Consider the following 442,074-nt stretch of genomic DNA (forward strand, 5'->3'; position numbering starts at 1 on the left):
AGCACGGAGCAACCCATCCGTGAACCAAGATCAGCCTATTTTCCTCTTCTCTTAGCTGGTAATAAGCCTCCCTTCTCCCCTTATGTAGCCATATTTTTGAGTTAAAGTAGAGAGATTCTGGGGCTTCTGTGTCTGCTGATTACTGGTCCTACTTGTGCCTGATCCTGGATGTACCACTTCCATCTTATGATGGCTTGCACACCTTTGACAGAACCTGTCCCATGGTGGGTCACTTGATGCTCCATGCTCCATTTCTACTACGGCCTGGTAGCATGCAAGTAGCTGCTTTTGAAATGTATATAGTGCATATATTACCCATAGTGATTTACATGACTTTTGATTCTTTTTTTTTAGTTTTATTTATTTATTTTGCGTGTGAGAGAGAGGGATAGAAAGAGAGAGAGAGAGAGAGAGAGAGAGAGAGAGAGAGAGAGAGAGAGAGAGAAAATTCTAAGCAGGCTCTGCATCGTCAGTGCACAGCCCAACACGGGGCTCAATTTCACGAACCATGAGATCATAACCTGAACTGAAATCAAGAGTCAGACACTTAACTGACTGGGCCACCCAGGTGCCCCACAAATGACTTTATAAATGTACTCTAGTGATTAAAAAACTGGCTTCCCAATACCTTCACGATAAAATCTTTACTCACTCCTTACAGAGAACCTAAGGCCCCCAAGGACCTATTTCCTGCCAACTTCCTGTTCTCATCACTCTTGTCACATGCAGACATACATTCTATGTTTCAGCCCTGCCATTTCCATGGAGTCCACACATGTATCAGTCAGGTTCTGGCAGGAAACAGATGATTCACACAAAAGGAGTAACTGAAGAGTTTACTAGACTATTTACAAAGGTGTGGACAGGGTTAAGGGAAATGAGAATGGAAGGTCATTACCACCTCTAGACCTAAAGAGGCAGGTGAGAAAGCTGTTCCCAGGATGTACGGTGAGATGGATTAGCCCCGGGGAGCTGTGACCTCCCTGCTCCTCAGGGAGGGAGCTAGGGGATACATCTCTGAACCTTGTCCCTCACTTCCCTCCATTCTTCACCTGGTGTATCTCATTGACTGAAATCAGTTAGAATCCAGAAGGCAAGGGAGCTCCAGAGATGCATTCCACAGAGGCCATCCCCAGGGCAAGAGCAGAGTGGACAGGAATAGAGAATGGATTTGGAGAGGCAAACAGAATATGGAGCATGTACACTGTGCTTCATGCCTATGCATGTGTTTTTCCCGCTGCCCAAAATGCTTGTCTGACCCTGATCCCCTTTCCTTTCTGCCTTGTTCATGTGAAAAACTCATCTTCAACCATCAACACTCATGTCCAACCTTTCAATTCATATAGCAGCTCATGCATGTCTCAGTTATAGCATACAGCACATTGCACTGATTGTTTATTTATCTACCAGTCTCCCATACATGGGAGCTCACTCAGGATAAGAGCTGGGCCTTTTGTGTTTTTCTATTCTTAGAGCCCAGCACTGTGCCTGGCACTTAGTGGGTGCTCAATAGATATCTATTGGTGAGCATCTTTATTTTCCTAAAAGTGGAAGCTCCTTTTTTGTAGCTTTTTGTAATGTAAACTTGAAAAGGTTAGTTACTAGGAGCACCTGGGTGGCTCATTCAGTTGAGCGTCCAACTTTGGCTCAGGTCATGATCTCGTGGTTCATGGGTTCGAGCCCCATGTCGGGCTCTGTGCTGATAGCTCAGAGCCTGGAGCCTATCTCGGATTCTGTGTCTACCTCTCTCTCTGGCCCTCCCTGCTCACACTCTCTCTCTCTCTCTCTCTCTCTCTCTCAAAAATTAACATTAAAAAAAAACTAAATTAAAAAAAAAGAAAAGCTTAGTTACTTAACAGGAACAATATTCCCTTGATATACATGTTGTAGCAAAGTTTTAAAAGCCCTTTCTTCTTTTGGCTTTTGGATCAGAAGAGGCTAAGGTGCGACAGCCTTCAGTCATCCCAAATCTGGGTTCATCCAACACCAGCCATTTCCACCATGCTGCCTAAGTTCAACCCCAATGAAACCAAAGTCACACACCTGAGGTGCACCAGTGGCAAAGTCGGTGCCATGTCTGTCCTGGGCCGAAAGATAATCTGTCTCCAGAAAAGGTTGGTGATGACATCACTAAGGAAACTGGTAATTGGAAGGGTCTGCGGATTATAGTGAAACTGACCATTCAGAACAGACAGTATCTTCTGCCTCTGCCTTGATTATCAAAGCCTTCAAGGAATCGCCAAGAGACAGAAAAACATTAAGTACTGTAGAAATATCACTTTTAGTGAGATTGTCAACATTGCCGGACAGATGAGGCACTAATCTTTAAAAAATTTTTTTTACATTTATTTATTTTTGAGAGACAGAGCACTAGTGGGGCAGGGGCAGAGAGAGAGAGAGAGAGAGAGAGAGAGAGAGAGAGACAGAATCCAAAGCAGGCTCCAGATTCCGAGCCATCAGGACAGAGACCGACATAGGGCTTGAACTCACAAACTGCAAGATAATGACCTGAGCTGAAGTTGGACGCTCAACCGACTGAGCCACCCAGGTGCCCATTTTAAAAAAAAAAAATTTTTTTTACATTTATTTATTTTTGAGAGACAGAGCACTAGTGGGGGAGGGGCATAGAGAGAAAGAGAATCCAAAGCAGGCTCCAGGCTCTGATCAGCACAGAGCCCGGAGGCACCAATCTTTAGCCAGAGAACTCTCTGGAACCATTAAAGAGATTCTGGGGGCTGCCCAGTCTGTGGGCTGTGATGTTGATGGTCACCACCCTCCTGATATCATAGATGACATCAATAGTGGTGCAGTGGAACACCCAGCCAGTTAAAAACTACAAAGGAAAATATTTCAATAAAAAACATTTGACAACCAAAAAATAAAAAAATAAAAATAAAACCCCTTTCTTATTTAAGGAGAAAAGTCACTTATATTGCATCCCATTACTAGTGATGGCTGAGTAGTAGGTAGAAGCCAGGTCTTCTGTCTCCTTATCTATTGCTAATTCCTCTCGTTACCAGATATATCCAAATGAAAGTGGATGCATTATATGGCTCCGTGGAGACAACTGACACAATTTTAACAGGTGGCAATGTCAGAGGGAAGATTTGAAATGAATAAGGTTAAATGCCTTATTGAAGAAAATGAACCATTTTAATAACCTCTCACTTTCAGAACTTTGCTGGGTCAGTAAGGGTTGAACTCTAAGAAGGGAAATATCCAGTTATATGGACTAGGTGTTTTTCTTTTCTTTTCTAAAATGAAAATATATGTTTGTTGACTGGATTGTTGTAAGCTGCTTGAGGTCAGGGAGCAAGTCTCCTTACCATATGTCTCTATAAGCCTTAGACAGATGTGTCAAACTAATAGCACGTTATACAAAACAACCAGACGGGGTCCTTCCGGCAACATTTAGAGTGATTCCTGAGATGCTTGCCTTTGGTTAGCTGCACTAGGAGAGTAGCGGCCACCACTGGTTTAATGCCAGCATCTATTCTCAGTATTGTGGTTTGGACGTGATTGACTTTAAACCCCAGGTCTAGAGGTGGGCCCAGACTGTGCCTGCATTCAGCTGCTTCAGCCTGTGCCTCAGAGTTCTATTCTGTCCTTCTTGGTGGCCTGTCCTACAGATTTGGGACTTGTCTAGTCAGTTCCCACAATTGTGTAAACCAGTTCTTTGCAATAAGTCTATGAAAATATACTGCCTACTGGTTCTGCTCACCCGGTTGAACCCTAAGTAAAAATGGCTAAAATGATATTGACAAGGTGTTAACCATGATTATTTCTCAGGAATGGTACTGATTTTAGGTGATGTGTTTTTTTACTCTCTTTTTTGTTTTCTCCATGGTGTTCAAGTGTTTTAAGAGAGCATTTTAAAAACAAAACAATAGAGGGGTGTCTGGGTGGCTCAGTCAGTTAAGCATCCAACTTCAGCTCAGGTCATGATCTCACGGTTCATGAGTTCCAGTCCTGCATCAGGCTCTGTGCTGACAGCTCAGAGCCTGGAGCCTGCTTCAGATTCTGTGTCTCCCTCTCTCTCTGCCCCTCCCCTGCTCATGCTCTGTCTCTCTCCCTCTCAAAAATAAACATTAAAAAATTTTTTTAAAAATAATAGTTTTTTTTTTAAATCAGCAATTTAACAAGAGCATCTAAATGCCAGATACTAAATGTCTGTATCTGACTAAATGTCAGTTATCTAAATGACAGAATTCTAGGAAGTTTTTGTAAAACCTAGTTGCAAAAGAAACCCTTTGAGTTTTTTCACAGAATTAAACAAAGAAAATTCATCTACACTATAATCTATTGCATCCTTTTTGTTTTTTGAATGTTTATTGAGCCCAGGGACCATATCCTACTCTTACTTTTCCTATCTGGTATGCCTAACTTAGGGCTGAGTACATTGTAAAGTCCCTGTCAACATTTCTTAATAAACACACCCCATAGACATAAATGTATCTGTTCTAATTTTCCTTAACTGTTTTCCGAGCAATTCCCCACAGTATCTGCTTTATCCTTTCAAATTAGGATATCAAGCACTTCAATTTTAAAGCACACTAAACATTAAACTGTTGCATACACATTTTCTTTATTTTATGAAAAATATATAGATGGTACTTGTTTTAATGGAGTTGAAGTTGCTATACACTTACCATTTCCTACTTTGCTCCTTTATTAATGATATTTCAAGCCCACATAATCTTGAGTCAACACAATCCATAAACTTGTCTTTTTTAGTGATTATAGAGCAGTCTGTCATGTAAATATACCACAGTTTGTACATCCAAATCTCTATTTTTGGACATTTGGATTGTTTCCAGTTTCTTTCTCTTATAAATAATGTGACCATGAAGGCTTGTTTAGATGAATGGCTTTTTAAAAATTATCTTTTGGGGTCATTTCCTTAGGTCAATATTCCCAAAGATAAACTATTTGGAAAAAAGACACAAACATTTTTTACCTATCGCCAGACTACTTTCTAGAAAACCTGAAACAATTTCACAGCATTGTCAACAATATGTTTCATGAAGCCACATTCAGATGGGATTGTTAGCATTATTGTTTATCTTTCCTAGTTTACTAGTTATACACCAGCATCAAAGTTGCTTTAACAACCTTACTATGCTTGGAAGCTCTATTGCTGGGGGTCTACAAATCATGCCCTTAAGATATTTAGAAGTATTTTTGTCTGGCCTGAGGGTCACTTAGGCACCAAATCAAATCTTTTTGCCTTTGCAAAAGATCTTGCACCTTTGTTCTGAATTTCACACTGAAGCTATGTTTTATTGATAGCACCCTAGATTTGATCTTTGCCTTAAGGCCATTTCTTACTTGAAGAACATTTGCTACCTTGAAGACTTCCCTGTACCCTCTATTTTTCCTCCAAATTCTGCTCAAATAGTTATTTAGTTCATTCCTTCCTTGTATTTTATCAAAGCACAGGAAGCTTAAAGGAGCCATCCTACACTTTTAACATTTTGCCTGGAAATCTTAGCCAGATCTACAGGTTTGTGAAGCACCATTTCTATTTGTAATGTTAACACCGGCGACAGTTGTAATAAAATTTCTCCTGGTATATAAATGGTATCCCCTTTACTCCAGCATCCAATAGTGATGTCCTCACTGCTCTGCCAGTCTTCACCAATAGCCTTTTGAGAATCTTCGGGCCTCCCCCCACTATTTGCTCTCAAAGCCAGTCCTTCATGTTTTAGGTTTTTCTTATAGACCATCATGTGACTAGGTGCCAAATTCTGTTTGTCATCTGTCCCTGTGCAACAAATCACCCCCAACTTAATGGCTTAAGACTACTACTATTGTATTATTTTTCACAATTTTGTTGGTCAATTATCTTAGCTGAGAGGTTGTTTTGTTCTGTGTGATGTTATTGGGGCTGCAGAGGTAAGACTGGGCTGAAACGTCCAAGATGGCTCATTCATATGACTGGTGGTTGGTGCCGGCTGGAGCTGACAAAGAAAGGACTTGAATTCTCCTCCATATAGCCTCTCCATGTGGCTTGTTTCTGCATCATGGTCTCTGAGTTCCAAGAGAAAGGAAATAGAAGCTTGTAGTCCTTTTAAGTCCTGGGCCAAGAGATCCCAGAATGTATATACTTTTATTGCATTTTATTGATGAGAGCAGTCCTAGGGTGTGCTTAGATTCAAAAGAAAGAGAAATAACCTACACTTAATGGAAGAAAGGTGCAGGCCTATGGGAAAGAAAGAAAGTGATGGTAGCATCTTTGGAATTGATCTATTAGGCCAGGGTGACTGGGTCACTTACCAGCTTTTCTCAGGAGTCCTTGGAAGTAAAAGAAACCTACTCCTCCTCCACCTGTTCCCTCGCTCATTCATTTGTTTTCAGCTTTTTGCTGATCAGCTACTATGTGCTGGGCTTCGTTCTCGCCATTTTGGATATAATGGTTAGAAAGATAGACAAGGTCTCTGCTCTCATGGACCTTACAATTTAGTTGGGGAAAAAATAAAAAATTTAAAAATAGGTATATTTAAATAAACAAAATTAGTAGTTATTGTGGATTGAATTTTGCCCTCTGTCCAAGCCTGTTTACATATGTCTTTCCCAATAAACATGGAATTCCTCCAGAGACCATTCACCTTCAGTATTATAGAGGTCTCCAACTCATCGATCCCACCACTGTCAAACACATTATGACCTCACTTCTCTTCTTACCCAGATTAGACCCCAAGCCCATCATTTTCAATACTCCTTCCTTAACCCTCACTCAATTACACTTTTCTGGCATATTCCAAACATAATTAGATCCAACTATTTGTGGACTCCCTGCCTGAACCCACACTTGTGATGTGATCAGTGAAAGTGACTGGAATTGATGTATGCTATTTCTGAATGGAAGCTTTAAAAACCGATGCTCAATTTGGCTCTCTCTCTCTGGCGTGCTCTCTCTCTCTCTCTCTCTCTCTCTGTCTCTCTCTTTTTCCCTGTCCCAGTGCCTGACAACCCTGCAAATCAGACTGCTCTATAAGCCTTGGTTTCTGAGTAAGAAAGACTCAGCAGAACCCCCAGCTGACTCATGATGGGGAGGTAGTATGATTGAGAAATAAACCTTGAGTTTTATATCACTAGAGTGATATAAAGAGTTTGTTGTTTGTTTCAACAGCACAACCTAACCTGTAGCTACTAGTGCAGGTGAGTACAAGTCTGCTGGATGGAGAAAACAGTAAGAGTATCTCATGAAGAAAGAACACTGCGTAGGGGCACCTAGGTGGCTCAGTCAGTTAAGCATCAGACTCTTGATTTCGGCTCAGGTCATGATCTCATGGCTCATGAGATCAAGCCTCCCATCGGGCTCTATGCTGACAGTGCAGAACCTGCTTGGGATTCTCTCTCTCTCTTTTTCTGCACCTCCCCCACTCTTGCTATCTATGCTCTGTCTCTCTCTGTCTCTCTGAAAATAAATACATAGAAAAAAAAAGAGCATTGTGTAAAAAGGTGCAGGGAAGTCTGGGGACTTCTGGGAATATAATCCATAGTTGAGCAGACTGAAACTGCAAGAATGAACTTGGAAGAGGGAGTTAGGACTCATTTGTGAAAGGCATCAAATGAAATGGCATGGATCTTCACTGACACATCATAATCACCCCAAATCCATAGTGTACATTAGAGTTTTCTCTTGGTGTTGTAAATTCTATGGGTTTGGATAAATGCATAATGACATGAATCCATCATTATAGTATCATACAGAATATTTTTACTGCCCTGAAAATCCTCTGTGTTTTACCTGTTGATCCCTCCCTCCCTGCTAACCCGACAACACTGATCTTATTACTGTTTCCATAGTTTTGCCTTTTCTGGAATGTCTTATAGTTGGAATCATATGATATATAGCCTTTTCAGATTGTCTTCTTTCACTTAGTAGTGTTTAAGGTCCCTTCCTGTCTTTGTATGGTTTAATAGCTTATTTCTTTCTAGTGCTGGATAATATTCCATTGTCTGGATGTACCACTGATTATCCATTCACCTACAGAAGAACATCTTGGTTACTTCCAGGTTTTGACAATTATGAATAAAACTGCTATAAACATTTGTGTGCAGGTTTTGGTGTGGACACAAGTTTTCAAATCCTTTGAGTAAATAACAAGGAACATAATTGCTTGATCATATGATAAGAGTATGTTTAGTTTTCTATATTCACTTTTCCAAAGTGGTTGTGCAATTTTGCATTCTCATCCACAATGAGTGAGAGTTCCTGTTTCTCCACATCCTCATCAGCCATTTGATGTCAGTGTTCTGGATTTTGGTCACTCTAACAGGGTGTAGTGGAATCTCATTGTTGTTTTCAATTCCATTTCCCTGATGACCGATTACACGGAGCATCTTCTCATGTGCTATTTGCCATCAGAATACCTTCTTTGGTGAGCTGTCAAAGTCTTTGGATCATTTTTTAATTGACAAGACAACCAATTTTATGACACCCAGTTTCCTTATCTACAAAGTAGGGGCCTCGATGCCAGGACTGTCTCCATCACAGGGCTGTTGAGAGGTTCAAGGTGTGATAAGATATGTGGAAACCTTTTATAAATGATGACGTTCTAATGCATAGAAAGTATTATTTATCCGGTTGTCCCTTTAACTGCTATTCAGCACGATTCTATTCTTTGTTGTGTTATTTCTGACATGTGATTTAAGTTCTAAGACCATCAAATTAGAAAATTAAAATCCAAAAGATGAATTTCACAGCCAAAGAAAGTAGCACTCAGCAAGTTCTGAATTCTTCAGACTCTGTGGCTCCTGTGATGACTGGCATATCCTGCTTCCCGAGGGCTTCAGTGATGCAGTCTTGTTTCCACCCAGATGACAACAGTGGGTGCCTCAGAGAACAGACAGGGAACAAAATGAGCAGAACTTCTGCTTCCTGATGTGCCCAGAGCAGGTGCCCTACCCCAGGCATAGCTTTAAAAGGATAGTCTTGTGTGGTGTCTGTTCCCTGGATGTCAATGAAAGCAGTGCCAATTGAGAGACATGCTGAGCCAAATCCACATTTTAATATTTGAGAGTTTACTTCATATTAGCTACACCAGTAGTTGCACACCAGGGTGGCTGTGTAAGACTCATTTGGGGGAACTTATAAACAGTTTTATTCATTAAAAATATTGGTTATGTTTCTCATATGTTTTAGTGCTAACACATTCTCTAAACATGGGGATACAACAGTGAACAAAAAAATTCTGGCTCACATGGAGCTTACACTTGAGCGTGGGAAGATAAGTGATAAAGAGACACATTAACATATTTCCGATGGTCACAAGTGCTATGAAGGAAAATGAAACAGAATGAGGGTCATAGATAAGTGACAAATACACACATAAATATATGTCAGATGGTCACGAGTGCCGTAAAAAAATTAAGTGGAGTGAGGGTCATAGAGGTGATGGGAATGGAGACATGTTATTTTAGACAGGGGGTCAGCGAAGACCTCTGATAAGGGGCCTAAAGGAAGTGAGGGAAGAAGATATGTGGATATCTGGGGGGACATCTGGGTAAAGAGCCATTATGCAGAAGGAATAGTATGTGCAAAGGACCTGAGATAAGAGCATGCTTATTTTATTTTATTGTTCTTTTTCAAGAAACAGCAATAAGGGGGTGCCTGGGTGACTTAGTCGGTTAAGCGTCCAACTCGTAGTTTCAGCTCAGGTCATGATCTTATGGTTCATGAGTTCGGGCCCTGCATCGGGCTCTGTGCTGAGAGCGTGGAGGCTGCTTGAGACTCTTTCTCTCTTTCTACCCTTCCCATGCTCGTGCTTTCTTTCTGTCTCTCAAAATAAATAAACTTGAAAAGAAAAGAAAAGAAAAGAAAAGAAAAGAAAAGAAAAGAAAAGAAAAGAAAAGAAAAGAAAAGCAAAGAAAAGAAAAAAAACAGCAATAAGGCCAGTGACTAACAATCAGTAAGTTGGGGTGGAGGGAGACTTAGGAGGTGAGAGGTGGAAGCTGGAGGCTGGGTGCAAATTAAGATGGACCTCTAGGCCACTGGAAGGATTTAGGATCCTACACTAAGTGAGATAAGAAGACACTGAAAGTTTTGAGCAGATAACTGACAAGATCTAACTTTGGGTTTTAAAGGATTCCTCTGGCTGTCCTGAGGAAGAGTATACACTATAGGAGAGGGCTGGGGATGGAAATGGGAACCCAGTATATACATGTGCCATATTTTGGGCGAGAGATGATGGTGGTTTGGACTAGGGTGCTAATGGTGGAGACAGTATAAATATCTAAGTTTTTACTGCCTCCCCCATCCACTCCACTTCCAATTCTATAGATTTGTAAGCATCTGAATTTGGCTCAGGTCATGATCTCACAGTTGGTGTGTTTGAGCCCTGTTTGGGGCTCTGTGCTGATGGCTCAGAGCCTGGAGCCTGCTTCAGATTCTGTGTCTACCTCTCTGTCCCTCCCCAACTTGTGTTCTCTCTCTCTCTCAAAAATAAATAAATGAACATTAAAAAAAAAGCAGGGTGGGGGGGAGACACCCGGGTGGCTCGGTTGATTAAACCAATTATGTAAATCTAGTATAGGAACTAGGACTCAGTATTTAAAAAAAATTTTTTTTAAGTGTTTATTTATTTTTGAGACAGAGAGAGACAGAGCATGAACGGGGGAGGGTCAGAGAGAGAGGGAGACACAGAATCTGAAACAGGCTCCAGGCTCTGAGCCGTCAGCACAGAGCCCAACGCGGGGCTCGAACTCACGGACCGTGAGATCATGACCTGAGCCGAAGTCGGGCACCCAGGCGCCCCAAAACTAGGACTCAGTATTTTAAAAAACATTCTTTAGGTGAATCTGAGGCATGGCCACCTTTCAAAACCAGCAGCTGGGGATTAGAAACCACACCCTCCTTCCCTCCTTCCCAAGGTCTTGCCCTTGGATCTTTCTGTCTACCTCTGTTACCCCCTCCTCTGGCTCAGACCTCTTCTGTAGAGTTCTGCTGCCCTCATTGTTTGATTTGTCTGTCCTATTTTCTGCTATTTTCAATCTGCCAAACCCCAGGCAAGTGCCCACTCACACCCTGGGGGTTAAGCCCACGCTGCTGCTGGATTTCTCTTCCTTCAATCCCCTTTTCTTTTGTCTTGCTTCCCTGCCAGAGTCTTTCTCAGGGTTCTGTTTTGCCCCCTGGATAAACTCCAATCTGCCAGCCCCTTACAGTCTGGTCCCCATCAATCATCCCACCTGGAGGATCATCCCATTGTGCCTTCTCGGTTAAGCTCAGGGAGTCCAAATGATTTGTTTGCCTGGCTTCGGAAACAACGTGGGAGTTTCCATTTCTACCTCTTCGTGCAATTTATTTCATCAGCCAGGCTGCTGTGTTTCCTTTCGGCCTTAATAAATCCTATGCATGCATCCTGCAAAGGTACTGCACAAATTCTTATTGAAAACATATTTTTAGAACGTTTGAACGGTTAATATATGTACGTGGTTCAAAATTCAAAGGATTGGAAAAAGATGTATATTTAAAAATTACTTTTCTGATACCATAACTTCCAGCCAACCAGTACTCCCCTGAAGAGGCTTGACTCTACAAGCTACTGTGCATCCTTTCACAAATATTCTATCATATTTAATCACATAGGTATGTTTATATTTTGTATTTACAAATAGCTCTTGTTGACAGATACACATACACACACACACACACAAGACTATTTGGGTTTGTTTGTTTATGCTCATGGCAAGATGTTATTCACATTGTCGTGCCCTCACTTTTTTTCATTAAAAATATTCATCATTGGGGCGCCTGGGTGACTCAGTCAGTTAAGTGTCCAACTTCAGCTCAGGTCACGATCTCATGGTCCGTGAGCTCAAGCCCTGCGTCGGGCTCTGGGCTGATGGCTCAGAGCCTGGAGCCTGCTTCAGATTCTGTGTCTCCCTCTCTCTCTGCCCCTCCCCCATTCATGCTCTGTCTCTCTCTGTCTCAAAAATAAATAAACGTTAAAAAAAATTAAAAAAAATAAAAATATTCATCATTGTTCACACAGAACTGTCTCCTTCTTCTCCTTCCTCTTCCTCTTCTTCCTCCTCCCCCTCCTTCTTTTCTGTCTCTGAGCTTAGTAGTTGCATCATTAAATGATTTTATATTGGAGTAGTATTTTGTCATTGTGGCAAAATACACATAACCTAAAATTTACTGCTTTAATGATGTGCAAGTATACATTTCAATGGTATTAAGTACATTCACATTGTTGTACAACCATCACCATCATCTATCTCCAGACTTCTTCATCTTCCTAAACTGAAATCCCACATCCACTAAACACTAATTCACCATTCTCTCCTCCTCCCAACCCCTGGCAATCACTGTTCTAGTTTCTGTCTCTTAAGAATTTAACTACTCTAAACAGCAAATCATAGTTAAGATTCATTGAGCACTGATCTGTACCAGGTAACAGGTGAGATAAGAGGTATATTCTACACGTACAGATGACACAGGCAGTATGAGTGAGGCCAATCCTACTGTTGGCTAACCTAAAAACTATCCCCAGTCCTCCTAACTTTTGTCTTCCTCTTGCTGTAGACAAACACTGCTCAATAAAACTATAATGCAAGTCATAAAAATAAAAATAAAAAGAATTTAACTACTCTAGGAATGCCTGGATGGCTCAGTTGGTTAAGCCTCTGACTCTTGATTTCCACTCAGGTAATGATCTCACAGTTTGTGGGATCGAGCCCTGTGTCAAACTTTGCGTTGACAGTTCAGAGCCTGCTTGAGATTCTGTCTCTCCCTCTCTCTCTGCCCCTTCCCTGCTCGAGCTCTCTTTCTCTCAAAATAAATAAATAAACATAAAAAAGGAAAAAAAATAATTGAACTACTCCAGGGGCACCTGGGTGGCTCGGTTGGTTAAGCAACAAACTCTTGGTTTTGGTTCAGGTCATGATATCGCGGTTCGTGAGTTCAAGCCCCACGTGGGGCTCCGCAATGGGAGTGGAGCATGGAACCTACTTGGGATTCTGTCTCTCCCTCTGTCTCTCTGCCCCTTCCCTGCTCTGTCTCAAAATAAATAAATAAACTTAAAAAAAAAGGAATTTAACTACTCTAGATACCTCATACAATTAGAATCATACAGTGTCCTTTCATGACTGGCTTAATGTTTTAACTTCAGTTAGCATAATGTCTTTAAGGTTCATCTGTGTTGCAGTGTGTGTCCAAATTTCTTTCCCTTTTAAGGCTGAATAATATTCCATTGTAGGCATATACCCTATTTTGTTTATCCATTCATCTGACCATGAACACTTAGATTGCTTCTGCTTTTTGGCTACTCTGAATAATGCTGCCATGAACATGAGTGTACGAGTACTAGTTTGAGTCCCTGTTTCAATTCTTCTGGGTAGAGACCCAGAAATGGAATTGTTGGATCATATGGCAATTCTGTGTTTAATTTCTGAGGAACGCCATACTGTTTTCCATAGTGTCTTATTCTTTTAAATGATTGCTTTATATTCTATTATGTGGATGCAGCATAATTGATTTAACCAACCCAATACTAATGAGTACTAAGAATGTTCCCGAGGTCTTGCTGTAAAAATATTGGAATAAAATTCCTTAAAAAGTTTTGTGTACATAGGTGTATCTGTGAGGTAGATTCTTAATACAATTGTTAGGTTAGAGATAGAAAAGATAAAATAGATTTTATTTTTTTAGAGCACTAGGTTCATGGCAAAATTTGAGTGGAAGGTACAGAGATTTCTCACTTAGCCCCTGCCTTCATACATACACAGCCTCCCCCATTAGGTTATTCTCCTCCAGAGTGGTACCTTTGTGACAACTGATGAACTTATATTGACACATCATAATCACCCAAATCCAGGGTTTATGTTAGGCTTCTGTCTTGGTGTTATACGTTTTATGGGTTTGGATAAATGTCTGATGACATATATCCACATTATAGTAGCATACAAGTATTTTCACTGCCCTAAAAATCTGTGCTCTGCCTATTCCTACTGCTCTCCAACTCCCCCTCCCTTGCACCTTACTAGCCGCTCACAACACTGATTTTGTTACTGTTTCCATAGTTTTGCCTTTTCCAGAATGTTGGGATGTTCTAGAATGTTGGAATCATATAGTATGTGGCCTTTTCCGATTGGCTTCTTTCACTTAGTAGTGTGCGTTTAAGGTTCTTCCATGTCTTTTTATGCCTTGATAGTTCATTTCTTTTCAGTGCTATTAATATTCTATTGTTTGGATGTAGCACCATTTATCCATTCATCTATCCATTCATGTCCTCCTACTGAAGGACATCTTGGTTGCTTCCAAGTTTTGGAAATTATGAATAGGGCTGCTAAAGTTTATTCAAACCTGCTATGCAAGGTTTTATGTGGATGTAAGTTTTCAACTCCTTTGGTCAGATACCAAGGAGTATGATTGCTATCTATATACACATATATAAAATAAGAATATGTTCAGTTTTGTAAGAAACCACTAAACTGTCTTCCAGAGTGGCTGTACCATTTTTTTACATTCTTACCAGCAATGTGTGAGAGTTTCCATATATTAGGAAAAAAGAAAAATCTAGTTTCCTAAGTTAGAAATCGTTCGCATCAATATTATTATTATTATTATTATTATTATTATTATTATTACTATTATTTGCTTAGGGTTTACCCTTTATGCAAGTTGCTGTAGTTGAAATCATAGTTTATGGTGTTTGTTAATTCCCCAGGTGATCACTGAGGACCCTCGACCATAGCTGGTCAGAGCTTTTGTCTTTGTACCATGTATGAGCTCTGGGGAATTTTATGTTTACAACTCTGGTCATTTTTGGCCTCACTTTGTGAAATTTCACTCTATGTATGCCTAACTCTGTACTCATTAAATACTCAAGTAGAGCTATATGCAAAATTCTGTCTTCTTGCATGATCCCCTCCAGTCCAGATCCCTGGCCTCCAACTTCTAGCTGCCTTGGTCTCCTTAAACTCTAATGTCTATATTTTTATTTCAGTGAGGTCACTGGGCTCTGTTTGATTCCCTCTACCTGTACCTGTGGACACAAATTTGCCTTCAGGCAAAAAGCTGGGGAAAGTCTAGTGCCCACTTCATTGTTTCTCTCCTCTCAGGGATCACTGTCCTGTGTTACCTGTTGTCCAATTTTTGAAAGTAGTTGTTTCATGACTGGAAGCAGAAGCTTTTCACCTTGGCTTTTTTTTTTTTTTTAAGTTTATTTATTTATTTTGAGTGAGACAGAGGTAGTGCAAGCGGGGAGGGGCATTGAGGGAGGGAGAGAGAAAGAATCCCAAGCAGGCTCCTTGCTGCCAGCTTGGAGATCAATGCGGGGCTTGAACTCACAAAACTGTGAGCCAAAACCAAGAGTCGGACGCTTAACTGACTGAGCCACCAAGGCGCCCTTCACCTTGGATTAAAAAAAAAAAAATTGTTTTAGATGTTTATTTATTTTTGAGAGAGAGAGAGAAACAGTGCAAGTGGGGGAGGAGCAGGGAGAGAGGGAGACACAGAATCTGAAGCAGGCTCCAGGACCTGAGCTGTCAGCACAGAGCCTGATGCAGGGCTGGAACCCACAGTGAGATCATGACCTGAGCTGAAGTTAGACGCTCAACCTACTGAGCTGCCTAGATGCCCCTCACCTTGGCTTTTTAAACTCTTTTTATTTATTTTTTATTGATTGCTCTAGGGATTACACCATACATCTTTAACTTAACACAATCTTCTTAGACTTTTTGTTGAATTACTTTAAGAAAGATAGTAATTTTGCGGTAGTATAGTTGTATTTCCCCCCATGTTTTTTTATGCTATCTTTATCATATATATTATCTCTATATACATTTTTTAAGATATGATTCGTATACCATAAAATTCACCCTTTTAAATATACAACTCAGTGTTTTTTTAAATTATATTTAAAAAGTTGTGCAACCACCACCATCATTTAATTCCAGAACATTTTCATCATTCCAAAAAGACACCCCATACCCATTTGAGGTCATGCTCCTTTCCCCTCTTCCCCGAGCCCTGGCAGCTACTCATCTATTTTTTGTCTATATGGATTTGCCTATTCTGGACATGTCTTATAAATGGAATAATATAATACCCGTATATATATTAAATCTAACAACACAATGGCATAATTTTTGCTTTAAAAGGTCAAGTGAATTTTACACAGATTAAGAGGAGAAAGAAAAACATATAGTTTTTATATTCATCCACATACTACCATATTTGGTGCTTTTCATTCTTTCCTGTCGATCTGAGTTACCATGTGGTGTCATTTCCTTTTATTCTGAAGAGCTTCCTTTAGCATTTCTTGTAATTCTCCCTTCCCTGTTTAAGATCATGTGCCAAACAAGGGCTAAGGAAGCTTCTGTCATGTGCCAATTCCATTACTTGATGAGTTGAGTTTTTAAAGGAATTTGCCCCTTTAATCTAAGTTATTGAATTTATTGACATAAAATTGCTGATATTATTCTCTTTGTATGCTTTTAGTGTTGTGGTTCCTGTAGTGATTTCCCCTCTTTCAATACTAATATTGGTAACTTGTGTTTTCTCTTGATTAGGATGTGCTAAGGGTTTATCAGTGGTTATCTTTTCCAGGAATCCATTTTTGGTTTTCTTAATTTTCTGTATTTATTTTTGTATTTTTATTGATTTCTGTTGTATTTTTACATTTGCCTTTGTATTTTAGGTTCAATTTGCTTATCATTTTCTATCTTCTTTAGGTATCAAGTTATGTCATTGATTTTAAACCTTTCTTAATCCTTCATATAAACATTTAAGGTTATAACGTTCCCTTTAATTACGGCTTTGGACGCAGCTCACAAATTTTCCTATGATGCATTTTCACTATCAAGTCTGTTTAAAATATTTTCCAACTTTCCTTGTGATGCCCCCCCCCACCCCCGCCCCGCCATAGTCTGTTTACAAATGTGTTGTTTAATTTCTAAATATTTGGGGCCTTCCCAGTTGTATCCCTTCAGGGTGGACAGCTGACTTGCAAGATGGCCCTCAATGGACCCCCACCTCCTGGTATTCATGCCCTTATGTAATCCTCTCCCCTTGAGTGTGGGATGGACCCAGTGACTTGCTGCTGCTGCTTCTTTTCCTTTCTTTCTCTTTCTTCCTTCCTTCCTTCCTTCCTTCCTTCCTTCCTTCCTTCCTTCCTTCCTTCCTTCCTTTTCTTCCTTTTTTTTTTTTTTTGAGAGAGAGAGAGAGAGAGAGAGAGCGAGAGACAGAGAGAGGAAGAGAGAGAGAATCTCAAATAGGCTTCATGCTCAGTGCAGAGCCCAATGCAGGGCTCCATCTCATGATCCTGAGATCATGACCTGAGCCAAAATCAAGAGTCAGACACTTAACCAACTGTGCCACCCAGGCGCCTCTAGTGACTTGCTTCCTTTTTTTTCTTTTTTTTTTTTAACATGTTGCAAATAGTACTTTTTGTTTATAATCATATATGAATGTTCAATTTTAGTAAATGTATTCCCTTCATTATAATTTTTTTATTTAAATCCAGTTGGTTAACATATAGTGTAATAATGGTTCCAGGAGGAGAATTTAGTGATTCATCACTTACATATAACACCCAGTGCTCATCCCAACAAGTGCCCTCCTTAATTCCCATCACCCATTGAGCCCATCCCCCCACCCAACACCCCACCAGCAACCTTCAGTTTGTTCTCTGTTTTTAAGAGTTCTCTTCTGTTTTTATCTTATTTTTCCTTCCCTTCCCCTATGTTCATCTGCTTTTTTTTAAGTTCCACATGAGTGAAATCATATGATATTTATCTTTCCCTGATTGACTCATTTGGCTTAGCGTAAGATATTCTAGTTCTATCCATGTTGTTGCAAATGGCAAGATTTCATCCTTTTTGATTGCTGAGTAATATTACATTGTATATATACAGCACATCTTCTTCATTTGTCAGTTGATGGATAGTTGGGGTCTTTCCATAATTTGGCTATTGTTGATGGTGCTGCTATAAACATTGGGGTCCATGTGCCCCTTTGAATCAGCATTTTTATATCCTTTGGATAAATACCTAGTAGTGCAATTGCTGGGTCATAGAGTAGCTCTATTTTCAATTTTTTGAGGGACCTCCATACTATTTTCCAGAGTGGCTGCACCAGTTTGCATTCCCATCAGCAGTGCAAAAGGCTTCCTCTTTCTCCTCATTCCTTGCCAACATCTGTTGTTGCTTGAGTTGTTAATGTTAGCCATTCTGACAGGTGTGAGGTGGTATCTCATTGTGGTTTTGATTTGTATTTCCCTGATGATAAGTGATACTGAGCATCGTTTCATGTGTCTCCTTAGCCAATGGGATGTCTTCTTAGGAAAAGTATCTGCTCATGTCTTTTGTCCATTTCTTCACCAGATTATTTGTTTTTTGGGGTTTTTTGGGTGTTAGGTTTGATAAGTTCTTTATAGATTTTGGATACTAACCCTTTATCTGATATGTCATTTGCAAATATCTTCTCCCATTCCATAGGGTGCCTTTTAGTTTTGTTGATTGTTTCCTTTGCTTTGCAGAAGCTTTTTATCTTGATGAGGTCCTAATAATTCATGTTTGCTTTTGTTTCCCTTGCCTCCAGAGACATGTCTAGTAAGAAGTTGCTGTGGTTGAGGTCAAAGAGGTTGCTGCCTGTCTTCTCCTCGAGGATTTTGATGGTTTCCTGTCTTACATTTAGGTCTTTCATCCATTTTGAGTTTATTTTTGTGTATGGTGTGAGAAAGTAGTCCAGGTTCATTCTTCTGCATGTCACTGTTCAGTTTTCCCAGCACCACTTGAAGAGACTGTCTTTTTTTCCTTTGGGTATTCTTTCCTGCTTTGTTGAAGATTAGTTGGCCATATATTTGTGGGTCCTCTAATGACTTGCTTCTAATCAATAGAATACAGCAAGAGTGATGGCATATCACTTCTGTGATTAGGTTATAGCATGTTATGACTTCTGTCTTGCTAGCAGACTTTCTGGCTTAGATGAGCAAGCTACCATATTGGAGAGGCCTGTGTGGCAAGGAACTGAAGGCAACCTCAAGTCAGTAGCCAAAACAAGGAATAAGGCCCTTGGTCCAACAGTCCTTAAGGGACTGAATCTTGCCAACGACCAGGTAAATGAATTTGGAAGTGTGTCCTCCCCAGTTGAGACTTCAGGTGAGACACAGCTCTGGGTGCTGCAAGCCTTGTGAAAATCCTGAAGGAGAGGGCCCATGAATGGATTCCTAAGCCACAGAAACTGCAAGAAGATGAAAGTGTGTTGTCTTAAGCTGCTAAGTTTTGGTGTTTGGCTGCAATATATAACTCATACATCAATCATTGGCCAAAGAGATGCAGTGAATCCTTATGTATACTTCTGGTGCCCCTATCTAGCTCCCTCTTCATAGGTACCCTGCCCTGGAAATTCCAACAGCCTTAGTAGCCCAGAACTCTGATCTATGTATATGTTTGGATATTTTAAGGGCAAGAACTGAGGTATAAACGTCTTCATATCCTCCACAGAGCTTAATTCGATACCAAATTGCTAACAGTGTTCCTTTAGTAGTCATTGATTGGCATGCATTCCAACTTGAACTGCCCTGAAACAGCTTGATCAGAGGCACATCTTTTTTTTTTTTTTTCTGTTTCATTTTAATTCCAGTTGGTTGACATACCGTGTTATACAGGTTTCAGGTGTACAGTATAGTGATTCAACACTTCCATACATCACCCCATGCTCATCATGACAAGTGCACTCCTTAATCACGAGGGTCACATCTTAATGGGAAGTCATGAGCCCTTTGCAGGGCTCCCCAATTTGAAACCCCAGGACTTCATGAGCCATGTACCTCACACCCAGAGCTCAACTGCACTGAGTCACTCCTTTGACTTGCAGACCTGGATGGAATTCCATCCTGCAGGTGTAGAATTTGATTTCCCCAGTGGCCTCCAGGGATTTGGATGAAACAGTGTGGCAGTGCAGGGGAATTCGCTCTCCATGAAGTCAGCCTTAACTAACAGGAAATGGGAGATGGGAGCAAGCTGGGCAGATAAATCCACTTTCTTTCTTCCTTCCATAGACTTTGATGATGTGTAGTTGTTCTTTGTAGCCCTTCTAGAAAAGTCTCATAGCCTCAGCAAGTGAACCTGAATGACCCGCAACAGCTCTCTGTGACTCATTAAAGGACTAGCAAGTGCAGTAATGAATCACATAGCACTGCTTTATATCTTTCTGTGTCTTCTTCCGTTTTTCTTCCCCCCACCTCCTGATAGGCTCACACTTCTCAAAGAAAGCATCCATACCTTAATCCTTGCCTTAGGCTCATCTTTCTAGAGAACCTGGGATTAGAGAAAGATGGTACTCATGGCTGATCTTTGCTCTGTGTTTCCAGCTCATCGAACACTTTCTGAGGTGTATACTTTACCCTAACAAATAGAACCACAACTCACCCTTGATAATTCACAGAGCCAATTTCACGTATCACCTTGTGTCACATTCTGTCATGTTTTGAACATCCTCCCACAGTGACGGCAGTGAACATCAACATGGACTGACTGAAGAAAGAATCAAGTTGATGGCAATGTAACTGAATATGTTGTTGACTGTTTGCTTCTAGATGTCATATTGACTAGCTAGATGGAGCTAAAATACTTTTAAAAAATGTACAATTTTCAAATTTACTTGGTGAAATTCTATTATGGTCCAGGACAAGCTTTTGCTTGCGTCCCATCTCACTGTCTTGCCATAGCTACTTATATTTTGTGCCATCTCTCCTCAGTCTCATGAGAATGTCAGGGGATTTGTTGAAAGGGCAACCCACAGACAAAGGCACAGACCTCTTCCTTCTCTAATCAGTTTTGAGTTTCAGCAGCATACCAGGTAAAAGTCAAACTCAGAAACATTGTATGCTTTTCCCCCCAAATTAAATGGGAGCTTAAAAGCAAAATAATTACGTGTATGTGCTCGTTTCTCTCCTTCTACAATACTGCATGCAGTCAGATGAAAATGGTTCTCTCTAAGCCTTTAACTTTATGTAAATTATGTGCAATTTATTTTCCCGTTAGCCTCAAAGCTTGATAAGTGTAGCCAGACCAGAAAGGCTGTTAATTAAGTACACCACAGACATTATGCAAAAGTGAGTCTGTTTTAATGCTTTTCATTGTATCAGAGCAGCAAATTACAGACTCTTTCATTAGCATATGTAGGATTGAAGAGAGGGTGTCGGAGAGGGTAGAAGTTACCTAGTTTCTTCCCAAGTCTCACTTCGCTGCTCTGCCTTGCCTCCCTCATGGTTTAATGGAGTTTACACCACAGTTAGGGGGCGTCCTTCATGGTTCTAGTAATCAAGTGACCATGTGGTGGTTGTTAAAAGGACTCCGATCCTCTTATGCAGGAGACGTTATGAGATGTCAAAGAGGGGACCCTAATTTAGCTTGGGGGTGGGATAGGGTTGAGGAAAAATTAAGGGACACCCTTCTAGAGTTTGACACCACTGAGCTAATTCTTGAAAACAAAGTAGGAGCTAGTCGTATAAAGAAAAAGGATGGTGTATAATCATTCTTTGAGATATTGAGTTCCTACTTTGCCTCAGAGGCACTTTCTCTGGATAGTAATAGAGGTGTACATATAACAGGAATAAAATGTAAGACACTAGGTATTACCTCAGCTAAATAAATTAGACTCTATCACTCACTTCTCTTATGTTATTATCTCCTGCATAATTTTCTTCTCCACTTGCCTCCTTTCAACCTATGAACACGTTCAAGTCATCCGTATCCAGAGAGAGAAACCTCGTATCCATCAGGATTCCTTCAGGTACAAGTCGGGGTTGAAACAGGAAATCAAATGTAATCGACTTAACTAGAAAGGGGGTTTGTGGAGATTGTTGAAGATCTAGGGTTGTCTAGCCAAGAGGCAGCTGGATTCAGTGGCTCTGATAATATCACCAGGACTCGGTTTCTGTCCTTCGCATCGCTCTGATTTCTGCTGTGTTGGTTTCGTTCTCTGCTAGCCTCTCTCCTTATACAGGGACAAGGTGATTGCAGGACTCAGAATTGCTTCTCGGTTCTAATCCTCCTCCCCTCCAAAGAGGATAGCTGCTTTCCTAAAAGTTCAAGTGAAAATCCCAGAATTGTGTCTATATGCCTTAGAGTTCAAAGGATTTGGGTCATCACCCATTCATGCTAGTCCTTGGGTTATTTTCCCCAAAAATGCTTGCAAAGAGAATTCAAGTGATATGAGCTGTGGTGGTTGAAGCCTAGATCACATGCCCACTTGTAGGTTACCTGAAGCCTATGGGATGAAAGTTGAGAATGTGTAGTTTACTTATAGCAATTCAAGAATTGTTACCAGAAGAAGGGGGAGGTAGGTAGACCCTGAATAGCCCAAACAATCCATGTCTGCTCTAGGGCCTGTGTGTTGCTTTTTCATCAAGCTCGTGCTCTGTCTTCCTAGTTGTGTGACTTTTAGCATATTTCTTAATCTTTCTAAGCCTCACTCTATCTATAAAGTGCGGACAATAATACCTCACAGGGTTGTTGTAGGATGCAATAAAGTAAAGTATATACAGAACCTAGCAAACCTCTTAGCCCTTAGGAAACTCTTGGTAAAGATTAGTTCCTTTGCTTTTCCAGTCTCTTTATCCTCTTCACTTTACTGTCAGCACTTTCGAAAGTTTAGTCTATACCTGCTTTCCATTAATTTATCACCTTTTGTTTAGTTCTTAATCCAACTTCTGCTTTAACCACTCCATTAAAAGGCCTCCAGACAAATGAATTCTTCATGAGCTTCATCGTATTTAATCTCTCTGTTGAAACTGAAGTTCTTGGCTACCTCCTTTTTTTTTTCAAACTCTCTCCTTCTTCAGCTTGGAGGAGAGAGTAGCCAAGAGGATGAACTGTGTCAGTTATTAAACTACTGTCTCTCAATTTTAATCCACTCTATACTCTACTGCTGGAGACTTCGACACTCCTTTTGTAATTGATAGCATAAACAAGTAGGCAGAAATTCATTAAAGATATAGAGGTCCTAAAAAATACTATGGACTTTATAAAGCTGACATTTCTAGAACACTCCACTTAACAACAGCAGAATACATAATAATTTAAAAACTGACCCGGTTCATCCATTTAGCTAGTGAGCATTCATAACCACCCTTCTAAACGTGTTTTAAACTTCCATACAATAACAAAAACTTCCTCATGCTTTCACCTAACAAAAGGCAACTAGTTTTTGCATAACTAAAACCATTTCTCATCCTCTACCCAAAATGAAGAAATGAAAAATTTCAAAAGTTATTGAATCAATCTTTATGAGACAATCATGGTAGATATCTCTAGGCTACATTAATTACTTCTCAAATGTAGTCGCAGTGCCAACTGGGTATTTTTTTTACCTAAAGGTGAATTATAAAGTTAATTAACACTGTCAATCCTTGTATGTAATAATAAGGGACAGGAGAAGAGTAGAGGGAATTACAATACACGCACACACTAATAATTAACTGATAACTAGCATATGTACTATTATAGTAGATATTGTTATTATATATTAGTGTGTATATATACCCATATATATACATATATACACACAAATATATATATACATACACACACATATATACACACACACATATAAACATACATACATATACGTATGTACATACACACACAAATGCACATAACAAGCAAGGAAGGAAATATTCCTGTTAGAGTCCTCATGTTTATAAATGGCCACAAGAAGACTGTTGGACTTCCTTTTACTCCTACTATTCCATGTTTTCTTTTTCCTTAGTCAGAATCTCAGTTGATCAGAGTTGTTTATTTGAAGGGGTGACTCAAACTTTCATTCCCAAAGGATCTGCATCCTTTGTAGTCCTGAATTTCTTTTTAAAAATACATTTTCATTAACTTTTACTCTTGGATATGTATTAAGAAGCACCTCAGAGAACTCATTGGGTTCCAGATATAATCCTCCTCACTCTCATTGTGTAGCAATCTATTTACCTTTGGTAGTTGGGGTAAATCATGCCAGCCACAAGGGTAATCCTATTCTTTGACTATTGGTTCAGAAGTACAAGGAACCCAGAATGGCCAAGTTGCATTTCAGCTTCCAATTCAATGGAAGTTTTGTTGTGTCTGATGGTGGAAACGTTTCTCTCTTAATAACCACAATCTAAACCAGCAGAATTCAAGGTTGCAGAGGAAGCAAAAATTCTGAAGGAAATTTTTAAGTGCAATAGTGAGAGAAGCTACTCTCATTTCTACCTCTTGCTTCTTGGAACTTTTAAAATTCTGCTTATTGGGGCGCTTGGGTGGCTCAGTCGGTTAAGTGGCTGACTTCGGCTCAGGTCATGATCTCGCGGTCAGTGAGTTCGAGCCCCGCGTCAGGCTCTGTGCTGACAGCTCAGAGCCTGGAGCCTGTTTCAGATTCTGTGTCTCCCTCTCTGTAACCCTCCCCCATTCATGTTCTGTCTCTCTCTGACTCAAAAATAAGTAAACGTTAAAAAAAAAATTTAAAAAAATAAAATAAAATTCTGCTTACTGAGGACACCTCTCTTCCTCTTGGTTGTTAACTTAAAGCATACCTGCATCTTGCCTCATCCATCCAGTTTTGTCTCCCAATTGGTGCCATAACTCAGTCTGTAGTAGGCCCTTCCAACATTCTAGTAAACCAGCTGCTTCTGGGTGATGGTGTGTACAAATTCCATGGGCATGAATCTACTACCACACTTCTTAGTGTACTACAACCAGAAACTACGGCATTTTAATATGAATGGCAGTACCAGCAGGAAAGATAAGAGGATCCTGGAAATATCATGACTTGTTCTAAATTTTGTATCTCTGTGTCAGATCACCAGTTTGTATCTCTGTGTCAGATCACCAGTCAGATCATCAGTTTTACCTTCATACTTTTCATAAAGACATGAAAAATATTGATCAAATCCCATTGCAACTGGAGTCCAAATTGTTTTGTCTACTAGTATTTTTTTTTAATGTTTATTTTTGAGAGAGAGAGAGAGAGAGTGAAAGCGAGCAGGGCAGGGGCAGAAAGAGAGGGCGACAGAGGATCTGAAGTGGGCTCTGTGCAGACAGTAGCGAGCCTGGTTTGGGGCTTGAACTCATGAACCATGAGATCATGGCCTGAGCTGAAGTCGGATGCTCAGCTGAATGAGCCACCCAGGTGCTCCTGTTTGTTAGTATTTCTTGAAATAAATGGGCTCCTAAATGGATGAGTCTTATCACCATACAATTTTAATTACCCTGGAATTTGCTATAGCAGGACTTCAACCTCTAAAACCATGTAAGAATTAATCTAGAGCAGTATTTCTGAATCATTTCGGATATAAAAGTTCCTAATACTAGTCAATGTAAAATGGAATGTTTCTTGATCAGCCTATGGCAGATAAGGGTTTGGGTAGGGGTGCTTTTTAAGTGGAAATAAAAAATGTGATCTGTGAAGCAATCACAGGGGTAAGAAGGGAGCATTGATTCTCCTTTTGATTTGAAAGAAATCACTAGCAAGACCCAAACCTGTCAGAAGCAGAATGTAACATAAAAATTATTATCATACTTTGAATTTTAATAATTATCTTTTTGCATACAGTTCAGAATATTTTACAGCCGTTCCATTTATTTCAATTCATTCCTAAAATTTAATATGCTGCCCCAGTACCTGGAACACAACTTTTGCTTTCTGCATATTTAGATGTATTTTCTCTGTTTCTATTTCTTTTTTTTAAAGTTTATTTATTTATTTTGAGAAAGAGAGTGTGGGCATGAGAGCAAGGGGAGGGGGAGAGGGAGAGGGAGGGAGGGAGGGAGAGAGAATATCCCAAGTATCTGTCAGTGCAGAGCCTCACTCAGAGCTTGAATCCCGAACCATGAGATCATGACCTTTGAGCTGAAATCAAGAGTTGGACACTTAACCTACTGAGCCACCCAGGTGGAAACAGGGGTTTCCATTTCTTTAAACATGTTCATGATACAGTCTTGGCTTCCAAACATAATCGTAAATGTACTTTGCAAATATATCTATGTATGGCTCATAGGATCTGCAGATTAGGAATTCAGGGCCAAATATTTCAAGCTATACATTAAAAAATATTGGCTTACAGTCTTCTAACTTAAAATTCAGGAAGAGGGTTCTGGAATCAAGGCTTTGCACTTTGAAATGAGAAAGAGTTGGGTCTATGTATAGGTTTCATGTTACTATTGTAACAAAATACCACAAACGTGTGGCTTAAAAAATGCAAATTTACTATCTTATAGTTCTGGAGTTCTGAAGTCTGAAATGGGTCTCACTGGGTTGAAATCAAGGTGTCAGCCTGCTGTTTTCCTTTCTGGAGGCTCTAGAAGAAAATGTTTCCTTACCTTTTTTAGTTTCTAGAGGCTGCCCACATTTCTTGACTGTCGGATCCCCTTTTCCATCTTCAAAGCCAGTGATGCTACATCTCTCTCTGTTTTCTGTAGCTCATATCCTCCCCCTTCCCCACCTCTTCTGCCTTCCTCTTCTATTTCTATTGACCCTTGAGGTTGCACTGGCCCACCTGGATAATCCAGGATAATCTCCCGCTCTGAGGTCAATGGATCAGCAATCTTAATTCTATCTACAACCTTAGCTCCCCTTTTCCATGTAGGGTAACATATTCACAGGTCCTAGGAATTTGGACATGGACATCTCTATGGGGTCATTATTGTGTATAATGACCTTACTTTGGGTTCTAACCCAGCATCTTCAGAGATGTGTGGTGTTGGGCAAGTCACTAATTTTTCAAAAGGCCTCATTTGGTAGTGGGATAGTAGTGGGGCTTTTGGTCAAGATTAAATGTGCTGATATGGGCCATGTGCTTGAGTCCCTAACACAGGACTGCCTGGGTGGCTCAGTCAGTTAAGTGTCCAACTCTTGTTTTTGGTTCGGGTCATGATCTCATGGGATTCTCTCTTTCTCTCTACCCCTCCCCCACTCATGTGCACACATGTTCTCTTTCTCTCTCAAAATAGATAAATAAGCTTTAAAAAAAAAAGTCCCTAGTACATAGCAAACACTCAGTGAATGTTAGCCAATTTTGTGTAAGAATTTAGGTATGCTTGCTCACCATGGGTCTGGATTAGAGACACTTCAGAACTCTTATAGACGCCTGTCCTTCTTTGACCCTAGCATACCCAAAACTGCAATGTCACCATCTGTTTATATGCCTTTTTCCTCTATTAAACAGAATTTCCTGATGGTAGGGAAACAAGCTTATATGTCTTTGTAAACCCCCATGCTTGGCACAAAAAGGCTTCCTGATAAATTCTTGGCGTAAGGTATGTTACCATTAATTGGGAGAAATGAGTCTTTTCCTAACCATGAGAAAAATTAATGGATAAAATTTTCTTGATTGCATAATTTTCTCTTATTACATTTTCTTCAAACTTTTGGGACTTTTTACTATTGTCTTCTCTGAAACCCTTTCAGATTAAGCATTATTATTATTATTAAATGTATTAATTGATGAAAATTATTTTGGAAAATCATTATTAATGAAGACATTTACAAAATAATTGATTGTTCAGGTACCACTGTCAAGAAGCTACTGGTCTACTTTTCCATATACCTACTTTGGAGATAAAAAGCAGAACTGTGTTAGCAGCAGAAGGTAATGCATTTGAACAGAAACTGTTCTCTCCTTAAGCCCCCACAGTGATGTTGCGATTTTGGTGGAGTATGTTAGCATAGCCTTAGCTAGTAGGCATGAGATAGAATTAAATGAAGACTATATAATTAAATACACACGTAGGAGGGAAAAAACATGATCCACATGTGAAGTGTGAGGATATGATCATCCCTGACTGGAGATGAAGAAAGAGACATTTAAAAGAAATAAATCACTTTATAGAGCTTGTAAGATGAAGAGGGGAAACAAAAAAAGAAATCTGAGGAGAAATTTTTAAATTTTAAATCTTACTTAAGAGGACAGATTCCAATTATCTCAAAGGGAGTCCACAAATTCTGAGGCTCCATAACCAAGAGGAAAACTCCTCTGTGGGCAAAATCCAGAAAATACTGGGTTAGGTAGCTATGAGGAGTATAGCTTTGATCTAAGTCGCAGTGGATTCAGTGAGAACTCAGTAGGCAGACACCCCTCCTTCCTCAAGGACCTAGTTAAGATCGAGTAAAGTGAGTACATAGAACATTTACATTGCAACACCGACTTACATGTGAGTCTCTCCCACTAGACCTTAAGGCTGGTGAGAGCATATGCTGAGCTTTAATTTACGTATATAGAGACATAAAATTGTGCCTGGCATATAGAAAACACTGAGTAAATATTTGTCATTAAATAAAGGAGCTTGTCTCACAGAATTTATGAGCCAGAGGGAGCTAAAGTTATCTTCTAGACTGTACATCTTCAAATCTGTCTGGGCATCAAAATCACCTAAGGAGTGTGTATGGTGAGTGCTTTGAAAGAATACTGAATCTAAATTACATAGAGAATATGCCCATTACTCCCTCCAAGAGAGAGAACTCAAAGTACCCTCCTAATCAGACTACATACTTTCTGCCTAAGATTAAGATGTCTGCTCCTGTCATTTCCATTCAACATAGAACTGGAAGTTCTAGCAAGTGCAGTTAAGACAAGAAAAAGAAACAAAAGGTATACAGATTGGAAAAGAGGAAATAAAACTCTATTCACCAATGCCATGATTGTCTTCAGAGAAAATCCCAAGGAATCTACAAAAATTTCCTAGAACTAGTGAGTGACTTTATCAAGGTCCCAGAATACAAAGTTGATATACAAAAATCAATTGTATTTCTTTTTTTAAGTTTATTTATTTAGGGAGAGAGAGAGGGAGACAGCTGGGGAGGGGCAGAGAGACAGAGAGAGAAAGAATTGCAAGCAAGCTCTGTGCTGCCAGTGTGGAGCCTGACATGGGGCTCGAACCCACGAACCATGAGATCATGACCTGAGCCCAAATCAAGAGTCGGACGTTTAACCGACTGAGCCACTTGGGTGCCTCAATCAATCATATTGCTATGTACAAACCATAAATAATTTGGAATTGAAAATTACCTTTTCAATAGCACCTATGGAAAAGAAAATACATAATTATAAGATTAACAAAAATGTGCAGGATGTTTATGTTCAAAAGTACAAAATACTGATGAAAGAAATCAAAGATGACTTAATGGAGATATTCATCATGTTTGTGGATTATAAGACTGAACGTTGTTACAATGCTAATGTTCCCTAAATTGGCCCATAGATGCAATGCCATCATAAAATATCAGAAGAAATTTTGTAGTTATTGACAAGACTATTCTAAAGTGTATGTGGAAAGGCAAAGGAACTAGACCAGCCAAGATAATTTTGAAAAAGAAGAACAAAGTTGGAAGACTTGCATTGCTTGATTTCAAGATTCATTAAAAACCTACAGTAATTAAGAGTGTGGTACTGGCCAAAGGACAGACATGTAGATCATTGCAACAGAATAGTGAGTCTAGAAATAAATCCACACAAATAGGATCAATTGATTTTTGGCAAAGGTGCAAGATGATTAAATGGAGAAAAATAATCTTTTAAAAATAAATTGTGTTGGAACAATTGGATATCCATGCACAGAAAGAGCCAGTATACTTTACGCAAAAACGAACTAAAATGGGTGACAGACCTAAATATAAAATGTAAAACTATAAAACTTTTAAGAGATGACCTATGTGGCATGGGATTAGGCAAAGAGTTAGACAAGATACCATAAGGATAATACATGAAGGAAAAACTGATAAATTAGATTTCATTAAAATTAAAACTTTTACTTTGTAAAGGACCATGGTAAGAAAATGAAAAGACAGGCCTCATGCGGGGAGAAAAATATTTGCAAATCATATAACCGACAAAAGATTTGTGTCCATTGTATGTAAAGGACACTTAAAACTCAACAATAAGCAAGCAAATGAACCAATTAAGAAATAAGAAAAGTTTTGAAAAGGGACTTCAGTGGAATTAAACAAGTGACATATAAGCCCAAAAAAGATGATCAACATTAGTTATTAGGGAAATACAAATTAACACTGTTATATGCCCTTTAAAATGACTTAAACCAAAACAACAAAAGCCTAGCAATATCCGGTCCTGGAATGGATGCAAAACAACTGGAATGCTCCTATGTTGCTGTGGGGTGCAATTTCAAAAGCAGTTTGGCAGTTTATTTTTCACTGAGGTATGAATGACATATAACACATAACGGACAATTTCTTAAACAGGTAAATATACACTTATCCAGCAACCCTAGACCTATGTATTTACCTAAGGGAAATGATAACTTCCATTCACACAAAAACCTGAGGCCCATATTACTGTAGCTCTATTCATGATTGTTCCAACCTGGAAATAACCTAAACTTCCTTCAACTGGTGAATGACTAAACAACCTGTGGCCCATTCATGCAATAAAAGGAATAAACCACAGATGCGCTCAGCAACACAGACATATCTCACTTACATTATGCTAAGCGAAGGAAGCCAGACTTGAAAGGCTGCACACTATATGATTCCCCTGATATGACATTCTCAAAAAGACAAAACTGTAGAGGCAAAGGATACATCATTGGTTGCCAGAGGTTAGGGTTAAGGGAAGGCCTTGACTACTAGGGGTAACAACATCTTTAGAGTGAATATACTGTTTTGGATGTTGACGGTGGCGATGGTTACACAACCATGAATTTATGCATTTACCAAAGTTTTCAGAGTTGAAAAAATTTTTTTTCAGAGTTGTTCCTTAAAAAAGTGAATTTCAGACAGTATTCAGCAGTACGCGGCACGGAGATGTGAATTTGGGAAGCGATAAGCTGCGAAAGGTAGGGAACCACTTTTGCGGGGAGAGAGAGGATGGAGACTGGGGGGCGGAGAGAATACGGGAGAAGCACCCCTCCCCAAAAGCAGCTGGAGAGAAAGTGGAAAATTGGAAACAGCCGCAGGGACTAAACTAAAAAGGGAGAAAGGAGAAAAGAGAAAGGAGAAAGGAGAGGGTTTAAATTCCATTAAGACTGTAAACAAGGGGAGTGCAAAGCCTGCAACTCCGCAGCTCCATACCTGGCGGTGCTCTGGCGGGAAGGGCGAATCCCCAGGAGCAGAGTGGGGTCCGGGAGGTTCTCGGGCCACACGGGGGAAAGCGGTTCCACTGCTGGAAGGACATTTGGTAGAGACTGTTGAAGCCACCGGGCCCCAGCAGACCCCGGAAGGTGGGTATAGTTGCTGGTGCTGGGGCAAGGTCATTAAGGGTGAAGCCTAGTGCCAGATGTGTGTTGTGATTTTCCATAATCCCTGAAACGCTGCTGCTATACTGTCTCGCGAACTTTTTCTGGGGTGGGCTGGCACCTGGCCACAGTCTCGGGGCACCAGCAGCAGCAGGGTCCAGCGAGCATTCCTGGGTGCAGCCAATATTCGGCCGTCGCTCATTTGGCCATTGCTCGATGAGATCCTCCCTCAGAGGGGCGCAATGGGTCAAAGCCACAGTCCGTCAGAAGTAAGGGGATGGGGAAAACAGCCGCATCTGAAACAAAACTCGGGAGAGAGGTGCTGCCTGGGGCCTGGTAACGGAGAGTGAAAAAGCAGGGAGTGGAGGAGAGCTGAAGACAGAGGACAGGTGCCCGATTGCTGATCTGGGAGAACAGATTGGGTAGATGGCTGGCGCCATTTTTTTACCTCTCCCGCGCATGCGCCCACGCACCTATGAGCTCTGCAACAATCCGCCCCAGTAGGCTAGCAGCGCCATCTAGTGGAGGCGTGGAGCTGTTACACTGAGCCCTGACCAGCTGGGCCAACCTCGCTCTTCAAGAACACAAGTCTCACCACCGGCTTAATTTATGGACTCTAGGGAGCTACATAGACTGTCTTCTAGGGGAAAGGGAAGCAATTTCATTCCTACTTCAATCTGTTAGGTTCATCTATTCAATTTTCTTTTTTTTTTCTTTTTTCTTTTTCTCTTTTACAATTTTTTTCTTTTTCTTGAATACAAAAAGAGAAAAAATTCATTTTTATTTTCCTTTTTTATTAAAAATATTTTTCATTAATTTTTACTACTATATTTTTTACTTTTGTGTAAATTTTTTCAAATTCTACTTGACTATCATCATTTTATTCTAGTCTACTTCATGTATTCACCTTTTCAAATTTAAAAGTTTCCTTTTTTTCTTTTTCTTTTTTTCTCTTTTTCGTTTCTTTTCTTTTTCATGAATGCAGAAAGAGAAAAACTTCATTTTTTCTTTCAATTTCTACTAAAAATTTTTATTTAATTTTTTACTATATTTTTTGCTTTTATCTAAATTTTTTCAAATTCTATTTTACTTCCATCATTTTATTTTAGTCTACTACAGTGTATTCACTTTTTCAAATTTTCAAATGATTTTTTTTTATCTTTTTTCTCTTTTTCGTGTTTTTTCTTTTTTCTCAAATAAAGAAAAAGAAAAAAAATCATATTTATTTTTAATTTTTATTAAAAATATTTTTCTTTAATTTTTTTCTACTATATTCTTTACTTTTGTATATATTTTTTTCAAATTCTATTTCACACCCAGCATCTTATTTTAGTCTGCTTCAGTGTATTCATTTTTTCAAATTCTCAAACAATTTCCTTTTTTCTCCCCCCCCCTTTTTCTCTAATCTGTCAAACCACTTTCAACACCCAGACCAAAACACACCTAGGATCTAGCATCATCAATTTGATTTGTGTGTGTGTGTGTGTGTGTTTAATTTTTAATTTTAATATTTTTTTAATTTTAATTTTTTTAATTTAAATGTTTCTACCTCATTAATTCCTTTTCTCCCTTCAAAATGACAAAATGAAGGCATTTACCCAAAAAGAAAGAGCACAAAGAAACGAGAGGGATTTAACCAACACAGATACAAGCAAGATGTCTGAACCAGAATTTAGAATCACGATAATAAGAATACTAGCTGGAGTCGAAAATAGATTAGGATCCCTTTCTGCAGATATAAAAGAAGTAAAAAATAGCCAGAATGAAATTAAAAATGCTATAACTGAGCTGTAATCTCGAATAGATGCCACGGCAGCAAGGGTGGATGAGGCAGAACAGAGAATCAGTGATATAGAAGACAAACTTATAGACAATAACGAAGCAGAAAAAAAAAGAGGGAGATGAACGCAAAAGAACACGATTTAAAACTTAGAGAAATCAGTGACTCATTACAAAGGAACAACATCAGAATCATAGGGGTCCCAGAAGAGGAAGAGAGAGAATTAGGGGTAGAAGGGTTATGTGAGCAAATCACAGTGGAAAACTTTCCTAACCTGGGGAAAGAAACAGACATCAAAATCCAGGAAGCACAGAGGACCCCCATTAGATTCAACAAAAACCAACCATCAACAAGGCATATCATAGTCAAATTCACAAAATACTCAAGCAAGGAGAGAATCATGAAAGCAGCAAGGGAAAAAAAGTCCCTAACATACAAGGGAAGACAGATCAGGTTGGCAGCAGACCTATCCACAGAAACTTGGCAGGCCAGGAAGGAGTGGCAGGATATATTCAATGAGCTGAATCAGAAAAATAAGCAGCCAAGAATTCTTTATCCAGCAAGCCTCTCATTCAAAATAGAAAGAGAGATTAAAAGTTGCCCACACAAACAAAAATTAAAGGAGTTTGTGACCACTAAACCAGCCCTACAAGAAATTTTAAGGAGGGGAGGGGAGAACATTCGCTGAGGGGAGAAAAGATAAAAACAAAAACAAAAAACGACCAAAACCAACAAAGACTAGAAAGGACCAGAGAACACCACCATAAACCCCAACTCTACAAGCAACATAATGGCAATAAATTCATATCTTTCAGTACTCACTCTAAACATCAATGGACTAAATTCTCCAATCAAAAGAGATAGGGTAACAGAATGGATAAGAAACCAAGATCCATCTATATGCTGTGTACAAGAGACCCACTTTAGACCTAAAGACACCTTCAGATTGAAAATAAGGGGATGGAGAACCATCTATCATGCTAATGGTCAACAAAAGAAAGCAGGAGTAGCCATACTTACGTCAGACAATCTAGACTTTAAAATAAAGCCTGTAACAAGAGATGAAGAAGGGCATTATTATCATAATTATACTAATTAAGGGTCTATCCACCAAGAAGATCTAACAATTGTAAACATTTATGCTCCAAACGTGAGAGGACCCAAAGATATAAATCAATTAATCACAAACATAAAGAAACTCCTCATTGATAGTAATACCATAATAGTAGGGGACTTCAACACCCCACTTACGGCAATGGACAGACCATCTAAACAGAAACTCAACAAGGAAACAATGGCTTTGAATGACACACTGGACCAGATGGACTTACAGATATATTCAGAACATTTCATCCTAAAGCAGCAGGATACACATTCTTCTCGAGTGCACATGGAACATTCTCCAGAACAGATCACATACTGGGACACAAATCAGCCCTCAACAAGTACAAAAAGATCGAGATCATATGTTGCAGATTTTCAGACCAAAACTGAAAACCATGAAACTCAAAATCAACCACAAGAAAGAAAATTGGAAAGATAACAAATACTTGGAGACTAAAGCACATCCTACTAAAGAATGAACGGGCCAACCAAGAAGTTAAAGAGGAAATTAAAAAGCACATGGAAGCCAATGAAATTGATAACACCACAACCCAAAACCTCCGGGACACAGCAAAGGCAGTCATAAGAGGAAAGTATATAGCAATCCAGGCCTTCCTAAAGAAGGAAGAAAGTTTTCAGATACACACCCTAAACTTACACCTCAAAGACCTGGAAAAAGAACAAGAAATAAAACCCCAAACCAGCAGAAGACAGGAAATAATAAAGATTAGAGCAGAAATTAATGCTAATGAAACAAACAAACAAACAAACAGTGGCACAGATCAATGAAACCAGAAGCTGGTTCTTTGAAAGAATTAACAAAATGGATAAACCACTAGCCAGTTGGATCAAAAAGAAAAAGGAAAGGACCCAAATAAATAAAATCAAGAATGAAAGAGGAGAGATCACAACCAACACTGTAGAAATACAAACTATACTAAGAGAATATCATGAGGAATTATACACCAATAAAATGGGCAACCTGGAAGAAATGAACAAATTCCTAGAAACATATAAACTACCAAACCTGAAACAGGAAGAAATAGAAAATTTGAACAGACTCATGAGCAATAAGGAAATCGAATTAGTAATCAAAACTCTCCCAAGAAACAAGAGTCTAGGGCCAGATGGCTTTCTAGGGGAATTCTACCAAACATTTAAGGAAGAGTTAACACCTATTTTCTTGAAGCTGTTCCAAGAAATAGGAATGGAAGGAAAACTTCCAAACTCTTTCTATGAAGCCAGCATTACCTTGATTCCAAAACCAGACAAAGACCCCACTAAAAAGGAGAACTATAGACCAGTTTCCCTGATGAACATGGATGCAAAAATCCTCAACAAGATATTAGCCAACTGGATCCAACAATACATTAAAAAAATTATTCACTACGACCAAGTGGGATTTACACCTGGGAGGCAGGGCTGGTTCAATATCCGCAAAACAATTTACATGATTCATCACATCAATAAAAGAAAGGACAAGAACCATATGATCCTCTCAATAGATACAGATAAAGCATTTGAGAATACAGCATCCTTTTTTGATAAAAACCCTTTAGAAAGTAGGGATAGAAGGAGCATACCTTGAGATCATAAAAGCCATATATGAATGACCCAATGCTAATATCATCCTCAATGGGAAAAACTGAGAGCTTTCTCCCTAAGGTCAGGAACAAGACAGAGATGTCCACTCTCCCCATTGTCATTCAACATAGTATTGGAAGTCTTAGCCTCTGCAATCAGACAACACAAAGAAATAAAAGGCATCCAAATCGGCCAGGAGGAGGTCAAACTTTCACTCTTCACAGATGACATGAAACTCTATATGGAAAACCCCAATATATTCCACCAAAAAAACCACTAGAATTGATTCATGAATTCAGCAAAGTTGCAGGATATAAAATCAATGCACAGAAATCGGTTGCATTCTTATACATCAACAATGAAGCAACAGAAAGAGAAATCAAGGAGTTGATCCCATTTACAATTACACCAAAACCCATAAAATACCTAGGAATAAACATAGCCAAAGAGGTGAAAAATCTATACACTGAAAACCATAGAAAGCTTATGAAAGAAATTGAAGAAGACACAAAAAATGGAAAAAATATTCCATGTTCCTGGATTGGAAGAACAAACATTGTGACAATGTCGATACTACCCAAAGCAATCTACATATTCAATGCAATCCCTATCAAAATAACACCAGCATCCTGCACAGAGCTAGAACAAACAATCCTAAAATTTGTATGGAACCAGGAAAGACCCTGAATAGCCAAAGCAATCTTGAAAAAGAAAACCAAAGCAGGAAACGTCACAATCCCAGACTTCAAGCTCTACTACAAAGCTGTAATCATCAAGACAGTATGGTACTGGCACAAGGACAGACACTCAGATCAATGGAACAGAATAGAGAACCCAGAAATGGACCCACAAACATATGGCCAACTAATCTTTGACAAAGCACGAAAGAATATCCAGTGGAGTCAAGACAGTCTCTTCAGCAAGTGGTGCTGGGAAAACTGGACAGCGACATGCAAAAGAATGAACCTGGACCACTTTCTTATACCATACACAAAAATAAACTCAAAATGGATGAAAGACCTAAATGTAAGACAGGAAGCTATCAGAATGCTTGAGGAGAAAGCAGGCAAAAACCTCTTTGATCTCGGCTGCAGCAACTTTTTACTCAACATGTCTCTGGAGGCAAGAGAAACAAAAGCACAAATGAACTACTGGGACCTCATCAAAATAAAAAGCTTCTGCAAAGCAAAGGAAATAATCAGCAAAACTAAAAGGCAACCGACAGAATGGGAGAAGATATTTGTAAACGACATAACAGATAAAGGGTTAGTATCCAAAGCCTATAAAGACCTTATCAAACTCAACACCCAAAAAAACAAATAATCCAGTGAAGAAATGGGCAAAAGACATGAATAGACACTTCTCCAAAGAAGACATCCAGATAGCCAACCAACACATGAAAAATTGCTCAACATCATTCATCATCAGGGAAATACAAATCAAAACCACAATGAGATACCATTTTACACCTGTCAGAATGGCTAACATTAACAACTCAGGCAACAACAGATGTTGGCGAGGATGTGGAGAAAGAGGATCTCTTTTGCATTGTTGGTGGCAATACAAGCTGGTGCAGCCACTCTGGAAAACAGTATGGAGGTTTCTCAAAAAACTAAAAATCGACCCAGCAATTGCACTACTAGGCGTTTATCCACGGGATACAGGTGTGCTGTTTCGAAGGGACACATGCACCCCCATGTTTATAGCAGCACTATCGGCAATAGCCAATGTATGGAAAGAGCCCAAATGTCCATCGATGGAGGAATAGATAAAGAAGATGTGGTATATATATACAATGGAGTATTACTCGGCAATCAAAAAGAATGAAATCTTGCCATTTGCAACTACATGGCTGAAACTGGAGGGTATTATGCTAAGTGAAATTTAGTCAGTCAGAGAAAGACAAAAGTCATATGACTCCACTCATGAGGACTTTAGGAGACAAAACAGATGAACATAATGGAAGGGAAACAAAAATAATATAAAAACAGGGAGGGGGACAAAACATAAGAGACTCATAAATATGGAGAACAAACTGAGGGTTTCTGGAGGGGTTGTGGGAGGGGGGGGTGGGCTAAATGGTTAAGGGGCATTAAGGAATCTACTCCTGAAATCATTTTTTCACTATATGCTAACTAATTTGGATGTAAATTTTAAAAAATAAAAAATAAGATTTAAAAAAAAGTGAATTTCACTGTACTTGGACCTTTGAAAGACATCATTAGCCACTAGTAAAATGCAAATCAAAACACTACAATGAGATATCACTTCACACCCACTAGGATGGTATCACTTAAAAAAATGGCCAATATCAAGTCCTAACAAGGATGTGGATAAATTGGAACCGACATACATGGCTGGTGAGAACGTAAAATGGTGCTGTTACTTTGGGAAACAAAGTGGCAGTTCCTTAAAAGGTTAAACATAGAGTTACCATGTGACCCAGCAATTCCAGTCTAGATATAGAATCCAGAGAAATAAAAACATACATCTACATAAAAAAATCTATCTATGAATATTCATAGCAGCATTATTCACAACTGGCAAAAAGCGGAAACCACCCATATGTCCATCAACCGATAAATGGATAAACAAAATATGATACTATTTCCCTACCATGCGATATTATTTGTTCACAAAAAGGAATGAAGTATTGATGACATGGACGAACCTTGAAAACATTATGTTAAGTGAAAGAAACCAGTCACAACAGGCAAATCCGTAAAGATAGAAAGTAGATTAGCAGTTGCCAGTGGCTGGGGCTGGGGAGAAGGAAGAGAATGCGTGCTAATAGGTACAGCGTTTCTTTTTGGGGTGATCAAGATCCGTTCTAAAATTGTGGTCAATAGTTGTACAACTGCGGAGTATACTAAATGCGGAGTATCTTAAATGGGTGAATTGTCTGCTACAAATCACATCTCCTAAAAGCTTTTAAAACGCAGAGATCATTAAAGCAAAATTGAAAAATAAAGTGGGTTTTTAAGTCACCATCTCAGAGACACCGTTGTCCCCGAGCACTTTCACCTTCCTACTATTGTCTTGGACCAACCAGTGTTCTTCCGGCAGTCTGTAAGCAAGGAGCACCTAATAGCTGATGACCTGGGGACCCCTCATGGCCTACAAACTCTTCTTTCTTGGCCCCTAGCACATTTAAAAGATTTTCAAGCTTAGTTACCAACATTTCACAGCTAGAAGAGTTCACATTAAATGTGGATTTCTGGCTTCTCCAGAGAACAAAACAAAACAGAGTGAGAACATAGATCTGACTTGATGGCCACCCTGGACCTACATTTCCCACGTGGAAAAATGACACTACCCTCTTTAGGGCATGATGCCCTTCCTAGTTTGCCCCTGTACACCCAGTCTGCATCATTTCGTGGTCACTTCTTTTTAGTCCCTTAGGGACATCTGAGTTTACACTGCCAGCTCACACCTTTCCCTGCATCACATTTTTCTTATTTTGCATCCCATTCCCTCAGGCCCTATTTGATGACTGGCGAATCCTGGGGTTTCTAACCTTGGTAGCACAGCAGAATCTCCTGGGGCCAAAGTAAAAAATCCCTATGTAAAGGTGCACCCCTGACAGGTTAAATCAGAACCTTCAGGGCAAGGGTGGGGGGTGCAGGCACAGGCCTAACAGTAAAAACCCAAACAAAAAATCCTACTTCCTAGGTGATTGCAATTTATATCTAGGGAAGCGAGCCACTGGGCTAATCTGCTAATTCAAGTCAAGGAAAAGATTTTAGTATCCAGTAAAGGTTTAATGGCCTTTCAGATAACTTTTATTTTTCAACCATTGCCTCAGTGAGTTAATGATGTGGAAATTAAAGGCAAAACTAAAAGGACGGTTTTGGTTAGGTGAATGTTTTACTTGATTTTCAAAGCAGAGTGGGTGGCTGATTGGACCTCAACATAACTGTCATTTTTATAACTAGTCATATTAAAAGATTTTGTAATCATTACACCAAGCATGGACAAGTCATGATGCCTTTACAGTGGGGCCTCTCTGTTATTTTTAAAACAGCAAGATTTTTAATCAATGAATTTGAGTTGTTATGGAGACTTTCTGTGGGTCCTGGCAATGTCACTGGGGCTGACAAGTTAACAGGGGTTTGTGAGGCCATGAGTGGTCAAAACAGCAAGACAAGAACACGCGCTGGCAGCCATTGATAAAGACTTACTGAAGTGACAAGACTTTTGTTTCTTATCATCTCCAGTTCAGATGGAAGCTTTGAAGGCATTCTGCAGTGGGAGACGATGGGGTCCGGGTGCGGTGTGGGGGATGGGGAGAGCTCCTCTCTCCCCACCCCCCTTCTTCCCCCCAGAGGTCCTTCCCCTAGAGGATTCACAGAAGGCTCTAGGTAGAGAAAACATGTGTTAGGCACGAGCAGTCCCCTCCTACCTTGCAGGCCTGTCCTTCAAGGTTCTCTTGAACTTCACTGCTTCGAATCAGGAATCCAAGGCTCTCCTTAAAGCCTACTAGAAAGTGCTGTAGGTTGAATCTCCCCTCCCAGGACCCCAACAGGCCAACAAACGGCACCCCTTGGAAAGTGCGAGTGCAGCCTAGCTAGAAGCCTGGGCCGCGGGCTGGGACTGGGCGGTCACTGCGGGGATAATGCCCGCGGCCGCACCCCGGGGCAGGTGGGGCGTCCACTGCACCTGCAAACCGCGCGCCTCGGCTCGGCCCCCTTGCATCCCCGCAGTCCAGCCCACCCGGGAGAGGCCGCCTGCGGGGCCGCAGTGGGGAGGGAGACACGCGGCGGGCGGCGGTACTGTCCAGGGGGAGGCGGGCGGAGGGAAGGCGCTGCCGCCGCCGCCGCTGCCGTCTCTCTGGCGGCGACACAGACGCCGGGAGCGGCCAAAGCGGTGAGTCGCTGTGCCTTCCCTCCGATTCTCTGGAGCCTGGGCACATCGGAGTTGCAGGCGGGGCGGGGTGTGCGGGGGCCGGCGGCGCCGGGAGCGGCTGCTGTGGGGACCCGCGTGCTCGGAGCCCAGCGGCACAGGGGTGGGCGCGAGGAGCGCGCGGTCCTCAGGACCTGGTCCCTGCAGCCATTCCCGGTGCAGCTCACCCGGTCAGTTCCCCTGTCCTGCCCTCAGTGCCTCGGAGGGAAAATAAAACAAAGCCAAAGACCCTGGGTGGCCGGAAAGGGGAGAGCAACTTTGCCGACGGACGCGCTGAGGCGCGCGGGGCAGGCAGTATGGGGGCGCACTAGGTCGGAAGGGGGCGTTCGTGCGCCTGGTGGCCCCGGGGACTTCTGGAGCAACCTTTCAGGGCGGGGGTTGGGGTCGACGGCACTCGCTGGTTCCCGGGGCTGCAGAGTCCGCCCTGAGAGTCTACAGGAGGCGTGTGTGTGATGTGGGGACCTGGGGAGGGGGCTTGGGGAGCCACCGAAGGCGGTAGTTGAACCCAGAGGAGGAAGTGGCATGCATTTGGGACTCCGACCTGAAAGATTTGCGACTCTTGCCCTCGGGGACTCGGGAAGGGGTGTGCTGGGGAGATGTGTTTGAGTGTTTTTCAGTGCATACCGATTTATTTTTAGCTTCCAGAGAAGCAGGATGTGCAAAGTGGGTTGTATCAGCCCGGGAGGGGCAGGAGGTCTCCCTGTCCGCAGGAAATGCACAAGTTTCTTGCTGCAGATGCTTGCTTTAAGCCCAGAGAAAGAAAGCCTTTTGGCTCTCTGAAGACCTCCCCGCCAGGGCCACTTTCTTCCTGAGGGTCTGAGGCTGCAGGTCAGGCCGGTCAAGCGTGCTTCTGTTGTTAAACGCTGGCCCCAAATGCTGGTACGCGTTCTGTTCGCAGGGCAACTGGTGTGAAACACAGACGTAGGGCTGCCAAGGTCTCGCTTGCTGAGAAGGAAACCACACAAGCTTGCTCAAAGTTTTCCCAGCTTTGTCTGACTTGAAAATAACAGACTTAAGCAGCTGTATTACCAAGAGCAGGATTCTCGGTCTAGGCTTCTCAGACCTAATTGGCAATGCCTGTGGGTCTTTACCTCGGCCTGGGAGACGCCTGTGTTTGAGGGTCAAATGCAGGACGCAGAGGCGGCAATGGAGGAGGGGGTGGTGTGATGGGAGTGTGGGCGTATGGGAGGGGCACCATTGGGAGCTGAGTACAGATCTGGGGAGGGGCTTCCGTCAGAGGAGGAGGCTCGAGAAGCTGAAACCCAAGTGTTCTGGTGCCCCAGCTAGATCCCTGGAAATTGCCCCGGAGTCTCCCCCGTTTCAGCTAGTCAGCAGCAGTCCTGAGGACCCGCTCTCTGTAAGTGTGCCAGGTGAATGGGCTGTGAGGAGCATGGGCTGTGCCGCCAAACTGCAGGCTCTGAGTTCTGGCTGGGACACGAGTAGCTCCCAGACCCTGGGCTCCTTACTTCTCTGTTTCCTGATCTGTGGCTTGAGGTTGATAAGAGGTAGCCGACCTATCTCTGGTTCGTTGGGCAGATAAAATGAATTAATACACGGAAAGCACTTCACACAGTGCTTTGTCATTAGTAAGTGCGGCATAAATGTGAGCTCTCGTCGTTTGTTGTTGTTAAGCCCCCTTTTCCCTCTTCCTGCTGCCACTGATTTAGTTGACGACCTTATCTCTTGCCTGAATTGCTCCAATGGCCTTCACACCAGCTCCTTGCTCTGCATCAGGACGCGCCTGCCCCAGTCCATTCTCCAAACTGCAACTAGAATGCTCGTTTTGAAAGCAAAAATCTGACTCCAGTCATTCTGCTTAACTTCCTTCAGAGGTTTTCTGTGGCTTTTGGGGTAGAGTTCGGGCTCCAGGGAATTTCATGACCTCACTCTTGTTTCCTCACCAGCCTCATCTCCCAAGCCTCTCCTCGTGTAGCTTCAGCTCAGCACTGAGCTGGGCTCACCCTTCCTCATCTGGGCGACTCCTGTGAATTTTTCCCTACTGCCTACCAGCAGACCTCTTGCCCCCCACCCCCACGTTCCCAGCTAATTGTGCTGCCCTAGCTTGGCGCCCTGCATCATCATCTACACATCAATCAGTCTTCCCTACCTGCAGGTGCCTTGCGGGGTGGATTGTGGGCCTCAGAAAATGTTTGTTGAATGAATAAATAAATGCAGGTCAAACAAAGTTTAATTCTTCTCACTAAAGCCAAAAGCAAACATGGAGAATAATAGAAAGACAAAACCAATCTTTAGTATAGTACTGTACCATAAAAACGTTGGGAAATAACTAAGGAGCAAGATGTTGGTCAAAAGCAGTGTGGCATGCTATCTTGTCACCATTTCAGAGGTATTTGTTTAAATTATAAAGGGTCAGACTAATAATGGAGAGATGTAGTGATTTGAACTCTTCCCTTTACTCGTAAAAAGGTGGGGGATCTCACATTTGGCTATGACGGATAGAGGTCTAGCGCTTTGAAGAGGTCGTGAAGTGAATTTGGTTCTGGAGGCAGAGGTGAATGTTACCACATGCATGGACTTTGTAGCTCTTCCTGGGATTGTGGCTTCCCCTGGAGTGTGGATTTCGGCTTGTCCTGGGATTGGTATGAAGAGAGCAGAGTTCCTCTGTTACATTTCAGGTGATTCAGTATGTTCTGTGGGTGCATTTCTGACTGAGGCAGCATTTCCAAGCGTTCCATTACCGGGTTCCCGGGATCCATGCAGAGGGAGCTAAGGTGGTTCCCAGTTCCCTGGGACAGCCTGAGTCTGATTTCTAGGCTCCAGAACGGGCGTGGGGGGGTTGTATAGCTGAGGAATCAAGAATGCTTGTTTACATTTTTAAAGGGCCGTAAACAAAACAAATCAAAATACAGAGAAGAATATGCAACAGAGACCATGCCTAAAATAATTACTACCTAGTGGTTTATAGAAAAACGTTGTCAACTGCTGTTCTGGAGCTGAGACCATAGGTTTCATTTCTCATATCATCTTTTTTTTTAAAAATCTTTTTTTTTAACGTTTATTTATTTTTGAGACAGAGCACGAATGGGGGAGGAGCAGAGAGAGAGGGAGACACAGAATGGGAAGCAGGCTCCAGGCTCTGAGCCATCAGCCCAGAGCCCGACGCGGGGCTCGAACTCACGGACCGCGAGATCACAAGATCGCAAGATCGTGACCGGAGCTGAAGTCGGACGCTTAACCGACTGAGCCACCCAGGCGCCCCGCTTATATCATCTTTGATTGATTGATAGTGGCTGCCTAGAGACCTGGGCTGAATAGGAATCCAAGGCTGAATCCAGGCTCGGCAGGAAAGAGTGCTGTGATCAATTAGTGGTGTCTGTTGGGGTGTGGGATTAGACAGTGGTGGCATATAATCTTTTTCCTTACCACCCCTCTGTGTCACCGTGAAAGAGAGTATCATTGAAGGATAATGAAGGCAGACGTCAGGGACAGAGCGCACCAATTTAAAAAGTCATCCTTAGAAGAAGCCAGGAAATTTCTACCATTACCGTAAACTATCACTATAGTTAATATTAGTAGCTTCCATTTATCAAGTGTGTTCTATGTATGTACATGAGGATCCCATTTAAACTTTGTAATAATTTTTCAGGAGATACTTATTTTAATTAGGACTCAATTCTGTTGCAAGGGTCAAACAACTTTAAAAAAAAAAAGGAACGTTATTTTGTCTCTTCTAACTCTTCAGTCCAGAGAAATATACTTCAGGTATGGCTTAATCCAGGGTTTAAGCATCATTACCAGGACCTGGTGTCTCTCTCTCCATTTCTTGATTTGTTTTTTGAAGTTGGCACCATTTTTAGGCTCCATTTAAACCATTGTGGGTTTAAATCCAGCTAGGAAGTGAGAGCCTCTATTCCAGCATCGCTTGCTATGACTAGCTGTGACTTTATTGGCTTTGATAGGATCCAGTGCCTCTTCCTGTGGCTGGAGGGCCATATACTAGTAGAGCTTGGGCTTGGTCACAGGTTTTATCTTTGAGCCATAGGCTAAGGAGTAGGAGCAGGGTCATTTTCCAGAAGAACATTGTTAGAATACGTTGTTATACTGTCACCAGAAGATGGGCCAATGGATGTTGGATTGCAAAGCAACAGATGTCCACTATAGTGCTGTTAGTATAGATGAGGGAAACAAGTTTAGGGACACTCAGTAACTTGCACAAGGACACATGGCTAGTAAACAGTTGAGTTCTGACTTGCAACCCACAATTTCTACACTTAGTATAATTATTCTACACTCAGTAGAATTGTTTGTGAACAGAACAATTTTTTTTTTAAGTAGGTTCCATGTCCAACGTGGGGCTTGAACTCACGACCCTGAGGTTGAGAGTCTCATGCTCCACTGACTGAGCCAGCCAGGCGTTCCATTAGCAGAACAATTTGAAGTGAGTTTAGTAAAAAGCTCTGACCTCTTATTTCTGAAAATATAGCTAACTAACTTCAAGAAATGTTAGGTGTTGGCTGGCTGGCTAGAAGATAGGAGGAAAAGGAAGACATACACTACTTTGGCTGGATTTTTACTCACATTTTCAACCAATATTCTTTGGCAGTTTCCACATGTTCAACACTGTGTTAAGTACCAGTGATATGTGATGAATAAGATCTAGTCTCCTACCTTTAAGAAGTTCAGATTTCAACATGAAATTGCAAGACGTCATTAGGGGACAGACTCATTGGAAGGAGGACCATGTGGGAGGAGGTGCAGGAGCAGAGCCCCCTTGGTGGGGACAGTGACCTTCCAGTGTGTTTTGCTGACATGTCCCCAGTACAGTGTTTTGTGTGATAGGCAAGTGATAAGCATTTCTTGAATGTTATTTTTTTTATTGTGGTTAAATATAAATAACACAACATTTAGCATTTTAACCATTTTTAAGTGTAAAGTTCTGTGGCATCAAGTACATTCATATTCTTGTGCAACTGTCACCACCATTCATCTCCAGAACTGTTTCATCTTTCCAAACTGAAACTCTAAACCCATTATATAAAAACTCGCCCCACCCCCAACTCTCCCCCCAGCTCCTGGCAACCACCATTCATTCTTTCTGTCTATATGCATTTGACGACCTTAGGTGCCTTATGTTAAGTGGAATCGTACAGTATTTGTCATTTTGTGACTGGTTTATGTCACTTAGCATAATGTCTTGGAGGCTCATCCATGTCGTATCATGTGTCCAAATTTCTTTCCTTTTTAGGGCTGCATAATACTCCACTGTATGGATAGACCACATTTTATTGATCCATTCATTTGTCAGTGGGCACTTGGGTGACTTCCACCTTTTGGCTATTGTGAATAATGTGGCTATGAACATGGATGTGTAAAATATCTGTTTGAGTCCCTGCTTTCAATTCTTTTGCATCTGGGCCCAGAAGTGGAATTGCTTATCATATGATTTTTCGAGGAACTGCCATACTGTTTTCGACAGCAGCTACCATTTTACATGCCCACCAGCAGTCTACACAGGTTCCAATTCCTCCACTTCCTTGCCAACACTTGCTGTTTTTGGTTTTTTAAAAAATATGTAATAGCCGTCCTAGTGGGTGTGAAATGCTTAGTATAGTATTAAAAGTAGGTTGGGACCAAATTGTGAGGGACGGTAGCAGAATCTGAGTTTCATTTGGAGGAGCTATTGAGTATTTGTGGCAAGAGCATGATTACTTCCCCACATTAAATAGAGAGTGAAGAGAAGAAAGACAGCAGAAGAGTTAGGGGGTTATTTTAATTATTCAGATGAAAGAGAACCTAATAGTTTTCTCCACATTTATACAACTGTGGATATTACATTTATTGCCACACTAAATGGTATTGGACTTGGGGAGGAAAGGTAAATGTGGCACCGAGATATCTCATGACCAAAGATGCCACAGACAAGTTAAGTTGACTGCTGTTGCTAATAATGACAGTAATGATTCCAAATGCCTTTATGCACTTTCTGTGAACATGGCAGTGTTCTAAACATTAATTAATTGATTCTGATAAAATCCTTTCAACGGTTTATCAACCAGGGTCCCCTAAGGAGGCAGATGACATACTCAAAGGGTATAACTGAAGAAAGTTTAATGAAGGGACTATTTACAAAGATGTGGGCAGGGTTTTTTCTTTTTTAATGTTTATTTATTTTTGAGAGACAGAGAGAGAGAGAGAGAGAGAGAGAGAGACAGAGCATGAGTGGGGGAGGGGCAGAGAGAGGGAGACCCAGAATCAGACGCAGGCTCCAGGCTCTGAGCTGTCAGCACAGAGCCCGACGCGGGGCTTGACCTCACAAACTGTGAGATCGTGACCTGAGCCAAAGTCAGACACTTAACTGACTGAGCCACCCAGGCGCCCCATAAATATGTGGGCAGGGTTAAGGGAAATCACCAGGAGTGGCCAGCAATGCATGTAAATCTTTACTACCCCAGCCCTGAAAGGGGGATGTGAGAGAGAGGTTTCTGGAATTACTCTTCAGTAGAGGAATATAGCTACACTCAAACTGTGGCCTGGTGTGGAGGCATCTAGATGAGGGTCCCCAACCACTCTTTTCTCCCCTCTCTGATTTCTGCTGGTGCCTCTCAACCTAACCAGACCAGAGGGCAAGAAAACTTGATATAAGGACTACCTTGTATCTAGAAATGAGCCTCCTAGGGCTGAGAGTGGAGTGAGGCTGGATCTGGAGAGGAAAACAGAGAGGATCCAGCAGGAGGGAACGCAGCTATGATGATCCTTATTTCACAGGTGAGGGAACTGAAGCATCAAGAGGTTGAATGACCTACCCAAGGTCACTAATAACTAATGGGGCTGGGATTGAAACCCAGGGAATATTTCCACTGTATATCCAGTCAGATCTGGAATGTTAGGTTTCCCCCAGACCTGTGTGTTTAGATTCTTTGGGAATAATCTGATTTGTACAAACTTAGCTTGGCTCTCAAAATGTAGAGGAAGTGACTGCTCAGAATTTCCCCCTTTCCCCCACTAAATAACAACACGTATTTCATATATGTCATAACTGAATGATTGTATTTAGATTAAAAAAATATTTTCTGGGACGCCTGGGTGGCTCGGTTGGTTAAGCATGCGACTTCAGCTCAGGTCATGATTTTGTGGTCTGTGGGCTCGAGCCCTGCATCAGGCTCTGTGCTGACAGCTCCGAGCCTGGAGCCCACTTCAGATTCTGTGGCTCCCCCTCTCTCTGCCCCTCCCTTGCTTGCACTCTGCCTTTATCTCTCTCAAAAATAAATAAAGCATTAAAAAATTAAAAAATACCTTTTCTATGTAATTGGTGGGGATAACAATAAGTCCTTGAAACCCGCGTGAGAAAGATACGTTTGTTTTGTTTTGCTTTTAGCGAAAAGCTCCAAAGGAGTTGACCGTGTAACCTGGCCGCTTAAACATTAATGAGACCTCGGGCTGCGTTATAGAAGTTTCCAGTACAAGGGAGATGGTATTTCCCTCTGTGCTATCCTGGCAGGAGTGAATGGAGAAAGAAAGCAATGTCTAATGTGGGGTCACTAGTGGGCCCCCCTCCCCCAAGGCATGACTAAAGGGCTTTCTAGCCAGAAAAAGCTCTGTGCTTTTTAAAAATTTTTAATTTTTTATTCTGGGCTCAGAAGTAGGCTCCCTGTGCAAACAAAATGGGCTGCATTGGAAGGCCTCATATTTTCCATTCCCGGAGGTTGTGAGGCTGAGGCCATAGGTGAGAGATGTGGCTGAGGGCTTATGTTAGTTTCCTGTGGCCTCTGTAACAAATTACCACAAACTGGGTGGCTTAAAATAACAGAAATGTTTGTTCTCACCGTTCTGGAGGCCAGAAGTCCAAGATCAAGGTATTAGCACGGCTGAGCCTCCAGAGGCTTTGGGGGAGAAGTCTTTGCTCGCCCATGCCAGGGGCTGGTGGCTGGATTCTGTCATGATGCCCCTAGATTTGATTTACTGCTTGGGTTCTAGGTTCCTTGACACAGCAGGGGTTTTGTAAACACTTTTGATCTACTGAAATTTTATTGTAACTTTAAACCACCAAACGAACAAGACAGCTAAAAATCTACCATCTGTTATTTCTGACATGGGGCGTGAGTGAAAGAAGCTATCAAAAACCAGTCTGACCCCTGCCTCAGATGGAAGTTTCCTTGCTTTGCTTTGCCCAGTGGCCTTCGAGGAAACGAATGGGAGAGAGACACTGGCCCTGTTCTGGCTTCTCACCTGGGGCTTTCCCAGATGCTTTCAAAATGATGCTCCGAGGGAGGCTAAGGATATTGGCGTCTTTCGGGAAATGGAAACAGAAGCAGTATAGGCTCTAGTTTCTAGGCTTTCGGAAAGCATCAGTTTAGAAATATAGTTTGTAAGTTTTGCTGACCCATCAATGAACCTTCTATGTGTGGGTTTTCAATACTTTGTCTCAAACTGGGGCTTATGTATACCAGGAAAACAAGGCAAGGTCAAGGGTAGCTTTGGCAATTACCTGGCTAATTCGAAGACTATATCCCATCAAGTGGGGTACATCAAGAGTCCACGCCAGGGCATAAATTATTCTGCTTATTTGTCTGCATTGATCACATTAACTGAATAAAGAGCCAAAATCCCTTCCCTCCGTGCTGTGGAGAGGCCCTTGTTAAGTTCCGTTTCTCTCCAGGGTGCAGCTTACTTGGGTTTCTCAGCCACTTTGCAGTTTGACTTCAAAAGAGAAAGAAAAAAAAGGTAAAATGTTCCCTCACTTTATTGTGTTATATATTCTGCTGTATCATTGTGACTCTGGTTAATATTAACTTTGGGTCTGTCTGCTTTGAATAATATACCTGGAATCTTGTGATACTTACAGAATTTAGTCTTACCAGCTAAGGAAAATGGTTTGCCTTTCCTGAAGACCAGCTACATAATCTGTGGGGCCCTGGTTTAAAGATTATCAAGAATTTCAAAATGGTGTCAACAGAGCATTAGGCCAAGTGTGGGGCCCTTCCGAGCACGGGGCCTAGTGTAACTAACTACCTAGGGCACTTGCCCATGAACTGGCACCAGCCTCACACATATGCTGAGCTAGACCCCTTCTTACTAATATAGCACCTCACATGCTCCTGCAAAGGTCAGTAAACTGACCAGGCCAGTTTACTCTGCCTCAGTGGGAACACACTCTTATGTAGGAACAAGGACATGGCAAGCAGGCTGGATATCCCTTAAAAAAAATTTTTTTTTAATGTTTATTTATTCTTGAGAGAGCGAGCAAGCAGGGGAGGGGCAGAGAGAGAGGGAGACACAGAATCCAAAGCAGGGTCTAGGCCCTGAGCTGTCAGCAAAGAACCCAATGCAGGGCTTGAACTCAGTAACTGTGAGATCATGACCTGAGCCGAAGTCGGATACTTAACCGACTGAACCACCCAGGCGCCCCAGGGTGGACATCTCTTGTCGGCTCTTTCTTCCATGTCCTCTTTCCTCCTGTATCCACTTGCTCTGTGCCCTGAGACGCATCAAGGGCAATCTTTGTCTTTGATTTCTGGTATAATTTGGCCAATGGTGGATCCAACCCACCCCTGGGAGAGTGGGAGGAGAGTGGGGGAGGGTGCGTTCCCTCCTGATGGGTTGCATACTGCAGGTTGGTTTCATCTGTATGCTGAAGGCCACAGCTCATGCCAGGGGTCTTCTCCATCCAGCCTCCATCTTTGGAATTCCTTTATCCCCCACCCCCAGTCATGCACTCAGGCCTAGGGATGGTAATGACTTCCTGCTGTTGCCAGCCTTCCCTGCTTTTCTACACCCTTCGTTACACTTTTCTCAGTAGTCTCTCCAATAGGACTCTTCAGTAGGATTAAAAAGCACCCCCTGTTTCCTACCTGGGCCTCAGCTGGTTCAGCAGCCCTCTGCCAGGGTTGGGCCATACCTTGCACTGCTACAGAGCAGGAGAAGCTAATGGCTCTGGTAACTGACTTTTGCGCCAACTCCTGGTAAGCTTGGGCCAGCAGGAAGCCATATGTCCGCATCCACAGTGGCAGAGAGCACACACTTCGGAGTCAGGCATTTGAATTCTCTGGTCATACTTGGGACGAGTCCTATAAAAATGAGCATAATGATAGTTCTTCACTTCTAGGGTTGTTTTGAGCATGGAGTGAGATCACCAGGCACGATGCCTGGTATACAGTAAGTGCTCCGGAAGCATGGGTGTTTTTACACAGTTTCTATGGAGTGTCTCACCGGAGGGGATACGCTGTCTATACTCTGTCTCTGATCAGAACTGCAGCACTTACTGCCTGGATTACACCGATGATTATCAACTTTTCACTGCTTCATTGTTGTTTTGGGTATTATTTCTGTCTTCTCCATTAGATTGTAGTAATCTGGGAGCTAGGGATTTTATCTCATGCAAATTTTTTGAACTGATCTAAGTTCTCAACCTGGTTGCCAGCACATTGTTAATTGGTCAAGAAATATGTCTTGGTTAAATATAAGGCCATATAGTTTATTATTCGTACCGGGAAGCCTTTGAAAGTGGGGGAGGAGCACTTTTTAATAATCACACCAAAACAAGAGGGACAAGCAGGGGCAGTTTTGGCAAACCGGGTCATAGAAGCCCTCCAGTTAAGTGAGACTTAAGATAGTTTTCCAAATGTTATTTTAAAATTTGCCAGCCGACACTCTTTTGTATTAGTCTGCTTTTGGTTTATGAGATAAAGACATGAGTTTTAAAAAACATAGGAAAGGTATGTTTAACATTCCTAATAGATTTTTGGGCCAAATTTGAGGCAATGAGTTAGGATTTCTTCCTCCTTCTCCTCCTTCTCCTCCTTCTCCTCCTTCTCCTCCTTCTCCTCCTTCTCCTCCTTCTCCTCCTTCTCCTCCCTCTCCTCCCTCTCCTCCCTCTCCTCCCTCTCCTCCCTCTCCTCCCTCTCCTCCCTCTCCTCCCCCTCCTCCCTCTCCTCCCTCTCCTCCCTCTCCTCCCCCTCTTCCCCCTCCTCCCCCTCCTCCCCCTCCTCCCCCTCCTCCCCCTCCTCCCCCTCCTCCTCCTCCTCCTCCTCCAAGATTTTATTTTTTTAAGTAATCTCTACACCCAACGTGGGGCTCAGACTCACAACCCTAGATAGAGCCATGTACTCCGCTGACTGAGCCAGCCAGGCACCCCAAGGGTCCGGGCTTCTTGTACAGTTAGATACCTACCTTTGTATCTTACTATCCTACTTTACATTGGATACCTACTTACACAACTTTCTTGTGTGTCTGCCTTTTTTCTTTTTTCCATATATGGCCTAATGATTGTCCTAATTGCAATAGTGATCATTTATGTTCAGAGATGGCAAAAATAGATGTATATACATGTATTTTTCTGAGCATCTTTTTGTATTTCTGGTTGCCTAGGTGACATTCCCAAGAGAACGTGTGCTAATCTGCTATTATTACAGCAGAGATAAGATGGCAACTATTTTTAGTCTCTTTTATACCTCTCTTTTTCCCCACCAGCCCGTTTCATTGGTTTATTTCTCCCGTTTCCATTATTGGAAGGCCACATATAACTTCCTTCTTCCAGTTCTGATCTGGGGATTGTCACTTTTGGAAAATTGATGTAGTAATTCAGTACCTCCTTCATTCAGAATTACTAAATCTGTACTGATAGTCGATTCTGTTGGCTAGTTGATACCAGTTGTTTTTCTCACAGATCGTCCAAGCCAGCCTTAGGCAGGAGATATTTTTGGTAGAAGTAAAAAAGAACGTGGATGCAATCTGTAGTGCTATAGCAGAAAGAGCATATCCACTCTGGGGCTGGATTAGCCTGGTTTCGGTCTTGGCATTGTCCCATATTAGCTGCGTGACCTCCTGGAGCTTGTACCTTTAGGTAACAACTGGGGTGACAGTGGTGCTGCTTCCTGGGGTTGTTGTGAGGGTTGAGAAGGTTAAGTGTGTAACACATGCGAGCATGAGCTCAACATCTCACATGCAGAAGTTCTTCTGCTGCTGTGGCTGTTCTTTACTAACAAAGGTGTAAGTATACCACCTTTCAGAAAATACTGTCACGCAAGTTATTGCGAATACTTGAATTTACTAAGGAGATGTATTGGAGGGATCATTATTTTCTTCACTAAATTTTGTTTTTACTAAAATCTTTTGCCGGGGTACCTGGGTGGCTCATGCGGGTGAGCATCTGACTGTTGGTTTCGGCTCAGGTCATGATCTCACGGTTCATGGGTTTGGGCGCTGAGTCAGGCTCTGCGCTGACAGCGTGGAGCCTGCTTGGGATTCTCTCTCTCCCTCTCTCTTCCTCTGTCTTCCTTCCTCTCTGCTCCTCCCCTGCTTGTGAGCTTGTTCTCTCTCTCAAAAAAAAAATCTTTCACTAAGATTTTCTTTTATAAATCAGTGTTAATATTTGGAATATTTTCTTTCATTATTTTTTTAAAGATTTTATTTTTTAAGTAACTTTGCACCCGACGAGGAGCTCGAACTCACAACCTTGAGATCAAGCGTCACATGCTCAACTGACTGAGCCAGCCAGGATCCCCATTCTTTCATTATTTTTATGTAAAGATATATATGATATGTATCTCTGAAGTACTATGCAATAAGGGATTTGGAGTGTCTATCTGACCATTAAATGCACCTGAAGGGGAAATATTTAGCCTAACTCAGTATTAGGGAGAGGGCCTGAAATACTGCACCAGGAATCTGAGATATTACTTTGGATTGTATGGCAAGTGTGAGAGGAGAGATGGACTTTAATCTGTTGTTATTTTAAATAATTTAATATTGGGGCACAGTCCTGGCTCAGGGTCCTTTGGTTCTCACTCTTTTGCAATGTTATTCTATTTAGGTAAATAGATTTATCATTATCACTTAGATTAATCATTTGATAAATGAGGTAGACTGCTGCGTCATTGTCCTGCAGTGTGGCTTGGTGCCCTTGAGGACAGAGAAGGTGAGATGGACAGACAGACACACACACACACATACACACATTTCTTTAGACATGTGATCTAAAGTTTCTAGTAGAACATTTACAGGAAGTGCTCTTTGATAGGGTTTTGCACTGGGACTTGTCCGAAGAGAAGGTCTGGGATGTGGGAATCCTGTGATGTTAAGTTCCCACTGCCTCACCCTTTGGAAGACATGACAGTCACTTCCAAGCCAGGCCAGAGGACAAGCAGTGAGAATCAGAATGTAGTTCTGGCCTCTGAAGTGTCTTGAGAGAGGAACAGGAAGACTGTGCCTTAGATTTTTTTGAATGCAGTCATTTAAAGTATATGTTCCCTAGACCTTGAGCACTGTTTCCTCCATACCCTCGACCTTGTCATTATAACAGTAAGGCATTGTCATGAAATAAGATCTGCATACTTTAGAAAATTGGAAGGAAAAAATGTTACCATAACCCAAATATTCAAAGGCAAACATGGTTAATATTTGGAACATTTCTTTTCATTTTTTTTATAAAGAAATATTTTTCTTAGTTACCTAGTCATATTTTTGTGTAATTTAAAAATTAATTTTCTATTTTGCCATATACCCTAAGCTGTGATATTGTGATGTAATAAGAGATGTATATTGGGTCCCTGTCTTCAGTTCCTGGCACAGAGCTCCTTAAAAACCCTTGGAATTTCTGAGTGACAGGGGTAAGAAAACTATGTCCAGGGAGGGAAAAGGGGCTGGAGAGCCAGTTCAATCACCAGTGGCCTATAATTTAATCAACCATGTCTACATAATGGAGCCTCCATAAAATACCGTATGATTTCACTCATATATGGAATTTAAGAAACCAAACAGAGGAGCAAAGGACCAAAAAGATAGAGGGGGGCAAACCAAGAAACAGACTCTTAACTATAGAGAAAAACAGGTGGTTACCAGAGGGTAGGTGGGTGGGGAAATGGGTTAAAGAGATGATGGGGATTAAGGAGCACACTTGTGATGAGCACTGGGTGCTGTATAGAAGTGTTGAATCACTATATTATACGCTTGAATTTACTAATATTACACTGCATGTTAACTAACTGGAATTTAAGTAACAACTTAAAAAAAAAAGCTTAAACAATGGGGTTCAGAGAACTTCCAGGTTGCTGTGCACATCAAGGTGTTGGTAAGGTGGCTTGCCCAGAGAAAACACGGAAGCTTTACACCCCTTCCTCCATACCTGGTTCTATGCAGCTCTTCCATCTGGCTGTTCCGGAATCATATCCTTTCACAGTAAACTGGCAATCTAGCAAGTAAATTGTTTTTCTGAGTTCTGTGAGCTAGTCTTGCAAATTATTGAATCCAAGGAGGGCATCATAGGTACCCCTGATTTATAGCCAGTTGGTCAGAAATACAAGTATCCGAGACTTACAACTGGCATCTGAATTGGGGGGCAGTCTTATGGGACTGAGCCCCCCAGTCTGTGGGGTCTGTGCTAACTCTGGGATTATAGGACACAGTCGGCATCCGGAGAGTTGAAGAGTTTGTTGGTGTGGGGGAAAAAAAAACCCTCACACATTCGTGTCAGAGGTAAAAAATGAGAGTAAAAGAGATGGAAGTTTTTGCTTCTATGAGAATTTTATATTTTTGCTATGTGTTTTTTGTAGACAGTGTTTAATTGGGCATGTACTATTCCATCGAATGGATATACCTCAGTTTACTTAGCCGTCCCATTTGGTCGTTTGGTCAAAATGTTAAGTAGTTTTTTTGTTCTATTTTTGCACAAAATCTTTTTCTCTATATAAGATTATAGCCTATAATATATTTCCAGTGGATTTAGTAGGTTGGATGTTTGAACTTTTTTTTTTTAATGTTTATTTATTTTTGAGATAATGCGCAAGACAGAGTACACGTGGTGGAGGGGCAGACAGAGGGAGACACAGAATCTGAAGCAGGCTCCAGGCTCTGAGCTGTCAGCACAGAGCCGGCCGGATGCGAGGCTTCAACTCACAAACCGTGAGATCATGACCTGAGCTGAAGTCTGACACTTAACCAACTGAGCCACTCAGGCGCCCCGGATCTTTGAACTTTTGTTAAAAACTCTTGACTCACTTTGCCATTTGCTTTCTAAATGCAAATTTGGAAAATAATTTGGAAATTTAAGCAGTTTGTGTTGTGTGATTGTGTGGGTTTCATCTACTTTTCTCTTACCTTGGATATCATCACTTTGACATTTTGTTTTTTCTAATTTGGTCACCAAAAATACTTTATTTGCCTTTATATTTCTTTGATTACTAGTGAGGCTAAACATTTCTTTTTCATATTGTATACTAGCTGCATTTCTTCTTTTCCTAATTTTCTGTTACATATTCTTTGCCTTTGGATGTTTTTCTCATCAGTTACAATTTTTTTTTTTTTTTCAAATTACAATTCAGGACAAAGACACACAAAGGAAGGGCTTTCCTGGCTGGCCTTTACTCCCATGCCTCCCTGGTAGCCAGTGTTAAAGGCCTGAGTTGTGTCTCCTCCCCTTTCTCCTTGTTCGAGCATATAAATACAGTCTTCTTAAAATACAAAAGGGGCTCATTTTTTATTACCAAAACAGTCATAGTATACAAATTTTTCTGTAAACTTGCTTTGTTTTTCTCTTAAAACATATGGGCATAAGATCCTTAATAATATGTAATAAAATATCTTCAGACACATTTGCTATGATTATTTCCCCAGTATATTTATTGCTTGCCCATTGATTATAGTTTTTCTGTTGTTAAGTGGGTAAATGTTTCACCATAATTTCTTCCATTGATAGGACAGCCTGCTGCATTCTTTCACAGGGTTTGATAAATAATCGGCTCTGTTTTCTATGGGTTTTAAAGAATTCTTCACATTAAAAAACCCGTATTATTATTTAACTCAACTATAATTTATTTTGGTGGAGAGCAAGGAGGAAATGAGGAGGTAAAGTGATTATTTCTCTCTTTTAACTTGCGAACCAGTTGTCCCAACACCCTTTACTGAATGGTGCTTTGTGTGTGTGTGTGTGTTTTAAACTTTCCATAAAGCAAATGACTTTTCTTTTTTACTTGTGCATTTTTTCCAACTATAAACAAGTGGCATTATAGTCAGAAGGGTCTTTTCTAAGGGAAGGATGATTTTGCATTTTCCTAGAATGAGGTGGTTACATTGAAAATAACTTAGTCCCATTGGGCCCAGATTTTGCCTTGTAACTTGGACATGACCAGGCAGCTTGTGGGTGTTGTCTGAGAAGGCTGGAGTGCACCTGTTCATCCGTCTCTACTGCGATGCCACATGGTGGTCGGGCGACAAATATAATCTCATTTTACAGGTGAAGAAGTAAGCAAATCTCAAGGAGTTGCTCAGGGTTATTCTTGCTTTTCAATCTGACGGTTCGCTATTTTCTATTATCTGTCGTTCTGTTGTTTCTTCTGATTTCCTTTTAGAGTGATAAATTTATCTTTGAAACTTCAAGTCTGGTTGGCTAGTTTGAGCACCACATGGAGAATCTCAGGGAGGTCATAATACTCTTCCAAGAGTATTATTATTTATTATTTATGTAATAAATTTATTTATGTAATAAAATAATTTATGTAATAAATAATAAATTTATGTAATAAGCATTGTTGTGTGTCTGCTCTATTCAAGGCACTCTGCCAGATGTCATGGGAAATATAAGGTGAATAAACACTTTTTACTCTCCTTAATGGATTTACACTCATTACTTTAGCATTGTTTTAGTTACTTTTCTTAAATTGGGTCCTTCACTAAAGGATATCAATATTTTATGTTACACTCACTGTAATGTCTTGAAACCCCATGACAGGGGATGATGTTTTCTATTGAGCAAGTCTTGTGAGTGCATTGGATCCCGGACCCTATTCAAGCACTGCTGTGAGGTACTTAAAACACCTGAGGACTTGACTGATGCATATTTTATAAGCTAAGACGGCCTGGAGACCTGCAGTATCAGTGTCTCCTGTTTCTAAATACACTTTTCAGCCCCAGCTTCTCTTCCTTTGGACATTTAGGTTACTCATTTGGCCAACCAGGATCTAAAAATAAACCTAGAAACTTTGAGAGGTTTTTTTTTCATGGTTGATTGATGTGTGTTTTTGTGTATTCCAAACTGCGCTGTGTAACTATTTACTTTTGCATTATGTAGAGCACTTAGCAACCAACAGTGGAAATGAAAGCTAAGAGCACAGGCAGTCCCTGGCTGAGCTGGGGGAACGGGCCAGCCCAAGCCTCAGAGAATTCTGCTCCCCTCCCCCCTAATTCCTGCACACTGTGGCCCTGGCGTTCACCCTGCTGGCCTCAAGTTCCTGCTTTTTGCCTTCTCTGCTGGTGACCAAGTGGGGACCAGAAGGACCCCTCCTGCTCCTACCCTTACCCATTTTGGTGCCCTTAGCTGGTCAGTGTGGGTGGGGTGAGAGGAAGGAGGGCAGGCCTTGGCCACCACTGATGTCTTGGCACTGGTGACAGTCCTGTAGGGTCAGAAGCCCTGAAACACTATGTCTTATTTGGAACTCTGAATGCATTTTCATAAAGGAGGGTCACAAGTTATGTCTGGACTGTGCAGGACCCACAGGACAAAACTATGTAATCCCCTAGGAATTCTGGGGTTAGAATGGCTGTTTTAGGGTGACATAGTCAGTGCTTAACATTGTTGTTAGGGGAGAAGACATTCTAGATTCTAAACATTCCAGGTTGGACCTTGATCAGAAACTTAGAACATGATCAGCTTGTAAGTCAAGGGACTGACTGTAGAGTCAGAAAGTGGCTTATTCCCACGCGGAAATGTCTTCTAGCCTGAAACACTGGAGGGTTCTGACACATTCAGTTCTTCTCTCCCTTGGCCCTCTTCTGCAGCTGTAAGAATACATGAGTTCTCTGATTTTTAGAGTAGTGATTGTTCTCAAAAACTCACATCCTGAGTCTACCAAAAGGAGGGAGAGAGAAAGACCTAGGGAATATAGATTTCATCCTTTGAGTATTACCTTTTAGCCAAGAATGCAAAACCAAATACACCAGGGTCTTTGCGAAAAGTTCTTTTTTCCTTAAGAAAAACCTTCTGTTCCTTTCTCAGGGCTCCTGTATGCCTCTTATTCTTAATGCATGTTGGGGAACAGATTTGAAACATATTTGTGTGGATTTAAAAAATATATACATATCTTTTTTGCTGTGGAAATAGAGGGTTTTTTTTTTCTAAATAAAAAAGGATCTTCGGAAGGTGGTTTATATTATCTTTCTTTTTTATTTTTTTCATAAAAAATATTTATTTATTTTTGGGAGAGAGAGGAAGAGACAGAGCGTGAGCAGGGGAGGGGCAGAGAGAGAGGGAGACACAGAATCTGAAACAGGCTCCAGGCTCTGAGCTGTCAGCACAGAGCCCGATGCGGGGCCCGAACCCACAAACCATGAGATCATGACCCGAGCTGAGGTCAGATGCTTCATCAACTGAGCCACCCAAACACCCCAGATTTATATTATCTTTCTTTAGCAAAATCTTTTTTTTTTTTTTTTTTTTAAGGCCGGAAAGCATGGATCGATAGTTCAGAATGATAAAGTCTGTACAGTTGTTTGTGTAGCTGTCACAGGAGGGCACAAAACAGCGTAAAACCCTCAGCCACTAGGTGAATGTTTTTCCAACCTCAGAAGGAGTGGGCCTGCTCAAAACAGGAAGTAATCACAGTACAGTCGTTTGAGTAATAAGAGAAGGCTTCTGGATTTGGCTTAGTTGTTTCCTTCATGCGAAAAGCCAGGACAGTATATAGACATTCTCTTATTTCTCGCAGCATCTGCATCTTTTTGTGAGGCACACACAATGCACCCCCAGGCAAGCTGCAAGCGGTTGCAGACAGAGAAGTCTCGGGTGTTGGCCTATCAGCCCTTGTAAATGGAGTTAACTGGTGCTGGGGGTCAGTGTGGGACCCAAGAGGAACAGGGCATGATACAGAAAGAGGACGAGAACATCGTACTCTCTTTCAAGTGTTACCAGCTCAGCACTTTCATGGCTAAGTCTTCCCCCTGTTAAAGAGGATTTTACACTGTAATTATATCTGGACATCGACAATTCTATATATGTTGTGTAGAAATAGAGTTATATTTAAGTTAATCATTTAGAGAATTGTTGCTTTAGTTTGGGCCCTCTCAGTTGTCAAGGACTAGAATATCACTACACTAATTCAAGTACAAGGGGCTTATTGTGACAATGACTACTGCTATCATTACATTATGCAGAGTATATTATCACATAGACTTTTCTCCCATACCCGGGGAGGTAGGGTGTTATCCCTATTCTACTCAGTAGAAGGGCAGGTGTAGAGAATGTGGCCTTAGGCATGTGAGTGGGCAGAAGGAGTCAAGACTCACGCCCAGGTGGTCACTTGGGAGCCATACTCTCTAACTCATGTACGACACTGCCCCTTGAAAGGATTCTGTGCCTGTGAAACAGAGTATAGCTGGGCTCATTGGGGCCAAAACAGCAGACAGGAAAACTGGGAATGGGGTAATTATCTTTTTCAGAGGTCATGAGGTCTCTGCTCAATTGGCTTCTCTCTTTTTCTCTCCTATCTTCTTTTGTTGCTTCGTTTTACATATGGCCTCTGAATCGCCAACCCATAAAGCCGCTGGCTGAGACCTCAGTATCTCCTGGCTCTAACTTATAAGTGAGAGTTTGGTCCAGCTCACTGAGCCAGGCCATACAATCAATGGAGCCTGGCCAGCAAAATAATTAGCTACCTTTGGGTTGGTTGTTCATCCCAGGTCCATTGGTGACTGCTTTGTGCACAGACTTCTTCAGCACCATTTCTCTGAGCAGGGGATTGTGGGTAAGGCAGCTCATGCTGGAATGGGAAGTTGTTCATAGCAGGGATTTAACATCTCTGGCACAAGCTTATTTTATACTTTAATATTTAAAGCTAAATACTTTAGGGGTGCCTGGGTGGCGCAGTCGGTTAAGCGTCTGACTTCAGCCAGGTCACGATCTCGCGGTCCGTGAGTTCGAGCCCTGCGTCAGGCTCTGGGCTGATGGCTCAGAGCCTGGAGCCTGTTTCCGATTCTGTGTCTCCCTCTCTCTCTGCCCCTCCCCCGTTCATGCTCTGTCTCTCTCTGTCCCCAAAATAAATAAACGTTGAAAAAAAAAAAAGATAACCAAATCTCTATATATTAAAAAAAAAATAAAGCTAAATACTTTAACGCTTCTGCTATCTTTATAAAGTCTTAGCTTAAAGGAATCTGTATCTGTTAAGACTCTTCAGGTTGCGAATGTTACAAACCTGATTCAAAGGGGCTTAGAAAAAAAATCAAATTAATTGGTTCTCGTAACTGTAAAGGCAAAGGTGTGGCTGGATCCATGTCTCAAACAATATTGTCAGAAATCTGTCTCTTGCCATCTCTTTGCTCTATATTCTTCTGGGCTGGTTTCATCATCAAGCAGGCTCTCCATGATATCAAGACACTAATCAGAAGCTCTAAGGCTATTAGATGAGACACCCCAACAAGCAGCTTCTCTTTCTGTATAGTTCCATCAAAATTCTTTATTCTCATTGCCCTAAATTGATTACATGCCAGTCTTTCAATCAAACATGGCAGCCAGGCTGCTGACCTCTGGAGAGGGGCTAAACCACCTCCTTATTGAAGCACATGGACTGGAAATGAGGGAGTATGGTCTCCAGTGACAGTGGAGATGTTAGTACTCAAAGAAATGGGAATGGATGCTGCCCAGGCAAAAAATAACCCATGTCTACTTTGGAATACTTTCAGATATATTATAAATAACTGGATATCCATAAGCAAGGTTTTGGGACTCAAGGTAAGGAGTGTGGGTCACTGACCTTATCTTATATGTGTGTGATAAATCCCAAACCCTAGGAAATCCAAAGTGTTTGGAAAGGCCTACATCTTCATTTGTTAGGTCATTAATCCTGAAAGAGAATGTTATTAAACCAAAGGAAATTATTATTAAGACTTGTATCTTTTTGAGAAAGCCCATTGCAGGATGGTTTTGTCTTCAGTTTTTGATCAAGCATGGTGATAAGACTTGAAAGGCTTTTGTTAGGTGCCCTCTGTTTCAAGTCTAAGTTGTTCTGGCATTGAAATGACTTTGGTGAATTACATAAAGGTTTTATGTAAACTTTTCTCAGACTCTAGGATTTAAGACCCAGTTTATCTAGGTAATGATTAAATTGCCCTGTTTAGATATCGATGATCTTAATACCCACTGGGAAGTAATAGCTTTGTTTTTAACTGTCTCGTAAATCAGGAACTTCGAGTCCAGGAGAGGTTAAAATAGCAAGTCTTCGTGCTCACAGATATAGGTTGAATCTATGCAACCTCAAGTCTTGAGTAGTAGTAGGTTGTGTGTAGGTGTCAGCTACACACAAAATCACAAAATCACCACATCAATGGTCCAGCTGTCCTTTGCAACAGACGATCAGCTTCCTTTGCCTACCAAAGTTTTGTAGACAGCTGCCTTAATTTATTTTACATCTTTAACATTTTATATTTATAGGATTTAAAAAGCCCCCTCATATGCCAAAATGTGTTTCTTTTCTCTTGACTCATTTAATTGTACAACTGTTATTTGGTTTTATGCTGGTTTGAGGTTCTCAGTTGCAAACAACAGTGCTCACTCTGGCTAGTTTACACAGAAAGGGAGTTCTTTTTTTTTTTTAATTTATTATTCTTTTAATGTTTTTATTTTATTTTTGAGAGAGAGACAGAGACAGAGAGAGACAGAGATAAAGGGAGACACAGAAACTAAAGCAGGCTCCAGGCTCTGAGCTGTCAGCCCAGAGCCTGATGTGGGGCTGGACCTCATGAACTGTGGAATTATGACCTGAGCCAAAGTTAGATGCTCAAGCAACTGAGCCACCCAGGCGCCCCCTAAAGGGAGTTCTTTTTAAAGGATATTAAGGAGCTCAAAGGATTTCTGGGAGCACCAGAGTCAGCCTTGGAGGGCATGCAGCCGGGAACACTATGCAAATTATACCACTAGTGGCTCCAGTGGGACCCTAGTGTGACCACCAAAGAACATAGGTCCCTCTGCTCGTACCAGAGAGTAAGTTTTTCCTGGTGGGGTCCCAGGGATACTATCACTGTTGCCTCTGCAAACTGGGTATTTCTCTGCCATACTCCACCAATCCCCACTACAGTAATTCCACATGGTACCTCTTTCTTTAATCCCACTCTTCTGAAAAGAATTTTTGCATGGATGCCGCTGATTGGTGGAGCCAAGGTCACATGCTTGTACCTTGGGTGCAAGGCAGGCTGGGTAGGCAAATTCCTGACTTCCACCTTGGGGAAGTGAGGATTCACAAGGTAGGCAGTTTCTCAAATGTGGAGGAGTAGTCCAAAAAATGCTGTTTGGCCACGAAATATGAGAAATCCCTACACACCCTGAAGAAAAAGGTCTTGTCTTATCTCTGGATACTATGTTGTTCTAAAACAGTGATTACCATTCTTCGTAGTAGGGCTTTTCCCTACTATATATGATTTGAATGACCCCAGGAAGCACCCCCTAGCCTGATGCCATAGAGGATATTCATTACTTTTAATTAAGCAGAAATCTAGTTACCTCCTATACCACCCGCCTCTTTACTGCCCTTGGTTACCTCATCTGTATCAGCGAAATCAGTCTTTATCCCTTCCCTGTACAAAGGCAGGGGACTGGTCTAAAAAGCAAAGAGGAGGCATCCGATGCTCTGAGAGGGTAACCCATCTGCCTAGAGCCACACAGCCATCACTGAATGCAACCCAAGTCTGTCTCCAGAGCCTACTCTGCAATATTGCCTTTGGAAACTTGAGGGTTTTCTTGATCAGTGGTGTGTGATGGACCTCTGCTGACCCTCAACACTGTCCTTCTGAGTTATTTGCAAATGAAAGCCTTAAAGGCATTCCTGGAACGTTCCAATAATATGATTTTCTTTATAGTATAATTCGCTATTAGATGATGCCATGGGCTAACTTGTGTTCCCCTACTCTTCCCAAATTCATGTATTGAACCTTAACCCCCAATGTAATTGTATTTAAAGATTGGTCTTCTAGGAAGATAATTACGGTTAAATGAAACCATAAAAATAAGAGTTGAGCTCTAATCTGATGGGGTCCTTCTGAGAAGAGGAAGAGACACCAGAGATCTCTCTCTTTACATGCACAGAGAAAAGGCTTGTGAGGACACAGGGAAAAGGTGGCCCTCTGTAAGCCACGACGAGCACCTCAACAGCAAAAACAAACAAACAAACAAACCCCAACTTTAATGGCACCTTGATCTTGGACTTGGAGCTTCCAGAACTGTGAGAAAATAAGTATCTGTTGTTTAAGTCACCCAGCTGGTGATATTCTGTTCTGGTGGCCTGAGTAGGCTAATGTAAATAGAGTTGCCTTAAATCTAGGGATGGTAGTTACAAATGCAGCAAAAGCTAGAGGAGCAATGGGGCCTGAGGAGGGTGAGGCCACATCTGGTCAGGAGTCATGAAAGGCTTTACCAGAGGCAGTGCCGCATGAAATGGCCACTGAGGAATTGGAGTACCTGTAGGCAGAGTAGCATAATGGTTAAGAGCATGGGGTCTGGGGGCTGATTTGCTGAGTTTGAATCCTGACAGTGGTTTGCTTAGCTGTGTGACTATGTGAAAGTTGACTCTTCTGAGTCTTAGTTTCTGTCGTTATTCTCCCTTTAAAAAAATTATCTTACAACACTGGGGAGATCAAATGAGATCATGCATGTTAAACTATTAGACCTGTACTCAGCCTGTGTAGGCATTCAATAAGTTATTCATATTAGCTAGTTGTTAATATTATTTTAGCCTGCAGAGAAAGGGACAGGGCGTGTTGGGGAAGAGAGGTGGCAATCACAGGCTGAAGACGTGGGTGGACACTGGAGGGAAGACGTGGCAGGCATTTTGTGAATAGCTATGTGGTTTGTCTGAAGCCCCGTCCACCAAAGCCCTCTTTCTTTGAGTCTGTAGTTTCTGAAGCATTTCCTCTTCCTGATTTGGTTTCCCCAAAGGGGTTGCAAAGCAGAATAGAAGCATATGTTGGCCCACCAAAACAATCCATTTCTCATTGTTCATGAGTAAATTTGCCTTCTGGTTTATTAGTCTGTGTCTTGAGCGTGAGTCGGTCCCCCAGGGTTTCATCACCCTTGAAGGAACGGATAAAATCAAATTTTTGAATTTGCAGAGCTGCAGACCAGGAATGGACCTGTAGTGACCCCTCAGAGGTGCAGACATTGTGAGGCACCACCGAACACAGACAGAGAGCTTGTCTCTTCTCTCCTCCCCCTTGCTCTTGCCTTTACACTTTCACAATGTGACAAGCTGAGCATCAAACATCTGGTGGGACTGGGTAGAGCTTGCCACACTGAAGGAAGACACTCGTTAAATGCCTCTTGCATGAGTGAAGAGTATTTGCTGCTGGCGATGCAATGGGCAGTAGACTGGGGACAGGTGGGGTTATGCCTTGGAAGCAGAGGTCTGGGTTCTGGTCCCTTCTCCCACATACTATGTGCTTTGGACAAATCCCTTACCTGAGCCTCAGATGCCTTATCTGTGCAATGGAGATAAAATCCTTACCTACCGAAGGTGGAAGATAGCTGAATGTCCTCTGGTCTCTTCCAACTCTGATATTTATGCCTTAAGAAGGCAACTCTCTGGGAGCCTGGAGGGCTCAGTCGATTGAGCGTCTGACCTCAGCTCAGGTCATGATCTTGCCCTTTGTGGGTTTCAGCCCCACATCGGGCTCTGTGCTGATAGCTCAGAGCCTGCAACCTGCTTCAGATTCTGTGTCTCCCTCTCTCTCTGCCTCTCCCCTGCTCTCTCTCTCTCTCAAAAACAAATAAACTTAAAAAAAAAAAAAGGTGATTCTCAACAAGGGTTGAGGATATTATAGCACAAAATGTTTCTACCGTGTGGACCGCAGGGGAGCTCCAGGGTTGATTCTGCCCTCTCCTGACCTCTCACTGGTTTGTGTTTGCTTTTCCTTGTTGCCCCATTTGAAATGTAAGGTAGCTTGTTTGGGGGGAATGTTAATGGTGGGCAAGGCAGATGGACACAATCCTTAGGTATTTTCTACGCCCATTACAACACTGAGCATACAAAATGTGCTCACTAAACACTTGTGAATTTTATTTGAATATTACAGCCTAGCAATCAATGAATTCAGATTGCATTTTTACCCTAAAGACATTATTTGCCTCATCTATCAAACAAGAACAATAGGATAAACATAAAAAATAAAATTCGCTATTCTGAAGAACGGAAGATGCATTTTAAGGGCTATTAATTCTGTTCCAGAGTTGTATTTTTCAAACAATGACTTTTATTGGTAAATGTTAGCTTATTCTAAGATGTTTTATTATTTTGAAATTATCACTGCCTGTCTCCCAACTTTGTGAGACAGAAGATTAAGCCACGGATTTTATTTTAGAATTCAGGTTCCCACAGCCCCATTTGCAAGAGTTAAGGGTATTAATACTGCTGAGTTGTCCTTCATGTGATTTGGATAAATGCTGCCCACATTTTATTGCACCCTTTCTTTAATGGTACATTCATTTCTTATCTGAGACTACCGTGGGCATCTGTTAAACTGGCCACTAACTGAACAGTCTGTTCTTACGTGTTCAGGAATTCTAAAGGCTGTCATTTTAGGCATACAAATGCAAAACTAAACACACGTAAAACACCCCATTTCCACTTGTTTGTAGCTTCCTAGAATAAGGGTATGGTTGTGATACATTTGTAGGCTTTCCATTCGGTGCCTAGGTCCACTACACCGGCTGGAAATAATTCCTCTGTGCAAGCTGATGTTCCGGACTCCGCCCGCTTCCCTGGATCATGTGGCCTTCATACCGAAAGAAAGAGAATGATGTCAATTCGCTGTCTAAACCAAAAGGTTTGGAGGCCTGCTCACATGCTTTATTTGACCGGTAGGGTTTTTTTGAACTTTAAAAAATTTGTTGCCGACTTAAAAAGAGAAAATAGAAGAGGTCTCATAAAAATGTGGATTTTAGACTTCTCTTGAAAAATCATAATATCTACCTAGAATACTAAGTTCAGTTTCTACATGGCAGCGATCGGCAAGTCAAGCAACACCTTTCCTCCTTCCTTCCTTCCCTCCCTCCCTCCCTCCCTCTCTCCTTTTCTCCTTCCTTCCATTCTCTCTCACTTTCTTTTTTTAGGTTTATTTATTTATTTTTAGAGAGAGAAACAGTGTGAGTGGGGGAGGGGTGGAGAGAGAGAGAGAGAGAGAGAGAGAGAGAGAGAGAGAATGAAACCCAAGCAGGCTCCAAGCTGTCAGCGCAGAGCCTGATGGGGGGCTTGAACGCATGAAGCCATGAGACCATGACCTGAACTGAAGCCACGAGTCAGATGCTTAACTGACTGAGCCACCCAGGTGCCCCAAACATCTGTTCTTTTTAGAGAGGACACAAGCCCCCTTGCTCGCCAGAATCTCTACTCTTCCTGCTGTTATAAAACTTACTTTTTTATACTTTTACTTCCTCCCCCCCTTCCTTAGGCCTGCCTGCCCTGTAAGCATTTTTTTTTTTTTTGGTGGTAAAATATACATAATATAAAATGTGCCATTTAACCAGTTTAACTATACAGTTCAGTGATATTGAGTATATTCACATATTGTGCAACCATCACTCCCATCCATCTCCGAAACTTATTTTCATCTTTCCCAACTGAAATGAAACTCTGTACTCGTTAAATAACTTCTTACTCCCTCCTCCCTCCAGCCCCTGGCAACCACCATTCTACTTTCTGTCTCTGAATTTGGCGAGTCTAGGTAACTAACATAAGTGGAATCATATAGTATTTGTCTTTTGTGACTGGCATATTTCATTTGGCATTCATGTCTTCAGGGTTCCTCCATATTGTACGTGTGTCAGAATTTTTTTCCTTTTTAAGGCTGAATAACAGTCCATTTGTACGTATCTACTGGTGAGGTTCTTGGGGTGACGGTGGTGCTTGTGGGTCCGGAGCCGATGACCAAGAAAGGTGATTTTATTGAAGCCCAGGGACAGGACCCGTGGGCAGGAAGGGCTGCCCAGGGACCACGAGGAGAGGCTGGTTATATACTATGGGGTTGGGGGAGGTAAAGTCCAGGGGAAGTTTCCAGTGAGATTTTCATATGCTAAGAAGACTCCCAGGATTCGGGAGGCCTAGCTGTTGTCAAGCTAAGGTGGTTTTTCCCTCTAGCGAAGCATTAACATTAAGACAGTAAGGAGTTCCTGGAGAAACGTTTTACTCTGCCAGTCAAGTATTTGTCATTGGGCTGCAGGTTGTAAGGAAATTTAGTTCTATCTGCCATTTCCTTCTGCCTTTGTTTCCCACATCACTATGGAGGGGTGATGGAGACTTAGGTCCTGCAGGACTATGACCTCAATCGGTTAACCATTTGTTTTCCCCCTTTTCTTTGTTCTTGGGTAGCCAGGAGTGCCTGAGGAATATCACATATATCCCACCTGGTTGGGGGGGGGAGGTGTTGCGGCCTGTCATCTTGCCTCATCATATACCACATTTTATCTGCTCACCTGTCAATGGACATGGGTTGTTCACCTTCTGGCTATTGGGACTAATGTCGCTATTAACAGTGGCACACATATCTGTTTGAATCCTTAAGCATTTGCAGTTGGGGACAATGTTCTCGACAGTTTCCCAGCTATGCTCTTGTAGTGTGAGCTTTGCTTTCTTCCCCTGGTCTCCTAGAGGCAAAGCCCTCCAGGACTAGGCTTTGGCTTAAATGAACTTCTTTGGGAAGCACATTGAAAAACCTTCTTCAAGGGGCGCCTGGGTGGCTCAGTCGGTTAAGCGTCCGACTTTGGCTCAGGCCACGATCTCACAGTTCGTGAGTTCGAGCCCCGCGTCAGGCTCTGTGCTGACAGCTCAGAGCCTGGAGCCTGTTTCAGATTCTGTGTCTCCCTCTCTCTGACCCTCCCCTGTTCATGCTGTCTCTCTCTGTCTCAAAAATAAATAAATGTTAAAAAAAAAATAAAAAAAAAGAAAAACCTTCTTCAAGACATCTCATAAAAATAACTTAGATTCTTTAAAATTGTAAAAACTGGTTATTGTGGGATTTTCAAAACTTAATATCATATTAATAAAAATATCTGGAAGTACCATCTTGTGAGTTATTCAGTCTTGAATTTAGTTATAAAAAGCTCCTGTTTGAGGAAGAAATTTGCGATGTGTTTGGTTTTCTTGATCCGAACAAAGCTTGTTCATCTTGCTTGGGTGTGCTGCGTATGCTAATCAGACCTTTTTCTTGTAGGTGTTGATAAATGGGAAATGTGAAAATAATTTAGATTTTATGTCTGAGTTTTCAGGTTGCATTAAGATGGGAAAGTGCTTTTTTTTTTCCACTGAGTGCGAAATGGAAAGGTCAGATAAGTTTTTGCTCTTTTTGACAGAGTGCTATTTCTGACTTTTTCTTTTTAATTTTTTTTTTTAACGTTTATTTATTTTTGAGACAGAGAGAGACAGAGCATGAATGGGGGAGGGTCAGAGAGAGGGAGACACAGAATCCGAAACAGGCTCCAGGCTCTGAGCGGTCAGCACAGAGCCCGATGCGGGGCTCGAACTCATGGAGTGTGAGATCGTGACCTGAGCCGAAGTCGGCCGCTTAACTGACTGAGCCACCCAGGCGCCCCTTCTGACTTTTTGTTAATGATAACATCAGCCTGAATATCATTATCTGACATTAGGCATATGGCAATTCCATTCTATAACACTGTGAACGAAATCTTGATGTCAACTTGGAATTTTGGTTGTTTAGGTAGGCACTGCACTAGAATTGGGCTTGCTGATACGTATTTACCATTTTGGACTAATGCAGTTGTGGACGTAAGTTTATGAAGTCAAGAGTGCAACTGACATTGCATAGAAGAAATTAAATTCTTTAAGAAACAGATTGTTTCTAAGTACTTACAGAAGAAGTTAGAGTTTACAGTTGAGATGCAAATCTCAAATCCTATTCCCTTCACTAAAGCTGGTCCCCTCCTCATAGCTGTTTTCCTACTACATAAGATTTTAGAGCCTCCAGGCTTAGTGTTTTCTTAAAAGCTTTATGACTGCATTTCTTTAAGTGTTTTGTAACCTAGACTTTTAAATTAATGCAGCAAACCTTCATCTGAATTACTGAATTCCTGCTATACTACTGTTTATTATTTTCGATGGGCTTGCAGTTTTAAGAAAACAAGCCAGTCTTAATGTGTATGGGTACGTTTTTCACTTCAAATGGGCTTAGTCATTAAATTGTATTTCAAGGATCAATTCTGTATCTTGATATAGACTTACTGCCTTTCGATAAAAGATCTACCTTTTTTAAAAAACCTCTTTTAAAACTAATTAATACATTTAAATTTAAGACATAGGGGAAATCCCTTCAAGTTAAGTGTTTGGAATGAGTTCCTCATTGGAAGGGCAGGGTGTGATGTCAGAGGAAGAAGAAAGATGCCCAGGACAGACTCTCTACAGTGAGCTACCAGTTTTATTCATTTTTATTTCTTTTACAGCATATCACAAAGGCCTTAACAGAGTTGCTCGATTAATGATCACTGAGTAAATGAACTTTTAAAAGGGGTGATTGAGGAGAGTTTAATTAAGAATTATTTATAGGGCCCCTGGGTGGCTCAGTCATTAAGCATCTGACTTTGCCTCTGGTCATGATCTCTAAGTTTGTGAGCTCGAGCCCTGTGTTGGGTGAGTCCCACCTCTGTCTCTCCTTCTCTCTCTCTGCCCCTTGCTCACTTGTGCTCCCCCTCCCCCAAATAAAAAAAAGAAGTATTTATAGGATGTCAAGAAGGTTAGGGAAACCACTGAGGGATGGCGAAGCACCTCAGGGCCAGGAACTACTAGAAGTGGGAGGATCCTCAGACCTAAAGGGCTAAGGGGAGGAATTGTTCTCGAAGCAGAGAGAGTAGTAGCTGAGGAGAGAGAGGCCTGACGGGAGCCAAGGCCTGGGGCAGAGAAATGTACCAAACTGTGGCCTGGCGGGGAAGAAATGGGGAGGAGAAATACCCTAATCTCTGTCTCTCATCCTGAATTCCAGTCTTCTCCTGTGCTTCCTATTGCCTGAACCCATCTAGAAGCCAGAGGGCAAGAGAGCCCCAGGAGGTTAGCACACACAGGTCAGTCTCCAGGGATGTGGAAGGACGAATAGAGGTTATTTCAGCCTTCTTTCTCACTCTTGGTCTTCTTCCGACCTAGCCCTCATGCAGATCTTCTTAGATGTACTCATGCGCCTCCTACGACTCATACCCCAAGCACAGACTAGACTTATTCTACTGCCTCCTGCCACTTGCCTTTGCCAGGGAGTGACTGGGGCTGTGTGGAGAGTGCCATTCACATCCTATGAAAGGTATGCTCTGAAACTGTGCAGTGTGTGGCCTGCTTTGTGGCCCTGCCTTTGCAGTACATTCTGAATTGTGTTGGCTGGTTGGGGGGGCTGGGGGTGGGGTTGAGGGTGGGAGAGTCCATGGGAAAATGAGAGAAAGAGATAGGGTGAAGGTTTATTATGCCGTAATTTCAAATTTGAAAATAATGACTTACGTACCTGTCAGGGCTGCAGACTCTGTTTTGTCTGATTATCAGACAGGTGCTGTCAGGGCAGAGAGCAGGAAGACTAAGGTTTCAGTGGTAAAAATGATGGGATAAGTTGATGAGAGCATGGAATAAGGAGGTACTTTGGAAAGAGGTTACTGAGTATTGTCAGGGAATGGATGCTAACAAAGAAGCTCTATCCGGCCTCATGTGGGCATCCAGAACTCATGGCCTTGGCCTTTGTAACTCACTCAACTTCTGTTGAAACAGCATCTGTGTGTGATGACCTTGTCAGGAGTAATGGATCTGGAATAAACATGTTATAGTTATGAGCCACAGAAGGCACAAACACAATAGCAGAGGATAATAAAATCACCTCGGGGAGTCTAGGTGGCTCAGTTGGTTGAGTGTCCTACTCTTGATTTCCGCTAAAGTCATGATCTCATGGTTTGTGGGATTGAGCCCTGTATTGGGCTCTGTGCTGATAGCATGGAGCCTGCTTGAGATTCTCTCTCCCTCTGCCTCTCTCCTTGCTCCTCCACCGCTCATGTGCTCTCTCTCAAAATAAATAAACTTTAAAAATAAAATAAAGTAAAATCACCTCCTGCTTGAGCGCCCTTGGGTTTGGATCTTGGTGTGGGGTCCCCTTGGTTGTGACTAAGAACCCTGAAAAATAAGCATAGACTATCAAGTGTGATATGAACATTCGATGTAGTGAATGGGCCAATTTTTTTGCCTTTCTTCATTTTTTTTTCTCCTGTCCTAGTTGCTTTCAGGTCTTTAGTGCTTAGTTGACCCTTTTGTAATATCTTAGATTATGGGGCTTAGATAGGCTAGGACTTAGGTGAGTTAAGACTGTGAAGCATAGGTCAGTTACCTGGGAATTGCCAGCCTTCTCAAGTCCTTACACATCCATGACTTCTGGCTGTGCCCATGTTTTCAGGGCTGTGATTGTATTTCTAGAAATCACTAGAGAAGTAACCCATTGTGTCTAGTTTGTCTTCACCCTGGAGAAAAGGTAGCACCTCTTCCTTGAATGTGCAACTCGTTTGTTTCAATAGAAATAAATATTTATTAAGCACCTACTCTGTGCCATCCACCCTTTTAGGCTCTAGGAATTTGATGTTGAAAAAGACAGGTAAGGGTTCTGGTCTCAAGAAAATAGACTTCAAGTAGAATTAAAGAGAATTAAAAGTACAATTCTAGGGGCTCCTGGCTGGCTTAGTCAGTAGAGCATCAGACTCCTGATCTCTGAGTTGTGGGGTCAAGCCCCACATTGGGTGTAGAGATTCCTTAAAAATAAAATCTTAAAAAAAAGTAGAATTCTAATTAAAGTAGAATTATATGATCACTCATATAGAATAGAATGATGATAGGGCTATATTTTGTTAGATGGTCAGGGAAAACCTCTGTGAGGAAAGAGGATTGAAATTGAATTATGAATAACAAAAAGGAATATGTCACAAGAATAACGAAGAGAGCATTCCAGATGGATGCAAGCCTGGAGATGGGGATGAGCTTGATGTGTGGGAGGAGCAGAGAGGTCAGTGTGTCATTGGGTTTACCCTAGACGGCAACAGAGACATGCTTAAGATAAGGCTACGCAGGCACACAGGGTCTTGGAGGCCAGGGCGGTGGGTCTGGATTTGTTCGAAAGGCAATAGGAATCTATTGATGAGCTTTAGGTAGGAAAGTGTCATGTTCTTTTTTACATTTAAACAATGGTTGCTTTTGATAAGAATGGATTGTAGGGAGTAGAAGCTAAAGCAGGGAGACTCCTTAGGTTTTGCTGTAACCCAAGATAATGACAGTGGTTTGGAAAGTTGTAGTAATGGAGTAGGAGAAAAGGATACCAGCCCTCATCCAATACTGGTGTTCTTATAAGAAGAGTTTAGGACACAGACATACACAGATAGAAAACAATGTGAAGGCACAGAGAGAAGACAGTTGGCCATCTACTAGTCTAGGGGGAGAAGCCTTAGAGGAAAAACCCTGTTGACACCTTGATCTTGGACTTCAAGCCTCCAGAATTGTGAAAACATCAGTATCTGTCATTTAAGCCACTCAGACTGCAATACTTTGTTATGGCAGCCTTAGCAAACTTACACATGTTAAGTTAAGGTGCCAGTTGGACCCAAGTGGGTATGTTAAGTCATCAATTGGATGTGTGGACCGGAGAGGGATGAATGCCAGAGAGAGAAAGATTTGGGGGTTGTCAGTCTAGAGGTGGTACTTAAATCCTGGACTGGTTGGGATGACCTGGGGTATGAGTGTAGAAAAGAGGGTCCATGGCTGAGCCCTGGAATAGTGAGGGCTGAGGAGAGGGAGAGTGAGGAGTGGTCACCGAGAAGCCAAAGGTTACCAAGGTGAGTAAACTTGAAAAGTGGCCTTTGATTTTCAGCCTGTTGGCTTCATTTTGGATTCATCTCTTAGACCTATTTGACTCCTAAGATTTTTCTTTGAATATAAGTTTTGGATCTTTGCAACCCTTTCCTGCCCTGAGGTGCTTGCTCACGTGGCCATCTCTCATTTATCGGAGGTAGGGTGACAGACAGTTTGCCTAGGACTGAGGGGTTTCTGGGATGTGGGCCCTTCAGTGCTAAATGCAGAACATTTCCAGGCAAATTGGAATTAGTTGGTCACCCTAATAAAAGGAAAGTTTTGGCAATGTTTATTTTATCTCACTGGCTTCATTGAAAGGTGACTGGTCTAAGAGAATGTCATAAATAGGAGAATTATGGTCTTTGAAATGTTTCTTTTTTCCTGGAAACTATCTAGAAATGGGTACTTCCACCATGAAACAAGCCTAATAATGAAAAATGAGTTGATACACCATTCAGTTCCATTACCCCCTACTCCGTTTCATTTTAACAAGAATATTTTCTTGGCTTGCGTTTGTATCATTAGTAATTCTATACATTTCAGGGTGTACATTTTGAGTAATTATCTCCCCAATGATTTTAAGCATTGGCTTCAGTTAATTGAACCTTTTAATGAACCCACTAACAGCATCTTTGGCATTATACAAAATATAACGTTGGAGCCAGCCGCTGTTCATTGGGGTTCAGCTGCTCCAAACCTAACAGATGTTCAAAATCTAAACACAGGACTAAGTTGGTTTACCTTTTGTGGCCCTAATATGGGTGAGTGGAAAAAATGAGGTCCTTCAAGTCTTTGGATAAGGAGGGATCCTGAGTCACCATCCTGAATACTTGTTATTTGTTCACATCTCACTGGCCCAGCTTGGTTCTTGAGTCCGAGCCTCTCACCACACTTGGTTCTGCCTCCCTCCTTCCATCTCTTCCATCCTCTTCAGTTGCCTTCCTGGACTGGGCAGGAGGAAATACTAGACACATTCCTAGCTTCATCTGACCAGTGCCTCACTCACATCACATGACATGGACATAACTTTATACTCAGCCAAACATATGCTCCTGCTAAGGCCAAAACAGCCCAAAGTCAGGGCCAACTTCTATATTAGTTTCCTCTAACAACTGCTGTAACAAATCACGAGTTGGGTGGCTTAAAACAACAGAATTTTATTCTCTTCTAGTTCTGGAGGTTAGGAGTCTGAAATCAAGATGTTGCCAGGGCCATGCTCTCTCTAAAGACTCTGGAGAGAGTCCTTCCTTGTCTCTTCCTAGCCTCTGGTGGTTGCCCACAATCCTTTGCATTCTTGGCTTTCGGACACATCACTCCAATCTTGGTCTCTGTCTTCAGATGATGTTCCCCTCCCTGTGTGTTTCGTGTCCAGTTTTCCTTCTAAGGATACCAGTCATTGAATTACGGCCTTCCCTAGACCAGTATGACCTGACCTTAATTTGATTTCACCTGCAAGGATCTCATTTCCAAATAATGTTGCATTCACAGGTACTAGGAGTTAGGACTTCATTATCTTCACATGTTTGTGGGGGACACAATTCAACTCACGAGAACTTCTTACTGATTAATCCTGTGAAGAAGAGCATTTGCTCATTAACAAGACTTGGTGAAGTCAACCACACAGTCAGGATAATAATAATTGCTGGCTTTCAGGCTTCGATTCTGATACCAACTCCAGCATGTATTTTTTTCCCCACACCAGCAACAATTAATTCGATTCTGACATAATCTACCTGGAGATAGTGACTGACCCCACAGGTTAAGAGCTTAGTCCTAAAGCCTGCTCTCCCCGCTCAGATGCCAATCACAAGTCCAACTGTCATTTGTGCATTTGACCGACCAGCTATAAATCAGAGGTTCCAACAGCCCCCTCCTTGGGTTCCATTAATTTGCTAGAGTGGCTCACGGAACTCAGAGAAACATTGTACTTACTAGATCACCAGTGTATCATGAAAGGATTGAACTCAGAAACAACCAGGTGGAAGAGATGCATAGGGTGAGGTATGTGGCAAGGGACTCAGAGCTTCTGTGCTTTCTGCACATGCCACTCTCCCCACATCTCCATGTGTTTACCAATCCGGAAGGTCTCTGAACCCCATCCTTTTGGGTTTTTATGGAAGCTTCATCATATGGGCATGACTGAGTAAGTCATTGGCCACTGAACTCCATCTTCAGCCTCCTCCCTTCCCAGAGGTCTAGAAGGGACTGAGTTCTAGCCCTTTTATCATGGAGTTGGTTCCTGTGGCAGAGATCAGCTCTCATCCTGTGATGACTAGGGACTTCCCAAAAGTCACCTCGTTAGCATAACAAAAGACATCTCTCTTGCTCTCAACCTTAGAAAATTCCAAAGGTTTTAGGACCTCCTTGCCAGGGACTGGGATGAAGATCAAACATTTATTTCTTAATACAAATCATAATCCCACAAGGCAGCATGGGGTAGTGAAAACAGTACAGGACATGGAGGCAGGAGTACCATAGTCCCCCTCTTAGCTGAGGTTCCTCTTGTGGCAGTTTGGCTTCCCAAGGTTTCAGTTTTTCCAGGACAACCTGCAGGGAAGAAAACGTGCCTCCTTCTGACAAATCATCAGCCGCTCAGACGTAGTGTAAGATCCTGTCACAGTGCTTGCGTCATTCGTCACTCACCTCACTTCATCTTGTCAGGTAGACATTTTGTCATCTCACATCATTTCTAGGAGAAGGGTGAGTATATACTAAGATATTCTGAGAGAGACCACATTCATATAACTTTTATTACAGCATATTGTTATAATTGTTCTATTTTATTGTTGTTCATCTTTTACAGTTTTTTTTTAAATTTTTTTTTAACGTTTATTTATTTTTGAGACAGAGAGAGACAGAGCGTGAACAGGGGAGGAGCCTAGATAGAGGGAGACATGGAATCTGAAGCAGGCTCCAGGCTCTGAGCTGTCAGCACAGAGCCCGACACGGGGCTCGAACTCACGGGCCGTGAGATCATGACCCGAGCCGAAGTTGGACGCTTAACCGACCAAGCCACCCAGGCGCCCCATCTTTTACAGTTTCTAGTTTGTAAATTAAATGGTATCATAGATACGTGTGTTTAGGAGAAAATACAGCATATACACGGCTCGGTACCATCCACAGTTTCAGGCATCACTGGGGGTCTTGGAATGTATGCTCTGTGGACAAAGGAGACCACTGTGTTTGAATCCTAGCTCCACTGCTTGTTTGAGAAGCCATGGGCAAGTCACTTACCTTCTCTTGAAGATTTTTTAAAGTTTATTTATATTTAGAGAGAGTGGGGGAGGGGCAGCGGAAGGGAGAGAGAGAGAATCCCAAGCAGGCTCCACGCTCAGCACAGAATCCAATGTGGTGCTTGATCCCATGACCCTGGGATTGTGACCTGAGCTGAACTCAATAGTGGGACGCTTAACCAACTGAGCCACCCACACGCCGCCACATACTGTTTTTCTGATTCTCAGTTTCTTATTTATAAAATGAGTGCAACCTCTATCATACATAGCTGTTGTGAGGTTCACATGATGTAGGTTACACAAAGCAGCCGGCTCAGTGCCTGATACAGACTGTTTGATTAATGCTCTCACTTCCCTTTTATTTTATTTATTTACTTTTTAAAAGATTTTATTTTTAAGTAATTTTTACACCCAAAGTAGGCTCAAAGTCACAAGCCTGAGATCAAGGGTCGCATGCGCTACTGACGGAGCCAGCCAGGCACCCCCCCTCACTTACTTTTAAATCAAGCTGATGTCATGTAAATGAATTTGTAAGTTTCTTTGCACTCTTCATAGAATTTATTATAACTGCATGGCTCATGATGAGATTATTAACCAGTCTGAGCATTACCTGAGTTTTGTATTTTAAGAGTGACTCTTTTTGGGTGTGATTGATAATTTTGGAAATGGAGTAGGGAATGGCTTTTTCATCATGAAAGGAGTAGTATAATGTCCCTCCCTGGAAACTTTATAATCAAATACCTTGGTTCCATTGGAAACCACTGCCTTAGGAACTTGGTTGGAGTTGATTAGCCCTGATGATTTCTTGTGGCTCTGGGCCATCTATCCTATCCTCAGCAATTTGTGAGGTATTTAAGGGCAGGATTTGTTCCTTGCTATTAACTATCACATCAGTTAGAAATTATGTTTGGTTGCTGGGAACAGAGCTAGTTTCAGTGGCTTGAGGATTTATTATTTTTTCTTACAACAAATATTGGGAAGTAGTCAGTCCAGGGAAAGTGTGGCCGCATCTTAGTTCTTGTGACCCAGGCCTCTTCTAGTTTTCTGTTCTATCTTTAGTGCACATTTCTGTTCTCGAGATAGCCTTATATGGGAGAAAATATTTGCAAATCATATATCTGGTAAAGGATTAATATCCAAATATATAAGGAATTGACACAATTAAGCAAAATAATAAAAATAATAATTTAAAAATGGGAAAAGGATCTGATAGACGTTTTCCCAAAGAAGATATATAAATGGCCAACAGGTACATGAAAAGATACTCAACATCACTAATCATTAGGAAAATGCAAATCTAGACTCCAATGTGGTATCATTGCATACCTGTTAGAATGGCTATTATAAAAAAGACAAGATAACAAATGCTGATCAGGATGTGGAGAAAAACATACCCTTCTGCAGTGTTGGTGGGAATGTAAATTGGTACAGCCATTATAGGAAACAATATGAAGTTTCCTTAAAATATTAAAAATGTAACTACCATATGTTCCAGCAATTCTGCTTCGGGGTATATATCTGGAGGAGATGAAATCAGGATCTCAAAGAGATATTTATGCTCCCAGGTTCATTGCAGCATTGTTTATAATGCCAAGACATGAAAACAATTATGTATGTCTGCCATAAAAAGGAAGGAAATCCTGCCATTTGCAATGACATGGATAGACCTTGACAGAATTATACTAAGTGAAATAAGTCAGACACAGAAAGACAAATACTGTATGATCTTACTTGTATATGGAATCTAAAAAACTGAACTCATAGAAACATAGAGTAAATTGGTGGCTGCCAGGGGTGGGGGAAATGGGTAAAGGTAGTCCAAGAGTACAAACTTCTGGTTATAAGATGAGTAAGGTCTGGAGGTCTAATGTGCAGCAGGGTTACTATAGTTGACAATACTGTATTGTATATTTGAAAGTTGCCAAGAGAGTAAATCTTAAAATATTCGCTGCATACATAAAAAAATGGTAATTATATGAGGTGATTGATGTATTAACTAACCTTATTGTGATAATCATTTTACAATATATATGTATATCAAATCATCATGTTGTACACCGAACTTATACAATGTTATATAGTCAGTTAACATCTCAATAAAGCTGGAAGAAAAAAGATAGCCTTATAGTCCAAAATGGCTGCTGGAGCTGGAGCCATCACATCCATGCTCCAGGTAGAAAGATGGAGAAAAGAGGAGGCAAAGGGCCATAACCCCCAGCTGAATCAACCCTCTTAAGATCCTTACTCAAAACTCTACTTTCTGTTTTATTTTTGTTTTGTTTTTTCAACCTTGGTAATTATACTGGTCAGTAAGGGAGGCTAGGGAAATGCAAATATTTTTAGTAGGGCACTTTGCCACCCAAAAATATAGATAGGAGAGAATGGATACATTGGCAGCTAGCAATCTCTGACTCGACTCCCTCAAATCATGTGATCATACCCTGTATGATAAAAATACATTTCCTTTTATCCAGCTACAATTATCAATCATACTGAAGAGTCCCTCATAAAGAACTAAAGAGTAGTTTTTTTTCTATGGCACATAGGGTAGTTCTTTAACTCATGGAAACTTAGTGAAATCGTTCATTTATACAAGTGGTACGTTGTTTGTGTCTCCTAAGTGTCTGGGAAGGTACAAGACTCTGAGGACAGAGCAATGAGTGAGACAGGCATAGTTCCTTTTCTCCTAATTACAGTCTAATGGAAGAGCAGAGGAGCATGAATCAAAGTAGCACATAAAGAAATGAAGGATTCCTATGTGATGACAAAAAAATGACAGGTTTTAGTGCTGTAAAAGGAACACTCTGGTTATAGAGTTAGGGAAGGCTCTTGACTCCAAGGATGAGTTGAAATTTGATGGATGGGTAGGAAATAACTGGTTGAAGGGGCTGTGTGGGTAAATAGCATTCCAGGAATTCCAGGCATTCCAGAAAGAAAGAATAGTACAAATGAAGGCCAGTGGTGGGAGGAGCATGGAAAAAGGCTAGTTAGTGTGACTGGAGCACAGGAAGCAAGAGGGAGCACATCAGGCCAGGAGATTACAGAGGTGGGCAAGGACTAGCCTTGTGGGGATGTTAAGGATTTCAGTCTTCCTCCCAAGAGCAATGGGAAGTCACTGAATTTGAAGGTGGAGTGGGGTTAGGGGCATGTGAAATGAACATATTAGCTCTTTGAAAAGATCACTGTGATAGAGGATGGACTGGACTGAACTGAATAGTGACAGACTAGACAGGAGTACAGGTAAGTGATGAATGGTGGATTGGTGCAGGATGATGGTAGTTGTAGGCGTGGAAACAAATAGTGGATTCAGGAGGACAAATGTAGTTTCTTAGGGCCACTTGACTTGTGAAGGCTGCCGATGTTCCTTGTGTCTTTCTGCGATACAGAATTGCATCTTTAATATGAAAGAGAAAGTGGTTACAGTAGATTTATTGATATTAACAGGATTTTATTCCAGAGATTTGCTCAATCGCAAAATAACCCAGGCTTTACCAGCCCTGGGTTGAGGTGAGATTTGGTCTGGTTTGGTCTTAGTGCAGTATTTTTTATTTCGTGTATTTTTCTAAACAGCAACTCTGGGATTTTGACAAAAAGTACATGAAAGACCTGTATGTATGCTCTTGTACAGTCATGAGAGATGCTTAGATGATGTATTCCTTGCTACTATGAGAATTGTTAACTTTCTTCATTTACCAGAATTGGAGAATTAAAGAATTGAGAGGTTTCAGGTTAAAAAACATGATACCCAGATGCAGTGTTTATTGTTGGCTGTCCCCCCTCCTAATATCACTAAAATGTCAGAGAAAGGATTATGTAGCATTAGCTCAATGAAGACAAAAGGAATAGGAAAGGAGATGACTATATACAAGAGATGCTAACTACATTTCGAAATCTGGAAAGTAGATGGAATAATGGTAACTGATTTGGGGTTTAGCTTTTCCTACTTGGTTAAAAGCCTATAGCCAACAACAAGCAAGATGGCTTTGTGTCACAAAACTAAAGGCAAGCTCAGATATTGGTGGCACTAGATACCTCTGAAAGTGGGGCTGATAGGAGCATTAGCTAGTTTAAAAAGGATTCCTTCCCTCCACTGGTGATGCTAGACAAGTACCTCCCTCCACTCTGCACAGATAAGTTTATGTCTAGAGAGGATGAACTTGGGAGTTCCCAGACTGTAGGACAAGCCAACAGATACTTAGCAACGCTTGAGACATTTTTTGTTGTTGCAACTTGGTGGAGATTTCTTACTGGCATCTAGTGGGTAGATGCCAGAGATTCTGCTAAATATTCTATAATACACAGGACTGCTGCCCCCATAACAAAGAATTATATGCCCCCAAATGTCAATAGTGCTGAGGTTGAGAAACTGTGAGTTACGTGAAAATCTGGGGTGAGACTCTGTGCCTCCTCACCCAACGTAGACATGTGCATGCACAGGCAGTACAGAAGATGGAAGAATGTCTTTGCTGGGGAGTTGAGTGGCAAAGACGAAGATACTGACATCTGTAAATCTCCCAACAATATGACAGGACCCTGCCGATCACTCGCCGTACGTTGTACCCACTCTCCCAGAACTTCCATTCATCTTTTTGAGACCATCGTAACTATGAACAGACAGCCAAATCTCACCAGATAGTTGAGGAGAGTCCCTTCATGAAGAATAGAGTTAAAAATGAAGGGGAGCCTGGGTGGCTCAGTTGGTTAAGTGTCTGACTTTTGGTTTTGGCTCAGGTTATGGTCTTACAGTTTCGTATGTTCAAGCCCCACATGGGGCTCTGGGGTGATGGTGAGGTGCCTGCTTGAGATTCTCCCTCTCTCGCTCTACCCCTCCCCCACTCGCACTCTCTGTCTCTCTCAAAATAAATGAGTAAACTTTTAAAAAAATTTTACAAAATGAAGAAGAAAAAAGAGGAACTAGAAGAAAAGAAGGCTAGCAACGGAAGAAAACATTAACATTGAAAGTATTTCTGGAGAGGGGCGCCTGGGTGGCTTAGTCGGTTAAACGTCGGACTTCAGCTCAGGTCACGATCTCGCGGTTCGTGAGTTCGAGCCCCGCGTCGGGCTCTGGGCTGATGGCTCAGAGCCTGGAGCCTGCTTCGATTCTGTGTCTCCCTCTCTCTCTGCCCCTCCCCCGTTCATGCTCTGTCTCTCTCTGTCCCAAAAATAAATAAACGTTAAAAAAAAAATTCAAAAAAAGTATTTCTGGAGAGATAAGAGATGCTATTGCACTTCTTAAACTAGAACATTATGCTATTAACAAGAAAGAGATCTTAAAATAACAAAAGTTATTGGAAATTAAAACTATGAGAGTAGAAATAAAAATGAAGTGTTGGAAAGTAAGGTTGAAGAGCTCTTAGAAAGTAGAACAGAAGGGCCAAGAGATGGGGAAATAGGAGAGAAAAGATAGCAATGGAGGAAAGTCCAAGAAGTTAACATCCAAATAATAGGGATTCCAAAAAGAACATGAAGAAAATTAGAAGAGAAAAAAAAATACAAGAAAATTCCCCAAAGGGTATGAATTTCCAGACTAAAGGGCCTGTTGGGTGCCCAGTACAAGAGATGTCTGTCACCATGAAATTTTATATCGGGAATGAAGAAAAATCTTAGGAGCTATTAGAGATGAGAAGAAATCAGCTATCAGAGGTGAACTAGACTCTTCTACACCGGAAACTATAAGATAATGGAGCATTACCCTCAACATTTTGAGGAAAAATTATTTCCAGTTAGAATTCTGTATTTTGCAGAACTTCAGGCAAATGTAAAGGTAGAATAAAAGCATTTCCAACGTTGTATGACTGAAGGAATTTACTTCCATGTATCTTGACTTAGGAATATGCTGGAGGATGTGCACCATCAAAAAGGAATATAAATCAAGAAGGAAGAAAACAGGAGACACGGATCAGGTCAAGGACCCACACAGTAAATGGGGAAGGGAATACCTGATTTAATTAAAAAATTTTTTTTAACGTTTATTTATTTTTGAGAGAGAGAGGCAGAGTATGAGCAGGGGAGGGGCAGAGAGAGAGGGAGACACAGAATTCGAGGCAGGCCACAGGCTCTGAGCTGTCAGCACAGAGCCGGATATGGGGCCCGAACTCACAAACCGTGAGATCATGACCTGAGCCGAAGTCGGATGCTCAACCGACTGAGCCACCCCCAGGTGCCCCGTTGATTTAATTTTTTTTTAACGTTTTTGTTTATTTTTGAGAGAGAGAGAGAGAGAGAGAGAGAGACAGAGCACGAGTGGGGGAGGGGCAGAGAGAGAGGGAGACACAGTCTCTGAAGCAGGCTCCAGGCTCTGAGCTGTCAGCACAGAGCCTGATGCAGAGCTTGAGCTTGCAAACTATGAGATCGTGACCTGAGCAGAAGTTGGACGCTTAACTGACTGATCCACCCAGGTGCCCTGGGAATACCTGGTTTAAAGTGTGCATCAGGCTCATGAAGCTTGGGCAGATTGTAACGGGAGGATGGGGCACTCCAAGAGGGATGTCCTTAAGGAAAACAAACAAATTTGGAGTGCCTGGGTGGCTCAGTTGGTTAAGCATCTGAGATTCTTAATGTTGGCTCCGGTCGTGATCTCCTGGTTGTGAGATCAATTCCCACGTACAGCTCTGCCTCGGGCTCTGTGCTGAGCATGGAACCTGTTTGGGATTCTGCCTTCCTCTTTTTGCCCCTCCCCTGCTGAAGAGCGTGTGCACGTGGGTGTGGTGTATGCTCGCTCTCTTTCTCAAAATAAAGAAATAAACTTTTTTTTTTTTTTTTAAAGGAAAGCAAACAGCTAGTACATACTGTAATATAAGCAATGAGGAATTTTAGGGAATTCTGGGAGTTTTCAGGCTATCATAGTGAAAGTTGTATAGAAAATTGAGTAAATGAAAAATGAGACAAAGAAAAGAGGATGAACAAGAAAGGAAATCTATTCTGATTGTGCATTTAGAGAGCACTCATTCTATTCCAGGCACTCTTTTCAGTGCACATAATTATTCATTTAAGCCTCACAGCAACTCATGAAGTAGGTGTGGATACAGTTTTCATTTTACAATGATGGAAAATGATGCACGAGGCCACATAGCTGGTACCCATTGGAGGCAGGATTAGAACCAAGGCAGTCTGGGCTCATCGCCCTAACAATGTAAATTCTGTATTGCTTTATTCAAAATAGTGATATTGCTCTCTCGATGCGATGGTGGGGTGGAGAAATGGGAGGAAGTAATGTAACTGCTAAATTCAAATCTTTGACCGTAGGAAGTAGTAGATAATGTCCACATGGAAAAAGAAATCAAGAAATAGCAATAAAGTATTTAATATAAAAATATGGAGGTTAATGATGGGAGGAAATAGCTAAAAAGAGTTAAGAGTTGTTACCTGTGGGGAATGAGCCTGGGAGGTGGGAAGGGATGGGGTCACAGGCTGCTCTTTTTTCCTTTTAGCTTTGTAGTGCGATTTGACTTTTTAAAACAATTACATGTGTTATTTGATTAAAAAAAAACAAGATAAATAAAGATAAAAGGAATAAAGGAATTGTTTAGCCTTATGTTGGATCACCCAGTTGGAATCCAAGCTGCTACACAAGAAAGGGTCACTGTCCCCATCCACAGGGGCACTACACCTTTCTTTTATATTCATGACAGTAGCCATCACGCTGTGACTGGTTATGGGAAGGCCTGTAAGGGGTTCTAGAACAGTGTGTTTAAGTCCAAACCATGCTTGTTTGAAGTACTGTTCATGGATTGTTTGAATTGAAGGAAAGTGTCTTCTTGCTCTGGGTTTTTAGATTCAATTAGACAATTTCAGAGTCAAAGTTGCACTGGTTGCCATTTTAAGGTTGAGTCAGACTTTATGAACTCATCAGCAGGGGAGACACTCAGGTCGTATTTTTTTAAGAGTCTTGCCTCCTGCAGTTACTGTTTCGATCCTTATACCCCAAAAGAAAAAGAATCATTGTTAATAAACACAAGAAGTGAAATACATTGATTTTTCTTTTGCTTTTTGGAAGCAGGGGGAGGAGATGGTCACGTCTCAGTAGTAATTCTTGTTTTTGTTTTGAGTCCTTTTATTGCACTATTCACCCACGGACTGGAGAGTGATCTGATCAGAGCCTTGGTAGAAGGGCCTCAGCCAGCATTGGAGAGGCAGGCCAAATGTTCACATGCATTCACAGCCCCATTACCAATGCACCCTGCTGGGAGGGAGCACTCAATTTCTTTTGCTAAAAAGCTTTCTGAACAGAATAGGATTCTGTTTAACCACGTTGTATCTTAAAAACTCTCTCCTCTCATTTTTTTTTCAAAGCTGGAGAGTTCTTTAGTGATGACCTCCATCTGAAAGAAAAACAATGATTCTAGCCGTGGCTGAGGAAACACTAATTTCAAATATTAAATAACACATAGGGGTGTTTTCTTTGTGGGACATTTATGGAAGTTGCATGTTTAGACCATTTGGAGTGGAAGTTGGGGGGAGGTGAATCCTCCACATCTATTTTAGTTGGAGAAGAATTTGGGGAGCAGATGCAATTTAAAGAGGCCTTTTAATTTTTATCAATTTCTGTCAGGCACAGAGAGCTCATGTGTCAATCATATCTCCAGAGAGAGCTTTACTTCTCAAATTGCTACTGTCTAAAGGGCTGTTACTTGAAAATAATAAACACAAAGAGACAGTGTCTTAGGACAAATACTGACGCCTTTTTATTCCCTTTTGCACTCTTCAAGGTGGAACCCAAGAAGCTAACTTAGCTATGGTAGTATTAGTATCTTCAAGGAGGGAGTGTAGAGTGTGGGTTAGGAAGGCAGTTTAAATGCAATGCTCAGGTCTCCTTTCATGATGTGATTGCTGCAAGGCAAAGCAGTGGGTTACGATCACAGCATAGGACTGTCAGCCACTCCTTTCCCACCAAACAGACCAAACTGTTGGTTCTAGGTTGCCTCTAGGATGGTGGCTTCCATTAGGCTTGGTATTGGTGAAAGCACCCGCCACGTCCAGCGGAGTGTTTCTCCAGTGCCTCGTAAGGGGGCTTGTAGCTGAGCTCTTCAATTTTTAAAATATGTTTATTAAATGATTTCTGTCTTAGCTGGGGCTCTATAACAAAATGCCATAGAGTGGGTGACAACAGATACCTATTTCTCACAGTTCTGGAGGTTGGAAGTCCAAGATCAAGGTTCCACTCTCTGGCCTGCAGACAGGTTCCTGGCTGTGTGCTCACAGGGCCTTTTCTCTGTGTGTGTGTGGTGTGTGAACATGGAGAGAGATTCTCTCTTCCTTTCTTATAAAGTACTAATCTTACGAAGTACTAAAGGACTGCACCCTCGTGACCAAATCTAAGCCTAATCCCCTTGAAAATGCCCCACCTGCAATTATATCACATTGTGGTTAGGGCTTCAACATAGGAATTTTGGGGCCACATAAATATTCCGTTCATAACGATGTTCTATATTTATTTTTACTCTTAGGATGAAAAAGGAATCATCTTTAAATACCAGTATGATGTCTGGCCTATGGTATGTGCACAGTACTTTAGCTGGCTGGCCAAACCAGTGGGAGAATTCATAGGAAAGGAGTGGTAATTCGGAAGAGGAGAGAAAGCGTGCATACATGTGAGGGGAACCACTGGGCTTTTACCTTCCCATTATCTGAATGCTCCTCAACATTCAATCAATCATTGGCGTAAGTGGGCTAAGCTTTTTAAGCTCAGGGACAGTTTGTGCCAAGGCATAGTCTTGTTTTCGTCCGTATGACAGCAACGCTATTAAAGACTAGTTTTCTGTATGAGAGGGGCTTTGTTGAGACAATGAATACTAAAGGACTCATTAGAGATTTAACCTCAAAAATAATGTGCTAATCCATTTGAATTCTAAGCAGACCCAGTTGTAGGCTGGTCATATGGTATTCGTGTGATTTATTGACATTATGGTAAACAGTACATTTTCTAACATTGAAAGCATGAATATTTTGTTCTACTTTTTTTTTTCTTTTGACAATAAGAGACAAACCACCAGGAGAAGAGATCATAAAAGAGCCCCTTCAGTGCTTCTATTATTTTCTTTAAAAAAATTTTTTTTGAATGTTTATTTATTTTTATAGGAGAGAGAGACAGAATGTGAGCAGGGGAGGAGCAGAGAGAAGCGGAGACACAGAATCCAAAGCAGGCTCCAGGCCGTGAGCTGTCAGCACAGAGCCCGATGTGGGGCTCGAACTCACAAACTTCGAGATCATGACCTGAGCCAAAGTCGGCTGCTTAACCAACTGAGCCACCCAGATGTGCCTCGTTGCTTCTACTCTTAAGGGAGTGGTTCTCAAACTTGGAGAGCTTGCATAAAATGCAGATACCAGGGCTCAGATTCAGAACAAAAGGCTAGGGGCCCACAAATCTGAATATTTAACCAATGCCACAGGTGATCATGCTGCATATGGTCTAAGCATCAAACTTTGTAGAAAAAAACGCCAAACCAAATCACAAAAAAAAACTCCTCCTTCAGACCTTCTCTAGCACCAAAACTTGTCCCATGTATCGAAGCCTTAGGCCTTAGCGTGCTCTTAGAAGCTTGGCCTTAGGGTGCCTAGGTGGCTCAGTCGGTTGAGTGTCTGACTTTGGCTCAGGTCATGATCTCACGGTGGTTTATGAGTTCGAGCCCCGCATCAGGCTCCGTGCTGCTGCCAGTGCTGAGCCTGCTTCAGATCCTCTGCTTCCCTCTCTGTCTGCCCCTCCCTGACACATGCTCTCTCTTTCAAAAATAAATAAAACATTTAAGAAAAAGAAAAAAAGAAGCTTGGCCTTAATGTCTAATGAGTGGGCTGGAGACCTAGATAGACTACCCGGAGTGGCTCAGAACCCATTGGTAGTAAATAATTTGAGAACCATTGGTAAGGTATGACTCATGCCAGTCCTTACGTCTCCTTATAATTACAGTTTCTGTGGAGGCTCCAAGCCCTTCGTGCCCATTGTGTGGAGTGGTCACAGAATTTTAGTATCCCCCAGAGGCTCTGCGGAGCCCATCCTTTTATTTGAGAGTCTTCGTTCCAAGTAAAATGAAACTCACAAGGCTTTCTCTTTGAATCATGGGAACACCTGTGAAATGCCCTCTCCTACTCAGCCTCTACCAAGAATACTTTAATCCGATGGGATTGAGGTCCCCTGCAGTTTCGTGACCAGCTCCGACAGGAATAGGACAATAATATACTCAGGAGCCAACCCTTAAAATCCTCAGTGAGATATTTGGCTTGCCTCACCCTCCATTTGTGCTACGTGAAAGAATACCATGGTGCGACATACTATATTGTCTCTGGATAATTCTGCGGGCTGGCCTTGAAATGAAGCTGTCAAGATGAACCTAGTATTAGGCTATAAAGGTCGGTCGGGGGTGGCTTAAATAAAGGTATTTGCTTGGGATTGTTCGGAATAATGGAACTCTTAGGTGAGAAGTGAAAATAGCAAACACTGCTGACTGCTGATAATACACCGTGCCATTAACCTTTTGTGTGAAGTCATTGGAAGAGAGATGAATTATGTTTCCTGGGCGGATTTTTTTTTTTTTTTTAAAGAAGGTGGGTGGCAGCAGGGATCTATTTTTATTTAAAAGGCCTGAGAAGTGCAGTGGAATGGCTGTGTGTTTGCAATCAGGTCTCTGCCATTGTTTGACAAGGCATGAACAATTGGCGGCAGTAGAATCGGTAGCCCCGCCTCGTTGCTGTGGCACTTTGCTGGATGTGCTTTATAGCATTTGGGCAAGTTTGCCATTATCCTGTGTCTTAATTTCTTCTCACTTCCTTAAATATGATTTAACGCCTCGTGGCATGACGGGATTTCCTTAAATGTTGGCAGATTGCTTTATATGTTCAGATGTGCAAAGGGAAAGTAATCCAATTTATTAATTATGCATTGCAGTTAATAATCATTTAAAGCTGTCAAGGGACTAGCTGTAGGAGGTGTGTGAGAAAAGGGCTGTTAAAACAGCAGCGGTTGTTGCTATAGATAGGGCGCTTTGCTGTTACGCTCCTAACCTTTCAAAGAATGCACAGTTGTAACTTCAACGCCTTATTTCATGAAAATTGCATTCGGGATGGCAGAGTTGTTTATATACCCCCTTTTGTGGAAAGCGAAGGCTGTCATGCTGTGATCGTCTTCAGAAGAGTGGGTTCCATGCACTAGGTATAGAGATCATCTTTCTTTTTTTTATTTTTTATTTTATTTATAATTTTTTTTAATGTTTATTTATTTTTGAAGGAGAGAGAGACAGAGCATGAGCAGGGGAGGGGCAGAGAGAGAGGGAGACACAGAATCCCAAGCAGGCTGCAGGCTCTGAGCTGTCAGCACAGAGCCTGACGTGGGGCTCGAACCCACGAACTGTGAGATCATGACCTGAGCTGAAGTCGGACGCTCAACCAACTGAGTCACCCAGGCGCCCCTGGAGATCATCTTTCATGAGAGGAAGAGTTAATCCTTCCTATCTTGAAATTCTGACTTTGCCAGGGACTAGCTGGCTGTCATGAGAAAGATGCCTACACCTCTGGTTCTCCGTTTCTCTCCCTATAAAATGGAGAAATGCTGTGGTTGTGGAGAGTATCCTCTCTGTCCAGCTCACTTCCTCAGAGGGTGATTTACCTACGTAGGGTTAGAAAAGGTTAGAAAAGGAACGACAGGCAGCTTGCAGCATTGCAGTCTCTGCTCTAAGCTGGTGCTCAGTGCAGTTTGTGTGCAAGAAACTGATGCTCCCTGAAGCTAGCTCAGGTAAAGGAGCGAAGGATACAACAGGTGAATTCCCAAACACAGGCACTGGAAGGCAGCCAGGCTGCCTGGGAGCCGCTGCAGGAAAATGACTGGAAACCAAAGCTGAAGCTGTGGTCGAGTTGCCCAGCTCCGTTCACCTTTGAGACTTCTTCCCCTAGGTTCAGTAAGGCCCCCAACCTTGAGCATTTATGACCCATGAAGTCTAGCAGTTACCACTGACTGTCTACGGGCTCTAAGAGTCACGTGCATCTCTTTAACAAGTATTAATGAGTGCCTACTGTGCTCCAGAGCCTGTTTTAAGTCTTGTCCCCTGCGGGAAGGTCAGACAGCAGTCAAAGAAACAAGCAAATGAATGAATGAACAGTACCTTTTCACATATAGATGAACGAATAAAAAATAAAAAAAATAAGATGATGGGATAGAGGGTGATGGAGATGGGGGATGTTGGGCCACTTTAAAGAAAGGGGGGAAGGTAGTATTTGAATCGACTTGGATAAGGAGCAGAGCCAGCAAGGTCGAGATTTAGGAGACACGAGCCCAGGCAAAGGGATCAGCGTGTGTCAAGGCCCTGGGTCACGAATGAAAGTAACGGGTAAAAGGAACAGCAAGAAGCCATAGTGGCACGAATTAATGAATGAGGGGTCAAGTGGTGGGAGGTGGGGAGTGGGGCAACTCAGCAAGGGACTTGTAGTTTAGTCAGAAGTTTGGAGTTTTTCTAAGTGAGATGGAAAGCCATCGGAAGAGTCTTAAGTGGAGTTAACATGATCTGATTCACATTTTTAAAAGATCACTGAGGTGGCTGTGTGCAAAACAGAATGTAAAGGGGCCAGTGTGGAAGCCAGGAGACCATGCACGTGGCTGCTGCGGGAATCCAATGAGAGATAGTGGTGGCCTGGGCCAGGTGGGTGGTGGTGGGGCTGGCGAGAAGTGACCGTTTAGGGACATTGCAGGTTGTGGGGTGTTGAGAAAGAGATAAATCAAGGTTAATGACTAAGTTTTTTTCCAGAGGAACTAGCTGTGTGGCATTGACTTTTGCCACCATGGGAGGACTGGGAAAGGAACAGGTCTGAGGGGAGAAATTAAATTTGTATTTTGGATGTGTTCAGCTGTGACGTGCATACTCGACATGCAGATAGAGGTATCGAGCAGTTGCTTGAATATTTAAATCGGGAGCATGGGAGAGGTGGGGACTGGTGATCTGAGTTTGGGAGCTACTTCTCACCAAGGGTCCAGCTGAGATCACTAGGGCAGAGAAGGAGGCCCAGCACTAATCCCTAGGGCACTCTGACACCTAGAGGTGGGGTAGTGGGGGGAAGCCAGCTAAGAAGACTGAGGAGGTCAAATTCCCAAGATTGTGAATTCAGTTGATATCAAGCCCACCAACGAGTCGGTCCCCTTTAAGTTTGCCAAGTACTCCTGGCCCAATCAGTAGCGGCCAAAGCGAATGGGGTGTGAAGCGTGCTGAGGTCCATTGACTTTTGTGGGCAGAGTCAGGTATCTTGAGAAGGGGAAAGGACAGGGTGGGGATTCTAAAACCTGCCTAAAATGTAACTGAAATTTTGTTGACCGACTCCAAAGATACTGCTTCTCACTCTCGTTCTCTTTTATGATAGCTTTCTTTTAATTTATGTCATTTTTATAGGCTTATTACTAGGTCTATCTTACCTTTTACTTTCCAAAGGATCTTAGAGGCTCTTAGTACCCCCAGGACCTGTATTTCTTCCCGTGTTTCTGTCTTTTTTCCTTTTCTTGGCCCAGCCTGAAAAAGTTTCCTTTCCATGTCCACATTCATGGATGCAATCCAGCATCCATAACCCCAACTCATCCTGTGGAAGAACCACAGGATGGGGCCATCACCAGTTGACTCTCCTCCAGGCAGTGGTGAAATGATCCTTTCAATCTCATGTACATTGGCAGAATAAGTCTTTCACCAAATACCGCTAAGGCATCCTAGGAGTCTAGATGAACAGTTGCCCTCAAAGGAGAGAGAGAAGGAGTAGAGAGCGTTACTTAAGTTCAGGAATGCTGTGAGCAGATGCTGATTAAGAGACCTGACGTGATTTCAGGGATGCCCTCTAATGGAAGCCAGGGGGGTGGGTGTTTGGGGACACTGGTTTAGCATTGCTTCACTCTGTGCCCTGAATCTTCCCTCCTGGCCAGCTGTGCAGATGTGAGCTGTGGGTGGGCCACAAGCAGAGCGGGGTGAACTGTGTAGGTGATCGTACAAACCTATCATCACCATTAGAAAAACTGCAAAGCACGTATTCTTGAACAAGGAAAGCATGCCCTTCATTGTATATGATTACAGTTACCTGTTCACCAGCCTGAGAGGGACATGCTCAGAAATACAGCCAAAGTGCTTACTCAGTACAAACGCCTCTTAGATGAATGCAGGTATTATTTCATGCCCATCCCCTCGATCCTCCTCCCTATGAGAGGATATATTCCCCCTGGCAAGTTGTTTTGAGTTTCTATTTCTCTCTATAACTGTGGATAATAGAGTTGACCTTTCTCACTTAGATTATTGAGTTTAATGCCCTTGAAATGTGGCAACTGCTACACGGCCCTTCACATCTTATTCCGTTTCTCCGCTCCAACCCCTACATTTTTCTTCAGGGAGGCATTCTGTTCGAGCCAGCCAAGCAATGACCTAGAAGGCAGGTGGCTCGGCACTGTTCTGGGAAAAATGAGACTGATTTTCCTCATCTGCAAACCTCTCCGGTCACTCAGCTTAACTTGATAATTCACCAGGGGTTCTGCTAGCAGAATATTTGGCAATGATTATGAAGATATTTTAAAAGCTGAGAAGGAGGGAAACCTGCCAAATCTTGCCTAATAAACACAACTTTTTTCTTTCTATATTCCCTTTTGGTCTTTCTACTATTTATATGCATTTTTAGAATTTTCATTCTAGCATACACAAAACTTGCATACTCTTCTATAGTTTTTAATAATTTAATAGTTTTATTTTTCTGAGTACTATTCCATAGATTAGAATGCCTACGGTTTATTTACTTTTCTCTCAGTGCATTTACTTTGTTTCTAGTTTTCCACGATTCTGTCACTGCAGGGGTCCTGTCCTTTTTTTAATGTTATTTCCTTAGGATAAAATCTTAGGGCAGTAATATGGATAGGATTGCCACATAAAACATAGGATTCCCAGCAACACGGGAATTTTGGATAAACCATGAATAGGTTTTTAGTATAAGTATGTCCCATGTAATATTTGGTACATACTTATATACTAAAAAGTGTTCATTTTTATTTGAAATTCAAATTTAACTGGGTATTCAGAATTTTTGTTTGCTAAATCTGGCCACCCTAATTGGGGGTCAAAACAGGAACACTTTCTGAGGCGCCAGGGTGGCTCATTCGGTTGAGTGTTTGACTTCAACTCAGGTCATGATCTCATGGTTTGTGGGTTTGAGCCCTGCGTCAGGCTCTGTGCTGACAGTGTGGAGCCTGGAGCCTGTTTCAGATTCTGTGTCTCCCTCTCTCTCTGCCCTTCCCCCACTCATGCTCCGTCTCTCTGTCTCTCTTTCTCAAAAATAAATAAATATTAAAAAACCAGGAACATCTTCATGTCTTGATACACTTTGCCAAATTTTCATTAAGTTTATCGTTAAGAGTTTATTATTGATTTAAATAAGGAGGGGAAACTTTCGGAAGGGAGAAATAAAGAAGAAAATGGGAGCCCTAAGATGTTCTGTAAGTAATTATTTAGGTTATTATAATTTTAATTTTTTAGGAGGCTTGCATAATCATATAGTATTATATAAATATGTAATATTATATAAATATTCATAACGTAAGGAAAGATTTTTTGGACCACACAAACTTTTGGTGACATGTACCTGGTTTGTACCTGGTTTGTACCTGGTTTCTTGGGGGGGGCACTTGCTATTAGTTGCCTACTTGCTATGCGTCCCCCTTCTTTCTTACTAACAGACCCCTGATTTTTTTCAGAGCAGCAATGGGCCCAGTTAAAAACTCAATTTCTCAGCTACCTAACAGCTAACGGCGGCCATGGAACTTAGTTCTGCCCAAAAGAGATAAGCAGAAGTCTGTGGTGCTATATCTTTCCCTTCTTCCTTTCCCTGGAATGTAACCATGATGTGTAGAGATACAGCAGCCATCTTACGACCTGTGGAAGAAAGCCGTGCATGTGGAATGGTGAAGTAGTAAAACAAGATTCACAGCTTGTATGCCCATAATTGACGAAATGACCTTATTCTAGTTTATTGAATATATTTTTATAAGCTTCTTCAAGTCGTTTGTAGAGATAGGTGTAAGTCTACGTACACATAGATAATGAATGTTTTGTGGAAGTCAATATGCCATAGGCAGAGGTTAAGGAATTTTTGCAGAACTGCCATGACAGTTGCTGATAAAGTTCAATGAGGGTTGAAGGCCAAGTCTAATTCGTGAGACCTAGAGACCAATGAGAAAGGGTACAGTTCACCGATCTAGCTTTGGGGTACAAGGATTATGATCTTGAAGGAAGTAGATGTGCCAAACAGGAAGTTAGGTCAGACTCTTAGGGTTTCAGAGTTGTTACACGTAGGTCAGGAACTTCTGAGGTAATAGACAGGGAGAACTATTACAGATTGGAACAGGAATTTGTCCAGATGGGTGAATCACAACTCGGGAAGCAACCTGTGGACCTCAGGTTGTCCGTCTGCTGCCTTTTTTTGCCCACTTAAATCTGTTTAATTAGTTTACCCTCTGCCTTGGTACTTCTATAGTCTTCTAGAATCCTGAAAAATGAGGACAGATGTCAATGAGAGGTGAACTGTCTGCTACACCTCGGATGATTGGAAGATCTTTCCCATAGATGAGCTTCTGCCTCCGTGCATTTCAAACCTTGTTTCTTCCAGTGCTTCGCATTTCAGGACATGTTCATCTCCTCTGGCCTTGCACTTTTATGAAATGATACTGGGTAGTCGGCACAGTGGGTGGTAGGAACATTCCTGACAACCAGAACTCCCCTGGGACATCAAGCAATAACTCAGCTATACCTGGAAATGATCACAGACCTCACTAATGTGCCCTATGAAGCTTCAGACTAAATGTGTAGCAACTTAATTTCCTCTTACTCAGATCCCCAAAATGTGCAGGGCAACTCCAGCGCCACCTGCTGTGAGACAAAGTATGATGGAGGAGAATTGGCGGTGGAAGGCGACTGCGGTTGGAACCCGTTGCTGCTGCTATAGCTTATAAATGCAAAAGTAAAAATAAAAACAAGTGGCCTGTAGGCACACTACTAGGCTTCCTCCTAGACTTCCAGAAAAGCCTGTGTGCCCTCAGAATGTGTCCGTGCTTCTTTGGCTTCATGGTAAACCTATCTCTGTGCAGTCCTTTAAAGAGATGTGCCTGTGGCACAGACGCATGCCCTCTGGGCTGCCTGGTGTGCTGACAGCTGGAAAGCCATGTATTTTTTTAAAATAAATAATGTTTGGGGTGCCTGGGTGGCCCCGTTGGTTAAGCGACTGCCTCTTGATTTCAGCTCAGGTCATGATCTCATGGTCAGTGGTGAGATCGAGCCCCACATGGGGCTGCACGCTGAGCATGAAGCCTGCTGGAGAGTCTCTCTCTCCCTCTCCCCCTCTCCCCCCTCCCTTCCCCCTCTGTTCCTCTCCCCAGCTCCCCCAACTCGTTCTGTCTCTAAGAAAAAAAATTTAAATAATGTTTAGTTTATTTTAAAATTGTATAGGCAATCCATGCTGTTTAAAAACAGAAACGAGGGGCGCCTGGGTGGCTCAGTCGGTTAAGTGGCTGACTTCGGCTCAGGTCATGATCTCATGGTCCGTGAGTTCGAGCCCCGTGTCGGGCTCTGTGCTGACAGCTTAGAGCCTGGAGCCTGTTTCAGATTCTGTGTCTCCTTCTCTCTGACCCTCCCCCGTTCATGCTCTGTCTCTGTCTGTCTCAAAAATAAATAAACGTTAAAAAAAAAAATAAAAAAAAAACAGAAACGAAAACCAAAAGAGCAAAATAAATAAAAACAAAGCCGTATTTACTATAATCCTGCCATGTGGGGATTTTGGTGTATTTTCTTTTGGATATTCTTTATATATATATATATGTATGTATATTTCTATTTCTCATCATCAAAAAAGGGACAACTTCAAAATGTTATTTTGAAGATTAGATTTATGATGATCTTTCTCCTATAGCATTAAATATCCTTATAAAAGGATGATTTTTTATTTTATTAAAAAAATTTTTTTTAACGTTTATTTATTTTTGAGACAGAGACAGAGCATGAACAGGGGAGGGGCAGAGAGAGAGGGAGACACAGAATCGGAAGCAGTCTCCAGGCTCTGAGCCATCAGCCCAGAGCCCCACGCGAGGCTCGAACTCACAGACCGCGAGATCGTGACCTGGCTGAAGTCGGACGCTTAACTGACTGAGCCACCCAGGCGCCCCAAAAGGATGATGTTTTTAAAAAAATAACTATATAATATTCTTAAATTCTCCACTATTGGACATTTAACTTATTATTAGACATTTGGGTTATTTTATTATAAATAAGGATATGGTAAACATCTTTGTACATATATCTTAATGTGCTTTTTTAATTATTCACATAATAAATCTCTAGGACAAATTCCTAGAAGTGAAATTACTGAGTCACAAGATATGAAAAACTTAAAGAATTTTATACATACAGATATATTGCTCTCTAGAAAGTCTCTATGAATTTTGACTATTGAAAATATGTGAGAATGTTTTCCTAAATCCATGCCAGAAATATATACTATTATTTTTTTAAAAAACCTTTGGAATGGTATCCCGTGGTTTTAATGATTGTTTCTCTGTTGTGATGCTGAACATTTCTTATATGCATTTTGGCTGTGTGTATCTTCTGTAAATTGTCAGTTCCTGTCTTTAGACAAGAGTTTTTTTCCAGTTAGACATTTTTAAATTAAGGCAATATATTTGCCAAAATGCATAGCGCCTTTTATTCTTATTTTTATTATTATGTGTTTTCCCGTCTGCTTTCTCTGGCTTTTCTTCTCCCTAAATGGAGGAGTGGCCTAAAGAGCTGTCCTTGATCCCTATTTTTTCTTTATCTCTTAGACTGACTCGTATGAAACTGCAGTTTTTAGAAGGTCAAAAAATGATAAAATGCCAGCAATTTTATATGGCTAAGCCTGATACATGTCTCTTGATAATCTGATTCAATCTCCTTCCTTCTCTCTCCCTATCTTCTGCCTGTCCATTCATCCATCCACCCAACAAATACTTATTAACCAAATGTAACATGTCACCACACTAAGGAGGACTCCCTAACCATTGTTAGCTCTGATCTTTCCTCTGAGCTCTGGTGTCTGTGTTTTGAGTTGCCAAGTCAGCCCCACTCTGGCTCTGCAGTATTACTCCTATCTTCTCTGTTCCTGTTGTATCTACCTCAGTTCAGATTCTCATTACTTAATGTGTGTTGTAGTCTGTTGGGGCCACCATAACAAAAATACTATAAGCTGGATGGCTTATAAACAACAAACATTTGTTTCTCACCGTTCTGGAGGCTGGAAGTCCAAGATGACACCAGCAGATTCAATGTGTGGTGAGAGCCTGCTTCCTCACAGAGGGTGCTTACTCACTGTGTCCACACATGGTGGAGGGGCAAGGGGCTCTCTGGGGACTCTTTGATAAGAGCACCAATCCCATTTGTTATGATCTCCCAGTTTCACCATATTGTGGGCTAGCATTTCAACAAATGAATTTGTTGGAGGAAATATAAACTCTTAGATCATAGCGGTGTGTAATGTTTTCTCTCCTACAATATACTTTGCTTTCTCTCACCTTCATACTACATTTATTTAGAATGAAACCTTTTCCCTCTTTATTTCTTTTTTTTTTTTAATTTTTTTAACGTTTTTTATTTATTTTTGAGACAGAGAGAGACAGAGCATGAACAGGGGAGGGGCAGAGAGAGAGGGAGACACAGAACTGGAAGCAGGCTCCAGGCTCTGAGCCATCAGCCCAGAGCCCGATGCGGGGCTCGAACTCACGGACCCTGAGATCGTGACCTGAGCCGAAGTCGGATGCTCAACCGACTGAGCCACCCAGGTGCCCCCCTTTTCCCTCTTTCAAGGGTCATTTTAAATGTAAAGCTTTTACTGATCACTGCCTCCTCCCCATCCTTCACTGCCACCTTGGATTGAAATTTCACCATTCCGATAGCCTTTTATATGCACATCTTTTCTGGAACCTTCTCCTCCTACCATCTGGTTATTTCTGTACTTTCTTTTATAATGAGATATCATTTACATATAGTAAATGCAAAAATTTTAATTGTACAACTTGATGCATTTTCATATTTGCATATTGCTTTGCAACAACCACTCAGATCAGGACACAGAAAATTTCCATCACCTTAGAAAGTTCCCTTATGCTCCTTTCCAGCAAATAGCCACTGTCAGCTACCAGAGGTAATTAATGACTGTCGTGATTTTTTTCTTTTTTGAGTGAGAGAGAGAGAGAGCGTACTCTCGTGTGTGTACACACTTGTGCAAGTGGGAGAGGGGCAGAGGGAGAGGGGGAGGGAATCTTTAGCAGACTCCTTGCTCACGCAGAGCCTGATGTGGGGCTCAGTCTTACCACTGTGAGACATGACTTGAGCCGAATTCAAGAGCCAGTCGCTTAACCAACGCTTAACCAACTAAGCCACCAGGGTGCCCCATCCTGATTTCTATCACCATGGATTAGTTTTCATGTTTTTGGATTTCAGATTAATGGCATTATACAACACGTACTCCTTTTGTCTCTGGCTACTTTTGCTCAACATAATGCTTTTGAGTTTCATCCATGCTATATGTCTCTCAGTAGTTTGTTCTTTTTATTATAAAAAAATTTTTTTAACGTTTATTTGTTTTTGAGAGACAGGGTGAGTTGGGGAGGGGCAGAGAGAGAGGGAGACACAGAATCCACAGCAGGCTCCAGGCTCTGAGCTGTCAGCACAGAACCTGACATGGGGCTCGAACTCACTGACTGCGAGATCATGATCTGAGCCGAAGTCAGGCACTTAACTGACTGAGCCACCCAGGTGCCCATGTTCTTTTTATTTTTTTAAATTATGTGTAGAATTTCATTGTGTGAATATATAATAATTTGTTTATACATTCTCTTGCTGGTGGAGACTTGAATTGTGTCCAGTTTTTCACAATTATGAATAAAGATGCTATAAATATTCTTGAACAAATCCTTTTTCTTGCACATGTACCTGGGAATGGATTGCTCGTCATAGGCTAGGCAGATGTTCAACATTCATAGAAACCACGAAACGTTTTCCAAAGGAGTTGTGCCATTTTACATCCTCACCAGAAGTATATGAGAGTTGATCTACCTTCTTGGTATCATTGATGATACACATCTTTTTTATTCTATTGAATGTATTGTGGTATCTCATTGTGATTAAAAAATATATATTTTTTTTATGTTTTATTTATGTTTGAGACAGAGGGAGATGGAGCATGAGCAGGGGAGGGGCAGAGAGAGAGGGAGACAGAGAATCCCAAACAGGCTCCAGGCTTCTTGCTGTCAGCACAGAGCCTGATGCGGGGCTTGAACTCACAAACCGCAAGATCATGATCTGAGTCGAAGTCAGACGCTTAACCGACTGAGCTACTCAGGCGCCCTCATTGTGATTTTAATGAAGCATGTGGTTTTAATTCCATGACGAATACAATGATGTTGAGCATATTTTCATATGCTTATTGTCTATTTGGATGTTTTCTCTTTCAAAGTGCCTGTTCAAGTTATACTAAGTCATAAGTCTGGAATTTTAAACCTACCAACTTTGTTTTTCTTTTTCAAAATTGTCTTGGCTATTCCTTTGAATAGCCATATGGGAATTCCTTTGAATTCCCATATAAATTTCAGAATGAATTTGTCAATTTGTCAATTAAAAAAAAAAATACCTGCTGGGATTTTAACTGGGACTTTGTTGGGTGTATAGGTAAATTTGGGGGAATTTGTGTCTTAACAATTCAAGCATATGGTATATCTTTCCATTTACTTAGATTTCCTTTCATTATCTCAATAGCAGTATTTTCAGTTTAGATTTCTTGCTTGTATTTTGTTAAATTTAGACCTGTATATCTCATTTTTATGTCATTATAAATGGTATTATGTTTAAAATTTCTTTTTCTCGTTGTTGATTTTTAGTATATAGAAGCACAACTAGTTTTTAAATTTTTATTTTTGAGAGAGAGAGAGCACGAGTGAGCATGCATGAGTGGGAGAGGGGCAGAGAGGGAGAAAGGGGATCCAAAGTGGGCTCTGTGCTGACAGTAGAGAGCTGAATGCAGGGCTGGAAGTCACGAACCACGAGATCATGACCTAAGCCAAAGTCGGACACTTAACCAACTGAGCCACCCAGGTGCCTGCACAACGGGTTTTTATATACCAACTTTGTATCTTGTTTCTCCCCTTAATTGACATAATAGTTGTTCATCGTTGTTTAATAGATAAGTTCCTTTGAATTTGCTAGGAACATAATTATGTCATCTGCTAATAAGGAAATTCTACTTCTTCCTTTTATTTATTTTATTTTCATGCTTTATTGCACACTTTCTGTGCATTTCTTTCCTCCTCCACTAAACTGTAAGGCAAGATCTGTTGAGACAAAGCCTTACCACGACGCTTTAAACATGGGAGATATTCAGAGAACTTTGGTTGACTGTGTAAATTATGATGGGGAAAATAATGAATTAAAGTGGTAATTTACTCTTTTATATGATCGGTGAATTACCACCAAGAAAAAGGATTCTGGTTAAAACCCATTTTTGTGAGTTGGCATATCTTGATTTGCAAAGGTTGTTTACAGGTGACTTGAGGACTCTCTGGGTCATTCTGCCTGGTTTGTGGTTTTCAGTTCCTGGATATCTCTCTGGTGTTATGTTAGCATTCAGTGGGTTCTTCTATAGGACTGTTGCCAAGCATTTTGAAACTTCCAAAATAGCAGTGACTGCTTCTGCCCAGGATAGCATGTGGCAGATGGATTCCTGGACCTCACTGCCTTCAGTCCCAATTCCCCAAGCTTCTGTTGGTGTAGAAAAAAGAATCTGCATTTTCAATATTACTGGAGTGAAGCCTGGGAAATTTTCAGTTTTGAGTCTTTAAATTCCAACGAGCAATGCTATTTTTAGATTTCTAGTATACACTTGGGGTTTGTGAGTGAAGTGGTATTAAGGAGCGAGGATGAGGGCTCACATAAGGGGGCGGTGGTCTTTTCCCAGTAAGCAGGCACTCTTGCCCATTCTGAGGATTCATAGGACCGGGAAGTGGCAGCGTGGAAGCTGCAGATACCCAGGGAAGGAGCAAAAGCACTCATTGGACTTTGATATACCCATTTTTGCATTTTGGTTGCAGTTGTCATTTATAGATTCCATTGTCCATGTGGCTGGGTGAGGATGTCTCTTGCATTGCTTGAGGAGTTTGTTTCTAAGGAGGTAATACATTCTATTGTTTCTTTGTTTCTTTCCAAGCTGCAGATACACTGTTAGCTGTTTAATCAGTAGATTGGTAAAGTATTTTAAGGCAGTTTTGACTCCAGGCCACAGGGACTGCTCTCTGTTCCCCTTTAGTTGACATTTTTTTCTATCAAATTAGACACATCAATAAAGAACTAGCATATGGATGAGCTAATTATGTTTTTGCTGTTGAGTAAATAAGGATCACCTTGAAAAAAAATGAAAGTGACAGAGAAATAGAAAAGAGAAAATCATAGAATGCATGCCTTTGTAAATTTGGATTAAATAATATAAATGCAAGGTGATTACTTTTTTCTCTAAATACTTGAAATTTTCAACTTTTATATATTTGGGTCTCTTCAAGTTTTACATGTTGACATTAAAACAGTGTTCTAAGTATTTCTGTGACTATTATTAATAGAACACTTCTTTTTGTCCCCAGCAATGGGCACTTTGCCTAATCACCTAAATTCCTACTACCCAGAAATAATTACTGTTAGTAATCATTTGGTACAAAATAATTATAATTAATTTCCATGTTTTGTTTTCATGCTATAACTGGTGTCTGGAAATCTGTTTTTGTCACTTAACAATCTATAGAGACATCGGTATATTTTCATGTCAAGAAATCCAGAGCTACATTATTTTAACAGCTACCCAGGATACAGTGTGTGTGTGTGTGTGTGTGTGTGTGTGTGTGTGTGTGCGCGCGCGCATGTGCGTGATGCATGTATTAAACAATTTAACTGACAAGTTTTTTGTTGATAGATATTTTTGTTTTAGATTTTTTAAAACTATTTTAAGCAACATTGCAGTGAGCATCCTTCTATATAAATCTCGAGCGTTTATCTGATTAGTTTCTTAGGATACATTTCTGGAAGTGGGATTTTCAGGCTCAAACTGGGTATATTTTATCTTTTGATCTATCCTGCCAAACTTCCCTGCCGAAAATATGAGTTAATTTATATTCTCAGCAACATCACATTGGGAATGTTTACCTGCGCCATGACCAACATATTTATTATAAATCTTGACTTGCTTATATTTTCAAATTTTTGTCCATTTGTCTCTTCATGGGGATTGTAAACTAATTAGTCAGGATCAAGTCAGAAGGCCCAAGGCCACGCTAGGTAATTCAGATAGCAGGGGTTTTGTACAAGGAGTTGGTTCTACACGTGCTAGAAACCTGAAAGAGCAAGAGGAAATGGTGAAGTCACCCACAGGAAGTAGCAGGGAAGAGGTAGAATGAAGAGAAGCAGAAACTCTGGGGAGGGGCCTGGCAGGGCTGGGCTGTGCCTGGGGTGGGGTGCAGCCTGGCTGCCGAGGGATTGCAGAGGCTGGCACTCTGCCAGGCTGGTGTGGCCCAGCTACCAGCACCTCAGAGGGGGGCATGGGTGTGGCTGGTGTTGGGAGTGTAGAGAAAAGCTGGGGACTGAAGCCGGCCTGTGCTTTTGTTGGTATGATGCTGGCAGAAACTGGAAACCACAAGGAAGTCCTTTCTCCCTCTTCTTACCTTCCACTTTCTCCCTAATGCCTTGTGTTGGCACAGCCATGTTGGATGCCTGCTGACAAGGGAGTAAGGGAAAAAAAAAATTCAGTCCCAGCTTCAGCATCACAGAGCAGAAAAGGGAATGCCGGGCTTGGAGCTAAGTGGCAATGGGTAAAGAACGAGTTGTATTTGTTTGCTTGGGCTGCAGAAAACAAAATATCATGAACAAGGTGGCTTCAAACAACAGAAGTTTAATGTCTCACAGTTCTGGAGCCTAGAAATCAGAGATTAAGGCACTACCTATTTTATAAGGACTCCAGTCACATTGGATTAAGGGCCCACCCTACTCTGGTATGACCTCATCCTAATTGAATTACATCGGAAACGACTGTATTTCCAAATAAGATCACATTATGAGACACTGGGCATTAGGACTTCAACATAGGAAGTTTTGGGCACACAATTCAACCCATAACACCAGTAGTAAACTTCTTTAGAACAGGACCCTTTCAGCTTTAAAATGCTATATTAACTCCTTTGCATTCTTCAAGTTCTAGGTACAAAGAATGTGCCTAATAATTGTCAAAGAAGTGAATAAATGCTAAATTAAATGGTGCACATTCACCTTCAGGCTGTTAAGTCTAGTCATATCCATCTTAAATTGAAATTACAAAAAAAAAAAACCCATCAGATTTTTTAATGTCAGACAGTCTTAAATTTTACAGTTAAATGTCAAATGCATCCAGAGTATCCTGAAGATTATAAAACTTAATCCTAAATTTAACAGCAAAGTATAATAAGTTTGAGTTATTTCATCTCTATCTTTAATTTCACACCTTCCTATGGTTAGAAGATCACAAAAGAATTTCTAACTGGGGTGGACTGAGGTTATCATCTTAAGTGGGTGGAACTTACTTGGTCAACAACTTAAGACCGTAACATTGTTGCTTTTTGCTTAGGATTTGAACCTAGGACATGGACCTATCATTCTTTTTGAAGGGTTCCTTCTGGGGATCCAGGTATGTGATACAGTATACTCTGGTCACCTGCTGGCTTCCACAGCATTCAGAAGGCTTTGTTGAGCACTTCCAACAAAAATGGAGCTGTTGATGGATGAATTGCCAGGGGATTCTTTTCCACAGCTGTGAATCCCAAAGTAGGCTTCCTCAGAATGTTGATTTCATGAATTGGACTTGTCTGTTTCCCAGCTTCGATTAAAGAATGGTGTTTTCCAAATGCTGAAGAGGTTAACTTAATGAATGGAATTAAGTTCAGTCACTACTATGGCTTATTCTGCCAGCAAGCGCTAGCAGATGTCAAAATGAATGAACAAGAAGTCCCAACATTTTAAAACATTAATATGCAGAAGCAGATGATCTTGCTTAGTTCGACAGCTCATTTTTGTGGGCTCCTGCTGTAATTTCACATCACATGAATGTATATTATGCTAGTAACTTGTTCCTAATGTAGGGGTTAGAATTCCATTAAGTTCTGCAAAATGTATAGAACACTGTAGCCTTTGAGCAAGTGAGATAAACTGTGGTTCCAGCAATTAGATCGATATGGCTCCTACCTTCAGGGAACTTACCAAGGAGTGGGGAGTTAGGACAAACTCTGGTTTAAAATGCCTGTGTGTTGGGGCGCCTGGGTGGCTCAGTCGGCTAAGCGTCCGACTTCAGCTCAGGTCATGATCTCAGAGTTGGGGGGTTCGAGCCCCGCGTCGGGCTCTGTGCTGACAGCTCAGAGCCTGGAGCCTGCTTCAGATTCTGTGTCTCCCTCTCTCTCTGACCCTCCCCCGTTCATGCTCTATCTCTCTCTGTCTCAAAAATAAGTAAAACGTTAAAAAAATTAAAATAAAATGCCTGTGTGCAGGGTGCCTAGGTGGCTCTGCCGGTTAAGCATCCGAGCTCTTCACTCTGTAGGGTGTTTCTTGGATAAATTTCCTTCCCCCAGACCTCAGCACAGGGCTAACTCAACCAGTTGTCAGGAGCCATGGGCAGGGAGTCTAGGAAACTGGACTCCAATGCCAGCTCTATCACTAACTTTGAGGTCTTGAACACGCCATTCAGCCCTTATGAATAATAAGCTAAACGATGTGGGTCATGTATTAAAGTGTATGCAACACCGTATAGTTATCAAGCATTATTTTGAGTTAGAAGGTTCATCTTACCTTAACACTGACTTTGTATACATGGATTACATGTAAATTACTTTTCAGGAGATGGACATCCAAATGAGGGAGCAGACTCCTGGTCTGAGGTTATGTGGGGTGGTGATTGGTTCTGGGTTAATTTGTAAGGATTCATGGAGGGTCTGTTTAAATTTATTACTAATGGAGTGCTGACGGTGGACTGCTGCCATCACAGGGGACAGGCTGTGCCAAGACCTGAGGTTCAGAGAGAAGAGAATCCTCCAGAGTGAGTGAAAATGAAGTTGTTTATCCATTCATTCTTTAGTTACCTATCACGTTTCTTCTGTATGTCACACAGGGAGCAAGACAGACATAGTCTCTTCCCTTTTAAAACGTGCTATCAGGGAAAACAGACAATGAACAAATACACGATGAATGAATTATATTTATTATAATAAGCGCTAGGGAGGAAAAGTATAGTGTGCAATGAAGCGTGGTACAGAGACCTCATCTGATGTGTGTTGAGAGGACAGGGAGCTGAGACAGAAGAATGGGTTGGCCAGTTGGGGAGGATGGTTGTGGGGGAGAAGTCAGTGCAGCAGGAGCCTCATAAGTGAAGCTTGAGATGACAAGAAAATGGGACCTTCCAGAAACCTGAAGAAGGCTGGGACAGAACATGATGAAGCTAGAAGAGAGTAGGGCAGTGTAGGCTTAGTAAGTGATTTTGGACTTATGGAGCCCTGGCAACCTGGGGTGTGGTGGGGTTGGGCAATTTTGGCCTCTATTGGGTAGGTGTTGGCCATGGAGATGAAGAGAGGTGGGCAGATGTTAAAGGAATTTCAGAGGAAGAATCGCTAAAATTGGGCATTGATTTTATGTAAGTGGCAATAAGAGGGGAGATATCGTGGTTAATTGCAAGTTTCTGGGTGGATAGTGAGGCTACTGACGGAAAGCATCTGGAGGAGGTACAGGTTAGGTGGGGGAAGATAATGGCCTCCGTTTTGAATGTTATAAATGTGTGTAAGACATTCAAGTGGAGATGCCGATCTGGAAATCTGGATTTGGTCTCAGCATGGGGGTCTGGTCAGATGGTGGACTTAGAAGTCTTTATTTTTTTTAATATTTATTTACTTATTTATATTTTAAAGTTTATTTATTTAGACAAAGATAGAGTATGAGCAGGGGAGGGGCAGAGAGAGAGGGAGAGAGAGAGAGAATCCCAAGCAGGCTCTGCACTGTCCACGCAGAGTCTGACGCGGGGCTCCAACTCATGAACTGTGAGATCATGACCTGAGCTGAAGTCAGACACTTAACCGACTGAGCCACCCAGGCACCCCATCAAAGTACTTCTGTTCTTAATCAGACACCTTCTTACTCTGGAGGCTGCTGTGCTCTGCCCCCAGGGCTCTTCTGCTTTGATTTAAATTTCCTTTCTCTCCCTTTGGGAGTGGTCTACTGTGAACACTCATGACCTTGGCCTTCTGGAAAGGTTGGTTGATTTTCCCTTGGACATTCCACCCCCCCCCCCGCCCCCCACCCCCCTTTTGGCGGTTGTAGAGCCTGGGTATGAAACATTCTTAACTGACACAGGATTCTCAGCCCCCCCTCAGAACAGAGTGCCCAATGTGGGGTACAAACTCTGCACTCCAAAGAAAGCTGACTTTTTATAACAGAGATTTTTCATTTAGTTACTTTTTTCCCCGTCAAAACGGTCTTCAAAATGTGCTTCCCTTTATGTATTTTATTTTTATTGTACCTAACAGCAGCAACAATTCATGTTGTCTATGTCAAGTTTCCTTAATGTTTACTTCTTCTACAGGTCTTGTTTGGCTTTTATTTATACACAAATAGTACATTCCATTTGGCAATTAGAGCTTTTACTTCATGATTAAAAAGTAACATGGATTGTTTCTATGTAATATTGGAAAGTTACTACTGATCTGTATCATCTTATCAGTTCTGTACTTCAATTTGTTCTAATGTTTTTATTTATTTTTGAAAGAGAGAGAGAGACAGAGCATGAGCGGGGGAGGAGCAGAGAGAGAGGGAGACACAGAATCCGAAGCAGGCTCCAGGCCCTGAGCTGTCAGCACAGAGCCCAACACGGGGCTCGAACTCACAAACAGTGAGATCATGACCTGAGCCCAAGTCAGATGCTTACCCGACTGAGCTACCCAGGCACCCCTGTACTTCAATTTATTCTAAAAACAATACTATTGTATGAGTCTAAGCTTTGTACGGGAGGTATTGTTGTTAGCTTTGAACAAACTTGTAAAGAAGTGCTCGGCACGTAGGAAGTGCCCCATAAATATTTGTTAAATAATTGCATAGTGTGTGTCAGGCATACAGGTAAAGATGTTTAAAAGACATCAGTACACTTGCCTCATCCATTCTTCTCCCAAGTTGGGAGAACTCTATCAGGTAAATCAGTTCTGTCCATTTCATTAAGGCTTTTTTCCTGAGGTTTGTTTTATTGATTGATTGAGGTTTGGAACATGTTCCTCTGTTTCTTCATGTTGCTCGACTCTCTGTGTGTGTTTCTATGTATTAGATGAAACTGCTCCCTCTCCCAGTCTCGAAACAGTGGCCTCATGTAGGCAATGAAACCTACTGTTCAACTTTGCCCTAGTTCTTGGTTGTTTCTTGAATCCTTGTGATTGTCTAAGCAGCCTATTTTATTTTTAATAGCTCCCAGTTGTTGAGGATATGCCCAAACCTGACCACATCCCAAATGGGAGGATCTCACACCTAGGTTCGGGTTGATTGGAAGCCAGATTCTCAGGCAATAGCTTTTGAAGTATGCAATATATATACAGCCCTGTGGGATAACAAGTGTAAGCCCTGTGGCCACTAGACCAGGTGATTTGACCACCAGGTGTCCCCTAGGCTATTGTCACAAATAGTGGGGCTCAAATTAGCATAGAAGCTCCTTTCTGAGAGACACCTGTGAGCTGTAGCAAGGCAGAGGGAGAGCACAAAAATGGCATCTGCCAGTCTGCATTTTCTCCTCATTAGCCCCCAGATTGTGTGCCAAACCTGAAGTTGGCCCCTCAGTCTGAAGCTCCAGGAGAAGCTAACAGGCCTCTTGCACAGACTGAGGGTGTGTTTCAGCCATTTGTGCAGAGCCCTGGGGGCGGTAGCCGCACGGGACCCAGGAACACAAACCCCTACCCCCCACCTCCAGAGTCAGACGATAAGGGGTGTCCCCTTAGCTACAGCTTCAAAAATGGGGTCACCAGACATGTGTAAAAGCTCCTCTTGAGGAGATACTGGTTTTGTGGAGCATGTCAGAGGAAAAGCATGAAGATGGAAGCTTCTGCAGAAAAAGAAAAAAAGAAAAAAAAAAAAGGTGGCACCTGCTATTTGCAAGGTAAAGAAAAACAAGAAGCCTGGAATTAAAAAAGAAAAAAGAAGCCCCACGGGATTTAGTAAGGTAGAGGGAGAGCAGGAAAAAATGGTGCCCGCCCGGGCCTCCATCCCAGACAGTATCCCAGTAGGCTCTGTCCCCTCAGGCAGAGGCTTTAAGATCAGCAGGTGAATCTCTTTGACATAAGGTCTGGTTGTTTTTCAAATGGCCGCTCCTGCACTGGGCTCTGGGGTGAGTAGGTCTGCATGCAAGCCTTTTAAGAAGCATTTCTCAGTTTGTTATAGCCTTTCGGTCTTTCCACATGGTCCTTCGGATGTGTGTACTATTGGTTTCCAAAGCCAGATGTTTTGGGGATTTGTCTCCCAGGTAAAGGTCTTACAAAGTGCCCAACGTGGGGTACAAACTCTTCACTTCGCAGGGAATAGTTCTGGGTTTTGACTTCCCTCCCAATTGAGGGTTGCTTAACCATGGGTGGGGTTTATGGTAATACAGGGTCTCAGCCTATCTTACCTACCTTTATGTAGCTCTTTGGTTGTTTGCTGATATGATGCAGCTGCTCAGCTAGGTTTCAGGAGGAAACTGTTCTGTGTGTATCTGTGGATTCAGTGTGTCTGTGGAAGGAGGTAAATTCAGGATCTTCCTGTACTGCCATCTTGCACCTCCCCCCCCCCCCCCCAACATGCTTGCTTAAATCAGCAGATTCTCCCTGCTGTGGCATTGGATGAGTGGTGATGAGCTGAATTTCATTAATTTTATACTTTATTGGTTAAGAGTGTTTTGTTTTTGCTTTTTAGTCTTTGTGACTATGGAATTGTTCATTTATTCAATGGATGTAACAGATAGAAATTTCAGTCCAAAAATTTAGAGAAATAAAGAATATTATATGTTTATTTTGAAAAATTAATTTAAATTTGTTTTGGAGCTCTCATCTTCCAGACTACTGGCAATGTAATCTCAGTTGTTCGGGAGGCCCCTTTCCTTATCAGGGTTACACCAGAATGGAGAAGGCTTATGGTGAGGGTACTTGGAAGACCAGTAAAAGGCCTCTAATTGTAAATAGTGGGACCTGGGCATAAAGCCCAGACTTTCTAGCTATAACACACACACACACACACACACACACACACACACACACACCTTGCCTTGCCATGTCCACAGGACATTGTCACCAGGGGATGGTGAGTCCTGCCCACTCTCATTGTGTCTCCCAGGCTCAGCCAACTTGCCATGGTGGACAGCTATTGAAACACACTCATGAATCTCAGTGTTTAACATAATAAATATATATTTTTTTCCTCCTGCAATGTTGAATGCATTTATTCTGGCTGGACATTTCCCCTCTAGGCACTGACTGAGGGCCCCCAGCTGTCTCCATTTTACAAATTCACCATCTTCCAGGGACTCAGAGTCCTTTGTTCCCCACCATGTGGAAGGAAGAAAAGAGCATGGAATATGAAGCCCTTGGCCAGACAGGGACACGCAATACTTCCTCTCACTTTCTATTGATGAGAACTATTCACATGGCCTTGCCCAGATGCAAGGGTGTCCAGGAAATGGAGTTCTTGGCTAAGCAGCCACTTCCCAGCACCACGTCTACACCATGGAAAAGGAATATGAATCTTAGGTGGCAGGTCAGCTATCTCTGCCACATTCCATCTCTTTTTGCCAATGTCAGTTAATTTTTACCTATATCCCTTTGTTGTCTTTAAGGGCACTTAGCTAATACCTTCAGTGAACTCAGGTTTTAGGGAATAACATCAGGAAGGAAAATATCTTGCTAGAAACTTCACTTTGAACTTTGAAAAATTTTGAAGAAAAAAGATTTTTGAAAAAAAAGATTTGAAAAGCAAGAGTTTGACTTGGCTACTTTTATGGAACAAGGGAAAGAGAAATAGAGAAGAAACACAAGTTAATTTAGCAATTAATTGTCATGCAAATATGTACTATACAGCTACTATGGGAAAAAAACTATATTATTTCAGAAATATAAGTAAACTAGGGGCTTCTGGGTGGCTCAGTCGGTTAAGCGTCCGACTTCAGCTCAGGTCATGATCTCGTGGTTTTGTGGGTTTGAGCGCCGCGTTGGGCTCTTTGCTGACAGCTCAGAGCCTGGAGCCTGCTTCAGATTCTGTGTCTTCCTCTCTCTCTGCCTCAACCCTGCTTGTGCTTTCTCTCAAAAATAAATAAATGTTAAAAAAAAAAGGAATATAAGTAAACTAAAGGAAATCAGCAAGGTGATGGAATCGAGAGTAACTGAGTTAGGGTAGGGAGGCGCCTTCAGACTGGGTAACCAGGGGATTGCTGAGATCCAAGACAAAAGCAGCCCTAGCCTTTTGAAAAGCAGTGGGAAGAACATTCTAGACAGAGAAAAGAGCAAGCGCAAAGGCCCTGAGGCAAGATACAGCTTAGCTTATGTGAAAGGAGTAGGGGAGAGGCCAGAGTGGTTTGAGCATGAAGAGAGAAATGATATATGATGTGAATTGCAACTGGAGATGAAGGTAAAGGCCGTGCCACGCAGGGATTGTAGGCCATGGAAGGAGTGGAATTTTTTTCTGGCCACACTGGGCAGCCCCAAGTGGGTTTAAGTCAGAGCATGAGATCTTCCTGATCACTCTTGGTCTGGCGCCTCACTTGGTGTCCAGACTCTTGATGAAGCTGATAGACGTCTCCAGTGCATATTTGGCCTGTAACTCCATGGAGTGTCATCCCTTCCTTCTTTAAACATTTTGGGCTTTGGAGCATGGTAGGTCACAAAACTAGTTCTCGTGTGGGTCTGTGGGTGACACACTGGAAGATAAAGCCAACTGTGTAGAACAAGACTGGTAAAACTGGAGCACGGGAAATGTAAATGCAAGTCTGCAGAACAGAGAAGATGTGCATGTGATGAGAAGGATTCTGGCACCGTGAGGCCTGCTGGGAAATATTATTGCACTAGGACAGATAGAAGGACAGGAACAACAGGCCCCAGTGTAACATGAAAGGGGAAGTCTGTTTGCTAGATGTGATTCAGTTCAGTTCTCTATTCTGTATTTCTGCCCCCTCTTTCGTTGGGTCCCTGCTTCCAGCTACAGGATTGCCGTGGGTTAACACGACAATGTGTGGGATGAGGTCCTGAGCTGCAAATTCCTCTCATCAGGAAGAGGGGGTACAGATGATACCGCTTAGGCTGCCTAAAAGGTGTATGTTTAACTTTGAAAATCTGGTTTACATTATTTCACAATTCAAAATACCAGCGTCCTATGGTATCAGGAGGCAGTTGTGATCATTCCGGAAGATAACGCCTCATGGTACTTATTAGATTCTCTTCCTGGAGAGTCTTTGTTAAAAGGAAATCATGTCAAGGTCATATAAGGACAGTGAGTGAGTGTGTGTGTGTGTATGGGACAAGACTGATTCTGTATCACTTTAAATTTTTTTGTTTTTAATTTATTTTTGAGAGAGAGAGAGAGAGAGAGAGAGAGAGACAGAGAGAGAGACAGAGTATGAGCAGGGGACAGGCAGAGACAGACGGAGACAGAATCCAAAGCAGGCTGCAGGCTCTGAGCTGTCAGCACAGAGCCCGATGTGTGGCTTGAGCCCATGAACCACGAGATCGCGACCTGAGTCAAAGTCAGACACTTAACCAACTGACTGAGCCACTGAGGCGCCCCTGATTCTGTACCACTTTAAAGTATCCAGTCGAAGGATGAGAAGAAAGCCATAGCAGAGTTAAATGAATACGTTTTTTCCAATAATCTGTGATCTGAGTTTGGTGTCCTGACAGAGGCTGCAGATTTAGATGTGGTTTTTGTTTCAAAATGGCTTCACGCGGAAAAAGAGAAAAACAAAAGGGCAGACTCTTATAACAGGGAACAAATTGGTTACCAGAGGGAAGGTGAGTGAGGGGAGGGGTGAAATAAGTGAAGGGGAATAAGACTACATTTATTGTGCTGAACACTGAGTAACCTATAGAATTGTTGAATCACTGGGGCACCTCGTGCCTCAGTCAGTTAAGCATCAGGTTTCAGCTCAGGTCATGATCCCACAGTTCGGTTCGTGAGTTTGAGCCCCAGATGGGACTCTGTGCTGACAGTTCAGAGCCTGGAGCCTGCTTCAGATTCTGTCTCCCTCTCTCTCTGCTTCTCCCCTGCTCATGCTCTGTCTCTCTCTCAAAAATAAATAAACATTAAAAAAAATTGTTGAATCACTATATTGTACACCTAAACTAATATGACACTGTATATTAATTATACTAGAATTTTTTTAAACTTAATAGATAAATGGCAGTACATCCATAAAAATAAAAACCTGTGGAGTCTGATGCTACATTTGGGTGGTTAGTGTCAGAATTGAATTGAACTGTAGGATACCCAGCTGGTATCAGAAGGTCAAAGAAGCAGAGAATTAGAGAATTGGTTGTTGATTACATGTGACATTTTGGAATGGTAATAAAAGGAAAGTACTGATTCATGCCACAGAATGCAGGAAACTTGAAAATGTGCCGAGTTAAAGAAGCTAATCACAAAAGACCACATGGTGCATGATTCCATTTACAAGAAATGTCCAGAATAGGCAAACACATAAAGACAGAAAGTAGACTGGTGGTTGTCTAAGGCTTGGGCAGCAGGGTGGTCATTGCAGGTGACTGCTAATAGGTAGTGTTTCTTTTTGGGGTGATGGAAATGTTCTCAAATTAGATTGCAGTAATAGTTGCGAAACTGTGAATATACAAAAAAAAAAAAAAAAAGCCACGCTGGCTTTAACGTTTTGGATGAAATGTGTGATATGTGAATTACATCTCAATACATCTCAATATGGGAAAAAAAAAAGAATGTTACACAAATGGAATCATAAGGTATGCAACATTTTGGGATTGGCTTTTTTCACGCAACATAATTCCCTGGAGATTGATCCAGATTATTGCATGTGTTGAGAATTCATTCTCATTCCTTTTTACTTCTGAGTATCCCATGGTGTGGATGTGCCACAGTTTAAGTTATTTTGCAATCGATACTGAGAATGAGCATCTTTCAAGATATTTATTGATTAACTGCTATTCTTTCTCCTCTGAGTTCTTTTCATACCCTTGGCCCCTTTCCCTACTTCCCCCTTATTTTATTAGTCCTTTGTCATGTATATTACAAATTCTTTTTCCCAACTTAATTTTGCTTATGATGATTTTTAAAATAAAGTTTTTGACTATAAAATAAAATGAAATAAAATAAAATAGCTTCACATGTTTCCCTGTCACCTTAGGTGTTTCCAGAGGCCAGTGTGCTAGAAATAAGCACAGACAGAAATAAGAGGTTGCACACATGTGAGGGAGAACTCAGAAAGTGGACCCATTTCTCTCCATGGGCTAGGGTTGCACAACAGTTTGGAGGTCTCTCTACCTAAGGCAAGGTTTGTTGGGTCAAGCAGACATCATTTTATCATTTTAGTTTCTAGAATCTGAAAGATTTCTCTTAGTCTCCTGCAATCCTCCTCGAATTCTCATAGAAATGAGCTTGGGAGTAGGTGTCCAGTGGTGGGTGGAGGTGGGTAGAGCTTGGAGGACGTCAGAGGGGGTTAGAACAAGGTGTTGACAGGAGCTACAGAAGGATGACATCCAGGACAGGCCTCAGGCCAAATGCCTCGTTCATAATGTGGGGCTGTGCAAAGGGGGACTCACTGAAACGTTGTGCGACGGTTGAAGACTTTTCTACAATATTTTGGTTTAACATAATTTTGTGCATCTCGCATAAGTGCCTTGGGATACAAAACTCATGTTACTTTCTCAGGGTACGAGAAAGAATTAAGGGTGCCTGGGTGACTCAGTTAAGTATCCAACTCTTGATTTTGGCTCAGGTCATGAACTCATGGTTCATAGGTTTGAGCCCCGCGATGAGCCCCGTGTAGAGCTCTGTGCTGATGGCATGGAGCCTGCTTGGGATTCTCTCTCTCTGCCCCGCCCCTGCTTGTGTGCATGCATTGTCCCTCTCTCTCAAAGTAAATCAATAAACTTAAAAGAATTAGGTAGAAGGTTCCTTTTCAGACAGGTCCCATAGTGATATGTTACCCGGTGTGCATGTGCCTGCCTCACTGCTAATGTTCTCTCTCCTTCCTCACTGCAAGTCTTGAAAGGAAATGGTTTTCACAAGGTGTATTTTGAAAAAAACTATGTCACAACTGTAATCAAGTGGCTATTTATGTATTTAAGGACTGCAGCTATGTCCTAAACCCCATAAAGGTGGAACTGTGTCTCACTTGTGCTGTGTCCTGGAGGTCCAGAGCCGCTTACAGACCAGGAGCGCAATGAAGATTCTGGAACTGCTGAACAAGGCTCTAATTAACTGCAAGATGGTATCAGAGATACAAACCTCCTCTCGTTTTAGGCAAAAAGCTTAAACTGGTCTTCATAGCAAATGAATAAGGTCCTAGGGTACCACAACCCAATACATAAAACACATTTCAGGAGCAGTGAGCGAGGAGAGAGTTGGCCTTCATGAGGCAAGACTTATTTCTGGGTCTGTGTCCTCATGATAATTCCAGATGACGTGACCCATGGTTTGTTTGTTTTTGTTTGTTTTTGTTTTTTTGTTTTTTTGGAGTTCTCTGTGCTGCCTGCACTTTGATCATTACGGTATTTATTGGCCTGACCATTAGGAGATAGGGAATGTGATGAAAAGTGACTCTTCTTGTTATCAACTGTGTGTTGGGCACAGGAAAGTGAAACCAATAGCTGAAAGAATCCTGGTAGGTTTTCTCAAAACTTACTTATTTATCTTCCCATGAATAATTGAGAGCCGTGTATATTTATAAAATTATTTAACATTGTCAAGAAAAAGCTCATGACACTATTTACTTGGAAATGTGGTGGAGTGGACATGTGCTGGGATTTTTTTTTTTTTGAGGGAGGGTAGTGGTGATATTTATAATATTAATACTCCAGTAGATAATTCCTGTAACTCAGGGGGAGTTTAAAATTGGGGATGAGGTCAAGAAGGGAGGTTGCAGGTGATAGGGGCAAAAGCTGAAGCCCTTGCCCTCAGTGTTTCCCCTTTCTCATCACAGGAGTGGCCTCAGCATTGTATTTATCATTTGAATACAGAGGATAACCTCACAAAGGTTGGAAACGAACATTCTTTGGGGATCTGCCAGGAGCTGGGCAGGGGCTGGAGTGGTCTCGAGCTGTTCACACCCCCACCCTGCCCACTCTCCCCTCTGTCCCTGCCCCTTCATTTCCAGGGGTCAGGGTGGGCGACAGGTAACCTGCACATGGACTTCGTCAGGAGGTGGTGCCTGTGTCTGGGGCAATGGAAATACATGGGCGGATATGAAAAAATGCCTCACTGATTCGTATCAGAACAAAGTAATGTGACTCTTCAGATTAGCAGATTGAAATCTGCTGCGACCTCTCAGCATTTCTATTTTAGGTCTGGAGAGCATCTCTCCAACTGTTTCTTTTTTTCCACTCCCCCTTCAGGCCCCAAAGCCCCTTCTTCTGCTGGTTAGCTTTTTCGTTTTTCCAGGGCCATGGAGTCCAGTGCCTGGGGTTTCTTGATTGTTTGCTAGGCTGAGAAGAATTGCTGTGCTTGGTATTTTGTTATAGGCTGGACTTAACTGAAGCGATCTCAAACTGAAGCAGGCCTGGGTCCTCCATAAATACTAGTTGAATGAGTGGGTGCATGGGCAGATGAGGACGCGCATACAGAAGAACAAAGCATGAAGTAAAGAGTAAGGTATGAAATTCTATTAAGGGCCTCATTCAGTCCTGGCCACTTTGCAAGGGCACTTCCTATGGACACCAGTTAACTTTGCACACTGGCTCAAACATCCATGACAGAAAGGTCGTGTTCCTGTGTGGCAGGTAATTTTGTGCATTTCATAGCACCAGTATAGCAAAAACTTGGTTTAGTTGTCACAGACAGCAGTTAGCTGGCTAAGGCCTCTGTGCGTGCATGCGTGTGTGTGTGTGTGTGTGTGTGTGTGATTTTTCCCCCCTCTGTACCTCTGCTGGCTTGAGTGCCTGTGCAGGTGTTTGGCTCTTTACCAGGACGGGACAACTGGGAGAGATAAAACTTGTATAAGTTGTTGAATTACATTTCATGAACAAGGAAGTACAGGTTCTTTCTGGTATTCCATGCAAGGGATAAAATAAAATATTTAGAATTGTTTTTAATGTCGATATTTTGTTTCTAGGGAACACTAAAATTAAAAACAAACCCTCTTTTCCTTTTAGAAGGAAGAGCCAACTTTGCTCACTTTGCTAAGTTGAATTATCTTAGGATTAATCTCTTAAATGTGTCTGTTTATTTACTTGCACTGAGTGCTTTGGATTTGGCTTCTCCTTTAATTGGTTAGTTGTAGTATTTATGACAGTAAGGGATGTTGAAGTTTCTGTTTCAGTTCTCATCTTCAAGCCGCAATTTATGAAAAGCCTTTCCCTCTCAAAATCATCATCATCATCATCATCATCGTCTTATAGGAGTGTGTCTAATCTTCTTCCTTTTGTCTATTTTTAGATATAAAATTAAAAATAATAAATATTCTCATGTCATCCAGAAATAAGCTGTTCTAAGAGTGACTTCAGCTTTGGCTTAATGTGTGTTACATTTCTTTAAGTGCCTCTCTGTGAACTTGGTTAATAGCTCTAATTTGTGGATAAAACTTAAATATATTGTATCCTGAATATAATAAATACATAAAACATAAATATATTGTATCCCGAATTCCTCAGGATACAATATATTTAAAGTACGTGTGTGATTGTTTTTCCTCCACTGTTGCTGCAGTCTCTTTGTAGCAGGTGTTGGAAGGACTAGGAGTGAATCCTGTTCATCTTGAGCTGGTCATTTAATCTGCACCTGCTGTAGCAGGTGTTGTGGGCGATAAAGGCAGGATCTCCCTCTACAGGCATTGAAGCGGACTTGAGCTGTCCTATTCTTGTCATAACGGTGCAGTATAGTGGCCGAGATTAGGGACTCTGTGGCCAGACAGCCTATTTTTGAATCCTTACTCTGCTACTTTCTACTCAAGTGACCTTGGGCAAGTTACCTAACATCTCTACGCTGTTTCTCAATTTGCAAAATTGGGATGATGATTGTAACTACCTCCTGCAGCTGTTATAAGATTAAATGTTAATACATGGAGATTCTTAGAACAGTACCTGGCACAGAGCAGATGCTATATCAGTGTTTGCTATGGTCATGATGATGATACTGGTGGTGGTGGTGGTGATCCAGAAGTGCCGGTGTGTATTCTGGGATTGACTGAGTAATCGATTCAATCGTCCAGCACAACGAACAAGTTCACTGAGCACGTACTACATGCAGACATTGTGCTTGACCCTGAGGTTTCAAAAGTCAATGAGATTTAGTCCCTATCCCCAAAGGACTCTCTGTCTGTGGAATGGTGTTTGTTTTTGACCTGCATCAATTGTAGAAGCAGAAAAGGCTCCACACGTGTCAGAAAGGAAGGGAACAATGCTCATACAAAGAATAAAAGAATATAAATGGATTTAGCACGTATTAGTTGTATTTGAAAGACTTGAATCTAGTTGTACCGTGGAGGTGTAGGGAGCCATCCACTGGTCCTTCTTCAGCTTTCCCTGCCCTACTGCACCCATTTGAGGGTCTGGGAATGGGTTAGCGGAGCATAAACCTGTCTCACACAAGTGTCCAATGACCCTTGCCCTGAACCCTGACAACGTCGGGGAGTGACCTTTGTCAGTGCTCTCTCCTGTCGGTGGGAGCTCCCAGAGCTCTGGAGCTGGAGGATGGAAGAGGAAGAGTTAACCCCAGGGCTGCAGCAGCTGACTATACAGCATAAACAGCATTTGGGGATGAGATCACTTCTGTTTTGGGAACCTAAAGGCAAACACAGTTGCATTTGTTCGTGTAATCATTGCCTTGTTTGAGATTGTTTATGTTTAGAAATTCATGTTGGAATATTTATCAGTTGGGGTACAGAAACCAACTCTGGTTACTTAAGCCAAAAAAGAATCCACTGGAAGGCTATCATGCAGCTCCCAGAATTGAAGGAGCAGCATGAATGATATAGGACTTGGCCTCAGAAAGGAAGTTGGGCAGTTTAGGGGTTCTGTATAGTGGGGAACCAAGGGACAGACTTTTGAGGACTCACATCGGGATGAATCAGGAGCAATTGTTTTCCATCCGGACATTCTTTCCCTGGAGATTCAAATTCCTGGAAGAGCAAGGTGGCTGGGTCATTTTGCATGTCCCCTTACCAGAAGTCCCAGCCAGAATGCAGGGAGCTGAGGAGGATAGTTCCAGTGCATGCTAGGAAGGCAGACACAGACAGATGTCCACCCCTGGTGAAGAAATGACAGTGTACTTCTCAGGACTTCTTCTTCCTCATCTTTCTGGCTATTTAGTCTTAGATAGTTTATCAAAAGTACTTTTGAGCTTTTAGAGCATGGCTTGGGGTTGTAGTGGACATGTTGGTAACTCTGAATGAGCAACCAGAGGCAGCAGACAGAGCTGTGGAGCCCAGAATGTGAGGCTGTACTCAGAGTGGCCTTATAATGCAGTGTGGATAGAAAGCCGGAGATTGGAGATGGTGGGCTTTCTCAGTGTTTCTCTCCCCGAGGTCTGTGTTTCCCTGGGGGATTTTCAGTGAGAAGTTAAAAGTTTTGAAGTTTCACTTAAATAATGGTCTTAAAAACATGGCCATTTATGTACTTATTCTGGGTCATCTGATGATACTTAACACAGCAAGCATTAATCCTTCTCTTATTTTTGGTGCACTGGGTGTTTTGAAGCATTGGCTCTGAATAGAAATTCATTAATTGTCATGGTCTAATGAGAAAAAAATAGAAGCAGGCTTAATATAAAAATAATGTGTTTGCATCAAGTGCAGACCAAATGATATCACTGGGTGCTATTTTTAGAAGAGAGAAAAGTGTTTGGGAAATGGGGTCTTCATATGGCATGTAGCAGCATAGGCATGATGAACGCAAAGGAAACTGGGCCATAGAAGTCAGCACCATAGTCAAATTGAAAGCAGCAGTGTAGTTTCAGCAAAACAACCTAATCTTTTACATGCACCAATGGTATTTTTGAATTTTATTGGCTTTGCAGTTTCGTCTGAATTTAGTTTGTACATTTGCTTTAATAGCAGCATAAGACTACCAGCACAAGACAGGTATGTCACTTTATAGTTCTATATATTTAAGTGAATCATAATAAAAACCACTGGCCAACCCTAGAGGTCCTTGAGGAATTTAGTTTTCTTTATTTAAAAAATTTTTTTTAATGTTTATTTCTGAGAGAGAGAGAGAGAGAGAGAGAGAGCAGGGGTGGGGGAGACAGAGGGAGACACAGAATCCAAAGTGGGCTCCAGGCTCTGAGCTGTCAGCACAGAGCCTGACGTGGGGCTTGACCTCACGAACCGTGAGATCGATGACCTGTGCCGAAGTCAGACACTTAACTGACTGAGCCACCCTGGTGCCCCTCTTTATTTTTTTTAATGTTTATTAATTTTTTTTTGAGAGAGAGTGAGCATGAACAGGGGAGGGCTAGAGGGAGAGGGAGACAGGGAATCCCAAGCAGACTCTGTGCTGTCAGAGGAGAGCCTGACACAGGGCTCAGTTCCACGAACCATGAGACTGTAACCTGAGCTGAAATCAAGAATCAGATGCTTAACTGACTGAGCCACTAAGGCAACTCAAGTTTTGCTTTCTTTAAAATAAAAGGAAAGTACCTTATTCAAGTTTTGGAAACGCTGGTCTATGGGAGACACTTGCTCCCTCTCCACTCTGCCTCTGTGGGAAGAGTATACTTCCCCACCTGGGGGATGCTGGTGTGGCCATGTGACTTGCTTTGGCCAGTGGGATATTAGCTGACACGAAACTAGAAGCTTGAAAGGAGCTTGTGATTTGGCTTGGCCTCTTGTACTCCTCTCTGTCTCTGGGAGAAGATCATGGCTCAGTTGTTCTTGGTCCTGGAGAATATGACAGACATGTATAGCTGACCAGAACCCAGCTGAACCCAACCTAGATTAGCTAATCTCTAACCAGTGAACAGATGTGTGAGCAAGAAAGAAAGAATGTTCACTGTACCATCTGTGGTTGTTTGCCACATAGCTTACTGTGGCAATAGCTGATTCATACCGATTAGCTGGCATAGTGATTAGTTAGCCATACAGTGGAGTGTGTAAGCTTGGATTTTATTGAGCATTTACTACATGCCAGTCATTGCTGTAGATGCTAGGAGTACTGCAGGCAAAACGACCAAGTCTCAGCCCTTAGTGTATGATCTTGTGGATAATCAATTAATTTTTGTTTGACTACATATGTATCTGGTGAACGCTTTGTTTTTTCCCTTTTCCAAATGGGCAAACTAACTTTTCTCTGACGTGTTTGGAAAGTGACAGTTATCTGGATAGATGTGATCTTGTCTACATATGGCTTTTATATTGAACGAAAAAGTCGGGGAATAACTTGACTACTGATGTTGCCACCATTATCATCAAAACTGTCTTCACTATGGCATTTACGGCTCTTGACTCATGTCTAGAAATGTCTAGAAAAGAATTTAAAAATAGATGAAAAAAATAAGAACATCATCACTTTGTCTACCAATTTTGCTCTTGCTTGATTTTGCTTTATACAAAGTTTTGACTGGGCTCCTTAACGAAAAATAATCTCCGTGTGTACGTGAAGTTTCACCAGGGTAAATGGCTGTGTGTGCACTTATATTTATGCATGTCTGAAAATTCTGCCGACTGTGGAGGTCGGTGGCGGCTGGTCTGGAATGAAAACATCATCCTGGGAAGGGAATTTGAATGTAATGTTGAATACATTTAAAAATATTATTCAAATGACTGCAAAGTTCAGTTTTATGAATTCAGGACTATTGGGAATCAGCAGCAAAAATCCACATTTCTTACTTCATGGAGAGCAGGGCTGAAATGCAGCTGTAAATCTTCAGTTCTCGGAGGCCTTAAAGCTGTAAGGCCCACTTCAGGTTTAACTCAAAGGAAGTTAAGGCTTGCTTGCCCAGGTCAGTGCTGGTTAGGTGATAACAAACAGCAGCCAGTCTGAAAAAGGATTTATTGGGCTTTGGAATGTGGTGAAATTTGAACTTTTTAGCTTTGATGCCCAGCTTCCTTATGTCTAGGCCTCAAATGTCAGTAGTCTAGGGCTGGTGGTCTAACCCTAATGGCACAGTCATGAAGTACTTGGGTATCCACTGGAGCCACAAAATACCTTTATCCATCCACCTGCAGATCTCGCCCTAGGCTCCACCCACCATAATCTTTGGGACAACGTTCCCTGTTGTTTCTCAGAACCTGTGCTATATCTCACCGTTTTTGCTGGTTGGCTTGTTTGGGGCAATGGAAGTGGGGGGGTGGCAGTAGGGGGGGGGAAGTGCGGGGGAATGAATTGCAAGTGTGTGGAGTGTGTTGTTGGGGGAGGAGTTTGACCATCCTGAACACGGTCAGTGTAAACAGTGAGAAATGAGGGGAATAGATGACTACTGCTTTGTTTCCAGATGTAAATAATACCGCTAGGCAGAATTGGGAGGGAATTTTTAGCTCTATTTTAGAAATAGTTCACCCATTTAGAAATGTTTTATTTCTGTGTAAACGGCTCACCCATTTAGAAACATTTGATTTCTATATGAAGAAGTTAGTATTTTTTTTCTGACTGAGTTAAGCTCAAAGCATTCAGGACACAGTTGCCCAGTTGTAATGTGATCTCATCAGATCTGCTCTCTAGGCTGTTGGATTCCTTGGGTTCTCTGATAACACGCTGTTTCTCAGGGCCTCCATGCTGTGGCTGGTCTGTTCTAAGCCCACAGGCTTCTGATTTCCAGTCAAGGGAGAGGTGTTGCAATGTCAGTGGGAAAGGATTAGTTCTGGGGAAACTGAAGGGAAACGGAGAGTTTGGTTCCATAAGAGAGATCTCTGTGTGCTTGGGGAGGGGAGGAAGGAAATCATTATTGACCTGGGGCTTGGGCCAAGGGATGCTGGCCGGTGCCCGGATGCGGAAGTGAGGTCTTCTTAGACTGACTGTCCAGAGAAGCTGGAAGTGGTCAGAACCAGAGGCCTGGGGTAAGCCTTGCCCTGGATCAGTGGTTCTCAAAGTGTGTTTTCTGACCAGCATCTTCCAAATCACTGAGAATTTGTTAGGCATGCAACTTCACAGCCCCTCTCCAGCCTGCTGAATCAGATACTCTGAGGGTAGGGCCCCCGATGACTTGTAACAAATCCTCCAGGAAACCCTAAATTAGGGAACCACACCCTAAGGAGAGCTAAAGGGTACCAGGAACCCCAAATCTGTCAGTCATGACTAGAGGTGGAGACTGCAGGGCTCATCACAGAAGAGAATTTTTCCCTCCTACTCAATAGTTAAATTTAGCAGGATGGGAATTTTAAGAGTTCATTAAATACTCATTCGTTTCCCCCCCTAAATGTTGCATTAGTGTAGCAGTGATTCGTGGCAGATTACAAACTTAGAAAAATGGATGTTTAGATCATATTTTGATATTTTACTAATAATCTTTTTTTTTTTAATTTTTAAATGTTTTTTAATTTATTTTTAAGACAGAGAGAGACAGAGCATGAGCAGGGGAGGGGCAGAGAGAGAGGGAGACACAGAATCCAAAGCAGGCTCCAGGCTCTGAGCTGTCAGCACAGAGCCCGACGCGGGGCTCGAACCCACGGACCGTGAGATCATGACCTGAGCCAAAGTCGGACGCTTAACCGACTGAGCCACCCAGGCGCCCCAATATTTTACTAATAGTCTTACCTTGGTATAGTCTGATTTCATATTTTCCCTGACTTCTTTTAGAAGCCTGCGACCACAGTTTTTTTTTCAAACATTCATTCATTCATTCAAATACTGTGGAGTACCTGTTAGCTGCAAGATAGACCTGGTACTTAGATGAAAACACATGGCCTCTGCCATCATAGATAGGTAGTATAGAGAGATGATAGAGTTCTGTTTATAACAGTAATCACACTATGCCCAGTTGGGGTGAATAGAAGAGATTTGGGAACAAAGAGGATGGAGTGACCCACCGAACCTGGTAGAAGTGTGGCCCTTGGGAAGTCTTCACAGGGAAAGGGATATTTGAATAGAGACCTATAGGAATGAAATGTTTACCAGGTAGTCAAGGCAGGGAAGGATGTTCTAGGTGACAAAAATACATATAGGACTGTATTTGCTGTAATAAATTCCCACAAACTTGGTAGCTTAAACAATACAAACTTACTTAATATTCTGTAGATCGGAAGTCTGACATGGGTCTAAATGGGCTAAAATTATCGTGTTGGCAGGGTGCGTTTCTCCATGGGTCCCTAGGAGACAATGCCTTTCTGTGCCTTTTCCAGTTAAAAGAGGTTGTGATCCTTGGTTTGTGGTCTCCTTCCTCCGTCTTCAGAGCCAGCAACAGTAGATAGTGTCCTTCTCACACTGACATCGATCTGGTTGCATGAACCCATGTGATCAGACTGTATGTACCTGACAAATCTAGGGTAATCTATCGATTTCAAGGTTGTTAACCTTATTACATCTGTGAAGTTCCTTTGCTATGTGAGGTAAAATCGTCACATGTTGTGAGGATTAGAGCATTTTCAGATACTATTATTCTGCCACAGGGGAAGTATGGATGCCTGATAGTGTGGAGACTGTTTTAGAGAGAATAAGAAAGCTCTGTGTAGCTGTGCTGTTGCCAGGAGTGAGAAAGAAAGTGCTGTGGAGCTGTGGAAATGTATATGTGGCAAAATGGAACAGAGATGCTCTTAGTGGTTTTAAGAATTTTAGTGGCTAGCTTAACTCAGTTGACTATTTTAGAAAAATAATCCCTTTCTTTGTAGAAGAAAAATGGATATTGGCCACAGGGACAGGTGTAGGTAGGTAGAGAAATTCCATTTCTTCTTTTTCTAGTTTTTCTTACTTTACGTGTCTGTCTCAGTCATTGATCCATAAAGTTAATGGGTAAGCCACGGTGAATCACAGGAGTTTTGGTAAAGTTATAAGGATTTTCTCTTCAATAAAAACAAGCATAGCATTGCTATAGTTAAAAAAAACCCAAAACTTTATATTCACAGTACCTGAAGGTTACAGTGCCCCTTTGCACTGAAATAACAGTAAATCTTGCTCACCTCCCTTTCTAACCACATCATTTGACCCGTGTCCTCATTCTTTTAGCTGCTTTCAAAGTTAAAGATGGCATATCATAAAAAGAGAACTTACTGGCTGTTTTAAAGTTCCTAACATTGAGGTGCCTAAGCTGGGAAATCAGCTTTCTTAGTATGATCTAGAATGCATTTTCAAGTGGTCATCGGCCAACATTTATTGAATACTTATCAGCAATTATGGACTTTAAATTGGCCATAAACTGTATATTCTCTGATCCAGTCTCCATCAAATGCTTTATTATATTAAAAGTTCAGACTGTAGGAACTTGGTGAATACCAACTGCTTCATGCCGCAAAACTATCCTGGATGTGAGCAGGTAATCATTGTGAACAAATACAAAAATATTTTCGGGCAGTGATAAGAGAGAAGAGAGCTAAGAGAGAAGGCAGTCAGATGGTGAATGCTAGATGGATCTGAGAACTAAATGTGGAGGAAGTGGAGTCAAAAGAAGTAATTTTAACCTAAACTCGAGAGGAACAGTACAACAGGGTAAGATTTGACTTGGATTTAAATCCTACCTCATCAAGACAGATAGAAATGTAAAATGAAGCATTTATTTTTAAGTAGGGGCTAGAGTTTGAAGATTTTAGCAATACATGTTTCTAACAGGGAAACCATAAAATCTAATCAAATTTACTTACACAGAGATAATTTCTGTGAAATATCTAGTGTATTCTTGCAAACTGCTTCAGTATACTTACAGATGTTGGGGTCATAAGTGGAGGGATTCTATAAATAACATAACATTCTATAATATATTCTATAAATAACATAGCATTCTATAAATAACTCTCTTGCTTGAGTTCAGAACTAAGAAATACAGGAGCCAGACAGTGAAAAATTATATATAAATTATAAATATATTTATTTTATAAAATTATATGTATTTATAATATATATCATATGTTACATTATATAATCACATATAATGGTTTCATGTTTTGTTTGGTCTTTAAAAAATGGTCTCTTAGGGTGCCTGGGTGGCTCAGTTGGTTAAGCATCCAACTTTAGCTCAGGTCATAATCTCATGGTTTGTGAGTTCGAGCCCTGAGTTGGGTTCTGTGCTGATAGCTCAGAGCCTGGAGCTGCTTTGGATTCTGTGTCTCCCCCTGTCTCTGCCCCTCCCCTGCTCGCGCTCTATCTCTCTCTTAAAAATAAATAAACATTAAAAAAAAAAGGTCTTGAGTGGTCTTGACTGAGTATATATATATGTGTGTGTGTATGTGTGTATTTATATATATCTCTAAAAACCCACTTAACCTCATGTCTAAAGTCAGATTCTTTAATCGAGTTTATTTCAGGCATTAAATGTGAGGCTAAGTGGGTTTGTGGCTCCTTCCCCTGAACCAGCCATCGGTAGTGCTAGAATGAGAATATGTGCACCTCAAAGGCAGAGACAAGGGGACTGGAGAATGTATACACTGTGAGCTTGCAGGTCTGTGGAAAGGAGAGAGGGGCAGAGCACATGGGGCCGTTGCTGCCCAGCTACCAACCAGATAATTCACTGCTTCTTTCAGCGAGAATAACTCATACTGCTGCTGTCTCAGGGCAGCCCTTAGACTTTATTGATGATTTCATGATGAAGTTTGGGGGTGGGGTGGGGAGTTATATCGCATACCCTATAGCTTTTCTCCACTTAAAATCCCCATTAGATAGTTCACCCAAGTCTCTGATTTTAAACTTTGTTTTTCCTTTTCTTTTTTTTAAAGTTTATTTATTTTAAGAAAGAGTGAACAAGTTGGGGAAGGGGCAGAGGGACAGTGAGAGAGAGAGAGAGAGAGAGAGATTGGGGAGAGAGAGAATTGCAAGCAGGCTCCGAACCATCAGCGTGGAGCCCGATGCAGGGCTCCATGCGAGGCTTGATGTGGGGCTCAAACTCAGGAACCATGAGATCATGACCTCAGCCAAAGTTGGACACTTAACCGACTAAGCCACCTAAGTCTCCGGTTTTAGCCTATCAATGACTGGATCTCTTCTCATTTCTTCTACCACCCTTCCCTCCCTTTCCAGATCTTTCTCTGTCAGAATTTGCTTAATCCAATCTTCTGTAAACTTGTAAAATTAAATGCTTCACGCTGCTCAGCAGACCAGGGGCCCTTTAGGGGTCAAGACTCATTGAAGGTTATTTAAAGGGATAAGGATTTAGAAATAATTTATATATATCACTGTGGAATGGTCGCTTTTAAGGGGAAAATTAAAAATCAAGTTTCTAAAGCTTACTCTTCTCTTTTCATTTTGCTGTGACTTGGATAAAATTAGCAAAGTCATCACAAAATTCTGTAAACTGTAGAGTTGCCTGGGCACCGTACGGTTTTGTGTTTTGTTTCCTCTTTAAAAAAAAATATAGTTTCTGAAGCGGTCTTACCGAGCTGCAGACACTCGTACGATTTTAGACTAGCTCAAATATCAGCCAGGCTATGTCTCATGTCTCAAACAATCTTTTATTTGTTTCTTATTTGGGGTGTAATCAGGAGGGATAACTTCCATGTAATAAGTTTTGGAAAAGGAAATTGATAGATGAGGGCTGACATGTTGTATGAGGCAAGCTTAGCATGGCTTTTCCACCTGTCAGTGCCTCACACCTTATTTCTTCCCTTTTGAGGCTGTGACCTCTGAGTCACTGAAGGTCTCAGAGCTCTTCTGTGCTGTGCTTTCTCTTGTTCTACTTACAGCAGATTACCATTCGTCCATTTCAACACGGATTTCACTTCGGTTGTCCCATATGGAGGGCTGACTCTAGGCAAGGCACTGTGCAAGGCACCGGGGTTCCAATGTGGACAAGTTCTCAGCTGGCAGTTGCAAGTGCCTTCTAATGATCTGTCCCCCTTCACTCCAGCCTCCTTCCAGGCTATCCCTGCAGTGCAGCCACAGTGACCCTTTTAAACCACAAGTAGAGTCTTGGGGCACCTGGTGGCTCAGTCAGTCGAGTGTCCGGCTTTGGCTCAGGTCATGATCTCGCAGCTTGTGGGTTTGAGCCCCGCATCAGGCTCTGTGCTGCCAGCTCAGAGCCTGGAGCCTGCTTTGGATTCTGTGTCTCCCTCTCTCTCTCTGCCCCTAACCCACTTGCATTCTGTCTCTGTCTCTCTCAAAAATAAAACATTAAAAAAAATTTTAAACCACAAATAGAATCTTTCTACCTCTGTAATCCCACCCCTTGCCACTGCTCCCATTGCTTTTAGGGGCAAGTTAGGCTCCTGAATGTGGTCTACAGGGTGACAGTGCATGGTTGGCCCCATTTCCTTCTTCCAGCCTCTTCTCCCTCCAGGTGTCTCAGCTTCTGTGCTTCTGCCCACTGGCCTCCTTTTGGTTTGCTGTATCCGTCTTCTTCCTTCCTCCTCTGGAGAACTTGGAGTGTGCGTTTCCTCTGCTGGAGGGCCCCACCTTTCCCCTTTTCACTGGATAACCACTGTGGCTCCCACTGCAGCCTCATTCCCAGCGGCCACCTTGTAGGAAGTCCTCTTTGCCCTTCCTGACTAGGTCAGATGTTTCTCGGAGCTCCTGGGTAGCACTTTGCACTCGGAATTTTATATTTAGTTTATGGATTCTTGTCTCGCCTACGAGACTTTAAGTTGTCCAAGGGTGGAGTCGTGTCTATTTATGTTGGTCATTGTATTCCCAGTGCCCAGCAATAAACATTTGTCAAATGGATGCATGAACACAGACAGGTTCTCGCCTTCCAGGAATTTACAGTTTAGTGGGAGGAGAAGAGATTCTTAAGCAGAACATTAAAATATAGCGTGGTAAGGACTGTGTGTGATACAGGAAATACGGAGTGCTATGGAAGTCATATGGGAGTACAATGGCAGGGCTATGATCCCCCAGACTCAAGGCTGGTAAGGAGGAAGTAGAAGAAGTATTTGTTGCTATGGTTAAAAAAGCACTGACTCTAGACTCAGCCAAAACTATGTTCAAATCCTGACATTACCCTTTCTTAGGTGGGTAGCCCATGAGAAAGTCACTTAACTTCTTTGTACCTCTGTGTCATTTTCTGTAAAATAGATTCAATTATAATACTTCCTGAAGTCTGAAGCCTCCTTCCACTGGGATGCTGTGTTAGTTATTTATTACTGTGCAACAAATTACTCCCAAGGAATCTTAATATAGCAAACGTTTGCTATCTTACAGTTTCTTAGGGTCAGAAATCCAGGAGTGGCTTAGCTGGGTGGTTCTGGTTCAGGGTCTCTCATGAGGTTGCAGTTAAGGTGTCGGCTGGGACCGAAATCTTGCTGCAGGACTACAGGATCTTCTAAATTCACTGACTGTTGGCAGGAGGCTTCAGTTCCTTACGCGAGGAGCCTTTCTATAGGGCTGCTTATGATATAGCTTCCTCCAGAATGTGTGATCCAAGAGGAGGGAGCCCCAGATAGAAGCTGTATTCCTTTATAATCTAATCTCAGAAGGGACAGCTCATCCCTTCTGTTATATCTTATTGGTTACAGAAACAAATGGTGACCAACCCTGTCTAATATGGGAGAGAATTACACAGAGGTGTGGATACTAGAAGCTGGGGGTTATTGGGGGCTGGAATGGAGGCCAGTTACTTAGATGGTCAGATCTCAAGGGCACCCGGGATTGGTCTCTGGTATCACATCCTGGGACTACTCTGAAATGTGAATGGTCAGACAGAAACTCACTGGTGAATGTTTTCAAGACAGTGTGCATTTGTACTCGGGTAGTGTTCATTTAGAGTTTGTACCTGGCTGTACCAGATCAGCAGGGAATAGTGAAAATTGTCACAAAGGTATAAAGACCTCTTTTAGGAAACTAGGGCCAGGTGGAGAAGCCGGATGGACCAGGGGAGAGCCTCACTTCCGTCCGGTGGTGTGAAGGATAGAAGGGTACCTTCCCGGGTCTTTGGTGGTCACATGGTGTGCTGCTGAGACTCCAGCTCTGGAAGCCACCTTCATGCAGTAAAGTGCTGTGTTCTTTCCTTTGTCAGGGGTGACGTATTATCTTCTGCCTGTGGTTGATGGTAACTCTGTGAGTTTCAACTTTGCCAGCCCCATGACAGCCTCATGCCACCTCATAAGCTTGTTGTGAGGAGCTAATCAGGTAATTTGTAGAAAGGGCTGGACACACTGCCAAGCATGTACAAAGGCCCAGAGGTGAGAGAGAGCAGGGAGGGATAGACGAATTAAAGATTTGCTGCTGTATCTGCACCAAGGGATGCGCACAAATGAGGCCATAGGAATAAGCAGGGCAGATTACCAAGGGATTTGCAGGTCATGTCATGAGTTTTCGCTTGATTCTAAGGGTTTTTTTAAAAAATTCTTTTTTAATGTTTATTTATTTTTGAGACAGAGAGAGACAGAACATGAACGGGGGAGGGTCAGAGAGAGAGGGAGACACAGAATCTGAAGCAGGCTCCAGGCTCTGAGCGGTCAGCACAGAGCCCGACGCAGGGCTCGAACCCACAGACCGTGAGATCATGACCTGAGCCGAAGTCGGACGCTTAACCCACTGAGCCACCCAGGCGCCCCAATTCTAAGGGTTTTAGGGAGTCTTTGAAAGACTGTTGTCATGGCTCTTGGTGAACGACTACAGTCACACTCTATTTTCTTCTCAATAAATTAATAGTTTGTGTCTCAAAAATAAACAAGCAGTTGAACTGATGGCTCCATCGTCCTTGGTACTGTATCTAAGCATGAATAGTCAATGATGTAAATCCTATATTCACCTAATGTTTAAGAAATAATGTTGCTTAAAAAAAGAAGAAGAAATAATGTTGCTTCATGAGAGTCACATTGATCTCGTTGACCAGGCTTTGCCCAGCCCTTCACCAAGTGCCTGGTACACAGTAGGTGATCAATATTAGGCTTCTTTCCTTAAAAGGTCTTTAAGGCTTACCAGCCAGGGTGGGACAAGGGAACAGGTCTTTGGTATGATAGAGAGGGAGGGTGAGAGCCATACCTTCTTCGTGGTTTCCCTCAGCGCAGGAGTCTGCAGTCAAGGTGGAGGACTCTAGCCCATGAAACAGCCTGGCTTCCTCCCAATGACCAACCAGCCCTGCATAGAGACTCTGGGATTGTTTGTTCGATTGTTCACTCACATATCCACCCCTTCTTTCAAAGCTACACTTAATGCACTTATTGATGGTGAAATGTAGGTGTGCAAGCTCTATAATGAGTTTTATCTCTTCAGATTGGCACAAAATCCTCTGGGGGTTGGGAGAGTGTATATTATTACCATTTCACAGATCTTAAGGCTGGCACTCAAAGAAGGTGACTTCCTCAAGGTCATGTAGCTATTAAGGGAGCAGCCTTAGAAGTCTGACTCAAGGTTATTTCACCTAAAGCTCATGCTCTTAAAACAAACAAACACAAACACAAGCACAAGCATAAGCCTTATTGTTCTTATGAGAGCAGTTGAAAAAATTCTTTGTAGAAATTTTAGAAAATAAGCTATGCTGTTAAATCTTTCCACTTATTTAATGAGGTTATTTTTCCTTTTGGATAATTTTTTAAGAAATGAAATTGCTTGGTTAAAAGCTTTAAAATGTATCTGGAAGACTGATCTCCTGGAAGCATGCCAAATCACCTTCTAAAAATGCATGTTTTGGGGCGCCTGGGTGGCTCAGTCGGTTGAGCGTCCGACTTCAGGTCAGGTCATGATCTCGCAGTCCGTGAGTTTGAGCCCTGTGTCGGGCTCTGTGCTGACCGCTCAGAGCCTGGAGTCTGTTTCCGATTCTGTGTCTCCCTCTCTCTCTGCCCCTTCCCTGTTCATGCTTTGTCTCTCTCTGTCTCACAAAATAAATAAACGTTAAAAATAAATAAATAAAAAATAAATAAAAATGCATGTTCTTCATACTAACGTGTCCCCAAAAGATAACTTAAGTCTGTACTGAAACTCACCTCTCAGCGTTTGTTCTGTGCCTCCCATGTCCGCGTTGTGCAGATTTTGAAGGACTCTGTTTTGATTTACAACGATAGGGGGTGGAAAAAATGAGGCTCTAATAACAGGTTGGTGTTCACCAAGATCAACTAGGAAATAAGAAGAAAGTAACAAGAAATTAGATTTTAGTTTACTTTTGTTCTGTCAGCCATTCACTGAGAGGTTTCACATGATGGAGTATTGTGTGTTTAAGGGAAGGATTGCATCGTTCACACACCAGCTGACAGAGTGATGACTGACCACTTTTCACTCTTCATTAATTTGCTGAAAAAAGAATCAATCCGGCCATGTCTGAGCAAAGTGACTATTCAACAGAAAGGGGTGATTCTATCAGAAGGGTTCACTTGGTCCCCCCATAAAGGGGGTAGAAGTCCCAGGGGGAAGGCAGGTGCTTTTTTAGCAAGTCACTTAAAATGAAAACAGTGAAATGTGTATTTTTATGTTCTTAATAATAGCTAATGTTTATCAAGCACTTATTATATGCAGACAGTGCTCTAGGGGCTTTCTTCTCTTTCTGTCGTTAACATAGGCTCTTCACTCCGGGGTGTGGGAACAACAGGCCATTTGTGGGTGGCGGATTAATGTGAGCAGCTGCCGCTACTGTCTCAGGGTGCAGCGGGGTCCAGATGTGTTAGGAGTGGTTCCATTGGCGTTTTTAGCTTCTCGTGAATGGATGTGACTTAGGTCTGTCTTTCTTGAATGGGTTGAGATAGTTTTGAAGCTTTCACACGAAGTGCAATCTTTTTTAAGAAACTTGGGAATTATTTTTGTCAACTCAGCAGTGATTCTCAGTGGGTCTGGCTATGCACCGCCACGTGGTTTTTCTTCTGTGATTGGGTCACGGGATGAGTGCACCTTTATCTTTACTCGACTTCAGTGGATTGCATCCCACAGTGGTTGTACAGGTTACACTCACACCAGCAGTGTGCCAGAGCTCACTTGGTCCGTATCTCAGCAGTCAGTGAACTTTACATCTTTTGCCCAGTCAGGGTTCTTTAGAGAAACAGAACCAATAGGATGTCTAGAGGCATATATGTGCTTATGCATAAATATATATATGGGGGGGGGAGAGAGAGAGATTTATTTTAAGGAATTGGCTTATGTAATTGTAGAGGCTGGCAAGTCTGAAATTTGCATGGCAGTCTGCCTTGCTGGAGACCCAGAGAAGAGAGGCTGCTACAGCTGGAGTGCAGTGACAGTCTAGAGGCGGAATTTTTTCTTTCTTGGAGGACCTCAATCTTTTTCTCTTAAGGCTTTCAACTGATTGGATGAGGCCCACTCACATTATAGAGAGTAATCTGCTTTACTCAGAGTCTCCTGACTGAAATGGTAATGTCATTTTAAAAGTACCTTCGCAGTGGGGGCACCTGGGTGGCTCAGTCGGTTAAGTGTCCGACTTCAGCTCAGGTCACGATCTCGTGGTTTGTGAGTTCAAGCCCTGCGTCCGGCTCTGTGCTGACCGCTCAGAGCCTGGAGCCTGCTTCAGATTCTGTGTCTCCCTCTCCCTCTGCCCTTCCCCTGCTCACGCTCTGACTCTCTCTGTATTTCAATAATAAGTAAACGTTAAAAAAAATTCAAAATAAAAGTACCTTCACAGTGACATCTAGACTGGTGTTTGACCAAATGGGTACATGTTCTAGCCAAGTTGACACAAAAAATTAACCATTACTGGACGTTATTCATTTTTTAGATATTCCTGTCCCTTAGACAATAGCTCACACATAGTAAGCACAGTTCAGTACAAGTGTTTTGGAATGAGTATGAGTGAATGGCTGAAAGAAAGATGTGACAGTTCTTTACCTATGAGGAATGCCATGAGGGTGAGAAAATCATAATTAATGTGTTCTAATATCTTAGAAAGATGTTCCTGATGGAACTGGGAAGGGTACAACTTGTATGTGAATAAACAAACTTTTGTGAGTGGTTAGGTGGTTATATATATTTTACCTTGGTGAATCTTTTGTCAGTGGTTAGGTGGTTATATATATTTTACCTTGGTGAATCTGCAACTTTAAGAAGGAGGGTCCTTAACAAAATAGGCATTCACGTGGCAGTAAAAGGTAAATATAAATACTTAAAGGAAGGAGAATCCATTTAAATCTTAAGAGATTACGGATTCGGAGCCAAAGGGAAATGACACTCAACCAGGCTGACATATGCCAGTATTGCTGGGTGGTTAACAATGCTGACTTTGGGGCGAGTCTGTCTGGGTTTGGATCATGGCTCCACCGTTCATTAATTTTGTGCCTCCTTTTCCTCCACTGTAAAATGGGGATAACAGTGGTCAGCGCCTAGAGTTGCTATGAGGGTTGAAGGAATTCCCTGTGGAAAATGCTTAATCCAGTGCCCGCTGTACAGTAAGTGGTCAAGTAGTGTTATTCATTAGCACCTCTCTTCATGTTTAGCATTTAATATGCCACTTAGAAAATTTTTTTTTAACGTTTATTCATTTTTGAAAGACAGAAGGAGACAGAGCGCAAGCAGAGGAGGGGTGGAGGGAGAGGGAGACGCAGAATCCGAAACAGGCTCCAGGCTCTGAGCTGTCGGCACGGAGCCCGACGCGGGGCTCCAACTCACAAACCGTTGAGATCATGAGCTGAGCTGAAGTCGAACGCTTAACCGACTGAGCCACCCAGGTGCCCTAGTATGCCACTTTTAATAGCCAGTTAAGTATAGAGAAATTTTTAAACATCCCAATTTTAAGTATTTAATGTTTAAAATATTAAAACCATGTTTAATATTAGTATTTAAATACTTAACATTTTAAACTTTCCCAATTTTTGAGAGGATGTATTAAATTAAATTTTAAAGAAATCAAGATTTCTTGGGGTGCCTGGGTGGTTGGTTCATCAGTTAAGTGTCCAACTCTTGGTTTCAGCTCAGGTCATGATCTCATGGTTCATGAGTTCGATCCCCGCATCAGGCTCTGCTCTCACAGCCCGGAGCCTGCTTGGGATTCTCTCTCTCCCTCTCTCTGCCCCTCTTCTACTCACACTCTCTCTCCCTCAAAAAGAAATAAAAAACTTTTTTTTTTAAAAGAAAATTTACGTAAAAAAATGAAGAATTCAAGGTTTCTTCATTAGGTTTGAATTTCACAGCACATATAAAATGAGATAACATATATGGGAACTCATTAAACATATGTACTAAATATTTCCAGGGCAAAGCATTCTTATATATGTAAATTGGAAGCTTGTCTCCTTATAGGATTCCATGGGTAATTGCATTAGAAGCATCTGGTTCCTGTTTCTATTGTGACTGTCTAATGTTTTGAGATTTCTTCTAAGGCAAAGTGTGATCCATGAGCTAAATCTGACTCAGTGCTCATTTTTGTATGGCCCTCCAGGTAAGAATGGTTTTTACATTTTTAAATGACTGAAAACAAAAACCAAAAGGAAGGCGATATTTCATACCATACAAAAAGTATATGAAATTCAAATTTCAGTTTTATTGGAACACAGCCACATTGATTCCTTTGTGTGTTTATGGCTGCTTTCATATACAGCTGCAGAGCTGAAAAGTTGTGATAGAGACTGTATGGCCTGCAAAGCCTAAAACGTTTACTATCTAGCCCTTTGCAAGAGGTTTTTGCTGACATCTGTTCAGTTCTAAATGTGGGAAACAAAGAGGCAAGACTCAGCTTTGTCCATTTTGGAAACTGTGAGCAGGTGAGGTGAGAGAGAAGACTTTAAGTAAAAAAGAAAACGTTCTGGGTTGTGTGTGGTTTTAACTCCCTCAAGTCCTCCTGACCTCCTGACGCAATTTTCAGGCCAAATGTGTTCGATGAAAAGGACATACCCCAGTGGCAGTGTTTTCCCTTTTCTTTTCCGATATTCTTAGGCTATATAATCTTCTCAACTGCGTCATCAGAATTTATCTGCTGTAATTACTGAGATCTGTGGTACATGTTATCAACCTGTCAGAAGAACCAAGAAATCCTTTCCTTAAAAATAAAAATAAAAAAACTATCTTAAGCTGCCAACCGTAAAATGCTTAAAAAATAGTTCTTGTATAACTCCATGAAGCACTTCTGAGAGATTCTTCCTGTTTACCTTGCTGCTGATAAAAATCCAAAGAACATTAAATACAGTTTCTTTCTCTACAGAAAAATTCTGATGGATATACTTTTCTGCAGCAAGTTTAAAAGTGTTCATTTTTCTGCCTATTTGAAGACCTACATTTAATTTTTGCTTAAAATTCCTTTTTAAAATAAATTTTTCAAAAAATGTTTGCTTAATTTTGAGAGAGACAGACAGAGTGCGAGCAGGAGAGGGGTAGAGAAAGAGGGAGACACAGGATCTGAAGCAGGCGCCAGGCTCTGAGCTGTCAGCACAGAGCCCGATGTGCGGCTCGAACTCACGATCTGTGAGATCATGACCTGAGCCGAAGTCAGACACTTAACCGACAGAGCCACCCAGGAGCCCCTGAAATTCTTTTTTCAAGATGCCTCCTCATTGTTCAGAGTGAACACCCTAGAGAAATGAGAACTTTCAGGAGTCTCATGTTTAAAAAGTATTGAAATAATGGAATGTTGTGCTAACTCGATCCACTGTAGTTTGCAGTCTGCATGGCACACGGTGGGTTTCGACTTCTGTGTTTGGATGCTTGGTCGTTGGGCCAAGACTGTTCAAGCCCTAAGTGACAGAGTTTCATAATTTCTTCCTTCAGTCTTATCACTGTTGACCTTTGGAGTACAGTGCTGTTGAATAACAGTGTTAACCCAGAGGCCAGCGTAGAGCTCGGCAGCATTGGGAAAAACAGCAGCAGGTGAGTTTCGGTACCTAATTGGCAAAAAGAGGAAGAGAATTGTGGAGCAGAAAGGAAGGTTTTTCTGTGTTGAAAACAACGAAACAACTGAGCGTAAGTCCTTAAAACTCAACAATGAGAAAACAAACAATTAAAAAATGGGCAAAAGATCTGACAGACTTCACCAGAGAAGATGCACAGATGGCAAATAAGCACAGGAAGGTATGCTCAACATCATGTGTGGCACAGAGATTGCAAGTTAAAACGACAATGAGATACCATTATGCACCTAAACCTCAAAACACTGACAACACCAAATGCTGGCAAAGAATACGGAGCAACAGGAACTCTCATTCATTGATGGTGGGAATGCAAAATGGTACAGCCATTTTGGAAGGTAGCTTGGCAATTTCTCACAAAACTAAACATACTCTTACCATACCATCCAGCAATCACATTTCTTCGTATTTACCCAAATGAATTGAAAACATATGTTCACACAAAAACCTGCAGATGAATGTTTATAGCAGCTTCATGTATAATTGTCCAAACTTGGAAGTAACCAAGCTGTCCTTCAACAGATCAATGAATAAATTGTAGTATATCCATTCAAGGGAATATCATTCAGCAATAAAAAGAAATGAACTGGGAAGCCATGAAAAGATCAGAGGAGCCTTTGATGCATATTGCTGAGTGAAAGAGGCCAATCTGAAAAGGCTACGTGTTACATGATTCCAAGTCTATGGTTTTCTGGAAAAGGCCAAAGTATAAAGATAGTAAAAAAGACCAGGGGTTGCCAGGGGTTAGGGAAGAGGGAGACCACAGGGGATTTTCAGGGCAGTGAAACTATTCTGTACGTTACTATAATGGTGGATACATTATACATTTGTCAAAACCCATAGAATGTAGCAAATCTAGGATAAATCATGAATTTTAGTTAAAAGTAATTTATCAATATTGACTCATCAATTACAACAAATGTACGACACTAATGTAAGATGTTAATAGTAGCAGAAACTGTGGGAGAGGAGGAGATATATATGGGAACTCTGCATCTAAAACTGCTCTAAAAAATGAGGTCTACTAATTAAAAACAAATAAGCAGGGATAATAGCAACATCTAGGTCTTAATCTGTTGCCCTTCTTGTTAACATTCATTAATTTTTGAAACTCTCAACCCTATTTATGTATTTACTTATTTTAAATGTTTTTTAATGTTTATTTGTTTTTGAGACAGAGAGAGAGAGAGACAGACAGAGCATGAGCAGGGGAGGGGCAGAGAGAGAGGGACACACAGAATCCAAAGCAGGCTCCAGGCTCTGAGCCGTCCACACAGAGCCCGACGCGGGTCTCGAACCCACACACCGCGAGATCATGACCTGGGCCGAAGTTCCATGCTTAACCAACTGAGCCACCCAGGCGCTCCTCTCAACCCCATTTATGAAAGAACAGCAGTTCACCTGCTCTTACACAATTAATTTGGCTATGTTTCCACTGTTACTCACATTGTACTGAAGTACATGTTGGGTGGAATGAGTGAGAATGGGATAGAAGAATGAATGGAGAAGATTGGTGAACCCCATTTTACTTAGAACAAAAGAAGACTGTTGAGGCTATGTAGGTGTTCTGAGGGGACAGTTGTGGGGTAACCCAAAGGAAGTGAGGATAAGGAACATTCAGCCAGTCCGTCAGCCAACATTTGTTGAAGGCTACCGTGTGCTAGGCCCTAGTACATGTGTATTCAATACAGACGTGATTCTTTCCTTCAAGGACTAACAGCCTGGTGACTTTAGTCATGAGATCTGGGGTGGACAGTCTGGGTTTTGGTGCCAGCTTTGACACATGTGAGACCTTGGACATAAGATTTAACACAGTGTTTTCCATCTATAAAATGGGGATAAAGATCCTGCCTGCTATTGATGGATCTGTGAGGATTAAATTAAGGCATATAAAGCAGCCCACACGTTGTAAGCATACAAATTAGAAAAACATTTCCTTTTTTTCTCTCAGTGGAATTGGAGGCACACATTAAGGATGTCAAAGGCTTTGTACCCCTTTATCCTCTTTAACCTAACTTTCCCTTCACCACCAGCTCAGGGAATGTAACGAGGACAAAGCTGAGTTAGAGGCAGCTGTGTGCTAAAGGGTAAGCGGCAACCAAGTCCTTTAAGTGTCTGACCTGATAAAGACAAATCACTTCTCCTTAGAAAATCCCCTTAAAAAATTAATTGTTTCAAAGTAGAAATTGCGTGTGTGTGTGTGTGTGTGTGTGTGTGTGTGTGTGTGTGTGTGATTATTTCTTTTCTCCAAATAGGGAGAAGAAAGTAGGAGACAAAACCCACACACTTAAAACACTTAATGAAATGTCAGTCTCTGTCTCTGTCTCTCTCTCACACACACACACACACACACACACACACACACACACACACATTTAGCTCAGTTGCAAGTAAATGAAAACAGACAGTTCTTCACTTATAAAGATTTCCCACATTAGCATGAGAGAGCATACTCATAGAGCCAAGGGCCCCATCGATTCTACTCTGCTGGATGGGGCTGCGAACCCCCCACTCCGGTGCCTGAGTGATCAGCAGCGACAACGGACAGAAGAGGCCATTCAGAGGGGACCAGGCAGGGAAGCCACATCTGCGTTGGTGCTGTATGGGCAGGACACTTACATGCCCTCAAAAGATGAGCTCCTGGGCTATAGGACTTCTCAGAGAGTGGCCTTTACTGACTTAATTTTGCTGCACTATTGTCTGCTTTTATAGAGGAGAAGAGATGGGAAGTGCTTGAGTATGCTGTATCTTTAATTTAAACTGCACATCAGTTTGATTTCTTTGTCAAGGAAAAAAACGGGGAACAACAGATTGTATGTGCAATCTAAATGCTCACATTTTTATTAGTTGTTTATTATTAATTTTTTTTGTCTTAGCTGGAAAGCTTTAATGCATCCTCTCTCAGAAATCGGGTGCTTAAAAACCTTCTTACATTAATGTTTTTCCAAATGATCTCTGCTTTTTATGATCCTTAAATATCTTTAGCACAGTTTAATCTGTAAGCGCCCCCCCCCCCCGCCCAATCCTCTCAGAAGCAGGCAAGAATAAATCTCAAGTAAATGTAAAAATAGTTTCATAGCCTCAAGTGGGCAGAGATTCTCCAAACCATAAATACAATTTGAATTCTAGTTTACCTCTTGATCCCAAACCTTTTATTTAAATCACAGAGACATTTGTTTTTAGAACTGGAAGAGTCCTCAGTCATAGAATTTTCCTTTCTTTAGAGGCCAGTCTTGGGCACTGAGTGGAGGAGATTGTTTTTAAAGGATAGAGAAAAAGTCACATATTCTCAAGTCTCACGTACAGCTAATTTTCCTATCAATTTAAATTGAAATCACACATACACGGCCAGTAGCTATTGTGAGAAGGAATACACTTCTGCTCTGTGGTCTGGGGGCAGACCTGGGTTTGAACCTCAGCTCCATGGCTTACCAGCTATGTGATCTCATTTTCTTCAACCCAAAACACAATAATGATGGTACTTACCAGGTAGAATTGCTGTGAGAAGCAAATTATTTAATGTAGGTAAAAAGGGCTGAGGCTAATGCCTGGTCCCTGATAAATAATAAATGGCTCCTTTTATTATTATTTTCTTTCTCATCACAATCATTATCATGCCTTATGATAAATACTCTACATCTGCACTAATATACTAGCTACTAGCCACATGCAACTGTTTAAATTTATAGTAATTAAAATAAAACAAAGGTTAGTTCTTCCGTTGCATTAGCCACATTTGAAGGGCTCAATATCACGTGTAGCTGGTGGCTGTCCTACTGGACAGTGCAGATGTAGAAACTTTCCACCATCCAAGAAAGTTCTGCGTAGCGCTACTTAAGAGTCTTTCAAATATCAGCGAATTAATTAACACTGTCAAATATGACCTCTGTAACATTTAAAAAATACTCATGAAGTTGGACAAAGCTATAATAATAATAACAGTAGTAGTAATAGTAATAATAATAAAATGTGACCAGAGATTCAGTATTTATCTACCTGGAAAACTTACTGGCAATGGAATGCATTGCTTTTACTCTTCTGGTTCATGAACATTGCTTAGGAACGTGTAAGGGAAGTACTTAAGAGTATGTGATTCTGACAGAGAAGCTTCAACAGATACGGGGAGACAAGACAGAGACAAGAAAGACCAATATCGTTGTGGTAACAGACTAGGTTTACATTGTTGAGGAGGATCCTTTCAGATTCGAGGAGGATATATCACTCATGGTTCCCGATTGGTGAAGTGCAGTTTATAGGTACTTGGTGCAACATCAGGGAGCATCTACCCAACAATCAGTTATTTTAATGTAATTGGTAGACCGGGTCTAAAGTAAAGTATGATCTGTGAAAGCAAAATTAATTTAGTATTGCTTGTTTATCAGGTAGCCAGAGTGTTTTTTATCACATATGAGAAGATATTTTGGGGAGTGGATTAAATAACTTGAGAATTATCTAAGCCTTTGATGTTTCGCACCGTGCTTACCACTTTATAGGCTCAATCAACATTAGTGAACTCAGCCGTCTTTGTGAGTTCCTAGAAATAGTTGGCAGGAACAGTGCAATGCGTCATTGTTTAAACTAACCAGTTCATGATAATAGTATCAATTTAGAGGGCCATCACCAGTATTTAATAAATGGAATGAAATAGAATGTAAAATACCAGAGTACACTGTATCTATTAAAAAAATAATCGCGTTGGAAAATATTGGCTTCAAATATGTATGTATGGACATACTAAGTCACCATGAATTTTTTTTTTTTCCTACATGGGTTGTGGTCAAAAGAGTATAAGGGGTGCTGGGTGGCTCAGTCCATTAAGCATCCAGCTCTTGATATTGGCTCAGGTTGTGATCTTGCAGTTCTGAGATCTGAGCCCCGCATTGGGCTCTGTGCTGACAGCTCAGAGCCTGGAGCCTGCTTCAGATTCTGTGTCTCCCTCTCTCGCTTTCTGCCCCTCCCCCCCCTCAAAAATAAATAAACATTAAGAAAAGTGTTTAAAAGACAATGGCATCAAGGAAATTCAGGGATCCTCTGTGTAGATGAGCCTTGTTGGTGATGATAATGATGACAAGAATAGCTAAATTTTGGATGTTTATCATGAGCCAACACTTTTAGTTTTTTACAAAAATCACATTTTATTTGGAAAATGCTATATAAAATGTATGTAACAATGCTATATGTAATTATATATAGTAAGTTATGTAATAAAGGATAAAATGTAAGAATTTTCTAATTTTGCTCTCACCTTGGTGAGAGTGGTAAGGTAGGCACATAATACTCCCGGTCTCCATTTTAGCGAGGTCAAAGTGCCTTCCTGTGCCTGTAGAAGTTATGCTGCCTTTTCCCTAGGTCCACAACTTCCCAAATGTTCCTCTTTTCCTGGACCCCCATTTCTATGCATCCTCAGCTTCCCTTGCAAGGATAAACTTTTTTTTCCCATCAGTTTGTTCACTATTTCCAGTTATGTATCATAACTTCACAGCCTCTCCAGCTGTCTTCTCAAATTCTTCTTCTCTGCCTCATCTAGTATTTCATCAGACTTAAATCATCATATTTATCAGGCTTAAATTCTTTAAAAAGAATTATTTTTAACTCATGTAGCAACTTTTTCCACACATTGTTTTAATATGTTCTGCTTCAAACGAAGGCCATGACTGGCTGCAAGTAAGGGAAAATACGTTAAAATGTCAAGTGTTGGTGCTCAGGGAGTCTGGTAACATTCTGGTTTCAGTCCTTTGAGGCAAACTAGCTTCTTTGGACAAATGCTCAACTTGTTTTTCTTCCCAGTAGAGCTGTAACTTGCGAGAACTTCAGGAGTACCTACCAGATGTCTTCTCTCTGGCTTGGCCTTTACTTCAGGTAGGAACAGGAAAGCAAAGAAAATGAGTAGTTACGAAATGTTCTTCTTCCAACCCCCACTTCTAACCCCAGCCTGATTTAGTACAACATATGTAGCTTTTTCCTTTTTCTTCGTCTTCTTCTCCTTCTTCTTCTTCTTCTTCTTTCTTTTTTCTCTCATTTTATGTCTATAATGGTGACGGAAAACAGCTGCTTGCTAACCTTCTAACATTTTGTCTTTTATCCTTTCAGTCCAATTACAGGTCATTTCCTAATGGTCTCAACTCTTTTGACTTTTCCTTCTCCAAGCCCCAAATTCTCAGCCTTCAATTATTTTTATGGCATTTTGCTCACATCCAGGTTTTCAACCTGGGACAGCCTATTCGTGTTTCATCGGCAATGCTGATACTTGTGACTGGAATGAGCGCAAGTGGCTGTCGCTCTATGGGAACAACTACAGAAACTGGCAGGAAGAACACCAAAAGGACCCCAGTAAACAAAACCCAAGCTCTAAACCCTTCCCTGCTAAATAAGAGTTTCCAAAGCTTCAAGTTGTATGAACTATTCTCCTCTCATGGAAATGGGTAAAGAACTCATGTGAGTCATATACTAATAGGAGAATCCAGTTAATTGCCCACAATTATCTAAGGTAAAGTTAAAATAAGAATGAGCAGATGTGACTGATGTGACTTCCTTCTGTGAGAGGTGCATCCATACTTTGCTGTCAACACACTGCTGACAGCAAATCTAAGATAAATATCAGGAGATATTTTTGTCGGGGCGGCATTCTGCCAGAACTCATGGAGAAGGAGTGTGGTTGTCTCCTTCACTTGTGTTCACTTTGCCCATCCCTGTGACTGTGTCCAGGTCCTCCCCGCAGGGATGGAAAGATCAGAGAAGCCACGAAAATTTTTACTGCTATCACTGCCATTAGATAGCTGTATACTCTCTGAGCCTGGCGGGTGTTTAAGGCTAACTTTTCCCCCCCCTTGGATGTTTTTGTGGATTTTTCAGAACTTATCCACTCTCTAACCCCCACTGCCACCCCATTTGTCACCCTAATCATTGGGACCCTTTCATCTGTAGCTGCCTTGATGCGGATGACATACTCTTTCTACTCTGGCTCTTCATTTACTCCTTCTTCATCCCAAGGAACCTGGAGTCATCTCCAGCTTTTGTCAAGCATCCGGGAGACCCTACAAGACAGGACCTAATGTGACTTCATACCAACACTCCTGTGAGTGGCGCTGTCTCTACCTCGTCAGGGGAAACATGTAGGCATGTTCTGTGTGGATGGGCTCTGGGTGCAGCCCCACCCAATTTCCAACACAGATGCTTCTCCTTGAACTTGTGTTCGCACCTCGGGTCTACCTCCTGCCCTGGAGCATTTTCAGTTCACCGTGACTTCTGTAATGCAGGAGTCACATGTCCAGCTCTCTGAGTGGTCCCATTGAATTTCACTTCACCAGGCTTGAAGTGAGAATAGACACCCTTGCCCCTTCCCATGGGTTAACATACAGCTGTCTCCGAACACATCCTCACAAATCCTTTTCTCTTATCTCTGACCTTGATATTCTTGCTGTAGTTGAGGGGTTCTGTGTCCTCTGACTAGTTCTTGGTCACTAACTTTGAAATTCTGCATTGAGATTATTATCTCTAAACTGAGAGGAAATTTTCCACTCTGACATTCTGTTATACATATAATGAAAAGACTAACTCTAGATCAAGTTTTGCTGGGGCAAAGTGTTCTCTCTAGGGATGTTAGTTGGGAATTCCTCCCAGGGAGAAAGGCATTTACAGACCTTCTACCAATAGGGAATGCCTTGAGTAGTGGAGCTTGCTGCTAAATGGTTTGAAATCCACCCTACCATAGTAGGTGGTTGGATTTTTTTTTTTTTTTAATTAGAAAGAGGAAACAGTTTTCTTTCATCAAGATATCAAGGGTAATTGGATGCCAGCAGCTGAGGCATTTCTTCTTGATTGTGGGCTTTTGTGTTTAGGCTGCCGTATTATTCTAGACTTCCTTTGGACTTCTGGCCATGCCAACTGGAGAATTTAGAGCTCACAAATCAACTAGAGTGGCAATTTTCAGTAAGTTTTAGTTGCTTTGACTTTTTCTTTGAGCTCCACATGTCTTTGCCTGGAGGTCTGCATTCCTTGGATCAAATTGGCTCTTGTAAGAGCCTCCTACCCTCTATCTAGGTCAGGGGTCATTACCAACTAGTGGCCCCAGGGTCATCCATGGCCCACTTGTGAGATTTTTGTTTGGGTGTTTTGTTCGGTCTGCACAGCGTAGTAAAAGGCCAGTCATGTAGGCTTGCTCATTTTAACTTAGATTATACACTGTTCCTGTGTGCTGACTGCACACAACGTGCAGGCATTTGAGTTTTCTTCCTTCTTTTTGGATCTCTTAGGATGTCTTCCAGTATGAATTAAGGTAAAGCCTCTGACATAAAACCAATATGCCTTTGTGCAAATGGGAGGTAAAGCAAAATGCTTTCAGCTACAGTTTTCCATTTACTTTATCAATGATTGATTTGTTGTGGGGGAAGAGGAGTGATGGGGAAGTACTGAAAAGATAGAAAGGGGACACCAGGCATGCCTCTCTATGTGGCATGACGGCTGTACAGGTGACGGCTGGGCACAAAAGAGGGGTATTTATAACAGAGAGAGAGAGAGGGAGAGAGAATTAGATATTTACCCAGATGCTCGCATCACCACCGCTCCCCCCGCCCATACACACACCAAGAGTTCTTTAAAACTTAAATTGAGAAATTAGTAAAACAGATGAGACATGACCAGGTAGGCTTTTGGTCAGTGGTACTTTAATGGGACAAAAGCCACACAGGGAAAACATACCTTTAATACCCTTGAGTACTCTTTGAACTAGAAAGTGTCCTGTTATGAGTCTGTCTCTGTGTTATGAAGGTGGGTACACCAGGCATCTCCCCTGGAACAGTCCCACTGATGAGGCCACTATTGTCGTTATCACCTATGGATCTGGCAGCACCTCAGGAGGCATTGCCAGGCTTCCTGGGTCCACCCCAACTGGCCAGAAGAATTTAGGGGTGACGCTTTTAATGGTTTTACTGTAACCACGTCCACTTGGAAGGAACACCTGCTGGCCCTGATCACCATGGCATGAGACCATAGGCAGCCAGCCCATCTGTGCTTCAGAATGCAGATGGCACAGGCCGTGTGAGTCCAGTCACAGTGGCAGGAACCCACTTGTGTCAAATCCAGAATTCTGTTGCAACCAGGTTCTGTTTACAAGGCTACCTAAGGAAGCCATCACACTCCTGCTTGCCCCTGGATCTATGGTCCTTTCTGGGGAATGCAGAAAACTCATTCTTTCTTGCGTGTGCTTCCCCCATTCCACTCAGGACATGTGCTAGAGGGTGGGGACCCATTCTTTCCCCGCTTTGGGTTACCCTTCTCCAAGATGACACACAAGCTCACTGTTGTACAACCTGGTAAAACCTTAGGCTGCGATTCCTGCAGAATCTTATGTTGGGAAGAGAACAAAGCTAACTTGGCTTTCCTAGTGTGTTTAGATACTACCACGGATAGCGGTAACAATAAATACTTGTCCAGCGCTTACCTGGAGCTGGACTTTATGTAAAATCATTTAATCCTCAAAAGCCTAGGAGATAGGAATTATTGTATCCCTGTTTTACAGGTGAGGAAACTGAGGCACAGAGAGGCTGAGGAACTGGCCTGAGCTCACCCAGTGAGTAAATGGCAGAAGAAGGATTCAAATCCAGGAGGCCCGGCCTCTGAATCTTTGTTCCTAATCACCACTGCCCGAACTTGCTCAGATTAATAATGTAATAGTCAGATGAGATTGATCTGAAAGTTAAATAATCTAAAAACTATTATATAAATACCAGTTATTACTCCCCTTGGGGGTGAGTGTGATAGACGTGAATTCCTTCTGAAGACTGGAAGTATGAGAGAGAACGTCAGCATGCGTTCTGACAATGTCACAGGTGGTCATCGTATTAGTATTCTGTTGCCGTGTAACAAGTTGTCACAACTTAGGAACCTGGGCTTCAAACAACACAAATGTATTATCTCACAGTGTCTGGGGATCGGGAGTCTAGCACAGGCTAGCTGGGTCCTCTGCCTGGGGTCAAGTTAAGGTGGCAGCAGGGGCTGTGATCTTGGAGGCTCAGGGTCATCTTTCCAGCTCACTGCTTGTTGGCAGGATTCATTTCCTTGATGTTGGAGGACCAAAGCTTCTGTTTTCTTGCTAGCAGTTGGCTGAGATCACTTTCAGCTCCTGGAGGCCACCTCTAGTTCCTTTCCAAGTAGCTCCCATTGGTAGTTTGCAGCACAGATGTTTGCTTTCTTCAGGCCAGCTGGAGTGCCTCCTTCTGACTTCCCATCTCTCTGGTTAGTGGATGGAGTGGCTCTCCCGTCACCATTAGCCATGTAACATGACCTAATTGAAGAAGTGGCTATATCATCATATTCCTAGGTTCTACCCACACTCAAGGGGAAGCAGTTATGCAAGGTGTGTGTACCTGGGGGTGAGTCTTGACAGCCGTCTAGAATTTTCCCTTTATAGTCATTGTGGTTGTGGAGCCCATGAGAGGGTCTCAGCAACATTGCTAAAGTGAAGTATGAGAAGATTGTGAATGGGTTACTAATGAATATGGATATGTCGCCAAATACAAATAGTATTCATGTGCTATTCTGGTTAGTGCTGCAGAATCTGGAGCCCGTGTACTTGGGGCCTTTAGGGGCTTTGCTGCCATGAGAGCGGTCAAGGTCACCAAATGCGCGGGGGTGAAGATCAGCCTGGTAGTTTGCGGACTTGATCCTGGTGAAAGTTGAGGCAGCAGCTCTTGGAGGCTCCAGGGCTCACCCAATTTCTTACAGAGTCTACAAGCCCCACACAGACTATTCCACAGTAACCATTTCTTCTCCAGAGCAGAGATTGTTGAGAGAATATAATTACTTCCTCTGTGCCACTGACCCGCACGTAGTTGTTTCCTTTCTGTAGAGTGTGGGCAGAGTCTGTGTGGGAAGGTGCTGGTTTAACTTCTGTCACGTCTCACTTGCTCTTTTCCTGGGGCAATTTAAATCTCAAAAGTGATTCAGTCAGGAGTCACCATGGAGGAGCTCCAGGGTCAGTCTAGTACAGCGAGGCAAGGGCCGGCAGGAAATCCCAATGAGTCACGGGCCAGAAGGTTCTATACTAAGCAGCACTGTCCTCACCAGGCTGGGCATTTTGTTCGTGAAGTTAAATATCTGCACAGATATCTAAATTCAGATGACTTAGGGGTGGAGGTGGGGAATAAAAAGACTTTATTTGGACACAGGTTGGGTGCTTTAAAACTTTGAGGGTTGAAATTAAAAAAATCTTTGATGTTATTTAAAAGTGCTATCAGTTCAGATCAGGATACTTGGTTCTTTAGTTGTTGTTGTTGTTTTAATTTTTATAGTGTTTATTTTTGAGACAGCGAGGCAAAGTGTGAGAGGGGCAGGGGCAGAGAGAGAGGGAGACATGGAATCCGAAGCAGGCTCCAGGCCCTGAGCTGTCTGTACGGAGCCAGACGTGGGTCTGGAACCCACGAACCGCGCGATCATGACCTGAGTGGAAGTTGGACACTTCACTGACTTAGCCACCCAGGCGCCCCTTTTGTTCTTTAGTTTTCATGAAGATTTAACAACAACAACAACAACAACAACAACAGTGTCTCATGTTCAAGTAGGAGATAAACAGATGTGAAGTGTGTAAGTCTATTCCAAGCAGTCATGTCAAAAGTTGGGTTCCCTTAAAAAAATAAAAAATTAAAAAAAAAATTGGGTCCTCTTGGGGTGGCTGGGTGGCTCAGTCAGTTAAGCCTCTGACTCTTGATACTGGCTCAGGTCATGATCTCACGGTTAGATTAGAACCTGCTACATTGTAATACTATATAATGTTTCCTTTTATTAATGGTTGCAGAGAATTCCATCTTCTGGGTGAGCCATAATTTATTGAATTTATTGGGTGTTTGATATTTGGGTGTTTTCAATTTTTTCTTGTTATAAATTATGAAACTCTTACTCATTTTTGAATGTGTTCATTTTATGTACTTTTTAGTTAATTTTTATTTGACTTATTGTTTTACTGAAGTATATACTTGCCATACAATATTATATTAGTTTCAGGTGTATAACATAGTGATTCAATATTTATATGTATTATGAAGTGATCACCATAAGTCTTTTTACAATCTGTCACCATACAAAGTTATTACAATATTATTGACTATATTCCCTATGTTGTGCTTTATAGCGCATTTAAAAAATCATTTCTTCCAGGAAATGAAGTTTCTGGACCAAAATATATGAATCTTTTGGGATGCCTGGGTGGCTCAATCTGTTGAGCATCTGACTCTTGATTTCAGCTCAGGTCATGATCCCAGGGTTGTGGGATCAAGCCTTCCATCAGGCTCTTCTCTGAGTGTGGAGTCTGCTTTGGATTCATTCTCTCTCTGTCTCTCTCTCTGTCTCTCTCCTTCTCTCTCTCCCCCTCTGCCACTCTCCCCAACTTGAGCTCTGTCTCTAAACAAACAAACAAAACCCCAAAAAACCCACACCAAAATGCATGAATCTTTTAAAAGTTGTTATTTATTAGCAAAATTAATCTTCTGAAAGTTTATACCAATGTACATTTCCACCTGCAGTACTAAGAGTGTCTGTTTCCGCTTATCCTCACTTGTGAAGCCAAAAGTAGTGTCTTACGTTCTTTTGATCGGCATTTCTTTGATTACAAGCTAGACATTTTTCCATTTGTTTATTTGCAATTTACATTTATTCCTTATAAATTATTGCTCTTTTAAAAAATGTTTATTTATTTATTTATTTTGAGAGAGTGAGAGGGTGTGGAGGAGGGCCAGGCAGAGAGAGAGAGAGAGAGAGAGAGAAAGAGAGATAGATAGATATTGAAGGAGAATCTTAAGCAGGCTCCACACTGTCAGCACTGAACCCGATGCGGGGCTCAAGCTCGTGAAACGTGAGATCATGACCTGAGCTGAAATCAAGAGTCAGATGCTTAACTGACTGAGCCACACAGGCGCTCCTACATTTCTCTTTTAAAGTGACATTAAGTGCTTCTTATCAAATCACATTGGATGCATTTAACACCAATGAAGATGAAGTTGGTGAAGACAGTTGCCCAAGGTGTGTATAACATGCAGCAGAGGCAGCAGCCTCAGGGAGTCGAGTTTCTGTGCAAAGTTGGTCCAGCCTCTGATGTTCCATCAGAGATGTTTTGTCATAGTGTCTGGGTTCTTCATATTCTTTATTATTATTGGTTTTTGGTTATGCAGCTATGACAACCGTATGAATTTGTGATATAAATAAATAATGTATTATGCCCGTTATTCAGGGAAAGGTTGCCATGAATGTTTCTAGCAACATTGCAAGAATGAGGTCTTGCCTCTGCACCTTCAGAAATCACTTTGAATAGATAGGTTTTTGCCAGTGAAATTTCATTAGTGACCATTTTCGTCCTTGCATTGTGGCAAATATTATGACTATCTGGGAGAGAATCTTCTGGTTTATTAAATTGCGAAGTAGTCACCTAATGAGAAACTGTCAGTAATCTTGTGAACATGTGGTGGAATATGTAGTTTTAAAGGCCTGGATGTGCAACAGACCCCAGGAGCAAGCAGGATTCATTGTTTTAATTAGTTTCTGAATTCTGCTGCCTTCCCTCTGGCCACTCTGGTTGCTGAGTGTTGGATATCAACAGCACTTGATATTCTCCTGACTTTCTTTATGCAGATCTGGCTGTCTCATGGCAGGCTAAAGCATACTTGATAAAAACATGTTTGTAAAACAGCTGAAAGACACGTAACCTTTGGAAGATGAAGGGAATGTACTCCACACTGGAGAATACACCCAGAGCAGTGGGTAAAAGTTCAACATCGTAGATTAATGTAAGGAAGAACCATTCATTCATTCATTCATTCATTCATTCATTTCATTCACAAGAAGTGCCCACCCAGAGCGTGGCTCACCATTTGAAGACGGTCACTGGGATTCTTTCAGCAGAGATCCGTTGATCAAAAAATAGAGGTTTACTGAATTTAAGGTGAAAGAGGCGTGATCCATGCCCAGGGCAAGGCCTTTGCCTGGATTACTTTTGAGATCATTTTCAACTCTGAGAGTCTACAATTGTGTCAGTTTTTGAAAAATCCTGTGACTGCTTATCTAAAGTAGTCAAAGCCACAGAAACAGAAAGTACCGTCGTGGTTACCAGAGGTTGTGGGGAGGAGGAAAAGGGAGTTGTTATTCAATGGGTATAGAATTTCAGATTGGCAAGATGAAAAAGTTGTAGAGATCTGTTTCACCATGTGAATATGCTTCACATTACTGAACGGTGTGCACTTAAAAATGCTGAAGATGGTAAATTTTATGGGGTGTGTGTGTGTGTGTGTGTGTGTGTGTGTTTTAAGCACAACAAAACCAAAACAGAACAACCAGGTGCCTACTCTGAGTTTTGCCCTAGGCCAGGAGCGGTAAGGAGCACAGAAGTAGAAGACAGCCCCTGCATACACTTCTGCTGTTACCAAAATGCCTGAGCAGGAGCCCAGGCCCCCACATGTGCCGGCCATGATATCATCATTGCTCCTGCCACTGCTTCTCCCTTCTTCCTGTTTTCCGTTCTCCTGCTAGTGCCCCAAATGAGAGAACCCGGTAGGAAGGCAGGGGCGAGTTAGCCTGAGAAATGTGGTGTGTTGTCAGAGGAGGGCACAGAGAAGAAAGAATGTGGAATTGAGTAAGAGCAGGACCTATTAGGCAAAGTCCCCCCTTTGTCTCCTCTGAGCCATACACAGCCTTCTGCCCCCCTATAAACTTACACAACAGCGGCTGCATTATAATGCTGCTGCGGATGCGACTATCCCTTTTGCAAATGAAGGCATACTCATTCTTTCCCTGATAAGGGAGGTGCCAAGTTCCACAGTCAGTGCATCCGTATTTGGATGATGTTAATTTCTTTTATAGGTTAGCCAAAATCCCATTTATGTTATAGCCTGGAAAACTAACTTGTGGAGTGAACTATCAACCAGCGTTCCTTATAGGATGTAGGCAAAAGGAAAAAGGGGGAAAGGATTTCTATATGCAAAATTAAGGAAGAAAATAAACTTAGTTGCCACAGTTTCACTCTTGTAACTGATCATAAGCAATAATTGATACGTACGCATATATCAATATTGATATATATGTATTTATATCTATAGACATAGGACCTACATTACATATCTGTAGCTGTGTATTTTCCGTCTTTCCTTATCTGTTTCCATGTTTCTTTCCCCCTAACTAGTTCTTTGCTTTGTAGATCTCTTTTTCTGGTGGTTGGACACAAATCTTTCTTCCTGAAGAGTCTGCCCTTAGTCATCCTTCCTTTATTGGTCTGGTAAAATCTTCTATTAACTTTACTACTAGACATGGAAGCAATAAATGGAACCCCAGAGAGTCCTCTGGATTACAGACATGCCTCTGTTGTTTAGCAACAAGCCTATTTCATCTTGATAATTGAGACCAATCACCCCAGTTCATACAGTAGAAATTTTTTTTTTTTTTTGGCCATTGGCTCAATGGCATGAGGGGTCTAAAATGACCAGGGGGCAGTCTTAAATTGAAGTTCAGTGGAATCATTCTTGTGGCCGCAATGGAAATATTTTTCCTTGAGAACTGATAACTCTAAACCAGCAGAGCCCCAAATCTCAGGGGCAGGAAACAAAATTGTTGTGATTAGCTTATTAGGTGTAGTAATAAAAGCAGATTCTCCAACATTAACCTTTGGTTCCCAGATTTAACGTGTTCTAGTTATGGAAGAAATAACGTCCTGTATGAGCGGTTGATTCAAAGTGTGTACTGCATCCTGTTCAGATAGTGCCATAGGGGCGCCTGGGTGGCTCAGTCGGTTGAGCGTCCGACTTCAGCTCGGGTCGTGATCTCACAGTCTGTGAGTTTGAGCCCTGCGTCGGGCTCTGCTGACAGCTCAGAGCCCGGGGCTTGTTTCGGATTCTGTGTCTCCCTCTCTCTCTGACCCTCCCCCATTCATGCTCTGTCTCTCTCTGTCTCAAAAATAAATAAACGTTAAAAAAAAATTTTTTTTAAAGATAGTGCCATAAACTTTCAAGGTATTATCTCCCAGTTGGTAAGGGAATTGAGGCTTCAGTAAATGGTTCCACCATTCTGTCAGGCCAGCTGTTCCTGGTGATGATGGAGTATGTGGCAAGACCATAGAATTTCATGTTCCTAAGCCAGTTGCTGAACTTCTTTTATGAGAAATTGCCTTGGCCAGAAGAAATATGAGGGGGATTATGATGGAAAATAAGGCATTGTGTAAGTATTTGGATGGTGGCACTTGCAAAAGTGCCCATATCCAGAATGGGTTTACTCCAGCGAAGACAAATCTTTGTCCCCTCCATGATGGAAGGGAACCAATGTAAATCAACCCCCATCAGGTGGCTAGAGCTCATTGTTGGCTTCTGCTGTTGGGGAGTTGAAAACTCAGTAATGGTAGGAGTCAGATTTGCCTTGGTCAGTCTGTGTGTAACCTGCTTGATTGCTGCCATGGACACTGTAAAGAGAAGTCCTGGGGTAGCTGGGAAAAGAATGCTGACTGATGTTCTCAGAATGTGTTATCTTGTCTACCTGCCTGCCCTGTAGTAGATGCTCTTTTATGGGAATGCACATGGGTTATGGATATTTCATACCCTTTGCCCATCCCAAAAGGTCATCCATATACCTACTCCTCAGTCCTCCTTTTAACCAGTGTTTTAATTCTGTATTCCCTCTGAATGTCTGGCCAAATCGTTAACCACTATTTATGAGTTACTATAGATTTGTACTTCCGGCCATCTTTCAGTCTAGAGAAAGTGGATATCCAGAGGTACTGCAGAGTTCTACCAACTGGGAAGATTTTTCTTTCTCCACTATTTTTTCAGGGCCACATCTATTTCCAGTGAGTGCTGGTATATAATGGGGAATCATCTGTAAAATATGCCCAAGTCATTTTTTTTTCAACATCAGCTGATTCTAGGGAATTCCTCATGAGGCCATTGGTGTAGGCTGAGAGAAAGCAGTGTAGCAGGAGGAGGTGGCTGTGGAAATCTGAGTCACCTAATCACCTAAAGGTAATATTGTACCTTTAGGACATGCTACAGACACATCTTACATTTCACTTTCACTCGGTGACAGTGTGGCTACACTTACCTGATTTTTATGGATCAGGTGGATTTTGGTGGATCAAATGACACAGTTAATTTACGCTGGGCAGTTCAGGTCATGTGGTCATCAGATGTCCAAGGCCAGAAGTCCTGTCTCCACAAGAGCCTAGGAACTGGCTTTTAAAGGGAGAACTCAGCAGCTATTTCTCAGAAGGAGAAAATTTGCAGAAGAGGCTGGTTTTGTTCCAAAATGTTAGTATTCTAAGTTGTGATTCTTATATAGGGTCTGCCCCTGGCTTGTTACACCATACCTTCTTGTACATGGAAGATGGGCTACAACAACTTGGGGATTGCGGGGAGGTTCATTGGAAATGGAGGCCACAGAAAGTTCTACATATCAATGAACATATCTTTCTTTTAAAGTTTTCTTAGTTGGGGGTGCCTGGGTGGCTCAGTCGGTTAAGCGGCCAACTTCGGCTCAGGTCATGAACTCGTGGTTCGTGGGTTCAAGTCCTGCGTCGGACTCTGTGCTGGCAGCTTAGAGCCTGGAGCCTGCTTTGAGTTCTGTTGTCTCTCTCTCTGCCCCTCCCCTGCTCATGCTCTGTCTCTTTCTGTCTCTCAAAAATAAATAAACATTAAAAAAAATTTAAAGTTTTCTTAGTTGAACCATATTCCTTTTTAGTTGACACTTTCTAGTATTGATCATAGAAATGTAGTGAGTATATTTTAACTCACCTTCCCCCAATAGGAATCATTGCCTTATTTACCTATCACACACCACCCCACCTCCCCCCCCCCCCCCAAATTTGGAAAATACCGGGTGGTTCTTTAGATGCTTTTTCATGCTTCTAAGGAGTTTGCTGGACATTTCTTTCTTCTTCTTCTTCTTTTTTTTAAATTAAGCAACTTTATTGTAAAACAAAGCACAGAAAGACACCCCCCTTCCAAATCAAATACATAGCTTAATAAATACCCATAAGGCTAAAACATTCGTAATGACCACCCAAGTCAGGAAATAGAAATTTGCCTCTCACCCCAGACACCTCTTCCACATGCCTGGTTTCAATTATAGTCCTACTTTCCTTCATAAGTGACCATTATTCAGACTTTTATAGTAATCACCCAAATGTGTATCCCTAGAAAATGCTTTTTAAAATATTCACTCATTTAAAAAATTGATGCACCTTTCTTTTAATATAGAGTCCTGCTGCATCTTTTTCTTTTTTGTATAGTTTATGCGTGGATAAATCCAGCCTTCTGACCTTAGTAGAGTTGCTCATAGTGTGGATTTTGCCGCTTGCATACTCCTGAGACATTTCACTGTGTTCCTCTGTCTTCCATATTTCCTGCAACGTGGTAGCTGGATTTCAAGGTTTGGTTAGATTCAGATAGAATTTTTTTTTTTTTTTGGCAGTTTTAAAGGAGTGTTCAGGAAGTGTGTAATATCTGCCTGATCCCTCTTTTTGTAAACTTAACAATTGTTGATGCTCAGTGCTTAGAATTACTTATGTCCTGGAGTTGACATTCTAGTTTAGACTTTTTTTTTTTTTTAATTTATCAGGTGGAATACTTTTATAAAGAATTGTTTACCTCCCTCTATTTTTTGGTCACTCAGTGGTATATAGTTCATATAATAGGAGAGACAAGAAAAATATTTGGATCTTCTTGTTTATCAGGTTTCAAAATAATGAATTTGTTCCCTTTCATCTTCCAAAGGTATATATACGTGTGTGACCTTGTGGATGTAAGCATTTAGTTACAATTATCATTTTGCAAGCTCAAAGCCCAGTGGCAGCCTTTTCAAGTTGGCTCCTGCTTACTTTTCCTGGGTGTCCTTGTAGATATAAAACTCCATGGATCGAAAATTCAAGAACTACTTCTCTCGATCAACCTTTTCTTCATTCTTTTATGGCCTCAGCTGACCAGGGAATAGTGTTTGTAGAACAGGGCACGCCCTCTATAGAAAGAGCATATGTGCTTTCTGTTTACAAATATTCTGGGCTTTGTGTTTAGAGACCAGAGCACTGGCTTCCTGTCGGGCCATTCTCTCTGGAAATGAGATTGCTTTGCTGAAAAGATTTGATATTAATAGTTTTCTCTACAATAACATATTCTTCTATGAGGCATGTACTCTTGTCTAGTCAGATATCTGGGATAAAACTAAAAATGGTCAAAACACTGTCTTAATTTTTCCCCGGTAAAATTCTCCATGTAATCCAATGCATATCTATAAATTAACCTTTGGGAAAAACTATAATTAATCTTATTAAATGTGAGATTGCCTCAGGCTTTTTTGTGTGTGGGGGGGGGGTAGAAGAATTTGCATTAAAATTAGCTTTGCCTTCAAAACATAATTTCCCATCTTCAAAGGAAATTTATCACATCCCTCCCCTGTTGGTAACCTGCTTTTCCTTTGGTTCAAGTGCTGTGCTTTCTCTTTTCATCTTCTCAAGCTTGGACAATTCTGAACATTTTAACTCTCTCGTTTCTGTTTCTGTGACACTGGCTTTCTGGCCACAGGGCTCCTGAGAAAATTTGCCAGAAGTAATACTTGACCTAGCACACAAAAACAGAACCACCCATCAGAAGGAATAAAGGTGGTTTTGAGAAGCTTATGACATCAGTCTGTGACAGTTTTTTTTTTAATTCTATTTTTTATTATTTAAAATTTACATCCAAATTTAGCATGTAGTGAAACAATGATTTCAGGAGTAGATTCCTTAATGCCCCTTACCCAATTAGCCCATCCCCCCTCCCACAACCCCTCTGGCAACCCTCAGTTTGTTCTCCATATTTATGAGTCTCTTCTGTTTTGAACCCTTCCCTGTTTTTATATTATTTTTGTTTCCCTTCCATTATGTTCATCTGTTTTGTCTCCTAAAGTCCTCATGAGTGGAGTCATAGGACTTTTGTCTTTCTCTGACTGACTAAATTTCACTTCGCATAATACCCTCCAGTTCCAGCCATGTAGTTGCAAATGGCAAGATTTCATTCTTTTTGATTGCCGAGTAATACTCCATTGTATATATATACCACCTCTTCTTTATCTATTCATCCATCGATGGACATTTGGGCTCTTTCCATACATTGGCTATTGCCGATAGTGCTGCTATAAACATGGGGGTGCACGTGTCCCTTCGAAACAGCACACCTGTATCCCGTGGATAAACGCCTAGTAGTGCAATTGCTGGGTCGATTTTTAGTTTTTTGAGAAACCTCCATACTGTTTTCCAGAGTGGCTGCACCAGCTTGCATTGCCACCAACAATGCAAAAGAGATCCTCTTTCTCCACATCCTCGCCAACATCTGTTGTTGCCTGAGTTGTTAATGTTAGCCATTCTGACAGGTGTAAGATGGTATCTCATTGTGGTTTTGATTTGTATTTCCCTAAAAGATACTTTCTTTAAATTTTATTTATTGAAATAAAATTGTTGTTGCCTGAGTTGTTAATGTTAGCCATTCTGGCAGGTGTAATGTTGTATCTCATGGTGGTTTTGATTTGTATTTCCCTGATGATGAGTGATGTTGAGCATTTTTTCATGTGTCGGTTGGCCATCTGGATGTCTTCCTTGGAGAAGTGTTTATTCATGTGTTTTGCCCATTTTTTCACTGGATTAGTTGTTTTTTGGGTGTTGAGTTTGATAAGTTCTTTATAGATTTTGGATACTAGCCCTTTATCTGATATGTCATTTGCAAATAGCTTCTCTCATTCTGTGACAGTTTTCTTTTGGTTTATATCATTCTTATTTGCAGACTGGTTAATACTTATGGGTGTTTTATTGTAGAAGATTGTTCTACAAAAGATCTATCTGATTCTTAAGTCTTAGCTTGACTTAGGGGGCCTTCATTCTTTAGCTTGACATTCAAGGCCCTCTGCAGCCTTATTACTGTCCTTCTCAAAAACGCTCAGTGACTCTCTGTTGCCTATTGGACTGAGTATATACTTTTCACTGTGCTTCCAATTTACCTCTCTAGGTTCATCTCTTCTTTTTCCTTTGGACACCCCTTCAGATCAGCTACATTAGATTGCTTCAATTTCCCTGGTAAACTCTCATGCTTTCCTACTTTGGCCTTTGCTCATGTAATTATTTCCATTTGGAATGGCCTTCCCTTCCCTTCCATCTCTACGTACAGAAATACTATTCTTGTTTTTAAGACCAATGTGAAATGGCCCTCCTTCATGAATTTCTTCCTGATTCCTCCGAAGAAATTACTTTATCCTACCTTTGAACTTCCAGGCAATTTGTTGATGGCAGTTGCTTTGTATTATTTTGTTACATAGTTAAATGAACATTGTTGTTGCCAGCATTTTATGTGTCTAATATACCCACTCCTGGAAAATAAATAGGATGACCATATATCCAGATGTTCCCAAGACAGCTCCAGATTTCCTGGGACAGCCCCAATATATGCTGTGTCCTAGCACCCTGTCTGGTTAGCATCCTCTTTCACTCTGAAAAGTATCTTCATTTGAACAATAAATTAAGCAGGCATTCTTGGAATAAATAACTGGAGGATTGGGGCTGCATCATGTTCATGTTTGAATCGTGGTCATTTATCAGGAGGGGAGGTATAAGGGCAAAGAAGAAGGCAGACTGTCTTGTGCAGGGGCCGCTGTGCTGAGGCCATCAGGAAATGCTCAAGAGGTTACCTTGATTCCTCCAGGGCTAGTCCTCCTCCAGGCACTGCCCAGAAGCTCTTACTTTTCCATCAGAAAGCTGCATTCCCTGAGGGCTTAGTAAATAATTGCTCCCAACAAGAAGGGCTGTGGGTGTTGTTTCCCCCTCAGGTCAGTGCAGCGAGCGCTTATAAGAATATTTGGCGTTGTGGGGGATATTTAGTGCACATGTGAAAGGGCCTTTATTTCCTTACCTATTATTTATTTATTTTTCATTCGTTTTTGTTTTTAAAACCAACTGACAGAAAAGTTGACAGAATAGTACATAGTCACAATCTCATTTTGCTACACGTGCTTTCTCGTTCTTGCTTGTTCCATATATACACACATTGGATCCAGTTTGTGTTTAAGCAAGTTTTTTCTATACATGTGCACATTCTTTTCTGACTCACTTGAATACAGGTTGAGAATACCATGATACTTCACCCCCAAATACTTCTCAAGTGAATGGGGACATTATTCCACATAACCGCAATATCATGATTATACCCAAGACAATTAACAGTAATTCCTAAACCACCTAATACACAGTCCCTGTTGTGTTCTTAAATAGGTTTTGGAGCCATTGTCTCTTCCACCTCTTTTAATCATGCATAGTCTCTCTGCCTGCGTGTTTGTATGTGTGTGCACGTGTGTATGCACAAGCAACACATACCGTTAACATGCAGTGTTTGAAATTCCGCTCCTCTCCCCCTCAGAGAATTTTGCTTTTACCCACTAAGTTTCTTCTTCCTCCTTGATTCTCTAAAGATAGTTCCACCTTTGCCAGATTTGCTCCCTGCTTTGTATAATTGAGGGACGAACAATCTGAGATGAGTTAATGGGTTGGAGTAAAGGAGAGGGGGGAGGAGAGGTGGGGGCTTTGGAAGTTGGTCCTGAGGCTTTAGAAAGGCCAAACTTCCTCCCTAGAGCCCACCCAACCCAGTAGCTTGAAGATGTGGGGACTCGGGGAGGAGTGAAAGGAGCTTTTTGCAAAGCAAGTGAAGCTGGCAATACCATGAATTGGTCTAAAAACTTTTATTGTGTGCTAGGCACTGTGCTAGCCTCTGGGGGTAAATTTTGGATCTGAACTGTCTCTACCTCACAGAGGTCAGTGTCCATGGAGGGTGATGGGTTTGGAATTAATAACCACGATAATGAACACGTAACCGTTGGTTGTGATTAAGTGCAATAAGGGAAAAGAAGAGTAGGCTGCCTAGTATGCAGCAGAAGAACCAGATTTTCTTTTGAGAGGTCAGGGAAAGTCTCTCAGAGGAAATCACACTGACCTTGACAGCCAGAGAATGAGTTCATGTTAGGCAAGTGGAGAGTAGTTAGGAAAGGGCCTCAACATGTACCAATGGCTGCCTGAAGGAGCGAGGCAGACCCTACAGAGGGCTGGGACACCCGGATCTGAGCAGTGGAGAAGGAGGGCAGTGTCAGGTGAAGAGAGAGGGAGCGGATGGACTGCATAGGCCCAGGGAGGAGTTTTCATCTCCCAAGAAGCAGAATTGTTAGATGGACCCTTTTGGAGGTGGGATGGGGAGGAGATGGTTGGCTAGGACACAGAGACCTGGATATCACAATCAGTGGAAAACTAAGCAGTTGTGACCAGGTTGGAGCACATGGTGTGAGGGGGGACACTATGCTGAAGTTTAGGTTCTTTCTGTAAGTAACCCATTGAAGAGTGGGTATGGACAGGGAAATGACATGTCAAATGTCATTTATCTTTGAAAAAGATAAATGTCGAGGATGGATGAATTAATTGATGACATGAAAGGCTAAGAGACTGGGGCACCTGGGTGGCTCAGTCGGTTAAGCGTCCGACTTCTGCTCAGGTCATGATCTCACGGTCCGTGAGTTCGAGCCCCGCGTCGGGCTCTCTGCTGACAGCTCAGAGCCTGGAGCCTGTTTCAGATTCTGTGTCTCCCTGTCTCTCTGGCCCTCCCCTGTTCATGCTCTGTCTCTCTCTGTCTCAAAAATAAAAATAAACATTTAAAAAAAAAAAAAAAAAGAAAGGCTAAGAGACTTTGAAATTGTCCAGTAGATAGAGGGTGAAGGCTTGACTTGGGGAGTGACAGTAGGGACGAGGATAGGAGACCGAGACGCTCAGCAGGTGCAATCTATAGAACTTGGTTATTAATGAGAGGAGTATTAAATGATGTCCAGTATCCTGGCTTGTGTGATGAGTGGAAAGGGATAGCAAGAAGGGGACCAGCTTGGGCAATAGATGATGAGTTATATTTATCCCTGATAAGTGCTAAGTGCTTGTGGGAGATCCAGCCTGATGTCACCTAAGTAACTGATTAGCTAGTGTTTTCTGACATTGATGAAATTCTCTCTGGATATTTTTGATATGTTAACATGGTTTTTATTGAGAGAGCTGGAAGCATGCAAACTACTTATAAAGGAGTGCTTGCATTTTACAACTGACAGATTGCTTTATTCTGAATGGCCCATGACAGACTTATTTTTTGTACTTAAGAGACATTTGACTTTGTCACAGTTTTGAAAATATGTTATTTTTGGTTTGTTTAGATGGTGGGTTTTCAAAAACAGTTAAATATTACAACGAGGCTTGCTGCATTTTGTTTTGTTTTGTTTTGTTTCCCCATTCAGTTTCCCATTAAATATACAAGTCTAACATCTGGCACTCTTCTTTTTAAGGACTCTGGAAAAAGAGCTGCAAGGATTAGACTTAGCACTTGACAAATCATCCAACTGTAATATTTTCATCTAGAGTTGAGTCTGAAGCTGACTGAAATGGCCATGTCAGGAACGGCACTGTGTAATGTTACAGAGGAGAGGAGCCACTTAGGAGAGTTCCTAATATGGTCGGGGCATTCTCGAGATGCATGGAATAACCCATTTGTATGGTATCATCCACGCTGGGAATGCAGCTATAACATGTCAAGTGACAGGCTCCACAGAGCATTTCTTTTCTGTTATTTGTCAGACTACAGCCCGTTGGCTGATAATGGCGTTTCCTCTTACATTGCTTCATTTTTCAATAGCAAATCCTTGGACTCTGAACTGGAAAGTCTCTTTTCCAGCTTGAAAGTCATATAGTCTTAGGGTTGGAAAGGACCTCAGTAATTCTCTTAATCCAGACCCCTGGTATTTTTGCACATGAGGAAAACGAGACACAGAGAGGTGAGGCAATTTGGCCACAGTCAATCAGATAATTATTGAACCCTCCAGCCCACCTAGACTCCCCCTTTCAAATGGGCAGAATGGCAGCCTCCCTCCTGCTTTTAGTTTATTTGCCAGAAGTTAGTCTTTTTTCACATCATGAAGCCACTTGGAAATAACCTAACTCGTTTGAAAGAAGAAAAGATGTGGTTTTCTCAGAACACGTATTTCTGTTTTTTTCCAAATGGGTTTTCATTCTAACTCAGCGTGACTCTCCTCTATTCTGAGAGAGCTTTCACGCCACTGTGTGACATCTCTCTAATGGCTGTCTCCGCCCAGCTGGACATCTGTAGAACAGTTTCAGCAAAACCCCATGCCCTTTGGAGCATGGCATTGCCTCGAAATTCCGGAAAGGACAGATGCTAGAAACTGGACAGCACCTTTGCCTGAGTCCTTAAAACAGGTGATACCAGGAACTTCTCTAGAACACCCACTGATCAAAATGAGACTTTTGAAAGGATCCTTGATTTCTGAAGTTAGAAATCTCACACTTGTGTCCTAGGACTGAACACCCCTGTGACTCCCGAGGCCTGTAGCCTTCGCCGCTGCTGGAGGGCGGGCGTGCGGGGGGCAAGGTGGTACCTGCAGCCTGGCCCAGCCAGGGAAAGCAGGGGAGATTTGAAAATGAGTTGTGAGTGAGAAGAGGGAAATAACCCATGGGGTACTTAACCATTTACTGTCTCAGCTTGTGGGGAAAGGCTGTGGGAGCCCCATGCTCAAGAACCACAATGTCTGCTCGGTCCTTTCTCTCTACACTTTCTCCCCACAAAATAATCTTCTGGTCTGGGTGTGGGGTTTGGGGGCTGGAGCAGGTGGTAAACATTGCTCTGGCTCTGTTGTCTGTGCTCTGAGACTAAGTGCTGGGCTTTAGAAAGCCAAAAGCCTTTTCTCTGCTCCTGCTGGAACATCTCATCTGTGAGGTCTTGGATGCTACAGGATCCTCCTTCCGGAAAAGGGGAGGGTCTCAGGGGCTAAGACGAGGAGGAGGAACATCAATTTACTAGCTCCAAACGGAATCCCACTACATTTGTAAGAGCTCAGTTAAAGGAAAACAGGGACTGCTTAGTGTGATGTTCTTAATATGAGCTGTTTCCAGGAGCAGCAAATGAGTGCTGTTGTCTGGGCTAAGCACACAGAGGGATGGAAAAATGCATCCTGGTGGATTATCCTCAAATCTTTGAAGTAAACAGAATTTTTTTATTGCTGTTATAAAGCTTAATTCTGTACCAGAATGGTCACAGAATATTAGAATTCTATGGGAACTCAGAGATGACATGTGCTGGGTATTCTCTGCCGTCCCCAAATTCTCTGTCATCTCCTTCTCAACATTGTTTTCAGCCTTGGGATGCTCATCTCCAGGGATCACATCAATGGGCTTATCTGCCCTCTGGCTTCTCTTCGGATTTGGTCAATAGGAGGTACCTACTTTATCCCTTGGCAGTTTCCTTAACCCTGTCCATGCCCTGTAAATAATCCCCTTCATTAAAACGCCCATCCGAGTGTGTAATCTCTTTCCTCCTGGAACCCTGACTATGACCATTTTACAGGTGAGGAAACTGGGGCACAGAGACGCCCACTGGCTTATTTGGTGGTGTCTCTTTTTTCCTCCTTTTCTCTGCCATTGATGAGCCTTCACAAATTGAGACCCAAGACCCTGGAATACTGGACTGGGGATGAGGAAGCCCCTGGCACTATAGTCTGCTCTGCTCTAATGTGATGGCACGTTTCTAAGAATTTTCCTTTAACTTAAAAGTGGTGTCCTTAAAAATGATATTTTACATGGTATATGCATACCATGGAGTAGTACTCAGCCTTAAAAAAGAAGGAAATCCTGTCATTTGCAGCAACGTGGATGAACCCTGAGGACATTATGTGAAGCGAAATAAGCCAGTCTTGCATGATTCTGCTTAATCAGAAGTGTCTAAAGCAGTCACACTCGTACAGCAGAAGCTAGAGTGATCGTTGCCAGAGGCTGGGGGAGGTGGAAAAGGGAAGTTGCTGTTCAGTGGATGTAAGTTTCAATCATGCAAGGTGGACAGCTTCTAGAGATCTGCCGTACAACATGGCACCTATAGTTAACGGCACTGTATTATACAGCTAAACCTTTAAGCGGGCAGATCTCTTTTTTAAAAATCATACACACAGAATAAGAAGGGGAAAAAAAGTATTTTAATAGGTAAAAAGTTAGAGGTTAAAAGTAGTTAGGGCGAGGGCACACCTCGGGGAGGACTCTGTCCATGAGGGCACGGCTGGGCTGGTGGAAAGTCAGGAATTGCCTTCTTCTTCCAGGGTGGAGGCAGCTGTGCCAGGACCTGGCTGGTGGAGTGGGGCCAAATTTGCCCCCTGCCTTCCCAGGCCGGTGCCTTGAGCATTCATTTCCATACTTCAGTGTGTGAGAAGTCAAAATTTCTGATCATGCTTGTGTGTGTGTGTGTGTGTGTGTGTGTGTGTGTGTGTGTGTGTGTGAGAGAGAGAGAGAGAGAGAGAGAGAGAGAGAGAGAGAGAATTTGCATTCTTCCTTTTATTGACTTTTATTCCTTTTATTTATTTGCATTCTTGCTTTATTGACTTTCCTAAGTTCTCTGAAGAGTTTTTTTTTTAACCTCTCATGTTTCATTGCTTCTGAGTCGAGTTTTATTTTTCTCACATTTTGAGACTTTGATACCGGAATGTGTCTACAACCAAATGCATCTTTTGTTGCAATTGGTCCGGTGGTATTTGTGCTGTAGTTGCATTGCCTGGGCACGTGTGAACTTGGTAGTTCTGGTAGCAGGAGAAGACAACGGAAACCCCTTGTTGTTTCAGTCAGCGATCCATTTGATGACCATCTGAGAAAGGAATGTAAGTCCTAGGTGTTGACTGAAATCTCCTGGCATCTATTAGTAAGATCTTCTTGCCAACACCAACACTTGTGGAAAAGCATCCGAAGCTCAGAAGAAGATCCCAGATACAATACTTGAACACTTTTAAAACATGCTGCATTGCTGGGGCGCCTGGGTGGCTCAGTTGGTTAAGCGTCCGACTCTTTGATTTCTGCTTAGGGTCATAATCTCATGGTTCGTGAGTTAGAGCCCCACGTGGGTTTCGGTGCTGACAGGGCGGGGCCTCCTTGGGATTCTCTCTCTCTCTCTGCCCTTTTCCCATGTGCATGTGCATGTGCATGCATTCTCTCTCTTTCTCAAAATAAATAAACTTAAAAAAAAGGAAATGCTGCATTACTAAAGGCTTTGGTGGCATAGAGGACAATATTGTGTGGGAAAACACACTCATTGGATATTATGTCAACTGTCATTTGAAGAGTGGCTTCCGACTGAATGCCTAAACCAAAGTAAATTTGCATACCTAACCAATTTATTTCACTTACATTTTCATACTCTCCTTTTTGATGGGTATAATAAAACTCAGGTCTTACATAAGTCTAATAGAGACTTTCAATAAGTATAAAATTAAAGTTCTAAGTGTTAGTATTGTATCACAATTTAATTTGCAGCCAATTTTTTTCTTACTGTTCTTTAAAACAGCATTGTCTGTACAATCAGTGAACCTTAACAATTGATGGTATGTGGTAGTGAACGAGGAAGTCTGTTAAATTAGCAGCATGAATCAAAAGATGAGTTAGAAAGCTCAGGAATGAGGAGGGAGTTTAGTAATTCTTTTACTCTATACATATTTATTGAGTTTTTACTGTGAGACCAGTGCTAGGCAAGGCATAAGGATATAGCTGTAAACAAAATAACTGTGATCCCTGGGCTCACAGAGAAGACGAGATATACTGAGTAAGTAGTTGCATGCATGATGTTAGAGAAAAGTGCAGGCTTCTTGGGGAAAGTAAATAGAGGAACTTAAGATAGTCAAGGGGAATGGATGGTCTGGCTGAAGAAGTGACACTGGAGTGGAGAATGGAAGGACCAGTAGAAGTTAGTCATGTGGAGGTGAGTGGGGAAGGGGGAGGGAGTGGGGAAGGGAGAGCCGTATGTATAAAAGCAGGGAGGTGGCAACGAAGGAGAAGCTGAAGGAAGTCCAGTGTAGCTGGAGCACAGACAGTGGTAACAGAGATGAGACACAAAGCTAGAGAAGTAGGTGGGCAGCAGATGATGAAGGGCCTTTAGAAGACATGGCAAGGAGGTTGGCCTTTATCCCAAGAGTAAGAGGAAGTTGTGGGAGGGGTTCCAGGAGAGGTATAGCGTGCCATGCTCAAATTTTAGAATTGTCATTCTGGCTGTTGGGCAGAAATGGAGTGCTGTAGGTCGAGGGCAGATGAAAAGAGTATGGTAGTAGTCATCCTCACTTGACTGGGGGAAGGAAGCCGGGATGGGCAGAAGTCCAAATGCTGCAGGGGAATCCCGGAGCGAGTGGTATTTCCCGTCGTCGGTTGCATTCCTCAGATATTACATCCTTAGTTCCTGGTAACCTAAGACAATAACTTTATTTGTTTTTGACAGAGTGACTTCTTCTGACTTGAGCCTACGGTGTGCTTTGAGAAATCTGCCACCAGGTAAATATAGAATAAGATTTTTCAGATTTATAAGCCATACTTTTCTCCCAAGAATCCCTAAGACCTAAATCCAACATCTTATTTGAGCCTTGCCATAGCCTTCTGAGTCAGGTGCTGCTTTATTTTCATCTTGCACATGAGGAAATTAAGGCACAGGGAGGTTAGGCAACTGTATCAACATGCACAAAGCTGTTTATCACAGCATAAATTATAATAGCCAAATAAAGAGGAAAGAATCTAAACATGCAACGGTAGTTAAGTTGTGTCAAATCAATTATGGGACATAATTTGATGGTGTTACTTTAATAATATTCTTTATCAGATTAAGAAGTTTCTTTCCTATTCCTAGTTTGTTCAAAGTGAATTATTTCACCTGCATGTTGAATTTTATTAAATGCTTTTCTAATCTACTGAGGTGATCAAATGATTTTTATCCCTTGACAAAAATCTTGTTCATGGTAATTTACTTTAATTAATTTTAGGATGTTAAGCTAGCTTGCATTGCTAAGATAAAACCAAACTTGATCATGGTGCATTATCCTTTCTATACTCAGCGAGATGTAGTTTGCTAAATTTTAGTCCCAAGATTGGCCAAAATTTTCCTGTCTGGTATTTTCCTCTTCAGGAATGGTTTTCAAAATATTAGAATTACTGGTTCCTTGAAGGTGTGATGAAACTTAATGATGAACCAGTTTGGGCATGTTGTTTTCTTTGTGGGAGGAATTTTTACCCTGTGTTTTAACTTCTGATTTATCTAGGTCTTCTATTTCTTCCTGAGTCAGTTTTGGTAAGTTTTGTTTGTGGCTCTATAGACACATTTCTGTTGGCTTTGTATGCAGGAGGGGAATTTCTGGGTCTTGGGGTAGGTGTATGTTCCACTTCAGCAAATACTATCAAAGAGTTTTCCAAAATGGTTGCATTAATTTAAAAATTTAACTGCCAATCAGGAGTGTATGATAGTTCTTAAATGTCTATATTTTTGCCAGTACAAGGTATTTTCTGTTTTTGTTGGATTGTTTTTTTAATTTAAGCTCTGCTGGTAGGTGTATAATATCAAGTTGTAGTTTCAACTTGCATTTCCCTGTCGACTAATGAAGTTGGGTACATATTCATATATTAATTGACCATTTGTATATCTTGTTTATGAAAATCCTTTTCAAATCTTAAAAAAATTGAGGTGCTTATTCAAGTCTTTTGGAAATAAAATTGGGTTGTCTTAGTGAATTGTCTTTCTTATTGAATTGTAGACATTTTTAATAATAAGTGTTCTGGATTTGAGCCTTTGCCAGGTTATATATATTGTAAATATCTCCTCTTTTTCCTGTGGTTTATCTTCCAGTTTTTAATGAACAGAAATTCCTTTAAAATGATATAAAGTATTCATTTTTTTTCTTTTGTGGTTGGCACTCCTGTTCTATTTAAGAAATTTTGGCATTATTCCAAGATCAGAAAGATGTTTTCTGTTTTCTTCTGAAAGCTGTATGATTTTATTTTTACATTTTGATCTATAATACATCTGAAATTGATTGTATTGTGTATGATGTGAAGTAAAGGGTCAAGATTAATTTTTTCTATGTGGATACACACTTGACCAGGCACATTCCTTTTGCTGTAGTACTATTTTTTTTTTAAGTTGAGAAGCTTTTTTTTTTTTTAAATGAATATTTATTTATGATATAGTTGTCAAGTAAGCTGTCTGTAGTACTATCTATTTATTTATTTTGGTTAGGCTTACTGAGTAAAATTCACTCTCTTGAAATTTATGGTTTAATAAATTTCAACAACTGTATACAATCATGTAACCCTGACCACGGTCACAATGCAGAGTATATCCAACATCTGAAAGAGTGTTCCTTTGGACTCTCCTTACCTGCAGCCCTTGACAACCGCTGATCTGATTTCTGTTCCAGGGTTTTTCTTTTCTCATAATATGTAAATCAAGTTGTCCAATATGTAAACTTTCATTTCAGGCTTCTTTCATTTAGCATAAAGTCTTTGAGATTCCTGCCTGTTTTTCCCGTATCAGTAGTTTGTTCTTTTTTATTACTGAGTAGAATTCCATCGTGTGGATGTACCACAATGTGTTTATCCATTCACCAGTTGATGAGCACTTGGGTTATCGATAGTTTTGGGCTATATTAGCAAAGCTATTGTCACTGATTAATGGGTCTTTGTACAGATTTATATTTTCATTTTTCTTGGGTAAATTACTACAAGTAGGATTATTGGATCACGTGGTAAGTATAGCAACTGTATGCTTAAAGTTATTTAAGAAAAATCCCTCTAGCTGTTTCAAAAGTGACTGTGCCATTTTGCATTCCAGTCAGCAATATAGGAAGGTTTTAGTTACTCCACAGCCTATCAGCACTTAGTATCAGTCTTTGTAATTTTAGCAGTTTGAGTTCGTATATAGTAGTACCTTCTTGTAGCTTTAATTCTCCCTTCCCTAGTGATTCCTAATGTTGAACACCTTTTCAAGTGTTTCTTTGGCGTCTGTATATCTTTGGTGAAATGTCTGTTCAAATCATTCCCCCATTTTTAAACTCCCATTACCTATCTTTCTGTTATTGATCTATAATCGAATATATTGGGGATACAAGCTTTTTATCAAACATGTGCTTTAGAAGATCAGAAGTTTTTAATTTTCATGAAGTTCAACTTAATCAAAATTTTTTCTCTTATGGGTGTCAGGATTCTAAAACCAAGAATACAAATATGTTCTTGTTTTTTTTTTCTAGAAATTACATAGTTTTAAGCTTTACATTTAGTTATATGACACATTTTGAGGTAATTTTTGTATCTGGTGTGAGGTAAAAGTCAAGGTTTACTTTTTTATATGGACATCTAAATTTCTAGCACTATGTGTTAAAAAAGCTATCCTTGTTCTTTTTTAATTACCTTGGCACTTTTTTTTCTCTCCTCCTCCTCTGGTACTCTAATTACATGCATATCAGACTATTTGATATTGTTCTACAGTTCTTGGATACTTAAAAAAAAGTTCTCCTTTCTCCTTGGACAATTTCTTTTGACCAGTCTTTAAGTTTACGGATTCTTTTCTTTAAATGTATCCTATCTCCTCATCAGCCTATCAAAGGAAACCTTTACTTCTGATAAACATTTTTATTTCTAGAATTTGTTTCCTACAGTTTCCATGATTTTTTCCATCTTTTCCTGCATTTTATTCTTCTTTTAATGAGCACCTTTTACATATTAATCATAGCTATTTTAAAATCTCAGTCTGAGTGTTCCAATATGTGAGTCATAGCTGTCTAGTTCTGTAAGTTGCTTTATCCTGACAGTGGGTTGTTTTTCCTTAGTTTTTTAAAATACGTCATAATTTTGGTTTCATGGTGGACACTTTTTCTTTTGTAAGGTCATCGATGTGAGGGTTTGAGTAATCTTGTTAGCAGATGACAGGAACCGTTATTGATACGGAGTTTGGGGGGGTTTGGGCTCCTGGGGGCTGTAGTTACCTTCAGCCCGCCAGACTCCAGCGTTGTCCAGTGGTGGACCATAGTCACCTTATGCTTCGTTGGCCTGGTGTGCCAGAGGGTTTTCCCACTGTCTAAACCCCCGTCCTTAGCCTTCGGCAGACGTGCCACACCTGTTCTGCCGAGGGGATCTCTCTCCACGTCGGTGCTCATTTTGCTCGGTGCTCGGTGTAATGTGGTGGCTCTGGTGGTGAGGTCGTCAGCTTTCCTGGTCCAGCCTCAGTCTTGGGCGGGCCTTGTGTGTCCACACCTTGGGACCTGGGCTTTGTCCTGGTTCCTTGCTCCTCTTCACAGCCGCCGATCTCTGCCTTGTGTCTGTGGGTGTCTTGGTGGGAGAGAGCATCCTGCCCCTCCCTGAGTGGCAGCAGATTTCTTCTTTGTGTCAGCACTGGATTGTGGGCCTGAGTCTGTTGTCCTTCCATCAGGGGTAGATAGCTTTTGCTTCTGCCCTTCTCAAGAATCCATAGATCTTTTTGCTTGGATCTTGGGAGTGGGAAGGTTTTCTGCTCCCCTCCCAGTGGTTGAAAGCTCTTGCTTACTGTGGAACAAGGTTGTGGGAAGAGGATGGGTTTCTTGCCTGTGCCCAAATAAAGAATCACTCTTCAGTCTCAGACCCTCCCCTCAATCCTTCTCGTGAGTACCCACTGGAAGCCGATGGGAAAAGAAGCTTGAGAGAGGCTCCCAGGGATTCCATGTTAGCACATACTTGCCCTTTAGGATTCATTAACATTTCAGCTGTTTTTTTCTTCCCTGCTTTTATGATGGCTCTTTCCTCCTAGAGCACTCTGTCAAAGGTGACAGTTTGTGTGTCCCATCCCTCCTTGGAGGTCCATGTCATTCTCTAAATTAGTCCACCTGGTTGCCTTGTAATCTTAGCTGTCTGGCCGGCTCGATACAAGTTGTGACTTTGTGGAATTATGCAGCTTTTTCTCATTGTTAGGAAGTGATATTTCTGTGGCGTTCTTGTCTTCAGTGGATGCAGAACTGTGTTGCAGCTCTTCAAAGCCACTGTCAATAAAGGAAAATTTGGGTTGTAAATAAAAATGCCAGCTAGAAATGGATGAAGGCTGAAATAAAGGAAGGCAGTAAAACCACAATTCAAAACTTAATGGGAGCATTTCTTGTTCTCTTGGTTGGCTCTACTTGGCCTTCTTTTTTCTTTCTCAGGAAATAACTGCGTATAGGGATGGGAATCACACAATAGAATAGCTTGATTCTGTGAGCCGAGGTGAGGGAAGGAGCAGGATCGCCTTTCCCTTCTCTAGTTGCCTTCATGAGAAAAGAGGAGAAAGGGAAGCAAGTTAAAAGAAGACAAGAAAGGGACAGCAAGCAGGCATTCTGGAGGTTTGCAGCTTCTCAGAAAAGGGGTAGAGTGCAGTATCTTGAAGAATGCCAGATGTCCATGGTGCCAAGCAGTGCAGTATCATAATTCCAGACGATTCCAGACAAATCTTGATTCCCCAGCCATCTCAGGAACAGTCACATTGACTTGCAGCTTGGATATGTTTAACCCTCTACATCCTTGCTACTGCACGGGTGGCCCGGGGACCAGCAGCGTCAGCATCACCTGAGCGCTTGTTAGCAGAATGCAGGTCCCATTCAGACCTGATGAATCAGAACCTGCATTTTAACAAGATAGCAAGATCCGGAGGGATTCTTACGCACTCGGATCTTTGAGAAGTGGTGTTTTACATAATCACTGTTTCTTTTCCTTTTTAGCCAACTGTGCTTTCAATAATGAGATTAAAATCCTTCAAAGTCAAAATATTGTGAAGGTAATCCAGTTTAGGAATAAATCGGGACATAGTGCACAGAATTAAGGCATTTAAATGCATTGTCTAGTTAAATTATTGGATTTCACTAAACAGTAATGATTGATATGCATACTTAATGCCTTTATTTTCAAATTCTTTTTTGAGCTTTGGTCCCTAGCGCTCAAAACCCTTGACTGTCTGTCTGGTAGCAGGGATTTTCTGTTGCTTCCTCTTATAAAGAAAGGTATGTCTTAGACCTATGAAGCCTGCCTCATGGGGGCAGTTTGGCCTTCCTCTCCACCTTGGTTTCAGTTCCTACATGAAGCTACTATTGAGGCTTCAAAGCCAAGGTCTAGCCAAGGACCCATCCCTCTGTGGAGACCCATGCCAAGAGCCCTCAGCTTTTGAATCTTCCCAACTTTGAGTACCTTGTGATGCAGTGATGAGAATGTGCTGCCAGAATTCTAGTTTTTTTCATTTTCCCCGTCTTTCGAGAAAAGTTAATTTTACATTCATCCCAATTCTCAAGTTGTCCTCTTTCCTTTGATACCATAAAAAAGCCAGCCACAACCCCTGGATTATCATAGTGCCTGCCTTCCTTTCGTCTTTCCTTTTGCTTTCGTACCCAGGTATTCGCAGGCCTACCTTTCCTTCCCCTTAGTGAGAGACATGAAGTCAAAGAGTCCTGGCAATATTATTAAATTGTTTTCACATATCTTTTTCAACTTGGGACCATCATGTATGTGTTTGTTCTCAGCAAGTAGATAGAGAAGCCCTCCAGAAGAGCCCAAGGTCATGCCTCCCAGCTGAGTCAACCCAGACAAAGAGTTATCTCAGTTGCCTGAGGCCAGTGAATTTTGCTTTAATGTCAGTGGTCACCCTTAGCTGCAAGGGAGTCTGGGAAATGTATCTTTGAGTTGGACATGTTGCTGCTGCAAAAGAAATCAAGGCTGGGTTTGCTACGGGCGAAGAACTAAATGCAGACTTCAGACAGGGAGCAAGACATCAGTTTTATTCCCAGTGATGCTGGATTGAGAATGAGCTTAAATTATGGCCAGGGTCAGCTATAATCAGGTCTCCTATTATTCTGTTGCTAAAATACACTTTCATGGGAAAGTGTGAGGCCAGAAGTAGAAGGGAGGGTGCCCAGACCTCCAAGTCCCTTTCCTTACTTGGCCCCAGCAACTTGAGCAACTTGAGAAGGGATGCAGCAAAGGGTAGAAATTACTTTCCAGTTTTAAGAAGACAAACAGTTTTATGTGCCCAGGCAGAGGTGCGGGGGAGGAGACAGTGGTGCTCCTCTTAATAATTGTATATACATATATGTCTGTCACACACACACACACACACACACAGTCTTTTAAAAATTTTTTTCTTAATGTTTATTTATTTTTGAGAGAGAGAGAGAGCACACGTGCGTGCAGGGGAGGGGCAGGGAGAGAGGGAGACACAGAATGTGAAGCAGGCTTCAGGCTCTGAACAGAGCCTGACGCGGGTCTGGAACTCATGAAGTGTGAGATCATGACCCGAACTGCAGTCGGATGGTTAACCGACCGACCGAGCCACCCAGGCGCTCCTCCCACCCCCCCACCCCCGCCCCCGGCAATCTTATTATGTATTATTACATAGTGTGACACAGTTGTGTTATATTTGCTTCTTTATATACTTTTCTCAACTCCTCCTGTTAATGACCTTGTAGTATAGACAGAAATTGGCTATGGGAGTTGAGAAGGGAGAGAGCTCACGTGCCCTGGAGTTGTGAATTCCTCACAAGGGAGATGCAGACAGGCTGCTTATACATTGTCAAGAGTGGGTAGCATCGTTCCAGGTAGAGAAGGGTCATTCGTGGCGAATGCAGCATGGGCTGTAGCCAGCAGACTTCCAGCTACTTTGGAAGGTCACTGTAGGATTCTTCATAGGGTCTCTCTCCATTGCCACACAGCAACCCACCAACCAACAAGCTGCTGCCGCTCCTCTCACCCGTCGGTGTGCAGCAGGTTCTGGACCCTCTCCGCGGCCTTGTCATCCTGGACTCTTGCTGCCATGCTGATTTGGAAAGCCACAGCTCCAAGCCCTGCTCCCTGCACAAGGCTCAGCTCAAGCTTGTGAGCTGACAGCTAATTGTCGCTGCTGATTGCTTTGCTGACAGTGCTTTGTGGCTATTTTGGTTTTTCTCGAGCATTCCTTAATTAGAGGAAATGACATCTTGGGCTGTCCAATCAGCCTCTTGTTAGATATTATTACATTTGTAGGAGAATCAGGCAACATTTGGGTTTGTTCCTGCCAAGCTGGAATGAGGGTCGTGGCCTGTGTTGCAGTTGGCTTGGCAAAGCAGTGACCCCCACCCGGCTCTGAGACAGGTTCGCCACTGGTGTGAGGGAAGAACATTTTACATTTGCAGTGTGGACTCAGAGTACTCAAGACTCCGTGGGACCCCCTGTTCAGGCTCAGCAATGTCACGCTGAAACTTTATGCCTCATAGTGGCTGTTGGCCTGATAGGATGCTGACTCTCTCCTCTCTGCGATGAGTTATTTCAGGATTCCTTTGATATTTACCTTTCTGGCTAACATGGGAAGATGCTTTCATTTTCCCCTGGAGGTATACAGATAAGACCCAAGGATGGCTGCTATTTGGTGAAGTTTTAGAGGTGCTTTGCCATGTAGTATAGTGAGATCTTACTACATTGCTTTAATTAACAGAAAGAAAAAGCTTACGTTAGAAACTATTCTGAATTATAAAATATGTTTGAAGAGCTTTACAACTCTTCACAGAATAACTGAGATCCACAGAATAACTTTTACCAGCTGTTTTTTAAGTATCAGTGCCTTCTAAAGCTACTTTACTGAATGTTTTATTTTGGAATAGCTGTGTTTATTTTCACATAAACCATGTGCGAAAGTTTAAAAAAATCAGTTTATCTGTCTAATGAGTATGGACCTTTTCTTGTCCTCAGTCTTTCTGGTTTTGGTATTAACTCCTTTGCAACAAGGATAATTAAGCCTGCTAGGATGCCCTTAGGCTTAACGAAACAGCACAAGACACAGTTCCTGTCCTCGAAGAATTTATGTTCTAATTGGGGGATTAACATTTTCCGGTGGCCCTTTCTGCATGGCTTCTTCAAAGCATCTATGTGATTGTGTGTTTTTTCTCCAGCAGTGTTAAGTGTTGGAGCAGAGAACACAGAATACAGGTTGGATCCAGGGTTAAAAAGAGAAGACACGTATACGGAGGGTTCTATGAAGAGACCACGAGCATCTCAGATTGTGGGCGGAAGGAAAGGAGACCAAGGGGTGTGTGGGGGTGGGGATTGGTGGGGAGGATCCTGGAGACAGAGGAAGTGATTAATGGATAGGGTGGGTGGGCGGATGCCAAGACGAAGGACTCCATGAGGTCAACGAAGAAATGGAGAGTGTTAAGGAGCAAGAGAGATAGAACAAAATGCTACCTATTTCCTGCAAGTCTGTCTTATCTCTTCAATCAAAGGGTAAAAAGGGGCCAGGCCTGGCATTTCTTTTGTGTCTCTTTTAGCTCTTGGTTCACTGTGATGCTCCAGCATGTACTTCCTAAATATTTCCTGAAAAAATTCAGCTCACTCACGGGCTTTGTGAAGCTCATTTGGGTCAGTGACCAAATTTCTTTCACACATAAGGAAAATGATTGAGGTGCTCATTGGTTCCTGTCTATGGTGAGCCCCACAGTGATTCCTGGTATAATCTGACACTGGTGTGAACATGCACACATATGCTACAGTGAAAGAAAGTCTCTGTCATCTGACATTGGCTCATTACTGTTGGGTGAAGGGAAAATGTTATCTCTAGGGAGACAGTCTAGGTGCTGTGGGACTTCACAGAGTCCCACATGCCAGATGTGATTTTGCCTTACTGGGAAAGCCAAAAAATGCCGTTTCTTTTTATAGGCCAATAGTTTTCCTTTTCCTTTTCATAATTTTTCAGGCTAATTGCATTTGAAGCCCCAGAGAACAACGTAAACTTCTTTCTGACCCTCTTACTGTTCCCCTGCTCAACATTCAGCTTTTTCTTGGGTCTATACTTAGCTGAAGTGCTCTTCATGAAAGACTTTCACAACTGAAGTTACAGTAAAAACTGGAGAATAAAATTTTAATTTGGAACAAAAGCTAAAACTTTACAATATAATTCCTATACATTCTTGTATATTTCAAAAAGTTTTTTTGAATTTATTTATTTATTTTGAGAGAGAGAGAGAGCACAGCAGGGGAGGGTCAGAGAGAAGGAGAGACAGAATCCCAAGCAGGCTCTGCTCCAAGCAAGCCCCATGCGGGGCTTGAACTCACAAACCTTGAGATCGTGACCTGAGCTGAGATCTAGAGTTGGAGGCTTAACCGACTGAGCCACCCAGGTGCCCCAACATTCTTGAATAGTTTATAGTTAACTTACTGCTCACTGGGCACCACACCCACTGTGAGTTCTTTTCAATGGTGTCTTATATTCACTTGGTTACCTGAGTGCTGGTTCAGTGCTAGGGCTCAGTAGAGGCTCCCAGCTGTATGTGCACCTGGAGTGAATGTGTCGTATGTCCAGTTCAAACATACCAGCAGCGTCGCCAATGGATATTTTCTTAGGTAGCATTTTAAGGTTTCTTAACCTGCACCCCAGACACCACAGACTTGATCAGAATCATGCGGTTACCATGGTATCCGGAGAGCCCTTAGAAGCTCATCGACTTTTCCAGGCAGAGAAAAAGATGGTAAACTGCTCCACTAGAACATTTTCTACCTTAGAAGCTGAGAATAGACACTATATTTATCTGCAACAGCAAATCTGATTTTTGAAACTTCTCTCAAGCATAATCTTTTATAAGATATCTGCTGAAAACTGCTTGCAGGTTTATGTGCTAGCACTGACTTCAACAGATTTTCTTTTATCGCTGATCTGGAAGCTTCTTTTTGAATAAAATAGAAATGTGAATGGCTCTTGCTAAGAAATCCCTTTCAATTTTAGAGAAGAGTCTAGGTAACTGAGCCCTCCTATTCAGGGAGAGTGAAATAAAAATGGGTCTACCGTGAATAAAATGGCAGGCCTGGTTTCCTCATAGGAGACTTCTCCCCTCTGATACGGGGTTCTTTGATGTTAATCTAATTCTCACTAATTGCTAACTCCACAGCAACAGAGTTTAGATCTTTGAAAGGATTGCTTTTTATAAAATCGTATTTTCTGAAATTTTTGCTTAATGGAAAAAGCCACTGAACCACTGTCTTTTTGCCTTAGAGTTAGTGGACAGGGACTGTTTAAATCATTAATTTCTATTGCTTGACATTTTTATAACACTTTGCAATGTTCAGAGAATGTTTATATCCTTTGTTATTTGAGGTGGGTAACAACCCCTACAAAGCAGAGAGAAATTTTTTTCTTCCCATTTTTTGTTTGTTTTGTTTTAATTTTTTTTTTAATGTTTATTTATTTTTGAGACAGAGAAGAGACAGAGCATGAACGGGGGAGGGTCAGAGAGAGGGAGACACAGAATCCGAAACAGGCTCCAGGCTCTGAGCTGTCAGCACAGTGCCCGACGCGGGGCTTGAACTCACGGACCGCGAGATCATGACCTGAGCCGAAGACGGCCGCCCAACCGACTGAGCCACCCAGGCGCCCCAAGTTTTGTTTTGTTTTGAGTGAAGGGATTGAGAGAAAGATTATACCTCCTTTAAAATCAGTTCTTATGAGGAGATAGACCTGGAACCAGAGTCTACTCTTCTAATCTTCATGCAGTTTCCAGTTGCTCTGTCATGATGGGCAAAGCGGATGGTAGGAAGAACCTTGAGCCTATTTGGCACTTACCTGTTTAATCATATGTCTCCCTGATTTGACTTTATGCTCCCTGAAGGTAGGAATTATTTTATCATTGTTAGATTTCCAGTGCCTAGAATAGTCCTGGCACATAGTAATTGCCCAGCTAACATTTTTGTTAATAAACAAGTAATAACAATGCCATCATTTTCACCTCTACCTTCCCTTCCTTACACAATTCCAGGGGTACAGAAAATGTTGAATATAAGAATTACAGGCGATCTAAAATAAATAGTGATGTGGATGTAGTGGGGAAGTGCAGGTTGTCAATCCAGCAAAGTAATGGGTGAAGAATACTGAACTGAGCTGTAGAAAAACACAGAAGATGCTGAAAATATGGGTCCTGCCTTCAGGAACTCAAAGCAAGTTTGGAGAAACCCATCCTGGACAAGATGGAGAAAACCACTCGCAGTCTGGTTGGTTGGCCCCACCCCCTTGGAAACTCGGTTGGGGGAAATAAAAAGGACACACGTTGCAAAAAACCTTGATCGCAGAGGGAGGAGGAAGTGGAAGAACTCCACTGTCACTTTCTTTGTTTGGTTCTATAATTACCTGTACCTTTTCAAGGGTTTTTATGCAAGAAACTAAATAGAGACTGGTCGAGGGATGAATCATTCTAATTAACTGGGAATAGAAGGCGAACTTTGACAAAGCTTCAATTGGCTCTTTTCTTTAAATAGTCGAGTAATTATGCTGTAATTTGGCATCGGTAAACAAGTCTTTCCATCCTTATCTCAACCGGAACTAACAGTTTCCAAGTCCCGATGGGGTGAGGCTCTTTTAAGATTTGGTCTTCAAACCACCTGCTTCAGTCCCTCTGCTGAAATTCTGATTCAGGGGTCTGATACAGGGTCTGGGAGTCTGCTTTTTTTTTTTTTTTTTTTTTCTTTTTAATAAACATGTTATTTTGGAATAATTTTACATTCATAGAAAAGTTACAAAGACAGTACAGAAATTTTCTGTATTTCCTTCATCTGTCTTCCCTTAGTGTTAACCTTCTTACATAGAACCAGAATATAGTTGTCGAAATTAACAAATTACTATCAGTGTGATAATGCTAAGCTACAGACTTTATTCCAATTTCACCAGGTTTTGCACTAATGTCCTTTTTCCTGTTCAGTCTAGGCGGACCTCCCCTTGCCTGAGGGAACCTGGTGGTTTTCATTTCAAGTCATACTCCTATCAGTTAGGAATCCAGCAGGAAACAAAAGGCACACTCGGAAGGAGCCTGAGGAGAATTGAGAAGTACTATCTACAGACACAGAGTGAAAGGAACATATAAGGGATTGTAAGGCAACCAGGAACTCTTAGTAATGAAAAGTTTTTACTTTCTTTGGGACACGGGCAAGAGGAGCAGGAGCCACCCAGGCAGAGCAGTGGTCAGGGATGTGTAGTTGGAGAGCCAGTCACTTCTGGAACCGTGAACTCCGACGTGCAGAGGACGTGGAGGAAGCCTGACCTGGGTCTTAATCACCTCTACCCTGGTCTTCTGCTGGTGCCTCCCATTGGCAGAACTCTACAAGGAGCCCGAGGGCAGGGGACAGGTGACTTAGTTCCTGGGCACAGAGGAGGGAGGATGGGTGGAGAATGGTCTGGAGAATAGATTTAGAGAGAGCTTGAGGTGGCAAGAACCAGCACTCTGTAAAGTAAAATGCAGGAGAATCTGATTAGTTCATTGTACCTGAGTTAACACATGTGCTCTGCTTATTAATTCATAGCTACTATGTCATTAGGGACTGATAGCTTAATAAAAAAAAAGGGGATCCAATAAAAACATTACATTTAGCCTTGGAAACTGTACAGTTTAGCAGCATGTTGCAAATTCAGCAAATAACCTTTTGGTGGGTTAATGATATAAAGAGAACGGTAGCCTCCAGCTAAATAAATAAATATCCAGACTGAAGAAAAAGAAGTACCATCTGAACTATAGTCTTAGAAGTGACAATGAATTTTAAGTGTCAAATACCGTCTTGTACAATTTGGATAAAAGAGTGCTTTGAGAAATTTTTTTTTTCTGTGTTGTTACTTGGCCCTAGTTTTTGAAAGGCATTATCATCACCCTTTCTACAGTATAGTGAATTCACTCTTCAACTGAATTCTGGGCACCCAAGAAAAAGATTCAGACAATGTTGTTGTTGTTTTTTCCTAATTGCAAAAGAATAGGAGTGGATACAAATCTCATCTTTTTCAAGCATCCATATGACTTATGGAGAATCTCTAGTCTTTAGAACTGGCTTTCCTAGAATTTATCCAATGGGAGAATATTGATAGTGGGGATAAAAGAGTTATATTTTCCCCCCTCATTTCAAAAAAAGGAGTAGAAGTTAGAAAGGAAGAATATTAGCTGTGTTTTGCCATTTTTGACATTACGTTTGACATTAAATATCTTGTTTGCCCAAACAGAAAGGGTGATGGAGGTTTGTTTTGCTCATGCATGTTTTTCATAGATATTGGTCTCCTTTTATGTTTGCTTACCATCCTCAGCCAGGACACAAGCGCTTCTATATTTATTTTGCACAGTGGTTGCATGGGGATCTTGGCAGGAAACAGAATTTAACTCAGAGGGTTTGAATGAAGAGAGTTTAATGACGGGGCTGTTGCAGACCTGTGGGCAATGTGACGGGAACAAACAAGGGGTGGTTCAGCACCCAAGAACTAAGAACCAAGAACAGCAACCAAGAACAGCAACGGGGAAGCCATTGCCCAGGCTGAAAGGACGGGAGGAACAGATAGTGGAGTCCAGGGAAGGTTGTAATCATGGAGGGAGGGCTCCTTGATGGAAGGCGTAGCTGTGAAGGCGCAGAACTCTTGTGCGACACTGCAGTAAAACAGGGAAAGAGTAGGGAAAACAGCACACTGCTCTCCTCCCACCTTCCCATTTTTGGCTGGTGCTCCCCCATTAGTCAAACCCAACAGGAAGCCAGAGGGCCAGGCAGTATGGATGATCATCTTCGGGGTGGGAGAGGTGGAGTACGGTTGGGGATGTTGTAGAGAAGGGGTTGGGAATTACCAGCAAAACGGTCTGTTGCTGTTGAGCAACAGATTACTTGTGACATTGGGTTTGGAGAATATGCAAAGCGGATGCACTAAATTAATGAGCAAATTAATTTTCTATAGAGCCGGTCTTAGCACTTTAAAAACTTACTATTCCCCTAGGCTGTTCTGAAGTTTTAGTGCATAAAGACCCTGTTTTCTCAAGTTTTCTTAGCCTCACTGTGTAGTGAGGAATATGTTGACGTGATGAGAAACATGATGATCTTTCTGCTGATATCATCAGAAGGTCAGTAGTAGCCTAACCCTATGGCACAGTGCTGGTGTCATTCATCTGACTTCATTTCGTCATGTAGACGTTTCGTCATCTCACATCATCACAAGAAGAAGGGGGCGTACAGTACAGTAAGATATTTTGAGAGAGACCACACTCACATAACTTTTATTGCAGTGTATTATTATAATTGTTCTATTTTATTATTAGTTATAATTGTTAATCTGTTACTGTGCCTACTTTATAAATTCATCATAGATATGTCTGTATAGGAAGAAACATGGTATATGTATGGTTTAATACGATCTGTGGTTTCAGGCATCCACTTAGGGTCTTGGAACATAGTCCCAACAGATAAGGGGGGACTACTATGGGTTCTTACCGTTTTAATGGGCCGTTTCTTTTGGAGCTAAGTGTAATTACTAAATAATCACTTCAGTTGTTCATTGGTTGTTTGTACATGGATTATTTAATGGAAATAGACCTAGATACCCAAATGGTAGAAAGGCTCATTTTTGGGAAAAAATGTTCACTCTAGCCCATACCCCTACTTGGAGATTATTTGAAAATAAAAACAAAGTAACAAAACCATCTTAAAGGCTTCTGGCAACTTTAACCAAACCTGGCCCCGGGATGATTTAAGAATTTTTTTTAGGAGGCTCAGAGAAATAGAGCTGAAAATAGACTGGGTGCAGCAATTTCAGTAAAGGGACCTGAAAATGTGTTTTCTTTAGCTGAGGGTTTTAAAGTGAGTGACAAATCAGCAGTGCCCAGAAAATTGTATTATTGGGAAAAGAAATTCATATTTGATTTTCCTTTTCCTTGTGGACTATCTCTCTTTAATACTTTATATCAAATCTTTAAAATGTAATGCAGTGACAGCTTCTCAGTCTCCTATTTTCTGTGGTATTTTTGTTCTATTTAACCCCCCTTTTTCTTTCCACATTTGTGATGGATTATTGGGCAGGGCTACCTGCATCTAAAAGGTTCCAGGAAAAAATAAAATTGTGCTCTTGGAAAATATTATTTACTTATATATGTTAATTAGTTTACAGTATCATTCTCAACTGTGTTTCCTTTTTCCTTAGCTTGGAAAAATGTCTGGCCTGGCTTTGTCTTTGGCCACAGTGGCTGATGCCTTTATATCATGAAAATGTTAAGTAAAAAGTTTAAAAAAAAAAAGGTCTTAAGTTATTCATTCTAGTGGTGGATTGGCTTAAAGCTCAAGGGTCTTTCTTTTTTTTTAAGTTTATTTATTTAGAGAGAGAAACAGAGAAGAGACAGAGACACACACACACACACAGAGAGAGAGAGAGAGAGAGAGAGAGAAAGAGAGAGAGAGAGAGAGAGAGAGAGACCAGGGGAGGGACAGAGAGAGGGAGAGAGAGAATCCCAAGCAGACTCCATGCGATCTCACGGACCATGAGATCATGACTGAGCAAAATCAGGAGTTGGACACTTAACCAACTGAGCCACCCAGGCACCTCTAAATAAAGTTCAAGGGTCTTTTGTAGCTTAAATGAGTTTGATTGCAATTTTGAGCAAAGCTAAAGAAAAAAATCTGTCAATCATGCCTTATGAAGGGAATGTCATCACTTTGAGTAGCTAGAATCAATAAGTTGCTGATAGTTACTCTAAGTGGATACAAAGACCCAATTTGCCCTTATTGATCTGACCTGTGCAAGGTGTTAGAGCAGGTAGGTGGTGGTTAGTGCAAGGCCACGCTACTTGCTTTAACCTAAGAACCTGAACCCAGGGTAACGGGCATTAGTGCTGATGTAAATATCACTTCTAGCCTTGCAGCTATTTCAGTCTGTGTCAGGATCTTTTCCCATGATCCTGTGGTGGTAAACACTGATGCATCTTTAACTCTGGTGCCTTCCATGCTCCCTCAAAATCAGTTAGTCACCATGGTGCTAGCTTTGCAAGAGAGATTCATTTCCTTTCCACTGTTATCTCAATAGGCAAGGACCTTCCTAATGGCCTGGTTATTGAGATAACCTCTTGCAAGGCCGCCAGCTCATCACCTACAGAGTAAAATCCTTGTCAGTAACCAATGCGTAAATTTCTGTGAGCAGCTGCTGTGGGCAAGCTCTCTGTCTGGTGCTGTGGGAGCACAGACCCTGTCCACTTGCCTGTTCACCTTCTGTCTTCAGTTAGTTTATCATTTCCTATCAAGCAGGAATTATGTTTGATGTGTATTAAGTGCATAGCAGTGAGACTGGCTTCTCATCAGCGTTCCTGATTACATATTTTTAGTTGAGGATGGTTCTTTAAGATATGCAGCTTAGAGGGGCGCCTGGGTGGCGCAGTCGGTTAAGCGTCTGACTTCAGCCAGGTCACGATCTCGCGGTCCGTGAGTTCGAGCCCCGCGTCAGGCTCTGGGCTGATGGCTCAGAGCCTGGAGCCTGTTTCCGATTCTGTGTCTCCCTCTCTCTCTGCCCCTCCCCCGTTCATGCTCTGTCTCTCACTGTCCCAAAAATAAATAAACGTTGAAAAAAAAATTAAAAAAACAAGATATGCAGCTTAGAAAATTATGTACATAGGCCCCTCAAGACTGTTGGATGTGGCGCCTAATATTTTTGAAACTGTTTAGAATTATCTTCTGAACTCTTAAGCTATGAAAGCAGGAGTCTCATTACTCCATTCTTTTGTTGAAGACACAATTTACTGAATGCCTGCTTAGTACCAGGTTCTGTGCCAAGCCCTTGGCATGTGAGATGTGTTAGAATCCACCAAAGACGACCAGGGACACACCGTAGTCAGGCAAACTTAGGTTTATTGGCCTGCGGCAGCAAGGGAGAACACACACCATGGAGGGTTGTGGGGCATTTCAACAGAGTGGAGATGGAAATTAGGGAGGAATATCTAAAGAGTTTGTAAAGCTGGAGTTAGTCATGGATGGTCTTGGCTAGAGACTGGTCAGAATTTATAAACTCTGAAGTTGCTGGAACAGTCAGTGGACCGTTAAAAAGTCTTTGTCTGTAGGACATAAGACTGGCATTACTCTTAGACTAGTCTGTTTGTGGCCTTGTTTAGAACACCGTGGGTCTGAAAGAGTGAGTGTTAAAGAGGCTGAACTTAGTTTGTCTTGCATGTCATGGTTTGGTATAGTTTTTCTATTTTTGTGAGTCACAGTACAATTTTGTAAGTTGTGGTTTCTGTTTCAATTTTCAAACCCTCCTCCCCCCCCCCCCCCCATTGCCAGCAGAACTGGTTTTCTCTTTTTCAGAAGAATAATGACAAAGTTCTTGTCCTCAACATGTTCTCTGTCTAGGTTGTTACAATTTTATATGTTCCATAGTAGAGATATAAATAAGGTATTATGGAGTTCAAAAGAAATAACTTCAAGAAAAAAACTCATTTTGTTGAAATCCTAACATACATAAGCTCCACATATGTTATATACTAGGCAAGTTATGTACATTATTTTATTTAATCCTGGGCAATCGTATGAAATTTGTGCTACTTTTTCTTATCCCCATGCTAAAGTCAAGAAATTGAGGGGTGGAACAGGTTAAATAGCCCACTTAAGGCCACCAAGCCAAGAGATGACAGATCTAGGATTTTATTAAACAAACATTTGCTAGATACTCTTCGAGGTGCTTTGTATAATCTCCAAAATAGCCCTTTGAAGTCGCTACTGCTCTTCATCCTATTTAACTAACGAGGAAACTGAGCATTGGAAAGTGAAGCAACTCATCTAAGATCACAGCTTGTGACCATGTCCATGCATGTCACTGTCTTGTCTGATGCTTTCCTTGAGTCCTTGTCTTTTTGGCTTCTCACCTCTGTGTTCTTAACGGCTATCTTATTGTGCTTCATGCACAGAGGAAAAGCTTCATAGCAGTGTTGATGTGGCGGGGGCATGGTGGTTAAGTGGGATATTTCTGGATGGACTAGGGAGAAAAGGCTGTGTCATTCCATTTAGGAGGAGTAGCCCGCACAAAGCTCTGGGGCAGGAAAGGCTCTGCTTGTCTGGGGAATGGTGAGGTTTGTGGTATCCCGAGGGCATAGGATGGAAGAGTGGTGGAAGCAGATAGAGCTGGACACATGTACTGGGACCACAATGGGACTTTACAGTCACTCCTCACGTTTGATCAAAAAGATGCTCCTCTTCTCAATAGTGCACTTGGCTCTGAATGACCATTCTGGTCATAATGCATCTGCAGAGAGATTTGTTGTTACCAAAGTTACTCACGCTGGAGGCAATTCCAAAGGAGGAGTTCTCCAGAAACATATTAAGCAAAGGAAACTTTAGGGGGAAAAAAAAATCCTGCCTGAAGATACTTCAAGATGATTGCTTTGAAGAACATGGCATTCATTTGAATGTCCTTGTAAGTCAAAGAAAAAATACGTCACCAGTCACAGTCAATTCACAGTCCTTAATACTAGCTTTTATTTATGAAATGCTGGGAGCTGACATCATTTAATCTTTATATCAGTCCTAGAAGGTAGATGCACTGTTCGCGTCCCAACTACATAGAGGAGGACACTGAGGCCTAGAGGACTCGGGATTTTGGCAAGTCACACAGGGGAGGTGGGTAGAGCCAAGATTTCAACTGGTTTGTCCGGTTGCAGAGCTGGAATATTTGACAAGTGGTATGGCAAGGTCCATGAGACACCTTCCTGAAGGACTTTCAAGGCGACTGCCCCTTTAAGAGACCTCATTTGGCCTGGATGATGGGCAGTGAGAGGTCAGAAGCGTAGTAAGTGTTTTAACATACTGACTGTGCCTTCTGAGATGGTCTGGACTCTCTGTGGCGCCTGCTTTGTCCACAGACATCCTATAAAAAGCACCTCCTGATTTGTTTCATTCTCCTTTGTTTTCTCTTCTCTTCGGCTCCTCCCTCTTTACTCCCATTGCTTTCGATGGGTTGCTGAGCTCTTTCCCTGTCTCTCTGGCCCTTTTTCTTGGTTGGCATCCAAACCTCTGCCCTTCTTGGTCCTCCCTGAACTTCCTTGGCTTCTACAAGCCTGGGGGTGGGGTGGGGGAGAACTCAGGCACACAAGTTAGGACCATTTATGTCAAGAGGATGACGTTTGCAAGCTTCTGCATGTTTTAAAGTTATTTTTTTTTTCTCCTGAAATTTTATTGGAGGGGCAACAATAAGACTATTTCAAGGTCAGGGGTTTTGTATTAGTAGGATTACTATGGAGATAGATCAGTGTTGAATCCCTTTCTTCTCTAATTCTCATCCTGTGTGAAGCTCTAAGGGTCTCAGCCTCGTGGGAACAAGTAGCATTAATGGGTTTTCCCTGAGAGATTCAGGGGCACCTGATAATTATGGCAGTTGTGACAAGCCGGTGTCAGTGTGTGGTTTCTCTGACTTATCACACTGAGGCTGTTCAGGACACCATCAGCATTGGAGAAGAGGAATCTTTTCCACAAAAATAGCATATTGTCTATACAATGCCAGGCAAGAGAAGATGATTCAGTATGCTCTCTGCCACCTTAAAAAAAAAAATAACAAAATATGTTTTCTTTTCTACTTCCTAAACCCAAAATAAACTGCTTCCTACTCCTGTCATTCACAGAGCCAGATGGAGAGAAGGAATATTTTCATCTAGGACAGAGAAAATCAAAATGGCAAGATTGGCAGTTGGTTTGAGGGCCTGGCCCACGGTGGGGGGTTGGAGAATGCTAGCTCATCTGCTGTTTGCTGACGGGAATTGGTTCCGCAAATTTCTTTTATGGTGTCTGTTACTGAAGTGGTGGTTGGAGGCTGTTTGGGAGAACGTTACTCGCCCTAATGCCTGGACAGTCTGAGAGACTATGACTCAGAAACAAGAAGACAGTCTGAATGAGGCCTATTTGCTCATCTTCCCTACATGATTGATTTGAACGTATTAGGATTGAACTAAAGGAGCATGTTATCTTCGCTTCTGTGACTTCCTTAAAGCTGTGTGCCTCCTCCTTGGTCTCCATCTACTTTCTCTCCCAAGCCACTCATCACATTTTATGAGAATTACCTGTTCCTTGCATCTTTTGCAAACTGGGACCGTGACATCAGCTGCCCCCAAAATGGTGTCTGGAACATAGTCGGTGCTCACTTGTGGGATGAATGAGTGAATGAATGAGTGGCCTTAAGATGTTACGTTTCCATCGTGTTTTGCAAATTCCTTAAATAAACAACTAGGTGTAATTCTACAGACTGTGTAGAAGGGATCACACAGGCTCTCAAAAAAAACGTTGTTCCTGGTTCTCTACTTGCTGTTTCAGGCATGCTGGGACAATTATTTCAAGAAATGTGCTGTGAAAGCCTTTATCAACCCTCTGGATTCAATTGTCAGAGAATGTGAAATTTAAAAAGCTTTAAAACCAGAAGAATAAGTACAAAAGTGTTTGTTGTGTCCTTTTTTTTCTTTTTCATTATTCTTATACCAGAACTAAAGGAGGGCTAGAGGGGCCAGGCCCGGATCTCTTTAAGCTGGGGGGGGGGGGGGGGGGCAGTGGTGGATATTAGTCTAGTCGCATGAGGGTTACTCTTATAAAGTCATTTAGTCTGAGGAAAATGAAGGAGTTGTGCAAGCCTGGAGAAGCCTGGGTTGGCCAGAAAGCATCTGCAAGCTGAACTATTGCCCGTAATTCTAAGGGTATATTATTATTCTGTGTCCTTTAAGCTGGGTATAGGCAGTTCCAGGATTGCTATCACTCGTCTGGGTTTTGATCATTTAATATGATATCATAAAATTTTTTCCCAAGTTTCAATATTATCATTTTGAACAAAGTCCTATCATTCTGTTAAATCAACATGCTCTATTTTGGTTAGTTTGTTGGTTGTTTCCATTTTTCTACTAGTACAAATCATGTTGCCACGAGCATTTTCTTGTGTACAAACATGTTTTTCCCCCTTTAGGATGAATTAGTTCTGCGTCTAACAGGATAAATATTTTTATGGCTCTGGATACCTCCTGCCAAAATATTTTTTTAAAGGGCTGCAGTAAAGACATCTAGGGAATATTTTAGCTCCTTTGAAAGCTGTGTGCTCTACTCCTGACATTTACCACTTTGTGTTAGTCTGCTCTTGTTTGAAGTCTAACACCACGTACTCCAAATTGTTTGATACATATAAAATCTAGGTTCTCGTGGACTCCAGTCTCAGCACATCACATTCAGGGAACAATATCCAATAATCAAATCCACTACAGAAAATTCCTATCTTTATTGTGTCTCTTAAAGAACTTAAATGGAGTTTCTTAAAATTTTTTTTTTTTTTTTTTTACATTTATTTATTTTCGAGAGACAGAGAGAGACAGAACACAAGTCGGGGAGGGGCAGAGAGAGAAGGAGATGCAGAACCCGAAGCAGGCTCCAGGCTCTGAGCTGACAGCACAGAGCCCAACGCGGGGCTCAAACTTACAAACCGTGAGATCATGACCTGAGCCGATATCGGACGCTTAACCAACTGAGCCACCCAGGCGCCCCTTAAATGGAGTTTCTTTAAACAACTATGTCTCTTTCAATTCTGTCACATGCTGGAAGCACAGTTGCTGGAAGCCTTTCCTTCTCTCTTCACACTGCTATCTCATGTCTAAAGTCTTCTCTGTTCCCTTTCTGATGACACATACTACCTAGTTCAAGCATTCAGCCATCTTCCCAGAAGCCCACACACCCTACACGCAATACTTTTTGCTACATAGAACCTCCCCTGAGAAATACAGTCTGAATGTTCTCTGGTAGATTTGCTCAAACCCCGACTCAGGTTTCACGCAAGAGAAAACCCTAGAGCTGACCCCAGAGTCAAGAGATATATCCTCCTTAGAAGCAGGAGGAGAAAGGGGAAGACTGTGTATCCTCATATATCAATAATTTTGTCCCTGTCACAGATAATAATAACAGCTAATATTATAAATGTTTACTACAAGCCAGGCACTGGTCCAAGTCCTTTACATATATTGCCGCTGAATCCTTATAAGAAACTTATGAATTAAAAAATCTTATCAATTCTATGGCTGAGATGTAGGGCTGAACTAGAAAGTGTTTCAGGTAACTTTCTCAGTGTCACACAGTAAGTGACAGAGCTGGGGTTTGTGGACTACGTGGTCTGGCTGTAGAGTATGGGCTCTTAACTACTGTACTAAACTCCTTAAATTTTAACGTACATAGGATTTACATATCTATATCTGTACATAGGATCTATAATTTTTCCTTAATTGAAGTATCAAGGAAGAACTTGAAAATAAAGTGAAATGCTCGTTTCTTACCAGTTACTTTTTTAAATTAAAAATCACTTGGGGACTTTATGCTGCTGTGTCAGCCTACCTGTCTGATCTAGACCATGGAGTTGCTTTTATTACTTCTTGTTATGAGAAAGACCTATGTTGACAAGGTCAGTGGAAAGATGTAATTCATCTTAGAATCTGGAATATAAAATGTGGTAAAAAAGGATTTGCTTGTATACTGATGGGAGCAATTGTTGAGCCTCTTAAAAGAATAGGGTTCACAATTTAAGTTACTTTTACAGTTTCTCAAGTCAAGGCACACATACTGCCTAAGTTTTTAATGCACAGGCTTTTATTTTTTGTGTTTTTCTTTCAGATGTGCCAATTACATGATCTGGCTCATTGTTTTCGGCCCAGAGACAATGTATGATGCAGTGCTCAGAAAAGACCCCTTCTGCTTTGGAAAAATTGCTTGCAAATTAGATACATGAACACACCTTTCTCAGTCAGAGGGAGGAAAATGGGTTTTGGATTTTTTGCTTGAGAAGAAAAGGTCTAGCAATTAGGGTCACCCTTCATCGTAAAAGTTGACTTTAAAACCATCATTCAAATGTTCACTTTGAAACACTGCCCAAAGTTTTGCTCTTCAAAGAGGAATGAATGTTCATTGAGAAAAGGCAATGGTCCTCCAGGTTTCTGTGGTGGAAAGAATGCTGGAACAGGAGTCAGGAGACCTGAGGTCAAGGCCATTCCTGCTGATAACCAGCTGCTTTGGGGCTTATTACTTATCCTCTCTGAGTCTTACTGTCTTCGTGTATAAAATGAGGTTTACACTAATTTTCACATCTTCTTCATAAGCAAGAAACACAAGACAATTTTCTGTGCTAGATAATCTTAAACATCCTGCCCATTCTGTGCTGGTAGGATTCAAGGGCTTTCCGGGCCATGTGTAGCAACACATGTTGGGAGCGTCCCCACTTCCCCCAGACACTTACTTACTGATCCTAACTGGCAGGTGTAGACTCAAAATTGGCCAATTAAAGACTCATTCCTTAGGATTAGGCATTGGTTAAAATAAAAAATATTCCTAGAAGGGGTTTGTAAGCTATTTGCCTTATTATTTAGTTCATTTACCTAATCTAATAAGCAGTAATTTAGCACAGAAGGTATTCAAGGTACTGAGTGAGGCTCTGAGTGTGCTTGGAGTGGCGGGGAGGAATGTAAAGATGATAAAGACATGGTCCTGCCCTTGAGGGACCTCTAAGCAATGGTGGAAAATGGGCAAATCTGCCCATGTGTCCGAGTGCTGTGGATTATGAGTGCTGTAAGAGTTCAAACAGGGAGAGGAATTGTGGTTACCTGCCATGTTTAGGGGATTTTTTTTCTTTTCTAAAAATTGATAGCGGGCTATCAAAAATGAACATGGCTTTGAAAGACGGTTGACTGTTAAAGACACAGATAAGGGGCTATGGTTTGGCGTGAGTCAAAGCTTAGAGGTGGGAATAACCAAGGCACAACGGGATACAGTTACATATATAAGGTGAAGTCGTGGTACCGCAGAAGATGGACAAAGAAAATTAGATTTAATACGGTAAATAAAAAGGGATGATCATTTGTTCTTGAAGGAGAGGGTGACGTGCTGATGGACAGATTTCGGGAACTTCGTGTGGCAGGGGCGTGCCAAATAGTTCTCAGGGAAAACAACCCCTGAATCTTTGGAGTTTCAGCCCTCACCTCTTGCATGTTATTGAATGCGTGTTTTTGGAATTTGATCTGGTGTCCTTCTAGAGAGAAGGGTTGACTATAAATAATCTTGCCAGTAAAAATAAGCAGCTTGGGAAGAAAAAGGAAATGTTTGAGGGATCTTAAAGTGAAGGGTCAGGGATCGGCATGCCCACTCGTGTGTGGTTCTCCAGCCCTAGCAACATTAATGTTGAACGCCTCTCTTAATTTTTCTAGCCCTTAAAAGTGAGTAAAATGTCAAATTATAAAAGGTCACAGGTCCTTTTTTCCCCCCCGTTATATTTAGGTTCTCATGGGTTTAAGAAATATGAGAGTTATAGAATCTGTCTCCTCCCTCATTTCTCTGTCCTCTCACTAGATAACATACTGAAAAAGTTTCACATTGGAATTACCAGTAAAACTTTCTGAGTCTGAGCATCTGGTCTGGTTATATATTGCTGCATAACAAGTCACCCCAAAGCCTAGGGACTTAACGCAGCCATCATTTTCATTCTTCATGAATCTCTAATCTGAGCCTGGCTGGGTGGGAAGGCCTGTCTTTGCTCCAAGCGGCGTCAGCTGGGAGGTGGGGATGGTGTCAACTGAAGGCTCAAGGAACCACTTCCAAGGTGCACCCACATGGCTGGCAAGCTGGTTCTGGCTATTAGCTGGGAGCTTTGGGTGGAAGGGTGGAGTAGCCAGTGATCTGGAGTGAAGAGCCCTGGTTCCTCTTCACATGGGACTCTCCATGGCTGCCCAGCTTCCAGGCAGCCCAGTGGCTGAGTTCCAAGAGCAAACAGCCTGAATGAGAGAGAGTGCCATGCGGAAGCTGTGTCATTCTTTTGACTTAAATTACCAGCATGTTTTATTTGGTGGCATGAGTAACGTAAGCCATCCATATTTAAGGAGAGGGGTTTCAACTCTACTTCTAAATGCTAGAAATGTCACAGAATTTGCCAACATGTCTTACTTATTACTAAAAATTTTCTTTTTCAATTCTAGGATACTTAACACACAATGTCCTATTCATTTTGGGTTACAATACAGTGATCCGACACTTCCATGTCACCCTATGCTCATCAAGATATGTGTACGCTTTAATCCCCATCACGTATTTCCCCATCCCCTCACCATCCTCCCTTTCTGGTAACTATATGTTTGTTTTCTATAGTTGACAGTCTGTTTTTTGGCTTGTCTCTTTATTTTTCTTTGCTCATTTGTTTTGTTTCTTAAGTTCCATATATGAGTAAAATCATATGGTATTTGTTGTTCTCTGACTCATTTCACTTAGCATAATACTGTCTTGCTCCACCCATGTTGTTGCAAATGGCAAGATTTCATTCTTTTCCTATGGCCGAGTAATATTCCATTGTATATATATACCACATCTTCTTTATCCATTCATCTATCAGTGGACAGCTGGGTTGCTTCCATAATCTGGCTGTTGTAAATAATGTGGCAATAAAGACAGGGATGCATATGTCTTTTCGAATTAGTGTTTTCATTTTCTTTGGGTAAATACCCAGTGGTGTGATTACTGGATCATAGGATAGTTCTTTTTTTAAAAATTTTTTAATATTTATTTTATTTTTGAGAGAGAGAGAGAGACAGAGTGCGAGTGGGGAAGGGGCAGAGAGGGAGGAGACATAGAATCCGAAACAGGTCTAGGCTCTGAGCTGTCAGCACAGAGCCTGATGCGGGGCTTGAACTCATGAACTGTGAGATCATGACCTGAGCCGATGTTGGACACTTAACTGACTGAACCACCCAGGCGCCCCATGGATAGTTCTATTTTTAATTTTTTGAGGAACCTTTATTCTGTTTTTCAGAGTGGCTGTACTAGTTTGGTTTCCCACCAGCACTGCATGAGAATTCCTTTTTGTCCACATACTTGACAACACTTGTTTCTTGTGTTTTTTATTTTAGCCATCCTGACAGGTGTGTGGTGATATCTCATTGTGGTTTTGATTTGTATTCTCCTGATGATGAGTGATGTTGAGCATCTTTTCATGAGTCTGTTGGCCATCTGAATGTCTTCTTTGGAGAAATGTCTGTTCATGATTTCTGCCCATTTTTAATTGGATTATTCGTTTTTTGGACTTTGAGTTGTATACGTTTTTTTATATATTTTGGATACCTACCCTTTACTGGGTATGTCATTTGCAAATATCTTCTCCCATTCCATAGGTTGCCTTTTAGTTTTGATTGTTTCCTTCACTTTGCAGAAGCTTTTCAGTTTCTTGTGGTCCCAATAGTTTATTTTTGCTTTTATTTCCCTTGCCTCAAGATACATATCTAGAAAAATGTTGCTCTGGCCAATGTCAGAGAAATTACTGCCTCTGGTCTCTTTTAGGATTTTTATGGTTTCAAGTCTCACATTTGGGTCCTTAACCCATTTTGAGTTTATTTTTGTGTATGGTGTAAGAAAATAATCCAGTGTCATTCTTTTGCAGGTGACTGTCCAGTTTTCCCAATACCATTTGTCGAAGAGATTGTCTTTTTCCCATTTCATACTTTTCCCTCCTTCGTTGAAGATTAGTTGGCCATATAATTGTGGGTTTGTTTTGGACTTTCTAGCTATTGATCTATGTATCTGTTTTTGTGCCAGTACCATACTGTTTTGATTAGTACAGCCTCATAGTATAACTTGAAATCTGGAATTGTGATGCCTATAGCTTTATTTTTCTTTTTCAAGATTGCTGTGGCTATTTGGGTTTTTTTGTGCTTCCGTACAAATTTTAGGATTGTTTGTTCTAGTTCTGTGAGAAATGCTATTGGTGTTTTGATAGGGATTGCATTCAATCTGTAGTTTGCTTTGGGTAGTATGGACATTTTAACAATATTTGTTCTGTGCCATGAGCACCGCATATCTTTTCATTTGTTTGTATAATCTCCAGTTTGTTTCATCAAAGTGTTATAGTTTTCAGAGTACAGGTTTTTCACCACCTTGGTTAAGTTTATTCCTAGGTATTTTATTATTTTTGGTGCAATTGTAAATGAGATTGCTTTCTTAATTTCTCTTTAGAATTGGCCAACATATTTTAAAACCACCATAGCATCTATAGGATTCTATCCCCAACCCCACCCTTTCAGTTCATCTTACCCTCTCTTTAATTATATCTCTAAATGTTCATAGGAGTGAATCTAGAATATCTCAGACAGGACCAGATAGATCATGTAGATAAGTGAAGCGGGGTGGTGTTGTAAAGGAGAAAAAGAACGTGCTTCTCCTAAAGCAGATGGACCCAACCTCCGAGGCCACCAGTTTAGAACCTCTGGCTAGATGAAAGAAACTAAAAGACTGGTTTTGTTGTTGTTGTTGTTGTTGTTGTTGTCGTCCAATTAGTCTCCTTGTTTTTTTTTGGGGGGGGGGTGGGGTCTACAAATATTCCTTGATAATTTTTAAGGGCAGAATAATAGCAAGTGATATAATAATCTTTGATGGATCAGAAACGGAAACATGCTGGGGGCACCTGGGTAGCTCAGTCAGTTGGGTGACTGACCCTTGATATTGGGTCAGGTCATGGTCTCACAGTCCTGAGATTGAACCCTGTGTCAGGCTCTGTGCTGTGCTGGGTCCTCCTTGGGATTCTCTCTCTCTCCCTCTTTCTCTTTGCCCCTCCTGTGCTTGTTCACGTGCTCTCTCTCTCTCTCTCTCTCAAATAAATAAATAAATAAATAAATAAATAAATAAATAAATAACATTAAAAAATGGAAACATGCTTTTAGAGGATATCCTTCATCTTTGAAGCTGGTATTTAAATAACCGTTCTCAGGGAGGGGCAGAATGCTGGGTTAAAGGGGGCATGGGATTGACCCTGTTCAGAGCTATTTTGTGGTCTACCAAAGTAGATAATCTGTGGATAGGTCTTTCAGCTACATAGGCCCTTTAGCTTCCATAAAATCAATGTCCTTGACTTTGGTGTCCACTGTCACAGGTTATTTGGAGAGCTGGTGTCTATTTGAGGTATTCCAACCCCCAAAGTGTGTGGGATGCCTGAGCTCTCAGCAGAGATGAGAAGCTGCGTCGCAGACATGATCTGAGATGATGGCGGGAACTCCCTAAGTGGCCTTGTCTTGGAGAGTCACAGAGTCCATCATAAAATGCCATTTTCTATGATTTGGAAGTCAAGTGCTTGTTTTTCAGCTCTCCCTTAATCTTGCTCTTAAGGAAACTTAATCAAGAGAATGTTAGTGTACTGTTTTCTTCAGATGTGTTCTGCATGGCTAACGTTCTGCTTGATAGCTTCTGGCTTGTCTTTAATTTCAAATATGGGGGAGCACAGATGTTATTTGGAGAGTCCTTTAAGCCCTTTCCACTGATGGAAAGAACATGCTTCAGTACTTGTCGATCTCCCAGGTTTCTGAGGGTTGTTTTTGAGTCATTTAGTAATAGCTGAACAATTTCTTTATTAAATTCCAAACTCCTTTCACTTAAGAGCTTCAAAATTTAATCAGCTGTCCTGTAGAGCAGGTTTTTATTCTTAAAGGCTTAGACCATTTCTTCTCTAAATAATGCTATCTGCCGTCATAATGGTATATACTGTATACTGATATTTATTAAGACTATGTCATGAAACCATATGCTGGCAGAGAGCTCCCTCTATATCATTAGTTTTGGGAGCAGAAGCTTGATTAATTTTCGTGGATGCAGAGCTTCAAATTGTGGTATATGATGTTTTAATTAAGGAGAGGTTTTTTGGCTTTAAAATCTTTAGAAACTTTAAATAATTAATTTTTTTTCAACGTTTTTTATTTATTTTTGGGACAGAGAGAGACAGAGCATGAACGGGGGAGGGGCAGAGAGAGAGGGAGACACAGAATCGGAAACAGGCTCCAGGCTCTGAGCCATCAGCCCAGAGCCCGACGCGGGGCTCGAACTCACGGACCGCGAGATCGTGACCTGGCTGAAGTCGGACGCTTAACCGACTGCGCAACCGAGGCGCCCCTAGAAACTTTAAATAATTAAAAATAGAGAACTGTCCAAAGAATAAGGAATGAGTCATTTTTTGTTAATTGTTTTTTTAATGTTTATTTACTTTAGAGAGAGAGAGAGAGAAAGCAGGGGGAGGGGCAGAGCGAGAGAGGGAGATGCAGAATCCGAAGCAGGCTCCAGCACAGAGCCCAACGTGCAGCTCGAACTTACAAACCACGAGATCATGACCTGAACCAAAGTCAGATGCTTAACCAACTGAGCCACCCAGGCATCCCAGGGATGAGTCATTTTTATAAACAATGTATAACCACTTGGTTTCTTTCCTCTCGCCGGTTCCTTAGGTGCTCATGGTTGGTAGAAACCTCAGGTGAAGGTATTTCAGGGCAATGCTAGTTTGACAGTAATGTTACAGAGTCCAGGCAGGAGACAGATGGCACACTCAAGCAAGGTAGGTGTGAGACTTTAAGGAAAAACCTATTTAGAAAAGTGTAGGCATGGTTACCAACAAAGAACAAAGGAAGCACCCTGGGGAGCCAATACCACCCCTAGGCCAGAAGGGGCATAGGGAGGGAACCAGGCTTAGATGTGGGGGGTAGGCCACTGGCTGGGGCTGTGCTTTTGGCAGAGGAACACATCCACCCACCAGGAACAAGACTGCAAGAGTAAACCCTCCAACTTCCCTTTTCTTTCCGTAAACCCTCCAACTTCCCTTTTCTTTCCGTAAACCCTCCAACTTCCCTTTTCTTTCCGTAAACCCTCCAACTTCCCTTTTCTTTCCTTCTGATCATCTACCAAGGCCTTCTATTAGCAGACCCCAACCAAAACTCAGAGAGAGGGCAAGAGGTTCATTGCTACGTTCCATAAAATTTAGCCTTCTCGGGTACAGAGCGGGGTGGAGAAGGATGAATAGTGGATTTGAAGGGGCCAATGGAAAATGTCCATCCCAACAGATAAACACAACCCTACAGTTTTGGTTTGTTAGTTGCTGTTCTTTCACAGAGACACGCTTATTGGGTTGGCCTAGCTGCATGGTGGATTTAACATAAGCTTCTCTCAAATAGGATATGGGTGAAAATTCAGCTTGTATGAAATCTGCCTTCTCCTCACCTCACAGCCCGGCCCCGCACTCCCCACCAAATTTGTGAGCTTGGGGACAAAATGAGTTTGAGACTTCATATTTCTGGTTTTCTTCAGGCCATGGTGTGATGGTGGCGTTCTGAGGTAGATGGCAGAGGTAGCTGGAACTAACTTTGCCTAAAGGAAAGGAGACACTGGTTCTGTACCAGGAAATAAACCGTCAGCAGATCTCCTGGGAGGGCCAGGTACAGGGATAAGGAGGAAACATTTCAGTCCATTAGATTGCAACACCCCTCACTGCCTGGTGGCAGAGGGACAGGACCTCAGAGGCAGGTGAACTGTGATAAATGTACTCAAAAGGGAGAAGTTCTGAGAAGTGTCCCACCTGTATTTCAGAAGTGTGCTTATTTGGTAGAAACCGGCTATTTGGAAGTTTAGCACTGTTCACATCATAGTTTATTTCTTTAAAAACATTGTTTTAATGTTTATTTCTGAGACAGAGAGAGACAGAGCATGAGTGGGGGAGGGTCAGAGAGAGGGAGACACAGAATCTGAAGCAGGCTCCTGGCTCCGAGCTGTCAGCACAGAGCCCGACGCGGGGCTGGAACTCACAGACCGTGAGATCATGACCTGAGCCGAAGCCGGACGCTCAACCGACTGAGCCACCCAGGCGCCCCACATCATGGTTTATTTCTTATTTACAAATGGAATTGCCTACACTCTGCTTACTCAGTAGGGTCAGGCAAGATAGAAGAAAGTGCATATGTCTACTGAGCCCTTTACACTTTCCAACATATGCTAGTGGGAAAATACATCACGTGGAAACAGTACGTGGGATTTTTTATGTATAGAGAAATCATAGGCATTTTCAAGGCTATATAAGCTTTTTTAAGAAACCTGACTACGTGTACAGTGGTTTTCAACACATAAAGTGGGTCTGTGGTGTTTTCCATTTAATCTGCCTTAATCCCAAAGGAGCAAAATGACTTCATATATGGCAAGCTCATGGTGCTTGATCAAAAGCAGTATCTTAAAGCAATTTCAGCCTTCTAGGCTTTGGAATGAAGCTGGTTCCTGCTCCAAAAAAATAAGGTTGTGGACTGTCCTCCAATACTGGGAATATGTATACATCAAAGGCTCTGCTTAGAAAAAGAAACATTCACATAAATAGGATATAGTCCTTGGAGCATCCACATTCAGCAAGTGTAGCCATGTGAAGAAGACTCAAAGGGCTAAAAATTTCATTATGGTCATTCAGTTTCAAAGTCACCTTAATTTGTTATTGGCCGTGAATTCAAATAGTCACAAAGGCAGTCTCTGTGTGGGAGAATAAATCAGTAGTGTTAATTGCACTTGCTTAATTCAACCATGAGAAAAATTAATCCTTTCATAAGTGGCTGGTTTTCTGGATGACATTTTCTGCTGCTGAACCCTTCCTTTTATTTTGTGATGGCAAAAAAAGTTAAAAATGTTTTTAATTAAAAGTGTCAATCTTTTTTTCCCCTCTTCTCTAAAAATATGCTGTGGAAGAATACTATTTTAGTTGGAAGAAATATGTAGCTCTCAATAAAACTAAAATATAACAGTATAATCAGGAAATAAAATAATGAGGATCAGACATCTGAAAGAGCCCATAAGGTGTCTTGAGTGGCTGTAGAACCGAGTTCTACGGTTTTACAGAGTAGGCACTGAGGAGTCTTGGGCGTTTGCTATGTGCAAGGCACAGGGCTAGTTCTAGAAATGTAAGGTGAGGTTACAGCCCTCAAGCAGCTCTTGTCTAATCGCAGAGATAAAACCTGCGAACGAACGGTAATTGATAGGCAAGAAATAAATAACCGTTCGATCGAAACAGTGCCGCAGAGTTGTTTGTGCTGATCTCCCAGCTAAATGGCACGGGTAACAAGTGCTTTATTCAGAAAAGGGAGAGAGGATTATCGAAAGGCCAGGAGTGACTTGGAAATGGAGCCTGCATTAGGGCTTTTAGGGTGGGTAGGGCTAGATAGACTTCGAAGGGCCTTGGGCAACATAGGAAATCATGAAATAATAGAGCTTAAAATGGACAGGGAGCCTCGTGGTCATGTGATCTGGACTATCCTTAAATACCTCCCGTGAGTCACATCCATCATGGGGAACCTGCTCTATTTTTGCTCAGCATTAGTCACCAGAAAGTTCTTTTGTTTGGTCTTCAGGTGAAACGTATAGCCTTTCCTCATTCCAACTCTTTAACTTCCATTTGCGTTCTTACAGAGAAATTTAAATCCTTCTTCAGATGTGAGCCCTTGAAGGATTTGAGGGGGACTATTTTAAGTCTTCTTGTTCCCCAGGGCTTTAAGCTGCTTCTCATTTTTCGTTACTTCCAGATACGTTGCCATCCTGGTAGCTTTTCTCTATGTATCTCAAGACCCTTCCTTTGCCAATACATCTTTCTCCTGTAGAGCACGGATCTGGTCTCTCCACTCCTGAAAATCTTTCAGTGGCCCTCCTGTGCTCACAGAATGCACACAGACCGCTGGGTACCTGGTACCTACGACATGGCTGCCCACTGGGAGCCAGAAATGTTTGCATCATGTCCCTGCTTCTGTAAAATGCCACCCTCACCGGAAGACGCAGTGTAACTGTGATGCAACATCTAATGTGTCCCCCTGCGCCCCCTCCCCCCCAGCTGGGCCACTTCCCCGGGAGTGGATTTGGCTAATGCGGCACAAGATTCTTGGTGGGGGTGGGAGCGTGATGGGGGATGTGGGTTGGTGACTATGGTATTCTTACTCTGGTGAGGGAGGAAGGCCATTGCCTGGCTGTTCTAAGTACTGTACTTCTGTTGTCCTGGCCTCTGTATGGTGGCTTCCAGGGATGCTAAGGCTGACACGGAATTGCCAGGCCTCCCTCCTGCTCTGGCCTCAGCCCAGTGCGTGTCTTGCTCCTCACAGCTGCCAAACCCCCCGGGTGCTGAGTGTGAACTCATGAGGGCCCTCAGGCCCTGAGGTAATGCAAAGGCGAGGCTGGCTGAGTTTTTGATTTTCACTGCTCCTTGAAGCTAACGGGGTCTTCCGTGGCATTTAGACTGGCTGGGAAAACAGGGTTTTCTGGAAAGATAGCTGACCAAGGCCTGCAGAATCTATCCTCAACACTCTTATACATTGAGGGTCATTCACTTCTTTCTGTTTGCCGATCTTGCTCTGTGTCTTACAATAATTTGAGTTGCTACCCCACTCCGCATGCTTATTGCAGTATTCTGAAAGAAGTCTGTCTATAAATTCAGGGAAGAAGAGTAGACTGTAGCTTTTGGCTCTACTGAGAAAACTCAGAATGACTTCCTGTTTTTAATTTTGTTATTTGTGGTTATTTGTTATTATGGTTTCTCTGCAGAGCTCTTATCCCATTCGGATATTGCTCCTATTTAGCTGTTGATTTGCTGTAGGCTCTGTGAGAGCTTCCAACGTGCTATTTTAATTCTCTGCACAGCACTCCTCACTTCCTGATATTTCTCATGTCGATTTGCTGATTCGCTGTAAGCTGCATAAGAGTAGACACACTGTCTTGATTCCTCATCTGTCCCTAGCATCTATCCGTACGTGGTAGACATGCAGTGAATAGCTGTGGAATTAATGTGAGTTACATCATTCTTGATGTTAAATACCTTCTTCTCCATGCTTTGGAGTGCGGGTGGCCTTATGGATGTTGTTTGGTTTTAGCAAAAAGAAAAATTTCCAGAATGACTGTGATTGGAAAGGTGCCCTCCTGGTTACTTACGGGTCCCAGTGTTCCTCTACCAATGGTCACCTGTGTACCTCCACTCCTGGGATCTTCTGGAGTGAAAAGTTGCCCACTACAGTATATTTCCCTGGGGTTTTGCTCTTAAAGTATTTTTTGCCCATTTCCTGAACAGATTGATCTGAGTGCCCCATTTACTATAGGACAAATATTTTGCTCTCAGTCTTGTTCATTACTCTGTTCTCTCCCCAAACCATGGAAAACCCGCCTCCATATTTCTTAAGGGCCACAGAATTCACATCCACGAATTGAGCTTCAGACAGTTAGACATTTCTATCTGCTTCTTTACCAAACATGCTATTTTCTTTTATGAGCCTGCCTGCCTGCCTCCCTCCCCTTTTACCTCCTCCCTCCCTTCTTCTCCCCTTTCTCCCTGTTTTTCTTCAGTAGGCCTTTGATGAACACCTTCTACGTACCAAGTTCTGTGCTAGGTTCTGGGGATACCATGGTAACTGTGATAAGCAGGATACCTGCCCTCTCGGAGCTTACAATCAGAAATGTTTATTAGAGACTACTGTTTAAAAAATGCTCCCCCCCCTGCAATCACCACCACATAATACATGCTTCAGTTAAAGGGTTAAGTTCTGTTTTCACAAATGTCATTACAATGTGGAGACTGATCAGTGGAATTAAACAGGCCTGGGCTGGCATCCCAGGTCTTCTGTTTATTAGGTGAACTTGGGCAAGTAACTTCATCTCTTGAGGCTTGTAGCTTCCTCATTGATGAATAAGGAAAACGCTAATATGGCCTTACGGGAAGGCCATATTCACGGAAGATGAAATGAAATACAATTCACGGGAAGATGAAATGAAATACAACTGAAATAAAGCACTTTGGACAGGACCTGACTCTTCATAAATATTGGAAATGAGAATGAGGACGGTGCTAATAGCTGGGAGCCCGGATGAAGCACTTGGCAATAGTTTGACCTTGGTTATGATATGCATGCTCTTCCTAATCTCCAGTTGCTTGACCGAAGATAATAAGATTTGTGTAAATTGACAAAAGAGAAAAGGAGGGGGGAGCCTGGGTGGCTCAGTCCGTTAAGCGTCCTACTTCAGCTCAGGTCATGATCTCACAGTTAGTGAGTTTGAGCCCCGCATCGGGCTCTGTGCCGACAGCTCAGAGCCTGGAGCCTGCTTCAAATTCTGTGTCTCCCTCTCTCTCTGCTCCTCCCCCGCTCATGCTCTGTCTCCCCTTCAAAAATAAATAAAAACATTAAAAAAATTTTTTAAAAAAAGAGAGAAAAGGAGGTAAACATAGTTACATATCAGTATAGAAGCCATGTTTGCTGAGCTCAAAAAATCAGCCCATGTAGTCTGACAAGCATGTGTATACACTTCTTTGGACAGGGGGCAGAGTATTTGTACCTGGGCCACTGGCCGCTGTGTATATGGGCCACACATCTGCTGTAACAGAAATGCTACTGAGAGAAGACAAGGGGCTTGTTGGGGAGGAGCTATAGAGCCGGGGAGAGATGGAAGAGAGAAGACACAGCCCCTGGGCTTTCTCATTTCCTGCTCTATTTACCATGACTTGCCTGTAGCTTTTTTAGCCTTATCTTTGAATAATTGAAGACCATCTTAAGTACCAGGACCTTCCGTAATTGCATGGAAATGAGTAATATGCCCTATTGCCCTATGCTGACTAGATGGAAATTCTGGGTATCACACTCTGGAAGGACCGCTGAATGTCAGAAGGAGGGAGTCTGTTGCTGAAATGGGAAGGCGGGTACCTGTGTGCACTGAAGCCAGGGGCTGCACGAGAGAAGACCCCAGACAGGCTTAGGGCAGAGCGAATGCACCTGAAAGGACAGTGGGGTAGCCTGTGAACAGTGTTCCCATTTGTGTGGCCTTCAGTGGGGTGTCTGAAAGAGGTACAGAGCACGCGAGGGTCCAAGGGGCCACGCTGAGATCCATTAACACCAAGGTTGTTGCTTGAAAAATTCGGCTTCTTTGAAAATTGGTTCATTTTTTTAGTGCCGTTTGAGTAATTTGAGCACTTAGACTCAAATGACTCTTTGGGCAACTTACACCACAATTCCAACAAAAGGTCCTAAAGGAAAGCAAAACATCTCCCCATTCTCTTAGAATACTTGGAATTTTTCAGCAGAGGTATCTAAACTTAGTAGAGTGTGACTATGGAATAAAAATAGTTTAGGCCAAAAATAGAAAACAGAAACTTGTTCTCTGGGTGTGAAAACACATGTAATAATCACAATACTTGTCTTTTTTTTTTTTTTTTTCACCTTAACCACTGCCAAATAATGGTTCATGCTGGTTGGTTGTTTCCCCTACTCTCCCTCTTTGAATTCCCTCCCTCATCTTTTTTTTTGGTGGGGGAAAGAGAGTGAGTGTGGGAGAGGGAGAGAGAGAGGGAGAGAGAGAGAGAGGGAGAGAATCTTAAGCAAGCTCCAAGCTCAGCATGGAGCCCGATGTGGGGCTCAATTCCACAACCCTGGGATCAGCAACTGAGCTGAAATCAAGGAGATGCTTAACCCATTGAGCCACTCAGGCGCCCCCCCCCACCTCTACTTTTTCAAAGTGCTTGTATTTCTTATGTCTTTGTTTCTTCTTTAAACTTAAATTTCCATTAAAAGATTCAGAAAAGACCATTGTGAGATGAAGTATGTCAATGGAAACCTGTTGTTTCTTTTGCAAGGTCAGGCTGCCTTTCCCCCACCTCCCACTCCCTCTCCCCATCCCCATCCTGCCCCTTTGCCTGGTGCACTCCTAGCACTGAGCTTGTGCAGCACTTATCACAATAGTAAGCTAAGAGTAAATTCTGTAACTCAGTTTTTAGTATCTCCCTCCTTTGCCAGACTGTAATCTCCATGAAGGCAGGAGAAGAGACTGTTCTGTTCACCTTCATGTGCACTGGGCCTGGCCCAGTGCCTGGTGCCTTGTAGAGCTCAGTTTACATTGCCTAGTAATAGCTAACATTTATTGAATGACAGGCAGCCTGCTAATGAAAGGATCGATCTTTTTGCAAAATACTTGCAAACAGGCAAATAAAGTCTAAAACAATCCATGTGTGAGATTTGTTTTGTATATAGCTTTGAATTTCTAAGCCATGACATACATCAAATGCTACAACTAAGTTGGATATGAACATTTGAGTTTCTGAAAGTGTGAACTGATTTCAAATAGACTATTTTATCTTGTTATCCCTGTGTGAGAGGGAGAAGGGGTGGGTAGTTTTACTAAATTGGGACTCACATAGGGAGAGTAAGTCATTAGTGGGGGTGAGATTGGTTCCCCAAGCCAGGGTCTCTCACGAGAGCAGTCAGGGAGACATACCTGGGTACCAGTCAGGGTCCCAGCAGGGGGTGGAAGTCATTCTTGAACTGGCAGTTTGAGGAGGGTGTAATCAAATGATGGTTTCCTAAAGTGAACGTAGTGTTTATAGAAACTCTTGGTGGTGCAGTAGCCCAGGGCCAGCTGCAGTTGGGAAGGGGGAGGATGGAGAGTTACCAGAACCCAAAGAGGGTAGCTGACAGAAGATAGCCCTCTGACAGGAGCTGGGCCCTTTAGTAAGTGAACAGGGCCCACTTGGCACATCTTGGCAGGGAGGAGGCTGGGGAATGCAAAGTTACCTCACTCTTCGGCCACCTCTGACCTCCTTCCAGTGCCTTCTATGGGTACAGAAGTCAGAGGATAAGGAAACCCATTTGTTGAGTCCATAGGGTGGGTTGTGCAGGGCCAGTAATATGGTGGAGCAAGGGGGAGAGTGAATGTGGGGTGCAAAGAGAAGATGTAAGTAAGGTAAAAGAAAATAGAAGGTACAACTTGTGCCTCCTTCACTGAAACTTGCCTGGAAAGTATGAAAAACATAACGGAATGAAGCTATTCATGTGAGGGCCTTAGAGGGTCAACCTGGGCACTGTTCCAATGTTGAGATGTGTTGTATCCAATGTCATGGAGCTGCTAGGTGACAGCAGCTGACCTGAAATCCTAGAGGTCTCACTTGTTGGTCATGTGTTCAGCAAATATTTGCAAGTACCTCAGTGTGTTGGGCATGAGAGCTTGTAAGGGAGATTTTTCTGTGTGCCCCCATTTCCCAGTAGTGCAAGGCTGTATCTGCACACCGTCCTTTAGTGCAGATGCTCAAGGTGAGGGCCCCAGACCAGCAGCACCAGCAGCACTTGGGGGTTGGTTAGAAACACGAATCCATGAGCACACCCTGACCTTCTGAATCAGCATGTTTGGGGTTAGGGTTCAAAAATCTGTGTTTTATCAGCTTCCCAGTGATTCCTATGCAGGCTTGAATTTGAGAAGCTTTGGCAGATATTACAAACTTTTGGAACATGAAGATATAAGGTCAGGGCTGTGAATAACACACACACACACACACACACGCACACACACACACACACACTACTGCTGCTTACACAATTTTATCTTAATCTTGGCATATTTTCAAATTGCCCTGTAAAATAAGGAAATTGGATTAAAGAAATGGTTTTCAAACAGTGTTTATCTGATCTTCTTCAGAGCCCAGGGGATCATTGGGCCAATCCATGCAACTAAAATGATAAATGTATTTTTTGTATCTCATTTGACCATAGGATTCTAAGGCTTCAGAAGCATTTGAAAACCCTACCTTTGAGATGATCCAAGGTTCCCTCTTGCTCAAATGTTCTGGGGTGCTAGGTGTTTGTGTGCATTGCATTGATTCAGTATGTATGGAATCTAAATATGTAGCTTATATAGATGTGTACTTTCTTTTCTTTCAAAATATTTGCATTAACTTTTGGCCATAGTTGGTATTTTTCCATTTCCTGTCCTTTGTGGTATAGCTAAAGGGGCATGTCCATGAACCTTTCTATCCTGAATACATGTGTGATTTTCAGAATGGTGGTTACCTCTTGGCAGAATGTCCTTAAATTGTATTATCTCCTGCTGTTTTGAACACAAAGCATTTGCAGAAAGTGTCATTGGGTTTCTTCTTACATCATCTCACATGCCTGAGCTGTCCATGTGTGCATTAGGCTATTAAATATTTAAAAATGGAGAGTGCTATGTATGGTTCAGCAGACAGGCTCAGGGTTGTTCTAATCCTGGCTCTGAAGTTGATTTACAAATCCCAAAGTTTGGGTAGTCACCCATCTTTTTTGTGCTTGCATTTTCTTATTTATCAAAAAAAACCATAATAATATATTGCCTACAATATCATATGTGGTGGGTGTTAGAATTTCTACTTGGAAGAGGGTTGGGGGCAGTACTCTTGTTGCTGGGGGTGGAGAGTGGGATAAGGATTTACTTGTCTTGAAGGTAAATTTGTAAAGCGAGCACATACTGTTTCTCTCAGTTTATCAAAATCCATAAAATTAGAAAAATCTTCCAAAGATGCTCTTATTTATAGTATATGGAGAATAGGTAAAATGGTGATTAATTATATCAAAGAATATTCTTTAAAAAAATATTTGAATTGGCCTTGGGGGAGACGTTATTGAGGCAGGAAGGTTCAAAGTTTTTGCCACCAGCCACTTCTTGACACAGCTTCTGAGTGACGCTGAGTGAAGATTATAAGCCAATGGAAGAACTGAGCAAGTGCAAGAATGGGAGTGTTATCAAGCTGCTGGCATTTAGATCTCCTTAAGGCTCTTTAGAGAAGAAGCAGTGTTCGATTCATCACCGTCTCTGTCCCTAGCTCCTGGCATCTAGTGCAGTGCCTACCTTCTAGTAGCTGTTAAATAAATACCTGAAGTGCAGAAAAACGTGTAACTCCGATGTTACCTGTGATCACCTTGCTCTTTGGAATACACATAAACTGGACTTGAACTCCATCCCAGTGCTCTGAAATCCTGGAGGCTTATGGTCTCACATCCCATGCCTGCTCTGATTGCTGGCTGCTCCTGAGCTCTTCCTCACGTGGGTGGCTCATCCATTCTCCTCTGTCTGCCCTGTGTGGACCCACATGCAGTTTCCAGCCCCTTCTCCTTGGTTCCCCCAAATAATTCATACCTGGCAATTTGTGCCCAGTAGACGTCTCTTAACTATTTACAGATACTGGTTGGGGGATAGTAGCACATAGATAATTTAGGGTAAAATATTAGTTTTGTTCTTTTTTTATGTTTTTATTTATTTCCAAAAGAGTGCAAGTGGGGAAGGGGCAGAGAGAAGGAGATAGAGGATTTGAAGTGGGCTCCGCACTGAGAGCAGCGAGCCGATATGGGGCTTGAACTCACAAGTCATGAGATCATGACCTGAGCCAAAGTCCGAAGTTGGATGCTCAACTGACTGAGCCATCCAGGTGTCCCTAAAATATTAGTTTTATTCTTAAAAATTCTCCTGGGGAAAAATACTTCCCATTCTTTAAGTTTGGCTGCACATAATGACTTCCTTCCAAAGAGGACAGTGTAGAAATGTGGGGGAAGAATAACTACATTGGAGAAACCAGACAAATGCTACTTCAACCAGATGGTCAAAGTCAACTTCAGCAGTCATAAAATATTGATTGTATGTGGTACATTTTCATCTCTCTGATCATCCTCCCCAAACCCCATAACCCCAGTCTAATCATGACAAAACATCAGACAAGTCCCAGTAGAGGGCCATCTTATAATATACCTGACCAGTACTCCTCAAGACTGTCAAGGTCATGAAAAACAAGGAAAGTCTAAGAAACCATCAGAGCTGAGAAGAGACCAAGGAGACATAACAACTAAATGTAATGCATTGCCTAGAACAGAAAAAGGGCATTAAGTTAAAACTTAAGGAAATCGTAATAAACTATGGACTTGAGTTAATAATAATGTAGCAGCACTGGTTCATTAGCTGTAACAAATGTACCATACTAATGTATGATATTAATAACGGGAAACTATGTGGGGAAAGGGTACAGTATATGGAACTCTCTTCACTCTCTGTTCAATTTTTCATACATCTAAAATTATCCTAAAGAATAAAGTCTAATAATAATCATAATTTTAAAAGTCCCCAGTCACATACCTGGAACAGAAAATTTCCCTCTGCCAATTTTCTTTCTTGTATTCCTGGTTAAGGCGCTGGTCCTGGCGTCCTGCTTCTCCATATCCCTTCTCCTCGTCCCTCTCCTGCTCTGGGGCACCTCTAGAGGTTGTCCCCCTAGCCTAATCATCGCTAATTTCTTTCATGGAGTATTTCCGGAGTTCTTTGTTCCGCCCTAGCTCATCAGTTGCTCTTGAAGTTGCAGCTGTTTTTTCCATCTGCAAATGAACATGCGATCTGTTTGAGAGCTGGTGGCTAGAGCTGATCCCATTCACCCTACACAGTGCTTGGGGATTCTGGGGTCACAGTCTTTTAGTGTGGCCCAGGGCAGCTGAATTGCACTGAGGACATCAGTGCTCATCGTGGAGGAAAGAGTTTGCTCCTCTTTCAAGACTTTTTCTCAGTATTGATTACATGTGTTCCCCACCCCTAAAACTTAACCCTGAAATATTTCTAAACCATGTAAGCCTATTGGGAAAAAATGCCGAGGACACTTTAAAAATGTGCTTACTGATGAATGCTCTGGAGAGAAGTTGAATTCAGTGAGTAGCAGATTTCACATTAGCTTTCAAAATTCATTGTTCCTGCAGAAATTCTTTTAAGGTTGCCAAGTGGATTCTGATCCATGTTATTCTCCTCCATTCCATCCCAAGAAAAAGAAGAGGAAAGGGGGAAATAATGGTTAGCCCCACATTACTGGAGCGGTACATAGGTTATCTCATTTAATTGCAACAACATTTTGGAGCGGATATTTTTGCCCCTGTTGTGGACAAGGAAGCAGAGGCGAATGACCTTGCGTGTGGTGGTGCAGCCTGTGAGTGGCCCAGCTGAGTCTGGAGCCCGGTGCTGCCCGCCTGTGAAGTCTGGCCTCTTCTCTCTGTGCTGCCTTCTCACGCTGCCCCTCCACCAGGCTTGTTGTCTCTGTCACTGGAAGACTTGATTTTGTCCAGGTCCCTGACTTGTGTTTTTATTTGTTGCCAGTGCATTCCAGAGATGCACGTTTTCCTTTGCACATGGGTTTTTGTCCTCAGCCGCATTCTCCTCTTCCTCCTCCTCACATGAATAAGTTGATTCCTGCCGGGGATTCTGTGAGAATACCAGGAAAGGCTATTTGGATCGGAGTCTCTTCTACCCACGACAAGTCCCAGGGCCCACTCTCTCCAGTACAGAAGATGGCATGGCCGGGTTCTGATCCATTACATATTTTCTCATACCTTTTCTAGCTTTCTCAGACATGATAGCTATAAGCTGGAGGGGAAAGGAAGCATTATTGGGATTAGGTGGGCAGCCAGGTGGAGAAAAACGGAGTCCGGAGGCCAGGTCAGTCCTTCTGGGGTCTTAGTCTTTTATTCAACCATTTAAGGAAACAACCTGACAAAAGCAAGTTTTTGATCAGTGCCCAGTGTGGATCCAGTGCCACCGTGGGCCGTCACGTAACCTTTGCACTCTGGAGGAAGGGGTGATGTTGCAAAGATGGCAGAAGTTAAGTTGAAGACCCTGAAAGACACCAAAGCCTTCTGCTTTTTTATCTTTGGAACCCTCCAGGGAAATGACCTCAGCAGGGGGAGAAATATAATAATGCAACAGGCCCAGTGGATCCAACATAGTGGGTTTATGAATTTCTTCTAAATTAAAAAAACAAAAAACCAAACCCTAAGCCTAATACAACAATGGCAGAAGTGGCATTCCGTCATATGCCCTCTTAAAGAGAGCCTGGTTTTATGTTAAACCACATGTTCACTTTGAACCCTGAAATTGAACAACTGTAAAGAGTAACATATCGCTAGAATGTGGTTATCTTCTAAAACAATTTGGGGGCACATAGAGATTTACTGCTTGGGGCCACATAAACTCTGCAAAATGTTCAGTTTCTATGAATGGTAGAAATCCCCCCTGCAAGGAGGGGGCAGGCAACACCAGTGATGGGAAATTTGCATGGAAAAATCTGATTATTACAACACTATTACAATGCAATACAGTAGTGCAGTGAAGGTATTCATGTGACTAAAAAGAGGTTGGAAGGAAAAATGGAAGTCAGCAGAGGGGCGCCTGGGTGGCTCAGTTGGTTAAGTGTCCGACTTTGGCTCAGGTCATGATCTCGCAGTTCGTGAGTTCATCCAGCCCCACGTCGGGCTCTCTGCTGTCGGCACAGAGCTCGCTTTAGATCCTCTGTCATCACCCTTCCCCTCCCCGGCTTGTGCTCGCTTGCTCTCTCTCAAAAATAAATAAAAATATTAAAGAAACAGAAGTCAGCAGAAGCAGTTTAAGTAAATGAACAAAACTCCATCATTTCCTTGTTAAAAATAAGAAATAAAAGGCATACAGAAGATTATTACATGCATTCTCAGTATCTGAAGAGTACAGGCCAAAGTAAGTAGCGACTCGGGCTTATGAATGGTTTGTGTTAGCTAAATTACCTACAGAAACCAACCACTGATTGGAAAAAAAAAGCTAATGAGAGTCCAGTTAGAGGCAAGGTACTTAATGTTTACAGTTGTATTTATTTATTTACTTACTTATTTACTTATTATTTACAAATTGCTATTCTTCTGATAGTACACTGGGAGCTGTATCTCAGTGGCTAAGCCAAATAATTTATGCTTTATTATCTATAAACACACACGTAATTAGATTTGTTTCTGCTTTGTACATTTCCCAGACCTGAAATAAAACTAAGAACTTGAACCTATTTATTCTACAGAAGGTTGAAAGTTATAAAGGATGAGGTTAAATCACAGGAAATTGTTTAAGTCTAAACAAGCCAAAACAGCAGCATTTCATATGATTTAATCAAATGTGTGAAAGGGCTTGGTAAATTCTAGATGGGTCACAAAATATAATGAAATGTCATCAATTAACTAGTGGTAGTTATCGAGTATGAAACTTCCTATTGGAAGAGTTAAAAAGTCCTTCTGAGATTTGTCTCAAAACATTAAGATTTTTTTTTTTTTCGCCAGGTAGAAGTGATCCTGGGCTCTCGTGGGCAGTGGGCCCGCTGAGGAGTCAGGATACTTGGGTTCTACTTATGACTTCATTAAGAGATGATAATTAATGTAATTAATACCTCCCCCCAACTTATGGCTTTCAGTCAGATGAAATAAGTGTTGGGGTGCCTGGGTGGCTCAGTCGATTAAGCATCTGATTTCAGCTCAGGTCATGATCTCACGGTTCATGATTTCAAGCCCCACATCGGGCTCTGTGCTGACAGCTCGGAGCCTGGAGCCTGCTTCGGATTCTGTGTCTCCCTCTCTCTCTGCCCCTCCCCCACTTGTGCTCTGTCTCTGTCTCTCAAAAATAAATAAAAACCTCAAAAAAAAATTTTTTTAATGAAATCAGTGTTGAAGGGCTTTGAAAAGTTAAAATTTATGTTGGGTAACAGTGTCATCCTTATTGCTGAGTGTGGGGGGAATTTGACTGAGGCTGTTCAGAGACAGAAGGAGGTAATCTTGAATAGGAGAAACCATCCAGATTTCTCCATCTCTTCTGAGCAATGTATCCACCAGCTAACGCGGGTGGGGATTTCTACCCTTAATATGAAAATAGGCCTGCAGAGCTTGTTAGATAAAAATGAAGACATCATTTGGATGGCACCATATTGTTTTTCTTAATTAAAAATATCCTTAGCTTTGTGCTGAGAACAGCAAGGAGCAAATGGTTCTGCGTGTCACCAGATCTAATGGAGACAGGTGGTGTGTCCAGCTTTGCCCTGGGTGATTTCCTCACATGCAGAGAACGATGGTGTTGCCAGATTCCAAGGTGGTTTAAGTGACTGAGCCAATGGAAGCTCTAACCTGCTTTTCCTTTTGTGAACATAGGAGCATCCGATGACAGTTCCCTCCGCACTGTATTCCAAAGCAACCCGGGAGTCTGCCGAGATGCTTAGATTGAATTTTGCTAACAGGTGTTTTTCGCAAGGCAATGGAGTTTTCAGGAAGCTGCTTGAGGAATATGTTCATCGGTTCTCTCTGTTTACATTTTGCAGTTTTGCTGAGATTTTATTTGGAGGGGGAAAATCACTGATAGAGTTCGAAGAGCACAATGTAGAAAGCGTATGCATGCCATTTGGATGAACGTTTTGCTTTTGGTTTTTAATTTTGTTTTTTCTTTGTTGTATTTGAGAAAGGTGTGGAGGGCTTAAGGGTGTTGTGTGGGGAGTGGGGAAGGAAACTCTGAGCACTCTCTTGGTGCCAGATTCTTGTGCCTGTATTATATCATGTGTCCAACACACCGTGTAGCTATTGCATCATGCATTCTTCATAGCGTCCTAAAAGACGGGTGGCATTATGACTCATTTTATAGATAAAAAGACCAAACTTCAACAGCAAAGCACTCCAGGCAGTTCTTTGGTCTCGATCACTGACTTCGAAGAGATGATCTTTGCTTACCATGACTTAGTCCTAGATGGTTAAAACTGCAGCATGGAAAAACCTATTAGTCACAAAAATTATGTATTGATCTCATTGAATACAGAAGGTTGTTCTGAGGTATAGGGGGCCTGGTGGGGTGGAACTTAAATCTATTTCTTTTTCTTTTAAGCAAGACAAACTGTCTTTTAAGGGTATTGACTGTTTCTATTTCCAGCTTTTGGGATTTCTTCTTTTGGAAGCAAAACCTCCTTATTCTGGGAAGACTTACTTTGCAGAGCCCCCTTTGGCTGTGTAGATATAAAGCAAATACCCACCCACTACTCCTTGAATATAACTGGAGAGTTTGAGGCTTGGAGAAAACTGGAGCTCTGTAGAGGGACAGACATGGTCATAAGTTCTCCAAAACTCATTATTATGCAGAAAGGAAAGGTGTCTGGGAAGAGTGCTGGGCAGATTTGCATAAGGCCTTTTCAGGGGCAACCTTCCATATTCTATTTCCCTTTGAGGATCTAACCCTTGCTCTTAGCTAGTGATGTGGATTCCATACTAAGTTGGAGGCGTTAGAGGGGAGATTCTGATGTTGGAACTCCTCTGAATAACCTGTCTTGGCAGAGGGTCTGGCCTGAACGTAGCTGTGTGCGTGCGTGCGTGTGTGTGTGTGTGTGTGTGTGTGTGTAAATTGTAAATGTTATAGCAACAGGGGGCTCTAATGCTGGACCCCAGGCCTGTTTTGGAGTGGAGTGTCCAAGAAAGCGAGGCTGGAAGACAGTCGTCACGCTTGGCTGTCTTACTGGCCATGGAGTGGGCCTCAGTTTCCCTGCTCTTGCTAGCATTGAGAAGCCTGGTTCTGAGCCACCACTAGTTGGCAGGCTCTGGGGCTGCAGCTAGAGGCTACCTTTAGTGGTATCACTATGGGTTGCCTACAGTGGCAAAGAATGGGGCACATCAACGAGCGGATTCAAATTTTTGTCCTTCTCCTTTGCAAAGGGAGAGGAATCACATCTGACTGCTTGGATTGAATAGGGGTCCCTAAGATTCTTGTCCCATCCAGACGGAGGTTCCTCAGGAAGAAAGACTTCACGAAAAGAGGGAGTAGTCCTGGACTCATATTGTTTTCACATCAAAAGGTACGGAAGAAGCACTTAGGTTTCCTAATAAAACGTCTTTGAGTTCCTTGATCCTGTTTGCTCTCCCTCCTCTTGGGGAAATGGGAATTCACACTTCCTTGGCAGCCTCTGTTGTGGTTAAACACTGTTGATGGATCAATTGCAAAGTTTGTAAGATTTTAAGGTCACATCATAAATAAGCACTATGTGATCACCAACAAATAGGTAAGAAGTGGAAATAATTAGAATTTAGTTTGTTCCAGAAATTTCCAGCACTGTGTAGAAAGCTCTATCCCTTTCTCTTTATCAAGTGTTCCCACTACTTGTTATCATAGATGTGTTATATACTACTGAACACATATATCTATAAAATTAGGATCATGCAGTATATATTATTTTGTTCCCTAATTTGTTTTCTCAGGCAGTACTTTTTGTTATTAAATATTAAATAATATTAAATTAAAAATTTGACTTTTACTGGATGCATTGTATTCTCTCGTGTAAATGTGCCATAATTTATTTAAGCAACTTTTACAAACATTGGATATTTTCATTTTCACTATTAAAGATGATGCTATGGTGACCATCCTCAGGTAGGAATTTCTGTGACCTCCTCTGATTATTCTTTAAGGTAGGCTCCCAACTGTGGACTTTCTGGATCAGAAAGCAATTTTAAGCCTCCTCATACCTTTGTCAAACAGTTCTAAAAGAATTGTAGGTTTAGCACATTCTGGTCAATATGGTTACTAACCTTTAAAAATCTTTTAGCAAGTTAGTTGGCAAAGTATGGGTAACTTTTACCCCTTTTTCTTTTGATTGCTACTGAGTCGTACTATTTTATTATACTGATAATTTATATTTTGTGAGTTGTCTAGTCATGTTCTTTGTTTCTTCCATCAGAGAATTTATTTCTCGTTATTTAATTATTTGCAAGAGTTCTTTATATTTTAGGGATATTATTTCTTTGTCATAATCATTGCAAATATTTTCCTAATTTTACACTGTTTATTGACATACAGGAGCCTTAATTTTCACATAGTCAAATCTATCAATGTATCCTTTATGATGTATTTCATCTTATTAAATAATAAGTATTAACAATCAGGTGAGAATAACAGCACAGCATTACTGTTCTTTACAAATCAGACAACAGAAAATCTTTTCTAAAAATAAATGTTTTTACTTTTGACCTACTGTTGCTCTTTTATTATGCTATAGAGGAAATGAATTTTACTAATATACTCTTTAGGAAACCTTTTGGAAGCGTTCTTGTTCAGGTGTTTCCTATTTCATGCCAAAATATTTCCATTTTTATGAAATATAAAAAATGTGTTCCAGTCCTATTTTCCTGTGAGACTCTCCTTTTCTCCTTTCTTTAAAAAATTTTTTTAATGTTTATTTATTTTTGAGAGAGAGACAGAGTGTGAGCAGGGGAGGAGCAGAGAGAGAGGGAGACACAGAATCTGAAGCAGTCTCCAAGCCCTGAACTGTCACACCGAGCCTGATGCGGGGCTAAAACTCATGAACCGTGAGATCATGACCTGAGCTGAAGTCGGACACTCAACCGACTGAGCTACCCAGGTGCCCCTCCTTTTCTCCTGTCAAAGTTAGGCAAGTCCTTGACTGTTCTTATGGATAATTTGGATTTCTGTAAGTGTTTAGATATTTAGACAAATGTTTTGACGTTTTCATATGGTATTTGTGACAGAGATTGGCTGTTCATCAAGCTTCTATCTTCTTTCTCCTGATTATACAATTATGTTTCTCAGGCGTGTGTTTTTAGTCAAGTATTGTATATCACTGGGTTATGATTATGGTCAATGGAATGGTAGCAAAAGTGATGTAATACACTTTCAAACTTGGCTATAACCACACCTTGTACCGGATCCTCCACATTCTTTCTGTTTCCATGGGTAGCTTTGGAAGCCAGGTATTAAAGTTGGTGGAGCCACAAGATGGAAAGCTCCTGGGACCATGAGTCATAACCAATCAGAATCCTGCTTTTGAATCTTTGTGAGGGAGAAATAAACTATTGGATTAAGCCGCTGAAATTTGGTTGCAGCAACTGGTGTTACCTCAACTAATACTATATTCTTGGTGGTCAAGTTAGAGAAAATTTAGATTTGTAATAGATGGAAACATTATGTGAAAAAAAATAGATTCATGCAAGCTGATACCAATGTGTAGGAATATGTCTAGAGGTATACCATTGGCTTCTGTCCTTTCTGTAGCTAAGAAGTGGTGAGATATCTGGAAACTGCAAAAAGGTACTTGGAAGATAACCATGATCAATATTTTCATATATCTCAAGGTCTTTTTGGGTGTGCTTTGGGAGAGGAGAATTATGACCAGTGACTAGAAATTATAAGGCATATTTTAGCTCATCACAGAGAAGTTTAAAAAACTTTTTAAAATTTCATTTATTTTGAGAGAGACAAAGACAGAGTGAGTGGGGGAGGGGCAGAGAGAGAGGGAAGCAGAGAATCCTAAGCAGGCTCTGCACTGCCAGCACAGAGCCCGATGCACGGCTCAAACTCATTGAACTATGAGATCGTGACCTGAGCCAAAACCAAGAGTTGGACGATTAACTGACTAAGCTACCCAGGTGCCCCTCATCACAAAGAGTTTAGAATAATAGAATGTACTGCCTTGGAAGGACATGAATTTGAATTCCCATTCACTTGAAGAGGCTGGTAATTGCCTGTCATGGATTCCTTTGGTAGGAAGTAGAATCATAAGACCATTAAGATCCTTTCCATAGCTAAGTTTCAATGAGACTATGAACTACTATAATATATTGTTATCATGATCAACTCCTTAGTGGATCTAAATATAATTCCAAATAGTTTCTCTCTTCCTAGGATTATAGGACTGGTAGAAACCATTACGGCTTGTGTTTATGATGGCCTATTTGGTTTCACAGTGATGTGGCTTATTATTCCATCAAGGAACTTTCTTCCAGGCCCACCGTTAGGTTTGCTTTCAGTTGTAAGTGGAATTTGTTTGGATATTTGTTGGTTTATATAATGGGAAGTCCATAAGATGATGGGCAAGTTCAGCAAAGATGGATTCAGAAACTCAAATATGTTGTCAACACCCAGATTCTGTCCATCTCACCATCTGCCATTTGCATTACTGGTTCTATCCTGTGGCAGTTTTGGCTTTATTGTTGGAAGTTAGATGGAAATCACTGGAGTGACAAGCTTCCTCAGTCATGGACTCAAGAATTGGTGAGTTGCAGGAAACCAAAGTGGGGAATATGGTGTATGTTAAGGAGATCTAGAAAGTGAAGGGTGGCAGGACATCTGGGTGGCTAAGTATGTTAAGCATCAGACTCTTGATATCGGCGCAGTTCATGATCTCACAGTTCGTGAGTTCAAGCCCTGTGTCAGGCTCTGTGCTGACAGCACAGAACCTGCTTGGGATTCTCTTTCTCCCTCTCCCTCTGCCCCACCTGTGCACGTGCTCGCTCGCTCTCTCTCTCTCTCTCTCTCTCAAAAATAAATAAATAAACATTTAGAAAGTGAAGTGGATAAATTCAGTGTAAGGAATGAGAGGTAGTTTTGAAAAAACAGGAAAATAAACTTATATATGCTAAATAATAGGGAAGCTTCTTAGGTTCTGGGGCAGAGGCATGGCATAATGAAAAGTATGTTTAGGAGGCCTAGCCTGATGTTATTTCATTTTGAATAGGTTTGAGTGAGGCGTAGTCATGACTTGAAAATAAGTTTCTGTTTTGAGGGTCTTTTAGTGATGTGTTGGAGTAGTTCATAGTAATTCACGACATCTTGTAAAAGCTAATTATTAAGTTCTGAAATGTTGCAAACAGTTGTTAAATCCTCGGTAGCTTGAAATTGATTATGGAGTATTTACACCATCAAAACTGGCAAACAGTACAAACCAGGGCTTTTCCTCTCTGGAAAGCCAATTTACTAGCATTCCATTGGTATTGCTTAATTCATCTTATTTTTTTTAATCTGCTCCAGGATTATGAGAAATCCTACCAAATAAAAAGGAAAAATAAATTCTAAGACCAAAATAATATCACAAAAAGACTTTATGAGGTAAACGATCAGTTATTGCTCTGTGATAAACAAGCCTAATAATCTGTTTTCCTTCTTCCCGGATGAATAGGGACAAGTTAGGAATAAGTTTATTTCATTTGAAATAGATACCTCAAAGACATTATTCTAACTTACTCCATCTCAGACTCTAGTGTGCATGTCAATTACCTGGAGATCCTGTAAATATAAATTCTAATTCACTAGATCTAGAGAAGTGCCTGAGATGCCACATTTCTAGCAAGCCTGAAGGTAGTGCTGCTGTTCTGGGGACGTGAGTAGCAAGCCTTCAACCCTTAATTTTAAAAGTCTGTATCAGGAGAAAAGGGTGAAGGTGAGACTGTTGTTATATAACAGAAGTGTTAGATCAGAGGAGTCCTTTCTCCAGGTGACATTTTGCAGTGATGACAGGGAACTATTCTTTTCATGTCTGGATCTGCTGGGGAAACTGACTTTGGTTAAATTGATTAAATGGAAGGAGATTTTCCAGGTACTCATGGGCGGGGGTTGTTATGGAGCAGACTGTTGGAAATACTAAAAATTATTTGATTGAAGCTAGTTACCAAGCAGACCAGCAGCCAGATTGGCTTGATTGGTGCAAACAAATCAAGGAACGAGAGCAAGCTGAATGGAAAGAGATGCTTATCCTTTTTCTTTTGTGTTTATTTTATGTTGTAGGTAGATCGAATGTTCTGTTGGACTATCAAGGTAAAAAGATGAATGCAGGCTCCCAACATGAGTTTGGCAGACTCTGCCACAACACAGCTTTGTCTGTGAGACACATTGCTTTGTTTTTGACCTTGTTGCCCAGGAATGGTTTTCAAGGGTGGATGATTGCTAAGCCAATGAGTTCAGGGTCACGGAGGAGACTCATGAGCTTTTGTGTGGGTAGTATAGGCTTCTGCAGTTTTCTTGGAAACATCAAAATGCATGATCCACAGATTGGTTCTCTGCTTTAATAGTGTTTCCAGGAACTCTCTCTTTGGAGGTAAACTGATGTCTCCAGGACTAGATTTCTAACCAAGATCCAGAAATTCCACGAAGAATATCCAGGAGAAACACCAATCTTTACTGATCTTTTTGAAATTTTCTTGGGTTCTATTTTGATAAATCTTTCCCTATGGCCGGGCCAAATGACTGTTAGGCTAAAACCAGCCTCTGTTTTGTATCTGGAAACTAGGGGAGGGAAAAGAGTGGAAGTGCAGTGGAAAATGCAAGAACTCTGCAAAGTTGCCTGGAAACCCCTTGTAAACTTGAGCTAAAAGTATAGTTAGCAAATGGAAACTGGAATATCCAGGCAATACTAAAATGAGCCTTTCTGAGATACTGCTAAGGCAACAGTAGTTCACTTTTTACCAGTGAAGAATTAACCTACCATTGGGCAATGCTGGAAACTTTGACCATGATATATGCAACAGTATTGAATTTTAATCCTAGAAGAGACCTCTGAGATGCTCTAACCCACCCTGCAGCATTTACAGATGATAAACTAAGGCTTGGGGGGAATTTATGGCTTGCCCAAAGTTATCCTGCTAGCTGGAGAAAGAGCCAAGACTAGAACTTGGTATCGTGGTCTTTTTAAATTATACCACAGATTGTTGATTTACTATGTAACAGGTTCTAGGCCAAATATTTTACTTTTATTATCTCAATACTCATAAAATTATATGAAATAACTACCATTCATTCATTCATTTGTGTAATTCAAACTTATTTACATACCTACTATGTGCCAGCCACTGTCCTAGGTGCTAGGGATACAACTAAGTCACTGACTCATATTCTTATAGTCTAGTAAGAGCAATAGATAATAACTAAGTAAGCCAACAAATATGATCATTTCAGATAGTGATGAGTACTGTGGTGAAAATAAAACAGGTTAGTACAATAGAGAGTGTTTGAGGCTGAAGAAGATGGCTTTAAATTGAGGAGGCGACATGTGGGCTGATATCTGAGTGTCAAGATGGGTTTCGGGCAGAGGAAACAGCAAGTGCAAAGCACAGAGGAGGGAAGGAGCTTGATATGTTCAAAGAATAGGAATCACATCAGGTTGATCAGATTATATGGTGAGGGTAAAAGTGGAATATGATAGGAGTCATGAAGAGTCCTCAAGGCCAAGATACAGAATTTGGAAAAGTCGGAAACCTTGGGGGGTGATTAAAAAGCAGAGAAGCAAAGTGATCCAATTTTTGATTGCTACTGGTCCTTTTCTATCACTTTCCCATTTTACAAATGAGACGCCAAAGCACACAGAGGTTCTGTGACTTGCCCTTCAGCTATTAGTGACATAGGTGGCATCAGCTGTGAATTGAACACCTGCAGATCCCATGCTATATTGTCTTCCATTTTTTCCACTATACTTACACTATTCCTACATGTAAAAACAGTAATAATAGTATATTAAATGAATTTTCTTTCCTTCCTTCCTTCCTTCTTTCCTTCATTCTTTCTTTTCCTTCCTTCCTTCCTTCCTTCCTTCCTTCCTTCCTTCCTTCCTTCCTTCCTTCCTTCCCTCCCTCCCTCCCTCCCTCCCTCCCTCCCTCCTTCCTTCCTTCCCTCCTTCCTTCCTTCTTCCCTCCTTCCCTTCCATCCTTCCATCCTTCCATCCATCCTTTGTTTTTGTTTACTTTAAGTGATTGAGCTAATTTTTCTTCCTAAAAAATGGGTCAGAGGCAGTGTGCTTTAGTGCATTCTGCTCTTAAAGGAGTCAAGAAACTTATTTTTTCCCTAGATAGATTCTGATGTTTCAAAGTCTTCTAGCAGCTACTTCAATGAGTTTTGTTCTTCTGGTGTTGCCATTACCGTTTGGACACTGACCAGGCTAGAGCAGCAGAATGGTATGGTGGGCACTGGCGCATCTCAGTGGAAATATACAGAAAGTGGAAATTAATAATGTGGAAGTTCTTTAGTGTTCCTTTCTTGTGGACCTTGTGAAGGAATTAGTAAACAAGGGTGATCTAAAGGCAGGCTAAATCCTCGTCCTCTGTTCCTCCCGAACAATCCAGTCCGAAAGGCATTAGATAGGGCTGAGCAAAGTGTGTGTTTATTTAGTGTGCATAGAGGAGGGAACAGAGGAGGGATGCTGAAGTGACTCAGGGAGGACGTTGGAGTCCCAGTTGGATGAGGAGGCTGTCTGCACAGTTATGCGGTATTGAAGCCAGAGAGGGGTAAAAAGGATGTTTACAGTGGGGGGCAGGGAGCAACAGCTATGAGAACACTCAGTGTCCACGTATTGGTTTCTAAATACCATTTTCCACTAAAAGAAATCAGGACTCTTTGGGGAACTGGCTGACTCCAGAGCAGGGAAAGTGCAAGATGAACCTGGAACATCATATTGTGCCAAAAAGTAAGAAGGTACTTGAAGAATGATGGAACATATTAACAGAGCATAGAAGCTGGCTTGCAGGGTCTCCCACTTACCAAATCTGGGATACTTTGTGCATTAAAAAAATGTGCAGATTGTAACCCAATGAATAAAACAGGAATATATGAGTCCATATTAATATAAATAAATAAATACATAATTTGAAAGTTTATTGAGGAATGGGATATTTATAGCCTCAAAGTACTTTTTAATGAAAAACTTACCAATTTTGAAGGAAAAACTAGGAATTCACATTGATGGGTCTGCTAGTTTTCTCCAGTGAACATCACCAGTAATGGGACACATCAAAATTACATGCCATCTAATAAGTCCAGTAAGAACACAGCTTCACTTTTGTGATATTCCTGCCAAAGGTCAAAACTCAAATCTAATCATGAGGCTACATCAGAAAACCTCAAATTGGGAGCCATTCTTTAAAATAACTAGTCTGTAATTTTTAAAAACTGCCAGGGTGACGAAAGTCAAGGAATGATCCAGAAGCTAGCTTGTTGCAGATTAAAGGAGAGTAATAGCAATACAATTAAATGCAATATGTTACTTTTGAACTGGATCCTTTTGCTAGAAAAAGCATAGTTGGGACAAATGGATGAACCTAGATGGGGTTTGAGGATGAGATAATAGCAGTGCTTCAATGTTAATTTCTAGATTTTGATGGTTGTGTTTTGGTTGCAGCATAAATACACTAAAGGTTTCATAGAAGCGATGAGGCAGATTACTAGCAACTTACTTCCAAATGGTTCAAATGTTTTTTTCAACTGTTCTGTATGTTTGGAATTGTTTGCAAATAAAAAAAAATTTTTAATTAAGTAAAGGCAGATATAGGGACTGATGTCCCTCATATGCTGTACCACTGTATTTAAAATGAGACTGTTTGAAATGTGCTAATTCTGAAACCAGATTGTCTGGGTTCAAATTCTAGTCCTGAGTGTCTTTGGGTGAATTATTTATCCTGTTGGTGCCCATTACTCTCATCTATTTGAGCACATGGGGTATAATAGCCCATTTTATAGGATTGAGAGGAGATTTTAGTGATAATCATGCAAAGACCCGGAACAGGTCCTGGCATATGGTGAACAGTCAACAAATATTAGCAGCTGCTTGTCCTCCTCCTCCTCCTCCTCCTCCTCCTCCTCTTTCTTCTTCTAGCTTTTAAAACATCTGTGTAACTTATCAAGAGTCCTTTAACAACATAACTCCCTTGAATGAGCTCCAAGAACTCCTTGTGCTGGACTCCTTGTATGTTCAGTGGTATTATAACTAAGTTCCAGTTTATATGGCTGATTATGCTCTGAAAGTAAATTCACACAAACATTATGAGATTATGGTGACAGAGTTGTAGACTTTCTAAGAGCTGTTGGGAGACTGTTGGTCCATCTTTGGCCAAGTAAACATAATTGTGATATTTGGCTAGATGAAAACATGTCCATTGCTAGCAGCTATGGCCAAGGCTGTCAAAGTCCAAAAGTTAATTTGGGGGGGTTTGGAATCTAGAATTTTTCATTGTGATTTCGTTTGCAGAACTGGAAAGGACTTCCAGAATTCAACAGGTTCAATCCTCCCATTTTATAGGTGAGAGGACTGAGGCGCAGAGAGGCAAAGGATGCCCCAGGTATGCTCATAGAATTGGATTTTGGAGACATCCTGACACAGAGGTAAAGTAGTTTGGGCAATGCTGGGGTCCCAGAACAGAAGGAGAAAAGTGCTTCTAGTGGAGAAATGCACATCTTTCAGGTGTCTGGGTAGGCACTGGCCAGATTCCAAGTGGGGACTCTGCTGTGGGGGTGCCCTGCTACTTTCCAACCTGGCTCCATTCCAACAGCCTGCAAAAGCTCTCAGCTCTGGAAAGCCTCCAGTTTTTCACAAGAGATCTGTATAAAATGTGTCTCGCACACCATAGGCAAAGTGCTGCCTAAACTTTTGATTGCCATCATTATGTTCCAGTAGGTTCTTGTATAACCAGGCAAGGTATCAGGCCCTTAGTCTTGAGCTCCTGACTGATCTTTCTGATTCAATGGTTGAATCAAATTCAAGAGCTCTGATCACTTCGTGTCCGTCCCGTACTTAAAGAGATTCCAACTATTTTTGGTCAGAAAACAAATATTCTCCAGGCTACGGGCAGGTTTGCCAAGACACATCCTTATTCATTATACAACCACCAAGATACAAAGCCCTAAAAATAGGGAACTTGCTTTAATATTTCATTTGGCATCAGGATGATAAGTTCATATTAACTGCAGGCAGTACTGTAGACTGGTTTCATTTGACTTCCTGGGTATTATGCTCTTTGGCCGTGGAGGGCAAGTTCTTGTTTATCTTCATCTCTGCTTGGCTTCAGATTAAGGCTTTGTGCATTAAAAAAAAAAAAAAAAAAAAAAAAAAAAAAACAAAAAACTTTTCACCACCCATCTGTTTAATAATTATTTTCCCTTTTCTTTTTTTAACTCGCTTGCTATGCTAACATTACTGTGTCTAAATAGAATGTCTATATTTGATTGCATTGTTCATTTAAAAACTTCTTCCTTGTTTGTTTAATTAGAATTTAGAGTATGCTAGAACTAGATCCCTTTCAATAACGCAAGAATCAAAATTACTTTCATAAGTCCCAGTGGGTTAATGATAGTATCTGTGTTTATCTCTGAGATCCATTAAGGAAGAAATCTTTCCTGTTTTCATTGATTTCTTTGGGTAGAGGGAGGCATTAAATTTTTATTTAAGTATGACTTGCTCAGAATTCAACTTTTCCCCAGTTGGTATTTCTACATTTTATTAAGCTGCACAATGAACTTTGGGTAAAATGTATTTTAAGAATGGAAGCAAACTGTAATTGTTGCATGATTATACCCTTCTAGTTAGGCGTGATGCTGTGGGTTAGGTAAAAGGATATTCAGCCTTTTAAAGTATGTTCTTCTTCCAGCCATTTTCCTTGCTCAGTTCTGTAAGGTTAAGTACGAGACTAAAGTTTAACTGATTGGCCATATTATTTCTTGACTATCATCCGAGTGAGCAAGTCCTGTCTCCTTTACTGGCTGTTTGCATGACCTTGGACGTGGGTCTAAGCTCTCCTGTGCAGATAAGGAACTGAAGCTCAGACAGAATCAAGGACTTGGTGAAGTCATAGGCTTTCTCAGAGATAAAACCCCTTTTCCTCACTCTGCCACTTACTAGAGCAAGGGTTAACCTTCCCGGAATAATCATTTATGAAAACATGTATTATTACTCTAGAACCCTGCCTGGCACATAGTGGCTATTTAGATGATGATGATGATGACAGTTCTCATTTCTGTGTTCTCTATAGTCCCAGTTTGAGGGTGCGAACCTATTTATGCTGCTGGGAGTGGCAGGCAGGTTTCATTTCAGGTGTTAACGAGATGACTTTGTAGGGCCTTCCTAGAGCACTGTGGTTGGGAGGAGAATTCTGGCCCCAGTTCTCTCCTTTCTTCCTCTCTTCTTCTCCTCTCACATCCAAATCACTCATGGTGGTTATTGCAGAATGACTGAGCCAGCCCTCTGATTGAAGGAGGGTGATGGTTATTCCTCCCCAAGTAAGGATGTTTTTTTTTTTTTTTTTTGATGAGAGAGGGAAGGAGGGCAAGGGGGGACGTGGGAGGAGTGCCTTGGACAGGAAAATCAAAACAGAGGTCAGGCAAGCCACGGGAGATGCAGAGGCCCTTAGGACTGGGAATATTTCTGGTTCCCATGTCGCGTAACCCATCTGGCCAGGTGAGAGGGGGTCACTCACCAAGGAATTTCCAAGGTAGAAAATGTTCTGATCTGAACAAAGTGCTGTTGTATTCCATTGATTTTAATTAGGCGTAATTTATTGAGTACCTGGGATATCCAAATCATCATCCTAATTGTTTGCACAATACGGATGAATAAGAGACAGTCCTGCTCCTGATGTCTTTAGGTGCTGAGGCTCTCTCTGCCACAGGCCTCACCTGTGGGCACTTCATACAAATAACGCTTCCTCGCTTCATGGATGCTTTGTCAGGTTCTGCCTTCCTGGCTAGACTCAGCCCTGTCAAGGGGGCCAGCGTCTGTATCTCTTTCTCACTAGGTGTCTGCAGAGTCTGTTGGGAGTTGCGATGCAGTTCTGACACTGATTAGAGTTAGGTCAATGTCACAGGGGAGGGGCTCAGGACTTCACAAGACTGCCCTTGCTTCAGACACTAGGCACAAGCTCTGGGATTTCCAGGCCACCAGCGCATTTGACCAAACGGCTACGAATCTGGGGCTTCCCTTACCTCTTCAGTCACAATAATTTGCTAGAATGACTTGTAGGACTCAGGGAAGTGCTATACTTACCATCCTAGTTTTGTTTTTAAGTTTATTTATTTATTTTGTGGGGGTGGGGGGAGGAGAGAGAGAGAGAGAGAGATGGAGAGAGACAGAGAAAGACAGAGAATCCCAAGCAGGCTCCTTGCTGTCAACACAGACCCAAATGCGGGGCTCCATCTCACAAACTGAGATCATGACCTGAGCTGAAATCAAGTCGGCTGCTTCGCTGACTGAGCCGCTCAGGTGCCCAAGATCATAGTTTTATTATAAAAGATACAAATGAGGACCAGTAAAATGAAGGAATGCACAGAGTAAGGTCTGGGTGGTCCTCCACACAAGGCTTCCCTGTCCTCAGGATGCACCACCCTCCAGGCACATCAGTGTGTATTACCAGCCAGAAACTCGATGAGCTTTGGTATGCCAAGCTTTTATTGGGGTTCCATTACATAGTCATGATTAGTTGAATTATTGGCCGTGTGACTGAACTCTACCTCCAACCTCCCTCCCCTCCCTGGAAGTCAGGCTGCTATCACCTGGCTCAAGGCCCCAGCCCTCTGGTCACATGGTTGGTCTTTCTAGCATGGCCATCATCTATCCTGAAACTATCTCAGGGGGTAGGGGGTACCATTAGCCACCTCATTAGCATAACCTCAGGTGTGGTCCAAGGAACCACCAAGAGCAACAAGGACACTGCTGTCACTTGGAAAATTCCAGTGATTGAGAGGGGCCCTTTTAGGAACCAGTGTCGAAGGCAAATTCTTTATTATATAGTAGGAGTGTTCAAGAAAGCATTGTTTGTTCTAAAAAAAAAAAAAGATGAAACTATAAACACCATAAAATGAGACCTAGTAGAAATGGTGCCATGTCTGAGGTGATCACTTCATGTCCACAGTGTTTAGAGAGGGTGGCATTTGAGTGAGCTCAGATGATGGGAAGATTCTGATAGGCAGAAAGTAGAGAGGGCACAGGAGAGGGCAGAATTTCCTATTAATAACTCTTTACTCCTTCATGTTTTAATCCATGTGTTAACTGACCCTTTTCTCCCTTCTCTAGTCATCTCCAAAACAAAATTCCGCCTCCCCAGTCTGTAGCAATGTGTGAGCAACATAAGGTGGATGGAAAAGGCAGAACAGGTTGGAGTCTAGGGCTGGAACTGGCTCTATCACTTACTAGCTGTTTGACCTCAGATAAACCACTCTGTACCTCAGTTTCTTCATCAGCAAAATGCGGGTAACAGCAGTATCTCCCTCATAGGCTTGTGTGAACTAAACAAGCTTATATAGGCAAGTTACTTACAGCACTGCCTGCCGTGTTATTTATGGGACATTGTAACCAGGTATCATTCTTACCTGCCATTTCGAAAAGCAGAAGGAGAGAAAGTCTGAATCATTTCATTTGGAAGGATCTGGCTGTTCTTTCAAGCTTGCTTTTCCACCTTGCAGCTGCTGGATGACCTCTCCCTTTTTTCCCCTTCCCACCCTCGGCCTGCCCTTCCCTTCTCAGACCGTCTCTCGCTGGGCCTCTCTGTCCTTTACTCCAACTTGTAGACTCCTAGCCTCTGCCGAATCCTCTCTTGTTGAATGCCAATGGCTTTATACTGAGAATGCAGATTTTGCTTGCATTTGGTTAGAGTAAGATCTTTCATTATGTACCTTTTCTGGACTGGACATCTGGCTAACCTGCTGTTAATGTGACTCAGAACATGAGGGAGAAGCAGAGGGTAGGAGGAAATAGGCAGCCAACGGCCAATGGAGTCAGATTAGGGACAGCCTTGAGTAGCCAGGGCTTAAATCCACTGGCAGTAGGGAGCCATTGAAGGTTTTTGACTAGAATAGAAGGTACAATGGAGGCATTTAACAAATGGTCCTCCAGGTATGATTATTCCGAGACCCTCTGCATCCAAACAGAAGGTAAGCCAGTCACAATGCTGTCAGGCAAAGATGGCTGTGCCCTCTAAAATTCACAAACATTTCGAGGACACCTGGTGGCTCAGTCGGTTGAGCGTCCGACTTCAGCTCAGGTCATGATCTCACAGTCCGTGGGTTCGAGCCCCACATCGGGTTCTGTGCTGACACCTCAGAGCCTGCTTTGGATTCTGTGTCTCCCTCTTTGCCCCTCCCCTGCTCATGCTCTCTCTCTGTCTCAAAAATAAATAAAAACATTAAAAAAATTTTTTTAAAATTCACAGACATTTCATAAACAACCTGAGTGAGTCTCCTTCTAGCTCATGAGATGCGGCATGCATCTAGTGTCTTTCACGAACAAGGCTCTGGGCCAAGTCCTGTCTTCCACATAAGCGAAGTTTTTAAAAAAATTTAAAAAAAATTTTTTTTTAACGTTTATTTATTTTTGAGACAGAGAGAGACAGAGCATGAATGGGGGAGGGGCAGAGAGAGAGGGAGACACAGAATCCGAAGCAGGCTCCAGGCTCCGAGCCATCAGCCCAGAGCCCGACGCGGGGCTCGAACCCACGGATTGTGAGGTCGTGACCTGAGCTGAAGTCGGACGCCCAACCGACTGAGCCACCCAGGCACCCCTAAAAATGTTTTAATGTTTATTTATTTTTGAGAGAAGAGACACAGAGCATGAGTGGGGGAAGGGCAGAGAGAGGGAGACACAGGATCTGAAGCAGGCTCCGGGCTCTGAGCTGTCAGTACGGAGCCTGACGTGGGGCTTGAACTGGACCTAATTGTGACCTGAGCCCAAGTCGGACGCTTAACTGACTGAGCCACCCAGGCGCCCCGCCTCTTTCTTCTTTAGAGCTGATGAAGAGTCCCCATATAGAGCCCTCTGGTGACAAGTGTGCTCTGCAGCTGTGATCGGAGATGGGCGGGGCAAGTGGGCACAGTGGGGGTCAACGTTGGGAATGTTTTTCCTGGAATGGGAGCTGAAGTGTGTCTGATTGGCATTACCTGCCTGGCCCTGCCCGCTGCCTGCAGCCAGGGAAATCAGCAGGTAAAATGAAGTGCAGTTCTGCCCGCCCGGGAGCATGACGTCACAGGGAGAGGGAGATGCTGGAATCAGAAAGAGACACCAGAGCTGGGCGAAGAGAAGGAGTTTGTAAGCTTGCTTGATTTTCAGCTGGTCTAGTGTGATGAGCATATGAAGCCTAAGAGATGAGTATGTGAAGACGTGAGCTCTTTAGAAGTTTCATTTTATGGACCCAGAGTCCCATGTAGCTTACATTTGCATTCTCGCGTGGACAATACCCGGTGCCCTCAGCTGCCTGAGGGGTAGAGGACCATGAGGGGCAACTGTCTGGGGCTCTCTCCTGGATCCATACAGCAGCCAGTTCCTATTTGCGTCCTGCCCACCATCTTCTGGGGATGCCAAGAAGCATTTAGATCTAACACTGCCCTCTGAAGAACTTGCTCCTTTTTGCAGTAATGACAAGAAAAACGTCCTTGGCAGCTGAAATAGAACCATGGTCTTTAAACAACATATAAACTGAATTTTCTTTCTCTTCTTTCTTGTTTAATCAAGCTTGGCTGTGATAACTTTGGGAGAAGCAAGGACTCAGTGTGGAGGGGATGGATCTCTCTTGGTTGCTACGGCAGATGCCTCAGGGACGGTCTGAAGTTGAACAAACAGATCCCAGACGTTCCCAGGCCTCACTATAGCCTGAGAATTAGGACAGATATCCATTGTGGAAACCTGGCATTGGAAAAGACCAAGAAAATTGAAGTCAAGTGGGTTAAGTGACTGACGATCATTTATTTCTCTGTTTAAGAAACCTTTGCTGGGTACCAGGCACCAGGAGAAATGTTAAAATATGAATAATGTGCTTTAGGGGCCACCGGTTCCAACATGCCCAGTGGCAGGCGCAGAACCCTTTGCAAACTTAGATGCTTCCAAATCAAGCTGGGAAACACCATCAAAGCCCCAGCGGAGGCTGGTAGAATTATGGGGTCTGTGCTCAGCCTTGTGCCCTGAGTCCAGCCTTCATCTAATGTGCTTCCTGCCACACATCTATGGAGCAAGGCCTCCCCTCTAAATCCTTACACATGTGGCCACTCCTCATGTGTTGGTCTGAGGTTGCCGAGGATGTCCTAGTCCTCTTTGTCAACATTCTACCTGGAAACCTCCTTGCTCACAGCTTCGGGTTCATTGGGTATATTTTCTATCTTCCAAGTTACCATAGGTTCCAATTATACCAAATGTTTTGCATTACAAAACATGGCACCCCAGTTTTCGTCATCATTTTTTAGTCTCTCAAAATGTATGTTGCCAGATATGAATGTGTTCATATATTTATATATGCATATTACCCCCTGTGACCTGTTCGAAAGCCAATGCCACATACTTGAGTTTTGTTAGGGCAGTATTCCACTTGTGTGGACATACTGCATCTTAGTCAACTATGCTGTGCAGAAAGTAACCACGAAATTTCAATGGCATATCATACATAGCAACAAGCACCTGCTCCTGGCTCATGTGACTGCAGGTCACCTGGGCTCGGTTGGGCTTGGATCCAGGCTGTGGGCTTAGATCAGGTGTGTTGCATGGACTAGCAGTTCCTGGGGGCAGAGTCTTCCCATGGCCATGTCAGAGCTCCAACAGGGACAAGTGGAAACACAGGGTATTTTAAGGCCTAGGCTCAGAACTCGCTGCACTGGCCAAACACAACATCAGTGAGGCGGAGATGTACCTTCTGTTTCTGGTGGTTGCACCTACAAAATCACATGCCAAAGGGAGGGATGAGGAATTGAGGAGATAATGAATTCTATAATATACAGTTATCCTGCTGCATATGGAGGATATTTGGAGATCTGACAGTCTCTAAGGAGACTTTCAATTAATCCTCTTGCTTTTTTAGCCCCAACATCAACTCCTTCTTCTAGAAATACCTGGCCCTGCCAATTCCTGAGCCATTTGGGGGGTTATGTAAATCTGGTTGCTTCTTGCCTTTCCCACTACCGCCTTAGGATTCATATTTTCAGGTTTGTTGAGTCAGCTACCACTTATCCATCTGCTTTCCAGCTTCCAAAATTTCATTGCTTTTGTCTCTTTTCACATTTTCTTTGTCCTTGTGGGCTTATGCCTATAATAAAGCCCTTTTACTGTTATTTTCATGGGGCTTGGGCAGAGAATAAGGCTAAATGCATGTTTTCAATCCATCATCATTCCCACCTGGCTCTTTCTTGACACCTTAATGATCAGCCTTCTCTCCCTCCCCAGCTACTCTGGCTTTAATTATGCACTGCTTAGAGCCCCTTGTTGCCCGGAGACAACCCAGTGGAGGAACTCTGAGGAAGGGCCTGACGGGGTGGTGACTCACTTCACAGTCTGGCTGCTTGTTGGAACACGATGTGAGCTGCAGGATAACCCTTTCTCACTCAATGTTGTGTCCATAGACACAGATGTGGTGGAAGAAATCATCCACCTCTCAGCGTTCTGAATATACAGCATCACTATTTTTGATCTGAACCTGAGACATAGGGATCATTTAGTTGAATACAGACACACACACACACACACACACGTGGGTGCACACATGTGTAATAACAAGCTGGATTTTCTTATACTAAGTTGAAATGCAGAAGAATACAAAATGCAACCACCTGCTCTATTTTGATTACGTTCTTTACCTATAAGTTCGCTGATAGAATTATGATAGTTCATAATGGAAGTGAAGGAGGGATATCCTATAATTCAGAGTTTGATCAGCTCTTTCTTGTTTACCAAATGCAGATTGACCAGTGGAGCATCCCATTGGATAGATGAGAAGACTGAGGACTACATGCTGTAGTAGTAATAATATTTATGTACTAAATCGTTTGACCCATAAGCCTCTCTAACAGTGCTGGGTGGCAGAAGGGGTTGCTGCAGGTGAAAACCATCTCTAAACTGAATGGAAACATTTTAGAGTGCTATAGGGACAGGGACCTACAAACATATATCCAAGCAGGGGAAGAAGGGAGACTGACCTGTAATGATTAGTGAACCTTGAGCAGAAAACTGGGGTTCAAACCCTGATTCTGTATATTCTGTATTCCCTTGGGTAGTTTTCTTGTTCTCCTGGATGAGGAAACAAGCCTCCTTGCTCATAGCATTACTGGGAAAATGAAAGGTAACACAAGCTTTTTGCCAAATTAAAGTTCTGTTCCAATTCAAGTTTTATTTGAGGATAGTTATAAATGTAAGTAGTTAATACAAGATTGGTAGTTAGTAAGGTACCCATTCTTTATACCTTCCACCGCTTGGAATACCTCACCGTTGGCAAGCTGAATTAACTAAGCAAGTTGTTTACTATCTCTGTAAGTTTTCACTAGAAGGCACGGTTAATGATAATTCACATCTGATGGGCACTTGGTAAAAGCCATGCCCTCCTCTAAGCACTTTATACATATTAAATCATGTAATCCTCAGAACAACTCTATGAAGTAGGTTCTGTAGATGTTATTGTCACCATTAAAAAAATTTTTTTTAAATGTTTGTTTATTTTTGAGAGAGAGACAGAGTGCAAGTGGGGGAGGAACAGAGAGAGAGGGAGACACAGAATCCGAAACAGGCTTCAGCTCCAAGCTGTCAGCACAGAGCCCAGTGTGGGGCTCAAACTCATGAACCACAAGATCATGAAGACGCTTACCGACTGAGCCACCCAGGCGCCCCTTTTGTCACCATTTTAAAATGAGGGAAACTGAGGCCCAGAGAAGTTAAGTAAGTTGCTTAATGTCATGTCATTTACTAGCAGAGCCAGGACCTACCTCCAGGCAGCCTGGCTTGAGTCCGGTAACTGCCATATGAAATCAGGTGTGGAATGGCCTCCATGCGTCCTTCCCATTCTCTTTAAATAGTCTATTCTGGGTTCTTCTTCCTTTGGTGGTCCACTAAATGTTCTTCGGGGTTCTCCTTCAGGCTCCGTTTTTATCTCACTACCCTCTCCCTGAACAGTTGCTATAGCTATGGCTTTAATTACCTTCTATATCTAAAGACTTCCATCCTCAGGTCCAGCCAGATCTCTCTCTTGGTGCCAGATGGGTTTAGTCAACTGCCTACTAAGTGTCTTCACTCAGGTACCTTGAAATCACCTCCAGTTCTTCATAACTAAAATTTCCTCATTATTTTTCCTTCTTGTTCAGTAAACCTGCTCTTTCTTAGTCTGACAGCACAATTTACCTAGATGGGCAGGTGAGAGACATGGGTCATCCTTGAGTCTCATCGTTCACCTATGTCCATCCAGTCCACCATAAGTCCTGCCAACTCACACAGCCAAGCTCGACTCAAGCTTGATGATAATTGTGGCTTTGCATGTTGAGTCAGTATTCTAGTCCAGTCCAGCATCATCCCCCATTTGGATTGTTGCCACATCTTCCCTAAACCATCCCTCACCTCTGGTCTTGGAATGCTCTAGCCCTTATCTCACATTGAATCAATATGATCTTTCCAAAAAATAAACTTAATCATGTATTTTCTTGCTTAGAACTCTTCAAGGGACACCTGGAAACCTTAAGATAAAGGCCAAAACCTTTAACTTGGCTCCCAAGTGTGGTCATGACCCAGCCAATTGCAACAGCTTCATTCTTATCATCCATCTCTCTTTTTCTTGCATCCCTTCCTACAACCACAGTGACCTTTGATCACACTCATAATGTCCCTATGTATCTCTCTCACCTCAGTACCTTTACACATGAAGCTGTTTCTTTTGCCTAAAACAGTCCCAGTCCGTTACTCACCAAACCTTTCTGTTCAGCTACTATTCATCCTTTAGGTAATTAACTTAAAGTGACAGTTTTCAAGCCTTCCTTGACACTTTTAGTCTTTATTTTATGTATGTATGTATGTATGTATGTATGTATGTATGTATGTATGTATTTGAGAGAGAGAGAATGGGTGCAGGCTCTCATGTAAGAGCAAGGGAAGGACAGAGGGATAGGGAGAAAGAGAATCTTAAGTAGGCTCCACATCCAGCATACAGCCCAACGTGGGGCTCAATCTCACAACCGTGAGATCATGACTTGAGCCTAAATCAAGAGTCAAATGCTCAACCAACTGAGCCACCCAGGCACTCCTAGTCTTTATTAAGTGCTTTCCTGATAAGTACCCTGTGTAACACTTAACTGTAATTTATTTGCAATTGCTTGCTAATTGTCTTTCAGGCCATACCAGAAATCCCTTAAAGGCAAGGACCATGTAAGTCTAGCTCATTACTGTATCCCCTGAGACTAGCACAATGTCTGACACATAATAGGAACTTAATAATTATTCATTGACTATTAAATGAATATTGTATAAAAACATCAAAGGTTGTAAATTGCCACAGTCCCCAAATAAGACCCCCCAAATTCAATGTTCTTTTGTCCCTAATGGATTACCACATAAAAGGCAAACTGAAGACGTATCTTCACTACTAGTTATCCAAGGCATTGGAGGACAAAAGAAAGTAAGGGGAGGACTTTCCTCCTCTTTTTCCCCCAGAAGTTTTGACACCCCATTAAGTCAGATCACTCATACCCCAAGGGAAGCAATGTGGTGTTGAGGAGTCTTCTGGGAGGTGCTTCTAAATGCTTTGTGCCCTCAGAAAAAGGGCAATGATGAAAACCTTTTCCCAAGTTGAACAAAGGAAACGACTGGCACCCCTTTTGGTCTCATTTCACACTTCTTCAATAAAATTCTTGCCTTTCCGGAGACAGGTTCTCTGGAGACAGAAAATTTTGGAAGCAGGGATTGAGGACAGTGTCTGGACCGAATTGGCCACCACAAAACTTGTCCTCCACATAACGTACTTATCAAAACCCAGCCTCGGGGCGCCTGGGTGGCGCAGTCGGTTAAGCGTCCGACTTCAGCCAGGTCAGGATCTCGCGGTCCGTGAGTTCGAGCCCCGCGTCGGGCTCTGGGCTGATGGCTCGGAGCCTGGAGCCTGCTTCCAATTCTGTGTCTCCCTCTCTCTCTGCCCCTCCCCCGTTCATGCTCTGTCTCTCTCTGTCCCCCCAAAAATAAATAAACGTTGAAAAAAAAACCAGCCTCATCTGCTCTCAGCAGCAAAAGGAGGTGTTGGAGGTGACATGGCTCCACCCTATCATCCCAGGTATTTTTATCTAAATGTGTTTATCTCACAGTCTTCTCCATATTCACTTTTTATCAGTCTCTTCATCCATGAGATGGGTAGTTTGGCCAATAGCAGCTCTAGGCATTAAACAGAGTTGATGTTCTAAGTGAGATTTTCTATGATTCTCTTAGATTCCAATTTTCTTTTGAGTCACTTGTCACTGTTTGTAATAATAAGCCTATTTACATGATTATTTGTTCACTGTCTGCTCCATTCACTACTTAAACCCCTGCCTTACCTACTTCCCTGACCATTGTAAGATACTTGAGGGCAAAGACTGTGCCTATTTTGTTTGCCACTTGATCCCCAGAGCCTAGTATGGTGCCTGGCACATAGTAAAGGCCCAATAAATGCTTGTGTAAGAAATCACTGGCTGAGTGAATGTCATAATGAGAAAAGGCTTGTAGGTGACTCCATAACTCCCCCATAGATGACCAAGGTTCTCCAGAGTCCAGCACAGGTTATCACAGGTGAAAGGATTTATTTAACAGAGGTGCAGGGAAGAGTAAAGAGCCTCTTAGCAGACCTCATTCCACTTACTCTTGTCTCATTGCCCTCTATTTTGTGTTCTTCCACAAATCAGCCCCACTGGAAAGAAAGTCTCCCAGGCTGGCATTTGAAAGATAATTTAATGAAGGGATTGTTTATAGGTGGGTGGACAGGAGCAGGTGAGCCAAAGCGGATGCTGAAGCAGCCAGGGTCGACAATAGTGAGACTCACTCTTGAGTCTGAAGGTAAAAGCTGGAGCTGGCAAGCACTGGAGGAATGGAAAGGACCATTGACGGGGCGTAGCTGTCGAAAGACAGATCACTGTCAAGGCGTGATGCAAGGCGGGGAGGAAAAAGGGAAGAAATGCCCCAAACTCTCTCCTCCCACCCTTTGATCTCCTGCTGTGTCTCCAGTTGGCACAGCTCAACAGGAAACCAGAAAGCAAGGGATCTCAGGTGATGTAATCTGTAGAGATCAGCCTCCTGGGGCATAGAAGGGAAGGACATGGATCTGGGTGGGGGCAGGAGGAAAGCTGGTATGTACCATTATTGTCAGTAAGTGATTTTTTCTTTAAACAGAGAGAGGCTGCTTGTCGCCAACGTCATTCTGCTCCCCCACGACCCACATCAATCATGGTGCCTGCTGTTTCTTGACATTAATTTACTCATCTGTCTTTCTGCCTTTTTTGCCTCTCTATGGTCTACTCTTTTCTATATGTCTAGCTTTTAAACTCTTCAAAAGAAAATCTGATGGTGTCACTCTCTAGTATTGGATAGAGTACTCATAGGACAGCCTGTAAAACCTGCCTTTGGGTTACACATTTGTCTCTGCTTCGATTAGTTACAAAGCAGGCTGGTCTATGGTGAAGGATCTCTCAAAAAAGGTTGTGGGTAATAGACTTGTGAGAAGAAATGGCTTGACTGGGAGCCACCTTGCATGCCCAATACATTGTCACTCCACTTCCACCCCAAGGTGACCATCCTTCCATATAAAGAATAATAATATCAATGTTAGGTTGTTGAGAGGGACTAGCTAATGCTCACCATTAGAGTCTACTAACACAAAACCAATTGCATCTGTCAATCGGATACACCAAATGTGCCTGGCATTGGTGTCTCTTCTCGTGTGATGCATTTTCAACTTCCTCTCCCAACAGCTGTTGTGTCCCAGATGTTGTGTTCAGAGTCTGGTTTATGAGCTCATGTTGTTCTGCTTCTAATCAGACTACCCATATTCATTTGTCCTCATAAAAAGTAAATGACTCTGTCAATGAGGTTCCTGATAAAAGGAACAGGGCATGATGCTCTTTGTTCCTAATCAGCTCTGCAAAACCTCCTGCGAATAGGAAATGAGTGTTTCCTGGCATTTTGGATTATGTTGAAAGTTGAATTTACAAAAAATCACAGCAAATGTGTGTTCGTAAGGTTTCAGGGTGGCCACCTTGATTGATCGGTGGCAGGGATTTTCTTCTGTCCCAATGCCCATTTCTCCCTGGTGGGGAGTCTCTTCTGAGTCACCTCTTCAAGAACAGATCAGTGGGGCAACACCAGAGGAGTTACTGAGCCATCCCGGACCACTTCCCAGTGTTGGAACTCTCCACGATGGATGGTTCTCTGCATATCCTTTTCCCTCCTGAGAACACCCTTTCTCTTTCTCTCCATCTTGTGAAATTTGCATCCTTCAGTCTCAGCTCACATGCATGGTTCCATGAGATAGAGCTTAGGAGGGGAGGCTCTGTAGTCAGACCACTTACACTTTCTATCCAGTCAGCCACTCATTAGTTGGGCCATAGAGTCTTTATCTGTAACTATGGGATGGTAATTGGGTGGAGGCTGCATATATTAGTGGTGAAGCATGTAGGCAGCAGAGCCAGATTGCCCGGTTTCAAATGCTGGCTCAACCACCTCCTATTTAGATGACCTTGAGAAAATTAGTGAACCACTCAGTGCCTCAGTCTCTCCATCTGGAAAATGGAGGTCATAAGATCCGCACAGACTTGCTGTGAGGATTAAATGAGTTCATTAAAGAAAAAGCCTTTAGAGCAATGCCTGACACATGGTAATGTTTAATGAATGTTGTACTGTATTATTTTCTCTTTCATTGAATTGTAAGGATTAAGTAAAAGATGTAAAGCACTGGAATCATGCCTGACCCAACGTCAGTTCTCAGTAAATGATGGTGGTGGTTGTTATGTTGCACTTTTCTTAGTAGTTTCCAACATGTCAGGGAAAGGCTGTCCACCTCCTGTGTTCCTACGGTATAGACGTCATACCTCTAATAGCATTTTTCACACTATCGCTGTTTGGATTCTGTCTTCCATATTGGACTATGTGGTCCTTACAGGCAAGGGCTAACTAATAAGTAAATGTTTGAAATTGCTTGATGTGAAAAATTGGTATACCTTGGTAAGGTTTTTGTTGCTAAGCTAGTCGAGATTGACACTGGTACCTTGTCAGTGGAAATTCTTTGATTAGCAAGAGGCCAGCAGCAGATGGGTTGACTTTGGTTTGGGGTGCATCTGTCTCTGCTCATTAGCACATATGGTTTACCAAGTATGTGGTCTGAACATGAATCCTGGTGCTGAGAGTCGGTCTCTCCCTATTCTTTAGGTAAGCTATACGCAGTGTTTGAAATGAATGGTGTTGAGTGAGACTTGGGGCCTCTCCTTTTTGCTCCCCTTTATGTGAAGCCTTTTTCTTGGTTTCAACTGTAGTTTTCATACCCTTGACTCAAGTTGGAACTCTACCACCACAAAGTGTGGTAGAGTTTTTGGTTTTCCTGATGTAAAAAGAAATATAGCTCTGTCTGACATGAAATGGTTTGGCCTGTGCTTGTGATATGTTAATGACTGTGAAAGAATTAACATCAAACAATGATTTACTTCAGAAATTGCTGTAGTTTGGCTGAAATGATGCTTTCAGTCAATACTCCGTGTCAACCTGTCGTTCCAACTTGCTGGTAAACATCTTTGCAGGTGCACACACATGACAAGTGCACTGCGAAATGCCCCATGTGAGTTCTTGGTTGTCATATTAGTTGGAAGGGTGCACAGACGCTATTTTTGCAGTCTGGGTCATAAGTGTATGTTATACATCGGAATAATCGTAAACATGAGTTCATATAGATAGTAAATGAATGAATGTTACATTTCTGACAAAAGAGAAGCATAGACTACTTTTGAGGTTACTTTTGAGGTTTAAGATGTATTATAACCTACACTGCGTGTGGGAGGGGGATTTCTCCAGTAGAATTTCTCCCATTATATTTATTATTTCAGACTAGATTAGAATCTTAAATATGTTGGCTTTGTTTGTTGGTGAAAAGTTGGTTCTTCATCTCTTCTTAAAAAGCATTTGTAGGGGCGCCTGGGTGGCTCAGTTGGTTAAATGTCCCACTCTTGATCTTGGGCTCAGGTCACGATCTCACAGTTTGTGAGTTTGAGCCCCTTATCAGACTCTGTGCTGATGGCCCAAAGCTTGCTTGGGTTTCTGTCTCTCCTTCTCTCTGCCCCTCTCCTGTTTGTGCTCTCTCTCTCCCTTAAAATAAATAAATACACTTAAAAAAATCATTTGTAAACATCCTTAATTTTATCTTAGAGTATTTATAGCTTTTGGTGGGTTCTATTCAGAAGCCTCTGGATACATCCAAATATGCTCTCTGTGGCAGTGGCAGATTTAGCTGTTCTGGGGGATGTGCCTTTAACTTACAGAAAATTCAGGCTTGTGTGTGTTGCATTCAGCAGCTGACCAATTAGCTTCTGTGCAGTTTAGCCAGTATGTTGTGATGCTTTATAATATCTTTTGTCCAAACCTAGGGCTTGTCTCATTCTGGGTTTGGATTGTCTGCTGGTCTACCAGCTGTGCTCATTGTACTGTGCTCGCCCTTTGAGTTTCCCCAACCCAGCTGTGCCTACTGCTGTTTGCTTAGGCTCTGTGGGAGAAAGGCTGTCATACGGCAGATTAAACAGATGCTGGGGTTCTATCCAGATTCTACTATTTGATGCCAGTTTTTAGTACATTTGCGTGTGGCTTGTATTTTTAATTTCCTCTATGTTATGATATTTTGAAACCTTAAAAAAAAAAAAAAACCTTTCTGGCTAGGGAGAGACTGTCCCTCCCTGGGCTAGCCAGTTCTTAGAGATAGCAAAGGACTCTAGGGGAACATGCCTTTGATGAGAAAACTCACCTATCCAGAGACACATCTCCTCCATCTGGCTCATTCACACCAAACCAACATCTCTCCTGCCCTCAATAACCCCAGGGCCCAGTACCAGGCAATGAGAGACCACTGCTATAGGCTAAGGCCCACTGGAATTATTCACACGAGCCAGTCCTAAACTGTTGACTCTGCCCTGCTTTGCCTTTCCCATGGAAACCCCAATAAAGACTCTGGCCTAGATTTCCCCCTCACTCCTGCTTTGTGCCTCCTGAACACCCTGAGGCTTCCCCACGTGGCCCCGTATGGCCAGGACCTGTGAGCATAACAAACTTTTGTTTTCCTGAACATCTCCTGTGTCTGCTCTTTATGGCCATACTGACTGACCATCACACAAAACAGCACAGAACAATTTGTATTTTCACCAGTAGTGTCAACATTTGAGGGGCACATGTTGGAGTCATTTAAAATTGACCATCCTGGGACACCTGGGTGGCTCAGTCCATTAAGCATCTGACTCTTGATTTGGGCTCAGGTCATGATCTCATGGTTTGTATGATCGAGCCTGGCGTCGGGCTCTGCCCTGACAGCATGGAGCCCTACTTGGGATTCTCTCCGTCTCTCCTGTCTCTCCCTTCCCCCCACCTCATAAACAAACAAACAAACAAACAGACTTCGAAAAGTAAAATAAAATTGACTATCCTTTTGCTTCCATATACATTTCCTGTGACCGATGATGGATCACCATTTGTCATATATATCTTCACACAAGGGTGTCGCTAAATGTTCTCGGTTCATATCTTGTCTTATGGTCAGGAAGGTCTCCTTCATCTCTAACCCAATTCCTTCCTATTGCTGCCCAAAGCAACTGATTTTCTCTGTGTCTCTGCCTTAATAATTAATTTTCTAAAAGTAATTGAGATTCACTTCAACCATGCCAACTCCAGACCATTTATCTAGGTACTGTTCCTCCTCTCAAAATTGCAAATGCAGCAGAATTTCCTGGGCTCAAGATGTCGATAAGTGTTCAAAGAGCACAGCCTCAAACTTGAAAAGAATATCAAGGGATTAAAAAATAGCATTAAGTACATGCTGACTACCACTTTCCTAAAAGCTCCATTTCTGCACTGAGTTGACTTCGAGAGAGTTGGGTCTTTTTTTTTTTTTTTTTTTAACACTATGATGAGGAAAACACTCATTAAAAGTAAAGTAAGACTTACGATAAAGTAAGTCTTTAAAGTAAGACTGCCCTAGGATCATGTTGGCTCCTGTCACTTACTGCCTGTCCGATCTTAAGGCCGTTATGTCACTTCTCTGAATCTCAGTTTCAGCATCAGTAAAATGGGGATAATGGTAGCTGCCTCATGGTATTGTCATGAAGATCAAATGACATTTTCAGATGGAAAATACTTCCCAAATGGTAGCTATTCCACAGTGTGGTTTCTCTCTGCTGGGCTTGTTAATGTAATGCGACCGTTATGCTATACGGTGACAAGTAGACTCCACTTAATTATTACCAAACCACATTAATAAAATCCGAGTTTGTAGCTGTTTAGACAGGGTTGAGCAAAAGTTTATTATTATTATTATTATTTTTTTACTAAGAAGGGATTTGCTGAGCAAATTTTTCTGTCAACTGGAATGGAGATAGGGAGAAAATCTAAGCTACTTACAGCTTTTAAAAATTGCAATAAAGAGAAAGAATTAAAAACACCTATTATCTAAGTCATTGAAAGGGTTGGGGAGACAATCTATTTAGTGTTGCTTGCCACTGATTCGTGTGCAATTAGTTTCTGTCTTACAAAGGCGTGCCTCATTAAAACTAGTCTGTATTTCAGACATCTCAATTAAGATGTGTTTTCCTTTCAATTAATCTGAATCCATGAGTTTCTCTGACATTGCAGAAATGGAACATTGAGTCAAGGTAAAGTGCTGTCCATCCATCCTGAAACTGTGGGAAAGACCTTCATTCACTAATGCTAATTTACATTGCATTTACTTTACACTATACTTATGCTAATTATTGCTGTACTCCCATTTCCTAACCCTTCATTAATTCATCGAATATTTATTGACAGTCAGTCAGTGACCTGGCACTCATTAACAGAAGACTTTTTCTTCTGGCATCAGTGAAAGAGATAAAGCTTGCCTTCTCTAATAGTGAATGTGTGCAAGTCTCGGTCAGATCTAAGCACTGATAGATGCAGGTTTAACAAGATGTTGAAAAATGACTTCTCATGCACATTTTTACTCTATCCTTTCAATGAATAAGGACAAGACAGGAGTTAATTATTTGACATCCAGAAGTGAATACAGGAATGACCTCACCCTTTGGCAAGGCCAGACAGACTTGGGATGGTGGGGTGATCACCAGGTAATTACCGGGGATCTGTAGGGTCATGTGCCTGTGCTCCGCACAGGTTGAAAGTCTGACCTCAGCCTCAGGCTTAAGGATACACTACAGCTCATTGTCATTATTAAGACGTTTTCAGGATGCAATTACTTACTACATGTTTCTATTGGCGCTTGCAAATTTTTACAATTATTCCTTTGCTAAGAAACGATTAGAAATGGCAGGGCTGAGTTGGATTGTGTGTTTGTGTGCTCATCCTGATGTTGCAATTTTGATCTTTTTTTCACAATATTATCCAAATACGTGTAACCTGAAAGCTCCCAAAACCTTCAGTGACCTCTTGATGATCAGTTCTCAATACTAATCCTACCGGACTTTGTAACAGTGTTTGACACAGCCAATCATTCCTTTCTTCTTGTTCTTAAATTTCCTCTATCATTTTATTTATTAAAAACATTTTCCCCTCTGTCATTTTAATTACTTGAATTCTGTTGTAAACTCTCAACTCTTCAGTTTTATGCTAGATCCATCAAAATCTTATCTGACCCCTTGGCTTCATGAAAAGAACACGTTAATGTCATTCTTAAGCAAAATTTTTTATTTTTGTGTTTATTGCTGTTAAGTAAATATAGTCCTGTCCCCCTGTGTCGGTGCTCAAGGAGCGTTTGTTAAATTCGGGGGTGACTGTGGAAATTGGGTTTTGCAATCGTCCTCTGTCTCCTACTTTATCATTATACCTTAGTTGTCTGAAATTCTTCACCTATTTCACTTTTTTTCTATCTTGTAGTTTTCGTAAGATTTTTTCTAATTATTATTAATTTTGCTTCTTTGATGTGGGTCCACTTCTTTGGTCTAAGCATCTTTAACTTCTCCCCTCTCCCCATTTCTCTAATTCATTTGCTTCCAGATCATCTTTATTCTTTTAGAAATCTTTGAGACTTCGACAAGTTTGTTTTTTTTTTATGTATATAGTCTGTTACTTTTAAATTTTTTTAACGTTTATTTTTGAGAGAGAGAGAGAGCAAGCGAGCATGGGGGAGGGGCAGAGAGAGAGGGAGACACAGAATCTGAAGCAGGCTAAAGGCTCTGAGCTGTCAGCACAGAGCCTGACGCGGGGCTCGAACTCACAAACTGCGAGATCATGACCTGAGCTGAAGTCGGACGCTTAACTGACCGAGACACCCAGGTGCCCCAATCTTACTTTAAAAATGTTTTCCTTTTTCCCAGTCAGCTCGCCCCTCTGTTCTTGTGGTGATACTTCCACTTACTTTAGCTTTGTCTAAGTTTGAGGAGAAAGGCCCAAGTTGATTCTTATCTTCTTATTGTGTATTTAAACCTTATCTCTTCTCTTTAGAGGCAGCTTGTAAAGCCTATTTTTGTCTCCAAAGTTTAAAAACCTGACAAATAGGCATGGTTCTCATTCCCTTCTCAACCAAGATACTTGAAAGTGCAGTCCCAGGATGCTGCCTCCAGTTCATTACTCCTGTCTTCTTCTAAGCCCTTTGCAATCTGGTTTTTACTCTCATCATCCCATGACCCCGCTCTGAGAAAAATTCATTCCTGGTTCTCTCTTGTTCCTTTTAGTACTCCTCTCCCTCGACTCCCTCCTTTCCAAAGCTCTCTACCCTCTTTAGCTCCATGACGCCATTTTCTCTAGATTTTTCCCTCCTGCAGCCCTCTTGCTCTTTTTTGGACTAATCTGTGGGCTTCTTTTCCTTTGCCGTCTCTTTAACCCTTACTCCTCTCCAGGCTTCATCCTTCCTCCTCTGTTCCTCTCACTGTGCATAATCTTTCATCCTGCGGGAATTCACCTACTCTTATTCATGTCACTACCCCCTCCCCAGGACTTTGTGCTATTTCCTCTACCATGAATGCTCTCCTGCTTTCTCTCCCTCTTACTCATCCTTCAAATGAGCTACTACTTCCTCCAGGAAATTTTTCTTCAGTCCATCCTTTGGACAAACCGTCCCCTCTACTGTGCCCCTGGAGTACGCTTGTTGACACCATTATCACAGCACACATTACATTATAAAGAAATTATCTGTGATTTCCTTAAGGGCAGGAACCGTATTTTTGTACGCCTGTGCCTGATATAGAACTCAAGAGCTTCTTTGAAGCTTCTCTCTGAGTGAGATGCAACCCTCTTCATCATCCAGCTGAGGTTGTACTTCAACTCAAGATAGATTTTTAAAAATTATATTCTAGATCACTTTTTCTCTTGTTAACTTTCTATGGTATCTCTCATAGGCCTTTCATTTGCAAACTAAATCCCTTTGATCCATTTCCTAATTCAGTCAAGGTCACTATCATATATTTACATGCTCTAGCTATGGTTTGACTTTAACCATCACCTACCTATATGATGACTCCTAAATCCTTTCAGCAGCCCTTGTGCTGTCCCAGAGTGTTTCTGTACCTCCTGCCCCTTGCATGCAAGCATTTCTTATCCTCATGCTATGGAGTTTCTGGTGCCTTGAGGTGTCTCCAACACCCAGGCCAAGTTATTCATTGATGAGGAGACAGGAACTACTTTCAAGCCCCTCATTTGGATATAGTGTGTAGGCTGGGGGAGGGGAGCAAAGGTGGGTGCTAGTGAGGTCAGCATAGAAAAGCAGTGGCAGGGTGAGAGGGGGTTTTACCAGTTTTCTGTGGCTGCTGTAACAAAATGCCACAAACGTAGAGACTTACAAAACACAAAGTTATTCTCGTACACTTCTGGGGGGTCTCAAGTCTGAAGTTAGTTTTAAAGGATTAAAATCAAAGTGGAACCAGGATAGTTCCTTCTGAAGGCTCTGAAGGGAGAATCTATTTCCTTGCCATTTTCAGCTTCTAGAGGCTCCTAGCTGAAAATTGGCTCCTGGCTGCATCTCTGCTTCCACTGCCTTCTGCTTTAACTCTGATGCTCCTGCCTCCCTCTTATAAGGACCCTTGTGACTACATTGGGTCCATGTGAATAATCCAGGATAGCCTCCCCATCTGAAGAGCCTTAATTTAATCACATGGGTGCTGTCCCATTTTCTGTATAAGGTAGCGTTTCCAGGTTCTGGGGATTAAGGCATGGACGTATTTGAAGGGCATTATTCAGCCTACCATGTGGTCCTGAGTCAGGGTAGAGATAGAAGCAAGAGTGTTTCTGCAATGGAAGGAGATGCAGAATCCTTGATTTTTAGCAGGTGTGAGGGTCAAAGTGTGTGTGTGTGTGTGTGTGTGTGTGTGTGTGTGTGTGTAGAGAGAGAGAGGGATGTCCTAGAAGAAAAACAGTTGCTATCGGTGCTGCTTCTAGATAATTAAAAACTAATGTCAAAAGGAAAAATTCTACATAATTTTTTGCATGAGAGTAATAAACCTTAGAGTCACTTATATGAACTGCCTATGATTTATGCCTAAATATCTGATGGCAAAATAATATTTTCCAATTAATTAACTGGCTACACTATCATCATTTAAGTTTTGTTTTAAAACAGCGTGCTCAGGTGTCTGGTCCTCACTCTCACAAAGCCAGAGGCTTTGAAGCTGGGCTTCAGGACTCTGAGCAAAGAAGAGAGAGATGTTTATAGCATGCTTTTTCCTGTTGCATCCTTTTCTTTAGAGGGAGCTGTGGTTAAAGGAAATAACGGGTTAATGGTGAAAAAAAAAAGGTAGAAAGTCCTTCATTTGAGACACTCGATGACTACAGAGAATGCACATACATCGAAGTAGATGGTCTGCTAACAAGGCAAATGGAATTAAAAGTCATTGGAAGATGTCTAAGTTTAGTTTCTCCTGAGAAGCAAATTTTGGGATCTGGATTTGAGTAGGCAAATACGGATGTGATTACTTTAGAATGTCTCCTGTTCTAGAGTTGTGTCTAGAAGGCAGCCACATATTTAGCCATCAGCACCAAACTTCCACTGGCCAAGAATCAAGATGGCCAAGAACCATCCCTGGGCTTTTCTCCTCCGTGCTCCCTGGCTGCACCTGTAGACTGTAGGTCTCTGTAGCATTGGAGAAGGCCTGGAGGCAGAAAGTCAGAAGACACCCAGGGGCATGACTAAGGGGGCACTGCCAGCCCCAGAGGAGTCTGCACTCCCCTCCATCTGCCTTCCAGCCATAACTGAAAGCAGAAGGCAGGCAGGATGTGAGCAGGGTGCCAAAGACAGGAGCTACAGAAAAATCTCTTCTCAAACGCTAGGTAGTATGCAGTGAGGACCCTGTGATGGCTATCTGTTTAACAAGAGAAAGATGTCAAGTTTCCTAATGGAGCAGGTCTGGGCTGTGAGTGAGGCAGTTATGGGGTCACACTCCATTAATATAGCTGTCACTTCCCCAAGCCTCCGTTCCTCATAGCAAAATAAGAACAGTTTCTCCTTTTGAAGATTGTTATGTCAAGTAAAAGGGGTAATATATGCAAAGTGCTTTGCATGGTGACTAGGATATGTCTATACCCGTAAATGAGAGTATTTGTGCTAAAAGGAAAATGGAAGAGACGAGAGGAAGAAGAAGGGGAGGGAGAAGAACAGAGGGAGAGGGGTAAAGAAAGAAAAGAGAAGGGGCACTTAGGTGGCTCAGTCAGTTAAGCGTCCGACTTCAGCTCAGGTCATGATCTCGCGGTTTGTGAGTTCAAGCCCCACATCGGGCCCTCTGCTGTTAGTGCAGAGCCCACTTCAGATCCTCTGTCTCCCTCTCTCTGCCCACCCCCACACTTGCACTCTCCCTCTCTCTCAAAAATAAGTGTATTTTTTTATTCTGTATTTATTTTTGAGAGAGAGGCAGTGAGACAGAGTGTGAGTGTGGGAGGAACAGAGAGAGAAGGAGACACAGAATCTGAAGCAGGCTCCAGGCTCTGAGCTGTCAGCACAGAGCCCAACGCTGGGCTCAAACTCACGAACCGCGAGATCATGATCTGAGCCGAAGGCAGATGCTTAACCAGCTGAGCCACCCAGGCACCCCATAAATAAACATTTTTTAAAAAAGAAAGAAAAGAGGAAAGAAAGAAGAAAGGGAGGAAGGAAGGACGGAAGGAAGGGAAGGGAAGGGAAGGGAAGGGAGGGAGAGAGGGAGGGAGGGAGGAAGGAAGGAAGGAAGGGAAAAGAAAGGTTATATTGATTGTCACCTGAGGCATCTGCTACAAGAAAAGCCACGCATGTTCATAGTTCTTGCTAAATAATGTCAGTGACTATTTCACAGCTCAGGACACAAAGTCTTGCACATGTTTCACTAGAGTCCTGAGTCCAGATCTCTTTTGCTTCCCACTTCAGTTCCTTGGTATTCCTCTGATAGAGCGTCTGACTTGAGATGCGCTCTCTCCACTCAGGGTTGCTTCAGGGCTGCCAACATGACCTGACTAGCCTTGAAGACAAAGGCCTGACCCTCATCCATTGGAGGTGTGTTGGTGTTTCACCCAAAGGATAAGTGAACTGTTACAGGTCAACAGCCGGGTTCTTATTTAAAGTCTAAATCATCACTGGGCAGTAATTTTTACCTTGGGATGGATTTTGCTTGTTTACTGGTCCTTGGAATACAGGTAATTCATACTTACTCTGCCATAGACTGGCTGACCTTGCAGCCCACAAAGTAATTTGGTGGAACAGTCCAGGCTGGCCTCAAGCTCAGCTTTGTCAGAAACACTGGTGCTGGGGCCACAGCCTTCTGATTATGACACTGTTAAGGAGTTTCTAGTTCAGAAGGCAAAATCACTGGCAAAATCCCCCAAAAAGGAGGCGCAAAAGATCTGCAACAGAAACAAATACCAGAGCAGCAATATCACCACTTCCCTGGAGTAGAAAGATTCAAAGTAACGACCGAAGGCAACTGATATCCTGGCTACAGAGGGGCACCTTCACTCATACCCCCACATACTCACACACCGGTACCAGTGAGAGATGGTTTGGAGACAACTGTTTTGAGTTCTGTCTCAGGGAGATAGTGTAGAGCCAAGACTTCATAAAACTCAGTGGGCTGAATGGTGCTAATTCATCCTGCTGCACAGCTTTCCTGCACAGTGTTCCCTGAGGGAGGTGGCACACTTTGATGAATCTGGATCAGGGGACTTGGCTTCTCCTGACTTCCTAAACCAGATGCATGGACCCTCTTCTGCTTCCTATTTAGCATGATGTAGGAGGAGGAGGACCCTCTGATCATGGAGAAAGGGCAGACTTGAAGGATGGGAACGCACAGGGCCAGATGCACTGTGAGCTCAGCAGCTTGGAACCCTACCATTTGGCCCACATGGTCAAACGTTCTTGCAAGATTTTCAGGAGAAGGAGATTTTGACTATAAATGGTTAAGAGTCATGGTCTCCGCATCACGACTGCATTTACCCTCATGTGTGAAAACACTGGTGTAGCCAGAGGTGACTTTAGGATCAGTCTAAGAGGAAGCTGAATTGGGGATACATTCTGTTTAAGTTTAATAAGATATATTTATGTGTTTTACAGTCACTTCCATGTATACATATATCTGGTGGTTAGTTAATAAAAATATGTAGTTATGCTAAAGTATTTTTCAGACTTTGGAACCATCTGTTCCAGGCACTTGTTTTAGCAATTCTCACGGGGAAACTCCCCTTATTTCTTTACATGGTATAGGGGGAAAAAATAAACCATAACACAGTTCGGAATGTGGGAATCCTGGATTATGAACGTGGAAACTAGCACCACTACCCTTAACTCTATCCATTCCCCAAGGATCTCTGTCTCCACCGAATCCCTAACCCTAACCCACCTAACCTGGCGATGACACCTGTGGCATTTTTAATGATTTATCCCACACTCAAAATTGTGGCTCACAGGAGGACAGTGGGAGGTATTAAAGCCGAGGTCTTTGGAGTCAAATGCTGGCTCAGCCACTTGGTAGAGTGGGAGCTTGGGTGTGTTATTTAACTTCTTTAAGCCTTGATGTCCTTAAGGCTTGTCCTTAAGGGTTTTAAAATAGGAATAGGCACTCATGGAGATGGTTTCAAAGATTAAATCGGATGACTCCTATGAAGAGCTTAGCTCAGTACCAGCACATGGTTAGTGCTCAATAAAAATTCTTTACTCTGAGACTTTTCAAACCACATTCGTCCTTTAATCAGCCCCTGTGGTCACAGAGAGCTTTGAATGTAATCATCAGGAATAAACTGAGACTCCCAGAGCCAGGAAAAAATAAAAAGTTTATTGGAAGGATATTAATAGCTTAAAGAGCCGAGGGAAGAGCTGGCCAAACAGGCTTTGGGGAAGATGGGAACCAGGGCAACTGGGGGTCTCAGAAGCAAGAATACATAAACCATCCTTCTGAGATGCTGCTGCTCCAGAGAGCACAGCTTCCATTCCTTCTTAGTCTTGTCTGCTGTCGGTTTAAATGCCCAGGAGGGAGAACCAGCTGGCCTAGCTTGGCTCGGGCCCTCCTCTGTGGTCAGAGGAGTAGATGTCTGGGCTTGGCTGCCCCATTAAAGCCACAGGGAGCTAGGGGACAGTTCTACAAGGTCAGAACACTGGAGAGACAAGACTACCTGTACTCCATGGACTTCTTGCTAGTTGTCCCTAAGGACCTGCGAAGCAAATATCTCTTGACTTTTGACTTCTTTGTCAAAATGTAATTGCCTTTTGTAATAACCCAACATCATTTCTCCCATCTTTACAGGTAATCATTCCTGATTTTGCATGACTTCTATAATGATTATTCACTCATACAGTCATTTATAAATATTTGTTGAGCACCTACTAGTTGTTTACCTCAGTGAACCAAAGAAATCCCATGCCTTCAAGGACTTACCCTCCAGTGGGAGGAGACAGACAGGCAAAAATAAACAAATATATGACATCAAGCGAGGATGGTGCGAATGACCAAGTGCTAGAGAGAAAAACCATCAGAAGGGAAAGGAAAGAGTAAGGTGTATGTGCAGGTATTGTTCACATCAGCTCTTCAAGTTCCTGTGAGTCTGTCATCCAAATGTTCACATTTTGATGATTTTATTTGTTTACTTGTCTGTCATAGGTGACTAGCTGGCTTTTCCCCTCTAGGAGTGAGCATCTTAAAGGTGAAGTCATGTTGTTCATTTCCCTGCCTCATGGTGGATGCTCTATAAATGTTGAAGGAATGGATAAACACACCCCTTGGAGTATGGCTATTGCCTGATTGTATCTTTCTGCTGGTGAACCAGCCAGCCATTTTCCCACACAGGGCATTGCAGGCGGCCTGAACAGAGGGGATGATTCCATCTAGGCTCTGCCCTTGTAGGCTCTCTGTAAATGTTGCTGACTGACCAATTGACTAGGAAAGGCATTTGCTTAACCCCATTTATCCAATCTCTCTTCCCTGGAATCAGTTTTGTTTCTTTTTATTGTTACTGATTTTATTTTTGTCATATCATGCTTTCTGAATTTAAGACCAGCTTTGAGCAAGAAATGAAAAAAAATACCTATTTCTCACAACTCGAGTCACAGAATCATGGCATCAGAATGAATCATAGCATCTGAAAGAAGCTTAGGAGAGCACCCAGCATAAGTGAGGTTGGGCTATGAGGAACAAGGGCAATAGCAATGATCCTTTAATGGAAATTAGTATCCTATTAAATCTATTCCCTCCATACTTGATTTCCATATTTGCTGATGTGGAGAGAACTAGATTAATCCTCATTTAAATACCCAGTCTAAAAGCAGGAAACAAGAGGGGCACCTGGGTGGCTCAGTCAGTTGAGCATTCAACTTTGGCTCAGGTCATGATCTCGTGGTTCATGGGTTCGAGCCCCACGTTGGGCTCTGTGCTGACAGCTCGGAGCCAGGAGCCTGTTAACGATTCTGTGTCTCCCTCTCTCTGCCCCTTCCCCACTCATGCTTTGTCTGTTTCTCTCTCTCTCTCAAAAATAAATATTTTTTAAAAGGCAGGAAACAAGACAATAGAAGGTTTAAAATATTTTTATTCAACATTTGTGTAAAATAGAGCAGCACTGATGGCATGATTAGAGGTGGTCTCCACCATAGCAGGGTTCGTGGCTTTTCCCTTTAAACCATGAATGTTCTGCCATTGACACAACTCTCTAGTTGCAGTGGTAGCTGTATTTATACATGGTCAGCTGTGTCGTGAATATATTTAGCTTATCCTAAATGCCCCTGAGAGGATGAATATCATCTGTTCCTAGTTTAATTGTGTTTTGGAGCATGGCACATTTTTTTTTCCAGATGAATAAATATTAAGCCTTTTCCACTTCCTGAGGAAGGTTAGGGTTGGATTCTGATATTCAAATTACTAGAGTTATTAAATCAAATGAAAATGAACATGTAAAGGGCTATTCGATTCTATTTATAAGTCCTTGTCAGAATATGCTGCTCAGTGAAAATGGTATGTTTTGGCATCCAAAAAAACTAGATATCAACACTGAGACCAGAAACCATTGTAATCATCATTAGCATGAGTGGATGGTATAGCTGACAGATAGGATGGTTAGAAATAGTGGTGTTGATAACTAAACAATATCCTCATACAACATGTAAAACACCTCAAAGCAGTTTGTATCTGAATGCGCTCAGACTTTCATATCATAAACCTTGAAATTTTTATATGCAAACCAAAATATATAAGGTAACTATTTTAAGCACTGACACCATGAAAAAAGGATTTGCCTCAGGCTTCTGAAAAAACAAATTTGGCCAGCTGTATTTATTTGCTCATAAAGCATAAACTTCCTGATTGGGATCCTAAAGGAAAAGAAAGGACCAACTTGAAATGGATGTCAGGGATTTTAGAGTTATTACATGTACTTTTCTGTATAAAGAGACCTAGTGTTGGGAAGCAACCACTGAGATATATAGCCTTTATTGTATGTCAAAGGGACGTACGATATGTATGAACATACAATATTGTATGTTAAAAGGGACAAATTATATTAACTCTTTGGTAAAGCTTCTACTTCTGCTTTTAGTGTATTTAATTCTCTGTTAAATGCTTGGAGGAGTATGAGTCCTTGGTGTATTGACGGAGATATATTTTGCGATGATTGGTATACCATCAAATACAAAGAAATTGGTAGAATGTTATATTTTTTTCTACCATGTCATTTGGAACACGTTTTTCTTCTTGAATTATTATAATTTTTAAAATAACAGTGGGGGGATACTTAGAAACTCAAACAATTGCACATTTTGGTATTTTATTCCTAATAAAAGTGATACTTGATATTTAAGAATTCAGTGATATGTGTTGGGACTTTTTACCCTACATATTTCCTAAGAGGGCTTTGACCCATTGATAGTTTGGTTTTGAAACTATATTCGCTAGATTAATTAGATTTTCTAGACTGGTACACCCAGAGGTACTAAGATGCACTTTTTTTTCCTCAGAGAGAGGTTGCAAATGCCAGAAATAAAATCTGAGAGAGCACCCCTCTCCCACGTCCATTGGCAATGGGATTCAATAGATCACAGCCCTCCCTTGAAGTCTTCCTAATCAAACCTGCTTGGCTAGGCTCCTCACAGGCTAAACCCTTTGATTAGTCCTTTCCTCTGACCTATGAATCTAATCAATACATTATTCCCATTTATGGATCTATTTTATTGTGATTCCTTATTATTGCATTAAGGCACTGTGTTTGCTAATTCTTTCTGGCATGTCCCTAAACTTTGGTATTTCTAGAAGGTGGTTCATATAATGCTCACTCTGACCTGAAAAATTAAGGCCCATATTCTTGACGATCCCTTCCCGTGAATCCATATCCTCTTCCAAGGAGTTCATAAATATCAGCAAGAGGTCAATGCCAGAGTCCCCACTGTGTTAGCCTCTGCCTCCTTTTTCTAGGTGAGTCCTTTCTGCCCAGCCCATCTCCCATTCCTAAAACGTGTTATTGACAACTAAAGCCACACCATGGGAAGCTTCCTAGAGCTCTGCCACTAAAATCTGTGGGGATGGATGACGTTGCGGTCCTTGAAGATATTTTCATTCACTGTGGTTATTTTGCCTGTTTTCCTTTAGATTATCTTGGCTTGGTCTCCAGGAACCACCCACTAGTGACTGTCAAAAAGTAAGTGGACACTTCAAATTGTCTTTCAGTCAGCTGTAAATGGAAATCTCAGTTTTGTTTAATGACTTTCACAAAAGACAGTTTCACTCAAATATTTTATCAGCAAACAGTGGCATAATGACTGAGAGTTTCATATATGGGAAAAGATAACCAAGCCCTCTCTTTAAAATTTGTGGAAAGGATAATAGATAGATATGAAATAAGTAAGACACTGCCTATCACCCTTGGATATTACCTTTAGCTTAATAAAGTATATTTGCAGCTACTGAGCTGAGTGGTTTGATTTTTCCATCTTCATTCCAGGCAGCTGCCAGAGTCCTCTCAAGGGGCATATTACAATAGCTTCTTCCTTCATTTTAAGTTGGGCTGTAGCCCAAGAAAGTATCTCAAATGGCATTAAGCCAAGTAATGTCTAGCACAGAATTTAGCACCTAAGGGGCACGTAATATTTGTTGGAGAATGAACGTAGGTGGGTTAATTCATCAATTTTCTGCTCTGTGTGTTCCTTACCACTGTGAGGCAATGTGGTGTACTGGTTAGTCCCCCAAATCTGAAGCCAGATGCTTGGGTTCAATTCCTAGTTCTGCCACTTACTAGCTGAATGACTTCGGCCACATGTCTAAGCCTCTCAGTATCCCACTTTTTCCCTCCATAAAATGGGACTAGTAACATTACCTATCTCGTTGTTGTGATGAGCTTATTACAAGGATGAAATGAGTTAATATGTGCAAAATGCTTAAAATAACGCCTGACATATGGTAATCTCTGTAAAAATGTTTGTTTAATAAATTAAAAAATACATTAAGTGTATAGGGACATTCTAAGGTCCCATGTTTAGAGACTGAAAAACTGGTTTGGCCTAGATGCCATGACTCTTCAGTAGCAATAAACACACCGATCACCCAAATCTTGGTTTTAATACTATTTGCCAGTAAAAAGGATCCAGGGCTCCTTCAAGAAATGGCTAATTTAGAACTGGGGCAAGAAATATGCAGAATGAGCCTGGAGCATCTTATAGTGCCAGAAAGTAAGGTAGTGCTCAAAGAAAAAAAAAAAAAAGAAAAGCAAAACAAAACAAAAAGCACCTCACAATGGCATAACACACAGTGCATCACAAGGATACAGGAACCAACTAAAAGTGCTCCCAGTGTCCAAAGTTGAAGCAATTTGAGCAAGAAAATAAATAAAGTAGTAGTATAGTCCAAGGCATGAAATAAATATCTATTCAGATATAAATAATTGGATAAATATATGAGAAGAATAGACAAATATCCCATGCTGAAGAATTCCAAATACTGTATGTAGATACTCTGCTTTCTGTGAAGTTAACTATAACTCCCAATGGGGGTTACACATAGTGATTTTCTTCCAAGGAGTGAAGTGGGAGAGGGAGGGGAAAAAAAGAATAAAGTTCCATCGAGAAACCTGGCAAACACTACCTCAAGCCAGGTAATCAAGATTAACATCAACAGTGATATGTCATGTTGATAGTGGGTATCCCTGTAGGATGCGATAAGAATGGTGCTTTACCTCTGGTCCTCTTCCCCAGAACACATTACCCCAGTCTAATCATGAGAAAAACATAGGATAAATTTCAGTAGAGGTACACCCTACAGAATACCTGACCAGTATTCCTCAAAACTGTCAAGGTCATTAAAAATTTTGAAAGTCACAACCAAGAGAAGCCTAAGGAGACAAGACAACTAACTGTAATGTGGTATCTTGGGTGGGATCCTGGGATGGAAAGAGGACGTTAGGTAAAAACTAAGGCTATATGAATAAACTATAGAGTTTAGTAAATAATAATGTATCAATGTTAGTTCGTTAATTGTGAAAAATGTCCCATACTAAGGTAAGATGTTAATAATGGAACCTGGGTGTGGGATATACAAGAACAATGTATATACTATCTTCATAATAATTCTGCAAATCTAACACTGAAATAAAAAGTTTATTTAAAAAAATAAGGAAGTGTGCATATTGAAAAAAAACTGGTTTGGAGGTATATTTTCCATTTTCCAAGTACCAAAATAATATTTTGAAAAATGTTGAATTTAACTAATTTATATTTTGAGACTCATACATAGAGAATTATATTCTGCATTGAAGTTTTTAATTGATTAAAGGTGTACACATATCTAAAGCCTTCTGCTATATTTCTGCTGTCCTCAAATGGAGACAGAAAATAACAATTGGTAACACAAACCTTTTTTTGCAAGAATAACTGTTTTCGGAGCTAACGTGGATTATGACTTGTGCATTAGTTATACGTTGCAGCATGACAAATTACCACAAATTTAGTGACCTAAAACAGCATATAATTATTATCCCCCAGTTTCTTTGGATCAGGAATCTAGGTACATCCTAGCTGGGTCCTCTGCTTCAAGTCTCATAAAGGTATAATCAAGACGTTGACTGTGCTTTGGTCCTTTTTGGAGCTTGAGTTTTTTCTTCCAAGTTCATGTGGTTGTTGGTGGCATTCAGTTAGGGTTGTAGGACTGAGGTACCCTGTTTTCTTGCTGGCTGTCATGTGGGTGCTCTCATCACCTAGGTATTACTCCCAGTTCCTGGTCATGTGGCTGCTTGCCTCTCACAGGCCCTGTCACAACATGGCAGCTGACTTCAGAACCAGTAGGAGAATGTCTTACTCCAGTCGGCTAAGATGGACCTAAGAAGGTCCCTAAGAAGGTCCCATAATGTAACCTTACCAAGAGAGTGACTCTCCCATTGGCTTTGCTGTATTCTGTTGGCTAGGAGCAAGTCACAGGCTATGCCTGCACTCAAGAGGAGAGGCTTGGGGGGCCTGGTTGGCTCAGTCAGTTAAGTGTCTGACTCTTGGTTTCAGCTCAGGTCATGATCTCATGGTTTGTGAGTTGGGGCGCCTGCGTCGGGCCCTGCGTGAGGTTCTGCACTGTCAGCAGATTCTGCTTGGGATTCTGTCTTTCTCCCTCTCTCTCTGTCCCTTCCCTGCTTGCTCTCTCTGTCTCTCTCTCAAAATAAATAAATAAACTTAAAAAATTAAAAGGAAAAAAAAGAGGAGAGGCTCATACTAGGGCCTGACTCATTAGGGATCACCTTAGCATATATCCGCTACAACAGGAGACTTTTGAAACAGATCCAGGCATATATGAGCAAACTAAAGAGGAGAACAAACTGGAAATGCTGGCTTCTTGTTTTCAGGCAGACTGTAGCTTGAAGTAAATAAATAAATTTCATCCCCACCCCTACCCCCGTACACAAAATTATGTTTAAAAATACTCCTCAAAGTTTAAAAATATTCATCAAAGTTATCAAATGAGACTTATAATTATTTACGACGAAGGAGCCAGAAAAAAATATTTGGAGATAGCTCATAAATACATCACCATTTTCCTAACTAGTGTTTTCTTTTTTGTTAGCAGTGAAGCAATTTGGACAAAATTTTGACAACATTTCTGCATTTTAAGAAGTCTCATAAAAGTTTAAATAATACAATCTTATTTTCAACATTTTATGACTTAATTTTTTTCATTGTTGAGACTGTTTAGTGTTTTAATACTTAGGTTTTTAAATTATGTCTACTGATACTTATTTTTGTTTTTTTTTTAAGTTTATTTATTTTGAGAGAGAGACAGAGAGAGAGAGAGAGCAAGCACGGGAGAGGCAGGGAGTGAAGGAGAGAGACAGAGAGATAGAGATAGAGACAGAGAGAGACAGAGAGACAGAGAGAGAGAGAGAGAGAGAGAGAGGGAATCCCAAGCAGGCTCCACACTGTCAGCATGGAGCCTGATGCAGGGCTCGAACTCACAAACCATGAGATCATGACCTGAGCCAAAACCAAGAGTTAGACACTTAACTGACTGAGCTACCAAGGCACCTCTGTCTACTGATAATTACTAATAGTCCGATACTGTTTAGGTTATAATTTTTACATTTTACATGTTGCTTATAAATTTGTGTATTTTAAATATATTAAATATTCATTTTCACTGATTTCTTTTTATGGATTCTGAATCCTTTTCTTATAAAATGTTAAATACAGAAATACTGCTGTCGTCATTTTGCTCCACTATAGTAGTCACCACCCAGATTTTCAGGAACTCAAAAATATATGTATTTTTTTCTGATGGCTTCTCATAACACCAAATGTTCCAGAAATGCTAACATTTAGGCATTGGAACAATATTTGCCAAATGGCTGCTTGCATTTGGAAATAAAGCACAGGTATCGTTTTTTAGACCCTGTGTCTAATTGTGGGTTTGTATAATGTGATCACTGTATCTGTACATCTCCACAGAGATAATACAAACCTATTAGCTGATGGAACCAGAGACCTTTGTTGATTGTATCTCAGATATGTAGCCACCTTGAAGAAAATAGGCAACTTGTGGAAATGAGGCTTATTAACAACAAAGCTGAAATAAAAAGGAAATATATATATATTGCAATAATTCAATGAAGAAACTCAAAAAAGGAAGGCTTTCTTGTGGCTCCTCCTTTTTTACCCTTTACCTCTTTTTCAAGTCTCTTTCTACCTACATTTCTGTTTTCACTGCTCATTCACAACTAAGCCTTAGGCTGTAAGCTGTTGGTTTCTCTTGTGCAAGGTGTACAAAGGGTTGTTATTCACCTGTAGCTATTGGTAAAATAACTCATTTAGCATATAAAGGTCAAAGCTTACTTGCTTTCTTCCTCGGGGTTGTTTTCTTTGTGGGAATTAAATAAAGGGATCTTTAAAAAAATACCAAATATGTTAGAGTAAATAGAAGTAACCTTTCCTGATTGTGAAGGAAGTATTCAGTGAAAGCCCAGAAGAAGAGAATTTGGCTTCTACTGAAGGTCACAGGATAAAGCCATTCTTTATCAGAGCTGAATTTAGTGGTAGGTCTTGGAATTTGCCAAGGTTTTAGGCCCATGGTAGTCATCAGATCTCTTTTCCTCAGTATTAGAAGGGCTTAGACTTGCCTTTGCCATCAGTTTTAATATATAAATCTAGATACTTTCACCTATTACTGAAATTCTGGATTTATTTATTATGGTTGGAGCAACCATTAGATCCTTTCATTTAAAAAGCTGGGCTTATTTTCTAAATAGTATCTCTGTATGCTCTGTCTTCAGAGCATAAGATGGTTTCTAGACCATCTTAACATTATTTTGCATCATGGTGATTGAATCCAGGTTGGATTTCCTTGTTTGGGAGTGCTGAGGTAGCAATTGGTTGTGGCCAACTTGGTCTTCTTTTGACAAAAGCCAGGCATTTACCAATTTATCTCTTTATTTGGTACTGTTCTTGGGGCCCCATGTACCCCCGTGAAGCTGAAACTACCTCCTCCCACACTGTGCTCTTCTTTTCCTGAGTTTCCTATTACACATATTTTCTGTGCCTGGTCATTCCTATCTTGTCTTACTCACCCATTGTTCGCTGTTGATAATTTTTCTCTACAAGGAGACTATAAGCTCTTTGAGGGCAAGGGTTTCTTGTGTTTTATGCCTTCACAAGGCTCATGGCCCTCAGCACTTGAGGCCTACCTGCCACCATGTCCCATGCCTCTAACTCTTATGCCTGATCAAAAAGTATTTCCTCAAATCAAGAGAATTCTGTACCTTCTATTTGCCTCACTCTGTGCTGGGAGTCACAAAGGTGGGGTCAGTCAAGCCAAATGTCTACTCCCATCTTCAGACCTTCCCATTTTCCTCTCTGGACCCCTCTGCCCATTCCCAGAGCTGCCAGGCTCCTGTCTAGGCATCTCTCCTATGACTCATTCTCCAGAGCCCCAACCTCACTGAGGTCTCAGCCAAGTATGACTTTTCTTAGGGCAATCATGTTCTTATAGAGGAAGACTTCAAGACCCCAAATGATGTCCTCCAGTGTTGAAAGTCCAGGCACTGTGATAGGGAACAATGGGAATATTTTTAACCCATTCTTGTCTGGCTTCCCTTGAGTCACATCACACAGGTAGATGCCTACTCTGCTCCCATTCCCACCCTGCCTAGGGACTATTTAAAAAATGGAAATGTTAACCTCGGTCCTTACGGTGTGAATAACCTAGCAGGAGAGCTGGACTACATGTGCCTACAGGCAGACTAGCATATAGCTTAAGAACCTTTCTAATCACATGGTCCTGGCTTCTAATCTCAGTTTTTCTACTCATCAGCTTTGTGGCCTTGTGCAAGTTTCTAAAATTTTCTGAGGCTCATTTCTTTCATCTGTAACACCAGGGTAGCCAAGCCCATCCCGAGGGGCCCCTGGCTGGCTCAGTTGGTAGAGCATGTGACTCTTGATCTCAGGGTTATAGTTTGAGCCCCACATTGCATGTAGAGATTACTTAAAAATAAAATCTTAAAAACATTAAAACAAAACCCATCCCAAGGTTGTTATGAAAGTTCAACCAGCTACAGTATAGCCATTCTTGGCACATAATAAACATGCATAACATGGGAGCCATGAGTAATAATAACTAGAGTGGGGTGCCAGGGTGACTCAGTTGGTTGAGCGTCTGACTTTGGCTCAGGTCATTATCTCACAGTTTGTGAGTTTGAGCCCCACATTGGGCTCACAGCTGTCAGCTCAAAGCCCACTTCAGATCCTCTGTCCCCTCTCTCTGCCCTTCCCCTGCTTGTGTGCGCTCTCTCAAAAATAAATAAACATTTAAAATAATAATAATAATAGCAATAATGATAACAACTAGAGCTAGGGAGGATTGTAAGTCCAACCAAGGCTGTTGGAGGTCTGAGGCTGAGAACAAGTATGTAGAGCAAGGTATTGAAGGCGGAGAACGTCCTAGAAAGGACTTTCTGTCCTCATAGGAAAACATGAGTGCTGTTCAGTGTCTGTCTGTGCTTACTTAGCCTTAGGTACATAATCCTCTGATCAGTTTGCCTGCAGAGGCATTTTTGGCTTAGAAGCAGCCTACTGGGGAGTGGAAAAAGTATCAGTGGAACCCATGCATTGTGTTCCCAACATTGTTACTGTACAGAGGATGGGTAGGGTAACTTCACCCCTTCTCTGAATTGTTTGTTTCAGACTCTGTCTCCTCCATTGGACTGTGTGGTCCTCAAAGCCAGGACCCAGCTCATTCTGTTATCCCCAGGCCACTGTTGAGAGTATGTGCTCAGTGCTTAATTATTGGTAGAGTGATGGAAAGGATAGAAGATGCTAGTGTTTTGCTGTAGCACACTAGTGATCATATAAAAGATATACTAAGACTTAATATAAGTTTATGAACATATTTTCTCTGCATGCAAGAAAATGACTCAGTCAAATGAAAGAGGGGACTAGTGTGGTTTGTGGTTCTCCAAAGCAACATTGTTTGTGGGGTCAGGGAAGAAGAAAGATGTGACTTGGGAAAGTTGCACCAGCCTTGAAAACGATGGTTGTGCTTCATGGAAGGAAAAACCAAAACCAAAAAACAATCCCTAAGCACGTGAAACTGGAAGAGGAGTCTGTGCAATCTAGCCTGGTGCCAAAAGGGACGAGTTGGCAGATTGGAATGGATCATTGCAAATTCCTGCCGCCACCTGGCTTGTGATTTAGCACTTCTCTGAGCTTTTGTCGTTCCATGATATTTGGGCCTGAATTTATTGCCATCTTATTGTCCTTGTCAAAAGCGATGACTTTTTTAAATCTGTATGTTTTCCTTGATTCTTGTTTATACCTTGCCATCCTGCTGTTTACAAGATTGGTCTCTCATACTCTGCCTGGGGTGTTTCTATTCCTGTGTAGTTAAAAATTGCCAGAGGATTGTTTGAGCTGCTCTATTTTGAAGAATGGAGAAGCCATGTTGCCCTGTGGAATCCCAGCATGGTGTGGCATCTCCTCAGTGAAAGAGGCACACAGCTCTTATGAACTTGTGACTGACTGTGAAATTTTGCACATTCAACTATTTTAGACACTTGAGACTGCCTGTTGTGCATCTTGTTACTGAGATATAATATCAGGTGTGACCTGTCACATGGGCTGATGCCTCCTTGGAAGTTGCCTGGAATAACATGAAATGTGATTTCTTTCCAAAATAGAGTGCCTGCCATTTTCTCCCCAGCTTTGGGTTGGAAATGATATCCTAATGTCTTGCATCGCTCTTCTCTGTTCCTGCATCCTGTCCTCACTTTGGGTTGATTATTTCCCCCATCTGAATGGTCTCCACAGTGTTCTGTGTGATGCTCCTCTTGATGACAAAATCATGGCGGCATGTGGAACAAGTGCAAGTTGGAAATTGTTCCTTTGCTTTCTTGAAGCATGCAATCCAGAAAGGTTAGGGGTTTGAACAGAAGTTGCTTTGATTACAATTGCTTTGATTATAATTACAATGGCTCCAAGCTCCTAGAGGAAATGACCTTTGTCAGAGGTGACGCCGGCCAAGGTTGGCTTTGCTTTGGATCCTCTTCATGGTGCCATCCTTCTAACACCCCCTACACTCCCTTCAACCCCCCACTCCCTAGGTATCCTTCTCTGTTTCTGATGCTCCTGTTTTCCTCAGATCTTCCTCATCAGGGTAGACAGTGCTCCATACTTTAGCTTCCTTCCCTTAAATGCTGATTTCCTCTGATCAAAATTTCTCAGATATTATTCCTCAAGTTACTCACTGTGATATGAACATGGATGGTATTGGGTCAAAGATACCTATGCTGGGTGTGTTCCTCTGGAGTGGAAAAGAGGTAATGAAAACTCACCAAGCCTCAGATGATCTGGGTTTTTAATTCTAGTTTTGCTACTTATTAGCTGGTGACCTTGGGTTATGTTACTTACAGTTTCTATGTTCTCACTCATAAAATGTACTTGATGAGTTCCTGCTAGAATATCTAAAAATAGGAGATTTTTACCTTCATGGATTATTGTAAAGCTCAAATGAGACGAAGCATTTGAAAGCTCTTTATAAATGAGAGTGATTCTGTACAAGTGTAAGGTAGGAAGGCAATAAAGTGCCTCAATCATGTCCAAAATATCAGCTTCTTGACAGATAATGTGAGGTAGCAGAAGGCTTCAGCCTGGCTTTAGTATTTTTGATAATCTCATTTTATCTGAGCCTCTGTTTCATCATGAAGGCAAAAGAATGGAATCAAACCTCATGAGATTGTCATAAGGATTAAATGAAATGATGGGTGTAAAGTTTCTTAGCATAGTGCCACTTGGCACTTAGTATGTGTTTAATAAAATGTTATTCCCTCTCATCTTAATATGTCCCTTAAGAAGTGACTCTAGAGAGGGGTGCCTGGGTGGCTCAGTTGGTTAAGCGTCTGACTTCAGCTCAGGTCATGAGCTCACAGTTTGTGGGTTCGAGCCCCGCAATCTGGAGCCTGCTTCAGATTCTGTGTCTCCCTCTCTCTGGCCCTCCCCTGCTCACGCTCTGTTTCTCTCTGTCTCTCAAAAATAAATAAATGTTAAAAAAAAAAAGTGACTCTAGAGAGTCTGGCCCAAGATTTTCCACATGCATCAAATCTACCTGTGTATGTGGCAGATCCAGTAATCAAGATGGTATCTTTTTTTTAAATTTTTTTTTCAACGTTTTATTTATTTTTGAGACAGAGAGAGACAGAGCATGAACGGGGGAGGGGCAGAGAGAGAGGGAGACACAGAATCCGAAACAGGCTCCAGGCTCTGAGCCATCAGCCCAGAGCCTGACACGGGGCTCGAACTCACGGACCGCGAGATCATGACCTGGCTGAAGTCGGACGCTTAACCAACTGCGCCACCCAGGCGCCCCATCAAGATGGTATCAAAGCAGCCAAGAGGAATGATCTAGTTTAAAGGTAACATTAAAGAGATGTCTATCATTCTCTAAAATGGTCATGGATTCTGATAGTGCAAAAGGTGACACGGGCTTGATTTGAAGGGGTGGGGAGGGAGGTGAATGGGGCACTCACTTTGGCACAAAATTGAAGCAGGCACTGTAGAACTCCATAATCAAGGTAAATAATGTTAAATACAATATTTTTTAAATTAAAATTCATGCAAAAAATCATGATGAACACACTATCAACATTTTACATAAAGATAAGATCAGAAACAGTGTTCTGCACAGTCATATTAGAGCCTGAGACAAAAGAAAAAAATCAGTAATTGTAATCCTGTCTTTATTTAAACCGTTGATATTTTGTTTATTGTAGATGTTTTTGATTTTCAAAAATATTGCATTAAAGTATTATTTATTTTGATTGCTGAGTTTTTTGGTGCCTTTGTAAGATTGGTGCCCAAGGAGAGTGTGTTACCCATTCCATTAGCCTCATCTTGCTGCCACCCTGGGGTGGTGTCCACTCAGCTGGGAGGAGAGTTCCAGAGCGGGCTTCAGGTCCCCACTTCCTGTTTCCCCTCACCCACTCTGGGGTCCTGGCTTTGGTTTAAGTATAATTTTGTGAAAAAAGAAAAGACTATATATCAGATGAAATTCCAGCCTTCTTTCTAATCAAGTGACTACCATAGTGAGATATACTTAGGAAAGAAAACATGAAGTAAATGGTTCATCAGGAACTTAATTGAGGTCAGAAGGTCAGCAAACAATGACCCACAGTCCAGCTGCCTGTTTTTGTAGGAAAAGTTTTATTGGCACACAGACCTGCTCATTTGTTTTTGTGTTGTCTGTGGCTGCTTTGGGGACACAATGGCTGAGTTGAGTAGTTGCAAAAGGGACCATGTGGTTTGCAAAGCTGAAAACCTTTACTGTCTGGTCTGATGTAGACCTCTGATTCAGCTTATCAAAGCACTCAGATGTTTTTGGATCAGTATGTGGGGTTGGCGACAGTTTAGAATATACTGTCATTTGGAAATTTATGTAACAGAGAATTCAAGTACATTTACAGAGAATATTACCTTTCATTTGTAAGAACTGGGGGATATTGAGAAGGTATCAGAGTTCAAAAAGTAAGTCAAGAGAGGCAGCAGAGAATAGGTGAGATCTCTGTCTGTCTGTGCCCCTGCAGGTCCTCTATCAGAGTCCAGTTGTGACTTGACATCACAAGGCATGAGATGTTTCTACAAGCTTGACATTGCCCCTAACTGGTAGAAAGAAAAAAATGGGTTTGTAGAAAAGTGAATTCATTTGTTTTATCACATATATGGTTTGTGGATTTAATTACTTAATTTCTGTTAATATGGATAACTTAGAGCTGATTTCACAAATTCAACAGTATTTAGTGAACACCCATTTATGCAGAAATTGTAAGAGTCATGCTCAAAGTAGTCTACTTCTAAGTTTGAGTGTGAGCAGAGATAGGAAACCCCCAGACATGGTGTTCTGATGTGTCTGAGGTTTGGGGTGCATAGAGGAGATGACAGGGAGACTAAGAGGAGAAAAATCAACTTATGGGAGGCCCTGAATGCTGGCTAGGGAGTTTGAATTTTAACCAGGAGCCACTAGAAGCTTCCTTGATCAAGGAAATGGCATAGCCACCCCCGTGCTTTAATTAGGATATGAACTGAGTGTGGAAGAGTGGAAGGTGAATGAGAATAGAAGTAGGGGGACTAATCAGAAGATGATTTCACTAGCCTAGTATGGTTTATATAAGTCCTATAGAGATGGCAGGGGCCTCCATTAGCAGTATCCATGTTCATGGGAAGAAAGATCTGATGATGCCAGTGAGAGTAGTAACATTAACCAATATTCAGCCACTTGACTAGGGAGGACTGCTGGATTTGTAATTGAGGTGGCTGGGAGGGTGGAGGAGGTATTAGTAGAAATAGAGAAGCCAGGTAGAAAAGGTTTTGGGGTCAAAAATAATAAGTTTGACTTTATATAAAATAAATTGAATATACTATAAAATGCCCAGGAGAGAACAGAGGAATGCATGCGAGAGGGAGAGAGGAAAAGGGAGAGGGAGAGGCAGAGGGAGAGGGAGAGGGAGGGAGGAGGGGAAACTGCTGCAGATGAAATTTTAGAAGTTACCTGATAAAAGGTAATCATTGAAGCCTGAGCATCAAAAACCTCATAAGGGAGGAAGTTAGAAGAGATGAGCATTGAAGAAACAACTATGGTAGAATTGCCAGATAAAATACAAGATGTTCAGTTAAGATTGAATTTCAGATCAACGAAGAATCATATTTTAGTATAAGAATGTTCCTTGCAGTATTTAGGTACACTTCCACTAAAAAATATATATGTTGTTGATTTGAAATTCAAATTTAACTGGGTATTCTGTATTTTTATTTGCTAAATCTAGCAATCTTTGCCTGTGGGGATTGCCCATAATTATGGGATGGTCAGAAGAGGAAAAGATGGTATAAGAGCCTAGGGAGAGACAGACAGGACCCAGGAAAGCTAGGATATTGTACTATCATGGAATCCAAAGGCAGAGTGCTGAACAGAAAGGTCAAGACCATTGCTTTTGGCTACGTGGAAATCATTAGGGACCTTAGAGAAAGCAGATGGGGGTCTGGTTGCCACGGGTTAAGGAGTAAATAAAGTAAGAGAGATGGAAGTGATCTGCGTAGATCTCTCTTTTACGAGTTGTGATGGAGAACAGAAGGAGAGATATGAGATGGTAAAGAATAACAAAATGGAAGGCAGGTTTTCAGGATTAGAGAGGCCGAGGCTGTTTGCCAGCCTCTGAGGAGCCCAGGGTAGTGGCATCCTGAGGATGTAAGAGGGGTGATGGGATTAAGGGATGGAGTGAGTTGTGGATGATGCTGGAGGGGGAGAATCAGGATGTAAATGGAGGGATTAACCTTTGCATGGAGGATGCTCCCTCTTCATCCAAGCCATGAAAGAAGGAGGGGGAGATAAAGATGTGGAGATTTTGGAAGTAGGGAAGAAGAAGGAAGGCTTTTATTTCTTTTTGCTCTCTGTGCTATCAAGTACATGTTATGGAGAAGGGATTAGGGGAGCAGGAGGGGAAGACTCAGGCTCAAGATACTCCCTCTTTGCTGCTTGCATGGGACAGATATGATGAAGAGCTCAAAAGTGCATGTAACTCATCTAAGTGGGAACCATTTATTTTCCTCGTGTTGTATCTTCCTTCAGCGCTAGTGATCCATATTAATTCGTAGTGTAATTGAATTTCTCACCAAGGAGGGGAAAATGACAGAAACAGAATTTAACAGACTCACTTTCCTCCATTTTATTAGACCAGGAGATCCTGGCCATGAAAGGATCAGGATTGTTTGTCTGTGTCTCCAATCTTAGAAGGGGGCAGTAGGAGTATCCAGCAGAAGCCTTTATGGGGAACATGTGGAACTCCTACTCTGTGAGATCTACCATGCAGATTGTGTCATGTGGGATTAATAGCTTTGCTATGTCACACCCAGCACACCAGACACTCAGAGACATACAGGTGGCACGCACTGTTCCCAACTACCCTCTGCTCTCTGGGACTGAGGTCAAAAGATGGCCAGGCTATTCTACAATAGTGAGAAGGTGAAGTTGAGGAGCAAAGCAGCCTGGAATCTCTTAGCTGCTTTTCCTCTCTGCTGTCAAAAACAGGCATGCCATTTGCAGCACAAGGAGGGAGCCATTTGCAGAGCTGTGGAAGCCTGAGAAAGCTGAGAAAGAGTTATTTCAGGGAGGGGGTAGGGTGGTGCTGTCTGCCTGGGGAATTCTTAGTGCCTCCACCTCCAGAGAACAGTAACCTTTCCAGTCCCTTTTCCACAGCCCTCTCTCTCCCTCCTCCTCGCCCCCAGCACAAAGGCACAAATGAAATTCCTAAAAGTAGACTACTACTTCTGCCTAGTTATTTTTAGTATTTGCTGTTAGTATTTGTCAAGCTTTTCAGTGTTAATTTGTCCTCCTACCCGTTTCTCTTCCTGCCTCCACGTGCTGGGTTTGGTATGGAAGAAGCGTGTACAAGAAGCAGCTGGCGATCGCCTAGAAACATCTCCTAGAGAGAGGAGGCTTGAAAATCAGTCTCCCTCACCCCCACCCTGAAGAGAAGAAAGAAAGATCTGTATTCCATTAGCTTTGGAGAGCAACATAAGCATTGTTGAAAGTGAACCCATTAAAATGTGTAGGTGGTATTTAGCCAGGTCAAGAGCCCCAGTCAAGGAGCTGGGTCAGAGAAGCAACACATGAACAAAATGCCATAATACACACAAAAAGGGTTGGCGACCAGGTGAACAAGCAGGATGCCAGAGGAAGATGATGCCAGAGGAGAGAAAAGTATAAAAATACATGCAAAGATTAAAGGATCTGAGGGAGCAGAAGGGTTAAAATAGGAAGTGGTGAAGTGGGATTGAAAAAGCTAGAAGGGGCACCTGGTGGCTCAGTTGGTTGAGTGATGGACTCTTGATTTCAGTTCGGGTCATGATCCCAGTGTTGGGCTCTGTGCTGAGTATGGAGCCTGCTTGGGATCCTCTCTCTCTCTCTCTCTCTCTCCCTCCCTCCCTCTCTCCCTCCCTCTCTCCCTCTCTTCCTCTCTCTCTCTCTCCCTCTCTTCCTCTCTTCCTCTCTCTCTCTCCCTCTCCTTCTCCCTCTCCCTCTCTCTCTCCCTCCCTCTCCCTCTCCCTCTCCGCCTCTCTCCCCTCTGCTCAAGTTCTCTTTCTCTGAAATATACATACATACATACATACATATATACATAAAAACAGAAAAGAAAAGGCCAGAGGAAGAAAGCTCTGTAGCACCCAGTACTGTAGTATTTTACAGCTTAATGCTGAAACATTGCTTGTTCCTGCCTCAACTGCCTGCCCTGTCTCTGGGAGTCAGTTATGCCCAGAACAGCCACATTTTTCTGGAGAGGAACTCCCAGGACATGTTCTAGAGAGAGATGTTGAATGAAAGCAAGACCTTTCCAAGTGCGAGTCGTATCAGTCTGCATGGTCATTCAACCCCTTGTCCCCCCATCAATGTATTCATTTCTTAGGAAGCAGAAAAGAGTTGCTTCCCTTTGCAACATCAAAAAAAAATGTTTTGGCTTGATTTTTGTGTTCTTTTTAAATTTTGCTATGTTTTTCAGTTTCCTAGAAATTGAAAAATATAATAAATGAAGTAAAAAGTGTTTAATGAGTGGGTTCAACAGTAGAATACAAGAAACAAAGGAAAGAATCAGTGTACTTACAGATAAAGTAATAGAAAGTACCCAATCTGAGGCACCTGGGTGGCTCAGTAGGTTAAGCCTCTGACTTTGGCTCAGGTCATGATCTCACAGTTGCTGGGTTCAAGCCCTGCATTGGGCTCTGTGCTGACAGGTCAGAGCCTGGAGCCTGCTTTGGATTCTGTATCTCCCTGTCTCTCTGCCACTCCACCTCTCTCTCTCTCTCTCTCTCTCTCTCTGTCTCAAAAATAGATAAAAATGAAAAAAAAATAATAAATTACCCAATGTGAACAACAGAGAAAATAGAATCAAAATTGGGGGGTGGGGGTGGGGAGACAGGGCCTCAGGGGACCCAAAGGGATATAAAAATTGTATACCGTGTGTATCATCGGCATGCTAGAAGGAAAGAAAGAGGAAGAGGAGACCAAAAAAGTATTTGAAGAAACAATTGCTGAAAGTCTTCCAAACTTGGTAAAAGACACAGACCTATAGTTTCAAGAAGTTGAGTAAAACCCCAAACAGGATTAACCTAAAAAAATCCACACTAAGATACATCTTAGTCAAAGTTCTGAAAAATAAAGTCAAAGAAAAGATTTGAAAGCAGCAAGAGTGAAATGAGACCTTATCTATAAGGAGAAACAATTAGATAGTGAATTCCTCATCAGAAACCATAGAGGCCAGAAGTAAGTGGCAGAATATTTTCAAATGTTGAAGGAACTGTCAACCCAAGCAATGAAAACATCCTTCAGGAATGAAGGGGAAATAAAGACATTTTCAGCTGAAGGAATACCGAGTAATGTGTCACCAGCAGGCTCATCTTAAAGAAATAGCTAAAGGAAATTTCTCTAAACAAAAAGGGAATGATGGAAGAGGGAACATCAGTATGGAAGAGAGAATAAAACAAAGAGTAAAAATAGGGATAAATACAATAAGCTTCCTTCTCCTCTTAGTTTTCTAAATTAGATGATTGAAACAAAAATTTTAACATTGATGTGACTCAGTGTAGTAGAAGAAATGTTTAAGAAAGTTATTTTTTAGGGGTGCCTGGGTGGCTCAGTCAGTTAAGCATCGACTCTTGCTTTCAGCTCAGGTCATGATATCGCAATTGGAGAGTTCGAGCCTCAAGTTGGGCTCTGCACCGACAGTGCAAAGCTTGTTTGGGATTCTCTCTCTCTGCCCTTCCCCCACATACACTCATGCACATTCTCTCTCTCTCAAATAAATAAACTTTAAAAAAAAGAAAGTTATTTTATAAATGAGGGAGAGTAAAATGATGTAAAGGGAGTTAAGGACTCTAATTGCACTGGTATAACATTAAAAACAATAGACTCACAGGGTGCCTGGGTGACTCAGTCTGTTAAGTGTCCAACTTTGGCTCAAGTCATGATCTCACAGTTTGTGACTTCGAGCCCTGCCTTGGGCTCTGTGCTGACAGCTCAGAGCCTAGAACCCTACCTCACATCCTGTGTCTCTTTCTCTCTCTGCCATCCATCACTCATGCTCTTTCTCTCTGTCTCTCTCAAAAATAAATAAACATTAAAAAATTAAATAAAAAAATAAAAATAAATGAAAAAAAATAATAGATTCTGACAAGTTACATATATTTAGGGTAATATGAAGAACAACCATTAAAAAGCCATACAAAGAGATATACTAAAAAAACTATAGATAAATAAAAATGGAATTCTAAGAAATGTTCCAGTATCCACAATAAGGCTGGAAAATGAAAATAAAGAAAGGGAAAATAAAGAACAAACAGGAAACAAAAAGTAAAATGGCAGACCATAACCCAAGTAATTACATTAAATGTAAATGGCCTAAGTATACAAATGATAAGAAAGCAGTTGACACAATAGATTTAAAACAGTGACCCAGCTTGGGTGCTTGGCTGGCTCAGTTGGTAGAGCATTTGACTCTTGATCTCAGGGTTGTGAGTTCAAGCCCCACATTGGGCATAGAGCTTACTTAAAAATTAAAAAAAAATAAAAATAAAAATGACCCAACTAGATGCTGTCTACAAGAAACTACCTTCAAATATATCAATATAGGAGAGTGAAAGTAAAAAGATAGAAAAAAGATATATCATACAAACATTAATCAGAAGCAAGCAAGAATGGTTATATTAAGATCAGATAAAGAAGACTTCTGAGCAAAAAAGAAAAAAAAAAAAAAAAGACCAGGGACAGACGGACATTACATAATGATAAAAGGGTCAATCTACCAAAGAGACATAGCAAACATAATATTTTGCACATAAATCCTAAATATGGACCAAACAGAGCAAAATATGTGAAACAGAAGCTGATAACTGAAAGAATAGACAACTCTATAGTTAGAGTTGGAAACCTCAACACACCTTTTTTTAACAATTCATAGAACAACTAGATGGAAAACCAGCCAGTACAGAGAACACAGCAACATGATCAGTCAACCAGATCTGATTTGCACCCGGCAACAGGGGAAAAGACATTCTTTTCAAGTGCCACAAAATATATGCCAGGATAGGCCATAACCCATAAAACAAACCTCAACGAATTTGAAGAATCGAAATCATACAGTGTATTCTCTGACTACAGCGGAATCAGACCAGGAATCAATAATGGAAACATTACAGGAAAATCTCTAAATACTTAGAACTGAAACAACAAACTTCTAAAACATCTGTGGGTCAAAGAGGAATTCTTAAGGGAATTTTTAAAAATACATTGAAGTAAATGAAAATGAAAATACAACATAACAAAATTTGTGAGGCTCAGCTAACGCAGTTCTGAGAGGGAATTTTATAGCACTAAGTATGTTAGGAAAGAGAAGTCTCAAGTTATAATTGAAATTCTCATCTCTAGAAACTATTTTTTAAGTTTATTTATTTTTGGGAGAGAGAGAGAGAGAACAGAAGTGAGGAAGGGCAGAGAGAGAGAGAGAGGGAAAGACAGAATCCAAAGCAGGCTGCAGGCTCTGAGCTGTTAACACAGAGCCCGACTCAGGGCTCAAATCCACCAACCATGAGATTGTGACCTGAGCTGAAGTCAGATGCTTAACTGAGTGAACCACCCAGGTGCCTCCAGAAACTAGTTTTTTTTTTTTTTTTTAATTTGTAAAAAGGAGCAAATGAACCCAAAGCAGGCATAAGAAAGAATAATAAAGAACAAAAACCAATAAAATTGAAAAGAGACAAACAATAGAGAGAATAGATTAAAGCCCAAACTGATTCTTTGAAAAGATCAACAACATTGATAAGCCTTCAACAACACTGACAGAGAGAAGACACACATTACCAGTATCTGGAATCAAAAAGACTAACCATCACTATAGACATGCAGGCATCAAAAGAAAAATAAAGGAATACTTCAAACAACCCTACACGTTTTCTGTTTTGGAAGGAAGTTTCCAGATTACTAATTAAATTTTCTTAGGTATAAGGCTATTCAAATTATCGGTATTTGTTGTGTGGGTTGTGGTAGCTTGTGCTTTTTGGGAAATGAATCCATTTCATACAAGTCCTTCCAAAACAGAAAATTCCAGGTCTAGTTGGTTTCACTGGAAAATTCTACCAAATATTTAAAGAATTACATCAATCCTATCACTCTCTTCCAGAAAATAGAAAAGCTTCATCTTATGAAGCTATTCTGATACCAAAACTAGAAAAAGACAATACAATGTAAGAAAGCTAGAGACTAATGGCTCTCATGAAGATAAATGCAAAATTCCTTAACAAATAGCATTCAGCTATGTATAAAAATAATTATATAAAAATAATTATATACCATGACCAGGTGGAGTTTATTTTAGGGATGTAAGACTCATTCAATATTTGAAAATCAAGCAGTATAACCCACCATATAAACAATCTAAAGAAAAAAATCACAATCATGCTAATGGAAGCAGAAAAAGTATTTGACAAAGTTCAACCCCCATTCATGATTAAAAAAAAAAAACTCTCAAAAATAGGAGTAGGAGGGAACTTCCTAAAATTGATTTCATAATATCTATCAAACACCTGCAGCTAACAGCATATTTAATAGTGAAAGACTGAATTCTTTCCCCATAATATCAGGAGCAAGACAAGGATGTTCTTTGTCATTACAACTATTCAACATACTACTGGGAGTTCTACACAGTACAATAAACTAAGAAGAGAAAATAAAAGGCATACAGATCAGAAGGTAGAAATAAAATTGTTTCTGTTTGCAGATGGCATGAGAAAAATCCAGTGGAATCTACAAAACACTAGAACTAATAGGTAAGTTCAGCTAAGTTGAAGGGTATAAAAGAAACAAAAATCAACTGTATTTCTATATACTAGCAATGTATACATGGGTATTGAAATTAAATGTACAATATCACTTATGATAGCTCAAAAACATATGAAACTTATACGTAAATCTAACATAACATGTAGGATTTGTATGCTGAAAACTACAAAATGCTGATGAAAGAAATCAAATGAGAAGATCTAAATAAATGAAGAGCCATACTATGAATCTAATTCATGGATTGGAAGATTCAACATAGTGGATATGTCAACTCTCCCCAAATTGATATTTAGGTTTAATGAAATTCTTACAAAAATTCCAGAAAAGATTTTTGTAAATATAGACAAGATTACTCTAAAAATCTATACAAAAAGACATATAAATGGCCAATGGACATATGAAAAGATACTCAATGTCACTCATCATCAGGGAAATGCAAGTCAAAACTACAGTGTCACCTCACACCTGCCAGAATGGCTAAAATGAACAACACAAGAAACAACAAGTGTTAGCAAGAACGTGGAGAAAAAGGAATCCTTGTGCACTTTTTGTGGGGAGGCAAACTGGTACATCCACTGTGGAAAACAGTATGAAGTTTCCTCAAAAAAAGTTAAAAATAGAACTACCCACAATCCAGTAATCGCACTACTGGGTATGTACCCAATGAATAAAAAAACACTAATTCAAAAAGATATATGCACCCTCACGTTTACTGCAACAGTTTTTACAATAGCCAAATTATGGAAGCAGCCCAAATGTCTATCAATAGATGAATGGATAAAGAAGATGTGGTACACACACACACACACACACACACACACACACACACACACACACGGAATATTATTCAGCCATAAAAAGGAATGAAATCTTGCCATTTGCAACCATGTGGATGGAGCTAGAGAGTGTAATGCTAAGTGAAATAAAATCAGTCAGAGAAAGACAAATACCATATGATTTCACTCTTATGTGGAATTCTCTTATGTGGAATTTAAGAAATAAAACAAATGAACAAAGGGAAAAAAGAGAGATGGGGTGCCTGGATGGCATAGTTGGTTAAGCATCTGGCTCCTTGCTGACACTAAGGGAGCCTGCTTGGGATTTTCTCTCTCCCTGTCTCTCTGCCTCTTCCCTGCTCTCTCTCTCGAAATAAATAAGTTTAAGAGAGAGAGAGAGAGAGAGACACCAAGAAACAGACTGTTAACTATAGAGAATAAACAGAGGGTTAGTAGAGGGGAGATGGATGGGGGGAAGGGAGAAATGATGGAGAAATAGTGCTTATCATGATGAGCACTAAGTAATGTATAGCATTGTTGAATCACTACATTGTACACCTGAAACTAACATAACACTGTATGTTAATTATACTGGAATAAAAATGTTTAAACTTGATAAAAATGAAAAAACAAAATAAAATAAAAATTTATACAAAAAGGGAAAGGAACTAGAATGTCTAAACCAGTTTTGAAAAAGAATAAAATGGGAGGAATCACTCTACTTGATTTCAAGACTTACATAGCTACAATAATGAGGACTGTGGAAATAGCAGAGGGAGGGATGGACACATAGATCAATGGAAGACCTATAAGTAGTCACATATAAATATAGCCAACTGATTTTTGAGAAGTATGTAACAGCAATTCAATGGAGATAAGATATTCTTTTCAGCATTAGTGCTGGAGCAACTGGATAACCTCAACCTAAAAATCCCACAGCTTAACTCCAACTGGATCATACATTTAAATATAAAATATAGGGGCGCCTGAGTGGCTCAGTCAGTTAAGTGTCTGACTCTGTTTTGGCTCAGGTCATGATCTCACAGTTTTGTGTGTCCAAGCCCCACATTGGGCTCTGTGCTGATGGTGCAGAGCCTGCTTGGGATTCTTTATCTTCTCCCTCTCTCTCTGACTCTCCCCCGCTTATGCTGTCTCTCTCTCTCTCTAAATAAATAAATAAACTTAAACAATTTTAAATATAAAATATTAAACTATAAAAATTTTAGAAGAAAACATGGGTGAAAATATTCAGGACTTTTGGCTGTGTGAAGAGTCCTTAAACATGGCACTAAAGGCGTAATTTCCAAAAGAAAAAAAATAAATTTAAATTCATCCAAATTAAAAATGTTTGCTCTATAAAGGACTCTGTTAAGAATATGAAAAGACAAGCTATAGATGGAGAGAAAAAACTTACAAAACATGTACCTAACAAAGGACTTAAATCTAGGCTATATAAAGAATTCGAAACTTAGTTAAAAAAGAAACAGTTCTATTAGAGAATGGGCAAAAGATAGAAAGAGACATTTAACTGAAAAGGACGTATAGATGGCAGATAAGCACCTGAAGATGTTCAACATTACTAGGTATTAGGGAAATGCAAATGAAGACCATAATGAAATATCACTACACATCTAGTAAAATAGCCTGAAATAAATAGTGATAATGCCAAATGCTGGCAAAGATGTGGCAAAATTGAATCTCTTATTCATTGATGGTGGTTAAAATGGTACAGCCACTCTGGAAAATAGCTTGGCAGTTTCTTAAAAACTAAACCTAAACTGAATCATAAGACCCAGCAGTCACTCTCCTGGGCATTTATCCCAGAGAAACAACTTACGTCCGCAGAAAAACTTATAGACAATTTTTCCCAACAGCTTTATTTGTAATAAGCCAAAAGCTGAAAACAAGCAACACGTCCTACAATAGTGGTTAAATATACATAGTGGTTAAATATACATAAATATAAATAGTGGTTAAATATACAGTGGTGAAATATACATGCAAACGGTGAGATACTATTCAGCCATAAAAAGGAGCCAACTATTGATACAAATAACAACTTGTATACAGGCAGTGCCTGGGATCTCAATTCAGCATTATGCTGAATTAAAAAACCCAACATCAAAAGGTCATATATTATATGTTTCCACTTATTAACATTCTAGACATAACAAAATTAGAAAGATGGAGAACAAGTTTGTGGTTTCGAGGGATAAGGGGTGGGAGCTGAGAGGATGGGTGTGGCTGTAAATGGTAGTAGGATGTTGTTCTGTGTGGTGATAAATAGTTCTGTACCTTGATTGCAGTGCTGGTTACACAGATCTTCACGTGTGATAAAATGAAATGTAACTATAAAAATATATTAGATGTAGGCTTACCTAAACAAAAATATTGTTTGTATGTGCTCTTCTTGGGTTTTATTTATAAAAACAAGTCACCAATACTTGCTTTTTTTCATTCTTTGTGCTTTTACAGTTCACCCAAGTTGTTGCCTGTAGCTTTGATTTATTCATTTTCCTTGTTGTCTAATATTTCATTATATGTATGTAGCTCAGTTTATTTCTTTACCTGTTGGTGGGCATTTATGTTAAATATAGCTTTTTTTTTTTTAAGAAAGGTGTTATAAACATTTTGTGCCTGTTTTCCAGCGCTGCTATGCAAGAATTTCTCTAGAGAATATAGGTAGGAGTGTGTTTGCTCGGTTGGAGGGCACGGAAAACATTCAACTTCATGAGTTAAGGTTAAATTGTTTGAGAGGCTTATATCAACTAATACACCCACCATCAGCTAAATTTGCATTTTCTTGATTACAAATGAGGTTGCTTGTCTTTTTATATGTACATTTACCATTCTTGTTTTTCTCTTCTGTGACAATGTGTCAGATCTTTTGCTCATTTTTCTATTATGTTGTCTTTTACTGATTTGTAACATTTCTTTATATAATCTAAAAACTGGCCTTTTGTTGATTTTACTTGCTGCAAACTTGTGGCAGATGTTGGCAAGTTTTTTGCTTTCTTTATCATACTTTTTTTGTTTTTGTTTTTTAGAGGGAGAGAGAGAGAGAGAATGCATGAATGGGGGAGAGGGGAAGAGGGAGAGAGTGAGAGAGACTCCTAAGCAGAGTCCACACTTAGCATGGAGCCCAATGCAGGACTTGATCCCACAACACTGGGATCATGACCTGAGCCGAATCGAGAGTTGGATGTTCAACCAATTGAGCCACCCAGGTGTCCCTCTTTATTGTACTTTTTGATAAACAAAGATCTTAATATTATAGTAGGGAACATTTATCAATCTTTCCTTCTGCAATAAACAGTTTTGTGCCTTAACGCTTTTCCCATTTGGAGGTCTGAAAGATGTTCTATATTTTCTTCCACGTTATAACTTTTTTTTTTTTTTTTTTTTTTTTACAGCTAAGTCCTTAATCCCTCTGGAATTGATCTTTGGGTATGATTCCTCCTTGACTTTTGGCTCAGTAAATTATTTCAACCTTTTGTGAGGAGAGCTCTGTTGTCTTTTAATTCCAACTTCCCAGCCTTGATTGGTACTGAGGCTTGCTCTGTCTCTTCAAGTTGTGTGTGTGTGTGTGTGTGTGTGTGTGTGTGCGTGCGCGCGCGCGCGCGCGCGCTTTTTCTTTTGGTATGCCTTGTAAATTTTTCCTGCTAGCCAGATACAATGTACCCGGTGAAAGGAACTGCTATAAATAGATCTTTAGTAATGTGGTGGTGAGGTTCTCAGAGAGAGGAGGTGTTTTATGCATTCTGTGATCAGCCTTTTAGCAAGCCTGTGCCTCTGGACTGTGACCATCACAGTGCTGCAGTTTTTTTCTCCCCCTTTTCTCAGGATGGCTGGAGTGGACTGAAGTTCATTATTTGCTTTCTCCCACATTGAAGGCTAGAGGAGACTGGTTTCAGTATTTCCCTTTCCCAGGTCAGTTAGGTTCTCGTAATACTCTAGCAGGTTGGGCTCTCGTTAACTAGTTTACCCAGAGGGTGGGCCTTGCTAAGAACAGAGTGCTCTGGGACGCCTGGGTGGTTCAGTCAAACCTCAGCTCAGGTCATGATCTTATGGTTCGTGAGTTCAAGCCCTGCATCGGGTTCTGCACTGACAGTTCGGAGCCTGCTTGGGATTCTCTCTCTGCCCCTCCCCAACCTGCTCCCTCAAAATAAATAATAAATAAATTAAAAAAAGAAAAAGAACAGAGTGCTCTGGCATATTTCAAAATGGTTCCTTTCGCCCTCTGCATTCTGGAAGCTGGAGAGGATTTTTCTCTGATATTTACTGTGGGAATCTGGTAGGTGTCCTGCAAGTAAATCTCACAGTATTGGGAGAGCTCCCTTTTGACTAGGTACCCCCAGAGCTTTTAACTCTCAGAGTTGTCCCCACAGAAATTCCAGCAATTCAGAAATTACAGTTCAAGTTTTCCTACCCCAGCACTGCTTCCTACAGCAGTTGCTGCTGGTAAGTCCCTGCTCAGGGAAGCCATCCATCCATCTCTCTAATCTGGGGGACAGTGGTTTGCCCTGTGTGCTTCCCTATCTTAACGTGTTCCAAGAGGAGTTCTTGAATTCTACTTGTTGTTAGGACAGAGTGGTGATTTCCAAGTTCCTACTCCTCTTTTGTCTTTTAATACCTGAGTTCATGAGAAGGTCCAGGAAGAAAATTCAACCATGGTGAGATTTGGGAAGATGGCCAATTCTCCTTTAGGCAACTTTGAAAGAAATTTTGGTCAAATGATGGGTTTCCTTTACTGTAGCCAAGGCATTCTTGCTTTAGCGGGTTTGTAAGTGCTTGAGTGTCACGTGTTAAAAAGCTAAAGAAACCAAAAACAAAAGCAATGAAAAGCAATGAATCTCTTCTCACCATTTGAACTATGACTCAGATCATTTAAAGAAGCTATTTGTTAAGAAAGAAAGCATAAATTTAATATGCCTGTTTGTGTGGTATTCAGAGTACAGATTCTGCTTTTGGAAAGGCACTGCTGTTTATGGGAAATATTGCTGGACAAGGAATCAAGAGCCTGGAGTTAAGCCTTGATCTGTCATTACGTGGTTGCAAAAGCTTCTTGTATCCAGAGTACGTTCAGCTCCTGTAATAACCCTTCTACAGCAGCTTAGCCAAATAAAGGTGTCTTTTGTTTTGTTTTGTTTTGTTTTGTTTTGTTTTGTTTTGTTTTGTTTTGTTTTGTTTTATTCCCCTCATATAACAGCCTGGGAGCAGGAAAACCAGGACTAGTGTAGTGGCTCCTTTTTTCAGTTTAGGCTTCACAGCGTGTGGCTCTTGTCTTCATGCTTGTCACTTCATGACTGCAAAGTATGTCTCTATCTCTGGCCTTGTATCAATGTTTCAGGCATGAAGAAGAGGAAGGGCAAAGAGCAAAAAGCGAGTGGAGAGCTCTTTAAAGAGCTTTTTCCAGGGGGCACTTGGGTGGCTCAGTCAGTTAAGCATCTGACTTTGGCTTAGGTCATGATCTCACGGTTCTTGGGTTCGAGCCCCGCATCGGGCTGTGTGCTGATGGTTTGGAGCCTGGAGCCTGCTTTACATTCTGTGTCTCCCTCTTTCTCTGCCCCTCCCCTGCTCATGATCTGTCTCTCTCTCTCTCAAAAAATAAATAAACATTTTTTTTTTTTTTAAAAAGAGCTTTTCCAGGAAGCCTACACAGTAATGTTAGCTTACACCTCCAGGGTCCAAGCTGTTCCACCTGTCCATCCTTAGCTGTGGTTTTAACAGGGCAAATTGCTGCCCTGAACAAAATCAAGGTTCTGTAAAGAAAAACAGTATGCTGGGAATTGGATAGGTAACCAGCAGTGTCTGCCCCATTCTCTAAACTTCCATTGGGAACGCCTGTTCCTCCCCCACCCCGACAGAGTTGTTTGGAGGTCAAAATGGAAGATCAAAATCAAATGCAGGAGCACTTCATACACTATAAAATGTATTTCATAAACAAAATGGAAGTATCCTGACCTAAATTCTTTTTCTTAAAGCTTTTTTATTTATTTTACTGAGAGAAAGAGCACATACACATGGGAGGGGCAGAGAGAGAGAGAGAGAGAGAAAGGGTGAGAATCCCAAGCAGGCTCTGCACTGTCAGCACAGAGCCCGATGCAGGGCTTGAATCCACAAATCACAAGATCATGACCTGAGCTGAAACCAAGAGTCGGACGTTTAACCAACTGAGCCACCCAGATGCCTCTCGTGACCTATGTTTTTAGAGAGCAAATCTAATGTTAACAGAAAGCCCACCTGAATGTAAAGATTTGGGTAATCAGTATCTCTTGAACCTCAGCTCATTCTCTTGTTGACATCTTTAGAGAACACAGTGTTCTCATGGATGCACATCCTCAAATACCAATCTTCAGGTTACTGCCAAAGATTGTTGTGCTGGACATTTGTTGATTTCCTCCATAATAATCCCTTTTCCCTTTCAGTATCTTGAGTGACTTCCCATGCGATTTTTCTTTGGAACGTTTCTACCCTCACCTCCAGGGATAAGCCTTGATTAATTTAAAGCCACTCAGCAAAGTATTAGTGACTGATTCAGTGATGGGCAATCTGAGTGACCTCAGAATTTGGGACTGCCAGAGTGCTAACACTATCCTCTTGAAAGATACATAAGTGGTCTTGAATTGCTGCAGCTAGTATTTTTTGTACCATGAAAGGAGGCAGCCTGAGGTTGAAATCAATCTACAGAGAATACCTGTGCCAAGAGAACTCCAGAGAATCAAATGATGTGGTGAACCTTTGTTTTCCCAAAACCAACCGTACACCTGGACATTTTTTTCCCCAGCTCAATGAACCATAATATTTCCTTGTCTTGTTATTTATTTGAATCAGTGAGTTTGAGGTGGGGTTTGTGTTATTTGTAGCCAAAAGATTCCTGAGTGATAGTTTCCAATATATGGTTTAGGCAAAAATATATATATTATTTTAAATATATTCTTTAAATATATATTATTTCATATATATTAATTTATATCATCAACAAATTAGGAAATTAATCATGTTTCTAACTTAACAGGAAATCCTGTTATATAAATATAATATATATTTATATTTATAAATATAATAAATATATTATTAATATATATTTATAAATATATAAATATAATAATATAATATAACAACAATATAACTATATTATATTTAATATATATTATTTAAGTATATATTATTTAATATATTACATATATATGTTTTAAATAATGCATTACTTAATATAGTATATGTTTATGTGCATATGTAAACACATATGTGTGTATTATATTATATATAATATGTATACATATGTATATATATTGGTATATACATGAGTTTATTCTAAAGTTTATAGTCCTTCCAGGATTAAGGCCATGAGGCCTGAATGTTGCTGAGAAGGCCAGTTTCTCTCTGTAATAAATGGACTGCATAGCATCTGTCTAAATGATTTTAAACTGTGAAGTGCTAAGACCTGAGTCTCATGCTTTTGGGGACTGCACTTATCTCCCCTGTGGTACAAGACTCGCCCCTGGGTACTTTAAGCCAAAGACCAATTAGGCTGAGATATGTCAGTGTTCTTGAAGGTGTGTTTCCTGTTTCCTGTTTGCAAAGGCAACTACAGAAGAAATAAAAGTAACGGCCTTACATAAACTGCTTACTGAGCTGTCAAATGTTCAAATAAAATATTCATTAATTATGAGTGATCTCAGTTGCAGGGCCACGGAGCTGCTGGTGATAAAATCTGTCGTGATCCTGTGGAAGGCTGTGCAATCCGAGGCGCTGTCTGACTGCATATTGTGAGTTCCTTTTTTTAACCTCTTGAATGTCTGGGTTTTAAGTTGTGATTATTATTAAATTATGATTCAGAAGGCAAAAATGTTGCATCCTAGTTAGGCTATTGTGGGTTTGTATGTTTGCTGTCTGGTAAATAAAACGTGCTGGCTTATTGGCTGCCATTAGAGCTTTGTCATGAGGTGTACATTTCTACTTGAACTCCGGATGAATTTGTGTATTACTGACAAGAAAACTATACACCCTTTCTACTTTTTAAAAAAAATCTCTTCTGTGGTGACTCTGATTAAATGGGAACCTTATTTAAGTGTAAGAAATTTACTTAAAACAAAAACAAATAGGGGACATGATCATGAAGTAAAAACCTGACTTTCTTCCTGTATGTGCCGTTCCTCACTTTCTACATCTACTCATTTGGTATGGAAAATTGAAGAAGATATTGTGCAGCAAGTAGATGGGATTTTTTTTTAATTCAGAAACAATTCTTTTGAAATTCTATTATGGTACAATTAGGACGGCAGTACCAGCAATAGTGGATTTCCTGTTAAGTTAGGAACATGATTAATTTCCTAATTTGTTGATGTGGGTCTTGAAAGCCATCTCATTGAATATTTAGGAAATTGGCTTTTCAGGAAAGGAAATCTACTGATATATGAAGTTCTTGGAAAATTTTCAAGATACGCTAATGGCCCCAGATGAGAGCCAAGCCAAGATTTATAGGCAAGGTAATATGGCTTAGGTCCTGGTAATAGGTTTTGTGGCTGTTTGTAAATAAGGCGTGAATATTAATCTGATGTTTACTTGGCCAGACAGTTTTAAACGAAGAACAAATGGCAAACATAAAACAAATATGGGTAAGAACAAAACCAAGTGTATTTTCCTGGTGTTGCAGGGAAGGGAAATAAGTTGATGCAAATTGAAATTTAAATGTACTCAGCTTTTTTTCGTCCCACTTCCTTTGTCCCCATTAAGTTTAGGCATTAGATGAGCAACATGGCTTATCTGGATGTGATAAGAATGTGAAAGGGAAAGTCTGTATTCCAACTCTGGTAGGCCAGTCCTTTTAATGCGATACATAGGACAATAATAAAGTATGTGAGGTCATGCTAAGCAAACTCTAATTTTTTCTTTCTTCGTATCATCAAGAACTGAGCCGCAACTCCAGTATATTGCTCGTGGAAGCCAAAATAGAATTGAGCATTTAAGTTGGTGGTGAGAGGCTCTTACGTCTTGGGATAATCTGGTTGAAGTACTTATGGCTATCACAACCATAAACACGATAGTAGCCATTGCATTAGTTCCTTGGATCTTTCTGACGTCAAACCAAAGAGTAATAGGAAAATATGTGTTCTTGGCCAATAGACAGCAAAGCAGGAGTGTGATGCAACCATTCCCCTAGACATGGAGGTGTGGAGAATCCATATGCCTGCGATTAGCTTCTGACATTCCTGCCCTTCCTCAAGTGTGCAGGTCTCTCTTCTGTGATTTCAGAGACAGGTGATTCCTTACTGTAGATTCTCTGTGTGAGTGAGCCCCAGGTAGGCTGGACTTCGTCTCTGGTTTATGTGGAGCGGAGAAAGGCTAGGCCGCTGGAGTTGATGCTGCAGATTCAAGGCATCTTCCAGATTCACAGGAGGACAGTTTGGATGAGAAATTGACAGAAGAGGTCTTGAGGCAGTGAAGGAGCCACTTCCTGCTTCAAGACTACTGTGGTCTTGAGGGAGGCGTGGACAAGGCAGGGCTAAGGATGACCTCTGGAATAGAGGCCAAATCTCCCAACTGGGACTTTCCAAATGGATGGCCTAAGTTAGCAAATACTGCCCCATTTCCTGTGCATTCTGGAATTTGTTCAAGAATGTCAGGTACCCTTACCTAGTGACAGAGATCCTGATAGCAATAGGTAGGAAAGATACATGTAAAGAAACTATTTTAAAGTGAAGTATATGAATAGACTCCAGGTTTACAATTATTTCTGATTCCTGTCATCTGGGTGTCTCTCTTTAGCTCCTTGAGGCTAGAGTCATTTTGTCTGGATCCCCAAGAAATCATATCTTCCCCAAGGCTTTCCATGTAACTGGTTTCTCAGTTACATGATATTACATGGAATTCTGTTTTTCTATAGTTTTTGCACTAGACACATCCTTCCTTCTCCTCTTACAAATATTATTTTAATCCTTCTAGCCTGGGAGCTCACCACTCTCTTTATTGTCAATTTCCTATAAATTCTCCTGTATCAAAAAAAAAAACCCATCTGTTATGTCAACAGAATATCTACCTATAAATTCTCCTCTATCAAAAAAAAAAAACCCCACCTATTGTGTCAACACAATATCTATCATTCAAGAACAGTCATGGGGAGAAATTATCTCAGAGCCCAAGAGTAGAAGACACCAGATATCTAGGGGATAATTAAAGTATGCTTCCAGCTGTTTTCAAATAGAGACAGATACTGATCATCCAAATAATTGATTCGCTGACAACTATTTTCCACGCAGTCATGTTCTTAATGCAAAACAGCTAAAAAAATTCATTGAAAAAAAAAATAAACCAAGCTGCGTCTTTATTAGTGTGTAGAAAACAGAATAGAAAGAGAGAAGTTGGTTTCTCAACAATTTTGCAATACGTTCCACTAGTATCATGTAGACTTAGGAGCATGTAGTTCAATGACAGTAGATAAATGATTCCATTTAGCCCCAAAGTGTTGATTAAGTACCTACTAACTTGAGTCCTAGTGGAGAATGATCTAGTATATCCTAGACCTGTATATCTGGTAACATAATATTCCTAGAAACATAATTCATTTATTCACCTGATAAATATTGAGCACTGGCTATGTGACGGCCCTGTGTTAAATGATGGCAATATTCATGGGGATCAAGATAGGCATGGTTTCTGCCTGTAGTTGAGGGGTGTGGGATGGGAGGGAAATGTTAATGAAATAATTGCACACATTTTACAAATGTGAGCATTACTATGATGGGGAAAAAAACAAACAAACATGGGAAACTGAGACCATAAAACACAGGCACTACATCTAGGTAAGTGGTGATCAGGGACGACTTCCCTGAAGAAATTTGAAGAGATTGCGAACATGGAAGAGAGTGTTCTGGGCAGAGGCCCTCAGGTAGCAGGGAACATGGAGCTTACTGGGAACTGAACCAAGGGCAGTGTAGCTGGAGAGAAAGAGGGAAAGCTAGAAAGGTGGCAGGAACAGATTATGAGAGACTAATACATGAGTGAATGAATGTGAGTAGCTTATTATACACAGTGAGTCCTATCGACCTGTGTCCCTAGTGTGAAAATAAAAGAAGCTTGCAATTTTATAATGACTCTGCTCTTTGGGAGATGATATTCACTCATTCATTCACTCATTCAGCCAATAAACACAAGAAAAGATCCCTATTCACATGGATCTTAAATTCTAGTGGAACAAGCAGATAATGTGCCAATAAGGAAATAATATATAGGTCTTATGGTAAGTTTTTGTTTGTGTATAAGTGGTGTGGGTAGTTTTTAGGTGGAATTTTAAAAATAATTTCAGATATTTATTGTATTGCATTCAAGTGTAGTTATTCCTTTGTTTCATTAAGTTATATGTTCTAGCAGCGCTAAGACCATGCTTAGCACGGGTGTTCTTCATTGTACTCAACTCACAGTTGAAGACTCGGGTGAAACTCCGAGAGGGAAGCTGTGAGATTTGTATTCTTGTTTCTGAGGATCTCATGATACCACAGCCCACCTGGCACCTTACCTCCTCTTCTTGGACCGGTGCGGGGAGCAGGAGGGGAGCAATACAAAGATTTAAATGAAAACAACAGAAGCTAACATTGATCGAGAAGGATCTAAGAGAATTTCAGTCTATTTCTTTTTACAAAAAGAACTCAGTACATCTTATTACACACTTAATATATTTTGTAAATTTTGCACATTTACCATCTCTAAAAAAAAGATTCACATCCTACAATCAATGTACACATTTAAGAAAAGGTATTTCTTTGCCACATTCCCAAAAGCTGTTATTTAATTGATGGTCCATCTTAAAATCATCAGTGCCTTACGACTCCGAAAATAATACACATCTGGAACCTTGTTCGAATTTTCAGTCATGCCTGTCTTTTCTGAAGATCTCCTTGAAGCTTCCCTGATGACAGCGTTTGCATATCTGCATATAAAGTATCACCATTGATGGAACTAAACCAGGGCACCTCTAAGGGTCACCTTCGGGTCTTGCTTGCAAAACTGAGAGGAGAGTTCATTATAGCAAAGAGAGGCCTAATAATAATCTGTTTTAGTCCCTAGGAACTTCGTGACTTTTGATGTTCAGATTGTATGAATCAAAATTATTATTCCCCATATATGCCAAAAGTAATGGAAATGTTCATGTGATCCTTTAGTACTGGGTTTCTCAGGCGCACTGTTGACATTTGGATCAGATCATTCTGTTGTGAGGGGCTGTCCCATGCATGGAGAATGTTTGGTAGCATTCTGGTACCAATAGTATCTCCTCCTGCGCTCCCCCCTCCCCCCCCCATCATGACAGTCATCTCTAGTATTGCCAAATGCCTCTTGGGAGGGGCAAACTCACTTTCTCACTTGAGAACCATTGCTTTAGTATATCATAGTCACTGGTTCCCAATCCTGTGTTCTAGCTTGGTATTACAGTTGTATCGAAAACATGTGCAATCCTAAATGCATAGCTTTCAGTTTAACAGGATGGTGTCTTTATAATTCTGTAGTTCCTACATCACAATTAAAAATGATATTATGAAACCTGAGCTAGAAGGGTAACCAATTAGATTTTTACTCAGCCAAACCTGTGAAATTCTAACATGGTAATACATTTTTCTGTGGGGCAGGGTGCCTACACTTTGAGAGGATTGTTCTATTAAAACTGTATAAAATTTTACCCTCAAAGTTTAAAACTTACTTGGTGGATCACCTAATTTTTTAAAAGATACGCTTATGGGAATCTTAAAAAGACTCCAACGCATTCAGCTGCAAGAATTAAGAGCCTCTAGGTGACACATAGAAACTTAAATGAGGCACATTTAATGAGTTCAATTCTAGTTTGATGGGAGGCTGAGAACAACAGAGAGAAAAAAAGTGCCACTCTTCTGTCCTTTGGTGCTGGCACTTAACATTTTAGTGTAAGTTATTACAATAGTGTATTGGTTTAATGTTCCCTTAATATCTGTGGTTTAATCAATGTTTCTGAACATGGAAGAATGTGTGTTCTCTCTGCCACTGTTCAGCTAAGAAATGACGTTTGAAAATTACCGTAATCATGCATGAATAGATCTTCTAAAGTGGTATTTTACTACACTATGGTGCCTGGGAAGATTTAATATTGCATAAACTTACTTAGACATATAACTAATACATGGCACCATTAGGGGAACAATTTTTTGTAAATTCCTTTTTGTTATTGTTTTATTTATGTCTTAAATGTTTATATATTTATTTTTGAGGGAGAGAGGGAGGGGGGGGGGAGAGAGAGAGAGAGAGATCATGAGTTGGAGAGGGGCAGAGAGAGAGGGAGACAGAGAATCCCAAGCAGGCCCTGCACTGTCAGTGCAGATCCTGATGTAGGGCTCCACTCAGGGCTCGAACTCAGGAGCCCTGGGATCATGACCTGAGCCGAAATCAAGAGTCGGCCACTTAACGGACTGAGCCATCCAGGGGTCTTAATTATTTATTTTACCTAAAGGCCTCCTGCCTCAAAATGTTGCATATATTTCAAGTGAGACCAATATATTGTTTTGTAAAATAGAGCTTTGTTTCCTGTCACTATTGTATTCAGGAATATTAAAAAAATTTTTTTTAATGTTTATTCATTTTTGAGAGAGAGAGAGACAGAGAGACAGAGAGAGGGACAGAGTGCAGGTGGGACAGGGGTAGAGAGAGAGAGAATCTGAAGCAGGCTCCAGGCTCAGAGCTGTGAACACAGAGCCCAAAGTGGGGCTTGAACCCACGAACCGCAAGATCATGACCTGAGCCAAAGGTGGACGCTTAACTGACTGAGCCACCCAGGCCCCCCTCAGGAATATTTAAAAAGTACTGATTTCTCAAAAATAAAGTTCTTATTCTTTTTCATGGTGCTCAAACCTTTCTACTAACTGGCTGCAGTCCGCCTCCTGAGATTCATTTTCTTTACCTCCCTTTGCTCCTGTCCCCCTATCACTCTCTGACAGCAATGAACTAGGTGGCCTGAGTAACAGGATGGACCTCTCCTTGCACTTTTCTGCCTTCATAGCTCTTCTTGTGCTGTGATGTCTAACCCCTGAAATTCGACTTCATGCTTAAGAATCATTTCTTACATGGAACTTTCTCAAATGTTCTCAGTTGGGATTAAACTCTCCCTTTCTCTATCTCTCCCCCTGTCTTCCTCCCTCCCTCCCTCCCTCCCTCCCTCCCTCCCTCCCTCCCTTCCATCCCTCTTTCTCTCTTTCCTATAATGCTTGGAAAACACTAGATTAGTGCTTTTCAAACTATCTATGGGGATGACTAGGCTTTTTAAAATTTCCTATTCATCACATGCCAATATGTATCCTCTTGTCCATGACTAGTACTTAGATCTCTCCATGTGAAACTTAACTACCCAAGTTCTGCGTATACCCCATCTATACCACATTCCATGAGATGCATCCACTTGACCACACATTATTTGGATGTTGCAGCAATGTCCAACTCGTGTAAAAAAATGTCTGAATAGTTACTTGCAATATCTGTACTTGTCCTGTTTCAGTCTGATAAGAATAGTTCATGGGGGTGGCTCTGGTCCACAGACCACACTTTAAGGAGCATTGACCCAGACTATAAACTCCATGAGGACAGGATCCGGGTCTGCTTTTTTCATCATTATAATTCTAGCCCCTGGCATTGCCTGTCACATAGCAGACACATTTATTGCATGTGGAAGTATCATGCTATAGAAAACAGCACCTGTCTCCCAAGTAACTTGGATCAGATCTCAATCAATTTTTAGCACCTACAGGATTATCATGCCTTACTTGTATCAGAAAATAGGAATGAATGAGAATATCAGACTGATTTATTTTAAATATTGCTCTTTAGTTTAAAAGCTACTGAAATAAGGGCACCTGGGTGGCTGAGTCAGTTGAGTGTCTGACTTCTGCTCAGGTTGTGGTCTCATGGTTTGTGTGTTCAAGCCCTGTGTCGGGCTCTGTGCTGACAGCTCAGAGCCTGGAGCTTTTTCAGATTCTGCATCTACCTGTCTTTCTGCCTAACACATCAACCCTGCTCATGCTCCATCTCTCTCTCTCTCTCTCTCTGTCAAAAATAAATAAACATTAAACAAATTAAACACATAAAAGCTACTGAAATAAAACATACCTCCTTCTTCCTACCGCTGGTATGGCCTTTATAAGTGAAGATTACTTGATCAATAATTTAATTTTCTTTCACTGGATAGTTGCAAAAAGTCGCTGCATTCAAATTCACTTAAGTAAAAATGAAAGGAGTTTAAAAGAAATCTAAAACACTTAGCCTGTTAAATGGCAATATTGAGAAATTGTTTGAGAGAAATGTATTTCTAGAAGAAAAAACCCCACAAAAACAAAACTATATTTAAAGCCTTTCTTTTATGCAGCTCAAGGGGGCACATTGAAAGTCTTCAGCAGTTTAAAATTCTATTTCTGAAAATGAGAATCACATGGAGTTAATTTAACATCCACCACTGTAATTTCTACTGGGAAAAACACCTGGGACATGAGTAACTTTTTTTTTTCTTCAAAATTGAAAATGTAAGAGATTCAGAATAAATTACTTGACAGTGCTCTTGGAACAAGGATTTCTTTTTCTTTCTTTCCATTTTTTTTTGAACAAAGATTTCTAACTTTCAGTAGTTCAAGAGTATCTTTCTCAAGTGGTAAAAAGTGGCTGCAGTTGGATGTTCATACATTTTATTGACTATTTCATTATTTTAAAGTTAACAGCCAAGAAAAACAAGGAAATTTACTATATGTTTTTCCCACCGTTATTAGCCACTTATTTTTCCATGGAACGTTTGTTATTTCTGGGAAACATATGGCATGTGACCAGAACCATAATTAGTAACAGTTTGATGTTATAGGAATTCATATTTTGGCAATTTCTAGCTTCTTTAGATCAGTGGCTTCCTCTGAAATATAAAAGCAGCAAATAAAGATCCTAAGGGTGAATTCTGGAGTCAGCTTCTTTCTCCTTTTAGAAACAGAATTATTTGCTTGTTTTGACCAGGGAGGTATTTGAAGATTTTTGCAAACGCTTATATAGTTCTGCTCCAGAGCCAAAAGATGCCAGAAGGAGGCACTGTTTTAAGCACTTTGCATATTCCACTTAGTTAATCATTGCAAATAGGGGCAGGAAGATATTACTTTGCCCCAAGTCACTTCAGTGGGAAATTATGTAGTTGAGATCTACCTGAAAAAGTCTGGCCCCAGACTCTGCTCTATCCGATAGTAGTGTCTCTTGTGCAGTGTGCTTGTCTAAGGAGATGAAAAGTTCCAATATTCCATTGGTAGAATCCTGTGGAAGAGATTATTTTCTTGCAGACTATTTCTGTCTAATAGCTAGGAAATGTTGAGTAACTGGGGTATATTAGGTAACTGGGAATTCTGGGTAACCAGAGAATGCTGGGAAACTGGGGGAAAGGGGCAAGAAGCCATTAGTTGTCAGCTTATTCTGAGCAACTTCCTAGCATCTCTAAACCAAGGGGTAGTTGTCATCGATAGTCTCAGGACCTGGGACTGGTCTGCAGAGTTGGCCACCTTGCACAGAATTCCCCAAAGCAGTGTTATCTTTGAATCAGAAGGATGAACCATTGTACTACAAATCTTTAAGGATATGGTATTTAAAATTCACAATTTTCAAGCACTTGTTACATATACATATATAATAACCAAGAAGAGGAATTTGGGGGGGAAAGAGTGTGTGCTTATTTATCAATTCACTTATTTTTTTTTTTTAATTTAAGACTTAAAGACACTGGGATAAATGGGGTTAGCAGAGAGCCCTTAGACCTTCCAATCGGACATACACCACTGAGTTCTAATATGCATCCCAGCCAGGAGACAAAGGGTAATCATTTTTGCTTTGTGTTGGAAGCCATGGTTGCTGAGGCTGATTATCCACAGAAGCAAGGTAAAGCATCTCATCAATCTCAAAGTGTAGTTTGTCATCCTTTGTTACTAATGGAGTTACTAAGGACTGAAAACGCAACATTGCTTAGCAACATGCATCATGGTTATTTATTCTTTTGAGCAGCAGCAGCAGTAACTAGTCTGTCTTATAAATGTCTTAGTAGCTATTTTCATTTTCCTTTTCATTTAACATTGCTTGCATTCACTGCCATGGTATTAATCAAGGTGCTTAGACTGTGGCTTGCTGTGGGGGTGGGGCATGGGGTGGGCTTAGGTATAGTCCCTTACCATAGAGATCAGCCCTGAAAGCTGGCTATTGGTTGAATCTAGAACCAAAAGGAAATTAGGCTATAAGTAAGAAAAAGTAGTGAAAGATTCCTACAACTCTAACGTTCTCTATAAGTCTTCTTATTTTCACTGCTGGCAAGTATGTGATGGTGATGTCATCCTGTGAGATGTGGGAACTTGCTATAATAACTCTTCAGACTACTTGTTTTGTTGGCTCTGGCCTTTTGGGCAATAATGAGAGTCCATAATAACCAAAAAGTGTACAGAATAATCCTTACTTCCTCCTAAGAAAAAGGTAACCAAAAAACTCCAAAGGAATGATCTTTATTTCCTCCTAATGAAAAGGTAACACCTTCACTAATAGCAGTGCTAACAGCCCCCTGTCATTTGCACTTCACGTGTGTGTTGGAGAATGAGTCGGTGTCTGGGGAAAATTTGATCTGGATGAACTTCCTCCAAATCCCTCCTTTCTTCTTCAAACTGGAATAGTACCAGTACAGCTGAGAATCCTGGCATTCTTCTGTTATCTCCCCTTCCTTGGCCGCCACAGTCATCCTAGCTTGGTCTCTTAAATCCTGGTGTTCTAATTTGGCTTCTGTTCTGATGACAAGCAAGAAATCCCAGTGGTTCGGGCCATCTTGTAGGAAAGACGGTCTCTGAAGAGGCTTGAACAGTTGTGGGAGGAAAGAGGGGCCAACCTTCTGCATGAAAACAATGGGGAAAGAATCAGTTCTCGGCTAAAAAAAAAAACCCAGAAGCAGCCATTCATCCTGGCAGGGGAGATGTTCCACTTGGGATTGTCACCCAGTGATTGATGTTGTTCAATCCCAAAATGTGTGGAGGGCTTTTGGAATTTGAATTAGTGAGCAATTTGTTTGATTCTTTGCCCTTTGTGGGGAAGGATCCTGGAATGTGTGTATCTTCTTCCCGCAGCTTCTTCAGGGCTCTCCACATCCTTGGCTTTGCCTTTGCTTTGTTGTGTCCTAGAATCACTAATTAATTATGGACCCAGTTCCTTCTGTGCACTTGCTAATTGGATGTTTTGGAAAATTGCTCCAAGCTGGCTTAAATAATGAGACCGTTAAATGGCTCAGAGGTGCTGGGAAAGATAAAGAGGCCATGGCCATAGGAAATCCAGCAAATATCACCCAAGATATCTGTTACCCCAGTAACCAAGGGAGATAGAACCCTGGGACAGAGGAGTTAGAGAAAAAAAATCCTCACAATGAAGTGGTGAAAGGGACAGGGTCAGCAAGAGGGGCCATTGTTAAGTAGAACATTTTCATGGAAAGAATTCTGTCTGAAGGCTGTGTTGGGTAGCAGTCCTGGCCAGCCAGTGCTGCCTATTGGGGAGGGAGGGTTCCCTGAAAGCAGGAGGAAGAGTCAGGACTTTGAAGTCTGACATACTGACATCTGTGTCTGGACTCAGCTATTTACTAACTGTGGGGTTTGGAGCAAATGAGTTTACCTCTCTGAGCACTCAGCTCTTCATCTGTGAAATGATAAATTATAGTACTTGTCTCATAGAATTGTGGTGAGGAGTAAGTAGGATCAAGTTGGTTGAGTGTCTAGACCACTTCCTGGCACATAGCAAACCCTCAGTACTGGCTAGCCATTATCATCATGAGGTTGTGTTTTCAATTAATGATGTAATAACAACAAAGACATTAACATAGGTAAGATACTCAGCCTGACACAGCTCCAACAGGAAGAGTTGGCGTTAAAATATGTTGTAGGAGAATCCATATTCTTGTTCCTTCCTTTCTACTTTTTTTCTAGCCGATTTGTTTGCCCCCTTCTGCCTCCTCCTCCCTCCCCTTTGGGAGAGGAGAATAATTTAGAAATTGAGTAAGAAAAGTACGGCTGTTCAGCTGGGGGCTTTGGTTTTGGGAAGGAGGCTACCAGACCACAACTGGCCAAATAACACATGGAAATCATTCCCAAAGTACATTGTATCATTCTGTGCCACTACTTATTTGCTATTTATACATAGGTAATTTGCAGTTCAAATTCTAGATTTTTCTCCCCCATTAGAATGTAGGCCTCCAAGATGGCAAGGATTTTGTTTCTTTTGTTCACTGTTAATTCTCTGGTGTCTAAAACTAATCTATGCACATGGTATGTGTTCAGTGAATGTTAGTTGGAAGGACAGTAGGAAGAAAGGGAGGGAAGAAATGAAGAAAAGGGAAGAAAGAGGGGAGGGAGGAAGGAAAGACAGGTAAATGAACTTTACCCAGAAGATCTTGAGGTCAAAAAGGGGGGGAAAAAGGTGTTAGAAAGAAGACTTTCCTGGCTAGTCTAACAGGTGGACAGAGGAGGCCTATAGGTATTCGAGTCAGCAAACATTTAATGAGCATTTGTACCTGGCACTGAAGCAGATGATAGCAATGTAACAAAAAATAAGATACTATCTTTGCTACCAAGGACAGAGGTCTAGGAAGGATCCAGATGGGCTTAAATGTGATATAACTGAGATAGCCTTTGGAGTAAAGTGGATAAATTTGTGTGTTATCAGATTATAAAGGGTAGGAAATACTATCAAATATATAGGTGCTATGTTAGTTTCCTAGGGATGCCATAAGAAAGTATCACAAACTGGTGACTTAACACAATAGAAAATTATTGTCTCACAATTCTGGAGGCCAGAAGTCTGCAGTCAAGGTGTTGGTAGGACCATGCTCCCTCCAGAGGCTTTAGGGAAGAATACTCCCTTGTCTGTTCCCTCTCTGATAGCCTCTGGCATTCATTGGTTTATGGCAGTTTAAATCTAATCCCTACTTCTATCCACATGGCTGTGTTTCTTCCATGTCTCTGTCTTCTCCTTTTCTTTTCAGGGTGCTAGTCATATAGTTGCATCTGCAATGACCCTATTTTCAAATCAGGTCATTTTGAGGCACTTTGGGTTAAGATGTCAACATGTCTTCTGCGGGCACACAATTCAACCTATAACAGTTGCTAATCTAGGATTTTAGAGACAGGGTGGAGCCTTTAAGATGACACTGGGTCTCAATATTAAGCCAGTTGATTCAGAGTAGCTCTGGGGATATCAATGTAATCTTATATTATACTGATATATATATATATATATATATATATATATGAACATTAACACCAATGCATACATATATATGTATACATATACATATATGTACATATTTTATATATACATACAGGCAAATACACACAGAAATTAATATTGATATGTGTGTATGTGTAGGCTCATATAAATACATATATTCTCTAGCTGCCTATTGAGAGAACCTAGAAACAAATGACACCCTCGTAGCAATGAGCACACTCAGATCCTACATCTTGGTTTCTAAATACCATTCTCCAATCAAAGAAACCAGAGGTCCTTGGAGAAATGGCTGGTTATAAAGCTAAGGCAGGAAAAATGCAAGATAAATTTGGAGAATCTTGTAATGCTAGAAAGTTTGAAAGTGCTAAAAAAATTGTATTTTTTTTTAAGGAGAGAGCATGTGAAAAGGATATAGAAGTCAACCTGAAAGTTTTCTATAGACGAAGCTGGGACATTTTGAGCAAAACATAAGTAATAATAGTATTAGATTATAACTAAAAGCAAAGATCAGTATTCATGAGTTCATACTAATAGAAACAAATGATTAAATAAATAAATGGAAGAGAAGGAAATTTTTTTTAAACAGATGAATTCTAAACTGTAAGTGTAGAAGAAATGTGGGCAATAGTAAATCATCATTAGGACATCATAGCAATAATGCTGCAGGCAAGATCCACTGGTGAATCCTAAGATCAGTGGGCAAACTTTTAAGGAGAAAAGAGAATATTTGCATAGACTCAACATATCTCTCTCAAAATATTTACTAATTACTGTGGTAGTTTTAATGTTTGTCACAGATTCTTTGATAGTTCCTCATCCAGGAGGTGTAGCTTAATTTTCTTTGGGTGTAGGCTGGACTTAATGGCATGTTTCTAACAAACAGAGCATGGAAAGGAAGAGAGAAAGTTTTCAATGGGTAAACCTCACAGACACCACCTAAAGCACGTGATGAAGGTTAATGTCACTGTTGATAAGTCATACTGATAGCACGTATCCACTAATATGATGCAGTGAGAAGGGCACTTCACCTTGGTGGTATTCTTTCTCCAAATCCCTGATCCCAGGCTAATCATGAGACAAACCCAAATTGAAGGAAAGTTTGCACAATACTTGACCTCTTCTAAAGTGTCAAAGTCATGAAAAATAAGGAAAGACCAGAAGCTGTCACAACTTGGAAGAGGCTCAGAAAACCTCATGACAAAATACAGTGTGGTATCCTAGGCTGTATCTTAGAACAACAACAAAATAATGAAAAAAAACTGAGGAAATCCAAATAAAGCCTTTAGTTTACTTAATAGTACTGTACTAGTATTAATTTCTTGGTTTTGATAACTACACCATGGCTGCGTAAAATGTTAGCAATAGCTGGGTAAGAGGTATATGGGAACTGTCTGTACATATGACTTTGCAACTTTTCTGTGAACTAAAATTATTCTAAAATAAGACATTTTTCCCCCAAAGAAAACATTTTAAAAGAGGGCTCTGAGAAAAGGACTCTATAGCAATATTATCAGTTTGCCCTAGTGACAGACAATTCTCTACTTACGTCACTTCCTCTGGCTCTTTTGCCTGGAGGGGATACAACAATTAGCTCCACCTTTTGGCTGAATCCCCCCAAAATCCTCACACTGGTCTCCAGGTCCTGATAAAGTCTTCCCCACCACCTTATATTGCCTCTCTGATTTTACCTCTTGCTACTCTCTTAAATCTAGCTAGATGTAATCAGGAATAGGTAAGACTTGGGTGTCAGAAAGACTCATTTGGCAACAAGAATGTGGTAGAAGGATTTAGAATGAGAAAACTTTGGGCTTCCCGTTCTAGTTCTGCTACTATTCACTGGGATGACACTAACTAAATCATGTGACCTCCTTGGGCTTTTTAGCTTCTAAACTGGAAGGATTGTATCAGAGCGCTTTTAATTGTAAATCACTGGTAATGTGATCCTTGGCTATAGCAGGATATGAATTTGATTTATCCATTCAGAAACATTTCTACATATTTTTGTCCCTGGTGTGAAATTGTGAATCCCATTCTGGGTAACAGCTGCATTCCCAGCCTCTGCCTTGAGCTCAGGGCTTTGCAAGGAAGGAGGAAGTATGGCCAGAAGCTGACATCACGCCATGTTCTTCTTAGTTTCAAATCATTTCCATCAGGCAGCGTTTCCCAAGCTTTAGTCACCCATGTCCCATCTTCCTGATTTTTACTGTGTACACATTCCATCTATACTATTTTCTACTTAGTATCTTTCTTTAAAACACCCCCTCTTTGTATTTGAACTACATTTGCCCCAAGCAGTAATAGTGGTGAACTTGCGGATTTGATATGCCAACTCTATTTTTTATAATGCACAATACAAACAAACAACTGAAATCTACCACAACTATGCACTGCCTACAGTTGTCTCAAGTAACACTAGTGTTACGCATTCCACACTTTGGGAAACACCTCCATGAAGGGGAGGGGTAGGGCCCTGGAGATTTCACTGTTGTCAGTGTCCCTCCTCCAGTGATCTTAGAGCTTGGGAAGATATAAAAAGCCATTCCTTTCAGTGAAACTATTGGGGATCCCATTCTAAGACATTGGGGGTTGTTCACTTTATTTTGGCTTGGAATGAAATACAGAAGTGACTAAGACTTCCCTCTGAGGAAGAGGCCCAAAGAAGCAGGAAGGAGGAAACAAAGGTATTTTGTTGACTTAAAAGATGGGAATGAATGGCATAGGAAAGGAATGGAGAGAAAGTAATTAACTGGAATAAGATAAAGTAGCAGGAAAACAAAGGGGTGGTGGGAGAAAATACTGGAGGAAAATGCAGTTGCTCAAGGAAGCAGAGGATGAAATGAAAGGTGAGGGACTTTGTAGAGATCCTCTTTTTTTCTCTCGGACTCTCATTCATGATGTGAGAACTGATTAGATACATTTGAGGGTCAACTTGAACGGCCAAAGAAATAGTATTCCTCAATAAACTTGCGGTAAGTGGGATCATGCTCTGAACATGTGAGCTCCTCCTTGACACATGGCTTTGGCAGGAAAGATGGATTTAATACTACCAGACAGAAGGAGCTAGAAAAGTCTAGATTTTCTCTAGCATCCTTTCACACTTAATAAAGAGAGGGAAGGACATTTGTTGGCCTTTCTCATAATACAGATCTGATTGATTCAAACACACATGTGCACGGGTTAGTCATATTTGAAGAGTAAATACATTTTTTAAAAAATCTGAATTCCAGAGGATTAAAATATCTGTGTTTGGGAACATCTCCCCTGGCACACAGCTGAAGTAAGTGCCTGCAGATGGTCACAGCCCTGTTGTGTGTGCGCGTGTGTGTGGGTGCATGGTGTTGGGGTCCAACACACATTGCACTGGACTCCTGTAAAAGCTGCTGAGTCCTAATACCATAGAATTTTGTTTGCGGGGTTAGAGGGGTATGTTAAGAGCCAAATCAACTGCGCAAAAGGCCAATCAGGAAAAATTTCTGTGTTGCTTTGTATTTTTCCAGATTCTTCTATTTAAAAATAGTGCTCTCTCAGAGGGAGTGCTGATACGGTTTCTATCCTTTCTAAAAGAGGACAGGAACTGAGAGGCTCTGAGGATACTGGGTATGGTTCATACATTCAAGAAAACAGAGTCAGCCACAAGACAAGAAGCTCTTTGTTAAGTTGAGCCAAGAATGCTATTGATTACTCTTTCCTGAGATGAAATTAGGAAAAACCTAAGAATTAAATTGCTCTCAAAGTACATGAAATGTAGCCTCATATACTGTTCTTCCAAAACCTCAACTAGGATATTTATAATAAGGTTTTGGTTTCTTTCCAGACTTGAGAGAACACTCATTTGAAATTACGTTTTCTGGTCAATTTCTGCCAGATGTTCTTTAGATAACTCAGGAAAACTTTTTTCTTTCTTTTTTTTCTCTTTTGGTCAGAGAACCGTACCTGGAAGTTCCCTTTCCTCTCTCCCTATTGATTATTTATTTTCTCTTTTACATTTTATACTTGGCTCTTTTTAGAGGCAGACCCATGGACAGAGTCTTATTTCTCCAGGCCTTTCCCCTCCAAAAGGAGAGAGAGTGCGAGAGCGAGAGACATAGAACGAACATGCCCAAAAGTACTTTTGCATATGCCTTGACTTTTCAGAATTTTCAAGACTATGTCAAGGCTTTGACCAAGTCAGACCTTTGTATAGAGCCTGTGAATCTCAGCAGCACCATGGTGAGTCAGCCTTTTCCAGAAGAGCATTCATCACATGGTATGGGCCACTGAGTTAATGTGCCTCTGACAGCTTAGCTCACGGACCTTGGCTAGATCCTGGAATGATTCAAAGTAACAAATTAGATCATCAGACCACCAAAAAAAAAAAAAAAAAAAAAAAAAGTAGATTCTTTCATGTGATTTTGATTCTTGTTTATTTCTTATGAACTTTACATAAACAAAGTGATTTGTAGAGAGTACATATACAACCAAATCAAAGTTGAAGAGAATCTCCTGAGATAAAGCAGAGACTGTGGAGAAAATGTTTACTTATTAGGTATTTGTTCTGCCTGTCCTCCAAAACCCTCATTTCCAACACTGATTTCTAGTGGGAAAAAGAGTCATTGTTCTTTAGACCTAAGCCATGGAAGCAATCATATTTCTGATGGGAAAGATGTTTCTTAAGTATATGAATTGAGGAGAGTTTGGGGAGTCTGAGTTGAAAAGATCAAGACATCCAATTTAGCCTTCCTTTCTCCTTGTGAATAAGCGTTGTGCCCATGCTGATGACCTGGTGTATTTTCTGGTTTTAATTTCCTGAATTTTTGAATGGTAAAAAAACATATTATGATGTCTGTTTCCTAGGAACAGAAACACAAGTGAATACTTGAGAAATTTGATACAGAGAAATTTGGTTTGAAGCTTGTGGAAAAGATGCATGAAAGCCCAATAAAATGCTGTTCTTCTTCATATCTGGTCTATCATGATTTGATGAGGTTATTCTTTGTAGCCTGGTCCTGAATAATGTCATAACTAATATGTAAGTGGGTGGATTACTTGAATACTATTGTGCTATCAATGCCTGGCATTTTGGCCACTGCACAGATAGGACATGTGAAACTTAAAATATATGTGTGGACTGTGGTTTAAGTCTTTGATGGAAACAGTATCTTTTGAGCCTACATTACTACAAATTAGTATATGATGCTGCCTGGGGCAAGAGTACAGATGGAAGCCTGAGCTGGCGGCCCCTCACCTTCTCTTCCCGTCCCATCTCTAGCCCCTCCAACAGACCTCCCATGCAAGCATGTTGTGTCAGTTTCTTGTAGCTGCTGTAACAAATTGCCACAAACTTAGTGGCTTAAAATAACCCCAGTTTATTATCTTGTCATATTCTGAAGGTCAGAAGTCTAAACTCAAGTTCTTAGCAGGGCTTCTTCCTTCTGGAGGTCCTGAGGGAAGAATCTATTCCCTTGCCTCCTTTAGCTTTTAGAGGCCGCCTTTATTCCTTGGCTTATGGCCCCCTTCATCTCATCATTCCAACCTCTTGTCCTCATCACATTTTCTTCTACTGACTCTGATCCTCCTGCCTCCCTCTTATAAGAACTCTTGTGATTACATTGGGCCCATTCAGATAATCCAGGGTAGACTTTTCATCCTAAAATCCTTAACTTCTTTGTATCTGTACCATATAAGGTAACATATTCACAGGTTGTAGGAAGTAGGATGTGGATTTCTTTGGGGGCGGGGGAGTCTACCACATATGTGCAATTTCTAGTCCTGCATTTTCCAGCACCATCTTTACATCCCAACACACACACACACACACACACACACACACACACACACACACAGCTGTCCTGCCTGCCCTTAAGAACAGCAGCAGCACTGCTATTCTTTTTTTTTTTTAATATATGAAATTTATTGTCAAATTGGTTTCCATACAACACCCAGTGCTCATCCCAAAAGGTGCCCTCCTCAATACCCATCACCCACCCTCCCCTCCCTCCCACCCCCCATCAACCCTCAGTTTGTTCTCAGTTTTTTTGACAGTCTCTTAGGCTTTGGCTCTCTCCCACTCTAACCTCTTTTTTTTTTTTCCTTCCCCTCCCCATGGGTTTCTGTTAAGTTTCTCAGGATCCACATAAGAGTGAAACCATATGGTATCTGTCTTTCTCTGTATGGCTTATTTCACTTAGCATCACACTCTCCAGTTCCATCCACGTTGCTACAAAAGGCCATATTTCATTTTTTCTCATTGCCACGTAGTATTCCATTGTGTATATGAACCACAATTTCTTTATCCATTCATCAGTTGATGGACATTTAGGCTCTTTCCATAATTTGGCTATTGTTGAGAGGCAGCACTGCTATTCTGCCCTTGGGAGAAGGGAGAAGGGCCCCAGGCAAGGGCTCACACAGGTCCTCGAAGTGGCTCAGACCAGTTGAACAGGAAATTCTGGGATCATTGGCTGAAATGTAGTCTAGACTTAGGAGAAGGTCAGTGCAAAGTTGATGTGGGCACATGCCCTTGGCTTGTGGATTCCTTGACCCATGAGGAGGAATGCAGCCAGAAGAAGGCCTCTAAAGTTTGAGGCTCAGAGCAGGGGCCAATCTTGCCTTCAGCAGCCAGATGGGTGACATAACTGAATGTGTGGAGGTGGATGGTGGTAACATGGAGACCATCTGCCCCTTCTAAAGGAAGCAGCACAAAGGGGCCCAGTGTGGTTGCATCTTTTAATTCTTTTGGACAAAGGTAGAAATCTTTTTTTTAATTTTAAACACTGTGCAAGAAAAAAAAGTGCACAGGAGCCCCTCAGCTCTCCAATCTGCAACTGCCCTCTAGTTAAAAAAGTACAGACTGCCAAGGAATAGACAACACTACATCGTATGAGTGAACAGTGAATGTCAATGCTAAGTTCAGAGGTGATGCATTAATTAAATTACTCAAAGCTGGAAAATCTGTCCTTAATTGTGCCAGTGCCCAACAGTCACATGAGAAATTTAGCTGGAAGATCAAATGACAATATTAAGATAAATATTAATGAAATGGCAACAAACTGGTGATGCCTTCAATTTGGCGTAAACTTTTTCCCATTATGAATTTCAGGGAGAAAAAGTCTGTAAATTAAAACTCCAGAGTTAAAGTCCAACAGAATTAAGGTCCAAAATCAAAAGCACTTGCCCTTGAGAGTTAAAGTCCAAAGAAATCAAAGTTCTAATCATTAAGGTTTAAAATTAACTTCAGTTCAAAATTAATTCAGAAATTTCTGAGACATTACCTCACAGTCATTTAGTCTTTCAACAAATAATTATTGAGCTTTTCCAATGTGCCAGGAACTGTGTTAGTTACTCAGGATAGAGCAGTGAACAAAACACAAAAAATCAGTCCCTTATGGAGTTTGTATCTAAGATAGTGAAACTTGCAAAAGTGCATGAGCAGGCATTTGAACATATGGATCTGGAGTTTAGGGGAGAGGGTCCAAGCTGGAGATATAAATCTGGTGACTATCAGTATATAGATTTTTATTTAAAGCTATGAGACTGGATGAGAAAATCTTAATTTTTGTTTCACCAGAATCCAGTAAGTCTATCATCTACCATACTGGAGATCATAACCTGTGAATTCAAATTTAATGGGAAAAATACATACCCACTATCACCATCAGAAAGAGGAGGGGTAAGGGAGAGAGTGAGAGAGATCCCCACAGGGATAAACCCTGTATTCCTAAGCATATGCTGAGAACGTATAAGAGTGTGTGCTTCCTGTAGGCAGTTAGCATCCCAAAGAGAAAAAAAAAAAAAAGTAAATCAGGGCTAAGGCTACACATGCCTACTTTCTATTTTCAAAGCTTAGATTTGTAGAAAACACTGCTTCTCCCCTAGGACAGTGAGGCAGGGAGGAGAGAGGCTAGGAATATTCCTCCAGAAGTCCTTCCATACACATCAAGTCAGAAGAAGAGGGATTTGACCTCCATACTCCAAGCCCCCAACAAACACAATAGGAAAGGAAATTCAAACCATAGTATTTGGTTGATTGTTTGATGTAAGTCTCTCTGGCAACAATGATAAAAAGTTTCATTGGTTAAGATGGAATTAGGAACAAGCAAGCTTTCATTCTTCAAGATCTCTCTTATTCTGGAAAATCAAGAACTGGGTGTGGAGTATTGATGCATATCATCTTATATGGACATGTGTACAGGTCTGCCAATGATCAAGGAGAACCCAGGAACCCCTGTCTTGCTGAGTCCTTGAGTCACACCTGCTTCTGGGAGGGACTGAGTTATACTACTCTAACCAATCTTTGTGACAAACCCTTGAATGATTCTATTTGGAGTCCTCCATTCGCGATAGGTAAAGATTACAAGTACTCCTTGTCCCTCTAGGAAATTACAACAATCCTATCAGGTCATATACAATATTGGTTTTCTTGTCAAATCTTTATAAAGAAGCTGTTTCTTGTTATCTTAAAATGCCTAGCTCACCTGTCTCCTGTTTGCCCCCTTTCTTCCATCAGTATCTAAGAGTGCAGTATTCCATGCAGGTGTTCATAATTAACTCCATTCACCCTAATCAGCACTGGCATTTCAGCACCTAATATGCACAGTGGTTCTTATTGGTCATGGTTCTGTTTGCTTGTTGGTTGTTGATATTCGTGTATGAAGAGTAGATACATTTTCACTCGCTGTGTTAGCCTCTTGTAAAGAGACTGGAACACTTAGAATTGCCTTCACAAGTGACTTGAAGCAAAAAGCTCTATATTTCCTGAACCACCATATGGCAGTAGTAGACTTGCTTCATGTGTCTTATAAGGTTGATTGAGATTGAGATTATAGTATGTGAAAATGCTTTCAAAAATATATAATACTGCCTAATTTAAGGGGGCATTCTGATTGCTGATGAACATAGTTCAGTTTTCTGTCTTCCTGCATGTTAGAGTTACCTCAATTGCCTCAAAATGCTTTTGTGTTTTTCAAAGCATTTAATGGCTACCTTACATGATATTAATACATGTGGAATCATAAGGAATTTAATTCCATTTCTATGGAGGAACAGGAACGTGCCTTCTTAAGGTGTTATCCCTAAATTTCCAAACCCTATTTATTTTAAGAATACCCACCACAGACTGCAATGCTAGCCTAAATCCTCCTGGCTGGTGGGAAGAAGCAGATGATAGAGGAAGCCTGTTTTTTTTGTTGTTTTTTTTTTTTAAGTGAGAAACATAGTTTTAAGACATTTCAAAAAAAGGGGGGAGAAAATCCAATCTTTCTAAAAATTCAAAGCAAGTCTTTGGCAGAGGCAAAGCCGACAAATGGAAAGAAGCTTCATTCCTACAGTTACGGAACCAATATCCAGATTGAGTGAATAAATCTGGTTGGTCACAGAAAAACCTCAGAGTTGAGAAAAAAATAGTCACGAATGACAGACATGCTTCATTCTTCCAAATCACACCTCACATTCTGATGAAAGGTGATGAGAAGGCTATTGGAGTGAGGGGTGTTTGGGGAACCTTGGTGGGAATTTTGAGAAGCCAAGCATGGGCTGGTGGAGTAGCGGGCTCCAGGGGCAGCCTGCCTGGATTCCAGCTCAACACCACTGCCGAACAGCTATGAGGACTTACAGACTTGACCTTCCTTCCTGTGCCTTCACTTTCTCATCTATAAGGTGAGAACAGGAGCTCCTGCCATATCAGGTTGTGAAGATTTAAGGAAATAATATGGAAAAGTTTTAGCAGAGTACTTGAGAAATAGCAAATGCTTCATAAACATCTATTATTAATGGCTTTTAAAAAAAGAAGTATGAACTACCAGAGAGAGCTGGAAAAATTTTAGTCATTTGGCGTTAATCTCAGGGAGCCAGGAGCAAGACATGTGACCAGACTTTGACTCTTCCCAAAATACTGAAAGGATTTTCTACTTGTCCCTGTTAGGGAAAACTAATGTTAAAATAAACACTAAGTCACAGTAGTCAAAGTTATGAGAAGTGTGCAAAGCTGTACTTGGGTATTTCTCATTTTAAAAATGTTTATGCAAATTGTGTTCCTTCTTATTATGCTATTAGAAATTAACCACTAGTTAATATTTGCTTGTAATTTGAATAGATTACTTTTAGAAAAAGTACAGTAAAGTACATGCTAAACATTTTCTAATGTTTGTCCAAGACTTAGAAAAGTCAAGCCTAAGCATGGCTTCGTGGATCATAATTAAGAAAACACTATTCATTTGGAACCAGCTACCAAGTTATAGGCTCTGTGCCTAAGGCCTCAAAAGGATAACTTGGTTAGGAGAAATCCACGAAGTCCCAGAAAATGTCACAGTTGCAGAGTAGTGCATTAATTAGTATATAGATATACTTTAACCTACCTAATAATTGTTTCTGAACAACTAACTGTGTCTACAACAAATCTATAAATTATAAAATCATTTGCCTATTAATTTACATTATAATATCTGTGAAACATCGTTTCCGATTGAGTCTAATTCATAGTAATTTCTAATTCTTTGTCAGATGTGGTAATTAAAAGCCTGTGAAAGAATACTTTGTGGTGTTAGGAAATACAGTCTTGTTTACTAGTTAAGGACAGCCTGCTGATGAATCCTTCTGCAAATTTAAGGAATTTTTTTGGTAATGAAAGTTATATAATTATGAGATAACAAGGGGTTATAAGTTCTCTGAGAGCAAGGATTATGTCTTCTATCTATCACAGAACCTTACAGTGAAAAAATACAGCAAAAGCAGTTCTGAGGGGGGATGTTTGTAGCAATAAATGCTTACATTAAGAAGCAAGAAAGTTCTGGGGCGCCTGGGTGGCTCAGTCGGTTGAGCGTCCGACTTCGCTCAGGTCACGATCTCACAGTCCGTGAGTTCGAGCCCCACATCAGGCTCTGTGCTGACAGCTCAGAGCCTGGAGCCTGCTTCAGATTCTGTGTCTCCCTCTCTCTCTGGCCCTCCCCCCATTCATGCTCTGTCTCTCTCTGTCTCAAAAATAAATAAATGTTAAAAAAAAAAATTAAAAGAAGCAAGAAAGTTCTCAAATAAGCAACCTAACTTTATACCTCAAGGAACTAGATAAAGAAGAATGGAGCCCAAAGTCAATAGAAAAAAAAGGAAATAAAAAGATTGGAGGGGAAAGAAATGAAATAGAGGTAAAAAAAAATAGAAAAGATCAATGAAACTCAGAGCTTGTTTTTTAAAAGATAAACAAAGTTGAAAAACCCTTAGACTAAGAAAAAAAGAGAATACTCAAAATCAGAAACAAAAAAGGACACATTACAACTGATAACACAGAAATACTAAGGATCATAAGAAACTCTCTACACAATTATACATCAACAAATTAGATAACCTAGCAGAAATGGATATTTTTCTAGAAATATACAACCTACCAAAACTGAATCTTGAACAAATAGAAAATCTGATCAGACCAATTACTATTAAGGAGATTGAATTAGTAATCAAAAACCTTCCAACAAAGAAAAGTTCAGGATCAGATGGCTTCATTAGTGAATTCTACAAAACATTTAAAGAATAATAATACCAATCCTTTTCAAACTTTTCCAAAAAAATAGAAGCGGAGGGAACACTTCCAAACTCATTTTATATGAGGCCAGCATTACCCTGATGCCAAAACTAGACAAGGACTATAAGAAAAGATAATTACAAGCTAATATCCCTGATGAATAGAGATGCAAAAATCCTTAACAAAATGTTAGCAAACTGAATTCAACAGACCATTAAATTATACACCATGATTAAGTGGGATTTATTCCTGGAGTGCAAGGATGGTTCAGTATTTGCAAATCAATCAATATGATACACCCCATTAACAAAATGCAGGATAAAAATCATAGGATTACCTCAGTAGATACAGAAAAAGCATTTGACAAAATTCAACATTCATTTATGATAAAAATTCTCAATAAAGTGGGTAGTGGGGGAATGTACCTCAACATAATAAAGCCATATGTGACAAGCCCATAGCCAACATTATACTGAGTGTGAGAAGCTGAAAGCTTTTCCTCTAAGATCAGGAACCAGGCAAGGATGTCAATTCTTGCCACTTTCATTCATCGTAGTACTAGAAGTCCTAGCCAGAGCAATCAGGCAAGAAAAAAAAAGTCATTCAAACTGTAAAGGAAGATCTATTTGCACATGATGTGATATTATATATAGAAGACCCTGAAGACTTCACCAAAAAACTGTTAGAACTAATAAAGAAATTTAGTAAAGTTGCTGATACAAAATCAATATACAAAAATCAGTTGTGTTTCTATACACTAACAGCCAACTATTGGAAAGAGAAATTAAGAAAGCAATATAATTTACAATTGCATCCCCCCAAAATTAATATTTTATATTAATAGGAATAAATTAAACCAAGGAGGTTAAATAGCTGTACACTGAAAACTATAAGACATTGATGAAAGAAATTAAAGAAGACATAAATAAGTGGAATGATGTTCTGTGCTTATCAGTTGGAAAATTAATATTGTTAAAATGTCCATACCAGCCAAAGCAACCTAGTGAGTCAGTGCAATCCCTATCAAAATTCCAGTGGCATTTTTCTACAGGAAAAAAAAAATCCCATCATGGAATGAAATAGGCCAGACAGAGAGAGACAAGTACTGCATGGTATCAATTGTATTTGGAATCTGAAAAAAAAAAATTGGAACAAATGAAAACAGAGAGGAGAATGGAGGTAGGACACACACACACACACACACACACACACACACACACGTAAATATGTGAGGTGAGGGGATGTGAAAATCCCTTCACGATGTATACATATACCAAATCATCTGTGTATTCATAAAAGTTAGTTGTTTTATAAACAGTCTATACCAGTTAAAACTTTAAACAAATATGAAATAAGTATGGAAATAATACCAAGAAATAGACCTTTTAAACTAAAAAAATAAGTAAATAATTAAAAATAAACCTGAGCATCCATTTCTTGAGTGTATCTGTCAGGATAGACTATATTATGCTGCTATGAAAAACAATGCCCCAAATCTCAGTGGCTTACCACAGATAAAGTTTATTTCTCACCCGTGTGAAATCTATCATGGGTCCAGGTGACTCTCCTGGGTAGCGAATTCATGTGTTGGCTCAGTATTCCAGGCTGCTCCTCATCTTATGGAAACTTCTTATCAGCATATGCTTCCAAGGAAAGATAAAGTTGGAGGATCTCATATTGCCCATCTAATGATCTGGCTTAGAAATTACATATATCACTCTGCTCACAGTCCATTGGCTAGACCTAGTCATGTCCTACTCAGCAGCAAATTTGGTATTACTGTCCTATGTGTCTAGAGGAGAAAAAAAAGCCAGATATAGGGGATTAATAGAAGTTTCATGTTACCGAACCCAACTGTTAGGATCATACTGAATTCTCTTTCACTTGCTACATAGGATCAATCACATAGACAAGTGTCATTGCTACCCATTCCCTCTAAATATATCTCCTCCAGTCATCTCTTTATTTTATCCCCATCACCACTGCCTTCATTTTGGCCCTTATTTCACCTAAATTACAACAATAATTTCTTAGTAGGTGCACCTGCCTCTCATTTGGTTCTATTCCCATCCACTCTTTAACTGCCTCCAGGGAGATGTAGAGTGTTTGAGTGGCTCCCATCTCCTTCATTATAAACTCTCTTCCCTCAGTGTGACCTTTCATGAGCTGACTCATGCAGACTTGCCTGCCCAGCTTCATTTCTCATCACTTTCCTAACCTACTCCAGCCAGACCCAGTAGCTAGAAGATCTTGAATGAAGCCATGTGCATTCCCTTCCCATCACTTTGCACCTGCCATTTTCTCTATTAGGGTTACCAGTCCCCTCTGACTCTGCCTGTCACCCATCCTTCATGTTCAGCTTGAGTACTGTCTCCAGGTGTCTTCTCCAACCACTCCCCCTCATCCCCAGAAGCCTCCTCGGGAGGCTCGGACTCATGTTTCCAAGGCACTCTGTGCTGACCTTCAACCCATCCCACTCTCACTGCTCTGCTTGTGTAGGACTTGCCAGTCTCCCAGTTGTACCAGCTCAGTATCCCCCATACTAATAGTACTTGGTACATTGAGGTACTCATTCAGGCTTGCTGTATAAGGTGAATGAATGAATGTTGTAAATAACTAAAAGAATGACTCAGGTACCCAGTCTTAATCTAGTATGTTGTGATTTTTTTTTAAAGCCTTATGATGTTGTATCAAAACATGCTGTTACACTCCAGGATAATAGCTGTGCTAGCACCCTGCATTTAAACATCAGGTCCGTGTATTCTTTGGTGGCAGACTGGAAAACCTATGTTTATTCAGTAGGAAAATACGGTTTTCAATTTAAATAAACTATTGATTGATTGCTGGTCTTGTGCTAAATTGAATGAAACGTCAAGAATAAGAAAAGGCTTACTGGAGAGACCAGGGAAATTAGTGGCAGAGGAAGACGCCAGTTGAGGGGAAATGGAACGGCAGGGAGTTGGAGAGAAAAGGTAAATGGGAAGTAGAAAAGGGAGTGTAGGAGCTTCCTGCCCATACGCTTCAGGACTGCATTTCTCCCACCAAATGCTGTCTGGTATCTTAGGTTGCAAATAACCGAACTGTTTGAAACCAGGTTGGAAGTAGAGTGTCTCCAGGCTCGTCATCATGAGAATCAGTTGATCTGTTTAAAGGAAGTTTCTTGTGCCCAGGGACCAACACCCGTCTCGGGGCCGACAGCTTGTGTACACTCCAAGTCCAGACCTCAGAGGGACCCCCAAGCAGCAGCTGCTCCCCTAGCTCAGCCCACTCACAGAGACCTCTGCACAAGGGAATGCTTTTATCTTTCTGAGTAAGCTGCAAGTAAGAACTAAAGGTTACATTTTTTTAATGTGCTTTATATTTCTCATCTTGTGGGGCTCAAGCTGGGTTTTGGGTCAACGTAGATGTTAACCCTCTGACTTTCAATCCTCGAAACAGCAGTCTTTCCTAAAAGTCCCTTTTTGCTTCTTTGTGTCTCTTGGGGTGACCTGTAGGTCAACCAGGCCTCTCCCATGACTTCCAGTGTGCAAGTGTTAGTGTTTCTAATGGGTTTGGTTTTCTTAACTTCACACTGGGTTGGTGGAAAGGAGTTTAAATGGGATGTCAGGGTCCCCTGGGGAGGTTTAACAGTTGAAGTTCATTGTCTTCTTGGGAAGAGAGGAAGCTATGGAGCTGTTCCTTTTTTGCCTGTTAGCAGAGAACGAGTACCAGCTCTCCAGCCAGTGCACCTGACTTCACGCTGTCTCCCACCCAAACCTGCAGAATAACTTAGTTCAGTCCAGATTCAAACATTTAAACAATTACCTGTTACTCCCTGTGTGTAGGAGAGACCGTTTCAGTTCTCTTTCAAAACTGCCCAAGTCTTGTGGATGATTATTAAGACCAGTAAGAAATACATTCTTACCAACTTAAAAAACGTCATTTCCATATAAAACCACCAGATTTTAGTGCTGGGATATTTAAGTCTCTCTGTCTTCTATGCACTGCCACCAGATATGTCATACTGAGGGTCCTCGTTTATCCCCACCTGTTTTATAGAATCTCTCATTCCAAAATGTCTTTCCATCCTGGTGAGCTTAAGCCTGAGTGAGAAATTTTAATGTATCTGCCATCCAGAAGGTTCCAAAGCTGGCCGGGGCAGGTTTTCTTGGGCTATGTTTTCTAGAAGTTTTCTTTTCTTTTCTTTTTTCTTTTCTTTTCTTTTCTTTTCTTTTCTTTTCTTTTCTTTTCTTTTCTCTTTTCTTTTCTTTTCTATCTGCTTCTTTCTTTCCCTTTCTTTCTTTCTTTCTTTCTTCTTACTGTTGGTATTTTTTTTTTAATTCAAGTTAGTTAACATACAGTGTAGTCTTGGCTTCAGTAGAGCCCAGTGATTCATCTCTTACATGTGACACCCAATGCTCATCCCAAAAAGTGCCTTCTTAATGCCTGTCACCCATTTAACCCATCCCCCACCATCCTTACCTCCAGGAACCCCCAGTTGGTTCTCTGTATTTAAGAGTCTCTTATGGTTTGTCTTCTTCTATGTTTTTATCTTATTTTTCCTTCCCTTCCCCTATGTTCATCTGTTGAGTTTCTTAAATTCCAAATATGAATGAAATCATATATTTGTCTTTCTCTGACTGACTTATTTTGCTTAGCATAATACCCTCTGGTTCCATCCACGTTGTTGCAAATGGCAAGGTTTCATTCTTTTTTTTTATCACCGAGTACTATTCCATTGTGTATATATACCACATCGTCTTTATCCATTCATCAGCCAATGGGCATTTGGGCTCTATCCAGATAACTTTTCTTTTTTTTTTTTAATTAAAAATTTTTTTTTTCAAATATAATTTATTGTCAAATTGGCTTCCATACAACACCCAGTGCCCATCCCAACGAGTGCCCTCCTCAATGCCCATCACCCACTTTCCCCTCTACCCCCCCAACCCTCAATTTGTTCTCTGTATTTAAGAGTTTCTTATGGTTTGCCTCCCTCCCTGTCTGTAACTTTTTTCCCCCCCTTCTCTTCCCCCATGGTCTTCCATTAAGTTTCTCAAGATCCACATATGAGTAAAAATATATGGTATCTGCCTTTCCTTGACTTATTTCACTTAGCATAATACCCTCCAGTTCCATCCATGTTGCTGCAAATGGCAGGATTTCATTATCCAGAGAACTTTTCAAATAAACACTTACTTAATGCTTAACTAAATGCCTGCTACTATTAAAAACACTTTTTGGATGTTAATTTAATGCTCATTAAACCCCATTGGTAGGTACTGATATTATTTTCACTTTACAGAGGAGGAAACTAAGGCAAAGAGAGGTTGCAGGAGAGCTAGTGAGTGATGGAGCTAGTGTCTGGACATGGGAAATCTGGCTCTAGAGTTTATTTTTTCACTACTACCCTCTGTTGTCTCTCAGGTTGCTTATTTATCTTTTCAATCAATGTTCTAGAATCAGAGGATGAAAACTGGCCCATGAATATGTTTTATATGGCCCATTCACAACCCAAAAGTTTAGAAAATTTACAGAGAAATCTGGATTTTTTTTACTTCTTTTGAAAATGGGAATGCCAGACATTATTAAGCTTATGTTTCCAACTCAGCCACAACAACTGAGCCACAATTATCTGTATGGATAAGGCACACACATACCAGTTTGCCACAGTCTCCACCACTATAGACCATAGCATCCAAGCTCTTACAAGTTTGTGAGCTTGTGACCTCTATTTTAATTGCTATGTGTATGGACACTACTCTAATACATCAGGGACCAGTTCCAAAATGTGTTCCTCAGTCTTCTAGATTCGTAATGTCCTCATTTCTTCCTGTAACTGTAGTTCTGTTATGTGTCCCAAAGATAAAGACTGAATGGAAGTGAGTCACTCCTTCTGGCCTGGGGTCCCAAACTCCCGTTGTTCTGGAGAAGGTTCTAGCCAAGTGGCTGATGTCATGAGTTGATTGCCCACAGTGAGCTGGAACACAGGACGTGCCAAACTTGCCTCCAGTAGTGAAAATCAGGGTTCCAAGGCCAATACAGGGATTAGGTCTGGAAGGGCATCACAGAGGCAACAAGTTCAGAGTTGTGCATGGGAGTTAAGAGAGTAAAAACGTGAAAAGAACTCAGTAGGAGGTGGCAACAGAGGAGGCACTCAAGTCAAGAAGATATGACTCCCTTGAAAAAGTTATTTAATGTCCACTGAGTTTACACTGCTTCATTCATATAAGGAAGCTGATGCCCCAGCCTCATAGCATTGCTGTAGGCCATCCATGGAACAGTGTGCTCTGAGTGTTGAGTATGGTGCCTGGCATGATCCATGGTAACCAAAAGCACCCAGGAGGTCCTGAGCATTTGCAGTTTGCCGAAGTGAAGAGGAGTTTCTTGGGGTGTGGGTGGGGTCCAGAGAGTTCTCAGGGGAAAATCCGTGATAGAGATTGATTACTCATAACCTAAACATGGTTTGATACCATGTGTTTTATTTTGATTTTTAATTTCTTGTTTATATTTAGTTTTATTTTCAAAAGAAAATGGGCCAGAAGAGAAAGCTATGGTAGATCCATGGGTGATGACCCTAAGTTCGTTTGTTTGTTTGTCTTATCACGACTATTTGTATTTTTTAAAAAGTTTAGTTAGAATGCCATACACTTTCCTCTCTTTTTACACCTTCAGATATGGCAAAGACAGTGAGTCTATCAGATGCACGTGACCTCAAATTACCTAAGATTTTGCATTTTTTCATTTCTTTTCTCCCTTTTCCCCTCCCTCCCTTCTTTTTTTATAGCAATTCACAAGTCTTATCTAGTTCAGCATTTCCTAAAATGTAAACCAAGGAACACTAATCCCACCAGATATTCCAGGAATAAAATGGCTTTATAAATAAATTTGGAAAATGCTTCATGCTTTATCTCCTGCTCTGAGATTTGCTACGAATGTGAAAACATACACAAAGCTTTGAGTTGCCTTAAAGTTAAAAAAAAAAAAACAAAAAGCAAAAACCTTTTAATCCAGTATTTCTCAAATGCAATTTTCCGTGGAACTTTTCCTTTCTGATGTAAACCCTGTTAACACTGCTGAGTGCACTTGGAGGACTGTTCATCTAGGTCCACTCATTAAATGACTTTCTAACCCTGGAATTGGACTGATTATTATCATTTCTGCTTTCCTTGAAGGTGTCACACTCTATATTTATAGATGTATCTTAACTCCCAAAGACCTAACTTAAAAAAAGAAAATCAGAATAACATGTCTTCTACTCTGTGCTTCACACGTCTTTGAAGATATGAGGCTACGCAATGAGAAAACTCACAACAAACATAGAAATTGTTTCAAGTCTTTCATCATTTTATCTTATATCTTGTGATGGCTCGAGATACTGTTTTGTTTTAATTTGTTTAAACATTCAAGAGTTCTCCAATAACCTATAGGTTCACACATTCCTTTTCTTCCCCAAGTGGTCTTGCATTTAGGGAAAGCATTAGCCCAGTACAAGTTTTACTTTAGTACAAGTGTATAGCATTTTTTTCCCTCACAGCCTCTGCACACATTTGTACTTCTCTTTCATCATTTACTTATAGAAAATATGACCTCTTAGGAAGCATTTAGTTCCGTGTTACGTCCATTTACATAGCAGGGCAGCTGGCGCGTCCTGTCTGTATGTGGGCAGCTATGTCCCAGTAGCCTGAAAGTGCTTTGACTTAGGGTTCATCTGGGTTATGCTTCCTAGAAGAGCTTCCAGGCTTTAGCCCAGAGGACATAGGACTTCAGATACAGAGGACATAGGACTTCAGATACTTTCCTTTACAGGGCAGGTGGCTGATGCCAGGGGCTGTGGCACTCCTGTGGCTCTAGGAAGCATAGGGCCTCTTCAGTGACAGGTCCCTCGGAGTAACACCCACCAGAGCTGGACTGTGTACATGTTCAGTCTGAAGACCTTTTCAGTCATGACAAGGGTTTGGCTAATCGGATTTGAAAGGTACTTTAAATATCATCTGGAAAAAAAAAAAAACAAAACTTAAACTTTTTATTAGTTTTATTGAATGTAGAAGAACATCCTGAATTATGTAGGCAGTTGGGCAGCCACAAGAAAGTGTCTCTGTCTTTAATTTGAATGTATTACAGTGCGTTGCTCGGAGCCTCGCCTTTTGTCTTGCTCTTCCTTTCAAATTCCATGTCAGTCATAGTAGCAGAGATAAAAGTTGGCATGAACTTGTCTTTGCTCACTTATAATTCTGTCCAGGGCAGGTTTACGAAATGAAATGAATGGTTCTTTCCATCATAGTGGCTGTGTTGGCTAATTTTAGAAAGATTAGAATGCAGGAGACTTCCGTTCCTTTGCTAATGTGGCCAGGCAAGTTGCTAGTGTCATTAAACTATAGTTAGTGAATTTCACCTTGACGTGTTTTCTGGTCTCCTATCTGGAAAATGAGCAGGAAAATGAAGACCTTTTGCAGAGTGACATTATGAATAATTGACAAAAACTTTATTATGGGGCACTTTACAAATTAAGAGCTTTATATCCAGGCTGAGCATCAACATATATTTTTATTTTATGAAAAAAAAAAAAAAACACCAAAATGGTCACAAATTCTCAGCCCACTTGGGATCAGATACCAAATTCCACTCATTCGTCTTACAATTTTTAGAAGCAATATTGCAGAACAATATTTTTCAGGCTGGATTTTATCTTTTTCTTATCTTTGTTAATGTCAGACACAGGTAAAACTTCGAAGTCAATATCATAGACCATACTCCTTTAGCACAGAAAGTAGAGAAGGGGCTCAGTGAAAGAAACTTTTTAACTCTCAAGAGCAAAGAGCACCTGAACGCTAAAAATCCTAGGAGCATTTCAGTGTGACTCTTCATGCAAACCCACAGACTCTGGAAACCATCACTTTTTTTCTAAACATAATTTCCCCAAACTTAGGATAAAATACTTTTTAGGTCTGGAGAGCATCTTGAACATGGATCTTCTGAGGGGTCTAACAGCTTGCTTATGTCAATAGTTCAGCAAACCTAGAACATGTTCAGGATGTCTTGAATTCCCAAACAGTACTTTTTCTCAAGTTTTCTCTTGCTCCTTCATCTCTGAGTTGCATCATGGTACTGAAACCAGTCAGTTTTCCACATGTACCTTCATTTCCATCATCCCATAAGTTGGTCCCTGTAGCTTCCTGGTGCTCTGTGGAGGTCCCAGGATACAACAGGAGAAAGGAGGTTGCTGACCCTTTGCATTCTCTATGAACTTATTTCATGAGAATAGCCCCATTTGGGGATGTTTTTCCCATGATGCTTTCTTAAAATAAGGGCTCCATGGGTTTAAAATGTTTGCAAAAACCAGAAAAACCACATGCTTATCTTGTGCAGTATCACTTACCTGACTTCCAAAGTCTCTTTATGTCAACTTTGGATCATTCCTCTTCTTTCTTGAGACGTTGCCTTTCTTAGACTTTTATAATGCATATTCCTCCTCATTTCTCTTTTGTACCATGGCTAATTCTCTACTATTTACATCCCTCGTATGGACCAGAACATTTCCCAGCATCCTCTTTTCATGTAGGATCACTCTTTCTCATGAGCTTAAATAGACCTCTCATTTCAAGATTTCTAAGTTCAACCACATACCTCACTCTCCCCAGTACTCCCTGATCTAAATCTTTCTAAAACAGTTTCTCAGAATGCCTGAGAGGTGTTCTGGCTGCTGTTAACCCTCAAGCCTCTTGTGTCTCACATTCACCCAAGAGCAGTGTCTATTTCCTGTCTCCACAGCTGTACCATAAGCTCCATGAGGGCGGGAAACATATCTTATATTTGCCATCTCCACATCCAGCACTGGGGTCTTTAAAAATGGTAGGTGTTTTAGTTAAGAATTTCGTTGGCTTCAGGGACACTGGGTGGCTCAGTCAGTTTAGCGTCTGAGTCTTGGTTTGGGCTCAGGTCATGATTTCACAGTTCGTGGGATTGAGCCCTGTGCTGGGTTCTACACTGAAGGCATGCAGCCTGCTTCAGAATCTCTTTCTCCTTCTTTCTCTACCCCAACCCCCACCCCAAAATAAATTTAAAAAAAGAAAGAATTTCATTGGCTACAAATAACACAGATCCCGAAACAACAGCTTACATAAATTACAGGTTTTCCTTTTTTCACATCATCAGAGGTCTAGAGGTAGGCAGTCCAGAGCTGGCACAATAGCCCATAATGTCATCAGGGACCCAGGCACCTTTGTCCATTCAAGCATTTTTAGCATTTTCTTGTCACCTGTGGTCCCCATGTGACTGAACCCCTCCAGGCATCATGTTCACATTCCAGGAAAGAAGGAGGAAAGTGAGAAATTTCTGGTGGACAGACTGGTTGGTATAAGATACCAACAGAGAAACATTCAGCCAATCCCCTTTAAAAGGCTTTCCTACAAGGGCCACCTGGTGACTTCCACCTACATTTCATTGGTAAAACTGTCACATGGACATTTGTAGCTGAAAGGTGTCTGAAAAATACAGTGTTCTTGAAGCTAGGTATGTTATTGCTCTCAATAAAATTGGCATTCTTCCAAGAGGTGAAAGAGATCACGGACATTTGGTAGGCAGCCTGCAGTCCTTACCAAGCTAAGGATACAAAAATCCTGCTTTTGGATAGGATGGAAAGCCCCCCGCAAATGGACTCTGTTGGGTACCCAAAAAAGTAGTTTTCTATGTGTGGTCCCTAGACCCAGACACAGGCTTTTCGCCTCCTGAAATCATTAGAGAAGCACTGTTCTAATGGCTCAAGTCCAGCAAGATAACCACCCAGGCCCTTCCTTCCCAGAAATTCTGGACCTGTCACTTGAGTCATCATTCTGTCGTTCATTTAACAAACACCTGGTTGGGGCCCACAGTGTAACAGGTACTGTGCTGGGTGCTGGGGCCACCATGGGCAACAAAGATATCATTTGTCATCAAATGGGAAAGTATGCGTGGAAGTACTTTATAAGCCTACTTATATTTAAGAATCAGGTAGTATTTTCTTTCTTCCATCATGTGGAGTAAACAGTGCACAGGGAACAAGCACCCTGCAAAATATTGCCAGAATTAGAACTCACTCCTCCCAGCATCGATGCCATTAGCTGAGTTTGCTATTCTCTTTTCTCTTTTGATGGTGGGTCTCCTGTGAAAGAACGTTGCTCTTAAACTTAACAAGAAACAAAAGAATTTAGCGTTGCACTTTGGACAAGTAGCATGTGATATTGGTAATTCAGCTCATTCTCAACCTCCCTCCTGGGTGTCTGAACATGAAGCCAGTATCAGCATCTGTCGTCAGGACCTAAGGGACTGGGGCGCCTGCATGGTTCAGTCGAGTGTCTGACTTCAGCTCAGGTCATGATGTCGCGGTTCGTGAGTTTGAGCCGTGCGTCAGACTCTGGGCTGACAGCTCAGAACCTGGAGCCTGCTTTGGATTCTGTGTCTCCCTCTTTCATTGCCCCTCCCCTGCTCATGCTCTGTCTCTCTCAAAATAAATAAATAAAAAGTAAAAAAAAAAATAATAATTAAAAAAAAAAAAAGAACCTAAGGGACGAGGTAATAGAGCTCCAGGTGATGCAAATTGCTATTAACCAGGCCTCTGGGAGAACACCGGAGACCATGCGCTTTCCATCACATGCTTGCCTCTCTTAGCCTGGGATTTAGGAAGCAGCAGGAAAAGGTCAGGATGCTTAGGAACAGAGACCATCTGTCAGAGAGGGTTGGAAGGATGGGAGAGAACAGTGCCAGGCCTCACAACTTCAAAAAGACATGCAACAACCATGGCACATGTTAACAGCTGTTAAATCCTAAGAGTGTGTACATGGGTGTTTTGTATTTTACTCTGTACTCTACGTTTTAATATTTCATAACATGTAAGAAATTTAAACAAAATCCTTAGAACAGAATATTGTCTTGAGATGATCAATGTAACACAGAAAGGAAATTATGGTGAATAAAATATCCATGGCCCTAAAATTATGGACAGAGATAGTTGAGTGTGTGTGTGTGTGTTCAGAAGCTTTAACATGCCTCCACACCTCTGTAGAATGTTTAAGACACAGATTGCTGACTCTACCTAGTCCTGACTCAGTAGGTCTGGAGTGAGGCCTAAGAATTTGCATTCCTAATAAGTTTTCACAACGAAGAAATCCTAATGATTCCTTGTGGAGTAGATGCCATGTGCTCTTTTTGCATTGATCTGGATTGGTTGAGTTCATTCATTCAACCGATGTTTAGTAAGTATCTACTATGTGCTGAGGACTATGTTCCATGTGGTAGACATGCAGTTTATTATTATCCACTTTCAACTCCTTATCAAGAAGTAATTGTTAAATACATTTTATGTTTAGGCCAAAAGATGGGAAATTATTTAGATGCTGAGGTAAGCTGTTGTATGTTATAATAGCCAATCAACAGGCGAGGGGAACACCCCGGAAAGAGTGGCATATGAAAACTTTGCTTTTTTGTATATAGTAATTAATAATGATTGTAGATTAGTTTCCCTTTCTTGTCTTCCCTTCAGCCCCCTCCTATTCTTTTCTCTCCTCTCTCCTTCTTTCCCCAGGATAAATATGGCTGATTGACTAATCTAATAGCTCTCTCAATCACCTGCTTCCTTGCTGCCTGTGACCAAAGTTTCTGGAAAGCCAGATATTTGCTCTGCCAGATTCCATGGCAGCCAGGGCTGGCCACATGACCCAGTTACGGCCAATGAGACATAAGTGGGAATATACTGGGGGCCTCCTGGGACAGATATTGTTTCTATATAAAAGGAGCAGGAGTAGGAGGAAGATCATTGGTACAGCCTTCTTCCCTGTCTTCCTGCCTTGAGGGCAGGCATGACGTCTGGGGTTGTAATAGCCATTTTGTGACCAGGAGGCAACAAGCATTAGGATACCAAATCCAAAGGTAATAGATTGGAAATAGTGAAAGAGCCTGTTTTTTTGTGACTTTTTTTTTTTTACCAGCTGACCCAGTATTAGCAAACTACGTATGTTCAGACTTTGTAATATTAGTGAGAAAAGCACAGTCTTATTTGAATACTGGTAATTTCTATCACCTACAGAGGAAATAATTCCCAATAGATACATCCACTTCTCTCTTTTTGTCTTCTTGTCATCTGCCTCCCTTTCTTCTTTGTCTCTTGCCTTGTCATGGGCTCAATTGCATCCCTCCCCCCAAATTCGCATGTTGAAGCTCTGACCTCTAGTCAGAGTATGACTAGATATGGAGATAAAGTCTTTGAAGAGGTAATGACATTCAAATGAAGTCATTAGTCTTAATCCAGTATGAGTGTCCTTAAAAAAAAAAAAAAGAGGATATTTGGACACAGAGATGGAAAGAGGAAAGACACTGTGAAGACAGAGGGAGAAGATGGACATCTACAAGCCAAGGAAAGAGGCCTCAGAAGAAACCACCTTGGTGACACCTTTATCTTGGACTTCTAGCCTCCAAAACTGTGAGACAATAAATTTCTGTTGTTTAAGACACTTAGGCTATGCTGCTTTGTTATGGCAGCCCTAGCAAACTAATACACACCTTCCTCCCCTTTTTTCACTCTATTATTTCTATTATTTATTTTTCTTTATTTGTCATATACCCCAAGGGGTGTATGTGGATACATGTATGTGTGCGTGTGTGTGTGTGTGTGTGTGTGTGTGTGTGTGTGTGTGTGTGGTATACCCAAGGGACACCCAAGAGTGAGGAACCCTTGCACCGGGGCCCCTTTGCAGATTTCTCTTCATGTCTCCTTGGCCAGAGTTGTGTCACATGTCCCTGTGTAAACCAAGGGCTGAGAACGGGAATGGGACCACCATAACTGATATGGGCCAATAAAGATTTACCTTCTTTGGCTGGGAAGAGAGGCCACCTCCCTTACAGCTTGTAGATGCTCACAGAGTGATGGGGATAAGGTCGTCAACAGGGTCCCGGAAGAAGAGTGGTTGTCATCCAGGGTGATTTCACCTTCCTACCCCTAACTCAAGGGGCGTTTGGGAATGTCTGAAGATATTTTTGGTTGTTAAATCTAGGAGCCAGTGGAGAGAGTTGCTATTGGTATTTGGTGGGTAGAAGCCAGGAATGCTGCTAAACATCATACAAAGCAGTCCCCTCAACAAAGAATTATCTAGCCAAATGCCAACAGTGCCGAGATTGAGGACCTGTGTTAGAAGAAGGGAAGAGGGGTGGGGAGTGGGGGGCAAGAAGCAGTGTCTGCAGTGGATGAAACTACGTGTGCACCACCTCCTTGTGAGTCTAGTTGGGTGCCCACTGCAGCGCCCCTGAGGGTTGGAAGCTGATCTGATTAGACTGGCCAGCTGGCCCCGTGTCTACACCTGTGTGTCAGAGGCCCGAGTGAACCAGAAAGATTTGTACAGACTAAAGTTAGAAAAGAGAAAAAAACAAATGATGATTTGGAAATGATTTTGAATACGCCCTTTTAGAACCTCTGAGACTGCAGTCGACACATAAACAGAACTAAGAATATAAAAATATGGTAGTCTGTCACTCTTGTCACTGGTTTTCACCACTCCGGTTATAATAATGCCTTAGTCACTGTGTTGAATTCATGGGTTTTGATATTTAAAGGACAGTAATGAGGAGCGCCTGGGTGACTCAGTTGGTTAAGAGTCTGACTCCTGTTTTTGGCTCAGGTCATGAACTCTTGGTTCATGAGATTGAGCCCCACATCAGGGCTCTGTGCTGACAGCATGGAGCTTGCTTGGGATTCTCTCTCTCCCTCTCTGCCTGCCCCTCCCCCACTCATGCTCCCCCCACCCAATAAATAAACTTTTAAAAATCTTTAAAAAAATAAAATAAAAGACATTAATGACCTTGTTTTAGTATATTGTTAGTATATACTTAAATTACTTTTATAATTTTGCAGAGTAGCTCTTTAGGCATCGTAATCAATGATGAGGTTTTTATATCCACCCATGTGACATTTTACCATACGTAATAAATGGTATAATAAAATATATTTGTGGTTTAAATAATACCTCAACAACTTTTAAACTTCTTTGCAAACATTAAATATGATTTATATATGTGAATGATAGGCACATTTGTTTCTACCAAAGGTAGCTAGATTTAAACAAATCAGTACTGTGACCTGCAATTTCCTTTGCAAATATATAATTTGTCCTGTTTGCTTTATGGCTGCTGTTTGCATGATCACATTTTTTTCCTCAAATAAAAATGAAAGAAGTGATATAGAAGATGTAGCCAAATTGGCTTACAGTTTCATGGAGTCTGATTTTGTTAAAAGTGATCATGTACTTACTTTTATGTATGTTATAATGTATTAGCTTTCCATATAGTAAAAAGTCCATAGTTAGCTTAAATTGCAAGGCGTTTCCTGTTTTATAGGCTGCACTTTACAGGGTCTACTCAGTGTCGCTTTTGCTTAAACAGTCACAAACAGCTTGCCTCCGACTTCATTTTTTAAAGAATCACCACAAATACATTCATTGGTACGTGCTCCTGTGCCTTCACGTACCTTTTTTTTTTTTTTTTTGCAGTTACTTCTTTTCTTTTAGCCAGTGTCTAGAAGCCAGAACCAGGATTGCATTCAGTCTCCAGTTTATTATAGACCTATGGTCTTCACAGGAATATTCGTTAAGTTTGAAGATGCTCTAAAGCTGTGTTTTTCTATTTAGTTGCCTATAGATGACAGATAATGATGTTTTACACATTTAAGAGCACTTCATTTCCTTATTACATGGGCATATTTCTAATGGCTCTAGGCTCTTTACTATTAATAGCTGTGGAAGATATGCTATACATCTAATTTAACACTGCCTGGGGTGACACAATTGGTTCTCGGTTATTTGACTGCCAACATGTACAGCTTGTGCCACAGGGAGTCTGGAGCTAATTGGCGAGATCCCTGCCCTCCAAGACTGAATCCAAGTCAAGCGTCTCTATTTTCCTCTCAGCAACCTGAGCATTCCTCATTACTCCAACTTACCTTTGGTACAGTGCCATGACTGAAATAAGGAAGGCAAGCCACTCATTTTGACTGTAGTCTAGATATATTTGACTTTATGCATACACATCCTTGTGGAATATGGAAGCCCTCAGGGGTGGCTCCTGAATTTCTACATATTTAGGGACCACAATATAGAAGAAGGCTGAGGAACTTGTCTTGAATGCATGTTTGCAGAGCAAACGTGTATGATACCAACTGTATTTTTTATGACAGCTATTTGATTGGGGACAGGAGTATCAAGCCCTCTGAGTCACCCTTTAGTAGAGCCACTGGTCATTCTCCTCATGGAAAGCCCCTTTTGTTGCTGCCAGTGAAGGCCAATTATCTTAGTATGGCCTTTTAGATGATAATATTATCATCATTATGTCATTATAATATCATTATGATATCTCTCAAGCCTTACATCCCATTGTGCTGCCCATCCCAACCCTCCATGTAGCTAAACTACAACTGCACAGGGCTTGTGACCATTCCATGAACAGGACACACAACGTTTTCTTTTCCTCTGTTCCTTAGTTTTTGGGAATTCCAAAGTCTAAATTCTCTCCCCTCCCCCACCACCTAGGCCCTCTAACAAAACGCAGTTTAAACTCTCCTTCTTCTTTTTATTTTTTTTTTTCCAGTTTCATTGGCATAGAATTGATACACATTACTGTATATGTTTAAGATATGCATCATGGTGGTTTTGACTTACATATATTGTGAAATGATTACCACAGTACATGTAGTTAACATCCATCCTTTCATGTGGATACAATAAAAAGAGAAAGAGGGGCACCTGGATGTCTCAGTTGGTTAAGCATATGACTTGGGCTTAGGTCACGATCTCGTGGTTCATGAGTTCAGCCCCGCGTCGGGCTCTGTGCTGACAGCTCTGAGCCTGGAGCCTGCTTCGTATTCTGTGTCTCCCTCTCTCTCTGCCCACCCCCCACTCATACTCTGTCTTTCTCTCTCTCTCTCAAAAATAAACATTGAAAAAAAAGAAAGAAAAAAATGAAAAAAATTGGTGTGATGAGATCTCTTAAGATTTACTTTCTTCACAACTTTACTGCATGTTATATGTTGTCATCACCAGGCTGTACATCACCTTCCTAGTACCCCAGTACTCATTTGTCTTAAAACTGGAAGTCTGCACCTTTTGACCACCTTCTTCAAATTTCCCTTCCTCCTACCCCCTGCCTTTGGAAACCACAAATCTGATCTCTTTTTCTATGAATTTGAAATGAAATCGCTAGATCATATGATAATTCTATTTTTAATTTTTTGAGGATCATCCATAGTGTCCCATAATGGCTGTGCCAGTCAACAGTCCCACCAACAGTGGGCAAGGGTTCCCTTTTCTGTTCATCCTCGCCAGCATTCCTTAGAGGCCATTTTAACGCTCACCAAGTGATCTCTCATTGTGTAAACCCCACTTCTTCTGAGAAACCATCTTCAACCCTCCCCACACAGACTTAATTATACCCTCCTTCCTGTGTGCTGACGACACTTCCTCCACTTCGCTGGTCACCACAGACCTGGCACAGAATTCTAGTTGTCCAACAGACAGCTTTCCTCAGCACTGGACTGTGAACTCTTTGAAGGTAGGGACCTTATCTTACTTACTTCGATATCACCAGTGCCCTATATGTTTTCTGGCTTTTGGCTGGTGCTCAGTAAAGGCATGTTGCATTAAGCTCTCACTGTTACTATGGTATCCTATATTTACCAGCACTGATGTAGAAGGAGGTGTTACCCAGTAGCCTGGTGAACAGGTAGCTAAAACATAAGCATATATGTGCTGAACCATTTTCTGGATAAAAAAAAAAAAATTAAGTATATCCCTGCCTCAGTAAAAGGGCCTAGAATGTGCTTCACTTCTTGACTTAGGAATCTTGTTGTGAGCGTTAGTTATTACATTGAGCTCCAATAGTATCCATGTTCTATTACCTATAAAAGTGCCATGAAGTAATGCTCTTTAAGTAAAACATGCATATTGACAAAATAAAGCAGTGGTCCATCCAATGACCCTCCAATGAAACACCAAATATTACTGTCAGATTTTGATCTCAATGAATGAATGAGGGGTGACTTCGCTTACGAAACATCTGGAGTACACTGATCTTACCCTAGATCATTTAGTGTGAACTTCTCCAGAATTTTTCCTGTTTCTTGAAAGTGTTAATTTTGGGGGGAAAGTTTTAAATACTAATGACCACAGAAAGCTATATGAACTTGAAGTATATTACCTTTTTTTAAACTCTATTAGAGAATCAGATTGTTGTCACAACAAAAATGGCTACATACCATACCAATAATGGCTCACCAATTGACTTTGTATGCCTTTTATCCATCCATTCAACAATTACCACATGCTAGACATTGTGCTAGGACCTGGGCACCTAAGACTGAACAAGATAGATATGACTCCTGCCTCAAGGTCCTCATGTGGAGAGAGAAGAGACAGAGCAGCACACAGAATTGCAGCAGAGGATATGTTTCTGTTTTGAGACATTTACCAGCCCATAAAACATTAGCCACCTCTGCCAGCTCACTTGACATTCCAATGAAGTCTCCGTCACTGGGTTGAGAGACTGTCATAACCCAGACAAGGGCCAGTTGCATGCTCTGGTGGCAGGGATCAGGGTTTTGATGAAGATCCACAGTGATCTCTCTGGACTTGGTTATTTTGGGTATTTTTGCAGGTAAGTGGGAACGCTGGCTAAGGGAACAAGATTTATATTTGTAATCTCAGTGGTTTGTCTGTGGAGGAGAATGGTGATGCCTATCAGTAATGAGGGGGGGTGAACACCAGTGGGAGCCCCAGTGGCAGTGATTGTGTCCAGATTTAAAAAAAAGTAGGAAGTAACATTTGCTGTTGAAAATTGGAGCCAAAGTTCCTACTTGGGGAGTTCCTAGGCACATTTTGTTTATATAACAAGATATGATGGACTTGCATTGATATCCAAATGTTAGCAGGTAATAGAATTAAGTGGTTTGATTTACACATATTGGTCTTTGTCACGTGTGTCTTACACTAATGTTTACTTATTTATTGGATATCTATTGTACACAAAGAACCATGCTAGATACTGAGAAGGTTCTGTTTTATTCTCAGTGGGTTTATAGCTCAGGAATGGCATCAACCAAAGACAGGGCATGCAGGTTCAACATCACAGGAAGAATAGCAACCATGAGAAAGCATATCTTGATTACTAATGGGAAAATAAGATTATTGTTGCTCTGGGGTGTTGTAAAAGTACATCTCAGTGAAGCAATTGGCAATGGAGAGTTCCCCCACATCTTGGTACAAGAAGGATCCCTTAACTCTATCAAAGCAACAGGGTTGACAAAGCAGGTGCTGGGCTTGAGAACAACTGTCAGAGGTCACACTAAAAATCAAATTTATTAGAGATTTTTGAAATTAGGGTTATCTACATTTGATATATAAAAATTTGATTTAACTAATAATTATTTTGAATCTACCAAGATTCTTCTCTTCGGGCCATGAAGGATTTCATTGTATATTCTTCAACACGACTGAGACTAACTTTAAGACTTAAATACTTCCTGATAGACACATACAGAGAATTAAGAGATTGGGCCAACCTAGTTTTGCTTTCTTAACGGTAATTTAAAATTTCGAGCTGAAAAAGTGTCTTACTGTGGGATGAATGGAGGCTTTTACTGAGATTGTTCTAGTCATGAGGACTAATCATGAAATGTTAGAATTGGAAATGAGCGGTGATGTCTACCGGGGGTTTTCAGATGATGTTTAGCCGAAGAATCCTTTATTTAAATAAAATTTTACACCGAAGTATGGTATGTCAGAGAGACAAAAGTGGAGTTGGATATGAGGACTAATGTCCATTGATTTGCTCCATTTGAGTCTACAAGGGGTTCCCCAGGACACAGTTTGGAAACTACTCCTCCAGGCCTGTTTCTACATTTGCCCAGGCAATGGGCAAATTGTGAAGGCACCAATGCCCAGGAAAATAACTAAATCTCCCTGTGAGTACTGCTCAGAAGCAGAAATAGGTGTAGGTTCAGATACTTTGACCTATTTCATTGAACTTTCCTCCGAAAACTGAACACAATTTGCATATCTTTTCATTTGTGTTTCTAAATGCCTATGTCCTCTGAAACTGGGTCACTGTCTGATTAGTGATAGTAACGGTGGAAAAGAATGACTGCTGTGTCCTGGGCCAAGAGAGAAATAGGTTAAATCCAGTGTGTCTTTCTTAATCCCCTTATTGTACTTGACTGTATTCATCTTTGCTCTTCAAATAGAAAAAGAGAAGCTTCCATGAGCCATAGCCTGGCCTCCTCCTTTCAGTATGAAATGTAGTTCTACATTGGATAAATAATGTTTATATCATATCCATGGATTTATTATTTTCAGGAGGAACTCCATGTCTTTGTGTGAGACTTTCTTTGTGATTCTGGCATCCAGTAGTAGTGCAGGTTGGATCTCACCATGCTTTTTATGAACACCAGGGATCCTTTGTAGACCCCAGGTGATGCCAGCCTTTGGGTTGCGAGGCCTAATGTGATTCTGCCTTACCACTGTTCAATATCGTTCTATAATTTGTCATCTTTGGTCACCAGGTATGTTCAGTTGAGGAGACTCTGGGTGACAGACAGGTAGCTGTTCACCAACTCTTCAGGCTCCTCCTTGTGTAGCATAGATTTGTTTCTGGGAAGATGTCACGGCTAGCGAGAAATGAGGTGACTTGTCCAAGATCTCACAGCGCATGAGAAGCAGAGGCAAGCTCAGGACTCGGGCCTCCAGTTGCTTTGACCAGCACCTTCACTGCACTCACCCACCTCTAACCCTCTCCGATCAACAACAGGTGGAAGTGATAAAACCAGCCATATCGAAAAGGAGCACTGTCTCAAAACCCTTGGTACAGTTTAACTTGGCCAGAACCTGGGCTGATATCAACCTAGTCCTTCAGGAAGGATGGGTAGATAAAGTGTCTTCAACTCATTTTCTCCATCACGTTTCTTCTATGGGTTCATTGTGTTATATCATTGGAGTTACTATTCGGGGGTAAGGCATTGCCCCACTGTTCAAAGACCTTGTTCAAATGCAAGCTATTCCTAGAAGGGATAATGCTATATACATGCTACGCATCAGTTTAGATCCCTTTGCTGCATTAGTCAGCAGCCCAGAAGGATGGGGAAGGCTTTCAAATGGGTTTTTGAGCAGATCAGTACCTAAAGCAGGGCCAGCATGGAGTTCCAGTTGGGATAAGGAGAGGACTGAGGAACCAGGAAACTGGGAAACTGAAGGCCCGGCAGGTGGCCTAACCACACCTGGTGTGTGCACTGAGCACGGAGAAAGCCTAGTTGCTGGTGGAAAAGATGTTTTCAGCAGAAGTTGAAGCCTGGCTCTCATGAGCTCAGACTTTGGGCATGTTAAGCCTGCAGGCTTTTCCTGGGCATCTGGGTGACACTCATCCTCTCAGGGAGGCACTGGCATGTCCTCACACATCAGACAGGTGGACTCTAGAGAAAGCTGTGAAGTACATGTGGTGATTAATGCCTCTTGCATACACTTATACACCCTCCTTCCTCTGTTCCATGCTCCCTGTATTTCCTCCAGCCAGTTCTGAACATATGGACCCTGGCACCATTCCAGCATTTACAAATCTTCCCCCCCCCCCCAGAAGACACCAATAACGTCCCTTTCTACCTCTTCCTTGCCAGTTATGGAGGGAAGAGTGGACTTACCTTCCCTGGGGTTATTACAAAACAATGGTCATCTGTCCCAGGTGGTTAACTTCCTATCAATTCTTACAAGTCACAGAAGCCAGTCTCTCATCCAGAATGAGAAAGCTGAATGCCAGCTTTACCACTCCCAGATTCATTCAGATCAGTTGCTTTTCTTGTCTGCTAACTATTCCTTTCAGCCCAAACTTAAGGTAAGAGAAGGGGGACGGTTTTCCTCACTCTTTGAGCATTATGAATTTTATTTTAAATTGGGATACTCACCACCTTCAAATACCTCTCTGCCTGTCTGTCTGTCTGTCTGTCTCTCTCTCCTTTCCAGTTTGGATAACAGTTCAGCCTCACGATGTCTGAGTTGGGGGCCAATTGTTGAATTTTCCTGAGGCAACAGCATTCTAAAAAAAAAAAAGCAAAACAATTTCATTTTCATTAGTCATGGGGAAAAAAAGGTGAATAAATATGTAGACATTGGAGATCCTATGTGCTTGGTTAAACTAACCTATTAACAGTCCTGGCCAAAGCAGATTAGACAGTCTGCTGAACTGGGTTAAGGATAAGAGACTTCACTCTTTAGATATTTAGCTTTTCTGTATTATGTTGCAGCATTTGTTGCTTAACCTTTTTGCACCATTTTGAATAGGAAAAAACTGCTGCACGAGAAGTTTCTGTAGAAGTCATCTAACTGCTTGCTACTCAAAGTGTGTCCATGCAACGGACAGCAGCATTAGCATCCCCTGAGACCATGCTAGAAATGCAGAATTTTAGGCCCCACCCCAAACCTACTGAATTCGAATCTGCAATTCAACAAGATCCCCAGGGGATTTGTGTCTTGCATTAAAATCTGAGCTGCACTTGGCTAGTCCGACTCCTTCATCTGGCATATGGGGAAACTGAGGCCCGGGCAGATTCTCAGAGTGCAAGGGGAAGCTGTAGCAAGGAAGAATCTTAAGAGCAAGCTACCATGACCTTGTAGTCTCTCCTGATGCAGGCTGTGGGGTGCGGTGGTGGTGGCTGAAAACCGATGGTTTGCCAAGCTGGGCACTTTTCTAAAAATAACAGTGAAAGACTTACCTCTGCAGGACAGATATGGCTGACCTGGTCATTTCAGATCTGGCAGGTAAATGATGAGTCCCCATCTATTCAGACCCCTGGCCGTGACCAGGTTCTCAGGGGTGACAAGAACACAGTTGTCTTCAAGGAATCTGGAGGTCAGAATGCACAATATTTATGTTGGAGTTTTCACTGTTTATATAAGGAAAAATCCTCATTAATCTCAAACATGTCTGTTGTTGAGTAGGCCCCTGGAGTCAGGTGTTCCTTTAAAACAACAAACATAACCTATTTCTCATATTTCAGGTTTGATGCAATTGCTACCTGAGGCAGCCTAGTTCTTTGGGGGCTATGTTAGATTTTATTTTCACTGTAAATAGAACCATAAATTCAATAGACTTGGTCACCCATGTATTGATTCTAACATTTTACTGTCATTATAAAAAGGAAATTGTTTCTGATTGTCAAACTTCCTATGTGCTGGGAAACAATAAAAACAATTATTGTGGCGGGGCACCTGAGTGGCTCAGTTGGGTAGGCGTCTGACCCTTGATTTTGGCTCAGGTCACAATCTCACAGTTCATAGGATTGAGCCCCACGTCCACCTTTGCACTGACAGTGTGGAGCCTGCTTGGGATTCTCTCTCTCTCTCTCTCTCTCTCTCTCTCTCTCTCTCTCTCTCTCTCTCTCTCCCCCTCTCCCTCTGCGCCTCCCCTGCTTGCGTGGGTGGGTTCTCTCTCTCTCTCTTTCTCTCTCTCTCTCCTTTTCACTCAAAAAAATTGTAGAAATCAAGATAAAAAGAATCAAATGCAATGTACTTTTGAGGGCAGAGAAAGAAGATGCTTTGTCACATGTATGGGTCTGAACTCCCTGCCTTAGGCACAAGGGTCAGGCTATTAGAGACCCCATAGGAGGCCCCTGGGTTTATGGGCCTGGAGAGTGAGAAGGAGGGAGAAGGGGAGAGGAGTGTTTCTTTCCACTGGAGGGGGTAGAGAAAGGATTTGCATTTCTTTGTTATTGAGGGTAGAGTGCATGTAAATGAGATATAACCTACCTTCAAATGCAGACCAGATGGAGAAGTCTGGCATATAGGAACCACTCCATATATGTTCTTTCCTCTTTGGTCTGGAGAGTTATGCTGAGGAGACAGCCCTGGCAAAACCTAGAGGCAGATCTGGTTTGTTCAAGAGGACTCTTTGTTCAACAGGACTTTATCTGTACTGGCAAACATAAAGGAGAATGTTTCCATTGTTGCTGATAAAAGAGACACTCTAAGAATCAGGGCTGCTTTGTGAGAATCTTTATGCCTCTGGAGTCATGAGAAATTTGGACTTCTTGACAAGGACTAGGGCTTCTGTGGGTTCAGGCTGAAATGATGGGAGTGGAGCCCACTGTGAACCGTGGTTGGTCATCTAATTCTGCAATATTCTAGATGAGGTCAGAAGGAGTACATGGCAGTTCCCACTGAGCGGGCTGTGCTGAGGGCTCAGTGGGGCTTGACTCTTGGGGCAGAAGAGAAGATGTCTGGGGGGCGGGGGTGTGGTGTCTGTGACCTCAGGAGGTGGTTCTTGGGGTTCATGGAAAAGGCTACAAAGCAGTCATCTACTCAGGGTTTCAGATATCCTTTGGTAAGTTTCGTCTATCAGGTTATCGCAATTCTGATTCTCTGGGGAATTGGGGATTGCTTTGAGAGTGAGTGCACAAAAAGGCAATGGACTTAGTTTAAGATAATTTAAGTGACACAGGTAGACAGATCTTCCTGAACAGTAAAAATCATTTATTTCACTGCTGTGGCTTTTTAGTTTACAGACCATTGTCTTGGCAGGCTTATGAGGAAATTTCCCTCTAAGTGGCTAGTACTCTTCCCACTAGATCAGTGGCCCCTAAAATAAGTGGCCCACTATACTCTAGAGAGTACACAAGATAATCTACTGCTTGCAAAAAGAAAATTATTTAGGTTTTTTTTTCTAAAAAATAAAAAAGAAGAAGTGAAAAAGGAAAAAAAAATTAAGCTTTACCAACATTTTAAATATGGACTGAGCCTAGCACATTCTGTCATTTTTTTGTATGTCAGGCATCCCTGCATCACATATTCCCCATGTGGTCTCCCGAGGATTGAGGGGCTGCCCACATCCCCGAGGGGCAGAGAGACCCCCCCTGGCTTGCTTGTCCACTTTCAGCACATTGCTTTACATTGCCCCGTGTTTAACTTAAAGATTTCATTGTCTTCCTTCCTCTGACAGAGTGAACAAGCAACTTCCAGAATGATTCTTGCAAAGAAATGATCAGTGGGGGTAATGCTAGTGACGCGAGCACGCACCAAGCCCAGGAAACAGCCAAGCGATGTTTCTGTTACTGCTGGTGTATGCTCATTGTCAGCCATCATACAATACCGAAAACAACCACAATCTCATCCAAGCTAGCAAGTTGCCAAAACATTTTTGCAAAGTGAATTACCTTCCCTATTCTCGATGATGAATGTCACCCAAGTATCCATTGTGTCTTGTAATATAAGCTCAAGGACATTAGGAAGTTACTGTGATTAATAATTCACTTAAAAACTAAACATCTAGAACATGAAACAAACCTCTACAGTTTACCAACCCCCCCACCAGTGGTGGGTAGAGACGTGTGATTCGCAACAGTACTTTAATGTTTTTTTATGTTTATTTATTTTTGAAAGAAAGAGACACAGAGCATGAGCAGGGGAGAGGCAGAGAGAGAGGGAGACACAGAGTCCAAAGCGGGCTCCAGGCTCTGAGCTGTCAGCACAGAGCCCAACGTGGGGTTCAAACCCACGAGCCGTGAGATCATGACCTGAGCCAAAGTTGGATGCTTAACTGACTGAGCCACCCAGGTGCCCCAGTACTTTTTTTTTTTTTTTTTTAGGATTTTATTCTTTTTAAGGAATCTCTACGCCCGGCATGGGGCTTGAACTTACAATCCCAAGAGCAAGAGTCACATGTTCTGCCAACTGAGCCAGCCAGGAGCCCCTCAACAGTACTTAAAATGTTTGCCAAATTTACTGACAAATATTTTAAAGCCTGTTTTGAGGGGCGCCTGGGTGGCTCAGTCAGTTGAGCGTCCGACTTCGGCTCAGGTCATGATCTCGCGGTTTGTGGGTTCGAGCCCTGCGTCGGGCTCTGTGCTGACAGCTGGGAGCCTGGTGCCTGCTTCCGATTCTGTGTCTCCCTCTCTCTCTGCCCCTCCCCCACTCATGCTCTGTCTCTCTCTGTCAAAAATAAAATAAACATTAGAAAAAATTTTTTAAAAAGCCTCTTTTGAGATTTTTTACTTGTTAGTAAAAAAAAAAAAAGCCTCATATGACTGGGTAAATACTTGCTCTTCCTGATGCTGTTAAAGATGGTTGAAGTAATACATAAAAAGTATTTATAGTGACAAACAAAATACCTTTGTTTTGGTGAGCTCCTACTATTGGAATAGAAGAAGAAAATATTGCAGGATGTCTGAAGAAGCAAGGATCAGAACAGATGATGCAGTGTGGGATGTTTGTTGTGTAGTGGTATAAAAACATGTATGCTGTCAATATGTTTCAGCCTAGAGTATTTGCTAGATTCTGTTTTAATAATTCAGAATTTAAAGAACCACTTTACATTGTATGTGTGTGTGGGTACGCCTGTGTGTGCATGTGTGTGTACCACATAGAGGAAAATGCACTGGGAATGATATATCTTCAACAGTTAAATTGCTTCTTTAATTAAAAAGTGTTTTATGGAAAACTTTAGGTGAATATGACCACCGAGATAAAGATAGGACCAAATGATTCATTCGCTGAATCATACAGAGGAAAGCTCTTGTAACAAACAGTTAATGCCAGAAATACACAAAATGTTACAGGATGTAACTAACATAGGTTAACTTTATAAAAACCAGGCCTGTAAAATATAGTGGAGTCTTTATAACACTGTGGAATAAAATGGATAGTGACCATGAAAATCTTGTGCAATGCGTAAAGGCTCCCTGTAAATCCGTTATCTTCTGTCAAAATACTGTAAAGGAATTGTTGGACTCTAGATGACTTATTCATTTTTCTTTTATTAAAAGATGAGACCCAATAGGCTGACCTTTTATGCAGTGACAATTAGGCTATCTAGAAAAACAGCTTTTGGAAAAATTAAAATTAACACTTTAAACTGTCATGAAGAATGAAAGTGGGAAAGAGATATAATAATCATTGTCTAATTAACCCATGAAGAGTGTGACCAGGGGAGGGGAGTATTTGCCTTCCTAAAGCCCATTGCCTCCGGCTAGGTTGTGTGTCCTCATCTTTCACTCCCGTAATACCCTGTGTAGACATCCACCCATTCATCCACCTATCTTTCCATCTGTGCATCCTCCCATCCATCCAGCCAGCCATTCATCACCCTTCCATCCGACAAATATGTGTTCATCATTTACTGGATGTCAGCATTCTAGATAGTGGGTATACAAAATAGACAGTGAACAAAACCATCAATAATCCCAGCTCTCAGGAAACTTACATTGTACACAGGGAAAATACATCACTTTAAAAAATGAGTAAGACATATAATAAATTGGCCAATGATAAATGTTATGGGAAAAAACAAAGGAGAGAAAGATATTAGGTTGTACATTGCAGGGAATACACTGCAATTTTTAATCCAGCAATCAGAGGAAGCATCACTGAGAATGATGCTGGAGTCAGCATCATAAAGAGGTTAAGAGCGTGAGTCCTGCAGGTTCTGGGGAGAGAGCTTACGGCACAGAGGGAACATTAAGGACGAAAGCCCTGAGGAAGGATTGTGCTCTGGGTTTAGTTAAGGAGGAGAGGAAGTAGTTGAAGTCAGACAGGTGAAATGCTGGGGAGTAGGGCTAGCAATAGCAGTCCGACAGAGTCTCGGGAGGCTTGCAAAGATTTTGACTTTTACTCCAAGTGAGATGGGAAATCCCTGGTAGGTTCTGTGCAGGGGATATGACTTGGTTTGACATGGGTTGTCACAGGATTGTTTTGGCTGTGTTACAGAGAATAGACTGAGTGGGGTGTCTTAGACTGTTCCGACTGCTGTGACCAAGTGCCAGAGACTGACTGGGTGGCTTGTACACAATAGAAGTTGACTTCTTATTTCTGGAGGCTGGAGGTCTGAGATCAGAGTGACAGCGTGGCTGGGATTTGGTGAGGGTCCTTTTCCAGGCTGTAGACTGCTGACTTATCCTGACACTGTGGAGAGCAGAGAGGGGAAGCGAGCACTCTTGGGACTCTTATAAGAGCACTAATGCCTTCGGGAGGGCTCCACTCTCATGCCTCGTCTCATCCTAAGCACCTCCCGTGAAGCCCACCTCCTACTACCATCACATTAGGGGGTAGGGATTCAACATACCAGTTTGGGTGGAGGGGGGTTCTATATAAGCATTCAGTCCATAACATGGGGCCAGTGCAGAAGTAGAGGCCTGTTAGGAGACAGTGCAGTGATCAAGGTGAGAAATGGTCCGAGGGGGGTGGTGGAAGGTGGTGGAGTTAGTTCTCAGTCGCCATGTTATATTGAAGTCATCTACTTATTATTACTTTTGTCTCCTCCACCTGCCCATTGCATTCCCGGCACCTATCACAGTGCTCACTCAGAAAAATCATAAGGGGCACCTGGGTGGCTCAGTTGGTTAAGTGTCTGACTTCGGCTAAGGTCATGATCTCAGGGTTCATGAGTCTGAGCCCCGCACCAGGCTCTTTGCTGTCAGCACAGAGCTTGCTTCGGATCCTCTGTCCCCCTCTCTCACTGCCCCTCCCCTTCTTGCGTGTGCACGCGCTCTCAAAAACAAATACACATTTTTAAAAAGGGGGAAAATCATAAAATCTCCTTTCGGGAAATAAATTGTGCCCATCTGGGGAGTTCTACAGAACGAAATCTCAAGTTGTGAGTACAAGGTGGTTGAAATAGAAGATGCAATTTGTTTAAGAACTAAAGGAAAAATGTAGTGGTTGACAGTGTGTTATTATGAGGAAGAGGATGATTGGGGGAGTATATTCTTGGTCCCAGAGGCTGATTTTAAAAGAATCCTTCCTTTCCCAGCACAGCTCTGGGTATTTGGGTCAGACATGAAACCATTTCAATGTGATGTAATACTTGGAGCCACAGTATTGCTCAATTCCAGGACATGCCTTTCCCACCGAATGCAGCATGGATCCTTTGAGTGGCACAACGTGGTGATGATCTATGGGTATCTATGTATCTGTATCTTTGGGAAGTTCTCCCGCCATCGGAGGGTGTCACAGATCCACATGATCACAGAAACAAGGCAGAAGCTGTAATCGTAAATATTAATCTTAAATACTATTGGTTCCAGGACTTGTTAGGCTGGATGGTTACAGTAAATTGGATAGTAGCTTCTAAGAGTATCAGGTCCGCACCCCCAGAACCACCAGATGTGGAAAAGGGTGTTTGCAGGCGTGATTAAGTTAAGGATCTTGAGGTGGGATATTATCCTGGGTTATCTGGGTGGGTCCTAACCGCAATCGTGAGTGTCCTTGTAAGTGAAAGGCAGAGGGGGATCTGACACAGAAGAGAAGGCAAGGTGACACAGGGCAGATACTTTAGTGACAGAAGAAGCTGACAGCTACCAAAAGCTGCAAGTGGCAAGGAACAGAATCTCCCCTAGAGCTTTTGGAGAGAGCTTGGCCCTGCCAGCAACTTTATTTTGGCCCAGAAATACATATTTCAGTCTTGTACCCTCCGGAACTCTAAAAGAATGAATTTCTGATGTTTTATGTCATCAAGTTTGTGGCAATATTGTTACAGCAGCCGCAGGAAACTAATACACTAACAGAGTAGTGAACTAAGCTTTCATCTATTTCTTGGATAGCTATTTATTTATACACCAAAAGAACAGTTATGTGGTCTTGAAATTTCTCTGTGAATATTTCAGCAATGACTCTGCACAAGAGTGCTTTTGAAGCCGAGGCAAGATGGTTTACGGGGTACCCCAATATCTGCTCAACTGCTAACCAAAAACCCTTCTAAATTAGGCTGTGACAGTTTGTTTGCCAATAAGCGCTTTTATAAATAGTAAACAGTAGTTGAAAGGAAAATATACTACTGAGCCATCTTGCATTACTTACTTTATGGTTAAAATTCGATCTATCCAAAGATTCCAAAGCATCTACATGCATATTCATCTCTCTCTCTATCTCTCTTTCTCCCCTTCTCTGTTTGTCTCTGTCTCTCTTCCCCCTCTCTCTTTCCCTGAAAGAATTAAGAGCAAGAGTAATTTGCACTATTGGGCACGTAGCAGATGATTTTACACTACGCATGATGAAAAATCTAATTAAATATGATTTTCATCTCAGCTTTACTTGACCTTTCTTCATCCAGATACATTGCTGACCCTCCAATCTAGGAATCCTGGGAAGATCCGGGAAGTCTTTTGCAGAGCAAAACACTCAGGATGGTAAAGTGCTCTTAGCTGAAATAAATGCTCATTACTGAAATTCCTGTAGTCTCCTGAAGTGTTGTGGGTTTTTGTTGTTGTGTTTTTTTTGTTTTTTTGGGTTTTTTTGCTACCATGCCCCATTTAGGAATGGAACTTATTACCGAAGATAAATAACCTGATTCCCAGGGTTCAGCCTTATTGGGTAGACCATGAAGGCATTTCTCTTTGGGTTTCATACCATATCCCCATTTATTTTAGATGCTGGGGTAGGGGCTGGTCCCAGCTATTAATAGAACCCCATGAACCTTGGAAATATTTTATCATTATACTTCAGTGATTTTCTCTGACTTCCAAAGGCCCTCAACTCTCTCCTCTCCTCTCCTCTGATCACGTTTCATGAGCTTACATTTCTGGAAACAAAAACCATAAGGGAGATAGTCTCTAGTTAATATCTTTTGGCCTTGAGATCTAAATCCTCTAAGTCAGGAGTCAGAAATCTATGACCTGTGGCTAAATCCAGCCTGCCTCCTGTTTAACTTTTAAATAAAGTTTTATTTGAACACAACTATGCCCATTATTTATTGTCTAGGGCTGCTTTTTTGCTGTTAACAACAGAGTTAAGTACTTGGACAAAGGTAGATAGGCCTGCAAAGCCTAAAATATTTACTATCTGGCTTTTTACAGAAGGTTTGCAGATCCCTGCTCTCAGTCAAGGGAACTCAGATTCTGCCTACTGTTGTTTTGTTTTGTTTTGTTTTGTTTTGTTTTGTTTTGTTTTGTTTTGTTTTAAGGGAGAGAAAGAGAGGGAGTCATTAAGGGGCAGAGAGAGAGGGAGCCGGAAAATCCCAAGCAGGCCCCGTGCTGCCAGCACAGAGCCTGACCCAGGGCTCAAACCCATGAACTATGAGATCATGACCTGAGCCAAAATCCTGAGCTGCTAAAGTGACTGAGCCACCCAGGTGTCCCGGCCTACTTTTTTTTTTTTTTTTTTTAAACAGAGGTGTGAAAGCATAGCAAGGACAGAACTGAAATTAATGACTTGGCACATTATCCTGCCATAGGATAACCTGCCACTTAGCTCCACAGCTTCGAGGGAGTCTGACTTAACTTGGGGGCCCAAGTATGATTGAGATCCAATTCAGAATGACCTTAGCTTCTTTCTTGAGCTGTCGTAGTCATGGTGGAAAAACACATCCTAAGGATCATATTACTCTCCATTTATCCACATTCTGTGGTGGCCCAGATCCAACGAGATTACTCAAGAATCTTCCTTCTGTTGGGGCTGCCCCTCTGTGTCTTTATAGATGTTGTCACACTTCCGTAGCCCTCAGGCTGTTCCTTGTATGAATGCAGTGACTGGTGGATCCTCAAGGACAAGCCCTCTAGGCAAGGAGCCCTGGCACACTGTCCTGTGCACACTAGAGGTAGAGGAGCACCCTTACTGAGTGCTGACTTAATTGGATGACCCAGCCTTCTGCTCAGAGGTGACAACAGATGCAGGAAGTGATCTCAGGCTTGCCTTTTGGGAAGTGCTGCTGGAAGACAGTGTGGCCTCTAAACCTGGAGGGATCGCCGCAGGGTAGGATATGACTGTCAAGTTCTGCAGGCTGCATCTGTGGGCATAGTCAGCTGATACACGTCACAAAGAAGGGAGAGGAGGGGAAATGATGCCAATATAATTGCCTCTTGGAAAAGATTCCCTATCACGTTTCAGAAGGAAAGTTCACTATGAATGATGCTGGCACTTAAGAACCTAGAGATTTCTCTTTGGTATCATGTGACTTATTATTAGTTTGTATGGAATGATGATGACCTCTGTCCAGTCTGACTACCATAGTGTGGCACACTCAAAAGAGCTTACATTTGCAGGTCAAACAGACCCGGGTTCAAATGTCAGGTTCATCTCATTCTGCTTCTACTCGTGTCAAGTTGATTACCTTCAGTTGTGTCACCTATAAGAGGGGATAAGACTTTCAACTCACAGCATGCATGTCAGGATTAAGTAAAAGAGGTAATATAAAAGATGTCCACACTACTGGGCAAACAGTAGTCGCTCAATTCTTTGCCCTTTTCAGCTGGTCTTATTGATGAAGGAGAGAAGTAAATTTAATGAACCCACTGTCTGAAGAGATGGTAGGAACAGTGGTTCAGCCAAAAAAAAAAAAAAAAAAAAAAAAAAAAAAGGATTTATATAAAACAAGAAGATAAATTTCTAATGAGTTGTTAAGGGAAAACAGGATCTTTGCATATTTGTACCCTAGTGTGGTTTTATTTGTAATTTGGAAGCTGTTATCACCCTATGAGAATAGCAATGGGAATGTTTCCTTCATGGACACAGCCATGGGCCCCATCAGGACCATGGTACAAAAGGCCACTGGAAACGGAAAGTGCTCAATAGATAGGAAAGTTGGCACTTATCAGTAATAAATACTGCCAGTAATAATAACATATTCCAGCTTCTATATAGAGGCTGGGAGCAGGCCAAGATCACAGTTAGAATAGAGCATAGGTTCTGTGCTCTACTGACAGAAGGTATTTTTTTCTTCCCTTATTTTTGAGATCAGAACAAAGAAACAATTGACTGAATATAGACGTTTCGTGACAATTAAATGACATTTTGTTCAAGATAATTGTAGGATTTACATTGTTTCTTTTGACAGCTGATCAAAGGGAAATAAAAATTTGCAAGGCAAACTGGCCCCATGTAGATCAATATGGAAGCTGCTACATTTAATTTTCTTCCTAGGATTTTGGAAGGCGGACTGAGGGATCTTTCCAGAATTTTCTTTTTCAGTTGACTCCATTGGCATTGCCCTATATAATTATTTCGACAGTGGGTGGTTGTCCTCTTCCACCACACTCAGAGAATTTTATGGCTTCTCTCTAGGGCTTGCCTGCATTCTGATCTTAACCCCCAGTTAAAGAGCAGCACAATCTGAGTACAGTCTGAATTTTCTAGTATTTTGAGAACCTATCAGACCTGTAAACATCCATTGGTTCCTTCTTTCTAGAAATGTTTTTTTCTCCATGCTGTTGACCATTAGAAGCCTGGAGACTGATGATCTTTACATTTGTATCTGCTCAAAGTCTTGTCTGGATTGGTCACAAATGTTGTTAATACCTTTGTCCTAACGAGCTCTTGAAATTATCCTGGACCAAACTCAGGATGTCGGATGGACTGATATTTGCCAATGGCGAGGCCTTATATGTGGAAACTTAGACTTGAAGGAAGAACATTGAAGGATTCTTCTTGTTTTTCATGTGGGTGCCTCATAGAATTGCAGTGTTTTTAAAAAAAAAATTTCAATGTTTATTTATTTTTGAGAGAGAGAGAGGGAGAGAGAGAGAAGAGAGAGCACAAGTTGGGGAGGGCCAGAGAGAGAGGAAGACACAGAAGCCAAAGCAGGCTCCAGGTTCTGACCTGTCAGCACAGAGCCTGACACGGGGCTTGGACTCACAAACTACAAGATCATGACCTGAGTCAAAGTCAGAAGCTTAACCGACTGAGCCACCCAGGCACCCCAGAATTGCAGTTTTTTAAACAGGAGTTCTAAGACCTAGTTTTTCAGCCAGTTCTTAGCCCTCTCTTTTTCTTTTCTTTTGATTAAGTAGAAAATTTAATGGCCTTGCTAACATCAGGAAATTTTTTTTAACATTGTACATTCTCACTATCTTTTTAATTTCCTAAAACTATAACTACTTACCAGAATGATTCTGGCATTCCGTGAGAAGGTACCATTTGTCATCAGAAAACTTTTGAACTCTACAGAAATGCAAAATATCAAAGGACATTTTTATATCCTCACAAGGTTCATAAAAACAGCTAGACTGCATGTTATGGGCTTTGTTGGGTCAAGTATGATTTTGGTCATCAGAAAGGGATTTCTCATTCACTTTTTAACTAATTATATCAGTAAAGGTTTAATTAGAAAAATAGAAACTGGGGCGCGAGGGTGGCTCAGTCGGTTAAGGTGTCCGACTTCAGCTCAGGTCGTGATCTCATGGTTTGCGAGTTCGAGCCCCGCGTTGGGCTCTGTGCTGACAGCTCGGAGTCTGGAGCCTGCTTCCGATTCTGTGTCTCCCCCTCTCTCTGCCCCTCCCCTGTTCACGCTCAGTCTCTGTCTCAAAAATAAACAAAAACATTTAAAAAATTTTTTTAAAAAAGAAAGAAAATACAAACTAAGTATGTCAAAGGAGATTTAAAATGGGACTAATTTTATTTTATTTTTTAAATTTCTTTTAATGTGTATTTATTTTTGAGAGAGAGAGACAGAGTGTGAGCAGGGGAGGGGCAGAGAGAGGGAGAACAGAATCCGAAGCAGGCTCCAGGCTCTGAGCTGTCAGCACAGAGCCCGACGCGGGGCTCGAACTCACGGAGCGCGAGATCACGACCTGAGCTGAAGTCGGTTGCTTGACCCACAGCCACGCAGGCGCCCCAAAATGGGACTGATTTTAAAAGTAAGGCCCGAAGGAACAAAGAAGGGGAGGTGGGTTAATTCAGGGATGAGAGTGTGAATCAGCTGCTACCGGAAGACACGAGGGTGGCGGTGGCGTCCCGGATCCCAGGCGCACACTCCTGGCAGCTGCTGGAGTCTGCTTTTGCTGCCAAGCCTCCTGATGCTGCTGAATAGTCAGCACCACTGGAGCCCAGAGCCACCTGCTGTGGCCCCTGTCGGAACTGACCCACCCTGCTGGATGCGTGGCCGGAAGCAGAAGGGAACGATGGCTTCTCGCCTCCGGACACACACCAGTGTCTCCCACTGCTTGGATCTAGTTAGCAGTCAGCTGGCAGGATTCCGGAGAGTGGAACTTGCAGGGTCCACTCCCTGCAAAACAGAGCTGAGCAGAGAAGGGAAGGAATGGAGTCAAGGGCAAATAGGCCAGTGACCAGCTCACTTCTGTCCTTCACACAGAGCTGAGGTATGTTCTAGACGAAGTTGACAAGGAACGACCCAGTGTGTCAATAACTACACGTTCACACGGCTCTCTTTAAAGTTTCTAAACGATTTTAACTTCTAAATAGCTTTCATTTATTTGATATTTAAGGGCAGGGCATGACTGGAAAATATCAAGCAATACGTTCTGTGGTTTATCTTTTATAATTTGTTTCCTTAGAAAGTTTTGGGGGGAGGCAACTGCCGTTTGACGTGCTTTTACAGAGATGCCAGGTGATGCACAAATATTTCTCATTTAAGACTTACGACAACCTTATGAGGTAGGAATTACTTTTGTCCCCCTAGAAAGCAGTATCCCACAAAAAGCTTCACAGCTCTTCATTTCCAGAGCTGGGGCAAGAACTCCACCCAACACATTCCAGCCAGCACACGGTGGCCTTCTCTCCTCAAAAACATAAAGGATTTTTTATTCACAACCCAGGGAATACCTGGATATGGAGAGAATAAGACTTATGAATACGTTGCCAAGGTATACTTCCCACTGTAATATTACTACAAGCTCCAAGAAACTGTACTCTCCAGCGGGTGGAGATAGCCATCTTGAACTTCTAGAGCTCTTTGCTTGAATCTCTTTGTAGCACAAGGTTCTATATGTCTTTTCTAGTATTCATTGTCTTGGGCAAAACCCATGAGGAAGGAAGGGATTTAGGTAGGATTAACATAGAGGTGATATCATCATCATCATCATCATCATCATCATCATCATCATCATCATTTCACCAGGGTGGGTTGGGAATAGGGGAGAGAAAGATCAGTTTTGGAATGCACCAAGCGATGTCTGGTGAGGGATCGAAATCTGGGTCTCAGTGAATAAAGGACCAGAGGTCTTAAATATAACATATAGACAAGGAAGCACAAATGACAACACATATGTAAAAATATGTTCCACCTGTCCGCTCGGTCAGGCAATAAAAATCCAAGTGATGACACGTTATTATGTGGCACTTATTAAACTAAGAACAATAAATAAACAAATATGTATCATTATATATATGACATATATATAAACGTATATATCTGATACAGTGCTGACAAGCTTTGGAGAAGTGGTATATTTGCTTCTTGCTACTGTCAGTTAAAACAGTTTATTGGGGCACCTGGGTGGCTCAGTTGGTTAAGCGTCCAATGTCAGCTCAGGTCATGATCTCGTGGTTTGTGGGTTTGAGCCCCCCATCAAGCTCTGTGCTGACAGCTCAGAGCCTGAAGCCTCCTTCAGATTCTATGTTTCTCTCTCTCTTTGCCCCTCACCCGCTCATGCTCTTTCTCTGTCTCAAAAATAAACATTAAAAAAATTTTTTTAAATTAGTTTATTTAAAAATCTGAACAGAAATAGTATCAACAGGCACAAACTTTTCATACCTAAGACTTTGTAATCACTCTCATTAGAATTATTCTTCAGGATATAAATCAAAGGAAAAAGTAAATGTGTGAAGATGTTTGTATGTGGCATTTATAATAGGGAAAATCTAGAGGCAGCTGAATTCTGCGGGAGTCAGGGAATGGTTAACTATACCGTCCGTATCCATTCATTGGCATTTGCATAGCAACTGAAAAGGAAATATATGGAGACTTTGAAGGCTTGTAGAAGGCATTCATTAGCCCACGTTGAGTGGAAAAAAGGGAAAACCTTTGGCTCTGAAAACCTTTGGCTTCTGGATTTTGAGTGCCAGCTCTTGTGTGAACTGTCTAACTGTACAAATTAGGTCAGGCATCTCAGGCAAATGATGGCCACTCTCCTTAGATGGAGTTTTCCCTGGTTGGTTATAAGGATCCTTACCTCAAGCAGCCATTGTGAAGATCAAATGAGATCATTTACATGAAGTACTCAGCACAGTGCCGAGTGTAAAACAAGCCCCCAAAGTCCTCCCTATATTTACTTTTTTTCTTTGTCAAATTAAAGGTTAGAAGAAAACATGAGGCGGGGGGTGGCGAATGGGGGAAAGGGCTTGTGCGGGATCATGGAACGGGTGAATATTTTATTTTGAGCATTTCACTGTGCCACATTCTATCCTCTTAAAACTTGGGCACTTTAAAAACTGTATTTCAGGCACAAGGCAACGCCCTCATATTAGGGCCCCTCCTCTTTCCAGCAGCTGGAAAGCCCAATTTCACAGCCCTCCCCCCAGCTCTCAGAATGCAGACATTAAGCTGGGGAGTCCATGGCACAGATTTAAAACGGACGACTTGTATCTTTATCCTTTCTGCAGCTGTTTTCGGAGAAACTGCTGTTCTTAGATGCCTGATTATTCCACACCTGTGAGGGTATAGTCTTGCTCCCTAAGAACCAAATCACGTTTGAAATTTCTGGTGTCAGATGGTTAAAAAAAAAAAAAAAAAGGATGGCTTCGCGTTTCCTCAGAATGCTGCATTCATGGGAGGGCTCTTCTACCTGACCTGCTGAGAACAATGCCTCTTTCAGGAGGCCCGCGGCCACAGTGAATGGGACGCTCTGAACCTTCTCTCTTTAGGGTTATTATTCTGAAATCCTCATTGTTGGCAATGCCCTCTTGGCAGCTGGACGGTCAAATGCATCTATCAATTCAGTCTCTTTACTTTTATTTGGGGGGGCGGGGGTAGCTGATTGGCTAAAGAAGCAAAAGCCAGCATAGCTACACTTTATTTCTGTGCACCTGCATTATTTATGCTGTCAGAAACTCAAGGCAAGAGGCTGAAACCATAATTATTATTGGGTTGGGAACCACTAGGACAGGCAAAGAGACTCATTTAATGGGTGGCAGGGAAACAAAATGACAATCAGGAAAGAACAAATTCTAAGGCATGAACTCCTAAAACGATCTGCCAATTAGCTGTGAAGAGGATGGCATCTTAATCAAGCGCTTTATCTGCTCCCCAGGCTTCCCAGGGCTTGTCGCTTGCCATGCCACCTGGGGGGGGGGGGGAACGCTGGTTCCTTTAGGCTTGCAGGGCACCTTCCCAGGAGGAAGAACAGGGGGCTTCTATTCCGCTGCATGAATCCTTACCATAAACACTCAGTTTGGGTTTGACCAAGGAACCGGAGCAGCCAGGAGTGGGGAGAGAGACAGAGGCATTCTAAATGGCTTCTGTGGTCAGAGGATAGAAACACCATCTTCTGATTTTGAAATGTCTAGAAATTTCCTGGAGACGAAGCCATGAAGAAATGGGGGGGATGTGTGGATATCATTTTTTTCGAGACACTTTTCTGTGTATAATCACTAGGTTATCTTCAAATCTACAGTTTTATGCAGTAAAAATGGGCAAGCAGCTGACATATGGGGAAGGGCATGGGCTCCTTTGTGTAATGGACAGATTTTCGCCATGAACCCTAGTCCTGAGACTTTTTTTATGGCTCAGTCTGGACAAATCTGATAATTTAAGTCTTTCTTTTTTTTTTTTTTCCAACATTTATTTATTTTTGGGACAGAGAGAGACAGAGCATGAACGGGGGAGGGGCAGAGAGAGAGGGAGACACAGAATCGGAAACAGGCTCCAGGCTCTGAGCCATCAGCCCAGAGCCTGACGCGGGGCTCGAACTCACGGACCGCGAGATCGTGACCTGAGCTATAGTCGGACACCTAACCGACTGCGCCACCCAGGCGCCCCTTAAGTCTTTCTAAAGGTATCCAGTGTCTGGGGAGAATGGATTGGCCCAGGTTCATCGTATGATGCAAGGTGTATATTGCACGCACACGCCTAGGGGCCATTTCCACGGTGGTCTTTGTGCCACTTTGAGTTTGCTCTATAATCAGCATGTGTTGTGTTTAGAACCAGAAAAGAAATCTTAAAAGAACATTACTTTAAAATGTTAATTGGTCTTTATATTAGCGCTTAGATGATTTAGGCTCCTCTGTGCCGCCTACAAGCTGTGTGTCCTTGAGCAAGTGATTCAGTCGCCTTGCTACATTGGCTTGCAAAGCCCTACATACGCTGCCCCACAGTCAGCTCACTCATGGTGCGCTGCTTACTCCTCTCCGCATTCTGCCATCCTGGCCTCTTTTCAGCTCCTCTAATGTGCCAGGCTACCTCTCAGCCCCAAGATTTCAAACTCACTGCTTTCTCACAACTCCTCAACTGTCTCCCTCATCTCTTTCTTCTTCATTCCTGCGTCATGTTCTCAGGGAGTTTTTCTATGAAATGCCAGGCTGAGTTAGGTCCTCCTGGGCTAGCACCAGGTAGCTCCCATTCTACGTCACTTGTTACTTATTAAATGGTGTAATTCTTCGTAACTGTAAATGCCAACTTCGGTGTCTTTCTTATTCACTGCTATAGTCGTCCAGCCTAGTACAGTGCCTGACACACAGAGAGCACTCACTGAAGATTTTTGAATGAACGATTGAATGAATGAATGAACGAACTGAGCTAGATAAATCCCCAAGGTCCTTTTCAGTTTTGAGAAATCAATGGCACTAATTCAGTGAAGGACAAAGATGTGCTGATTGTGTTTGTATTAGATAGAGCTTATTTGCTTTCAGATGATGGGATACCCACTCAAGCTGGCTCAGCAAAAAGCAAAGTTGCTGATATGATGCTGAAGTGGCTCCTGGAGCCTGTAGGGTAACTTTAGGAACTGGAGAGGCCCCGGGTCGCTCAGAGGCTGTAACCAGGGACTCTTGCTATGTGACTCTGACTCCAAGCCTCTCTTCATTCTTTTGGAGCTCCCACTGTTATTCATTCCGAAGCAGACAGCTTTGTCAGTAACTTTCCTTTCATCTTGACTTGTGATTCTTCTCCTTTGGCAAGGGTAACCACCCCCCACCCCCCCGCCATTACCCCACAGCCATTGCTTCTCCCATCCCTGCTTCATTAATATTTAGGCAATTGAGGATTTCATGGTGAAATCCCTTATAAAAAATCGTTTGGAGAAAAGGCCAATGTGAAGTCTTGTTTCTGGATTCCTTCTAGCCCTGGCACAAGTGCCTCCGGGCACTGTGGGCTCTCACTTCTTCTTGATGAGGTTGCTGATATCTGGGCTGAACTCCAAGGATATTGGCAACTTAACACTATGGGAAATTCAATAATCGAACATCTCATTTTACATGTAAAAGAGTCACAGCCCTAACAGCTTTGGTGATGAGTTTGACTCCTAGATTGTTTTGGTAGTAGTGGTGAGGTGCTGGGATTTGTGTAGCCCCTGAGTCTCCATTCAGTGCCTTTTTAGTGGTTACTCTGCTTCTTCAGAGAGAACTTCACACTTTGGTTGTTTGGTTGGTACCATAATGAAAACCGTTGTGGCTTCCCACAGGTAAGAGTATAAGAAACTAAGACAACCTCAAGGCAGGTTTGATAGGACAGGCGTCCAGATAGCTTTGGATATGAGCCATCTCATTCCAGCCCATCTGAGAGTGTACCCTTTCCTGTAATGCTGGGTCAGATCTTAACTGTAGATGATAGCAAGAGAGCAGTGTGGTCCCTTGGTTTCTTTTCTTGCTTGTCATTCAGTATGTTCTCTGACCTGAGCCACACTCAGGCCAGCTCTTGAAAATACCATTTTTGCAATGCAAGTCTTTTTGTAGATAGAATTTCTAGAATCAGAGGACTTGATGGAATGACCAAAGTTCAACTAGCGCAGGCCTTTGCCTTCTGGGAAGGCTGCTGTAAAGACACTGCAGCAGGTTTTCTAGCAGTGGGTTTACTCCCAACTGGGAGGGACATTTCCCTCCCCTGAGGCCATATGGCACTTTGCTGTGCTTCTCCTAGGCTATTTGCTCTCTCCCCTTTTCTGTCCTGTTAGCTCCTTGAGGAGCTCATTATTTATCTCTTCCATCAAGTCTTGCTTAGAAGGTGTACTCAGTACACAATTCTTGCCTGTCTTAGTTTCCTATTGCTGCTATAATAAATTATCCCAATCTTAAAATAACACAAATTTATTATCTAACAGTTCTGGAGGTCAGAAATCTGAAATGGGTCTCACTGGGGTACACTCAAGATATAGACAGAGTTGTGATCCTTTGTGTAGGCTCTAGAACAGGAGGGACAGGATCCACTTCTGTTGTAGTTCATTCGGGATGCTATAACAAAGATATCAGGGACTCATATCGGGGAGGGGGGCTCAGTCAGTTGAGCGTCTGACTCTTGATTTCAGCTCAGGTCATGATCCCAGAGTCATGGGATTGGGCCTCATGTTGGACTCCATGCTGAGTGTGGAGCCTGCTAAAGATTCTCTCTCTCTCCCTCTACCCATCTCCCCTGCTCATATTCTCAGTCTAAAACAAATTTTTAAAAAATCATAAGGTGGGTGGCTTATAAATGACAGATACTTATTTCTCAGAGTTCTGGATGCTGGAAGTCAAAGATCAGGGTGTCAGAATGGTCATGTGAGGGCCCTTTCCAAGGTTGCTAACTTCTTGTATCTTTACATGGTAGAAGGGGTGACAAGGTTCTCCGGACCCTCTTTGTAAGGGCCTCATTCTCATGACCCAGTCACCTCCCAGAGGCACCACCTCCTGATACCATAGCATTAGGGGTTAGATTCTAGACAAATGGATTTTAAGGGGACGCAAACATTCAAATCATAGCAATTTCCTTTCCTTTCCCGGCTTCTAGAGGCTGCCTGCACATTTGGCTCATGGCCCCTTTCTCCATCTTCAGAGCCAGCAACATTGGGCCAACACCTTTTCACGCTGCCATCTTTCTGTCTCTCTCTTCCATTTTTAAGAACTCTTGTGATTATATTGGGCTCATCAGATAATCCACAATAATCTTCCTATTTTGAGGTCAGCTGATTGGCAACCTTAATTCACCTTCAATATGTAAGATAACATATTCATAGTCTCCTTGGGATTAGAAGAGGGACATCTGGGGGTAGGGGGTGGGGGAGGAAGCGGAGAGCATTAATCTGTCTATCATGTTGCCCAAACACAATGAGTGAAATAAGTATTCTGATTATTGGGACAATAGTCAAGACAGCTGCCTCCTTTAGTCAAATGTTTTTCTGAAAAGTAATCAATCATTTTTTTTCTATAATTGAATTGCATTTTATATGTACCAGAGGAAGTATTTATGCTTTAAATCTTCTAATTGATTGTTTTGCTACACTAAGATTTATATACATTTGATTTTATTAAGGCAAGATTCACCTCTTTTACCGTGTTAGAACATTCATTTTGTACAAATCTGTGTAAGGGTTATTATGGAAAAAAAAATTGCATTAAAACTATAGATTTGCAGTTCTTGGAGTATGTGGCGTGTGCTTTTTTAGGGGTGGCTTTTTTAGAAAAGAAGCTAATATCAGCAACCTAATAAACTAAATGTCCTACTTTCCCTTTTTTATAAGGAATAAATAATTTAATAGGCTAAATAGGATTCTATGCAGTGGTTTTAACTGTCATAAATGCTATTAAATGGACTTATAGGCTATGGAAATATAAATTCAGAGTTCTGCTGATATTAAGAACTGTTATAATTTGCTCTCTAAGGAATTCAATGAAAACAGAAAATCACATTTTATGTAAGTTTGTTTTTCAGAAAGCAGTAACAGGGTAAACTGGACCTTAATTAGCACATTTTTAATTATTAATTAAGTATGAATGTTTCCTCCGTCTCCTTAACTGTAGCAGATGCATTCCTAATTTGAACATCATTCTTATAACCACCTTGCAAGGTAGTTGTTAGTATTTCCATTACACAGATAATAAAATCAAGGCTCAGAGAGGTCAAATACGTTGTCCAAAGTCACAGATATAAAAAGTCCATGTTTGGGAAGCCTACATTTAGATTTGAGTGTACCCAACCCCAAAGATCATATCCTTTCCATTCTGACACAGCAAGAGTCCTTAATGCCAACATTTTGCACAAAAACTCAACAAAATGTATGACTTTGGGCTGAAGATGAATTTCAGGATTGCTTCTCTCTTCCTGTTTATAGGAACTGCACTTTCAACACAGCCACCACCAGGGAAACATCTAGACTCTTTACTCTTTTGGGGTTTATTGCCTTATCCCTTGGAAGTAGGAAGTGATAGAATCCTTGATGATCTGTGATTTATAAATGTGCAATGGTGTCAGTCTGACAGCACAGGAAGAGTTATGGTTCTAAAGCAATCTTTCCAAAAAGGCAAAACCAAAGATCTTATTACAATATTTGCTTTAAATGTACTCGATGTTGATGATGGGAAAGTGGCATTTTGCAGCTTTTCTTTTGTATGGGAAATTAAATACAAAGAGATGATTTGTGGGAGATTTTTCTCCAAAACAAAATCCTTAGTTTCCTGTGAGAAATTCTCTCTCTTTGAGAAAAGAATTTATTTCTCTCGTTCAATCTTTGAAAAGGCAGGCAGGATGGTAGGCGAGGCCATTTTTATTCATTGAATGATTTTGTTGTCTCTTTTCTCCTTTTTCTTTATCTTCAACCCACATGACTCCTCAGTGTCCAGAAAGACTTTAAGGAGTCTTTTGTGAATATTATAGCTTAAAGGGTACTAGTTTAATTATTTGGATAAATGAAGAGCTGTTGTATAGCACTTATTTTGCAATACTTTTGGATGTATTACAATTTATTCTCTAAGGATTCTGGGAATTTCATGAAATTCCATTAGCTTGTTTAACATGTGGCATTTCACTTGCACATAGTTCCCAACTTAAAAAAGATGGTTAATTAAGCACTGTACCCAATGTGGGGCTTGAACTCATGACCCTGAGATCAAGAGTCACATGCTACACTGACTGAACCGGCCAGGTGCCCCATAAAGTTCCCAAATTTTGATGGTAGAAACTCTAACAGTTGGGAATAGGTTTAATATGCACAAAGTATGCCCTAAATAAGAACTTTCCCTTTCCTCTCTCTCTTTCTCTATCTCTGTCTCTGTTTCTCTCAGACAGACACACACACACACACACACACACACACACACCCAGAGGGAAGTACAGTAGGACTAGAATGGCAGCTTTCTCCATGAAGGCTTCAGATTCCAGGCTTCTGCCAGCTCACATCTCCACCATCCACCTCTAGGGTGAATAGCCCACTTCCCCACGGTCCACAGTGGTGGCCATCACATCCATGCTCCCAAGCAGTAGGATGGTAAATGGAGTGAAAAAGAAAAGTCCAAGGGCTCAGACAAGTTTGTTTGCTCATTGGGTTTTAAGGAAGGTCCTGGAAGCTACACATGACATCTGTTCACATCTAATTGGCTGGTCCTTAATCACAAAGCCACAGAGCAACAAGGGAGGCTGAAAAACGTCTTTATTCTGGGCAGCGATTTCCCACCTAAGGATTCTATTTCTGTGGAGGAGAAAATGGGTATTGAGGGACAACTAGCAGCTATAGACATAATAGCTGCTCTTTTAGATCTCTAAAGGGCCATCATGTGAACCAAAGCATTCAATTTACTCTTTGTAGCATCAAGGAGCAAAACATGAGCCTGATTTTAAAGTGATGGGAAGGAGACATTTGGTTCATCATAAGAGAGAACTTTCTAACAGTTGGAACATTGTACGATGGATGTCTTGACATTTTGTAGTGGAGAGCTCATTACATCTGGGAGGTATTCAAGCAGCAGGTGCTTACTATCTATCAGACATAGTATAGAGAGGATTTCTCCACTGGAAGGAAGATAGGACTGGAGGACTACTAAGGTATCTTCTATTCCAAGAACCTGTGAAACCAAGTACATCTTAACATCTGTAGGATCTGCGATGATACCCTTTTTTTTTTAATTACAGATATTGGTGATTTTTTTTCTTGCTTATTCTTCTAGGTGTTTATTAATTCTATTATTTTGCCTCAAGAATCAATTCTGGATTTCTTGTGTTCTTTATTGTACATTGTTTTCAATTTAATTAATTTCTGCTCTCTTTATAATTCCCTTCCTTTTACCTTCATTGTTTTACTTTGCTTTTTCCCCACTACTTGAGGTGGAGACTTAGATTGTGGATATTCAGCCTTATAAAAAATTAAATGCTTGCATTAATTTAGGGTCAAATGAATAGAATCGTGAAAGTAAACCATAAAGCACAATACAAAGGTGCTATTCATATCACTTTTTCAGTAACTGCCCAGTCACCCTGGGAAGACTAGTTTTAGTATGGCTCTTTTTGTCTCTATCCCTGATCTCTTCTATGCCATCCAATTACGTTTATCAAAGGGGTTTTGAGGCACTTTAAGGTCTTTGAGGTTTGTTCTGATCCCAAAAGAAGGGCTCTTTTTAGCTCTTTCCCTGGTTCTCTCTGGTAAACTGGCTGGTCTGCAGGTTAGCTTTTGCTCTTCTTTCTGTCAGCCTCCTCTGAATTTTTACCACGCAAATCTCCATCGTTTTCCAGAGCACCCTTAAACTTGAACTTCTCCACACTCGATTTCAAATAGTCATTTCCTTTGGGAAGATCTTCAGAGCTCTCTGTTCTTATGGACTGCCTCTCTGAAAAAAAGCTCTGAGTAACTACTCTGGGCACTGGACTATGGTGGTAGCCTCCAGTCTTCTGAGACTGTCTCTGATATAGAATCTCTGTCCTACAAGTGAACTTGTTGCGAGCAGTAAGGCCCCAGCATTCTCTACCTATTGTACCTGGAGTAGAACCTGTTTGCTCTGTGAGTGGGGGCTAGGTGGACGAACGGTGCCCCCACCATCTTGGCTGTATTCACCCGGCATTTGACACCAAAACAGGAGAAATGCTGATGGTCTGCCTTTTCCAGGGAGGCAGTGTATCCTTTGAGCTGAGGGAAGAAGGAACCCAGTCTTGTTGTTCACACCTTTCTAGCATTTAGCGTCCATCAAACTGAGCTAAGGGGTTAGGGAGGATCATGACTCAAGTGCCACAGACTCTGAATATTCTTATCAAGTTTTAGTATTTTTTTCTTGAATAAGGGTTTCTTCACTGGCTATATACCCTAAGTAAGATTTTCAGAGACTTTATGATATTTTAAAGTATTCTTCACTGGTTATTTTTGTTGTATGGGGGAACATGTCCATGGAGCTCCTCAAAGTGCCGTTCTAAAAGAGAACGTGTGTGTGTGTGTGTGTGTGTGTGTGTGTTAATTAACATATATACACATTTTCATTAAATAGTGCTTTAGGCGCATGCAAGTTTTGATGCATTGTATCTTATTCAGTTCAAAATGTTTCTAAATTGCAATGTAATTTTTTTAATCCATGGGTCACTTAGAAATGTATCACCTAAAAACGATTTAAGAGGTTTTCTATTTGTCTTTTTAATACTGATTATTAGCTGTGCTCCATTGTGTACAAAGAGTATACTCTGTGATTTTGGTCATTTATAATGTGTTGGAGACATTCCTATGGTCCAGCATGTAGTCAATATTGTTAAAAACATTCTAGAAAAAAATATGTATTCTGTAATTTAGATTATTCTTCATATGCTAATTAAGCCAAGTAGGTTAATTTTGTCACTGAGATATTCTGTATCTCTAACTTGTTGTTTTCTGTTTGTTCTATGAGTTATTGGGGAAGATATGTTAAATCAATACTATGACCATGATTTTTTTTCTATTTATCTTGGTGCTATTTTATTAGGTGCATATGCATGTTTAGAAAGGCAAATCATGAAGTGTTCCTTTATATCTCTAGTAGTCTTTCTTTCTTTTTTTTTTTTTAAAGTTTTTTATTTTGAGAGAGAGTGAAGGAGGTGAAGGGAAAGAAGGAGAGAGACAGAATACCAAGCAGGTACTGCACTGCTAGCATGGAGTTGACACAGGGCTTGAACTCACAAACCGTGAGATCATGACCTGAGCAGAAATCAAGAGTTGGACACTTAACCAACTGAGCCCTGCCCGCCCCCCCCCCCCAGGTGCCCCTCTAGCAGTATTTCTTGCTTATAATACTACTGACTACTATTTCTTGATAGTAATGTTGCTACACCAGCTTTTGCTAGGTAGTTTATATATCACTTTCCATTTCTTGTGTCTAGTACAGTTAGAATTTGCTCATTAATATAATCTGATGTTTGTTGTCTTTTAACTGGAATATTTAATCAGTTTACGTATTTTGGTAAATACTGACTTGTTTGAGATTAAGTCTTTGATGTTACTATTTCTCCTATCATTTTCTTCCTTTTTTCCCCTCCTTTCTTGCTTCTTTGGGGAATCAAGAAATTTTAAAAATGAGTTTTCTGATGTATTAATTTATTAGCTATTCGTTCTTTTGTTAGTCTTTTAGTGGATACAAGGATTACACTGTGTACCCTTACCTTATGAGAGACTTATTAATTAGTACTTTTACCAGAATATAAGAATCTTAGAACGTCTCAATTCTATCCATCCTTTCTTCCCTTTTCTGCTAATATTGCCCTATGTTTTGAATCTATATATATTTTAAGCCCCACAAGTCATAATTTTATAAGATCAGTATTCATTTAGACTTATGTATATATTTGCCCTTTCTGTATCTGTTTCCATCTCGCGTTGTTTTCTTCTGCCTAAATAACTCTTTAGAAACTTAGTGTAATTCTTTTGAAGCAAAAATTCCCTCAGGTTTTGACTGAAAATGTTTTATGTTATCTCCATTTAAAATGTTTTTAATCAAACTTATATTTTGAGATGAGTGTGGATTCACATGCACTTGTAAGAAACAACACGGAGAGAATCCAAATATCTTTTACCCACTTTCCCTTAAAGGTAGTGAAACTGTGATCCAATATTACAACCAGGATGCTGACATTGATACAGAAGCTGTCAAGACACAGAAGTTTTCATCACCACAAGGATCCCTCAGTTGTTCTTTAACAACATAAGTACTTCTCTCCCACCCACCGCCACATTACTCTCTGGAAACCACTAATCTGCTTCTATAATTTTGCCATATCAATAATGGTATGTAAATGGATCGTATAGTTTGTGACTTTTTGAGAGTAGCTTTTTCACTCGGGAATTAATTCTCTGGACGTTCATGCAGGTTTTCTTGTGTATCAGTACTTTGTTCCATTTTAGTACGGAATAGTATTCCCAGGTGTGGATACGCTAAAATTTACCACTCGCCCATTGAAAGCATCAAATTAGTGGTCATCACAAAGCTAGAAGCTTTCACGTACAAGCTGTTGTGTTAACATAAGTCTTCATTTCTCTGAAATAACAGGAGCACAATTGCTGAGTCATATGGTGGTTGCATGTGTAATACTTTTGAAAAACTGCCAAACTATTCACCGTAGTGGCTGTATCATTTTACAATCCCACCAGCAATGTATACGTGATTCAGTTTCTCTGTATCCTTGCCAACATTCAATATGGTCGCAATTTTTTATTTTTGTCATTTTGATAGATGTCTAGTGATATCTCATTATGGTTTTTTTTAACTTGCATTTCCCTGATGGTTAATAATGTTAGAAAATCTTTTCATGTGTTTGTTTGTCATCTGTATATATTCTTTGGGGAAATATCTCTGTCTTTTGCTGATTTCCTACTTGGATTGTTTGTCTTACTGTTGAATTTTACTGTTAAAAATCTTCTGTTGTGCATTTAGAGTTAATATGACTTTATGGGGTGCCTGGGTGGTTCCGTCAGTTGAGTGTCCAACTTTGGCTCAGGTCATGATCTCGCGGTTCACAGGTTTGAGCCCTGCATTGGACTCTGTGCTGACAGCTCAGAGCCTAGAGCCTGCTTCAAATTCTGTGTGTGTGTCTCTCTCTCTGCCCCTCCCCTGTCCACACTCTGTCTCTCTCTCTCTTTCTCTCTGAAAAATAAATAAAAACATGAAAAAATTTAGACTTAATATGACTTTATAGTCTTACTGCTTTTAAGATTTTGTCTTTGTCTTTAGTGTTCAGCAGGTTGGTCATGATGTGTCTATGTGTGATTTTCTTTGTAGTTATCCTGTTTGGGATATAAAGGGCTTCTTAAATCTGTTGTTTTATAAATTTTATAAATTTCTCAGCCCCTTCTCTTCAAATATTGCTTTTGTCCTGTCTCTCTTTCCTCTCCCAAATACACACATTAGCCTTTCATCATGTCCTGAATGTCTCTTAAACATTGATTCTGTATTTTCCATTCTTCTTTTCTTCTTATACTTCACTCTAGATATTGTCTGCTAATCTACCTTTCATTTCACTATTTTTCTCTTTGGTATATCTTCTCTATTCTTTTTTGTTTTTAAAGTTTTATTTATTTTGAAGAAGAGAGAGAGAGAGAGAGAGCATGCACAAGTGGGAGAGGGGCAGAGAGAGAAGGAGAGAGAGAATCCCAAGCAGCCTCCGTGCTCAGTGCAGAGCCAGGGTCAGGGCTCAATCCCACTTGACCTCGGCATCATGACCTGAACCAAAATCAAGAGTCGGACTCTTAACCAACTGAGCCACCTAGGCTCCCATATCTTCTGTACTCTTGAACTAATCTGTTGTGTTCTTAATTTCAGTTATTGGATTTTTTAGTTCTTAAATTTCAATAGTTCTTTTTTCATAGATTTAATTTTTTACAGGTGGAATGATCCGTCTTGCCATTTATTTTCTTGAAAATATTACTTACAGTTATTTTTATCTTATTTTTTATTTTTTTAAGAGATAGAGAGCAGGGGGAAGGGGCAGAGGAAGAGAGAGAGAGAACCCGAAGCAGGCTCCACATTGGGCATGGAGCCTGATGTAGGGCTTGATCCCATGACTGTGAGATCATGACCTGAGCCCAAATCAAGAATCAGATGCTTAACCAACTGAGCCACCCAGGCACCCCTACTTACAGTTAATTTTAAGTCCCTGTCTGATAACTACAAAAGGTGACTCACCAGTGGATCTCTCTCTATTTTGTCCTCTTGGATTTAGACCAATCTCTTGGCATGATTAATAGTTTTGCATCAAATTGGAATTGGTGTATGAAAAATGATAGAGGTTTTGTATGATGTCATTTTTCTTTAGAGAGGGTTAATTTTTTCTAGAAGATAGTTAGAATATAGACAAATTACCTTGATCCAACTAGGCACTGTAATAAATCTAGAATGGATCCTGGGTTTTCTGAAGATGCATCTATTCCCTGCTTTCCATGATTTCTGCGGCATTGCCTTTGAGTTATGAGACCTGAAAACTTAGGGTGTTTACCAGCTCCAACTCCTCGGAGGATCCTGAACTCCAATTTTTGTTTCCCTAGGACTACAAGACTGCTAACCTCTCCCTTCACGTTCTCACGCTCTTTGCTGCATTTTTTGCTTTACTTCTTGTTCTAGTGCCTGACATCATTTAGGAATTGGCAAACACTTCAAGAGGAAAACAGTTCAGAAACTTAGTATCATTTCTTTATGGTACCTTTTTCTTTTTAAGCCAGGACTCAATCCCCCAATTCCTGGGTGCTTTTGAACATTTGTACTCTAATTTTTATCTCTCTAGTCTCTGAGAATGCCAGAAGCCCCACACCACATATCAAAATAACTTGAGGAGAAAAGCAGCAGGTAGAGAATGTTGGGCTTATATCAATGTATTTTCCTTTTATCTGAGATCTTGGAACTTACAGATTTGTCTGCCTTTACTACTCATTGATGTCTTCCAACCACTTTTTAAAAAATCCAGCTCTTACTATTATCTCAGTGAGAGTATTGGTTTGAACACACGAAACTCCACCATGGTGGGCAACAGAAGTTGCCCAAGCCCGTGCAATCCAAATAGTTGCTTCAGTGAAAACTGTAATAACCTGGGCACCGTTTTATTCAGGATATTTTCACTACTTTGCCTGTTCTCTTTGATTCAAATCTTCGTGATTCGATTTTTCTTGCCATATCACTCCTTAGGCCAAAGCTAGATTAGATAACTAGACTTCCCAGATGCAGAAGAAAATAAGTTGGCCTTTTCTCCCTCGTAAGAAATTAAAAATAGAGAACAATCCTCAAGTATAAAATGAACATAAGAAATAATTCAATTCTTTCTAAGAATGCATCACATGTAAATTATTTCCCAGAATTGATGAAGCCAGGCTTCCTGAGTGTAGATTCTGGCTCTGCCATGCATTAGGTAGGCCAATTACTTGACATCTCTATGCTTAAGTTTCACCAGCTGTGAAATCTGGAAAAGAATCGTACCTGCCTTATAGGATTATTATAGTAAATAATTTAATATCTTGACAGCACTTAGAACAATGCTTGACATGTATTCAGTGCTCAATTAATGTAAGTTAATATAAAAGATTATCCAGGGGCGCCTGGGTGGCTCGTCAGTTAAGCGTCAGACTTCGGCTCAGGTCATGATCTCACAGTTCGTGGGTTTGAGAGCTGCATCGGGCTCTGTGCTGACAGTTCGGAGCCTGGAGCCTGCTTCGGATTCTGTGTCTCCCTCTCTCTCTGCTCCTCCCCCACTCACACTCTGTCTCTCGCTCTCAAAAAATAAATTAAAACATTAAAAAAATTTTTTTAAAAATAAAAAAAGATTATCCAACATCAACAGCAATAGCCATAAAGTACATCGGCATGTAACTTATCTCATGATTTAGTAGAGATAAGTTTGATTTACTTGGTAAATTTATTTGAACCCTTTCTTTGTTAGAAAATTTTGTGATAAGTCTACATTTTAATATTTATTTTTCCTTCCGTTGCCTTTTTTGGGGTTGAGGGGTTATTCTCTTCTCTTTTAGAATAAAAAGGAGCCATTTTTTTTTTCTGTTGCTCAGCAGTGATTTCCCAATAGGAGAGTCACTCAACATGTTTTGAGCTCTCATCATGTTCTGTGCCCTGTGCTCAACACGGAGTTGTAGAGATGAATAAGAGTCTCCTTTCCCCAGAAGTCTTTGTAGACTTACTAGAGTCAGAAAGATAAACTTACTAGAGTCAGAAGTGTCATACACATTAAGCCATCTACCCTATGGCTGGGAGTCAGACTTTTAGAAAACATTAACTTTATAACCTTCACAACAACCTTAGGATGTAGGCACTAAGGATCGGAGGACTTAAATAACTTGCCCAGATGAGATTTGAACCCAGTGTCTCCAAAAATGCGTCCATGGCCTTCCCACTAATGTTAAGATGGGGAGATAGGAACATTTTTACCTAGAAAGGCTGATGCTAGTTGTCTGTTCATGACCCAAAGGACCTGTTAGTTCAGGTGTGTGAACCCAAGTCAGACTCCCTGTTGGGTATTTATCAGTTATTTCTGGCAAAGTGGTCAGACTAATAATAGGCAGCCTTGGCATTCATACAGCAAATGAAAACTGTGGTGCAGAACTGTTTTTGAGTGGATATTTTTAAATTCAGTGAATCATGTTCACCTTAAAAAAATGTGTTGTCATTTAAAACCTAAACGACATACTCTCTCAGTGTGATGGGCTGTGATTGGAAAAACCCACATCTGTATGTCCCATGATATTTTCAACTACATTTGGATTAATTAGCCAAACTGGTAGAAACCTGAGCACCAGTGAGATCAGTCATCATGATTTCAACCCTGCAGGTGACTGGAAGCTTCTTCAGCTGTAAGAAGAAGCTCTTAATCCTAGGTAGTTTGCGAAGGGAAAATGAGTGATAGCATTTTGGAAGTATGCAAGAGAAAGCATGCATCCACTTTTCTTTTTGAAGGTCCGTCCACTGATTATTTTGACTTATAATGAGTTTAAGCCCAAGTCAGTATAAAGTGTCCTTACTCTAAAAAGTGATGGAAAATTCAAAAGGAAAAGATGTCAGTGTTTGCTGAATTTCAGGTTAAAGCCCTGGGTTTTAGGAATTTTCATTACCAAGAACTTCTTGTTTCAGAGGACATCACCTATTGGCAGAGCTTGGTACTGCAGTTTTACTCAGATGCTGAAGCTACAGAAAGAGCTGATCGATAAGTCAGCCATGGACCCAGAGTCAGGGAGATGTTACAGCAGGCAGCTCAGAGGACATGTGAAGTCTACAAAGACATACTTTCTCTCCTCTCTTCCCATTCTGCTCATTACTAGGATGTGCATTTCTGAACAGAAACCCAGAACCATAACTGTAACAAACTGCAAAATTGTGAATTGTGGCTGAAACCTGCCCCTGCTGAGACATCTCGACCTATTTCAGATGGACATTGGGCTCAAAATCTCATTGTTCTTGTGCGAACAGGTAAATTCTCATCTGTCATAACTCTGAAATCGTTGTAGCACTGCAGCTTGATTTTACTTTTGCATTGCTATAGCTAATAGCATCAGGAAAATAACTTTTCAAATACAAATATGTCTTTTCTCCCAGCTGGGGCTGGGACAGAAGTAAAAGAAGAAGAAGAAGGAATAGAAGGATTTTACAGCCACAGTTTGGACATTAGTCTTATTGTTCAACAAGAAGCAATTTCTGACTCTGAAGAAATTTCATTCTTTTAGAGTGACACAAATGTAATCTGCTCAGCTGGTTTAGCTTCCGTTTATATTTTGTAGCACCTCAGAGCTACCCGCCCCCTGCCCTGGCCTTTTTTTTTTTTTTTTAAGAACCAGAGTAGAAATCCTGATAACACTAGCATGGAAAAGGTCCTTCGGGTTTTGCGAGCAATCTCTTTTCCCCTACCTTTTAACTCTTTTCCCTTTGAATGAGTATACATTTTCTGCGTGTATTTTTCAGGGTCCTTCCTGTGGGCCTCATTCCATTTTGTTTAATTGGTTTCCTGTTAATTGAGAAGGAGAATGAACTAGGAAATAAGCACGTGTGCTGAATTAGAAGTACGTGGGGTTGTCCTAAAGGAAATAAAGCTGAAGTTAGAAAACGTGCAGGACTGTTCTTTATTCTGCGACTGTAGGCTTTCACTGCACTTGGCATTCATGAGGCATTCACCCACTTACTCCACACTGAGCCCCAGAGGGGCTCAGATGATAGCCTTTAGGAGGAGAGCATTTAGGAGGAGAGGATCTGGCACCTGTATGGCGGCCTCAAAGCAAATGTCTAAAAGTATTTTCGATGTACTCACAAGGCCGTTTTAAAGTGGTGTTTTGAAACTTTGGTCATCATTGTTGCATAGACATTTTACATTGCCGGACTTTGGAATTCATCAGCCGTTTTCCCCCATCCCACTTGCTGTCGGGGTCCTTGGATTCTCTCATCTGACTCTGGGCCGCTACCCCATGTTTCTTGTTCTTCTTTCCATCACTAACATGGTCTCAGTACATCGACGTGGATTCTTAGGGAGTTTTTAAGATCTGTTTTCTTCCAATTCCCCTTGAGTTTCTGTTTGTATCCGTTTGCTCGCAAATAGATTTAATTAGCTCAGAAAACTAACCCCCCCCCTCCAGAATTTTTCATTTTCTTTCCTTCTGTTCTATAAAGAGAAATGCACGCTTTGTGCTGGTGATAACGAGACCAGTGGGAACTTCGGAGTGGCATGCATTTTCCTGCGAGGAAGTGTCAGAAAACAGACATAAAAGTCTTAAAGAGGAAAGTTATAGGCAAGCTTGAGTCACAACTTCAGGGGCGGAGGTTGTCCGGGAGCTGTCCGTGATGACTGTAGTGTGCGTGTGTGTGTGTGTGTGTACACACGTTGTACACACACACATGCACCCCACAGTGACAGATGACCTATTGAAATAATTTCAGAGCTGTTCTGTGGTTGCTACGGCAACCAATGCTCTCTTGGCTTTCATCTGGCCATGTGACAGGGACTTTGACGTCAGCTGGAGGCAGAGTCTGTGGCTGAGTCCACACAGTCAAAGGCCTGTGAGAATCTGGTGGATGCTGGCTGCTGCCGCCACCGCTGCTGCTCTCCACGCCGCACCGCTGCTTTCCAGGGGCTGCAGAGCATGGACTGTTAAATCTTGCACTTCTTTTGTGTGAGGTAATTCGTCTGCTTTATATACAGTACTTGGATGGTTTATAGCTTATTGTGGTTTTCCCGTCTCTTTTACCTCCTACAAGTTTGTCTTCATGAGCAATTATTGTTGTACCAGGGGGGAAAAAAATGTGAAGCGGCTTCTAGTTGCTAATTTTGTGTGGAGTCTCCGGAATTTGGTTAAATTTGGATTAACGTTCTCCGAAGTGAGTTAAAATATAATAGCCTTTCTTGCTCAACACTTGCTAGCATGACATTATTCAGAGATACGGATTTTGCAGCTGAGCCAAATATTCCCGTTGAATTCCAGGAATCCTCCCTTCAGCATTGTTTTGGGTTTAAAGACTCCAGCATAGCTTTGCAATATGTTGCTGGCTGCTTTTTTTTTTTTTTTTAAACAATTGTTCCTCATTCTAAATCAGCCTGGAATAGTTTGGAATTTGGTTTCTATCTTGTTTGCAGCATGCATAATTAGCAACAATAGGCACAGCGGGGAAAGAACATTATACTTTGAAACAAAAGTTGGGACTTTTCTTGTAAATAGGGTATTCTGAAAATACCAGAGAAACTGTCAACAGCTTCCTGTTTAGAGAAAAATAATCTGGACTATGCCAAGGAAGTTGGGGTGGAACCTCTTACGCCTGTGTGCATGCAGTTGCTTCTTGGTTGTTAGAGCAAAGTGTACATTTTCAGTATCTTCCTCTGAAAATTCAGCTGTGTGGAGAGTGGCATTGGATGCTCTTCACTAAGGAAGGAGTCATGTAAGCTGTTCTTATATTTAAGAAATGAAATATTACCCATAGAAGAAAAGAATAGCCCTAAAACTAAATTATCATTGGTAGGGGTCACTTTAATGCAAATACAGATATAAACAGTCACTAAAATTTTGCTCCAGGTCTTGAATGAATAATTTGATAACTGTGATTAATAAGGCCTCTTATCTCCTTATTCCTGTCACAGTATACAATGCAAATTGTTTTATGTACATTGTTGTAGTTCATTTTCTTCCCAAGTTTAGTAATTTTGGGTTTTCTATCATTGCGCACAGGTTGGATGGTTTTGCAGCTGATAATTCAAAAAAAAAAAAAAAAAACCTCTGACATCGATTTAATCGAAGTCTGCATTTATGATCAGGTTTCTAAATCTTACAAATTCAACAGGAGAAATAGGCAGATTTTAGAGCAGCACATGTAATATACCTACTATTTTGATGGATAGATAATAATGGTTTAACTATGTACATGAATAATATATATCTTACGTGAATTATATCTCAATGCAATGCAAGAATATATTGTTCTTAATTAGTTTCAGAATTCTGTTTGCATTTATTTTACTCTTGGAGATGGAGATGAGGATTTTGAACCGTATTTCGCTTCAGTCAGTGATAAGTGAATAATTGTGTGTGCATCAATAATTTTTCAATAGCTTTCAATGACTGAAAATTCATTTAACTGACTGGCAGTTGATAAGTTTCTCTTTGGCCAGAGTCCCCATGGAGGATTTTCCAAAAAGTCCAATATGCTTAAATCAAGACACATCTATTGAGGCATCATGTCACCATATGATTTATCTCATGATTATAATAACTCAGAGGCCACATTCTTAACACCCCTAGAAATATGTTAATTGATTTGCAACATTTCAAATGAGCATGAATAGGACCGGTAGCACTGTGACTTAATAGCACTCTCTTTGATGGAGTACTTTGATGGTTCCTTCTTTTATGAAAAATAAGGAATTATCATTACAGTTTAGATAGCAAAGATATAGCAAAGATTTTCCTAGCGCTCCCTCTGTGATGCTTTAAGTTAAAGTTATAAAATGATTGTGTTCAATGCCCTTATAAAATGCCCTGCATTTCAGCAGTGTGAAATATATGAGAACAAGTCCGTGTCGATGGCAATATGTCAGTGATCACATTTATCACCAGAAGAGAGCATCCTATGTGCCACGATTGCAGAGATGTTCTAAAATCTACAGGTTTTTTGTTCTTATGGCAAAATTTTTAAAAAATGACTTTCCTCACAATTGCCTATTTACAGCAATGAGACTGTGCTGATTTCAAGGTCAACTTTGTTTCAGCTTCACAAGATAGCAGCAAGGAATGATTTACTCTGAAGCCCGCTGTTGAATTATTAGATACTTGGTATAGTTTCGGGGTTTTTCAAACCTGTTTGGTGTCATAGGCTTCTTTGGCAACCTAGTAGAGCCTCTAGACTTCTCAGAACGATGCTTTTAAATGCGTAAGATAAAGTATGCAGTACCACAAAGGAAACCACTCTTATTGAAATACATTAACCAGATTTTTTTAAATTGTGATATGTGCCTTATTAATAATCTATTATTAAATAATACAAACTAGCAGCAGGTATAAATACCATAATTTTGAAGTTGTGATGAGTGTAAAAGGTATTTCAGAAAAATCCATACCGACTGTAACGTGATGTGAGAATATCCGTGATTTCTCTTGGCAACAAAATCACAGGTAGTGTGGTTTGTAGCCTACATTTCAATGAAAAGAAATACTAAATTTCAGCTTGAGACTGGTAAAACTAAAAGTGGAATATTTTTCCCATCCAAGTTCCTGGATCCCTTTGAATTCTATTCACCCCAGAGTTAAATGGCGTGTAAGCTAGTGATGCCAAAATGTCACAGAACTGCATCGGACAAAACCCACACCACCATTTCCACATTCAGTTCCACAGCTGATTTTATTCTCTGAATGTGTGAATTTCACAGTGTTCTCTAATTTCCGTGTGAAAAGGGATGATCTATCCAGACAGCTACCAAGCTATAACTTTCTTTTGTTTTTCCTCCGTGAAATCTGTAAACATTCTTAGGTTACACGGACTGAGGAACTCTTACCTCATCAGATAGGGGTTAAGGGGAAGGACTCACTCAGTATTAATGCAAGTTATGCAAGTTAAAACCAAGGACCATGGAAGTAAGACCTTAGCTATTTACAAAGCAACCTTTATCCACTCAAAGAAAATAAGCTGTACTTAGATGAACAATGTGGGATATTATATGAGATCATTAAGGAATTTATGTAACTTTTGGGGCGCCTGGGTGGCTCCATCAGTTAAGTGTCCGACTTCGACTCAGGTCATGATCTCGCGGTTCACAGGTTTGAGCCCCGCTTCGGGATCTGTTCTGACAGCTCAGAGCCTGGAGCCTGCTTCAGATTCTGTGTTTCCGTCTCTCTCTGCCCCTCCCCCACTCACGCTCTGTCTCTCTCTCTCTCTCAAAAATAAATAGACATTAAAAAAAAAGAACTTATGTAACTTTTTAGTTTAATGGAAAGCACATAATTGTGTGAATTGTAAATTGCAACGTTAGTTCGTTACACAGGGTAGAGCCTGCTGGCTTATCTACCAGAGGTCCCCAGGATGGACCATATTCAAAATGAAATGTGGAGTAAAGGCACTTCCCAAGTAATTTAAACTCAGAATCTTATTTGACTTATTGGATATTTAAGAACAATCCAGAAGGTGTTAATGTTATTGTTTCGTGAGACTATTTGGACAACTGTCTCATTCTCATGTCACTCTGAATTTGTGGAAGATATTGCCCAAGTTTCTAGATAGCTTTGCAGTAGGTTGGCTGATGTCAGGTATCATTACCTTTCCAAGTCTGCCTTTCAATTGTCCAAAGCCACTCTTTCTATTACATCAGCACCCCCCACGTCAGCGTAAGAGAGTTGGAGCTATGACATTTTGTGCAAGCTGTTGTCTAAACTCAATCCAAATCCCTAACATTTGAAATGGAAGCTTAGCAATTTTTCTTCGTGTGTTCTCGGGGGAATTATGAAAGAGGATTTTTTCTCAAATGTTTTTAATTCATTGGACAAGAAAAGAACACCTGCTTTGGGGACTTTGAATCTCTGAGGCAACTTTGATAGAGAAACTTGGAAAAGGTCTAAAATCTCTGACTCCCGGATGTACTGTTTGCTTCTTTGATGGCAGGTGTTTGAAATTTTAAGTTCAGGAAGGAATGTGCCTTTACTTTTCATGAAATCATCTATTATTTAAATGGTGCCCCATGGTGGGAATCCAACTAGAAATAGCAGTCCAAAATATAGTATTTTTTATTGTCTCCAGAAGTGATACCATAAAAGTTAGTGCTCATTAAGACTTTGATATAAAAATTATATGATAAATATTTAAATTCACTGGAGCCGTGTTCTCCAAACTAAAGGCAGTCTGTTCTTTTTTATCTCTGCAGTGAACTTTAGTTTTTTTGGACATATTTCTATAAATGCCTTTAATTAAGAGACACAGAATCTCTTTAAAATTTAGTTTGCACCAATGTACAGCAGTATACTCAGCTAACATTAAAGTTCTATATTTGATTTGCAGGAAAGAAATCTCTAATCTGAACGATATTCAGCTGCTGCTTGTCCTAATGCAAGGATTGTTCACATTTTCTGAATTCTGTCCCAATGACTGCCAGAAACCCAAAGCTGCACATTTTTTATGCAAGGATGAATTTTAAAGTGTGCTTCTAGATTTTCTTTACTTTTATGAATTTAAACCCTGTCCATTTAGAGGTACATGTTGAGAAATGTTATATTCTTTGGTTGTCTGCTCAGCTGACTCCCACAGATTCATACAACTAAAACCACAACCAATTTTGTGACAACCATATTTACAACATCCTTGGAGATAAAAAAAAAATAGCAGCCCACAAAAGTTAGCCCATCCTACGTGTTCCCAGGCATCAAGTGCTACAGGAGGCAAATGTTTATTAACTGGCTACTGCATCCACAGTATTATAGGAAGCATTGGGCTCCTCCCCAACACGGTCTTTGAATGATATATGCCACTGGCATAAAGAGCCCAGGTTACTTTATGGACTTCTGATTTTTGTTTGAGCTTTTATTCAAACATTCAGTCTTCTGTACATTCAAACAAGTTTCGAGCACCTACTGTGTGCCAGGCATTAGACTAGACACCAGGGGTGCTATGGTGAACAAGACAAGCAAGGTCTCTACCATCATGGAACTTAGAGTCTACTTATACAGGGAACCTATGTATATTAACACCCAAGTTTCTTCCTAATGCTGGCCAGTATAGCCAAAATGAGAATTATCATTAAAAACAAACAGGGGCGCCTGGGTGACTCAGTCAGTTAAGTGCCTGACTTCGCTCAGATCATGATCTGGAGTGGTTTCTGGGTTCGAGCCCTGCCTCGGGCTCTGTGCTGACAGCTCAGAGCCTGGAGCCTGTTTAGATTTTGTGTCTCCCTCTCTCTCTGCCCCTGCCCTGCTGGTGCTCTGTCTCTCTCAAAAAAATAAACATTAAAAATTTTTTAAACAAATAAACAAGCAAACATCAAAACAAAAGAGACAAGCAAACAACTGGGAGCCATAAGATTTTACACCTGAGTTAAACTTAGAAGGAGCATTCTTCAGCTGGTGAACAGCCAACCTAATTTGTGAGCAGTCTGTTCGTATCAGTGCCAAGGATTCCAGATCAGTACGCCCAGCCCTATTCTTGGTGGGCCAAAGGCTGTCTGTCTTCTAATTCTGAAGCAAAATGAGACTGGTAGGAAGTGACTTAAAGAATGATTTTCTTTTAGGCAAATATGCTGTCTTCTGCAAATAAAGGAGCCATTTTATTTTAAGGAATCCTTAAGTTACTGGTGCCCAAGTATAGTAGACCCTTGAACAACTTGGAGGTTGGGAGGGCCACCATGCAGTTGAAAATCTACGTAGGACTTTTGACTCCCTGAAAACTTAACTACTAATAGGCTCCCATTGTCCAGAAGCCTTACTAATAACATCAACAGTCAATAACACATATTTTGTGTTATATGTATTATATACTGTATTCTTACAATAAAGAAACCTGGAGAAAAAATGCTATTAAGAAAATCATAAGCAAGAGATAATACAGTATTGTATTTACCAGAAAAAAATCCACATACAACTGGACCCATGCACAATTCAAACCCCTGTCGTTCAAGGGTCAGCTGTACGTCTGTCTTTTCCCTGTACTAATCCAGTCAACGTAGGCTTACTGCTGTAATAAATAACCCTAACTCCCAGTGGCATAATACCGTTCATGTTTTACTCAGCTGCAAATCAGATTTAGGAGAAAGGTTCTGCTCCATGCAGATATCCAGGAATTCGGACTTCTCCTATCTAGTTAAACTAATCTGGGGGATATCCTGGCATCCACCACTTGCAGGTGTTACTTTGGGCAAATTACCCAAAGTAACACCCAAAAGTGTGTGACCCAAAGTCACAGTTTGCTTACCTGGATAATATTAGTGCCTGTCCTATTGGTTTTGAAGTCAACTTATGTTGTGGCATAGTAAGGGACAGATTTTAGGTACTCAATAATGTGAGCTGTTCTCTTTAATTTTCTACCTCTGGTATGCTGCTCCCACCACCATTTCCCCAGAAACCATGAAGTACCACTGCTGAAGTTGGGGCAGGTGTCTCCCTTAGGTGACAATAATAGCTAACATTTAGGGAGCTAGATAGGCTTTTCAACTCCTTTCAAAATAACTGTTTTTTCTTCACAGCATCCCAATTTTATAAATGAGGAAACGGAGGCATGGAGAGCTTAAGCAAACCGCCTAGCATCACACAAGCGTATATAACAGGGTTCTAGGTATCTGGTCCTAGAGCCGTGGCTCTGAATTCTCTATGGCGCATTATTGCCTTTCAAGGTGGAATATATTTTATTTTCCCTGTAATATGTTGTAGTAGATTGTCCTCTCGAAAATTGGCCATTTAATTATGGCCCACATCACCTTCTAGAATCTTGCCACTCACCATAAAAAGCTGGAATCCCTTGCCCTCCCTTGAATGTACGTAGGCTTGTGATTGGTTCAGTTGGTTCAGGGAAACAGTGCTAGGTGACTTCCAAGGTTGGATCATAAAAAGCTACAATTGCTTTGTCTCTGGGCTATTCTTTGTTTCTCTCACATGTGACATTTGCTCTTGGAAATCAACCACTATGTTGTGAGGAAGCCTAGACCATATGGAGAGGCCATGTATAGGTGTTTCAGCCAACATCTCCAGCTTAGACCTCAACCAAGAGCCAGACATATGAGTGGGCAAGCCTTCAGAGGATGCCAGGCCTTAGCCCTTAGGTCTCCCCATCCCTCCTCCTGCCAAGTGGACCAGAGATGTGCTATTCCTGCTGAACCCTGCCCTAAATTACACATTCATGAACAAAATAAAAATTACTGTTTTAAGTACATAAATTTTGGCATTATTTCTTAAGCAATCAGAGTACTTGGAGCATATAGCGTAATTAGCTTTGACTGAAATACCTGTAAAAGGGATTAAACTTTAGTACATATGGATTAAATAGGTTTTTGTGATTTAAGATAAGTACCTTACCTAATTAAAATAATTTCTGGAGGAAAGTATATTTCAGTTGCCAAATTACACCTGGGCATTCGGTACACATCTTGTTTGTAAATTCAAAACAGTGCCCTACACAGTAATGCTATTGCTCGTTCTAGAAGATTTGGGCTACACTGAGACTTGACTGTATGTCTTAGTAAAATCTCCCTCATTGCTTCTGCTGGCTGGGACCCTCTGTGCAGGAGAGTCCGTGTGGACAGCAGTACCTGTGCTATTTTCCCTTGGTCACAGTTTAGTCCTCTTATCAGCTCCTGTTTCCCTTTCTCACACCTACTCTGTCTAATCTGCTGCCTAGTTTTCTATTGTTAGATCGGGCTGTCTTCTCGATACTCTCTTTTGGCTCATTTCCAATGCTTCTAAGCCTATTTTTCTGCTCTAATGGTTTGCATTAAAGCTAGGGAATTCCTCTTGGCCAGGTAACATTTAGCTCATTCAGCAAAGTTGTCTTACAAAGCTGCCAAAATGGCAACTGTCCCACTGGCTTGTGACTCCATGTGTTGGTCAGACCTAGCACTTGGAATACTCAGAAATGTAGCCCTTATGTCCTCACTCAAAGAGGCATCTCTGTCTCTTCTGCTGCAGAGAAGTCAATACCCCTGATTCTCTTCTTATTTAGTTAAATGTCACCCTATCCAGATGGACTTCCCACCTTCCCTTTAGAAGGTTAATTGGTTTTTTCACTCATTCTTGTGTTTATTCAACATTTATTAACTCCATGTAGTGGGCCCTGTTGTTGAAGGCTTATGAAAAGATTTTTTTGTGTCCAAGGACTGGTATGGTTCCTCCAGTTGTCTCTCACTTGCTTACCATTGACACCAGGCACATGTGGTCCAGTGACCCAGACGTTTCAAAAATCAGCACATGTCCCACTTCGTTCCAGATGTTCCAACGAAGTAGGATACTACACTCATAATACAGGACCAGGACCAACCAACCTTAATAACTGTACAGGTTTTAGTCTAAATGGGAAGGCTGGACAGCATATGCATCTGAGACTGAAGAGCTATGTCTCAGTTACAACCTCTCATAGTGCCTAGTGTAGTGCTCAACACATTGTATCTACTCATTAAATCTCTTGGTAAGTGATTAATGAATAGGTTAACTCTAGAAGGATATGTGTCATTGAGATGACTTCAGAGAGGAAGTAAGCCTTGAACTGGTCTTGAAGGAGGGAGAATATTTGGCATGACCAACAGAAGTGAGAGGACTGTCCATGAGTAACAAACATCATGGGTACCTTCTGGTAACAGAAACTGACCCCCACCCATCTGGGTTTGAGAAAAAAGTTGGGAAAAGGAAAAAACATTGAGAATCTAGAATTTATCAATTAAAGATAAGCGAGATTTGATCAGATAAACAGCAGGAAACTTGTGAAAGTTGGGGAGCAGGTAAGTGATGTATGTGTCAAATGGTGTTGTAATATTTTAATAACCCTGTTTACTTTTGCTCTACCCAAGTTATTTTATTTTTAAAATTTTTTTTAACGTTTATTTATTTTTGAGACAGAGAGAGACAGAGCATGAACGGGGGAGGGTCAGAGAGAGAGGGAGACACAGAATCTGAAACAGGCTCCAGGCTCTGAGCAGTCAGCGCAGAGCCCGACGCGGGGCTCGAACTCATGGACAGTGAGATCGTGACCTGAGCTGAAGTCGGATGCTTAACCGACTGAGCCACCCAGGCGCCCCTACCCAAGTTATTTTAAAGTCCCAAATATGTGTTGTTTCCTGTTTCTCTATTTTTCTCATAGAAAAGTTCTAACTTTTTAAGTTAAAAAAATGGGAATTATCTTTTGCTATCAGTGATGTGTGAGTGGCTCTTTTAACTTTAGCTGGGTGATATCTGTAGGGAGAGCTATGCAACTTCATAGTTTTAAAACTATAATCTGTTTTTAGCAAAGTCATATTCACGTAAACCCCAAACCAATTGAAAAAGTGAAGCCTTTATAACATTTTCCATAGAATTATACTGTGGTGATCATTGATATTTATAATAAAACCCCTGCGACATTGCTCCATTATCCTGGTAAGTCTTCTGATTGAGTCATCACTGAAAGACTAAATTATATTCAGTGAAATTTTAGTTGCAAGTATATTTCATCATATCTGAGTCTTTGAAAACTGGCCATCAATATATGTGTTTGGCAACTATCAGAATGTTCTTAATCAGAATGTCCCATTCTCAGGAAAAATATTGTAAATTATACATGCAGATGTGATTACGATACATATTTTTTGTGTATATATATTATATATATATATAAGTAAGTACTGTCCCTAACGTCTAGTGCCTCCCAGGAATTGACTCTGTGATATAATTGTTAAGGCTCCAAAGACATAAGGATTTTAAAGCAGTGGAGGACAGAGAGTGGGTTATCTCCACCTCTGAAAGAGAGTAAAGGCTGTGCTTTATGCTTACAGAACGTGACTCACCACTGCTGCTGGCAATTGTGCACGTTTGGAAATCGATGCTGTTTACTGGGCCCATTGTGTGCATTGACATTTCTTGCTACCCACTGACTCTTCATCAGTGAATGGCCACCAAACACTTGGTGATCCCTGAGCTCTCTCTTACAAGGCCGGTTGCTGAGGGCAGTTAACTCAAACCATTCACTCTCTGGGGGATTTCTTTACAGAGACACTGAGCAGAAATTTAACTGCAAGTTATAGTTTTCATGAAATTATTTTCTGGCATCTCCAGAAGATGTTTTCACAAAAATGGAAGCTATTTAAGAAAGATGCAACCTCTGGTCTAAATTCCATTTTGTAAAAGTAACTATCATTAAAATCTGATATGCTCACCTTCAAAACTGTTGGGCAACTTCCAACCAATCCGTTGCTCTTTGAAAAAGGACTGACTTCCTCCTCCGGCCCTCAAAACAGCCTAGGGGTTAATACCAAGATTGACCAAGATCTCTGTCAGCATCCTTGCCAGGAGGATTACTTTGTTAAAATCACGAAGTGTCTTATAAAAGGCACAAAGCTTAGTCTTGCTACAGGTTGACAAAAAGATAACTAATATTGAGATACTGTTAAAAAAAAAAAGGAAAGGTCTCACTGAATCCCATTAAATCATGTCTGGATTTAAGAAGAGGGGCTTTTTTATCATGGTAAAATATATAATATAAAATTAACCTAAAAAATTTTAACAGTTTTAAGTGTATAATTCAGTGGCATTAAGCATATTCATGGCAACCATCACTGCCATACTTCTCTAGAATTTTCTCATCTTCCCAAATTGAAATTCCGTTCCCATTAAACACTAACTCCCTGTTTCCCCCTCATCCCAGGCCCTGGTAATCACCATTTTACTTTCTTTAAATAGGGACATTGTAGGGAAGTTTAAAATAAACCTATAATTTCTCTTTCTCTTGTATACACTCTTCAATTAGTAAAATCCCTGTTAAAAGTCCCCAGATAACTGGAAGTTTCTTGGATTGACAAGTGGGCAAAGGTTGGTTTGTTTGTTTTTTTTAATTTTTTTGAATGTTTATTTTTGAGAGAGACAGAGTGTGAGTGGGGGAGGGGCAGAGAGAAAGGGAGACAGAACTTGAAGCAGGCTCCAGGCGCTCAGCTGTCAGCACAGCTGACACGGGGCTCGAAATCAAGAACCCTAAGATCATGACCCAAGCCAAAGTCGGATGCTCAACCAACTGAGCCACCCAGGCATCCCTTACAAGTGGGCAAAGTTTATGCAGAGTTCCAAGACATAGAGATTTCAGACACACAATGGAGATGATGGATTGAAACATGTTTTCCAAACCACCTACTTAAATACTCATCAGTATAATTTTTACATAATTATATATATATATATAATACATATTTATAATTATGTAAAAATATAAATTATATATATATATACATATATATATATACATATATATATATATATATATATATATATATATATATATAATGCTCATATAATTGCTTGTCAAAAAGTAAGGCATTGAACCTGAGAGTTTCTGGTCCCAGTGATATACTCAAATAGTCTTATATTAGCCTTCTATTAATGCTCCCTTTAAATAATGTAAGTATGTAACAGTACATATTTATGATCAAACATTTGAATAATACAGAAGAATATAAAGAAGAAGATAAACTGCACTTTAAAATTCCACTGCCTAAAACAACCACAATTAATATTTTCAAATTAAAAAGCATTATAATTCATTTTACTTTACTTTAACAGAAGAAAAAGAGCTCTGAAATGAGAATTTGAACTTAAGGTAATAATTTCTTTAAAGCAGGAATTATTGGATTCTAATGAAATTGAATTGCCAATTAAAAATTTTAAATCAACCAAATACAGTGAGTTTGGGGAATCGGCATATCTTAAAAACTAATTGTTTCTAATTGTATAGGTTTATGTTTTAAGTTAGTGGATCTTAATTAACTGTCTCATGAAGATCAGAAAAGACCACAGATAATCAAACAAAAATACCTTTGGGGAAATAAAAGGTTTATAACCAGAACTTGAAACTTAATTCTACCTTTAGGAATATTCTCCTGGGGAGGGGGGAACTCGATAAAAAGCATAATCTGTAAGAAACACAGTCCATGAAGTTACAAATCCTTTCCAAAAGGGAAAATAAATCATACAAAAAGGAAGCAGTTATTTTACCACTGAACTAGAACTCAGAGATTTTAGAGGAACTTACTGTATTTATTGATCCTCTCCCTGGACCACAGAGACTTAACTTTATGTGCTTCAGACATCAGTGCTTTTTTTATATTTCATTGTTTGAATACAAATTATACTTAAGTTTGCTTCATATTTAGATCATGATTGCTTTTTATGTATATTTAATTTATCTTTCTGGCCTTTCTAATTATCTTTCTTTTCTCTGGTTGACCTGAAGAGACTTAAATCTTAAGTACCTATGTGTCCTGTCATAGTTGACTTTTTGAGTCTTAAGTATCCAGTTGGTCATGGGACGCTTGGGTGGCTTAGTGGGTTAAGCAGTAGACTCTTGATTTCAGCTCAGGTCATGATCTCAAGGTTTGTGAGATCAAGCCCCACGTTGGGCTCTGCACTGACATTATGAAGCCTGCTTAGCATTCTCTCTCTCCTTCTCTCTCTCTCTGCCACTCCCCTATTTGTGCATAGACTCTCTTTCACCTCTCTCTCTCTCTCTCTCTCCCCGTTTCTCTCAACTAGTGAATAAACATTTAAAAAAAATACCCAGTTTATCATACAAACTTTTGTTTGTTGAAGATGTTCTTCACTATCCTGTTTTCTAATTCAGACCAAATAGGCTGTTCCACTAGGATATCTTTCCATCAGAACTGAATTATTTCCATTGTTTCTGGGTATTCCTATGTCTTGGATTCATTTTCAATTTTTCTAGAGTATATTTTGAGTTGTTTCGTCAACATGGCCTACTCCTTATAGATTGCATTTTGCCCTTATAATTGAAAAATAGATTCAAAATAACTTTCCATCACAATATTTTGGGCTTTGTTCCATTGTCTTCCGGCAAACCTGAAAGAAGATGCAAAGTCTGCTGCCATTCTCTTTACGGGTAACTTTTTTTACTCCCTCCCTGAGCTTTCAGGATTTTCTCTTTGTATCTGGAGATCATAAATTTCACCAGGAAGTGTCCAGGTATGTCTTTTTTTCCATTATTCCACTTTAGGCTGTCTTAATCTGAACATTCAAGGTTTATTCAGTTCAGGAAAATAGCCTGTTATTTCTTTGAAATACTTTCTCTGTCATCTGTGTTTTCTCTTCCAACAGCTTTTATTGTTGGAGGGGTATTATGTCTTTTAGCCCCAGGCAATACTAGATCTTTTGGATCTTGGATCTCTCTCCTCTATGTTCTTAAATTTTCTCTCATATTTTCTCTCTCTTTTTTCTTTCATGTACATTACTAGACTTTCCTTAACTTTGTCTTCCAGATCTCATATTTATTTTTGCATCATATCATTCAGAAAGGCTGAGTTCAGCCTTTCTACTCGGGTCTTTTTAAAATCTTTAATTTTTACAAAAAATTTTGTTTGTTTTTTTTAATGGCTCCTTTTTCAAAGCAGCATCCTCTTGTTGATGGATACAGTATTCTCCCAAATTTCCCTGAAAACAGTAATAACACTTTTTTTTTTAAGTTCTCTTCTATGTCCTGATTGAACTCTGTTTCCTTTGGCATCACTTGTTCTGTTGTTCTTCTGGATCCTTCTCTTTCATGTTCTTGGTTTTTCTTAAATAACTCTTGGCTTTTGACTGGCCCAATCATATTTATAAACGAAATACTGGGTTGACTAGTAGAGGTGGCTGATGGGACTTCCTTAGCAGTTATACAGGAATGTTTTTGTACCATGCTTCTCATGCAGGGCAAGGCAGGCAGGCAGGCTTATGGCAGGCACATTTGAGAATAAGAAGCAGGTAGGCAGGCTTATGACTGCCCCAAATGCCCACACCAGGAAGACTATATTTTGAGGGATGAACTGCACAGGTGTATTGCCCTTTTGTGCAGAGTTTGGAGTGAGGTGCAAAAAAATGGAGAAAAAAGCTTTGGCAGAGTCCTTCTATTAATTACCCTGTATACTCCTTTCCCCTTTGATTCCAGACCTGATTCCTCTGGAGTCCTATTGGGAAGAACAGCTCTCACCTCTCTATCAGCTCTCTCTGAAACCTAATGTATGTGGTGGTTTTATTGGCTCAATCCAACCATGTCTGTTTGCTGTTTTCCGGAATTTTGAAAAAAAAAAATTCTGTCTACAGATGGCAACCTTTTTTGATTTCCATCTTTGTTATAGATCATTCTTTTTCACACATATTTTCTGCCATTTCATCGGAACTTTTGGAGGTAGAATACATAAACCTGCATGCTTACTCTGCCATCTTAGAGTGAGGTTGTATTAACATTCAGCATGGTTATTCCAGTGTGTTAGTGCATGAGACCAAGGCACAAGGCTTACTCTCCACGAGGCCATTTCTCTTTCTTTCATGGCCCCAGACAGCACTCCCAACCCTGGCTGGACATGTGATCAAAATGGATCCTTTATCCAGAGAACGAAGTGAAAGAAGATGGATCACATGAGCTGATTCCATCATTGGACTCATAATATCTGCCTCCAACAGATCATCCTTCAGGACTCCACTCAAGCGCTGCCTTTTCTAGGAAGCCTTCCTGACTTCCCCAGTATTCCTGCATAATACAAACCCGTATTATAACACTAACCACACAATTCTACAATTTCCTATTTGTCTCTTCCATTAAACTTTAAGCTCCTTGAGGGTAGATGAGATGCCTTGTTTCATGTCTGTATCCTCAGTGTACCCCACAGGGGCTGGCATGCATTAAGTGCCCAATACAGGTCAAATAACCAGGTAACTAAATGAGTGAACAAGCTTGAATGAGCAAGCTTGATACTGACTTTGGAAACAAGTGTGTTGTCTTTCTTTGCTGAAAACAAGACCACTGACCTCCTGATTGTCAGGAGAAGCTTTAGGAGGGCTGTTTCAGGCTGAAGGAGCATTATGGAGAAAGCTTAAGGCAAACTGGGATATGGCTTTTTGGGGGAACTGGTGGAGGTTGTTCCCAAAGTGGCTGTAGATAAGTGGTTCATCCAGATACGATCTCTAATCTCTGCTGTGTCCTTTGTGCTGAGTGGCAATCTTATTACGAGGTTCTTCAATTTTCGCCAGTTCAGTGAATGAAGGTCTAATTAGAACTATTGTATAAATGCTGGCTCCTCAGTTCCTTATGTGTTGATAAAGGATCCTTCCTGATTCTTTATAATCATGACCTAAAACCTGCCCCAGTCTTCTTTGCAAGTTTACATTAAAGGATCTGCTTACACTCTTTTTAAGTATCATGAACTGTATTGTGCCCTCACTTCACAGGAACAGTGTGAACCACAGACAGCTGACAATGGGGCTTCCAAGCCCTACTGGGCTCCTGTAGCCTTCTGGAAACTGGTGAAACATGAGCCCCTCATTTGCAGAGCTCTGCCTCTCACGCAATTACCTGGCAGAACTTTCTTGCTCCAATGCCTCTGACTCCAGTCCGCACCTAAAAGTGCTCCCCAAAAGTCTGAGAGGCTTGCCTCCTGTTTCTGATAACTTAATAAAAAAAAAACCTACTGGTTTTCAGAGCAAGTAGGCTTTTAATTCCTGGTTAATTAAAATGAGTCTTTTCATTTCAAGATGTGTTATTCTATCCATGTAGCAGGTGTTCAATAAATATTTGTCAAATGAGTGGAAGAATGAATGAAATCCAAGAGGGATTGGGTTTGCCTTTTCTGAAATTAGACTCAAGGAGCACATTTGCTGGAATTTGTCCCAGGTAAGTGCAGGGATCTGCTTTTGATTGCAGGCCATTTACTCCTTCCATCTCAGCCATTTCGTTGCCGTGACATAGTGCACGCATCGTCCATCTTTCGTCTTCGGGGCTAATTTACTCCAGGATTTAGACTGTCACTGAAGACATCTCCGTAGGTTGTTCATAATACAGGATTGTCTGCGGAGTATGCTGTTCCTGTGGGCTTGCTCCTCTCTGCCGAGGCAGAGACCCTGACTCAAAGGGCACGTCCATCACACCCCCAACTTCTCAGCATCGCATTGGACTTGTTTTTAAAGGTGAAGCTATGTGGCCCCCCCAGCAGTCTTCTGTTAAATGTGGGACACTATAAAGCAGGGCATTCCCAGTTGTATGACTCAGGAACTACCTTGGCAACCATCAGTGAAATCCTAAGCTAGGCTAATAGGAAAACAAGGTCTGGGAATGCTAAAGGTATAAAGTGACTGGCATAAAGGGACACATTTTTGGCAGCCCTTGCAGTAGTCAGGGCTGGGGACATAAGGAGAGAAACGAAGATGACACAGGAAGAGAGTCCCAGCTGGATCTGAGCTGCTGGATCAGTGGATGGGAGCACCAGCCCAACTGATCCCCAAGGGCTCTTAGCTGAGATCTTCCCGGGAGCCTGAGAGGGGTCTAAACATAGGCGTCCGGCACTGGGGTCAGAACTGCAGTGGTGTGATTAAAAAATGCAGATTCCTGAGGCTGAGTTCTGGACTTTGGAATCAGAATTTAGAGGGCTGGGGCTTGGGATCTGCTTCTTTACATTTTCCAGGTGATTCTTAACTCACAGCAACTAACCCTTGACAGTCACCAGCACCTCCTAATCTTCTCACTACACAAGGATCTCTTGCTGTGGACAGACTGCCCAGCACCAGGAATTTCAGTCAAGCATGTGGCTGCTGGTCCGCACATAACATGAGGAGGCAAGTTCTGTGCCCTTGGGTCGATCCTATGTTTGTATGTGTGTGTGTATTTATATATGTAGGTGTGTATTTATTTTTATTCTATTTTCTTATTTGAGTATAGTTGACACAATCACACATCAGTTTCATGTGTACAACAAAGTGCGTCATTATACTGTGTTCACAAGTGTATCTACCATTTGTCACCATACATCGCTGTTACAGTATCGTCAACTATATTCCTTATGTCATGCCTTTTATTCCCGTGACTTATTCATTCTGTTGGGAAGCCTGTATCTGCCACGCCCCTTCACCCATTTTGCCCCACCCCCTGCCTCCTCTGGCAGCCATCAGTTTGTTCTCTGTATTTATAGGTCTGATTCAGCTTTCTGTTTGTTTATTCATTTGATTTTTTTATTCCACTTATGAGCGAAATCATATGGTATTTGTCTTTCTCAGTCTGACCCATTTCACTTAGCATAATGCCCTCTAGGTCCATCCATGTTGTTGCAAATGGCTGTGCCCTTGGATTTAACAAGAGATTCTGGAATACGGGCACTGCTTTAGTCCCTGAAACCGACTCTTGCCTTTAGGGATCAGTAAATTATGAAGCCGCAATCTGCACTCTCAACCCAACATGACCACCTGGCATCACTAACATTACTAAAAGCTCCTGTGGTGGATATATGCCGTTGATCACAAAGAGATATGATGCAAATAAGAAGTTATCAGCCCAGATTACTACCACAACTAGAAAACAACTCCCAAGTTCCCTATCAGTGAGGAGCAACCTAAGGGTGGGGCCAATTCACAAAGCTTACAACAGAACCTACATATCTCTTAAGTAGGGCTATCAAATTTAGCAAGTAAAAAATATAAGCCACCCAGTTAAATTTAAATTTCAGAGAAACATTGAGATTTTTTTAGTATAAGTATATCCCATCAAGTATTTAGGACATACTTCTTCTCAAACATGATTTGTTATTTATCTGAAATTCAGATTTAAATGGACTTCCCATATTTTATCGGCAGCCCTATCCCTAAGCCATTTAGGGACACTTCCCAAAAGATCAAGGCTGTCAAATGTGGATATCTGGTCACAGTAAGTTGACAAGAGTAGAGGGTAGGGAACACGCCTTATTCTCTTTGCCTTCCTTGGTGCGTAGTATTCAGGGAATAATAATATATAAGGAATCAGTGTGAAATCGTTCTTATTCCAACGAGGCTAACCTTGGTGCTGGCCTCTTAGGAGCTGTAGGAGGAGAGAGCCTGGCTGGCAGAATTGATAAACCCCAGGGAGACCTCACATCCATGGCGGTGAGTGCCTCTCCGTCACCTTGACCTGAGATGGTAGTTGGCGGGGGCTGAAAATTGTATCTTGCAACCTAAATATATCTTCCTCTTCAAGCTCTTTCTAGCTTCATGGGAGTAAACCTCACTCCAAATATCATGAGTTACTGTAAAGGTTTTATAAATTAAATCCTATTTCCCCAGTGGTTAACATGATCGTTTCAGAGTTCCATCTCCACTTTGGAATGATTTTTTTTTCTCCCCAAGAGCAATAAGTTAATGAACTATGCACAAGGGAAGTTTCTATTTCAAGAAAGCTTTGTAAAGTGGAGGAACATTTTGGTTATTTTCTTTCATTGTAGGCCCCCACTTTCTTTGAGTCAGGGCACACCTGTTTCCAGGAAGCAGTTTGTCAGCAAGACAGCATCAGTTTTCTGGGAGTGTGCCAAAGAACCTGTGTTCTTTTCTTTTGATTTATTTTCCCCACTTGCTATCTGGAGGACAGTTATTAATGGGAGGAAAGAGCAGCCGCCATCTACGGGTGATCCGTGGGTCTGTGCTGTCTGCCTCACTGCGATCCACCCCGGCTCTGCATGTATAACTGGGGCTTTCTTGCCAATATTTAAGAGGAAAATCCCTGACATCCCCTTGCTTGTTAGAGACGCATTTTAACTTTGCCTAAGTAGTACCTGATGGCCACCTGAATTAATCATTTCTCATTACCCACCTTTGAGGTAAGTTAGTATTAATCCCTCATTATTGGGTGAGAAAACCAAACCCCAAAGAAGCTGATTCTGACTCAAAAGCACATGGTGATCAGAGTCAGGCCCGTGATTTTTAAAACCCCCTTCCCTCCTCCGAGTAAGCAGATTTTCATCTTTCACCAGCCTCAGTGGGATGTACAAACACCCAAATTTAGAAAATGTGTTTCCACTTACAAACATAGCCCTATGTTTGGGAAAAGAATATTCAACTCTAGTGTCATGCAAGAATCATCTAGAGAGCTTTTAAAGAATGCCAGTGCTAGGGTCCCCCTCCTGAAGATTCTTAGTCATTTGGTCTAGGGTGCGGGCCAGGCATAGTTTCTTGTTTTTTTGTTTGTTCGTTTGTTTGTTAAAAAAAAAAAAGCTTCCAAGATGCTCATATGCAGGGAGGGTTGGCAGTGTTGGCCCAGGCAAAGTAAGCAGGGGCTCAAGGGATGCTGAAGTTTAAAATCTGACCTGATGATGGTACATCTCTACCATCTTACCAGTAGAGTCTCAGCATGTGGAGTCTCTGGAGACATACAGATTTAGCCTGGTTTAAAAGCATCTTGTTACCAGAAAAGGAACATTTGCACAGAGTGATTTAGTAATTAATTCTAGAAATGCATCACTCTGACAGAAAGACAGGGAGAGGAAAACAAGCCCAGGGTATTGGGTACTGACCAGACTGGTGAGGAAGGGGTGATGTTGGGAACCACATAAGAGTGCCATTCTCCTGGGCAGTGGTTCCGGAAGGGGAACAGGGAGACCTTGATTAGGGTAGAGGGGTGGATCAAGGCAGGCTTATTGATCTCAGAATAGCATGCACTCTGAAGTCAGACTGCCTGGGTACGAATCCTGTCTTTATCAGAATGTATCTACCTTGGGAAAGTTACTGTCTCTCAAATGATGAGTTTCTTGATTTTGAAAACAGAGGTAAAAACTGTAACTGCCTCATCATTGGTTAGGACAGTGAAATGAGATAAGATATGATAAGATACGTAAGTGCTCTGCCACTAAACCTTTCTAAGGTAACTAGATAACTGTGAAATTTTCTCGATTAAAATGAGGTGGACCATTACCTTTGCCTTCCAGGTAACCAATTCTCACAAGGCAGCACAAGGTTAGATGTAAGGTAGTGAGTCCTATGTTGACTCTGAAGTAAGAGAGTTCATGTATAAAGCTTTACACAAGAGCCCCTTGGGCTCAGAGTTGCAGAGTAAGGCTGTGGGATCCAGCGTCAGTCTATGTCCTTAGACCAAAGAGTGAGAACAAGTACCAGGAAGCCAAGTGGGGTTATGACAAGACTCGGGTCAAAAAGAATGGACAGCTACCAAAGTCAGAAGTTATGGAGCCCAGCCCCAATACAATCCGTGATCCAGAAACCAGGGAAAGTGCCTAATGTTGAAGGAGGTGGCTTTAGGAATAGCCTTCCAAAGCTCATGTCTGGAACCAGCAGAGATTCTTTGTTCTCTGTCTCCTTGGAAAGTTACTCAAAGCCAAGTAGGTTCTGGAAATGAGTATCTTAGCAGGCCTTTCTGACAAGTGCGTATACTGCTAGGAAAATGTGCGTTCTAAATCAGAGCCCTCTAACTCTGCTAGAAGACGAGACCTATCCGATTTCCCACAGTGGAACCCACAGAAGGTTTGAAGGAGGGTTCTATGGGATGTTCCACAGTAAACATAATTGCTGGGTGAAGGAAATTTAGCATGCTTCTTATTTAGAGGACTTTTCAGTGCTTTTAATTTGCTTGTAAATGTCTAAGGGGAATATATGGTAAGATGTATTTCCCAAACTAATTTGGCCGTGGAACACTTTCTTCTTAGAAGCTAACTCCTATGGCTCTTTTGCCATCTTAACTCCTGAAGCTTTTGCCTTAACACCCTTTCCTCACTTCTCAGGGGTGTGTAGAACCCTCTGTGGCCTCATTCCTGGTCTCTACCATTCCCATAAAGGAGTAAGATGAGGCTATGGACTGTATGATGGCAGGCTCGTGCCTATCTTTTTCTTCTCTCTGGCACATATTTGGGACTCAAATAGTACCTATTTGTAGAATGATTATTCATTAAATGAATGAATGAAACAATTCAGTTACTATTTCTAATTCCAATTACTACCATAGAAAGTGCCTAGGGTTAGGTGTTCAACTGACCCACTCTTTGTTGGGGGCATGTGTTATTTTGTTAATAGGACCAAGAAATCAGGAGATGTGAGTTACAGTTTTAATGGTACCATTCTTTTCCACCTATCCTGAATGACTTCTTAATAATCTTGCCATCCAACTTCAAAACAGTCATGGGAGTAGCTTGCAAAAATTAAGCTTCACAAATATAAAATACAATCTTAATGATTCCTTTAGGAATTAGACCCATCTGTTCATGTTCTCCTAGGCCCTTTAGTAACTAGTCTGATCTTTTCTGAAAATCCAGGCGTATGCAGTAAAGGCTACCCCCAAGTGTGTTTTATAACCAGAGGCTTTGCAAGTTTAAGTGGAGAAGAGAGATGGAACAAGAATGGGCTATTTTCTTTGATTATTATATAGTGGATAGCATTTATTTTCAGCAGTTTCCCAAATAAGAAAAGCTTTTCCTCTATGCTTCGTGCAACTACATCCCAGGAATGATGCATTTTTGTATGTTTTCACCCAGGCTGACCCACCTTGACTTGCTCCCCTGGAGGTATTATGATGCTAAAGTAGTTCCTGCTAAAACTCTGCAGAGGGTCACATCAGACAGCCTAACCTGTGCAGAGACAGGACTTGTTATTGCTTGTGTGTTTCACCCACCTGCACTTAAGGAATAGCAGTTCACTTTTTATTTTTGTTTTTTGAAGAGGGTGGGCAGAAGGAGAGCAAGCAATTTGATAGGGAGGAACTGGAACTTACATCAGATCCATAGGCTGCAATGACTAGGAAAGAAAGCTCATTTCGTTTGAACTCTTGTGCATTGTAAGTTATGTTTGACTCGGGGAGTTAAATTTAAACCTTATTAATAGACACGATAATGTATAAAAATACAGTGACCATATGATCTTAACCCTGCCTCATAATAACACAGAGTCTAAAAATTTTATCTTTTTGTAAAAAACATTTATATTAATAGACTTCAACCAGTGTAAGGATTAAACCACATTTAGTTTTAGATTAAACAAGTCACTGTGTTGAAAATAAAATTATTTGAAATCATGACTGTTGGGAAATCTGGGCTGTGACTGTTCCTGCCCTGTGCTCTGGGGGAGAAAAAGAGACTGGGAAGTTTCTGCTGTTTGCCAAGTGGGTCAAGAGTCCCTGTCGTCCCAGATGACAGCTGGCACATAGAGACAAGCCACCGGTCTAACTTTATTTTTTCCTGGTAAAGAAATAGCAACTATTTGCCAGCCTGCTTCTTTGCAGAAAAGCAGCAACACGTTTGTGTAGTGATTCTGGCATTTTTAATCATTTGTTTGGTGTGAATTGTTCCCATCAGAGAGTAAGAAGGAGCCTGTTGACAAGGGGACCATAGGTAATGGGGAAAATCCAGAAAAAGAAAATAATCACAAAAATTTTGCCTAACGAGTATAATGGCAGCTTCAGATGAGATATCTTTAAGAGGCTTAGCCTCGTGTGCCAGGCACATACAGCTGCTTGGAGCTCTTGATTGGAGAAATGAATAATACAAGAGAACCAACTAGTGTTCCTTCAGCTATTTCCAAGCAGTCTAGTTTCGACACAGAAACATCAATTATTGTGGTGTCTGGGTTGGAAAGCACAGGGATAGCCAGCAGGTTTTCCAAAAACCAAAGCCTACTCTCTGAAACGTATGGCCACAAAGGGATGTAGTTCTGAAATCTGATGTTCCCTGGCTTATTCAAATAACAATGACGATAGCTAGGAAGCTTCCAGAGCTACAGGACTCTTTTTCATGCTCAGTGACTGGGACAACAAAAGCCTCATCAATCTGCTAATGATCTTCACTCTGGTGGTTTGAATTCTATTCCTGGGCTGCTGGTTCTTCCATCAGTGCTTGTCTGTTCTCTGTTCGGTCCGGCTGGCCAGCAGTATCCAGAGTCCTATGAATGTAAGGGGCTCAGCCTTGGTTAATTAGGTTGTTTGATTTCTTTTCTCCCTGGTGGCTAATTTTGAGATTTCACAGTGCTTCTAAATTTGTATTTGTAAACAAACAGGGACACTCTTTTCTTCAAGTCATTTATGTGAATCAAAATTAGGAAGACTTTTGAACCATTGTACAATAGACCTGATGAAAGTTGCTGTTGTAGGTGGGTGTGGAAAATGTTCACAGGCGTCTAGGCAAAAAAGGAAATTTGCATCCACTTTCAACCATGCCTGCCCGTTGTAGATTCGTAAAGCTGTGGATCAGTGAATGAATGTTTATCGATTAGAGGGTAGTGTGCCAATGCTATTTTCCAAGGGAAAGGAACATGGCCTTCTACTGTTAAGTTTCAGAAATATGTAGGGTTTACAGGCAATGTTCAATTAAAAGCTCACAGGTAGTATAATATAATTCATTTTCTTTATGAAGAGGGAGAACCAGCTCAATTAGAACTTCACCGATGGACTCTTTGAGGCACCAGGAAACATTAATCTTATGGATTCAAATAATTTGGTATAGGACCTCTGGTTTATGCTGGAAAGTATTGTTATAAGACACTTGGGATATGGACGTTGTATTAGTTTCCTAGGACAGCTGTAACAAATCCCCACAGAGGTAGTGGAGATCTGAAACAACAGATTTATTACCTTACAGTTCTGGGTCAGAAGCCTCAAGTGGGCAACAGAACAGAGTTCTCCTCTGGAAACTCTGGGGGAGTTCCTTTCTTTGCCTTTTCTAGCTTCTAGACATTCTAGAATATAGACATTGCCTGCATCACTCTGACCTCTGCTTCTGCTGTCACATCTTCTCCTCTGACCTCTTATGAGCATCCTTGAGATAACATTGGGCCCACCTGGATCATGCAGGACACCCTTCCCGTCTCAAGATTCTTGCCTTAATCATATCTGCAAAACCTCTTTTGCCATATAAGGCAACATATTCCCAGATTTCAGAGCTTAGGACGCAGGCGTCTTTGGGGCTCATTATTCTGACTACCACACGTAAAATAACACACCCTTGTTTATCAGTTTTCTCATTGGTCTTCTCGGGAAGCTGAAGGAGTTCACTGCAGCTATGGTCTGCAGGGGTGGACTGTGAATTTGAACGTGCCATGCTGCAGAAATCATGCTGCTTCTCCTCTGAGAAGAAAGCCTGCTGTGGAATCTGCTCTGTCCAAGGGAAACTTCCAGTGGTCACCAAATTGGTGTTTTGTCCTTTTCCACTGAAGTCTTACAGATGTATCATGTAACTCATTACACAGAATCAAAAGCTGTGGTGGAACATTCATAAGCACCAAGGCTCTAGGGGGCACTTGGCTGGCTCAGTCAGTAGAGCATGCGACTCTTGATCTTGGGATCGTGAGTTCAAGCCCCACATTGAGCACAGAGCTTATTAAAAACAAAAGAAACCAAAAAAAAACCCCTAAAAAACAAATAAGCACCAGGGCTCTGGTGCCCAGCATATAGCTAGGCATGTATGCCTAGCATATGGTTGTTCCCAATGAGTAGCGGTCATGGTGGCCTGCCCAGCTCTGGGCTGCCAAGTACACCAGAGGTCAAGAGTGGACGCAAGCAGTGCAGAGAGCCTGGGAGGCCAAAGCCATTCTGTGCTAATGAATGAGACAGGCTGCCAGCATCGTGCAAGGGCTAGTGGAATGTTGTATTGTCTTTTTTTGTTTGTCTGTCTGTTTGTTTTGAGAGAGCCAGCAGGGAAGAGACAGAGGGAGAGAGAGAGAATCCCAAGCAGGCACTGCACTGCCAGCACAGAGCCCAATGCAGGGCTTGGACCCACAAACCATGAGTTGGACACTTAACTGACCGAGCTTTCCAGGGGAACGCTGCATTTTCATTGAATGTGCAACATTTGCAGACGCCATCTGAGAGTTGAGTAGTAAGACCCAGAAATGGGAAGGTAAACCCAATGGACTCAAGCAGAGTAATATGGATCATGACCTTCTCACCATTGCAGAAGAGGAGGATCCCAGAGGGTCCCAATCAGCTCAGTCCTTAGGCAATTCCTGTAACCGTGCTGGACAGGCTGACAATGGCTGACACCTGATCCTTTGTCACATTTATAGCTGTACAAATCATCATTTGCTTGCTGACTTACTCCCTGCAGGATGGATAATACCATCTTATTCCAGCATGTGGCTTCAGCTTTAGTCTCACTAATCCACTTTATTGTCATCCTAAATCTCGATTTTAAAAATCTGCTCCAGATGTTGTTAGATATATCAGTTTGGACCAAGTGCATTCTACCTACTGAAAGCACTAATGTTTATTGAATATTTACTCTCCTTCAGACACTGCATAGTGCTAGCTGCCTAAAATAGTCTTCGTTATTTATAACTTGCAATAATGCTGTTATAATTCTCATTGATTTTACAGATGACAAACCTAAAGTCTGAGTAATTTGCCAAACTTACAGAACTTGTAAATGGTGGAGCCAGGACTCCAATCCAGATTTTTCTGTCCCCAGGTCCCAAATTCAGGCACTTAGAGGGAGAACCACCAAGTGACAATATAATGCTATCAGAAACAACTACTTCTAAAATGGAAAAGTATCCATAAATGGAAAAAAATGAGTTGCAGAATTTTATGTAGATTATGATTTGATTTTTGTAAACTAAATAGGAATGTATATATGTGTGTATATTTAAAATATATATATGTGTGCATATATAAAATATATGTATTTTTTACATACATGTCTATTTTACACACATGTCTATTTTTAGGTATAGACGTGTTTATACCTACGTTGAGCTTTTTTGAAAACTCATGAAATTTTCTCACACAACTCTAAGAAGTTAAAGCCAGGGATCTCTAACATATATGTATTACATATAAAAAATAGTCTGGAAGAATATACACAAATTATTAATCATGATCTTTGAGGGATGGGATTGTTAGAACATTTTCACATTATCCCTTAATTTTGTCTGTATTGGTTGAATTTGTTTCTGGTGAAGAGCACGTGTTATTTCTAGAACCAAGAAAAAAAAATGCTGAAGATTATGAATGAAGTTCAGTTGTTTCCAACGTAAAGTGGAATGTGCTGTTTAGTTTTCTCCCGGTGACCAGGTTTCTAATGTTTGTGTCATAACGCAGAGATGACGGAGAGCCTGTTGAAAAACTGGAAAAGCACGCCTTTGTGATGCGTAGTGAATGTAGTACTTATGGGCTATTTTGTCAAAAACAAAACAAAACAACCACTTTTCATCAAAGTTAATAACTGAAAAAAGTAAGTGTGTGGGTGGAACCATAAAGGGCATTTCTGAAAGCGTTATCAGTGTTCTCCACCATGGACAAGAAGGATGCGGAAGGCTTTTTCGGTGGAGCTCTTGATGTGAGAATTCAAGCCCCCTTTGTGCCTAGTAACTTATGCCTCTGTAAGAACCTCATGGGAAGAGGGAATCAAGGTTAGTGCTACATTACAGGGGAAAGGAGCTACACAAACTAATCTTGAGCTACAGTTTGAAATGACCTCTTAATCCCTCACTTCAAGCCAGTCTGGCACTAATTGAAATGGCTGTTTCCAGGGCGTCCTGTCTTGACTGAGGGTTTCCTTAAGCTCTTACCTGGTCACTCTTGCTGTAGCTTGAGTTGATGCATCTGGATTGTCCTCTTACACAGTAGCACCGGGTTTGGAAGACAGATGCTCTCTCTCCTCATTCCTCCCTCTCCCTCACATATACAGCCTCTTTCTCTTCAGTGCCGTGAATTTCCATAGAGCCGTATAATCCAATCTGATTCTGAGCATGAACAAAGATTCCAGGAGCAACTTACTTTTCGCTAAGAAAAAAAAAATTATGCATTTTTTTAAAAGGAATCTAATCTTGCAGCCTGATTTAATCTTGGATTAAATTGGATTTGTGGACATATTAGGGCTTGACAATAGCCAGAGACCCCAGGGGTTCTCGCTGTCAAGGGTAGCAGTGAGCCTCTTCCCATAGCACCCCGTCTCCAGAACAGTGTCGTCCTCAGCTCAATGTGGCAACGGTAGAAGCAGCAGATATGTATGAAGCTCCCTGGATCCATACCAGTGTGCCAGGCAAGAAAGGGCAGGACTTCTCGCCACTGCGCTGCCTAATCTGAAAATAGAATTTGCACACGATTGTCTGTTCCTCTCCTTGGGTGTGATGGAAGTGCCATTTTCACGGAGTGCTGTGTATAGAAGTCTGTGGAAGGATGCTGTGTTATATGCTGCCTTCCTACAGGCTGGGACTAGAGAAGGCTATAAATCGCTTTGCACACTACACTGCTCTGCACAGTTAGGAGCTTCCTACCTACCGTGAAAGTCCTGACGGCTAACATTTGCCTGGGGCCCTCGCAGGCCTGATCTGAGGCTTTCTGAGTAGCAGGCTCTGTTACGGGAGGCAGGAAATACACCGTAGTGATAGAGTCCCTGGTTTCAAGTTAGAACAACCCAGGATTAAATCCTGACACAGCCCCTTACTGAATGTGGTTTTGTAAAGTGCCTCACTTTCCCTTGATATCTATTTCCTTGCATGAAAGAGGTATTAGCATCTGCATTACAAAACCATTAGGATTATATAGGGTGTCACATGTAAAGCACCTAGCCCCACAGCAAGTGCTCCATAAATGACACCTAATGGTGTTACTAACATGCTGTTAGCTCTCCCATTTAAAAAAGGGGTGGGGGCTGGGCTCCTGGGTGACTCAGTTGAGTGTCCGACTTCGACTCAGATCATAATCTTACAGTTTGTGAGTTCAAGCCCCACATTGGATTCACTGCTGTGGGCGCAGAACCCGCTTCAAATCCTCTCTATCTGCCCCTCCCCCACTTATGCCCATGTGCTTTCTCTCTCTCTTTCAAAATTAAATTTAAAAATTAAAAAAAAAAATCCTTCTTTTGGCCCCCTTTCCTCTGCCCACAACTGTCCTGGGTTTTGTTTTGTTTTTTTTTTTTTGGTTTTTTTTTTTTGCATCTCTTTTGAACAACACTCTTCCAAAGAGGGCTCATACTCACTGTCTCCAACTTCCCTTCTCATGTTTACTCATAAACCCACTCTACCAGGCGTTGACCTCCACTTCTATAATGCTTTTTTTCTTGTCAGGGCCACTGGTGGTCACTGCCATTGCTAAATGCCATCACATTTGATAGAAGAGCAGCATTTGATAGAAGAGAACACTCTTTCCTCCTTGTTGTGATTTTCACCTTGGCTTCAGAACAACACACTTCCTTGCTTTCCTCCTCCTGTCTCAGTGGCTGCTCCTTTTCAATCTCCATGGCTGAGGTCCCTGATATTTAGACATTGCAGGGACCCAGGATTCAGTAACTATTCCTCTTTTCTATCAATATTTATTCCCTCAGTGATCTCACCCAGTCTTCTGGCTTTAAATACTGTCTTTGCCAGGGATTCCCAAATATATATTACCAGCCCTACACTCAGTTCCAAACTCCAGACTCCTATCCAACTGCCTACTGGACTCACCCCTTGAATATCTAGCACCACACATTAATCGGGTTCTCTAAAGGAACAGAACCAATAGGGTGTGTATATATACCCATAGGATGTACCTAAGCATGTATGTATGTATGCGTGCGTGCATGCATGTTTATTATTATAAGAATTAAAGATACAGGCAAGTCCCAAGATGTATAGGATGAGTTGTTAAGTTGGAGAGGAGAGCTGATAGTTTAGTGCCAAAGGCCTGAGAGCCAGGAGAGCCGATGATTTAGTTCTTGTCTGAAGACCAGCAGGTTCAAGAAGCAGGAAGAGCTGATATTTCAGCCTGAGTCTAAAAGCAGGAAGAAGGCTCATGTCCCAGTTTAAAGACAGTCAAGCAGGAAAAATTCTCTCTTACTTGGGGAGAGTCAGCCTTTGTTTTCTATTCAAGCCTTCAATTGATTGGGTAAGGCCCACCTACATCTGCGTTCATCAGTGTACTGATTCAAATGTTCATTTCGTCCAAAAGCACCCTCAAAAAACACCCAGAATAGTGTTACACCAAATACTTGGGCACCTCGTGGTCACTACTGATCTTTAGGACAAAAGTTACTCTACCCACCTTTTCCTGTGTTATGGGTTGACAACGACATCCTTCCAGTTTGTATTCAGCCAGACACCTTGGAGACACCCTTGACTCCTCACTTCCTCTCACATCTCACATCTCACATCTCACATCTCACATACAGCCTGTCAGAAACTCCTGTCTACTTCCAAAATATATCCAGAATTCAACCACAGCCTGCTACTGCCACTGCTACTACCCTAACCTGAGCCACTGGCACTGCTCACAGAGGACTGTGTGAGTCCCATACTTCAAATTGCTGCCACTAGGGCCATGTGGGTGGCTCAGTCAATTAAGCCTCTGGCTTCGACTCCGGTCATGATCTCGAGGTTCCTGAATTGGAGCCCCACATCGGGCTCTGTGCTGACAGCTCAGAGCCTGGAGCCTGCTTCACATTCTGTGTCTCCCTCTCTCTCTCTCTCTGCCCCTTCCCTGCTCGTGCTCTGTCTGTCTCTCTCTCAAAAATAAAGATTAAAATATGTATATGTAATATTGCCGCCACCAGCTGTCTTGCTCTCCTTTGCTCTGATTTTATCCTCTTAATGATATACTCTTCGCACCTTTTAGAGACCATATAATTTCCTTATTCATTCTGATTGTCGTCTTTCTTTCTGCCTCTAGACTGCCTAGAACAATGCCTGATATGTAGAATACATGCAGTAAGTGTCGGTTGAATGAATTGCCATTGTAGAGGTGAGGAAACTCTGAGGCTTAAAGGAAGTAAGAATTTGCCAAGGTGACACAGGGAATAGGTAGTAAAGCGGTTCTAGGACAGCACTTAACAGTCATAGGCAAGAAGCTCCGACGTTAGGTAAGTTTCTGTAGTACTGCTGTTGGGCATTTCTTTTCCGTTTTTTATTAAAAGGAGACCTTATCCAGATAGCAGTGTCTGTAGACCAGTGCTAACTTACACGATTATGCTTGACCATAGGAAAAGGTTATTCTCTTATTCTTATCTCTGTGCCTTTTGGTCATGTGATAAAATCCTCATGAAATATTTTCACCTTTCATACACCAACAGGTTAATGTTATGTTCCCCATGCCTTTTTGTTGTTGTTGCTATGCTTTTAAGAAGCTGAGCCGGTCATCACTCTGGAGTTTTCCTTATAAGTTAATCTTTTTATTTTCTTATAATACGTATACTGGTATCGAAGTATTTCACAAGAGCAAAGTAGGATTTTTATTAACTATATCTCTGTAACCTCATGCACAAATATGAGGTGAGCACTTATTCTGCGTGGACTCTGTGATAGGGTTGGGGAAATAAAGAAGATTCCAGAAATTCCCGGTCGAATAGGGAAAATAGGTATATGTTAGTTGGGATATTGATTCAGCTGCTTTAACAGAAACTAAATAATAGTGGCTTAAACAAAAGGATCCTCTCTCTCTCTGTCTCCAGCTGATAAGCAATCAGGGAGAGGAGATAGTCTCCCAGGGTCATCTCCTGCCCAGCTGCTTCCATATTGCTACCCACCATTCTCTACTGTGTTCTCGTGATGGTAGAATTTAGCTCACACTCCCACAGACACATTCTAGGCTCTGGGAAAGGGGGATGGGTAGGAGAAATAAGCAAGTGACTTGTTTTAAGGCTATGACCTAGAAGCTGCACGTCTCACTTCTACTCATATCCCATACCTGTTGGACAGAACTTAGTCTCATGACCGTACTGAAGACAAACCAAGCAATGCCATCTCGAGCCACATGCCCAGCTTGGGAAATTCTATTACCTAAAGGGAGGCGAGATTGACACTGGGAGAGAAGTGAAAGTCCCTATTTGCCGTGTCTATGAATATTTTTGCTACCTCCAATTAAATTAGGTCTTGAAGGGCAGAGCTCTATCTTCTATGCTCAGCACCTTGCATATTGAGCGTGTTCAATAAATATTTGTTGATTGGGTGGTTTGGTTAATGCACTTTCATCCAAGAGACTTTATGGAGAATTCTTGTTATAATGCCCAAAACAAACACTATTTAATCCCAGGGTAAATAGTGAAGGAAAATAAATGTCAAAGGGGAACATTGTCAGAGGTAGGTTCTCTATACACCTACATACCCCTTCAGGCTAAGCTGGAGGGGCCGCCTGTGGTAAAACAGACACAAGGCAGGCTAAATGGGTTCGTGTTCCTGCTGATGGTCTGCTTCATGAATGCACGCACAGATTAAGCTGCTGTCCCAGGAAATTTGCTGGCTGGATGTTGAGACCCAGAAGCCAGAGGTAAGTGTGGTTTCATGGCATACTTGCATTCCTTTCTCAAATCATCATGTTTCATGGGAACCAGGATCCCAGACTTCCCCTCCCCCAGGTAGCTGTTAGGCTGGTAGAATTGTTCTCTCTAGTCCATAAGGAAATGAAAACGGATCCTGCTGGAGGAAGTAAATAGAGCAGCAGTAAAGCGTCCCTCCCCTTGAATCTGAACATCTGTTCAAACTTTTCACAGCTCCCATGAGGAAGGGACAGAGCACAAGGCTTCCAGCTATAAAGGAAAAACCTCATCCGCTTGCTCTCTGCTAACTGGCAATTTATGATCATTGGAACTGAACCGGCTCTGGGTTTATCTCTATGATGCCTTTGAAGGAAGGCCAGCCTGGGTAAATAAATATGGTAAACACGAATATAAGGGATGATATTTATCATATTCATGAGAGCCAACCTTGCAGGCCTTGATTTCATGAGCTACTGAATTTAAATGGCCGCTGCTTATGCCCAATGAGACACAGATTCAAGTCGCAGAGGGCACAGCTGCACCTCACTTTGAAACTTGGGGTTAAAATGAAGTTGAGTTGCTTTATGAACTTGAAAGAAACAGCTTCTGCTCTGTGGGTTTGGAATTTCACGAATGCACACTGGCCTTTGTTCATTTCTCTGAATTAGCAAGGAGTTTGCTGCATCTGGTAAAGACTGTTGGATGCTCTCTCAGAACCTCGGCTACCCCTAATCCACATGTCGGTTTGCATTTGCTTTAGGATGAACGGGCTCCCTTCCCCCTCCTGTTGTCATCTGTCCGTCCCAGAATATTTAGTGGGATGGCCCTTGGCCAATCCTTTTCTTCTCCTAGTGTGGAAGGCTCCAAATGGCTGGCTGCTCATCTGGGCCCCCAGCTGGCTCTTGTTCCCAGCTGCTTCAAGGCCCACTGGCCTGGAGGTAAAGCTGCAGTGATAAGCACTGTAAAAATCAAGTCTGGTGCTGGCCAGGCCAGCCAAGCAGCATGGGAGGAGTGGGAAGTCTGGGCTATGTGTTCTTGGGGTGACAGACTGTCAGTATCTGAGGTGTTCCACTGGGAGAAATGGGATGAGATGTTCTCTAACCAGGCCTAATCTGTGTATTATCAGCGGGTCGCTCTTGGAGAGTCTTGTCAGAACCAGGCTAATGGGGTTGGAGCCATAGCCTTGGGCCAGCTTGTTTATGGGCCACCTTCTTGACTAACCTCTTGGGGTCTGGTATGGCCTTGAAAACTCAGTGGCAGAATGCAGGAGTGATTGACCTTTATTGAATTACTTGATTATGAGAATTAAGTTTGGGGCGTTGTTTAATCATGGACCAGGCCAGCCTTTCCTCTGATGTGAGCTATTGATACATCTTTATCCAACACTCTGAGCATCAGATACTGCTACCTCAGTCAAGCTTCGGGAGAAGCTTACATTTTCACTTTTTTTCGTTTTCGTTTTTGTTTTCTTTCTTCCTTCCTTCCTTCCTTCCTTCCTTCCTTCCTTCCTTCCTTCCTTCCTTCCTTCCTTCCTTCCTTCCTTCCTTCCTTTCTTTCTTTCTTTCTTTCTTTCTTTCTTTCTTTCTTTCTTTCTTTCTTTCTTTCTTTCTTTCCACAAGGGAAGAAAATCATAGTGACTGCTGCCCTTGGAAATTCAGTCAGGAAACCTGAAACTCTGGTGACATTTTCTGGTCTTCTTTGGGGATGTATGTCTAGCTTTATGGCTCCCTGCTCCTTGCTCTTCAGAACTCTGTTGTGTGGCTGAACTGATGCAAGAGTAGGAAAGAAAACATAGCCCTCCCCAGCCCTGAGAGTATGCACATTCTGGGATATACTCAAGACCAACCTGGAATTCAGATGAGCGCTCTTTCCAGAGAGGGGGGCGTTGGGGAAATGATTGTTGTTTTCATTTTACTGCTTACAGTTTCCGCTCTGTGCCAGGGGATTAAAGGCAAGTCTCTCTCTCTCTTCCACCTCCTCCTTCGCTTCTTTCTCCCTCCCCCTTCCCCCTCGCCTCCTCTTTCTCTCAGTTTCCTTGTCTTTAAAGACACTGACAACCTTTCTGGCATGTTGCCTAGGCTTAGAAGACAGAATCTTTGTAAAAATTTCTTCTAGCCATTGGCATGGAAGCACTGTATAAATCAGCAAGACACTTTGTTGTAAAACTTTCTCATTATCAACATTCACTACTGTTTCATTTTATGAATGCTTCTTTGTCTTCCAAAAAGCATTTCAGATTAGGCAATGCTGTTATTGAAAATGTGGGAGGTTTCTGCTTGTATGCTTGGCTGGTTGGATCGCAGATGGCTGCCATGTGTATTACAATGCCAGGTTCCTATTGATGAATTAAAAATAATAACTTATGGAGTAGGTTGGAGATGGAAGTGGAGATTCAACTTCGTTATCCAGTTGAGTCACTGGATTTGTTCTTTCTAGGTAAAAGAGCTTTGAGATCTACAGGTCGCTCAACTATCTGATTCAACTAAGATCGAGTTTTTCCTGTTATTGGATGCATAGATTCAAATTTGATTACCTAAAAAAAGTGTTTTGCATTCCTTGTGTGTTAGTGCTATGCTGAGTACTAGAGGTATGCAGATATATAAGAATTAGCCTTGCCATCAAGTTGTTCATAATCCCTCCAGGGAACTTTCACCTGTCAATAGCAACTCTCCTATAATGTGGTGGGCACCAGCTAGAGACAAATGGCAGGGGGGTGGGGTGGAGTGGGGGACAGCATACTTGGTGGGTAAGAGCACCTGTCTTTGATGGCAGATGTATGGGGTTAAATCCTGGATCTGGCATTATCAAATAGGCGCACAAGTTAGGGAATGAATGAATGCCCAACTTTCTTTGTTATTACTGGGATTAAAAAAAAATACCTAAATAGTATATAATGTGCTCAGGACAGCATTTGGCACCTAAAACATGCTCAATGAATGATCATTTGTAACTGGAGACTAAGCAATTGATTCAGCCTTTATTTGGTAGAAGTTGGGACCATGTGAGGAAGGGCAGTGGGGGCAAGAGCTCATGGCCATTTAAGAAGAACCTTCCCCTCTCTGTGGTTGCAGCAGGAGTGAGTGGAGAGGGAGTCAAGAGCTTTAGAAAAGACAGGTTGGGGTGACATTGTGCGGCAATTTGTGATGTCAGACTGAAAGATTAGACTTGACATCAAAGACAATGGAATGTTCTTGGTGTTTGCAAGCAACAAAGTGGTGTGGAGAGATGTGAGTTTTTAAAAATGGCCTCTCTATGAGCTGTGTGAGGAATTGTCTGGAGGAGAGACTAGATAAAAAAAAAAAAAATGAATACCCTAGTGCAAGCAAGAAATTATGTTCACGTTCACTCTCTCAGTATCTATTGAAAGTCGATTGTGTCTGGGGATTTTGCTAGAAACAAATGAAGGTGGAGTGTGGGCAAGGGATGGAGAAAAGGCAAACAATACAATAAACTTTTCTGAGATTGACAGTAGATGTATGGGGTTAATAGAAGAGATAAAAAGTAGTTACTGTCTGGAAGTGGGGGTGACAAAGGGTAAATGAAAAGTAATGTCCTAGGAAAATGAGATTGTTTTGGACTGTTGGAATTCAAGATACTTCTTGAAATTCAAGATACTTCTGGAAAGGAAGAAGAAAGATGGCCAACTTTTCTTCTCACCATTCTTCTACCCCTTTTTCTTATTCTTTGGAAAGAGAAATCACAGGAGTTAGTGATGGCAAGCCCCACTGAGCAGTTGGTCCAGCAGCCTTCTGAAGTTGGGCCATGGTCTGTATTGGCTTCCACAGAGATAATGAAAATTGAGTGAACAGTGAGAAATTAGCAAACAGCAGTGGACAATATTCTCACGGCTCACCATGGTTGAGTGTTCAACTAATTTGCTTTTTAAAAGAGAAGCTAGCACTGGACTTTGGAAAGTTGTTTTCCTGTCAAAGTGGAAATGTTATGCAAAACAATATTAAATAATGGAAAATCTGAGGTTATTTGATGAGAGGTTGAGGACAGGATCTGAAGGCCATTGTAGGCAAACAGTAGGAGTTAGTGGTGATGTGTAAATATTGACATGGAGCCCAGGAGGAAACAAGGAAGGGAAAAAGGATTACAGTGCGAGGTCATTTGCTTATTGGAAAGATGTTGTTGATAAAGGAATAATACTATCTTAAAGAGGAGACAGAGATATGGGCATCTGAGAAGGGGCCACTATTGCCTTTGACTACATTAATCCCTCCAGAAGTTATCAGCAACACCTTTGTTGGAAAGATGGCCATGGCATAATTTATTGCCAGGGTGAATAAGAGTCAATAACGTACACATTGAATAGCAGCGATTCTAATAAGACAAATTTAGTAACCATGAAACAAAATACACTATGTATATTGTGCATTAGAGCCAGATTCTTACCAGGACAATCTCATCCAGCCAGATCCTCTTGTCAGATGGATTTCCAAATAGTGGGAACTATTTCACAACATGGGGTACAAGTGAAGTGACATCTTTCTCATTTTTTAGTTAAATCTTCAGAATTCCCATATATCTTACAAGCAGGCAGGCCAATATATCTCTCTTGGTCTCATCCTTCCTTTAATTGTTCAGCAATCTCCAGGGCTTATTTTCAGAAATAGCCCTTCACCTCCATGTGCCTAGCCTAAATTGCTAAGGTCTTCCTGGTCTACCCCATACTTACTTCTCAGTATCACACAGTAGTGATATTGGACACTAGTCCTGTGCAGTCTGACAGTCACTGCTTGTTCATTGCCACAGGGACTCCTAGCTGGTCATGCTGACAAATCAGGCAGGAGGACGTCCCAACCAAGAGAGTTCTCCTATATAGCCACTTCTTAGGATGCAGGTCAGCCCCACATGTGCTGAGTCAAGGCCTCTTAAAGCATCTGCCAACTCATGCAATCTCTTTCCCAAGGTTTTTAACACAGTGAACCAGCTTTCTATGAAATCCTCAGAATAAAGGATCTTGAAACATTTCTCTCCGTAGACAGCAGGGCCACTAGCTCTACGTTTATACTCATAAATGAGGCCACCTAGATGTCACTTTTGCCATTTGTCTTCATGAAAAAATTTAATCTTTGGTAGGTCCCCTCTGATAAGATACTTCCATATGCATAGTGTGTTTAAAAATTATTTTGTTTCTTATTCTCCACCTCATTCCAGAACTTAAAGTAATTTCAGCTGAGCTCACAATGGCATTAACCTGTTGGGAATCTCCTGTTACCACCACGATACATTTTTGCTGGTTAAAATATTATAGATAGATAGATAGATAGATAGATAGATAGATAGATAGATAGTCTCATTTACAACGTGACCCCATATTCTCAGGACATACACACATTCACATATGACATAAAGGCCAAAAGGTAGATGGTTAGCCACAAAAGCTTTGTTTTTTCCTATCTTACTGTTTACAAAGGAGTGTTGAGCTTTAGTTGAAATGATTTCAGCCACAAATAGTTGCTAGACAGTTACAGCAATGTTAGAATGCATTTCTCTGGCTTTTCAAACTTATTACCCCATTTCTGCCAGCAAGCCTTAGGATGTGAGATGAGGGCCGGAAAGAGGCTGCTGGAAGGGAAACCAGTGATACAAAGGAGAAGAGATTTTGAGAGACAGAAGAATATGGGACAAATGATGGATCAAAGAGGTGATGAGGCATGGTAGGCTCTCTGCATGAAAGCTCTCTGTGTTCCAGTGTTGAATATGAACCTTGATGGCTGTTGGATCTACCTCCATCCAGAAGCATCTGTGCTGGGCACGTTTGACAGAGTATAGCTGAACAGGCCAAACTAAGCTCTTGTTTACCATGATTAAGGTGACTATACAATTTATTGTCCAAACAGGATTACTTTTGAGATTATTAATATTTATCTAGTAATAATAAAGCTGGGGCAACAGATGTAAAACAAGACCATTGCAGGCAAACCAGGAGTTATGCTCATCCTATACCATTAGTATATTGAGGATACTGTATGTTGAAATCAAGCTCTTAACTGGGAAAAATACATTGTTCTGATTGCTGTGAGAGCCACAAAAAAGCAAGGCTACGTCAAGGGATTGATAATCTGGTTGTCAAGACTCATACACAAAGAGATGGCCAGGAACCCTTCAAAGTGGTGTCTAACTAAGTGCCAAATGAATGATAGCCATGAATTGTCAGTTATACTTCAACAAAGCTGGGGGGAAAATGATGTCATAGGATGTGGTAGGAAGGACAATGGCTTTTGGCTTAAAAGACATTTGTCAAGTCATGGACCTGTCTTTAGGTGGGTGGCCTTATGCAAGGTACTTAATGTCTTTGAGTGCCTGTTTATTTTGTTCAATCAATTGATTCATTCGTTCAATAAACATTGAATTACTCTGTGCTATTGTATCATAGTGGTAAAGAACATAACCTTTACGGAGAGACATTTCTGGGTTCAAGTCCCTAACTTTGAGACCTTGAATTTATAATATAACCCCTCTGACCTTCAGTTATTTTCCTCATCTGTTAAATAGTGATAATACCTCACTCACAGAGCTGTTGTAAGCCAGTGTGTATGAGGAAATAACGTGAGATTTTGTGTATAAAACATATAACAGTTTTTGACACATAGAAAAAGCTCAAGGAATGAGAGGAGTCTTTTTTTTTTTAATCCCAAGTACTATACTAGTTGCTAGAAATGCAAAGGAAGAATGGGGGAGAGGGATCCTGTGCAGGCAAAAGCAGACAAGATGATCTGCTTGAACACCTGCCTGGACTTTTAGGAGGATTTATGAGTTGAAAGAGCTTCCTATGCTATCTAGCATACTGAACAAAGGAAAGTCATAGTTACTACCAATGGTTGGGGCATTATCTAGATTCTTCCCTTTTCTTATCTGTTAGCATGCTGTCACCTGCAAATAAGGGATGACCCCATATATCTGAAATAATCCCTACATACATTCTCTCACAAAACCAGAAGCCCGGAGGTGGAGCATTTCCAGGGTTGGTTAATTCCATGGTTTAATGACGTCACCAAGAGTCTCTACATCCATTCTGCCATTCTCAGATGTTGGTTGACTCACCTCAGGATGACACTGGCTGCAGTAGTTCCAGGCATTAATTACATCCTTACCACACCACACACTAGAGGTGAAAAGAGACTATCTCTTCCTTGTATATTTTCCTAAGATCTAAGAAGCTCTTCTCAGAATCCCATCCTCACCCTTGCAGACTAATCTACAACTCTCCTTGGCCAAAATTGGATTTCATGTTCCTTCCTAAGGTAGTCAATGATAAATAAAGTAACTATAATTGGTTTATGCTAGACAAGATCCACCTTCCTGGGGTTAGGACTTCTTTCATCTTCTCCCCAAAGGAGGCATTACAGAGGGCGCAAAACACCTGAACAAAATCAGTTCTGTAAACAGGGAAGGTCAGAGAAATGGCTGCTGGGTAACCACAGACAGTGTCACTCCCATTTCCAGTCAGTTACTACATCTGCTAATTCTGCCTCCAAAATAGCTCTTAAGTCCATCCTGGCCTTTGCCCTAGTTTCCAGCATCTCTTTTCTAGACTCTTGATTCCTTCTATCCTTGTCCCAACCATCTGATCTTCCCTTCAGCCACCAGTCAGGTCTTTATATAATGCAAGTCTGGACATAACATTTCCTAACTCAGGACTCAATTCAGATGCAACCACCTCTTTGAAGACACTACAGATGTTTTATTTATGGCTCTTTTATAGCCCTGATGAGGACGGTCTTGCTTTTGAGCTCTTTGCATATTTTCTTTGCCTCCCACTATCTTTGCCATCAAGTACAGTAGCATTGGCCACATGTGGCTATTTAACATCTGAAGTGTGGCTGGCCCCAACTGCGATGTATTGTAAATACAAAATACACTTGGAATTTCAAAGATTTAGAACAATGACCAAAAAAAAAAGAGGGATATAAAATATTTCGTTAATAATTTTTAAATTGATACCATGTTGAAATGATAATGTTTTGAATACATTTTGGTTAAATGAAATGTATTAGTAAAATTCATTCCGCCTGTTTTTTCTTAATTTTTTTTATTAAAAAAATTTTTTTATGTTTATTTTATTTTTGAGAGAGAGAGAGTGCAAGTGGGGAAGGGGCAGAGAGAGAGGGAGGGAGACACAGGGTCCGAAGCAGGCTCCAGGCTCTGAGCTGTCAGCACAGAGCCTGACTCAGGGCTCGAACTCATGAACCGTGAGATCATGACCTGAGCCGAAGCTGGCGCTTAACCAACTGAGCCTCCCAGGAGCCCCATGTTTCTTCTCAATTTTTAATGTGATGACTAGAATATTTTAAATTATCTACAGGGTTCACATTTGTAGCTTTCATTGTATGTTGGTGCACTAGACTGCTAGCTCTTGAGAGTAGGGGCTGCCTCTGATTTATCTATTATTCATCACGCAGCTTTCCTTCCCTACCTCAGGGCCCATCAGAGTTGGAATCTAGTCAAAACACTTTATTTGGTTAAAGTGTAACACAACTCCATTCGTAGATGAAAGAACAGGATGATTTCATATTATTTGACTGCTGCTTCTGGATTTCTGACACGTGGGTTTCTTTTCTCTGTTCTAATTAGACTGAAACCAAGATTTTGATTAGGTTTGCTTGCCTCTGTTAGTTTTCATTCTGTCTTATTAGACATTCCTCAACAAATTATATTTTACGTTTTGGAGATAGTAGGGTCTCCATGACTACAGTGTCCAGAATATTTTAGTTATTTTTACAATTGTTATTAGGAATAAAGAAGCAGATGTAAGTTATGCTCTTTATATTTAACCCCACTGAATTATAGTTGGCAGTTGCTTTTTTTTTCATGGATAAAAGAATTATATATATATATATATATATATATATATATATATATATATATAGTTTACCAGTTATTATATTCTTAGCCAGGATTATTAAGAAGGCCAAAGAAATTATCATATTCTAGAAACATGTAGGAGGAAATCTATTTATAATGGCATAATAAAATCAGAAAAATTTTTTTATATTTCATGAGCAGAAATGAGGGAATTAAGTTTTGTAGTTACGGTAGCCAAAAAAAATGCCATTGTTTGAGAGCAATCATCTTTTTTTTCCAGAAATATCTAGAGAATTTACAGTTCTCTTGTTATTTTAAATAACACTTCTTTAAAAAAATTTTTTTTTAATGTTTACTTATTTTTTAGAGAGAGAAAGGAGACAAAACATTAGCAGGGGAGGGGCAGAGAGAGATGGAAATACAGAATCCAAAGCAGGCTCCAGGCTCTGAGTTGTCAGCACAGAGTCCCATGCAGGGCTTCAACCCACAAACCATGAGATCATGACCTGAGCTGAAGTCGGATGCTTAACCAACTGAGCCAGCCAGACGCCCCAAGAATTTACAGTTCTAATTTGGAAATCAATAATATCTATGGTCATAAATCATGTGCTGGAGACTACAACAGGCTTATTTGGTTATTATTTGGTCAAAGGGCGAAGCAGCTTTTGAAAGCAGAATGCTGCCTGCTTCTCCTTGCCTCTGGGGCACGCTGTCCTCTTGGATGAACAGAAACAATCATGGAGTCCATTATTTTGTCAGTGGGACTGCTTTAATAAGTGCTCTTTGCCAAGTCTTGTGAAGAACATTGTTTCCTTTGGCTTTGATCTTGTCTTGGCCACTCAGAAAAGCTGTGCCTCAGTGACATGTGGATGCTGGGAAATCGGGATGGAATTCTGGGAGCCTTCTCTTCCATGGAGTTGGTATCCCAGGACTGCTGGGTGGTTCTTTCCTTCCTTCCTTCCTTCCTTCCTTCCTTCCTTCCTTCCTTCCTTCCTTCCTTCCTTCCTTCTGATAAAATATACATAACATCAAATTTACCATTTTAACCATTTTTAGGTGCACAATTCGGTGGCATTAAGTACATTCACAATGTTGTATAACCATCACCACCATCCATCTCTAGAACTTTTTCATCACCTCAGACAGAAAATCTATACACAGCACTAACTCCTTGTTCACCCCCTTCCTCCTAGCCCTGGTAACCTCTATTCTACTTTCTGTCTCTCTGAATTTACCTATTCATGCCATATTTGTCCCTTTATGTCTGGCTTATTTCACTTAGCATAATATTTTCAAGGTTCATCCATGGTGTAGCACGTATCAGAATTTCATTCTTTCTTAAGGCTAAATAATATTCCATGGTGTGTGTATACCACATTTTGCTTATCCATTGGTCTCTTGATGGATATTAGCTTTGTTTTCACCTTGGCTGTGGGGGAGGGGGGGCTAACAGAGCATGAAAATAAGTGATGACACCTTCCATCGTGGCGAATGGGTCAGAAATGGATCCATTGCTGATGAGGAAAAGAAACCTACTCTGCCTTCCTTGCTTGGAAAAGAGAGGCTGCTGTGCGGAAGGATGTCATCTTTACAGCTCACATCTCCCAGGGCCGAGTGCAAACACCCCTCAGAAAAGGCAGCCCTGCCTCATCCCCTGGCAAGAGATGAGATGCCGGGCTGCTCACTTCCCACCATCCACGCCTAGGCAGCCAGGGCTGAGGTTCTGACAGAAAGCTCCAGCTGAGGGCCACCTGGTTGCTAGTGCAGGAGAGGGAATTTTTAAAAGGGGAGTGGAAGTGTCCCTGTCTCTAGAATGGGAACATCTTGGAGGAGGGTTGCATACAGCCTGTGTTCGGAGAGTGAAGCTTCCTTTTGGTGTGCATTGGCTACCATTTTATTCCATGAGGTAGTGTCAGTTGACGTTGTACCGAGATCCGGAAACAGCCAAACCCTGTTCTGCCAGTCCCCTCCTCTTCCCACTGGGAACTATAAACACACAGACGTCGGGAAATCAAAGTGTCTCTTATCATTAGCCAGACAACCAGGGCAGGCTCTGCACTGAGCAGCTTGGAGTGGGTGGTTTAGGCTCAAGGCCCATGCAGAGCCCTCCTCCACCCTCTCAGTTCAGATACCAGTGTTACCACCGTTCAGCTGCTAAGCCGGGGAGGACAGAGTCACTGTACCACCTGTGAGCAGGAGGGATAAGGGGGAAAGTGCCAGAGATTTCTGCTTATCTCTAGAGCCAGGTGGAAGAGACAAGCAAAGGGAATGTACTGAACCTTAACCTTAACTGTGATCCTTGCTTTTGGCAAATTTGTAACCTGGGCGCCTACCCAGTGACGTCAGTGCTTCCCGAGGAGTGACCCGAATAGAGGCAGAGGGGAGGGCAAATTTCCCTCCTTCTTCTTGTGTAGGCGAAGGCACTTTATGCCTGTTTCCTTCATAACAGCCACAGGCACTACGCACTCATCATCATGATTCTGCAGGTGACAAAACCGAGGACCTGGGAGTGTGCGTAAACAGCCTGCCGCACGCTTGAGTTGGCAGAGCAGGATGCGGATCCCATGGCCTCTGATCTAAGAGTTATCCGTAATATTCCTTTTATCAAGCTTGGTCTCAGAAAGAGGTCCACAAGGCCCAACCACACTTGCCTCGGTCGGTCCTCTTGCTAACCCTATTCAGCGAGTGGACTAGGATTTCTGTGACAGGTCAATTCCGATCACAAGTCTTGGTTCTTTTTGAAGCATCTCCGCCTGTGGAAACCATCCATTCTGCAGAGCCATTCCCAAGGCTTGATTTAGAAACAGTTGAGGTGATTATAACCTGAAAATTGTTTTCCAAAGGAAAAGACAAGTGATCTTATTTCAGGCTAATGTAATTATTTTAAGGGCTTCTTTCTAATCAACAGTCAAAGCCTGGTTGGAAATGAATGTCCGAGGACAAAGCGGTAGCTCTGACGAGTTTCACTGGGGAGACTGGAAAAGCCTGCAGAGTTAAGCCCACACAGCTGGCAAGATGCTGCCACACGGTTAACACTGATGCCCGGCATACAGAAAACACACGTGTGCACACGCTCCAGAGTGAACGGAGCAAAAGAGACCACACCCACATTGCACAACGATGACACTGTGGCACCAACAAGTCTCACACACCCCCTGCAGGTGGCAGGAGCCCTCAGGTCTCCTAGAGCCTTGGTCACCCTCACCCACCCACCCCAGGGTGCTGCATGGATGATGTCACCTTGTATATAAAACACTTGCTGTGCCCATCACCACAATAGGAATGCATAGTAAGTAGATTCTCACAGGTAGCTAGCTTCCTGACCAACCCTGACTTGAATAGTGAAGATCTATGGCAGATAAACTAGTGAGACAGGATCCCTGCTAAGCCTGAAACTCTGTAAGATTTTTTAAACCTCGACAGAGAGAAGCTTTAAAAAAAAAAAAGTCACTTAAAAATCTGCCAGCACTATGGGTCTTGTTAGAGATGGAGACCTCTCTATTGCTTTGGGGCTCTTTCCTTGACTAGGAAAAACACCCAAGTGAACTTTAAATTATGCAAATGTGAAGCCATGATTCTTTTTGGATGGAGATGTTTAAAATGCTGTAGGTTCAAGAAGCTAAATTATGTGTATGCGTGTGTGTGCGCATGCACAGGTATGTGTGTGTGTGTGTGTGCTTTGGGAAGAGGTGGGGGTGAGCGTGAGGGATATTCTGTTGGCAAGTCAGAGCTGACGTTCCCATCTAGGTCTGTCCAAAAAAGGCCACGCTCCCAGCCACAGTGCTATGCACTGCCTCCGTTGGTGAGCACTGGCAGAAGAAAGTTGTCAGAAAGCAGCCTGGGTGGATGCAGAGGGGTTGGGCTGGAGTCCTTGAGGAGGATCGTGAGGACCCTGAGTGCCAAGCACAGTGGGAACTGAAGAGGGAGAAAGGGTTGATAGAAATAGGGTGATGGCCCAGGGCCTGAGCCTTGGTCCGTCTTTAATCCTCTACCAACAAATTGTCTTCTCCTTGGAAGTCACATGGGGGATTTCCTCCAAGTCAGTGCCATGGGTCTCTGTATTTCAGGGTTTTTTTGCATCTTCTCGCAGGAGTTAAGCGGGGACACACACTCCAAGACTCGAAGCCGCCTCTGTGATTTCCTGTCCAACACATTGGCCCAAGGGAAGCCTTTCCCACTTACTGTTGTTGTTCCAAGCGTCGTGGGGATCTTTGTTCACCCCATTTGTGATTCCTCTCCAAGGAGAGAGGAGCAGATTTCACATAAAATTTGGTCATGAGATGCAGTATCCAGAGCTATACTGCAAGCTTCATCCTCAGGTTGTTTTTATAATCCAAATCTGATATCATGTTCTCATAAATCAATGAAGAGTTTAGTTTATTGTTGTCATATTTCTTCTGGCACCTGTGACAAATGAAAACAGATTCAGAATTTGTAGTGTCACTCACAGCTTGGTTTTTTTGAGGGATGAGGGGCAGGGAAGGTTCAAGAGAAAAGCATCACTTTGTACTCACCTGTACTGCCTCGTTCTTGTTCCCTTGTGACCACAAAGCTACCTTTGCCTTTTTCAATGAGTAGGATCATAGGCAAAATCCAATCACCCTGCCCACTCCTGAACCCAAAGTCGTAGTGAAAAGAACTCCTGCTCTCATTGTTTCATGTGTAACGTGTCGTCGCCTTGCGTACTTCTGCTCCTTGAGTATAGACAGCACGTCTCTGATGTGAAGCGACCATCTCTCTGGTTTGCCAGCTGACCTGTCTTCCCTCTCTCCATCCTATTTAAATCCCTCTGTCCTCTGAATCCACCGTGATATCTTGCCCCGCCCTAGGTATGCAGCACATTCTCAGGAAATTCTTGTGAAACCATTTAAAGGGAAATGGGAGCTCCTGGAATGAAGACATTACTCCAGGCTTCTCCTATATCCTGTAGCTCATAGCTCACAGTTTTACGGTAGGAATGGTGTTGTTCTAACTTTTCAATCCTGTTATTTAATGCATTAGGGACAGATTTAAGCATTTAAAGATATGCCTCTTAATGCATAGGTAAAGTCCACGTGACCCAAAGGAAAGAAGTGATTTAAGCTACATGCATACCATAGTTACAATTCAGCTTTTAAAATTTTTATTTTTGGCTTTTTTTATATGAAATTTATTATCAAATTGGTTTCCATACAACACCCAGTGCTCATCCCAAAAGGTGCCCTCCTCAATACCCATCACCTACCCTCCCCTCCCTCCCACCCCCTATCAACCCTCAGTTTGTTCTCAGTTTTTAAGAGTCCTTTATGCTTTGGCTCTCTCCCTCTCTAACCTCTTTTTTTTTTTTTCTTCCCCTCCCCCATGGACTTCTGTTAAGTTTCTCAGGATCCACATAAGAGTGAAAACATATGGTATCTGTCTTTCTCGGTATGACTTATTTCACTTAGCATCACACTCTCCAGTTCCATCCACGTTGCTACAAAAGGCCATATTTCATTCTGTCTCATTGCCACATAGTATTCCATTGTGTACATAAACCACAGTTTCTTTATCCACTCATCAGTTGATGGACATTTAGACTGACGAATGGATATTTTTGGCTTTTATGTACAAATGAATCCAATTCAGTTTTGATCACTGAAGTGTGTCAATTCCACTGTGCTTCTGTGTTCTTGTATTATTATTTTCTGTCCTATTTTTTGCATAACTTTCTTATAAGGGAAAATGCTGCTCTTAAAGAAACAAGTGATTGATTCAGAGGACTGGAATAATATTGTTATCATTTCACACACTGGTGCGCATCAGAAGTCATTAATGAAGGGCAAGAGAAGTTCTGGCAAACTTATCTTCACCATTATTCAGATAGAATAGCTACATACAATACAACACTTCTTTTTGCTTTTTTTCTTCAATGAAACTATTTGGATACATTTGAAATTTACATATTTTTTTATTGTAATCATTTTTGCTCCAACCCCATCCGTACAGTCCAAGTTTTACTAGAGCCCGATGTAGGCCTCAATCTCATGAACCGTGAGATCATGACCTGAGCTGAAATCAAAGAGTCGGATGCTCAACTGACTGAGCCACCCAGGCGCCCAGTACTATGGTGTTTTTTAGTGTTTGTTGTAACATAAGGACAAGAAAAGATAAGGTCGCTCATTAGAAGTGAAAGATGTTAGGTGGTTCCTGCTGGGAAGGGGGTAGGTGGGTGTGCAAGACGTTAAGTGAGTAAACTCACAGGAACTACCATACACAGTTTTCTCTGTGAGAGATGGCGGGGATCCTTTGTTTAGATTTTTTGTATTTTATTCGCTTTGCAGATGCATTTTCACCTTCTCTCTTTTCAGAGTCCAGAGTGCTAACCATTACACCATGGAACCACACCTTCTCTCTTTTCCAATTAAGCTTCCTTTTTCATTTTTTCTTAACAAGAAATGGAAATAGTAACCTGAGTGTAAATAGCTGGGCAGGCAGGCTCTGCTCAAGCACACAAACACACACACATCCTCGAACACTTGGGAACATCCTCCCCGAGACTGCTGTGTGTTCTCCTGTGAGGCTGCTGAGTGGACAAAGTATGAAGATCTGGTTCTATTCTACCTTTGGAGCTCGGCAGCCATGTAACCTTGGGAAAACCTTTCGACATTTGGCCCCAATTGCTTTAATGCAGGGGTAATTAATCTTGCCCCTTCCTTTCTCACAGCATTTCAAGGATTTACTGAAATAGGCTATGTGAAAGCCCTGTAAACTCATGCAGGAGGAGATTATGCTTTGTTTCAATTTGTGGCCTTGGGCAGCCGGTATAGTGCCCTACATACACTTGGAGCGCAGTAAGTATTAGCAGCAAGGGGGAGTGGGTTCACGGAAGGGCTGCACATGATGCCAAAAACACTGTCCTCTGTTTTATTTAAAATTTTCATCATCTGGGGGCGTCTGGGTGGCTCAGTCGGTTAAGCATCCAACTTCGGCTCAGGTCATGATCTCACGGTTTGTGAGTTCGAGCCCCACGTTGGGCTCTGTGCTGACAGCTCGGAGCCCAGAGCCTGCTTCGGATTCTGTGTCACCCTCTCTCTCTCTCTGCCCCTCCCCTGATCATGCTGTGTCTGTCTCTCTCTCCCCAAATAAATAGTAAACATTAAAACATTTTTAAAAATTATAATCTGTATTGTGAGATTAGGAGCAAAGAAAAAATAGGTTAAATTACAATTGAGACCAAATTGAATTTAGTAATTTATTTGTTCATTCAACAGATTTTTACTGAGCAACTATTATATGCTAGGCTTTGTTCTCAGCACTAGCATTAGCATAGAGTAGTGAACAAACAAATCATACCAAAATCTGTGACCTGGTGAAAGTTCTTTTCTAGTGGGGAAAGACAGACCATAAACAAGATTAAGTTGATAGTGTATTATAAGTGTTAAGGCAGTCAGCAAAGTAGGGAAAGAGGTGTTAAAATTATTGCTAAGAGATAAGGGAGGGTGCCACTGAGAAGGTGACATTGGAGTAGACCTGAAGGAGGTGAGGAATGAGGCATGAGGATATGGGTAGGGAGGGATTTGAACCATGAGGATGTGAGGGAAGGCATTCAAGCTATCAAGCTATAGTGATGTAAGGGGGTGACATTTGAGCCATGGGCTCATGGGAGGATATTTGAGCCATGAGGATATGGGAAACATTTGAACCACGAAGATACAGGGGCACAGGGACACTCAAGACCATAGACCACAGCATGTGCAAGACCCTAAGGAGGGAACATGCCTGGCATGTTTAAGGAAGGAGACCAGGGAAGCTGAAGTGGAGGGAAGGAATGTGGAGACAGAAGGATATATGGCCAGAGAGACAATAACATGATGATGATGATGATGATAATGGTAATGACGACAACAGTGATGGAGGAGGGGGAGGAGAAGGAGGAGGAGGAGGGGGGGGGGAAGTGTTTACTTTGCCAGGCTCTACTGCATATCTTATTTGATCCTGACAAAAACCCAAATTTACACTTAAGGAGACTGATGCGCGAAGAAGCACAAGTCCCTAAGGGCCATACAACTAGTATGTCTTGTAGCCAGGATTGCATCTGAGGGCCCTCTGATTCCAGCACCCATGTACTTAACCATTGTGCTTTATCACCCCTCCTGTGTAAGATCAGCCCCCAAAGAGTATCTGTTGTTATATTCTGGGGGACTTTTTCTTTTCCTTCGCTAGCTTATAGTGACTATGCTACCTTCAAAGACCGCTATTCTACTACCCCTGAGACCACTCTTTCCCAGGCAAAACAAAATGTAAGGAAAAAACCAAACCTAATACTATCCCTGATAAACTTTGGCCTTAGACAAAGAAAATTTCCAGCTCCCCAGACATTCTTAGTAGAAGAAGGACTCACTGGGAAGTCCAGACACAGCAGCTTTGGTTACTACCAACTGAATAATCTCCAGGAATACTTGCCAGCCACCTTACTATTCGCCTAACACAAAATCGTATAAATATTCCAGCTGCCCTCTGCTTCATGGAATACTTTTATTTTGTTTTGTTTTTAATGTTTATTTTTATTTATTTTGAGAGTGAGAGAGCAGAGGAGGGGCAGAGAGAGACAGACAGACAGAAAACCCCAGGCAGACTCCATGTTGTCAGCACAGAGCCCAATGCGGGGCTTGAACCCGCAAACCATGAGATCATGACCCAAGTTGAAACCAAGAGTTGGACGCTCAACTGACTGAGCCACCCAGGTGCCCCATGAATTCTTAAAAGCGACACAAGGAAAGTAACACCATCTACAGTCAAGGGGAAACAGGCTCAGCGTCCTTCTCAGAGCTGTATAGAGATGTACCAACAAAACACCATGGATATGCTTAATGCTTGCTTGGAAGAGGAAGGACAGCTGAATGCGGGAAGTAATAACCTCCATCTGAACACCAAGTAAGATTCAATAAGTAGAGAGTCACGGTTATAATATTGACTAGTTAAGGAAACAGCTTAATGTTTACAAAGTGTTTTATGTTTATGCTCTCAGAGCTTTGTTCATTGGACCATTGTGGGGATTAGAGTGGCAATAAAAGCATGTGTACAAGTTCAGGGTAGAGTGAAGAATTTGACAATTCCTCTGAATTTGGGCATGACCTTGAAGGACCCGGAATGCTAGGCTATGGGGTTTAGTCCTTAATCTGTCATCAGTAGGGAACATGGAAGCTTTTTGAGGAACATGACATGATCGGGTAGAGTGTTAAAGACGGAGAGCAGTTAATATTTCTGAGCTCAGGTGGGAGATGATGAAGGCCTGGGTTAAGAAATTGGGCAATAATTAGAAATAAAATTGAGTCGGGGCACCTGGGTCGCTCAGTTGGTTAAGTGTCTGACTTTGGCTCAGGTCATGATCTCACCATTCATTGAGTTTGAGCCCCGCGTGAGGCTCTGTGCTGACAGCTCAGAGCTTGGAGCCTGCTTCACATTCTGTGTCTCCCTCTCTCTCTGCCCCTCCCCAGCTCGCACTCTGTCTCTCTCTCTCTATCTTTCTGTCTTGCTCTCTCTCTCTCTCTCCCTCTCTCAAAAATAAAATAAACATTAAAGAAATAAAATTGAGAGACAAGGATTTCTCTGTGGCTGTTCCCCCCCCCCCCCACGATGAATGGAAGTTTGGGGTTTTTTTTAAACCCAGTTTATTCCTCCTTTTCACCTCTGATCTTCTTGTGAAAACCTGGTTTAAAGAAGCAATAAAACACCTGAATCATTTCTTTCCCCAGGTAGGAAAGAATTGATTCAATCAATCATTGATGTTTGTTAATGGTATCTTATATCCAATTTGTTCTGAAAACACCAGTCTTGTCCAGCCAGACCCTGGATTAAAGTCCACTTTTTAGCACTAGTACCTTCCCAGAGCGGGATGGCAAATTCTGTGGGGTTTCCCTGAGCCTGCTCTGATTCTGCCCAAACCCCCCTTAGCCCTCCCAGCCTCAGGACAGAAGACCAAAGAAAGAAAGTGTCCTGCTCTCCATCAGCTTCTTCTCGAATGGGATCTCTTGCTTACTTTCAAGTTAAGGTGATAACTTCCACCAGGGAAAACACTCAGTCATGGACGTCTGGCAGGAGTCCTGTCTGGGTGCAAATCCACAAATTCTTTCACATTTGGCAAGTGATTCCGGGGAGGTGAATCAGGTTGGAAGCTCACCCCCTCATGTGACTGACTGTCTTCCTCTTGTTTTTCTAATTCTGCATTAAAGCATGGGGGAGAGTGTTCCCAAATCTGAAAGGCTCATCTTTGTGAACAACCCACCAAGCCCTTATTTCATTTAGATTAATAGTCAACGTGTATTAAGCACCTGTTGGATATAAGACACGATGTTGAACTTTTCCCGATTCACTCGGGCTCCTTTTTCTCATTTAGTCCTTCAGACAGCCCTAGGAGAAAGGTGTTCTTATACCTACTTTCTGAAGAAGGACGAAACCGAGAGAGGTCAAATGACCTCCCCAAGGTCACAGAACACAGTACTATAATAAGGACTTCAATTTCGTTCCTCTGCTACCAAGTCCAATTCCCTTTCCACGCACCTTGCTGGAGGATGCAAAAGGTGTAAGAACTTAAAAGATGCTACTTCATAGTCTTTTTGTTAGTTAATGGCCTTCTCACCTGGACGTATGTTTGGTGCACAAACATTAATATTTCAGCCATGTTGGCTGGGGGAGAAAGTGATCATGATCGATCTGTACCTTCCAATGGAAGCGACCCTTCAAACACCAAAGGTGATGGAGCCAGGGATGTGAAGGGTGTGGGGGATGGGAAGGGGACTTCCAATCCTGCTTCTCCACAGCCACAGGCTGCATGATTTTGTCATAACAGTTAGCTTCTCTGAACCCCTCATTCTTAGGGTAAAACGAAGATGCAATAACCATCTCACCAATTCTACAGCGCAATTGTGAAAATAAATATTAACGAAATTGCTTTGACCTGCAACCGGAATCCCAGATTCCCTTCCTTTTGTTATCCCAGGTAGGATGCTAGTTTTTAAATAAGAATAATCACGCTAAGCCCGGAAACGGTAGATGTTAAACACATGTTTGCTGAATGAACTTTTTAAAAATTACGAACTATTCTTAGACTCGATGGAGGGGCTTGTATCAATTAGCTAAATGCATTTGTGGCCCCTAGAGGATGTCTAAAAATGAGGAGCGGAGCTCCTCTGGTACCTCGTGCTGCTGGTTAAGTGTGAGGCCTAGATCCCTATGGCTAATCTATTTGTCCTCCTCAGCCCATGATGGCTCACTGTTTCCCTTCATTATTTTATCAAAACCCAAGGTAATAATTCCTATCTTTTATAATTTTTTTAATGTTTTATGTATTTTTGAGAGAGAGAGAGAGTGTGAGCAGGGGAGAGGCAGAGAGAAGGGGAGACACAGAGACAGGGGCAGACACAGAATCTGAAGCAGGCTCCAGACTCTGAGCTGTCAGCACAGAGCCTGACACAGGGCTCGAACTCACAGACCATAAGATTGTGACCTGAGCTGAAGTAGGATGCCCAACCAACTGAGCCACCCAGGTATCCCAATAATTCCTATCTTTTAAATAAGAGACTCTTTAATACCTTTAGTTAAGTAGATGTTTATGGCAATCAGAATTCCACAGAAGTTGACCATGGTATGGTCTTAGCCCTGGCAACCCTGGAGGAGTGTTGAGGGCCCCCAGAGGTCCCCCCTCTTTCCACTACTGCCGTCAGCATTGCCCTGGCACCTGGCTCCAAGGTAGCCCAGACAGGCAGGTTAACTTTGTCTGAAGCCCTCGACTTCGGCCCCTCTAACAATTACTTTCTTTGAGATAGCTTTGTAGTTTCTGCAGGCCTGGAAGGTGACCATTTAGTATGGCCCCTGTCCACTTACTTAAGGGCACTTTAAGCATACGATGCAAGTTCACCTCTAATGGCTGGCCATCCAGGAGGGGGTGGTGGGAAGTTAGCCATTAGTTGGACATGAAGTAGCAGGGAGAAGAGTGGACGTGAAGGTCAGGAGGGGAGCATTGGGCAACAGAGCACTTAGGATGCTGTTGGGCAAAATATGTCTTTAAGCCAAAAGTAGAGAAGGGGTATTTCCATGCTAATAGTCATGTACTCTTGAAAGAGCAGGGCGAGCATGCCCTCCTATGTGCTAGAAATAAGAAAGGCTAAACTTGCACGTGTGTGCCTGTAACACAGGCAGACCAGGGGGGCTGGGCTGGAGTTCCAAGTCCATTTCCAGCGCTCCTTCAAGTCTGATACTAGTTGCTGTGCAGACTCTTGCAAAATTCACAATTAAGATGTAGAGTCTCCAGGGAAAATGGCTTGTTGGAAAATTTCGAAGGGAGGGTCTAGAGATCATGGTACTTATCTAAGACATCAAGAACCTCTTTATAATATATATTGCCCAAAGAATTAGAGAACCAGGACTCAGGTAAATGCCAAGGGAATGAAAGAAAAGCAGAATCAACCTAAATGTCCATCAAGAGGGATTAGTTAAATAATATGCAGTAGACTACCAAAAGACTGTAAGCCTGACATTAGTAAACACTTTGTCAGTTACTTAATTCAATGCTGCTCTCAAGGTCAGTGCTCAACACCATCCATTGAATCAATCGATGAAGGTTCGGCCATTTAAAAAGATGAGATATATCCGTATGTCTAACATGGAAGAATATCCACAGTCTACTTTTAACAAACTTTTTTTTTTAAGTTTATTTTGAGAGAGACAGAGACAGTACGGGTAGGGGAGGGGCAGAGAGGGAGAGAGGGAGAGAGAATCCCAAGCAGGCTCCTTGCTGCCAGCACAGAGCCCGATGCAGGGCTGGAACTCATGAACCGTGAGATCATGACCTGAGCTGAAACCAAGAATTGGACGTTCAACTGACTGAGCCACCCTGGTGCCCCCACAGTATACTTTGAAGTGAAAGTGAAGGTTCCAGAATAGGATAGTGTGATCCCATTGTGGTTAGAGTATACGGATTTCATATATATGCATTTAAATGTTTAAGAGGATATATACAAATACAACGGTTAATAGTGGTTATCTTCTGTAGAGTTATATTAGATCCCAGTGAGAGTGTTCATGTTCTCATTCTTATATCCCCTGATTACTTGCATTTTTTACAATAATGATGTGTTACTTTGGTAAGTAGCAGAACCAAAAATGATATTTCCATTTCGGGGAGGGGGTTGTTGTTAGAGAGTGCTCTATTGAGATTCTATCAGAAATACGCTTTATCGGCAGGAGTGTGGTTGCCCTTTATTTCTGTCGAAAATAAAACTTGGAAAAGAGTCCAAGACCAGGCCCTCTGCAGTCTGAAAGGCAGAGTCTATAGAACAAGAGCCCCAGATTAATTCGGAGACTGTAAGCCCTGCTCACGCTGAGAAGACCAACTGTGTTTCCTGGGCTTTACCACACAGCGGGGGGAAAGCAGAAAGAAGAACAAGGCTGTCTCTAGTGAGCCTCCTCCTCACTGTATTGTTGTATCAGTTCAGTTCTCATCTCCAACCCTGTCCCCTCTTTGCAAGGGGAGCAGGTGCCAGGTGTGTGACGAGGAGTCACAGGTGCGGGTCCAGGTGCCCATCCTCAAGGGAAGAAGGCCATCCTGTAAGCCTCGGGACATAGGCCTTCAGGCAGTTTCAGCCAAGCCACCTTGGCTGTGCACGTGAGCTTGTAGGAAATAGGTCTCAGCTAATCTTACCAGAGGCCAGAGGAGAGAACATTCTTTGGGCAAGATGAAACGAGTTTAGTGAAACTGTTATATCACTTCATCCTCCCTCTTTCACATTTTAATTCTTCCCTTTCTGCACCACTGTTTTATTTCTTAATTTGTCCACTATATATAAATATATCAGCTTATATTCCATATATATAGATATATAGCTGTATAGATATAGTATGTCCCCTGTCCATATATATATATATGGACAAACTCCCACTGAGAGACAAATTTCATTGAAGGGAAATTTCTGGAGCAGTGTGCTCTTCAGGTTTTTATTTATTCACTTTTTCTTTTTTCAGTGAAAATCAGGGACAGCTGCCCCAGAAATGTGTTTGCTGGATTTTAGCCACCTACAAAATTCAGATGGCTACAATACCTGGTGTCGTGGTAAATGAACACTTGTTCCCATTCATCTATAATTTTTATCATTTCCTACCTTACACTTTAGGAAACTTTTTCTGGTTATGTTTTCATCATTTAGACATTCCATTGATTGAAAATTCACAGCGACTCTTGAAGGTCAAGGTTACACGTCCAGCTAGGCAAACATTTTAATTAACCTGGTCTCTTTCTGGAACCACCGCAGGTCCCGTGTTCCTCATTGCCGCTAAACCTGACGTCAGCTTCTAGCATCTTGCAAATTCTGTGCACTTTGCCCTGCGACTTCTGTGAAGCTAGCCAGGCTCTCCAGGGTCAGTTGGACTTTTATCTGGAACGTCTAACTCTGGGCTCTCAAGAATTAATTCCCAGAGTGTGTAAAACCGCATGAGGAATCACAGAAATGAAATGCTGTACCTCTTTCACTCCACAGATACAAAATACAAAAAAGGAAGCACTATATTCCAAAAGGTTGTCCACTATTCACCATTTCCTTTCTCCATGGCATCGTTTTTAGGAGTGGTTCCTTTTTCTCTTCGTTTTCAATGGAAGGTTCACTTTATATTTTAGATTCCTGGTCATGGTCCTTTGCTGGTGGTTTTGGTGTCTTCTCATCTTGTGTATTTTTCCTTTCTCATCTGTGGTCAGTATCAAGCCCGGATTTATTTTTTTGGACCCTGGGAGACTGGATGCGGCCCACAATAAGTTGGGAAATGCCACGTGGCCCATCTCAGCATAAACTACTGAAGAACAGAATGCTGATGTTGAATAGAGTTGGTGTGCATTTCACTTAATGAAATGCAGCACAGATTCAGCCACAATTAATATGTATAAATATATATGGGTATATAAATAGTTATACATTTGTAAGATATACGTGATATACATGTTCTATATAAATTTATATTTAGTAAATATATGTATTTTATGTATCTTCTGTATATTTAAGATTTGCATATATAGACATATACATTAAAGGGCTGAGATATATTTGCTATTTAAAGGTCTTCTCAGGGCGCTGAAGCAAAGGCCCTTAGAGTTAAAAGATGGGCCCTGTCGGGGGCACAGGGGACTGAGAGATTAGTCAGAGGTGGCCTGGGCAGCTCGCACAGAGCCTTGAGGGGCCAAGAGTGAAGTCTGGATTTTATTCAAAGTGTGTTGGGATGCCCTCCTAGAGCTTTACACAGAAGAGTGACAGAGTCTGTTGTGTGTTCTTAAATGGTCATTCTGGGGACCCGTGGGGAAGAGGCTGGGGCAGGGTGGGAGTGGGGAGAGGGAGCACAGGGTGAAGAGGGACATCCCACTGGGGAGAGTGATCCGGACAGCTGGCCGGAGATGATGGCGGTTTGGACTGAGGTGGTGACGATGGAGATGCTGAGAAGTAATGGATTTGAGACAGGTTTGGGGACAAAGGCAGAAGGAATGACAGAGGAGTCCCTTGGCTTTGGAGTGGGCGGTTGGGCCGCAGATGGCGGCCTCCACAGATGCAGGGCGGGTCAGGGAGCGCTCAGAGAGGGAACAAGAGCCACGGTTCCTTCTGTTCTGCACCAAATGCTTTCCCGGTGCCGCCTTGAGCTGGGCACGAAGGACGTAGCCGCCAAGCAGGCAGCGTCAGTCTTGTGTTTTCCCTTTGCCTCGGTGTCCCTCTCGGTCTCCCTTTCCAGTTCCTTCTCCTCACCCTGGTTCCGGCCACCATTGGCTCTTGTCTGGGTCATCACAGTGGCTTCCCAGCTGTCTCCCCACCTCTGCACTACCCCGCCTTTGGTTTATTCTCAACACAGAAGCCAGAGAGACCCTGTTCGAATATAAGCCAAAATCCTGGAGCGGCTCCGTCTCACTCAGAGTGGGAGTCACAGCCCTTAAGGTCACCTGCCGGTCCCACGTCACCTGACCCTTGTTACTGTTCTGGTCTCATCTGCTTTCCTTCCCGCCCTCCGCTCCAGCCGCATCCTTGACACGCTAAGCATGCTCCCTGTCTAGACCCTTCCTGTTTGCCATTTTCTCTGCCTGGAGCAGTCTTCTCCCAGGATCTCCATGGCTACCCCCTTCACCTCGTCTCTTCCTTTCCAAATATCACTTTATACTGTAGTGTTTTTTTAATGTTTTTATTTGTTTTTGAGGCAGAGAAAGACAGAGCATGAGCAGGGGAGGGGCTGAGAGAGAGGGAGACACAGAATCCAAAGCGGGCTCCAAGCTCTGAGCTGTCAGCACAGAGCCCGACACGGGGCTCGAACCCACGGACCGTGAGATCACGACCTGAGCCGAAGTCAGCCGCTTAACCGACTGAGCCACCCAGGCGCCCCATCCAAATATCACTTTCATGGGGCCTTCTCTGGCTTCTTATTCACAATTTTGACACCCACCTACCCACTCACTCCTGGTATTCCTCCACCGCCTCCCTTCTTTACTTTTCTCCATGGAACAGTTTCCTGTAACATTTCACTTATTTATCTTTTTTATTGTATGTCTCATGCCACCAGACTGTAACTAGGGTTGTGTCTGTGATGAATTCCCAGTGCCTAGAGCCTTGCCTCCCTCCTAGGAGACAGTTAGCCCCTATTTGTGAAATGGATGAGTGCTAACAGGAGGTTGTGTCCTCTCTCTTAACTACTTCTTTTCTGATTTTTTATGGCATCGTTGTCTTAATTTCTCTCTGTGCTCTGTCCACAGAGTTAGTAGAGTTAGTAGAACGTAGTGGTAAAACCAGTGGACAGCCAAGTGCGAGGCCGAAGTTACCACTTGGCTGTCTGACTCATAAGCTGTGTGACGTGGGGTAAGTCACTCGGCCTCTCTGAGTTTTCATTTTTTGCTCCTCCATTATAAAATGCAGGAAGCTGTTCACTCAGTGTTGCTTCAAAGTTTCAACACAATAATGGATGAAGGGCCATCAAGGACGAGACGTGGTTTTCATTTACCACAACATCTGGCCCTGACTCAGTGCTTTACACATACGACTGCCTCCTCACTCAACTCTCACATCAAATCAGTGAGATATGAACTCCTACTACTGAACTCATTTTACAGACGAGAAAACTGAGGCGCCCCAAAAAGTTAAGCGAATTACCCAAGAGCTAGTCAACAATTCGGCCAGGCTTTCAACCCAAGCATTTTTATTCCAGGGCCTGAGTTTTTCCCCACTGTGTTCTACCAGCACAGAGTTAATGTTTTAATAACCAAACGGAGTAATGAAAAGGATTTGACCTGATGTGCAACTTTTGTCTCCAGACAATTTTTTCCGGGACTGCTAATTAATGCAGCATTTCCCTGTGATGGTATTTTTATCTCCTCTTCAACTCAAACAGGCAGAAATTCCTGTCTTCCAAAAGAAAAAGGTATTTTCAGGCATTCCTCTCTCTTCCCCTCCTCCCCCAGGGAAAGAGACTCTATCGTATGTCCCCTGAGATTTTCGTTGTACAGTCTAACCAAGTCCAGATGGTTTTCTCAAGTTCAGACATCATACTTGGTAAAGTGTTTGTAGTTATCCACTGAAACAAATTCTGGACTAAATTGCAAGCACAGCTTCCCAAATAACTTATTCCATGCTCTTCTGCCTTGTGTGTGTTATGGCCTTTCTGTGCTAATGAATTTGTAAATGTGGTTTAATTACTGTTTACTGGAAAATAGTTGCACACAGATCAGTCTCGATGGGAGACTTAGCCAAAATGTTGAGGCAATTGTCTCTAGTGCAAAAACATCTAATGAGTGAGAAGTACTTTTTAAATGTTGGGAAAGGAACTTTAGTTGTGAAGAAGCAGTGTTTTGTATCTCCAAAAAAATCAATCATTCTTTAAAAAAGTAGATTTAGGGGCGCCTGGGTGGCGCAGTCGGTTAAGCGTCCGACTTCAGCCAGGTCACGATCTCGCGGTCTGTGAGTTCGAGCCCCGCGTCAGGCTCTGGGCTGATGGCTCGGAGCCTGGAGCCTGTTTCCGATTCTGTGTCTCCCTCTCTCTCTGCCCCTCCCCCGTTCATGCTCTGTCTCTCTCTGTCCCAAAAATAAATAAAAACGTTGAAAAAAAAATAAAATAAAAAAGTAGATTTAAATATCAAAATGGTATTTTTTTTCCTAGGGCTGGGCACATGGTGATTTGCACAGAACCAGAGAATAGTAACGGTGATTTGATTGAACACCACACCAAAGAGCTGTACTCTAAAGAACCCCCCCCCCCCCAAAGAGGGAAACGTGAAATTACTTATAAATTTCATAAAAATATTTCGGAGCTCTGTAAACCCATGTAGTATGCATTATCTCATGTTTCTGAGTTCTTGCCTCTGTAAACCCATGTATTATGCATTACCTCATGTTTCTGAGTTCTTGCCTCGGGCAAATTGCCAACTTAGCAACTAAATGATAGTTTTAAAATTCTAATACGAACCAGCCTAGCTTTGTTTTTCTCCCTCCAGAAAAAAGAGATACACGAGGGAAATGAGAGCTACTGAAAGTTTCAGTTTGTAAACTGTACTTTGTTTGGAGCTGTAGTTTAATTTTGCTCTTGCATAAAATCGGGTTTGCCAGATTCCACGTAAAAGGGGACCTTCCTGCACCTGTTGGTCCTGTTAACAGGACGGGTGCCCTGTTCTCACTACCCTTCCGAGGGTCCCTGCCTAAGAGCGAGAGTGAGGCCAGTTCTGCCTCCAGTGCAGAACTCAGGAAACAATATCAGTCAACTCGTCAATTACTAAGATTGCTTGGTGTTGTTCTTGGACTATGGATATAAACAAGAAGTTTGAACACTGCTAGGTGCAAACACTGCCCTCTAGAATTTATTTTTAGTGGGGGCAAAAGACAGGTATACAGGCAATTCAGTGTAAGAGATCCCAGACAGTGGGGGAGGGGCACCTGGGTTAGCGGGTGCTAAAGGTACAAACTTCTAGTTATTAAATAAATCCTACAGCTATAATGCACAGCCTGGTGACAATAGCTAACAATACTGTATTGCATATTTGAAAGTGGCTAAGAGAGTTGGAACTTAGAAGCTGTCATCAGAAGAAAAAAAATTGGGGGTGCCTGGGTAGCTCAGTCAGTTAAGCATCTGACTCTTGATTTCAGCTCAAGTCACGATCCCACAGTCGGTGGGTTCGAGCCCTGTGTCAGGCCCCGCACTATCAGCTTGGGTCTCTCTCCCTCTCTCTGACCCTTCCCCACACACGTTCTCTCTAAATAAACAAACAAATAAACACACTTAAGAAAAACTTTAAAAAAAGAAAATCATTCCTATGTGGGTGATGGATGTTAACCAAAGTTACCATGATGATCGGTATAGTAGTGGGTCATTAACGTTGTACCTCTTAAATATGTACAATGTATATGTCAATTCTATTTCAATAAAAGGGGGGAAAGAAAGACATTCCAAAACCAAGCCTTAACCAGATATTTTTAGTGACTCAAATAGCATTCTGACAGCCAGGGCCTCCCCACTGTAACAGAAAGACTCCTTTTCTGGGAAGATTACTACGCACTTCCCTGTTGTAATTATTTATCTGTCTGCCGGTCGCTCCTTTGTTCGTTATCTCACCAAGTGTTATTTGTGGGAGCCCTGGAGAGACAAAGTGACCTCAGTAGAGACTCTGTCTCAAGGGGCTGACCTTACAGAGGGAGGGAGACAGACATTAACAAATAAACACCACACAAGAAAATCTCAGAGAAAATTGGGAATCACGATTAAAATGGGTATGTGTTGTGTTTCATGTATTCCATAAGTTTCCAAGCTTTACTTTCGGGATTTTTTTTCCCAATATAGGAAAAATGCAAAATGTAACTGCTCAAATTATTAAGACTTTGCAGATGGGAACTAAGCTCAGATATCACCTTCCCCAAGAAGACTTTTCCGATGGCACCGATGCCCCCTTTTGGCTCGGGGATCCTTTCTATGTCCTGTCATTGCACCATATCCATTCCCCTCGTAACCGGGAATGGGTCTCGAATACACTGTCCCCTCACTGCCACCCCTGCTTTTGAACTTAGGCAGCAGGGGGCCCCTTAAGAAAGAGGGGCCACATCTCAGTCTTCTTTGCCTTCACAGCACCAGACACATGCCCCGTACACGGTGCCCAATCAATGCTGAATGGCTCTGTGAATAGGAAGATGATAATTATAGGCTTGTTTCCCATCTAATAAAAGTTGTCTTTGTCCCCCACACTATGTTAAGTTTAAAAATAGGTAACAAAATATATCCTTGTTTTTTGAAAAGTAGATGTATTAAAGTATATGTCAATAGTACATTCAGATAAACTTGCATATAGGAAATCTAGAAGGACGCACACCAAAATGCTAGCAGGGCTATCTCGAAGCGTTAAGATCTGAAATGATGCTACCTTTTTTCTTTCAGCATTGCTGTGCTATTTTACTATTTTGCTGTGGATGTGAGCTACTGCTATAATAGGAGAATATGAAGTTCTTTGTATTTAAAAAGGAAAGTTTGGCCTCTTCCAGAAGCATACACATAAACAAGCCTCATCTTTACCATCTGAACCTAATGTTGACAGTGTCTTGACCTTGTGAATTTAAATAACTGACCTAGTTTGGTAGCATTTAATGGTGTTAGAAGGTTTCTATTTTCCTTACTCATATCTGTGTTTATAGTATTCAGAAGGTGTCTAAGCAGCACTTGCCTTGGAAATATTCTAGCAGTAAAACATGGTAAATTACCTCTTCTCTCTCTCCCTCTCTCTCTCTCTCTCTCTCTCTCTCTCTCTCCCAGTTCTTCTTAAATTCTCCCTACTCATACTTTGATTGGGTGTGTTAGAGCCTCAGACTTCTTAATGGCAGAGTAGACCTCTTGCAAATAGAAAAGGTGGAAGTAAGTAGCCAATTTCTCTGTCTCTCTCTTCTCCCCCACCTCCTTTTCTCCCTCTTTCTTTCATTATGTATCTACAGTTTCCAAGAGTGACTCTGTACGAAAAACATGAACAGTTTTCTGGGCAGTCGTATTTCTGCTCTGCATTTTCTGTCTGTCTTTCTACCATTTCGTTTGGCTGCGTTGGAAATCCTAGACAATGTTATTGGACTAAAAGAGTTTGTTTCTTTTTTTCCAAAGGAACAATCACAAATGACAAAGCGTGCCTCTAAAGAACAGGTCTAAAAATGATTTATATTCTTCTCTATCTGCAGCTGAATTCTCGCTGCCAGGATGGGGAAACAGAACAGCAAGCTTCGCCCAGAGGTCATGCAGGATTTGCTGGAAAGCACAGACTTTACAGAGCACGAGATCCAGGAATGGTATAAAGGCTTCTTGAGAGACTGCCCCAGTGGACACTTGTCAATGGAAGAGTTTAAGAAAATTTACGGGAACTTTTTCCCTTATGGGGATGCTTCCAAATTTGCAGAGCATGTCTTCCGCACCTTTGATGCCAATGGAGATGGGACGATAGACTTTAGAGAATTCATCATAGCCCTGAGTGTGACCTCGAGGGGGAAGCTGGAACAGAAGCTGAAATGGGCCTTCAGCATGTATGACCTGGACGGAAATGGCTACATCAGCAAGGCAGAAATGCTAGAGATTGTGCAGGTACGTAGCCCTCACCCTTTACAAAGAGAAGAGCAGGAGTCACAGGTAAGGACTGGGAGGTGCACAGTATAGCACTGTGTGGGTTGGGGACTGGTGCCCATCTAGGCTTTGATGTGGCCAACCCAGTGTTTCTGAAAATGTTGAACCCATATTTTAGAACAGGGAGATTGCACACAAAAATGCACACTGGTTGGCATCTCTTGAAAACTCAGATCTGGCAACCCTGGGCGCCCAATCTTGCCTGGCCTTACTCCCCTGGTGCTTTGTGGTGCCCCCCACCCTACAAATGGACATACATTCCTCAGGTGATCATTCTTCCTGCGGCCCCTCCATCTGCCCATCCCAGTGACCTGCCTGGACCTCTCACCTTTGGGGTTTTTTTTTTATGTTTATTTATTTTTAAGAGAGAGAGAGAGCATATGTGAGCAGGGGAGGAAAGAGAAAGGGATCTCTCGCTAGGATCTAAAGCAGCCTGGTGCAGGGCTTGAATTCACGAACTGCAAGATCATGACCTGAGCTGAAGTTGGACGCTTAACTGACTGAGTCACCCAGGCACCCCTCGAACCTTTGGGGTTTTATCCCCTGGAGTGGTGTCTAATGATCAATTTCTGGCCGGGGTTTCAAACCCTGCCTCTTTCAGTCACTACCTCTGTAACTCTGACCAACTTAATTCACCTAAGTGAGCCTCAGTGTGTTTATCTGTGAAATGGAACTGCCAGTGGTTCCCACCCATGTTGTGGGGTTACTTTAAGATTAGATGTGACTGTCCCTGTTCAGTGCTTAGCACAGCGCCAGCCATATAGAAAAGCTCATCATCACCACCATCATTAATTTACAACTTTCATAGACTCTTTCTTTAAAGTTTATTTATTTTGAGAGAGAGAGAGAAAGAGAGAGAGAGCATGAGAGGTGGAGGGGCAGAGATTGTGGAGAGGATCCCAGGCAGGCTGCGTGCTGTCAGTGGGCCTCGAACTCGCAAACCCTGAGATCATGACCTGAGCCAAAATCAAGAGTCTGATGCTTAACCGACTGAGCCACCCAGGTGCCCCCAACTTTCTTAAGACTGTTGAATGAAAGCCGGGATCTCTAGACTAGGTTCTGTCTCATCAGAGATACAAACATCGTAAAGAATCAAGTCCTCCAAATCACTCACCCAGAGTAAATACTGAGTGGAACAGGAGAGTGGGCCCTAGTGTCTGCCACATTTTCCCTGTCAGACCCCAAGGGAAGATTGGGAAGGGGCATAAGGAGCTATGGTCATGGTAACTAACTGTTTGATCAGCAGAGTGGGACCCAGAGAGGAGCTTAAGGAGATTGGGACATAGCTGAGGGGAGGATCAGGACAGCTGCAGGCAATAAGCAGGACTAGGTGGGTGGGCAGCACTGGGGAGGGCTGGCCGTCACTCACCATCTTGGCAGGCAAACGGGCCCAAGAGGGAAGCATCTGGAAGCAGACAGCGGTCCAAGAGAGTGGGCATTTGGCTTCCTGGAGGGCTCGTCTCAGAAGCCAGCACTCATTCCAGGACGTCTGGGTTCAGGGATAGATCTGCAGCCCCTGGGGGAACAGGTGGGGCTCTGGAAGGGAGGGGGCATATAACACAAGGAGCCGGAAAGCTTCTGGTGGGGTTGAGGATGGAGGCAGAGGGGCACTTGCTTTCAAGGAACCCCGGAGACCCAGTTACAGAAACTAAGGGCAGGGCCAAAAGAGACCCACGCGACTGACTTGTTCCTGAGCTACTGTAGCTGAGGCCTGGGGTCTGCTCCTGGGCCAGGGGGCCTGGACCTGCATGGGCAGTGAGAGAGGACAGGTGCACACGGAGCCGGGTGCTGAGCAGGAATCCGACTGACCTTTGTACTAGTTAACTCTCCAAGATCTGCCAACCAGGTCTTTCTGTGCCTCTTCCTTCACCCAGAGCAGCGACTGTCTGAATACGGTGTGTTAAATTAATCCCTCAGAGACGGGATCTTAAGCAAGAATAAAGGGTTTCTCCCCTCCCCCAAGGATAAATGCATGAAAAATATAATTTCGACTGTAAAAATATGAGCAGTGTAGGAAAATATAAAAACAAAAGGGAAGAATTTTCCATAATCCCACTCCTCCCACAAAGAGAATCACCGCTAATAATTTTCTAATAGTAGAAAATAATATTTTCTGTTCTTATTTCCACGCATTCAAAAATATCTAAGTGACTTCATAACGTATGTGAAATTTTGCACCTTGCCATTTTCACTCAACATAGTAATACAGGCATTTCTCATGTTACAAAAACTTAAAAAAAAAATTTTTTTTAATGTTTATTTAGTTTTAAGAGAGAAAGAGAGCTTGAGTGGGGGGAGGGGCAGAGAGAGGGGGAGACACAGAATCTGAAGCAGGCTCCAGGCTCCAAGCTCTGACCTGAGCCGAAGTCAGACACTCAACCCACTGAGCCACCCAGGCGCCCCTCATGTTATAAAAACTTTTAATAATGATATTTTATTCTTAACGTTTCTTTTATTTTTGAGAGAGAGCGCGACTGGGGGAGGGCAGAGAGACACAGAAGCCGAAGTGGGCTCCAGGCTCTGAGCTGTCCGCACAGAGCCTGACGCGGGGCTTGAACTCACGAACCATGAGATCATGACCTGAGCCAAAGTCTGATGCTCAACCAACCAAGCCACCCAGGTGCCCCAATAATGATACATTAATAGCTGCATAATAGTCATACGATATAATTTACTTACTCTTCCCCTACGGTTGGATATTTAGGTTGTTTCCACGTTTTATTTTTATATATGATACTGTAACATTTAAATATAAAATAACAGATAATTCTTGTGCATGAAGCTTTTTCTATATTTGGGACTATTCCCTTAGAGTGGATTCCCAGAATTGCAATCACTGAGCCGAAGGGAAGGAGCATTGATTTCTGAGACACTTGACACTGTGCCAAATTGTTTTTCCAAACATGCTCCCTGAGTGACTGAAGGGCGTCCCAGGTCATTGCACTTTTCTGATTTTTCCTAATCTTTGCTAATTAAACAAAAATTTAAATTTCAAATGGGACTCATTTTCATTAGCTTTATTTTCTCTCTCCTTTTTATCTGGGCATGGTGCTGTGCTCTGTCCCCCCTTCCCCTCCCCCCCTCCCCCCCCCCCCCCCCACTTTCCGCCATGTCCTCTGCCTCACTGCAGAAAAAGGGGCGAGTACATTCTCCTTTTGAAGAGAACTACTTCCTGATTGGGATCTAAGAAAAAAAAAATCCTGTTAGCCACTGTGTTAGTTCCTGTTTAACATTTTTTGCACAGTTCTCCTGGTCGATGATGTGGTGGCCAGTATTAATGAATATGTTGACCCCCAGTCAAGGAGAACCCTCTGGACCCCACGGGCTTCTGAAAATCAAACCCGGCACCCATTTTGTTTCACACCTGCCCTGAAGCACTGCTAAGTAGCTGGGAATAAATAGTAGGGGAGGAATACAGACACTCTCCCTGGGCTGAGGAATTCTGGTTTGCAAGGGAGGGTGAGAACATTGCAGAGAATGTGCAGAAGGTGCTGGTAAGCACGGGTTTTTCCGGAGCCTGCAAATGGAGTTTCCTACAGCACCCTGAGGACTGACATTCACGACTCACCCCCCACCGTGGGGAGGAAATACTGTGGCACCTTGAGGCGACTTCCAAATTGCCAATGAGATTAAATTACATTTAGAATCATTTTCCTATTAAGGGCTATGTTATTCTATTCTGCTACTTTGCAAACTGACGATTCATGTATTCTGTCTCATTCTAATGCTAATCCCAAGTTTCCAGTGGATGAACTGGAATGTGTAGGATGTTGCCAAACTTCCCTTCCTATTTTTCTTCTCTTTTTTCACCCCATTCTGAAAGCCCACACTCCAGACCCTGTCCCTGTCCCTGTCCCAAGAAGTTGTGTATCCTTGTGCGGATTCTCTCTCTCTCTCTTTTTTTTGGTTCCAGCTGGTCTGCACCATTGAGGAAGTACCTTTGCAGGGGTGCATGTACTTCAGAGAGTCCCTGTCCCATTGGGTTTCTGCTTTGCATGTGGGCAAATATATGGTAGAGAATGAGGAGATGAGAGCAGGCTGGAGGCCAGCAGAAGCATTCACAAATTAAGGTCCTATTTCTTAAAGTGAGTAAAACCTACAGCTTGATGACAAGCATTGATATATAAATTCTTGACCGAACTTCTGCTCCTCCAAGACTCAGCAATGCAAAGCAATTTAATAAAATGCAAATTTGTGGTGTTCACCTACAGACACTAAAACCGGGCGGGGTGTAGACTGGGGTCCCAACAAGTTTATAATTAGGCTTGACAATGAATGGAGTGTAGTATTGCCTACATTTTCTAGTGTTTTTCTTCCCTGATGTTGCTTCTCAGTTAGGCGTCAGTGTCCACAGAATGGCTTACGGTGACAAGCTTTGGTCTCTGTCACACTGACTGCACTGTGGCAGTTTCCTCTTGGTGCTGTAACAAATTGCCATAAACTTAGTTGCTTAAAACAACGGGGTCGTTATCGTACAGTTCTCCAGGTCAGAGGTCTGAAATTAGTTTTACTGGACCAAAATCAAGGCGTCCATGGGATGCAACCTATGGGGGAAGCATTTCTTGGCTTGTGGCCTCCTTCATCCACGCTCAAAGTCAGCAATAGTAGATTGATTGAGTCCTTCTCACACGAGCGTTTTCCTGGGCATCTCACTCTCTTCTACTCATAAAGACCATTGCACCTACCCTGAGACCAGCCAGATAGGACTGGTCCCCCATCTCAAGGTCCTTAACTTAATCACATCTGCAAAGTCCCTTTTACTATATCAGGTAACATATTCACATGTTCTAGGGATTATGACAGGCACATCTTGTGGGGGACCATTATTCAGTCTGCCACATCTACTAAAATGCAGATTTTTTCCTTTTTTAAAAAAATAATTTTGTGCTATATCAACATCTGGATGAACAAGCAAAAACATACACAGATTTATTTTTAGGGTCTTGAGCATTTTTACATTCACATGCTTATTTTTTTTTTTTTTAAGTGACAAATTTAGGAACATGATTTGGGCCCAGTGTTTTATTGCATCAAAACTGCCTCTCGGGAGTCATGAGCCAGACCACAGCTCTGACTTTTCCCCATTTTACAGCAGAGCCTCTCCTCTGGGTGGGAGCTAGGGTCAGCCCTCTGCTACAAGAGCGGGGAGAAGGCTTCCTGTCTGTGCATCAGCCCAGGTGGAGATAGGTCTGCACACCTACACCCTTCACAGCACAGGGGCCGAGGAAGGGGCCGAGTGAGCCAAAGAGTGGCATTGCTGGTTTGGCCATGAATGCCTGGACCTTCCCTGGGATGTTGGGGGTAAGAGAGCACTGAATTTGAGGATCCATCAATGGGACCATAGCACTCCCAGGGAGAGAATGCTGTCTTGAAATCAGACCCTTCCTCCTAGTTATGATTCAGAGTTAATTGGCATTTTTGATGAAGGCAAATGAACTTCAGGACACCCTTAGTCTACCTTTTTATACCTTTTGAATGAATGAGACCTGAAGGAAGGAGGTTGGGGGTATATTGGCAGCTCATCACAGAAGGTACATTTCTGTTTCTTTTAGCAGTATTGGAATTTTTTTCTTTTTAAATGTTTATTTATTTTGAGAGAGAGAGAGAGAGAGAGAGCTCGAGCATGAGCGGGGGAGGGGCAGAGAGAGAGAGACTCCCAAGCAGGGGGACCGGGCACAGGTTTGCCCTCCAGGAGCACCACACAAATGCACAGATTAGTCCCAGCTGGTTGCAAGATCACCAACTGTGACCTTTCGCACAACCAGCTTGTGAGTATTTGTGCCACAGAGGACCAAGGTCAGGACCAGGAAACCTTCTTTACGTTCTTTAAGAGCCACTTCCTGAGTGGCACCTTGCATTTTTCCTCCCGATCATCTTTCTAAATTGGTGTCACAGACACTAGGTCAATTTTAATATATTCCTGGAGACCTAAAACACTGTGCTCTTTTGATTCTGGGGGAAAAAGAGTGAGGGGTGAGACAAGAGCTTCTAATCTCTTTTGATATGGTACCTGGGAATTCAGGTCCACACCCTCACCTAATTCTCAATTATGAATGTGGACCACGGATATGACCCTGGCGTGCACCTTCGATTTCTTTCCTGGAGGAAGTTCTAAAGCAATTGCTTCGGCTGGTGGCTTCCTCTCAGGACTAAACTTCGCGCTTACCAGTTGTGTTTGGTTTATCCCTTTCTTATTAGGGGATTAATCTTATGACAAGAGTTTAACTCTTAGCATCCAGTATGCCATCTGGCAATGTGAGCGAGGCAGCCCTCTCTGGCTCTTCCCTTCCAATGTCCTTTGTGGACTGCTCTTCGTTCTTCGGCTCCCTGAACATGGTTACTCTCAGAGTTCCAGCTACAGCCCTTATTTCCTGTCATTCCCTCCAAGAAGTCTCCTCTCATCAGTGTTTGCGGTGGGTTGAGCATAATGATGAGTGCTTTCCACGCTGTGGTAGTTTCCTAGGGTTGCCATAACAAATTGTCATAAACTGGGAAGCGTAGAACCACAGGAATGTATTCTCTCAGGGTTCTGGAGGCCAGAGTCCAAAATCAAGGTAGGGACAAGGTTGGTTCCTTCTGGGAACTCCAGCGGGGAGGGTAATCTGTTTCACGCCTCTTAGCATCGGTGGTGACTGGTAACACTTGGCATTTCTTGGCTCACAGCTGCATCACTCCAGCTTCTGCCTCTATCATCACATGACATTCTTCCTGTGTGTCCGTGTCCAACTTTCCTTCCTTTGAATTGCTGGATCGATTAGGGCCCGTCCGAATCCAGCATGATCTTATTTTACCTGATTACATTGTCAAAGACCCTATTTTCAAATAAGGTCACCTTACCAGGCTCTGGGTAGACACGAAGTTTTGCAAGATACTGTTCAACTCAGTGCACGTGCATGATCTCATTGAATCTTCATGCCAACCTTATTAGCCCCAATTTATGCAGGAAACAACTGATTACTTCCAGATCTCCAACTTTGTTACGTCCAAATCTTAGTAAACATCTCCACCGAGATGTTGCACTGGCACTTGAAGGTCAGTATTCCCGAATCAAACTCATCATTGCCCCCCAACCCCCCAAACATGGAGGCCTAGAATACAACAGCTCTGGAATGTCTGTTAGGGACAATAAAAGGCCTCTTCGGATGGGGCTCTTTGAAGCTGCTTTTGTGTTGCACTTAATGTAAGATTGAAAACAAATATTAATTGCCCATATCTAAGAATGATGGGTATCGTTGCTGACTTAAAAGAGGACAGTGACAGGAAGAATGATAGATTTAAGAAAATACTAAGGAGACAGATTCACTGGGTCCTGGAAATGGAGATAGATGGCAGAGAGGTGCCAAAGATGTCTTTGCACCACAGGGTGGATGGCAGGGCTATTCACATGCGCACACACACACAGGATTTTGAGGGCAATGAGTTTGCTTTTTTCAAGTAAAATCTTACATGGAAACTAAAATAGGAATGGAGCGGCTTTGGTTGAAAAGGGACAGGGTCTTCTCCCTTCACCCTCTCCCTGTGAAGGTACCTACAGCACCTGCACAGAACATTAGGGAAGTTACTGACTTCAGGTGTTCTTCTCACTCTGAACAAGAAACCACTGACACCATTCCAGACACACAGACTTCGATCCTATTTCAAAAGTGTTTCTAAGAAAGATCCTCACGGCCTCTCTCCACCCTCATTTCCCGATGTGCAATATTCTTCTAAGTGGGGTGCTGTTCTTTATCTAGAATCTCAAAGCAACCCCCCACCCTGTACCGTTTAACTTCTTCTGCCCTTGGTCAGTTGTCACGCGGCCGTGGATGCCCTGCTAGAAGACCCTCCATCTGGTGAAAAAAGACGGTCTGGTTTCCTTTAGAGAGAGAAGGTCAAGTTTGACTCTTGGCACTGTGCCTGCCCTCCGTTAATCCTACAACTTTTATCAGTGCAGACGTGACTCCTAATTTTCCAGAATTCCAAGAAGTGGTTCATTCAGAGGAAAAAAGGAAGAAAAATATAGGGCACAAGGAAGCTGGTGAGACCCCGGGCTGCAGGGCAGAAAACTGTCCCAAGCCTATATAGGGGCAGAGCCAGAGCTGGGCTCTTGGGCAACCCATAGCTCTGTGTTTACCCAGATTTGAGAATAAGGCTCTTCAAGTTTAATTAAAAACAGGATGTCCCTGCTGGGCCTCTCATTGACATTGCTAAAAATAAGCAGGAAAGTAGCCTGGCCTCTTCATGGTTTAATCCCATTAAATTTGGGGAGGGGGGGTAGTAGAGCTAATAAAAGACATGATTTGTTTCAGATTGCTGTCTGGCATTGTGTCTTTTCTCCCTGTGCTGTGGAGTCCTAGATTCTGAAGTTCTAATGCAATCAGCTCTGGGTTATTGATGCCGTGGGAAGGGGACAGACGATTTCCCAAATGTGGTTTTGCCTGGTTGCCATCTACTTACTCACTCTTGGGACCACAGGGACTTGTCACCTCAGCTCTTTGCTCACTGCTCTGGTGCCACACACATCAGAGACCTGGTTTTGTGAATAATCCACTAACCCCTGTCTGTGAGTTGATGCACATTAAAAAAAAAAATTCTAATCTAGGGCCATGAAAGAGCTGTCTGGAATGTGAGCCTCTCGAAGGAGCCCTCACTTCCTCCTCAACTTTACAATATGCTCAGACATTGTGCCTCTTGCCCAATTCCAGAAGTCCTGTTTGCAAATATACTGAGGTAAGGGCATCCTGACTTTCTTCATTGCTTTGTTTTGATTTGGATTTTGGTTTTTATATTAGCCCATCTTTATTTCTCTGTTCCAACCCCACTCCTTTGGCCTAATAGCAAAAGGCTAAATCTCTTAAAGACCTTCTGTTGAGTGTGGGAACCTCGTTTTCTAACACAAATTCATCTGTTCATTTGATCTTTCGTTTGTTCAACCAAGAGTATTAAGGGACTAATCTCTGGATTATTGCACAGTTGACTTCCCATCAGAATTCCAAGAAGGAGAAGAATTTCATGAGCCCCAGCTCTTAGAGGCTGGGAGTTCCAAGGAATGCTCCCGACCAGTGAGTTTACTCACCATCATGGGAACCAGAGGTAGTGTAAGTAAAGGCTTTTGTAACAGTAAGACATCGCTGGAATCACTGCACCCATCTAAATGGTGCTTTGGGTCACCAATATGGTGTCTCCCTAGCCTTCTACCAGAGGACTGGTGAGATACACAATAAGAAAGACCATATCGGTCATGTTGATAGTTGACTGCCACCACCTAGCACGTAGTAGACACTCAATAAATGATGAGTAAATTATTAATGACAGTTTTTAAATTCTCTGACCACCATTGTCTGCAAGTAAGGGAGTAGGGATGGATTTGGGGAGTAGGTGCAAATAGAATCAAATTTAATATCGCTTCTCTCTTTTGGTTGCTTATTGGAGAAATACAAATACCCTCATCTGATCAGGGCCCCAGTGGTCTGTCCTGAGCTGCTCCAGAGCCACATCTTGTACCGTATCCCCCACACTCCCTCAGCCTTCTTGCCATTCTTCCTACCTGGGTGTCTATGCACCTGTTTCCTCTGTCGCTTTTCTCTGTAAGCTGTCCACTTCCTTCATCTTTTTGCTTTCCTCACTCCTCGGGGAAGACTGCCCTCATCCTCCCAGCAAGGAGTGTTCCCCCGTTACAACATCTCATAAGACCGTGCACCCTCCTTTGTAGCACTTTACTCATTTCTTTGAGTTTTACACTCATTTCTTTGATTGTTTAAATAATGTCAGTCTGCCTTATTTAACAGTAAACCTTTGAGGGCAAGGATGGGGTAGATAGGCCTGGTATGTGATAGCTGATTGACAAATAGTTGGGGAATGACTGAGTGAATGGATGAATGACAAAAGGAGAGGGGGTAAATTGAGATCAGGGGTTTTCCCACCTGGAGTCCGTGGATGGGCTCCTGAATCCATGAGCCCCTGAAGCTGTCTGTAACAGTGAGTGGAGATCCACGAGCATGTGTGCCTGGTTCCTGAGCGGAGAGCCCGTAGCTTTTGATAGACTGAAAAATTGTGGGGGCCAAGGGCAGGGTGCCCAGGATGGGCCACTTAGGCATGAAGATTATTTTGAGTTTTTTAATTGAGCATTTGAAACTGAGCAGATTCAAGGAAAGCTCTTTGCCTCCCCCACAACTGTCTAAAAAGAATTTAGTAGAGGACCCGCTCCAGAAAGAGAGCCGTCACCACAAAGAGCTACGTTATGGTATGATCTAGGTGTGGTAGACAGGAAGGAACCTAACAAGGCCTGTTTGATCAAAGTCCTCTACGTCCCATGGTTTCCAAGTGTCCCCAGGACACATGTGTTTACCAAACATTTACTCCTTTTCATTTTCCTGTGAATTACAATTTTTCCCTTTGAAGTCCCGGACTCCTGTCCCCTTCTCCTTAGTTCAGGATGACATACATGCCTCATTTCGACTGTCTTTGGAATCTTTGATAGCTGTGTGGATTCCCCATGTGCACAATATTAAATTTGATTTCCTCCTGTTTGTCTCTTGTCAGCTTGAGTCTTAGTCCAATTAGAGGGCTTTTGAAGGGCAGAGGAAAGTCTCCCTCCCCAACAGAATCTTTAAGGGGTTTCACATGAATATGTTTAATTATATATAGAAAGGGAGGAAGAAAAGAGAATGGGAAGCTGAGAAAAGCATAACAAGAGGAGAAAGGGGAACTTTATAACGAGAAGCAGAATAGAACATTGAGAGTAGAGGAAGAGCCTGAGAGGAGGCGATGGGGGGGCTGGGGACAGTTATTCCTGAATGAATCCTTCAAACTTATGAGCCCAAGTCTGTGCAAAGCCCTGTGTTAGGAACTGTCAGGGGTTCAATGAATAGCCAGATCAGACTGCCACCATCCCGTCTAAGAGGAGAATGTTGTTGGTAACTACAGTTCAAGTAAATGGGATGGCATGATCCAAGAGAGGCTTTGAATAGAGCCATTTGCTAGCACAGAGGAAGGGAAATTACACATAGAAGGAAGACCCTGGAAGACTTCCTGGAGGAGGGTAACATTTCAACCTGCCCTTAACACAGGAGTAGGATTTTTGGGAGAGGGAGAGGGCCAGGTGAGCACTGAGATAAGGGAAGAGCATAACAGAGCTGCTGCTGGTCCAGGAAACCAAGGTGGGTGTTGGGCAGGTTGTCGAGCTCTGGAGAGGACTTCTGCTCTCTGCTGCCGTTACCAAATGTTCACCTGGTCCAGGAACTCTGAGCACCTGTCTTCCTGTTTGTAAAAAGAACTCTATCTTTATGGGCTTTTCTAGTTCCCTCCAGGAGTCAGGTGTCCCCAGAGGCTTGGCATTTGGCACTCTAGGCCCAGCACAGATGGCGGTGTAGACCCGGGCTAGAGTGGACAGCAAGTAGGGGTCCAGGAGGAAGACAGAGTGTGGTTTGTTTCATGCCTTCACTGCACACTTCCATGAACGTTTCCTGAGGGAGTTGACTATGGCCAAGTTTACCCCAGTGACACCCACGATCTGAGACAGAGCTGTAACTCTGAGCTTGACTTTTTTCCCAGGCAGAATCACTGTGGAGGCCACCCTGGAGTTGAGCAAGGGCTTTGGGGGGGGGGGGTTTCAGACAGACTCAGGGAACCTGGCCTGAGGGATCCCTATGGTGTGGAATCTGCCCAAGGGTGAACCCTGGGTGAGTCAGTTTTTCATTCCTCATTTATTGATTGGGATTAGAACATTCGCCGCCTTTTTCTCCAGAATGAGGCAGAGTTTATCCTAAAAAAGACTGTAAAGCAAGTTAAGTTGAGCCTTTAGTATCAATTTTTTTTCTCTCACACATTTCTCATTGGAAAACTACTTTCTCTCAGCTGGCTTCCTTTCTCCCCTCCCTCCAACTATCCCATGGCATCTGAAGCTCCAGAACTTTCCAGATTTTTTTATGCCCACCCTCCTGCAAAATCTACTTTTTCTAAAACTGCTTCCCCAGACGAAAGTACCCAGAGTGAATCTGATTAGCAAAGTCATGGCCTGGGGATAAAAACAGTGACTTTACATTATTTCCAAATCAAATCTACATTTGACAACTGCCACATTCCAAGCCTCTACTGAGTACCACACAGGCTCCACTATGGTGGGGGAGACAGCTTCAGTATTGCATACGAAACTCAGTCAAACCCTCTGTTGCTCATCAGATTTACCCAATTTATCTTAAGCCTTGAGCTGCTAAATTATTTAATACAAAGCTTGGATGGCGGCTTGCCTCCATCTTGGGGATGCCCAGGAGCTTGCTGGAAAGGAATGTGAGGTGATTGCCACATATGGGGGCAGGGGGAGGGGGAGAGGATTGGGATGGATTAGTAATGTCTGCCTGGGAGAAGACATGCGCGGACATCTGCAGGCCACCATGGGTTTATTATGCTTGAGAGACCAAGGTGGAGAGACCCACCTGTCTTTCTGACCTGAGGACTGTTATCCACAGCCTTGCTTTTAGAAGTGGTGTTCTCAGGATAGCAACAGCAGCATCACACGGGAGCTTGTTAGAAATGCAGAATCCCAGGGGCACCTGGGTGGTTCATCCAGTTAAGTGTTGACTTAGGCTCAGGCCATGGTCTTGCCCTTTGTGAGTTCCAGCCCCGTGTTGGGTAGGCTCTGTGCTGACAGCTCAGAGCCTGGATCCTGCTTAGGATTCTGTGTCACCCTCTCTCTCTGCCCCTCCCCTGCTTACACTCTGTCTCTCTCTCTCTCTGTCTCAAAAATAAACAAACATTAAAAAAAAATTTTTAAAAAAGTGCAGAATGCCAGGCCCCCATTACCCCCACCCCGCCCTGATCAATCAGATTCTGTATTTTCACAAGATCCCCAGGGGATTCATATGCACAAGAAAGTCTGAGACACAGGGGTCTAGTGGGTCTTCCTGCCAGGTTCTCACTGCTGGAGCAAGCAAGTTCTGCTGGCCAGGCATCTCTCAGTAGTCACTGCACATCGGTTTTCTACAACAGATCGGCAGGAATGGGACTAGCTCCCTGGGCTAATGGAGGATGTCCCATTCACCCCTACATTTGGGAGGTTTAATAATAAGGCTGTTATGTTTCTGGCTTATACGTTGTTTCTGTCCCCAGGCGATCTATAAGATGGTTTCCTCCGTAATGAAAATGCCTGAAGACGAGTCAACCCCAGAGAAAAGGACAGAAAAGATCTTCCGCCAGATGGACACCAACAGAGATGGTAGGAGGCCAAGGCTGCTTTGCTCTGCTCAGTGGGGACTGCTGGAGGGGCTGGGGCCACCCAGGCAGGGCAATGCCACCCGAGGGCAAGATACTGGCCGCAAAGACGTGGCTTTCAGCTCTTTGTGAAACTGGCTCATCCCGCATGCTCCCTGGTAGTACAGGACAGAGAAGGACCAAGGTGGGAACAGGCCTAAGCCACAGCAGGCTGGATCTCTGCAGGCCAGCTAATCAGAAAGCAGAGAGGGACTTGGTGCTACTCCACTCAGACCCTGGCCTTTCACCCCAGCCTGCCCAGGGGGTGTGGTTGGGCTCTTCTGCGCATGCCCTAAGGTGTTGGTTTCCTGGAGTCTGGTCTTCCCCAGCCCTTGTGGGGAAGGGGAGGAGGGGAGGGAGGTGGCCAGCAGTTTCCACCCTGAGGGTGCCATCCACAATTCAGACCCAACAAGAGGAATCAGAACAATCCCAAGTGAAAAGGAAGAGTGGATTTCAAACTCAAGGACAGTGGGTTTTAGATATTGGGTTGCCAGATAAGTTATAGGAGGCCTAATCAACTCTGAATTTTGGATAAACAAATGATTTTCTTTCTAGAAGTATGCCCTGTGAAATATATGGGACATACTTATATGAGAAGAATTCTTGTTTATTTGAAATTCAGTGTTTAACTGGGCATCCTGTATTTTATCTGCCAAATCTGGCCACCCTATTTAGATGGGACACCTGAATTTAAAGCGCTGAGCGCTGAGTCTGGTACATAAGAAACCCACGCATCAGGCAGGGTAACACTTGCTATTGTTACCAGCTCCCCTGATTCCCTGGGTGTCCCCAGCAAATCTTGTCCGTGACGTGCAAACGCTCTTGTATCCCCCAAATGGTGCTGGTGGACAGAATGACAGGAGGCTTTGTAGTACAGGGAGCCTCTCTTTCTACTCCACGCGCCTCTGGGGCACCAGCTGCCTGAGAATCTGGCTTTGCAGGGTGCGGACCAATCTGTTTGCTTTGCTTCCTGCACAAAGGTGCTATCACATCCGATTTCCCCTTACGCACCTTAATTCACGGCAGATAGTTTGTTTTGCGAAGACAAAACAAATGGGGTTGTTTGTTAATGAACTTGCTGATTTTCAACTACACCTTTTGCTGGTGCGCCAGGGGAGCACAGGTGGGTTTGTGTCCTGCTCTAGGGCCCAGCCCCCTGGCAGGAAGAGAGCTATAGGATGAGCGAAGGTGCAGGTGCTGGAGGACAAAACTTTCGTGTGTGCTGCTCATAGGCAGGGAGTTAGAGGCTCGCTATAATGGTGTCACGGGGTCCTGACTGGGGCAGCACTCGCGGAACACATCCCGCTGCTAAAAGCCCGGTGCTTTCCTAAGGGGCAAAAGTGGGGAGGGGGTGGGAGCCTGGAGCAGAGGCTTCACCTACAGTCTCCCCACTGTGAGATTCTTCTTGGTGGAGGCTCTTTGCGTGGAGCCCCAGGCCTCAGACTGGAAAAGTCAGGACACACAGGCAACGTAGCCCTGGAGTCTACTCAGAAGCACATGGGGAGTTAATCCAAGAGACCCAGACATAGAGGTGAAATGTTGGGTGTTCCCCGCTGCTTCCAGTCCAAGGTTCCCAGGGCTTACCTTTGGAGATCCTCAAGTGTTCAAGTGGCCGTTGCCCTCTGCCTTTGCTCATGCCAGCCTTTCAAACCTAACAAGTCTTCACCATTTTAACCACGGTTAGAGCAGGGGCAGGACACAAAGCCTAGAGGTGGCCTGCTCTATATTAAAAATAAGTAGATGCATAAAAGCCCACCTTTCTCCTCCTCGTAGCTAAAGTAGATTTGGTTAAATGAGAACTAGGTGCTGGGGGAGTGGGTTGTGATGAAGGGGAAGACATATTTGTTGATGTCTCTGAGTATGGGGTGGTGAAGGCTTCCGTAGGCAGTATCCTTTCTGTCTGGGTCTGGAATGAGTGGAGAAGTAAGAGACAATCCTTGAGGATGGATTTTGTTGGCTGGGGCGGGGGGGGGCGCGGGTAGAGCCTAGTGTGAGAGCCTGAGGGCATTCGGACAAGACCCACAGCAACGGGAAGCCCCAGTGGGCATGGGCTGTCCTCGGGGGCAGGGGGAGCAGGTCCCTTGTGGGAGCTCCTATCAAGAGCAGGCCCAGCAGCTCTTCCCAAGGAGGGACCCTTCTGGAAGCATCAGCAATGGTGGAGAAGCTTTGTGCCGCCCCCACCCTCCACAACAGTATGACAGAAGGCAATTCAATATATATTCCAGCTTACTCAGAAAGAAAAGGGACACACAGATAGGAATGGGATCGCAGGAGGCCAGGTGTCCCTCCTCTAGCCTGTTGTTTGACCCAAAGGACCCGGCGGGGCATCCGTCTGCCTCGTGCGAACACCCCTTTATTCTCCTTACTTTGGATGGAGGGGCAGCCTCCTCCCATGTTGTCCAAAAGAAGGTCCTCCCCCCAGATGTCTGCGAGGGCCCCTCTGCTCACATGCAAGCAGAGGGATTCTTGCAGCAGACCTAAGTGTACCCGAAGGAGGCCAGCAGGCTCTGGGAACCGTGGGAACCCCGTGACGGCTTTGGTGCTGACAGAGCACAGCTCATTCTCCTAAAAATGCAAAGGCCAGGGGCGCCTGGGTAGCTCAGTCCGTTAAGCATCAGGGGCTCTGTGCTGACAGCGCTGAGCCTGCTTGGGATTCTCTCTCTCCCTCTCTCTAAAATGATAATAATAATAATAATAGTACAAAGGCCAGATAACTGTTCACAAATACTGAATGAGAACCTCCCACCCCCTCCTGGGAGCCTGGAGCTGGAAGAGCTATGAGGGCAGGGGTCCTGTCAGGGCCACCTGCCACCAGGTCAGCGATGGGCTCCCAGGAAGCAGGGTGCCGTGCTAGGTGCTAGCTTTGCGGTGATGAGCCGCGCCCTGCCCCATGGGTCTCAGGCGGGAAGGGCAGAGGGTGTGACCACAGGGGAGAAGGTGAGCGGTCGCCACCACCAAGATGCAGTGGGACGACCGTAAGGCCCTGCAGCTGCCACCAGCCACCGCTCACCTGTCCTCTTGCTTTCTAGGAAAACTGTCCCTGGAGGAATTCATCCGAGGGGCCAAGAGCGACCCGTCCATAGTGCGCCTCCTGCAGTGTGACCCCAGCAGTGCCGGCCAGTTCTGAGCCCCGCACCCTACGGATCGTAGAGCTGCTTGTGTTCCCTTTCAACAAGTTTGTCTTTTTTTTTTTTTTTTTTTACCAAACAATATTGGTGGTGATGCTGCCCCCCCCCACCCCCCACCCCCCCCCCCCGTGAGGTCAGATGCACCTTCCTCCGTGACGCCTTCAGCTTCCTTTGTTGTGGGAATGCCCGGAGCCCCAATCGCTTGTGGCCGAGCATGGACAGTGCTGTCTTGCACAGACCTTGTGGTGTTCGTTGTTCTATGATTTTTCCATCGCTATTATTATTGTCATTTTTCTTCTGATTCCAATGTCTCTGTTCTGAAACCGAAGACTCGGGGAGGCAAGAGAAGGGAAAACAATTCGGTCCAGTGATTCAATCGCAAGCTTCCAGGGGCTTGTTGGAAAAACAAAACTCCCCACCCGGGTCTGGAGTCGCACGTGCCCTCGGGGTGATGGTGCCATGTGCTGGGTTCCGCAAGGACAAGGGAACCCTCTGGGGCCAGGCTATAGAAGGGACGTGGAGGCGTCCACTCCACCCTCTTCCCCAGCAGGCTGTTGTAGTGTCTAAGCTGTGAACGTGTCAAGGTAAATTCGTAGAGAAGAGGAAAATGATGGCTCAGCTGTTTTCTCACGGCGTTTACACTAGCTGAGCTAAGATGAGTTTCTTTGGAAATTAAACACAAATGGTAACTTATATAACAAAACCAGACCCATCTTGTTGCCTATTGTGATTAAGACAAAAGACTGCTGTACATAAACTATTGGGTATTGCAGACCAAATTAAGTGTTTTGCCTTGTTTAAATGAAATGCATGTTTAGTGAGCACTAATACAATCTTATTACAGAAGACTGTTTTTAGTAGCTTAATGTGAAGTAAGCCAACTATAATGAATGTCTATGTCTTGTTTTAAAGTCATATCTGTCTTTGCACAAATGCACCAATCAACAGGTATATTTTATATATTCCAGAGAAGTACAAAGTCACCATGACTAGGACCCAACCTTAATTTCGAATGCATTTCCAGAGTGGTTGTGCCTGGAGAATAGACTAGGGCAGGTTTAAGTGGGACACGTCCTTGGGAGCCACCAGAAGGTTAATATTTGTGAGAGATGTGAGGTGATGGTTAGCTCACTCAGCCCAGCAGCTCAGTGGTATTAGGTTGGAAGTGTGGTGCTCTTCTGAATAGATCAATATTCCTTAGACCCGAAAAAAGTATATATACCATAAATTCTTGGGACTTCCCAGTGGTTTAAGCCACATGTATGATTAGGGAGCTGTATCTGGAATACTGACCTTTTCATGCTCCCAGTGGCCCTTCAAACAACCAGAGGTCGGGCAGCCGGCTGACTCATCATGAAGAAGGCACGGGCCAGTGTGTCTGTGATATCCAGGGCCTGCTATGGGGAATCCCAAAGTATTTTCCATCACCATGTTCTCTGAATGCAGATTTCTATTTTGAGAGGTGTCAGTGCAAATTTGCGTCGCTGTTTGGTCTGGCGATCTCACGCACACTAATTGGAATTGAAAGTTAAGAGTAAAAATTGCTGATCACAGGTAAGTCCGTCATATTTTCCCAAGCAGTAGGCATGGGGAAGTCCAAACCCTCAAGGATGTAGATGGTAGACCCTGCCCCAGGAGGAGGCCGAGAGGTCCTTAGTGGGTCTGTCTGCACTGAAGCTACTTCCTGAAGATCATGACCCACAGAAAGACAGAAATAACCATGAGGAAGATGATGTTGAGTCCATTCTAACTCTAGATTCCTCTGTGTTACTTGAGTCCATTTTAACTGGTAGCAAAAATCTGAATTTGTATGGTTGGCCAAAATGAACCAACTTTGCAGAATGAAATTTGGAGGCCTAGACTTGGTAAAATAATCTTTATCTTCCTCTAAGCGTCAGCTCCTCCCAGTCGGTCAGCCCTGAGACTTGCCGAATTCCTCCTTGGGCCGAGTGGTAAGATCTGGGTCTGAAAACCAGGGGATTACCCTAAGAGGCGGAGAGCAGAGGGCGTGAGGGACCCAGCACCTCTGCTGGTCGTGTTCAGGAGGTGCATCCTTCCCCCACCTGGGGGTTGGGAGGGAAAGCCCTTCCTGCTGTGGACTGAAGACCAAATTCCTCCCTTTCAGTTCTCCAAAGAGGGTGGGGAGTCAGTTAATATTTGGGCAAGTCCGCCTGGGCTCTGCCTTCGGTCAGGACATCTTGTTGAGCCAGACTCATCCAGTTCCCTAGAACTGAGAGCTGTAGTGAGAAGGAGGGGAGAGGGGCTCCAGCTGCTTAGGAGAGAAAACAGAGCCAGATGCATGGCTGACGAACACCGACATGCCTGAGATGCACAGAAATAGTCCTTGTCCTGGCCTGCCATTGACCCTGTCTGTATTTTCTCGATGGTTGTTTTTTCTCTTCTATTCCTTCCCAGGAAGGGCTTTGTATGTCCAATGCAATGCACTTAAATTTGGCCAAGGGACTCTGCAGCACCCAGAAGGTTGAATGCCTAAAAGTTTATGTCACTCCTTTGCTGGGCTGTTTATTGTCATTGCTGTGTTGAGGGACCTCTGGAAATGGTCTGTTCTGTCTAAAATCAAGGCAGTCTGTGATTTCAAGGGACTGGAATAAAGTGGCTTATGACTTGAAGGATGATACAGAGTGGCCGACTATCCGTTCATACCCTTGTTGAGGGTGGGGAAGGGATGTGGAGGGTGCTGTCCCATCCCATCTCTATGTCCCAGGGGGCACTTTCCACAAATGGATTTAATAATCTACAGTTGATCCTTGAACAATGGGGGGTTGCGGGTACAGACCCCTATGCAGTCAAAAATCCACACATAACTTTTGACTCCCCAAAACATAACTACTAATAGCCTGTTGACCAGAAGCCTTACTGATAACATAGTCAATTAACTCCTATTTTGTATATATGTTATACACTGTATTCTTACAGTAAAGCAAGCTAGAGAAGAAAACGTAAGAAAGTCACAGGAAGAGAAAATACATTTACAGTATTATAAATCTGCATATATGCAGACCCATGTAGTTCGAACTCATGTTGTTCAAGGATCATCTATATGTATTCATAGATCCCATCATGTGGAGAGGCCCCCATATCAGTTGACCTTGTGTCTCACTAGCTTGGCATTCAAGCACTTGATTGGGACATAAGGGTTTTGTGCCTCATTGACCATGCTGCCCCAGGTCAATATGCCTGAGTGAGGGTCCAGGTGCTGATACCCGCCTCCCCGCACCGGGCGTGGCTCCTGCCCTAGAGACACGGGAGCCAGGGTTTGTGAGAGGGGAATGGGAGGTGCCGAGCCCAAAGCCCTGTCCGAAAGCATCCTGGGTCTGCACGTGGGCTTCCTTACTTCTCTCCACTCACTTATTTCTTGGCCCTCACTTTCTTCTCACCGCCTCTCCTTCCTCACAACTGGAGCTGCAAACTCTAGTCCAAACGTTAAGTGCAATGGAAGGCAACTTCCTCTTCAGTGACAGATTGATCTCCTCTTCTCTGCCCTCTAACCTTTTCAGTCTGGAGAAGAGTCCGTAGAAAAGATGACGTGATGCAGACCCCACACCGTCCATGCAATTCGGATCAGGGTGTGTGTGTTTTGTCATTGTCATTGGCCCTGCCTCCAGCACAGAAGGCCATTAACCTAGAAAAAAGGGACTGAGTGTCAGCTACAGTAGGTGCCTCATGGGCCATCCAGACCTCCTGTGGGAATGGAGTTGGCCTGCAGGGGTTCTGTCTTCACCGTTTGTCCCTACGGACTAGCAATGGTCACGATACTCTCGAGTTTTGAGCCTGTTGCTCATGGCACCGATGGAGAGGTGGCTGGCAGCTGCCAAACAGATCGGGAACCTGCCCTCCTGCACCTGCTGGAGCCAACCTGGCAACTTCCAGCAAATTTCCAAGACTAAGGCTCCTGTTTTCAGGGCATTGTCCTAATACCCCAACTCAACTGGATCCCCTCACAGCCTAGTCCAGGCACGGAGGGGGCATGCCCATTGAGGAGTCATCTGAGAGTTCTCTAAGTATGGGAGAGAGATCCCGAGAACTGTCTCTGGAAGAAATGTCAATACTTCACACGTGCCTCTCTTGGCTTGAGTATGCTCAGCACTCTTGTTTTTTGAGGTGGCTCTTCAGCTGCAAGAAAAACAAGAAAAAGAATATTGAGCCTTGTATTTCCCAAGGCAGCAGAGAATCAGCCAAATCTGCCTAAAATAGAAAGGTTTGTTGCGTAGTGAAAAGATGTTCAGGCCAAGGGTGTAACCAATGGTACATTAATGTCAAACAGGGTTCTCTACATTTGTTGTTGTTTTTTAAATGTTTATTTGGGGAGGGGGGAGTGGCAGAGGCGGGGAGAGAGAGAGAATCCCAAGCAGGCTCCATGCTTAGTGTGGACCAGGACTGGGGCTCGATCCCATGACCCTGAGATCATGACCTGAGCCGACATCAAGAGTCAGACGCTCAACCGACTGAGCCCCCCAGGCACCCCAGGTTTCTCTACACTTGAATGCTGACCAAGACTTAGGTCTCGGGTGCTTGCTGCACTCGGTGCGAATGCGCCATGCACGGTCCCAGACATCCCTGGGGTTGCAACCAGTGGTTACTCTGAGAACATTCCATGGTGTGAAGCTAACCCCCTAAGGCAGCTCAGAAGGGGCAAGGGTCTCAGAGAGTCTTATTTCATGCCTTCTTTTCCCAGAACTATTCCAGGAAAGAGAAGGCATTTTAAGAGTTCTAGAGAGGATGGTGAAAATACTTCAAAATTCTGCCCAGCTCAGCCTGCCGACCCTTATTAAATACCAACAGCTACCACCAGTGTATCATACACATGTAGACAGACAGATGGACAGGCTCTATCTTCCCAATACCAGTATTTAATCACTTTACTGAGCTGACACTGAGTGTTCAATGGTGACTCAACACAGTACCAGGCACTATAGTCTTGAAGGCGTGTGTATGTTGGGAGAGTGGAGGTAGGAGTTATTAGCAAAGAAGCAAGCTCACAGTTCAGCTGGTAAGTTTTGTCCAGCACACTGAATACAATCACAGAGTAACCTACATCTATGTCCATGGCAGAGCAGACATCAAGTTCTTTCTTGAGTGGTGCAGGAGAGGTATTTGCTACCCAGGGAACAAGCTGGTGACATTTGCCTTTAGTGACCTTTCAACATCCCCTTCTCTTTTGCTGCTTCTGGCTGATCAGAGGCCCCCCCACTGTGTTTCCTAGAATTTGAGTCCCCCAAATTAGCCCGTGCACCCCTTTAGCAGAGCTCAGAGAAGTGTGGGGATGGAGGACCCTGAGGAAAAAAGGTAGCATACTAAGTTGGTAGACCAGAAATCCCACTCGGTGAATGTTTACTTGTAAGAATAGAGCCCCAGTGAATCTCTATGGGAGACCTTTTAGAAGGAGTTGGCTGTGGTCACCGGGGCGGGGTGGTGTGCTGTTCCGATCTTACCTTTTGAGAGCCCTGCTAGCTGACTGACAGGCTCTGGCTGCAATCTTTGGAACCACCTTAGCATTTACTCTGAGGCCACATTCTCTGGGGCTGCTCCCAGTGACCGCACATGGTGGAGTGTTAGAACTGGCCATTCCTGCCCCACACAGATTCTTCCTGCAGGTGACCTATACTCGAGGACTCCTCAGGGGCCTGGGTGAGGCAGTCTGAAGCTCATCTTACCCAAGCGTCCTTCCCTCCTTCCCTCCCCCCTTCTCTCTTCCCTCTTTCCTTCCTTCCTTCCTTTCCTTTCACAGGGGTTAGTCCACACGCTCTCCCTATCTCTCCCTGCTCACTACCCCTTTAGCCTTCACATGAGTTTCCCAATAAATCTCTTGAATGTCTAATCCCATCCTGGCTTCTGCTTCTTGGACGACCTGAACTGACGCAGTGACCATCCCTTACCCATTCCTGTTGACCCTCAGAGTTCCATGGGCTCAGACACTCGAGCTGGCAGCCTTCCCAAAGTGAGTTTCACATTGGTGACTTTTCATTACATTGTACAAGAGCTCAGGGTAGGAGGGGTTATATTATGCCTTAGAACTGGGGTGATGACAGAACCCTGGCTCTCCCAGGATGAGCCCTTATTACTGTGCTGATGCCAGGCCACTATCACTTTGGACCTACATCACTGCCTCGGAGGGCAGACTACATCTAACCTGCCTCTCTGTCCCTAGCATGGGGCAAAGTAACGAACTGAATTAGCACAGAGTGAAAGGCAAGAGCCGGGACGGGACCCTGTGGCCCTGACAACTGGTCATCCTCACCTACCTGACCAGAGTTCCATATGGGGGGGAGCGGGGGGATGGCGAGGCACACCCAGCACCTTGGCTGCCACCGGCCAAGGGAGGGACTGCCTCAGGACAGATGTGGAGACCAGCTACATCCCTTACAGGACTACTCAGACCTGTGGGTCCACTTGACCACCCATGGAGGCCGTGGAACATGGGTCATGGCAAAAAGGCCTTGTGGCCCATTGCTAATCCCTCCAGAAGCCTCCTCCCTCAGTTCCTCCCCCAGCCTGTGCTCCCCTGCCCTCTGGTCCCGGCATAGCGGCTGCTGAGAGTGCCACTGGGGTTGCAGCCATCAGAGAAGACTTTCTTGAGGCAAATTTTCAGCCCAGATTTGAAAGCTGTGTATGTAGACAGTGTGAAATGCAGAAGGATGCAGAAATGCTGGTCCACAGGAACGTGTGGCCTCGGGAGCGATGGACTAGGCGACACCAGGGACTACGAGGGACAGTATCGGCCGGTGACTTCTCTCACGTCATCTGTGGTCAGACCACTGACTGCAGGTTTTGCCGCGTGGATGTCCCACACACGGATTTCTTCCGTAGAAGTTTGTGGTGTCTTTTCCGTGTGAGTTAACAAATGCTGAGTCGACAAGACGCTGCGAGTGAAATCTTCCTCCAAGTCATCACATTCAAAGGGGTCCTCTGGAGAATGAGACTTCTGCTTGGGGGAAAGAGAGGAAAGCCCCTGGCCTCCCATCCTCCCTTCAGAGCTGAACCGGAAACGCTGGTATCCCTCACTCACGCTGCCCCCTCCCTCCGACTTGCAAAGACCACCAATGATTATTTTAGGCCTTGCCATCTTGTGGCTTTGGGTTGTTCCAGGCAAGACTGGAGAGAAGCTAAAGCGAGAGCTGTATGCCGCTCTTTATTTTCAAGAGGGCTCGTCATGTGACATCTCCCAGGCTGTGAGCATCCTGGTGACTCCAGATAGATAGAAACATTTGCGCTTAAAATACATATTCGGGTATCTAGGGTGTGTATATTTCACTGTCAGGAAACAGAAAAACAAATCAGCATAGGTCTCTTCATCAGATTTTGTTGATTGATGCCTAAGAACTGTAAAACCCTACAAGCTTCAAAGTATTAAGGCTTTCTAGAATAAATAACGTAGCTTCATTACTTACCTTACTGTGAAAGAAAGAAAGAAACGCTGCTTGTTCAGAGGCTCTCTGGAGTTGAGCGTGGATGACGGCTGAACAGCATGGTGGCCCAGTGGGGAGGCTGGCAGAGGAAGCGCTAACGGACACTGGAATCCTGAGTCCGGCTGTTTGCCTCTGAGCTGACAGATCCTAGTGACCTGGGAGTTTGGGGGCAAGAGACCATCGTGATGGAACTGGAGTTTTAGCCATGTGGTTTCAGCCTCTGTAGGGGCTGGTACAAATGAACTAAAGAGCCAGAAAGTTCCTGTGATAACTTACATGGGGATGAGCATGAGCGAGGCGGTGAGGAAGGTAAAAGCGTGTGGACAGGACCTACTCTCCCTGCCTTGAGGAGCCGGCCAAGAATAACCACGCTGGTGGCCCATCGAGGCACAGTGAAG

The 442,074-nt window shown here is 41.8% G+C and overlaps 1 protein-coding gene and 1 long non-coding RNA gene across 8 annotated transcripts; one reads left to right on the forward strand and one right to left on the reverse strand.

Moving 5' to 3' along the window:
* Positions 1–40,487: 40,487 nt before the first annotated feature.
* Positions 40,488–434,348, forward strand: NCALD (neurocalcin delta). 7 transcript variants are annotated; one of them, XM_053208638.1, is made up of 8 exons: positions 41,758–41,900; positions 164,876–164,928; positions 250,075–250,123; positions 269,249–269,297; positions 277,772–277,858; positions 417,459–417,855; positions 430,981–431,086; positions 434,151–434,310. In XM_053208638.1, exons 6-8 carry the CDS (start codon positions 417,478–417,480, stop codon positions 434,246–434,248), a joined length of 582 nt encoding a protein of 193 aa, XP_053064613.1. In that variant the 5' UTR covers positions 41,758–41,900; positions 164,876–164,928; positions 250,075–250,123; positions 269,249–269,297; positions 277,772–277,858; positions 417,459–417,477; the 3' UTR covers positions 434,249–434,310. The 7 variants fall into 7 exon arrangements, with proteins under 7 accessions (XP_053064612.1, XP_053064613.1, XP_014933518.1 ...); XM_053208637.1 differs by lacking the exons at positions 41,758–41,900; positions 269,249–269,297 and adding an exon at positions 40,488–40,507 and having other exon boundaries at positions 434,151–434,348; XM_015078032.3 differs by lacking the exon at positions 269,249–269,297.
* On the reverse strand, positions 323,786–325,861 carry LOC113600634 (uncharacterized). The gene is made up of 3 exons (XR_008292821.1): positions 325,626–325,861; positions 324,593–324,723; positions 323,786–323,916 (listed from the first exon to the last, which is right to left on the reverse strand). It is a non-coding gene; the product is annotated as an uncharacterized LOC113600634 (long non-coding RNA).
* Positions 434,349–442,074: the final 7,726 nt, after the last annotated feature.

Source organism: Acinonyx jubatus, chromosome F2, assembly GCF_027475565.1.
Source record: "Acinonyx jubatus isolate Ajub_Pintada_27869175 chromosome F2, VMU_Ajub_asm_v1.0, whole genome shotgun sequence".
Taxonomy (NCBI): domain Eukaryota; kingdom Metazoa; phylum Chordata; class Mammalia; order Carnivora; family Felidae; genus Acinonyx; species Acinonyx jubatus.

Coding starts and splice junctions, on each gene's coding strand:
- NCALD (XM_053208637.1), top strand. CDS start 417,478: ATGGGGAAACAGAACAGCAAGCTTCGCCCAGAGGTCATGCAGGATTTG. Junction 417,856..430,980: donor AAATGCTAGAGATTGTGCAG/GTACGTAGCCCT, acceptor TTCTGTCCCCAG/GCGATCTATAAGATGGTTTC. Junction 431,087..434,150: donor GATGGACACCAACAGAGATG/GTAGGAGGCCAA, acceptor CTTGCTTTCTAG/GAAAACTGTCCCTGGAGGAA.